This window comes from Adiantum capillus-veneris, chromosome 8 (assembly GCF_014529385.1).
Source record: "Adiantum capillus-veneris isolate H3 chromosome 8, ASM1452938v2, whole genome shotgun sequence".
In the NCBI taxonomy this organism is placed as follows: Eukaryota; Viridiplantae; Streptophyta; class Polypodiopsida; order Polypodiales; family Pteridaceae; genus Adiantum; species Adiantum capillus-veneris.
The window spans coordinates 74,139,346-74,698,637 of record NC_140938.1 but is presented as its reverse complement, the minus strand read 5'-3'; the positions used below and the strand labels follow the sequence as shown (position 1 = coordinate 74,698,637).

The following is a 559,292-nucleotide window of genomic DNA, read 5'->3' as shown; positions in this document are numbered from 1 at the left end:
TCACGATTGGCTTTATCTTCATTGGCTCATGCCCTGATGCTTGCGAGCTACTCGACTTCGGCTCGGCAGACACCCTTTTTTTCCTGCAATCATTAAATTATCCTCCAATTGGATTGCATTCATGGTGACTGCTTCCCAAGTAGTGATACCTCTAATGACTAGGCCATTATAAATACTTTCATGTCGTAGTCCCCTAATGAATCTATCGAGCAATTGGTTGTTGTTGAATCGCTCGTTTGGATTGCATCGAGAATTCAAATTCTTTAGGCGACTAATGAAGTCTCTCACGGATTCACCTTCTTCTCGTTGGGCTTTCTGGAGCTGAGAGGCTACACCCCAAAGTACTCCCTCTCGTATGTATTCTTTTAAGAACAGTCTCCTAAGAGTAGAGTAGATCGTTTTTTCTTCTACTCTTAAGGTTCTATACCAATCTCCAGCCTTTCCGCTTAGGGTCAAACTCAAAGCCTTACACTTATGTAGCTCATTGTGCTCTTCCAACGAATCGCACACATGTTCAAAGAATTCCATATGATTTCTAGCATCTCCGTCTCCATTGAATTTCTGTGTGAGCTTAGCTACTTGAACTGCCTTGCTCCTAGGCTCACTACGCATGTTTTCCGCAATAGAGTGACCGATAGTTTGAGCAAATGCTGCCAAATCTCCTATTTGAGCAGGTATAATGGGTGTATGTGCTCCTGGAACCACATGTGAGATGGGAGTTGGCCTTGGCCTTGGCATACGCGCGGCTCTTGGGTCCCAAATTTCGTATGGTGGTGTACCAGACGGTGGTCCAAAGTTTACAGGCGTGGCCCTAGGCATAGGGGGTGTCTGATATGGCATGTTATTATTAAATGGCATGGCTCCACTTGTATAAGAGCTTGGATAATTCCATTGTGGATTGTAAGCTCTTGGAATAATCGGAGGTGTAGGAGCTACATGAGGCTGAGGTACGACAGGTGCACATGATTGATACATACATGTAGGTATAGTTGGGGGCACTGTGCTACTAGGCATCGGTGCCGTGTTAACAAATGAACTCCATGGTGTACTTCTTGTCATGCTCACCACTGGGATATGCATGGTAGCCGTAGTGTCATTAAGAGAAAGATGAGCTAGATCTGGGAAGGTAAAGCTGCCACTTGTGGGCTCAGATTGTATTGAGGCTCCTGGCGAAACAACATATGGAGGATCAATGGGGCTCACTGAGGGAGTCTCCATTTGTGACAGGGTTGGTTGGTTGGCCTTTCCCGTATCCAAGAATCTCATTAGGCCTGTTGAAGGCATGTTGATCCCTGTGTTCTGTCTTTCTAACTCGACAATCCTATGGAGGACATCACAGACTTTCTGTTGTTGCTCATCTATGCTAGTAGCACCCGATGTGGATTGTAGAACATCTAACCAACCCACATGATAGGTGTGTCCTGTGTACCGATCAGTTAAAGCTTCTGCTTGTAGGTCATACTCCCAATTTTCGTTTAGGAATATCCCATCTAGGCATGGCGTGCTCGAGGTTTCCCTTGAAGTGGAAGCATTATTGCTCCCCATAGCTTGCCCCTCCGTGACTGCTACCTTGGGAGCACTCGGTTGCTCGGCTGGCATGATTGTTGTCATAGGAGCCTTTGCTTTCAGGGCTCGACTTTGTTCTAGCCTTCATAGGTTCTCAATTTCCCTCTCCCTTGTTGCTTGCATATAGCGTTCGATCTCTTGCACTTCGGCAAGACTCCTACCATCGGGTAGTAAAACCTTAGAGGGAGATAGTCCTAAGGGATCAGGAGATGCAGTGGATGGAACATTCACATGCACACTCTCAAGAAGCATAGGGTCCATTTTAGGCATGAATGACGAATTTACTTCCCCACTCCGTTCATTTATTTCATTAACCGCATGTTCGGAGCGAGTAGCTCTACTAAGGGTCTCTTTTAAGCGGCTAAACACGCTGGACCCGGGCCGTGGGCCCATGGCATGCATGTCTTGACTTGAACTATCAGGGTTTGGTGTAGGATACCCTTCCATGACTTCGTAGTCAGAGGAAGAATCACTAGACGCGATATGAGGATCTTGGGTCGCGCTACCTTGAGTCCTGGCCGAAGGTCCAGAACCTAGGGTGGAGGAATAATGGGTGCCCGCGTAAATGGAGGCACTACCAATATGCTCGTGCTCTAATACTCGTCCAGAGAGTAGGTTCATATGACTTGGATCCCCTAGAAGTGTCAGTGAGGGCCCGTGAAGGCTGCTCACCTAGTAATTTTGGGTGTTTTGCAACCCAAGTCTTTTCTTATTTTTTGATTTTTTGGTCCTTTTTTTCTGAACCAGCTATAGAATAGAACGTATGATAGCTCAAAATGAGCGTCTCGGTCAGAGGGACGTGCCATGCTTTACAGCCCTCCGTTTGGTCACTTTATGCCCTCAGAATCCCTAAAACCGTCAATTTCTAGTAGGGAACTAGGCCCCAATTAGAAAGTCTAAGGGTGCAAGTGGGAAGAGAAGGGAGGAGAGTGGAGGACTTGCCCCACATGCTCTCATTCCCTCTTGAGGGAGTAGGGTATATATATAAGAGTGAGTCTAGTATATATCATAAGATTGAGGACTGAGGCCTGGGCTTGGGCCTGGGCTTGGGGAAATGATCCCGATCCCGATCAAAATTTCAGTGTGGCCGCCCAGTCACTCACGCTTAAATATTTTCGGTTTTTTTAGTTTTTTTTAATTTTTAATTATTTTTTTTTGGGGCGATGACCGCGCGCGGTTTAGGTGACCCTTTCTTGGCCACACACACTGTCACCTACCTAACCTCCCAGTCAACAGCTCACAGACAGCTCACTACCTTATCTACTTACTAACAGTGCTGCTAACCACTGACTATTCTACTAACTAATTACTGACAGTGAGCTAACTGTCCACCTACTTCCTCTCTCACTACCTTACTGTGCAAAAACTGTGTGCAGGCAAACCTTGACAGAAACTGTGTGCAGACTGTGTGCAAGCAGAAATTGCTAACTGCCTTCCTACTTATTCATTCATTGCAAACAAGCTAACGACTACTAATTGTGCAAAGACTGTGTGCAAACAGAAAACACAACATTATGCAGAAATCACAGAACTTGCAGACAACACAGAAATTAACAACTTGCAGAAAAACAACTCATTCCTCTTCCTCTTCCTCTTCTTTCCTACTACAAACAACTCATAGGAGAAGCACAAAGTTCCTCTTGGGCTTAGTGCAGGGCGTTTCCCCGGCAATGGCGCCAAAAATGTGCGCTCCTTGCCGCACTGTCGAAGCAAGGGACTTGCCGATACACCGTGTGCGAGCCACAAATGGCTCCAAGCACACAACAAGACTAATCTAGCAAGCTCAAGAGAGCAAAGGGTGTGTCACTCACCGCTTTATGCTCCTGTCATGGAGGATTCCTCGCCACGATGAAGAAGAAGCTGCAGTCGTGCCGCGCTCAACCGCTTCGCCGCCGTCGTGCCTTCGTAATGCTCGATCGCACACACACTCTCCCTCTCTCTCTCTCTCTCTCACATGCACACACACACAAGGAGGTGAAGAAGAAGAAGATGGAGATGGAGATGGAGATGGAGCAAGAGCACTCTTCTATTGCACAAATGAGAGAATGAGTGAATTTTAGGTTTAGTTGGCTTTTATATGAGCTCACCCCATTCACACTTGGGCGCCCATGCTTAGCCAACTAATCCCTTGAATGTCCCAGTTAGAGTGCGCCTCTCATCGGCGATCACTCTTACCCTTTTCCTATTGGTCCGACAAGCCCGGTACCTGACTCTACCAAATACATAATACACGTCCATCGTAGGTGATGGGGTGTCCGTGAGCCGTGAGGGTTAACACTCATGAAGATCGTCCTTGTTGGTTTCTATGTTAGTGGTCGTTTGGGTCTCCATGGTTTCACCTGAATCAGAATCTTCTTCAGCGTTGTTCATATATACGGTGTCATCACCAGTCTCTATGTTGGTCTTTGAACCGGGGTCTGACTTCGCTACTTTTTGCGATCTCTTTCTTTGTGTTTTCTTCTTTTTATGAGATTGGGCAATTGATGCCGTGTCTCTTTCCTCAAGATATAATTTTGTTTTTGGAGCATCGATCGTGTGAGTATGTTTACTGGTACCACGAGTGTACTTGGTGATGGCTCCTCGGTAACTTCAATCAAGTTTAATGGTGTGATCTTCGGTGCATTTGGATTATTTGGACATTGGGCAATCAAATGATCTATGCCACATCGATTACACATGAGTATCGGCACTGTAGACGTGCTGCTTGATTGGTTTGCATTAATGTGGCATTCTTTTGTAGCCTAATAGGACACTCGGCTACACGATGGGGACCTCCACACTCATAGCATTGAAGAGGTGGTCTCTTAGCAGTGTAGTTGATATTTTGGCCTCTTGCCGCAAGAGCAGCTACTTGATATACATGTTTGACTTGTCCCCAATAGTCCTCCATGTAGTATTGTGGACTTTCTTCAAGCACATCCATCCCATAGGCGATATTAGGATCTATATCTTCCTCATAGCCTTCCAAACAAGAAATAGATGACTCACAACCCACTTGATTCACAGAAGTGATTCTCAGATGTGGTGGTTGCGGTCCTAGCACTGGAGGTGGTAAGGGTGTTGTTTGAACAACATTTTGGGCCCTAGGGACCATATGTTGTGATGTTTGTTCAAGAGGTGGGGCCGGCATCAATGCAAGCACTCGAGGTGTGTCTGTCCATGCTAAGGTTGGTCTATTGGCCATCGCACGCTTAAATACATGCAATCCTTAGCTTGATGACCATACCTCCGACATGCATTGCAGTTCCCATTGAATTTTACTCTAAAAGTAGGGCATTCACTGGTACTATGCGGTCCATAGCATACTGAGCACCATTGTTGCTCCCTTCTTGGATACATATGAGTGTTTTGCGGAGCATGATTGTCTCCAAGACTCTCTTGAATAGCCTTGGTGAGATCTGCTAAAGTCATCTAAGATATCTTTGGCTCCTTAGCAATAGGCTTTAGGGTCATTGGCTGATGCCCTGATGCTTGCGAGCTAATAGATTTAGTCTCAACAGACACTCTTTCTCCTTGAATCATTAAATTATCCTCCAATTGGATCGCATTGGTGGTGACTGCTTCCCAAGTGGTGATACCTCTAATGACTAGACCATTGTAGATATCCTCATGTCGTAATCCCCTAATGAACATATCAAGCAATTGGTTATTGTGATGCGCTCATTTGGATTACAACGAGAATTCAAATGCTTCAAGCGACTTATAAAGTCTCTCACCGACTCTCCCTCCTCTCGTTGGGCTTTCTGGAGCTGAGAGGCTACACCCCAAAGCACTCCCTCTCGTATGTATTCTTTTAAGAACAATCTCCTAAGAGTAGGGTAAATCGTTTTTTCTTCCACCCTTAGGGTTCTATACCAATCCCCAGCCTTTCCACTTAAGGTTAGGCTTAAAGCATTGCTCTTATGTAGGTCATTGTGTTCTCCTGGAGAATCGCATATTTGTTCAAACACTTCGATATGCTTTCTCACATCCCCGTCTCTACTAAATTTTTGTGTGAGCTTGGCTATTTGTACAGTCTTACTTCTAGGCTCTCTATCAGGCGTGTTACGCATATTCTCAGCAATAGATTGACCAATAGCTTGAGCAAATGTTGCCAAGTCACCTAAGTGAGCAGGCACCGTGGGTGAAGGCGCTCCAGAGACTACATGTGGAGTAGGTATTGGCATTGGGCTTGGCGCATAGGAAGCCCTTGGGTTCCACGTTGGGTAAGATGTTGTGCCATGTGGTGGTCCATAGTTCATATGAGTGGCCCTAGGCATAGCAGACGTCGGATGTGACATGCTAATGCTAGCCGGTATAGTCCCATGGAAATAAGAACTTGTGTATTGTGGTTGTGGAGCATAGGTAGTTGAAACAATGGTGTGTTTCTTGGCATGCCCATCATTGGGGTAGGCATGGTATCCGTGGTGTCATCCAAGGAAAGATGAGCTAGACTTGGAAAAGTAAAGCTATCACTTGTGGGCTCAGATTGCATTGAGACCCTTGGCGAAACAACATATGGGGGATCGATGGGACTCACTGGGGGAGTCTCCATTTGTGATAGAGTGGGTTGTTTCCCTTTGCCCGTGTCTAAAAACCGCACAGGACCCGTCGAAGGTATGTTCATTCCTCGATTTTGCCTCTCGGACTGGATAATCCTATGGATGACATTGCAGATCATGTGTTGTTGTTCCTCTAGACTAGTGGCACTAGATGTGGATTGTACAACTTCTAACCAACCCACATGGTATGTGTAGCCCATGTATAGGTCGGTCAAAGTCTCCGTGTGTAGGTCATATTCCCAATTTTCACTGAGAAATACCCCATCCAAACTTGGTGTACTAGAGGGTTGCCGTGAGGTGGATGCAATGTTGCTTCCCGTGTTTTGACTTTTAGTCACCGCTACCTTAGAGGCGACTTTGGAAGGTGGTAGCTCGGTAGGGCCCTCATTAAATGAGGTAGGTAGAATGTCCACGTGGACACTCTAAGGGAGTGTGGGGTCTACAAGAGATGTGAAGGTGATTCTACTTCCCCACCCCCTTCGTTTACTTCACTAGCCGTAGGTTCAGAGCGCGTAGCTCTACTAAAAGTTTCCATCAAACGGCTAAAAACACTAGTTCCAGGTTGTTGGGCCCAGCTAGGTACGGTTTCATTTGTTCCCTCGGGGCTTTGTGTAAGATGCTCTTCCATAATATCGTAGTCAGAGGAAGAGTCGCTAGCCGCTATATTTGGGTCTTGGGTTGCACTACCTTGGGTCCCCGCCGAGGGCGTAGACCCTAGCGTGGAAGGATAGTGAGTACCCCCGTAAATCGAAGCACTAGCTAGTTTTTCGGACTCTAGCACACTACCAGAGCGTAGATGCATGTGCTTTGCGCGCCCTACAAGTGTCGGCAAGTACCCTCAAAGGTTACTTGCTTTGTTTTGTGGGTGTTTTGCATCCCGTTTTCTACTTGATTTTTTCTTGTTTTTGATGTTTTTTGAGGTTCAAAAGACGGATTGGGACGTGTGATAGCTCGAAACGAGCGTACCGCTTAGGAGATCTAGGCACACTTTACAGAACACTGTTTGACTATCGAAAGCTCCCAAAGTCCCTAAAACAGTCAATTTCTCCTAGTTTCTACTTGGGCACATTGGCCTAAAATAGAAAGTTGAAGGGTGACTTGTGGAGGGAAAGGTGAAGGCTTTGTCCAACATGCTTTCTCCTTTCACTTGAGCACTAGCCTATATATAGTGAATAGCATTCACCTTATATCACAAGACCAAGCCCAAGCCCAAGCTCAAGCTCATCAAATGATCCCGATCCCGATCTACCTTTTTGGACAAACTTAAAATATTCCCCCCGCCAATAAATCAAAATTTAATTTATTTTTTAGCCATTGCATTTTTTACGTTTTCTGTCATTTTTGTTTTTTATTTGTTTTTCTGTGCAGAAAACGAAATGAGGAAATATTCTCTGTTTTTGTGCAGAAAACGAAATGGACTAGCTGTGCAGAAATCGAAATGGTTTAGCTGTGCAGAAAACGAAATGAACAAATATTCTTTGTTTTTGTGCAGAAACCGAAATGAGTTAACTGTGCAGAAAACGAAATGAGCTAACCCACGACACAACACAACCTTCCTACTTAAGCTTGGTGTTTCCACAGGGCAGCACAGAGTGCTTCTCGGAGCTTGGTGCAGGGCAACTCCCCGACAGCGGTGCCAAAACTGTCCACGTCTGCTGCACGTGTCGGAGCTAGGGACTTGCCGAGCACCGTGTGCGAGCCACGAAGGCTGCAAGCACACAACTAGCAGGCCTAGCAAGCTCACAGAGAGCAGGGGTGTGTCACTCACCTCCCTGCGCTTGCCGCCGTGAAGGATTCCTCGCCGCGAAGAAGAGGGAGCCGCCGTCGTACTGCGCTCAACCGTCTCACCGCCCCAGGTGCTGTCGCAATGCTCGATCACACACACACACTCTCTCCCTCTCTCCCTCAAGCGCACACACACACACACACACACACACACACACACACACACACACACACACACACCTGTGAGCACACAATGGAGATGGGGATGGAGATAGGGCAAGAGCACTTCTTCTATTGCACACTGAGAGAATGGGTCAATTTTAGGTTTAGGTGACTTTTATATGAGCTAGCCCCATTCACATTTGGGCGCCCATGCTTAGCCAACTAACCCTTGCGTGTTCTAGTTAGAGTGCGCCTGTCATCGACGATCACTCTACCCTTTTCCTATTGGACCGACAAGCCCGGTGCCTAACTCTACTAAATAAATAATACGACGTTCGTCGTAGGCGAGAGGGTGTCCGTGAGCCACGAGGGTTAACATAGTATGACAAAGAGGGCAATGATTTGGCTGACTTAGTTCCTTGTATGGATGGGGGATGGGAATTGAGAGGGATTTTTGAGGAAGCTTTTTAGGGATCTTTTTTTTAAAAATTTTATTCGCAGTAGCAAGAATTAAAAAAAGCTCCTTAAAAAAGCTCCCTCGTGGAGAGAGCATTAGGAGGGAGCTTTCTTTCTCTCTCTCTCTCTCTCTCTCTCTCTCTCTCTCTCACACACACACACACACACACACACACACACACACCCCATCTATCTATCTCCCCCTCTCTTATATATATATATATATATATCTATATGTATGTGTGTGTCTCTCTCTCTCTCTCTATATATATATATATACACACACACACACACACATATATATTTCCCTCTCCCCTCACACATACATATATCCCTCCTCCCCCTCTCTCTCTCCACCATGCTCACAAGTGAGCGCTAGATGGTGGAGAGAGAGAGAGAGAGGGAGAGAGAGGGAGTGGGGGAGGAAAATATTATATATAAATATATGTATGTGTATATTGTCACATCCCTCCCCTTATCTATGCATACATACATATGTAATAGATATGTGTTATACATATGTGTGTGTGTGTGTGTGTGTGTACATCCCTCCCCTTATCTATGCATACATACATACATAAATACATATGTGTGTTATATATATAGATGTGTGTGTGTGTGTCTATATATATATATATATATATATATATATATATATATAGAGAGAGAGAGAGAGAGAGAGAGAGAGAGATCCCTCTAAAGCTCTCTCAAGGATCCCCTATCGGCGGTAGCTTTTCGAGGGATCTTTTTGAGGGAGCATTTTTTAAATTTTTGCTATTGCAAGTTTTAAAAAAAAAAATGCTCCCTCAAAAAGCTCTCTCCAATCCTCTACTCGGATGGATGCTCATAAAGATGAGGCCTTATCTAGCTCTATGTGTTTGCCTTATGTGCCTAAGGATGTTCTTACTTGTGATACAAATGACACACATGTTGACATTCAGGGTGATGTTTTAGCTCCTCCATCTTTTGAGTTGACATGGTATCCAAATGACTTGTGGGCATGTGGACCCATTTGGGATGCTGAGATTGGTGTTGGTAAAATTGGCTAGGATTCTTGTTTGCCTACTAGTTATGCTCTTGATTATAATCAAGAGATGGCATGTAGTGAAAGTGATGCTTATGAGACATATGCGGATGATGATGGTAGTCTTGATTGGGGCTTTGATGATCCCCACGTTGAGATGGATGAGGAGATGCAAGTCAATGAGTGGCATGCATTGTCAAGGGTGAAAAAGCTTATTAAAACCTCATATGCATGTGTGGATGTTGAAAAGGATTGTAACTTGGAAACTTACCCTTGACATGCATTGTCAAGGGTGAAAAATCTTATAAAACCTCATATGCATGTGTGGATGTTGAAGAGGATTGTAACTTGGAAAGTTGGGGAAGCCATTGTTGGAATTAGGGTTGCAAGAAAACACACATAGCTTGGAGAAGACAAAGGAAGCTCAAGGCACACAACAGAGAGTATTTTACGTAGTGTGCATTGGAAAGATAAGATAGTCCTAGAGTGATGGAAGTATATACAATGCATGGGGAAAAAACCTCCTAGTGAGGGAAAAAATGTCCCGGTGGTCCTAAGTATGTTCACACACATCACTACCACATGTATATGGTAACAAATCCCCGTAGATTGATGTGGTGAACGAGAGTTGGCACATAGAGTAAAGGGAAGTGCCATGCCCTGAGAACATGGTCAGTCCACAAAGGGGAGTAAGCCCAAAGCTCTGTGGAAAGCTTCGAACTTCTCACGAGACAATGCCTTTGTGAAAAGATCTGCAAGGTTGTCCTGTGTTGGCACATAAGCCAAGTTGATCTCTCCTGCTGAGAGCCTCTCCCTGACATAGTGGTAATGCACCTCAATGTGCTTTGTGCAAGCATGAAAAATTGGGTTCCTCGCAACTGCCAATGCGCTCTGACTATCAATGTAGATAGTGTTGACAGTGTCCTGTCCAACACCCAAATCATCCATAAGGCATCTGAGCCATACACACTCAATTGTAGCTATGAAGATTTCCCTGTACTTAGCCTCACAACTTGAAGTGGCCACAATAGGTTGCTTCTTGCTCAACCATGATATACATGAACTACCAAGCATGAAACAAAAACCACTTGTGGACCCTCGTGTGTCAAAACAACCATCCCAATCTAAGTCCAAAAAAGCATGTAGGTCTGGTGGCGGCAATGATTCCCCCTTGAGATAAAACAAGCCAAGATGTAAAGTGCCACTCAAGTAGTGGAAAATCCTCTTGACAGCCTGCCAATGCTTAGACCCTGGGCTATGCATAAATCTGCTAACCTGTGAGACTGCAAACCGAATATCCGGCCTCGTGTTTCATACATAAATGAGGCATCCAACTTGGTAAAGAGCGACATATGTAGGATCACTAGCATCATGAAGACTCAGTGTTTCCATGGGAGTGGCAGTAGGTTTGCAATCCTCAAGTCCAAACTTACATAGCAATGTCTCTATGTAACTTTTCTAACACAAGGCGATACCACCATCACACTGCTTAAACTGTATACCCAAGTAATGATGCATCATCCCCAAATCTTTCATCTTGAAAGTAGCATTCAAATTAGCCTTAAATTCAACAATATGTCTCTCCTTTGGTCTAGTGATCAACAAATCATCTACATAAAGAACCACAATGAGAAGTACATCACCCTCACGCTTTACATACAATGTGCTTTCTATTGGACTGTTACAAAAGCCTCGTTTGACCAAATGAGTGTCAGTTGTAAAGGAATGGATCAAAGGCGTGTGTGTGCAGCGAAGATGAAGAGAGAAGAGAGGAAGATAGAGAGCACGACATAGGGATGTGGGGTGGATCTCCAATCACTGTATGAGCACAGTGTGAGAATAAGTGAGAGCTCATTATTCTTTGTATGTATAAAGAATAAGGAGATAAATGTGGACACTGGCCGGAGGACATGGGCAAAGCACAGTGAGGCACACTGCCTTTACCTAACATTCTCCCACTAAAGGCTGTGTGGCGATAAGTGCCGAGAAGACTAGCCTCTAGCTAGTATATACAAGAGATGAGAGAAGACGGCTCTCAACCTATGCCCATTGGCTCACTCCAAACACATGAGTGCATCTGTAACCGCTCTAGTGAAAATGCAACATGCCTACCACTAGGGCTAGAGCCATAATGACACTCCTGATGCAGGTATCAAGTGACAACCTGCATTGCTCCACAATGCACAATGCTAGTGTCAGTCATTGCACAACTGACAACTCCCACTGCAAATGCACCAACCGCATAAGCAAGATCAGGTCTCGAGACCAAAAGGTCAGACATGAGAGACCCGAAAGCCGACGATACATGCACTATGTGTGCCAACCTATCCCTGTCAACAACCTTAGTGCCATATGCATCCTCATCAAGAACCACCTGACTATGCATCACCATGTCAGCAACGTCTGACAAAGGCATATCTACTGAGAATGACTGCAAAATAAAAAAATCAGTACCACTGCAATCACACACAGCTGTCTTAAGGACACTGTCACCCTCAAACATATGAGACGCATCATAGAACAATGCATCGATCTCTGGGTCAACTGATGTCACCTCAACTAATGACTGACCAAGATGTGCATCCCCAGAGATACCATTGTCTGGGTGAATGTCACCACAAGACAAATGCACAACCTACTCTCTGTAGGGATCGGGAGGGGAAGGGAGCTCAAGGAGGCTCAAAGGTGAAAGACTCCATTGTTACACAGTTAGCTACACACAAATAATAAAAGGTACACGATCACTAAAGGGACAAATTGATGTACACACAAAAGTAGGATATCATATTGCATAGCATATTTTTATGTACAACACAAGGCTTTATTTATAGGCCTTGATATTACACGGTTGGTAGACTTGGCTCATTCTTGTGTTTACAGCAAATATACTAAGGTGTCAACATCAACTGAAATGAGGTGTAGAGGGATGTCCCATGCCTATCTCAACAATCCTCCCCTTAGGCATGGACTATACTGAATGAAGCTGAATTGAGACCTAAAGACACATAGGCTAATGGTCACACAGACCGAGGTAGTCGCACAAACTATAGTCACACAGACTGAGTGGTCTCATTACATGGTGTCACACAGACTAAGAAGTCCTCCCCTTAAACAGAGAAGTTGGAAGACTATCCATTTTACAATACATCAGTATATTCGCAAAAGTAGTTGGGGGCGGCACACACATGGAGACAATTCTCTTCTTGTTGAGCTGCATCTCCATCCTTTTCTTCTGCAAGATTGACTCTATTTTTGTTGCTTCCTTGGCACTTTGATGGTGGATGACCTTTGATGCCGCAATTGCTACAATGTTTGTTCTTGTAGTAGTCCTTGGAGAAGTGTCCAGGCTTGCCACACTCATAACACTTCTTGTTATTTAATCTAGGTAATGATGATGAAGCCCTAGATGATAATGATGATGATGATGTAAAATAAGCTCCTCCCACTGATTCAGATTTCTTCTTATTTTTCTTTTCTTCTTCATGGATTGCCCCTGTAACATATTGCAGAGAAGGTATGGGTTCCTTTTGCTCTAAGACTATTACTATGTTGTCAAAACTTTCAGGTAGAGCACTTAGCAGCACATCGACTTGATCTTCTTCCGGGACTTGGCACTGAATGTAAGTGAGCTGCATGATTATGCTCATTAGTCTATTAACGAGGCTTGAAACATCCTCCTCTTGAAGCGTAGTAAGTTTGTAAAGATTTTTCTTTAAGCTAATCTTACTTTGCTTTTGTTTAGCACCGAAGTTATGTTCCAAAATATCCCATGCTTGGATTGGAGTGGTACAGCTATCTGTAAAATGCACATAATTATCATGCAGTGATGTGATAATTATGCCGAGTGCCTGTTCATCTTTAGCTTGTGCTTGTGCGATTTGGGCTCTAGTGAGGGTGCCTTCAACATAAGTGGATGGTTCGCTTATTCTCGGTTTTACAACAGACCATAGTTGCTTTTTCATAAGATATCCTCGCAACTTGGTCTGCCAAGTGTGGAAAACGTCTCCATTGAATTTTTCAATCCCTTTCTCTCCCATGATACAAAGTGGTTCCAAATGCAGAGGGTCTCGGTCTTACCGGCAGAGAGACTCTCTCTACGGCAATGTCTTGCCTTTTTTTTTATTATATAAAATGTACACAACACGGATATTTTGACCAATAGGTGAAGTCACTCTTCACTTGTGTGAAGCTCCTCTTCACTGTGTGGTTAAAAGAAAAGAATACCGTCGTGTGTAGACAAAATTAATCTGCCGCCGTGGGCTCTTGAACGGTCTGCAAGTCAACGAAAAATTGCCGTATAAATTTGATGCTTCGAGTGGCGTCGTTTAAGAAATTGAAGTCGAGCCTTGAGTTTGATGAGCTCGAAGTTCGAAGCTGAGTGAAAATTTTGTGTGGCTTGAGAGTGAAGCCGAGCCGGGAAGCTGAAGCCGATTTCTTGTGTGGCTTGAGAGTGAAGTTGAGCCGGGAACCGGAAGCCGAGACTAAAAAATTTGAACAACTTGAGCACTTGTTTTTTGAGGTTTTTAAATGAAGCCAAACTAATCTTTAAAGGCTAATGTGAAACCAGAGAGTAAATGAAAAGAAATCAACTACACAGAAAATGGCGAGGTTGGCACAGAACCGAGCAGAGCCGTCCACTAGATGGGCAAATTGAAATCGTGTTGCAGCTCGATCAAGCACCGCAGATGGAGGGCACTAGCAGAGGTGAAATCATCCATGCTAGCCGATTGATTCAAGGCCGAAGATCAAGGATTTATGTGAGATTGAATCTGGACCGTCGATTGCAAGAGAAGGTTTCGATGCCTTTGAAAAATTCGATTTGAGAGTGTGTGCAGCAACTCAAGCAAGCAGAAACCGTCGATTTGGCAAGAGGTTGAAATCTTCAGCTCATAGAGCTCTCCAAGCATATAGGAAGGTCCTTCTTGACGTGGGAAGATGATATGTAGGTTCCGATTAACTCGATTCCCCTTGAGTGGGCTGATTTCAGCCGATTAAATAAGTTGTTTTTGGCTCTTAATCAGCTTCTAATCGACTATGTGATCAGTAGAGAGTGCACAAATGGGATATCTATGGAACGAGGAGAAGATTGCTAAGCTAATTATGGTGCTCACTGGCTCTGATACCAGTTGTAGGGATCGGGAGGGGAAGGGAGCTCAAGGACGCTCAAAGGTGAAAGACTCCATTGTTACACAATTAGCTACACACAAATAATAAAAGGTACACGATCACTAAAGGGACAAATTGATGTACACACAAAAGTAGGATATTATATTGCATAGCATATTTTTATGTACAACACAAGGCTTTATTTATAGGCCTTGATATTACACGGTTGGTAGACTTGGCTCATTCTTGTGTTTACAGCAAATATACTAAGGTGTCAACATCAACTGAAATGAAGTGTAGAGGGATGTCCCATGCCTATCTCAACACTCTCCATTCAACACATCCACAAAAGAGACACGCCTCGTCTCTCGCTCCAAACATGGCTACAAATACACAAAGACTACACGGTCTCGTGTGTCAAAAATATGCAAAGAGTATACCAGACCACTCCTAGCACCTCTGGCTATCACCAGTGATCCCCGATGCATCTGAAATGACCGCTCTCCAAGTAGTACACAATGTCCACTACTCTGCAACTGACATACTAAAATGAGACTCTGGCTGATTCTGGTACATAACATACATCTCGTAGCATAAGCAATGCACCGCTAGGTAAAGACATGCATACATCTCCAGCACCCTCTATGTCATATGTTGAACTATTAGCAAACTGCACACAACCAAGTCTCCCACTAGAGAAAGAGGAAAACAAATCAGGACGTGGCCTCACGTGAAAAACTAAATGCTCGTCTATAGTAGAAAACGCGTAGACAATGTGTTTATCCCAAGACACAAAGTAGTCTGAAGGCAAGCTAGACTCAAAAGTGACATGTCCGTCACATGCATACTCTCTAGCATCTGTCCTCATAGTAGCACCATGCATTTGACTCTTTCGCTGCATCATACACCTGAAGCAACGATGCCTAATATGCCCATCATGGCCGCAGTGCCAAGATGTCATTCGCGATCATGAGCGAGAACCACCTCTAATGTGAAGTGTCTCCACATCCATGCCAAAACTATGGCAAAAAATTCTCGAGATCACAAGACTCTCCCACTCAAGAGCAAACCACTGTCTCAAGAAAAGAAGATGAGCAAACGGTCAAGCTCACTAGACGATGCAATAGGCATACATATCTGGCAAAATTCTGGCAAAGTCTCCTCTTTAACTGGAGCAAAAAACTCAACAGTAAATCGCAATGGAGACAACAACAAATGTCCAAATGGTCAATCCAAGAATGTGATCGTCTGGAATCACATCATAAAGCTATACAAAGAGCCAAACCGCTCTAGCCGGAGCGTCACTCAACGGCGTCACAAATGACATACATATGTGAGTTAAAAACTGCTGCCAAAATGTGTTACTGAATGAACAATGTGCCAAAAAATCGTAGCATACACAACCTGTGTAAAAGTGGGAGTCAAAACTCACCCACTGTCAAGTGTAGCAAGAACTGTACTTGTAGAGTGACACAAGCTCATGTATGGCTGAAAAATATGGCTACAAATCAGCCCCAAAATATCCCCAAATTCATCTCTCAAATAGTTGAAGAAACAAGTCACAACTGTGCCGCAAATTAGCTTAAATTGAGCCATACATAGGCACTTGCAAAGAGGGAACAATGGCTGAAAAATTCAGCTCACAAATGACCCTCAAACCTGCCTATAAACTTGTCAATGTGAGAGCTAAGCTCGATCACAAACTATGGCGAGTAAACTTCAATCAGTATCCCACAAAAGCATACACAAAGCAAAATCTAAAGACACCTGCTATGTCGAAACCGATATGCAAGCCAAAACACTGCAGAAGGTGTCCTTAATTGCAAATGGCAACACCTGTGGGAGTACTAGACTCAACGTGTACTTGGGAGTAAAAACTGGAAGCTCCAAATGGCCCAACACTCACAGCTCAAGAACAAAAATGCAGAGCAAAACACGTTCGCAATGCACCACCCAAAAGAGAAAACACTGCACGCAAATCCTGAGTGCTACAAGCAATTGCTGTCTCGATCACACCAACGATGCGCATAAAACTGTTGGAAAATGTCGCTAGAGTTTTGTCAACAAAACGGCTACCAAACCAGTAACCAAAGTGACTGCATGCTCAAAACCATGAGCAACCAAAGCGCATTAAACCGCACTCCAAATGCATGCACCAATCTCCACACTTTGCATACATCATTGCAAACACCTGCAAATCTAGAACACAAATACGTGCTCTACCTGACTGAAAAAAAAAAAACATGCTCGAGGCATACATTGACAAGCTCCAACTGCAATCACATAAGTCTCCTTGAGCATCTAACCACACAGATCATACATCATATCCTCCCACCTCTGAGAAAACTTGCAGCCAATACCACTCTCACATCCGAGAGCAAACCATGTGTTGAATCCTTGACACACAATAAACAAATGCTGCTACAAAAATTTTAGAGGTCAAAATCAGTCCAAATGGACCACCATTGTTTCCAGAGCATGCCAAAACCTCAAGTTACACCCTAACCTTGCAGAAATCGCATCCCGTACACAAAAGTTACGCAAAAAAACACTGTTTTGGAGCCCAAAAAATGAAATGCGAAAATGAAAATCTACATTCTTTCTACAAGTATGGCTGCAAAAAAAGCATACACACTTGCAATACACCCTCCTCTCAAGCTTGGGAATGTCCCTCAAGCTTCCATGAGCATAGATCTGGTGGTTGCTCACCTATCTCAAGCTTCCACCGAAACAAGCTCACCTCTCTATAGCACTCCATCTGTTGTGAAGCCAAAGCTCTGATACGAATTGTGAAGGAATGGATCGAAGACGTACAAAAATGCACCAAAGATAGAGAGGGAAGAGAGGGAATCTGATGCATAGATGCATGGCGAGAGTCTGAACAAGTGCGACTAGACAAAGGTGCATCCAATTTACTGTCACACAATGTATGCTTTAGCCACTTTGGCATACCTCTAGCCTGCTCATTTTCAGCCCTTTCCTCATCAAGTACATCATGTACATCTGCATCAGTAATAGGCTGATCTGTAACATTTTCAGAAACCCCCATAGGCTGTACATTTTCCTCATTGGAAAATTTTACATTTGAACTTCCACCACTGAAAAGAGGCAACAAAGTGTCATAAATGTTCCTGTGAGCTGACATAACTATCTCTAGTACATGACCACAAGGGCTGAACAAAATCTTCCACAAACACAACATCTCGTGACACCAAAATACTCTTTATTTGTGGATGATACAACTTGTAACCTTTTCTTTCAGCACTATAACCAACAAAAATACATTTGATAGCCTTATCATCCAATTTTTCTGCGCTGTGTTTGTGGCACCAAAGCATATGCCAAACAACCAAAAACACAGATGTGCTCAATAGAAGGATTTCTATCATACCATGCTTCATATGGAGTAATAGATTGCGAAGCTTTTGTAGGACACCTGTTAAGTACATAAGTGGCACACATGATGGCCTCAAGCTAAAATGAATGCGGCAAATCTTGCCATACATCGTGCCATTTTCATAAGTGACTTGTTTTTCCTCTGAGCAACACCATTTTGCTGAGGCATATAAGGCATTGTACATTGGTGTTTTATCCCACGACTAGCCAAAAATGCATTAAATTCATGAGACATATACTCCCCCCCTCGATAGGAACGGAGGGTGCCCATAGTACATTTCAAGACATTTTCAGCCATAACCAATAAAAATTTGAAGCATATATAAACTTCAGACTTTGCTTTAAGCGGATACACACATGCATGCTTGGAGTAATCATCAATGAAAGTCACAAAGTAAAGGTAATTGCCCAAGGACGGAGTTTGCATGGGTCCACAAACATCACTATGCACAAGGTACGACCTGCATGTGCCCCTAGCTGAACCATCCTTTGGAAACTTTGAACGCTACATCTTATCCAAAATACAGCCTTCAGAAACATGTTTGACAGGTTCTTCAAGAGGTGGAGCAACCATATCAGATTTTTGCAAATGCAGCAAACTGGAAAAATTCAGATGACCAAAACGTGCATGCCAAAGTTTTGCATCTAAAATAGCCTTTCAATCCACAACTGCGTTTGTAAAATTTTTCCCACACTTGTCATACAAAGTGAGCTTAGACAGCCAACGTCATAAAATGCCAGATGCAACAATTTCATCACCGAAACTGAGATCATGTACAATACATTTGTCATCCATAAATTTGACTACAAGACCCAGGCTAGCAAGTGTAGATACAGACAAAAGATTCTTCTTGATCCTAGGCACATAAAGTGCATTAACAAGTGTGAAAGAACTACCATTTGTAGCAGTAAGCACAATCTTTCCAACTCCCTGAACTGGGTAAGAAGCATTGTTGGCACAAGTAACTGAATTCCCATGAGGGATAGACTCAAGAGAGGTGAACAAATCATGATATGAGGTAATGTGCTTTGTAGCACCACTGTCAAAATACCACACATTTGAATCTGCAACAACTGACATACATGCATCATGGACATCAAGATTATAGGAACACTCTGCACTAAAAGCCCATTCTGCATCAACATCAACATCATAGTCTCCTTTAACAGAAGACTCAACAATAGCTGCATTTGAAGTGGAACCAACATTTGTTGTGGAACCACCCTCTTTCTTCTTAGCCTCTTTGGCCTTCAACTTAGGACACTGCTTGATCAAGTGATCATTAGCTTTAAAATAATGGTAATGCATCTTCTTTTTACCCTTATCACCAAAATTTCCAGACGAATTGCTGCCAGTAGAAGCATTAGGAAGAAGTGATTTTCCACTCGCAGAAGAACCATGAGAAGTGGTTGCATTACTATTACCACCCTTTTTTTGAGTAGCAATAAAAGCCTGTTCAACTGCACGCTCTCTAGTCTTGTTTTTTTTGGAAATAAACTCTTGCAACAACAATGTGCACAATGCATCAAACTTGACAACTTCAAGATTTCCTTGGGTCATAAGTCTCCAAGTACTAGCAAAAGTCTGGTACAATTTGGCAAGGCATCAAGAACAGTCTACACAAGGTGCTCATTGATATCCTTGACACTTGCAAGGAAAGTGTTCATATCATCTTCCTTATGCATAATCTTTGATTCCAGCTCTTTATGCAACAATGCAATTTTAGCCTCATTTGCGACTTGCATAAAGACTAGCTAGAATTTCCCAAGCCTGTTTTGTAGATTTTGTTGAATGAATAAGAGGAGGAATGGTGCGCTTCACAGACAATGCAATCAATGCATGAGCTCGTGTATCCTTTACATTCGAAGGAGCTTGCTTAGCTGTAGGCAAAACAACTCTAGCAGCAACAATCCTTGCAGCAAGACCTGTAACATCCTCAACATTGCCTACATCCTCAGAACCAGGACATACATCAATGACCTGCACAATATTCTAGACGCCCTTCGACACAAGAACATGTTGCATCTTATATGCCACATAGGGTAATTGTCTCCATCCAATCTGTCCTCAACAGTAAACATCTTGAACACATCTGTGTTGTTGTCAGCCATGGTAAATGCTGCACCTGATGTGTAAACTGCCCAAAAAGAGGAGAAACGAAGCAAGAACAACACATGCTATAAAGCACAAACCGTAGAAGACTATAAGGGACCTGTTATGCAGAAAACAACAATGACAAAAATTCTGCACAAAAGAACGAAATAGCCTGTGCAATGCTGCCTGTAGTGGAAACATAGGTCTAAATGAGGCTAAATAAAAAATGGACCTGCGAATGCTTGCCAAAGCTCACAAAAATTGGAGAAAGTGAGCAGGCGTGTACTGGAGCTGCTGGCAACTAAGCCCGAGAGGATGCAACCTGGCTTTGATATCAATTGTTGGAAGTAGGGTTGCAGGAAAACACACAGCTTGGAGAAGATGAAGGAAGCTCAAGGCACACAATAAAGAGTATATTACTTAAGTGTGCAATGGAGAGATAAGATAGCCATAGAGTGATGGACGTATATACAATGCACGGGGGAAAAAACCTCCTAGCAAGGGAAAAAATACCCCGGTGGTCCTAAGTGTGTTCATGCACATCACTACCACATGTATATGGTAACAACCATAATGACATGGATACAATGTATATTTTGTCTTGGCGCGATGTTAGTGATACATATCACGGTGGTGAGAATGCTAATCCATGGTCTTTTGATTTGTATGACATGAATGTTGATGGTCGGAGCTCACTAGTGATTGATGATTGTCCTTGTGACTTTGAAGGATGCTATTATGTGTACATGATGGATGCAAGGGATAATACTTTTCCATTTGATCATGGTAAGTATATGGTGCCGATTTCTTTGTACATGGTGTATCTTTGTACATAAGCTTGTGCATAGTCTACAATTGAGTATGAATGCTCTAGCAAACTGGGGGTTTGGCAAACTATGTTGCACGTACTTTTGAACACCCCATTTCTTCTAAATTTGTGTGTATGGACATAACACCCATTGTCAAAAGGGTGTGTGGGATTTCTTTTTGTGGGGTTTTTAGCTTACTTTAGCACACACATGTACATGTAGGGGAAGTCACTAAGGTAGCACCCTGTCGGGTTATTGTAAGTGCCCGTAAGTGAGTTTTTTGAAGTGAGACTTGTATATAACTAAAACTCATGTAAAAACTTAAAAAAGTTCATGAAAAGATGAGAAAATTATAGGTTTTGGGTTGTTTGGGCTTCTCCATGCTTTTTGATGCAGTTTTTTGCCCTCGCCTCTTGCCTTCTGTACATGTAGTCGTATCGGGAGTGCTCTCTGTTCGTGTCAATTTGCACATAGCAGCATGTAGAATCAATTTTGATCATCTTCAGATTTCTTGCCATTCATTTTTCAAGATTTCCTCCAAGCTTTAAAGTTCCCCAATTGGAGTTGTGCTCTTCAAGTTACAACTAGTTCTCTGCAGGGTTATGGCTATGCCAGCCTAGTGGCAAATTGTGTGCAGACAGATTGGGAGGGCATGTATTTATGAATTATGGAGTTGATGTTGAAATTGTGGGTTTGTGGTGCTCAATTGTGAAAGGGGAGGCCCTTGTATTCATATGCATTGGTCGGTGTGTGCTGTAAATCCGTGCTTTGATAGGGTTTTGCTCTTATGTGTTATGGTCCTTTGGGGGGGCGTGTACTTATAAACTCCCAAGGGAGCGGCCTTTTGGTTGGGGTTTACTAAGAGTGGTGTTGGTATACTTTTTGGTGCTGAGGTTGAAGTTTTAACGCTCTTGGGCTATAAAGCTATAAAGGTGTCTCACTTTTTCTTTTGCCCAACAACGTGATGAAACTAAGTGAGGTTCTTGTGCAAAGGAAATAGGTGGACCAAAAATTTTAAAGATGGCCCTCATGTCACAAAGACGATATGACTTGGAGATGATGAAAAAGTATGGTATGCTTGATTGTAATCCAATTGCAATGCCTTAGATCATAATATTATGCATACACGAGATATGGATGTTGAAACTTATGTCAAACTCTACAATGAATACCCCTAAGAACAATAATGGGAGCAAGAGCTTTCTCCAAGTAGTGAATTGATTTGTAGGACCCTTTGAATCACCAACATGTTGGATTGATTTTGAGTACATTATCATAGAGACAAAATATCTTACTAAATGAGTAGAAGCCAAAGCCCCCATGGGATACACTTGATACATAAAATGGGACGCCACCTGCGAGCAGTCAACTTTCACAAAACCCCTGTTTATGACTCATAATTGGGAATATGAACCCCTTTCGATGCTTATATGATTTTCGATGAAGAAAATTGTCATACCCCTAGCTTACATATAAAATTTACGTCTCGCATGATCTGATTTGGTAAAACTAGTCAAAGAGTGAGTATCATAGTGACCGAAAAAAAACTAAGGAACCACTTGTGTTGCTAACTAGATGTATGATTTGATGAATACGATCAACACAAAGATCCCTATCCTACACTGCCTTGCACTTGATGGTCTCTAAGTCCATTTTAGTGAAATTGTTATATCTATCCCCTCTCTCACTGCGTGTGCACATGTGCTCTATTACATCCATATGCCTCTAGCATCCACTCTTCTTAATCATTATAGCCCAAACCCACGTTTGAAAAATCTCTCTACTTGTGTCCTAGAGGACTGACTAGGCCTCATTTGCACTATCACACACTTGTTATAGTCATTGAAGTACATCCAATATCACTCCATCTCTATCCACATGTTGTCACTACGTGTCCATTATATATAAGTCATGATGTCACTGGGTGTCCACTATGTATATGCCATATATATCACATGCATTTGAGGGCACTTTTTAAAGACCCTATGTATCTTAATTTAAGAACTTTTTATAACCCCTATTTAAATTTCTAGCAAACTGATAAATCCTTTCTTTTAAATAAACACATTATCATGCCATCTTGGCAATGGTGGTGACACAATGCCAATAGAGACCCTACTTTCCATTGCATTTTCTTAAGTACACCACATTTAAGCTGGATATACACCACCCATAACTATTTGAACCTTGCTCAACCTTGAGATGCTTTAAAAGACAAAGTGAAAAGTGAAGCTTTGCTTCATGCCATAATTACTTTTATCTTACTTTTACAACATCATGGAGATGTTGGGAAGGTGTTGATGGAACTTGAGATTATACCACTCAATGTGGTCAAAAGCTCTCAAACCCATGAGTAAGAGATGGGAAGTTAACACTAGGTTGGTAACTCAATAGGACATAAAAGTATCCTTTTAGGGTTTTTGAGAAAACTTCCTAAATCATAGTAAATCCACTCAATTTGGAAAATCCTTTCACGAGCTTATAGTTCAAGTGTTACCATATACATGTGGTAGCGATGTGTGTGAACACACTAGGACTTTTGGGGCATTTTTTCCCCCATTTAGGAGGTTTTTTTCCCGTGCATTGTATTTACGTCCATTACTCTAGGGCTATCTATCTTTCCATTACACACTAAGTAATACACTCTCTATTGTGTGCCTTGAGCTTCCTTCGTCTTCTCCAAGTTGGGTGTGCGTTTATCTGCAACCCTAATTCCAACAATTGTTATTAGAGCAGGTTACATCCTCTTGGGCTTAGCTGCCAGCAGCTCTAGCACATGCATGCTCACTTTCTATGATTTCAATGAGCTTTGGAGAGCGTACGCAGGTCAATAAAAATTTTTGGTAGACTCAAAGAGCTCAGTCTGTTCAGATTTTTGATTCGGGCTTATTTCGACCTCTATTTCCACTATCATCCAGGTTTGCACATGCAATTTGTCATTTTGTCTAGAATTTTTGTCAGTGCCAATTACTGCATAACAGGTTTCATACAGTCTACTACGGGTTGTGCTATATAGCACGTAATGGTCTCACTCAATGTCTCCTCATTTCGGGCAGTTTTCACATCAGGAGCAGGCATTTTCCATGGCTGACAACAACACAAATGTGTTAAAGATGTTTGCTGTTGAGGACAGATTGAATGGGGACAATTATCCTATGTGGGCTTACATGATGCAACATGTACTTGTATCAAAGGGATTTTGAAACATTGTGTCGGGCATTAATGTCGTCGTGGTACTGTGGATGCAGGCGATGTTCAGGATGCTCCAGGTTTTGCTTCCAGGGTTGCTGCTATCAGATCTGTTTTGCCTATGGTTGAGGAGGCTCGTTGGGATGTAAGAGATGTGCAAGCTCATGCATTGATTCCATTGTTTGTGAAGCACACTATTACTCCTCACATCCATTTAGTAAAATCTACAAAACAGGCTTGGGATATTCTAGCAGGTCTTTATGCAAGCCACAATGAGGCTAAAATTTCTTTGTTGCGTAAAGAGCTGGAATCAAAGATTATGCACGAGGAAGATGAAATGGACACTTTCCTTGCTGGTGTCAAGGATGTTAATGTTGGGAGAAGAGGGGGAGATCGACCGCTTAAAGTACTCAACATAAGCTTTCAAGCCATCACCATCAAACTGTCCACCTCTTCTTCCAATTTCCAAGCACACACACTCACCTAGACTATGACACACACACACACACAGTAAACAGAGAATTGATATAGACAAGCTTGTAAGGAGGTGTAAGAGATGTGTAAGAGATGGAGACTAGATTAGAGAGTACACAACAAATAACCATAGCATAAGAGAGTAGAGAAGAGAATCTGCAAGAGAAAGGCCTAAATCTAGCCCCAAACTCCACGGAACCTCTCTTGTGGAGTTGGTATTTAATATATTATTTTTGAGTTTGAGGTGCCAAAAATTGAGGCCCCTCTTTTACAACCACTTCACTTTTGTAAATGAGTGAAGCTCATTAGTCCTTGCATGACCCATAAGGGGAGTTCCCACTACAAATATTTACAGAGCCATAGTGGCTTATTGAAATGAGATTCTAAGATACTGTGCAACTATAAAATGGCCAAGAATAATTGCCGTCGCCTCTTCATCAACTCCCCGCATTCCACTCTACAAAATCATCATCAACTCAATTAGTAAAATAAATAGACAGCACATAATTAACCATTACACCCAGCTATCCCAATTGCAGTTAACCACTACAACAGGAGGGTGCCCAGTCTCGTAACAGTTAATGAGCAACTAATTTCTGCAGGAGAAGTCATTTTCACTTGTGCATATTGTTCTTGATGGTTTTGCCAGATTCTTACCAGACTTTTGCTAGTACTTGGAGACTTATGACCCAAAGAAATCCTAAAGTTATTGATGCTTTTGCTAGTACTTGGAGACTTTTGCTAGTACTTGGAGACTTATGACCCAAGGAAACCCTGAAGTTGTCAAGTTTGATGTATTATGCACATTGCTATTGCAAGAGTCACTTTCCAGAAAAAACAGGACTAGGCAGCGTGCAGTTGAACAGGATTACAGCTCATAGAAAAGGTGGGAACAACAATATAACCACTTCTTATGGTTCTGTTGCGAGTGGAAAAACTTATGTTCCTAATGCTTCTGCTGGCAGCACTTCGTCTAGCAATTCTGGCGATAAGGGCATAAAGAAGATGCATTGTCATTATTGTAAAGCTAATATCACTTGATCAAGCAGTGTCCAAAATTGAAGGCAAAAGAGGCTAAGAAGAAAGAGGTTGGATCCACTACAGGGTCCAATACAAGTGCAGCAATTGTAGAGTCTTCTGTCAAAGGAGATTGTGATGTTGATGTTGATGCAGAATGGGCATTTAGTGGAGAGTGCACTTATAATCCTATTGTCCATGATGCATGTACATCATTTGCTACAAATTCACATGTGTGGTATTTTGACAGTGGTGCTACAAAGCACATTACCTCACATTGTGATTTGTTTACCTATATTGAGTTTGTCCCTCATGGGAATATGGTGACTTGTGCCAACTGAAGGGGAGGAGCTGGGAGCACAACAGAAGAAGAATACGCACGCACACACTCACACACACACCACCATAGCCACACACACAGGTTGAAGGGGAGAGACAATGTACTGTGTGCCCCCTTTCATCCTTCTCTTATCTTATGCACTAAGGCACAATACACATTGTACTTAGTGTTAGTGGCTCACATAAGTGTATAGTTGTACACTTAGGGTTAGTGGCAGGTAGTGATGGGCGGTCAGCCACATGGCTATTAAACCTAACATTCTCCCACTTGATGGCCAATGTGGGAGACTATAAGAATGGAAGAGAACCGCTCTTCACCCAATGCCCATCAACTCACGACAGTGCTAAAACTGATGGCTGGAGAGACTCTTAGTGAGTGCATCCGTTGTGTTTTCTTACGTTGGAATCTTCACTAAATCAAGGCTCTTGTTTGCCAGGCATTCACGACTGAAGTGATAACGCACATCAATGTGTTTCGTTCTAGAATGAAACACTGGATTGTTAGCCAAGGCAATAGCACTCTGACTGTCACAATGAAGAACTGGTGTACACTGCTCCAGTCCAAGATCTTTCACTAGGCGAGCAAGCCAAATAGCTTCTTTGCATGCTTCACTCAATGCAACATACTCTGCCTCTGTGGTAGAAATGGATGTATAATCTTGAAGAACAGATCTCCAAGAAATAGCAGAACTAGTAAATGTGTAAATCCAACATGTTGTTGATTTACAATTGTCAATACAACCTGCATAGTCGTTGTCTACAAATCCCTGAATGGATGACTCTCCACGACCATAGCATAACTGTCTATCTGCAGTGCCACTCAAGTATCTGAGAATCACTTGACAACATCCCAATGCTTTTACCATGGCTAGACATAAATCTGCTGACAACTCCCACTGCATGTGCAATGTTAGGTCTTGTAGCCACCATGGCATACATGAGACTACCACAAGCTGAAGCATAAGGAATTTTAGCCATCGCAGCTTTTTCCTCAGCAGATTTGGGACAATCGTTCTTGCTAAGTTTCAAATATGCAGGCAATGGAGTACTCAAGGCCTTCCCCTTTTACATGTTGAAACAATCAAGAACCTTGTGCACATACTCTTTTTGAGAAAGGTACAACAACCTCTTTTTACGATCACGAGTAATGCGCATACCCAAAATGTGATTGGCTTCACCCAAATCTTTCATGTTGAATTGACTTTTCAGCTTGGTTTTCAAGTCAGCAATGTCTTCTTAGAATGACCAGCAATAAGCATGTCATCTACATAAAGGATAAGCATAATAAGCTGTCCATTTGGTTGTCTTTTCACGTAAAGACATGGATCCTCATTACTGCGCTTATAGCCTAGGGAACGCATAAATGCATCAAACTTTTGATACCATTGTTTGGACGATTGCTTCAAGCCATAGAGACTTTTTGGAAGCTTACAGACCAAATGTTCCTTGCCCTTGAGCACAAACCCTTCAGGTTGCTGCATATAAATCTCTTCCTCGAGATCACCATGTAAGAAAGCTGTAATGACATCCATTTGATCAAGCTCCATATCTTCAGTGGCAACCAAAGCAAGCAACATTCTTAGTGTCGTCATCTTGACCACTGGAGAAAAGATTTCCTGGAAATCTACACCATATTCTTGCTTGAAACCTTTGGCCACTAAACGAGCTTTGTAATTCTCAACATTGGATGCAATCTTCTTCTTGTTGTAAACCCATTTACAAGGCAAAGCTTTCCTACCTTTTGGCAATGGAACAAGTTCCCATGTTTTGTTCTTTGCAATACTGGATAGGTCCCTCTTTATAGCATGTTTTCACTGAACCTTATCATTGGCTAGCATAGCCTCTTTGTAACAAGAAGGCTCACCACTATCTATCAGCAACAAAAGTCCACGCTTGGAACAAACCGTTCTGGCGGATGTGAGACTCTTTGAGATCTCCACGGTTGATCAGAGCTTGTTGATCAGAGCTTGTACTAGCTTGTGTAGTAATTGGCTCTGGAGCTATCTGTGCAAGAGGTGATACATCGGAAAATGTCACTTTCCGGAATTCAACCTCTTGCGTTGGCTGCCTATGCATCTTGGTCTCATTGAAGACAACATCACTGCTACGGATTACTGATCGACTTTTCGGATCCTATAAACAATAGCCAAATTGACCATCTACACCATAGCCAATGAAGATGCATTTCCTGGACTTAGGGTCAAGCTTAGCACGCAACTCCTTGGGTACATGTGCATAAGCTTCGCAGCCAAATGTACGGAGTTTTTCATAAGACAACTTATGTCCTGACCATAACTCCAAAGGTACACGAAACTATAATGAAGCATGTGGTGATCTATTGATCAATGCTTCAGCCCAAAACGCTTGCGGTAAATTAGCCTGTGATAGCATAGACATAATCCTCTCTTGGATGGTCCTATTCATTCGTTCGGCAACACCATTTTGTGCAGGGGTATAAGGAGCTGTGAACTCGCGCTTAATTCCCCTACTTGAACAGAAGTCTGCAAACTCTTTGGAGACATATTCTCCACCATTGTCTGAGCGTAAAGCTTTCAACTTATGTTCAGACTGAGTTTCCACACTAGATAAGAAATTTTTGAAACAAGAAAAAGTCTCATCTTTAGACTTCATGGCATAAACCCAAACATGTCGTGTTGCATCGTCAATGAATGTAACATAATAAGACGTACTGCCATGGGATTTAGAAGGCATAGGCCCACATAAATCACTATGCACAAGCTCTAAGGGCTTTCTTTCTTTGTCAAAAGACTGTGTACGATGTGCTCGTGTTTGCTTACCATATTGACAGTGTTCACAAAATCAGAAAATGGGACGGTAAGTAGCCCAAACGAGAAAGAGTTTCCATTCCCTTTTTTGACATATGACCTAACCGGCTATGCCACAAAGCAACAGTTGGCAGCTCGGTTACAAAAAGAACACTGTTCTTGTCAAATACATAAAGAGGATAAAGTGTACCAACTTTAGAACCATGGGCTAAAATAAGATGACCTTTCGCAATACCCCAAGACTCCTGATGAAAAGTGACTTTGTAACCCAAGTCATCAAGACGTCCAACCGAAATCAAATTTCGTGTCAAAGCTGGAACATGACGCACATTATGTATGGTAAACCTCACCCCATTTTCCATAACCATAGCAATATCACCTATGCCCACAATGTCACAAGAGTAGCTGTCACCTAGAGCAACAGTGCCAATGGTTTCCTCATATGTAATAAACCAATGCCTATGAGGTGTGACATGCAACAAAGCGCCCGAATCAAGAATCCATGTATGGGACACTTCACCACTAACAAGTAGCTCTGCTGGCATAGAACTCTGCAAAGATAGAGTTTCTTGTGCATCATAAAATACATCATTATTTTCAGTCAACATATTGATGTCTTGTGCATCAAAATCATCTTGCACTATGTTCAGTTCTTCAATCTTAGCCGAACTCTTTGGTTTCTCCTCTTTATCATCATTGTCTTTGTCTTTGCCTTTACCTTTGTCACGCTTCCAAGCATAACAATCCTTCTTTATGTAAACAAACTTATCACAATAATGGCATTGAACATTGCGACGATCAGGAGACTTTGATCTACCCTTTGAAGCATCTCTATTGCCCACTTTCTTGGATTCATGATTCCAAGAACGACCTTTACGCTGTTTTCCATTTTTTTGCACATAATGAGCTTCGCCATGATGCGAGCTATCCATAGCCTTGCAGAGCATTTCCTCTGATAAAAGAGAACTAGTGACATCAATGTACACTAGCATACCATTAGGAGCAGAGTTACTGATAGCTGTGCAAAAGATATCCCATGAGGATGGCAACGAACAAAGCAAGAAGATTGCTTTCATCTCATCATCAATATTGATCCGTTGTGCACGAATCTGGGCAAATAGAGAATCAAAGTCATTAATATGACTGGCAACACTGGCTGACTCCTTCATGCGAAGGTTAAACAGTTTTCGCATCATGAAAACCTTATTACTTACCGTATCCTTTTCATAGGTGTTGCATAACTTTTGCCATAAAGCATAGGCAGATTCACATTCTAGCACTGAAAAGTACAATGACTCAGCAAGGTGCAATCTAATAGTAGATATGCAAAGCTCATCAAGCTCCTCCACTGAAACTGAGTCAAATTCATCTCTTCAGTTCGTGTTGCATAAATAATAGGCAATTTTTGTTTCTTTTGGACAAGCACATCTTGCATCTGATTCTTCCAAAGCTGAAAATTAGTGCCATCAAACTTCTTTTTGTCATAAGTGTCACGGTCTTTGCTAGTAGACATGGTGACAAAACTACCAAAAGATTCTGGGAAAATTTCGGCAGAGTCTCCTTTGTATTTGGGACTATGTCAACCAAAATACGAGACAAAATGACCAAGTATGTTACTCACAAAGCATAGAAGAGAGAAATGCCTCTCAAAAGCACACTGTATAGAGATCAACTGAGGCACATAAACAATCAAATTGACCATAGACTGCCAACTTGGCATCAAAAGCACCTATACCACTCTATACATGTCCTATGGCGAGGCCTCGTAAGGGATGCTCCAGCTACCTGTATCACCGAAGGTATCTCCACATTTGAGAATACCCCAGCTCAATGAAAACCTCACACTATCAACCCTCAACAACGTAGGTTATGCAGCAAAAACGTATAGCCAAGTCTCAGAAATGGCTATCTTCCGGACCAAGTCTCAAAAATGGTCGGGACTGCCGTACTGGCCAAAAGATGGCTCCACAAAAGCGTACAATGGCAGTATCCACAAAGACGTACAAGTCTGTCAAGACACTCAAACAGGCATCAAAAGCATGTGCCTGCAACTAAACATTCCTTCGGGGAGTCAATCCGCTCTCAAAGGAGCTCAAACACTGTCAAAAGTGTCAACATATGCATGTACGCATAAACAACTGCTACCACTAGAACCATAATATCGCAAGACTGAAACCTATAGCCTATGAGTCGATGCCAATATTGTAAGCCCAAAGCCGAAAGCGAGGTCAAGAAGCACAAAGAAAGCTAACCAAGCTGCTCTATGTACCTGTACCTGTACCTTTACCTGACTATGGAAGCACTGCAACACAAACTACCACAAGAGGGCTGAAAATTTTAGCTCCTGAACCGTAGCTCTTATGGGGTTTCTGATGGCTCGAATGTCTCCGAAAGGGGGGTAAAACCCCAAGACACCTGCCAGGACACTTGGTGGAAACGCTCCCAGGAAGCTGAACTTGCCAATGGCGAAATTGGAATCCTGTTTGCACTCTTGAAGTGTGCGCGGGCACAAAAACAATTTCGGGAATGAAACCACTCTGACACCAGATGAAGGGGAGGAGCTGGGAGCACAATGGAAGAAGAATACGCACGCACACACTCACACACACACCACCATAGCCACACACATAGGTTGAAGGGGGAGAGCCAACGTACTATGTGTCCCCTTTCATTCTTCTCTTATCTTATGCACTAAGGCACAATACACATTGTACTTAGTGTTAGTGGCTCACACAAGTGTATAGCTGTACACGTATGGTTAGTGGCAGTTAGTGATGGGCGGTCGGCCACATGGCCATTAAACCTAACACCAACAATGCCTCTTATCTTGTTCAAGGAGTTGAAAAGATTGTGCTTACTACTGCAAATGGCAGTTCTTTCACACTTGTTGATGCATTGTATGTACCTGGGACAAAAAAGAACCTTTTCTCTGTATTTGCACTTGCTAGACTTGGTAGATAGATGTATAGTTCACAATATCAATTTTTGTGTTGTGGGCTGTATAAGCTCACTTTGTATGACAAGTGTGGACAAAATTTTGCAAATGCAGTTGCAGATTCAAGGGCTGTTTTAGATGCAAAACTGCGGCATGCACGTTTTGGGCATCTGAATATTTCCAGTTTGCTGTGTTTGCAAAAAATTGCTATGGTTACTTCTTTGCTGCCTCTTGAAGCACCTGTTAGACATGTTTGTGAAGGCTGTATTTTGGGTAAAATACAGCGTGCTAAGTTTCCAAAGGATGGGTCAGTTCGTGCTACATGCAGATTGCAACTTGTGCATAGTGATGTTTGTGGGCCTATGCAAACTCCGTCCTTGGGAAATTACTTGTACTTTGTGGCTTTCATTGATGACTACTGCAGGCATGCATGTGTATATCCGTTGAAAGCTATGTCCGAAGTGTTTATGTGCTTCAAGCAATTTCTTGCTATGGCTGAAAATGTCCCGAAATGTACTATGGGCACCCTTCATTTCGATCGAGGGGGAAGTATATGTCTCATGAATTTAATGCATTTCTGGCTAGTTGTGGGAGTAAAACACCAATGTACAATGTCTTATACTCCTCAACAAAATGGTGTTGTTGAGAGAAAAAACAAGCCACTTATGAAAATGGCACAATGTATGGTCAAAAGTCAAGCTTTGCCGCATTCTTTTTGGCTTGATCATGTGTGCCACTTATGTACTAATCAGGTATCCTACAAAAGCTTTGTAATCTATTACTCCATATGAAGCATGGTATGATAGAAAGCCTTCTATTGAGCACATGCATGTTTTTGGTTGTTTGGCATATGGCACAAACACAACGCAGAAAATTGGATGATAAGGTTGTCAAATGTATTTTTGTTGGTTATAGTGCTGAAAGCAAAGGTTACAGGTTGTATCATCCACAAACAAATCGTATTCTAGTTTCATGGTATGTTGTGTTTGTGGAAGATTCTGTTCAGCCCTTGTTGTGATGTACTAGAGACAGTAATGTAAGCTCACCATTGTGGCTATTGCAAGGAAGCTCTAAGCTATTTTCATGTATGCAAAGGGAAGGCCTTTCTCCAACCTATGATTGCACCTCAAAAGCTTATGGCCTTAGGGGCTCTTGGAAAACGATGTTGTGCTTGGCCGTACTTTGATCGATATGTATGCCAGATGGGGTGCCCAACAAACATCATGGAGGATAGGGAGCGCACATGCCTATTTCATTGGAAACTGATTTTATTTAAACATACTAAGTAAGCAATGTGTGAAGAAAGAAAGTCGACAACAACATATTAACTTATGTGAAGGATGGTGATTAGCATCAAATAAAGAGGAAGCATCACTAAAAAGTAAAGAGATCCATGTATAGTGGTGCAAGGAACATGTAGAGTAGGGGAACATATCATTGTTGGATGCATGGATGAGTTGGTGGGAAGAGAGCATTGCACATTGGGGAAGAATTTCTATTAATCAAAATTTTGTTTGAAAATATTATGTTGAATGCTTAAAATTTTTGTGTTTTGTGATAGGAATATCTTTGTGAATAGGTCCTTTTAAGCTAAGAGGAGCTAGCACATACACCTCGTACAAACTTGTCTGAAAGTGTGCATTTGAGTTGGCTTGTTGGGAAAGGATACAAGGAAAAAATTAGCACATACTTTTGATGGGTTTGTGTAAACCATCACCTATAGTTTTTCCTTCATGATTTATAGAAGTCTTGATAGTTGTATGCTATTCATAAAAAAATTCCTCAATAGTGGAGAAGCTCGCAAAAAAGGTTTATTTCTCAAAAAAGCTCGCCAAAGAAAGCTCGCAAGAAAATCAAACCCTAGTCCACGCGTGTGGGCTGTAATCACGTGAATATATTAGCTAGATATGCATGTACATCTTGCATGCTTTTATAATAACTTAATACCCTTGAAAACATATTTTCCCTCTCTCTCCATTTTTAAATTTGAAAAACACTCAAGTTGCCTCCTCCTATGGGCTATTAAGGGGCTATTGGTGGTACCACCAAAAAAAGTACCAAAAGTGGTACCACCTATACATGTCATCACCCTTGTGGTATTCACCAGGTATGTAGATCTGTTAATTTATTCATTTTAGCATGTAGTTTTGAGTATTTTGCAATATGACCCGCTTTTGGTTTGTTGCAATTGGTGATTGTTACATGCTAATGTAATACTAGTTTTGGGGTGTTGAGACCATTCTTTCCCACATTACCCCATTCTTTGCTGCGATCTAGCAACTTTCATCATGCTGAGGTACATGGATCATGAGCCATGTGCCTACAAGTTTTTATAGGTTCAATAGTGTAAAGATATTATAAGAAGCTTTCTAAAAATGTTATTTGAGAAAAAATTAATTATCCCTAGACCCTTCATGCATAGGTTTCTCCTCGTGTATTTTGAGACTGTCATACATGTGATCAATCTCAACTCTATTGCCTAAGCATATAGAATTTGACCATTTACAAGCATCAAGTATTGTATAAGGATCATACCTATCTGATTTCATGGAAAGCAAAACAATTTTGGACTCACAATGTCACAAAATCTCTCTCTCTCTCTCTCTCTCTCTCTCTCTCTCTCTCTCTCTCTCTCTCTCTCTCTCTCTCTCTCTCTCTCTCTCTCTCTCACAGCATGAATGCAAATGAGCTTGACAAAGCCTATTTTTGCAATATATATACCACTTAACCAGAAGTCAACTTGTGCTTTTCACCTTGTTGAGCATGAATGCAAATGAGCTTGACAAAGCCTATTTTTGCAATATATATACCACTTAACCAGAAGTCAACTTGTGCTTTTCACCTTGTTGGCTTCATTTCCTCGTCTATATTACTTGCAGGTCTGATAGTTTGCAATTTTGATGATCGATAATTGCATACCAACATTTAGGCTATCCGTGCCAGATTTGGATGAGCCCAAATCTATAAAGTGAGCACACTTCAAATAGGTACAATAAGTTAAAAAAATTGCAGAATGTTGTAGTCTCATGAAAATGCTCGCCCTAATTCTCTTAATTCTACTATTCTCAAAGTTCATAGGCCATTTCCATTGCATTGGTATCAGAGATATTGGTTTCTCTTTTCTTGCTTAAGAAGAGAGGTCCTTAAGTTGTCCATGAAAGGTTGGACATGTTCATTGCAATAGGGTAAGTGGGACATGGATCTATTATCTTGGTTGAGAAGGCAAGGTACACCGTTGGGAACTATAGTCTTAAATTATGGAGTCTCTTGGGGCTTGCCTTTGGAGAAAATTAACTTGAAATTTATTATTGATGACCCAAAAATAGCTAAAATTATTCTCTCACTTTCCTATTCTTCTATTATGCAAAAGTAAGTCAAAAGACAATAAAAAATCAAAACAAAACACACTTTTTGTGGTTTACACACAACAATTTTATGGTTTATTGGCGTTTCTCTCCCTCTCCTATTTGGAGTCCTCTTGAGCAAGACTGAGTTAAGGGTGAAGTGTGTGCATGGATGATAAGAAAGTCCAGTGCAAGGCCATCTTCTGTGGCCCTATTATGAAAATGAAGTCAATGCATGGGGTAACACAATGTTGTGCAAGAAGCACATCTTGCACATTTGCAAGTTGATAGCCCGTTCCTTGATGGTTAATTGAGTGAGAACTTGAGTGTGGCATCGAGGTTTGTCTTTCCATATTTGTTTGACTTAGCAAGCACTCTATGGTTTGCTTGAGGGTTGTAGCTATTGTTTGAGTAGCCAAATGCATTGTAATTTTTTCGGTTGGCGGGACCCTCAGGGGGGTTCACTATTCAATAATCCCTATATAACATGTATTTGGGAGGTGATTAAGGAACCCCCTTTTTTACATATTTGAATGAATAAAATGACCCCTTATTTTAGGAAAATTTCCCAAAATTGAAATATAAAAAGATTTTATTTTAATGTATCTTTATTAAATTGCCTAAAGTTTTTGCATTCTAAAACCCCTCTTACTGAACTCATGTGGTATATTGACATGATTACATAGTACATCCCCCAAGAGGGGACCATTTGGTGAGCAGTGGTGTTGAGTCATGCGAGGGTGGTGTGGCAATTTAATGCAACATGATTTGGCAGTGGGGGATTGATTGTAGTTTGTGTTTGAGTACCTCAATAGATGTATAGGACTTTTGAATCATCTTTTTAGGGAGACAAATTTTCTTGGCTCCTTGCATACTTGAAGTGTTAGAGAGTGGTTGACAAAGAGATGCCTGAGGTTGTTTATCTAGAAGAACTAGCCATTTATAATTTGTTTGAGTACCTTGATAGGCATAGAGGACTTTTGAACCATCTTTTTTGGGGAGACACATTTTCTTGGCTCCTTACATACTTGAAGTGGTAGGGATTGGTTAACATAGAGATGCATGAGGTTGTTTTTCTTGAAGAACTAGCCGTTTATAATTTGTTTGAGTACCTCAATAGCCGTAGAGGACTTTTGAAGCATCTTCTTGGGGAGACAAATTTTCTCGATTCCTTGCATACTTGAAGTGGTAGGGATTGGTTGACATAGAGATGCATGAGTTTTTCTTGAAGAACTAGCCATTTATAATTTGTTATTTCCAAGGAAACTTTGTGTGTCTAGTCATTGGAAAAAATTTGTAGGGTATCTGTGGACCACATGGGTGTGGGTTTGTAGGTGCACATCCATGGCACTCCAAGAACGATAGCTTCATTGATGTCTTTGTCTTCCATGATGTGGAATTGGTGAGGGCATTGATGACCTTCAATGAGATGTATGAGTTTTTCTTGAAGAGCTAGCCGTTTAGAATTTGTTATTACCAAGCCTAGTCATTGGCAAAAATTTGTAGGGTATCGGTGGACCACATGGGTGTAACTTTGTAGGTGCACATCCATGGCACTCCAAAACTGATAGCTTCATTGATGTCTTTGTCTTCCATGATGTGGAATTGGTGTAGGCATTAATGACCTTCAATACCTATGTTGACATTTGTCATAATAACGAATATCTAATTCTCCTAAATAATTTTATCATGTTAAACCAATCATTTAATATGGGGAAGTACTAGGGGGGAAAATATAGAATATTGGTTAGGATGGCAGACCGATCACAGTAGGGATCCAAAGGAGAGAAAATAGGGATCCAAAGGGGGGGGGCCATCTGCAAAAGAGCAATGTGCATTAATGGGCTTCAAAGACCCTAAGGTCCAGCCCATTAAGACTTCCAAAATGCTAAGGTTCCAAAATTAAATAAAATCTTCAATGGCCAAGCCTTAGGGTAAATTAGATGCTTGTGGGAAGTCTCAAAAGTCTTCCCACATCCCTATCTAGGAGGGGGCGAGCCATATTAGTAGGGGATGAGAGTGAAACACATACACACACTCTTCCAAGCTCCCTTTATGCAAAGGGCATAGTGGACACATGTCAGCTTCCTAGGCCAGTTGCCCCCAAGGTACATTCAAATCCTACTGGATGGCCATAGAGGTGGACCAATGAGAATTAGGGTAGAGTAAATTTAGTTTAATTCAATTAAAAACACTTGATAAAAGAACCAGTAGAAATTAAGCTCTGTAGAAGACTGTTGGACAGTCTCCCAAGGGTCTAATGAGCATTTAGCAACCCAATGGCTTGCCTGATTCCTATTGGCCAGAAGACTAATAGGTCCAATGAGAGTTTAATTGCATTATTTAAATACCTAAAGCTCTCACAAAAGGGGAAAGGGGGACACGTGTCACAAGGCTATCACTTATGCTTCTTAATTGTCATTGGCTAAGCTTTGCAAGGGCCAATAGGATGCCAACATGAACAAATAGCAAGAGGGGTCGACCAAGAGAGAGAGGGGGACTGATTTTTGAAGGAATTATCACACACACACACACACACACACACACACACACACACACACACACACACTCACACTCACACAAGCTCATGTGTGAAGTAAAGAAGACTACCTCCTTCTCAAGCTTTAATGGAAAGCTCATCATCTACTCCAAGCTTGTGAGAAGGGAGGCCTACACCAACAACTCTTGGCTTTGTGATGCAAATCCAACCAAGAGCCAAGCTCCAATGCATGCTCATCTCCTCTACCATGCTAATTAATAAGCTATTAAGAGTTGACTAAGGTTGTCAATCATGGATGGGTGGACCTGATTAGTCAGGTAACTATCCATCCCCACGCACTAAAAACGTTTAGAAAACTTCTCCACTTGGAAGAGGAGTCCACCAGCGGCGGCTGTTCCCTCACATATGTTGGGGGGGGGGGGGGGGGGGGGGGGGGGGGGGGAAGTGTTGGTTGAGGATACCTTAGCCCAAATTGTGGAAGTTATAGGGCCAAAATAGTTTTGTACTTTTAAAAGATTGTCCCGTTTTCGCTGCAAGACAGGACTAGGTCTTCGTCTAGGGCTATAGACCCAAGCCATTGTTAATGGTAAAGGTCTATTCCCTTGATTTTTCTTGTTTAGAGACTCTGATTTTTATTATACCTAGAGACCTATCAAGAATTCCATCCCACTTTGGTGTCGGCGGGTTGGAGATATCACACCAAGTACGTCGTTTTTTTACAACAGCCCCTGGCTAGCAATATCATCATAAATTCTTTGACCGTATCAACATCTAGCATAATGCCATAAGCCTTCAAGATACAAGCATACATCATTTCATTTAAGGAGCTACCCTCTCTTTGCATATGCTTAAAAAAGCCTAAAGCTTCCTAGCCTTGCCTCTGTTGGGTATATCCAGCGATCGTTGCATTCCAAGAGACGACATTTTGGACAGGAAGCTCTTAAAGCACTTTTGGTGCTTTATGAATTACACCACATTTGGCATAAATGTTGACCAAGGAAGCACCAACAATGTTTTTTGTCATCAGCCCTTGACTAACAATATCATCGCAAACTCTTTTGCCTATACTTACATCTTGCATGATGCCAAATGCCTTCTACATGCACGTGTAGGTGATTGAATACGGAGAGATACCCTCTCTTTGCATCCTCTAAAAACAGCCCATAGCTTCCTAGCCTTACCTCAGTTGGGCATTTCCCGCAATCAATGCACTTCAAGAGACAACACTACAAATAGGAAGCTCACCCACTACCAGCTCCTTCATCAATGCCCTACCATAATTGTTTTTTGCCCTGCCGTAGCTAGTGCCCATCTTTCTCACCATCCCATGGTCATTTTCAATAGTATAAGGAGGTGTGTGGGACATAGGTGCAGGAGTCTTGAGGTCGGCATTGTACACCTGAGATCCATATGGGTGAAGAAGGACCCAAAGTTTCCTTGGGATAATTTCCTATGACGTTAAAATCCTCCTCCTCCTCCTCTTCTTCTTCTAGCTTCAATCCCGGTCTGCGGTCAATAAGTTGGTGTGTAGACTGTCGGGTGCAAAGGGGTGCCCTGTGGTGGATCTTAAAAAACTCTACTGACAAGCCATTGGGTATAGGTGGATGCGAGTTCTAAGGTTGCACCATCGTCGCTGTCAGTGGACCAACTTGTTTCAATGATTGATTTTTCGAAAGCCAAGCTTGGCCACATCCCCTCAAAGATGATGACATTCAAAAATTCAAGGTGGGGGAAGGGGTCATCCACGTTAACTCAGAGGACCCGCCTTGTCCATTAATAAGTGTAATTTCATTAAGACTAGCCAAAATCGAGCAAGATTATTCGGACAAGAGGTCATCTGCATAATGCAAAGGAGCCCCCTTGTCCAATAATAAGTGTAATTTCATTAAGCCCATGAGATTATTCGGACAAGAGGTCATCCACGTTAATGCAGAGGACCCCCTTGCCAGTTTAGTCTCTTAAGAGTGAAGAGCACTACTAGAAATAGATGTAATTCATTAAGCCCGGCCAAGATTATTTGGTCAAGGGGTCATCCGCGTTAATGCGGAGGACCCCTGATTGTGATCCATTTATCCCTTTGACCTTTAGAGGTAAAATTCCCCTTTGCGGGCCAACCAATAAAGGAACTTCATTAGCATTACACGATCCTGTTGTTCTATTTAAATCATCAAAATGCATTGCACAAATGCTAGTCTTGTGAGCTAAAACTTATAAAGGACCACCTATGTCTGCTCATTCTTGGCCATGCCCAACACATCCAACACCATTGGCAAGAAATCTCTACTTGTGACCCTTATTTCGGGAAAGTTGGGAGACACCTTTCAGTAATGGATTCTTAAGCCCTGAAGGGATCCTACATCATGTATGAAACACTGCTCTTACTAGTGTCCATCATAATCAGCCTTCACCATAGTTTTGCATTACCCTCAATCAACAAAGAGTGGACGTTCGAGCAATTTCCCCATCACCACTGTACAAATTACAAAGATTTTTTTGCACCTCTTCATGCCTGCTATGATACACCAAGAGTATTGTATGGAAGTTTTCTTTCGGGGCATATCTTGTTAACACTTAATAGCAAGGCTAACATATTGGAGGCATCCTTTCAAGTTCTTTGAGCTCTTGGCACAACAAAGATAGTTTCCCAACTAGCTCTATTAGCCTCTTTCCTTGCCTTTGTACATATCTAACCCTTTACTATCTTAACAAAATGCTTAGTAAGTCTCTCAAACATACCTTAACCTTGCCCTTTGTAGATTTCCTAAAGCTCCATTTCCTTACCTATTGCAAGCCTTATAATTTTTTCTTAACACTGCCTGTTGCAAATTTTTCTCATTTGATAGAGCTCCATTGTGTCGTACCAAATACAAAACTTATAACTTTTTCTTCACCCTGCATGGTGTAGATTTTTTCATTTGTAACTTTACTTATCTCCCTGCTTTAGAATACTCCATGGTACCCTTTGTGGTATCTCCTACATTGCAATTTGAATCTTTATGGTAGGCCCCTTTAACCAATCCAGACAAAGCCCTCTAAGGTCCCCAAATTTAGTTATCAAGTCGTCCTTTTAAGGCTCTTAGAGTAAAATTCATTTTATGAAACCTAAATCTTTTTTCTTCTAGGATTATTTACCTCCTATTACCATACTCTTGGCCCCTCCTACCCATCACCACAAGGCACAAAGCTTTAATACCTAACCCATCACATATCTTTTGATCAACCTTGCTCAAACTATGGACATAACCTTCAAACTTTTGATGACTGAGAGGTGGAACCCTTTCTTATCTGATTAGCTTCTTGCTACCATTGTATCTCTGTGTGTGCTATCAATTTCCTTGGCCTATAAATTAGGGCATCTACCTAACCCCCCCCCCCCCCCCAGGTGTGACCTGCAACGAAGCAACCGAATCAAGAATCCATGTATGGGATACTTCACCACTAACAAGGAGTTCAGCTGGCATAGAACTCTGCAAAGATAGAGTTTCATGTGCATCATAAAAGACATCATTATTTTCAGTCAACATATTAATGTCTTGCGCATCACTGTCATTCTGAACTATGTTCAACTCTTCAATCTTAACAGAAATTTTTGGTTTCTCCTCTTTATCATCATGATCTTTGCCTTTACCTTTGCCCTTCTCTTTGTCACGCTTTCAAGCATAACAATCCTTCTTTATCTGACCAAACTTATCACAATAATGGCATTGAACATTGCAACAACCATGAGACTTTGATCTATCCTTTGCTGCATCTCTATTGCCCTCTTTCTTGGACTCATGTTGCAAAGAACAGCCTTACGTTGCTTATCATCCCTTTGCACATAATGAGCTTCGCCATAATGCGAGCTAGTCATGGTCTTCCGACGCATCTCCTCTTACAAAAGTGCACTAGTAACATCATCGTACTTTAGCATACCATTAGGAGAAGAGTTACTAACAACTGTGCAAAAGATATCCCAAGAGGGTGGCAACGAACAAATCAAATAGATTGCTTTCATCTCATCGATGGTCATGTGTTGTGTACAAATTTGAGCAAAAAGAGAATCAAAATCATTGATATGGCTGGCAATGCTAGTTGACTCCTTCATACAAAGGTTGAATCATGAGCAGTCTCGCATTCTAACACTGAAAAGTACACCGACTCACCAAGGTGCAGTCTAATCGTAGACATGCATAGCTCATCAAGCTCCTCCCACTGAAATTGAGTCATGTGCATATCTTTAGTTCTAGCCGCATAGGCAATAGGCAACTTTTACTTCTTTTGGACAAGCACATCATGCATTTGGTTCTTCCAAAGCTGAAAATTAGTGCCATCAAACTTCTTTATGTCATAAATGTCATGGTCTTTACTAGTAAACATGGTGACAAAACTACCAAAAGTCACTAGGAAAATTTCAACAGAGTCTCCTTTGTATTTGGGACTATGTCAACCAAAATACGAGACGAAATGACCAAGTATGTGAATCACAAAGCATAAAAGAGGGCAATGCCTCTCAAAAGCACACTATATAGAGACCAATTGAGGCGCATAAACTGTTAAACTGACCATAGACTACCAACTCGGCGTCAAAAGCACCTATACCACTCTATACATGTCCTATGGCGAGGCCTCGTAAGGGATGCTCTAGCTACCTGTATCACCGAAGGTATCTCCACATTTGAGAATACCCAAGCTCGATGAAAACCTCACACCATCGATCCTCAACAACGTAGGTTATGCAGCAAAACGTATAGCCAAGTCTCAGAAATGGCTATCTTTCAGACCAAGTCTCAGAAATGGCCGGGACTGCCGTACTAGCCAATAGATGGCTCCACAAAAGCGGTAGTATCCACAAAGACGTACAAGTCTGTCACGACGCTCAAACATGCGCCAAAATCATGTGCATGTAAAGAAATATCCCTGCAGGGAGTCAAACCGCTCTCAAAAGAGCTCAAACACTGTCAAAAGTGTCAACATATGCATGTACGCATAAACAACTGCTCCCACTAGAACCAGAGTATCGCAAGCATTGAAACCTGTAGCCTGTGAGTTGATGCTAATTCCGTAGCCGAAGCCGAGATCGAGGCCAAGAAGCACAGAGAAAGCTAACCAAGCCGCTCTATATACCTGTACCTATACGTGTATCTGTAGTCGAAGAAGACAATGCCGTCAAACTCCCACTCTATGTGTGTGTATGAGGCCACTTCAAAAGAGGCTACACACTCTCGAATGAGCCATGGGCTCTCGTAGATGGAAGACTCTGCAACAATGGAACCTGTACTGGCTATGGAAGCTCTGCAGCACAAACGACCAAAAGAGGGCTGAAAAATTCAGCTCTTGAATCGTAGCTTGAATGAGGTTTCTGATGGCTCAAACGGCTCTGAAAGGGGGGTAAAACCTCAAGAAACCTACTGCAAACGCTTTCAGAAAGCTGAATTTGCCAATGCCGAAATCGAAATCCTGTTTGCACTCTTAAAAGTGAGCGTGCGCACGTGCGGAAACGATTTTGGGAATGAAACTGCTCTGATACTAGATGAAGGGGAGGAGTCGGGAGAACAGTGGAAGATGAATCGCACATACACACTCACACACACACCGCCATAGCCACACACACAAGTTGGAGGGGGAGAGCCAACACGTACTGTGTGCCCCATTTCTTTCTTTTCTATCTTATGCACTAAAGCACAATACACATTGTACTTAGTGTTAGTGGCTCACACAAGTGTACAACTGTACACTTAGGATTAGTAGCAGTTAGTGATGGGCGGTCAGCTACATGGCCATTAAACCTAACAGTTTGAGCATTAGGTATACGAAATACTTGGTCGGTAATGCGATCGTGAAGAGTATTTCATGTATAAGTTTTTGTAATGTCTATAAATATTCTATGTTGATTGTTCTTGTCAAAGTATATCATAGCAAATCATAACAAATTTATAGAAAAACAAAAGAAATTGTTTATTATATAACAATTATCTATTGAATTCTTTGTTAACCATCTTTGGTATATTAACACTAGTTTGGTACCAAAAAGAACATTTTAGTATTGTCTTTTTTTCACAAATTTAAATAAAATGATACGTGCAATCTAGAAGACATATCAAGAAATTCTTGTCGCATTTGCACAATCTCAATAATACCTATACCTATGAAAAGCACCTTCGCAAAACAATAGTCAATACGTCCACATGAAACATTCAATTCATCCAAATTTGCAATGTCTTATGTTGCATATATACAACATTTACAACTCTATTACATAAGGTGATACAACTTGATGGTTATACTAGCCATAATTATTGATCTATACAATATCCCATAAACTACGCATGTTGTAATTTTCATTTATCAAGATTAGCTTTAGTCCACTTCTAATTTTTTTCATTCATCTCACATATTTGTATATAAATACTTTATATGGACACAATTAGGAAATTCATATATACGCTTTCAATAATATTTCATGGCAATGTTTTCTTTCAAGAAAGTTTGCACTATAAATTTTTTTAATGGGTTTAAATAACAAGATGCTTGTGAGTTTGAAACCTTAAATATTTCTTGGCTAATGGGTGTTGGCTATAGATGCATTACAAACCTTAAGTTTTGTCTTGATTTTACATATTGTCCTTTGATGAGAAATTATATTCAATCTATGAAATTTTTGTTAAAGTTTTTATTTTCCTATCTTAAAACTTATCATTATAATACTAATTTTGTGGACTCATGTCTTATAATCCATCACAGTTTCTTGAAGTGTTTAGGATTCTGAAGTTTTATAGTATTACAATGTTTTGAAGTGTTATATGATTTTAACTTGATATTTTGGTATTTATCCAGTGCAAAAATGACGCAATAAAGTAGCACTTCGTGGTTGCACCAACTCATCACCACTAACCGAAGACTTACTACTCTCTGCCTCCTCCGTTGTGTCTCGGCGGTCATCTAGAGTGACATTCAAAAACACTAAGAACCCATCATAATATTTTGCCACACGACACTTTCAATTATGTACAAGACATTTGATGTCATTCCTATGCAATTACACTTGGAGCTTGAGGTTGCTCCTATAGAAAAATTCTCTCTTTGAATGGTTAGAACTTATGTCCTTCATATGGAAATATCGAGAATCCTCAAACTTAAATGTACCGCTAATTGTCTGTTGCTCGTAAATCTAATGAAATTCTACGAGGAAATATCTTGCAGAAGCCAGCCATTTTTATAATGAGAAGGTAGGGTTAAATATTACCTTCATTTCTTACTCCTACTGCTCAAGGCCAATTCGGTAGAGAAAAGGGAAGAGCTTGTCCTTAGGTGCCTCGTTCGAGCAAGGCAGATCCTCCCATTTATAGGAATTCCATGATGTCATTTCAACCGCCTTAATGATTGCAATAATATCTGTGCATTGAAATGACACACAGTCCGAGGCAAGCTTAACCACACCATGACATGTGTCCGGGTTAGGTGAGTACCGTGGTTATAATAAGCACCTTGAGTACACAATCCTAGACTCGCCCACATTTACACATCGCAGGTATGGAGGACAAGAACAGTGGCAAAGCAAAGCTCTCTCAAGAGATGATGGCGGACATGAAGGAGGTTGATAAGACTCAAGCCAAAGAAAAATCACTTCAGAAGGAGCTAACAAAGAAAAACAAAGCAAAAAGAAGGCGAAGGCTTCAGGAGAAAGCAATGCAAATAAGAAACCATCAATGATAAAGGAAGAGAGAGAATAGTAGGAAGGGATAAACAAGATAGTGTATTGCTCACCTTTTGGACTTGTCTAATGGAGGATTCATTGTAGATCTTTCTTTGAGATCACGTAATTGTCACAATATCTTGTTCCTTTACTTGTGCCTTTGCGTTTTATTTTTTGATACTTGGTAATAATGCCAAACTTGGTGTCAACAAGTGTTGCGCCACAACACGAGGAGGAGGTATGTATTCCATGAACGCTTACTTCCTTGCGTTGTGGTGCGACAACTATGTTTTGTGCCACTACGAGTATGTGCACAAGCTCTTTACTTATTTGTGTCCTATGAGAGAGGTATATGTTGTGCTATAAAAAGAACAGTGAGACTACTAGTCGCTCGTCCATATTGCATTGTGGCACGACACGTTAGTAGTGTCATGCCACATGCGATCTTGCAACAATGATCAAATTTCCTCCATATCACGTGCTCGCACAACACTTTAGTGTCACTCCACAAAGCGATATGGAGGGATGTCAATCATAGTCAATTCCCATATGGCATTGTGGCGTGAAACTAAAGTGTTGTGCCAAAACGCGATATGGAGGGACCTCCATCATAGTCACCCCCATATTGCATTGTCATGCGACACTACAGTGTTCCACCACGACGGGATAGGGAGGGGGGGGGGGGGGGGGGGGCTTCCATTGTAGTGACACCCCATACGGCATTATGGAGCGACATAAACCTCCAAATTGGGCCACAACATGATATCGAGGAACGTAGATAGTAGTCACATTTCTATACCACGTTGCGACAAAGGTAAATGTCGTGACACAACGTGAGATGATAGGTGCGCTTTGTGAATCCTCCCTCCCCCCCCATGTCGTTGTGCATGACCCTACCACTCACATGTTGCTCATACAGTGATGCACACCAATGACAATGAACGCGGCAATTAATTGCGGGCATCGCCATAATGAAAATTGAACGACTAGTAATGATGATGATGTCTACTCTAATATATAACGTTCCTATTTACCATTGATCCCACTTTTTTTTTACCTCTCTCCTCACCTCTAAGAGCCAATGTACCCAATTCTGCTACTTGATTGCTCATTCTTCTACTTTTCCTGCAACCTTTTGGTCTCCACGATAAATTCAAGTTTTCATGGCTCGCACGAAGCAAGCAGCTAGGAAGGTGTTTCCACAAGGCAGCCAATCTTCAACTCCACGTGTTGGAGGGAAAACCTTGCCCAATTTACGAGCAAAAATGCGGAGTCAAAGATACGAGAAGAACCAAAGCTTACTGCTTGAGCTTTGAAAGCTACAAAGGCATATATCTCTAGCTATCCCTAAGCTACCTTTTCAGAGGGTTGTGCGCAAAATCTGTGAGAGAGCAAGCCTAAATTTTTGGTGGTCTAGAAGCGCAATGGGTTGCCTTCACAAGGCAACTTAAGACTTTTTGATTGAGCTATTCCAAGATAGCTACGTCCTTACAGTGCATGCCCACAGAGTGATCGGCATGCCCCGAGATATCAACACCCTAATATTGTTACGCTTTAGGCACGACGGGACACTAGCGCTAGTCCCTCTTTCTAATAAGAGAATGGATACCATTTTGATAATCTTGATGATTAGAAAATTGAAGGTGATGGATGTTAGCACCACCCAGTACACATATAGCACACATCTCAATGTGGAACAGATCCAAGAGCACGTGGAGAAAGAGAAAGCGGTCTTGGTCGAGTCAAACGACTTGGCAATGTAAGTGGCTACTGAAAAAGCCAACAACAAAGCCCTTCTTTTCCTAGGTCCTAGATTCAATGTTGCATTGCTCGTATGGGGACGGATGATGTATTTTGCCTTTGGCCCGTAGAAGATAACCATATTGCAAGATGGTAGGTATGAGAGAGTTAACGAGCCAAATTATAAGATTTTGGTCTCTCATATGTGATGTTACAAATTATAAGCAACATGTCATCACCATCTGCTATGTCTGGCAGGTCTGTTCAAAAACTTGTGGCTGCTTAGGAAGCATTGACCCAAGACAATATCTGGGAAGACATGTTGATTCTTAGTTGCAAGGTGCCCAAACAAGATGACGGACATTGTTGTGGATGGAGAGTTCTTGCAAATGTAGAGCTTCTATTAGAGCGCATTTATGCTGAGGAGCGTAGAAGTGTAAGTGCACTCTTTTACTTTTGCAACCCTTTTACGATTTCTACATACATGTACTTATAGCAAGAAGTTTGTTTGTAGGCAAGGAACTTGGCAGATTATTTTGATGTCCACGTCAAGGTATTCAGGACGGCGATAATCCAAACTATGATCAATATTATGTGGAGACATGTTGTGAAGGAGCCCTCGACGCATTTTTTCCGGCACAACCACGTCCTCCACCTCGGAGGTACGATGTGGTGCCTCAATCATCACAGCAAACTTCTAAAGTTGCCTCTCCTCGTCTCTCTGATCATTCCACCTCTAGCCTTTTTTGTATACCCAATTTTAAAGAGGACGAGGAGCCCACTGCACAATCCTCTCCTCAACCCCCAGCCCATCATCCAACACCAGAACCATCTTTCAAGCATGACCCGGTATCCTCAGTCCCTCATGCTACCGAGACTGCTCATTCACCTCCTCACTCACCTTCTATTCCTGCTAAATCTCAATGTATTCCTCCCTAGAGAGAGACTTTATCTAGTCATGATAATCAAGCACGGGAGGATCTCCCCCACTATTATAAATGAGAGTTACAAATCAATTGTATTGAATTGGACACAAATGTAAAGATAAGTTGAGTTGGACTCAAAAAACATTTGTGCTCATACTTTTTTACAAGAAAGTTTGTATTTCATTTGCGTGTGAATAAAGATTACAATCGTGCTCTAGTGCTTTGTTACAGAATTGGGATTCGAAACATCATGATGTTTTGTGTGAGCCACCTTCTTTGATTAGGGATTGCACTGCACCAAAAACAGTCGATCATCATTAACCTTTGGTCAAATTATCTCCTTCTCCTTCCTTTGAGGGACTTGTACGATAGTTAATCCAACATTTAGATTAAGCCAAAAGTTTTTGACAATGACAAACAAGAAAGTAGTATATGCAAAATATATTACCTTTCGCATGTTGCATTGGAAAAGAAATGTTCGAGGAAAGTTGAGATCCACCTCATTCTCCAACTCCTCGTGCATCTGTCGTAATTGTATATTGCCTTGAATGCTAAGAACGGTCAGTAGGTGTCAGGTCCACACCAAACCTCAAGCATCCTCAAAGGATTAGTCATGTCATCATGAAAATCTTGATCAACAGCTACTAGATGATCATTCACTCAATGCCACCTTATGTAGTGGAAGGAATTTATGAAGCTCTAAGAAGCTATCATGCATTTATACACAACAGACTTCTTACCTACCTTGCACAAGATGCCATCACGATCATGAACATCCCAACACTCATCCAAAAAAATGAGGCATTTCTCTAACTTGCAGATAAGCATAGTTACAGTCTTCCTAAGCTCCTCATCATGGAAGGAGTCGAGGAACACATGCATGGGCATAAAGATTGAAACACGTACCACCCTACTTGCAATATTTGATCCTAAGCACTTGTATATTTCTTGATGAAGATTTATTTTGAAACACTGTGAGGTTTCAAAGGTAGGTATTGGCCACTGTGGACTCTCCTTTGGAGAAAGCGAGAGATATTGAAGATTATCGAAGCCAAGCACAGAATGCGGTGCATTGTAAAAGTGGTCGAAGAAAAATGTCCCCCTCTCAGCCAACGCTCTTCTAACACTAGTGTTATATAGTAGTTCTCCCACTGATACATGGAATGTATTCAAAATATCTATAATGCAATCCATCGGCTACCAGTCTTCTTTGTCAGAGGAATAGATATCTACAAACAGACAAGTTTGACCATTGTGGACTCTCCTTTGGAGGAAGCGAGAGATATTGAAGATTGTCGAAGCGAAGCACAGAACGCAATGCATTGTAAAATTGGTCGAAGGAAAATGTTCCCCTCTAAGCCAACACTCTTCTAGCACCAGTGTTATACAATAGTTCGCCCACCGATGCATGGAATGCATTAAAAAATGTCTATAATGCAATCCACCGGCTACCAATCTTCTTTGTCAGAGGGATAGATATTTGCAATAGACAAGTTAAACATAAGTTATAAACGATGAACTGAAAAATCTTTATTGGAGGTTAGTAAATGCATAGTGTGATCGGTGAGCTAGAAACCCTGTTCGATATTGCTCTCAGAGGTAGCTCTAAGTGCATATATGCGTGTTCAATAAGCATCTCTTTGATTGTTTTGCCTATTTGTGACAAGCGAAAGTCTTTCACCCTGCCTTTTCTTTCACCCTACCTTTGTAACTGTTCACAAATTTACTTCCCATGCGCTTTCTCTTTTTTGTTTGCAGAAGAACCCAACTTCCAATGGTAATGTGATGGAAAGCCAACGACCATTGTCCAAATCAAAGCTATTGAATATTTCCATAGACTTAATACTTACGGATGGTCACGGAGGTCTTCTGTTCTTCATTTGTGCTTCTTTGACGGCGTTAAGATGCATGACACAACAGAGAGAGGGAGAGTGTTCAGTAGTGTCACTGAGCACAAAGAGCATGCCATTGAATGTGAGTAGAATAGTAAGTTGAGCGCAAGTAGATGGGAATGAGCGACAATAGCACAAAATCTCTCATATCAAAAAAGTGCGCACAACTGCATTGAGTGAGTTATGTCAGATTTGTTTTGTATTCGGTGCTGACAGCCAAGAGGTTCGAGCAAATCGCAACGTATATAATTATTAAAAAACCAAAAACTAGTTTTTGAAAATGCAAAAATTTAACATAAAATTAAGGAAAAACCGAGCTACCGTTACGGTAGCCCGCCAGCCATTGGTCGCACAACATTCTCTCTCTATCGCTAAAAGGACCAAATTTGAGTCCAAATTTTTCCTAATGCATGTTCACCCTAGTTTCAAGTTATAATTTTCCCTTTGTCTCATTCATCCCCTATCTCAATCATCGCCATTGTATCAACCTTGATGGATCAAGTACCACTCCTTGTCAAAAATATAAGTCATGTTGTTGTTACCAGTTTATGATCTACATGACCATATCCAATGCAAACAAAATTTCGGTTCATTCCACCCACAATGTAAATCTTAACCCCATGGGAGTTCTTGTACAAAAAGTTAAGTCATCAAGAAACCATTTGAGTAATGAGACGTAGATGTCCTCTTTTGGTTTTTTTCAACATTAGTTTTCATATTGCACACCATAATGGATGAAGTATCAAAGTATCTATCCAAACTTCCTCTCCTAACATTATAGTCAATGGATGAAACCTGGTGGTTTACGTTCTTTCAAAGGACACAACTCATTTGGTGTCACTTGACTCTCTTCCATGCATGGAATTAGTTATAATCACACACACAATGTAAAACTAGCTTAAACTCAACCCCGTACTTAAGTGACTAATTGCTTATCCTGGATGAAACACAGAGTGGTTTACGTTCTTTCAAAGGACACAACTCATTTAGTGTCATTTGACTCTATTCCATGCATGGAATAAGTTATAATCATACACAATGTAAAACTAGCTTAACCTCAACCCCTAACTTGAGTGACTAATTGCTTATCCTTCTAGAGCCTTTTTAATAACGCTATTGATACATGACCTTATAGTTTGTGATGTTCTTACGTTTATTAAGGATTTTCTATAGTCTATAAGTCCACTTTACAGAATCCAAATGGCCTCTAACTTGATCTAGCCTATTCTCTCTTGTACTTAATCTATGTACATTAGTGCTAAGTTGGTGCAATCAATAAATTCTATAGCATTCCTTCTCAAGATGAGGTTCATAAGCTAGTGATGAAATGAACTCCAAATTGCACAGAAAGTTTATGGAAAGGTTCCCAAAGCCAAAGGTTATTAGGTGGTATGCATTATGAGATGTTGATATGACAGCCATTATATGCTTAGGTAAAGGATGATCTTGGGGATGATATAAAGGCAAATGTAGCTGCATAAAATGCAAACGCAGAGTCACAAATTTTGAGTGGATCACAAGAGTCGCCTAGCAAATCATGTTAAAGATCCATGGAGTAGCAAGTTGAGTGAGAGGGTGAGTCTTACAAGTTCATCAAATGTATCAAGGAAAGGGAAAGAGGTGATTCAAGCTGCTCAAAGCAAAGCCTTGATAATAAGTTTGTTATACTTTATAGATAGAATTCATCCCAGAATGCTTCACATATTCACAAAAGACCTTACACCCCCTCTCCCAAAAAAAGAACCTAAGGAGAACTGCGCACTCTCCTAATGCCATTTGCTATCCATGATTTGAAAGATAAGGCAAACTAATTCATGCCAATTTTGGATCACTTCCAAACATGTTTTCAAGTCACTAGCCCACTGGTCATCGTCAAAATCCATAATACAATCTTGTGTTGCACAGCAGGAAGTAGTGTTGAAGTTTGATTGTTAGAATTATCACAAGGGAGTCTGTCAAAAAGCAAGCAACGCCACATTGTTTGCATGACGATAAAGGATTTCGCACTGCAGATGTGATTTGCTTTCATCTATCAGAGAGAAACTTTGATGTCCTGACTTATCTATCAAATAATCAACAAAGCACTTCCAGCAAAAATTGCTTTCGGTGGCAAAGCAATGGGGAATCAGTGCAAAGAAGTCTGCGAAGTCCCCACTAGACCCACTTCCTCGGCTTTCCTCCTGCCAACATTGGAACTCAGCTCTAGGTTATCAGGAACTTTTTCACCAAACCCAAAATGACTCCATACTAGAGTTAACATGCTTAACTCGTAAATGGCTATGGTCGTAGAATAAAAAAGGTTGCATCAGCTTCACAAGTCTGGCAGTTAATTCAGAATTTGGTACGTGTTCTAAGGCAAAGGATTAGCTAATTGCGCTTGGCACTTGCCTAGAGGATTGCTCACTAGTAAAGCAGAGCCTAGCAGTCTACAAAAAGACCAGCTTATTACTGCCTACACATCCAGACTGAATAGATCATGAAAAGCCACAGCAAAACAAGATGCCTGCAGCATGCAACAGACAATGGTACTGCCTTTCGAAGAGAGAGAGAGAGAGAGAGAGAGAGAGAGAGAGAGAGAGCCTTGCTACGCCAGCCACATGGCACAGATACAAAAAAGCAACCATGTGAAATGTCCCTAGTACATGGGCTGAAAATTGCATAGCAACCATGTGAAACGTCTTGAGTACATAGGCCGAAAGGGGAGAGCCAACAGATCACTAAGACATAACCATGTACTAAGCTGGCCTTAAAATGTGATATATCAATCAAGAAAAATAACAATAAGTATATGATGAAAAGTAATGCCAACAAAAGATGTCAGTTCCAGCCAAAAACAATATCAACACAAAAAATTATAAAAATAACCCTGGAGAACCCTTTAACAGAAGTACAGCAAGGCTTTTGGCAGGCCAGTAAGAGCAAAATATGCAATCTATGGTAACTTAACAAATTCAACACCTAATGACGCTTGATTATTGGATCAAAAATCCACGTGTACACTCCAAATTTTACCACTTGACAAGTCTGATTATTAACACCTGTGAAAGCACCAAAACTTTCACACTTGCCACATTAGTACTACGTCCTACTGAAAAGATAAAATACACCAAACAGCTCTGACAAAGGCACCACAACAAATTTTGACGTCCGAGTGATTTTATGGAAAAAAGTAGTGCCCATCGGAAGAGCATGCCGTGTCAAGTACCTACCCATCTAATAAGAGAGGGATTTGGCTTCATTTTCAACAGCTAGCAATGTAACTCCTCCGAAAATTGCTTTGGCCTTTTCTTGAGCAAACCATACTCGGTGACCTGACGTCATTGGTAAGTAAAAAGTTCTACGACTTTCCGGTCATCCCCGAAATGACCTGCAAAAACAATATATCAAGCAAATTTGAAAACAAATGCTGAAGCTCACAAAACACTGCATATCACCTCCTGGATCTTTGGCTGCTCAACAGGCTCTCCTTTGTACAGGGCACTTCGAATAGGTGGTACCACTAACGGAAGCAAAAGTCCTGCAGATTTAAGATCCAGATCAAACGTCCCTACTCATAATGACAATGGTCATAGAAGAATGGCACCTCAGTTGAGGTGATGGGATTTATGATGGTATTGCATGTTAGGCTGCTTCTAAACGTGGTGAGTATTATGTGGTAAAAATCATGCGATCCCTTATAGAAGGGTTTGACTATCCAAGCTTGTTCAGTCCTTCCTAGCCCTAGCAGAATTCACTTCAGAACAAATGGGACCTATAGGAAGCCAAAATACAAAGTCTTGATGAGGTGTATACCTCAATGGGAAGCTGCCAAGATAGATACAATCAGGATTCACATATGTTGAACACCAAGAGGTTCAACACAAGCACTACGCACATGTATCAGGTCGCTTAGGGGGCAGCAGATGGAGATCGGGCCAGCCCTGCCAAAACGCTGTGACACTCTTGTAAAACAAAAGTGATGCTTGCAGGCAGTAAATCCACAGCAGACAAACAAACAGAACTAAAAATAGATAACTATGGAACTTGAAAACGATCTCTGGTCGAGACACGACGTGACGGAGTTCCACTTCCAGATGCACTAGCCCCAAAGTCTGGCACCCTGTGCAGCCATGCACCGATCTGCTAGAAGGGATACAGAAGCACAAGCAAAAGGCACAGCAGGATGATACTTCTCATACTAGTGAGAGTCCCAAGGAGGAGGTGATAAGTCATAAGTGAGGGGAACAGGGGTATATTCGAAGGAATTGCCAAAAGAAGTCAGGTTCAGATTGAGAGTTCCGTGAGGCAGCTTCTGTTGCACACTTTGTTCACCTACCTTCATCTCCATCAGGGACTCACAAAAACTTGGAAATGGATAGCACTCTTGTCAGATTTGCCTTCTCAAAAGGAAGAAGTATCCAATCATTCTCCATCAACTGCAACTCGCATCGCTGCTTGTCTACTGCCTTCTTCTGCCGTGTTCGAGACTTCTGCAAAGCCTCCATGACCTTGGCAAAAGGAGCCACCTGATCCTATTGTAGCCTTACTGAAGGGCGGTAAACTTTAGCTTTCACCCGTAACTATGTCGTCTAAATTTCCCTGCACTTTATGACACAAAGGAACTTCAGAAATTCACCACGTCAAAACAATCCTCGACTTGGTAGCTAGAACGCTCTCAAGTAGACAAAGACACCATGTAGGCCCCAAAGACCAACTCCCCTTTCGGTATTTCTTTATTCAATTGCAAATAAACTCCCACCCTGTCCAAACCTGTCAAGGGTTGTAATTGCAAGTTTTCGCCCCAACCTTGGTAGCATAACGACGCCAAAACCCTATAACAACTGGTACTAACAAGCTCACAAGAGACCGTAAACCTATTCCACAACTAGTACTAACAAGTGCACAACAGGGTAAAGGAATGACCAAATCTGTAGCGCACACTACCGTCAATGAAGAGAGTCCACACTCCAACAAAACCTCCTCAAAGTATTGTCATTGTCGACTAAGCATTTGGCAACACATGCTCCATCTCTAAACCTCATCCACTGAAGTTGGATGATCACACTAGAAGTGAATCTAGAGATAGAAGTATCTACCTCTACCTGTCAAAGCCAACTCCGACACATGCATTGGAACATGTACCTGAACAAATGCATACCGGATGAACAATAGTCAACAGAAGCCAAAACTAAACCTTTTATCCTTGGACGGAAAAGAAAAAAGAAATCATTGAATATTCTTTGCTTCTAGAAGGATAGAGATCACCCTCTATCATCCATAATCCACAATCTGGTACAAAAAGTGCAATTGAATCATCAACCTGCTACCCATCGAATATAGCTATGTCAACAATTCAAGAAAAACATGCATTTGCAAAAGGCAAAGCAAATCTGCCAATCCATCATGTCACAAACTAGACGGAAGCGTAAATTGACTTTTAAATCCAATTCAAATACTTAGAGAATTGAGAGAGAGAGAGAGAGAGAGAGAGAGAGAGAGAGAGAGAGAGAGAGAGAGAGAAGCTTGACACATCATTGGGGACTAGAAGATGGGCTGGTACCCCCCCATAAAGAGAATATCTTTATTACTAAGGGAGAATCTTTACAAGCACAGGAACGGGGCATCGCCCGTCCTCTATTCTTCTTTGTTTTGTTCTAACTACTGACTAAAAGAGTGTTTCCACTCTCCTTCTACTAAGAGGACTTCCCCTCTTCTGCAAGTCTTGTCGGAAGCTCTCATCAGGAGAGTCTACCTTCCAAACAGCTTGTCGAAAGCTCTCACAACGGAGAGTCTATCTTCCGTTGTGTGTTGCCCTTCATGTGCAATCATTCATGAATCGAACTAAAGAGAGGAACAAGCAAAATGCACGTACATATGCTTGCTGTAATTTTCTGCACATAACCTAAAATTCTTACCTGTGCGTACTTCTACGCCCGAAACGGAGACCTTCGCGATGCAATCGCACCAAACCTCGCGGAGACATAGGATAAGTAGAGAGGAGTGAAATTCTATGAGTGCTCCACTAAAAACAGCCCTAATCGAGGTGATTAGGGGTTGAAAACAGAGAATTTACAGCCACCGCACTCTACGGAGAGAGTGCCTGGTGCAACTTCTCGCGACGAATCTTCACCAGAAGGTGGCTATGACTATGAGAGCCCTTGTTCTAGACAATGGGAGCACGAGGCTACCACATATGTCGCAAGGGGCTACACTCAAGCTTCAATGGAGGGCTCCATCGCGTAGAGCACGCTCACATTGGGGGGGTAGTGTAACAAACTTGGACACTCCAGTCAAGATTCTACCACGACACAACAGGAATTCACTTCAATACAGTTCACAGTTCACAATTGATTCGACATGGCTCGGTGGGGTTCCGTGCCTAGAGATATTGACCCCAAAGACTGGCGCCCCTTTCGGTACTTCTTTTTGTATTAATCTGTTGCACAAAGTACACCGAGTGGTTGAGTCTCACTCTCAGACTCGGCCCCAAAAGCTGTCCCAAAAGCTTTCAAAAATAAAAACAATTTCCCTAAAGCTCTCTCTCTCTCTTTCTCTTGCACTTTACATAAAATAAAGCAAGTCAACTTTGCGTAGAATTCAGCCAGCACTTGCATAGCCAAAAACAGAATTCCGTACGTTGCTGCCACGTCATCTGTCAGCGGAAATTTCGCCGGAATTCGTGCCGCAATTCATGGCCAGGTCCATACACTGCACTGCCGCGTGTCACTGCAGGTCTGCTACCATGTCAGCAATTCAGCCAGCCCTAGCAGGTGTGTGTGTGTACCATGGGCAGCCACATCAGCAGTTTGTGACATACCCCCCTCTTGAAAGCATTGTAATCGCCCTCGATTACGCCTGCAAAACAGACAGAAGCCATAAACTGTCTTAGCAGACACCGACTCTTAGTACCGACGCACTAGGAACAGACATCTAGCACATGTACCAATCGACAGTCACATCACAGGACATCACAGGACATCACATGACATCACATGACAAATCACATTCAACATTCATTCGGATCTCAAACCATGATTTATCGGCAACGTATTTAGCAATCGCATCTAGATCCACTGAGGACCTCATAGAATGCCCGATTGACTAATCCATATTGCAACCATGTCTATCGAGGTCATTCGGACCAAAATGCTGTAGTCATCTCGTCTATCAGTTCCTGCACTTAACAAGTCAAGAACAAATCAGTATCATATTATCGGAAATTCCATTTCATAAAGTCATACTGCAGAATACTGTCAGCTCACAGTATCCTGGAAACTCAAAGAGACGTCAGTGACTTTAATATCAAAAATCGAGGCAATCTGTTGACAAAGGAGTGGAGCAACTCGCCTCTTGTGCATACCCGCTGCACCAGATTTCGCCCAAGCTGAGTTCGGGGTTCCACCTAGAATAGACTATGCTAATCCAAATGATTCAAGGTAAAGATTCACAATATGAGGAGTATCTGCTAGGTCCTCCTCCATCCACTTCGCATCCAATGCAAGATAGTTTTGGAATTTAACCAAGAACCGCCTTATCACTTTGCCCTTAATCTTTCTGTCTTTATGTGCCAATATCTGTTCGAGAACAAGGATCTCCTCGTTTTCTTCCACTTCGGATTGCTCATCAGGCTCCCCATCTTCGAGCACATCGCCTTTAAAGGCTTCAAGAGACTCACATGAAAAGCATTGTGAATTCTCCAAGTATCGGGCAGCTTCAATCGAAAGGAGACATCATTTATCTTTTCGGAGATCTGGAAAGGTCCGTAGTATTGCATACTAAGCTTTGGAAAAAGCCTCTCCTTTCCCTTTTTCTTTCTCAGACGTGTCTTCTCAAAACATAAGAGCACCCAATCGTTCTCCTTCAATTTCAAATCGTGACGATGGCGATCTGCTACCTTTTTCTGTCTTTCTTGAGATTTCTGCAAAGCCTCGCGGACCTTGGCAAAAGCCGTGTCCAAGTCACACATGTACTCATCGGCTTCAAAAATCTTATCTTTCGTGCTTAGGAAGGGTGGAACCTTCGTAGCACCTTCAATAATCTCAAATGGCGCCTTCCCCGTCGAAGAGTGTATCATGTTATTGTAGACAAATTCCACCAAGGGTAAGTACTTCTCCCATTGAGTCTTCTGATCCGAGATGTAAGACTTCAATAAATCTAGTACCACTAAATTGGCAATCTCTGATTGCCCCTCAGTGTCCAAGTGGAAAGATGATGAGAACTGCAACCGCGTGCCAATGTTCTCCCAAATTTCCTTCCAAAACAAACTCGTGAATCTAGGGTCCCTGTCGGAGACAATCGTCTCGGGCATGCCATGTACTCTGGAAAATTTGGGCCACAAACAGTCTCGCTAAGTGATCCGGCTTGACTGTTTTCTTCACTGGAATGAAATGAGCTTGCTTGCTAAATCTGTCAATAACAGTCCACATACCATTGTAACCACTCTGTGTTCTCGAGAGATCAAAAATGAAATCCATTGCAATACTTTCCTAGGGGCGGGTGGGTATGGGTAAAGGCTGTAACAATCCCTGTGCTTTGTACCTGTCAAACTTGACCTTCTGCCATACCAAGCAACTGCGCACAAAATCGTCATAACCTTTTCCCTCAACGGCTGTGTAACGCACAACATGATTTTCCTCATCAAGTAGCTATCCCGAATGGAATATCCCGCTACTATCTCCCCATTCCGTATCTGAGTGAAAATATCTGCAAAATCTGTATCTGTGGCATACTTATCGAAATATCCTCGAAGCTCCTATGGTGTATCGTGGAAATAGCCAAAACCAACGGCTTCCGGGACAAAGCATCTACCACCAAATTCTTATGTCCCTACATATGGACAATCTGGAGGTGGAACTGTATCAAGATGTTCGCCCATCGCATCTGCTTTTCCGATAACTGCTTCTATGACAAGAAGTAGCGTAAACTCTGATGGTCTGTGAAGACAGTAAAATCCGCTCCGAGTAGGTAATGTCGCCACTGAGTAAGAGCATGGATAACCGCCAAAAGCTCTCTCTCATAAATCTGTGCTGTCAATTTCGGCCTTCAGAACAATCGGCTCTCGCAGGCAATGACATGGCCTTCTTGCATCAAGACCGCACCCAAACTACGACCACAAGCATCACAATATACTTTAAATGCTTTCTGCAAGTCCGGCAAAGTCAAAACTGGTCCTGTAATCAACTTCTCTTTCAATGTCTGAAAGGCAGTCACCTCTGTGTGTCCCCACGAGAAAGGGACTCCTTTCTGCGTCAACAAATGCAAAGGGGAAGCAACCTTTGCAAACTTTCTAATGAACCGCCTGTAGTACGAACACAATCCCAAGAAGCTTCTAACTTCATAGACATTGTTCAAATCGGGCCAATCACGGATAGTCTATATCTTGGCCGGGTCCATCTGCACTCCTACTGCTGAGACAATGTGTCCCAAAAAGTGTATCTTGGGTAGGAAAAAATCACTTTTCTTCGCATTAATCACCAACTTGTGATCTCGTAATGCCTAAAAGACCTATAGCAGATGTTGTCCATGTTCTACCTCATCCTTGGAGAAAACAATGATGTCGTCAAAGAAAGTGCCAATAAATAGTTTGTACTCTCAAAAAATCCTTTTCATCATCCGGTTAAATGTCGTAGGAGCATTGGTTAGGCCAAAAGGCATCACCAAAAACTCAAATAACCCAAAAGTCGTCCGAAAAGCTGTCTTGTAGACATCTCCCGGCACGATTCGAATCTAATGATATCCACTCTTCAAATCGATCCTGCTATGTAATGGCTACGTCCCTGTCGGATGCCGCTAGAACTGCCTCTGCTAGTGGTCCCATCCGTTCGGGTGTGATCTCGAGCCGTGCCACCAATTCAGGTGAAATGAAGTTTGCCTTGGCTCCTCCATCAAAGAAGATCACGGCTTCTTGGTCTTTCACTGTGCCCCAAGCTCGGCAAAGTTGTGTACTCTCGTCAATCGTGCTTAGGTCAGTACCCATGCAATCTGGAACCAGTCCTGCTTTCATCTTGCCTTTTCGTCCACGTTCCTCAACTGCTTTCGAACCCTCGGGCTTGTCTTCATCCTTGTCATTCTGTTCTTTCGGTGCCTTTTTAGGGCACTTCGCGGAGATATGCCCAGTCTACCCGCATCCAAAGCACTTCCCCTCTTTGATGTAGAGAGCTCTCTCTCGAAGAGTGAGCTTGGGTCATGCATCCTTTTCTTTTTTTTCTGGGTTGCTCTTCCTCTTTCTACTTTCATTGTTCAAAGTCTGTTCGATCCTTTGTGTCATGATTTCATCTGTGGGGTAGGTCAAACTGCCTGAATGAATGGCAAAACCCCGTTTCGCATGACTCATCAGTTCCTGAATGGAATCTGACTTTTGCTCTAAGCAGTGATCTCGGATCTCCGTACGAAGTCCCAAGATAAACCGCTCAATCTATTCTTTGAACTAGATCTTCTTAAATGAAGAGGCTGGTAGAGAAGAGCTCCAGAATCTCTCGCAATATGCGTCCAATGTATCCTTCTTGGTCATCTGAAGATGGTTCCAAGCAGTTCGTATGCCGCCACTGTGAATGCACCTCGTCGAAGGACGTCTGAGTCATAAATTTTGCAAATTCCGGATCCTTCGCAAAATTTAGCATCATCTTTGTTGCATCGTCGAACAATCGTCAACGCTCTATCTCTTCAAGCTCCGCTTGAGTAGACTGAGGCGGGCCGTACTCCTCGTGTGAATCTTCTTCGTCATCTCTTCCCGCATCTCTCGATGAAGAGGAAATCGATTTATCTCTATCTGAATCCATAAGTGCCGCGTAAAAAGGATCGGATTTCCCGGTAGAGGAGAAATCGGCCGCGCTCTGATACCACTATAACAGACTTGGGCACTCCAAGTCAAGATTCTACCACGACACAACAGGAATTCACTTCAAAACAGTTCACAGTTCACAATTGATTTGACACGGCCCGGCGGAGTTCCGTGCCTAGAGATATTGGCCCCAAAGACTGGCGCCCCTTTCGATATTTCTTTTGGTATTAATCTGTTGCACAAAGTACACGGAGTGGTTGGGTCTCACTCTCAGACTCTGCGTCCAGATGCTCTCAGAAGTGGGAGCCCAACTACTCTTATAAAGGTTTACAAGGGATGCCAAAAGCAGAGCCCCAAAAGCTGTCCCAAAAGCTTTCAAAAATAAAAGCAATTTCCCTAAAGCTCTCTCTCTCTCTCTTTCTCTTGCAATTTACATAAAATAAAGCAAGTCAACTTTGCGTAGAATTCACCCAGCACTTGCGTAGCCAAAAACAGAATTCCCGTACGCTGATCTGTCAACGAAAATTTCGCCGAAATTCACGCCGCAATTCACGGGGAGGTTCCTATGTTGCACTACCATGTGTCACTGTAGGTCTGCTGCCATGTCAGCAATTCAGCCAACCCTGGCAGGTGTGTGTGTCTACCATGGGCAGCCACGTCACCAGTTTGTGACAGGTAGTGCATTGCCAACCTCAGAAGGGGGGGAGAGGCTGCTCTCATATGGCCAACCAAGGAAGGGACGCTAGAGGATGAGGAAGGGTGAGAGCAAGAGAGAGAGAGTCACTTGCATGGGTAAGTGTGTCAAGTGGCACACTTACTTAATAACTTAAAAACCATTCAACTTTTAATTTTTAAAACTTCCTAGGCTAATAATGAAATGTGCAAATTCACTCACAATTGCACACATGAATGCTACTTATGAAAACGTTAGCTGCTCCCTAGCGCAATGCCGTACCGGTACTACTCATGCACCACCTGTTCACACTTGTCCAGCCATTTGGCCCATACACAAAAGATTATAACTAGTGTAACTGACTTATCCTAAGGCCTTACTAAAAATTATCCAAGCCTTAGGATCGGTGTTCTAAGGACCCATAGATGCACCTCAAGCCATAGAACTCCTAGTTCTATTCTGATGTGCACACAACTAATTAAATAATTATTTTCTCGTAAATAAATTAATTATTTACAAAGATTGACATTGTTACACCCCTCTTGGTTCTAAACAGTTGACTGCAACTGTAGAGCGTCAACATAGCTATGCAATCCAGTCCTTGAGATTTCACTCAGTCATCCACTTTGCATCTAAAGAAGTGTAATTCTTAAACTTGATTAAATACTTTCGATATAGTCTCCCGGACTTTAGTTGTCTCTCGGAGTGGTGTATTATTTGTTCTGGTTGAAGGATCTCCTCAGTCTCTTCGACTTCTGGAGGATCTTCCTGTACTAGAACCACGGGAGGAGAACCAACATATGGTCGGAGGAGACTAATATGAAAAGCATTATGGATGCGCCAATGACAGGCAAATCCAATCTAAAAGTCACTTCATTGACTTTATCTATCATCTTTAAGGGGACGTAAAATCTATGGGAAAGTTTAACAACCTTCCCTTTTCCGACCGGCTTTTTCAATCGAGCTTTCTCAAACTTAAGCAGGACATATTGTCCTTTGTCAAGATAGAGATTCCTTTTGTGCGTGTCTTCTTTTCTCTTCAGCTGCTCTTGAGTATGAAGAATCGCTTGTTTTACTCGTTGATAGGCGGTATCAATGTCGCGTACAAATTCGTCCGCAGCAAAGATGTTTTCTTTGGTAACCAAAATAGGAAGTAAAAGTGGCTTCCCATAGATAATTTCAAAGAGAGTTTTACCAGTTGAGGATTATATGGTATTATTATACGTAAACTAAACTAATGGTAAGTATCATTCCCATTTGGATTGTCTTTCCGAAACATAGCACTTGAGAAGGTTTAGAACAGTGGCATTAGCGATTTCGCTTTGACCATCTGTTTGAGGATGATAAGCTGTTGAAAAATCAAGCTTAGTTTCCAAATTCTCGAATAGTGCTTACCAAATTAAACTAGTCATGCGAGGATCTCTATCACTGACAATAGTTTTTGGTAATCCATGATGTTTAAAAATCTGAGCTAGAAATATTCTAGCCACGTGATCATTCTCGAATAGTGCTTACCAAAATAAACTAGTCATGCGAGGATCTCTATCGCTGACAATAGTTTTTGGCAATCCATGATGTTTAAAAATCTGAGCTAGAAATATTCTAGCCACGTGATCAGCTTTGATCGTTTTCTTAACTGGAACGAAATGCGTTTGCTTACTGAATCTGTCTATAATAGTCCAGATTGCATTATTTCTATTCTTGGATTTAGGAAGGTCTGTAATAAAATCCATGGCACTGCTTTCCCATGGCATGTTAGGCACAAGGAGTGGTTGAAGCTTGCCATAAACTTTATGTCGGTCATACTTCACTTTTTGGCATACTAAACACTCGCAAATATATTTATCAATATTCGCTCTCAGTGTTGGCCAAAAGAAATATCTTTTTAGAGCACTAGTCGTAGCAAAAATTCCCCGATGCCCAGAGAATTATGTGCTTCATCCATCACCTTTTGTCGTAGGGGTTGAGCTATGCATATAGCTTGTTGATGATAGAATAAGGTGACCTTGAATGACCAGCTTGAAGATCTACCCAAATTGTAGCAAAGTTTGGATCTTGAGGATACATCTTACTAAAAGATTCTAGTTTCTCATGATAAAGAGTTGTCAACGCATTGATCTTTGGACGCCTGGAGAGACCATCTGCCACTGCATTCTTTGTTCCAAAAGTGTGTAAAATCTGAAAATAAAACATTGAAAGAAAGTTCGCCCATCTCATTTGCTTTTCTGATAACTTTCTCTATGTGAGAAAGTAGTGAAGACTCTGATGATCTGTCTTGATTATAAAATCAGCTCCTAAAAGATAATGTTTCCAAATGGAAAGAGCATAAATTACTGCCATTAGCTCTTTCTCATAAATGGAAGCATGCAACTCTGCATCTCTAAGGCGCCGACTTTCATAGGCTATGGCGTGACCCTCTTGGTTCAAAACTGCTCCTACACAATCTCCAGATGCATCGCACTACACCTCAAAAGGTTCGCGAAGATCGGGGACGGTGAGGACAGGTCCATAACTGATTAGATACTTAAGTTTTTCAAAAGCTTGGTTTTGTCCAGATCCCCAATGGAAGGGAATCCGCTTTTTTGTCAAATCATGGAGAGGACTTGCTATGGCAGCAAAAGATCGTATGAAACGCCGATAACAGGAACAAAGACCGAGGAAACTTCGTACGTCATGTATTGTAGTTGATGTAGGCCATTCTACGACTGCTTGAATCTTATTCAGCATCCATTCTCACCTAATTGTGAGATAATATATGGCCCAAATAGTGAATTTCTTTTAAAAATAACTCACTCTTCTTAGCATTCACAAATAATTTTTGTTTGCATAATTCTTCAAACACCGTTGCAAGATGTTGCAGTGTTTTTCTTCCGTCTCTAAGAAGATTAAGATGTCATTGAAGAAGACTTCTGTAAATCTTCTATATGAATGGAAGATTTTGTCCGTCATTCTATTGAATGTTGTTTGTGCATTAGTGAGTCCAAAAGGCATCATTAAGAATTCATACAACCTAAAGGTTGTTCTAAATGAAGTCTTACGCACATCCTGAGGAGCAATGCGGATTTGATGATATCCGCTCTTCAAGTCTATATGACTGAAAACGCTTGCTCCTTGTAACTTATCAAAAATGTCATCAATCCGAGAAATTGGAAATCAAATCTTGACTGAGATCTTGTCTAGAGGTCTATAATCTATGCACATGCAGAAAGTGCCGTCCTTTCCTGTACTAACAAGACAGGTAAACAATATGGAGAAGTACTAGGCCTTATTAGACCCTTCTCCAAAAGTTCATTCATTTACCTACTTGAGGATCTCTTCTTGCTGCATTAAACTGACTCAATAAGGGGGCTGATTTGGAGGAGGGTTCCCTGGGATCAAATCGATTGTATGACCTCAAGTCGAGAGGGTGGAAGTTCATCTACAAAATAGTCTTCAAAACTTTCTAACAACTTAATTCTATTTCGCTTTGAAGAGAAAGAAAGTTGTGAAGAAGACACCTCTCTCTCTCTCTCTTGCAAAAATCAAGTACGCTAAAACACACTTTTTCATTATTTTCTTCAGTGGAATGTGGTTGGCGATGGAAATTCGCCACTCATCTACATCTGCAGTTACAAGATATTGCTTTCCTTTGTGGTCAAAGGACACGGTTTTCTGAACATAATCAGGAATGGGATGCATCTTGTAGTGCCAAGGCATTCCAAAGATTACATCACATCCTTCAAGTAAGGCTAGTAAGAAAGATTCTTGATCTTTGTGGTTATCTACCTTTAAATTCGGTTTCCCTATGATAGGAGTAGAACTGGAGTTTTTCCCTTTGAAACCAGATGATGCTTGAATAGAAACTCCAAAGCGGTTGGGTAATAAATTAAGATCTTCAGCAAGCCTCATAGAGATGAAGTTTTCCGTACTGCCTCGATCAAACAGAGTAAGAGCCTGCTCGTTGTTGATGTTGCCCCATGCTTTGGGAAGAACTCTTTCCATCTTCCTGGGAGTTCCCTTCTCGTGTATAGCATCAGCTATGCAAGCTGATTCTAATGTTCGGAAATGACGTGCCAGGTGGGGTGGCCTCTACACCACACATAGCTTGAACTCCCCGAGCATCATCTTAAGACAGGGGTTATCCTATAACTATAAAGCAGCACCACCTAGCATAAGTGCGGCTAGGACGCAAACATAGATGACCTAGGTTGGCAAGAATGAGTTGCCATCTAGGTAATCAATATAAAATGATGATATAGCAACATCCGGATATAAGAAATGCCTAGTCAACAGTCAGGAGTGTGTACGAGAGAGATATGTGAAAAAGGTCAGAATGGAGCATGACTGACTGGTGATGGCTCACTTGATGAAGCACAAGCAGAGCGATATACAAGGGGAGAATCATCCCACGGATATGGGGAGAACAAAGCTACGGAGAAGAGAGAATGGACCCAAAGATCATGATAGAATTGCACACTTTTATCGATGTTGATGATACTTACAAACGGTGGTCTTGGCTGTTACAAACCTTGCTCCTGTCACTGGGGATACATGATGGAATGCGAGCGCCACATGGTGCATGGCGAACTTTGGAGTTAGCGATGTTAGCCCATTCGCGGGAGGTTAGTTGAGGGAAACATCAAGACGATGCAGCCGCCAGTGTCATCGATCACTAGCATCGAGAGTGGCCCAGGGTAGCATGCTATCCGTGCATTCAATCCTAGTGTGGTCATGTTGCCTTGCGGGGTGATAATAAGTGCGTTATGTGCATGGGGTGGCCATGACTAGTAAGTCAACCATGGTGTGGGTGGAGATTGGTGGTGGTGGTGGTGTTGCCAATGCTAGAACGCCCATGCTTGCAACAAGCACGACACCGTGAGCTCCCTAGCTTGTGAGGAGCATTATGTGCTTAGTGGTGTATGTAGAGTGCATGGAGCCTGGGTGGTGCCTCCAGTGTTTTTTTTTTTCTCTTTGTGCTTAGTGGAGGCCTCTTTATATAGGCCTGAGAGGTGGTTCTTCCCTAATGGTCCTTGCAAATACCCACTGGTCACTGTAGAGAGTCTAGATGCTTCTCTAGTGAGAGAGGTAGAGAGGGAGAGAAGGTAGAGATAGAGAGAAGGGTGGGAAGGTTTTTTACAATTCACTAGCTGTCGGCTAGGTTATTAGAGAAGAGTGGAGATCGGGGAATTTACAATGGGTGTTGTTGATTGTTAGGTGCAACGGAATAAATGTTTGCGCTTTGCTCAAGATGAGTGCTCCGAACTGTGCTCAAGGTTCCTTTTGTTCTTATGGAAGGGAGAGCCTTCCGTTCTTAATGAGAGAGTGCTATGATCACACAAAGTGAATGGACACTGTGCGTGCAAGTGTATGAGACTGAGAGATAGAGAGAGAAGAGAGATACGACACCAAAGACATTGTAAAACCCTCCTCCGAAGGCCCCACTCTCGTCGGCGAGAGTGGTCTACTTATGATTGCACAAACTGGTACAACTGAATGCAAGTGCCTGATGCAAGTCTAAGCTATGTCGACGATGACGACGGTGATGACGAAGTCGACCTACAAGCTGAAATCTGCAATCTTTTCTACTGCTGTCCAAAAACTCTATGGGCTGAAATCTGCGACTAGTCCAAAAACCCTGATTTGGGGGCTGTTTTCTGTGGGTCTTTGACGCTGAAAATCTGCAGGTTTAGGGCTGAAAACTGAGGTTCCTAAAGGCTGAAAACTGATGGTCTTTCCGGGCTGAATCTGCTACTCTTCTATTGCTGAAAATCGCTGCATTGCTGAATCTACAAAGGCTGAATCTGGGACCAAAAACGCTAGAGGCTGAAGTTGGACCAAAAACGCTAGGCTGACGTTTTCTGTTGGCGAGGATGCTGATGCAAAAACGCTATCTGTTGTGTTCTTCTGGCGAGGACCTGCTGATGCAAAAACGCCAATGCTGAGGATGGCTGGAGATGGTTCTTGTTGAAAACGCTAGGCAATGGGAGGGATCTGCTGCTTAGAGGGAACCACCAAGGCTTGATCTTGTTGAGAAGTTGCCTGCTGAGCTTGGCTCCTGTTGCCTCTTCTACCATTTAGTGCTAACTTTGATTTGCTTATATATTTTCTTACCCAAATTGCCCTACCTACTTTTGTTGGAAAGTCACTTAAATTAATAAGTGAAAAATGCCAAAAATAGGTAAAATAGGCTAAACGCACCGGAAAATTCCCCTGAAGGAATTTGATGGATTCTGATGGGAATAATGATGATCATGCTGTGTGCAACCAGAGGATATGCATCTACACTAAGTGACTGGGCATGCACAGTCTACAAATAGACTCACAAAAGTGTCAGATCACTTCTAATCTAGACTGACTGGACTGACTGAACCCTGATCATGCTGTAGCTTGTCCACGGACACATAGGGTTGGATGTGTCACGTGACATCCCCTCCTTTTCAAAGTGAGGTACTGGTACCGAACTGTATGGCGTCGAGGGAGATCGCCAATAGCATCCGGAATCCAGGAAGGGACTCTTCGCCGGCCCACTCTGATGTGTGGGTCGTGCAGTACTTGAACTTCATAAAGGTCTGCAACGCTTTCTTCTGAGCCGCGCCGAAAGCGACACAAAGTCTTTTGAGTCTCCTTCAATGCTTCAACTTCGTCTAGAGTCATGCTTCTTTCTTCTTCAAGAATCTCCATGGCTGAAAATTCTTGAAACCATTTCCAACACAAAACCAAGAATATACCTATTCCATGTAAAGTGACTGGAAAAAATCTTATCTTCCTCAAAGACTGCGCATGCAATGTAGATGAACCAATAGACGAAATGCCAAACCGTTCACCACACACACGCAAACAATGAGATCGAATCTTTCTCTTATGATCTAGAGCAATGAGCTGTGGCAATTCACAACGGAAATGCCCATGCTTGGTGCTCATACTTTCATGTGCTCTTTCCAAAACTGTGTCATGCCAAGGAAGAGACATGGAATGTGACGTCCTTACATGCAGACTTTTCAGCTTTTCATGAAAAATCCACATACATCCGTGCTCATTCACGAGGGAAACGTGCTCAACGGACAATATGTCATGCCTAGTAAAAGGGATCACATAAAGACGCTGACTAAAATACAGGAAACGATCACGAACGAAATACTCGAACAATGCGTGCGTATCAATCATGCGAACACATAATACTTCCTGTAAAGGTACTTGGGACCTAGGCTCGAGAGCCAAGATCGCTTCTTCCTGAATGATCGAATCGTCCTGTGGGGGTTCTTTGGACCTCGACTCAAAAGCCAAGATCGGTTCTTCATGATTGATCGAGTCTACAACGAGGTTAGCTTCGCTAGGAAAGCATCCACTAACACATCATCCTTGTGAACAATCACATCATCTTCATGCAACTCATCATGCTTGTGAGAAATCACATCTTGATCATGCAAATCATCATGCTTGTGAGTGTCATTCAAATCATCATGCTCATCATTATCATGCTTATCATTGTCAATCAAATCATCATCATGCTTCTCACAATCATCCAAAACATCATGCAAATCATTGTCATTCAAATCCTGTGTGTCATGCATGGGAGAAGAAGAGATTGAAAGAGTCTCCTTCTCCTGAATCTCTTGCATCTATGCCGGCACTTGAGAAAAGAGTCGCAAGAACTCTTGCATGTGTCGGTCTCTCTGTTCTTGTCTTGCCTTTCTTTCTGCTTCTCTTTCTGCTTTGTTTCTGCGTACCTGCGATCCATTTCTGCTTTTCTTTCTACGTGTCTGCGTTCCATTTCTGCCATTCTTTCTGCATTTCTTGCTTCGCGTTCTAAATTTCTTTCCATAAACATCTGGTCTAAAGCCTCCATAGAAGTTAGTGCAATTCTTGACGTAGATGGGAAAGGGGGAGGGTCGGAAAAACCTCCTAGTGGGACAAATTCTTCTTTGCCTCTCTCATGCTCATCACCTCCAAGCGAAGTATCCATTCCGCTTCGAGTGATGACCATTCTGAAGTCGTGGGTTCTTGTGGGTTCTTGGGGTCTTAAGTTCACGAGGAACTTGGGTCCTTGGAAATCTTGGTTTCTTGGGTTCTTGAGGGTCTTGAGGTTCTTGAGGTTTTCTTTCGCTTGCAAACCGTGTTTGAGAAGGATCTTCTCTTCACCCGAGTTCTACTCCTTTCTGCGCGCGCACGCCTTCGCGGCCTTGCGCTCACACCAAGGTTGCTTCTTCCCACTCACGTCGATTGGCCGGCCACTAAGTGCACAGTCCACTCTCAACGAGTGAAAAGAGACACAAGGGGAGGCTGGACAAGCACTCTTCAAAAACACGATTAGGAATCGACACGCCAAAGCGAACTTGGGTTCGTGCGACCACAAGAAGCAAAAAAAATTCTTGTGATTCTTGTGGTTCTTTCCTTGAGTGATACAGAACACTGCCAAAGCTCTGATACCAATGTAAGGTGTAGCGGAATGAATGTTTGCGCTTTGCTCAAGATGAGTGCTCCGAACTGTGCTCAAGGTTCCTTTTGTTCTTATGGAAGGGAGAGCCTTCCGTTCTTAATGAGAGAGTGCTATGATCACAAACAAAGTGAATGGACATTGTGCGTGCAAGTGTATGAAACTGAGAGATAGAGAGAGAAGAGAGATACGACACCAGAGATGTAAAACCCTCCTCCGAAGGCCCCACTCTCGTCGGCGAGAGTGGTCTACTTATGATTGCACAAACTGGTACAACTGAATGCAAGTGACTGATGCAAGTCTAGGCTATGTCGACGATGACGATGGCGATGACGAAGTCGACCTACGGGCTGAAATCTGCAATCTTTCTACTGCTGTCCAAAAACGCTATGGGCTGAAATCTGCGGCTAGTCCAAAAATGCCGATTTGGGGGCTGTTATCTGTGGGTATTTGACGCTGAAAATCTGCAGGTTTAGGGCTGAAAACTGAGGTTCCTAAAGGCTGAAAACTGATGGTCTTTCCGGGCTGAATCTGCTACTTCTTTATGGGCTGAATCTGCTACTCTTCTATTGCTGAAATCGCTGCATTGTTGAATCTGCAAAGGCCGAGTCTGGGACCAAAAACGCTAGAGGCTGAAGTTGGACCAAAAACGCTAGGCTGACGTTTTCTGCTGGCGAGGATGTTGATGCAAAAACGCTATCTGCTGTGTTCTTCTGGCGAGGACCTGCTGATGCAAAAACGCCAATGCTGAGGATGGCTGGCGATGGTTCTTGTTGAAAACGCTAGGCAATGGGGGGGATCTGCTGCTTGGAGGGAACCACTAAGGCTTGGTCTTGCTGAGAAGTTGCCTGTTGAGCTTGGCTCCTGTTGCCTCTTCTACCATTTAGTGCTAACTTTGGTTTGCTTATATATTTTCTTACCCAAATTGCCCTACCTCCTTTTGTTGGAAAGTCACTTAAATTAATAAGTGAAAAATGCCAAAAATAGGTAAAATAGGGTAAATGCACCGGAAAATTCCCCTGAAGGAATCTGATGGATTCTGACGGGAATACAGATGATCATGCTGTGTGCAACCAAAGGATATGCATCTACACTAAGTCACTGGGCAAGCACGGTCTACGAATAGACTCACAAAAGTGTCAGATCACTTCTAATCTAGACTAATTGGACTGACTGAACCCTGATCATGTTGTAGCTTGTCCACGCACACAGAGGGTTGGATGTGTCACGTGACATTGATCGTTCGGGCGGCTGGTGTGAGGTTAATGCTGCCAAAACTAGTGTTTTGCTGATGTCGAGATGCTACGCGTTCGTCACTTTTTAGGCCCGCCGGCTGGGGTATGCCTTCGGCGTCTTTGCTTGAATTGTGGTCGCTTCTACATGCTTTTGGTCGTCTTCTTCGTCGATGTCGATTTCCTTCGTTTGTTTCTTCTTGTGCGTGCGTATGGCGTGCGTATGTTTGTTTGAATGTGTGCGTGCGAGTGTCAACGTGTGTGTGAGTATGTAAGTGGGTGCGTTTTATGCGTGTACGTGTTGTTGTGTGTGCATAAAGCGTGTGTATGTGTATGAAAAGAGAGCGAGAGATTTTTTACTAGAAGAGAGAGATGGAGAGAGAGCGAGCGAGAGAGAGAGAGAGAGAGAGAGAGAGAGAGAGAGAGAGAGTGTGTACACGCATGTGTGTGTGGGAACGAGAGTGAATAAGATTTTTTTATTAAAAAAATCCTAGCTTGCCGGCTTGCCGACTCCAGAGAACGAGAGAGGGAGAGAGAGAGCGTGCGAGAGGTGGGGGTGAGAGGGGGAGGGGAAGGGTGAAAGGAGGGGTGTAAGTGTGTGTGCGGTGGGTGCTATGAGAGAGAGAGAGAGAGAGAGAGAGAGACGCTTTTTTTTTTTGCGCCCTGCACGGGTCGGTGCCGACATAAGGACAGGAGAGAGGGAGAGCGGGCGTGCGTGAGGGGGAGAGAGAGGAGGTGAGCGGGTGAGGGAGAGGCTGAAGTGGCGGGGAGTGTGTGGGTGTGAATGAATGAGAGAGGGAGAGTTCTCGCATGGCGGGCCTTGCTGGTTGATGAACAAAGGAGAGAGAGATTTTTTTTTTTATGCGTCCTCTTGGGCTGGCTAGACAGAGAACGAGAGAGAGAGAGAGTCAAATAATAGATGAGAGGGAGAGTATAGCTGAGGGAGTGGGTGAGGGAGTGGGGTGGCGATAATGGAGGGGAGAGACGGGGGATAATGGAGGAGAGGGAGGGAGTGATGCCAAGGGGAGGCGTGGGCAGGCGGCCCACTGTGGGCGCGCGGGGTGGTTGGCGGCAGTAACAAAAAGGAAAAACATGTTTTTTTGTTGTTTTATTTTATGCTCTCTGAACGCGGTTGGTTCCCGCGGCCTCGGCTCCGAAGGCCGGCCATGATCAAGAGTTTCTGGGTGAGCTAGAGTGCGGTGTGGCTAACCCCGTGTCATTAGCCCTTCCCCTAAAGGTTAGGGCATTTATGCCTCTAACTCAGTCGTTTGGTCATGGTCCTCAGAGGTGGAGGTTGATGGTGTATCCTTATCAGGAATGTCGATAGGTGGAGTTTGATCGAATCGTAGAAAATAAGGTTTAAGCCGCCATCCATTGACTCTGGTCTTATGAAGCTTACCATCAGCTTCCATGAGCTAGTAACTCCCATTGGCATATTTCTTCCCGATGATAAAAGGGCCTTCCCATCGGAGTAGAAACTTCTTATCTTTGCGTGTGTCGAAGCGATTGTCATAGCAGAGCACCAACATGCCCTTCTTTAAATCTTTGCGTCGAAGATGTTGATTGAAACTAAGCCGTCTGTGTTCTGTCTGCGCCACATAATGATTGATTGCTTCTTCTCTGTCCAGTTGCAGTCGTTCCAAGTCAAGGATGTGATCGCTCAAATAAATGTTGGGTCGTTGAAACTGACTTGCCATCACTCTGAGACTTGCTAGTTGCCTCAATAGGTAAGATTGCCTCCTTACCAAATACCAAATGATATGGGGTGAACCCCAAAGATGTGCGGAATGAGGTTCGGTAGGCCCACAAAGCTGCGAGTAGATACTTATCCCAATCCCCAGGATGATTGTTAACCTGCTTGCTGATAATTTTACAAATCATTCCATTCACTTTTTCAACTAGACCATTACATTGAGGGTAATATGGTGAGGAGTGCCTCCTTGTAATGCGTAATTGCATTAACTCTCCTACCAAGTCTGCTCTGAAACCTGGCCCTCTATCAAAAATGATTTCTAATGGTGTGCCAAACCTGCAACATATGTGCTCATAGACAAATTTAGCTACCTCCATAGCTGTGATCCTAGTTGTGGCTGTAGCTTCCGCCCACCTAGTCATATAGTCGACTCCCATGATGATATAGACCTTCCCTAAGTTGGCCCTAGGCAATGGTCCTATGGCATCTATACCCCATTTTTCAAATGGCCCATATGAAAGCATAGGTGTCTCTCGTTCAAGCATGAGTGTAACTTACATGTCTTACACCACAGGTGTACATCACGATTGAGGCTAGGCCATACAAAACCAACCTGCAAGATTTTTCTACTTGTTATATCTAGGGCAAAGTGACCGCCACAAACACCATCATGACAACTAGCAATTACCCTCGTAATTTCATTAGAGAGAGGGACCTTCTGAGTACTTGGTCCTTACCCTTACAATACAAACCGTCATTGATAAGCGGATACCTTGTGGCCTTCCTGGTAAGCCATTGCTTCTGCCCTTTCGTTAGATCTGGTGGACATTCACATGTTTCCAAGAAATGCATTATGTCGGGTAAGGCGTCACTACCTTGAAATAGAGGAAGCTTTAGCTTTATAGCCTCAACTACCATTTCCTACAGTCTTTTGCTTGCTAAGGCGTCGGCTTCATAATTTTGAGCCCTTGGGATGTGGTGTAGTTGAACTGCTTGAAACTTACTCAACAAAGTTTTTACACAGCTTAAGTGAGTCCTCAAACTAGGATTCTTACATGTCACTTATATCATATATACCTAGATGAATCCAGGATAAGCCCAAATTCACCCTTAAAGGAAAGTGCAGGGTATAGACCCATGGTAGTCACCCGCAAGACAATATAACCATCAGCTCCATCATGCATAGTATTGACTAAATACCATGACATCCCCACTAACGTCGTCAGTGCCCAATAGTGGGTGTAGAACTAGGTACTAACATATGCTCCCAAACACCACACACCGCACGCGTGCGCACACACACACACACACATGAGCATACATCAACACAAAGTTCAGCGTACTGAGTTTCTGTCATGACTCCGGAGATCAAGGGCAGTCTCAGCCATGATGAAGCCTAGCACCAAAAAAAGCATTAAATCGTGACATGTCACTTATATCATTATAAACCAAGCGCGCGAGTACTTCACCAAGAGAAAATACGAAAGGGTTAATACGAAAATACACATGATAAAGGGAAAGAGAGAATTTCACTAAAAACATGGCATTTGCCAACGCGTTTCGACTTACAAAGTCTCATCAGGACATTCCATGGATACAAAAATCTCTCTTGAGGTTTATGCTTTAATAAGCAATTTTGGAGGGAAATGTGTTAGGTGGAGCATTTATGGGTTTGACATGAGCTGTAGAGCTTTATTGGTGGATGTGTACCCAAAGCCTCTTGATTGGAAGTGAATGTGTTTTACCTTGAGAATGGTAGTCTCTTGATTGAGAGTGAAAATGTTATTCCTTGGGAATGGTAAATTCAAGTTGTCTTGATGAACGTTTAATTTTAGGAAGGACGCCTTGATGAACGTTTAATTTTAGGAAGGACCATCACTTGTGCTTGGTTTTATGGTTGAACAAAGGGCTAGAGGTTTTGACGAAGCATACAAATGCTCGTTGACAACCATCTTAATTAGAATCTAGGAGTAATTAGAATCTAGGAGGAGATTATAGTGAACCTTATCATTTATGTTTGCATGAGGCAAATATCTAACACAAGGACAATGCAGTGCATCCATTGGCGTTCATGAAAGCAAATAGGGAAGCCCAAGAAAAGAGAAGTAATGATAGGTGATACGGAGATGAGCTATTTAAAATAGGCTAAGGTGGGCAATTTCTTTGAAATAAAGGTAGAGTGGTGAAGGTATTTAGCTTTGGCTAGGTTTTGAGCATTTATAGGAGAAAAAAGGCATGGTGGGTATACAAGGCTTGCTTGGGTTACGGTTGGGGTGCAAAGAGTGTTGTGTGAATAAAAGGTTAGTTTAGGTTAAGATTGGTGTTTAGCACAAGTCTTTGATTTATGCTGGGGTTATCTTCATGGGTTATAACAAGGCACATGTACAAAAGCAACCAAGGTTAAGAATAAGGTACCTATGCCATCTTTGCCTTACCAAAAGTAGAGCATCCCCAAATACATTAAGGCGCTTTACCCCTTGTGAGATGCACCATTGTAACCCCTTTGTCACTGTTGCATACTCAGCTTCATTGTTAGAATGTGATTCTAACAAATGGCCAAGCGAAATGTAAGGTGCAGCGGAAGTGAATGTTGAACTTTGCTCAAGATGAGTGCTCCGAACTGTGCTCAAGGTTCCTTTTACTTACGGAAGGGAGAGCCTTCCGTTCCTTTAGTGAGAGAGTGCAATGGACACAAACAAAGTGAATAGACACTGTGAATGAAGGTGCTGAGACTGAGAGATAGAGAGAGAAGAATACAACACCAGAATGTTGTCAAACCCTCCTCCGAAGGCCCCACTCTCTATGGCGAGAGCGGCCTACTTATGATTGCACAAATCTCTACAATGCTTTGGACTTTCCGACGATGTCGACGACGATGAGAATGACGACGAGGCGGGCTGAAATCTGAAAACGCTAAGGGCTGAAATCTGCAAATTTTTATCTGCTGAATTCTGACTCTATGTCGGTGACGATGTCGATGATGACGATGCGCTGAAAACGCAGATGCTGAAATCTGCGTTTTCTGGGCTGAAACTGCAAACTACGTTGGATCCGACCGTGCGGCAAGGATCTGCTGCGGGAAGGTGAGATCTACGAGGTTCGAGGGTCCTACTGCGGTTACTGACTGCTGAAAACTGAAAACGCTGAGTCTGGGGCTGATTCCGTCGCGAAGATCTGCAAAAACGCTGAGGGGTCAGGCTGATGCAAAAACGCTAGGGCTGATTGTCTTTATCTGCAAAAACACTACTGATCTGCTGGTGCAAACTGCTAACGCTAGGGCTGATCTGTTTTCTGTTGTCGCAAGGCTGCTGCAAATGCAAAAACGCTGGCTGATCTGGGTGCAAAACGCTAGACCTTCTTGCAGATGCAAAAACGCTAGGCTTGTTGGGGTCATGCTGAGAAGGTGCCTGTTGAACTGAGTTCCTGTTGCCTCTTCTGCCAGAAAGTGCTAACTCTAGTTTGCTTATATATTATCTTAGCAAAATTGCCCTACCTAGTTCCCAACAAAATTCACTTAATAAATAAGTGAAAAAATGTCAAAAATAGAAAAAATAGGTTTAATGCACTGGAAAATTCCCCTAATGGATTCTGATGGACTCTGATGGGAATGCTGATGATCATGCTGTGTGCAACCGGAGGATATGCATCTAATCTAAGTAAGTGGTCATGCACGGTCTGCGAACAGACTCACAAAAGTGCCAGATCACTTCCTATTCTAGACTAACTTGATTGAACTGAACTCTCGTCATGTTGTAGCTTGTCCACGGACACATAGGGTTGGATGTGTCAGTGACACAAAAATACCTTGATATCTTTGTCACCAAAAACCACTATGCCTGCAACTGCTTTGTCAGATGCTCGCTTGTAGGCTCCATCAAAGTATAAAGAGTGTGCTCTTTCTACCACTGGTGGCTCTGGAAGTGGTTGAATTCCCTCCCCTTTAAATTGCGTTACCTTCTTCTCAAAGTTCTGGTAGGTCATGAGTCCCCCCAAGCTTGCCCTTGTCTTGCTTTCCACTTGTAACGTGTAGTCAAATTCTTGCAGGTGAACTAGCCATTTAGTAATCCTAGCAGAAACGTCCATATGTTGTACCACATAGGGAAACATTTCATCCATGGTTAAGATTACAAATTGCCTAGGTAACAAATATGATCGAAACTTTGTAGTTGCAAATCTAAGAGCTAGGACTAGGTGTTCCACATGGGTGAAACCTTTCTCTGCCGTTGTCATCATGCGACTGGAGAAGTAGATTAGCCTCATGAAAGATGTCGTTGCATCCTTCTAGAGTAGCACAGCCCCCAAGGAGTCATCACCCACGCTTGAGGTGACATAGAACTTCTCGTCCCACTTAAGCGGTGAGATAGTTGGTAGGGTGGCTAAGACCTCCTTTACCTTATTGTAGTGATGTTCGCTCTTCTCGTCCCATGTGAAAGTCGATCGTTGTGTAAGCTGTTGCAGTGGTAGAACAAGTTGTGATAGTAGATATCTGAATCTACTCAAGTACCTCACCTTTTGTAGAAAAGAGACTAGTTGACGTGCGGTTGTTGGTGAAGGTAGTGCGATGAGTACGGACACCTTACTTGGATCGGCATTGATACCTTTAGCTGAAATTTCATGGCCTAAGAGAACGACTCTACTTTTACCCAATGTGGCACTTGTCACTGCCCTCCTAGGCTTTGCAGCCTTGCTAAACCCTCAGTTACTTTTTCTAAGTGTGAGATGCAAGGGCTATATATACAAAATCATCAATGAACACTCATTGGATGTTCCAAAGAACGGTTGAAAGACATATGTGACATATCTCTCGAATGTGGTAGGTGCATTTGTGAGACCGTATGGCATAACGCTATAAGCAAAACAACCCCATGGTGTAATGAAAGTGGTTTTTAGTTTATCTTCAAACGCTATGCGTATTTGAAAATAGCCGGAATACCCATCACACTGTGTAGCATTCAAAACCAGCTACTTCATTCAGAATTTCATCCAAGAAAGGGAGAGGGAAATGGTCCCTCTTTGTGGCTGCATTTAGTGGTTTGTAGTCGACGCAGACACTCCACTTGACAAGTGACACCCACTCTGAGTTTTCCACAGGATAAATGAACCTTGCTTCCAGTAGCTTCCTTACCTCGGCAAGGAGTGCCTTTTCCTGTATGACCCCCAGCCGTCGTAGTTTCTACACGATTGGCTTTACCCCTTCCTTCAACTTAATGTGATGCTCCACCGCTGTGATTCTTTCATAGTTGTCAATGAAAAGGTCAAGGAATCTCATCAACATTTGCAAAAATTTATCCTTCTCTTCACTTGTTAATTCCATAGACAGCATACTCTTCAACCTACCCTCTCCTTTTCCTCACCATTGCTTTGCCCTTCTGGTGACGGGTCGCCAGTCGTGCTTGCCATTTGTAGATCCTTCATGATAATGCCCATCACATTGACGGAACTGTCGCTCTCATCGGTGGAAGTAGTCTCCTCATCAAAAGTGGAAGACTCACAGTGGTTTCATCTGTTGATGTCTCTAGGTCCATTTGTTTCTGCTTGCCGTTCCTGATGTCGTAGTAGATTGTTTCCCCCTTCTTACCAGTCATGCGTAGAAGACCAGTGCCCCAGTCCTGCTTTGCCTTCATAGCCATCAACCATGGCCTTCCCAAGATCAATGGATAGCCCTCTCCCTTTGTTCGCATCACAAAGATATCTACTTCTACCTCAGTATTGAAGGCTTTTACCTTCACGGCACTTACTACGCCTCCACATTTTACTTTTGCGTTGTTTGCCATCTTTGCCTTACATGGAGAAGGCCAATCAACCTCGAGCCCTAGCCGAAGCATCATAGCTTCACTCATTACACAGATTTGTGCGCCACCATCAATGTAGGTGTTTCCAACCCTCTTACCCTTTATGTTGACGTCGACGATTGGAAGAATGTCATCCATGTTGCAACCCGAAATTGCTCCGGCTACCTTTGCTTTGGAGCGCCTTGTACTTACCATTTTAGACCATTGCCGCCTTACCTTTGGTGCGAGATAAGCAGCTGTGGCCATGTAATCTTTGGTCCTTGTTCTGCCACATCTAATGTTAGATCATAAGGCCTAGAACTCTCCCCTAACTAAAAGTCGGTGATGCCTATTTTCTGTCGTGGCCTTGACGGCCTTTTGCTAGTCTCTCCTTTCATGCTTCTCTCATCATCAGCTTGTGCAGTTTTCTCCCACCTAGCTCTCTTTACAGTCGTGGTTTCAAATGGTTCTACAAAGGTTACCTTCTCCTTACCCTTGCCTTTCTCCTTCATCCTGGGTGGATCCACTACTACAGCCTTTCCTTTCTCCTCTAAGCTTATGATGTTTACAGTGCGATCAGGTGGTGGAAGAGGTAGAATGGGTGCTTGTGGTGGTGCCTGAGGTGGATGTAGGTTTTGTGTTGGTGGGGCTCGTACTCGGGATGGAGGTGTTCTCTCTCCAGGGAATGACAATTGGTTTCTCCTACCTCCTCTATTATAGTGTTGTGGCGGTTTGGGGCAGTAGTACATACCGTGACCATCTTCTCCACAGTTGTAGCAGTGATACTCCCTATTTTGTCGTCGAGCTCTCCCCGGGTCTTGATCTCTCTCCTGATTCCTTCCTTGCTGTATCAAGTGGATAGACAAATTCTGCAGTTGATCAGTAATGTGGGCTAACATATCTTGTTGGTCATTTCTTACCCCAGAAGCCGGTGGTGGTGGAGGAGTGGTGGTTGTCGTGATTGTTGATCGACGTCATGTCTCAGCTTCTGTTGACTCGGTTTCTTTGGCTTTCATCCGCAGCTTCTTGTCCTTAGGGCGAGCAATCTCCACGGCTAGCTCATACGTAGCCAGAATCTACCCTTCACCTTCTCTTTGAGCAACGGCCACAAACCATGCGCGAACCCGTCCTTTTTTAGGAAATCGGATGCAGCTTCCCCTCTTGCCAATGACTCAACCCACCGTTCCCACAAATCCACAAACTTGGACTCATAGGTGGCATACTCTAAAAGACCCTCTTGCTTCAAGTTTCTCAACTTGTCCCACAGCTTCTCTGAAGTGGTTTCTCCCCTAAAGCACCTCTTAAAAGCAGTTTTTAGGAGCTCCCTGTTATCCTTAGTTGCTTGTGGGAATGCGTTGTACCACGACCTAGCTTCTAGCTTCATGAGATGCTTAAAGATTCTAACCCGGAACTCATCTATATCGTTGTTGCTTACTACACATGCTACTTCAAAGTCATCTAAAAAATCTGCTACCAAATCCTCCCCCTTCTTTCCTTTAAATGTTGAAAATGCTACACTTGCCATGATTACTGAGAGGGAGAGCTAGAAAGATACACTGCTTAGCTTACAACCAAAAGATTTTTATTATTATTATTATTATTTATTTATTTTTACAAGAAGGCACATATGTATACCCTTCCTATACTAGAACATAGATTAAAATCTCAAATGGTACATTGCCTTGTACCAAAGGTAGGACAAATGGGTGATCTAATGCCAGAACCTCAAAGAAGCGCTCCCCTCCCAGCATGCTGTCGATGATGTGCTGTTAGTAAGCCTTGCAGTCCACTATTACCTTGATTTAACGTACTGGTATCGGAATGTGTGATCTGCCTTGAGGTAAGTTGTACTGACTCATGTGAATCTTAGAGGTACTTAGTCGCTGTCCAAACTTGTGGAAGAGGGTGTCGTCCTTTCCTGAAACATGCTTAGTAGATCCCTAGTCTCTCTAGTGAGAGCGTGAACATGTACTTCCGTTATCTGTGCTGCAGCATCAGGTGCAACTTGGAAACTGACTGCGATAATTACCTCGGTGACTTGAGTTACCCGATTCTCGAAGTAGAATAGTTTTGACTCTCTATTGTGCAGAGCTCCCTCCATCTTGTTGTTGCGAGTTGGTCGTAGGTTGCGGACATGGTCTCGACCTCCTCCTCCTCCTTGGCACACGGCCTATATATATCCACTGAGTCTGACGTGCTTGTTGTCTTTCCCACTGCAAATCTATCACCGTTAAGCCTAGCACACGAGCCTCGATGGAGATGCGAAGTTCGTCTAGCTGTGCTTGGAGCTCTTCTTCTTATGTCGTCCAGTTAGCAAACCCTGCTAACCATTCATCCATCCACAAAAGGTTAGGATTTTTAGTTTTGTAAACCGAAGGGTTTCATGAAAGGATCCTCCATGGGGGCGCCAAGAAAATGATGTTCAGAAATGACGTGCCAGGGGTGGGGTGGCCTCTACACCACACATAGCCTGAACTCCCCGAGAATCATCTCAAGGTAGGGGTTATGCTATAACTATAAAGGGGCACCACCTAGCATAAGTGCGGCTAGGACGTAGACATAGATGATCTATGCTGGCAGGAACGAGATGCCATCTAGACAATCAACACAAAATGATGATATAGCAACGTCCGGATATAAGAAATGCCTAGTCAACAGTCAGGAGTGTGTGTACGAGAGAGATATGTGACAAAGGTCAGAATGGAGCATGACTGACTGGTGATGGCGCACTTGATGAAGCACAAGCACAGCGATATACATGGGGAGAATCATCCCACAGATATGGGGAGAACAAAGCTAAGGAGAAGAGAGAATGGACCCAAAGATCATGATAGAATTGCACACTTTTATTGATGTTGATGATACTTACAAACGGTGGTCTTGGCTGTTACAAACCTTGCTCCTGTCACTGGGGATACATGATGGAATGCGAGCGCCACATGGTGCATGGCGAACTTTGGAGTTAGCGATGTTAGCCCATTCGCGGGAGGTTAGTTGAGGGAAACATCAAGACGATGCAGCCGCCAGTGTCATCGATCACTAGCATCGAGAGTGGCCCAGGGTAGCATGCTATCCGTGCATTCAATCCTAGTGTGGTCATGTTGCCTTGCGGGGTGATAATAAGTGCCTTATGTGCATGGGGTGGCCATGACTAGTAAGTCAACCATGGTGTGGGTGGAGATTGGTGGTGGTGGTGGTGTTGCCAATGCTAGAATGCCCATGCTTGCAACAAGCACGACACCGTGAGCTCCCTAGCTTGTGAGGTGCATTGTGTGCTTAGTGGTGTATGTAGAGTGCATGGAGCTTGGGTGGTGCCTCCAGTGTTTTTTTTTCTCTTTGTCCTTAGTGGAGGCCTCTTTATATAGGCCTGAGAGGTGGTTCTTACCTAAGGTCCTTGCAAATACCCACTGGTCACTGTAGAGAGTCTAGATGCCTCTCTAGTGAGAGAGGTAGAGAGGGAGAGAAGATAGAGATAGAGAGGGGTGGGAAGTTTTTTTACAATTCACTAGCCGTTGGCTAGGTTATTAGAGAAGAGTGGAAATCGAGGAATTTACAATGGGTGTTGTTGATGGTTCGGGTGGCTGGTGTGAGGTTAATGCTGCCGGAACTGGTGTTTTGCTGATGTCGAGATGCTACGCGTTCGTCACTTTTCGGGGCCAGCCGAGGTATGCCTTCGGCGTCTTTGTTTGAACTGTGGTCACTTCTACGTGCTTTTGGTCGTCTTCTTCGTCGATGTCGAGTTCCTTCGTTTGTTTCTTCTTGTGCGTGCGTATGGCGTGCATATGTTTGTTTGAATGTGTGCGTGCGAGTGTCAACGTGTGTGTGAGTATGTAAGTGGGTGCGTTTTATGCGTGTACGTGTTGTTGTGTGTGCACAAAGCGTGTGGTTGTGTGTGTATGTGTATGGAAAGAGAGCAAGAGATTTTTTACTGGAAGAGAGAGATGGAGAGCGAGAGTGTGTGTGTGTATACGCGAATGTGTGTGGGAACGAGAGTGAATAGGAATTTTTATTTATTTTTTTCTTGGCTTGGCGGCTTGCCGACTATACAGAGAACGAGAGGGAGAGAGCGTGCGAGAGGCGGGGTTGAGAGGGTGAAAGGGGGGGTGTAAGTGTGTGTGTGGTTGGTGCTATGAGAGTGAGAGAGAGAGAGAGGCTTTTTTTTGCGCCCTGCACGGGTCGCTGCCGACATTAGGACAGGAGAGAGGGAGAGCGGGCGTGCGTGAGGGAGAGAGAGAGGAGGTGAGCGGGTGAGGGAGAGGCTGAGGTGGCGGGGAGTGTGTGGGTGTGAATGAATGAGAGAGGGAGAGTTCTCGCATGACAAGCCTTGCTGGTTGACAAACAAAGGAGAGAGATATTTTTTTTTTTTATGCGCCCTCTTGGGCTGGCTACACAGAGAACGAGAGAGTGTCAAATAATAGATGAGAGGGAGAGAGGGAGAGTGTAGCTGAGGGAGTGGGTGAGGGAGTGGGGTGGCAATAATGGAGGGGAGAGAGGGGGGATAATGGAGAAGAGGGAGGGAGTGGTGCCAAGGGGAGGCGCGGGCAGGCGGCCCACTGTGGGCACGCGGGGTGGTTGGCGGCAGTAACAAAAAGGAAAAACATTTTTTTTGTTGTTTTATTTTATGCTCCCTGAACGGGGTTGGTTCCCGCGTCCTCGGCTCTGAAGGCCGGCCATGATCAGTAGTTTCCAGGTGAGCTAGAGTGCGGTGTGGCTAACCCCGTGTCAATTCCATAAGTATTTGTAGGTTGCCTCGAGGATAAAGCTTCATAGCCTTTTGCAAGGCTCATGCAACTTGGCTTCAAACTTCCGCATCTTCTTCGAATCTTAAAACTTCTTGAATGTATATACCTAGATGAATCCAGGATAAGCCCAGATTCACCCTTGAAGGAAAAGTGCAAGGTATAGACCCATGGTAGTCACCCACAAGACAATATAACCATCAGCTCCATCATGCATAGTATTGACTAAATACCATGACATCCCCACTAACGTCGTCAGTGCCCAATAGTTGGTGTAGAACTAGGTACTAACATATGCTCCCCAACACAACACACACCACATGCACACACACATGAGCATACATCAACACAAAGTTCAGCGTACTGAGTTTCTGTCATGACTCCGAAGATCAAGGGCAGACTCGGTCATAATGAAGCCTAGTACTAAAAGAAGCATTAAATCAAAAAAATTAGCACAAAAATGAGGTAGTTGATAGGGCATACGCACCACAAAAGATAGAAAGAATTAGCACAACATCAACTGGTCGTAACTCGGACGAACACTTCACAAATGTGAAGTCTGCATGTCCTCTATACGACTAAAAAATATACCTAGATGAATCCAGGATAAGCCCAGATTCACCCTTGAAGGAAAGTGCAAGGTATAGACCCATGGTAGTCACCCACAAGACAATATAACCATCAGATCCATCATACATAGTATTGACTAAATACCATGACATCCCCACTAACGTCGTCAGTGCCCAATAGTTGGTGTAAAACTTCTTGAATGGTTTGACTTTCAAGAGAACATCCCAAAACTTGTCCACATTGTGAAACAGTTTCGTTCCCTAACTGAGAAAGTTGATCCCATTCTTTCTTTACTCTTTCCTCATAATTTGGAGGGAGGAATTGAGCATAGAATTCCTTCTTGACGGCAGTCCAATCCCGAGGCTTACCATTTTCAAGGATCAAGGTCAACCACCAACTGCTGGCGGTGCCTTTCGAGTACATATTGATATGGGAAGCTTGGACCTTTCCTTAAAGTTCCCTTCTGCAAATGCAACTTCAAATTGGCGGATGAAAGCCAAAGCTTTGTCGTTATCCGGCCGTCCATTGTAGGTCTCGAATTTTACATCTTTGTCACTTGACTTGAATGACTTCTGCTTGCGGTGCTTCTTCTTATGATGCTCCTTCTGCGTTTTTCACTCATTTGGGGCTGATTTCGACTGTAGTGGGGAGATTTGCAGATTTTCTCTTCTACCTCTAGCCTCGTCGCATGCCTAAGTTCTCCAATACCATGGACAAGAGTGATGACTATAACACAAATTCAGCCCATGATGACAAAGTACATCATGGGGATAAGACCGACCGTGGTGACCCAACCCTCAACGAGGAGTGGGGAGATTGGTACTAGTTCTACTCCGGCGTAGGTGATCAACCAATCAAGATACCTACCCTTCCTACCTTTCCCTCGGATCGGCAATTGAGTGGAGACAACTATGCCATTTGGAAGCTACCACGATGGCGGTCTTCGACTCTTACAAGCTTGGAGGTTTTGTCCCGAGCAACTTTCAAAAGCCAAAGGACCTTGCGAGAGCAAAGCTATGGGAGCGTGTCAATGCTCGAATCCGGTCTTCCATTATCCTCAACAGTACACCATCAGTTATTAGCCACATACGATTGATGAAAGATGCGAAGTTGATTTGGGATCGGCTTTCTTCACTTTATGATCGAGTTTCTCCAATGAAGCCGATAGCCCTCGAGGTGCACTTGAGGATCTTGGATGCGAAGAACTCTTCCATGCGCAATCACATCGACAAGATGCAGGACCTTCAACAAGAGATACTTCATATGGGAAAGCTTATCAGTTTAGAGGACAAGGCTATCAGCTTCTGGACCAATTGCCTCCCAACTTCTATTCTTCATTGATTACAAGTGGATGACTAAATACTATCTCTTGGGACGAGATTGTTCCAATGGTATTGGACCAGGAGGAGCAGTTCAATACGAGGAAGAAGTCAAGCTCCAAAGCCTTGACCAGTTCTTCCAACAACAAGAAGCATCAGGGTAAGAAGAAAAGCAACAACACCAAAGACAAGAAAAGTGATGGTGAGAGGGAAACCTTGAAGGCGGAACAGCATTGCAATAGTTGCAGTGAGAAGGAACATTATTGGAGAAAGTGTCTAAAGCGAGTTGGAGATGCTTAGTCTTCTTCGGCAGCAGTGGTGTAGTCACCAGCCTTTGTTCATTTGGAGATTCTCCCCTCGAAGGACTCTCCAGGGACATTGGAGGTTGGGTTGACTCTTGCGGGTCGAGATGATCGTGATTGGATTCTGGAGAGTGGTGCCTCACGCCACATGACACCTTCGAAGGATCTTTTGTCCAACATGCGACGACACTGTGGTACTATCTTCATTGGTGACAAATCTGAAATTCCTATTCACAGCGAGGGATCTATGGAGCTCATTCCCGACGGCAGAGGGGATATGCATACCTCCAAGGTACTTTATGCTCCAAAGCTGGGATTTCATCTTGTGTCTGTGCACAAGGTGTGCAAGCTTGGCATGGAGGTGATTTTTACAGAGAATGCAATATCTATTTGGGATCTGCAATTTGGCAAAGAGGTTAGAGGGGGCTCTGTGGAGAATGGCCTCTACAGGCTCCATGATCCCAAAGCAAGCCCCTCAAATGTGGGTACCAGAAGATAGACACTTTCTTCCTATCACATTCCTTTCGACCATCTTCAGCAGACCCAGATTTATACATTTACAGTGAGGGAGGATTGGTGACACTTGTTATCCTCTATGTGACGATCTTGTGATCACATGTAGCCATGTTGAGCACATCCACATTACTATGGAGACCTTGGCTAAGGAGTTTGAGATGACAGATCTTGGCTTGCTTAACTACTTTCTTGGATTGGAGATATGGCACACAGAGGGGGGGCATCTTTCTCTCCCAGGAGCGCTATATCCAAGAATTGTTGGAAGCATTTGGTATGACTGAGTGCAAACCTATCTCAATCCCTATGGATCCTAATTAGAAGTGGTCACAATATGATCTCCCACTTGTAGCAGATGCTACACAGTATCGAAAAACTGGTTGGTTCTCTCATTTGGGTACTCAACACCCGGTTTGATGTCAGTTTCCCACTGGGACTTCTCAGTTCCTTCATGCAGAACCCGGCCAAGTCACATTTGAAGCAGGCTCTTCGGAATCTAAGGTATTTAAAGGCAAGCAAGTCATTAGGCATTCACTATGCGGCTGGAGGTACAGACCCCAAGGTCATTCTACGAGGATGGAGTGATTCACATTGGGGTGGAGATCCAGAGGGACGACCGTCGACTACAGGGTACACCTTTTCTTTTCGCGCAGGAGCAGTTTCATGGAGCGGCAAGAAACAGCCTACAGTTGCCTTATCTTCCACAAAGGCAGAGTACCGAGCTATTTGCAGTGCTACATGTGAGTCAATGTGGATACAGAGACTACTTTTGGAGATGGGATTTCCCTAGTAGAAGATCATTATGTACTCTGCTGTTCATGAGAAGACCAAGGATGGCTCTATCTGACTCGAGTACATCCCGACTTTGGATCACCCTGTTGATATCTTCACCAAACCTCTTCCACAGGCGACATTATCCTCTCATGCCAACTCTCTTGGACTTGTTTCCCATCCAGGAGCTGAGAAGGGGTGTTAGAGTTCAGATTCCCGTCCGATGGTAGCTCCAGAATCTCCCAAGAGCAGATTAGGGAGTTGTTCTGTGGCTGTGCCCGGCCGTATTTGAGGTAGACATACCTTTCTCGGCGATGCACTCCACGGTGTTGCTCACCAGGTAGGCTAGCATGAGGCGGGACCGCCGTTCCTAGGCTTTCCCAGGGTCTGAGTCTCGAGTCTTCTTCAATTGTGCGACTAAATATGTGTGTCACGTCACTTTTAGTGAGTTTACATATATATTAGCATTTTAGGCTAGCTTTAGCATCGTGGGTTTTCCAGGCAGATAAGGCAAGTTCCCAAATACCCTACATATGCAGACCCCCCCCCCCCCCCTTAACTTTTGGCTTGTTGTTCAATGCAAAGATCCAGCGTTTTCGGGTACACACTCTCTATAGCGTTATAGTGTGTACAACAACACTCTCTCCTAGTGTTTTCTCTCCACCATCAATTTTCTGATCCGTTTTTCATTTGCGATCTCCCTCTCTTGCAGCGCTCCTCTTCTAGCCGTGTGCACACCCTTTTCGGTGTGGCATTGCCTACAGTGAGTTCCCATGCCCATTCGGTCGGCGGTATGCCCTAGGAGCTTGACGACGAGGAGATCCATCGCGATAGATCTGAGATCTATTGGCTGCCCGGTATGGAGAGGAGGTTTGCTCACGGTCGCAGACAAGTCTATCACCCGATCCACCCTTTTCCGCTACACCTTTGACACCCCCCACAATGTCATAAATGGGGAAAGGCAAGAGATATGCACTAGAAGCCTACTAGGGTTATGGGAAAAAAGTGGCAAGGCTTACAAAAATACTCCCAGCTTGCAGATGCCTAATGACCATGGAACCCAGCCAAAATCGAAGGCTAAGCATGGCTAAACACATCCCGACATGAGAAAAACATCCACACTAGCCGGGCACTGCCACAAAACTGCCCTCGCTCCCTAACATCTGTCCCTGGGAGAAACTGAGACCGATTGGATGAATCCAGAGAGATCCCAAAACTCACTCTCCTACTCTGTCTTCTGCTGCCCTAGGCAACTCTCCAACTGTGCATACAAGCATACGATGTTGATCAAGGAGATCAATGCGACGAGGTTTCTCTCAGAGGTTCCACATCCGGAGGATGCAAAAGTCCATAATTGGAGATCAAGGAAGGAGAATTGGAGTTGTCTTCAAATTGAGCACCTCAGCAGTGTTTCTTTTCAAACTCCTTCTCTGCCAAATCCTTTAGAGTTGATTGCCGAATAACATAGCCAAATAAACACTCGAACATCCCTCCCTTGCAAGAGTAATTCTTGTATTTCGAGATTTCATTGACCTTCCACAATTCAGCTCAATCAATCTTCTCTGTTGCAGAGAGAGGTCTTCTTTTCATATCTCGGTTTTGCTTTCACTATTATTGCCACTTGAGAGGAGGGTTGGCGACCTACAAACTCTCATAAAATTCTAGAATCGATTGTTCTTTTAAAATTTTGCATATTTGGGATCCTTTGAATACTCCATCAAGCACTTAGCACAAGTGCTAACTTACAATTTCCGTCAAAGACCTACAAGTTACGGACCCTTGATTAGAGATTCCTTGAGTTGATCATCCAGCTCTTCGTCGATCGATCTGTCTTGACTCTTTATTCAAATCCCCGCTGTCGTTAGGTTCTTTTTTTGTTGCAAAATTGTAGACAAGACGGCTTCCCATTCTTGATCAAGTTCGTTATCAAAATCCATGGCATGCGCTGCAAAAAGTCAGACAAGATCCTTCATGGAAGAAGAATCGACTGAAGCTCTCATACCACTAAACCAACTTGGCACTGATGAGGCGGTATTCTCCCAACAACACACGAGCAGAACCAAAAACTTAACAATTGAACTTGAAAACAATGAGCACAAAGCAGTCACCACATGAAGTGGCGGGTTCCACTCCCACATGCACTACCCCCAAAATCTAGCTCCCCTTGCACCCAAAAGCATTCTCCTTGCATAAAAACTGCCACACCAACAATGTGTGAATCCATTTCACACCGAATTTAATGGAGTGTGCCATGCCAGCAAATCCATACGGGGTTGCCAGATCATCACTTGCAATCTCTCCTTCTTTGTCCCCTACTTTGTCGGCAGGTCGTCACATCATCCCTATGTGACACCAACTGCACATATAAAATAGGGAAACATGCAAAAAATTGAGACTCCGTGACGGGTTTTAGGGTTAGGATATCTACGTCGAGGTCATAGACGCATCGATCCAATGCGTTGGTATGGCCCGCCCTAGATTCACTCCACTAGGAAGGTGGTCCATGCTACTCTCTTGGTCAAAGCAGAACCCTCTATGTGTTACTTGCATCCTCAGTCATATGCATGATGCTAGGACAACTGTGTGACCTTCAAGGTCTAGGGCTAACTTGTTTTGCAAATTCGGCCGAGGGGCCTAAAACCTAGAAGATGAGAAACAAACTAAAAGGATCCCAACTTATGATTACCACAGAGGGGCCTAACTTATAAGGGAAGAAATTGAAGTCTGTCCAACTTATAAAGTATGCCCACGGGGCCTAAATATTAGAAGGGCCACCTAGGAACTTAAAAATGATGACGCAACTGGCTGTACGAATTCCCGCGTTTTGTGTTGACACGTGCAACTGTATCGGTGCCATCAAATTGCATTGATTGCTGACGTGGTACTACTGTCCGGATTTTTGCTTTTCACACTAGCTGATTTTAGCACTTTTGAGCGCTAGCTTTTTGGAGCAATTGCTTTTAGGATTAAGTGCTTTTAGGATAACTACTTTTGGGACTCTACTTTTAGCATCCCTTGTACTCTTTATAAGTGCCCATAGGGCCATTTTTTGAAGCATCTGGACGCAAAGCTGCAAGATCTAGACCCAACACGAGTTGTACCTTTGCAAGTCAACCTATCTTGGCTCGGAACTCCGTTGCGCCGTGTCGTCTCTCTCTACTAACTTAAGTGTTTGAAGTGTTAAAGTGTGAAGTTTCCACTTATCTCTATATTTCCGTCCGATCACTTGCCGAAAGTGATTACTGTGGTATCAAAGCACAGCTTGCTCGCTTGCCCTTTGCAAACCGGAGCACGATCCTATCGGCATGGATGGAGCATCGGAAGATCACACTACTGAAAGATGAAATCCAACGAGCCCCTCCACCCAGAGGCTCCCTCATGAGACACATGCCGAGTATGTGGTACAACAATTGATACGTTTAGCAAAACAACAAAGACAGAGGCCGACACATGACAGGATTGATTTGGAAGCTTTGCATAGATATTTGAGTACCTTGAACCCCCCTTTAACCTTGCTACGCCACCCCAACTGTCACAAAATGATGACGTGCATGTCCACACGGAAACTAACAGATTTAAAAGATTATAAGTTGGAACTAGGGTACCCGTCCTATGGGGAAAAAAAAGAGATCGCGAAGGGATGCTGACGTGGCAGTTGTACGGCCAAGCCGCAAATCGCACTGACTGCTGACGTGGCAACGTACGGATTTTCTGTGAATTGCGTTGTTTGCTAAGCAGCACTAGCCTTTCGGCTTGGACGCTTTTAGAACTTGAAGCTTTTCAAATACTGCTTTTGGGACTCTGCTTTAGGGCATCCCTTGTATTGTTTATAAGAGCCCTTGGAGCCTCATCTGCAGAGCATCTGGACACAGAGTCTGAGAGCAGAGGTCCCTCGGGAGTTGTACCTTGTTGAGATCAATAAATAAAGAAACACCGAAAGGGGCGCCAGTCTTTGGGGCCAATGCTTTTGGGCGCAAGACTCCACCATGCCGTGTCGACTCTCTCTCTCTCTCTCTCTCTCTCTCTCTCTCTATATATATATATATATATATATATATATGTGTGTGTGTGTGTGTGTGTGTGTGTGTGTGTGTGTGTGTGTGTGTGTTGCTATTGATTTCTCGCTTGGAGTGTCCAAGTCTATTACAGTGGTATAAGAGCTCAGAAAGATTCTTCTTATATTGATCCATTCTACAGCACACAATTTCTCGAGGAGAACATGACTGAACAATCTAGATTTTATATGTATATGAAAGAACCTTAGTGTCCCAACCCCGAACTTATTAGCAACTGCCACTCTTTGTACATCGCGCATCGGGCGCGCTCCTATCTTCATCGCTCTGTCTTAAAGGGCATAAGCCACAAAGAACCCAAGAGTACACATGGGTTTTCATGGAGAATCTGACAGAGATAACACCTCTCGGTGGGCAAGCAAAGAAAAGTTAAAATCCGGCACGGAAATTGAGGAGAATTGGGCAACTTTTCGGCAGGGAAGTTTGCGAGATTGGAGTCCATATATCAACTCAGGGTGAAACATGTGTAAAATGATTGATGAAGTACTCCAAAGACCCGAGATTTGAGAAACACCTAAAAATTACCCAACTGATGAGATTCACTCTCGATGGTGAGATGCCATTGATTCTCCTCTCAGGTCAAGAGGAAAGCTGAAAGGACAGACGAGGGCAGAAAAGCGGAACCTTTACTCACTGAAAAAGAGCTAGACGGAACTCTTGAATAGAAGATGAACCAGAGGACCACTAAAAGATAAGCCAAAGAGTTCCAAAGCAGCAGACAAGCGCCGAAGAAAAGGAAAGATGAAAGCCGGACTCGTACTAGATTTTGTGGGGACCGCTGACCCTGACCAGATGGACGAAAGTACCAAACTTTGCAAAGCATGGGGCAAAGTGTGAGACGAGGAAGCCCTAATCTTCTCTCATGGAGGAGCCAAAGCCGACTTCATTTCAACCGAATTGGCGGCTCGACTTGGCATTACGCCCGAGTAAATGGGGCCACCGGCCAAGGCTGTTCTAGCGGCACACGGACGGGATGTTTCCATTACACCTATCATTGGCAAACTACATTTGCATTGTCAGGGGTATTTAGGACGCGAGGACTTCTACATCATGCCTTTGGAAGGGTATGATATCCTCCTAGGAATCCCTTGGTTCCACAAGAACAACGCCGTGGTCGATTATAAGGCAAGGAAGGCCATCTTGAAGAATGAGAAAGGCAGAGAGATTGTACTTGATGTAAACCTGAAAGGCAAAGATCATTAGAGGATTTCAGAAAAGAAAGAGGAAAATTATGAAAGAGCTTCTAAGAGAAGGGTCTCACTCAACCCAGTACACCATCTTATTGTCGCCAGTGTTGTTGGTTTTGAAGAAAAATGGATCTTGGAGAATGTGCATTGACTATAGAGCTCTCAATAAAATCATCATCAACACCAGATTCCCTATCCCAAGGATTGATGATATACTCGACAAACTTCAAGGGTCTACTTGTTTTAGCATAATCAATCTGAAGAGTGGATATCATCAGATCCGAATTGCTCCACGAGACGTCTACAAGACAGGTTTCAAGACGACTTTTGGGTTTGCATGAATATTTGGTGATGCCATTTGGCCTAACGAATGCTCCGGCTACATTCAACCGCATGATGGATAGGATTTTCAGAAAGTATCGATCATTTGTGGGCACTTTCTTTGACGGCATCATCGTCTTCTCCAAGAGTGAGGCACGGCACAAACACCATATGTTACAAGTTATCCAAACACTGCGGCAACATAAACTGGTTGTCGTGACTTTTGTTGGGAACTGAGTAGGGCAAATTGGGTAAGATAATATATAAGCAAACCAAGGCGGGCACTATTTGGCAAATGAGCAAGGAGAACACAGGCCTTCGGCGACACGTTTCCCCTCTCTCAACAAGACTCCCAACTTGGGCGATTTTCCTCCAACAAGCTCCCTAGCGTTTTTCATCATCATCGCCCTAACCTCCCACTGCTTGGCGTTTTCAGCAAGTCTCCACCGCCGTGCAGTCACAAGCCTTAGCGTTTTCAGCAGATACATCTATCGTCAAGTATCATCAAGGCCAGCGTTTTTCATCCGAGCATAGGTCGCCACCGATTTCAGCCCTTGGGCGATTTCAGATGGTGATTTTCAGCCTCTTTCCACAGCCATTTCAGCCCCACAATAGTAGCAGATTTTCAGCCATAAAGACCAACAAAGGCAGCGTTTTCTCTTGCGTTTTCAGCCGTAATAGAATTCAGCCTATCAACGTTTTTGGACAGCAGATAGAAAGCGACAGATTTCAGCCATTTGCGTCTTTGGACAGCAGTACAAAGGCGTCATTTTTCAGCCCTTAGATCGGTCTACCCTTAGATCGGTCTACCCTTAGATCGGTCTCGCCATCCCCGTCGTCGTCATCGATCTAGCCTAGACTTGCATCAGTCACATGCATCCACTTTGTACCAGTTTGTGCAATCAATCGTAGACCACTCTCGCCAACGAGAGTGGGGCCTTCGGAGGAGGGTTTTACAACGTCTTGGTGTCGTATTTCTCTTCTCTCTCTATCTCTCAGTCTCATACACTTGCACGCACAGTGTCCATTCACTTTGTTATGATCATTGCACTCTCTCATTAAGAACGGAAGGCTCTCCCTTCCATAAGAACAAAAAGGAACCTTGAGCACATTATGGAGCACTCATCTTGAGAAAGAACAACATTCATTCCGTTGCACCTTACATTGGTATCAGAGCTTTGGCAGTGTTCTGTATCACTCAAGGAAAGAACCACAAAAATCACAAGAATTTTTTTTGCTTGTTGCGGTCGCACGAACCCAAGTTCATTTGGGCGTGTCGATTCCTAATCACGTTTTTGAAGAGTGACAGGAATCCCAAGAAAGAAGGGCTTGTCCAGCCTCCCCTTGTGCCTCTTTTCACTCATTGAAAGCGGACCGTGCTCTTAGCGGCCGGCCAATCAACGTGAGGTGGGAAAAACCAACCTTGGTGTGAGCGCAAGCCCGCCAAGGGGTGCACCCGCGAAAAAGAGCAGAACTCGGGTGAAGAGAAGATCCTTCTCAAACACAGATTGCAAGCGAAAGAAAACCCTCAAGAACCCAAGCACCCAAGACCCTCAAGAACCCAAGTTCCTCGTGAACTTAAGAACCAAAGATCATAGTGCATGGTCATCACCCGAAGCGGAATGGATACTTCGCATACAGGTGATGAGCATGAGAGAGGCGACGAAAGAATTTTTCCCACAAGGAGGTTTTTTAGACCCTCCCCCTTCTCCATCTACGCCACGGATTGTACCAAATCCTATGGAGGCGATGGTCAAGTCGATGATGGACATGATGGCCAAACAAGAAGCGACTCGCATTGCCTTGGAACGGGAGCGCGACGAACGAAAAGAAAGAAAAGCACAAAGAAAGGAGGAAGCCGAAGCACGACGAACGGCCTTTGAGGCCGATCGTGAGGTTCAAAGAGACCTCCGCACTCACGAATTGGTTCGACAAGTTCTTGCCTCGAAGTCTGAACCAACCAAAGAGGTTGGTAGTTCCGCAAGTGGCGCAAGCCAGGATGCGGACTCCAACAATCCAGTCACAGAGAAGTTGACTTTCAGTAAGTATGATGGTAAGATGGATGCTACGGTTATTCATTCTTGGTTGCATCAATTTAATGCTTATTTTGCAACAACTAAGAAGACAAGGAATAGCAAGGTTTTGACAGCAGCTATGTACCTTGCCGGTGATGCCATCAATTGGTACCACGCATGGCAAGAGGCACAGTTAGCCGCGCACCTAGAGGAAGCCGACGAATTCACGTCCCTTTCCTTCAATTGGACTGATTTCCAAGACAAGCTCAAGGCGCGGTTTATGCCACCTCAGTACCTCGCACAATTAAAGGACGATTGGAGCGCTCTCAAGAAAAATGGTATGCCGGTTATGTCTTTCTCTAATCGTGTGTTGCAGCTCGGCACTCTATTACGCAAATCGGATGCGGAGCCCAAGGAGGCATTCCTTTATGGATTGGACGAGTATATCAAGTATGATATCAAGGTACTTGATCCAATCGATCTCAACAAGGCGGTAGCGATTGCTCTCGCACATGAGATGAAGCACAACAAAGGAAAGCCTAAGGAAAACAAGACTTCTCAAGAAACCCCTCGTATCGTCGTCGTCGTTATAGTCGACTTCATCGTCGTTGTCGTCGTCATCATCGTTGTTGACACAATACCCCTTGTGCCTTGGCTCGGCATAAGGATCCACAGACTCATCAAAACCTCGTCATCGACATAGACTCCAACAGTACCTCGTCATCGACATCATCGTCGTCGACATAGACTCCAACAATACCTGGCTGTCGACATCATTGTCATCTACATAAAACCCATCAGTAGTACCCAGCATCAGTACCAATACCCAACATCAATACCTATCAGCATCTCAGCATTTAGTCATTGTATCAACAATTGTGCAAGAATAAAGAAAGTACTTGCTCCGGCAACAGAGCAAGGGGACCCTTGAGGGTTTGGGACCTGACACTCGGTGTCGTCTCTTTTCTCTCTCTCTTCTGTCTCTCTCTTTCTTTCATTTCACTTCAGTTCAATTCTTTCAAGTGAAGTAAAGTTGTGTTTGTGTGGAGTACTAAATCCGAGCTGAATCCTTAAACACTCCCGCTGCACCTGACAAACCGGAACTTCCATCTTTAGATGGACAATGGAAAATCAAAGAACATCTTCTGCTTCAAGAAGGGAAGAGATCCCCCTCTATCATAAATCCACAATCTGAAACAAAAGTGCAACTGAATCATCAACTTGCTACTCATCAGATAGATAGCTCCGTCGACAATTCCAAGAAAGATGCGCATTAGCAAAAGGCGCAGCAAATCTGCCAATCCATCTCCTCAAAGAAACACGGCCATAGAAACTTGCTCCAAACGTGTTGAAGAGGATCCTACTACTATCCAAACACTTCTCTCTCAAGAAGAAGCTGGAAGTAAATAGCTCCCCCTCTAGATCCAACAACCGCATGCTTGCTCCCCTTGTGGGAAGGCACGGTAACATGACTCCATCTGAGATAACCCAAGCAATCCAGCATTGCTAATTTGCTACACATCCTGAAGCCGCCATCGGATTCCCCTCGGTAAAGAGAGGTCTAGGTAATCAAGGGTAAAGACGGGGAAGTCGTAGACGAGGATCCAAGGCCTCCACATACCCAAATCTGCCCCAAACTTCGAGAAAATCAAGAAAAAATAGCAAGCTTCTCCTCTCTCAATCATGTCCAAAACCACACCAGAGCAGCCACATCCGAGCATCCAAGTGGTCGTGTCACCATAGGGCTTTGATTCCATATCAAAGGTGGCGGCGGAAGATGCAATGAAGACAAGAACTGGCTCGTGATCCGGTGGGTACCTCAACTCCGATTTGAAACACCTACAATGCCAAACACATGAACAAGACACACCTCTGGAGAAGAGAGATCACTGAGGTAGAAAGAGAAAGGACATCTGAGAATGTGTGTGTGTGTGTGCGTGAGAGAGAGAGAGAGAGAGAGAGAGTTGGGAAAGGCTCTCCATGCTGATAACAATCTGCTCGTACAAGAGACCAAGGGTGGTCCGGCATAGAACTGACATGCCCAATGGATAGACCCGAGGTTCACACAACTGCAACTGCTACTGACTCTGCCAACTGCTGCTCCTGCACATGAGACCCCTCACACGGTCTCCACATGGACATCACCTCCAACATGCTCTAAGAGCATAAATCTGGTGCATCTTCTCCTAGCTACATCTAGATGTGAATCTAGATCTCGGTCGAGGAAACCTGCTACTAGAAAGATGTTGAATGATGTCCTGCACAAAGGGTACGGGACTAATCCTTGATTATCAAAGAAAGTTGTACACCATATATCATGCATGCCATTTCATTATATGGAAATGACTATTTAAAAAGGCTGGCACATCTTTCTTGAGAACCCCGTGTAGACAAGCAGGCCACCATTGCAAACATAAGGGTAACCTTTGAAAAGCTCTGAATTACATCTCCATTTGCTCAAGCCTCATTGGACATTGCACAAAAGAAATGGATAACTGGAGGAGGTTCAGATGCGGCGGTATGTTTCTCCATTCTCATGCTGAGATGCTTTGAGTCAAAATTATTGTGTTGCAGGTTGTGTGCAAGTGGAGCACAGCTAGAGCAGTGGCAAGTCCCCTTTGCCTCTCTTTGTTTCTCTTCTCCTGCTAACTTCACACACACACACGAGCGCGCGCACACACACACACACACACACACACACACACACACACACTTCCTCTCTATAACACTAACAAACGACGGAGACAATAGTCCCAGAGGTGATAATGCTGCGGGTCTGGCTACTTCAACAGCTTGCTTCACAAAACCACTAATAAGATGCCCCATTTCACCAGGCAATCATCGCCAGACATTCACTACACGAAATCCCTGCTAAAAAAAATTTGAAGGAAACAGGAAAGAAGGCCTGTGCGTACCGACTCCAGCAATCAGGCAGGAGAAAGCGATAGCAGGATCCTTGACGATAATGCGCCTCAATGACTCAGAAAAACCCATGGCGTGAAATGCAGCACTTTGTAGCGGGCTTGAGGAAAACTATTTTCTCATGAGGTAGGCTCAAGGTTTTTTACGCTATTTTTCGCTGGGGGCGTTTACGCACTAGCCTCAGCACTAAGTAACACCTATGCAAAGGAATGGGATCGAGGGTCGGGGTTGGGGGCGAGATCTCGAGGCACACTAAACCTAGCCAGCACGAAAAACGAGGCACATCATCGAAAAACGAGGCACATCATCGGAAAAATACGGGGTGCTAAATTTGGTCAGCACGAAAAACGAGGCGCACCGATACGATTTGAACCCGTGACTTGGGGGGTCCACATTTAGGGTCAAACGGGCTAACCATCTCACCTGCGTGCTCATTGTGTATCCCAAACCATTTTGACGTTGTAATATTGTGAGTTCGGGGTGCATTGGCCACATTGTCCAGGTTTAGTTTTTGAGCAGTCCAGGTTTAGTGCGTGTCCAGGTTTAGTTTTTGAACAGACATCTACGGCTACGATCTTTTCGATCTCTGTGCGTGAACTTCCGCGTCGTCGATCCCATTACTTGGCCCCGCATTAAATATAGGTGTTACTTAGTCCTGAGGACACACTAGGGTAAAGGGGCCAAGAGTGGGCCACCTACGGAAATGAGCTGGGATCTTTTGTCTCATAGCTCAATTTCAAAGCTCAATATCTCATTCGAAGAGCCTTCAGCCTTCTCAAGAGCGTTCAGAAATAATTGGTTTTATGGGCATCGAAATGCGTGACTGAAATCTATGGCAGCATTTATGGAATCGTGAGTAAAAAAAATGGGGGGTAATAGTGAGCCAAAGCTTCCAGCAAGGCTTGAACCCACTTCCCATCCAATAAAAACATTGCAATTTGAAATAGCTAGCCGTTTCACCTCGAAGTTCTTTTGTGCTTCTTTAGGTGAAAAGTGTATTATTATTGGATTGTCGTCATTGTTCCTTTTGGGAGTGGCTCACTATTGGCCCATTTACCCTACACATTGCTATAGCTGAAACTAGAGTGCTTTGTTAGCTGTGTTTTAGTATCTAGGAGCAAAGATAGAGTGAACAACCACAAGTTTTGTTTATTAGAATGTGGTTTTCTATATTATTATAGCATTCATATTAGCATACTTAATTATAGCACTAATTGCTCAATGCAAGAGAGGGATTAGGTCTCCCCAATCTCATAAAAATAAAAATTCTTTTAAAACATATTAAGTGCATCAATGAAGGGTGAATTTAGGAAATGAAAAGTTAAATGAAGGTGAAAAGTCAAAAGAAGAATGAAGGTGGAAAGTCAAAAGACAAATGAAGATGGAAAGTCAAAAGATCTTTTGTGTCCATATAAATAGGTGTTTCTCTACTCTTTCATTTTTCCTTTAGCGTTTTATTTTAAGTTCTCTTTAGCATCTCTCTCTCTCTCTCGCAATGTTGTATTCATCTTTCTTTAGGTAATATTGTTGCAAATCTATGTGCTTCGTCATTGCATGTTGATACGTGCTATAGATTAACGCATCGTTTTTCTTGTTTTTGAGTGGAATCTTTGAACTAGGTGCACCTTTTAATTTTTTGAAGCCATTTGGAATACCTTTTGATTTTTCAATGCAAGAGAGGGATTATGTAGACTCAAAGATAACTTGATGAATAATGAACTAATGACAATACTTGATGTGTACAAAAAATGGTCACTTATATAATAGCTGCATATGGCTAAGTGCACCTCTCAAGGGTCACATAATAAGCATCTTTTCCAAGGGTCAAGGGGCAACTCCCGAAGGACAAGGTTGTCACTTGGGAAAGGTAAGGTAACTGAGAATAGCTTTTGGGACTTTTGTGCAACTCACTATGCCATGTGTACGTTGGTTTTTCCCCTTCAACTTTCAACCAATTTATTTTCAAAAAACTTAGCAGTTCATAGTTTTTATTGGTTGTTGCTTTTAATTATGGCTATCATATTTATTCCTTTGAAGCACACAAAGAGGAAAGATAAACAAAAAATGAACAATAGTGCATGTAGAGGGAGGGAAGGAGGGAGGAAGAGTACACACTTTTTCTTGTCCTTTTTCAAATTATGTTATCTTTCTTTTGACGAGCATGTTGCTATGTGCATTTGAAAATCACCTTGTACATAAAAAGAATGCAAAAATGGTTAGAATACATTTGAAAATCACCTCATACATAAAAGAATGCAAAAATGGTTAGAATACATTTATTAAGATGTTTCCTAGCATATTTGATACAATTATTACTGACCCAATGTTGTTTCATTTTTTATGTTTGAAAAAAAAAGATCAATGGCTACTAGGCCAAGCACTATGCACAATGTGATCATCTTGACCAAGGGCCATAGATGCAATGCTCACACATTGGAAAATCGAAATAACTTAACACGGACAAGTAACCAGAATGTGCTAAGGTTTTCATTTACTTTTGGCTCATATGGCCTAACTGGCTATGCCACAACTCAGTAGATGGCAGCTCGATTATGGATATACAATTCTCTTTTACACACGAGACAAACATAGAGTAAAGCATTCCATGCTTCTGACCTCTAAGAATCACGATATTTTCCTTCTTGATTAACCATGAACCATTTCCAAAGGTGGTTGTGTAGCCCAAGTCATCAAGCCGAGTAGTAGAAATCAAACTCTTCTCCAACTTGGGAACGTGCCTAACGTTCATGATTATGAATTCAGTGCCATTATGCATAACTAGCTAGATGTCTCCCACACCATGTGTCTCAATCTCATAGGCATCATCGAGCTTCTCTTTTCCATAAGTAGTTGCATACATAGAGAACCATTCTCTATGAGGTGTCACATAAAAACTGACTCTAGAATCTATGATCCAATTCTCGTCAAAGCTACAATCCTGTTGAATAAGAGCATCTAGACTAAGGTTCATTGTAAATACTAGAACGTCTGAGGAAGTTTGGACCTTAGACACATCTACAATCTTAGGAGACTTTAGCACATTGAGCTCTTCAATCTTAGCTTTGCCGTTGCATTCATTGTTATAATTCTTGTTGTCTTGGGACTTTTTCTTGTCTCTTTGCCATGCACGCCTGTTTTTCTTTAGATGTCCTTCTTGTGGTAATGATAGCACTCAACGTTGTGCAAAGAACCTCTAGGTTTGCTTTGATAATTCCCACGATCCTTACTTTTGGCAAGGTTATGAGTGCATCACCTTTGCAGGTTCCATAGACTTCCTATGTATCTCGTCACTAAGTAGACTAAGACTATAACATCGTAGGCCAATTTTCCCTTAGGTGGGCCTGTCCTATGGGATAGAGAGAGCTCTCCTTAGAGAGAGAGAGAGAGAGAGAGAGAGAGGGTCCCTTTTCTTGGCACCCACTCTCATCACAGGCTCCTCTTTCTTTGTTTGCCTTGGGCTCCACTCCCCCTCCAATCCATCTCCTTATGCCATGTGGTAGGGGCCTCAAAGGTGTATTAATGATACAGTTTAGAAGTTTAGAAGAGACTCATGACATTAACTATAAGTGCTCTATTATAGACTCACATATCTCTTTCTTGAGGGGCTACTATGAAAGGATACATCCTTTCAAACTGTCGCTCCCAAGCATAGTCATGGAAGTTGGGCCTTCATTCTCCCTCTCATGAACTTGGAAATTCTTCTTTTGCATGTATGTGCAACTCTCTCTCAAGGTTTTCTTGAGACTTTCAGCCCCATCTTTTTGCACACACAAACACACACATGCATGCGCTAGATTCAAGTCAATGGCCACTAAGTATTTTGTGATTTTTTGCATGTTATGTTTCACCATGCCTTGCATCCCTTGCTATGTTTAGTAGACACACCCAAAAAAAAAAAGAGAAGTGTCATTTACAATAAGAAATCTCTTTTATCTCTTTGACCATTTAGATTTACCAATGTTGGTTGCAAAGGTACTTGCATGAACATTTTATAATGATTATTTTTAATAGCATTTGTGCTAAGTAAGAGACGAGGGAAATGTATTTTTTGCGGACTTGGGCAAGATGTGCTTTTCAATCAAATTGTCACCTCTCCTTGCTCTCAAATGCACAAAGCATGTGCAATATTGTACAAATGGTTTAATGAGTGTGTGTGTGTGTGTGTGCGCGTGTGCATGCATCAATTACATTGGATCAAACATTGAATTGCATTGAAGTGAAGGTAACTATTTTTTGGCACTAGATGATGAGTGTTTCAAACAAATAAAAGGGTGCACAAGAATATGGCACATTGCAAACATCATGGGCTCCCCGAAGTACCCAAGAAGAGAGAGTTCCTACTACGAGGCCCCTAGTGAGACCTCCAAAAGAGGAATCTCTTTGAGTAATGAACTACAGATGTCAAAAGGGCCTTCAAGGCGAACTGTTTGAGAAGAAGAAGTGTGTCAAGAACTTTCAAGAGAGAGGTTTGAAAGTGCCACCCACATTACCTCTGAGAGTGATGCAACCCCAGGAAGGCGACGAGAACAGTGGTCATCCATGGTAAGTATGGAGCCTGATTTACCCCTTGTAGTTTTTTGTATTGAAAACGCACATTTGTAAGGCCCTTGTTATGAGGAGAAGCCATCGTGCGTGAGGAAAAATCACTCACTGAAAACCAAAATTTTCACGGCCACCGGAATATTCATTTTCTCGGAATATTATGGCCGGACGGCGGTCGGAAAGTGGTCGAAAAATGGCCGAGCGGCTGGCCGGTAGTCAATGGCTGGTGGCTGGTGGTCAAAAGTCAATGGCGGGTGAACGGTGGTTGAATTCAAGGCCGGTGGCCGATTTCAAAAGCGGACTTCTCTTCTCAAGGGCAACCACACATGGGCGGATTGGAGAGTCCAATTTGGACTTGTCAACACAAGAGCAGCTACACACGACTGCCTCTCATGAGAGAGGGCAGCCCTTTTGGCCTATAAAAGGAGGCCTCTTCTACACACAAAAAGGAATTGTGAAGCATTGTGGTGCATTTTGAAGTTGATGTGAGGTGGTGAGAGTGAAGCAAGGTGGGAGCTCCAAAAGGGTATAACCTCTTTGTAACTTACTTCTTGTTTGAAGTACTAAAGCCATTGAGTGGCTGCTTTCCCGTAGACATTGCCCACATTGGGTGAACCACGTATGTCATGTGTGCTCTCTCTATAGTCTATAATCTCTCATGTGTAAAAATTATCTCTTTCCATTAAGTAATATACTCAATTATCTACTTAGCTACGTCATATTTGCTAACAATCCAGCCCTCTCAAGAAGAAGAGGAAGTCATCAGGCACTCCCTCCCATGAAAATACTAAGAAGGGAGAAACAACACAAGAAGGAGGAAGCGAAGAAGTTGGTCACCATCCTCGCCTCTTCCTTTTCCTCTTCGTCATTGCCATATTCCAAGAAGGAGAGCAGTGACTTGCCACCCAAGAGAGCAAAGAGAAGAGGTAAACGGAGGAGCTAAGCAGCATGGAAGAGGTCATGCAAGCTTAAAATGTTCAAGGTAGGAGAAAAGAATATCACTTTCCTTACCTATGATGGAACCTTTGGAGCAACTGATAAAAATGTTGGGTTTTATTCAACAATTTGACATGGCTTTGGGAGATGAAGATTTTTTGGAATCTTCAAAGCTGTGAAATGTCTCCATGCATTTCCAAAAGTCAGTCCATCAATGGTGGGCAAGCCTACATTCCCAAGGAGAAGCTCCAAATACATGGAAGGTCTTGAGGCTTGCTATTATGAAGCAATTTCTTGCAAGTAATGCCAAGAGATAAAGTCCTCATGGAATGGGAAAGCTTGAAGGTGGCACTTTATGAGTCTATCAAAAAAAAAAAAGGATAAGTTTTGGGAGTTACATCTCAAAGCCATTGTTCACAAGAAGATAAGACTTTGTAGAACAAAAGCAACAATTTTGTGTTGGCCTATATGAAGAGGTGAGCGAGTATGTCAACTTATAAAGACCCAAAAATATCTTGGCAGTCATACATCACATGACGATCGCCTCGTAGATTCATTTCCAACAAGGGGGTAAGAAGGGCTCCAAGCCTATGGAAGCTAAGGCACCAATTGAGCCAAAGGGGAAGAACAATGCCATGCAGAATTCTCCCAAGGCCAGCAACAATACAAAGCAAAGGTGAACTTTTGCCTGAAGAAGTAGAACATTATCATAAGATAACAAGTGTTTCAATCGTGGGAAACAAGGACATGTTTCAAGTGTGTGTCCTAAGTGAAGTGAATGAAATGAACCTCCTAGAGCTACCATGGTGGAAGCTCTAAAAGAGGAAGGCCAGTGCGAAGAAGAACCACTCTCTTATGCTTGGGGAAAATTAAGAGAGCATGATGCTTTCATACTTTTAGATCTTGGCTCCACCCACAGCTTTATATTTCTTGAGCTAGCTACTAAGCTAAGAATTCATGACTTTGAGATGGGGGATGTGATGAATGTAGATGGAGCTTTGAAAGGGAAAGAGGCCTTAGTCACTTTGTTGATTGGGAAGCTAAGGCTCCATGTTATGTAGACAAAGAGGATTTCTTCATTTCTATACTCAAACATGAAGATGTTATCTTAGGGGCACCATGGTTTGATCGCATGGCTACCGCTACGAAGTTGCCTGAAAGAAAAGTATTATTTTCCTATAGAGGCAAGGATGTTGCACTTGATGTAGATAGTTCAAGTAACATTATACCACTTGTACAAACTCAAGCTTTGGACAAGGTAATGAAAAGTTATCTTTCTTGTTAGATGGTTTTTATCAAAGAGTCTAAGGAAGATGCATGTGTTCCTGCTGATGAACTCAAAAATGAACTAAAGAGGAGTTAGAATTGTCTAGTTTCCTATATGAATTTCAAGATATGTTTACGGATGACATTGCAAGAGAGCTACCTCCCAAAATAGGACAAGATGATCATTCCATAGAGCTTTTACATGTAGTTCACCTCCTAATAAGCCTCCTTATTGAGTCTCACCAGCTCAACAAGAGGAGATTATGAGGCAAGTGAACAAACTTGTGGAAAAAGGGATGCATTTTGTTCACTAGTTCTACTGGTACAAAAGAAGGATGGTACTTATAGAATGTTTGTGGACTATCGAGCACTTAATCAAAAAACCATGAAGAATAGATTTCCTATTCCCACGATAGAGGATATATTTGATAAGCTACAGGGATCTGCATACTTCAGTAGAATAGACCTGAAAACTGGTTATCATTAGATAAGGATTGTGCTTGAAGATATTCATAAGATGCCCTTTGGTACAAAATTTGGCCTATATAAATTCCTAATACTCCCTTTTGGGCTTACCAATGCACCAACCACATTTAATCGAATGATGGAGATGCTCTTTAGACCTCATCAAAGCTTTAGAAGAGTGTTCTTTGATGACATTATTATCTACTCCAAGTCTATTGAAGAACACAAGCAACATCTTCGGGTAATATTTTACGTTTTGAGAGATAATAAGCTTTATGTTAATCAAAAGAAAAGTGAGTTTTTCTTAAAGGAGAAACCATATCTAGGTCATAGTATCTCCCAAACAGGGATCTGAATGGACCCTGAAAAGTTTGAGGTAATAAAAGGATAGCCTATACCAATGAAGCTACATGATTTGAGAAGCTTTATAGGAGTGTATGCATACTACAGACGCTTCATAGAAGAAAATAGAGAATGAATTTTTTGAAAATCTCAAAACAAAAATAGTGTTTTAACCGGTGTTAATATAATTGGACCTCTCAAAACCTTTTGAAGTCCAATGTGATGCTTATGGACATTGCCTTGGGGCTATGTTCCTTCAAGAGGGGCATGCCATAACATGTGAAAGTAGGAGATTGGATGACGAAGAAAAGAATCTAGGCACATATGAAGAAGAGTTGCTGGCTATTTTACATGCCTTAAATGCATGGAAGCATTATCTCATAGGCACTTTGTTTATTTTGCGCATGGATAACCAAAGTCTTAATTACTTTATGATGCAAACTAAATTGAGTGATAAGCAAATAAGGTGGGAAACACTCTTTCACAATTTAACTTTTGTTAGGAATCAATAGATATGGTGGGTATTGGCGAAGCTTATCTATCCATGAGAGGAGGGCAAGCAGAAATAGAAGAACAAGAGAGAGAGAGAGAGAGAGAGAGAGAGAGAGATGTTTTGCAAGCAGAAGAAAGCCACCACGCTATATATTATTAATGAGTCTTTTACAATATATATAGGTTATAACTAACCAATAACAACCACTAAAGTTTGCATGCCAAAAGAGTGGTGTGTGTGTCTCCTTTGATAGGGTAGTTTCACATGGGCTAGGCCAAATAGCAAGGGCTTGAAACCCAAGAATTCCCCCCTCAAGCCCAAACCATTGACAAAGGGCGTGTTATAGACCATGGAAGAGTCCGCAAATGACCTAAAACATGAGTAGAAGTCCCCTCCCCACCCCGACAACAACATCGAGGTGTGTGTAGTTTCCTCGAACAACAATCAGAGTGGGACAACATAACTCAACCAAACCGACAAATATGAAAGATCTTACCACTCATCTTTGTGGAAGTTTCTATACCCATACAATTGGGACATGACAATAAATGAAAATGGACAAAACCAAATAAAACTATGACATGAAAATAATACTGTAGACTTGATAATAGTATGCCTCGTTATAAAACCAGGGGTACACATAAACTTCACTTTTGATACTTCGAGAGTAGGAATCGACATCTATTCTCTAGAGAGCCTCCATATTCATATGTCCTATCATTCATGCTATCTTTCTTGAATTGATCAAATAGGTAGCCATGGGCACCATGAATTTTGATGCCATCAAAACCTACACCAATAGCATTCCTTATTGTTAAACGAAAATAATCAACAATCCGCGGAATCTTGTCAATCTCTAAGGCTTTTAGTTCAAAATAGTCACCTAACTCTATGCTTGAGGGCATGCATGCTTTCCTAGAAAGCTTCAAACTTGATTTGCTGATGAGGAAAAACCATGAGGTCATCACAAAATACCTTGAATATCCAACCTTGGGAGAAAACTATGATTCCATCTCCCTAGTAAGGCATTCAACATAGTCTTTGTTGCGTGCATTTTGAGATGCTAGGTTAACCATTGCTAGCTCTTGCACCACAACACTGATTGGGTCACCACCAAGACAGTGTTTTGGAATGCTAGTGCAGGAAACATTGTAAGGTCAAGAATCACCACCAACTCGAGGTCTTTTGGATAGCATTTTAGTTTTCTTTGCATAGAATAGATTGCTAACAAGGCCACGAGCTCTTTGACACCATGAACCTTGGTGATCTACTGCTTGAGTAGCATATTAGAATGCTTGCCTTAGCCACACCTTAGCCAAAGATACCACTGTTAGGAATCACACTATGGTGGGTGTTGGCCAAAGCTTAGCCATGAGAGAACACCGAGCGTAAACAAAAGAATGAGAGAGAGGGAGGTTTTGTGAGTGGAAGAAAAACACCATGGTATATATTATCAATTAGTATTTTATAATATATATAGGTAAAAACTAATCGCTAAAGTTTGCATGATAAAAGAGTGGTGTGTATGTGTCCTCTAACATGGTAGTTTCCCATGGGCTGGAGCAAACAATAAGGGCTTGAAACCCAACAACTTTCATATTGCTCACATAACTGGTAAGTAGTAGTTGATGCTCTTTCACAAAGACCAAAGGTGAATGCTATATCAATAGCTACTCACAATGATTTACTTTCTATGATAGATGAGTATGCTATGGATCCAGACTTCAAAGATGTAATGTCAACTACTGCACTCAGGAAGAAAGAGGAACCATATAATGTGCAAGCTAATTATCTTCGCTATGGTAATAAGTTAAACGTTACACATAATTTACATGAAAGTTATGTATGAGTCTCATGCTCCCCCTTATGCGGGACATAGAGGAATTCAAGCTACTCTCAAGGGAGTAGACATGTACTTTTGTTGACCGACAATGAAGGCAGACAAACCAAACTATGTTGCCAAATTGAATGTATGTCAAAAGACAAAGTATGATAGTGGGAAGCAGCTTGGCTTGCTTCAACCATTGTCTATACCTGATTCCCTATGGGAGGGTACATCCATGGATTTCATCTTTGGATTGCCCAGATCCATTCATGGAAATACGGGAATATGGACAATAGTAGACCAATTCAATAAACAAGCACATTATATATCGGTTAAGAATTCCATTAAAGCACATCATGTGGCAACACTCTTCATCTCATAGATCTTCAAATGTTATGGCTTACCAACATCTATAGTACTCAATAGATATCCAAGAATTACGGGCAATTTTTTGGAAAGGCCTCTTTGAGAATCTGGGTACTAAGTTGAATTTCTCCTCATCCTATCACCCACAAATGGATAGCCAAAGTGAAATATCAAATTCAACTATTATTGATCTAATCAAAGCTTATGGTACAGAGGTAGATCAAAGAGATCAAAGGAAAAATTATTTACCCTTAGTAGAGTATGCATACAATAACATTGTCCATACTTTTATAGAAAATACACCCTTTGAGGTAATCGAAGGAAGACCCAAGCTCCCATTGATAGTCAAGACATTGGGGAAGATCTTTGCGGTAGTTGATGAGTATAGTACATATCCTAAAGAATCTTTTAAAAAGATTAATGAAGCTATATCCATTATGCAACAGAAGTAAAAGGAGTTACTGATAAGCATAGAAGAGCCTTGACCTTCAAAGATAATGATTGAGTATTGTTTAAGTTTTCCAAAGCATGCCTTAGCTATACAATAGATAAGGGGGGACAAGGACGCCCAACATGTCATCAAAAATATTATGCTAAGCTAGCAAAAAGATATTATGGCCCATTTGAAACCTTAAGAAAAATAATAAATCAGCTTACAAGTTAAGGTTATCAAGCACTTGGCTCATTCATAATGCCTTTCACGTGATCCTTTTGAAACCTTATAAGGGTGAGCCACCCGAAGAACCAGTAATTGACGAGCCGTTTGTGTTTTTAGATCATGTGAAAGTTAAGCTGTGAGAGTGTTTCCATGTTTCCCACCTCATTTTTTTATCACTCAATTTAGTTTGTGTAAGAAAGTACTTAAGACTTTGGTGATCTATGAGCAATAATAAATGGAGAACCTAGGAGATAATGCTTCCATGCATCTAAGGCATGTAAAATAGCCAACAACTATTTTTTATATATGCCTATATTCTTTTCTTGGTCATTGAATCTCCTACTTTTGTATGCTATAGCATGCTCTTTTTGAAGCAGCACAATCCCAAGGCAATGTCCAAAAGCATCACATTGGACTTCAAAAGGTTTTGAGAGGTTTGATATTATTAACACTACTAGTTTTACTTTGAGATTTTCAAAAGATTCATTCTCTTTTACACTCCACACATATTTAATGTTCTTTTTAGTTAAATCAAACAATGGTCTTGCTATGAATGATAATTTATTTATGAAGCTTTTGTAGTATGCACACATTCCTATAATCCTTCTCAATTCATGTAGACTCATTGGTATAGTCCATCCTTTTATTACCTCAAACTTTTCAGGGTCCATTCAAATCCCTGCTTGGGTAATAATATGACCAAGATATTGAATCTCCTACAAGAGAAAGCTCACTTTTCTTTTGATTAATGTAAAGCTTATTATCTCTCAAAACTTGAAATATTACCTGAAGATGCCTTTGCCTACATATAGCCTTAGCTTCCCAATCAACGGAGTGACTGAGGCCTCTTGTCCTTTGAAAGATCCATCTACTTTCACCACGTCCCCCATCTCAAAGTCACGGATTTCTAGCTTAGTAGCTAGCTCAATAGAAATAAAGTTGTGGGTGGATCTGAGGTAAACGATTATGAAAGAATCATGCTTTCTTTCTTCTCCCCAAGCATAAGAGAGTGGTGCTCCTTTGTAATGGCCTTCCACTTTTGGAGCTTCGACCAGGGGAGCTCTAGGAGAGTCATTACATTTACTCCTCTCCCTTGCTAGAAATTGATCCTAGAGGCAACCATCATATGATGTATGACCATTGATATATTTTTGGGCCTTTGTGAGTTGACATACTCATTCATCTCTTCAAATAGGCCGGCACAAATTTGTTGCTTTTGATCAACAAAGCCTATCTTCTTATAAACAACGGCTTTGAGATGTAACTCCCAAAACGTATCTACATATTTTTAAATAGACTCCTAAGGTGCCATCTTCAAGCTTTGTTATTCCATGAGGACTTTATCTTTGGTATTGCTTGCAAGGAATTGCTTAATAATAGCAATCCTCAAGGCCTTCCATGTCTTTGGAGCTTCTCCTTGGGCACGTAAGCTTGCTCACCATTGACGGGCTGGCTTTTGAAAATGCATGGAAACATTTTAGATCTTTGAAGATTCCAAGAAATTTCATCTCCAAAATTCGCACCAAATTGTTGGATAAAAGCCAACACTTTGTGATCTGCTCCAAAAAGTTCCATCGTAAGTAAGGAAAGTAGTATTCTTTCCTCCCTCTTTAAACTTCTAAGATTGTGTAACCTCTTCCATGCCACTTATCCTCTTTGCTTACCTCTTCCCTTTGCTTTCGTGGGTGGTGAGTCACTACTTTCCTTATTGGAAGATGATGACAATGAAGAGGAAGCACAAGAAGAAGGAATCGATACTTACTTTGGATTTATCCATATGGACTCCGGTGGCTGAAACTACATGCCCTAAATAGTGAATTTCCTCCTTGAGAAAATCACACTTGGATTCCTTGGCATATAACTTGTTTTTTCGTAGCAATTCAAACACGTGTTTTAGATGTTGTAAGTGCTCGTCCTCAGATGCACTATACACTAGTATGTCATCGAGGAAAACAATAAAAAATTTGTCAAGATATGGTTCAAGACACTCTCCATAATGTCATGAAAGTACTGGCTCATTGGTCAACACAAAGGGAAAAACTAAAAACTCATAGCATCCAAACCTTTTTTGCAAAGAAATTTTGGGTATATCAGCAAACCTAACGCATACTTGATAACACCTTGATCGCAAATCCATCCTCATAAAGATACAAGCATGAGCAAGCTTATCAAATAAATCATCCATTTTTGACAACAGATACTTTTTCGTAAGAGTAAAAACCGTGTTTAGCCATGGTAATCTACACACATGCACATACTACCGTTCTTCTTCTTCACCAACAAAATAGGAGAGGTCCATGGTGAAGAAGTGGGTTGTATAAACCCTCTACTGAGGTAGTCAACAAGCCGATGTTTGAACTCAATAGCCTCAAAATGACTCATTCTGTAGGGTGGTTTACTAATGGAATTACTACTTGCAACCACATATATGCCGTGTTGCATAGAACATGTTGGTTGTGACCCTGGTGGAAAATTGTTGGTAAACACATCCTTATATTCCATTAATAATTTACTAGCAACATTTTCTTATTCTGGTGATAGAGAATTAGCCATGGATGGAAGAGAAGAGAGAGAAGAATACAATGATGAGGAACTGTCATTTAAAACATCATCAACATTCGACAAAAAATGACACGGCGAGTAGCCCATATAACCACTCCTAACTAAGCACCACATCTGCTCGATCCATATTCATGACCCTTGAATCTCTAGTGTTACATCCTTTACTTGTGTACCCCACACTTTGTTATCATGGCCGTTCATCATAGCTACCTTGTAGCAGTGGGAACTAGGAGTCTGGGGCAAATTGAGTCGTTTCGCTAACTTTTAGTTAATGAAATTGTGCGAAGCACCGTTTTCTACCAAGATCCTCATCTTGTGACCTTGGATAAACCCATGCTTGGCACTAGCTCATGTGTACCAAAGGTCGGTTGCCACATTGAGGCCGTAATACAACAATTATGCACCACTTTGATGTGTTTTACTTCCACATTTGAAAAGCAAGAAGAAGACTTGAGAGGCAATGAATACACAATGTGCACCACTTTCTCTTTACCTTGGCCAACAGGTTTCCATTTGGGACAATCCTTTTTGCCATGTCCACTCCCTAAACACTTAAAATATAACTTTTCCTTCTTGGGTTTCTCAAACTCTTCACTAGACAAATGTCCCCTAGCCCCTTCTGCTTCTTGGATGCATTAGATGCACCTACTATTAATTTTCTCTAATTATGCAGGTGAGATGTTCACGTATTTTCATGTGTAGTATCAGGCACGTGAGTGTTATGCAATGCTTTTTCATTGGGATTGTCATGTATATGCACCTGCACTATAGCTTCCTCAAGTATCTTGGGGTCTTGGGTTTGAACATATTTCTTAAGCTCTGGTGTTAACCCACATATAAACCCACACACTTTCTCAAACGTGTCTAGACCTTCCAATTTGAGAATCACATCATGATAGTGTAGACATACTCTAACAGTGTCTTATGCTAATGCATAGAGCACTTATTTCATGCACACCAATTTCTATCCGCTTCATTTGTGGGTAGAAATTCCTTTCTAAACACATCCTTGAAGGTTGCCCATGCGCTTGTGGGATGATGCCCCTCTCTTTGAGCGACATCCACCATTTATAGACCTTATCCTCTAGTGTTAAAATTGTTTGTAGTGCCTTGACTACATTTGGAGTGCGTCTAAGATCATGAATACCATCCCATTTTCTTAGGAATATATTTAGAGTATCTTTGTTGCACTCATTTTTCTCTCCTCTAAAAACCAATGGCTTTGTAGCCATCCACCTCTTTTTGCGAGAGAAGGTGTAACCCCTCCAGATTGGAGCCTTGATCCTACAAACTAGGAGTGCTCTTGCTAGGAATGGGGGTCACCTAAACCCTAGTCTGGTCATTAACTTGTCTACTAGTTGACTGCTGCATGAATTGCACAAGCAATTTTTGCATGCCAATCAATTTTTGGATGTCAAGCAATTCGATGCTATCATCCGGCCCAGTTGCCGCGTGGACACCCTCCATGAGAGTGGTTGACCGCAAGGCAGCAACATGCAAAATTGGGGCATGGTTCTCAAAATCAGAAGTAGGATGAATGTCAATATCCAAATCTATGTTGTAATGTGCTCTGCTAGCAATAAAGATGAGTACCTTGTTGCATGAAAAAAGTGCTTGGCAAAACTAAAGAGTAACCGTCGATGAGCAACTGCAAAAAAAATCAACTAGACTTACTAAATCAAAGTTAAACAAAAATAAAGTGCCGATGTCAATTTAGAGTGTCAAAACTCATGTCCTGATAAGAAAAAACTTGCCAAATTTCCTTCTTACTTTAAGTACGACATTTGAAAGCCATCTACTTTCATACCTTGCCCCAGCAGATAAGGAGTAGAAGGTGATGGATGCTCCTCACCGCAATGTGAATTGGATGAAGATGACTAGGAAATATTTAATAACACTTAAAATTTTTGAGAGGAACTTGCCAGAATTCACAGGCCTTGCTAGAGAATTTGCAAAAATTACAGAGATTGTACTCAAGTATCATTGTGATGTCGATACCTTATAGTAAAAGGAGCTTCTGCATTTAAGCCCGTTGCTCAAGGCAAGATGGCCGATGGGTATGCATGTGCCCTTGGACTTTAAAAAGCTAAGGTGCCCAACCTTTGGGGCACCTTAGTGTAAAAGAAAAATCTCCATGCTACGGTGGGTGATGGCAATAGAGCACGGAAAGCCACAAGGTTTTGCAGTGTCCAAACCAGAGGCTGATAAGGGCCACTCAAGAAACAAAGTTTTCTCCTTGCGGCATTGAAATTCCACCAAGCCAGTTTGTAGGTAATTTGGTGACGCTCGCATCAGCCTGCCTTCCCCTACAAGCCCTCGTGCCCAAATTGCTCCTCGGCCAATCCTCTCCCCCATTGTCTTCTCCACATTTCACATGCAAGCCTTTCTAAGAATAGACCACGCCCTAGCTTTTCCAAAAGAGATCTAATACCATTGTGAGACCAGGGTCTCTTGAACCTATCTCTCTTCCCAGCCCTTGTGCAATTCCACCAAGACAGTTTGCAGGTAATTTGGTGACACTCGCATCAACCTGCCTTCCCCTACAAGCCCTCATGCCCACATTGCTCCTTGGCCAATCATCTCCCCCATCGTCTTCTCCACAGTTCACATGCAAGCCTTTCTAAGAATAAACCACGCCCTAGCTTCTCCAAAATAGATCTGATACCAATGTGAGACCAGGGTCTCTTGAACCTATCTCTCTTATTAGCCTCCTAAGCTCGGTTTAGTCTGACCCCTAGCATCTACACCTTGGATTGACAAGAGGGGGCCAGTAGTTCAAGAATGGAAGGGAGGACAAGTTTCAAAGCAAGCCTTTAGGTTCAATTTAAGTTTTCACTTTTCATTGGTCCATGTATTAATTTTCCCTTTGAAAGTTTGGCAAGTGAGCAAACAGATAAAAGAGGAGGGATCAAGGGTTTTTGGACTCTCTTTCTCTCACTCTCAAGTGCTAAATAGTGGCTAAGCAAGTGTTCTCACACTCCCTCTCACATGGGATCTCAAGAGTGAATTTCCTTGCACAGGAACTTGGCTATGGATGCAAATCCAAGCAATTCAGCCTCATATTCTTCTCCTCCTCCTCCTCTATTATTCTCACTATGCTAAGATCTTGCTATAGAGTAAGAATATAAGAGGTAATTACTTCTTTGCTTAAGAAATACTTCTTTTCAACCTCATCTACCTCTTATCCCGTAGTCCTTTATTTTTGTTGGGGCATTTAGGTTTTGGGAAGAAGGGCAACACCATGGAATCATGAAGCTCATCATCTTTTGGTTTGAGGAAAGCTCCACAAGAGCACAATCTTGTATTGTAATCATGGCTCTCCTTGAGAGAATTATAATACAAAGTCCTATAAGAGGGGGACCGGCTCCAAAGTCCTCAACGAGTTGTCACTCTTATTTTGTAATTCTCTTGAAGTGATGTGCATGATTTGATGTTCTAATGTGTAAATGTGCAATGAAATTAGCCCAACACAATCTATGGTTCTCCTTTGCAAAATCCTCTAAAGGGAAAACTATCTCCTTTCATAATTTAATTGCGTTGAATCTATAATTTCTTAAGCAAAGAAGCAATTATCTCTTTGCAAAATCCTCTAAAGGGAAAACTATCTCCTTTTATAATTTAGTTTTGATGAATCTATAATTTCTTAAGCAAAGAAGTAATTATCTCTTATTACTCCATAGGAAGCTCTTAGCATAGCTAGGAGATAGTTAGGAAAATAGAGGAGGAGAAGAAGAAGATGAGCTCACTTGCTTGGAGTGGGTTTCCTTACACAAGAACTTGGCTATGGATGCAAATCCAAGCAAGTGAGCTCATCTTCTTCTTCTTCTTCTTCTTCTTCTCTATTGTGCTAAGTATGCTAAGAGATTTCTATGGAGTAATCATATAAGAGAGTAGTTATTTTCTTGAAAAATACTTCTTTTTTTCATACTCATTACCTCTTACCCTGCAATTCTTTCTCCTCATTAGAGTGTTTAGGGCTTGGGAAGGAGGGTTGCACCATGGAATCATGAAGCTCATTGTCTTCTTGGTTCAAGGAAAGCTCCACAAGAGCACAATATTGTATTGTAATCAAGGCTCTCTTTTATGAGAATTATAATACAAAGTCCTTTTGGATGGGGGATTGGCTCCAAGAAAATCTGGTCCTCAATGAGATGTCAATCTTAATTCTATAATTCTCTTCAAGTTATGTGTATGATTTGATGCTCTAATGTGTAAATGTGCAATGAAATTAGTGCGCACAATCTATGATTCTCCTTGGCAAAATCCTCTTAGGGGAAAAAATCTCTTCTTTCATGATTTAATTCCGTTGAATCTATAAGGAAATACTAGATTCTCTAATAATAACGACCTGCACCTCAACCGTCTTTGAAAGAATTTCAATTTGAGATATACATTTCCCAAGCTATACCTCTTTTTTGTGAATGACGAAGTTGTTTGGTTTAGAAAAGAAAAAGGCTCTCTGTGAGGGCAAGGCACAGACGCCTATACCCCAACAACCTCCCACTTAAAGGCGATTGTGCCTTTAAGCAAGAGAACCTAGTCTAAAGAGTACAAAAGGTGAGAGAAAACCTCTCTCAATCGATGCCCACTGGCTGGCTGTGATCGTGTGCATCCGGCTGTCCTGCTCCCGTGTAAGTCCATACACCACCAGACGTACCGCACACGTACTGCAAGTATGTACGCAATACCTGCATATCTCCCTCATGCACTATGCCATCATCAGTCAACAAACGACTGACAATCCCAACTGCAAATGCTCCCACTGCAGCTGCAATATCCGGTCTCAAGATCAGCATCTCATACATGAGACCACCGAATGCCGATGCAATGCTAGCGGGCCTTGCTAGCTCTACGGATCATGCATCAACATATATATCCCTGGCAATAGGCATCTCTGACTGACAAGGCGTGTCAGCCACATGCATCTCTTGACTGTCCGCAAAAGACGCATCAACCTATCATGCAACCTCAGAGCAAACCAGCTGCTCTAGGTGTCTGCTGGAAGACATATCCTGCACAACTATATCCCCATGCTCACTGTCGAGCATAGAAAGGAATGAGTGCATAATCGCTGACATCTCAACCTCCTCTGCAATCATCCACTGCAAACATGACCACTCAATCTGCTGTGAGTCACTAGAGCTCTCATGCTCTAACTCCGTATGCATAGACTCTTGCACAACGTCCTCCTGTCGTGACTCACTAGAGCAAGACCGCTCTACTTGTCTATCCTGCATAGAAGTATCTCGCACAACTGACTCTCTGCTTTGCTCAGTCACTAGCAAAGCATGCATGTCTGACTCTGTCACCTCTCTGTGTGACTGCTCAAGTTGTGCCCCAACTGTGTGCACACCGAGCTCACTACTCTGTACTCCATGCAAAGCATCCTGCAACCCATGAGCAAAAAAGACTCGCCTGCTCTCTCGCTCTCTACCTGGCCGCGTGATCACAGAGACAACACCGTCTCTCCCATGATCCACATGCAATGGGTAACATGTACCACTCCTGGCACCTCTCGCAATCACTAGCGAACCCAAATGCATCACAAAATCTCGCTCTCGTAGCGAAATCTGACATCCACAATCTCTAAGCTGACCAATCGAGATCAAACTCACTGTCAAATCTGGTACATAGCGCACATGTCGTAACAAGTAAGATGCACCACTCGGTAATGACAGTCTCATATCTCTTGCACCTGTTATCGCATGCACCGATCCATCGGTCAAACGTACACTGCCAAGCATCCCGCTAGAATAGCTACAAAACCATGCACGATGCGGCGTGACATGAAACATAGCATCTACGTCTAGCAACCACTGCGAAGGGAGTGCACTATCCACATGTATAGCATCTCGTGCATAGCTTGAGGTAAAAGTGACATCCCTGTCACTAGTATACTAGTGACATCCCTGTCACTAGTATACTCCGACACTACATGTGCCTCAACTGTCAAAGCAACTGAGTCCATGGCATCACTACATACATCTCTGAGACTGCCATGTCTCCTACGATGTCGCATACGACGAAAACAACGCCGTCTAACGTGTCCAGAATGACCACAATACCAACATGTCACCTGTCGGCGTGCTCGTGAATGTACATGTCTCACACGAGTCCGTGATGACTCATATCTATCATACATTTCATGTAATCTGCACCAAAGTGCTCTCGAAGTAGTCTCATACATAACAAGAGCATATAAAGATTCCGCAAGGTGCAAAGAGAGTGTAGATAGTGCCATCTCCTCTAGCTCCTGCCACTGATCGTCAGACATGTTTGAAGGTCTACCTGCATCACCACTCAATGGTCCATGCAACCCTCGCTGTGTCAATGCGTCAAGCATACAATCTCTCCATGCCGCAAAGTCTGACCCATCAAACACGCGCATCTGTGAGAGGTCACAATCTGATCGATCACCTGTCTCTGCCATGAGCACAATGTAGCAAACTAGAAAGCAAAACCACCTCACCAACAACACCTGGAAACTGTCTACCAATATGGCCAGAAACACAATGTAAAACCTGTGAGACACACTCCAAAATAGAGCTCCCGCAATGTCAACCAAATCAGCCCTAAACTGGCTCGAATCACATCAACAAAAGTCTGCAAATATGGCTGTAAAATCTGATGCAAAGTTGCACCAATAACCGTGCAAAACCTTGCACAAAATCACAAGTCAATATGACTTAATCGCGCATAAATATCTGACAAAATTTTGGCAGAGTCTCCTTTGTAACTGGAGCAAAATCTCAACAGGAAACCTCAAAGAGACAATAATATATGCCACAATGGCCAATCCGGGAATAAACTCGACCGGAATCACCTCACAAAGTCATACATATGAGCATACCCGCTCTTGTCGGAGTACCACTCAAATAATCTCAGCCATAAACAAATACACAAATCCATATATGGCATACATAAACCGCCAAGACCATGGCAACATAGCTCACTCTCGCATGAGTGGCTCTCTGGACAAATGCATATCCAAAAACCTGTGTACACCTATGAATTTGCTGGTTGCTGCAGAAAATACTCCGTGTGTGTGAGATATACCAAAAACAGTGTTTTTGGGACCCGAAAGTGCACAAATAAACCTGCTGCTGTACCTGCTGTAATTCAAAGCAGAATTTCAGCAAATAGACATCACCATCGCGTCCGGAGCGTGCCAAAACCCTGACCTAGACTCCTGGATCATGTAGATCTGACTCTGTATGACGGAGCTACGCAAAAAACTGCGTTTTAGAGCCCGAAAATGGCAAAAACGAGCTGCACACAGTCTTGAACCTGCTCCTGCTCCACTCTGCGTGATGCAATGTCCTCTCAATGCAAGCTCCAACGCAAGAGATCTGCCACAACAGCAGCCAAGCACTCGAATGTCAAGCTCTCCTCCGCCGAGCACTTCTCTAACGAGCTTCACTGAGCTCAAAAGCTCCTCTCACCAAGGAAGCCGCAATCGCCTCCTCGACCAAGCTTGACCACACCAAGCTCCTAAGCTCCAAAGACAATGCTCCTCAAGCTAAAATCGCTCTCCGTGAAACTCCGCGATCGAACTCCACCGTCGAGAGCGAGCGAGCTATCGCGCGAGCTATCGTCTCGAAGCTCTCAAAGCCATCGTGCTCTCCGCGGTCACCATAGCTCTGATACCAATTGAATGGGATCGGGGAGCACCACAGACGGAGAGTGAGAGAGAGAGAAGGAGACACACACTCAATGTGGGTGGGGAGACTCCAAAGAGTGAGCAGCCCCCTATACACTTATGCTATGTATAAGGTATACAAGTCAGTGGGCGCCCAAACTCTGGGCGGTCGGGCAAGGCACAGACGCCTATACCCCAACACCCATCACTCTAGGGCTATATTCTATCTTTCCATTGCACACTAAGTAACACACTCTCTATTGTGTGCCTTGAGCTTCCTTTGTCTTCTCCAAGCTGTGTGCGTTTCCCTGCAACCCTAATTCCAACAATTGGTATCAGAGCATGTTGCGTCCTCCCGGGCTTAGTCGCCAGCAGCTCCAGCACACGCCTGCTCACTTTGTCCGATTTTTGTGAGCTTTGGCGAGCGCTCGTCGCAGATCGACAAAAATTTCGGGCAAACTCGTGGAGCTCAATCTGCTCGGATTTCATTGTTGCGTAAATAGCTGGAATCGAAGATTATGCATGAGGAAGATGATATGGACACCTTCCTTGCTGGTGTCAAGGATATCAATGAGCAACTTATTTCTACAGGTGAAGTCATTTCAGACAGTTTCCTTGTGCAGATTGTTCTTGATGCCTTACCAGATTCTTACCAGACTTTTGCTAGTACTTGGAGACTTATGATCCAAGGAATCCTGAAGTTGTCAAGTTTTTGATGCATTATGCATATTCCTGTTGCAAGAGTCACTTTTCAAAAAAAAATAGGACTAGGCAGCATGCAGTTGAACAGGCTTTTATTGCTTCTCAAAGAAAGGGTGGTAACAACAATGCAACAACTTCTTGTGGTTTTGCTGCGAGTGGCAAAAATTATGTTCCTAATGCTTCTCTTGGTAGCAATTCGTCTGGAAATTTTGGTGATAAGGGCAAAAAGAAGATGCGTTGCCATTATTGTAAAGCTAAATATGATCACTTGATCAAGCAGTGTCCTAAGCTGAAGGCCAAAGAGGCTAAGAAGAAAGAGGGTGGTTCCACTGCAAATGCTGGTTCCACTACAAATGTAGCCATTGTTGAGTCTTATGTGAAAGGAGACTGTGATGCTAATGTTGATGCAAAATGGGCTTTTAGTGCAGAGTGCACTTACAATCCTGCTGTCCATGATGCATGCATGTCAGCTTGGGGGGTTCACTATGTGTAAAACTATCATATCACGTGCCTCCAAGAAATGTTTGTAAAACCCCTTATCTGTGATAGGAATATAATATACTCTTTTCTTTTAAAATTTGTAAGTTTTTTTAAAATTTGAAAAAATAATGCCCTTATGTATATATATTTCTGTAAGTTTCAAGAACTTTAAATACCCTTCTGTTGAACTCACGTGATAGGTTAAATTTTTATTAGGTGACCTCCCTGGGCATGTCAGTTCTGCAGATTTACATGTGCGGTATTTCGATAGTGGTGCTACAAAGCACATTACCTCACATCGTGGATTTTTCACCTCTCTCGAGTCTGTCCCTCATGGGAATTCAGTCACTTGTGCCAACAATGCCTCTTATCCGGTTCAAGGAGTTGGAAAGATTGTGCTTACTGCTGCAAATGGCAGTTCCTTCACTCTTGTTGATGCACTTTATGTACCTGGGATCAAGAAAAATCTTTTGTTTGTATCCGCACTTGCTAGACTTGGAATTGCAGTCAAATTTGTGGATGACAGATGTACAATTCATGATCTTAATTTTGGTGATGAAATTGTTGCATTTGGCCTTTTGTGCCGTGGGATGCATAAGCTCACTTTGTATGACAAGTGTGGACAAAATTTGCAAATGCAGTTGCAAATTTAAGGGTTGTTTCAGATGCAAAACTGTGGCACGTTTTGGGCATCTGAATTTTTCCAGTTTACTGCGTTTGCAGAAATTTGATATGGTTGCTTCTTTGCCGCCTCTTGAAGCACTTGTCAAACATGTTTGTGAAGGCTCTATTTTGGGTAAAATGCAGCGTTTTAAGTTTCCAAAGGATGGTTCAGTTAGGGCCACATGCAGTTTTCAGCTTGTGCATAGTGATGTTTGTGGGCCCATGCAAACTCCGTCCTTGGGCAATTACCTGTACTTCATGACTTTCATTGATGATCACTCTAGGCATGCATGGGTATTTCGCTTAAAGCGAAGTCCGAAGTTTTTATGTGCTTCAAACAATTTTTGGCTATTGCTGAAAATGTATCGTAAAGGATATTCGATGAAAAACAATTATGGATTGTTTGTTGCAAGCCATTGGGGGAGAGTGAAAGGATAGACACCCACATCAAATCCTTGCACAATTTCATGCCAAAGATGAAAAAAATTTGGGCATACTCCTCACATCATTTAATGACATCTTTGTGCACTATTTAAATTATTGCAAAACTTATTACAGACCTTGGAACACTTTAGAGAGACATTTTAAAGCCGTTGCAAAGCACTCTAAAATATCCTTGAAAAGGTAACTTTATGGATTAGTTATGGAGCCAGGGGAGGTTGTCACTTCACTTATAGAAAATCTTGGCTATCACCCTTGGCTATCACCCAGCTTGCCTACATTTAAAGTCCCATAGAGAAAGAAGACCGAGTAGCCATATTGTTGAAAGCCATACTTGATGAAGATTATGGATAGATAGTCAGCGTGCTGAAGGAGAAAGAACCAATACCTAACCTTGAAGATGTGATCAACTCTTTACAACAACACAAGAAGAAACTCAAAGAAACTACAAGTGAAGCCAGTGGAGCTTATGCAATGACATCAAACAACTTAAAAAATAGAAGAAATATCAAGTGCACTCATTGTGGTAGACCCAATCATCTCTTTAAAGATTTCTATGAAATAAACCCTTGTAAAATCTGTGTTCAAAATATCCATGCCACCAAATATTGTAGGCTCAATGATAGATAAGTCAAGTTTTCCATGAACGAAAGCAACTACAGAGAAAACTACAAAGACAAAGGCAAAGCCAAAACAAACCTTGTTGTTGAAGATTCTAGTGATGAAGATATTGACAATCAATTTGGCATAGTTTAAGATGATGTATTGTGAAGCACTATCATTTGTACTTCCCTCATTTGTACTACAAGAGAGGATTTGTTTATTCCACCTTATGTTTGGGGGATTTTGTGTTCCATACCCTAGTTTGTTCCAAGGGAGCTTTGTGTGCTTACACCCTATGTATCAAGGGGAGGCAAAATTATGTACATATCCCCTAGTGTGTTTTGAGGGGAGGATTGTGTGTGATTAGTGCAACAAATCCACACGAGGTTTCTCGCACTATCGCATACCTCCAACTTTTCTTGAGGTGACACAATGCTCTTCAATTAGAGAAATACTTGAGGCACAAAACTTTGGAAATGCTAGCATTGGATGGGTCATCCAATAGTTCCATAAGCTCCTTTGACTTAATGATGCGTTATAGTAGTGCACGTCCTATTGCTTGAGCATCAAAGTTGATTTCCATCATCTTGTGTTTTGAATGTCTGTAAGTTGAAATAAATTTTTTGTAGCATGCAAAAATTATAGAATACATGTTGAAAACATACGTTACTGCCTATACCTAGTTTGTTGGATACGTTTCTTTTGTGCTTCACCACATGAAGATAGCACTGATATCATTTGTCTCTTGCATTTTTCAATGTAAAAGCGAAGGGGAATGTGTGTGAGATGATTGATTTGATGCCGTATATTACATGTAGTGTGCTGGAGGTTGGACTTCTCATTGGCTTTCTCTTGAACTTGTTGAATGTGCCTGACATAGTTCTCTTAGAGAGAAGAGCCTGCAGCAAATATTTTCTTTCTTGCTCTCATTTCATCAAAGAACATAGAATATAATATCCTATAATAGCCATTAAGCCTTCTTTTCCATGACCTACAAAATGCAATAGCTCAATGACATTCCAACATGGTGGTGACACATTGGTTAAAGAATTGTTGGGATAAATATGATCATCAACCCATAAATTGATTGCTTTGAACCACCCACCAATGCTCCATAGTTGATCTGTAGCATTGGGATTAGAGTGGCCCATATGCTAGCTAGTATGGCATGTAAGGTACTAAACACATGTATATGCTAGTTATCATGGCAATGTATGGTATTAATCATGCCATGTATGCCACTAAGCATGGTGTGTATGCTGCTACTAAGAATATAATGTAAACTAGTCAAGATATATGTATGCAAAGGAAGCATGGCCCATACATTACTTAGCATGGTGTGTATGCTACTAGGCATGGCCTATATGTTATTGAGCATATGGTATATGCTAACATTACTAGGGGTTTATGCTAGCATTAATGAACACATGGTAGTTAGCATATATCGTAGGTGATCAATAGCAACAACTATGCTAAATACTTGGGGAGAGCATCTTTAAGAAACTATTTATATAATGAGCATTCAAAGGGTTTACTCACATGCTTGAGGTGATAAAATGACCCCTTTTTCTTAAAAAACTTATTGTTTCTCTCTAAAATCACTAAAAAAACTACTATTAATTTAATCCTATTTTTTTAAATTTACAGTTAGAAAACCCTTTCATTTGAACTCACGTGGTAACTTACATGTCTAAGAGGTGAATCCTTGAACTAAATAGCACTCCTGTAAAGTCTTTAGCATAGCATAAATTGTATACTTGTGGCTCATTGAGCATATGAACATGGTGTTTGATATGGTTTCTCCTCCCAAATCTTTTCATACAAACATCCTTCTTATTGGGAGAAACACAACCCAAATTGCCAAAATGAGTAAACTAGTTCCTTCAATTCCTTAGATATGGTATTGCCAGATTGTTGCTTTCAACATGTTGCTAATGAGAATCAGCCAGAACCGTGATCTGAGGTGGCTTGAGCATTAGACCTTTGCCTGTACAAGGATCACTTCAAAACCTAAAAACCCGTTGCCAACTTAGCTATGGACAAGTCTTTAGATGAGTTCATCATCAGCATTGCCAAAGGCCCTTTCGTAAGAAACAACCTGTCTTTGTTTGAGCATTGCTTAGCAAATGCCAAAGTGTTGTCAACATCGGCTAGTAGAGTTCCTTGCACTTGCTGAGAACCCCCACAAGGTTCGATCACATAATCTGAGCATTGCTAGGTGTTGTAATGGTTCAAGCTACTTCTCCCAATGGAATTAATGGGTTAAATCCTCTCGCACCTAATAAGACCTTCCATCAATTTTGTAAATGCACCTTCGTTGTCCTTAATACAACATGTAGCTTCTCCTCAAGTCTCTACGTTAACACATACACACACACACACACACACACACACACACGCGCGCGCGAGAGAGAGAGAGAGAGAGAGAGAGAGAGAGAGAGAGAGAGAGAGAGAGAGAGAGAGTTGTCCTTAGTAGCAAAGAGAAGTTATCCAAAGGGAGAGAGAGCTTGTGAGGAAGGATCTGAGCTCCTAACCTCTCCACAACGATTGCAAGAATTGGGGAGAGGGAAGGGCGCGAGGGGGGGGGGGGGGGGGGACATGAGAGAGAGAGAGAGAGAGAGAGAGAGAGAGAGAGAGTATTAGGCCCCGTACGTTCAAAGCTAAAGATATGGGAAGAAGTCATGGATAGTACTACTTGTTTTGCTTTTTTCAAATAAAGAGTCCGCATATATTTACGAAAAATCATCTTTTTAAATAAAGGAAAAGGAAAATAACATATGCTATCTAACCATATGTCCATGGACATGATATTTATTAATTTTGACAAAAGTTAATGTGCTCCACCCATACACAAAAACGCATACACCTAAACATATGTATGAGAATAGCCAAATATAAGGAAAAAATAGCAGATAAAAACAAGTTACCCAATATTCTAAAGCTAGCTACCACTACACTTCTTATGTGGGTTAACTATATCATTTGCAACCTTTCTTGCACCTCGATGAAGTGCTATGTGGGATCTAGGAGACATGAGGTATTTCAAGGGATGGACTTAAAGATGTTGACTGGATGGACATACATGCCTTGAAGTTTAGGAGTACGATTGCAAAGAACAAATATTAATAGATAGTCTAGCAAGGCCTTGACACTAAGTGACACCTATATTTAATGCGCAGAGGAGTAATGGGATTGACGGTTGGGATTAGGGTGCGGGTGTGAGATCTCGAGGCGCACTAAACCTAGCCTTGCACCTCGATGAAGTGCTATGTGGGATCTAGGAGACATGAGGTATTTCAAGGGATGGACTTAAAGATGTTGACTGGATGGACATACATGCCTTGAAGTTTAGGAGTACGATTGCAAAGAACAAATATTAATAGATAGTCTAGCAAGGCCTTGACACTAAGTGACACCTATATTTAATGCGCAAAGGAGTAATGGGATTGACGGTTGGGATTAGGGTGCGGGTGTGAGATCTCGAGCGCACTAAACCTAGCCAACGAGAAAAAATGAGGCACGTCGTCAAAAAGACGAGAGCGTATTAAACATGGCCAACGAGAAAAACAAGGCATGATGGGGAGATTTGAACCCGTGACGTCTTTGTTCGAGTTTAAGGTCACATAGGCTAACCACCTCACCTGCATATGCATTGTGTATCCACAGTCGTTTTTATAACATTACATTGTAAGTTAACATGCATTGCTCAGGCTGTCTAAGTTTAGTTATGATTTGATTTTCACGGCTACAATCTAGTCAGGTCTCGCACGTGAGCTTCTCCGCCTTTGATTCCAGTGCCTCCCTCTTAAATATGGTTGTTGCTTGGTGCTGAAGAAAGGCAAATTACAAGACATTCCTCGCATGTTGACTATAATAAGTCTATAGATGGTAGATTTAAGTGAACACTTTAGAAAGAAGATATGCCAGGCTGACTATAATAAGTCTATAGATGGTAGATTTAAGTGAACACTTTAGAAAGAAGATATGCCAGGCTATGCATGAGAGGCTATGTACGGGAGAATTGATAAAGTGACAAGATAGAGGCTTAGAGATCATAAAACAAATCGAAACTTGCATGTGCTTCCAAGGCATTAAAGATGGGAGAGTTATAAAAAGCACTGAACGCTTTCCAAATTTCTCACAAATGAGATGCTCTTCCAACCATACAAGCAACGGAGTATGCTCTTCCAACCGTACAAGCAACGGAGTAGACCCACATAAGCAATACTAAAGACTCATCAAAAGCGGTGGAGTATGTGGCCTTGCCGCTGGGTGTGTTGACCAAGATAGTGTGTGCAAGGCCTCCAATTATGGATGTCCTTAAGGGCATCACCACTCTCTTGAATGCCAATAAAGCTAAACCAATAGAAATCTTGATGTTCATGTGCGTTTTTTGTAGAGAGAGGGGCAAAAGGGGAGAGAGAGAGATATGTTTAGGATAGTTCAACCATAACCCTCATTAAGATTTGTTTCTAAGCACACATACCTTGAAATCACACTAACAATGAGAGAGCACTTATTACATTATAACGTGTCTACATGAGGTGGCGCCGCCAACATTAATTTAGTATGCGATGATGTGGAGAGGCCAGCTCTCCTCAGCTCCGGCAAGAAGCCATGCAGCCGCTGAGGCAATCGTAGGAGCATGCGAACACCTTGGAAGCAGAAAACCCACCGCCGCCACCACCTCCTCCCCCTCCTCCTCCTCCTCCTCCCCCTCCACCACCACCGCCGCCGCCACCGCTTCCTCTGCCATAGCCAGGACCATACCCTCGACCGCGTCTATAGCCACCTCCGAAGAATCTCTGCACGCACACAGAGGGGCAATGCAAGCGAGAGCTGGCGCATTCGCTGCCCACGCTAGCCTTGCAGACTGCGAACTCAGCGAAGGGTTGGCTGGCCTTCTGCGGTTCGCTGGCGCCCTCTACCTGGCTGGCAGCCTGCTGAAACACATCGTAGCTGTCGAAACTGGCTGCAGGCTTCAGACTCTGCGACTGCAGATCAGCCTGCACAGCAAGCGCAGACAGTATAAGCAGCAGAGCGCCCAGCGTCCAGAGGAAGAGATGGGGAGAGTCTGCAGCAGAAGTAGCCATATTTGCGAGGATGAGAGATGAGGGGAAGAGGGGGACGCCCAGGTTATAAAGGCTTTGCAGTGGGCACTCGGACGTTGTAAGGTAACGCTTGGCCAAGGCATGTGGTGCGCATGTGAGTGCTCAGTGTAGTGAAGTATGGCGATCACGACTCGAGGATCACTGAGCAGATAGCCCGGTAGGTGGTAGCAAACACATGAATCCGCACGCGGCCCGACACCGCACTGTAGCGGGCCGCGGCTGATGTAGTCAGTCGTACTAATTTGTACCTGTTCACGCGCTTTTAACACCTAATTTCTTTGTCGCCGATTGTACGGTTCTCCTCCTTGTCGTACTACGTCACGCACTAAAACATGGCATGCCCGTCATCACTCGAGAGTCGACACAGTTACTCAGGTGGGATGTAATTGAGGGCGGCAGGATCGGTTTTGCACCGTCCTATGGTGGATTAATCCTCAAGTGATCACGATGTGATGACAATTAAAGTGAACATCAAGTGACGGTCAACTGAACCCGTGTGAATCCCAATCAAGATGTGATCACCTTGTGACCCCACTTATTTCAAAGTGATCATGGTGTGACCTCGAGCATCCCAAAGTGATCTTAGAGTGAACACCATGTGATCCTCACCCTGTCATTTTTGTTATATGACCGAACGTTCTCACCTCCATTTCAAGTAGCATGGGATAGCTTAATGAAAGAGCCTTGGTTTCCGGTGTGGTAGGTGGTGGATTTAAGTCGTGGGGGCTCAACCGATCGAAATCTTTTCATTATTAAGAATAAACGGACGATCGAGATCATTCGAAGATCGTTGATCGTTGATCCCACCTAAGAAAGGGGGTGTCAAATAGTCTCGAGAGATGTCGTCCTCATGACTATGTAGCACATAGCATTAAAGGGGGAGGGGAAGGGATCCAAGGGCCCTCCACGCGCAAGAAGGCTGGGGAGATCGAAGTCGTGAATGTGAACTTAAAAACTAAACCCGGCCACGAGTTAAACTCGGACAATGCTTATAAACTTATAATAAAAGCTTATAAAAATGGCCAAGGGTACAACATGTGTGCACGGGTGAGATGGTTAGCCCATACGTCACAACGCCGGGTCTGTGAGGTTTAGGGTTCAAAATCGACTGACAGCGGCCTCACGCTTCTCGCATTAAATTTTGCTCCGCTTCTTGTGCAAGCCGGGTTTAATCCACCTCGACCTCCGCGTGTGGACTTCCCCACCCTCGATCCCATTACCCCTTCTCTTTAATGCCTCGTGTTTCTTAGTGTCGTGGCCATGTTGTCACTGTAGACAATTCAAGCCAAGTTTCTAGTGGGACCTCACAAGGTTCAAAATCGATCGACGGGCGGCCCAATTTTCACACTGCGTGCGTTAAATTTTTCTCCGATTCTCGTATTGGCCGAGTTTAATTCGCCTCGACCTTCGCGTGTGAACTTCCTGACCCTTGATCCCATTACCCCCCCTCTTTAATGCCTTTTGTTTCTTAGTGTCGTGGCCATGTTGTCACTTTAGACAATTCAAGCCAAGTTTCGAGTGGGTGGTAAAAAATTTATTGCTCTTCCCAATGGTGGACAAGTGATGCAGCAAGCCTTTCATCAAGGGAGGGTATTTTAGAAACAACTTACAAGCCTCAGCCTTCACATGCTGTGTTTTTTTTTTTGCAATATCACACACAATGACTACTCACTCGCTCTTTAAAAAAATCATTACTTCACGGATTCCCTTACATTCCCTCCCCCTACTCTATTGCTCGCCTATACATATGCCTGCGCTCGAGAGTCGCTCCTTTCCCCCTAACCCTAACTCGCAATATCTTGGTAAATTCTCTTCGCCACAACCCCCCGGCAAATCGGGCAAAGCTGAAGCTAAAGCTAAAGGTGAAGCAGAGATCAGAGAATAAGTCTCCCTCTCTCTTTCTAAGGATTTTAACTACTCCTTATACCCCTCTTGTACACATGAATCTGTAAATTTACAAGAAATTAAAATCCCTTCTGTTGAACTCACGTGCTATATATTTTAATTACTCCTTATACCCCTCTTGTACACAGGAATCTATAAATTTACAAGAAATGAAAATCCCTTCTACTGAACGCATGTGCTATGTTACATATACTTTAGTGAACTCCCCCGAGAGAGAGAGAGAGAGAGAGAGAGAGAGAGAGAGAGAGAGAGAGAGAGAGAGTCTCACTGCATGCATACTTTTAGACTTCAATTTGAAGCTTCCATCTTACTTACTTGTACCTACATCATTAAAATGGAATCTCGCTTGATTCTCCTCTTCCTTTCATTAGAAAAATTTGTAGCACCTACTGAGTGATATATTAAAAGCCAAAAGAATTATGTGCATAAAAGCCTCACTCACTCATGCAGAGGCAAAGCATCTACAACCACACCCCATTCCATAGAACTAGGTATTACCACACATGAGTCCATAGACCTAGGCTTTTTACATAGAAGCCTAAAAACTTGGTACAAGCCATATAGATGAGCATGAACATATTGAATGCCTCCACCACCATCGATACTCCCACACTAAGCCGGAAGTGCCCAAGACAATCAACAGAACATAATATACATAATGAGATAAAAACTGTCACCTATGGAAACCTTTAATCATCATAAGAACGCTGATGTACCCACCGCAATTCCATCCAAGTTTGAGAAGCAAACGAGAACCAAACATGCAAATCGAGGGAGCAACCAAGTTGAGGAGGTTGCCACCCCACCCCTACTTACCCAAGCTGAATGCACAAAAGAGAGTAAAGAATCCACCATGGGTGGTCGAATACCCACGTCCTTGAGCAAGACGAATATCACACTGAAGCAAAACTAGACCAACTTGCTAGCTGATCTATGATGACAAACTTCCCGCTGGAGTGAAGTTGGAGGCTATCGCCTACATACTTTATAGCTTGTAGAAAAAATCTCGTGAAGATCTCTTCCTTTGTGAGCTCTCTACCTTGGGAGCACTACAATAGACTTGCCACCCAATCAAACGAGTTCATCTTATATAGGCTTGGCTTGCCATTTCACACTTGGCCAGACAAGACCCAAGTCTGCGGTGTGCCAAGAAACACATCTCCGTGGCCATTTAAGCCTCCTTGAATTCCGAGTGGACTCCACCCTTGAACTATGCATACATGGTGTGCCCTATGCACCTAGCCATGCATGTCATATGTGCTCCATGTTCTCAATGCTATAGATGATGTGACATTGTCTCCCTCTGAAGCAAAGTTTATGTTCTCATAAACATCCTTGGACCCCTTAGGAGAGAAAACCATACTAGGTAAAACTCTCTATGAATGAGTTCGATCTTTGAACTCCTACATTTTTTTCTTGTGAGTTCTCACCTCGAGAACTTGCTTCTTTTTAGTTCACTTCTCCCTTTGAGATTTCCTCATTGCGTATGTGAGTTTACTATTGTAAACTCGTTTGTTCTTTATAGAGTTCACAGTGTGAACTCCTTCCATATCTTGAATGACAAAGTTTAACCTCTTAAGTTCTTTGTGACACACACTTACCTTTGGCACTATAGTGCCTAAAATACATAGACCAAGTGGCAAGCATTCATACTACTTCATTGGACTATAAATGCTCCATCTTTGGTAATTGTTACCCACCGATCATTAGAGATCTTCAAATCACTGTCAGGTGAGAACTCCAAAGATTGAAAATGTTTGCTTAGGACATTCATTATTATTGACTTGGCATCTATGGCCATCTACCCATTAATTGTTTCCAAGCTAATAATCTTCCTTTTCCCACAATTGTGAACACAATTCCTAGTTAAGAATTGACCATTCACCAAAAGGTGGATAGGTCTTATAAGTCTCTTACATCATAGTTTATCATAGGATAGAGTGACCTCTTTACTTTGAAACTTAGAATGAGCTCTAAAATTGGTTGCCATTCTTAAAGTATGAGTAACTCCACTCATGTTTTCTTGAAGATAACTTATAGTTCTCTTTACTTTATTCCTCTCTTCAAGACTTTGTATTTGTCCTTAGAAATGCCTTCATTGTTAGATGTAACAACCTCTTGGACAACCTTTTACCTCTGTGTTGGAAGCTGAGCATAAAAAGTATATACAAAGTGCTCTCAAATGAAATACCTTAAATATGGTTTCATTCAAGGTCGATTTTTTGACAAAGTCTTTTAAGGATCGTAAACATGGTATCCGAATAGAACCGTAAACATTCTTGGTAACATTTATGTGAGATATTATATTGCTTTTGTTGAGTCATTTGTATTAATATAGGGAATACTTTATTCATAGATGATAATTAGAATGCCTCTATCATTTGAGTGTTAAAAATTGAGGGACTAACTCAAATGACTGACTATCCAATTATCTCCTGCATGTGAGTCTAGTGAGGGACCTAAGTGGCCACGAATATCCAACTTTGACCAAAGTTTTTATACTTTAAGTAGCCAGCTAAAGACCACCTCTCAATTTGTTACTAAAACTACCTTTGATAGTTTCAATAGGCATTCTAGCTCTAACGCCTTGATTGAGGATTTAACTTTATAAACCTAGTCACGATTCCATTTCCAACATAGTCCAAAAATTAACTTAATTTATTTGTATGGTAAGAAACATATATTGCTAATGTACTCCTCACTATGCATTTCAAATGCCTACTTAAGTAGTAATGAAAGATATAGGGTAAGGGTATCTTTCCTCCACCCTTAAAACTTGTGTCAAGTTATTTGGACCATAGTCATTGCCCATTTCAAGAAACTAGCCTTCATTTTCAAGTACCACCTCTATGGTATCTACTTTAAAGGCAGATGTCTCTTTTAACACATGCCATGCCTTAGAGACACATCATGTTTCATTTTTAAGTATTTACCTTAAAGGAAAATATATCTTTCTTTTAAACACATGCATGCCTTTGATGCATATCATGCTATCATGAATTCCATATAAATTTTTCACTTAATGCACTGCGTGCTTTTATACATGCTTGCCAACACTTGGGTTTGATTTTCTTGCAAACTTCCTTCGGTGAGCTTTTTTGAGGAATGATTTTTTTTTGGCGAGCTTGTCCAATATTGTGGTGTGCACGGGATTAGGCTCAAATTGAGTGTGTCTTCCTCTCTTCAGACACCTCCTTATATTAACAACTAGGGGATACATACAAAGATTAGCTACACATCAGGAACTACTAAGTGTGTTGAGATGCATAATGTCACCTTGTAATAGCTAAAACAAAAGATGATGACCAGTTCTGTGTGAAAATCTGGATTTACTTTTTGGCGGGGAGTCACGCTAGGAGAGGGAAGCGACTTTGCTTGTTAATAATCATGTTGGGGCGTGTGACACATCTGGATGCACCACCACTAGTGAGAACACTCTCTACATTGGAAGTCTACACATTTGACATCACTACTTATGCCATCAGATGCCCTCTCCTAACTCTATAAAAGAAGCCTAAGCTACACGCTTTGTATCCCCTCATCTCTCACTCATTACCATCATCCTAGCCTACTTTGTATCCACCATTTGCATATTAATTTGTGATTAATCTACTCAAAGAGCAAAGAGGGAGAGAGAGATTCTACACTCAAAAACTCACGCTATTGTGTGTATTTCTTTTTGTAAACACTTCACCATATAAGGCTTTTAACCATGCAAAGCTCCACTTTTAACTGAGCTTGCTTGCATGCCATTAGTTGAGTTTCCCACGGGCTTGGAAACCCAACAATACCCCCCTCAAGCCTGAACTAAACAAACCACTCTCATGATACCTTGAGTTTTTGGTGTACTCGTCAACCGTGAGTTTTAGGTTCTCTCACAACCAAGGATTGGTGCTATGATAGTAAAACCCCCTTGAACAAATAGGGTGTATGTCAAAAATTATCTACCAATAAATGGAGTTTTTGGTTCACTGCCAAACCTTGGGTTTAAGGTGTACCCAATAATCTCATGAGAAGCAAAACAATATAGGACTTGAACAAAAAATCGATATTTTGGGAGGTTTTACCACTCATGTGTGGCGTGTCTATTACCCATACAATTTATTTTGACTAGGAAAAACATGAAAAGAGTTGATCTAAAAAGCATCATTGTCAACATAAAATATTGGAGATTTGGTGTCTCCCTCAATCACATGAATTTGATTTTTACCCTTTTGAAAGTATCTATTTGAAGGATGATTTGTTTTACCACAGTGAACACAAGGATTCTACTTGAAATAGTCCTTTGTTTGGTAATTGTTGCATCCACAAATGGCACAAGATCTGATACCAATGGATGGTTGAGATGAAGCTGAGGTAGAAGCACAATTAGTGACTGCATAGGCACTGGAAGTATCAAAAGAATTGATGGGACATACTGCATTGGAGACTGTATATGCACTAGGAATAATAGAAGAATTGGTACGGGATACCCTTCTTTCTTCTTCCTGCAATGATTTGATGATACCATCCAAGGAGGGCTGCGAATCTTTCTCCTTTAAAACGGTAATAATATGATGGAATTTATCAAGCAAACGTTTTAACAAAACAGCTACAAGATATTCTTCTGGCATTGGGGCTTCGACATAGACAAGTTGAGTTTTAATACTCTTCAATCGGTTAACTAAAGATGTAATGTTTTCATCAGCATGCATAGCAAGGTAGTACAACTCCATCTTTAGACTCATCATTGAATACCTAGCTTTAGCACCAAAACCCTTCACTAGCTGTGTCCAGGTAGCGTTGGCAGATTGCATGTTATCCAGATAATGAATAAAATCATCTTCAAGAGATATCAGGATAATACCTAATGCTTGCTTCAACCCTTGGCAAGCTACAGTTTTTTGAGATGCTTGCAAGGAAGTCTAGTTGTCAAGCTTTGCAGCAGCATTTTGAAAAGTTGTGCCTTTCATCACCCAAATTCTCCACTTAACGCTACAGGCAGCGTTTTGAAATGCTGAAAAAATTTGCAGTAGATAGGTGAGTTTGAACCACAACACTGATAGGGACTTTCTCCGTCTAGAGAGCATTTTGAGATGTTGTGGCACAGAGAGCTCCGTTTACCTAGGAGCCAACAACGTAGCATTTTGACACGTGCTATTTGCGCATGAGTTTATTGCCGATGACAAGCGTATGAAAATCACCGTCGTCGTCTGAGAGTTTCAACATCTAGCCTGTGACTTATGCTCTGAGGTAGCGTATCAAGATGCCCACCTAGCAACACCAACGTCCTCTTCAACACCCAAGCCGACCTCCTGGGCTCTGATACTAGGTGTTGGGTGTAGTGGAGGCCGCTAGGGAGGATGATGGCGAGGTGCCATGGCAAGAGAGAAAGAAAAAGAACGAGAGCAGAGAGGGAGAGAGAGATTTGACACTCAAAAACTCGCGCTATTGTATGTATTTCTATTTGTAAACACCTTACAATATAAAGCTTTTAACCATGCAAAGCTCCACTTTTAATTGAGCTTGCTTGCATGCCATAAGTTGAGTTTCCCACGGGCTTGGAAACCCAACATTAATTACTTGCTACTTAAGCCTCAACTTATTGCATTGATTGTGTATGGGAGAAGGTGTTGTCAAGAGCTTTTTGGCAACTATCTATTCTCTCTAATCAGGTTCCATACAAGCACCTAATTGCCCAATTAATTTTGCAAGATAAGTGGTTCTTTTTTCTCTTTGGAATTCTTGCCCTGTAGCAGCTCAGACTTGTGTGTGTGTGTGTATGTGTGTGTGTGTGTGCCTAAAGGATTTTAATGCCCATGTATTTTTTTGGGAAGAAATCAAGTTCCAACTCCAAGCCTTTTCAAAAATATGTGAAGTCTCCTCATTTGAAGGGCTCCTTTGACTTGTTTTTGGAAAAGAACGCATGTGCACCTTTTTTTTTGGGAAAAGGGTCACAAGGGGGGCCACACCTCTTTTTTGGCATCCGACTAGTGGTGGAATTTCAATAAGGTGCACGTTTGCTATTTCCAAAATGGATCCTCATGCTTTGTTATAAGTAGGAAAAGCTTGGATCACTACAACACGACATAAAAATCTTGCAAAGGGAAAACCAAATGGAAGAGTTGCAACAGAAGATTTCGGCAATGAATGATGGGCATCTTGCCCCCTGCATGAGGGCCCCATCTGATAATCCCTCTTCTTCATCTATGTGCATGAGGAGCACTCCTTTTTTTGGTTTCAATGCCAAACTGCTAAGGTAGGAGGGCGTTGTGGGTGATGGCAAGGGAAGAAGCCATGCCTGTGTTGTGGCCATGGCCAAGTTTGTGACACATCATTATGTGAGCAGCCTTGTTGGATTTTGGCAAAGCCAGAAAAATCTTGTCTCCATCTTTGTAGACCTTGAAAAGGTTAGCCGCTTTGCAAAGGATGAAAAGGTTGTCATTAAGACCCTTAGTAAAGTGGCAGACTTTGCAACCTCCATTGCAAATCTACTTCATTTGCTTGTCATCAAGAAGAGCACTCTCATTCTCAAAGACCTCATCAAAAAATTTAAGGAGTATAAGCTCAAGGAATTGAAGCGTGCTCACCTAGCACTTCTCGCATTCATGATATTCTTAGGGCACGTTACCGCTCTCCTTGGGATTGGGCCCTTGAAGAACCTCTTTAACCATCTTGACGACCCATGGCACAAAGACATTCCAAAAATTGCAATTCCCCAAGGGCACTTTCACACAAGCATGCATATCATGAATTTCTTATCCACACATTGCGACATGAGCAAGCTGCTATCTTCTCATAGCTTGAACTTGATTTGTATGTTTAGTGTATCAATGAGCCTCTTGTTTAAGGGACCTCTCCATAGTGGGCAGACACCCCAAAAGGCTCCCAGCCCCATATTCTCACCCTCTTCTAAAGAGGTGTTTTCTGTGAGCTTAATCGGAATTTTCACACGGCCTCTATACAAGAGATTCCACTAACCCTCAAGGACAAAGCAATGTATGCAAAACTCAATCCAAGATTTAAGTAGCACCAAGCCATGCACAAAGCAATATTCTCACATTTTGCACAAAGCATTAACCTTTGGCTTCACAAAGATGACAAGATTTCTACAAGGGTCAAACACTGCTCAACAATAGGTAATACCACCCTCACTAACACATTATTTACAAAAAAATCTATTTTGTATGCCATGCTGCCATTAACATTCACAATCATTTTGATGACACATTTGGAGGGGAGGAGAAGCATCGACACAACAAATATCGATGACACTTTGCAGCCAACATCGGCAACTCAATAAAAATACTTTGCCACACTTGTAATAGGACTTCACATTTGATCTTCGACATCAAAGAAAGCACCATTTGTATTTGACTTACCAACTAGTTGCCATAACATTCTTTAGGGGAGGTGTATTTGGCATAACCCTTCTGCCAAACTCTCAAGGGACAAGTATATTTTGATCCTACACCCAATTAACAATTCTCTAGGAAGGATGGTTTGATTTTGCTCCTACATCTTGCTATCAAATTCTCCAGGGGAGGATACCTTTGTACTTTTGGGTGCTTCTATGACACACGGGGAGGTTTGTCGGGGCGTGTGACACATCTGTACCACAACTAGCAAGAACCCTCTCTACATTAAAAGCCTACACAATTGACATCACTGCTTATGCCATCAGATGCCCTATCCCAACTTTATAAAAGTAACCTAAGCTACACACTTTGTATCCTCTCATCTCTTATTCATTACCATCATCCTAGCCTACTTTGTATCCACCATATGCATATTAATATGTGATTAATCTACTGATCATGATTTTCTACTTGTATTTGTGTCAATCTCTCTCTCTCTCTCTCTCTCTCTAATCTATTATATATGATGAGATGTAGAGAGAGAGAGAGAGAGAGAGAGAGAGAGAGAGAGAGAGAGAGAGAGAGAGAGAGAGAGAGAGAGAGAGAGAGAGGTATGATGAGATGGAGAGAGAGAGAGAGAGTCGAGAGAGACGAGACAAGAGACACACCATGTATGCTCCCAAAGACTGATTCATATTGAGGACAAGATACAAATACATAGGCGAGACCAAGTTGCAAAGAGTGAGCCATATATAGCTCGAACACCCAAACTCAAACAAAGGTCTTTAGCTTTGGATTAAAAAACCGTTGGGGAGTTCAAGGGAAAAACCCAAGCCCCTATATAATGTGAAAATATGAACCAACAATGATGGTGTGAAAGTGAATTTTATATCTATGTACAAATATACAAGTGACTCAGAGATCACAGTGTGCAAGTGTGGAGTGTGCATAGTGCGTGGTACCTATAGGATTACAATGTCATATGTACACAGCTATCACAATAGCAGAGAAGCTAATCTAGAAAGAGTGAGGCCGAAGCAACTCCAAGCTCCAAGCGCAAGAGGATGAAACGTGACTCGTTGAGGCCTTTAGTAAGAATGTCTGCAATCATCTAGTCACTTGGACAATGTTCAACCATTATGGTGCCTTTTCGTACTTCATACCTGACATAATGATAATGGACAACAATGTGCTTTGACTTATTATGTTGAACATACTATTTTGAAAGACTAGTAGCACTTTGGTTGTCACACCACAAGGGTGTGCTAGAAAGAGGAGAGTGACCAATATCAACCAACATTTGTCGAAGTCAGATTAGCTCAAGAGCTACAAGTGATGCCGCAACATATTCTATCTTAGTCGTAGAAATTGCAACAAGCGTTGTTTCTTGTTGGTCCAAGAAACAAGACAACCATTTATAAAGAAGCAATTTCCACTAGTAGATCACATAGATAAATATGAGCTTGCCCAATCTGCATTTGTGTAACCCAAAAGAGAAAGAGATTGCATAGAATCCGAGGTTAGTTATCATCTATAGACCAAACCAAAATCTGTAGTGCCTTTTAAGTATTTCAATACACGCTTTGCTGCAGACCAATGCTTAAGAGAAGGTCGTGCAAGATGTTGTCCAAGATAATTAACAACAAACAAAATATCAGGACGAGTATACATGCCAACAAACTGAAGACATCCAATCAAGTTAGCATAAGGTTGATTTGTGACAAGCTGACCGCCACTGTCAGAAGTGTTCTTTGTAGAACTCGCAAGACAAGGTGTGTTGGTCGAATGTGCAGATTTCATACCAAACTTTTGAATAGTATCTGCCATTAACTTTGACCATTGAAGGAATAAAATACCTTTTGTAGTGTTTCATTGAATTTGAATGCCAAGACACGAGTGAATCTCTCCAAGATCCACTATATCAAATGCAGTTGACAATAACTTTTTCACTTGCTGAAGAAATCCCAAATCATTGGAAACAAGGATGGTCTCATCTACATAAAGAGCAAGAATCACAAAACTGCTATCTTGGTGTTTTATGTATAAGTTGGGGTCTGAAGAGCAAGAGATGAATCCTTTAGAGGTGAGGAAAATATCAAATTTTGTATACCATGCCCATGAAGCTTGTTTGAGACCATATAGTTCCTTATGGAGTTGAGCAACAAGGTCTTCTTTACCTCAAATAACAAACCCTTCTAGCTGTTCCCTATAAATTTCCTCTTCCAAATCACCATTCAAAAAATCATATGGTACATCCATTTGATGAGCTTCTAAATCAATTTGAACAACAAATGTCAATAAAACTCGAACACTTGTAATGCGAACAATTGGTGAAAAGATCTCTTGATAATCAACACCATAAACTTGGGAGTAACCTTTTGCAACTAGACGTGCCTTGAACTTGTCAAAAGATCCATATGCTTTTACCTTTGTCTTATACTCCCACTTATACTTAATAGTTGTACGACCAAGAGGTAGCTCAGTTAGTATCCATGTACCTTTAGAGATAAAAGAATCGTACTTTGTTTTCATAGCCTCTTGCCATTGATCCTTTTATGGTGAAGAGATAGCTTCATTATAAGTAACGGGATTTTCAGAAGTAGAGAAAGCATTATCAACAATATCGTCATCATAAACATGACATGAACCATGTTCAAAATCAATAGGCTGATCAACAAAAATATCAATATCATCACTGGCAACATTTGGAATGGATGGTTGTGAAGAAGAAAGCTGCTCTATAGGAAGAGTTTCATCATTTGAAAGAAATGGAAAAGCGTGAAGCAACGATTTAGTATCATCAGAATCATCCATGGACCATGAGCCTCCCATAAGTTGTTCTTTAAATGTAATGGAATTTGCCTATTCAATTTGAGAGTAGCGGAATTTAATAAGAGTACTTTCAAGAAATGATTTTGTGAGCATAGCGGGTTGACATAATTGAAGATAGCAACATAATCATAGCAATTAGTTAACTTGGCATAGACAATACTTTTGCAAGAGAGAGAATTTAGAGAACATGACAATAGTTAAGGACCGGATTTATGTGGAGCCGGTCCCCCCTCCAATAGGCATTTGTATTATGATTTCTCCCATAAAGAGAGACTTGCTACAATACATTCTTTGTGTTCCTTGTGACCTAGGTGAAGCAATGAAGATGGAAAGCTTCATGCATCATCATCATAGCATAACCTAAACTTGAAGAAAGCTTTAACTATACCAAGCCTCAGTCCCAAGACCTCAAACACCTTCGAAGGTGGAGAGAGCTAGCAGGGAATGAGGGTAGGGAAGAGGAAGAAGAAACATTTCATACGAGAAAGAGCTAGTTCCTCACTTATCATAACTCTTGTGCTAGCATACATAATAGCATAGTAATGAAGAAGAAATATATGGCAAGCTCAAGCATTGAAGCATGGCTCTTGGATGGATTTGCACTCCATAGCTAAGAGTGTCGGTGTAGGCTCTCAACCTCTACTTGCTTGGAGAAAGAGAGGGAGCTCTTGCACTTTGCATAGTACACAATGAGAGTGTTTGTGAGTGTGTGTGGGTGAGTATACCCCCTAAGAACCCCCCTAGATTGCTTGGGTCGACCCCCCCTTGTAGCTCATGCTTGAAGCTCATCGGACCCCTCCAGGCCTAGCCAATCACAAGCAGAAGCCATTACAAGCAACATGGATAGCCTTGGGACAAGTGTCCCCCTTTCCCCTTTGAGAGAGAGGACTTGATAAATGCAAAATCAATTAATTAAATATCCTTTATTATCATTGGACCCCTTGGGTGGCCAACCAATAGGTTTCAGGTACACCATGAGGGCAACATGAGGAGGAACTTGACAAGTGTCCTTGCTGCCTCTTCAAGCTGGGGCTTCCCTTGTGTGTGTGTGTGTGTGTGTGTTCTCTCTCATCCCCCCCCTTGTAGGCTCGCCCCCCTCCTTGTAGGGATCTTTTTGACTTTGGATGAGTAAGCCCCTTAGTCATCAAGCATGACTAAGCACTTGAAGTACGGGGTGTTCCCACAAGCATCTCAGGCAAGCTTCTCAAGGCACCTCAAGCACCTTAATCATGCACCAAGTCAATCACCTCAAGCATGGAGCCAGTCAAGCACCTCAAGCATCTTAATCAAGCACCTCAAGCATGACAAGCACCTCAAGCAGGACAAGCACCTCAAGCACGACAAGCACCTCGAGTTTGGGCCGGGTTCCCACCTCAAGCTCAGCCCTAGCTTACCTAAGGTCAAAGGACTTTTACACACATTATTGGAGGTCTTCAATGAAGCTAACCCTAAGGTCTTATGCTCCATTGGTTAGCCTTGCTCTTGATAGACCATCTCCCATTTGGGCCCCTTTACTATTGGCCCCGTGTTGAGATAGATCTATAAGCACATATCTATATCTTAACACTTGTTCCCGTTTATTCTCCCACATTAAGTGATCAATTTAATATGAGAAAATCATTTGGGTTGGTTAGATATTAGATTTTATGACATTACCTCTCTCTTGAAATCATAGTCGTCCTCGACTATGAGGTAGAAGAGATAAAGCCTTAGTCATTAGTCAATCGTACTTAGCGGGTAGAGGATCCCTTTTTTACCCTACGACATCTTTCGAAGATGGATGACTAATCCATTTGGTGCTTGGAAGATATAGCTGCCGCAAGCATGTCTGCTCTTTAGTCCATTTCATTCTTCCAAAGTAGAGTGACAAATTCTACTTGGTGTTTGAGAGACGTCGTCATCACAAACATGATTCTAAGCATGCATACTAGTTAAATTTGTGCACAATTTAAAAGAGGACTAGTCTTATAAGACAAAAACATGAGTCATTTAAAAGAAATTTGTACATTTGCTTACTCTAATGTAGCATTGTAAGCATTGACAAGGTTCATACTATCCTTAAGTTGTACTCCTTGCATCCATCTAGCATCTTCAAAAGGATAATTTTTGAACTTAATAAGATACCGTCGGATTATCTTACCATGTCGTAGTACCTTGTCTTCATGCCGAAGGACAGCTTCGGGTTGTAGCACCTCTTCTTGGTCTTCAACTTCGGGAGGGTCTTCAATAATTGGTTCAGTTGGTGGCTCTCCTTTGTAGGGCTTAAGTAGGCTTACATGAAAGGCATTGTGTATAAGCCAATGGTTGGGCAACTTGAGTTGATAAGCCGTCTCATTGATGGGCTTCAAGATTTGGAAAGGACCATAGTATCTTTTTGCTAGTTTAGCATAATACTTTTGATGGCCCGTAGGATTTTTGCCCGTCGTTTGCCTTAATCGAGCCTTAGGAAACTTGAGTAAGACCCAATCATTTTATTTGAACATTAAGGCTCTTCTGTGCTTATCAGCAACAGCTTTTTGCCTTTGTTGAGAGATGGCTATAGCCTCCCTAATCTTTTGAAAAGATTCTTGTAGGTCATGGCTATACTCATCGGCGGCGAAGATCTTCCCATGTACTTTGAGTAGCAAGGGACTTTTAGGTCTTCCCTCTATGATCTCGAAAGGTGCTTTCCCCGTAGAATTATGGACAGTATTATTGTAGGCATACTCTACTAGAGGTAAATACTTTTCCCATTGTGAGCGTTGATCTACTTCGGTAACATAAGTCTTGAGTAGATCGAGTATCGTAAGATTGGCTATCTCACTTTGGCCATCTGTTTGTGGGTGATAGGCCGAAGAGAAATTCAATCTTGTTCCTAGATTTTCAAAGAGACCTTTCGAGAAATTACTGGTCATTCTAGGATCTCTATCTGACACGATGGATGTGGGTAATCCATGGTGCTTGAAAATCTGAGATATGAAGAGAGTTGCCATTTGATGTGCCTTAATAGTCTTTTTGAGAGGAATAAAATGTGCTTGCTTGCTAAACCTGTTGACTATTGTCCATATTCCTGTATTCCCATGGATAGACTTGGGTAATCCAAAGATGAAATCCATGGATATACTCTCCCATGGTGAATTTGGAATAGGCAATGGCTGGAGTAATCCAGGTTGCTTCTCTCTATCATACTTGGTCTTTTGGCATACTACACATTTTGAAACATACTCTTGTATGTCCACTTTCATGGTAGGCCAATAGAAATATGTCTCTACTCCTCGGAGAGTAGGTTGAATACCTCTATGCCCTGCATATGGAGGAGCATGGGATTCATACATAACCTTCTCACGAAGGGAATGGGTAACACATAGCCTATTGCCGTGGAGAAGATAACCATCCTGCAAGGTGAATGGTTCCTCTTTCTTCCCCAAAGCAAGGGCTGACATTATGTCTCTAAAGTCAAGGTCAGTAGCATACTCATCTATCATAGAGGATAGATCATTGTGAGTAGCTATAGACACCGCATTAACTTTTGGTCGTCGTGAAAGTGCATCGGCAACTTGATTGTGCTTACCAGCTATGTGAGCAATATGGAAATTAAATTGCGAAAGAAAATTTGCCCACCTCATTTGTTTGTCGGAAAGCTTGGTTTGTGTCATGAAATACTTGAGACTTTGGTGGTCGGTTCCTAGGATAAATGGAGTCCCCAATAGGTAGTGCTTCCATGTGTCTAGGGCATGTAGAACAACTAAAAGCTCTTTCTCATAAATGCCCAAGACTCGTTCATCACTATTGAGCCTTCGGCTCTCATATGCTATGGCATGCCCTTCTTGAAGCAAAACCGCTCCAAGGCAATCACCACACGCATCACATTGGACCTCAAATGGCTTTGAGAGATCCGGAAGCACGAGGACTGGTTGGGAAGTAAGCTTCTCTTTGAGTTTTTCAAAAGCATTTTGCTCCTTAGCAGTCCATACAAACTTAATGTTCTTCTTTGTTAAGTCGTGTAGTGGTCCTGCTACTTGAGAGAATTTTGCTATGAAGCGTCTATAGTATGCACACATACCAATAAAGCTTCTTAGCTCATGTAGATTTCTTGGGTTAGGCCATGCTTTTATTACCTTTAACTTTGATGGATCCATTTGGATACCATCTTTAGAGATAATATGACCTAAGTATTGAATCTCTTGAAGGAAGAATTCGCTTTTCTTTTGGTTGAGATAAAGCTTGTTCTCCCTCAATGCTTGAAAAATCACTTGGAGATGCTGCTTATGTTCCTCCAAATACTTGGAGTAGATGATGATATCATCAAAGAACACTCCAGTGAATTTTCGATATGGTCTAAAAATTTTCTCCATCAAACGATTGAACGTAGCTGGTGCATTAGTCAAGCCAAAAGGCATGACTAGATATTCATAAAGACCAAACGTTGTGCGAAACGCGGTCTTTAAGATATCTTCATCCACTATCCTTATTTGATGATAGCCACTCTTAAGGTCAATCCTACTGAAGTAGGTAGAGCCTTGTAGCTTATCAAACAGATCTTCTACCCGAGGTACGGGAAATCTGTTTTTGATAGTGATATGGTTTAGTGCTCGATAGTCCACACACATACGGTATGTACCATCTTTCTTTTGCACTAAAAGGACTGGAGAACAAAAGGGAGAGGAACTAGGCCTCACCATCCCTTTGTCTACCAGCTCTTGTACTTGCCTCATGATCTCCTCTTGTTGAGCTTGTGAGACTCGATAAGGAGGTTTGTTAGGCGGTGAGCTTCCTGGAAGGAGCTCAATATGATGGTCATCATCCCCTCGTTTTGGAGGTAGGTCCATAGGGATATCATCGATGAACACATCTTGGAATCCTTTTAGAAAAGTAGACAAGTCTAACTCTTCTTGATTCCTATCATTTTCATTTGATGAAACATTATTAGCTTTTAGAGACTCTTTGACATAAATCATGTACGTAGAAACTGAGCTCTTCATTGATTTATCAAAAGAAAGAGGATTTACAAGTGGAATAGTGCGACCACGCTCACTAGCATCTATATACATGTTCTTTCCCCTGTAGGTGAAGTAAATTCTCCTTTCAGGGAACTTCATGTTGGCAGCCATGCGATCAAACCATGGTGCCCCTAGGATAACATCCTGATGTTGGAGAGGAGAGATGAAGAAGTCTTCTTTGTCGACATAGCTTTGGACATGAAGCCTCAACTTCCCAATCAAGGGAGTAACGAAGGCTTGTTGTCCCTTGAAAGCTGCATCAGCTGTTACTATATCTCCCATCTCAAAAGCTTGAATGCCCAACTTGGTGGCCAACTCTATTGATATGAAGTTGAGAGTAGAGCCTGGGTCAAACAAGATGAAGGCATCATGCTCTCTTACCTTTCCCCACACATAGGAAAGTGATGATCCTTTGCAATGAGCATCCTCTTTTGGAGCTTCGATGGTGGAAGCCCTGGGAGTCTCATTGCGAGTATTCTTCTCTCTACATCGCCCATGTTGTGCTAACGGCCACAACTTGCTTATCATCACCTTATCCCAGCTCTCTATGAGGGTGCCTTGTAGCTCATAGGCCTCCCCACCTCTATGTAGCACCAAACTTACCCTCCCCCCACTCCCTTAAAGGCTGCTCCCCACCCGCGTTGCAGTCAGCTTGCAAGCTCTTGCACACGACCGGCTCCTACATCTATCGAGCTTCTATACCTCCTCGCCATCAACCACTTGAGCTTCATTCTATACTCTCTGCATCTCTGGCTCTTTGGCTCTCTCCCCCGCTCCAAGTCTCGGTCTGCTTCAACTTTGAAGTGGATGTTACTGTTCTAGGCTTCAACTTTCTCAATTGTAATCAAACAATGAGATTGAAAATGAAGGATCTCAACAATCATTTGCAATGAGGATTGAATAATATGATTATATGGTGTGAGTCATGAAGAGGAAGATGCTCTCATAGGATGGCGAGCAATGGTGTTGGTGTTGGTGACGCGGCGGGCAGCATCCTGAGAGCTAACCTTGCCCATAATAACAGGCTCCTCCTTCTCACGGGCCCTTCCTCACCACAATGAGTTGAAGGTGTAACCACTCCTACTTTCGCATTCTTCAATAATCCTTAACATCCCAATGCCTTTCAAGCCTTTGACATCAACTTCACTTAGTCTAACTTCACCTCCTCCTCTTCCAATTGCACTCGCTTTTCAACTCATTTAGCAAGGTTTGATGCCATGATAGGGAGCAGGTTTGGAAGCTTTTAGCAACTCGCCCACGTGTCTTTTGTTATGGCATTGCCTTCCTCTATGTTGTTTCCCCCATTTCTCTTATGACATGTCATATTGTTGGGCATTGTGTATGTTTGTTTAGTTGTTCATAATGAGTACAATTGACTAGCATATATAATTGTCTTAAGATGGTTGTGTGTGTGTGTGTGTGTGTGTGTGTGAGAGAGAGAGAGAGAGAGAGAGAGAGAGAGAGAGAGAGAGAGAGGCCTCTCTTTTCGTGGCCATGAAATATCTTTTATACACTTTGGCACTTAAAGAGTGGAACATTCCTTGAATCTTGGTCAGCAAGCTACAACATGCAAATCATTACCTGTGTCTCTTACATACATTTCCACTTTGATATAGTCTTTCCAACGTCAAGCAAATGAGCTTTACATCTTTTTTCTTTTTTTCTTTTGTTGCAAAACTCACAATTGTGAGTGATTGTATTAGAATGTGGTAGAGAAAATCACATATCAACCTCAAGCTTCTTCTCTTTTTTTTTTTTGCAAAACTCACAATTGTGAGTGATTGTATATAAAGTCACCAAAAGATTACAAATCAGCCTCAAGCTCATGTTGAGCTTTGAGGCATAGAGGGTTACATCCGAGCTCAGTTACAAATACCTACTATTACGAACAAACCGATCCTTACAATGCAGGGCTCGATCGGATGGTGAGAGTCGCCCTAAGCCAATCATATGATTTATACCTTTTACTTACCACGTATATTGTTGCCTTGCTTTCTTGTACAATCTCTTAGAAACTAGCCACAAAGAGGTCGCTATCAGAGACACGGCAGTTCTTGGCCTTCGAGATATTACTAAAAATATAGTACCTAACAATTTGAGTACAAACTAGAAGTGCAGAGCTTTGAAATTGTTTACCACCAAGTGACAAAACCCTCTTGAAAAACCCAATTTTCCACGTCCTTTGTATCCATTTGCACATCTTTTTTGCAAGTCCTCTAAGGCACCCTGAACATCTATCGGGCCCGATACCACGCGCTTGAAGCTTGACGCCTTTCGGCAAGGCCCCCCAAAGTATCTTCCACAGAAACATCTTCATAAACTGAGGCCATGTTTCCACTCAAAAGTAGATTCATAGTCGGCATCAAAACACGGACTAGACCTTCTACAACCCTGTTGACAAGTATCTTCTCAATGCCATTAAGATGAAACCGGGCAACCACCTAGTGAGAGGATTTCTAACACTTGTTATTTCTATCCCAGAAGTGGCACAGCTGTTGGAGTCCTTTATTGTTCACCCTTCTTGCAATTTCTCTCCAATAAGGGTTCAAGATAACCCCAGTAGGTTTAGACAGCCAGCGGGATCGGTGAGATATGGAGTTCAGAAATTAACCAGAACTCCATTAGGTTTAGATAGCCAGGGGGACTGGTGCGATATGGAGTTCTGGAAGTATTTGGTTAATTCGCCCCTTCTAGTGCCCTTGTAGCTCTATTGCACTTTTTGCACCAGCTCTCCCGTGTTGCCGCTCAATCTTAATGAAGCACACCCGGGGGCTAAAAGTTTTTTGTGCCCCTTGATCCCTTTCCACTGACCACCTTCAAAACAAAGCTTTGCCTTGTCAACCATATCCTTGGTCACCATAGCCCAAGACTGGTCTCGATTTGCAAGGGAGACCACAAACTTGGCACACACGGCCTCAACATGAACAATAGGGTTGAGAATTCCAAGGCCACCTTGGACCAACGATCAAGCGATACCTTCCCACTTTACCCATTACCACGGTGCCGAGGCTTTAGTGTTGTTCCTCCATAAGAATCTTTTAGCTGATTCATTTATCACTATGACCCGACTCTGGAAGGGAAGCAACACATACTCCCACCTTCTCAGTTTCCTTTGAATCTTCTCAAGGACCCACTGGAACCTTTTCTTGTGAGTAACATCGACCCCTAAGGGGGCCCAAGATGCCTAAAAATCCTACCTTTAGACACAATCTCCTTTGACCAGACCGATGGGTCAAATGAGTTGTTTCCTGTCAAGGAGATCACTTTAGACTTCTCAATACTACACTTTGACCCAGAAGCCACAACAAATGTCTGCAAAATTTCATGGGCCTTCCTGAGCACCTAAGAGAAGGCTCTTAGAAAGGAGGGAGTCGTCCACAAACATCTTGGTGGGTTGGTTTCTTCCAGGCAAAGTTAACCCTTGTATTTTTCCACGCTCAGCAGCAGCTTCGAGCATTGTTATTAGAGGATGCGACCCAACAGAAAAGAGAAGAGGGGGCAGGGGGCATCCTTTTATACAAGTTGACAGAGACATGACCCAAAGCCCGGTGATTCATGACATCTTCAATGAAGGACCACACAATCCTATCATAATCCTTGTCCAGATCTACCTGAAGCAGAACGCACTCTTGCAAAAGGCTGCATACTCAATGACAACCATTGTTGTCAATATATTGTCTTATATTGACCTTCCTTTGATAAACCAGTGCTGATGAGGGGAGATGACTCTGTCAAGGAGGGGGACCATTCTAAGAGCAACTGTGTTGGCAATGATTTTGTATGCCACCGACATCATAGTTATGGGATGCCAATGCTTAAGGTGGAGTAGCAAACCTGTTTGGGGATAGGCTTGATAAGCCCTAGTTTCACACTGAGATCCAAGGACCCCTTGACTAGAGCTTGGTTGGCCATACACGTGATCGGGACCTTGAGGTCCTCCTAGAACTCCCTGAAGAATTCAATGGTCAGACCATCCCAATTGCAGACTTCTCCTTGCCAAGAGCTTGCAATGCAAACGAGCATTCATCTTTAGAGAAGGCCATCTCAAGATGATTGGCTTCACTTTGAGAAACTTTCATGATGATACTCTCAAGCAAGGTCGCTCTAGCTTCATACACTTCTTGAGAGCAAGTCTCTGGTTGGTCAATGATTTGACTAAGGTGATCGAGCATCATCCTAGTCATTACATCTTGGTCTTGTGTATCATTCCCATTCTCATCTATGAGCGAGTGGACGAAGCCGCAACACTTCGTGATTTTTAGGTCCCTAAAGAAATGAGCTTGATTAGAGGCCTCTGGCAAGGAAGGTCTCTCTGGATATCAGTCTCGCCCTCTTGATCTCCTTGAGCTACCGCTTAGCCAGTTTGGCTTTCACTTCCAGCCACCTTTTGTGATCTTCTTCGAAAAGCTTTTTTAGAAGTCAAACTAGCAACCTCCTCTTCAAGCTCCTTCCAATGCTCTTCCTGAGCCTTTTTCCTCTGAGGGCTTGAGCTTTTGATTTTTTTTTGGATACTTCGAGCAAAGAGGTCCCAAGCTTTAGGTTTTCCAAGGCTAACATCTTTGTTGAGTTTGCTCAGAGCTTTCTTGGTAAGACTTCTAAATAGAGGGTCCCTGAATAGGTGTGCCCCAGTAACAAGTAGCTTCTTAACCCCCTTGGGGGTCTGTCCCTCCCCATTGGCTTTCCTAAGTTCCAGGTGCAACGGTATACAGTCCGATATCTCTTTGTTGGTATCACCTTCATCTCAAGCTGGTATCACCTTCATCTCAAGCAACGATGGGATCCAATCAGCTTGATGAGAGCAGTAGCACCTGTCAAGGCGGGAAGCCGTGCGGGTGTACTATAGGCTTGTGTACGTGAAATTTGGCGTGTTGTTCGAGGGACCCACCTCCCATAGGTCCATCAAAGCCCATTTCTCATAGAGAACCAACCATTTAGTTTTTTCAGAACTTACCAGCACACTGGCTGAGCAAGTCACCAATTAGTAACCACTCTCGTTCAATAGGGGAATCTCTAAGGTGAATCCACAATTTGGCTCTATCCTTTGCATTGCAAGGGCCATATATGTTGACTACAATGATAGGTTGATCAGCCCACATAATTCTCACTACTTGGGCTCTTCCAGAGGGGTGATCAAGGACCACTTTGGGCTCCAGGTCTTTGTCCACAATCGAGAGGAATCCACTAAACTCGTCCACTCCCTCTCCATAGAACACCAACTTCTTTCCCAATGCCTGTTTTCTTTTGCTGCGAACATGTAGATGATGCTCTTGGATGGCCCAACAATTAACTTCCTTCTCTTTTCTAACTTCCTCCCAGAAGAGGGTATGCTTCTTAGAGGTCTTTAACCCTTTCATATTCCATGACTGAATAGTTAGGGCTTCCGTCATTCGGAGAGTGAAACAAAATCTTCAACATCTAACCCTTGCCCAATCTCCACATTTGTGGCCCTAGGAAAATCTGGGGGTTCCTCCGGGTCAAGGGATTTCTTTTCTTGCAGCACTTCAAAGGGGTTGTGGAGCAGGATGGCACCAGTCGCCCCTTTTAGTTGGACGAGGGGTGCAAAGAAGACTATCCCTTTCTAGGAGCTGTTAGTCTCCGGTGCTATGTATTCTCTTGCCACCACCTTCACCCTTTTGGCCCTCTTTAGTCGTGAGAACTTCACAACCGACGTTGTTGTTACTTTTAGAAGATTAGGTGTAGTTGCACGAAATACAATCACTCACAATTGTGAGTTTTGCAAAAAAGAGAAGAAAAAAGAAGTTGAGATTAGGCAATCTCTTAAGGAGGTTTTCAATGTTCCTCTAAAGCTTTGTATGCTTAAGCTAGGGTATTCTTGAGAGGATATCAAGTGGATGATCTGGAGGGATATGTTTGGGCCATAGGGTGAGAGAGAAGGGGAGGAGCTGCCCAATCGATATAGCTACAAAAATAGTGGCCCGATTAGTAATTTAGTAATGATTATAAATATAAATGATGGTTTTGAAGATTCAAATAGGAAAACATTTATAAAAATGTGCAATATTGTTGCATAGATATAAACTTGAAGCACTCTCCAAAGAAGCAACAACAACACAGTCGACATTCCTAGAATTTTAAACCAAAAGTGCATGTAGTTTTTCTCTTTGTATACACTTGAGTGTCAAGAAAAAGTGTGTTTCAATTTGAGTGGGGATCCAAAGGGCACAAGATGATAAGTGCTCCCAGAGGAGAGTTGTGTGCAAAGTGCATGAGGTGTTGGTGAGGCGGATGTTCGATTCTCCTAGTGCCCCAAACAATGGCAAGAAGCTATGGTTTGTTTTCAGCAGACAAGGTCTCACCATTTGCAATCACATATGGTGTGTGTTTTACATCCATGCAGCATAATGCAACACTTTGGCATGAATTAGCTGCCAACAATGTGCACCACCTAACCATTGTTGAAACACTATACCATCTCGATGATTTGGATTATTAAGTAGTATGGTATAGTACTGAAGTTGCATGGTGTCCTACCTCAAGTTTTTGATGTGCTCTCAAGAAATTGGAATCAACCAAGCCTCGAGTTTTTAATGTGCTCTTCAAGAGCGGTTGGTCCATTTTTATGAGTATTTTGTCATACAGCTTGCTCTATTCTTTTACTCTACGATTTGATTTTTCCATGTGAGCTTTGATTCAAGATGCATTGAAAATAAGCCAAATGCAATTTTCTAGTTGTTAAATGTAAGTACAAGGTATTGTTGATGCTCACCAATCCCTGTGCCTCTAGTGACCATCTAGAAACTAGCCATCAGTGTGATGCACCATCATGTGCTCGTTGGCGTGCTATCCATACAAATGGTGTCATCACTAGACAAACATCTATCATGAAGTTCTCTACGGAGAACATAAACTTGTCTAGTACTATGGTAAGCTCTATGAGTTGAGCTATGGCTAGAATCCCTCTTGTGCCCTGGTAAAGTAGTGCACTGGGGTATCGAGGCAAAACTAGGCTCCAATGGCTCTAAAATATGTGGTGTGGCCTCTGGTGTGGTCTCGTCAATGTGGTCTATAAGAAACTAATGTGACAATGTCTCACAAGTTGTATTTGCCCGCTCTACGATTGAGGAATGTGGTCATGTCTTCGCAAGTACAGATGGCTTTGCAGACATCTGTATGATGTGGCTGCCCTGTAGGCAAATCACTCAATAATGTGTCACTCTGCTGCATGTCAAGATGGTGAGGAACACATGTTGGGTCTATGCCGTCAGTCTTATAATGATCTAAGCTATGAAGCTCGCTTTGTGGTAGGCTAAGATCTGGAGATACATCAGGGGTTGGCATAGTCCTAGGAATCTCTTGTGAAGGATCACACTCACTCGTGGGTCTAGAAGGTGATCTATGACTTGAGTGGGCTAGCGCTCTCGTACATAGTCTAGCTCTATAACATGATTGATCAATCAATGGTCTGGGTGTGTATCTCAAATTCAGAAGTCAAGACATAGATGGAATGATTAGTGTATCTATATACTCACTCTTGAGGATCTCGATCAAACACAAGCATGACACTCACACTCGAAGGTAACTCGCCAGATGTGCTAGACTCTCGTACGTATCTGCGTCCACAGTCGTCAACATATGTCTGTGTATGCTCAAATCTATACAAATCTACCAATGTAAGATGAATATGCGCATCTAGGGACTCGCGGTAAGATAAAGGCTCTATGGTCCGTAAGTCAATCTCAAACATCGACAAGTACATTGCATCATACTCTCTTTAAAGGATCCTAGCATGCCTGGGACATAGACAGGTTTGGGTTCCTAGAGGTCGTGTAGTAGCACACCCCACGAGCTCAAAGTTTTCCTATGCTTCCTAGAGTAGATACATTACAACATAGGTGCCTAGTAGAGTGACCACGACAGAATATGAGACATTCATGATTATGATAGTGGCCATCTACTATGAGATAGTCTCAACCTAGAGTTTGACAAGCTAGACATTCACAAACAAACACATGTGAGGAGAGCTCAACATACATTTGTTTGAGACACTGTGGACATTGAAGATCTCTCTACCAAAGAGCCAACCACCTATCACACCACATGTTGACACTAGCCATAGCTCACCTGAGATTTCTATTGAGACCATGCCATTGACTTAGAGGTAGGTAGGATAGTCCATTGATCACACAGTCACACACTGATGTCATCCCTAGACCCATCAATTGTGCTACAGATTCCACTATCCATATGGAGCTAGGTGCTAGCTAGCCAATGACCATTAGACAAAGAGCTAGGAGATTGCATGTTTTATTGTTTGGAGAGAGTTGTCTTATCCCTCCTAGTTGCACTAGACCCTTGATTTATGCAAATTGACTATGGTGCACTAGACACATGCACATATACTAGAGGCATTTTTTCCCTTTGGGTTTTTTCCCTCTAGGCATCTATGTATGAGACCTTAGTATATGATTTATTTTTATTTGTATTTAGTTAATAAACTCTCACTTTTATGTTGACACATGTTTCCATGTGGTAATGTTTTGTTTATAACTTTGGAGCATAATGGAGTTCAGCTTTCACACAACATGGATAGATCGAGCCCCAAAATTGTATGATTATTTCCACTGCTATCGAGGACATGCATTGCATGCCTCCAGGTGTACTACTTTCCATTATTTATGTTTGTGGACATTTATATTTTTTGATTGTGGCTTTTCATGGTTTGAGTGAGTAAATTTCGTTACGTTTTGTTATCTGCCATTGAAGATGCATAAGTTGTCTTTGCTTTAGTTAATAGACTTAGAGTTTAGTCTTATAGATGAGCCTTTGAGGTTAGGAGGCCGTGACTTTAGGTTAACTTATTTACTTGACTGCTAGTCCTAGTTGGTAAAATTATTTGGATGTTTGAGACCTTATGAGTGTTTTAGGCATTGAAAGGCTTGCTCACTTGAACAAATGAGAATACAAAGGAAATGGAAGCAAAAAAAAAAAAAGGGCCACAAATGTAAATCTTAAGCTAGAAGAAAAATCTCGGCTTGATTTGGTACTTCACTCATATGTATTGCCTATGATACTTCACTCACATGTATTGCCTATGGTACTAGAGCCCTAAAGGATCTCAATGTGGGCACTTTTCTTTGAGAAGCAAAAATCATCGTGCATACAAAATAAGCACACAAGTCAAATGACTTTGAATCAATGTGAAACAAAGAAAAAGGAAAAAAGAAAAGCAAGAAAAATAAAATGAAAAGACTTCCATTGAGCTTCAAGTGAAAAATTCAAGCTTTTGTTTAGAGTTGTGGGAGTTAATTAGCTAATTCATGCCGACAACACAATTAGGAAATCTTGCATTTGGATAATTTTCCTAACTTAGCTAGTACTAAAGTGACTGTTTTAACCCTTAGTCATAGCTAACTAATTGACAGACTCATCCATAAGCCCAAAACTCTTGATTAATTAATTTCAGCAAGTGCAATTTATTTGTCCTTGATGGCAATGTAGCATTTCATAATTCTTTGCATTTACTCATTACCACATGTGCTTTGCCTTCCCCTTATGATTCAATGCCATATAATTCAGCTTGCCACCTCATCATTGTCTTTCTTTTGCACGCACATTCTTCCTCGAGCGCCTACCAGGACTTGACTTTGTTAGAGAGGACGACAAAGCTTAAGAAGGGGGAATGTTAGCAGCACCAACAAGAAGCAGCGGACGACCTTCAGTGATGCTATTTTTAGCATATAATGCTTATTTTTTGACAGACATATCATTTGTATATTTTTGACGTATTTATGGGCTCTACATGAGTTTCAGATTGTATATTTGACGCTACCATGATGCTTATGAGCTATGGAGATGCACACAATTTTATGCATCTCATGGGTGTCCATACATATTTTTTATGTCCTAGGTATAAAAGTGAAAGTTAAGTCATTTTTCACTTATCCTCTTGAGATAAGCTTTTATGGAAATCTTGTAAAGAAGCTAGAGATGGTGATTCTTGTAGTGGAGCTTATTTTCTATGGCATACAATGGAAAGCTAAGTGCTCTACTTTTCCATCTCTTTGTCCTTTGTGTTAATGGTGTGTGGTTAAGTGTTATTAGTCTCTAATTTAATGCTTCATGCTCTCATTTCTCTCCTCCCTAGCTTGATTTGTGAGCTCATTGAGACTTTGATCTATGTGTTTGAGTGAATGATGAGAGTGTGCACTATCGTCCACTTGATTTGTGAGATTAGAGTAGATTAGAGAGTAGGGATTGAGTAGCACTCTCTATTAGCATTGCATTCCCTTCTTCTCTCTCTTGATTAGAATCCTCTTCTTGCACATTCTTTGACTCTATGCCTCCATGTACTAGCCGGGTTTTGATTCATTGGTTTGACATTATATCGGTGGATTGAGCTATGCTACCACACACACACACACACACACACACACACAAAGAGATACATGGGCAACTTCTAATCTCTTTAAAAGAGGTTTTTCATTTTGTTTTTGGTTTTTCCAATTTGCCCATGTGGCTAGTTGTACTCAGTTCTTACAGTTCTAGTTTGTTGCTTCACTGCTGCCAAAATTGTCACCATTTGGGCATTCTTAGAGTTTTTTCCAAGTAATACTAATCAGTCTCTTTTTGTTATGTGTGTATGTGTGTGTGCATGAGAGAGAGAGAGAGAGAGAGAGAGGGAGAGAGAGAGAGAGAGAGAGAGAGAGAGAGAGAGAGAGAGAGAGAGAGAGATAAAAATTCCTCTTATTGCTTAGATGTAGTAGAATGGTGATAAAAAATCCTGTACTCAGCCTCACAACTCGAAGTGGCCACAATAGTTTGCTTCTTTCTCAACCATGATATCCATGAACTGCCAAGCATGAAACAAAAACCACTCGTGGACACTCGCGTGTCAAAACAACCAGCCCAATCTGAGTCTGAAAAAGCGTGTAAGTCTGGCGGCAATCATCCCCTCTTGGGATAAAAAAAGCCAGGATGTAAAGTGCCACTCAACTAGCAAAAAATCCTCTTGACAGCTTGCCAATGCTTACACCCTAGGCTATGCATAAATCTACTAACCTGTGAGACTGCAAACTGAATATCTGGTCTCGTGTTGCATACATAAATGACGTAGCCAACAGTATTTTGGTAAACAGTGACATCTGTAGGATCACCAACATCATGAAGACTCAATTTCAAACCTGTTCTTATGGGAGTGGCAATAGGTTTGCAATCCTCAAGTCCAAAATTACATAGCACTGTTTCTATGTAACTTTTTGACATAAGGCAATACCATCATCATACTGCTTAAATTGTATACCCAAGTAATGATTCAACAACCCCAAATCTTTCATCTTGAAAGTAGCATTCAAATCAGCCTTAAATTCAGCAATATGTCTCTCATTTGGTCCAATGATCAGCAAATTGTCTACATAAAGAACCACAATGAGAAGTACATCACCCTCACGCTTTACACACAATGTGCTTTCTATTGGATTGTTACAAAAGCCTCGTTTGATCAATTGAGTGTCATCCTTCTCATACCAAGCACAAGGAGATTGCTTCAATCCATACAAAAGCTTTGTTACATTGGCACACCTTATCCTCTTCTCCTTTCTTGACAAAACGGCGAGAGGCTGTGTAACATAAACTTCCTCAAATATGTCACCATTCAAGAAAGCAGTAACCATGTTTGACTGATGTACATCCCAACCAAAATGAGCTGCCAATGCACATAGAAAATGCACAGTAGTCATATGACAAGTGGGAGCAAAAGTTTCTTCATAATCTATGCCTTTCTGCTGAGCATAGCCTTCTACAAACAAGTCGATCCTTATGGTGATCAGCCTCACCATCTGGCTTGTGTTTCAACTTGTCAACCCACTTCGTACCAATGGCCTTTTTGCCAGGAGGCAAATCACATAAAGTCCATGTGTCATTTTCTATAGGTGCATCATATTTTGATTGCATGGCAGCCATTCAATTTTCTGAATTTTGTGTTTCATCAAAAGACAGAGGTTCCTCAACATCATGTAAGCTAGACACAGCCAAAACATAACAATCTAATGCATAAGATGCATGGCAAGAGCCTGAAAAATTGCGACTAGAAAAAGGTGCATCCAATTTACTATCACAAAAAGTATGCACCAGCCATCTAGGCATACCTCTAGCCTGCTCATTTTTAGCCTCATTGGAATTTACGTTCGTACTTCCACCACTGAAAAGAGGCAACAAAGTGTCCTAAATGTCCCGTGAGCTTACATTATTGTCTCTAGTACATGACAGCACGGGCTGAACAGAATCTTCCACAAACACAACATCGCGTGAAACCAGAATACGTTTTGTTTGTGGATGATACAACCTGTAACCTTTGCTTTCAACACTATAACCAACAAAAATACATTTGATAGCCTTATCATCCAATTTTCTGCGCCGTGTTTGTGGTTCCAAAGCATATGCCAAACATCCAAAACCACGCACGTGCTCAATTTTAAGGCTTTCTATCATGCCATGCTTCATATGGGGTAAAGCATGACTCTTGACCATACATCTTGCTATTTCCGTAAGAGACTTGTTTTTCCTCTCAGCAACACCATTTTGTTGAGGCGTATACGGCACTGTACATTGGTGTTTTATCCCATGACTAGCCCGAAATGCATTAAATTCATGAGACATATACTCCTCCCCTTGATCAGAACGGAGGGTGCCCATATTACATTTTGAGACATTTTCATCCATAGCTAGAAATTGTTTGAAGCACATAAAAACTTCGGACTTCGTTTTAAGCAAAAATACCCATGCATGCCTGAAGTAATCATCAATGAAAGTCACAAAGTAAAGGTAATTGCCCAAGGACAGAGTTTTCATGGGCCCACAAACATCACTATGCACAAGCTGCAACCTGCATGTGGCCCTAATTGAACCATCCTTTGGAAACTTAGAACGTTGTATCTTACCCAAAGTACAGCCTTGACAAACATGTTTGACAAGTGCTTCAAGATGTGGCAAAGAAGCAATCATATCAGATTTTTGCAAACATAGCAAACTGGCAAAATTCAGATCCCAAAATGTGCATGCCACAGTTTTGTATCTGAAACAGCCCTTGAATCTACAACTGCATTTGCAAATTTTTGTCCACACTTGTCATACAAAGTGAGCTTATACAGCCCATGGCACAAAAGTCTAGATGCAACAATTTCATCACCAAAACTGAGATCATGAACTGTACATTTGTCATCCACAAATTTGACTACAAGTCCAAGTCTAGCAAGTGCAGATACAGACAAAATATTCTCCTTGATCCCAGGTACATAAAGTGCATCAACAAGTGTGAAAGAACTACCATTTGCAGCAGTAAGCACAACCTTTCCAACTCCCTGAACTGAATAAGAGGCATTGTTGGCACAAGTGACTGAATTCCCATGAGGAACAGACTCAAGAGACGTGAACTAATCACAATGTGAGGTAATGTGCTTTATAGCACCACTATCAAAATACCACACATGTGAATCTGCAACAACTGACATGCATGCATCATGGATAGCAGGATTATAAGTACACTCTACACTAAAAGCCCATTCTGCATCAACATCAACATCACAGTCTCCTTTCACAGAAGACTCAACAATATCGGCATTTGTAGTGGAACTAGCATTTGCAATGGAACCACCCTCTTTCTTCTTTGCCTCTTTGGCCTTCAACTTAGGACACTGCTTGATCAAGTGATCATTAGCTTTACAATAATGGGAACACATCTTCTTTTTGCCCTTATCACCAAAATTTCCAGACGATTGCTGCCAGCAGAAGCATTAGGAACAAGTGATTTTCCACTCGCAAAAGAACCATAAGAAGTGGCTGCATTGCTGTTACCTCCCTTTTTTTGAGAAGCAATAAAAGCCTGTTCAACTGCACATTGTCTAGTCCCGTTTTTTTCCTGGAAAGTGACTCTTGCAACAGCAATGTGCACAATGCATCAAACTTGACAACTTCAGGATTTCCTTGGGTCATAAGTCTCCAAGTACTAGCAAAAGTCTGGTAAGAGTCTGGCAAGGCATCAAGAATAGTCTGCACAAGGGAACTATCTAAAATGACTTCACTTGCAAAATTAAGTTGCTCATTGATATCCTTGACACTAGCAAGGAAAGTGTTTATATCATCTTCCTCATGCATAATATTCGACTTCAGCTCTTTACACAGCAATGCAATTTTTGCCTCATTGCGGCTTGCATACAGACCATCGAGAATATCTCAAGCCTCTTTTGCAGATTTTTTTGAAAAAATGTGAGGAGTAATGGTGTGCTTCACAAACAACGTACGCAAACAATGCATGAGCCTGGGCATCCCTTACATCCCACCGAGCTTGTTCTGCCATAGGCAAAACAACTCTAACAACAACAATCCTGACAGCAAGACCTGCAACATCCTCAACATCGCCTACATCCTCAGAACCAGGACGTAACATCAATGCCTTGCACAATATTCTAGACACCCTTTGACACAAGAAGATGTTGCATCATGTAGGCCCACATAGGGTAATTGTCCCCATCCAATCTGTCCTCAGCAACAAACATCTTGAACACATCTGTGTTGTTGTCAGTTATGGTAAATGTTGCACCTGATGTGAAAACTGCCAGAAAAGAGGATAAACAAAGCGGGAACAACATGTGCTATATAGCACAAAACGTAGAAGATTGTAAGGACCTGTTATGCAGAAAATTGCCTTGACAAAAATTTTGCACAAAATGACGAAATAGCCTGTGTAGTATTGCTTGTAGTGCAAACGGAGGCCAAAATGAGCCCAAATCATATCTGCGAATTCTCACCAAAGCTCACTAAAATCCAAGATAGTGAGTAGGCGTGTGCTTGAGCTTCTGGCGACTAAGCTCGGGAGGATGCAACCTGCTCTGATACCAATTGTTGGAATTAGGGTTGCACGAAAACACACACACCTTAGAGAAGACGAAGGAAGCTCAAGACACACAATAGAGAGGGTATTACTTAGTGTGCAATGGAAAGATAGATAGCCCTAGAGTGATGGGCGTATATACAATGCACGGGGGAAAAAACCTCCTAAAGAGGGGAAAAATGCCTCGACGGTCCTAGTGTGTTCACACACATCACTACCACATGTATATGGTAATATTTGACATGAAAATTTGTTAAAACTCAACCTCTCATCTCTGTATCTCTTCTCCTATCTTCCTTCATTGTTCAATGCCTCTCTCATCTCTCTCTCTCTCTCATACACACACATACACAACCTCTCTCTACTCTCTTCTTTTCGTTGATCAGTGCCCCTCTAATCTCTCTCTCTCTCTCTCTCTCTCTCTCTCTCACACACACACACACACACACACACACACACACACACACACACACACACATTAGTACTTATCTTTCTGTTTGTTTCCTAAAAAAACTATACTACCCCTTACTGCTGTTATCTTTGCTATATACTTCCACTTAAACTATGGCTTAAAATTTTGCCTAGCTACACTAGGTTTGTATCCACTGCGGGATGGAACCCCTAATGGGTTATGATGGCTGGGGGTCTTTAGCTGGCAGCTATTAACTTGGCTTAAATTTTACTCTACAACTGTGCAAAAGAATTCTCAAAGAGGGGAATCAAGTATAACAATGTTTCCCAAATCTATGCCTTTAAGCAAAAAGAGAACAAAAAGGTGAAGGAAGCTTGGTGTTGCTTGAAGCTATACATCAAGAGATGTCCTATTAAAGAGCTACCGCAAACCAATAGATTGTTAGTTCTCTTCATAGAGGGCTTGAATAACAAAACTCCCAAAAAGGATCTATATCTAAAGGTGTGCACCACATTTGAGTAGGTCACTATAGAAGCATTGTATCTAGTTGATGATTGCAAGATTTATGGAGAGGTCTTGAAAGATGTGGACACTACTACCCAACAATGCCTCGCCAACCATAAGAAAATCCAAAAAAAAACCTGGAGTGCTCTTGTTTCAAATGCACCAAAATGTTGATCAAATGGTCGAGGAAGTGATTAGAAGAATGAACCAAAGCTATTGACAAAATCCAAACGTGTGACAACAACTACCACAAGCAGTTAATGTATCTTGAAATGGTGTGCGATTGAGCAAACATATACCAATCATGAGACAAATGAGTGTTTTTACAATAGAAATTACATGAGGGAAAGGCCAAATGGACCTCCGGGGGTAGAGCCTTTGATTCCACCATCGCGATACTAAATAGGCCCAAATAATGTAGCACCAAGGGGAGATAAGTGTTACCATATATATATGTGGTAGTGATGTGTGTGAACACACTTAGGACCGCCGGGGCATTTTTTCCCTCACTAGGAGGTTTTTTCCCCGTGCATTGTATATACACCCATCATTCTAAGGCTATCTATCTTTCCATTTCACACGAAGTAATACACACTATGTTGTCTTCCTTGAGCTCCTTCCTCTTCTCTAAGCTGTGTGTGTTTTCTTGTAGCCCCACTTCCAACAATTGGTATCAGAGCAGGTTGCATCCTCCCGGGCTTAGTTGCCCAGCAGATCCAACACACACCTTCTCACTTTCTCCGATTTTTGTAAGCTTTGGCGAGCAATTGCACGTCCACAAATATTCTAATTCAGGCTCATTTCGGCTTCCGTTTTCACTACAGGCAATACTACGCAGGCTATTTTGTCATTTTGTGCAAAAATTATGTCAGTGCCATTTTTTGCATAACAGGCCCCTTATGGTCTTCTACAATGTGTGCTATACAAAACGTGTTGTTCCTGCTTTCCTTCTCCTCTTTTTGAGAAATTTTCACATCACGTGCAACATATACCATGGTTGACAACAACACAGATGTGTTCAAGATGTTTGCTGCTGATATGATGCAACATGTTCTTGTGTCGAAGGGTGTTTGGAAGATTATTCAGGGCATTGATGTACGTCCATTGCTGCATAAAGAGTTGGAGAAGAAGATTATGCATGAGGAAGATGACATGGACACTTTCCTTACTGGTGTCAAGGATATCAATGAGCAACTTATTTATGCAGGTGAAGTCATTTCTGACAGTTTCCTTGTGCAGAATGTTCTTGATGCCTTGCTAGATTCTTACCAGATTTTTGCTAGTACTTGGAGACTTATGATCCAAGGAAATCCCGAAGTTGTCAAGTTTGATGCATTGTGCACATTGCTGTTGCAAGAGTCACTTTCCCAAAAAAACAGGACTAGACAGCGTGCAGTTTGAACATGCCTTTATTTCTGGTCAAAGAAAAGGTGGTAGCAACAATGTAGCCACTTCTCATGGTTCTTCTGTGAGTGGTAAATCACCTATTCCTAATGCTTCTGTAGGCAGCAATTTGTCTAGGAATTCTGGTGATAAGGGTGAAAAGAAGATGCATTGCCATTATCGTAAATCTAATGATCACTTGATCAAGGAGTGCCCTAAGTTGAAGGCCAGAGAGGCTAAGAAGAAAGAGGGTGGTTCCATTGCAAATGTTGGTTCCACTACAAATGTAGCTATTGTTGAGTTTTTTGTGAAAGGAAACTGTGATTCTGATGTTGATGCAGAATGGGCTTTTACTGCAGAGTGTACCTATAATCGTGTTGTCTATGATGCATGCATGTCAGTTGTTGCAGATTTACATGTGTGGTATTTTTATACTGGTGCTACAAAGCACATTACCTCATATCGTGATTTGTTCACCTCTCTTGAGTCTTTCCCTCATGGGAATTCAGTCACCGTGCCAACAATGCCTCTTATCTGGTTTAGGGAGTTTGAAAGATTGTGCTTACTATTGCAAATGGCAGTTATCACACTTGTTGATGCACTATATGTACATGGGATCAAGAAGAATCTTTTGTCTATATCTGTACTTGCTAGACTTGGACTTGTAGTCAAGTTTGTGGGCGACAAATGTACAGTACATGATCTCAGTTTTGGTGATGAAATTGTTGCATCTGACATTTTATGTCGTGGGCTATATAAGCTCACTTTGGATGACAAGTGTGGGTAGATTTTTTCAAATGTGGTTGTGGATTCTAAGGCTATTTCATATGAAAAACTTTGGCATGCACGTTTTGGACATCTAAATTTTGCCAGTTTGCTGTGTTTGCAGAAATGTGATACGGTTGCTTCTTTGTTGCCTCTTGAAGCACATGTCAATCATGTTTGTGAAGGCTGTATTTTGGGTAAGATGCAACGTTCAAAGTTTCCAAAGGATGGTTCAGTTAGGGCCACATGAAGATTGCAGCTTGTGCATAGTGATGTTTCTGGGCCCAAAAAAATTCCATCATTGGGAAATTACCTTTACTTCGTGAATTTCATGATAATTACTCCAAGCATGCATGGGTATATCTGCTTAAAGCAAAGTTCGACGTGTTTATGTGCTTCAAACAAATTTTTGGCTGTGGCTAAAAATGTCTCAAAATGTACTATGGGCACCTCATGAATTTAATGCATTTCTGGCTAGTCGTGGGACAAAACACCAATGTATAGTGCCTTGTATGCCTTAGCAAAATGGTGTTGCTAAGAGGAAAAACAAGTCACTTATGATAATGACATGATGTAAGGTCAAAAGTCAAGATTTGCCACATTCGTTTTGGATTGAGGCCATCATGTGTGCCACTTATGCACTAAACAAGTGTCCTATGAAAGCTTTGCGGTCTATTACTCCATATGAAGCATGACATGATAGAAAGCCTTCTATTGAGAACATGCATGTTTTTGGCTGTTTGGCATATGCTTTGGTGCCACAAACACAGTGCAAGAAATTGGATGATAAGGATGTAAAATGTAATTTTTGTTGGCTGTGTATTTCTAAAAGCAAAGGTTACATGTTGTATCATCCGCAAACAAAGCGTATCTTGGTCTCACAAGATGTTGTGTTTGTGAAAGATTCTGTCCATCCCTTGCTGTCATGTACTAGAGATATTAATGTAAGCTCACATGACACTTATGACACTTCGTTACCTCTTTTGATTGGTGGAAGTTCGAATGTAAATTCCAATGAGTCAAATGTACATCCAATGGGGGTTTCTAAAAATGTTACAGGTCAGCCTATTACTGATGCAGATGTACATGATATACTTGATGAAGAAAGGGCTTAGAATGAGCGGGCTAGAGGTATGCCTAAATGGCTAGTGTATACTTTGTGTGGAAGTAAATTGGATGCACCTTTGTCTAGTCATACTCGTTCAGGTTCTTGCCATGCATCTTATGCATCAGATTGTTATTCTTTGGCTACATCTAGCTTACATGAGGTTGAGGAACCTTTGTCTTTTGATGAAACACGAAGTTCAAAAAATTGGATGGCTACCATGCAATCAAAATATGATGCGCTTATAGAAAATGACACACGGACTTTATGTGATTTGCCTCCTGGAAAAAGGGCCATTGGTACGAAGTGGGTTTACAAGTTGAAACGCAAGTGGGATGGTGAGATTGATCGCTATAAGGCTCGACTTGTTGCAAAAGGTTATGCACAAAAAAAGGCATATATTTCGAAGAGATTTTTCTACCACTTGTCATATGACTAATGTGCATTTTTTATGTGCATTGGCAAGTCATTTTGGTTGGGATGTACATCAATCAGACATTGTTACTTCTTTCTTGAATGGTGACATATTTGAGGAAGTTTATGTAATGCAACCTCGCGGTTTCGTCAAGAAAGGACAAGAGAATAAAGTGTGTAGATGTAAGAAAGCTTTGTATGGGTTGAAAAAATCTCCTTGTGCTTGGTATGAGAAGGCTGACACTCATTTGGTCAAATGAGGCTTTCGTAACAATCCAACAGAAAGCACATTGTATGTAAAGCATGAGGGTGATGTACTTCTCATTGTGGTTCTCTATGTAGATGATTTGTTGATCAGTGGACCAAATGAGAGACATATTGCTAAATTTAAGGCTGATTTGAATGCTACTTTCAAGATGAAAGATTTGGGGCTGTTGCATCATTACTTGGGTATACAGTCAAGCAGTGTGATGGTGGTATTGCCTTGTGTCAGAAAAGTTACATAGAGAAATTTCTATGTAAATTTGGACTTGGGGATTGCAAACCTATTGCTACTCCCATGGAAGCAGGTTTGACATTGAGTCTTCATGGTGTTGGTGATCCTGCCGATCTCACTCTTTACCAAACTGTTGTTGGCTACCTCATTTATGTAGGCAATACGAGGCCGGATATTTACATCTTGCCTTGTTTTATCCCAAGGGGGGATCATTGCCGCCAGACTTACATGCTTTTTTGGACTCGGATTGGGCTGGTTGTTTTGGCACGTGAGTGTCCACAATGGTTTTTGTTTCATGCTTGACAGTTCACGTATATCATGATTGAGCAAGAAGAAACCTACTGTGGCCACTTCTAGTTGTGAGGCTGAGTACAGGGCAGTCTTCACAACTACGATTGACTGTGTATGGCTCAGACGCCTTATGGATGATTTGGGTGTTGGATAGGACACTACCAAGACTATCTACACTAACAGTCAGAGAACATTAGTAGTTACGAGGAACCCAATTTTTCATGCTCGCACAAAGCACATTGAGGTGCATTACCACTATGTCAGGGAGAGGCTCTTAGCAGGTTAAGTGCCAACACAGGAGAACCTTGAAGATCTTTTCACAAAGGCATTGTCTCATGAGAATTTTTAAGATTTCTACAAAGCTTTGGGCTTACTCCCCTTTGTGGGCTGATCATGTCCTCAGAGTATGGCACTTCCCTTTACTCTATGTGCCAGCTCTTCTTCACCGCATCACTCCCAGGGGGGATTTGTTACCATATACAAGTGGTAGTGATGTGTGTGAATATAGTTAGGACCGCCAGGGCATTTTTTCCCTCACTAGGAGGTTTTCCCCCCTGTGCATTTTATATACACCCATCATTCTATGGCTATCTATCTTTCCATTGCACACACTCTGTTGTGTGCCTTGAGCTTCCTTGGTCTTCTCCAAGTTGTGTGTGTTTTCCTGCAACCCTAATTCCAACAGTAAGACACAACCAGTATTGGGCCAAAAAACCTCCTTTACCTCAAGACAACATAACAATTATTCAATATATGCAACCTGTAGACGCACTTCCAAGTCAACAAATATTGCCACCGACTTCGTATTATGAAGAGCCATTGGAAACCTATGGGAGAGAACCTGAAGGAGTTGTGTATACTGACAAGGGTTATCCTTCTTGGGTAAGCTTAGACGAGGCTGCAGAACCTTTGTTCATTGCTCAACCAACTAAGAATCATTATACGATGGACAAGAATACACTCATGTTCATAGTAAATGAGAACTACAAACCTAGAGGATATCCTCCTAGGACATGATTGCCAATGGGGGCACATCAAGTTGCTCAGGCGTAAGGTCCTTGCTATGAATGTGGAGGTAATAATTGGGCAAGATTTTGTCCACACAAGGGTGAGGCAAACAAAGCTTTTTGGGTTTTGTGAGGGTTGTGCTATAGATCATGTACTTCTGCATTTCCTTGAAAATCTTGAAAAAAAAGGAGAAGCAACACTGAATGTCATTGGACTTTTTCCTTATTTGAGTGGATCTAAAATCGAGCCAACAATTCCTATCAATGTGGTAACTAGAGCTTAGGCTCAGGAAGCCGTAAGAAGCATGCCGATCGAGGATGATTCAAAATTGCCAGATCAAACTAAATTTGAGAGTTTAACAGTTAGGGTTGAAATAAATATTGGAAAGCAAAGAGACAAAAAATGAAAACTAGAAGTCTAAAAGAAAAGACTGCCTTGGAGACATAGCTGCAACAAACTAGGGAGACGCTTAAATGCAAAACGGACAACAAGCAAAGGAGGGACGAAGAGGTGTCTTCCAAAATTTCATTAGGAGGTTCAGTTTTAGCGAAAAAAGTGCTAGAACCCTTAGAGGCTCTATTGCAAGCATATAAGGCCAGACTGAAGACCACCCAACCAGACTTTAGAGCAAAGATGGTTGACATACTTGCACCCTAAATTTGAAACAAAGAGATTGGAAATGTGCAAATGGATCATAGATACTGCTTAAGTGTTGTGCGTGTACGGAGTGTGTATGCAAGAGAGGGGAAGAAGAGAAATGGGAAAGGGGGGGATGCACAGGCAGCCACTGTGTGGGTTAGTGGAGAAGAAAAAGAAGAGCCAACTCTACCTCTTTTTCTCCCTATATTGATTAGGTGAGAATCAAGTGTACAAGAGTGGTTTCCCACGGCCACCTGGCCTACACCCCAACAACCTCCCACTTGAAGGTCATGGTGGCCAATAGTGGCATTAGTATAGTTAGTCTATACAAAACTGATGAAGCATTGCCGAGGCTTCATCCTACACCCATAAGTTCTATACAATGTGTAAATCGCTCCGAGGCTAGGCTCTTTGTGAGAGCATCTGCGGGGTTGTCGTTAGTGTGAACCTTCACAAGCTCGATACGCTTGCTAGCCAATGCATCTCGTATGACATGGTCTCTGACCTCTATGTGTTTCGACTTTGAGTGAAACACTGGATTCTTTGCCAAAGCAATGGCACTCTGACTATCACAATGTAGTACTGGAACCTCGTGAATGCCCAAATCTCCCACTATACGAGCCAACCATATGGCTTCCTTGCTGGCGTTGAAGCGGTCCGGGGCGGGCAACAAGAAGAGCAACCTCTAGACACCCTTCAAGGCTCCCGTGCTGCTCAATGGGGCTGGGGCACAACACAACACAAACCAAAACAACAAACCCCCAGCCAAATCCCAACTACACAAGGGGCACCACCTAGTTTAAGAGCGAACTAGGACGCAAAAGAGGAGATTCGTTAGAGCAACCCACAAACAAGCAAGGAATTTACACTAACCCTAACACCAATGGAATACTCTCACACACTAAAACACGAGAGAGAGAGAGAGAGAGAGAGAGAGAGAGAGAGAGAGAGAGAGAGAGAGAGGGAGAGAGATAGTGCTCGGGCTGCTTTGAAACGTATCGGCAATGATCAAACAAACACAACTATATATTTAAGAAAGAGAGAGAAAGGGGGAAGGGGTGCTTGTTGCATTAATACCTTCTTACAAATCTGTCATGACAAATCAAAGTGAGATTAGTATTTTTTCAACATAGCTTGCGTAAATTTCACCACAACACATCACAAGAAAAGCCACCCCAATCACTGTCTTAAAGCCAGGGGAGTCCTCTCCACCCTGTCGCCCTCTTACAGTATGTGGGATTTATGGCTAGATTGATGACAACACTAGAGACAAGCTATCAAGAACTTAACAAAAAACACCAAGACACTTACGCATCATTGTTGTCCATTACTTCACGTTGGAAGGGAGACAAAGTATCCAAGCTTAGTCCAAATCCACCCTCCTTGATTCAGCAAATGTTGGGCTTACATTAGTGGGAGAAATGATAGATTTCCTACTCTCAATTGAATGATCACTCTCTCTCTTACAATGGCATAGAGTTCCCTTGCTAATCCCCTATTACAACACATGCACATGCATAAGACAATGAGCTTCCACTCAAGAGCTCCTTCTAGAGAGGTTGAGCTTGGCTTCTCAAGCTATAGCATAGTGCTCTTGCGTATGGCTTCTCTTTTGTGCTAGCTACACCCTCCTTTTATAGCAATTTTGAAGGCTAGGGTTACTCCTTTAACCATGGTTGGGTTAGATTTTCAGCAATTTATCTAATTTCTTTTGCTTGGAATTATCAAGAAGTTGGTGGGGAAAGAGAGAGGAGAGAAATGGAGGTGATAGGACTTTTCATAGTGGGTTAGTGTTAGTAGAGTTAGTATTAATTTACAAATGGAATTGGATATTTACAATGGGAGTATCCATGTAGGATACAAATAAGGAAGAAAAAATCTTAAGAGGTAAGAAAAGGTGGATTTCTTACAAGGTTGATGCTCCAAGTGTCTTGAGTAGGGCCAATTTTGACGCTTGTTGACGGTCCACTAGCTTTGACGGTACATTTTTTCTCCACTCTTGACCTTCCTTGAGAGACAAGGTAATTGAAGCTGAGTAATCAACCACCATGATGCTGTCTTTTAAGAGAAGAGGCTGAATTTTGTGGTTTTTTTGATAGATATGGGTAAATTGGAGGAGGAAAAATGAGACTAGGTGGTCAATTTTGGAATGGAATTGTGTGTGGGAGGTATGAGTTCACCATGGTTTCTCTGATTCTTCAAGGTTGAGGAGAAGGTGAGTAGGGTGCAGAGAGGAGTGGTGAGAGAGGTGGGGATGATGAGTGGAGAAGTGTGTGTGAAAGAGGAAAATGATAAAGTGGAAGAGAGAGTGTGGCTGCATAGCATGGGAAAACTGGGGTCCACTAATAAAATCATAGCTCACAGCTCGTAGCTCAAAAAAATATGAAAAAATTTGAGGCAAAAGTTCAGCCCACAAGCTACAACTTTTGTTTGTATCACCTTTTCAAATTCGGAGAGCAAGTGAACTTTAAAAATTCAGCAAAACCGACCGTTTTTTTTCACTGCACAAGGTCCTTGTGGGGTCCTTCTTTGGATGATTCTTTTGAATACCTCCAAGAGTGAGCCCTCCATAGTGCATGTATGCATGCCACCAACCCTTGACCTTATTTGGTAGGTCTATAATTGAAGATATTGTTGAGATCATGATATAAGTGAATAGTACAACTAAGAAAATCAAATATTGAGGGGTCTAAAAAATATGTACATGTCAAATATAAATAATATAAGTGGAAAAAATATAAAGGGGTCAAAAGAAATCTCTCTCATTATGAGGCTACTATAAAAAGATAAATATTTTTGGTGTTCTAATTTTTTAGAAAAAAAACAAAATAGATGTAGAAAGGGAAAAATCACAATAGTGAAAAAATATACACATAAATAAAACTAGTTTTTTTGGATTTTTGTTGGGGTGGAGTTACACCAAATATAAGAGAAGCTTACATGAAAATATTTCTATATGGAATAAAGAGTATGAAAAATGGTAAGAAAAATTGTGGTAATGGTGAGGCAATGTACAGAGCATAAATAACACACACCTAGGTAGAAATATTTAAATAAATACCAAAATAATTATGAAAAAATCTTTTATTTAGGCCTTATATACAAAGAAATATTTACATACGCATGGGTCATAATATACTTATATTTTTTATATTTTTTATTTTTTTTGGCTCAACTAGCCCAATGCCTAGCTAATTGAGGGTTTTTTATTTCAGTAAGGAGATATGGGAAAAGTCCCCTAACTCACACGCACCTATATACAGTGAAATGGTAGGGATAGCCATAGCGTTTGGGTGAATTTGGTAGGGTGGAGTAACTTACTATGGTAATTATGGAGAGCCGAAAAACGGCTATCATTAGCCCTCCCCCAGGATGATGGTATATTCATGTACCATCATAGAGCATCTTTTCCAAAGAGAGTGCTTCAGAGTCCTTGACGAGATCTTCATTGTTTGGCCCCTCAGAATTTTGGCTGGAGTTACACTCATGCTTCATGTAACAATACTTACATGAGACAGCGGCCTTTGGACAGATCTTTGGTAGATCCTTTGGTAGAAGGCGACTCAAATAGGGCTTCAAGCGATACCCGTTTACCTTCTTGGAGTGCTCTTTCCCATTCAAGTCCATAAGTTGATAGTAACTTGAATTGAAAGCCTTCTTGACTATGTATGGCCCCTGCCATCTTGTTTCAAATTTGGCATCAAAACGATTACCGAGTCGATTGTCATATCTTAGCACAAGATCTCCTTCATTGATGCCTTTGTCCTTCACTTTCTTGTCAAGCTTCTCCTTTGTCTGTGTGGCTTTCCTCTTATAGCACTCGTATGCTGCTTCTCTTTTCCACTCAAGCTCAACTAAGGTAAGAAGTCGATCCATCCATGCTTCTTGATCATCTTGTGCTGATTTGCCATGAAGTCGCATTGTTGGAATGTTTAGTTCAATTGGCTGTAAAGCCTCTTGACCATAGACCAAGTGAAATGGTGTGAACTCCGTGGCTTCCCTATATGTGGTTCGATACGCCCACAAGGCACCATCCAAGAAGTCATCCCACAACTTTGTCTTGTTTTTCACCATCTTTCTAATGATGCCTGCAATGACACCATTAGCTTTTTCTACCAAACCATTTGATTGGGGATAGTAGGGTGTACTGTGACGATGTAGAATGCGAAGTTCTTCACAGACTTTTGTGAGCAATCCCTTTCTAAACCCTGGACCATTATCAGAAACAATCTCCAAAGGTGTGCCAAATCTACAACAAATGTGAGTGTAGACGAATTTGCTCACTGTCCTCTCATTTACCTTTGCCACACTTTGTGCTTCCACCCACCTAGTCATATAGTCTACAGCCACTAGAATGTAGAGTTTACCATTTTTTGTCCTAGGCAGAGGACCCATAGCATCAATGCCCCACTTTTCAAAGGGTCCATTTGCAAGCACGATTTGCCTTGGACCATAAATCAATCTTCTATTTCCATTTACCTGACAATTGTGACAACTTTTACACCAATGTTGGACATCCACACGTGGACTTGGCCAAACATACCCCGCAAGCAAAATCTTCTTCACAGTTAATTCTTGGGAAAAATGACCACCACATGCCTCTTCATGCAAACCTTTTAGAATGGCTGGAATTTCCTCGATATTTGGTACTCTTTTGCACACTTTATCCTTCCCTCTTTGATAGAGGGAGCCTTCTAGGAAGAAATACATGCTTGCCTTCTTCATGAGTCTCCTCTTATGAGCTTTTGTGAAGTCTGGTGGAAACTCACCCTCCAAAATGTAGCCAATGATGGGAGCCTATGACTCCAATCCCTGGTATCTCGGTTGCTTGACAGCTGCTGCCACCATGATGACCTGCACTTCTCTCTCAACACATGTAACTGCTTGTTGTGCAAGTAAATCGGCATCTTCATTTTGTTTCCTCGGAATATGATATAGTTGCACTTCTTCAAACTGATTAAACATCCTACGAATGGCATGAACTTTTGTCCTTAAGCTTTCATTCTTGCATGCCCAAATGCCTAAAATCTGTTTAACAATGAGAAGTGCATCTCCCTTTACCATGAGACGTTTTATCCCTTGGCCAATGCACATCTTCAAACCATGAATTAGTGTGTCGTATTCTGCTTCATTGTTGCTAGCTGAACTTGGTAGATTGAACTTCTCTTTCATGACCACCTCTCCACTTGGGTTGAGCAACACTAGCCCTCCCCCTGCTTTTCCTGTGGCTCGACGAAAAGCTCCATCAAAGAACAAGGTAAAAGCATTAGGAATACTTTTTGGTGGTGGTAATGGTAGGGTCTTTACTTCAGGCACCTTAATCTCCTTTTCATGCACCCTATAAGTGAGAATCCCTGCCAATTGTGCACGCACACTATCTTCTACTTTGAAAGAGTATTGAAACTCTTGCAACTCCATAATCCACTTTGAGATCCTAGTACTAAGATTCATTTGAGATGACACCCAAGGGAACAAATTCTTTGCAGTGAGAATTACAAAAGGTTTTGGTAGCAGGTAGGATCTAAACTTTCTCACCGCAAACATGAGAGAAATCATCATGAGTTCTGCTTCTGTGTAGTCTCTCTCCAAAGCATTCATGACCCTACTAGCAAAGTAGATGGGTCGCATCCTTGTACTGTAGGGATCTTGTTGTAGCAACACAACACCAATTGTTTCCCTTCCAACACTAGAGCTAACAAAGAATGTGTACTCCCAACAAGGAGGCATGAGTGTTGGTAGCTCTGACAAAATGACTTTAATGTTACAAAAATACTCTTCAAGCTCATCAGACCATGCAAATTCTACTTGTTGTGTCAACTTTTGCAAAGGATGAAGCAACTCCGAGGCTAAGTGGATGAAGCGTGACATATACTTCACCTTTTGAATGAATGAGATGACCTCCTTAAGACTCTTGGGTGATGGTAGCTCAATAAGAGCCTTTGCCTTTGAAGGATCCACTTCAATGCCTTTGTAAGAAACTTTATGACCAAGCAAGATTACTTCATCCTCACCTATATGGCACTTATCGGGGTTGAGTTGACCTCCCTTGTCGTAGAGCTTCTTTAAACCTTCTTCTACCCTTTGTAGATGCAATGATTTTGAGTTATAAATACAGAAATCATCAATGAACACCCTAATTGACTTTCCAAAGAATGCTTGAAACACCATATTCATGAAGCGTTGGAAAGTTGCAGGAGCATTTGTCAAGCCAAATGGCATGACTCTAAAAGCATAACAACCCCAAGGAGTGATAAAGGTTGTTTTCAATTGATCCTCCAATGCAATCCCTATTTGAAAGTAACCTGAGTAACCATCGCACACAGTGTACTTCTCATGACTAGCTACCTCATTTAGTATCTCATCCTGGAATGAGAGGGGAAAGTGATCTCTTTTTGTTGCCTCATTGAGGGGACGGTAATCCACACACACCCTCCACTTGCCATTTTTCTTAGGAGTGACAACAACAGGAGAGACCCACTCTGAATTCTCCACTGGATAAATGAAACCTGCTGCTAGAAGCTTTCTTACCTCCTTGAGTAGAGCCTGCTCCTTTATAACTCCTAGCCTTCGTAGCTTCTGAGCTTTAGGTGTGGCCTCAGGCTTTAACTCAATCTTGTGTTGAACAACATCTACCCCACGCACGTCGGTGTAGTCTTTAGCAAAAAGCCTAGGAAACTTCCTTAGCACACATTTGAACTCCTCTCTTTCATCCTTTGTAAGTGTTGTTGATAGCATACCTTCCAGCATCCCTTCATCTTGAACACCTTCGTTCTCTTGAGGACCTACCTCCTCCAAGCCTTGACAAGAGGTCTCTTGGTTGCTTGGCTTAAACCTTACCCCCATGACTTCGATGGAAGACTCCTCTTCAGTAATGCTGCCGCTACTTTCTTCTTCTGAAGTGCTATCGGTCCAACCTTCTTCCGTCTCACTTTGAGATGATTCTTCATGGAGCTCCTCTTGGCGTTGCTCCTTCATGTCAAAGAAAACCTTCTTATGATTGTCATTCCTGCAAATTAATTTCCCACTCTCCCAATCCTGCAAAGCTCGCATTTTCATTAGCCATGGTCTTCCTAGGATAAATGGATAACCACTTCCCTTGGTCGACATAACATAAAAATCCACCGCTTTCTTAATGCCAAAGGCCTCTACAAAGACATTTTTACAAATGCCTACACACCTAGCCTTGCTATTGTTTGCCATCTTGACTTTGATTTCAGGTGTCTCCTGGATGTGCATGCCTAGTCTTTGCATGAGTCCCTCTGTCATGATGCAAATTTGTGCACCCCCATCCACTAGACCTTTCCTAACCAATCTTCCTTTGATGTAACAATCTAGCACAGGTGTAATATCCTCGTTCATTTCAGCATGTACAGTTTTTACAACAGGAAAACTCTCTTTTACCTTTCTCCTAGTGCTAACTGCCTTTGTTAAATCCCTCCTAACTTGTGGGCATAATGCAAGAAACTGAGGCCATGAGATATCACGACCCTTACCTCGCATGTCTTCCAACAGGTTGTATGGAGCCATACCATGTCCAAGAGGAAAGTCTTCGAGATTGATACGATGTCGAGTCCTCTTAGCTTCCTTGGTCTCCTTTGCCTTCTTGCCTTGTCCATGGTCACTCTGTGATGGGACACCCTCTTTCTCTTTACCTTTTCCTCGGCCACGCTTAATGCCATTGGCTTCCATGTCAACCTCATTTGAATTTGTCACCTCTACCACATGCACATTTGGATCTGGCAAAGGTGGAACTCCTTCTACCCCTCGTGGAGGTGGTCTTGGTCCATTTGGCCTTTGTAGAAGCCTTGGTTGTTGACCAGCTCCTTCTCCTGCATTCATCACTGGGTAATTCATGTTAGGTCTCCCTCGCTCTCCACGGGGCCAAGGACAATTATACATCCCATGTCCAGACTCTCCGCAATTCCAACATTGCAAGACTCTCCTAGGTCGTGGATCTCGCTCTTCAGACTTATTTGCTTGTCCCTTTGGACCTATAGCTTGTGCAAGGTGAATTGACAGGCTGCTTAAAGATTCGTTTAACTTCTCAATTACTTCCGCCGTTACCTCAGGAAGATCTATCGATGTTGATGCTTGTGACTTACCTTTGGGTCTAAGACCTTCTATTGGAACCTCTCCCCTTAAGCACTTGAGTTTCCTATATTTCTCAGCAGCCCTAGTTTCAGCTGCATCAAAGGTAGCAGGTGCACCCGCCTCAACTTTTACCTTAAGGTCAGGAAAGAGTCCGGCTATGAACCTCTCCTTCTTTAGAAATTCTGCACCATCACCAGGGTTAGCAACATTTCGTATCCATAGAGCCCAAAGACGTAGAAACTCTTGCTTGTACAAGTAGTAGTCATCTAAGTCTTTTTGCTTATGAGAAACAATGTCTTGCCATAATTTTTGAGTGTTTTGGGGATCAAAGAAGTATTTCTTGAAACGATTCAAAACTTCTGTGTAATTCCCCTTAACTTCCTCAGGCAAAGAGTCAAACCAAGTGCTAGCATCTTTCCTAAGGACCACCTCAAACATTTCTACACGTTCTTGATCAGTTATTATCCTCTTGATACGGCAAGACATCTTGAAATTCGCTAAAAATAATTATGCATCCTCTCCAGGCTCTCCAAAGAAAAGAGGATACCCAGACATTTGGCGTTGGCTTTCCATTGAATTGATTTCAAAGTGACACCCGTTTTTGTTTTTCTTTCTTAAAAAGATTTACACAATAATGTTTTCTAGCTTGCAATCTATTCTACAACAAAATAAAGATATTCACATCAAACGACCTATGATAATCAATAAGAGGTAGGATGACAGGGTTTGGTGATGCGAGAATTTCTCCAACTCTTTGGGCACCAAACATGAACACCATACGTTGTTGAAAATGGATTTTCCTACTAATTGCAATGTTTATTCTAATGTGTGGAGTGAAATGGAAGGGGAAAACCTCTATTCCTGGGCCATTATCCATGGTCTATGCATGACCTAATGCTTAAAACAAAATAAAAATATAGACGTCCAAACTAAGGTCGTACCTATGAGAGGCAAAATAAAAGGATTTACTGAAGCGTTTATCTCGGCCAACCTAAGAGGACCAAAAATTCTACGAATGACACGTTGAAATTGCAACTTAGTACTAACAATTATGTGTACCTTTTACCTTGCAATGGGAATGAAGGGATCATACAAATTTTCGTGATTCATGCAAACTACTTGACTATGCTAAAGGTTGATTCTACACAAAAATACACAAGCCGTCCTCAGTGGGGGCACCAATTTGAAGCGGTCCGGGGCGAGCAACAAGAAGAGCAACCTCTAGACACCCTTCAAGGCTCCCGTGCTGCTCAATGGGGCTGGGGCACAACACAACACAAACCAAAACAACAAACCCCCAGCCAAATCCCAACTACACAAGGGGCACCACCTAGTTTAAGAGCGAACTAGGACGCAAAAGAGGAGAATCGTTAGAGCAACCCACAAACAAGCAAGGAATTTACACTAACCCTAACACCAATGGAATACTCTCACACACTAAAACACGAGAGAGAGAGAGAGAGAGAGAGAGAGAGAGAGAGAGAGAGAGAGAGAGAGAGAGAGAGGAGAGAGATAGTGCTCGGGCTGCTTTGAAACGTATCGGCAATGATCAAACAAACACAACTATATATTTAAGAAAGAGAGAGAAAGGGGGAGGGGGTGCTTGTTGCATTAATACCTTCTTACAAATCTGTCATGACAAATCAAAGTGAGATTAGTATTTTTTCAACATAGCTTGCGTAAATTTCACCACAACACATCACAAGAAAAGCCACCCCAATCACTGTCTTAAAGCCAGGGGAGTCCTCTCCACCCTGTCGCCCTCTTACAGTATGTGGGATTTATGGCTAGATTGATGACAACACTAGAGACAAGCTATCAAGAACTTAACAAAAAACACCAAGACACTTACGCATCATTGTTGTCCATTACTTCACGTTGGAAGGGAGACAAAGTATCCAAGCTTAGTCCAAATCCACCCTCCTTGATTCAGCAAATGTTGGGCTTACACTAGTGGGAGAAATGATAGATTTCCTACTCTCAATTGAATGATCACTCTCTCTCTTACAATGGCATAGAGTTCCCTTGCTAATCCCCTATTACAACACATGCACATGCATAAGACAATGAGCTTCCACTCAAGAGCTCCTTCTAAAGAGGTTGAGCTTGGCTTCTCAAGCTATAGCATAGTGCTCTTGCGTATGGCTCCTCTTTTGTGCTAGCTACACCCTCCTTTTATAGCAATTTTGAAGGCTAGGGTTACTCCTCTAACCATGGTTGGGTTAGATTTTCAGCAATTTATCTACTTTCTTTTGCTTGGAATTCTCAAGAAGTTGGTGGGGAAAGAGAGAGGAGAGAAATGGAGGTGATAGGACTTTTCATAGTGGGTTAGTGTTAGTAGAGTTAGTATTAATTTACAAATGGAATTGGATATTTACAATGGGAGTATCCATGTAGGATACAAATAAGGAAGAAAAACTCTTAAGAGGTAAGAAAAGGTGGATTTTTTACAAGGTTGATGCTCCAAGTGTCTTGAGTAGGGCCAATTTTGACGCTTGTTGACGGTCCACTAGCTTTGACGGTACATTTTTTCTCCACTCTTGACCTTCCTTGAGAGACAAGGTAATTGAAGCTGAGTAATCAACCACCATGATGCTGTCTTTTAAGAGAAGAGGCTGAATTTTGTGGTTTTTTTGATAGATATGGGTAAATTGGAGGAGGAAAAATGAGACTAGGTGGTCAATTTTGGAATGGAATTGTGTGTGGGAGGTATGAGTTCACCATGGTTTCTCTGATTCTTCAAGGTTGAGGAGAAGGTGAGTAGGGTGCAGAGAGGAGTGGTGAGAGAGGTGGGGATGATGAGTGGAGAAGTGTGTGTGAAAGAGGAAAATGATAAAGTGGAAGAGAGAGTGTGGCTGCATAGCATGGGAAAACTGGGGTCCACTAATAAAATCATAGCTCACAGCTCGTAGCTCAAAAAAATATGAAAAAATTTGAGGCAAAAGTTCAGCCCACGAGCTACAAATTTTGTTTGTATCACCTTTTCAAATTCGGAAAGCAAGTGAACTTTAAAAATTCAGCAAAACCGACCGTTTTTTTTCACTGCACAAGGTCCTTGTGGGGTCTTTCTTTGGATGAATATTTTGAATACCTCCAAGAGTGAGCCCTCCATAGTGCATGTATGCATGCCACCAACCCTTGACCTTATTTGGTAGGTCTATAATTGAAGATATTGTTGAGATCATGATATAAGTGAATAGTACAACTAAGAAAATCAAATATTGAGGGGTCTAAAAAATATGTACATGTCAAATATAAATAATATAAGTGGAAAAAATATAAAGGGGTCAAAAGAAATCTCTCTCATTATGAGGCTACTATAAAAAGATAAATATTTTTGGTGTTCTAATTTTTTAGAAAAAAAACAAAATAGATGTAGGAAGGGAAAAATCACAATAGTGAAAAAATATACACATAAATAAAACTAGTTTTTTTGGATTTTTGTTGGGGTGGAGTTACACCAAATATAAGAGAAGCTTACATGAAAATATTTCTATATGGAATAAAGAGTATGAAAAATGGTAAGAAAAATTGTGGTAATGGTGAGGCAATGTACAGAGCATAAATAACACACACCTAGGTAGAAATATTTAAATAAATACCAAAATAATTATGAAAAAATCTTTTATTTAGGCCCTATATACAAAGAAATATTTACATACGCATGGGCCATAATATACTTATATTTTTTATTTTTTTTGGCTCAACTAGCCCAATGCCTAGCTAATTGAGGGTTTTTTATTTCAGTAAGGAGATATGGGAAAAGTCTCCTAACTCACACGCACCTATATACAGTGAAATGGTAGGGATAGCCATAGCGTTTGGGTGAATTTGGTAGGGTGGAGTAACTTACTATGGTAATTATGGAGAGCCGAAAAACGGCTATCAGCGTCAGACGCAGCAACATATTCTGCCTCAGTGGTAGATGAAGACGCGCAATCTTGGAGACACGATCTCCAAGAGATAGCTGCTCCAGCAAACATGAACACATAGCCAGATGTGGATCTTCTACGATCCACGCAACCCACATAATCCGTATTCGTGTAACCTACAATAGATGCATCACTATTTCTGAAGCGTAAACACTTGCTAGCTGTACCTTTCAAATATCTGAGGATTTTCTTCACTGCTTCCCAATGCTTCTTGCCAGGGTTTGCCATGTATCTACTAACCACTCCCACTGCATGTGCAGTCTTGTGGCTACCATAGCATACATTAAACTGCCAACTGCTGAAGAATATGGTACTTTTGCCGTTTCCTCTTTCTCAGCCACTGTCTTGGGAGAGTCTTCCTTGCTAAGTTTGGAGTATGCTTGCATTGGGGTACTCGATGACTTCCCCCCCTGCATACTAAAACGTTGCAAGACTTTGTGAATTTACTTTTCTTGAGATAATTCAAGAATTCCACGTTGCCTGTCTCTCTTGATGTGCATACCAAGAAAGTGATTGGCATCTCCCAAATCCTTCATGGAAAACTGAGTGCTTAGCATCTTTTTCAACTGATTGATTTCATCAATTGATTTGCCTACGATAAGCATATCATCTACATACAAGATCAAGATGATTAAAGAACCATCGTTCAACCTTTTTGTGTATAAGCAGTGATCCTCTTGACTTCTTATGTAACCCTGAGACTGCATGAATTTGTCGAATTTTTGATACCATTGCCTTGAACCTTGCTTGAGGCCATAGAGTGCCTTTTTAAGTCTACAAACCAATTCTGTCCTCGTTGGTTTTTGGGTTTCATATACGAACCCCTCTGGTTGTTTCATGTAGACATCTTCATCTAGATCCCCGTGAAGAAATGCTGTATTCACATCCATTTGGACAAGTTCCATGTCCTGGATAGCAACCAAGCCAAGCACGGTGCGAAGTGTAGTCATCTTGACTACTGGAGAGAAAATCTCATCAAAATCCACACCTTTTTGCTGCTTGAAACCCTTGGCAACTAGACGAGCCTTGTATCTAGGCTCGGGATCTTCCGCTGTATACTTCTTCTTGTATACCCACTTGCAAGGTAAAGCATTTTTGCCTTTTGGTAATTCAACCAAATCCCGTGTCTCATTAGCCACAATCAAATTGTATTCTGATTGCATAGCCTGCTCCCACTTAACGCTATCCTCCATTTGTATAGCTTTGTAGCAGGTTGTCTCTCCACTGTCAGTGACCAAAATGTGGTGTATACCCGGCTCAAACCGCTCGGGCGCACATGATACTCTCTCAGAGCGTCTCAGTGCCTGACTGCTGGACTCCGCTCTCTCCGGAGCAATAGTAGTATCTTGCACTTGAGGAGTGGGTGCAACACTACTGAACTGAGTTGGTTCGGAGGCTACATCCTCAAAACGAACACGTATGTACTCAACATCTTTGATGGGCTTCTTGTGCATTTTTGATTCATTGAAAATCACATGTGAGCTACGAATGACTTTGTTTGATTCTGGGTGCCAGAGACGATATCCCATCTCTCCGTTTGCACCATAGCCAATAAAGATGCATTTGTGTGATCTGGGATCTAACTTTCGACGAAGTTCTTTGGGCACATGTGCATATGCCTCGCATCCAAATACACGTAGATGCTCATAGCTTGGCCTTTTGCTAGTCCATAATTCCTCAGGAATTTTGAAATTCAAAGGAGAACTAGGAGACCTGTTGATGATGTGCATTGTTGTCAGAACAACTTCCCCCCAAAATTCGGGAGTAAGCTTCGCCATAGACATCATAGAGACAACTCGCTCTTGAATCGTACGATTCATTCTTTCAGCTATCCCATTTTGTGCAGGTGTGTATGGAGCAGTAAACTGCCGCCGAATGCCTCTTTTATTGCAAAAAACCTTGAACTCTGTGGAGACGTATTCTCCACCATTGTCCGTGCGAAAAGCTTTGAGCTTTGTTTCTGATTGGTTCTCAACCATGGCGAGGAATTTTTGGAATGTCGAAAAAACTTCTTCCTTACGCTTAAGGAGATACACCCACACCTTTCTGGTAGAATCATCTATGAACGTGAGAAAGTAGTTCGCCCCCCCTGGAGTTTTATGTGGCATTGGACCACACAAATCACTGTGCACCAAGTCTAGAGGTTCGCCTAGTTTCTTATTCAATGGCGAAGATGTCAATCTAGTCTGTTTGCCATATAGACAATTCTCACACAATGGAAAGCCCGTGTAATCTAACACAGGTAAGTAGCCAAAACGCTGAAGTGTTTTCATTCCCTTTTGGCTAATATGCCCTAGCCGGCTATGCCACAACTCACGAGACGGCTGCTCGGCAACATAGATAGAGTGTTCGTCGACACTCGGAACAAACAAAGAGTACAGGGATCCGTTTTTATTGCCTTTCATCATGATAAGGTTGTTCTTGCGGATCATCCAAGAACGATTACCAAAAACTGTAGTGTAGCCAAGATCATCCAATTGCACATGTCTGACATTCTGTAGCACAAAAGTAGTGCCATTATGCATCTGAAGTTTGACATCACCAATGCCAATAATGTCAAGCTCATAGGAATCACCAAGCTTGACTATTCCATGCATGGATGCATAAGAGGAAAACCACTCTCTATGCGGTGTGACATGAAAACTTGCACCAGAATCAAGGATCCAATTTTGTGCATAACCCTCATCCTGTGCAACTAAAACATCTGGAGTGAGATCTGAAGTGAAAATGAGAACATCTGAGGCATCTGCTGTCATCTCGGCATGAATCTCTGTGGGCATAATGAGCATCACTGGAGGAGGAGCATCCTCTACTGCAATGATAGGTATGGGAGACTCAACAATATTGAGCTCCTCAATCTTTACTGTACTTTTTCCTTTGCCAAAATTATCCTTTTGCATGTTTTTCTGATCTCTTAGGAAACTGCGACAATCCTTTTTGTAATGACCCTTCTTGTGGCAATAGTAACACTCGACATTTCTGGCATTGCGGTCTCTACTTTGGTTCCTGTGTCTGCTAGGACTACGAGGATTTCGCTCTCTACTTTTGCTTTTGTATTTGTTCCTGTCACAGCCTCTTGCCTTTGTTGAACTGCCGTCCATATATGCATCTCCATGACTAGCATTATCGAGAGATTTACGACGAATCTCTTCAGTGAGCAACGCATATGTGACAGCATTGAACTCTAACTTGCCATTCGGAGCTGAATTGCTAATGGTTGTGCAAAAGATATCCCATGAACTGGGTAGAGAGCATAACAGGAAGATAGACTTGAGTTCATCGTCAAACTCCTTAAAGCCCTGAGATGTCAGCTGACTAAACAAGGAATTGAACTCATTTAAGTGACTAGAAATTGTGCTACCTTCTTTCATGTTGAGATTCATAAGCAGTTTCATGAGAAAAACCTTGTTGGATGCACTTTTGCTCTCCCATGCTGAACATAAGCTATCCCAAAGTTCCTTGGTTGTTTTCTTCCCTATGATAGTGAAGAAGATTGATTCGGCTAGATGTACATGTATCGTAGCCATGGCTTTTGCATCCAAAAGCTCCCATTGAGCTTGTGTATAATCATCATCCTCTGCGTGCTCTTTCAACGGTTCTGAGAGGCCTTTGTTTATCAAAACATCTTTCATGCGCTCTTTCCACATGGTGAAGTTGCTGCCATCGAACTTCCGAATGAAATACTCCTCCTTTTCTGAAGAAGAAGCCATTGCTGATAAGAGGGTTTGAGAGGTGCTAAACTATGGCGAGAAGCTGTAGAAATTTGGACAGAGTAACCTTTGTAGCGGGAGTGAAATCTCAACCGAAATAGACTCAAAAGTGCCAACAATGGGAGTCACGACTCGCGGGAAGTAAATCTGGCAGAGTCTCCTTTGTATGAGGAGTCAAAACTCAACTCAAAATGCATATAAATGTGCCAACTGCACTAACTGGGCATCTGCTGCACAAAACAACTGCTATGTGAGTGCCAACTCGGCATCAAAAGCATAAATAACCATCCAGATACATATCCTATGGCGAGGGTATCGTAAAGGGGAACTCCAGCTACCTGTATCACCGAAAGTGTCTCAACATTCGAGCACACCCCAGCTCAAAGAAAACCTCACGCTATCGACCCTCCAAAAGGCTAATGCAGACACAAATGGACTAGCCATAGGCTCAGAAAGGGCTCTTCCGATCCGAGTCTCAGAAACGGCCGGGAAAAACTGCCAAAATAGCAAAAAATGGCTCCACACGTAGTACAGTGGGCAGTGTCCGCAACTCAACGTACATGAGTAAAACCGCGCTCAAACAGGCGCCAAGAACTGCTGCATGCAGTGAAAGTGATCCCTGCGGGGATATCTGCTCTCAAAAGAGCTCAGTAGCACTATGCGTGCTCACAACAAAATGCATCTGTCAACGCATGTGTCCGCAGAGAATCTGTTGTCGAAATGACTGCCAAATCGCCTGTGAAAGCGGTGTGTCTGGTAACCTGGAGAATTTGTGAGTGAATGGGCTGAAAAACCCCCCTGTAACCTGTAACCTGCGTGTCGGTGTCGCTATGTGCCGATTTCTACTGCTGGGCAGAAATATGCTAGTCGAATAGCCGCCAAAGGTGTCGTATCCGTAAACTGTGTCGTACAGGGCAATCGATGCACTCCGTGCCGATGCCGGGTGTCACTCCTCTATGGTAGAGGTACCTCACCCGCGCATGTCGCAAGCACGGTCGTCGATCGCGGAAACACGCTCGTGTGGGGAAGCGCCCGGTGTCTAGGTCGGATGTCGGAGATCCGCCGCAATGAGGAGTGTCGAGCCGGTGCGCATGAGCGGTGTCGATGTCGCCTTCCGCCGCCGAGTAGCCGTAAAAGGCCAATGCTCGAGCGGCCAATACCGAGTCGGATCGGTATCGATCGCAGATTTTGCTCGATCTAAGAAGATTGCTCTCAAATTTGTCGGACTCGGTTGCTTGTGCTCGCTTGCAAGCACGGTGTCAAGCTCTCTCTCTCACTCTCTCTATCTCACAAGCTTTTCGCGCAATGAGAGAATGTGTGTCTATCTCTCTATCCACAAGCTGCAAATTTCTGAGAAGCTTCCTTTTTATGAGCTCGAGGAGAGGAGTCGGGGGTCGGAGCATCAAAATGGGCTTTGTCGAGGGCTCTCTGTGGGAATGAACCCTTGCACACAAAAAGTTTTATGGCTCAAAGAAAAAAAATTCGATTTTTATTACTTATTGCTGAGTCTGTGCTAGCGCTGACAATTGTTGTGCGTGTACGGAGTGTGTGTGTGTAGCGATGCTTGAATCTAGAACGACTATGTGTGTGTGTGTGGGCTCTGCTGCATCTCAGCTTGCTCAATTTCCTGCAGCTCTCGGACTTGCAGGCATTTGCTTATGCGTTCGATTGCAAGCTCTCTACTCGGCTCTGCTCTGCTGCCCGCTGTTCTCAATGGCTTCAATTCCTTCCCAACTCGAGTGTACCCCAAAACCTCCAAGGCTTTGCCTTCTACCCAATTGCGCCCTCTATGTCCGAGGCTTTCCTTGTTGAGCTTGCAATGGCTTTGATTTCCCCTTCTATGCTCGGAAGCTTGCAATTAAGCCCTCCTTGCTCGATTGGTTGTTCGAATTCCCAGCCTATGAGCTCAATTCGATGCTGTTGCTCCCTCAATTTGCACCTCTAGCAATGCTCACACGAGCTTCGACTGTCTTGCCAAGCTCTGTGATGCTCGACCTGCTGGCTCTCTGCACACGGTCTGTGTGTGTTGCCAGCTGCCAAATTCCATGCTTTGCTTGGCTTTCAAAGATTTTGGCTGCCCCTACACACACATAGTGTTGTCACCACACACTAGTCGACTCAAGCCGTGGCGTGACAAGTCCTCCAGGCTCTACGCCTTGCAAGCATCAAAATCCAAGCCAAGCTCCCAATTTCAGATCTGCTGCACACAGAGATCTCAAAAACTTCCAAGATTCCCTCTGCCCGAGAGGGGCTGCGTACGCCGGGTGGCCGGGAATTGTCGAGATCCCCTCCGAGTGCTCCTATCTGTGTCGGATCTGCTGCCACTGCCAAGCTCAAGCTTGAGCTCCGAGCTCCGCCATAGTCGGCGAGCTCTATCTCTTCCGAGTCGATCGTCGGAGAGCGGTCGCGCGTACGGTTCGCTGCCGTAGCTCTGATACCAATTGTTGTGTGTGTATGGAGTGTGTATGCAAAAGAGGGGAATAAGAGAAATGGGAAAGGGGGGGATGCACAGGCAGCCACTGTGTGGGTTAGTGGAGAAGAAAAAGAAGAGTCAACTCTACCTCTTTTTCTCCCTATATTGATTAGGTGAGAATCAAGTGTACAAGAGTGGTTTCCCACGGCCACCTGGCCTACACCCCAACATCAAGCTCTAATGCAACAAAAAAAACCCAACATCCCCAGCCAAGAAGTGATGATACACCAAAAGGACAGGAAAATTGAGCACCCAAACAACGAAGTGATTGATCAAACAAGACCTGAAATAAAAACACCCTTGGACACAAGGGTAGTGGAAAACACCACTTATGATTCCAAGTCACAAGTAATGATGCCCATCCCAAAATTGGAAGAGCCATGGCCACAAGCTTTCTGGGAAACAATCAGGAACCGCAAAGGTGGTGGTGCAACTTTTAAGTCTGCACCTATCACAAAGATCAACATGGAACATGAGTTTATCCTAGGATATACAATCATTATACGATGAAGTATTTTCAAAGAGAAAACTTGAAACGTGTAGAAGGCAGGAAAAACTGCTTAGCATGTAGCTCGATTGATAACTCTACAAACAATTATTGTGACCATTTACAACAGTAATTGGTATAGTGCACAGCCTATCAGAAACCTAGTTGGAAAGCTATACATAGAGCTTACTAATTCATTTTTGGGGACTAATAATTCTTAGGATCCTAGTTCCTTGTATCTTGTATCTTGGAGTTGTTACGCTCTTGTAATCCTAATCATACACATTGAGCATACTTGACTCACTATTATACTTGTCTACTTTTAATATACAATTCTAGTTCCAATTCCCAGTTACGGTATTCATTGTCATTTCCAGTTCCAGTGTTCATTGTCATTTCCACTTCCAATCTTGTATTTCATTTCCAGTGTTATCTAATTTGAAGTCTCATACTGATCTGAACTAGCTCCTAATTACCAACTTGGAATAGCTGTCTGAAAGTGTCCAATTCAATCCATTTTAGCGATCACAATGGCTTGAGCTAAGTTGCTCTTGAGAGACAAACTACCTCCTAGCTGGTGTTAATCAGACATCGATCGTGCCACCCAAAAGAGTTGCACGATGTAGAAGTCCAGCTACCAGATTCATGAATGATTTGGAAGGTGTTAGTCTAATTTAGGAGGAATCAAAGCAAGACTTTGATACTGAGAGGGAACGTGGGAATGAGACGGATGTTCCTCCAAGGCCAAGATCAGCTAATGAATTGCAGGATCTCAGCATTCAACTCATTCTAGGTGGAGACAAGTAGAGTGAGTGGAACAATAGAACTGGTCTCATGGATCTCAACATAGCCAAAAACATACTTTCAAAAGAGAGGGTAGCAAGAAAAGTCATAAATCATGACACAAACCATCAAAGAAGAGGGCAGAGGACACAGTGACTGAGACTGAAAAGGACAATGACTTGGAATCTGACATAGACCATTATAGTAAAAGGAAATCCAAAGACAAGAAGCCAATTCACAAAACCAGAAGCAGTCACACTTAGCATTCCACTAATCTGAAAATTTTCTTTTCGATTTTCAAAGGAGGCGAGAAGGATGACCCTGATGTCCACATTCAAGCATTTGAGCAACATGGAGAACTCAAGGATATCAATGAAGATGAATGGTGGGAATATTTTCCCTAGACACTGAAAGAGGCATCCAGGAAACGGTACTACCATTACCCAGCCTGTCAGCTCAGGTCATACAATAAGCTCATTAAGGTTTTTTGTTATAATATTCAGATGATAGGGGGGTGAGGACATCATGTGCAAGCTAGACAAGATCAAACAAGGAAAGTTGTCAGTTAGGAGCTATGTGGAAAAGATAAAATAACTAACTAGACAACTGCAAGAGCCTCTATCAGAGAAGTAAAAAATTATGGGAATGAGAAATATCAGCACCTACCAAGAAGTTCAATTTGGTGCAAAGGGCACTGAAACTAGAGTAGCAAGCCAAGAAAGAGAAAGGACAGAGAAAAGGCAACCCAGTGATAACGAATCAATGATTGAAGAGTCAGAATCTAGTACCAGTACTAGTACCAGTTCCAGTTCCAGTTCATCTGAGAGTGAGTCAGATGAAAATGGAAAAGGAAAGAAAAAGGGATCATGGACTAGGAAATGTGAGAAAATATCAAGATAGATGGTTGAAATAGCCAAGACAAGACCTTCAGTTATTAAGAAGATGGAGATTTGGTGCTCAAAGTGCAGGTCAAGAGATCATAGGTCTGATGAGTGTTCATAGTGTACCTACTCTAAAGCCTATGGTCATGTTTGGAACAATTGTGTTATTAGAATTCATCACTTCAAGAAGGGAAATGATATGTCAATGATTGCACTAACAAATTCAGAACTAGTTAAAGCAGATGGAGCCAGTGGGTCGAAGGACGATGAGACCATCATAGGTATTGGTACTGGCAGGAGCAAGTACCAGGGAGGTATTGGCTGGGGTAGGGAGAAAGGAGACTTTGCAAAACAAAGCCTGAACTGCTACACGTGCGACAAGTATGGTCACTTTGCGGCCCAATGCCCAAGCAAGAGGCACCTGAATAGAAGGCACAAGAGCCAATGCCAACCACACATTGAAGAGATTCCAGATGAAAATGAGAAAAACCAAACTAGCGAGACCAAGAAGTGGGATCAATGAGAGCAGTATGGAAGGCGAAGGGCAAGGAGAAGGAAGTGGATGAATGGTAGGAATAGCACGAGGTTGAAGAAAAGATCACTAAAAATTTGGCCAAGAAAATGCTAAAACAACCAAAACTTTTTGAGGCTCGCAAGATTTAGAAGCTACCACCCCAGTCTTCAAAGGTGCAGAAGCACTAGAGTGAGAAGGAAGCATCTAGACCAAATGAGTCCATGATCGCTACAATACAGAGTCTGGTAAATAAAGTATCGTAAGTCAAATCAGACTTGGCCGAGGCTAGAGCCACTGAATTGATGAAGGATCATTTAGGGGATCCATCTCAGGTTCAGCCAGCAACGAGACAATGAAAGATAATTGAATAGAACTGTGAAGATAACCAAGAAGAGAAATCTTCATGTTCACACTACAACTCTAGGAATGAATAAGATGAAATCTATATGAAGGTATGTGAACGCATCTAGAAGTTGATGGTGGATCTAGATGACATCAGACACACATTACCAGAGACTGCAAAGTTATCCAGACAAAAGAGAAAAGCAGAAGTTGAAGTAAGAGAAAGAACATGTACATCATTATGACCACCTATTATACCAACAAGTGGGTGGAAGCTAAAGCCTTATGAAATAACACTGCCAAATCAACAATTATTTTCTTGTATGAGAATATCATTTGCAGATATGGTTGTCCCATTAAGATCATCTCAGATCAGAGAACCCATTTTATAAATAAAACAAATCAGATACTGACTAATATCTTTTTAGCGAAGCATAGGAAATCAACGCCATATTATCCAAGGTGCAATGGTCAGGTAGAAAGTAGCAACAAGACCATTCTCATAAAGATTGTTCAGAAAGAACCACACCAGTAGGATGGCAGACTCTAGATATCATTACGGACCTATAGGACTACCTACAAGGTTACCATTGGTACGACACCCTTCAAAATGGTGTATGGAATAGAGGCAGTAGTTCCAATAGAGTTTACAATTCCCAGTGTCAGACTGGCAGTAGAACATGGCATGGATTTCAATCAGAATCTGAAACAGAGGTTGAATGAATTGTAACAGCTCGATGAACGCAGACAATGAGCCATGCTGGAACAGGAGGTTGTTTAGCAAAGAAGGAAACGTTGGCATGGCAATAAAATCAAGGCCATGGAGTTCAAGAAAAGGGATCTGGTACTGTTATATCGGTCAAAACTAGGACCAAAGAAACCTAACTTGAAGATGGCTTGGTCTAGACCCTATGAGGTTGATTGGGTATTATCTAATGGAACAGTAAGATTAAGGGACTTCTCTGGATTACTGTTGCATGAAGTTACAAAGGGGCCAAGATAAAACTATATTATGCCAGATCAAAAGAAATCCCAGTAGCCCCAAAGCCAAAAAACCATTTCGAATCAGAAAGTGAATTACTGAACTTCCACATTAGGCCAGTTCAGGAGATGTGCCAGCAATTAGCTAAACTACTTGAGAGGTACAATGTAGTTTTGAATCAGACACAGCCAGAACCAAAAAAGTTCAACAACCTTAATGGCTACTTGCAATCATCAATCAAGGTCAAAATCTTCCAAGTAATAAGTAGGTGGCCAGACCAACGCATGAAGGACACATGGCAGACGGCGGCCCTAAAACTAAGAGAGCACGATTGTGGAGCATTCATGGCGTGTATAAAGATAACTATGTGAAAGGTGCATGAACATGAACTTCTATCTCAATCTATCGCGTGCCTTACCTCTCATGCAGAACCTTCTACAACTTCATTGTCTACACAACATACAACAAGCTCCATACCTTTACCATCTTCAAGCTCCACTGATACACCTTTTGGCTTCAAACCCGACACACCAAAGCTTTCTTGTTTCTCTTTCTCCACCACTACAACCGCGTGGTTATCTTCACATGTGGAATCAAAAGGTAAAGCTATGGAAAAGACAAAGAAAGTGTCAGAGAGATGCAAGAAAGTGTGGACCATGCCGCACAGTTCATTGAAGAACAGATAGAACATACAATCAGGATTTCTCAGTAGCCTATACTAAGATTTGGAAATATGCATTCCATTTGAATAAACGCACATTATTGAAGTTTTGTGATCTAGAAGTGGTGCTCGAGGCCACCATAATGGACTTTGATGTAGATCTATCAAGCAAGTCGAGAGGCCAGTGGTCGAGAGGTCTAGGCCACATCAGTAGCTCTGGGACATGTTCTCAGAATGCCATACCATATCAAGGCCAAGTCATGCTCAACCAAGGAAGTCAACAAACACTTAAATGAAGATGCTGAAGAAGCCACTAAGAAACGCAAAAGGGGAGCTCAGGGAGTCCCAGTAGAACAGTTCTTGAATATGGGACAGTGTACAAGTCTATTGCTAAGACCATCTGTCAAAAAAACAACCCTTCTCATGTTGATGAAAAATTGTTTAGCACGCTACTACACATATTGAAGAACTCCAAAGCAAAAATCAACCTAGCACATTTCTACACAACAGCCTAATCCAGCAAACAACTAAAGTCAACCAGAACCAGCATGTGTTTAAGGCATGGTATGCTTGGAAATTCTTATACTGGGCAACCTATATCCAGCACACCCGAATGCCCATAAGGTGTGGGATAAGGCAGCAGCTTATCTCTTCGCACAACCTTTGCCACAAAAATCCATCTAAAATACACGGTCCTTGCTATTTCCACCTTGTAAACTGTGTGCACCAAGAGACGCACTTGAATAGTAAGCATGGTGGTGGGGAAGTGTGTTTCAAACATACAAAACTCTTCCTCTATGTTTAGCTTTGCGGTGGGTATCGAAGCCGTGTTGATCTCCTTTGTGAAATCCAATGAACCAACATCGCAAGCTTGTAAATTGTGGTGCGGACACTTATAGACAAAGATCCCTCATTAGCCATAGAAAAAATAAACTCCAAACGAGTTCTCAGTCTCAATGTCATTGTGCACGCAAGCTATGCCAATTTTTGCAACTTTAGACAAGTGAGCTTTTGGTCCTTAACACGATCCTAAGAGAGTGCATTAAAACTATTGAAGTTTTCATGGACTTTATAATATCTTTCACCTTGCGCTATTGAGCAATCAAAACCCAAGGGACCCAAGGTGGCTTTGTTGACTGCCGGCAGTTGTGTGTGGACGATAGCTTAATTGAACCCTAAATGAGGATGAAAGTTTGCAAGCATAAATGAAAAAGGACAATTGCACAATGCCACCTCAAAAGCACTACAAACTCTCTCTCTCTCTCTCTCTCTCTCTCTCTCTCTCTCTCTCTCTCTCTCTGGTGAGAAAAAACTCATTGCCCTAATACCTAGAAAGACATAGAGCTCAATAACCACAGAGGGGGGAGGGGGGGTGGGTGGGGGTGCTCCATGTTGCCTAAGATTTGTTGAAGCATTTGATCTCTCGATTTCTAGTTTCATAATGGTCTCTAATATGCATGGTAGCTTGATTAGATTGTTAGACGTGTATTTATATACAGATTTGTAAGCACTGTTTATGATCTCTACTATGAGGAGAACCCCTTAATTTAATGATACAAAAAAAATTGCCGCTCCCAATGAATTCAGCCATCTGTTAGGTTATTAGAAAATTATAAATGCTATACCCTCAATGCTTTCTTCTTTGTTCACATAGGATGGGCTTGTTTTCAAAGACATAATGTTCATGGTGAGGAGCCTTGACATTGTACTGTCCTTCATGCTTCATGCTTTGGAATCATATGCCTAAATACAACCCCAATGGGACCGTAACATTGACAACTACAACAAAGATTTTCAGTTCCATAAAATACATCTTAAAAATGAAAATTACTATTTCCATAAATTTTAGGCGAATATGGAGTAATGACAATTCAACTTTTAATACAAGAAAGTGCATTACATAAAATGCTATTCATAAAATATGCATTGCAATAAATGTGACTTGTGACTAAATACAAATAAAGGTAATGTTACTTGCTTTGTAGCTATACACTAACTAAAATACCCTATGAATACTTATACGTTGGATGCAAACCAATTATGAAGAAGGTTTTATCACCACACTTCTAATGCTTAAGACTATGGACAATGTGTCAATCATAGTGTGTTTATTAACTAGATACATTGCAAACATGTATCGACAACACCGTCCATTTCATTAGCTCATAAACAATTTAGAAAAACAATAATCAATCAAAGATTTGATGAAGTGATACCCATTCAATTAATAGGATCATGATTTCAATGTTCTATGTGCCAAAGATAACTAGAACCTAGTACAAGAGTTATCACCCTTGGTGCACGACTCCTTGATTTCCTAATTGCAATTGACCATTTACAATCTACATGAGTTAACCAAAGATGATTCCTAATGGCCACAAATGTATACTTTTATGTATACATTAGAGGGGAGTGGGGTTTTTTTAGTAGGCGCACGGTTTCAATGTAACATTAGATTACTCCCAAGGTTGATATTTTGAAAGATAGATACTCCAATCACATGCTCACAAAGGAGCTTTATCACAAAATTTAAGTCCATGCTCTCAGAAGTGCCCTGTAGGTCAAACCCACTTGTAAAGACACACACCCCTAAGAAGGTTACACTTTGCCATCAAAGTTTTTTATTTGCCCATGTGAGACGACAAGGTTACATATTCAATTGATTTGAATTTGAGCAAGTTAACACGAATACTAACATCATCGCTGTTTTTTGTGGGAAGTTATTACTAGCCTGTATTCAAGTGCTAATGAGAATGTGATCATGCAGACACTCCCTTGACATGTAACATGGATTCAAGAGCTTGCAAGACCTTTCCCAGAAGATTTTTGGTTAGCTCTCCATGACCAGTTTCATCATTAGTGGTGTAGACTTTGCATGTTTAGATAGATGGTGGGTGGTATGCATTAGGAAATGTTGCTAGGGAATCTCTTTCTAGTTGAATGTCCTGGACACAAACCTGCATAAATACTACATATGTAATTCTCTAACATTCTTTGGTGGTGTGTCTCCTCAACTACTGAATTGAGGCAAGACATTATATTTGCAATACTTTGACAAACATTTGCACCTCCATTGCAAATGTCTCCACATGATTCCATCACAGAGACATATACCTCATCCAAATCTTCAGAGACGGTATATAGATAGCCATATAGTGGTATGGAACAACTTAGTTGCTCATATTTCTACTTTCATTCCAGGCATCATGCTACCTTCACTTTTGAGCATATAACCGCATTACCCAGCATTATTCTCCACCACCCTGGTTCTTCCTATACGACTCCTACAGACACCTCTGAGCTTGGAGTCCTCGTAAAAAATATTTTGATTTGCTTGAGGGCAGGCAAACCCGGGCGTCCTGAAGGACCCACCATCCTCAATAGTACAGATTGTGAGAGAGAGAGAGAGAGAGAGAGAGAGAGAGAGAGAGAGAGAGAGAGAGAGCTTGGCAACTGTAACATACATAGCTGAAAATCGAACAGCACAACAAAGCAAAATGATAAGACTTTTAGGCGCACCCGAAGCCACCATTATTCAATTACACAATAGTGGATTGTGATTTCTTTAACATCATGGAAGTTTCTACATGTAATTGCCTGTAACTTTGATGTATTCATTATGCATGAGATACAACCTTCTTCTTTAACTTGAGCTTCATTCTTTCTACCGCTTGCTTCAAAGTATCCGTATCTTTACAAAATGCGAAGCGAACAAGATTCTTACCATCGTCAGGATTTGTGTAGAAAACACTCGGAGGAATGGCAGCAACACCGACCTCCTCAATAAGAAACTTGCAAAACTCGACATCGGATGCAAAACCAAAAGGAGTGTGATCTGCCATAACAAAGTAGGTACCCTGTGGCTCAAACACCTCAAACCCTACTTCCTTCAATCCTTTCACCAGTATGTCTTTCTTGGAACTGTAGTCTTCAGTGAGTTCCTTATAAAAGCTCTCTGGTGCCTTCAAAGCAGCGACCGAAGCCCATTGAAAGGGAGTTGCCGTTGCAAATGTTAAGAACGCATGCGCCTGGCGAACACCCCAGGTCAAATTGGGAGGTGCTACAGCCCATCCGATCTTCCACCCTGTCAAGGAAAACGTTTTCCCGAGTGAATTCAGTGTGACTGTACGCTCATACATTCCATCCAAAGAGGCCAAAGATATGTGCTCCGCACCAAATATCAGCCTGTGATAAACCTCATCAGTGAATGCCAGTGCATCATGCTCCTTGCAGAGAGAGGCAATAAGCTCAAGCTCTTTCCTCGAAAACACTTTCCCAGTGGGGTTGTGAGGTGTGTTAACCATGATGGCTCTTGTTTTTCTTGAGAAAGCTTCCCGGAGCTCCTTCTCAGGCACAGCAAAGTCCGGTGGCCTTAAAGTCACTGTTTTCACTGTGGCATCCACCATACAAAGGGTTGCTAAATATGAGTCATAGAATGGAGCAAAAAGAATAACCTCATCCCCAGGGTTGACTAACCCTATCATTGATGCAGCAATGGCTTCCGTACAACCTGACGTAACAGTAACCTCTGTCTCTGGATCCACCGTAAGGCCGGTATCTTTATGAAACCTGTCAGCAATGGCAGCATTAAGAGGGGGAATACCAAAACCTCTTGCGTACTGGTTATTCCCCTGCTTGATAGCTTCTATGGCTGCTTCTTTAATAAAATCGGGGCCATCAAAATTAGGAAAACCCTGGCCGAGGTTTATTGCTTGGTGCTTCACAGCAAGAATGCTAATTTCAGTAAAAATGGTTGTTTTGAACTTCTCTAACCTCCGTGAAATCTGTTTGACAAGCAAAAGATAAGTAACAATTCACCTCTAGAGAAGCATGACATAAAAATTACCATGAAACGTCTTGATAATAAAAAGCTGGCATTGATTCTTGTCACAGAATTCTGTGTATGCACTTGACCTATCTTTTCTTCAAATAATTCAAAAGAGTCCATTGTTTGTGTAAAGTCGTTCACTTTTTTTCTTCATAAAAGCTTTGCTCACAAAGGCCGTATTCACTGTTTATTAATACCACCAGCTCACTAAAAATATGCTGACAAGCAAGTTAAGCATGAGTTGCATACCATGACACAATGTTTGTTAAAGTCGAAATTCCAACTAACATAGGAAAGGTGGGTGAATCCAAGGTTACATCTCACCAACGACTCATTTTCTTACAATCTACTCACCTAGCCTCATCATCTATGAGTACACTACAAGCTAGAACTCTAAGCCCAAGTAGTTTTATACAATCCCATCTTGCAAAAAATATAATGATATTTTAAACTAAACGATAGTTTTAATGTCCAATTAGACCAATAACTTCAATTACTCCAATCTTCTGACTGTCTTTGCATCCTTCCCTCATGACCCTACATACTAAGTGAGCCTCCAAAGCCACATCCAGCCACAAAGAAGCCCTCTCTACTGCGGGAAACCCACCAAATGCTCTCTACCGCGGGAAACCCACCAAATGACCTCCAAAACTCTGTAATACCCCCTCTTAGATCCTGGGTGCACAGCAAGTCTAAAGGATCTCAGAGCCACAAAGAGTATCAAGAATCTGACAAGTCCAATCCCCACACCATCAAGCAAACCACTTTTGAAGAGAAACTCACAAGGCACCAGGATACTCTAACCGGATGGCACCACGTGCCAATGGGAAGAACAAACTTTATAACAACTGGAACAAATCTGCAACACTGTAAATACTTTAACCGAAAGAGAACTTTTAACACTTGAGCTGAGACGCGGAGTTGTGGAGTTCAACTCCCAAATGCACTGGCCCCTCAATTAGGTGCCCCTTGTGGTATTCTTTTATATTGGAATTGAGTGTACAACTGGCGAAAGGAGCCCACTCGTAAAGTGTGAGTGACAAAGTCTCCCAAGGCACAAATTTTTAGGGCCTTGGCACCTTGCTTTTACAAGTGCTCAAAAGCACTAAAATTGATTGCTTTAAAACCTTGTCACAAAGTGATGATGTGGCATGCTAGCACCGGGCCCGTGGATGACTCAGAGAGAAAGCGTGGCTCTAAGAGTTGTAAATTTAGACTTTCGTCCAATGGAATAAAGAAATACGGGGAGGGGCACCTAGTTGAGGGGCCAAAGCTTCTGGGACTGGAACTCCGCCACTCTATGTCTCTAGTACTATGTTCTCTCTCTTTTTAAGTTCAAGAGTTTGTTGTTTCAGTTCAATTTGGGATTGTTGCCACGTTTCTACCGCCTTGCCAAGGTGACTTGCCAGTTACAGTGGTATCAAAGCTCAAGCAATGGTTCTTCACAGACATGGAGCTTTTTGCACGGTGTACATATGCCATATTGTCCAAATACAACATATTATATGATCGTACGATACAATGTACCATACGATATTTCATGGTTCTTACCTTTTTTTTTTTTTAACACCATACAAACCTAAAGCGTACAATATCAATTATAATACTTTGTATTTTTCCGTACATAAACTTCACCATACAACCGTATGATGACAACCTTGTTCACAAAGCAATCCGATCAAGAACTACAAAAATCAACTATGAAAACGACATCTTCTCATACGCCATCAGCTCATCTTCCAAAAGAAGAAAGAAAGAGTAGCTAGCAATTTGAGGACACGGAGCTTTTGGCAATAGAAGATTTATGATGTTGCAAAAGTTGAGCCAATGGCAGATGAAGCAAGGGGAAAGCAGCTCCAAAATCAACAAGGTCTACTTCCAAAGTTAGAGCAGACGAGAAAAGCAGTGGTCTATATGCTTTTGGAGTTCTACGGAGTGTCTCTGACCAAGTGGAAGACAAAAAAGTAGAAGATAACAAGCAAAGAAATCCAAGGCACGAACACATTCTGTGTCTCGAAAGATGTGTGATTAAAAAGATTGGTAGAATCTATTGAAACGTTACATGTAAGAAAAAAAAAATTGTAGAATCTATTGAGAAAAGTTGCATGTTGTAGAGCTTTTCAAAAAGGTTTAGAGAGGGATCTTCTAGACTTCTACTAAGAGGAGCTGTGGAGTTCTTAGAAGTTTAGTTTGGAGAAGGATGATTGGGTAAATAGTCCTCGATGGTTGGAATTATACATGTGAGGACCTTCTCTATGTAGAGCTCAATAGGTATTAAGTAGTTGAGTCTGGTACAATGCCTTTCGCATAAAGCACTCCACTCGCCATGAAAGATCAACACCGCATTGGAACATACTTATTGTTATGTCTTTTAGACTACAATAGATGTTATGGCTGTTGGTATTCTTCCTAGAAACTTCTATGCATGGTTGCAATAAAGGTTGTTTACTCTTCCAAATTTACATATTTGTTTGGGTATGTGAGGAATACAACATTCTCTTTTTAGAGAAGCTAGTGCATCAAGAGTTCCATTTGGATGAGATGGCTTCATGGTGATCCTAATGCATTTAGAATTTTGTTTGGATGAGATAGCTTGATGCTAATCCTAGTGCAGCAAGAGTTTCAAAAGGATGAGATGACTGGACCATGGAAGATTCTGTAAGGGGTAGCCCAGATCCACAAATATGCCCATATCGTACAATACACCACATTGTAAGATATTAACCAATTCTTGATGTTTTTTTTAAAATGCACCATATTAATCTAAACAGTACGATATTTATTGTAATACACTATATTTTCCCGAACAAAACCGTACCGTACATTACCGTACAATGACAACCATGGACCGGATGGTGATCCTAGTGTATCAAGAGTTCTAAATTGGATGAGAAGACTCGATAGATTGTTTGCATCTGAATGATAAATATGAGCTATTGGACATAGACTATTTTCCAAAATCCAGTGCCGATTAGGATATGTGCAGATACATGCTTTGTAATGTACTATCTTGTAGGGATGGTCATTGGCATGTCTACACAAACTTGGTGTTTACTACATAATTGGTTTTATGTTTGTTTTGCACACACAAATGAGGGTGATTCCTCTTCCTTTGTGTGTGTGTGTGTGTTGGGTGGGGGGGGGGGGGTGTTAGAGCAGAGTTGGAGTAGAGCACCAAGCCAAAAGAGGAGTAAAGCAAAGTTAGAGTTGGAGCAGAATGGAGGACCCAAGTCTCAGCCGGTGGCAGTGTGAAACGCAATGGAAGTCCTAGTGGGAACCACAAACTGGCATGGCGGTGCTGTACTATTGACAAGGAATTCATACAACGTGTTGACAAGGTATCTGGACCTATAAATAATATGTATACAAACCTGTCTCGTTTTCCACAAGTCTCGAAACGAATCATTTGAAAACCTCGAAACGACCAAACCACGAAACGTTTCATGTCATCACGCGTCAGCATGGCATTCTGATCTGGCATCTAGACGCGAGGCAACTTTTTGGGTGCCAATTATGGAAAGCGTTGACATTTTCAATGCTTTTGTGCATCAATTTTCTATAGCAATCGACTTTGGTGCTTTTTACAGTCATAAAAAGTAGATATCACTTTAAAATCACTTTTGGAGGTTGCTTTTGGTCCTTGGACCCGTGCCTCTAAAAGAGAGGTCAAGAGTGCGACTAGAGTGGATAACTGGATTGGCCTAGTGGACTGCAACTCTAGGATGATTCAGAGGGAGGGCGTGACTCTACGAGTTGTAAACTTCAAGTTCGGTCTAATGGAATAAAGAAATACCACGAGGAGCACCTAGTTGAGGGGCTAATGCTTCTAGGAGTGGAGGTTTGCCACCACAAGGCATCAAGTTATAAGACCTGCTCGGCAACATCATGTGGTTGCCCTCTAAAAGATGTCCCAAACATAGAAGGCATCCCTCCATCGCGCACACTGCACTCTAGTCATCACTCCTATAGGCTATCCATAAGGACCTCCAAATATGCCTCACATAGCCCCATCCATCCCTCCCATCCGCCTTGGCATCCCTGCTCTATAAGCGCCAAACATCCCTATGTCGTAAGGTCCATAAGCACCTCCACCATCACCATGTGGCCCGTATGCACCAATGTCTACACCAAAAGACCCAAAAGCACCCAAAGTCACGACTCTTGGCCGCCATATCTGAAAAAATCTCCTCCCAAAAAGCTTGAAAATGGTGTTGTCTTATGGCACATGCTTGGCCCATGCCCCATATTCATCAAATATTGCTACACCTATTTCTAAATCTCTCATTAAATCTATCTTTGACAAACTAAAAAGTTGGATTCCTTCTTGTCGCTGGAAGTCTTTGCATTTACCTTCAACTTGGGACTGACCTATACAATCCAATGCCAGAAAACTATATTCACCGTTTGAACCATCATGTGTTTTTCATATTGAGGATCCTAGGATAAGTGAGAAAGTGTTCCGTGAGGAATCGGATTTCCTCCTACCTTGCTCTCACATGAGCCTCTGCAAGATAAGTTGTGCATCGAGCTCCATTGTAGGATCGCCATTATCACCTTCCTCCTCATGAGCCAATTCCTCATCCTCGGCTTCCACTTTCTTGTTCCACTGTTGCGTCCATGGTTGGTTGCTACAAAAATCAGATGGGACTCTTCATAGAAGAAAACCCGATTGGTGTTTTCATACCATTGTAATTGACAAGTCACTGACAAGGTGGTGAAACAAAACACACCACCACTAATTGAACCAAAACACCAACCTCACTAACTAAAACAACAAAAACTCAAACTTGAAAGAAAACTAAACACTTAGACAAAGTGGGACAACATTCACAACTCAAATGCACAGCTCTTAAGGTAGGCACCCCTTGTGATACTTCTTTTTGATTCAATCTTCACAATTAACAACTGTTGAGGAGACCCCACTCGTCAAATCTCGAAGCGCTAATGGCTCTCCTCGCATCACTTTGTAGGCCCTTGGCCTCATCTATCAAAAGTTGGTGCCAAAAGGCTCTAACAATATAACTGACGCCAAAAAGCTCTCACTCGCTGCGTCAGTAGCGTCCATACGTATGGCCACGTCAACCATTGCAAAACACGTCACAATTCTGCCACATTTTATGCGTTGTTCGGCTAAGATCTTGTCTGATCTTCCTATCCACCATCTCCAGCTCGGCTCTTGCTCTCCTCTTCAGGTCCGGTTAGGTCATACCACATCATCACTTTGTCACAGCTCCTACTTCTTTGCAGAGCCTGTAGGATCTATCCGATCTTTGGGGCATCATGTGTGGCAAATGAGTCAAAGGTTGTTCATCTTTGTGAAAAGGGTAGACATTAGTCAAAGATTGTTCATCTTTGTAAAAAGGGTAGACATTAGCTCCATGATGGGCTAAGACCCCTTCACTACGCAGCATATACACATTTTAAAAATGTTTGTAGATCCACTCTTTTGGTGTAACCTCTCACAATCTGGTGAAGCCTTCATAGAATAAAATCCAAGAATGTAGAGACATCAACTCTATAGGGGGGACAAACCTTAAATGTCCAAAACTGCAACCTACCTAAAATTTGTGGAAGCCATTAAATCAAAAGTGGATAACACTTGATAGGGGGGACTATTGGATAAACAATTACACTCCAATATATAAACCATCTTTTAAACCATGCATTATTTTTAGTCATGTAGTTAGTGTCGTTGGATGCTACCAATCTATATATTGAAGATTTGCACTTTGGTATTAATTAAACCTCTTTACTTTTTGCCTATCCACTTGAGTAATATCCTTCCTCTGCTTGTGTGCTTCTTCAAGCTTTGTACTTCACTCCTCTTCTCCATCTCCAGCTCGTGGCTTATTATAACTTGTCACATAGACATGTCTCTGTGCCACGTCGACATGCCACTACTACATCTTTGGAGCCAAGGTTTGTCTACATAGTGACGGATTTAGTTATGGTTATTGTTCCCAAGACAGGCATGTTCCGAACTCCGGACAAGTCCATAATAGTCTTTCCAAGTTTTAAAACCCTCTTGCATAAATGGTTTGTGTAGGTGTTTGACAGTTGTTACACTTAGTTGGGCATCTAGCAACACGAGCATGTAGATAAGGTCGAGGGGAACGCATCGATTCAAGTCCCAGAAAAAAATGCCAGAAAGTCAATGTGTGCACATGTACACTCACAGGTCACTATGTGACTCAAATTTCTAGGCCATTTAAACCCCCTATATTAACAAACCCTTGGGTCCTATCGATCCCAATCTTTACTAGTGCTAAGGACCAACATCTCTCTAGCATTTTTAAGAGGGATCACTCTCTCCTTCTCTGAGTGTTTTCCGGACCAGCCCTCGCCTTCCATTTGAGCTTGGCAAACCTGGCAACCATCAATCCCCTCTCTAATATCAAGTGCTATCTCTCGGCCTTGATGACAAGCATCTTTCATGGTTGGCATTTTGGGCTGTTCCGAAATGGTGAAACATTTCAATTTTCATGCCGTTTTGGTGTTACGAATCACGTTTTGGAGCCTTCAAAAAAAAAATCCCCTAATTCAACCAACATCTACCGAGCATTATTTTCTGTACACTATGCCTTTCGTTTGCATTGTAGGTGCGTTGAAGAGAACATCCTGCAAATTGCATATACCCCTCCCCTCTCTACAAAACACACACACAACAAGGATTCAAGGACTCGGATCAATCGCACCCTGCGACGGCTTGCCATCACCCGAAAGACAATGCATGGAATCATGTGTCCGTGCATCATGGGTAGGGAGATAGTGGTGGCTCCAAACGTTTGGAAATTTCATTTTGAGTCCCACGCATTCCTTAACCACTAGTTATTGTCATGAGTCATTTTGAGCCCATACATTTCATATTTTAGCTTTTATGATGTATTCAACCTTGACTCTTGATATCATTTTGGTATTATGCTTTCATAATTCATGCGACTATGCTTTGAACTTCAATAGTATGTACTTGTGTTGAAATGCAACTCTTAAGTAGTATGTTGTACTCTTTAGCTTTTCATGTGAATAGTGACACTAATAATGGATAATCAATTGTTGTGATTGAAGTATAAATGGTCAAGTCAATGGTCACAAGTAAATATAATAGTTAATGAGAATGTTCAGTGCTCTAAGTTTTACAATACAAGCTATAACTAATATCTCTTTATAATATACTATCTAGACCTTTTATATTTAATTAAAATCACGTTTCACGTTCCCCATTTCCTCCCAAGCTCGAAACTCTATTTCTCCCATTTCCTAGCCGTTTGCGTTTCCCCATTTTTGAAACTCCTTGCAACTATGGCATTTGTTGCCTTTTTTCAAACCCTTCATCGTGTTAGAGTGGAGCCGAAGCAAGAAGAAGGGAGAGACAGGGGAGCTAAGAGAGATATCACAATGGAGAAGGACATAACAACCTGTCACGTGCACATCTAACCCTATGTGCACGTGGACAAGCTACTTCATGACATGGGTTCAGTTCAATTAAATTAGGAAGTGTTCTGGTACTTTTGTGAGTCTGTTCGCAGATTGTGCATGTCCAGGCACTTAGAAGAGTTGCATATCCTCTCGTTGCACACATCATGATCATCAGATTACCATCAAAACCCATCAGGAGCATTTTTACAGTGCACAGACCTATTTTCTCTATTTTAGCCATTTTTCACTTATTATTAATAAGTGACTTTGTTGGGAAACAGGGTAGAGCAAATTGGCTAAGGATATATATAAGAAAACCTAGCACTAGCACTTTCAAGCAGAAGTGGCAGCAAGGACCCAACGTCTGACAGGCATCTTCTCAGCAAGACATCTAGCCTTTTTGCAACAGACACCCATAGCGTTTTCTGCAGAGCACAGCTAGCGTTTTCATCAGAGATCAACCCCAACGTTTTGCAGTTGTGCAGATCAGCCGGCGGTAGCAGATTCCCAGCAAATACCATAGCGTTTTTGCATCAAACCACAGGTCAACCCTAGCGTTTTTGCATCATACAGTCAACCTAGCGTTTTGCAGATTCTTCGTGACAGATTCAGCCTTTGCATCAGCGTTTTACATTTCCAGCAAATAGACACAGCAGAATAGCCCCCAAACCTTGCAGATCTCACCTTCCCGCAGCAGATCCTTGCCCCACGGTCAGATAACCCAACGTTTACAGATTCAACCTCGAACACACAGATTTCAGCATCTGCGTTTTCAGCGCGTCGTCATCGATCGCATCATCGTCATCACCGTCGTCACCGACATAGAGTCAGAATTGAGCAGATACAAGATTTGCACATTTCAACCATTAGCCTTTTCACATTTCAACTCGTCTCGTCGTCGACATCGTCAGCAAGTCCATTGCATTGTAGAGATATGTGCAATCAATAGTAGACCACTCTCACCATAGAGAGTGGGGCCTTCGGAGGAGGGTTTGACAACATTCTTGGTGTCGTATTCTTCTCTCTCTATCTCTCAGTCTTAGCACCTTCATTCACAGTGTTTGCCGCTTTGTTTGTGATCATTTGCACTCTCACTAAAGGAACGGAAGGCTCTCCCTTCCGTAAGTAAAAGCAACCTTGAGCACAGTTCGGAGCACTCATCCTGAGCAAAGTTCAACACTCACTTCCGTTGCACCTTACACAACCATAGCATATCCATGGGGAGGGTGAAACAAACAATAGGAGAAGATTTCCTGACTGCCTAGACCGCCGATGGAACGAAGCGCTGGGCCAACCACCCCAACCATAGCCACCATCCTCAACAGCACCCCCTAGCTTGGACCAGTGTCCAAGAATGTAGGCTATAAGACCAAGAGTCCCATACCACTTGGCCTCACCTCCTTAAGGTGACCATAGTTGCCAAGAAACTCCTTTCTTGAATGACGAAACTTACAAAACATTTCGAACCTTCTCTCGAAACATTACGAGGGTGAATGCTTCTTGCTAGTCTCTATGTCACATGGAATTACACACTTTTTGTCTTCTTAACTCAAGGGGAGCTTTGGACCCGCTCCTAGTCGTTTGTAAGTAATCTCTGTGTTACGGTATTATATAAATAAGCTTTGCACATGCATATTTATGGCTTGTTAATCATAGTTGTTGAAGCAACATTTAGAATGGTGTTTCTTGATCTAGCAAAACCATTTAAAACCTTCATGGCTACTATGGAAGTGACCTCACGCACTCCTAGTCTCACGCGCTAACCGCTAGCACTCTGTCAGTGGAGGTCGTCCCTTACAAATATCGCCTTGGCCTCCTTTTATAAAAGCGATCGACCACACTGGGTTCACATAACATCCGTTCAAAACACAAGACACCCATCCCGATGGTGTCATAAACTATTGATCTCCTCATCAATGAAGTGGAGATACTCAACTTTCAAAGCTCTAACTGATTCCCAAGTAGCAAACCTTTCAGCCATTTTGCGCCCTTGGTAAGTCCAGAGACACAGAGAGAGAGAGAGAGAGAGAGAGAGAGAGAGAGAGAGAGAGAGAGAGAGAGAAGAAGAAGAAGAAGAAGAAGAGAATTTTAGTGTCGTAAGAAACTATCCCAAGAGACCTTAAAGATCTATCCGACGAGGAGAGTTGAACTCAAGACTTGTTATTCAAGAGGGAAATGGCATAACCAATCTACCACACTTGGATGATAGAAAGATTATACGATTTTCCTCTTTTTATTAGCACACATACCCCCCCCCCCCCCCCCCCCCCCGAGAAGAAGAGAATTTTAACGTCATAGGAAACTATCCCAAGAGACCTTAAAGATCTATCCAACGAGGAGAGTTGAACTCAAGACCTGTTATTCAAGAGGGTAATGGCATAACCAATCTACCACACTTGGGTGATAGAAAGGCCACACTATCTCCAAGAGGAAAGCAAACAAACAGGGAGTAAGAGAATACAAGCAAAATAGCAAAATTTAAGAAAGAAAAAGAGAGAGAGAGAGAGAGAGAGAGAGAGAGAGAGAGAGAGAGAGAGAGAGAGAGAGAGGCCAACACTATCTCCAAGAGGAAAGCAAACAAACAGGGAGTAAGAAAAAACTCAAAAATACAAGCAAAATAGCAGAATTTAAGAAAGAAAGCAGACTGTTGCAACAAAGATTAAGGACAAGTAAGACAGCAACAGCCCAAAATCTATCAAACGCAATCACTCGACCTAACGAACTTAGAGACCCCAACTACCATAACGGAAAATTGTAAGCACCGGCAGAACGTCTCAAAAAGAATTGCACAAGACAAGGCTGTCAAGTCCCGAAATGGCTAGTTGATGCTGTTGGCACAAACCCCGCAACTTGTTGAGCTGGCATACAAGGTGTTACTTGATCAAAGCTCGGCATTGCACACATCATGTAATTTTGAACTAATTAGCTCACTAAAGATGGGCCTTTCTGCTTTTGTTTGTAACCAACTCCCTCTATTGTGTGTCAAGCTAATACCCAACTAACACTGAGAAACCCTTTTACACACTCCCCCCCCCCCGCCTTCCTTGCTATGCTTGCACTAGTACTTGGTCCTTTTCCCTTCCAACAAAAGATTTGAGCCTCTATTTTCTTGAAGCGTGACCACGAAACAAGCAGGTAAAGAGAGAGCACCTGAGGAAGAAGAGAAGGTGTGTTCGCAATGCCGTTGGTAGACATAGTGACTTTGGCGATGGCTCTGTGTGCAGAAGCAGGCGAGAAGGACGACAGTGGCCAGGTTCCAGTAAATGCCTGCTGCCTACACGCCAGGTCGCTTGTCTTCGCCAGCTTTGCGCGGAGAGTGGTCGTGCTAGAGAGCGATCCAAGGATCATTTTTATACCCCTATGGAGCATTGTTTTGGGACAGGCGGAGGGTCTCCCCTAAAAGCTCGCTCACTCGCCTTCTCTCTCTTTCTCTCTTGGGATCTTCTTCTTCTTTTCTCTCTCTCTCTCTCTCCACGCGCATGCGAAGCATTCGTCCACATTTTCAATAAAAAAGGTAAACCTTTGATTGGCACCTAGCAAAATGTTCTTCGTTCCCATCGATCGAGTTCGTTCGCCCTCCCAAACTTCGTTCAATCAGAATGCATCAGATTGAATTGGCGAGAGAGGACCTCACAGGCTGCAGAACCTCTGTAAGCAACCTGTAATGGGCTCTGCAAAACCCGACAAGATCAATGCCTTCATATATATATATATATGCACTTTTTATGTCTTTCTCTTTCTCTTGTTTGTGTGTGTATGTATGTATGCATGCATATGCACAAGAGAGGGAGGGAGGGAGGGAGGGAGGGAGGACCATCTACTCGTCCATCATTAGATGATGATATCACCTCCCTCTCCGCAGGGAGAACTTAGAAGAGGAACTTTTAGTTTATCATGTGTACAATCAAATTCTAAACTTGTTTGCTCAATAGATTGAAGTTGTATAATAGTATATAGATATATTGTAGATGTATGGCTATGTATACAAGTTTGCGTGTCCGCATGCACATGCGAACACGCACACTTGTAGATATATGGCTATGTATACAAGTGTGTGTGTGTCCGCATGCACATGCCCAATGAAACAACACATATATATACATTATAGTATGAGCTTATATTACAACACAACTATCAAAGTACTTATTGACATTTTTTGGTTCGATTGATGGAATCATTTACTTGAAAGAATTAGTTAAGACATACCTGAAATAAAAGTGTCCAAATAATAGTGGCAATATTCGTTCAAATGTTCATTTTAAACTTGACAGGAAAATTGTTTTAAGTAATTATTCGAAGACCAACAAATTAAACATCCAGATAAGGATTTTGAACGATTTGTGAAAAGATTATGGCAATGAAAATATATAAGAACAAAATTTTTTAGGCTACATGGTCCAATAATGTGTCTCAACTAAAGGATAACTCAATAACAAATGAAGTAGCAAAGGTACACCAAACGGTTGTCATATGCTTGCCATATGTCACCCATATGGTTTTGTTACACTAACAATCACACGTTGAGACCATGGGCTTCACATAATGGCCAAATGCTCTCAATGATAAAATAATAGCAAGTTCTTAAACTAGCCTTTTGACTCTATACAAACAAGGTGAGAGGCATTCTACACAAGAGAAAGTCAACTAGCACATTCAATGTTAAGAGAGTCCTTTGCACCCTACAAACATATATAACGAAGAAATCTTATACAAAGGTACGTCCACTAAGTATAAACGATTTGAAAATTTCATGAGGCTTTCCTAGTTTTTGTTTGTGATTAAAATAAAAGCTTTACATTCATATAGTGAAAGTGAGGTATGAGAAAAAATTATTGAGACCTTAATATCGGTTCTCTCTCTCTCTCTCTCTCTCTCTCTCTCTCACACACACACACACACACACACACACATACTAGTACAATCGGCCGCTTCTAGTAGCCTCTCTCTCTCTCTCTCTCTCTCTCTCTCTCTCTCTCTCTCATCTTGAGCAACAACAATCTCTCTTTCTTTGTGTGTCTCACGTAGTTGTCGGGGCTACATGGCACACTTGTGGATTGCATGAGCTTGTGCCACATGGTCAAAGGAGGGGCCAAAATCCCTCCATCTTTTATAATAATATAGATATAGATGTTATGCGAAGCAAACTCACGCGGCATACTTAGAAAAGTACAACATGGCCAAGGATATTTTTTCTCCAAGAACGCTTAATAATATCATTCTACACTTATTGGCTCCTATCTTATTTTAATTAGTTCATTTCGAGATTCCTTTCCGATTCCATTTCTCATCTCTTAGGGGATTGCTGTCTTATCCTTGTAAAAGGAAGAATGTAGGTTCAAACCTACAGCGATTGGAAAATCAACCTTTTGGAGGCCTCCTGTAACCATTCGATCAGCCACTTTGAGATGCTCCCAAGTGTCAACCAATGCAATAATTAATTGATTGCAAGTTTGCCTCTATGCCCTCAGCCTCTGCGTGTCTTCTCCCCATCCGCCCATCGCCCTCACCTCAGTGCGTCACCCATCGCCCGTAGCCTGAGTGCGTTGCCCACACGCACTCTTGGCCTCTGATTGACACGCCGCTTAACATAGTCTCCTTCAATTTCCACATGTGTCCCTCGTATCTCAATTGATTCCTATAATTGCCAATTTGATTTGATTGGGGCCCTCCTACTTGCCCCACATCAATATTTTGCACAATGTTATCATCTGGGCATTAGTGTAGTGGGAAAGGTGGTTACATGGTATCCCCGAGGTTGAGGATTCAACCACCGCTTTGACTATCTCGATGATGCCAAAGCCGAGAGATGGTGGGGTGTGCATCACATAGCCTCTCGGATTGATTTTTTTTAATTTAAAAAAACCTGTTAAAAACAACGATTTTGCACAATGCCTCCAAATCAATCTCATCTTTTACTTGTCGAACCTCAATTACGCACCAAATGTACGGGGAAGAGTGTGTCAACTTATACTCGTGCCAAGCAGATAACAAGAAAGCCAATTAAGAGTGAGAGCAAAAAGTCCTAGACAAAACTGCAGTAGATTGTGTAAATACTTTGAAACTTTTGCTTGAGAGGGAAGAGATATACGTGGACAATTTTTTTTTCTCGGGACTCACACAGTGAGCCAATTGATAGCATTTCAAGAGACTCCCTAGCCTCCTAGTTTAGCTCAAAGTTTCATAGTCCTAACCATGTCTTTGTTGCACATTTCCTGCAACAATGTGATGACACGATGTGTTAAAAATTCCAAGTGTCATGAAATAATGCTATTTGTGATACTCATTAGATGCGGCTCCTATTCCAACCCATAATGACTTCTGAAACTGGCGGTGTTTACTTATCACACTGATATGCATCGATTTCAGACGTCGAAGAGTTTGCCTTCATGAGACTTTAAATATATTGTTGCTGGCCTCCACACCCAACGTCCGCTTGTACATTTCTGGATTATAGTAGTGGGAAAGAAGCATGCCCAATTCTAGCTACCTGCAAGCAGCCGTTCGACTCTAGTTCCAAGTTGTTGTTGCTGCTTATGCAAGGACATAGGTAGAAGGAGTGTTTGACTTTAGAAGAAGTCATGGCTAACATTGCAAATTGCCTCTGGTTGCAAGTTGGGTGCCGCATTGCGTTTGTGTGTGTGTGTGTGTGTGTGTGTGTGTGTGAGAGAGAGAGAGAGAGAGAGAGAGAGAGAGAGAGATCTTGGAGCAATAAAGGATCAAGATACACATTGCTTATGCCTCTTTGGCTTCCCAAAGGCAAAGTAGAAGAAGACAAAGAAGTAAGGTGCAGGAAGGGAACCCTTCACATATTGTGCAGGGGCAGGCCATGCGTTCTACACAAGAGATTGGATACATTTAGTCCTCTTAGCAAGAGGGGCAAGGAGCAAAAACTCCTACATAAGATTTCATTCCTCTCCAACCCCATCACCACCCTCTCATGTGGCGTGACCAGATTGAGCCATGACACTGGGTGTGAAGAAGAGGGATCAAGACGGTAGTGAGGGAGGATTGGTGGTCCAAGAACAGGCTCAATAGAAGCGGGCTTGCGAGCAATTGGGCTATGGCCTAGTGAAAAGGATCAATTAGTCCTTTTAGAATCTTCTTCTCACAAGTTAAGAAATCCTTACTCGCAGGTCAAGGTAGCTAGGTAAAATACTACATTTGAAGGCCCGTTCTGCACATATTTGAGCCACGGGTTAGGTGAGGATGGGGATGGGGAGGTGGCGTGATGTAGGGATTGCCATGTGGCACACCCTCCTTGTGCTTGCTCCTCGATATGCACTGATGTATGCAAGGGCCAGCCCTTGAATAGCAAGTAGCACCACGGGCTAGTCCATGTCTGCAATGCATTAGAGCAGAGGCTAGTTCACGTCTTCTAGCCCCGGACACATCCACTCAAAATTCTTGAGCTAGCTAGAGCTTTTTACATTGCCAGGAGAGGGTTGAATGGCAAGGGTGGCACACCATCCATCATGGGTGCATGGAGAAGGAGCCACTGGGTGGGCATCCAACCATTTATAAAAGAGAGAGAGAGAGAGAGAGAGAGAGAGAGAGAACTATCACATCTTTTGTGATAAATCAATGAAGACTTGATGCAATAATCAATGTTAATGGGACTTTAAAAATTAGTACTTTTATTGAATTTAAAAAGTATAGTACTTTAAAAATTAGTATTTTATTAGCTATAAAATATTTATTGTGTTGAAGCCCTTACTAAGCATTCTTACATATAATTGTGGATAAACCTATTATACTCTTGCTTATTACATATAAGGATGTCAATTTTCCAAGACTTTCAAATAATATAAAAGGATGCTCAATGCAAACTTTAAGTGATGACTATGAAATGAGAATTGTAACTCAGAAACACCAAGTACGCAACAAGTTTGAAAAATTCGCATAACAATTACTATCAATCATGCATATACACATGTATTGAAATGAAAAGAGAGAAAATTTGACTCCAATTGAGGGCAAGATTTATGGACCTTATGCCCCCGTTGAAAAGAATAATATCAATAAATTCTCTCTATGGGAAAACTTAGAAATCAATAGAAGAAGAACAAGTATGTAGCAGATAGTACATAGTAATATGGAGTCTTGTGTGTGGAGAGAGTAGGTGAAGAGAGCCATGAGAGGAGCCTACTTGCATGCAAAACAAACCACATATCAGCCCTACATGTGCCAAATCAAGCCTCACCTCTGAGCATGCTATTCTTGGTAAGAAAGTCTTGTTGCCGTGCTTTCTAGTGTAAAGCTATGGTTGACACAAGAAGGAGGTTGAGTCATCCATTTTAGGATCCCCCTATATGATCCTTTGTTGCCTCCTAGCCAGCCATTGCTACTGAAGCCACCAAGATAATCCTTACTGCCTACTGCCCCCTATTGGCTTACCTTCTAGCACCCTTTGAGAGGCATCGAGAATTGCTTCTGATACCGTATCAGTCCCATAGAATCATGGCAAAATCTAGAGTGAATTCCTTGGGCATTTTTGAAGGTAGCACTATTAAACCATGAATGCACATTACCACATACTTCCCCCTTTTGGCGAGTCCCTTCAACACGGTCTTGAAGGCATCAAAGACTCATTTCATGTTGTATTGGTCACATAAAATTGTGTCAAAATCCAAAAATAAGGTATGATCATTCTTGAGACCCTAATAGGCAGCACACTTCATGGGGAGGCACAAGTAGCATCCAATGAGCATGTTCACCACATACAAAGCAATCCAACGAGAGTTTCAAGGGAAATAATGCTCATAGCAAGTGCATAAGCAATGAAGAAACTTAAGAAACATGCAAAGTGCAAGAATGACAATAGAGAGAAAAACAACTACGAAAATTTAAAACTATCTCAGGAAATCTTCATCTCCCTTTAAAAAAAGGAAAAGAAAAATGTTAACCCATGATACCGTCATTACCATTCTTATTATTTTCTAGTCATGGGCCAAGTTTGTCGGCCCCGTAGTTACATTATCATGGATTGGGCCTGGGGGACTCACTCTATATACAAAACGGGACGCCACCTACGAGCGGACAGCTTTGATAAAACTCCTATATACGACTCATATTAGGGAATACGACCCCCCTTTTTACGCTTATACGACAATCAATGAAGAAAACTATCATACCCCTATCTTACATATAAAATTTAGGTCTCACGTGATCTAACTAAGTAAAACTTGTCAAACAATATGTAGCATAGTGACTGGTAACGTACTAAGGAACCGCTTCTGTTGATAAGTAGATCTACCCTCAATGTGATTTAATTTGACTTTCAAACTATGTGCCTGATCAGCCTGCACTCTGGCTACTCGTCCAATTCTGACCCATCTAAATTACTCAAAAAACATGGTTATAAAGTTGTGGTAGGTTCTTCGTGTTAATTTGCATCTATACAAACTCTTTATAGCTTTCATCCCTCAACAAACGAACTATAATCACAAAACAAGCGATTGATACAAAGAAGTGTTAGTTCTTGCATGTATCTTTGTAGCTATTGACTCACAAGTTCAAGGGTATACTCTTTTGGGAAGCCATGATCTTGAAACACAAAAACTTCCTCTCATTTTTCCCTTTTCTCACTTCCCTCCCCCCCCCCCCAAATAAATATGATACCCCCCTCCCTTATTTTTAGATAAATTATTGGGGGCCTGGCCCTAACTTATACGCTTATGTAACTTGTAAAAAAATCCCCCTCCCCTGCACTTACGTGGTGTGGTAAGTTTTCCATGGTGAATCCCCTGGGGGATTAGGTGATTTCCAATGAGAGTTGTACAACAAATTTAGCAGATAAGGATTAGTTGGATGTAGGGCTTGACCGGTCAAGTGTGGGCGCTCATGTGTGAATGGTGTGACCCATATAAAATTCATGTGCACATAGAGGTGAGTGACACACTGATTGCATCTGTTGAGCTTGCTTGCATCCAGGTTGTGTGTTTGCATCCCCAATGGCTCGCACATGACAAGCAACAAGACCCCTGTGATATGACATTTTTGGAGTCGTCACCGAGGAGCACTGTGCGTCAAGCTTTAGGTGCAGTTGTGTTGTTGTTTTTTGAGGTTTTTTGCATTTTTTGTGAAAAGACTGCAAGCAATGTATGTTTTGGTGTCTGTATGTATAGATACATGGTCGGCAATCCAAATCTATTAGTTTTGGATTGGTTAGATGTTGTACAATCCACGTTGGGTGCCACAAGAGCAGCAACAGAGAGTTTGTGATATCATCCATAGGGTTATTGAGTTGAAAAGGCAAAACAAAGGGATTAACATGCCTTCAACTGGTCTTGCGGGATTTTTGGATATGGGCAAGACCAAACAACCAACTCTATAAAAAATGGAGACTCCTTTGGTGAGTCCCATGGATCCTTCATATATTGTTTCTCTTGGAGTGTCAATGAAATTTGAGCACACAAGTAGTACCATTAGTTTTGAAGATTTAACTCAACTTTCTCTTAGAGACCAGTCTACTCCGATGACGAGCATGACGGAAAGTGCACCCTCGACCTTGCTGGTTAGTATTGAACCATTACATAATAATGTAGTGCCTACCCCAGTACCAACAAGTGTGCATCAATTGTATGTACCAATTTCCACTCATGCTCCTGTAGCTCCTGCACCCCTAGTTGTTCGACAGCTTATGCTCCACAACCACACTATCCAAGCCCTTATTCGAGTGGAGTTAACATTAACATGTCAGATCTCAAATATGCTATGCCTAGGGGCACACTTATGAACTTTGGGCCACTGCATGGCACAATGTCGTACCAAGCATTAGACCCAAGTCCCGTATGTATGCCAAGATCAATGCCACTCTCCTTTCCCCATGTAGTCTTGGGAGCGCCTTTGCCCGCTATACCTACTCACTTGGGTGACTTGACATTATTTGCTCAAGCTATCGGTCGATCTATTGCAAAAAATATCCGTAGTACACGTGATAGAGAGCCTAGAAGCAAGGCACTACAAGTGGCCAAGCTCACATAGAAACTCAATGGAGGCAAAGATGTTAGAAAGCATATTGAGGTATTTGAACACATTTGTGATTCCCTGGAAGAGCACAATGAACTACATAAGTGCAAAGCTTTGAGCTTGAATCTGAGTGGGAAGGCTTGGGATTGGTATATGACCTTAAGAATTGAAGAGCGCATGCACTACCCTACTCTTATGAGATTGTTCTTCAAAGAGTACATACGAGAGGGAGTGCTTAGGGACGTAGCATCTCAACTCCAATAATCCCAATAGGAGAAATGTGAGTCTGTGAGAGAATTTATTAGTCGCTTAAAGAATCTAAATTCTCATTGTACTTCAATTAAGCATTTCAACAATAATCAACTACTCAGTAGATTCATTAGGGAACTGCGACATGATGATATCTATAATGTCATAATCATTAGAGATATCACTACTTGGAAAGCATTCACCACCAATGCAATCAAATTAGAAGACAATTTAATGATTGCAGGAGAAATAGTGTCTGTTGAGCCAAAGTTTGCCAGCTCGCAAGCATTTGGGTAGTGAGGTGATGAGTCATGACCATAAAGCCTACTGTTAAAAACAAAAATATATCTGAGATGACTTTGGAAGACCTCACCAAGGCTATTCAAGAAAGTATTTGAGATAATTGTGCTCCACAAAACAATCATATGTATCCAAGAAGGGATTTGGTCCACATAGCATCAGTGAATACCCTACGTTTAGAGAAAAATCTAATGGAAATTGCAATGGTGCTCAATTTTCTTTGCTCCACATATCACCTTTGAATGTCCTATATTTAGAGAAAAAAATAATAATGGGAATTGCAATGCATGTGGTAGGTGTGTTCATCAGGCCAAGGATTGCATAGTGTTTAAATGTGTGATGGAAAATAGACCACCTTTGGCTTAGTCAGACTCACCTCGAGTTCTTGCATTGATGTCTGTCCCACTTGTTGAGCAACCATCACAACACATTCCTTAGAACCCAAAATGTTGTTTAAACGACACCATTACCACCCTCCAGTGTTAGGACCGCAATCCCCACATTCAAGAGTCATCTATGTGAACCAAATGGGTTGTGAGAAATCTATTGCTTGTTTGGGGACTACAAGGATGATAGAGAACTTAGTATTGACTATAGAGTCGTACACTTGAGCAGTGTCCTCAATACTACATGGAGAACTATTGGGGACAATTCAAGCCTATTTATCAAGTAGCTGCTCTTGCAGCAAGAGGCCAAAACATCAACCTCACTACCAAAAGACCACCTCTTCAATGTAACGGGTGTGGTGGACCACATCGTGTAGCTAAGTGTCCTATTAGACTACAAATGAATGCCACACCAGTGCAGACAAGACAATGAATCGCATCTACAATGCCAATACTCACATGTAATCAATGTGGCATAGATCATTTGATTGCCCAATGTCCTAACAATCCAAATGCACCAAAGATCATACCATTGAACTTAATTGAGATTATTGATGGGACATCATAAACTACACATGAGGTACATGTAAATGTACTCACACGGTCGATGCTCCAAATCAAAATTATATCCTCGAAGAGAGAGGTATCAATTGCCCAAGCGAAGAAGAAGAAAACGTGACGAAAGAGATCGTAAAAAGTGTCAAAACCCTAGTTCAAAGACTAACATAGGGACTGATGATGACCGTGTGTGTATATGAAAAAATTTGAAGAAGATTTAGATTTAGTTGAGACCATGGAGACTAAAACAAACACTACGAGAGAAAAAACCAATGAGGATCATCATGATCCATGAGGGTTAAAACCCAAGGAACCCACGAAGAAGATCGAGACTTACCTGTACCCTATAGAGGAGATCGAGCGAGTCAAACACTTAAGGAGTTTGGTAGAAGATTCCCAAAGGGAGATAAACCCGACCTAAGCAGATCCAGACTATGGATATAGTGTTTCTTATGCAAACTTAACCTCACAAGGACCACATACTACTAGCTATACCTAGTATCATCTAGGAAGAAAGCGACTTTAAGACCTCAAAAAGTGGGCGTACTCCTTTCTTGCTGGAGAGAATGTTCAATGAGGGATTGCTTGACCCTATTGAAGAAAGGAGATTCCATCTTTCCCATGTCAAGGAAATGAAGCCCAAAAAGTGTTGTTAAATAGTGTCAAATTAATGGATTTCATGGCTTCTGCAGTTAGAACCACCATCATGTCTATATTGTATGAAGACCCCGAGCTATTCCTAGCTCTTAGGGCATTCCTCAATGGAGAACTAAAATTCGGGTTACCACAATTTTTGTAGATCGATAGGGATAACAAAGTGCATTGTTATTGAAATATCAGTTAAAAAGTTGGGACAATACTTTGAAGGTGATGGATACAATGCAACCCTAGCAATCACTACTAAAGGATTAATTGTGAAGGGAATTCTTGATGGTGGTGCTGGAGTCAACATTGTAACCAAACTTTTTTGGGAATCTATGGGAAAGCCTCACTTTGGGGTTACAAGCATAGTGGTAAAGGTGCCCAATGGGACTATTGCTAAACTTATTGCAATGCTAAAAGATCTCAAGATCAAGGTCCCCGGACACTAGGTAAGGCATCCCTTGCACTTCGTTCCCCTCAGGTGTTACCCAAGTTGTCCCTCTATTTCCCAAGTGTCTATGGTTGCTACTAGGTGGACCCAATCCACTTTGTTAGACTCGGCCATTTCAGGTTGAACATCCATATAAGGGGAATCTTTCCCAATATCAATGTCCCTTTTACATGTGTAACAATACTGCAATGGGGTTGAATGAGTTGTGGTGTCAGATTGATGGTCAATTATAATTTTTTTCCATAGAGGATGGGCTTGACTGTTTATAAGATCAACTTGTATGACAGAGTCTTGGAATTGTAAGTAGACATGGTTTTTAGACCGGTCATGCATCATTTTTGCTTCCCTCATGAAAGGACGTCCTAAGATCATTTCATATGACACAGGATTCTTAGAGAAATCCACAACTTGTATCTATAAATATGATAGGAGAAAAAACATATAACTTCTGATGACATACAAGATGAAGGCTTGACTGACATGAAAACTAGTAGTGTCTCAAAAGAATGTAGCCTGTGTGATTAGGAGTCTGAATCATCAATTGAGACTCCGAGCTTGATGGAGGATTTGAATTGTATATTGACACAAATATGAAAAAAACCATTCAAAGTCCAGTAGTACCCTATATAAAAATCTATCCTAGAGGGAAGAGGACACAAGTAACGATCCATCGAATGACTCTACACTAGAGACAACTCGTAATAAAAATTTAGACAAGAGAAGTAAAAAATTTAAGAGTGGGTGCTATCGAGCAAATATGCGTGCTCGGATGAATGAAAAGAAATCCATTGTGAAGTGACTCAATTATGTGGGGGCATGTGATGCTCATCAAAAGCAGGTAGACAATTGGGATGATTACCTTCAGAGTGTCACGTGGTGCAGTCCGCAACCCCATGACATAGCCCAAATAGAGATAGCAGAGAAGTGAAAATTGAGTCGTACTGCAAGGAGATGCCAAGATTGAGAGTTACCACATGTTACCCAGCGGCATCCACTTTTAGTAGTCATGGGCCGGGCTTGTCGGTCCAATAAGAAAAGGGTAAGAGTGATCGCCAATGAGGGGCGCACTCTAACTGGAATAGTCAAGGGTTAGTTGGCTAAGCATGGATGCCCAAGTGTGAATGGGCGAGCTCATATAAAAGTCACCTAAACCTAAAAATCACTCATTCTCTCATTTGTGCAATTGGACAGTGCTCTTGCTCCATCTCCATCTTCTTTTTCTTCATCTCCTTGTGTGTGTGTGTGTATGCATGAGAGAGAGAGAGAGAGAGAGAGAGAGAGAGAGAGAGAGAGAGAGAGAGTGCGTTCGAGCATTGCGACGACGGCACGGTGGATGCGAGGCGGGTGAGCGTGGTACGACGGTAGCTCCTTCTTCTTTGCGGTGATGAATCCTCCACGAAGGCGAGCGTAGTGCGGTGAGTGACACACCGTTGCTCTCTTGAGCTTGCCAGATTAGTCTGGTTGTGTGCTTGCAGCCATTTGTGGCTTGCACACAGTGTACGGCAAGTCCCTTGCATTGACACGTGCGATAGACGCACACATTTTTGGCACCGTTGCCGGGGGAAATGCCCTGCATTAAGCTCGAGTAGCACTCTATGCTGCTTTGTGGTACATTATGAAATGTAGGAAAGGTAGAGAAAGAAGATGTGTGGCTTGTTGAGAAGGATTTGTGACCTTTGTTTTGTTGCAGTGTATTGTTTTTGTTAATAAGGTGTTGAAAGGTACTGTGTTTTCTCTGTTGATAAGGTGTTAGAATTAAGGTAGTAGATCTATAATGTTAGTTCTGTGTAAAGTACAATAAGTAGATCTGTTAGCTAATGAGTTGCTGTAGTACTATGTTAGTGTGTAATAGTAGCTCTATTAGTTGTAAGTAGGTAGGTTAGGTGTGTGTGTGCTCTCGCGGCCGCGGCGACCTTATGCCAAAAATATAAATATATTAAAAAAAGATTTAAATAAACTTTAAAGGTAAGACCAAGATCGGAAATATTCTCCAAGCCCAAGCCCAAGCCCAAGCCCAAGCCCAAGCCCAAGCTCATGCTCAGGCTCACGCCCCAGTCACCCTTTAGAATTACTTATTTTAGCCTCACGCCTAAGTAAAAATCGACTTTTTTGAGGACCATCAGAGCTTCAGGTAACCGAACGTTGTGCTATAACACACCACGACCCCCTGAGCAATACACCTTTTTCAAGCTATCACATGCTTTAATCCAAAAACCGATCATTAAAAAACATCAAAAAACGAGTGAAAACGTGGTGCAAAACGCCTAAAAAATTAAGCGGTTAACCTTCGAGGTTATTTGCTGACGCTTGTAGGGTGCCAAAGGCACATGCATCTGTGCTTTGGTCATGTGCTAGAGACCGAGCAACTAGCGAGCACTTCGACTTACGCGAGTTCTTAATACCCACCTACCTTAGGTTCCGGGCCCTCGGTAGGGACCCAAGGTAGTACCATTCAGGACCCGCATATTGCGTCCAATGACTCTTCCTCTGACTACGACGTCTAAAGGGTTACCCATGCCTAATCCTGAAAGCTCAAGCCAAGACATGCATGCTATGGACCCACGGTTCGGGCCGATCGTGCTTAGCCGCTTGAAGGAAACCTTTAGTAGAGCCACTTGCTCCGAACATGGAGTTAACGATGTAAATGAGGAGGGTGGGGAAGTAAATTCTCCATTCATGACCAACGTAGACCCTATTCCCTTAGAGAGTGTGCACGTGAATACTCCATTCACTGCACCCCTGAAGCTTCAGAGCTATTCCCCTCCGAGGTTATATTACCTGATGGTAGAAGCCTTGCTGAAGTACAAGAAGTTGAGAGCTTACGCAAGGCGGAGCAATGAAGAGAGTTAAAAGCGAAAGCTCCTATGTCAATATCCTTTCTAGGAGAGCAATCGAGTGCTCTTGAATTAGCGACCACTAAGGGTCAACCCATAGAGAGCCACATTGAATCTAGTTCAAAAGACACCCCTAGCACCTCAATCCTAGATGGAGCATTCTTAAATGAGAACTGGGAGTACAAACTACAAACGGAAACTCGAACCGACCTATACACAGGTCACACCTATCATGTGGGTTGGTTATATGTCCTACAATCCACAACGGGTGCTACTAGTGGTGGAGGATCAACAAAAAAGAGTTTGTGAGGTCATCCATAGGGTTATTGAGCTAGAGAGACAGAACAAGGGGATCCACATGCCTTCGACGAGTCTCACGAGATTCTTGGATACAGGGAAGGCTAAACAACTAACCTTATCGCAAATGGAGACTCCCCTCCGTAAGTCCGATGGATCCTCCATATGTTGTTTTGCAAGGGGTCTCAGTGCAATCTGAGCCCACAAGTGATAGCTTTACCTTTCCAATTCTAGCTCATCTTTCCCTTGATGACACCACGGCTACCATGCCTACCCCAATGATGGGCATGCCAAGAAACATGCCATGGACCTCATTTGTTATTAAAGCACCGCTACATGGTAGCTCAATGCCTGCAACAGTACCTACAAGTGTGTACCAATCGTATACACCTATGGATCCTTGTACTCATGTAGTTCCTACCCCTCCCAATGTTTCAACAACCTATGCTCCACAATTGCAACATCTAGCATTAGCATGTCACATCCGACGTCTGCTATGCCTAGGGCCACACATATGAATTCTGGGCCACCACATGGTACAACACCGTACCAAACGTGGCACCCCAGGGCTTCCTATGTGCCAAGCCCAATGCCAATACCTACTCCACATGTAGTCTCTGGAGCGCCTTCACCCACGGTGCCTGATCACTTAGGTGACTTGACAACATTTTCTCAAGCTATCGGTCGATCTATTGCTGAGAATATGTGTAACATGCCTGATAGAGAACCTAGAAGTAAGGCAGTACAAATAGCCAAGCTCACACAAAAATTTAGTGGAGACGGGGATGTGAGAAACCATATCGAAGTGTTTGAACAAATATGCGATTCTGTACGAGAACAAAATGACCTGCATAAGAGTAATGCTTTAAGCCTAACCTTAAGTGGGAAGGTAGGGGATTGGTATAGAACCCCAAGGGTGGAAGAAAAAATGATTTACCCTACTCTTAGGAGACTGTCCTTAAAAGAATACATACAAGGGGAGTGCTTTGGGGTGTAGCCTCTCAGCTCCAGAAAGCCCAACGAGAAGAAGGAGAGTCGGTGAGAGACTTTCTTGGTTGCTTGAAGCATTTGAATTCTCATTGTAATCCAAATGAGCGCTTCAATAATAATCAATTTCTTGATAGATTCATTAGGGGATTACGACATGAGGATATCTACAATGGCCTAGTCATTAGCGGTATCACCACTTGGGAAGCGGTCACCACCAATGCAATCCAATTGGAGGATAATTGAATGATTCAAGGAGAAAGAGTGTCTATTGAGCCTAAATCTACTAGCTCGCAAGCATCGGGGCATCAACCAATGACCCTAAAGCCTATTGCTAAGGAGCCAAAGATATTTGAGATGACTTTAACAGATCTCACCAAGGCCATTCAAGAGAGTCTTAGAGACAATCGTGCTCTGCAAAACAATCATATGTATCCAAGAAGGGAGTAACAATGGTGCTCATTATGCTATGGACCGCATAGTACCAATGAATGCCCTACTTTTAGAGTAAAATTCAATGGGAATTGCAATGCCTATGGGAGGTATGATCATCAAGCTAAGGAATGTATAGTATTTAAGCGTGCGATGGCCAATAGATCAACCTTAGCATGGACAGACACACCTCGAGTGCCTGCATTAATGCCGGCCCCACCTCTTGAACAAACGTCACAACACATGGTCCCTAGGGCCCAAAATGTTGTTCAAACAACACCCTTACCATCTCCAGTGCTAGGAATGCAACCACCACATGCGAGAATCACTTCTATGAATCAAGTGGGTTGTAAGTCATCTATTGCTTGTTTGGAAGGCTGTGAGGAAGATATAGACCCTAATATTGCCTATGGGATGGATGCGGTTGAAGAAAGTCCACAATACTATATGGAGGAATATTGGGGACAAGTCAAACCTATCTATCAAGTAGCTGCTCTTGCTACAAGAGGCCAAAATATCAATTAAACTGCCAAGAGACCATCTCTTCAATGCTGCGAGTGTGGAGGTCCACATCGTGTGGCCGAGTGTCCTATTAGGCTACAAAAGAACGCCACACTAATGCAAACCAATCAAGAGAGCATGTCTACAATGGTGATACTCATGTGTAATCAATGTGGCATAGATCATTTGATTGCCCAATGTCCGAATAATCCAAATGCACCGAAGATCATGCCATTAAACTTGATTGAGGTTACGAAGGAGCCATCACAAAGTAAACCTGTGGTACCAGTAAACGTACTCACACGATCGATGCTCCAAAAACAAAATCATATTCTTGAAGAAAGAGACACGACATCAATTGCCCAATCTCAAAAAAGAAGAAAACATGAAGGAAGAGATCGCAAAAAGCAACAAAGTCATCAGACCCCAGTTCAAAGACCAACAGAGGGACTGGTGACGACCCCATATATATGAACGATGCTGAAGAGGATTCTGATTCAGGTGAAACCATGGAGACCAACACGACCACTAATATAGAAATCAACAAGGAATATCTTCATGAGCCACAATGGCCAGGATCCAAGAAGAAGATAGGAACTTATCCAAACCCTACAGAGGAGATCGAGCGAGCCAAGCAATTAAGAAATTTGGTAGAAGATACCCAAAGGGATCTAGAACCAGCACCTAGGCAAATCCAGATTACAGACACAGTGTTTCCTACGCAACAACAACCTCACCAAGTCCATAGACCCTTAGCCATACCTAGTGTCATCCAAGAAGAAAGTGACTTAAAGTCATGGGAAAGTGGGCATACTCACTTCTTGATGGAAAGAATGTTTACAGAGGGACTACTTGATCCTATCGAAGAAATGGAGATCCCATCTTCCCCACGCCAAGGGACTGAAGCCCAAAAGATGCCGTTAAATATTGCCAAATTGATGGATTTCATGTCCTTAGAAGTTAGAACCACCATCGTGTCCAAACTATATAAAGACCCTGAGCTAGTCTCAACTCTTCAAACTTTCCTCAATGGAGAACTGAAGGTTGGGCTACCACAATTTGCACAGATGGATGGAGATGGGGAGATGCCAATAGAGGAGGAACACTTAGATCCATAATCCAACCTAGATGAGAACCTTGTTGTAGAAATACATGTTAACAAGTTGGGACAATACTTTGAGGGCGATGAATCCAATGCAACCATACCAAACACTACCAAGGGATTAACTGTGAAGGGAATCCTTGATGGTGGCGCTGGGGTTAGTATTGTGACTAAAAATTGCTGGTAAACTATGGGAAGACCTCACCTTGGGACCACAACCATAGTAGTAAAGATGGCCAATGGGTCTATTGTTAAACCTATTGGGATGCTAGAAGATCTCAAGATCAAGGTCTTTGGACATAAAATACGAATTACCTTCATTGTTATGGATTTCTCCAAGCACACTATGACATCTGAGATGATCTTAGGATGTCCTTCAATGAGGGAAGAAAAAATGGTGCATGACTGGTATAAAAACCATGTCTAGTTGCAGATCCAAGATTCTGTCAGTTGAGTGGATCTTGTAGCTAGTCGAGCACATCCTTTAGGAAACATGTTTATAATTGATCACAGATCTGACACCACAATTCACCTGGCCCCATTGCAGTATTGTTACACGTGTAAAGCGAACACTGATGTTGGGGAAGATTCTCCTTATATGGATGTACTACCTGGGATGACTGAGTCGGACAATGTGGATTGGGTCCACCTAGTAGCAACCATAGACACTTGGGGAAACAGCGGGACAACCTGGGTAACACCTGAGGGGGATGAATGCCACCACTCATACCCTTAAATATGCTGGAAGCAATGCATATAGCTTCTGATGACCTACAAGATGAAGGTTTGTCGACATTGGAACCAGTAGCATCTCACAAGACTATAGCCCACACGATTTGGGGTCAAAATCATCAATTGAAATTGACTATGAGGACGAAGAATCGTTACCATATACATGTGGTAGTGATGTGTGTGAACACACTAGGACCGCCGGGGCATTTTTTCCCTCTTTAGGAGGTTTTTTCCCGCGAGCATTGTATATACGCCCATCACTCTAGGGCTATCTATCTTTCCATTGCACACTAAGTAACACACTCTCAATTGTGTGCCTTGAGCTTTCTTCGTCTTCTCCAAGCTGTGTCGTTTCTCTGCAACCCTAATTCCAACAATTGGTATCAGAGCAAGTTGCATCCTCCCGGGCTTAGTCGCCAGCTGCTCATTTCGGCCTTTGTTTCTACTATAGGCAGGTCTGCACAGGAAATTTCGTCATTTTGTGCAGAATTTTTGTCAGTGCCGTTTTTTGCATAACAGGTGCCTTACAGTCTTACGGTTTGTGCTATATAGCACGTGTTGTTCCCTCTCCGTTTCTCCTATTTTCGGGCAATTTTCACATCAGGTGCAACATTTACCATGGCTGACAACAACAACACAGACGTGTTCAAGATGTTTGCTGCTCAGGACAGGTTGGATGGGAACAATTACCCTATGTGGGCTTATATGATGCAACACGTTCTTGTGTCAAAGGGCGTCTGGAATATTGTGCAAGGCATTGATGTACGTCCTAGTTCTGAGGATGTAGGCGATGTTGAGGATGTTGCAGGTCTTGTTGCAAGGATTGCTGCTATTAGAGTTATTTTGCCTATGGCAGAACAAGCTCGTTGGGATGTAAAGGATGCGCAAGCTCATGCATTGATTGTGTTGTCTGTGAAGCGCACCATTGTTCCTCACATCCGTTCAACAAAATCTGCAAAACAGGCTTGGGATATATTGGCTGGTCTTTATGCAAGTCGCAATGAGGCTAAAATTGCTTTGCTGCGTAAAGAGTTGGAGTCGAAGATTATGCATGAGGAAGATGATATGGACACTTTTCTTGCTAGTGTCAAGGATATCAATGAGCAATTTATTTCTGTAGGTGAAGTCATTTCAGACAGTTCCCTTGTGTAGACTGTTCTTGATGCCTTACCAGATTCCTACCAGACTTTTGCTAGTACTTGGAGACTTATGACCCAAGGAAATCCAGAAGTTGTCAAGTTTGATGCATTATGCACATTGTTGTTGCAAGAGTCACTTTCCAGAAAAAACAGGAGTAGACAGTGTGCAGTTGAACATGCTTTTATTCCTTCTCCAAGAAAGGGTGGTAACAGCAATGCAGCCACTTCTTATGGTTCTGCTGCGAGTGGCAAAAATTCTGTTCCTAATGCTTTTGCTGGCAGCACTTCGTCTGGAAATTCTAGTGATAAGGGCAAAAAGAAGATGCATTGCCATTATTGTAAAGCTAATAATCACTTGATCAAGTCGTGTCCTAAGTTGAAGGCCAAAGAGGCTAAGAAGAAAGAGGGTGGTTCCACTGCAAATGTTGGTTCCACTACAAATGCAGCCATTATTGAGTCTTCTGTGAAAGGAGACTATGATGTTGATGTTGATGCAGAATGGGCTTTTAGCGCAGAGTGCACTTACAATCCTGCTGTCCATGATGCATGCTTGTTAGTTACTGCAGATTCACATGTGTGGTATTTCGTTAGTGGTGCTACAAAGCACATTACCTCACAACATGAATTGTTCACGTCTCTCGAGTCTGTCCCTCATGGGAATTCAATCACTTGTGCCAACAATGCCTCTTATCCGGTTCAGGGAGTTGGAAAGATTGTGCTTACTGCTGCAAATGGCAGTTCCTTCACACTTGTTGATGCACTTTATGTACCTGGGATCAAGAAGAATCTCTTGTCTGTATCCGCACTTGCTAGACTTGGACTTGTAGTCAAATTTGTGGATGACAGATGTACAGTTCATGATCTCAGTTTTGGTGATGATATTGTTGCATCTGGCCTTTTGTGTCGTGGGCTGTATAAGCTCACTTTGTATGACAAGTGTGGACAAAATTTTGCAAATGCCGTTGCAGATTCAAGGGCTATTTCAAATGCAAAACTTTGGCATGCATGTTTTGGTCATCTGAATTTTGCCAGTTTGTTGCGTTTGCAGAAATCTGGTATGGTTGCTTCTTTGCCGCCTCTTGAAGCACCTGTCAAACATGTTTGTGAAGGCTGTATTTTGGGTAAGATGCAGCGTTCTAAGCTTCCAAAGGATGGTTCAGTTCGGGCCACATGCAGGTTGTAGCTTGTGCATAGTGATGTCTGTGGGCCCATGCAAACGCCATCCTTGGGCAATTACCTTTACTTCGTGACTTTCATTGATGATTACTCCAGGCATGCATGGGTATTTCCGCTTAAAGTGAAGTCCGAAGTTTTTATGTGCTTCAAAGAATTTCTGGCTATGACTGAAAATGTCTCGAAATGTACTATGGGCACCCTCCGTTTCGATCGAGGGGGGGAGTAGATGTCTCATGAATTTAATGCATTTTTGGCTACTCGTGGGATAAAACACCAATGTACAATGCCTTATACACCTCAGAAAAATGGTGTTGATGAGAGGAAAAATAGGTCAATGATGGAAATGGCACGATGTATGGTCAAAAGTCAAGCTTTGCCACATTCTTTTTGGCTTGAGGCCATCATGTGTGCCACTTATGTGCTTAACAGGTGTCCTTCGAAAGCTTTGCAGTCTATTACTCCATATGAAGCATGGCATGATAGAAAGCCTTCTATTGAGCACATGCGTGTTTTTGGCTGTTTGGCATATGCTTTGGTGCCACAAACACAGCGCAGAAAATTGGATGATAAGGCTGTCAAATGTATTTTTGTTGGTTATAGTGCTGAAAGAAAAGGTTACAGGTTATATCATCCGCAAACAAAGAGTATTTTGGTTTCACGGGATGTAGTGTTTGTGGAAGATTCTGTTCAGCCCTTACTGTCATGTACTAGAGACAGTAATGTAAGCTCACAGGACATTTATGACACTTTGTTGCCTCTTTTCAGTGGTGGAAATACGAATGTAATTTCCAATGAGGCAAATGTATAGCCTATGGGGGCTTCTGAAAATGTTATAGATCAGTCTATTACTGATGCAGCTGTACATGATGTACTTGATGAGGAAAGGGATGAAAATGAGCAGGCTACAAGTATGCCAAAATGGCTGGTGCACACTTTGCGTGATAGTAAATTGGATGCACCTTTGTCTGGTCGTACTCGTTAAGGCTCTTGCCATGCATCTTATGCATCAGATTGTTATGCTTTGACTGTGTCTAGTTTACATGATGTTGAGGAGCCTCTGTCTTTTGATGTAGCATAGAATTCAAAAAATTGGATGGCTGCCATGCAATCAGAAAATGATGCACTTATAGAAAATGACACATGGACTTTATGTGATTTGCCTCTTGGCAAAAAGGCCATTGGTACGAAGTGGGTTTACAAGTTGAAACGCAAGACGGATGGTGAGATCGATCACCATAAGGCTCTACTTGTTGCAAGGGGTTATGCACAACAAAAAGGCATAGATTATGAAGAGACTTTTGCTCCCACTTGTCGTATGACTACTGTGCGTTTTCTATGTGCATGAGCAGCTCATTTTGGTTGGGATGTACATCAATCAGACATTGTTACTACTTTCTTGAATGGTGACATATTTGAGGAAGTTTATGTAACGCATCCTCGGGGTTTTGTCATAAAAGGACAAGAGGACAAAGTGTGCAGATGTAAGAAGGCTTTGTATGGGTTGAAGCAATCTCCTCATGCGAAAGTTGACACTCATTTGGTCAAACAAGGCTTTTCTAACAGTCCAACAGAAAGCACATTGCATGTAAAGCGTGAGGGTGATGTACTTCTCATTGTGGTTCTTTATGTCGATGATTTGCTGATCACTGGACCAAATGAGAGACGTATTGCTGAATTTAAGGCTGACTTGAATGCTACTGTCAAGATGAAAGATTTGGGGCTGTTGCATCATTACTTGGGCATATAGTTTAAGGAGTGTGATGGTGGTATTTCCTTGTGTCAGAAAAGTTACATAGAGACCTTGCTATGTAAGTTTGGACTTGAGGATTGAAAACCTATTGCCACTCCCATGGAAACAAGTTTGAAGTTGAGTCTACATGATGATGGCGATCCTGCTGATGTCACTCTTTACCAAACTGATATTGGCTGCCTCATTTATGTATGCAACACGAGGCCGGATTTTCAGTTTGTAGTCTCACAGGTCAGCAGATTTATACATAGCCCAGGGTCTAAGCATTGGTAGGCTGTCAAGAGGATTTTCCGTTACCTTAGTGGAACTTTACGTCTTGGCTTTTTTTATCCCAAGGGGGGATCATTGTCGCCAGACTTACATGCTTTTTCGGACTCAGATTGGGCTGGTTGTTTTGACACGCGAGTGTCCACAAGTGGTTTTTGTTTCATGCTTGGCAGTTCATGTATATCATGGTTGAGCAAGAAGCAATCTACTGTGGCCACTTCGAGTTGTGAGGCTGAGTACAGGGCAGTCTTCATAGCTACGGTTGAGTGTGTATGGCTCAGACGCCTTATGGCTGATTTGGGTGTTGGACAAGACACTGCCAACACTATCTACACTGACAGTCAGAGCGCATTGGCAGTTGCGAGGAACCCAGTTTTTCATGCTCGCACAAAGCACATTGAGGTGCATTACAATTATGTCAGGGAGAGGCTGTCAACAGGAGAGACCAGCTTGGCTTATGTGCCAATACGGGACAACCTTACAGATCTTTTCACAAAGGCATTGTCTTGTGAGAAGCTTGAAGCTTTCCGCAAAGCTTTGGGCTTAGTCCCCTTTGTGGACTGATCATGTCCTTAGGGCGTGGCACTTCCCTTTACTCAAGTGCCAGCTCTCGTTCACCGCATCATTCAGGGGGGATTTGTTACCATATACATGTGGTAGTGATGTGTGTGAACATACTAGGACCTCCGGGGCATTTTTTCCCTCTTTAGGAGGTTTTCCCCCCCGAGCATTGTATATACGTCCATCACTCTAGGGCTATCTATCTTTCCATTGCACTCTAACTAACGCACTCTCAATTGTGTGCCTTGAGCTTCCTTCGTCTTCTCAAGCTGTGTGCGTTTCTCTGCAACCCTAATTCCAACAAGAATTTGAGTTAAATCTTAGTGCAAATGTGGGGACAAACCATTCAGGGCCTAGTGGTACCCTAGATGAAAATCTATCCAAGGGAGCAGAAGACACAAGTAGTGATTCATCTAGTGACTCTTCACTAGAGATCGGCTGGAATAAAAAATTAGACAAGAAGAGTAAGAGATATAAGAGGCGACGATATCAAGCAAATGTGCATGGTAGAATAAATGAAAAGAAATCTACCGCAGAATGGCTTGATTATATATGGGCATGTGATGCTCGTCGGAAGTTGATAGATAACTGGGGTGAATACCTTCAAAGCGTTATGTGGTGTAGTCCACAAGCCATTGACATCGCACATCTAGAGGCTACAGAGAAGCCAACAAAGTTGAGCTGTACCATAAGGAGACGACAAAATTGTGAGTTAGCTCAACAACAAAAGGAATTAAAAGTGAAATCACAGTCCACAGAACAACAGGACCCCACAGACTTACACCCTGCACTTGAACATTTCAAATCCTACACGACAGAGGAACGTAAGGTTGTGTATACAAAGGCTCAAAGAAAACCTATTGATGGAAGTAATTGAGTCTATGATGGTTCAACGATAGTTAAGGAACTAGAGTTAGCAGACCCAGGAGAAGAGTCCAAACCTGTTTTCATTGCCCAAGATCTGACGGAGACTGAAGAGTGTGTACTTAGAGAACCTCTCAAGGAATCTAGGGATACATTTTCTTGGACATATCATGATATGCAAGGTGTTCCACCTTTTGTGGTGCAACACACAATCCCCATGAATAGCATGGCTAAACCAGTTCAACAATGACCCTACCCAATGAGTCGTAAATATGCAAAGATCGTTCAAGAAGAGATTGAAAAGCTTGTGAAATACGGATTCATATACCCTATTGAGCACTCAGAATGGGTGTCTCCAATAGTGATTGTGCCAAAAAAGAATGGGAAACTCAAAGTGTGTGTGGATCTCAAAGGTCAATGCCGCCACTAGGAGGGACCATTACCCCTTGCCATATGCAGAACATGTGCTTGAAAGAGTTGCAGGGAAGGAAGCTTATAGCTTTTTAGATGGGTACTCTGGCTACAATCAAATCATAATTGTGCTAGAGGACCAAGCTAAAACAATCTTTATAACCGAATTTGGAGTGTTCGCATTTTGTGTTATGGCTTTTGGCTTAACCAATGCCCGTGCTACCTTTCAAAGATTAATAAAAGAGAATACTTTGAGGGAGTTTTGCGAAGCTTTCTTAGATAACCTTTGTGTTTATTCCTCTTGGAAAGAACATCTATCATGCTTACAAAAAGTGTTTGAGAAGTGCAGGTTGTATCGCATCTCCTTAAACCCTTTTAAATGCCAATTTGGTTAAACATGGAGTCATTTTAGGACATATATTGTCCAAATATGGGATTTCCACAGATGAAAGCAAAATTAAAGCCATCGCTGAATTGCCACCACCTACAAACTATAAAGGAGTTCAAAGGTTCATGGGCCATGTTGGTTATTACCAACCGTTTATTTTAAACTTTGTCGAGATAGCTCGTCCTTTGTACAAGCTTCTTATTGAGTTCCACTGGACCGTGGAGTGTGACCATGCTTATGAGTCATTGAAAAAGCTTGACTAGCGCTCCTATTCTACCAGTGCCTGATTGGAATGTAATTTTACTTGGACTACCCCATTAGCTTTGCAAGTCGTCAATTGAATGATGCCGAGAGAAACTACACCACTACAGAGCGAGAAGGTTTAGGTATGATTTATGTAGTGAAGAAATTTCGCTACTATCTTTTGGCCAACAAGTTTGTTTTTTATGTTGATCATCAAGCCTTGTTGTATCTAGTAAATAAACCTTGTTCCACAGGAAGAATTACACGATGGTTGTTAATTCTCCTTGAGTTTGATTTAACCATTGTGGTGAGGCCTGGTAAGAGACATGTCATGGCGGATCATTTGTCTCGCATACCCAATGGTGAAGCCCCTACTGGAGTCGATGATGAATTGCCCAATACTTCTCTATTCCTAGTCGAAACCATACCTGAATGGAGTGAGAAGATTGTGAACTTTCTAGTTAATGATTTTCCACCCAAAGAGCTTCGTAAGGACATAGCTCGAAAACTGTTAAAAGAATGTGAACCTTACTCTCTCATTGCAGGAACTCTCTACATGTTAGGGAAGGATGATATTCTTAGACATTGTGCCCGTGAGGATGAGTATTTATACATACTGCAAGAGGCCCACATGGGTATAGTCGGAAGATATTTCTTAGGGGAACTAACAGCTAGAAAGGTGTTGCAATCAGGCTATTGGTGGCCTACCTTATTCAAGGATGCATCACTTTTTGCAAAAGGATGTGATGAATGCCAACGTTACAAGATCACAAAACGAACGGATAGGATGCCCTTACATCTTGTTAAAGTGACTCAACCATTTGAAAAATGGGGTTTGGACTTTGTAGGCCCAATTAGTCCGGCAACTTGTAGCACTCAATCTTGATATATTATCGTTGCCACTGACTATGTAACAAAGTGGACGAAAACCAGGGCGACATGCAAGGTTGATGCAAGGTCAACTCCCAATTTTCTCTTTGAGAACATTATTACAAGATTTGGTTGTCCCTTTGAGATTGTGAGTGACAATGGCACTCATTTTATAAACGGAGTGATAAAAGAACTCACTACCAACTTCATGATAGCTCACCATAAGTCTACACCTTATTATCCACAAGCAAATGGCCAAGCTGAGAGTACCAAAAAATCTCTCATCTCCATTTTGACAAAGACAGTTGAGGCTCATCATACAGATTGGGATTTAAAGCTTACATAAGCTCTATGGGCTTGTCGTACTGGGTACAAAGCTACCATTAACTGTACACCGTTTAAGATGGTGTATGACCAAGAAGCGGTTATGCCATAGGAGTTTGTCATTCCTAGTCTTCGAGTAGCTTCTCAAGAAGGTTGGGATGGTAATCCGTTAGTTGAGCGATTATATATCCTTGAAAGGCTAGGTGAAGAGAGGCAATTAGCTATGCAAAATGCACTTGTGGAGAAAGATAGGAGGAAGAAATGGTTTGACCGTCATCTAAAGAACAAAGATATCAATGTTGGCGATAAAGTCCTTATGTATGGAGTGCGTAACGAAAAGAAAAAGTTGAAATATGCGAGAAAAGGACCATATAGAGTATGTGAAATCACCCCACAAGGGATCATTCGTGTGGAGACTCTTGATGGAGTTGAAACCATTGGATTTCTCAATGGGAGAAAATTTAAAAGATACTATGATCCTTTAAGCCAAGAGGAACTACGTGCCATCCATAAAAAAAGGCAGCCAAGGCACAAACAGAATTGAAAAAGATACAAGCTCAAGCTGAGGCTAAGGAGCGACAACAACACATAAGATGCCAACGAGAGGCTAACCTTGGAGTTACACATGCATTCCATGTTGAAACCGATGAGGATTGGTTGGACTCTGACACATCTCTATGATACCCTATTGAGCTAAACAACACCTATGGAAATGCTATATAACGCTTTATTGGACACGAGTGCCAAGTATAATCTGTTGTCATATGGAGTGTGGTGTCAGTTAGGGAAGCCACCTCTGTCTGAGAGTACTATCCAAGTCAAGGGTGTCAACAAGAAGAAAACTGTGGTTTTTGGAATCTGGCACACTTCTGTCAGTTATGACAATGGGCTTGTAGCTTATGACTTTTTGTTCATGCGTGCTGGAACTATGGAGGGTAATATAAACCTAGGACGCACGTGGATGATAGCCACCAAATGCATTATTGATTGGGGGAATGGGGGTGTCACAACGCAGAAACCAACTCTTAGCCCTGCCACTCAAGCCATAGTCCCTAGAATATTGCCTCTTAAGGAAATAAAACCCAAAACATTGCATGTCCAAGAGGTTGAACCATATGTCCCCATAGCCCAACTCTCTAAAGATTCAACTGCTGTAGTTGAAATAAAGCTTGAGACACACAAGACCCATCCCAATATAGCAAAGAAAACGTATAAGTGGGTCCCTAAAGCTTCTTTAGCGACCATAGCTAGTGCTAAAAGACGGGAGCCTGGTAAGAGACGTCCCACTTGCCCCAAGAAATGTAAAGAAACGTTGCGTTGGATTCCTAAAAAACTATTGGAATCCCAAGGCTACTATGAAGGAAATTATCAAATTTGCATGCCAAAATGTAAATTGTGTTCTTACTTGTCACCTGGCCCATGTGAGCCCAATCTTGTGGCTCCAAAACAAATTGAAGATCGTTGAAAGGAAAAAATCACGAAATGCTACACACCCGCTCCAGAGCTAGTTTGGGTACCGAAGAAAGAACGATTTGTTCCACCTAGCTCAGGAACATGGAAGCTAAATGAAGCTTCTTGCTCTCCATGTAGTTCCTATATGGAAATAGAAGCTTCAACACAACCTCCACCTACCATTGTACATATCCATACAAATAAGGAAGAGTTTTCACCTCCCGTTGTAAGTTCACCACCTACAACAACGTTGCAAATAAAATCATGGGAGAGTACCTTACCACCCTTGCAACTAGATGAAGTGCATAGGGAGGTCGAAAACTATTGGTTAAAGCCTTCACCCATAACAACTTGGAACAATTGGTTTCAAAAGGTGACGACATCATTCCAAAATATATGATCTACCCGAGGAAGGGGGAAGTGTTTGCTGACATCCATCATTCACTTATTTCCCTCTTACCCTTCTTTCCTTGACGCTTAAGCTTTCCGATTTTAGGGATTGTATATATATAGTAACTAATCACCCTAGTTTAAACAAAAAAATAAAAAATAGTAAAGAGCAAGAGCAATTAGCAAACGAGTGTGCACAATACTAGTCAAAATCATTGACCCAGACCTACACATGTCACATCTGGTACACTGAAATAGAAACCTATGTTATCAAACACCTTGATCCTCATCACGCGAGTGATGGAGGGTAGGTAGGATTAGTACAATAAGAGTGTTTCTGTTTTAGAGTTTACTGATGAGAAATGTTCTTTTTTCCCACTGATGTAACTCTGGAAGGTGGATGTTTGGTGGTGATTATTATGCAGTTTGTGACTACATAAGGATGCCTTCCAAGGACAACGACAATGGATGTTTACATGTTATAACGGATGTTCTCCATTATATCAGGTATACTACTTTCTTTTATCTATGCTTTCCACAGTCACATGTTTGCATCTTGTCATTTGAGTTTCTAACAATGCATAAAATTTATAAAGTTGTGACATTGCCAATTTAGATGCTATAATTGTTTCAAGCTTCTAGTACCTTGTTCTTCTCTTTGATTTTGGTCTATTAGTTGGCTTTTAGTAGGTATCAGGACCTTAGGCTAAACTAAGCCACTTAATTGTCGACTTTAATTCCTAAATAGTCTATTATTGTAGTAACTTTAGTAATGTTTTTGGCTATGAGAATATAGTTCTCTCTAGCTTATTCCACATAAGTGTGACTTGTGTTGTGGAAATTAATGTGTTAAGCTGGCATTTTGAGACCTCGAGTCTCCCGGCTAGTTTATGCTCAAGCTGGTATTTGAGACCTTGAGTCTCCCAGCTGCTGGTATTTTAGACCTTGAGTCCCCCAGTTACTTGTAGCAACTATGACAAGAAAAAAAAAGAGAAAAAAAAGACAAAAAGAAAAGAGAAAGCAAATAGCACAAACTTCCTTGTATTTTATGTCGATCACACTTAAGTGTTATAAGTGACAAGATCACTAGTCCTTAGACTCCGACGAGCATTCCTAGGGTTAACTACTCTTTAGTCGACATTTTTTAATTAATGTTAGTCAATATAGTACTTACTTTAGCCTTAGCTCTTGTGTACTTCTCTTAGAGTCAACCTAACAGACCTTAACTCAATTGCATTTCATTCAGGTACTATGCTTGTTCTAGTTGGCAATGTTACAATTCATGGTTTTTTGTGCATTTCTCAGAATATCATGTATGCATCTCACTTATTGCACGCATGCACATGCTGCCTTTGAGCTTTCACAATGTTGCTTTGCTTCTGACACATGTACTCCTATCGTGGATCCCGATGCTGTGTTGTTATATTCCGAGGGTGGAATCTACATCAGGAAGGGGGGCATGTTACCCACCGGTGTCCACTTCTAGTAGTCATGGGCCGGGCTTGTCGGTCCAATAGAAAAAGGGTAAGAGTGATCGCCAATGAGAGGCGCACTCTAACTCGAACATTCAAGGGTTAGTTGGCTAAGCATGGGTGCCCAAGTGTGAATGGGCGAGCTCATATAAAAGTCACCTAAACCTAAAAATCACTCATTCTCTCATTTGTGCAATTGGAGAGAGCTCTTGCTCCATCTTCTTCTTCTTCATCTCCTTGTGTGTGTGTGTATGCTTGAGAGAGAGAGAGAGAGAGAGAGAGAGAGAGAGAGAGAGAGAGAGAGAGAGAGAGTGCAATCGAGCATTGCGATGGCGGCGGCGAGGCGGTTGAGCGCGGCATGGTAGTAGCTCCTTCTTCTTTGCGGCGAGGAATCCTCCAGGAAGGCGAGCGTAGGGCGGTGAGTGACACACCCTTGCTCTCTTGAGCTTGCTAGATTAGTCTGGTTGTGTGCCTGTAGCCATTTGTGGCTCGCACACAGTGTACGGCAAGTCCCTTGCATCGACACGTGCGACAAACGTGCACACCACAACAACGAAAGGAAGCAAAAGGAAAAGCACAATCCATAGCACAACAACCCCACAAACTTACACCATGTGCTTGAGTATTTCAAATCTTATACCACGTGGGAGTGTAAGGTTGTGTACAAAAAATCCCAAAGAATGCCTATCGATGGAAGGAATGGAGTCTATGATGGTTCAATGGTTATTAAGGAAATAGAGTTAGCAGACCCAGGTGACCAGTCCAAACCTATTTTCATTGCTCAAGACCTCACGAAGACCAAGGAAGCTTTACTTAAGGAACTTTTCAAGGAATTTAAAGATATATTTTCCTAGACATACCACAATATGAAGGGTGTTCCACCTTCGGTTGTCCAACATACGATTCCTATAATTAGCACTGCAAGGTCCATACAACAAAGGCACTACCTGATGAATGCTAAGTACACAAATATTATTCAAGAAGACCTTGAAAAGCTTATCAACCTATTGAGCACTTTGAATGGCTATCTTCAATAGTCATCGTACCAAAAAATAATGGGAAACTCAGAGTGTGCACGAACCTCAAAAAGGTTAATGCAGCCACTAGGGGAGACCATTATCAATTACCATATTTGGAACATGTGCTTGGAAGAGTATCAGGCAAGGAGGCTTATAGCTCTCTTGATGGGTACTCGAGTTACAATCAAATCACGATGGCACTAGAGGACCAAGCTAAAAATGTCTTCATAGCGTAATTCAAGTGTTCGCACTTTGCGTGATGGCTTTTGGCTTAACCAATGGCCCTACTAAATTCCAACGATTAGTAAACACTGCTCTCAGAGAATATTTAAGGGAGTTTTATGAAGCTTTCCTAGATGTGTTTATTCTTTATAAAAAAAATAAATTATATCATGTCTACGAAAGGTGTTTGAAAAGTATAGGGTTTATTGCATCTCATTGAACCCTTTAAAATGCCAAATTTTGGGTCAAGCATGGAGTTATTCTAGGATATAATTGCTGCCACCCACCAACTATAAGGGAGCTCAAAGATTAATGGGTCATGTCGGTTATTATCAACGGTTTATTCTATTTTTCACTAAGATAGCTCGTCTCTTGTACAAGCTTCTCATTGAATTTAAATGGACCGAAGAGTGTGACAAGGCCTATGAACTATTGAAGTAGGCCCTAGCGCGTGCCTCGATTTTAAAAGAAGCTAACTAGATTGTTATCTTTCATGTGTATATTGGTGCATCAAACTTTGCTATTGGGTGTGTTCTAACTCAACTAGGAGAGCATAAATTGAACTACCTCATTAGGTTTACTAGTCGCCAATTGAACGATGTTGAAATGAACTACACCACTACAAAGCAAGAAGGTTTAGCTATGATTTATGCAAGAAAGAAATTTTGCTATTATCTTCTTTCTAGCAAGTTTGTTTTTTATGTAGATTATCAAGCATTGTTGTATTTGGTAAACAAACCATGCTCCACGGGAATAATTACACAATGGTTATTAATTCTTCTTGACTTTGATTTTACAGTTGTGGTGAGACCCGACAAAAGACATGTCATGGCTGACTAACAACACCACACCCAAAACTTAGCCTGAAACGATAGAAGGAACATATTGATGGGTCGCAAAGGCTTCATTAGTCACCCCTCTTACCCCTCCATTTCATTCAAAAAAGAAGCCTCATAGGAGATCACCCACCAAACTTAAGAAGTGCAAGGTTATATTGTGTTGGGTACAAAAATGATTGCTAGAAGCCTAGGGCTACTATGATGGAAATGATGAAATTTGGCTACCTAAAATCAAGTCGTGTTCTTTCTGCCTGCCTACAGAACATGTAACCCTAGGGTTGATCGAGGACCTTTGAAAAGGAAAGATCATGGAGTACTTCATACCTATTTCAAAGCTAGTGTGGATTCCAAAGCAAGATCAATTTATTCCACCTAGCTCTAGAAGGAAGAAGACACATGCATCTTCTAGATCCTCATGCAATTCATCCATCAATGTAGAAGATTTTGCACAACCTCCACCTATCATTGTTGATCCCCACAAAACTACAAAGGAACCTACGCCTCCCATTGTGAAGATATTGTCTCATGAAACACTTCAAGTTCGCTCATGGGACAGTACGTTACCACCCTTGCAACTTGATGAAACACCAAAGGTGTTAGAAAACTATTGGCGAAAGACCTCAAATGTTACCGATTGGAATAATTGGTTCCAAAGGGTTATTTCTAAAAGGTATGATCTACCCAAGGAAGGGAAGAGTGCAACTTAGTGTGTATATTCCAAATATGAAGAAGAACCAATAGATGACACTGAGGAAGCCTATGGTCTGACCAAGGATGACTATCTTGACGATGAGAATAGAGGCCTAGCCTTAGGACTGCCAACCAATCTATACAATATCCTCTTCCCTTGATCTTATAGTTTGGTGCACATAGATAGGTTAGGATTCTCTACTTTGGTTTGATTTTGTTCAATAAAGGGTTGGTGCCTCTTCCCATCAATGTGCCTCCTAGAGGTATTTCCTATTGTCTGCTAATTTGTAAAAGAACACATTCCAGTAGCTCGGCTTTTGAACATCATGTAATCTTTGTCATGTCCACTCATCAAATCAAGCACGGGTGTCACCAGCACAAAACAAGTGTTACTTGACCACTATTATTGGTTGTTGTCTTTTCTAGCATCCACGCTCCTTTGATTTAAGAGTGATTGGTAACCAAGTATTTAGTATGTTTGCTTAGTATTATACCTTAGATACAATATAATTATACATCATAATCCCTTGTCTAGGTTTATTTGTCAAGAATTTTGGTTGAGCTAGTTTAACCAAGGTAGAGAGTTAGAGATCTTCTTTTAACACAATAGAAATCTTTTCCTACTTCTTAATAGTTACTTTAGGTTCTTAATATGATATTATGAAGTATTGCGTGCAGTGGGAGTTTTCCATTGTGATGAGCCAGGGGAGGGTAATAGTGTCAAGAGGACCCCCAAAGGTACAAGCAGCAAGCCCACTCAAAAAAAAGGAGAAGGGATCCAAAAATCAATTAAGTCTCTACGTGGCAAAAAGTCTAAACAAAGATTCTTTGGAGGGTTAGCCAAAGGGAATATATTCAAGCAATGATTTCATGTGTAACTTCCTTTATCGTATTTAATCTTGAAAATCTTCTTTAAACAAAAGCCTCTAGTCAGCCTTGGGATATGAAACAATTTTCTCTCATGATTAAACAACTCTAACTTGACTATAAAGAAGTATGAAGATTATTCAAGGGATTAACAATTGGCCTTTAGCACCTGTTGACATTAAAACTAATGAAGCTAGACTTTTTGATTTGTTGAAGTCTGCAAATGCTCATGAGTTTAGTTGTATTGTATTTTAATGTTTACAACTCAAACAAGTTTGTTTAATATGTTGTTACCAATCACTCTTTGTGCTTATTCAATGTATATGATTTTTTATTAGCCATATTACTATGTGAATGTACTTACTATGTGATTTTCTTGTTGCTTTTGTAGTAATCAGTGAAGCTAAGGAGTCACAATTTTGCAGAGTACGTGAGCCGTGCCATTCAACATAAACATGTTGATTGAGAGAACATCCATGGGTCACTATTCTCATTAAGATGTTAACAACCTCTACCTACTCCAGTTTACACATTCAATGATTATGAGGACAAAATCTACATAAGGAAGGGGGGCATGTTAACCCATGATGCCGTTATTAACATTGTTACTATTTTTTTAGTCTTGGGCTAAGCTTGTCGGTCACGTATTTACATTATCATGAATGTGATGATCGCCGATGAGAGGCGCAACCACAGATTTAGCAAATAAGGATTCGTTGGATATAGGGCTTGAACGGCCAAGTGTGGGTGCTCAGGCATGAATGGTGTGATCCATATAAAAGTCATGTAACCCTTGTTTTTATGTATTCTGAAAGTATAGAAGCAAAGTGCTCTTGCTCTCTTCCTTCTCTTGCCTCATTGTCTTATCCTCTTGCTATGTGTGTGTGTGTGTGTGTGTGTGTGTGTGCGTGAGAGAGAGAGAGAGAGAGAGAGAGAGAGAGAGAGAGAGAGAGAGAGAGAGAGAGAGAGAGAGAGAGTGCACACGCACGATCAAACACGAGTGGCGGTACAATAGTGGTGAGGCGATTGAGTATTGGTTGAAAGATTCTTCCTCTTTGTGCGCATGGGATTCCCTCATTGAAATGTACACAAAGGTAAGTGAAACAATGATTGCATCTGTTGAGATTGTCTTCATGCAAGTTGTGTGTTTGCAGCTCCAGTGGATCACACACGACCTTGCAATCTGATAAAAGAGAATAAGCTTGTCTAAATCTAAAACGACCAAAGGAGACACACATATGAATGATATCAGTACGTGATATGTAAACAACCATACAAGGACTACACGATGCCTTTTTGTTGACCTTCAATTCCTCTACTTGTAAGATCCCATAGCTTCCATGTAGCCGCTATTTCTCCCTTCAATGTGTTGGTTGTCTCATGTCCGTGTCTATAGTAAACTTTATTAGAAGCATGTTGCATAGAGGACCATATGGTAAGAAAGAGGTGTTATCGCACCATACAATAAGTTCTAACCACAAATGAAGTGGAAAAACTCATCTCAATCATCCACTTGCGTGCCTCTTACATTCACCAAGTGTAGAGTTTTTTTTCTTAGTGGCGGGTGCAATTTGATGCTAAAGCCGATTGACAAGACCCCGAGGTAAACTCATCTCACCAATAAAAACTACAAAGGTAACCAACATTATGAGTACTTACTAGAATTAGTTAGATTTGTTGAAACAATGTTACATGAACTAATAAGGTTTTCACGATATATAGGGACACTAAAAAGTAAAGCTCTTTCATCGCCAAGTCTACTTTTCTTAAGTCATCAATTAGTAGCATATGATGCAATCGGTTAATGCAAGCTTTTGACGTTGCAGAGCTTGTAGGTAGAAGTTTCAAAGAAAAGCCAATACAGGGAACTAGATGCAAAGCTACCAAAGCCTTGAACGAATCCTTTTAAATTTGCATGGCAAGATGATGTTAATTAAAAATTTCAATCTCAATTTCTTCTCTTTCTCATCTACAAACAAGAAGGTGGAGTGGAAGCCATAATTTTTCTAGTCCAATCTGTCAATGAGGCTTTAAAAGGATTCAAATTTTGGCAAAAGTCTACAGAATTCTCCGATCTTAAGTCATTTGGTGCATTTTCAAACCCTAGTGAATCTTTGGGTGGTGAGCACTTACGGGCTATTCACTCCAAGCCAAGACCATGTGTTTTGGTGAAAACTTGCTTGTGTCACAAAATGACCTAAGTCCATGTCTGTTGCTAGAAAAAATATGAGAAACATCAAGGCCACTTGACACCGGTAAAAGGGGGTTTTTAACTTGTACCTTGCTTGTTGAATTACCTTGATCTTGTTATCATCCATCTTGACACCATTTATGGAGACATATGGCTAATAGCTGGCCTTTCCATACCGACCAATTTGTTTTTTTCAATATTTTCTTTGGCATTAGAAGACAATATGACCTAATTACTGGCTTTCCATACCATAAAGATAGATGTTAGTAGATTCAAAGAGATTCAATTTTTTCTATAGTGCCATAAGATAATCTCCAAGAATAGTAGGTGCAAATGTTTGGGTGAGTACAATGTTAATTTTATCAAGAATTTCTTTCACAAAAAGAAATCATCATCACAAACACAAAATGCAAATGCTCTACTATATACCATGACATACAAACTTGAATATGGTATTTAAGTTCTCACAAATCTTCTTTGATATGCTTGCAAAAACTACATGCTATTCATGAAGATTTATGTTAGAAGATGTGTACTATGAATCATTGTTCCTCATAACCATATACTATGAATTCCATCAATTAGCTGGAGAAGACACTTGATTTAAAAATTCGTGGAAATATGGAAAACATGGTTGATTATATGCAACTCCTTATACTTCTTGTGCCTAGTTGTGGAGATCTGGAAAACATGGTCGATCATATGCAAAACTCCTAACACTTATTCTGCCTAGTTCATAGGTGTTATTCACGATCAAAAACACTATGAGATTCACACAATTACATTTGACATAAATGTAAAACTTATGATTAATTGACGAGGATAATTCCACCTAACCAACCCACATACTAGCTTAACTAATTGAAAAGGATAATGCTACAAGCACACCCAACATAGTAGCACAATCGTCATGCTTTCTCTTTGTCCTCAATATGCTATAATTTGTCTGAAATTATGCCCAGATAGAACCCTATTCATGCATTAGAAAAAACTTTTGATGTCTTCCTTCATTCATAGCTAAATAGTACAATAATGAATATTAATCATCTTTTTTATTTCTATAGTTCAAGCCTACTTTTGTGTTACATTAATCAAAATTCAAATACATTAAAAAATCCTTGAAAATACATGCTATACTTCACCTCAAATTAATTTGAATGAATATTTTTGTGAGAAGAGTAATAACACTTAAATGATGGGTCCTTGATTTTTTTATAAAATAAAAACATACAAATATTATAAAATATAGTCGATATGGGTACATGCAACAATAATGCTTGCAATACAAGCACAACCTCTATCAACACACCACCAAAATCTATGAAGGCATGTTGTACATTTTGCAATGAGAGTGACATGCATGCTACAATTGAAAGGGAGATAGCTTGGTTGCATCTCTCTCTCTCTCTCTCTCTCTCTCTCACATGTCAAGGCTATGTATTCTCTACTTGCATGAGCCAACACCAATAGCTTACAACCATCCTCAATAGCTATACCACATTAAGCACCCTCATTTAGTCACTGGTTCAAGTTTGGGTCGATGGAATTGAGCCCATGCATGTAGTCTCATGGAGGTGGCAAGCTAGGGAGGTTGAGTTGAGAGTACCATTGTTAATCTCACGATGAGCAAAGCTAGAGAAACTAACGTACCTTCCTAGGGTTTCCATTACTTTTACAATCTTTAAATGAATTCAATGAGAAGTTTTCACCCCTCGTCCCATCGAAATAGCCTACCTAAACTATCCTAGACTCAATATTAGCCTATAAAAATAATAGAAATTATAGTAGTAGTGGCATGTATAATGCTATGGGAGACTATGTGGGAGAATTGAAGTAATAGATGCAAAGTTGGTCTATAACAATAATAGAAATTGGAGTACTAGTAGCATGTAAAATGCAATGGGAGACTATACGTGCAATGGCATTGAAAGATGCAAAAGTTTATCATGCTTTTAAAATAAATTATGTTGTATCTAGAAAACACACACACACACACACACACACACACACACACACACACACACATATATATATATATATATATATATATATATATATAGAGAGAGAGAGAGAGAGAGAGAGAGAGAGAGAGGATATTTGGATGCAACTTGATACAACTTGGTTGCCTTAGTGATGAAGAGTTCACCTCCTAATATTGTCTTCTTGGAATCATGCTCGATATGCTATAGATGTTTGTTAATCAAAATAAATAACCAAGATGACATGTTTGTATGTATAATGACGACTAGAAATTCGAATGCTTTTGGCACTTAGATTGGATGTCAATGTATGCATGCATGCTAGTTAGTGTCACCTTCATTATTTAAACTCATGCCTTTTGCAACGTATGCAACTATATATACTCTCTATGGCTACCTATACCCACATTAAAAAGAATTAGTCTTGTAAAATTCAAGACGTGGATGGCAACAAGATGGCCTTCCTTAAAACTATAGTTAGACAAACCGATTGCCCATTGCAACTCTCCTAATGACATAATGACACTTGATTCAATTTATTAACACTTTATTTCTTGGGAACATCTCAAGGGAAATATTTTTCATACTCCATGAACTACCCACCGCCTACTTCCACCAACTTCCAAAAGAAGAGTGCTCGAGATTCTATCCAAAAGATAGCTTGTGCGATCCAGCCTAATTATTGGGACAAAAGATAGCTTGTGCGATCCAGCCTAATTATTGGCAATGATTGGGGCAAATTCCATGCACTGGCTTGGTAAGCAGCCGGCAAGTTTCTATGAGCTAAGTGGGCACAATATGATTGAATGCAAGGCAATGTCGTTCTTTGCACTGCCCTGGCATCAATTGTGCGGTTGCATGCACAGATTCTGCAAGATAAAGGCAAGGGGATGGTGGACGCAGATCTACTGCCCCCCGACCTTGAAGTGATAAGAAAAATAATAACCAACGAGGATAAATTATGTGCAATCATAGACAAGCATGAAGTGGGTATACCTTACATTGCTACTCATGCTTATGTTTGTTTATCTACTCTTTTATACATGTCGAAAAGAGCCATGACAATACACAAGAAGTTTTGGACAAATTCTCACAATAATTCCCGCATTATGACTTACCTCAACATCATGAGCTTTTGTGAGGGAGGCACCGCATGCCTAGCTAGGTACGATTGGGGGCAGGGGATTGCCAGTAGCTAGGAATGCGGTGCCTTTCGAGTAGAAGCTCATGATGTTATTCATTGTATGAAAAACACTGGAAAAGACTCCGTTTTCCTACATGAGAAAATTTCTAAATCTTCTTGTGATATACCCAAGGCGATATGTGTAACAAATAAAATTTCTTTACAATACATCAGGCTCAACCGCCTTAAAACTAACATGAAAGTATTTGCTTCCATAATCAAGTCCCACTACTCAAGCTTTAGCCATTCTCAAAATGGCATCACTTCATAATTTGAATCCTAACCTGTTCAAGTATATACATGTACACTGTGAGAGTGCATAAGCAACACTCGTTTGAACGAACCCTATCATATTGGTCTACAAGCTCAATGTCCTTTGTCTCCCTTTCCAAAATTTTTAACATAATTAACATCTCTCTCTCTCTCTCTCTCTCTCTCTCTCTCTCTCTCTCTCTTTTCTAAAACGTAGAAGAAGCTCTTCATTTTCCTCTTTATTTTCCACACTCGACAAAGTTGAAGCCCTCAAATTGATTGATTTAAAAACAAATACATGGAGAGCAAGCTCTAAGAGAGAGGTTCTTACAGGCAAACTTCCTCCTTATCAGTTTGGAAAGTTTATCAAGATTAAACAAGTTATCATTACATCAATGGGCTTTTGGCTGGGATGGCAACAAACTATAGCTCAAATCAGTATTTACAAATTCCTGCAAAATTTACCAACCCACCTTTTGGCCCAAACTTAACAATGCCAAAGAAAAAGGTTTGTCACCAAGTGTAAGCTCTAACAATGCCTTTACAAATGAGTTTACATTGTTTACAATTCTGAGTGTCAATATGCAAGAGAAGTAAAGAGCCCGACTCCACGATTGATCCAATGGGCTTGAGGTTTGTCGGTTGGCAACTCTATGTACATCACAAAGTTTGTTGAGTGACCCGTAGTAGACAAAGTTCCTGCAAGCAAGAAATGGAAACACCTTAAATGGTCGGCAAAAAGAGGGACTCCACAATCCACATAACATCTCTTTAAAAGGAAAGGGATTTGAACCTACATTGTGCAAAATTAATCTTCATACGCTAACCAAATAGCCACATCTATTGATATTTCAACCAAAAAATTAGCAAGAGCTATTCTATGGAACAAGATCTACTTAGAGTTGGATTCATACCCCATATGGTTTGTTTATGACGTGTGTGGAAAAGTATATTCCGTATCCGTATGAAAAAGTAAACCGTACTTAACTTTCTGGAGGGTTTTTTTTTTAAAGTTCTATAAGGCGCTTGTTATTTAGCAATTTTCACTCCAGCCTCTACATAGGCTTGCAATTGTAGCTACCTTTGGTCACTGATGATTTATTCTACTCCAATGCATGTAGTCTTGACTCCTTGGTTTCACCTTCCTTTCTTTCATGCTACTTTAGGTTTGTTATGCCATGCACTTCTAGCTCTCATTAGTTTCCTATTAGCTATGGTCTATGGAGTTTCTATTTACTCACGAGTCATACTTGATAGTGAGATATGCACATTCTTAAAGCTTTTGAGTTTCGATTTTGAGTTCTCAAGTCTAAAGTCCCTTTCAAGAAAGTATTTTCAATGTCTAGTAGTGTACTAGTTTGTGCATATTTGTCTATAAAATTAGGGTCACGTATGGTTTGGCAGGCAAGGATGAACGATACTCCGGTCGTAGTTCCGTACCTTTGTGGTGTTGCAATGTGGTTCAGATATTAAAAAAACTATGGATCACATTCTATACCAAACGTTTAAAAATTACTCTACTAGTAAAGGTGTTTATAAGGACAATTCCAAGAAACCGAAGATGGAGAGAGCAAGAGACAAAGACTCATATAAAGCATATATGACCCAGGTCATTTATAAAGGTGCACAGAAGCTTTGGAGGCACTAAAAGAGCCTCTCACGTGGAACTGTATCAAATGCTTTGTAGAAGTCGACAAAGCAACAATGTATCTCTTCTTCAACGCTTTTGCCCCATGAATGAGGGGCACATAACGAAGATGTGTGTGTGTGTGTGTGTGTGTGTGAGAGAGAGAGAGAGAGAGAGAGAGAGAGAGAGAGAGAGAGAGAGAGAGAGAGAGAGCGCTGAAATGAAAGGAAATGTTATATTAACGTCTTCTAAAGGCCATATTGACCTATGAGACTAGAGAGTTACATCATGGTGAATTTGATGCAATGTGTGGATAAAAAGAATGAAAGAAACTAACTCAAGAGAAACACTACTACAGCTGTATTAAGAGCCTGAGAGATACTTATACAAAAAAGTGGGTGTGTATCTTAGAGAGTAGATACAAAATGATGGATATGTGTATCAGAATCCTGAGATGGCTCGGATTGGCAAGTGCATGATCGTGTAGATGTCCTCCATGGTCTACAGAGTGCGTCTCCTATGTCTCACCAATATAGATCTCATCCTCTGTTGCAACTTCCTCTGTTGATGGGAGCATCCCCTCATCTTGGGCCTCTATCTAGAGTTATGAGATACCAGGAGCAAAGATGTCTTGGCATCTTATCCATTGGGGATTCAGCGATATCGAGCAAGGTTACTGAGAGAGAGGCTCACACACTAGGAGAGACACCCAAAGACACATAACAATGTTCTTCCATACTGAGATTGAGCAGACACGAGACTAGACAAAGAGGAGGGATATAGGGCACATCACTAGCAGAGGTATACTGAGTGATCCAGTAGCAGAGCTGGGGAGATTCCGGGGGGGGGGGGGGGAGAAAGAGAAATGAAATGTTAGATTAAACGTCTTCAAAAGGACAAAATGACCAATGAGACCAAACTGATACAATCCTTGTGGATTTAATCCAATGTCTGGGTACAAAAAAAAATGAAGTAAAGTGAAAGACTAAGACTAAAAGACTAAAAGTTGTCAGACTGAAATTCATCATCATCATCATCCATGCCTGAGGATGCCCGGCATCGGGCGTTGTCCAAGAAAGTATCGCATCGGTTGCTGAAGAGCTTCGTCAATGTCCGCCTCTGTAAATAGTCGTATTGGGCGTCTCCCATGTCATGCTAGAATAGTCCTGATTCTTTGTTGGAGCCCCCGTCAATGTCGTGGTCGTCCTCCTAGACCCCCCGTCAATGTCGTGGTCCTCCTCCTGGACGTGGACGTCTGGCTCTCTTGAGCTTAGTATCTTTGTCCACTAATATACCTCTGGTAGAAGTGGGCTTTGAAGTTTGCTGTGAAGCATGCTAATCCCGTCAATGTCGTGGTCGTCCTCGTAGACGTGGACGTCTAGCTCTCTTGAGCTCAGTATCTCTGTCCACTAATATACCTCTGGTAGAAGTGGGCTTTGAAGTTTGCTGTGAAGCATGCTCATCCGGCTGCTGAGTCCCTACTCTAAAGAAGTCAGTTATCTCCCTCTGTGAATGTCTCCCACTACCATGTCTCCTCAAGAGAATGTCCCTGTGTCTGCGCAGCTCTAGCAAAAACAACCCGAGGCATCTCTGATCCTGATATCTCATGACTCTAGTCAACGGTCCAAAGCCCTCTCTGAATAGACAGTGAAAGCGACCTCGTATCTCATAGTATACCGGACAATGACAAATGTGATATAACTCTGTCTCTGGCTCTGTATGACACAATTGGCATATCCTGGCTTCTACTGGTACTCTTCTAAATCTTCGAGTCTCAATCTCTAGCTGATGCGATGATGACCAATAGCACACTGTATCCCATAGGATAAATGAGTGTCCATATAGGCCCATCTGATCACATATCCATCCTTTGTTAGTTGGAGGAGATTCTCTCTATAGAAATCCATCTTCGTGCCCAACTCTTGTACCGGGCTGTATCCATGTGCTTCTGGTATCTAGTTGAATCAAATCCTGACGTATAAGTCTAGTGGTCTCTATCCGTGTGAGAGAAAGAGAGGGTGCATCAAGGGAGTACTGGAATGGAGGCAGTCTATCCATGCTGAATCCATGTGACTGGAGCCATGATGTCATCTGCCCATACCAACATCTTGTGTCCTCTTGTAGCGCTAGATGTGGGGATGACTCATAGCCGAGCATATCTGTCTCTGGGAAGGTCCGATAAATTATGCATGAAGGAAACTGATCTAGTAAGGGCCTCAACTACGAGAGGGGGGCTCGAATAATCTCATGTGGCACTGATACCTTAACCTGAATCATCCGAGAGATCATAAAGACTAGAGGCCTCTCCATACATCTCCATCCATCAGTGCTACCAGATCTGCCCTGGTGGTCCACTGAGGGTCCCCAAATCTGAACCCCATAGAGCATAGCTGAAGCCAATAGAGTGTCAAAAAGCCACAGCTTTGTTTCAGGTTCCTGAAACTGAACCTGCGAACACATCTTCTCCAAACCTCCCAAGGCTGCATAAGCTCTCGTCAATTTAGTCTTTGCTACTCTCCTCGATGAAAACGCCGGTCCACTGAAGACTACCCCAAGATAGGTGTATGCATCTGTGTACTCCACTGTCTCCTGGCCATATGTAAACATCGGTGCTGACCTCCTGACCCACTGTGGTGTGGTGTTAAACACCATAACCTTGGTTTCCCCCAGGTTAACAGACAATCCACTAGCATGGGCAAATGTGTACAAAGCATCTAAATGACGCTGCATCGGAAATCAACACAATATCTCAGCATCAATATAACAATAGTGGGATCCATGTCCCTGCCAACAGTGCTCCTCTATCACCATCCCTCTCAATGTAGTCAACAACCTCATCTACATACATGCCAAATAATGTAGGAGATAGTGGGCAGCCCTGTTTCACCCCAATAGTAGAGTGAACCAAATGAGAAATCCACCCCGGATTGCGTACATGCCCCACCACTGACGTTACATGGAACGGCGGGTCGGGGACGCGGACAGGACGGCAAAAGTTAGGGAACGGGGACGGGGGTCGGAATGGCAAAAAAAAAAAGATTATTTTTGGGCATTTTTTGACCTACACACATGCCACACACAATCACTTTGACCACAAATTTACACTAAATAGACCAAAGAGCACGAGTCATATAGACAAAATGTGCTAATAAAACGTTGATGGATACAAAATGAAAAGTGCATGCCACAAGGGCTCAAAAAGGACAAGCCTCAAGGATAACAAAAAGTACAAAGGGCTAGGTAGAGGAGTAGACTCTAGACTCTAGAGTGATCAATGATCATCAAACTCCGGAAGTGCTCGCCTGCTGAATCTTCACATCATCGTTGTAGTCGAGGTCGTCAGCGACATATGAGGCCTCACGAGGCTTGCATTTCTCCTCTAGCTCCTCCAAAGGTGTCTCGGCCATAGATGGATTCTCTTGTACCATCTCCCACTCTCAGTGAAGGGATCTGCCTTGTGTGTGACGATCTTGGAAAGCATGCGCGCAAGTTAGTGCTCACATACACCAAATCATTGGCCCTCTGTACCCAAGGCGATTCCTCTTCTTAAAGGCAATTTGGCTGTACACACTCCATAGTTGCTCCAAGCAACTAGTGGTACATGCTTGGCTAAGGACACGAATAGCCAAGCGCTGCAAATGTGGGCCATCTCCTCCATAGTCCTTCCACCACAAAACCGAGCCAATCTTGCTGCGATCAACCTGTGAATCTACACATCCATAGGAGCCCTTCTTTTGCCTATAGTCGAGTAGCTCATCTCTAATCTCGCGCCTAATGTCATTGCTAGGCTCAAGGCGCTCCAATGCAAGCCGTTATCCTTTGCTCACCTCCTTGTCGGCCTCTTGACGCCTTCCCTGAAACTCGGGCTCAAGCACATAAGTTGCCGCATGAAGTGGAGAGTAGTATCCATTCCACCGGGACTCACACAAGCCACGAATCTTCGCATACTGAATAGGGTCAAGCTCAAGCTTCTCAAGTGTCTCTATTATCCGATCCATGGCTTTGTAGACTTTGCCGATGCATGGCTGCAAGCAAACCACAACTCGAAGTAGGTGTAGAATAGGCTTGACCATGGCGTCAAGAGTCTTCACCTCCTCCCACCAAGCGGCGTCGTTGGCCCATTCTCGGCATTTCAACCCTGTTGCTGATAGACTCTGGCATGGCATGGAACTCATCACCGAGAAAGAGGCCCCTTAAGGCTCCGCCACATGTAGACAAGTGGCCTAGCATAAGCCAAGTGAATGCAAATCTTGTCTCTGAATATTTGAGCAAGGACAAGTGGCTACTATTTGAGAACTGGTGGCGCACTTTTTGATGGTTGAGCACAAAGGACACAATTTGATTGGTGTCACTAATGGTGGGTGAAACCCATGACAAGCTCCCTATGTCCTTGAGGAGGTTGTTGAGGCAATGCGTCCTGTAAAATCTCACATGGATAGTGGGATACATGCCCTCAATGATAGCCCCGGCTGCCCTAGTTGACGCCTCTCCATCTGCAACCATACAAAGGACATTCTCCAGGCTGATGATCTCTATGGTGCTTGTCCACTCCGCAACAAGTATCTCCGTGACCTTGCCATTGTCGGATGCATCATGTGACTCCCCTTTGTTGCTTGGGCACATAAGAGGGGCCATATGCCCCTATTTTCGTAACCATGGTTCGAAAGTATGGAGACCTATTCACACAAAAAAGAGCATGTTGTGTTAGTATGGGGAGTCGAGACCCCATAATGAAATACAAAATGGGAGATTGCAATGCGCATATGCCGTAAGTCACAATGGAAACTCACCACAAAGCATGGAAGGCAATGTGGTCGTGGAAGAAAAATCGGGCAACCGACCTATCCAGCTCTTCCTTCAATTTAGGATTCCAATTTTTGTTGAGGGTGCTTTGGCGATGCGCAATGGAAGCCCCCGATGTGGATGCATTTGTCTTGAACGCTTGAGAGGTGGAGCCAAGGTTGTCTTGCCTTTGCTCTCACGGTGTCGGCGTGGCGGAGGGATCAACGGAAACATAACATCCTTTCTTGGCCGCTTCCACGACCTCATACACCGCGAGCTTCTCAAGAAGCTCCAACCTCTTCTCGGGAGTAATGCGCGGGCAAAACATCACCTCATGGCCGGGTTCATGAAGAAGAGGGGCTCGCACTTTGTTTGCACACCCGTTCTCTTGTACGGGCATAGCTTGCATGTCCATGGTCTTGCACCGCCACCTTGACCACACGCAGTAGAGTCGACTTCATCCCACCAGGACCATGTTTGCACGGCAGGCCTCCTTCAAGAAGAGCCGGCTTGAGAAGCGGAGTTAGCTTGAGATGACATGATGGTGGAGAGTCACGAGTGTAGGTGGAGAGAAAGTAGAGGAGAGCTTGAAAGTTGAGAAGGTAGAGAAGGGAGAGAGTGTGTAGAGAGGAGACTCAAGGGTAGAGGTCCGAGCCTTGAGGAGAGGGTAGACCGTAGAGGCGAAGCACCTAAGGTAGAGAGGAGAGGATTGAGCAATGAGAACTTGAGACATAGTGACCCAAAGGGTGGCTTTTATAGCCACTGGGTTGCTTCAAACTTTCAAAGATCCAAAATATGGCTGTTGGGTTTGCAACTGGCTGTTTGAAACGGCCATATTTTCAAAATTAAAAAAAATTAACCGTTGACCGGCTGCCCGCGTCCCCGTCCGTCCCTAGGACGTTCCCATGCGTTCCCACTTTGGCTCTCCAACTCCGGCCGTTCCCATCCGTCCCAGCCATGACCCCCCAAATCAACTCTTTGGGAACCCCATCTCTTGTAGCCTCCGCATCAATCTAGCTCTAGGAACTGTATCGAAGGCTTTGTGCAAGTCCACAAAGCAACAATAGAGACGTTTCCCACGTGTCCTTAATAATGGCTCTGAGTGTCAGAATATGATCAAGAGTAGAGAAACCTCTCCTGAAATCCGCCTGTCCTGCTGCCCGTACACCCTCTCTCTTTGCCCATCTACCCAACTGCTGTTGAAGGATGGATGCGTATAACTGTGCCAATGTGTGTCCAATCATAATAGTGCAGTAGTTCCCAGGCTCCATAGGTTCCCTTGACTTGAAAATAGGTACAATCGTGGACAAACTCCAAGTATCAGGTAGGCCCTCGCACATGGCACGGTTGAACATCACTGCCAAAAGCTCTACAAGCAAATCTCTGGCATGTATAAAATGCTCTGCTACCAGGCCATCGTGATCACATGCTCTCCTAGTCTTCATCTTGTCAATGTCTTTCTTTACCATCTTGGTGGTAAAGAAAGCACATGTGTGGGCATGGCTCTGGCGGATCTGGAAGAGGTGGCTGCCCCAAGACTGTGTAGAGAGATGATGCATACTGACCCCATACCTCCGTAGAAGTGATGACCAGTAGGGGGGAGTGCTCATAGAAGAGTCGCCATGCCTCGCCAGAATCTTGGCTCAAAAACAACATTGCCTGAATCTTGGCTCAAAAAAAACTAATATAATCATGCTCTAGCCGAGCTAGAAACGCCCTCTTCTTTTGTCGTACCAAATGCCGAGAAGCAATCCATGACTTCCTGTGAGTAATGACTCCTAGAAGTACCTCCCTTTGAAGTCGCCATGCCTCGCCTGATTCTTGGCTCAAAAACAACATTGCCTAAATCCTGCCTCAAAAACAACTACTATAAATCATGCTCTAGCCGAGCTAGAAATGCCCTCTTCTTTCGTCATACCAAATGCCTAGAAGCAATCCGTGACTTCCTGTGAGTAATGACTCCTAGAAGTACCTCCCTCTGAAGTCGGGCTCTGGTCTCTCTGCACTCATCATGCCAGCTATTCTGGGGCGTGCTCCCAGATTGTCGTCGTTGCCCAAGCTCAGTGTGGGGATATGCCTCTGCTGTTGCATCCTGTAATGTCTCTGTCAATATATAAGTGAGCTTCCCTAAAGGTCTCCCCGGATCCTTTGTGCATAAGCGTCTGGAGATACCATCTATGTACACAGAATCAGTCTTTGAAGTAAAAGCGTATTGGGTATGCGTAGGTGAATGTGCCAGTCGGCGGGCTGTGATGAACTGGAATGAGACGGTAAATGTGAGGAGAGCATGATCTACTGCTACCCCAATATGCCTGGGTCCGACTGTAAAGTCCTGAATAGAGGGTATGAAACTGGGCTGAGCCAAAACATAATGCACTGTGCTGGCCCCATGTCTATGAGGAAAGCAAGTGAACCCACTCGACGCTGGAAATCTGTGGAGGCCATTCAAGATGGCAAGTCCATGTGCAGTCCCCAAATCTGTAATGATATCCTCCATATCTAGTGTGCTGCTCATCCTGCGAACACTTGGCCAATCCCATATAACTGACATCCAATTCTCTCAGCATTTCCTTAGAGATATCGTAGAAAGCTGTCTGAGACCGGCTCCTCCTGGCACTGAAGTCTCTTAAAAGAATGACATCTCCATCCCTAGAGAACTCCCATATGTCCTCATCCAATATCTCCCCCTTGGGCGATGCATAATGAATGTGCTTGGGGAAAAATAGCATATTGAAATGTAGAGTGGCCTCCCTGGCTCTGCTCTCACTCTGACCCACATATATCTGTCTTGCTCATCCCTCCAAACAATACGAATGAGGGGTTGCAACTCCTTCTTGAATAGGACTGCCACACCTACTGACCCTCTTCCTCTATGCGTTGATCTCACTTCTTGCCTACGAGAGAGAGAAATGAAATGTTATATTAACGTCTTCAAAAGGCCAAAATGACCTATGAGACCAATCAGTTACAAAATAGTGAATCTAATACCATGTCACAGAGAGAGAGAGAGAGAGAGAGAGAGAGAGAGAGAGAGAGAGAGAGAGAGAGAGAGAGAGAGAGATGAAATGAAATGTTATATTAACGTCTACCAATCACACCCTCATCGAGGCATCCTCCTTGATCAAGCCAGCCAGCTTGGCTGCTTGCAATGCCCGAGGATGCGAGATCTTTACACCGTAGATGAGGTCTACATCGGAGGTTACGTAGCATCATTGAGCAACATCCCCCCCCGAGAGCTGACCATGGAGGACATTGAGGCCATATTGTAGACCCATGAGAGATTTCATGGGATGATCACCATTGTCTACTTTCTCCATTGTGCACCTCATTAGCCCTCGTGTGATTGTACCCCTCCCCATATGTTTAGAGTGATGTATTATGTGATAAGAATGTTGATGATGATGAGGATGTAGGTTAGGCTTACTTACCTACCCACTTTAGGTACCCTCACTTATTTTTAACTTTATGTTCCCCAGACATTGTACTAGAGTTACACACACATGGATGTAACCTTTTGGTCTCATAGGTCATTCTGGCTTCCAGGAACCCCGCACCAAGGGGTGGCTCTTTGATACCTTGGTCACACCTGCTATGATGTATACCAAGGAGTACTTAGGCAGGCAGCCATATATCCAAGACATGGATCACACCCAGAGAGCCTCTCACCATGAAGAGACAGTACTACAGAGAGCACTTTCTGACCATTCTAGAAGATGGCTTTTTCCATAGACCGAGGTACATGGATGTCTACATGCCACATAGATCACGAGCAGCCATCTGACAACTCTAAGTATCTTCACACCAGCTAGAGATTGAGGCAGGGAGAGCTGCACATGTCTTCAGGGCAGAGAGGATTTTTCGTCATTGTCAACGGAGATTGAGAGTGAGGAGCACTATGTATGCAGATGTAGAGCATATGAGGAGATTAAAAGGCAGATATCAGACCTTGTTTGCAGGGCAATCCACTCTACACCAGATTCTCAAGTCGAGAGACCAACGACAGCTAGGCCGTTTTCTTTTAGAGGGACAGCAACATCGGGACTCTCTCCTTCATACACTATCTACTACGAGAGATGAGCGACGGACAACTCACATATTTTTTTCAGCGGACCACTACAGCATCACCCTTGACCACACAGAGAGGTCACTCATAGCAGGCTGAGGAGATCCGAGCTTGCAAATGCCGACATGCCCATGGACGCATCACCCTTGACCACACAAAGAGGGGTCACTCATAGCAGGCTGAGGAGATCCGAGCTTGCAAATGCCGACATGCCCATGGACGCAAGGCACCACAACTATACCAGAGAGAGATCTAGGAGATCCAGGAGCGCTACTACCGATCTCTAGAAAAGAGGCACGTCCGAGCCTTCGCAGATCCGACTGCCATCTTGCACCGATTGTTCACACCTTACCTTGCATCATGTCTTACACCTTGACTACAGTACTAGATGGCGTTAGAGCTATGATGACAATTTTTTTTTCACGATTGTACTTACCCTCAGCATATAGGATTGCATCTTCTCCTAGATCTAGAGCTCTATCCCCCCACTCCATGTATCACTCCCCTCATCCCCTAGCCATCACATAAGATACTATCTTTACTTTTGTATCTTTTATCCTTCATGGATACACAGAGGACACCTACCTCATGTACTTTGATTTGTCTCATACGCCAATTTCGGCCTCTAGTAGAGGATAAAAATCTTTCTTTCACGTATGAAAGAGGGAAGTCACTTCAATCGAACACTCCCGTGAAATCAAGCAAGAAGGCAGCAAAGGACGATAGGATGACGAGGGATGAGGTGGAGGCGGCCCTCAAGCAAGCCATTTTGTCCCAAAAGAACGAGATGGATAGTGCTCTCGACATCGTCAATAGGGCCCAATCAGAGATGATCACGACCGTAGAGGCAGAGTGTGCCTCTTTTAAGAGCAAATTGGTGGCACGAGATGAAGCACTCGAGAAACTAAAAAAAGAGTTGGAGGGCATGCACTCATAGACAAGGCTCGAAGAAGGAGAAATTCAGCCATCCATGGCAGAAGAGATGAATACCATTAGGGCGCAAGTGCTCACCATTCAAGTGGAGGAGGAGACGAACGCACGGGAGGCATCTTCGTGTATAGAGGTGCTCACCTACACCAAGAAGCAAGTAGAGGAAGCGGGCCAATGGATCCAAGTGGCCAATAGGGTAAACATGAAACGTTGACTCCCACCTCTATCATCAACATGACAATTGAGGAAGAGAAAAGGAGGAAAGCAGGCCCTCTATACGTACGAGTCACGGATGTCAAGGACACCAACAATGTGGAGGAAGTGAAAAGCCTCCATGTACGAATGGGAACCACGGAGCCAAAATACATCGGACTATGGAGATTGGTGGGTAAGAAAGGAGGAGGTGATTGGGGAATCTCCAAGAAAGGTGCTCTAATCATTTTGTTTCGCTATCATAGAAGAGAGGAAGGACTTCCTCAAAAAGAGGCCTACACTAGAGCAAACAGGGATTTTCTTGGGAGATGATCTTACATTGTCTCAACTAGCACACATAAAAGAATGCATGCCCGAGATCTTGGCTGCTAGAGAGAATGGAAAACTCGCCTTCTATAGAGGAGGCAATGTGATAGTAATTGACAAATGCACCACATGACGGTGCATGACCTATGGGACCAACCTAAAGATTGCGGTATGGAATTACAACGGCTCATTAGGATTGGATGTCAGACCCTTCGAGGATTCCTTCAAAGGAAGAGACATCATTTTCTATTCAGAGACGCATCAGAGCCCAAAGAGCACACTCCCAAGAGTTTTTCTCTCCTAAGGGTGACTAGATACAGATGGGAGAGCACATGTAGACAGGTGGCTCGTAATGAGCACGGTAGCAGAGGATTAGGAGGAGTAGCGTTGTTATTTAGGGAGGAGTTACACCCAATCATCCAGATGGTTCGTAGAGATGAGAATGCCCACTATATGTGGGTCACGGATATAGTGGAGGAGGGCATAGCTCTCTAAATTGCCATATGTTACCCTTTGCCATATGTTACCCTCCTAGCACATCTCATTATGCTTCGCCTAAGGGGTAGTCACTATATATGATACTAGATGAGGATATTTGGGAGTTCTTGAGGGATGGAGATGTCATTGCTAGGACAACATGTCATTCGGCATCCTTCTTTGAAACTACAACAAAGTCTTGCTCCTACTCTTCAACAAGGGTTGGCACCTGCATCCAACATGGTTTCCCCCTATGGACATCCAAACTACATGCCACCTTTGCTGACTACACCTCCTATGCAAGGTATGTAGAGAAACTTTCCATCTCAGAGCTTTTATCATGCTAATGCTACCTCAGCCCCTCAAAGCTTCTACACCTCAGCCTCCACCTCCATGCAACAGGAGCAAAGACCACCTCATCCTCCGACTCGCCCATCCAATCGGTCCATTTTTTGCTATAGATACAAGGATTATGGGCATTACCAAAGAAAATGTCCTTTGCTAGAAGGGTGTCCTCCTTGCCGACATTGCCTTGAGGCTTAGGATCACTACAACAAGGACTGACCAAAACAACACGAATCTGCATCTTCAAGCCCAAGTCAGAGCCAACCTGAATTCATCTTTGCCAAAAGCAACCTGATAGTAGTTAGCATCATCCCTCAACTGTCACCTTCTACTAATGTAACCGTCACCCTCTACTAATGTGGTGGCCCCTCATGAAAAGTTCAAACTAGTAGAGAAGCCCACTGGTGTCCTCACTTGGGCCCAGAGGGAAGCCCTCGGTCTCAGCCTTCCAACAAGTTCCACTCTTCCACCCACTATCTCACCAGCGAATACCGTGCTTCTAGCAGTCAACAAGCCATCCCCTAGTGCCAATAGAGGATCTTCATCTCTGCTCTCCGATATTGATGGGGCTTTCTTGGAAGTAGTAGCTGACCTACATGTAGCGCGGATAGTGTGTTGTGCTCTCTACGATGGGTGCTCCTCAGTGCAATGTGCGTGACACCTCACTCAAAATAGAATGAAAACAAAGGAAACAATAGATCAACTGATCAACACAGAGACACAACAACAACAACAGACCAGAACATATGAACTCGACTATCTCAAAGAACCAATACAGACTTTGGCGTGGCAACACACTCAGCTCCAGCCCAGAACTCACAGGTACAATGGGGGTGTCGAGGCTCAGATGTGCAGGGATAGTGCAGACGTGCTGTGTGTATAGACTCGCTACTCTAGACGACGACGCTGGACCATATATGAAGAAGATGATCCACCAACGGCTCATAAATGTCAGAAACTAAGCCCATCTCCAAACTGAGTGGTGGTGGTGACCTGACCACGATGTCCACTAGACCACCGTCCGTATCCCTACCACGTGTCACTGCCCAGCCCAGAGAGTCCGTCCAGTGTGGACCAGACCAGACCAGACCAACTGTACTAACTGTGTGTCCTGTGAAAGTGACACTGTAGCCTGCTACAGGTTGCCCGCCACAAGACCGCTCACCGTGTCGGTGAGAGAAATACTGAAAAACTTTGAAAGAAAACCATTAGGTACCGCATCTGTACATCTTGCTTGAAGCAGGTTCTAGACCCAACCATGACCTCACATGCCTCAAAAGTGGAGTTAAAAACATTGTATGCTTGCCAACGCCGTAAACCTTTGAATAGGCAAGAACCAGTATGATTGCATAGTCCAAGAATCCCAATTGGCAAAACAGAATGAGGCTCCACAGCAAAGAGATATGTTCGGTTTGGATCCTTCGCATCTTTATCCTCCATAACCATAGTGAGAGGAAAATGGTTCTCACCCCGATGTAAAGAAATATGCAACGTTGATGCAACTAGCTCCATCGAATTGAAAAAGAGGATCCCAGCATTAGAGGATGAGAAAAGGTCCTGATTGCCAAATCAGGTGAAGATGAAGTGAAGATTATCGAACTTAAGTCTGAGGTCTCTAACTTGCTTTGTGAAGGCAGAAGCTTTGGAACTGAAATAGACATTAGCGGCTAAAAACTTGAAGCTAAATCATGCTTTGATTACTTGCAAGGAAGAGAAAAGTCAACTCGTTGAAGCTCGAGACCACGGATTGCAAGAAATGATTGCAGCTGGTGAGAGAATTCGACACTTGGAGGAGGAGGTTTCTCTGCACGAACACAGATGAGCTGCTTGCCAAATGCAGTCAAAACAGAAAAGTTACTGAGAGGGTAAGTAGGGAGGTTGGGTAGGCGCGAGGGAGAGAGAGGGGGGACGAGGGGTGGGTGGGGGGGGCGAGGGGTGGGTGGGGGGGGCGGGAGAGAGAGGGGGGACGAGGGGTAGATAGGGGCGAGGATAGGTGAGGGGGGGCGAGGGCTGGTGAGGGGGGGGACGAATTGGGTAGGGGGCGAGTGAGGGGGAGGGGGTAGGGCGAGGGCTGGAAGAAGATGCATATGAAGGGGTGGGTATGAAAAGAGGCATATGGACGAGTATGCTGCAGAAGCGATGAAGCTGCGAGGCGGCTGCAAGAAGTACTATGGAGGATGACTAGATACTGCAGCTAATGATGGGTCCGATGGACATGCTATTGGGAGGGTAGGGGCGAGGGGTGGGTGGGGGGGCGAGGGGGTGTGAATGGGAGGGGGGGGGGGGGCGAGGGAGAGAGAGGGGGACGAGGGCTGGTGAGTAGGGGGAAAGGGGCGAGGGCTGGTGAGGGGGGGGCGAGAGTGAGAGAGCAGGGGACGAGGGGGTGTGAGGTGGGGGGGGGGAGGGGGAGGGACTAGGGGCAAGGAGGTGTGAGGGGGAGGGTAGGGGCGAGGGTTGGTGAGGGGGGGGGCGAGGGTGAGAGGGGGCGGATGAGAGGTAAGTAGGGGGGGGAGGGGGGGTAAGGGGGAACTAGGGGCGAGGGGTGTGAGGGGGGGTACGAATTGGGTAGGGTTGAGGGGTGGGTAGGGGGTGAGGGGGAGGGTAGGGGCGAGGATAGGGGGGGGGGGGGCTAGGTAGGGAGGCGAGGGAGAGAAAGGGGGGTAGGAAGTTGTAAGGTTGAGCAGGGGGTAGGGTCTACGGGGTTTGGTGACGGGGTGGGTGCACATGCATAAATAGCCTTCCCATTCAAAGCTGGATTTTGTGGTGGTCTGATTCCTGACAGAAAGTCCACAGAGCAGTATACTATCTGGTCTTCCCACTGGTTTTTTAACCATCTTTGTTTAAAATCTGTATTGCATGATGCCTCTGTAACCTTGGATGAGGCTAACCTTATCTTGTGAGAACATAGCAATTTGCTCTGCATCTTGGTTAACAGCATGGGGTAACCTTATCTTGTGAGAACATAACAATTTGCTCTGCATCTTGGTTAACAGCACGGGGTGGGTACAAGAGTCGTAGAAGTAGAAGTGTGTTCTTTTTACCGGGTCTGAAGATGGTACTGCTAAAGAATGCCCTGTAGGTGAAGAGGTTGCTGCGTCAAGGGTCAGAGAGAACATCATGAGCAGGGAACTCATCAAGCTGAAGCTCTGTGAAGGGGAGTTCGCTAGACACAGAGGAGAGCTTATTCTTGGTCGAAGCAGACACCATTGGGGCTGATGTTTGAGGGGGGGTGAACTCCTATAGAGGAGATTTCTTCCCGCTTCTATGATTCTTCATAGGCTCACCAAATTCATTGGCTTCCCCCAAGGGCGCATCCAAAGTAGCTTCTATGACCTTCAACCTTTGAGCTGGCTCAGGTGGTTCATTAGGTTTAGTTACTGTGGAATCATTGGAAGAGAGAGTGTACCTTCAAGCAAAGAGTGAATAGAGACTCCATAACAGGGCTTAGATTTGGTAGCATCCAACCACTCTAACAGATCCTCGTCTGACCCGTCAGGTGGAGTAGGCTGTTCCAATTCAAGGCTGGTTGCTAGGGACAAAGAACTATGTTGCACGACGGGATCCATGCCTCCTCCTAGGCGAATGGGTTGCATTGGGGAGCCAGGAGTATGTATCCACATGGCATCGTTTCCCCAATCATGAAGTGCTTTAGCGTGTCGCAGCCATGGTCTACCGATCAGCAAGGGAAATCCGCCCTCCACCAGTGGAAGATGAACCACAACAAAATCCAAACTAAAAGTGAAATCTTGTACATGCAGAGGCACCTTTTCCACTATGCCAACAGGGTATACTATGCTCTGGTCGGTCAATGTTACTGTGAAGGGGGCAGGTTGAGTAGGTTGCATGCCTAAAGCCATCATAGTGAACTCAGGCATCATATTGATGCCAGATCCACCATCCACAATTACTCCTGAAAATTGCCGACCCAAGATGGACACTGTCAGGTGAGGGCTTCTATAATCAATGAAGGGGGCAGCGGGATTGGATATCATATAGGACTCGGATGGTTTCACTGGGAGAGGCCCACCACTAGGACCTGCTCCAGGGTAAAGTGATTGAATAACTGTAAGGGTGTCGCTTCGAAAACTCGCATCTAGCTGCACCATGTCATAGAGCAACACTTATTGAAAAGTGTTCTTCAATATTGTCTCTGCTGTAGGCTTTTATTTTTCTTCCAGTGGCTTTTCTGGTACCTTGATCTGCTGTAGATCAGTCACTGCTTCCAAGAAGGCTTCATCAATATCTGAGAGCAAAGATTTGGATTCTTGCTTGTCACTGAGTGAGGGCTTGCACCAGTTGATCCACTGTTGGGAGAATGTGTGGGAAAGTTGAACGTGTGGAATACTAAGACCGAGAGCGGCTCTCTGGGCCCAGGTGAGGACGCTCGCTGGCTCCTCTACCAACTGCAACTTCTCTTGAGTGGTAACCACATGGGCGGAAGGGGGTGGTTGAGGAGTGGTGCTAACTGCTATCAAATTGAGCTTGGGAAAGGTAAACTCATTTTGGCTTTGACTTGAGTTCGCAGCCGTGGATGCACGAAGTTTAGGGCAATCTTTACTATAGTGATCCTTCATTTCAAGGCAATGACGGTAGGGAGGGGACCCTTCAGACAGAGGGCATTTGCTTTGGTAATGACTATATTCCCCGCATCTGTAGCACAAAATGGGCTGATTCAATGAACGAGTCGAAGGACGAGGTGGTCCTTGCTCCTGGTGCATGGAGTTGGAGGTGGAGGCATAGAAGCTGTGAGGTGGAGAGGGAGCATGGGTGTGATAAAACCTCTGAGAGGGAAAAGTGCTCTGCATACCTTGCATAGGAGGGGTTGACAATAAAGGTGGCATGTGGTGTGGATGGCCACAGGGAGAAACCATGTTGGATGCAGGTGCTGGCCCTTGTTGAAGAGGACCAAGACTTTGCTGTATTTGTCGCAATCCCTTGATATAGTAGCAATCCTTGTCTTCATGCCCAGACTTTTCGCAGAAGTGGCAATAAGCCTGAAGGGGACAATCCTGTGGAGGGTGTCCTGGAGAGTGACATGAGCTGCACCATACCATAGCCTTAGTCTCCTGCTGCGACCGAAGCTCTTCTAGCTCTCTCTTGATTTGATCCAAAGCCTCGAGATGTGGGGGTTTCTCCTGTCTAAGAGAGATTGATTTCTCCTCTTGAAGAGCGTGTTGTAGTTTTAGGGCTTCAAGTTCCCTACGGAAAGAAGTCAATGGATCAGAAGGACTTTCTGAAAACACAGAGGGGGTCTCTATCTGAGGGGAGTTGGTGAACAGCTTCCTAGCTCCCTCTATCCTAGTAGTAGCCGCCACAAACTACTCCAGAGTGGCGTCGGGTCGGAGACTCTCTCGGAGTTTTTGCTTAGAAGTTTTGGGAAGAGCCTTCTCCACCCACTTCTTAACCATAAATTCACCGGGTCCTTGGCAACCAGAGACTTGGTTTTAGTCATGAGTTCTGCAAAAGTCTCCTCTGGCTGGAGCACCATGTTGGCCAACTCATCCAACACCTTTTCCTGGTAGTCACCTGGCCTGAATGTTGCACAGAAATGTTGTCTTAAAGCTGCCCAAGTTGCAAAATGGTTCTCTGCAAATTGATTGTACCATTTGTCTGCTAAGCCATCCAAGGTAGCTGGAAAGAGTACCAAATAAGCATCTTCTCTATTAAGACCACGACCTCTACAGAGAGTACAAACCTCCTTGCATGGTCATCTGCATCTTCTGAGGAGAGTCCCTTGAAGGTAAGAAACTTGATGTTTACCTTGGCCAAAACACCGGTCAACGCTTCCATGGCCTCTTGCTCAGGAGCCCGTTGCTCAATAGCCTACTGTAACAAAATAGGAGAGAGCTTTACTGGGGAAGGTGACCTGGAAGATGTGGAACCGGATGGAGGAATAGGTAATGAGGTTGATGGACTTCTACTAGGTACCAAGGGTAGTCTTCTATTGTAGTACTTCGGAGGACTCAGTAGTGCACTTTGATGCTCTAATGACTGCCTTGTATGTGTCATGCAGCGACCACAAACCCAACCAAGCTTTGGGCAAGAAGACCTTTAACTGGCTGAACACAGGTCTAGACTATGCTAGACCAGGACAAGTGACTAGACCACCAGGCTGGACCAGGGACAAGGAGGGACTAGACCAGGGACGAGGAAGGCCTAGACCAGGTCGAGAGCTGGTTGGACCAAGGCGAGAGAGGACTGAGTGGCGAGTGCTGCATATCCTCGTGTAAGTCGATATCTGGCTGCTTGGACCATGGAGAATCTGCCAGTAGTGCCAGTAAAAGTCAACCCCAAGTATACATATGAATCCACCACATCTACCTGTCTTGTTATTGCAGTAAGCACTTCTTTGGTCCTGATCGTCCTCAAAGTATAGAAGATCATAACCTTGGTCTTGCCAAGGTTTACTGTGAGCCCCCTGTGTGCAAAAATCATCCAAAGCTCGTAGGCGGCTCTGTAAACCCTCCTGTGTCTTAGAAACCAAATTAATGTCATCAACGTAAAGCATAACATGGATTGATGTACCTACCAAGTCTTATCCCTCTCTCCTTGCCTATAAAATGCAATTTGGTATCTCATCGATTTCGAGGCCAAAAAGAGTTGGGGATAGGGGACAACCTTGCTTTACACCAATGGTGCTAGCAATGGGATCTGATAGTCCACCTGGACATCGTACTCTACCATTGACCTGTGCATATAGAGAATGAATGTCCCATATCATCTCCGATGGTATTTGTAGCTCCTGAAGTCGCTGAAAGAGTCTCTCTCTAGGGATAATATGAAAGGCCTTGCAGACATCCACAAAAGCAGCAATAGAGCCTCCTCTTCCGTGCCTTTGTTCCATCAATCTGACACCGAAGCACGAAGATGTCGTCGAGAGTCTAGAAAGTGCATCTAAACCCCGCCTGTCCTACTCCTCGTAGACCCCATGCCTCTGCATATGTGCTAAGCTTTGCCTCAAGAACTGCCCCATATAGTTTGGCCGATGTGTGACCAATCATGATAGTCTTGTAGTTCTTTGGGTCGAGGGTATCTCCAACTTTGTGGATAGGTACGATGGTGTGCATAGTCCACTCCTTTGGTAATCCCTTAACCAAGGCTCGGTTGAAGAGACGTGCTATCAGGGGGGGAGAGGGTGTCTATGGCATAGATCAAGTGCTCACTCTGTAGGCCGGTGTGCTCTGCTGAACGGCCATGCTGTAGGCGTTGAATAGTTCTCTCCACCATACTAAATGTGAAGAAGTTTGAGGTAGTGGGGCGAGGCCCGAGGGTCTGATGGCTCCGGAATCAGCTCCGAAATCAATGGTTGTCTAGGGATTTGTAATAGGCGCTCTGTATAGTCATGCCATATGCGAGGGTCCTCCAAGAGGTGGTGGGGCGTGGCTCTCTGATAATCCTCCATGCTGTGGTGCAGTCTTTACTCATGAGGAGGTGGTATAGCTCAAGCTCCTGTGCCTCCTCGAAGGCTTGCTGTTTATGGCGTGTGATGGTCTTCATCTGTCGTCTAATCTCGCTCTCCGAGATCTCCCCCAATGCTCGCTGAGCTTGTGGATGTTAGTATAGGTCTCTGCACTCCCCATCATATCATCGGTTCTGGGGCATCGTCCTAGGAGGTGGAGGTCAGCCACTGTGGTGTGGGAAGCATCTGTGGCTGAAGTATGTAGGACAGTGGAGAGCTGGCTAGTGAGTGTGGCTAGTGGTGTGTCTGGATCAAGAGCGTATATCCCCTCATATATGTGGGATGAGGAAATTCTAGCTGGTTCATGTGTGAATGTATGGTGGTTGTGGTGTATATGTAGGTGGTGTGTGGGAGATAGGTGAACTACTGAAGGAGAGAGCGAGATATGCACGGTCAGTCTCAATAGGTAGTGGTGGTATGGTGAAGGATGTGAGCAAGTGGGCTGCCTCATGAAAGCCGATGATGTAATCCAATGTACTACCGCCTCCTGGTAGTGATGGTGGTATACATGTCAAGCCCTCAAATGATGGCCATTGCACCATCCCGTTATAAATAATGAGACGATACTATGATCCTAGTGTTGTGCCGTGTGCACTTTCTATGTAGAGACTCCCATTGATAGTCTTGTACTCTAGGTAGACCTCTCTCTGGACTCTCATGTGTCTCTGTGAGTAGAATGAGGTCTCGGTCATGCATCACCTCCTCTAGTCTCCCTCGATGTGTCCACAAGGAACCATTACAATTCCATACCACCATGTGTATCTTTGAGTGAGGTGTTTCATAGGCTGCGAGTTTGTAGCTAGTGGCCTTACCATCAATGGTGAACCGACCATCTCTATAGATGGCCCTCTTGCCCTCTTTGTGGGCCTGTCGATGCTCAATTTGCATGCGTGTGAGATCATCGTCAGATATATGGGTGGCCCCTATAGTACACGCAATGCCACCCTCTTCCTCATGAAGGTAGTCCTCTCCACCTCTTGGAAAAGTCAGGGATGAGAGCTCTCTTTTTGGTGGTGTCCTTCCTCGCTCTCCATGTTTGGCGAACGGCAGGGAATCGTTTTTTGTATCCGAGCTTGAGGCAAAGCTCTTTGGCGTCTCCCTCGGGGGTAGAGGTCGGTGCCTCCATAATGCCCGTCACTCACACATTGAGAAGTCGTGCTTGCCTTATCTTCTCCTCCTCTATTGTGGTTTGTATAAGGAGGTGCTCACCTTTTTAGGTTTCCGCTTTGACTTCTTGGACCTATGAGACCAATCCGTTACAAATTGGTGAATTTGATACCATGTTTGGGTACAAAAAAGAGATACTAAAATGAATCTACTAGCTGGAACTGTGTGGGGTATGTGTGTGTGTGTGTGTGTGTGTGTGTGTGTGTGAGAGAGAGAGAGAGAGAGAGAGAGAGAGAGAGAGAGAGAGAGAGAGATGAAATGAAATGAAGTGTTATATTAACATCTTCAAAAGGCCATAGTGACCTATGAGACCAGAAAGTTACAAGGTGGTGGATTTGATACAAAGTCAGAGTAACAAAATAATATAACAACAGTACAAAACAAAGATATATACTACGGGAGCCTAGATTGGTCGATGTGAACTAAGCAAAAAAGTAAGCAAAAATGGGCGGCTTGTTGGGATAGCTGAATCACAAGAGATCTAGCATCGGTTGTTGGCGAATCTCATCAATTTCCTCCATGGTTAGTGGTCTGACCGGGCGTTGTGCATGCCTGGCCAGCGTGCTCCGAATCTTCTGACGTAGCCTCCGTCGATGCTGTGTAGTCCTCCACAGTCGTGGGCGCCTGGATTTCCCCAGTTCAATCGCTCGGTCGATCAGTGTGCCTCTGGTGTGAGAGGAGGGGGAGCTCTGCTGTGGGAGTGGCTCTTGCGGCTGTCCCGTGTCTGCTCTGAAGAAGTCTGTGATCCGTCTTTGAGATTGGCTAGCCTCGCCATTCACCAGGCTATCTCTGTGTCTGCGCAGCTCGAGCAAGAACAAACCTAGGCATCTCTGATCTTCGTATCCCATGACTCTTGCGAGTGGTCCAAAACCCTCTCTGAACAAGCAATGGAAGCGGCCTTGTATCTCGTAGTAGACGGGGCAGCGGCATGTATAATGCAGCTCTGTCTCAGGTTCCATGTCACACAAGGGGCATGTCCTAGCCTCTGCTGATACTCTGCTGTATCTCCCAGTCTCAATCCGCAGCTCAATCCGCAGCTGGTGAGAAGATGTGCGTAACTGGCCAATAGAACATCGTATCCCATGAGACAAGTGGGTATCCATGTATCTGGGTCTCGTCACAAAACCATCTTCCGTAAGCTGGAGAAGGTGGTCTCTGTAGAAAGCAATCTTCGTGCCCAATTCCTGTGCTGGTTGTATCCATGAGCTTGGTGATCTCTGACTGTGTAAGAGTGAGAGATGGTGCATCCAATGATACTGGAATGGTGGCAGCCTATCTATGCTGAACCCATGCGCTTGAAACCATGATGTCATCTCCCCATACCAACATGTTGTATCTCCTTGTATGGATAACTGTCGAGAGGACTCAAGTGCTATGCGAGCATATCTGTCTCTAGGAAGTTCCCATGTGCGGTTCATGAAGGAGACTGATCTGGTGAGCGCCTCCACCACTAGTGGGGGGGCTGCTAGCTCTGCTCGGATAATGGCCCGTGGTACTGATGCCTTGGCTCTAATGAGCCGCGAGATCATAGAGACGAGAGGTTTCTCCATGTTCCCCCATCCGTCTGTGCGACCCGGCCTCCCGCGGTGATCCAATGAAGGTCCCCATATCTCAGCTCCATAGAGCAATGCTGAAGCCACCAAAGTGTCAAAGAGCCAGAGCTTCGTCCGGGGCTCCTGAAACTGAACCTGCGAACACATCTTCTCCAATCTACCCAATGCTGCGTGGGCTCTAGTCAGTCTGGTATCTGCTGCTCTTCTGAGTGAGAATGCAGGTCCGCTAAAAACCACTCCAAGGTAAGTGTAAGCATCTGTGTACTCCACAGTCTCTTGGCCGTATGTGAATGTAGGTGCTGACCTCCTGATCCACTGTGGGGTGGTATTAAACACCATAACCTTGATTTTACCAAGGTTGACAGACAAACCACTTTCATGGCCAAACGTATGCAAAGCATCCAATTGACGTTGCATTCCCTCTGGGGATTCGGAGATCAACACTATATCATCAGCATATAACAAAAGTGGAATCCATGTCCCTGCCAACTCTGCACCTCTATCCCCATCGCTCTCAATGTAGTCAGAAACCTCATCCACATACATACCGAAAAGAGTAGGAGAGAGCGGGCAGCCCTGCTTCACCCCAATAGTGGAGTGAACCGGTGTAGAAAGTCCCTCCGGGGTGCGTACATGCCCTACTACTGATCTGTACAATGCCATGATCCCCCAAATGAGCTTGGTGGGTACTCCCATTTCCTGTAATCTACGCATCAATCTAGCTATGGGTACTGTGTCAAAAGCTTTGCGGAAGTCCACAAAGCTACAATAGATCTGTCTCCCATGAGATCTGCCTTCCTCGATGATGGCCCTGAGTGTCAAGATATGGTCAAGAGTAGAGAAGCCTCTCCTGAACCCTGCTTGCCCAGTTGCACGCATTCCTTCCCTCTCTGCCCATCTACTCAGTTGTTACTCAAGAATGGATGCATACAACCATGCCAGTGTGTGCCCAATCATAATAGTACGATAATTCCCAGGCTCCATGGGGTCTCCCTACTTGAAGATAGGTACGATCGTAGATAGGATCCAAGTGTTCGGTAGGCCCTCACACATGGCACGGTTAAACATAACTGCTAGAAGCTCTGCTAGTAGGTCTTTGGCATGCATGAAATGCTCAGCGACTAAGCCATCATGATCATATGCTCTCCCAGTCCTCATCCTGTCAATAGCTTTCTTCACCATCTCAGCAGCGGTGAAAAAAACACGTGTGTGGGCATGGATGGGGGGGGGGGGGGGGGGGGGCTGTCCAGGTACTGTGTACAAAGATGATGCGTACTGACCCAGGTCTCTGTGGAGGAAATAGCGGGGGGGGGGGGGGGGGGGGGGGGGGGGGGGGGGGGGGGGGGGACTGCTCATGAAAGAGCCGCCACGCCTCACGCGAGTCCTGACTCAAGAATAGCTGATATAGATCCTGCTCGAGTCGAGCCAAAAAAGCCCTCTTCTTCCGCCGCACCAGGCATCGGAAGTCAATATGTGACTGTCTGTGAGTGACGTCCCCCAAAAGCACCTCCCTCTGAAGTCTAGCTCTAGTCTGTCGGCACTCCTCATCGTACCAGCTGTTTTGAGGCATGCTCCCTGATCGACGGCTCTGCTCAGGCTGGGTGTGTGGGTATGCTTCTGCTGCTGCATCATGTAATGTCTGTGTCAGTATAGTAGTTAGCTCCTCTAGAGGGCGCCCCGGGTCCTCAGTGCATAGGCGTCTGTAGATCCCGTCCATGTATACAGAGTCCGTCTCCCTTGTGAATGTGTAGCGAGTAGGGGCTGCTACTCGTGGTCTGTGTGCTACAGTGAATTGGAAAGAGATGGTCATTGACACCAGAGCATGATCCACTGCCACCCCGACCGGTCTGGGCCCAATTGTGAGATCCTGGATACTAGAGATGAGATTCGGTTGTGCCATGACATAGTCCACCGTGCTGGCTCCATGTCTGTGTGGGAAGCATGTAAAACCTCCCGCAGCAGGAAATCTCTGTAGGCCGTTCAAGATGGCCAATCCATGTGCGGTGCCCATGTCTATCAGGTGTCGCCCATACTCAGTATATTCCACATTGTATGATAGTCTGGACAGGCCTGTCTCTACAACATCTAGCTCTCTTAGCATCTCCTCTGAAGTATCATAAAACAGTGCCTGGTGATGGGTAGTCCTAGCATTGAAGTCCCCTAGGATGATAATGTCACCATCCCTAGAGAACTCCCATATGTCATCATCCAAAATAGAGAAAGGGGGCTATCCTCTGGGTGATGCATAAACTGATGTACTTGGGGGAAAGTAGCAAATAGCTAGGTAGAGATATCTGCCTGTCTCTGCTTTCAATCTCACCCACATGTACCTAGCCTGCTCATCCCTGCGGGCTATATGTATCAGTGGCTACAGATCCTCTCTAAATAACACTACCACTCCCCCCGAGCCCCGCCCTTGTGTTCTGAGCGTGTCTCCTGTCTGTAAGCTATCTCCCACCTGTATCCACTAATGTGAGGCATGGATTGCCCAGGGGCCTGGTGTGTGTCAAAGAGTAAAAGATGATGTCTCTTCCAGTAAAGCTATCCTCAAAAGCACCCACATCAAGACGCATAGATCCATTACAGTTCCAGGCAGACACTTTGAGTGTGGTCCCATAAGTCTCACACCGTCATGTAGTGCGTCGCTCTGGTATTACCACTTTTCCATCTCGATAAAAGGCAATCTTGCCTTTTCCCCTTGCCGCTCTAATCTCTGGCATTACTTCCTGCATATGAGTGATCTGCGAGAGGGTGAGATCATCCCCGAGAAAGATGCCAGTCTCTTTAAGAGTTGGTCTTTTCTTCGCTTCCATGGAGGGAAAACGGAGGATGAGTGCTCTTTCTTTTGAGGTTTCTCCACTGCTTCCATTTTTCTTTATGTTGCCCACTCTCCATGCCCTTGTGTGCATCGGCTCATGAACCCCCATCAAGGCTGTGAGTTCTTTTACTTCTTCGTCCACATTGCCTTTGTCTTTAAGACCGCAAATTCTCACATATAAAGCGCGCACCCGTCTTCTTTGCTCCTCCACTAGTGTTTGATTAATTATAGTGGGTGTGGACGTGGGCGTTATCTCCTTGTCTTTTCCTTTCTTGGCCACCTTGATCCATTTCTCGGCTTCATCCGCCTTCTGTTGAGTTTTGGTAAGAACATCCACCCAAGAAGTCGCCATTTCTTTGTGTTGCTCTTCTCCCTCTTTGATGGCCCATACTTGCTCCTTGATCGTGTTGATTTCTTCGATTACTGAGGGTTGCAATTCGCCCTCTTCCAGTGTGTTTCTTGATCGTGCTTTGGCGAGATCTTTCTTGAGTGACGCAATCTCTTCCTCTTGAGTCGTCACTCGGTCTTCCAGCGTACTTATCTTGCTCTCTTGGATCAGCACCGTCCTTGTTATTGTGCCCAAGAGATTGCGGTTCATCTTGGTAATGATCTCTGTCATTTCCTCTTTGCACTTTTGAATGGCATCCTCTAGGGGGTCGGCTTTATTGTTCAGCTTCCTCATGCTTGATCGCAGTCCGCAAAGGAGTCACTAAACGTACGTGTGCACCCACACTAGTAGCGGGCGCGGTAGCTGGGCGAGTGGGGGAGTGTGAGGAGGTATGGCAAGGGAGGGGCAGCGATAGAGTACAGACGAGAGAGAGAGAGAGAGAGAGAGAGAGAGAGAGAGAGAGAGAGGGGGGGGGGCGGAGAATATGGCAAAGAGAATGGTCTTAAGGCTTCTTTAAAAAAAAAAAAAAAAAAAAAAAAAAAAAGACTGTTGCTGGACTTGCTGGACTTGCTACGCGTAGAAGAGCTGGACATGCTATGCGTAGAAGAGCAGAGGGGTCAGGGCATCGCAGCAGAGGAGTACGCGCAGCGCGAGAGCAGAGAGAGTGGGGGTGGCGCGAGGGGAGGTGGGACTGCAGGGGTAGTGCGGCGGGGGGCGGGGGCAGCGCGTGAGCAGGGGCGGGGCTGCAGGCGGAGCGCGAGGGGGGGCGGGGCAGCGCGGCGGGTTGCATAGAGAGAGAGAGAGAGAGAGAGAGAGAGAGAGAGGAGAGAGAGAGAGAGAGAGAGAGAGAGAGAGAGAGAGAGAGAGAGAGAGAGAGAGAGAAATGAAAATGAAATGAAATGAAATGTTATATTAACGTCTTCAAAAGGCCAAAATGACCTATGAGACCAATCAGTTACAAAATAGTGAATCTAATACCATGTCTGGGTACAAAAGAACTAGAAAAGAACTAGAAGTGGAACAAAATACTACTACTACTACTACAATCTAAAACTACGTGGGTGTAGCAGCTGATACAATAGGTACCCGGTAAACTGGATGTAACAGTGTGTGAAACAAAGATGGAAGAAATGGTGAGGATCCATCCTCATCTGCACTCTGGATGTCGAGAGAGTATGGCTCGAATCTTCTGTTGTAGTCTCCGTCGATGCTGTGTAGCTCCTCTCCTCAGTCGCGGTCGTCTGTATCTCTGTAGCTCCAATGCTCGGTCGATGAGAGTGCCAGTAGTGGTCGAATGAGTGTGGGACGAGCTCTGCAGTGGTGGCTGCTCCTCTGGCTGTCCCATATCTAGTGAAAAGAAATCTGTAATGTGTCTCTGGGACTGCCTCTCTCTAGCTCTCCCCAGTAAAGTGTCTCTATACCTGTGTAACTCAAGTAGATATAGTCCAAGACATCTCTGATCCTCATAACTCATGACCCTAGATAGAGGACCAAAACCCTCTCTGAATAAGCAGTGGAAACGCCCCCGTATCTCATAGAACACTGTGCAATGACATATGTAGTGCAACTCTGTCTCTGGCTCTCTCTGGCATAATCGGCATATCCTGCTGTCTGCTGGTATCCCTCTGAATCTACCAGAGAGAGAGAGAGAGAGAGAGAGAGAGAGAGAGAGAGAGAGAGAGAGAGAGAGAGAGAGAGAGAGAGAGAGAGAGAAATGAAATGAAATGAAATGTTATATTAACGTCTTCAAAAGGCCAAAGTGACCTATGAGACCAGAAAGTTACAATGCGGTGTATCTGATACAAAGTTAGATTAACAAAATAAATTTGATACAAAGTTAGATTAACAAAATAAATTAAACTAGGATAACAAAATATAAATATTGCGGGATCCTAAACTAAGCAGTACAATGTGAAGACAATATGGGAGGGGAGTAGAGATCCATCTTCATCTGCACTCTGGATGACGACAGAGTATGGCTTGAATCCTTTGCCGTAGCCTCCTTCGAAACTGTGTAGCTCCTCTTCTCCCTCGGGGTCGTCTAGATCTCCCTAGCTCCAATGCTCGGTCTATGAGAATGCCAGTAGTGCGGGTAGACCTCTCCACCGCCGTTGGCTGCTCCTCTGTCTGTTCTTTTGGGTGTACAATATCTAGTGTAAAGAAATCTGTGATTTATCTTTGGGGATGTCTCTCTTCAGCTCTCCTCAGTAAAGTTTCTCTATGCCTGTGTAACTCAAGTAGATATAGCCCAAGACATCTTTGATCCTCATAACTCATGACCTTAGATAGAGGCCCAAAACATTCTCTGAATAGACAGTGAAAACGGCCTCGTATCTCATAGTACACTGTGCAATGACATATGTAATGTACTTCTGTCTCTGGCTCTAGATGGCATAAGCGGCATATTCTGCTATCTGCTGGTGTCCCTCTGAATCTGCCAGTCTCAATCTCGAGCTGATGTGAGGACGTGCGTATCTGGCCAATGGCACAACGCAAACCATGCGAAAGATGCGTGTCCATATAGCTAGGTCGAATCACAAACCCATCCTCCGTGAGGTGGAGAAGATGCTCTCTATAGAAAGCCATCTTTGTGCCCAACTCTTGTAACGGCTCTATCCATTTTCTCCTCGTGTCCAGCTGGATGAGATCCTGACGGATGAGTCTATTAATCTCTACCCGTGTTAGAGACCTCAAGGGTGCCTGTAGAGAGTATTGAAAAGGAGGCAACCTGTCCATGGTGAAACCATGTGTCTGAAACCATGATGCCATCTGTGCATACCAGCATGATGTATCCCCATTAAGAGCTAATTGTCTGGAGGACTCTAGAGCCACCCTGGCATATCTGTCTCTGGTAGTATCCCACAGACTGTGTACAAAGGAGACTGATCTGGTGAGCGCCTCAATCTCCATAGGGGGGGCAGCTAATTCCGCGCGAATGATATCATGCGGGACGGAAACCTTGGCTCTAATCAGGCTCTAATCAACCGAGAGATCATAGATACCAGGGGCTTCTCCATACGCCTCGAACCATCCTGGCCTATAGAAGGTCCCCAAACCTGCACCCCATATAACATAGTAGAGGCAACCAAAGTATCAAAGAGCCATAACTTTGTCCTAGGTTCCTGGAACTGAACCTGCGAACACATCCTCTCCATTCCTCCCAGAGCCGCACCGGCTCTAGTTAGTCTAGTCTCTACTGCTCTTCTCAAAGAAAATCTCAAAGACTACCCCCAGGTAAGTGTATGCATCTGTATACTCCACAATCTCTTGACCATATTTGAAAGTAGGTATTGATCTCTTGACCCATTGTGGTGTGGTGTTAAACACCATAACCTTTGTTTTACCTAGGTTTACACACAGTCCACTATGCTCTGCAAAACTGCGTAGTGCATCCAAATGTCGTTGCATATCTTCTGGTGAGTCAGATATCAACACAATATCATCAGCATATAGCAACAATGGGATCCATGTCCCTGCCAGCTGGGCACCCCTGTCACCCTTTCTGTCAATGTAATCAGACACCTCATCAACATACATACCAAATAGAGTAGGAGACAATGGGCAGCCCTGTTTCACTCCAATAGTAGAGTGAACTAAATCAGATACCCCTTCCGGAGTGCGTACATGTCCCACCACTGATCTGTACAAAGCCATAATCCCCCAAATTACCTCTATGGGCACCCCCATCTCCTGCAGTCTGCGCATCAATCGAGCTCTTGATACCATGTCAAATGCTTTGCGAAAATCCACAAAGCTACAATAGATCCGTCTCCCATGTGCTCTGCCCTCCTCAATGATGGCCCTGAGTGTCAGAATATGATCAAGAGTGGAGAAACCCCTCCTGAAGCCGGCCTGACCCTTTGTTCGTACACCCTCGCCCTCTGCCCAACTACTCAAGTGTTGCTCCAGAATAGATGCATACAACCGTGCCAATGTGTGTCCAACCATAATAGTGCGGTAATTCCCAGGCTCTATAGGGTCACCAGCCTTGAAGATGGGCACAATATTAGACAACCTCCAAGTCTCAGGTAATCCCTCACACATGGCACGATTGAACAACATTGCGAGAACCTCCATCAGCATATCCCTGGCATGTATAAAGTGCTCCGCTACTAGACCGTCATGATCATATGCCTTCCCGGTCCTCATCCTGTCGATGGCCCTTTGTACCATCTCAGGTGTAAAGAAAGTGCTCGTAGCTGGGCAAGGCTTGGTAGGGTCTGGAAGGGGTTCTTGTCCAGGAACCGTATATAATGATGTCGCATATTGGCCCACACATTAGGTGAAGTAATCACCGGGGGAGGGGAGTGCTCATGGAAGAGTCGCCATGCCTCTCCTGAGTCCCTACTCAAGAACATTTGATATAAGTCTCGCTCCATCTGAGCTAGGTAAGCTCGCTTCTTCCGTCGCACAAGGCGTCGGAAAGCAATCCGAGACTGTTTGTAAGTGATGACTCCTAACAGAAGATCCCTCTGAAGCTGGGCTCTCATCTCTCTGCATTCCTCATCATACCAACTATTCTGGGACATGCTCCCAGAATGTCGTCTCTTACCCGGCTGAGTGTGTGGGTATGCCACTGATGCAGCCCCATGCAGTGTCTCAGTCAGTAGAGTGGTGCACTCCTCCACTGAGAGGCCTGTACCATTTGTGCCAGCTGTGCCTTCCAATAGATGGTCCCAGATCTCCTCTGTATAAACGAAATCAGTCTCTGGTGTAAATGTATAGCGGGTGTGTGACCTGCCTCATGGTGTCTGGGTTGTACTATACTGAAATTTAACGGATAGTGTCAAGAGAGCATGATCTACTGCTATGCCCACTGGCTTGGCTCCCACTGTGAAATCCAGACTGTAAATGTATAGCGGGTGTGCGACCTGCCTCCTAGTGTCTCGGTTGTACTATACTGAAATTTAACGGACAGTGTCAAGAGAGCATGATCTACTGCTATGCCCACTGGCCTGGCTCCCACTGTGAAATCCTGACTGCAGGGGACAAAGCTTGGTTGTGTCATAACATAATCCACTGTACTGGCCCCATGTCTGTGTGGAAAGCATGTGAAACCGGCTGCTTCGGGAAATCGCAGAGAGAGAGAGAGAGAGAGAGAGAGAGAGAGAGAGAGAGAGAGAGAGAGAGAGAGATGAAATGTTATATTAACGTTCAAAAGGCCAAAGTGACCTATGAGACCAAAAAGTTACAATGTGGTGGATCTGATACAAAGTCAAAGTAACAAAATGACAAAATAAAATACTATGGAATCCTAAACTGCTAGGTGTGAACTAAGCAGCTAGCTGGGATAGCTAGATCACAAGAGATCCAACATTGGTCGTTAGCGGATCTCATCAATCTCCTCCATGGTCAGTAGTCTGACCGGGCGTCGTGCTTGCCGTGCCAAAGTGATCCGAATCCTCTGATGCAGCCTCCTTGATGCTGTGTAGTCCTCTGTAGTCGTGGGCGTTTGGATCTCCCTAGCTCGGTCGCTCGGTTGATCAGTGTGCCTCTGGTGTGAGGCGACGAGCTCTGCTATGGTAGTAGCTCCTCCGGGTGTCCAGTGGCAGCTCTAAAGAAGTCTGTGATCTGTCTCTGAGACTGGCTAGCCTATCCTCCCATCAAGCTCTCTCTGTGTCTGCGCAGCTCGAGAACAAAAAAAACCCAGGCATCTCTGATCCTCGTACCGCATGACTCTGGAGAATGGTCCAAAGCCCTCTCTGAACAAGCAATGGAAGCGGCCTATTATCTCGTAGTAGACGGGGCAGTGGCATGTGTAGTGCAACTCTGTCTCAGGCTTGATGTCACACAGGGGGCATGTCCTGGTCTCTGCTAGTACTCCGCTGTATCTCCCAGTCTCGATCCGCAGCTGGTGTGAAGATGTGCGTATCTGGCCAATAGCACATCGTATCCCATGAGACAAGTGGGTGTCCATGTATCTGGGCCTTGTCACAAAACCATCAACCGTAAGCTGGAGAAGATGCTCTCTGTAGAAAGCCATCTTAGTGCCCAGCTCTTGTGCTGGCTGTATCCATGTCCTCCTGGTGTCTAGTTGAGTCAGGTCTTGGCGGATGAGCCTGGTGATCTCGGACTGTGTAAGAGTCAGAGAGGGTGCATCCAGGAGTACTGGAAGGGAGGTAATCTGTTTATGCTGAACCCATGCGCCTAAAACCATGATGTCATCTCCCCATACCAGCATGCTGTATCTCTCTGCATGGCTAACTGTCGAGAGGACTCAAGTGCAAGGCGGGCATATCTGTCTCTGGGAAGTTCCCACATGCGGTGTATGAAGGAGACAGATCTAGTGAGAGCCTCAACCACTAGTGGAGGGGCAGCTTGCTCTGCTCGGACAATAGCACATGGTACTGAAGCCTTAACTCTAATGAGCCGCGAGATCATAGAGACTAGAGTCTTCTCCATGTCCCCCCATCCATCAGTGCGGCTTGTCCTCCCGTGATGATCCAATGAAGGCCCCCAAATCTCAGCTCCATAAAACAATGCAAAAGCCACCAAAGTGTCAAAGAGCCAGAGCTTCGTCCGAGGCTCTTGAAACTGAACCTGTGAACACATCCTTTCCAATTTACCCAATGCTGCATGGGCTCTGGTCAATCTAGTCTCTGCTGCCCTCCTCAATGAAAACGCTGGCCCACTAAAAACCACTCCAAGGTAAGTGTAAGCATCTGTATACTCCACTGCCTCCTGGCCGTATGTGAATGGGGGCGCTGACCTCCTGATCCACTGTGGGGTGGTATTAAATACCAGGACCTTGGTTTTACCAAGGTTGATGGATAAACCACTTTCCTGGGCAAACCTATGCAAAGCATTCAAGTGACGTTGCATCCCCTCCGGAGAGTCGGAGATCAACACAATATCATCAGCATATAACAATAGTGGAATCCATGTCCCTGCCAGCTGTGCACCTCTATCACCATCTCTCTCAATGTAGTCAGAAACCTCATCCACATACATACAAAATAGAGTAGAAGAGAGCGGGCAACCCTGCTTCACCCCAATAGTTGAGTGAAACGGTGTGGATAGACCCTCTGAGGTGCGTACATGCCCCACTACTGACCTCTATAATGCCGTGACCCCCCAAATGATCTCTGTGGGTACTCCCATCTGCTGTAATCCGCGCATCAAGCTAGCTTTGGGTACTGTGTCAAATACTTTGCGGAAACCCACAAAGCTACAATAGATCCGTCTCCCATTTGATCTGCCCTCCTCAATGATGGCTCTGAGTGTCAAGATATGGTCAAGAGTAGAAAAACCCCTCCTGAACCCTGCTTGCCCGGCTGCGCGTATCCCCTTCCTCACTGCCCATCTACTCAGAGAATAGATGGGTACAACCATGCCAATGTGTGTCCAATCATGATAGTGCGATAATTCCCAGGCTCCATAGGGTCTGCCGACTTGAAGATAGGTACAATAGTAGATAGGCTCCAAGTATAAGGCAAGCCCTCACACATGGCACGGTTAAACATAATTGCTAGAAGCTCTGCTAGTAGATCTTTGGCATGCGTGAAATGCTCAGCCACTAAGCCATCATGATCATATGCTCTCCCAGTCCTCATCCTGTCAATGGCCTTCCTCACCATCTCAGTGGTGAAAAAAGCACATGTGTGTGGGCATGGATCGAGGGGGTCGGGAAGGGGGGGCTGCTCAGGAACTGTGTACAGAGATGATGCGTACTGGCCCCAGGCATCTATAGAAGTGATGGTGGGGGGTGGGGTGGGGGGGAGTGATCATGAAAGAGCCGCCATGCCTCACGTGAGTCCTGGACTCAAGAATAGCTGGTATAGATCCTGCTCTAGGCGAGCCAAAAATGCCCTCTTCTTCCGCCGCACTAGGCGTCGGAAGTCAATCTGTGACTGTCTGGAAGTGATTTCGCCCAAAAGCACCTCCCTCTGAAGTCTAGCTCTAGTGTCCCGACATTCCTCATCATACTCGTCTATGCTCAGGCTCGGTATGTGGGTATGCCTCTACTGCTGCATCATGTAGTGTCTGTGTCAGTATAGTAGTAAGCTCCCTCAGAGGTCGCCCTAGCTCCTTTGTGCACAGGCGTCTGTAGATCCCATCTATGTATACAGAGTCCGTCTCCCACGTGAAGGTGTAGCAAGTAGGGGCTGCTGCCCGTGGCCTGTGTGCTACACTAAACTAAAAAGAGATGGTCGACGACACAAGAGCATGATCCACTCCCACACCAATAGGTCTGGGTCCAACCGTGAGATCCTGGATACTAGAGATGAGGCTCGGTTGTGCCATGACATAATCCACTATGCTGGCTCCATGTCTGTGTGAAAAGCATGTAAAACCACCGCAGCGGGAAATCTCTGTAGGCCATTCAAGATGGCCAATCCATGTGCAGTCCCCATGTCTATCAAGTGTCGTCCATACTCAATGTGTTCGCCATCCTGTGATAGTCTGGATAGGCCCGTCTCTGCAACATCCAGCTCTCTCAGCATCTCTTGTGAAGTATCATAAAATACTGTTTGAAGATGAGAGAGAGAGAGAGAGAGAGAGAGAGAGAGAGAGAGAGAGAGAGAGAGAGAGAGAGAGAGAGAAAGAGAGAGATGTAATATTAACGTCTTCAAAAGGCCAAAATGACCTATGAGACCAAAAGGTTACATGTGGTGTATCTAATACCAGGTCTCGGTACAAAAAGTATAAAGAACTGAAAAGAAAATAGTGGGTAGGGGTGGGGTGAAAGCTTATACAAAGGGTGAGCTGATACAATGGAGCTCTCTGACAGTTGAGGCATCATATACATATACATCAGTATCTGGGACGGCTCCTATGTCGGGCCACTATGGTATGGATCCTTTGTCGCAATCTGCGTCGATATCGAAAGGGCCCTCTCATCCGTGGGCTACGGGACCGCCCCAACTCTATCGGCCGATCAAGCAATATGCCTCTGGTGTCTCTGGTGTTGTTATGCTTTGGGGGCTGCTCGAACTCCTCTGTCTGTGACTAAAAGAAATCTGTAATCTTCCGTTGTCGCTGGATCTCTCTCATTGTGCCCCTCTTCAAGAGGTCCTCTCTGTGTTTGCGAATCTCCAATAAGTATAATCCGAGGCATCTCTGATCCTGGTATCTCATGTGTGTGTGTGTGTGTGTGTGAGAGAGAGAGAGAGAGAGAGAGAGAGAGAGAGAGAGAGAGAGAGAGAGAGAGAGAGAGAGAGAGATGAAATGAAATGTTATATTAACGTCTTCAAAAGGCCAAAATGACCTATGAGACCAATCTCGTACAAAATGGTGAATCTAATACCATGTATGGGACAAAAGAACTAGAGCAAAGATAATACTACTAGAATCCATCCTCATCTGCACTCTGGATGTCGAGAGAGTATGGCTCGAATCCTCTGCTATAGTCTCCGTCGGTGCTGTGTCGACCCTCTCCTCATCGTGGCCGTCAGGATCTCCCGTAGCTCCAATGCTCGGTCGATGAGAGTGCCGGTAGTGGTCGAATGAGTGTGGACCGAGCTCTGTAGTGATGGCTGCTCCTTTGGCTGTCCCATATGTAGTGAAAAGAAATCTGTAATCTGTCTTTGGGACCGTCTCTCTCTATCTCTCCCCAATAAAGTGTCTCTATATCTGTGTTACTCAAGTAGATATAGCCCAAGACATCTCTGATCCTCATAACTCATGACCCTAAAGGAAGGACCAAAACCCTCTCTAAATAAGCAGTGGATACGGCCCCGTATCTCATAGTACATTGTGCAATGACATGTAATGTAGCTTTGTCTCTGGCTCTAGCTGGCATAAGCGGCATATCCTGCTGTCTGCTGGTATCCCTCTAAATCTACAAGTCTCAATCTCCAGCTGATGTGAGGATGTGCGTATCTGACCAATGGCACACCGCAAACCATGAGACATATGTGTGTCCATGTAGCTGGGTCGAATCACAAACCCATCGCTTGTGAGGTGGAGAAGATGCTCTCTATAGAGAGCCATCTTCGTGCCCAACTCCTGTGGCGGCTCTATCCAGGTCCTTCTGATATCCAGCTGGATCAGGTCCTGACGAATGAGTCTAGTAATCTCCACCCGTGTAAGAGACATCGAGGGTGCCTGAAGAGAATACTAGAGAGAGAGAGAGAGAGAGAGAGAGAGAGAGAGAGAGAGAGAGAGAGAGAGAGAGAGAGAGAGAGAGAGAGATGAAATGAAATGAAATGTTATATTAACGTCTTCAAAAGGCCAAAGTGACCTATGAGACCAGAAAGTTACAATGTCGTGGATCTGATACAAAGTCTGAGTCAGAGTAACAAGATGACAAAAATGAAATGACAAACGTCACAATAAAATACTATGGAATCCTAAAACTACTAGGTGTGAACTAAGCAGCTAGCTGGATGCTAGCTGGGATAGCTAGATCACAAGAGATCTAGCATCGGTCGCTGGCGGATCTCATCAATCTCCTCCATGGTCAGTAGTCTGACCGGGCGTCGTGCATGTCGAGCCAAAGTGATCCCAATCCTTTGATGAAGCCTCCGCCAATGCTGTGTAGTCCTCCGCAGTCGTGGGCGTCTGGATCTCCCCAGCTCAGTCGCTCGGTCGATCAGTGTGCCTCTGGTGTGAGACGATGAGCTGTGCTGTGGTAGTAACTTCTCCGAGTGTCCAGTGGTGGCAGCTCTAAAGAAATCTGTGATCTGTCTCTGAGACTAGCTAGCCTCTCCTCTTATCAGGCTCTCTTTGTGTCTGCGTAGCTCGAGCAAAAACAAACCCAAACATCTCTGATCCTCGTACTGCATAACTCTGGAGAATGGTCCAAAGCCCTCTCTGAACAAGCAATGGAAGCGGCCTCGTATCTCGTAGAGAGAGAGAGAGAGAGAGAGAGAGAGAGAGAGAGAGAGAGAGAGAGAGAGAGAGAGTGAGAGAGAGAGAGAGAGAGAGAGAGAGAGAGAGAGAGAGAGAGAGAGAGATGAAATGAAATAAAATGGTACATTAACGTCTTCAAGAGGCCAAAATGACCTATGAGACCAAAAAGTTACAATTGGTGAATCTGATACCATGTTTGAGTATGGAAATTACAAAGTTACAAAGAACTAACACTAAGACACTAAAACCCTTCTTGGGGGGGGGGGGGGGGGGGGGGGGGGGGGGGGGGGTTTGGTTTCAGATGAAATCTCTCATCGGTCGCTGGCGGATCTCATTGACCTCCTCCATGGTCAGTACTCTGTTTGGGCGTCTTGCATGTCGAGCTAGAGTGATCTGTATCTTCCATTGCAACCTTCCTCGGTAGTGGGTGACCCCCCTAGGTCATGGACGTTTGGATTTGCCAAGCTCAGTAGCTCGGTCAAGCAGTGTACCTCTAGTATGAGTAGGTTCTGAGATCTGCTGTAATGACTGCTCCGTTGGCTCTCCTCTGGCTAGTGTAAAGAAATCTGTGATTTGTCTCTGAGGCTATCTTTCCCCTGATGGCCTCAGCAAGCTCTCCCTAAGTCTACGCAGCTCTGGCAGGAACAATCCGAGACACCTCTGATCCTTGTATCTCATGACTCTAGAAAAAGATTCGAACCCTTCTATAAGGCAGTGGAAGCGGCCGCGTATTTCATAGTATGTCGGACATTGACATGTGTAGTGCAGCTCTATCTCTGGCTCTAAGTTACATAGGTGACATATCCTGGCTTCTGCCGGCACCCTTTGAAATCGGCCGGTCTTGATCTGGAGCTGATGTCAGGATGTGCGTATCTGTCCAATAGCGCATCTTATCCCATGAGATAAGTGTGTATCCATGTATGCAGGCCTAGTTACAAAGCCGTCCTCCGTGAGTTGAAGGAGATGTTCTCTGTAGAAGGCCATCTTCGTGCCCAACTCCTATGTCGGCTGTATCCATGTGCTCCTAGTATTTAGCTGAATCAGATCCTGACATATGAGTCTGGTGATCTCTGTCTGTGTCAGAGACAGGGAGGGTGCATCCAGGGAGTATTTAAGCGGAGGTAATCTATCCATGTTGAGACCATGCGACTGAAACCATGCTGTCATCTGTCCATACCAACATGCTGTATCGCCTTGTAGAGCTAGTTGAGATAACTCCAGGGCAAGCCGAGCGTATTTGTCCCTGGGGAGATCCCATAGACCGTGCATAAAGGATACTGATCTCGTCAATGCCTCCACCACGAGGGGGGGCGGCTAGCTCGGCTCGGATAATCTCATGTGGTACTGAGGCCTTAGCCCGAATCATCCGAGCGATCATAGAGACCAGAGGTCTCTCCATACATCTCCATCCATTTGTGTTGCCAAATCTCCCATGGTGGTCTACTGAGGGTCCCCATACCTGAACTCCATAGAGCATAGCTGGAGTCACCAGAGTGTCAAAAAGCCAAAGCTTTGTTCGCGGTTCCTGAAACTGAACCTACGAACACATCCTCTCCAGTTCGCCCAAAGCTGCATATGCTCTTGTCAGTCTAGTCTCTGATGCTCTCCTTAGTGAAAACACCGGTCCACCGAAGACTACCCCAAGATAAGTATATGCATCTGTGTACTCCATAGTCTCCTGGCCATACATAAATGTGGGTGCCGACCTCCTGACCCACTGTGGTGTGGTGTTAAACACCATAACCTTGGTTTTCCCCAGATTGAAAGACAATCCACTGTCACGAGCAAATGTATGTAGAGCATCTAAATGATGCTGCATCCCCTCTGGAGAGTCAGAAATCAGCACAATATCTCAGCGTATAGTAACAACAGAATCCATGTCCCTGCTAGCTGAGCCCCCCTGTCCCCCTGACGCTCTACATAGTTCGAAAACTCATCCACATACATCCCAAAAAGAGTCGGGGATAGGGGGTATCCCTGCTTTACTCCAATAGTGGAGTGGACCATGTCAGACATTCCCTCAGTGATGCGCACCTGCCCCATCACTGTCCTGTATAGAGCCAGAATACCCCATATCAGCTCTATAGGCACCCCCATGTCCTGTAGTCCGCGTATAAGTCTGGCTCTCGACACTGTGTCAAAAGCTTTGCGGAAATCCACAAAGCTACAATAGATCCTCTTACCATGGTGTCTACCCTCCTCAATGATAGCTCTGAGTGTCAGAATCTGGTCAAGAGTGGAGAAACCTCTCCTGAAACCTGCTTGCCATGGTGCTCTTATGCCCTCTCGCTCTGCCCATCTACTCAGCTTCTGCTCGAGAACGGATGCTTACAACCTAGCTAATGTGTGACCAACCACGATGGTGCGATAATTCGTGGGAATCATGGGATATTCCGACTTGAAAATAGGCACAATCGTAGACAAACTCCAAGTCTCCGGGAAGCCTTCATACACGGCTCGATTAAACATCATAGCCAGGAGATCTGCAAGCATATCTCTAGCATGGATGAAGTGCTGTGCTACCAGACCATCATGATCATGTGCTCTCCTTGTCTTCATCCTGTCAATGGCTTTCCTTATCCTCTCGGCAGTAAAGAAAGAACATGTCTTCGGGCATGTCTCTAGTGGGTCCGGCAGAGGTGGTTGCCCTGATGCTGTGTAGAGAGATGTGGCATATTCCCCCATGTCTCAGTGGAGGTGACCGCTGGTGGTGTGAATGCACGTGGAATAGCCTCAATGCTTCTCCCGAGTCCTGACTTATAAATAGCTGATATAGATCCCGCTCTAGCTGAGATAGATGGGCCCTTTTCTTTCATCGCACTAGGTGGCGAAAGATAATCCGTGACTGTCTATGTGTGGTAATACCCATGAGCACTTCCCTCTATAATTTGATCCTCGTCTCTCTGCACTCCTCATCATACCAACTGTTCTGGGGCATGCTCCCAGATCCTCTCCGTGTGGGCTGGTTGTGGGGGTATGCCTCTGATGCTGCATCATGGAGTGTCTCTGTCAGTATCTGAGTGAGTTCATCTGGTGGCCGCCCCGGCTCCTGGGTGCATAGCTGCCTGTATATCTCATCCATATACGTAGAATCCGTCTCCCTCATGAAGGTGTATTGAGTGTGTGTGGGGACCTCTCCTAATGGAATTGTGCTGAACTGAAAGGTCAGGGTGAAAGACACGATAGCATGATCAACTGCTACTTCAACTGGTCTAGTGCCCACCATGAAATCCTGAATGAATGGAATGAGACCTGGCTGGGCCATAACATAATCCACTGTGCTGGCACCATGTCGGTGTGGAAAGCAAGTAAAACCTCTAGCTGTCAGAAATTTTTGTAGGCCATTCACAATGGCCAATATGTGTGCGGTTCCCATATCTATTAAGTATCTCCCATATTCAGTGTATTCCTCATCTTGTGATAGTCTCGATAGACCAATCTCTATGACGTCCAGTTCCCTAAGCATCTCTTCAAAAGTATCATAAAATATTGTCTGGTGGTGGGCAGTCCTTGCATTAAAATCCCCTAGTATGATAATGTCACCATCCTCGGAGAACTCCCATATGTCATATCCAAAATAGAAAAGGGGGATTGTCCTCTAGGTGATGCATATACTGACGTACTAGGAGGAAAGTAACAAATAGCAATGTAGAGGTATCTGCTTGTCTCTGCCCTGAGCCTCACCCACATGTACCTAGCCTGTTCACCTTGCGTGCTATATATCAGTGGCTGCAGTTCCTCCTTGAACAGGACTTCCACCCCCCCTCTGCCCCTTTCTCGATGCTCCGATCTGGTCTCTTGTCCACAGGCTGTCTCCCATCTATATCCGCTCACGTGTGGCATGGATTGTCCAGGAGCTTGATGTGTCTCAGAGTAGAAAATGATGTCTCTGCCCGTGAAGCTATCCTCAAAGGCCCCTACATCAAGACGGAGTGACCCATTACAATTCCAGGTTGCCATCTTTAGTGTGGTCCCATACGTCTCACACCGTCATGTGGGGCGTCGCTCCAATATCACCACCTTTCCATCCCTGTAAAAAGCAATCTTCCCCTTTTCCCTTGCTGCTCTTACTTTCGGCATTACTTCTTGCATATGAGCAATCTGCGAGAGTGTGAGGTCATCTCCAAGAAAGATGCCAGTCTTCTTTAGAGTCGATCTCTTCTTCAAGAAGTCTTTCTTCACTTCCATGGAGGGGAAGCGGAGAATGAGTGCCCTTTCCTTCGAGGTTTCTCCGTTGCTCCCACTTTTCTTAGTGCCCACTCTCCAAGCCCTCGTATGCGTCTGCTCGCCGACTCCCACCAGAGTCATGAGTTCTTTCACCTCTTTATCCACATTATCTTGGTCTCTGAGGACACATATCCTTACGTGTAAGGCCCGTACACGCCTCCTTTGCTCCTCTTCTAGTGTCAAGTTGATGATGGTTGGCATGGGAGTGGGGGTATTTCTTTGCCTTTCCCTTTCTTGACAATCTCGATCCATTTTTCGGCCTTTTCTGCTTTTTGTTGGGTCTTTGTGATGACATCTACCCACGAGGTCGTCATTTCTTTTTGTTGCTCCCCACCTTCTTTGATGGCTTGCACTTGTTCCTTAATCATGTTAAGCTCTTCAATGACAGAGGGTTGAAGCTCTCCTTCTTCGAGGACATTTTGTGATCGCACCTCTGCAAGCGCTTTCTTGAGTATTGCGATTTCCTCATCTGGAGCCTTCACGCGATCCTCGAGAGTCTTTATTGTGCTTTCTTGTACTGTCACTCTTGTGTCGAGTTCGTTAATAGTACCTAAGAGGTGGCAGTTGATCTGGCTGATGGACGAGAGAGAGAGAGAGAGAGAGAGAGAGAGAGAGAGAGAGAGAGAGAGAGAGAGAGAGATGAAACGGAATGAAATGTTATATTAACGTCTTCGAAAGGCCAAAATGACCTATGAGACCAAAAAAGTTACAATTGGTGAATCTGATATCATATCTGAGTACGGAAATTACAAAGTTACAAAGAACTAACACTAAAACACTAAGGAGAAAGGAAATAAATCTGAAGTTGATTCAGGATTGAGACGAGATAAGGGGGGGGGGGGGGGTTTGGTGGGTTCAGATGAAATCTCTCATCGGTCAGTGTTGGATCTCATCAACCTCCTCCATGGTCAGTACTCTGCTTGGGCGTCTTGCATGTCGAGCTAGAGTGATATGTATCTTCTGTTGCAGCCTTCGTCGGTGGTGGGAGATCCCCCGAGGTCGTGGGCGTCTGGATCTGCCTAGCTCAGTGGCTCGGTCAAGCAGCGTACCTCTAGTATGGGTGGGCTCTGAGATCCGCTATAATGACTGCTCCTCTGGCTCTCCCTTGGCTGGTGTACAGAAATCTGTAATTCGTCTCTGAGACTGTCTTTCCCCTAATGTCCTTAGCAAGCTCTCCCTAAGTCTGCGCAGCTCTAGCAGGAACAATCCGAGACATCTCTGATCCTTGTATTTCATGACTCTAGAAAAAGGTCCAAAACCTTCTCTGAACAGGCAGTGGAGGCGGCCGCGTATCTCATAGTACGCCGGGCAATGACATATGTAGTGTAGCTCTGTCTCTTGCCCTAAGTTACATAGGTGACATATCCTAGCCCCTGCTAGCACCCCTCGAAATCGGCCAGTCTGGATCTGGAGTTGCTGTGAGGATTTGCGTGTCCAATAGCGCATCTTATCCCATGAGATAAATGTGTATCCATGTATGCAGGCCTAGTCACAAAGCCGTCTTCCGTGAGTTGGAGAAGATGCTCTCTGTAGAAGGCCATCTTCGTGCCCAAGTCCTGTGTCGGCTGTATCCATGTGCTCTTGGTATCTAGCGAATCAGATCCTGGCGTATGAGTCTGGTGATCTTTGTCCGTGTCAGAGACAGGGAGGGTGCATCCAGGGAGTATTGAAACGGAGACAATCTATCCATGTTGAAACCATGCGATTGAAACCATGCTGTCATCTGTCCATACCAACATGTTGTATCGCCTTGTAGACCGAGATGACTCCAGGACAAGCCGAGCGTATCTGTCCCTGGGGAGATCCCATAGACCGTGCATAAAGGATACTGATCTAGTCAATGCCTCCACCACGGGGGGGGGGGGGGGACGCTAGCTCGGCTCTGATAATCTGATGTGGCACTGAGGCCTTAGCCCGAATCAAGCGATCATATAGACCAGAGGCCTCTCCATACATCTCCCGTGGTGGTCTACTGAGGGTCCCCATACCTGAACTCCATAGAGCAGAGTGTCAAAAATCCAGACCTTTGTTCGTGGTTCCTGAAATTGAACCTGGGAACACATCCTCTCCAGTCCTCCCAAAGTTGCATATGCTCTCGTCAGTCTAGTCTCGGATGCTCTCCTTACTGAAAACACTGGTCCACCGAAGACTACCCCAAGATAAGTATATGCATCTGTGTACTCCACAGTCTTCTGGCTAAATCTGGGTGCCGACCTCCTGACCCACTGAGGTGTGGTGTTGAACACCATAACCTTGGTTTTCCCTAGGTTGACAGACAATCCACTGTTACGAGCAAATGTATGCAGAGCATCCAAATGACACTGCATCCCCTCTGGAGAGTCAGAAATCAGCACAATATCATCACCATATAGTAACAACGGAATCCATTTCCCTGCAAGCTGAGCCCCCCTATCGCCCTGACGCTCTACATAATCCGAAAACTCATCCACATACATCCCAAAAAGAGTCGGGGATAGGGGGCATCCCTGCTTTACTCCAATCGTGGAGTAGACCATGTCAGACATTCCCTCAGTGGTGCGTACCCGCCCCATCACTGTCATGTATAGAGCCAGAATACCCCTTATCAGCTCTGTAGGCACACCCATGTCCTGTAGTTTGCGTATAAGTCTGGCTCTCGGCACTGTGTCAAAGAGAGAGAGAGAGAGAGAGAGAGAGAGAGAGAGAGAGAGAGAGAGAATGAAATGAAATGTTATATTAACGTTTTCAAAAGCCCAAAGTGACCTATGAGACCAGAAAGTTACAATGTGGTGGATTTGATACAAAGTCAGAGTAACAAGATGACAAAATGACAGAATGACAAAATGACAAATAAAATACTATGGAATCCTAAACTGCTAGGTGTGGACTAAGCAGCTAAACAACTAGCTGGGATAGCTAGATCACAGGAGATCCAGCATCGGTCGCTGGCGGATCTCATCATAGTCAGTAGTCTGACCGGGCGTCATGCATGTCGAGCCAAAGTGACCCGAATCCTCTGATGCAGCCTCCGTCAATGCTGTGTAGTCCTCTGCAGTCATGGGCATCTCGATCTCCCTAGCTCAGTCGCTCGGTCGATCAGTATGCCTCTGGTGTAAAGCGACGGGCTCTGCTGTGGTAGTAACTCCTTTGGGTGTCCAGTGGGCAGCTCTAAAGAAGTCTCTGATCTGTCTCTGAGACTGGCTAACCTCTCCTCTCATCAGGCTCTCTCTGTGTCTGCGCAGCTCGAGCAAAAACAAACCCAGGCATCTTTGATCCTCGTACCGCATGACTCTAGAGAATGGTCCAAAGCCCTCTCTGAACAAGCAATGGAAGCGGCCTCGTATCTCGTAGTAGACGGGGCAGTGGCATGTGTAGTGCAACTCTGTCTCAGGCTCGATGTCACACAGGGGGCCTGTCCTGGCCTCTGCTGGTATTCCATTGTATCTCCCGGTCTCGATCCGCAGCTGGTGTGAAGATGTGCGTATCTGGCCAATAGCACATCGTATTCCATGAGACAAGTGGGTGTCCATGTATCTGGGCCTCATCACAAAACCATCCTCCGTAAGCTGGAGGAGATGCTCTCTGTAGAAAGCCATCTTCGTGCCTAGCTCCTCTACTAGCTGTATCCATGTCCTCTTGGTGTCTAGCTGAGTCAAGTCCTGGCGAATGAGCCTGGTTATCTCGGACTGTGTAAGAGTCAGAGAGGGCGCATCCAGTGAGTACTGGAAGGGGGACAATCTGTCTATGCAGAACCCATGCGCCTGAAACCATGATGTCATCTCCCCGTACCAGCATGCTGTATCTCCCTGCATGGCTAACTGTCGAGAGGACTCAAGTGCAAGGCGTGCATATCTGTCTCTAGGAAGTTCCCATATGTGGTGTATGAAGGAGACAGATCTGGTGAGCGCCTCAACCACGAGTGGGGGGGCAGCTAGCTCTGCTCGTACAATAGCACGTGGTACTGAAGCCTTGGCTCTAATGAGCCGCGAGATCATAGAGACCAGAGGCTTCTGCATGTCCCCCTATCCATCACTGCGGCCTGTCCTCCCATGATGATTCAGTGAAGGTCTCCAAATCTCAGCTCCATAGAGCAATGCAGAAGCCACCAAAGTGTCAAAGAGCCAGAGCTTCGTCCGAGGCTCCTGAAACTGAACCTGTGAACATATCCTTTCCAATCTACCCAATGCTGCATGGACTCTAGTCAATCTAGTCTCTACTGCCCTCCTTAATGAAAATGCTGGCCCACTAAAAACCACTCCAAGGAAAGTGTAAGCATCTGTATACTCCACCTTCTCCTGGCCGCATGTGAAGGCAGGTGCTGACCTCCTAATCCACTGTGGGGTGGTATTCAATACCATGACCTTGGTTTTACCAAGGTTGACGGACAAACCACTTTCTTGGGCAAACCTATGCAAAGCATCCAAGTGACGTTGCATCCCCTCCGGAGAGTTGGAGATCAACACAATATCATCACCATATAACAATAGTTGAATCCATGTCCCTGCCAGCTGTGCACCTCTATCACCATCTCTCTCAATGTAGTCAGAAACCTCCTCTAGAGAGAGAGAGAGAGAGAGAGAGATGAAATGAAATGTTATATTAACGGGGCAATCTTGGTGGGGGGAGAGAGAGAGAGAAAATGAAAATGAAATGTTATATTAACGTCTTCAAAAGGCCAAAGTGACCTATGAGACCAAACTGATACAAAAGTGGTGAATCTGGTAAAATGTCTGAAAAGTGTGAGAGTGTGAAAATAAATGTGAAAAACTAAATACAAAGTATTAGATAAACTTCTTAGGAGCATTCTGGGTGTCTGGCTAGAATGCTTCTAATCCTTTGTTGTAGTCTCCTCCGGTGAAGTGTGCTTCTGCATCTCGGTCGTGGTCGTCTCGATTTCCTAAGCTCAGCCGCCCTGTCAATGAGGGTGCCTTTGGTATGAATGTGGGTACTCCTTTGTGCTCGCTGTTGGCCTCTTGCTTCTCCTTCCATTCCTGCTTCTCTCGATCCGAACAAATCTGTGATCTGCTTCTGAGGTTGTAGTGCTCTTTGTCTTCTCATTAGATTATCCCTGTGCCGATGTAGTTCCAGTAGGTATAGGCCTAAGCACCTTTGATCTTGGTATTGCATGACTCTATCTAGAGGTCCAAGCCTTCTTTAAATAGGCAATGGAAACGCCCACGCATCTCATAGTATATGGTGCAATGGCATATGTAGTGTAATTCTGTCTTTGGCTCCATTCCGCATAACTTGCAAATTTTGCTCTCAGGTGGGATTCCACTAAATCTGCCAAATTCAATTTCTAGTTGGTGTGAGGATGTACGAATCTGACCAATAGCACATCTCAAACCATGAGACAGGTGGGTATTCATGTAGTTCGGGCGAATCACAAAACCATCTTCAGATAGCTGTACGAAGTTTCCTTTGTAGTCGGCCATCTTCGTGCCCAATTCTTGTGTAGGGTCTACCCATGTCCTCTTAGTGTCCAATTGTATAAGATCCTGGCGGATGATTTTATTAATCTCCGTTCGTGTGATTGCCAGTGATGGAGCCTCAAGACAGTATTGGTAGGGGGGTAATCTTTCCATACTGAACCCGTGTCTCTGAAACCACGAAGACAGTTGCGCATACCAGCATGATGTATCTCCTTTCATTGCTAACTGTCGAGAGGATTCGAGGGCCAATCTAGTATATCGGCAATTATTTGTATCCCACAAACCATGTATAAAGGACACTGATCTGGTAAGAGCTTCAATTTCTATCGGAGGGGCAGCTAGTTCCGCTCGGATAATCGCGTGTGGTACAGAGGCCTTGGCTCTAATCATTCGGGAAATCATAGATACCAACGGTCTCTCCATTGGCTTCCAATTATCCTGATCCACAGATGGTCCCCAAATGTGGACCCCATAAAGCATAGCCGAAGCCACCACAATATCAAAGAGCCAAAGTTTTGTTCGTGGTTCCTGAAACTGCACTTGTGAACACATCCTCTCTAACCCTCCCAAGGCCGTAGAGGCTCTGGACAATCTAGCCTACGCTGCTTTCTTAAGAGTAAACTTCGGTCCTGTAAATACCACACCAAGGTATGTGTATGCATCTGTGTACTCTACTGTATCCTGGCCATATGCAAATGTAGGTGCCGATCTCCTAACCCACTGCGGTGTGGTGTTAAACACCATAAATTTGGTTTTACCCAAGTTCACCGACAGCCCGCTGTCCTCCGCGAATTTATGTAATGCATCTAACTGCCTCTGCATTCCATCTGGTGATTCTGCTATCAATACAATATCATCTGCATACAACAACAAAGAAATCCATGACCCTGCAAGTTGAGAACCTCTGTCACCCTCTCTATCAATGTAATCTGATACCTCATCTATATACATACCAAATAAAGTAGGGGACAGTGGGCATCCCTGCTTTACTCCAACGGTGGAATGAACAATGTCGGAATCCCCTTCTGGAGTACGTACATAACCAGTTACTGACCCATATAAGGCCATGATCCCCCAGATAATCTCTTTGGGGACCCCTAACTCTTGCATTCTGCGCATCAATCTGGCCCTTGGTACTGTATCAAAAGCTTTCCGAAAATCCACAAAGCAACAATACATCCTTCTCCCGCTTGCTCTTCCTTCCTCAATAATGGCTCTGAGCGTAAGAATATGATCTAGAGTGGAATAACCCCTCATGAATCCAGCTTGTCCTGTTGCCCTTATGCCCTCATTCTCTGCCCATCTACTAAATTTTTGTTCCAGAATGGATGCGTACAGTCGGGTCAATGTGTGACCCACCATAATGGTACGGTAGTTCCCGGGTATCATAGGATCCCCTGATATGAAAATAGGTACGATAGTAGATAATTTCCAAGATTCAGGTAACCCTTCACACATGACCCGATTAAACAGACGAGCAAGGACTTTTGAAAGTAGATCCCTTGCATGGATCAGATGTTTTGCTACTAGACCCTCATGATCATATGCTCTTCTTGTCTTCATCTTATCAATGGCTTTTTCCACCACTTTCGTAGTAAAGAAAGTACTAGTAGCAGGGCATGGCTCTAGCGGATCTGGTAATGGAGGCTGTCCAGATACCATATATAATGATGTTACATATTGACCCCAAATCTCAGGAGAAGTAATGGTCAGAGGCGATGAGTGCTCGTGAAATAAACGCCAGGCCTCATGTGAGTCCTGACTCAAGAAGAGCTGATATAAATCCTTCTCCAGTTTGGCTAAAAATGCCCTTTTCTTGCGACGTACTATACGCCGAAGAGCAATCCGAGACTGCTTATATGTGATGATCCCAAGTGTAAGCTCTTTCTGGACCTGGGTTCTCGTTTCTCTGCATTCCTCATCGTACCAACTGTTTTGAGGCATGTTCCCAGATCCTCTCTTCTAATCAGGCTGAGTATGTGGGTATGCCTCTTGTGCTGCTCCATGTAGTATCTCTGTTAGCTGAGAAGTAATCTCCTCTACAGTATATACTGGCTCGGATGCCCACATCCTATTATAGATCTGTTCCACATAGACTGAATCAGTCTCTGGTGTGAAAGTATATCTTGTGTGCATCTTCTTCCTTTGTACTTGAGAGGCATTGTATTGGAAGGAGATTGATAAGGTCAAGAGAGCATGATCCACTGCAATCCCAACCGGTCTTGGTCCCACCTTAAAGTCCTCGATACTAGAAATAAAGCTTGGTGAAGTCATGACATAATCCACTGTGCTGGCCCCATGCCTGTGCGGGAAGCATGTGAATCCCCCAGATAAAGGGAAATTCTCGAGACCATTAAGTATGGCCAAACCATGTGTAGTTGCCATCTCCATGAGATGTCTCCCATATTCAGTGTGTTCTTTATCCTGAGAGTTTCTAGTAAGCCCCTCCTGTGATAAATCCACTTCTCTGAGCATTTCCTTAGAAGTATCATAGAATACTGCTTGAGAGTTGGCCGTTCTGGCATTAAAGTCTCCTAAGAGAACGATGTCTCCATCTCTAGAGAACTCCCATATGTCATTATTCAATATGGAGAAAGGGGACTGTCCTTTAGGTGAGGAGTAGACTGATGTACTTGGAGGGAAGTAGCATATAGCGATATATAGAAATCTACCTGTCTCGGCTCTCATTCTCACCCACATATACCTTGCTTGTTCATCTTTCCTGATAATCTGTAGTAGTGGTTTCAGCTCCTCTTTAAATAAGACTGCTGCTACTCTTGAACCCCGGCTACCTCGTAGAGATCTCTTGTCTGGTCGACCAACTGTTTCCCATAAATACCCCTTCACATGTGGCATAAGCTGTCCCGGTATTTGGTGTGTCTCTGAGTAGAAAACCATGTCTCTGTCCCTAAAGCTATCTTCAAAGGCACCTACATCTAGCCTATATGATCCATTACAATTCCATGCCCCTATCCGGAGCGTTGCCCCATAGGTCTCGCACCGTCATGATGAGCACTTTTCCAGAACCACTAGTTTCCCTCCTCTATAAAAGGCGATTTTCCCCTTTTCTCTTGCTGCCCTGATCTCTGGCATCAACTCTTGCATGTGTGCCACTTGTGCCAATGTAAGGTCATCTCCCAGGAAAATACCGGTTTTCTTAAGAGTTGGCCTCTTCTCTAGAAATTCTTTCCTTATTTCTATATTTGGGAAGCGGACAATAAGTGCCCTATCCTTTACGTTTCCCTTCTCATCGACTCCTTTCTTGCCCACTCTCCATGCACTTGTGTGAGTAGGCTCTGTGATGCCCATGCGTTGTAGCAGTTCCCTCACCTCTTCATCCACATTCTCTTTGTCCTTGACTCCTGTGACCCGCACATGCAGAGCCCGAGTCTTCCTTTTCTGCTCTTTCTCAATGGTCATATTAATAATGGTGGAAGTAGGTGTGGTCTCATGCATCTGGGCCTTCCCTTTCTTCGCATCCTCAATCCATTTCTCTGCTTCATCAACCTTTTCTTGTGTCTTAACAAGACGTTCCGCCCATGAAGATGCCGTTTTTGATTTCTGTTCATCTCCTTCCCGTGGAGCTTTCATCTGATCCTTCATGTCCTCGAGCTCCTTCAACACCGAAGGTTGGTCGTCTCCCTTCTCCTTCGTTGTAGATTTGCAAGCCGCAAGTTCTCCTTTTAGCTCCTCGATTATTGCATCTTTTTCCTCCATGTGCATTTCCATATTTGTTCTCCATGCTTCAAAACTTGCTACTGCCTCATCGAGTTTCTTTTGCATAACGTATTCTGTTACATTTACTTCGGCCTTGATTAGGTTTCGTAATTCCGTTTTCACGATCTGAATTTCCTCATTTTGTATCCCCCGGATCTCTCTCCTTAGTTCTCTCATCATGTCTCCATACATGGAGTTCCTGCAGCTCTCGGCATTCGCGTGCATTTCCTTCCTGATGTCATCCCTCATATAGTTTAGCTCTGATTTGAGCATCACCTAGACCTTCTCCATCAGTAGCTCATCATGTATCCTAGAGGTTTTCCCAATACATAAGGATCCTGGTGATAGTACAATATCTCTATTTCTCCGTTTGAAAGTAGCCGTTGTTTTTTTTGGGGTGGTGTAGCTATCTACACTCGGCCCTTCCCCTTCGGTAGGCGGGTCCATCGAACCCGAGCCCCAAATCTGGGATAGGGTACTAGGGTACTAGGGTGAGGGACTGAGAGTATGGCAAACTTAACCAGTTTCCCTTAAGGCCTTAAATCGCTTTAAACTTGGACGCAAAGAGAGGGCTTAAAATCTCTTTAGGCTTAAAATTTACCTTAGAGAGAGAGAAATGAAATGAAATGTTATATTAACGTCTTCAAAAGGCCATAATGACCTATGAGACCCGAAAGTTACAAAGTGGTGGATCTGATACAAAGTCAAAGAGAGAGAGAGAGAGAGAGAGAGAGAGAGAGAGAGAGAGAGAGAGAGAGAGAGAGACCTGCACGCAACAATGTCTTGTACACGGGGCATTCATAGATACCACCTTCAGGAGCTTTCCTGAATTGCACAGGCTTAAGCCAAACAATAGGAAGCTCACTATAGAGTTCCTTTGGCCTTGACTCTGTCAGCATGTGTCTTTGATAATCCCACCGACATCCTTCAAGGTATAAACCCCGAATATAGCATCCATCATCTGGTGGCTTTGTGAGTGTCTGGGCAGTTGACCCATCTTTGATGACAAAATTGAAGCCGACAGTGTCTATTGGATACTTGTATTTTCGTGCGAAGTTTTGAAGAGTTCCTGTCAAAAATGCCTGCAAGACAAAATCCCTCATCAAGGATAGCACTTCGCAAGATCAGAAAGATTTGAACTTAAGAAATACAAGAAGGGCCAGTAAGAAACTCAAAAAAACAAATATAAGAATGTGAAAATAGGTAATGACAACTATGATGATAACTTCAAAGCAGGCATTATAATGATTGATGATCATGACAATGAAAAGAATCATCAATTAAAAGGATCGAGAGATAGACAACAACGACAATCAAATAATTTATTGACAATGAGGATGATGATCACAATATAACTAAAACCAGCAGACACATGTAGACTCGTTAGAGTATAATGGTTTGATATGATTAAACTTTGATCCACTTTACTGATCAATTATTAGTGTTGATGGATGCACTCACTTGAGGAAAGAAGAACCCTGATATCCAGAAAACTGGGGGGGCCCCTTCATCAATCCATTCTTGTATGAAATCTGTCCTTTGCAAGAGATCCACAACCCAAGAAGACAGGGGTTTTAAGGAAGGATATGCCTTGCTAGCCCATAATTCCGGAACCTGAGAAGGAGAGAAACTTCAACCTTAGTTGTCCGCTCAAATCTGAAGATGAGCAGTACATCACTGCTTGTTTGTCAAACAAACACAAAAGACAATAGGGAAGATAAAGAATCTTAGAATATGCAGGATGGAATAGCTTTGCTGTTTATTGGCGATTCTCTCATTCATCCACAATTACATGCATGCTTTTGGTGAGAATTCTTCCTTCACATGAACTTCATTACTATCAAATGAGCTTTGCTCTCTGGATGGCACATTAGCTTCAGCTCTAAACCTAGTATGCTGTGGAATTGTCCTCTTTAATTGGTCTTGCTATTTTCATTAAGGGCCATAAAGGAAGTGTGTGACAATTTGACTCTTGAGCCCGAATCAAAACATGTGCAGGCTCCTTCCCCCTAGTTGGGATTGGTCGTGAGATTTATCTTTTGACCCAGTTTTCATTCATGACAATTGGGTTTGAGTGTGAGTCTCTTACCTTATGATTGAAGTAGCACTGACTGTGTGGATCTGGGTCTAAAAACTGCAAGGGTTTGTAATAGTATCGAACTAACTTTAAAGACATGTGCTGACTAGACAATAAAACTGTAAGAGTTCATGAATATTTTCATTCTAATTCTTCGTATGATCAGGTCATATATCCCTTATCTGTATGGCGTCATATATCCCTTATCTATATATGGTGGCATATCGAGATATCTAGCAGTGGATAAACTAAGAAATGTGAAGATTCGGTTAGATTACACGTTGATCCTTTAATCTAGTGGAATTGCTGCTTTGCTCATGACAATAATACAAGAAGAAAGAGAGTATTTACCTGGTTGTTAAAGATGCTGTTGCAGAGCATCTCTAAGTCAGGTGACATCATTACCAATCCTTTTAGTGCTTTCAGTGCTTCTTTCAAAGAGATCTTCATGGCATTTAGCAAACCATTGTATCTGATGCACTCCTGGGTAAGGACCGTATTCATACTCTCAGTATACATGGTTGGATATCTTAGCAGCACAGCCTCAATATCATAAGTAGAAGGCAACTTGGCAAGAATTTCATGGCAGAACTTTTCAATAATCTCTTCCCGAGACAGCCCTCCTTTCCCTGATACTCTTTCTCTCGGTTGAAAGCTTAATAATGTGTTGAAAACATCATAAGATTCATTTTGATCACACGTGATATCAGCATTTTCATGAAGCCCAAAAATTTCTGGCTTTGGCACCAGTGGAAGATCCTTGATGTAAGTAACAAAAGAACTAACATTTGTTGCCTCAGGAACACAGTACACCCCAGACTCACTGAAGTAGTGTTTTGGTTCTACAATTGCCTGACCATGACAAAAAAATCACAGCATTATTACTTGATGGGCCTTTATGCTGGGCTGAGCTAATCTCATTACAATTTTTTGTATAAAGTTGACAATCTTATAACAGGTCAGTTAATATACCTTCATATGGTTAGAAAAATACTCACAAAACATTAATAAAATAAAATAAACTAAACTAAAAAGATACCAATAATAATTTGATGGTCAAAAAACAAGAAATTAGGTTGTATACTACATAAAATCGAGATAAACCCAACAAAACTTAAAGTTGAATAAGATAAAGGACAAAATCCATGAAAATATCTTCCTTCATAATTCTTAACGAAATAAAAAGATACCAATAATAATTTAATGGTCAACAAACAAGAAATTAGGTTGTATACTACATAAAATCGAGATAAACCCAACAAAACTTAAAGTTGAAATAAGATAAAGGATAAAATCCATGAAAAGATCTTCCTTCATTATTCTTAACGAAATTCACAAATACCAAGGCCTTGAGAAAAATGATATGTCAAGATTCCTAAACTTCACAAGACAAAATTTCATTTTCTCGACTGTCAAAAGCAGGTCAAGTGACTTTAGTGCATTAGGCCAACCTCCGGAATGATAAACTTGAGCAGAAGATTATTGATCAGTCTTCTGTCTTTGTCATCTGTGACACGCCCACCATAATTGATCTCTCCACATAAAAACCGAATGACCTGGGACTCAAAAAGTGCCACATCAGTGAAAGAGGAACAAATAATGGAAGCATAAATTACTAAATAACTAGGTAAAATGGATCCAGTAATCTAAAAGGTTAACAGATGACAAAAAAGCAAACTTACTTTGTAAGGAATGTCACTGTAGTCATTCAAGAACATTCGTATCTGAGTTTGGCAAACTGAGAGGTCTCCATCTGTGAATTCATATCTTATATTCCAGCCAAGAGCCCCAAATTTTCTTCTTTCTTGAATGACAGCATGAAATAAGCAAGTGGCAAACAAGAACTTTTTCCACTCTTCTGGCTTGGCACAATCATTCAATATCTTCTCTGTATATCGGAGGTATGACCTTAAAAGGTTAGACTTTAATCCTTTTGGAGGTTCCAAAGTCATTTTGACACCATTCTGAAGAATCGAAACTGGAAACTCAGGGCTGGGCATACTCGTGAGCCAAAGACGGAAGTCCTTGTGTACCTGAAGAAGGAAAACAAATGTTGTGACTAAACTCTTGAAGTCTTCACTCAGTCATTAAAAAGTTCTTCTTGCACACAAAAATCATGCCAGTTTCATTGCACAAAAATGCTGCATATTGAGTGCCACGAAAGAGATGGAAAAATTCTAAAGCCAATTCAACAAGAGAAGTGAACAAGATGCCTCTCTATGTGCCAATCTATTTGCATATGGAAAGACAAGCGGCTATGAATGTCAGGACACTTGGCATTATAGAAGCAGGATCTATGGGTGCAACTATGACCTTCACAAAAAGTTCAAACGGCTACTATAAGAGCCAATATCAGCCTACTCTACCTGACACAACCAATTTTGGTTCTGATGACCACGCTATGCCAGCCTTGGCTCTTATTTCACATTGTAGACTCTTCAGATGGCACTAGTGTCCTCACACTTAACTATCGTACTGAAGCACATGAGGGTTTTATACAATTGGGTATGCTTGAAAACAACCCCATTAGGGTTCTGTTTAGATACAATCAGATATGGTTCTTATTTTGCTAAGAAAAGCAGGACCACACCATTTGCAAACTCAAAATCTGTAGCCCTATGGTGTCCAAATTCTAGAGCACAAAATACATGTGAAGTTTCCATGCTGTTTGAGCTTTGTAATGTGGTGGCATACATTAGCAATCCACACATGATACTTTTAAAAAAGGAAGAAATCACAAGGAGACATGAGAAATGAGGCATTATGGAAAATCCCTGTCCATATCCACTCATAAAATAGGTAAGTCCCTGTTTAAAGGTAAGCAATATGCACCTTCTCAGGGTCAATATTATCAACAATTCGTTCAAGTGCTGGCATCCATGATTGCGATAAATGACAATTTTGTAGGCAAACCCACATTCCACGTTCCATCCCTAACTCAAGCAACCTCTCTGCTTTAGGTCCCTGACCTTGTCCCAAGGAAACCTGTAAATGAGAGGAAAAGGCTCAAGTTAACAGCTTTCTCACTCTCATTATAATAAATAACTGCTTTCTCTCAGAAGTCATTTATTGCTACGTTATAAATGTGCATAAGTGTTCCTAAAAGAGTGCTAACACACTTGTGCCTTTATGAAGCAACAATTCATTCTCGATCTTAGTTGTCTTTGCAGCTGTGGTCACTTTACAAACAGCTCTTACACTTGTACATAAGTGTATATAAAGCTTCACGACATTACTTGAAAAAAAGTATATAAAGCTTCATGGTAGGTTGTGAGCCTTGTAAATTATTTACAGCGTTGAGATGATATAGAAGGCTTCTAGGTTTTGAAGGACAGATAGCAACAAATTCATACATTCACACAAAATTACATTGTTCTACTCAAACACATGCATACTTTCTCAAATTTCTTTGTAAAACGGAGGTCTTCAGCAAGTTTTAGCAGGTCTGCCATTGGATCTGCCCCAGATGAGAGGACAAAAATGAGTGGAGATGACGGAGACCCATCTTTATAACAGACTCCAAGATCAAAGGCAGGTGGTTCAATAAATCTTTGGCCTAAGTTGCTTGACACAAAGTCCTGAAACAATATAACGGAGCACCAAGTTTAGGTGAAGGCTGCAATCAAAAAACTTATAAAAGTGAAAACATGAAATAAGCTCCTAAGATGTTATACATACTTGTATTCCTAACAGTGCCTTGTCCACACGAAGGCATCGTAGAATCAACAATTTTTGCAGTTTGTTTAATTTTTCATCCCATTCTTCTGGAAGGTGTTCTTGATGAGCATCTGAGCTGTCGAATATTTTCTTGTAATGCGAGATGTTCTCAGTAAAATGCTGCTCAAAACCATGGAAATTCTCCAGTAGGCTTAAGTGCAATATCTCTATCCATGACTGCAGAGTTCAGAAGTACACAATCAATTCTTGTGAACTGGCCGAAAAATTGATTCATAGTTTCAGCGGAAGTATTACCTTATCTGTCAGCCAATCAGGAGCAGGATTTGGCTGTCGCATGGTGGATGAGGTTGCTCCCGCTAGCAAGAATCGCCACTCACTAGAGTCCACTGCCTTCATTTCCTGAAAATTTTGGGAATACGGGACAATTTTGCAAAAATTAAGAGTCTAATGCTAAAGCAATCAAACGAAGACACTTTGGAAATTGGAACTCCTCAAGAGTCACGTAAATAAAAAAAGGAAAAAATCCAAAGAAAGGAAAGATAGGTGTAGCTTTAGTCCAGAAAATGTAGCAAAAGAACAAAAAACGTAGAAAAGAATTCTCAAGATGATAGAATCCGGAAAGAGTATGCTCCGATCCAGGTTTACTAACTCTCATATGGAAAAAGAGGTGATGCAGTAAGTTTATGTTTCTGTTTGAAGATTATAGCACTTCAAAAACTTAGATATAGAAGCATAAATTTACCTGCAAGATCTTTATACACAGCATAAGTGAAAACATCAACTTATGCTTCTCAAATAAAGACCGGCAAACATTCACATAGAGTGAATACGTGAAATATTCATTTAGGTTCAAAATCCGCTTTTCAATTATGGATGCTTGTGTTGCACCTTCCATTGCTTTATTGAACAATGATATGAACCAAGGCAAACTATATTGGTACATGGGATCTACAGTGGCCAAGTCAGAAATGCAAAAGAAAAGCTGTGAAGCTCTCGTTGCCACCTTGCGATAAACCTAAAACACAAGCATTTTTAACATATATTAAAAACAATGTTATTGATTGCAAGTCATGACAAGGATATCTTCCTATTCTTAATTAGAACCAGAAAGATTTTATATACCTCCCGTGTCTCATCAATTGCAATTTCTGTTTTCTCTGCTTCGGCAACCTTTGTAGTGATCTCATCTGATGTTATTTTTGATTGAGAAAGGGTATTGATGAGAACTTCATCGTCGAGTATGTTTCCCTAAAAGAAAAATATCTTTATAAAAAGGAAATTGTCTATAGTCTTCATAAACAATGAAAAGGTCTCAGATAAAGCGAAATCAAACACTCAAGTCAGATGAAGCAAGTTCTCTCACTCACTTGGGCTTTGGATAAGAGATTAAGAATTTTGGACTCAATCTCTTTAAGTTCCCGTTTCATATTTGCATTTGAAATAGTTAGATGGTTCTTCATTTCTGCAAGGTCCGGTCTTTCTTTTGTTACAACCTGCCCTAAAAGCTGCTCCTCCAGCCCTTCTGGGGTAACAAAGAAGTTGAGAAGAGTAACCTTGACGCTGACCTGAGAAAAGTCCAAACAATAATTTTTGAGTTAAAGTAGCATGGCATGTGCATTTTGGTGCAAATGAGCACATACTTGAGGAAACATATTAGAATCAAAACAGACAATGGGCAGAAGCAACCTTGACCCAGTCAAAGCATGCACAAACAAGTCTGATCTGACTCGGGGTACAGATGTCACATCTTTTGAGACATCGATGGAGGAAATAATACACCGGATGCAACTAGGTAGGTTTATCCTAGTTGGTGGCTTCAATGATTGTAGCCTGGCTATAGTGCTAATAGTGTTATCTATACCTGGCAGATGGATTACTCTCTAGTCAAGTGGTCTAGAGGACTTCTGGACTGGGCCACCTCATTGGCTGGTGGCCCTGGTGCTGAACTAGACTACTCGACATGTGCGACGGACTAGTGGTAGCCAAGCCATTAGCGTGGCCTTGTGAACATCTGGCGTACCACCCACCAATCTACATGGTTCACCTCATCCTTTGGGAGATATTTTGGTTCGTGTATGTATTGTCTATCACTTGTCGGTGATCTTCCAATTGTATGCCTCTCATCCATCCGGGGTTTACAATACGTGCACATCTACACTCAGCACACACTTTTTTTGTAAATCGATTTGATTAATTTACGAGTGGGAAACCTCAAAGCGAGGAAAACTCACTGAAAGGATCATGTATAAGAGGAAGAACACATAACTACCTAGCTGTAGAGAGTAGATAGAAACATTCATAGGAAAGCTAGTGCATCTCTATGGTGATGTCACCAACTTCCAAACTGTAAGGATTGCCTAAGAGAAAGCTTGAAGATTGGCTGCATGAGTACGATGCAACATGTAAGCATTACGCTGGCTCCACAATGTCCAAAAAGCCCAGTATCTGACCCACATAAAGAAAACCGCAAACCGCTGTAATGTCGGTGAGAAAATGCCAAATACCCAGAACCTTTTGTGAAAGACCACCCCAGGAAAACGGAGAAGAAAGTCTCTAGTAACGCAGCAATCTCAAAACAAGTGGCAAATATCCTCTTCTGCAGTCGAGCAACGAATGTAGGAAGAAGGGCGAATACGACGCGCCCGAAGAAAAGTGCCGACGGGAAGCACTCCAAGCAAACAACACCAAAGAAACAGGCGCTCTTTCAAGGGCAAATGGCTTTTCCACAAGGCAGAGAGGAGCCTCCTCCACCAGAGGTCAGATTTGTGCATTCGCCAAAGGGCATTACAATGACCATCAAGCCATGGTTGTGGTAGAAGAAGAGCATAAATTCGACCTGCAGAAATATCTCGAGAAGGCGTTTCCTGAAGGGCCCTATCAGACATGCAGTTACCATCAGACAACGGTGAAAAGGGCAAAAGGCCGAGCAGCATGTTTTGAAGCTCTCTTCAAAACTGACGGTAATGCATGCCCAATCCAAAACGACGAGTGGCAAAGGAAAAGTCAAAAGTATATCTAGCCTCATCGACCACATCCTCAACCACACGAATGCCACGACCAGAGAGAAAGTAAGCTTGACGAGGGGAACAGTCAACCAAAGTAAGAGAGAAGGCCCGGCTCCAATGGAGACTTTCCAAACGAATAGAATCACCTTCCTGCCGAGGATTCCACGATAAATGAATCGTAACCTCTTTCCAGGCAGATACCAAAGTAGAAGCAAGAGGACATCCAAGAATGTACCCTTCCATTTTGCCAAAAACCAACTCCTAGATAGATGGTTGCCAATGGCCAAAAGTAGAAGTAACAACATGTTGACCGAGGTATGCAAACATCAGAGTCCAAGGCTGAACTTGTTGCACAAGAGTAGGCAACAACATAGCTTTTCTCGCAAAAACATGCCTGTGCAAATCCAAAATATTAAGTCCACCAAGACGTTTAGGAGTACAAAGCTTCTCCAGCGACATCAAGCGTAAACCTTTTTTCAGAGCATGAGTCTGCCACACATGGGACATAATGTCCGACATAAGAGAATCAAGACATCGTCGAGGCCAATGCATCAGTGGCAAGAAGAACTGAACATATGCCAACAAGATACTCTGAACAATTCTCAGACGAACATGCAAGGGCCAAGTGGATAGCTTCCAGTAATGCAATTTGGCATTCAAACGTTGCATAACCCAATTTACTTTCTGAGAGTGAGTGACATTCCAGCCAATTGGATAACCCAAATGCCTAGTGATTACATTCGAAGACACAATCTCACCTAGCCACAACAGAATATGCCAATCACAAGAACGAAGAGGCAGAAGCTTCGATTTACAAAAACTGACTCTGAGTCCAGCTGCAATGCCAAAAAGTTCCAAGGCTTCCATAATCACTTTGACATCCGCCCGCTGATTACGAGGCATAAACAACGAATCATCAGCGTAAGCTTGACCAACGAATGTACGGCCCGAAGGTAATCACAGACCATGAAGACGCCCAATAGAGGTCAAGTGATCGAGATAAGTCAACACCGGGTGAGTGGCATCCAACAGAGCACTAAAGGGGCAACCCTGCCTGACCGAACAACCAAGAGGCCAAGATTCAGTCAATTCACATTCCAAGATCCCTGAAGACGTGCTACATGCATACAAAAAATAAACCATGTTGGCTAATTTAGGACCAAACCCTAGGCACCTCATTGTGGCGGCAATGAAGTCCCACTGCACTGTGTCAAAGGCCTTTTCAATGTCAACTTGCATAACCAGTACATCCTGTTGAGTGTACTTAGCATACTCCATGCCAATCATAACATTAGCCAGATTATCCATAATCTGACGACGTGGAATGAAACGGTATTGAGCCTGATGGAGTCCTGCAAAAAGATGGTCCTTTATGAGGTGCACCAACATCTTAGCCAATATCTTATAAACCACCGGCATCAAGGTGATCGGACGCCAATGAGAGAATCGCTCACAAAGCGCTTGCTTAGGCAGCAATTTAAGTAAACCTTCTTTCCAAGATAGAGGCAAGTCCTGCTTTTCCCACGCCGCATTTGTCATAAAAAGCAGCGGTTGTTCAAGAGCTTCCCAGAAGGAGAGGAAAAATTCCACAGTAAGCCCATCCCAGCCGGGAGACCGCCAACGGCCCAAAGCAAGCAACGCACTATGCAATTCGGAAGCAGTAAAGGGGTCCTCAAGGACGCATGCATCATGCGGGGATATGATCGGAGTAACAAAAGAAAGCATCAATTGACACACATGGCAAGCAACCGAAGATGCCTGAGAAGGAGCAGCAAACACCTGTCGATAATGCAAAACCATGGCATCTGCAAGTTCTTGTTTTGAAGAAGTCCAAACACCCGAGGAAAGCATAACCCGCTTGATTGGCTGTGAGAGTCTTGTATGATGAAAAATGCTTAAAGAACTGCTTCGAAGCACATCCTTTATCCATGAAAGCCTGTTGACAGGCACGCATCTTCCATTTAGCAAGCTTTCGCTTGTCATTACGTTGAATACACGCAGAAGCTTCACATAACTCCGACATCTCAGAGTTAGACAGAGGCTGTAAATCAGCCAACGCTTGCAGCTGTTGACAAGCTTGCTTCGCATCTTTGACATCCCCTCGAGTGCACTGCATGTAATGCGTGCCATACTCACAAATAACACTTTGCACCCTCATAACAAAGCGATACCAGGCTGCGTCAAGATCAAGATGCATATGAGCAAGCAGAGGGGGAAAAACCTCAGAAATCATGTCACGAAAAACCTCATGAGTGAGATAAGCATTGTTAATAAGTAGCAGACGTTTTCTCGGAAGAGCCCGGTCACAAATAGTCTGCCCAAAACTCACATTCAACAAAACAGGGTAATGATCCGATAACTGTAAGGTGTAATCAATGTTGACCTCACAGACAAATTCCTCATATTGTTGCACATGAAGCATATACCATCTATCCAACTGCGCTCTATACGAAGAGTGAGCAACATGCTGAAAAGTAAAACCAAAGACATTTGGATGCAAATGCCGCCATATATAAATCATCTGAGTAGAAGCAAAGAGATTATCCCATTCTTGCCTTTCCGCAGACAAAATATGTGAGTTACCAGTGGTACTATCAGCTATCTCAGGGGTATTATTAAAATCACCGCAAAGGAATGCATTTGAAGTCCATGAACGAGAAGAGATGTCTCGCCAAAGAGCAACCCTTTGTCCAGATGATGTATACGCATAAATGCCGCCAAATTCATACACCTTACCATTCAACAAGCATTGAATCACCATCCAACCGCCGTGCAGATCATTATACAAGAGAGCCGGCTCAAGCTCATGCCGAACCAGCATCAATAAACCTGAGTAATCTTGCAAACCAACATATGCAATCCAATAACCTGCAAAATAAGAACACTGACCAGAAAAGTCATGCTGATTGTGTTCTTGCAAAACAACGATCTCCACCTTACATGTATGTACATAGTGCTAGGTCAGTCGCTATTTATCAAGGTTACATAACCCACGCACATTGTATGAAATGCATTTAATACAACTATGCAACGGAAACCATATTTACAACCACAAAAAAACATGGGATCAAGTCGGGATGCCCATACGGACATCTCCATCCACGACATCCATGGCAGATCCTGACCGTTGAGTCAAAGCAAGAATCTTGTCCATAGAAATCGCCTGAGAGGTGGAAAGCTCACCCAAAAGTACATCCTTATAAGAGTGCATCTCTTTTTCCCAAGCGTCAATCAATGTGCGATTATCATTGCAGGGAAGCTGCTTAAATGATACACTCTTATTGGCGTTAACCAGAGGAGCATAATTACGGGAAGAAGGTCTTTTTAGGTACCATCCACGAACCAACATCAGTTGGCCCAACATTTTTGCCTTCCCCTGCATTTACATTTCCAACATCGGCAGATGGTAGATTTTTGTTTTTCCCTTTATCTGCATTAGAAGTCACCTTCATAACAGGGGCACCATTCAATTTAGCATCACCAACACATTTGCCTATAGGGGCAGGGGAAGAGGAAGGAACAACCGAAAGAGGGGGCTGCAAAACTGGTTCAGGACATTCAGATTGCATGTGACCAAATCTGCCGCATCGAAAACAAGAGTTAGCAAATTTTCCCCATTTGAGTTTGAAAGGGCGCTTGCCCACCCAAGGATCCCCCGAGTCCACCATAATTCCATCCGGGGTATGCTTATCCGTATCCCATAGAATGCAAAACCTGTTGGTGTTCGCATCCAATTTCGGAGGGCAAATCACCTTGCCAAGCTGAGCAGCCAATAACGGAAGAAAATGCCTCCACGTGCACGGAAAGTCAACAATTTCCACCCACATAGGACATTTGTGACGAATAAGACTTTGATAGTCCTTTGTAAGTGCCCAAGGCAAAACATGAGTCATTTGCGTGCCAAAAAAGAGAGGGGACATCTCCAATAGAAGGTTTCTAGCCTCAATATATGCCATAAGTACCTCATAGAAACCCCGAGCACCGAAATAAACTCCTCTAACAGCTTGGCGTTTTAGAAGGAAATCAACCCACTGTCCGACATCTTGCGCAACGAGCATTTTTCCAAGGAAAAACAAAATGACCGCATTCATGGCATATTGCGCTATTAGATCCATCAGATCCTGTACGGGAATACGCACCTCAAGGGCAGATGTCAGACCGTTCCAAGCTTTATGAGACTCTTCGAAGTCTTCATACAAACAACTTTTGATTTCAGAAACATTCTCCAAAACGCTGTCCATGGCTTTATGACGCTTGAAGGCACATGGGAACTCTGACATGCATTAACCAGTCCACGACCAAAAGCTAAAGCAAAAGACTTTTTTTTTGTATTTTATGTGAATTTAACTATTTACAGAGACCTCAAAGTTCTGTACATCTCCCACAGAGCTCATACATCTGCAAAACATATGCCTAGATTACTATAAGCTGGCATCAGTTGTCAATTGCGTGATGCTGTTGAGACAGCAAGTCAGACAGATGACGGACAGCAACGACCTGACAGTCTCATCAACAGCCGAGCAACTGACACGACGAGCAGAGCTGATGTTACGCGCCGCAAGGAGGGTGCCAACCGGAAGAACTCCCAACAAATAGCGCCAAAGAAAGAGATGCTCCTTAAGAGGCAAGTCGGACTTCCAAATTGCAGTAAGAGCCTTTGTAGCACAGATAGTGTGTCGTGCTCTCTACAATGGGTGCTCCTCTGTGCAATGTGCGTGACAATCTCACTCAAAACAGACTGAAATAGGAATCAATAGACAACAAGACAACAACTAAGCTCACAGTGACACCTCAGCAGCAGACCACAACAAATGACTCGACTATCTCAAAGAACTGATACAGACTCAGGCGGCAACACACTCAGCTCCAGCCTAAGACTCTCAGGTACAATGGGGTGTCGAGGCTCAAATGTGCAGGGATGGTGAAGATGTGCTGTGTGTACAGACTCTATATTCTCGACCACAACGCTAGACCATATATCCAGAAGATGATCCACCAACGCCCCATAAATGTCAGCCACCTAAGCCAATCTCCAAAGTGAGTGGTGGTGGTGACTTGGCCACGATGTCCACTAGACCACCGTTCGTATCCTGCCACGTGTCACTGTCCAGCCCAGAGAGTCCGTCCAGTGTGAACCAGACTAGACCAACTGTACTAACTGAGTGTCCTGTGAAAGTGACACTGTAGCCTGCTACAGGTTGCCCGCCACAAGACCGCTCACCGTCTCGGTGAGAGGAAATAGTCTCGGTGAGAGGAAATACTGAAAAACTAGGAAATAAAACCACTAGGTACCGCATAATACATCTTTCTTGAAGCAGGTGCTAGGCCCAACCATGCAAGAATTGATTGCAGTTGGCAAGAGAATTCAACACTTGGAGGAGGAGGTTTCTCTGCTTGAACACAGGATGGTGGATTCTTATGCAAAGATGATGACAGTTCAGGGCTGAATTGGGATGGAAAGAGGGGGACAAATTGAATTGGGAAGGGACTAATTGGGCAGAGGGCCAATTGGGGTTGGGAGGGGCGAATTTGGGAGATGGCTGAATTGGGAAGGGACTAATTGGGCAGAGGGCCAATTGGGGTTGGGAGGGGCGAATTTGGGAGAGGGCTGAATTGGGAAGAGACTAATTGGGCAGAGGGCCAATTGGGGTTGGGAGGGTTGAATTGGGAAGGGACTAATTGGGCAGAGGGCCAATTGGGGTTGGGAGGGGCGAATTTGGGAGAGGGCTGAATTGGGAGGGAAAGAGGGGGACGAATTGGGAGGGGGCTGAATTGGGAAGGGACTAATTGGGCAGAGGGCCAATTGGGGTTGTGAGGGGCGAATTTGGGAGAGGGCTGGATTGGAAGGGAAAGAGGGGGACGAATTGGGAGGGGGCTGAATTGGGAAGGGACTAATTGGGCAGAGGGCCAATTGGGGTTGTGAGGGGCGAATTTGGGAGAGGGCTGGATTGGGAGGGAAAGAGGAGGACAAATTGGGAGGGTGGGTCGAATTTGGGAGGGGCTGAATTGGGAAGGGACTAATTGGGGTTGGGATGGGCGAATTTGGGAGAGGGCTGGATTGGGAGGAAAAGAGGGAGACGAATTGGGAGGGGGTTGAATTGGGAAGGGACTAATTGGGCAGAGGGCCAATTGGGGTTGGGAGGGGCAATTTTGGGAGAGGGCTGGATTGGGAGGGAAAGAGGGGGACGAATTGGGAGGGTGGGTCGAATTTGGGAGGGGTTGAATTGGGAAGGGACTAATTGGGGTTGGGATGGGCGAATTTGGGAGAGGGCTGGATTGGGAGGGAAAGAGGGAGACGAATTGGGAAGGGACTGAATTGGGCAGAGGGCCAATTTGGGTTGGGAGGGGTGAATTGGGAGAGGGCTGAATTGGTGAAAAGGCCGAATAGGAAGAGGGAGTAGGTGGACAAATTGGGAGGGGGGGCGAGTTCGGGAGGGGGAAAGGGGGACGAATTGGGGAGGGGGAGGGACTAGTTTGGGAGGGGAAGGGGCGAGTTTCGGAGGGTTGGGCGAGTTGGGGAAGGGAAGGGGGACGAGTTGGGGAGGGGGAGGGTAGGGTAGGGTTGAGGGGATAGAGGTAGATAGGGGCGAGGAGGGAGCAAACAACTATAATGAGAAGGGAATTTATCAAGCAGGACAGGCTCTGTGAAGGGCTTTCGCTAAACACAGATGATAGCTTTGTTCTGGTTGAAGAAGCAGACACCAATGGGGCTGATGTTTGAGGGGTGGTGAACTCCTGTAGAGGAGATTCCTTCCCCTTTCTATGATTCTTCATAGGCTCATCAAATTCAAAGACTTTCACCAAGGGCGTATCAGGAGTAGCATCTATGACCTTCAATCTTTGAGTTGTCTCACGCTCATTAGGTTTAGTTACTGTGGAAACATTGGAAGAGAGTGCACCTCTAGGCAAGGAGTGAATAGAGACTCCATAATAAGGCATAGATTTGGTAGCTTCCAACCACTCTAGCAGATCTTCGTCTGAACCTTCAGGTGTAGTAGGCTGTTCTTGTTCAGGGTTGGTTTCCATTCACAAAGGAACTTGCCGCACCACGGGATCCATACCTCCTTCTAAGAGAATGGGTTGCATTGGGGAGCCAGAAGTATGTATCAACATGGCATCATTTCCCAAATCATGAAGTGCTTTAGTGTGTCGAAGCCATGGTCTTCCAATGAGCAAGGGAAATCCGCCCTCAACCTAGGGAAGAAGAACCACAACAAAATCCAAGTTAAAAGTAAAGTCTTGTACCTGCAGAGGCACATTGTCCACTATGCCCACTGGGTAGACTGTCCTCTGGTCGGCCAATGTAATTGTGAAGGGAGCAAGGCGAGTAGGCTGTAGACCTAGAGCTAACATAGTGAACTCGGGCATCAGGTTGATGCCAGATCCACCATCCACTATCACTCCTGAGAATTGCCGACCCAAAACGGACACTGTCAGGCGAGGGCTTCTATAATCAGTGAGTGGAGCAGCGGGATTGGATATCATATAGGATTCTGATGGTCGCATTGGGAGGTTCCCGCCACTAGGACCTGCTCCAGGGTAAAGTGACTGAATAACAGCAAGGGTGTCACTTCTAAAACTCGCATCTAGTCGCAGCATGTCATAGAGGGACACTTGTTGGAAGGTGTTCTTCAAGATTGTCTTTGCTGTAAGCTTCTCTTTTTCTACCTGTTGTTCCTCTGGTACCTTGATCTTCTGTACATCGGAAACTGCTTCCAAGAAAGCTTCATCAAGATCGGAGAGCAAAGATTTGGATTCTTGCTTGCCACTGGGTGATGGCTTGTCAACGGCTGAAGGCAGGGTATCCACTGTTGAAAGAATGTGTGGGGAGTTGAACGTGTTGGGATACTAAGAGTGAGGACACCCAATGGCTCCTCTACCAACTGCACCTTAGTTTGAGGGGTAACCACGTGGGTAGAAGGGGGCGGCTGAGAAATGGTGCTAACTGCTATCAAATTGAGCTTGGGAAAGGCAAACTCATTCTCGCTTTGGCTTGGGTTCGAAGCCGTGGATGCACGAGTTTTAGGGCAATCCTTACTGTAGTGATCCTTTGTTTCGGGGCAATGACGGCAGGGAGGGGACCCTTCGGGCAGAGGGCATTTGCTTTGGTAATGACCATATTCCCCACATCTGTAGCACAAAATGGGCCGATTCAAAGGGCGAGTGGAAGGGCGAGGTGATCCTTGCTCCTGGTGCATGGAGTTGGAGGTGGAGGCATAGAAGTTTTGAAGTGATGAGGGAGCATGGGTATGATAAAAGCTCTGAGACGGAAAAGTACTTGTCATACCTTGCATAGGAGGGGCTGTCAGCAAAGGTGGCATATGGTGTGGATAGCCACAGGGAGAAACCATGTTGGATGCAGGTGCTGGCCCTTTTTGAAGAGTAGGACCAAGACTTTGCTGTATTTGTCGCAATCTCTTGAGGTAGTAACAGTCCTTGTCCTCATGTCCAGATTTTTCTCAGAAGTGGCAGTAAACCCGAAGGGGGCATCCTGTGGAGGGTGCCCTTGAGAGCGGCATGAGTTACACCAAACCATAGCCTTAGTCTCTTGCTGACACTTGAGCTCTTCTAGCTCGTGCTTGATCTGTTCCAATGCCTCGTGATGTGGAGGCTTCTCCTGTTTAAGAGAGAAGGACCTCTCCTCTTGAAGAGCTCGTTGTAGATTTAGGGCTTCTAGTTCCCTGCGTAAAGAAGTTAATGGATCAGAAGGACTTTCCGAAAACACTGAGGGGATCTCTATGTGAGGGGAGTTGTTGAACAGCTTCCTAGCTCCCTTTATCCTAGTAGTAGCTGCGATGAACTCCTCCAGAGTGGCGTCGGGTCGGAGACTCTCTCGGAGTTTTTGCTGAGAAGTTTTGGGAAGCGGCTTCTCTACCCACTTCTTAACCATAAATTCACCGGGTTTCTGGGGAAGCTTGGCAACCAGAGACTTGGTTTTAGTCACATAAGTTCTGCAAAAGTCTCCCCTGGCTGGAGCACCATGTTGGCCAACTCATCCAACACCTTCTCCTGGCAGTCACCTGGCCTGAAAGCTGCACAAAACTGTTGTCTTAAGGTTGCCCAAGTTGCAAAATGGTTCTCTGCAAACTGGCTGTACCATTTGTCTGCTAAGCCATCCAAGGTGGATGGAAAGAGTACCAAATAAGCATCTTCCCTGTTAAGACCACGACCCCTACAGAGAGATACAAACCTCCTTGCATGGTCGTCAACATCTTCTGAAGAGAGTCCTTTGAATGTAGGGAACTTGATGTTTACCTTGGCCAAAACGCTAGCCAACGGCTCCATGGCCCCTTGCTGAGCCTGTTGCTCAGTACCCTGCTGTAGCAGAATAGGAGAGAGCTTTACTGGAGAAGGTGATCTGGAAGATGTGGAACCGGATGGAGGAATGGGTGATGTCGTATGCGGAGGTATGGGCGATGAGGTTGATGGACTTCTACTAGGTACCAAGGGTCGTCTTCTGTTGTAGTACTTCAGAGGGCTCCGTAGTGCGCTTTGACGCTCGACTGACCGCCTTGTATGTGTCATGCAATGACCACCAATTCAACCAAGCTTTGGGCAAGAAAACCTGTAACTGGTTGAAGACAGGTCTAGACTCTACTAGACCCAGGCTGGACCAGGGATGAGGAGGGACTAGACCAGGGACGAGGACTGATTGGACCAGGCTAGAGAGACCAGACCAAATGGACCTGGGTGAGAGAGGACAAGACCAATTGGACCAGAGCGAGAGAGGACCAGACCAAATGGACCTGGGTGAGAGAGGACCAGACCAACAGGCTACACAGTGCCAGGCAAAGTAGGCGAAGCTAGATAAACCCAACTAGCTTCAAGATTTGTACCTCACAAAGAGTGAGACTTCAGTTGAGGTCCTAGCGTGATCGCCAAAATGAGAGCACCTGTAGCGCAGATAGTGTCGTTATCTCTACAGTCGGTGCTCCTCTGTGCAATGTGCGTGACAATCTCACTCAAAACAGACTGAAACAGGAAACAATAGACAACAAGGCAACAACTGAGCTCACAGTGACACCACAACAGCAGACCACAACAAATGACTCGACTGTCTCGAAGAACTGATACAGACTCAGGCGTGGTAGCACACTCAGCTCCAGCCCAGGACTCTCAGGTACAATGGGGTGTTGAGGCTCAAATGTGCAGGGATGGTAAAGACGTGCTGTGTGTACAGACTCTATATTCTCGACCACAACGCTGGACCATATATCCAAAAGATGATCCACCAACAGCCCATAAATGTCAGGCACCTAAGCCAATCTCCAAAGTGAGGGGTGGTGGTGACCTGGCCACGATGTCCACTAGACCACCGTCTGTATCCTGCCACGTGTCACTGCCCAGCCCAGAGAGTCTGTCAAGTGTGAACCAGACTAGACCAACTGTACTAACTGAGTGTCCTGTGAAAGTGACACTGTAGCCTGCTACAGCCTTTCTCCACCATTGATCAGATTTGTGTAAAGACCAAAGTGCATTACAATGATCAGCCAACCAAGAGTCCTGCATAAGGGAAGTATAGATAATGCAGGCGGAAATCGCATCAAAAGGAACATCCCATAAATTCCAGGACGTTGCGGAATGGGGAGGAAAAGGGCCAGCATATGCTCCAGCACACTCCAAATCTGACGATGATGCAGGCCCAACCCAAAGCGTGTTGCTGCCTGTGAGAGAGTGAGAAAATTCCCAGTTGAATCCACCACATCATCCACCGTATGTATACCTCGGCCAGAGAGGAAGTAAGCTTGGCGAGGCGACCGATCAACTAGATTAAGAGAGAACATCTTACTCCAGTGAATGCTTTCCAAACGCAATGAATTTCCATCTGTTTGCTGCCTGCCATGCCAAAAGAGATGATCCGTAACAACTTTCCAAGCAGAAAGCAAACTAGAGGTGATCGAGCAACAAGGAATATGACCGAGCACCTTGCCAAACACAATCTCCCAGAGGGAAGTCTGCCAATGACCAAAGGCGGCGGGAGTGAGAACACGCTGACATATATTTGCAACCATAACTGTCCATGGTTGAGACTCCTCTGTCAAAGTAGGCAATAACATAGCCTTCCTTGCCAATGCGTGGCGGTGGAGGTCCAAAATATATAACCCCCCAAAACTCTTGGGAGTGCAGAGTTTCTCCATTGCTAATAGACGGAGGCCTTTCTTATGCGAACTAGTGCGCCACAAGTGAGATACAATATCTGACATAAGCAACGAAAGGCGAGAGCGAGTCCAGTGCAACAACGGCAAGTAAAACTGAACGTATGCCATCATGATACTTTGGACAATATTAAGTCGAACATGTAACGGCCATGTAGACAGTTTCCAGTAGTGCAATTTTACATCACCCCACACACACACACATTACCTGCAACACTCTCAGCAGCACACCCGCTTGCACATTGCATAAGTCCTCTCAATCCCGCACCCATTTTTTCACCAGCATCTTCACCCACCATGGTATACACATGGCGTACTTCCCGCAAAGTCTCTGGGCCATCTCAGCCTCAATTCCACCTGCATCGCATTCATGGCTCCGCCACACCTCCTCAACCATCCTCTCCATCAGAATCCACTCCCCGCAACATTCACCGCCCTCTCTACTTATTGGAGTCTTTTTCCAACCATGGCACGCCCTTACACTATCCAATTCCATCGTGCGTCCATGAGGTTGAGTCTTAGCCATCTGAATCCCACACTTCTCCACTTGAAGTTGCAGCCGACTTCAATGTGTCCTCTACTACTGAGATATCGACATCAGTCTCGACGCATGCCCTCTATTTGGGATATCTACAATGCCACTTGTTTCGCCAGTAGAAGAAAAGCTTCATATCCCACTTCGTGAAGCATTGGCCTCTTCTGAAGCCCCTTTCTATGAAAAGTCCATCCAAGAGGAGTTGAGGGCACTGGAGGCAGCAGAAACCTGGAACATTATGCCCCCGCCACAACACCACAACATTGTCAGCTGCAAGTGGCTTCTATGAAATAAATACGACCCAAATGGATCAATAGAGTGCTACAAAGCTCGCTTGGTCGCTCGAGATTCACTCAGCGCTCCGGCATTGACTACTTCGATACATACTCACCTGGTATGGCATCCTTTTGATTCCTTTCGCATCCTTGTTGCTATTGCCACAAAATTTAATCTCCCATTGCACCACATAGATATAAAAACATCTTTTTGCATGTTTTTCTGTATAAAGTCATATATATGCACCAGCCCCCCTCCTACCCACAGCCAGATTATCCACACCACTATGTTTGTGAGCTAATGCGGCCTATCTACGGTCTAAAGCAATCCGCTCGCCAATGGTATACTCGCATGCATGAATATCTACATGGAAATGGCTGGGAGCGTTTAGCCGTAGATTATAACATCTATATATAGCTGACTACCCACGGTCTTGCCATTTTAGGGCTGTTTGTTGACGACATCCCCCTTCTAGCCACCAATGAGCACATGATTTTTCTTACCACTCAAATGCTTGGCCAAGAATTTCCTATCTCTGACAAAGGTAGTATGACCTACTTTCTTGGCATTGAAGTCATTAGAGATCCACATGGGTCCTCTAAGGCTTTGCCAACTAAAGCACATTTCTGAGATTCTTGTTGAGCATAGTGTAGTAGGGCTACAATGTCACTGGTGCAGCACAAACAGTTAGTTCAGTTGGTCACAGTCGGTCAAGAGTTCACACTGGACGGACTCTCGCCTAGGCAATGACACGTGGCAAGTGATACGGATGGTGGTCTAGTGGACACCGAGGCCAGATCACCACCACCTCAATTTGGAGATAGGCTTAGCCGGATTGGGATATCTGCTAGCCGTTGGTGGCTCCTTACATATGAGTGGTTGGGTCCAAAGTTGGATACGCGATCTATATCATCTTCTTTTTGTGTGGTCAGTCGTCTAGAGTCCATCATCTTGAGTTGTACATAGCACGTCTGCACCATCCCTGCAGAGTTGAGCCCACTGTACCTATGAGATCTGGGTTGGAGCTGAGTGTGCTGCCATGCCAGAGTCTGTATAGGTTTCTTTGAGTTTGTCGATGTTCATGCTATTCATGTTCAGGTTTTGATGAGTCATACTGTTGTTGCTCTGCTGTTCATTGTCTTCTGTGTTTGCATTCTGTGGAGTGAGATCTCACGCACATTGCACTGAGGAGCACCCACTATAGAGGGCATGACACATTATCTGCGCTACAGGTGCTCTCATTTTTGGCACGCCCGATGGGACCTCAACTGAAGTGTCACTCCATCCAAAGTCGAGTGGAGGAGCTACCTAGTTTCAACTCCTTGTATCACTCGGTTTGTTTGCACAGGTCTCGGTCTACCTTAGCTTGGTCCCGTCTAGTTTTCCCTGGAATTGCTTAGTTTTCACCCTGCTCGTCTAGACTTGCTTGTCTAGTCTCTCGTCCTGGTCTAGTAGTTGCTAGGCTGGGTCTAGTCCTCTCTCGTCCAGGTTTAACGAGGAGTAGGCTGGGTCTAGTCCTCTCTCGTCTAGGTCTAGCCAAGAGGTCAAGTCACTCGCCCCGGTCTAGTGGAGTCTGGACCAATGTGCAGTAAGTAAAGGTCTTCGTGCTCAAAGCTTGGGTGGGTTTTTGATTACTGCATGACACATAGAAGGCAGTCAAATGCGTGAAAAAACCGACTACTAAGTCCATTGAAGTACTACCACAGGAAGCGTCAACCCTTCGTGCCAAGCAGAAGTCCACCAGCCCCATTACCCCTACCTTCCCCCTCAACCAGTTCTACACCTCCCCAGTCACCCCCATCAATAAACTTCTCATCCACTGTGTTGCAGCAAGCTCCAGTGCAACAAGCTCCTACACAGACAGCTATGGAGGAGCTCACAAGCGTTCTAGCTAAGGTGAATATTAAGTTTCCGACTTTCAAGGGTCTCTCCACAGAGGATGCTGACAACCATGCCCGGAGGTTTGTTTCTCTCTGCAGAGGTCGTGGCCTCAACCAAGAAGATGCCTACTTAGTACTCTTCCCATCTACCTTGGATGGATTAGTAGACAAGTGGTACCGTCAGTTTGCAGAGAACCACTTTACTACTTTGGCTACATTAAGACAACAATTTTGTGAAGCTTTCAAACCAGACGACTTCCAAGAGAAGGTTCTGGATGAGTTGGCCAACCTACTGCTTCAGCCCAAAGAGACTTTTGCGGAGCTCATGACCAGAACAAAGTCTCTCGTGGTCAAGCTTCCTTAGCAACTGGGTGATTTTATGGTTAAGAAGTGGGTGGAGAAGGCTCTTCCCAAAACTTCCCAGCAAAAACTCCGAGAGAGTTTCCCCGACCTGACGCCACTCTAGAGGAGTTTGTCACGGCTGCTACTAGGATAGAAGGAGCTAGGAAGTTGTTCACCGACTCCCCTCAAGTAGAGACCTCCTCAGTGTTTTTGGAAAGTCCTTCTGATCCTTTAACTTCTTTACGGAGGGAACTGGAAGCCCTAAAGTTATAGCGAGCTCTTCAAGAGGAGAGGTCCTTCTCTCTTAGACAGGAGAAGCCTGCAGCGCGGATAATGTGTCGTGCTCTCTACAGTGTGGGTGCCCCTCAGTGCAATGTGCGTGACAATCTCACTCAAACAAATGGAAACTCTCTCAAACAGAATGAAACACAGAAACAATGAATAACCACAGAGTGCTGCCACGCCAGAGTCTGTACATGGTTCTTTGAGCTAGTCGAGTCCACATGTTCTGGTCCACCGTTGTAGAGAAACAAACCTCCGAGCATGGTCATCAACATCCTCTGTGGAGAGACCCTTGAGGGTAGGGAACTTGATGTTCACCTTGGCCAGAACACTAGTGACCTCCTCCATGGCCTCTTGCTCCTGAGCCTGTTGCTCACTAGCTTGCTATAACAAAATGGGGGAGAGCCTTACCGGAGAAGGTGACCTGGAGGAGGATGTAGAACCGGTTGAAGGAATGGAGGGAGCTGTATGTGTAGGTATGGGTGATGGTGTTAATATACTTCTACTGGGTACAAAAGGTTGGCGTCGTCTGTGGTAGTACTTCTGGGGGCTCAGTAGTGCGCTTTGACGCTCTAATGATCGCCTTGTATGTGTCATGCAGTAACCACCACCCCAACCAAGCTTTGGGCAAGAAGAACTTCACCTAGTTGAACAGTGGACTAGACTCTACTAGACCAGGCGAGTGACTAGACCAACTGGCCTGGACCAGGACGAGAAGGACTAGACTAGGGACAAGGAGGACTAGACCAAGGACGAGGAGGACTAGACCAGGATGAGGACTGGGTGGACCAGGGCGAGAGAGGATTGGACCAGCAAGGTGAGAGACTAGACCAGCTAGATTAAGCTGTCTAGGGTGAAACTAGACCAGACCAGCACAGGCGAGACGAAGAAAAACCAGCTAGCTGCTTTACTTGTACTCAACAGAGAGTGAGACTTCAATTGATGTCCCACCGTGATCGCCAAAATGAGAGCACCTGTAGCGCGGATAATGTGTCGTGCTCTCTACAGTGTGGGTGCCACTTAGTGCAATGTGCGTGACAATCTCACTCAAACAAATGGAAACTCTCTCAAACAGAATGAAACACAGAAACAATGGATAACAACAGAGACACAACAGTGGACCAAAACATGTGGAATCGACTAGCTCAAAGAACCATGTACAGACTCTGGCGTGGCAGCACACTCAGCTCCAACCCAAGACTCACAGGTACAAATGGGGGTGTCGAGGCTCAGATGTGCAGGGATGGTGAAGCAGTGCTCTGTGCAAGACTCGCTGCTCTCAACGACGATGATGGAACAAAGGTGAAGCCCATGATGATAATGACCCAACGGCTCATAAATGTCAGCCACCTAAGCCAATCTCCAAAGTGAGTGGTGGTGGTGACTTGGCCACGATGTCCACTAGACCACCGTCCGTATCCTGCCACGTGTCACTGTCCAGCCCAGCCCACAGAGTCCGTCCAGAGTCCGACTAGTGTGAACCAGGCCAGACCAACCGTACTAACTGAGTGTCCTGTGAAAGTGACACTATAGCCTGCTACAAAGCCTCCACATCACGAGGCTTTGGAAAAGATCAAGCGTGAAGCTAGAAGAGCTCAAGTCTCAGCAGGAGACTAAAGCTATGGTTTGGTGTAGCTCATGCCACTCTCCAAGGTACCCTCCACATGAATGCCCCCTTCGGGTTTACTACCACTTCTGTGAAAAATCTAGAGATGAGGACAAGGATTGCTACTACCTCAAGGGGTTGCGAAAAATATAGCAAAGTCTTGGTCCTACTCTTCAACAAGGGCCTCCACCTGCATCCAACATGGTTTCCCCCTATGGTCATCCAAACCACATGCCACCCTTGCTGATAGCCCCTCCCATGCAAGGTATGTAGAGCACTTTTCCCTCTCAGAGCTTTTATCATACCCATGCTCCCTCATCTCCTCAAAGCTTCTACGCCTCCACCTCCAACTCCATGCACCAAGAGCAAGGAACACCTCGCCCATTGAATTGGCCTATTTTATGCTACAGATGCGGAGACTATGGACATTACCAAAGAAAATGCCCTCTGCCAGAAGGGTCCCCCCCTTGCTGTCATTGCCCTCAAGCGAAGGATCACTACAGTAAGGATTGTCCCAAACTTCGTGCATCCACGGATTTGAGCCCAAGTCAAAGCCAAAATGAGTTTACCTTTCCCAAGCTTAATTTGATAGCAGCTAGCACCATTCCTCAGCCGCCCCCTTCTCCCCATGTGGTTACCCCTCAAAATAAGCTGTAGTTGGTAGAGGAGCCAACGGGCATCCTCACTTGGGCCCAGAGAGCTGCTCTCGGTCTTAGCATTCCAGCAAGTTCAACTCCCTCACACATTCTCACACCAGTGGATACCCTGCCTTCAGCTGTTGACAAGCCATTCCCCAGTGCCAAGCAAGATTCAAAATCTTTGCTCTCCGATACAGATGATTCTTTTTTGGAAGCAGTTGTTGATCTACAGTAGATCAAGGTACCAGAGAAACCACTGGTAGAAAAAGAAAAGCTTACAACAGAGACAATCTTGAAGAACACTTTCCAACAAGTGTCGCTCTATGACATGCTACGGCTAGATGCGAGTTTTAGAAGTGACACCCTTGCTGTTATTCACTCACTTTACCCCGGAACAAGTCCCAGTGGTGGGCACCTCCCAGTGCGACCATGTAGCAGGGCTACAGTGTCACTTCACAGGACATACAGTTGGACAGTGGGTTACACTGGGACTGGTTCACACTGGACGGACCCTTTGGACGGACGTCTGGTCTGGGAGTGACACGTGGCAGGGTACCTACCGACGACCGACGGTGGCCTAGTGGACCTCGTGGCCAGGTCACCACATGGCTGACATTTATGAGCCGTTGGTGGCTCTTTACGGTGGTACATATGAGTAGTAGCAGTTGGTTATCATATCATTTTGCTTCACCTTTGGTCCAGTATCGTCGAGAGGGCAGTGAGTCTATGCACAGAGCACATCTTCACCATCCCTGTACATCTGAGCCTCGACACCCCATTGTACCTATGAGTCCTAGGCTGGAGCTGAGTGTGCTGCCACGCCAGAGTCTGTACATGGTTCTTTGAGCTAGTCGAGTCCACATGTTTTGGTTCACTGTTGTGTCTCTGTTGTTATCCCTTGTTTCTGTGTTTCATTCTGTTTGAGAGAGTTTCCATTGGTTTGAGTGAGATTGTCACGCACATTGCACTGAGGGGCACCCACTGTAGAGAGCACGACACATTATCTGCGCTACAGGTGCTCTCATTTTGGCGATCACGGTGGGACCTCAACTGAAATCTCATTCTGTGAGGTGCAAATCTTGAAGCTAGTTAGGTTTATCTAGCTTCGCCTACCTTCGCCAACCTTGCCTTGCACTGTTCTCCTCTCGCCTAGTCCAACTGGTCTAGTCCCCTCTCGCTTGGTCCAACTGGTCTAGTCCTCTCTCGCCCTGGTCCAACCTGTCCTCGTCCCTGGTCTAGACCTCCTCGACCCTGGTCTAGTCCTCCTCGTCTCTGGTCTCGTCCCTGGCCCAGCCGAGTCTAGTCACTTACCTGGTCTGGTCTGGTCTGGTGGAGTCTAGACCTGTCACAAGTTTTCTTGCCCCAAGCTTGGTTGGACTGGTGGTCACTGCATGACACATACAAGGAGGTCAGTCGAGCGTCAAAGCGCACTACTGAGCCCTCTGAAGTACTATCACAGAAGAGGACCTTTGACACCTTGTAGAAATCCTTCAACCTCATCACCTATACCTCCACATACCACATCACCCATTCGTTCATCAGGTTCCCCATCTTCCCGATCACCTTCTCCAGTAAAGCTCTCTCCTATTCTGATACAGCAAGCTATAGAGCAACAGGCTCAGCAAGGAATCATGGAGCCACTAGCTAGTGTTTTGGCCAAGGTAAACATCAAGTTCCCTACCTTCAAAGGGCTTTCTTCAGAAGATGCTGACGACCATGCAAGAAGATTTGTATCTCTTTGTAGGGGACGTGGTATGAATAGAGAAGATGCTTATTTGGTACTATTTCCATCCACCTTGGATGGCCTAGCAGATAAATGGTACAGCCAATTTGTAGAGAACCATTTTGCAACTTGGGCAGCCTTAAGACAGCAGTTCTGTGCAACGTTCAGGCCGGGTGACTACCAGGAGAAGGTGTTGGATGAGTTGGCCAACATGGTGCTCAAGCCAGAGGAGACTTTTGCAGAGCTTATGACTAAAACTAAGTCACTGGAGGCCAAGCTTCCCCAACAACCCGGTGAATTCATGGTTAAAAAGTGGGTGGAGAAGGCGCTTCCCAAAACTTCTCAGCAAAAACTCCGAGAGAGTCTCCGACCCGACGCCACTCTCGAGGAGTTCATCACAGCTGCTACTAGGATAGAGGGGGCTAGGAAGCTGTTCAACAACTCTCCTCACATAGATACTCCCTCTGTGTTCTCGGAAGGTAGTTCTGTTGATCCTTTAACTTCTTTATGCAGGGAACTGGAAGCCCTAAAGTTACCAGCGAGCTCTTCAAGAGGAGAGGTCCTTCTCTCTTAGACAAGAGAAGCCTCCAAATCATGAGGCATTGGAACAGATTAAGCGCGAGCTAGAAGATCTCAAGTGTCAGCAAGAGACTAAGGCTACGGTTTGGTGTAGCACATGCCGCTCTCCAAGGCACCCTCCACAGGAATGCCCCCTTTGGGTTTACTGCCACTTCTGTGAAAAATCTGGACATGAGGACAAGGACTGTTACTACCTCAAGGGATTGCGACAAATACAACAAAGTCTTGGTCCTACTCTTCAACAAGGGCCAGCACCTGCATCTAACATGGTTTCTCCTTGTGGCCATCCACACCATATGCCGCCTTTGCTGACAGCCCCTCTTATCCAAGGTATGCCAAGTACTTTTCCATCTCAGAGCTTTTATCATACCCCTACTCCCTCATCACCTCCTCAAAGCTTCTATGCCTCCACCTCAAACTCAATGCACCAGGAGCAAGGACCACTTCGCCCTTCGACTCGCCCTTTGAATCGGCCCATTTTGTGCTACAGATGCGGGGAATATGGGCATTACCAAAGCAAATGCCCCCTGCCAGAAGGGTCCCCTCCTTGCCGTCATTGCCCTGAAACGAAGGATCACTACAATAAGCATTGCCCTAAACTTCGTGCATCCACGGCTTCGAACTCAAGTCAAAGCCAGAATGAATTCGCCTTTCCCAAGCTCAACTTGATAGCAGTGAGCACTGTTTCTCAGCCGCCCCCTTCTACCCACGTGGTTATCCCTCAAAATAAGCCGCCGCAGTTGGCAGAGGAGCCATCAGGCGTCCTCACCCGGGCCCAGAGAGCCGCTCTCGGTCTTAGCATTCCATCAAGTTCAACTCCCCCACACATTGTCACACCTGTGGATACCCTGCCTGCAGCTGTAAACAAGCCATCCCCCAGTGCCATGAAGGAATCCAAATCCTTGCTCTCAGATATTGATGAAGCTTTCTTGGAAGCAGTTTCCGATCTACAGAAGATCAAGGTACCGGAGGAACAACGGGTAGAACAGGAAAAGCTTACAGCAGAGACAGTCTTGAAGAACACCTTCCAACAAGTGTCCCTCTATGACATGCTGCGACTAGATGCGAGTTTTAGAAGTGACACCCTTGCTGTTATTCAGTCACTTTATCCTGGAGCAGGTCCTAGTGGCGGGCACCTCCCAGTGCGACCATCAGAGACCTATATGATATCGAATCCCGCTGCTCCACTCACTGATTATAGAAGCCCTCGCCTGACAGTGTCCGTTTTGGGTCGGAAATTCTCAGGAGTGATAGTGGATGGTGGATCTGGCATCAACTTGATGCCCGAGTTCACTATGTTAGCTCTAGGTCTACAGCCTACTCGCCCTGCTCCCTTCACAGTTACATTGGCCGACCAACGGACAGTCTACCCAGTGGGCATAGTGGACAATGTGCCTCTGCAGGTACAAGACTTTACTTTTAACTTGGATTTTGTGGTGGTTCATCTTCCCCAGGTTGAGGGCGGATTTCCCTTGCTTATTGGAAGACCCTGGCTGCGACACACTAAAGCACTCCACGATTGGGGAAATGATGCAATGTGGATACATAATTCTGGCTCCTCGATGCAACCCATTCTCTTAGAAGGTGGTATGGATCCCGTGGTGCAGCAAGTTTCTTTGTCAATGGAAACCAAACCTAAACAAGAACAGCCTATTACACTTGAAGGGTCAGATGAAGATCTGCTCGAGTGGTTGGAGGCCACAAAATCTATGCCTTGTTATGGAGTCTCTATTCACTCTTCGCCTGAAAGAACACCCTCTTCAAATGATTCCACAGTAACTAAATCTAATGTGCCACCTAAGCCTATGAAGAAGCATAGCAGCAATAAGAAACCTCCTCTACAGGAGTTCACCCCCCCTAAAACATCAACCCTTTTGGTGTCTGCTTCTTCGACCAGAAGAAAGCTCTCCTCTGTGTCTAGCAAACTCCCTTCTCAGAGCCCGTCCTGCAAGATGAATTCCAAGATCTTGATAGCTGTATTGTTCTTGATAGCTGGGTGCTCTTTGTTTGCCACTATCTACCCTCTGTCCCTCACCCTCCCTCCCCCTCTCACCCTCGTCCTCACCCTACTCTCCCCCTCGCCTAGTCCCCATCACTACCCTCGCCCTCGCCCTAAGTCCCTCCTCCTTGCCCACTCGCCCCTACCCAACCTTCATTCACGCTACCCTTCCTCTCTCGTCCCTTCCCAATCCACTTCCAATTGGCCCCTACCCAATCCCCCTCGCCCCTACCCTCTCCAATTGGTCCATACCCAATCCCAATCCCCTCGTCCCTACCCTCTCCAATCGGCCCCTACACAATCCAATCGGTCCCTACCCACTCCAATCAGTCCATACCCAATCCAATCGGTCCCTACCCCCTCAAGTTGGTCCCTATCGCCCCTACCCTCTCCACCTCTCCAATTGGTCCATACCCAATCGCAATCCCCTCGCCCCTACCCTCTCGAATTGGTCCCTACCCTCTCTAATTGGTCCCTACCCTCTCGAGTTGGTCCCTACCCTCTCCCATTGGCACCTACCCAATCCAAAATGCTCCCACCCCCTTAAGCCCTCGCCCCTACCCTCCCCTCACCCCTCGCTCCTACCCACCCCCTTAAGTCCTCGCCCCTACCTACCCCCTCTCGCCCCTACCCTCCCCTCCCTTGCCCTCGCCCCTACCCACCCCTTCACCCTCCCCCCTCGCCCCTACCCTCCCCCTCACCTCCCCTCGCCCCTACCCACCCCCTCTCTTGCCTCGGCCCTAACCAGCCCCCCTCGCCCCTGGTCAGATTGGCATCCAGGTCAAAATGCTTGCTGGGAGCTCTATCCAGATGGACAGATGCCCAGTAACAAGACTGTTGGTGGCGGTGATGATGCCTTTAACACCTTCTTCAGTGAGACGAGATGGGAGCGGGAAAGCATGTTCCTCGAGCTGTGTTTGTTGATTTAGAGCCCACTGTGATTGATGAACCAACCTGGTTACTTACCCCAGAATTCACTTCATGCTTTCATCATATGCCCCAGTGATTTCGGCAGCTAAGGCCTATCATGAGCAGTTGTCTGTTGCAGAGATAACCAACGCATTTGAGCCATCGTCAATGATGGCAAAATGTGATCCTCGTCATGGTAAATACATGGCATGTTGCACAAAGGGGCAGAGAAATTTTGTGTAATCCTATCACAGCAGCAAGTTTATGAACCTTTTTGGCTGTTTCCTTGGGGCTTTCAAGCATTCACCTGGTTGCCATCACAATGCCGTTAATGCTTTTCGTTTTGCCATTAAGATGGAGCTTAACCGCATCGCGTTATTACTCGAGCTTCTGATCATCCCTCTTTTCGACAATTTCATCTGCAAGTGCGGACCAGGTCATTTTCTTCTCACTATAATTATGGAGGATAAAGATGCGTTGGATCCAAACCGAGCATATCTCTTTGCTGAGGAGCCTCAGTCTGTTTTGCCGATTGGGATTCTTGGACTATGCAATCATATTGGGTTCTTGCCTATTCAAAGGCTTAAGGCGTTGCAAACAGGACAGTGTTTTACTCCACTTTTGAGGCATGTAAGGTCATGGTTGGGCCTAGCACCTGCTTCAAGAAATGTACGGATGCAACACCTAGTGGTTTTCTTTCACAGGTTTTTCAGTATTCCTCTCACCGAGACGGTGAGCGGTCTTGTGGCGGGCAACCTGTAGCAGGGCTACAGTGTCACTTCACAGGACATACAGTTCGACAGTGGGTTACACTGGGACTGGTTCACACTGGACGGACCCTTTGGACGGACGTCTGGTCTGGGAGTGACACGTGGCAGGGTACCTACCGACGACCGACGGTGGCCTAGTGGACCTCGTGGCCAGGTCACCACATGGCTGACATTTATGAGCCGTTGGTGGCTCTTTACGGTGGTACATATGAGTAGTAGCAGTCAGTTATCATATCATTTTGCTTCAACTTTGGTCTAGCATCGTCGAGAGGGCAGTGAGTCTATGCACAGAGCACATCTTCACCATCCATGCACATCTGAGCCTCGACACCCCATTGTACCTATGAGTCCTGGGCTGGAGCTGAGTGTGCTACCACGCCAGAGTCTGTACATGGTTCTTTGAGCTAGTTGAGTCTACATGTTCTCGTCCACTGTTGTGTCTCTGTTGTTATCCCTTGTTTCTGTGTTTCATTCTGTTTGAGAGAGTTTCCATTGGTTTGAGCGAGATTGTCACGCACATTGCACTGAGGGGCACCCACTGTAGAGAGCACGACACATTATAGAGAGCACGACACATTATCCGCGCTAAAGACCATCAGAGTCCTATATGATATCCCATCCCGCGGCTCTCCTCACTGATTATAGAAGCCCTCGTCTCACCGTATTCGTCTTGGGGTGGAAATTCTCAGGAGTGACAGAGGATGGTGGATATGGTATCAACTTGATGCCCGAGTTCACTATGTTAGCTCTAGGTCTACAACCCACTCGCCTTGCTCCCTTCACAGTTACATTGGCCGAACAGCGGATAGTCTACCCAGTGGGCATAGTGGACAAAGTGCCTCTGCAGGTACAAGACTTTAGCTTTAACTTGGATTTTGTTGTGGTTCGTCTTCCCCAGGTTGAGGGCGGATTTCCCTTGCTCATCGGTAGACCATGGCTGCGACACACTAAAGCACTTCATGATTGGGGAAACGATCCCATGTGGATACATACTCCTGGCTCTCCAATGCAACCCATTCGCCTAGAAGGAGGCATGGATCTCGTCGTACAACATAGTTCTTTGTCCCTAGAGACAAGCCTTGAATTGCAACAGCCTACTCCACCTGACGGGTTAAACAAAGATCTGCTGGAGTGGTTGGACGCTACCAAATCTATGCCTTGTTATGAAGTCTTTATTCAATCTTTGCCTGAGGGTACACCCTCTTCCAATGTTTCCACAATAACTAAACCCAATGAGCCACCTGAATCAGCTCAAAGGGTGGAGGTCATAGAACCTACTCACCATGCGCCCTTGGTGGAAGCCTTTGGATTGGGTGAGCCTACGAAGATTCATAATAGCAGAAACAGATCTCCTCTACAAGAGTTCACCCCCCCCCCCCCCCGCCCCCCTCATAATCAGCCATGATGGTGTCTGCTTCTTCGGCCAAGAATAAGCTCTTCTCTGTGTCTAGCGAACTCCCCTTCACCGAGCTTCCTCAAGGCGGGATACAACAAGAAAATATTGATTTCAAGCTTGATGAGTTCCCTGCTCATGATGTCTCTCTACTCTTTGACGCAACCTCTTCACCTACAGGGAATTCTTTAGCAGTGCCATCTCCAGACCCAGTAAAAGGAAGACACTTCTGCAACTCTTGTACCCACTCCATGCTGCTAGAGAAGATGCAGAGCAGATTGCTACGGTCTGTGTCACAGAAGATAAGGTTAGCCTCATTCAAGGTTACAGAAGCATCCAACAATACTGATTTTGGAAGAGAACTATTGGGAAGACCAGTGAGTATACTGCTATGTGGACCTTCTGTCAAGAATCAGGCTACCACAACATTGAAACAAGTCAGCTTCAGCTTTGATGGAAGGCCATCTATGCATGTGCATCCAAAAAGACCTTCACCCTCACCAAAATCCCCTACCCACCCCTTCACTAAACCTCCCCCCCAGACCCTATCCCCTCCTCGCCCCTCACTATCACTCTCTCGCCCCTACCCACCCCCCCTAGACCCTATCCCCTCCTCGCCCCTACCCACTCCCCTCGCCCCTCACTAACCTCTACTCGCCCCTACCCACCCCCTCCCTTCCTCCTCGCCCCTACCCTCACCCCCTGACCCCCAGCCACCCCCCCTCACCCCTCTTGCTCTCGCCCCTACCTAGTGGCCTCGCCCCTACCCAAACCCCCCTCTTCCTCTCGCACCCTCACTCTCCCTCGCCCCTTGCTACCACTACTCGCCCCTACCCACCCCCCCTTGCCCCTCTCCACCCCTCTTGCTCTCGCCCCTACCCAAACCCCCCTCTTGCCCTCGCCCCCTCACTCTCCCTCGCCCCTCTCTACCATCTACTAGCCCCTACCCTCACACCCCCCTCCCCTACCCACCCCCTCCCTCCCTCCTCGCCCCTACCCACCCTGCTCGCCCCTCTCCACCCCTCATCCCCTCGCCCCTACCTAAACCTCCGCACGCACTCGCCCCTACCCACCCCCTCTCCTCCCCTCGTCCATACCTACTCCCTCTCGCCCCTACCCTCCCCCTACCACCCCTTCTCTCTTCCCTCGCCCTATTCACTCCCTAGACCACTATCCACCCCCTCAACCCTTCCCGCAACCCTCCAGTGTTAGAAGCAACTGCTACAGGCGCATTCAAGTCGGAGTTTGAGCATTGCCTTGAAGAAAACCGGGAAATTTTACAAAGTTTCATTGCGGCCGTGTCGATCTAAAAACGGGAGTATTTCAAGTTTGCCCTTAGTCTTCTGTTCGAACAAATACCATTCGTGGTAGCCAAATCCTCGCTCTTTTGGCTCCGTTTACACTAGCGTCGGGACTTGCTGGGATTTGTTCATTTTGGTCAATCTTTAGTTTCTACCTTCTGGACAGCTTACCACATTGAGGCAGGGTTATTGCTTCTTCAACATATCTTGCAAATATCTACATTGCTTCATTGACACCTTCCTCCTAGGAACTAAAAATCTTTTTCAGTCAGAGTGTACTGCGTTTTTCCTACTTGTTTCATTGTTCTCTCTAGTTTCAGTGTTCTCTCTCACCGGAACAGTGAGTGGTCTTGTGGCCGACAACCTGTATAGCAGGGCTACAGTGTCACTAGTACAGGACAAACAGTTAGTTCAGTTGGTCACAGTTCACACTGGACGACTCTCGCCTAGGCAGTGACACGTGGCTAGTGATACGGATGGTGGTCTAGTGGACACTGAGGCCAGATCACCGCCACCTCAGTTTGGAGATAGGCTTAGCCGGATTGGGATATGTGATATCCTTTTGGTGGCTCCTTACATATGAGTGGTTGGGTTTAGGGTCGGATACGCGATCGATATCATCTTCTTTTGTGTGGTCAGTCGTCTAGAGTCCATCATCTTGAGTTGTACATAGCACGTCTGCACCATCCTTACAAAGTTGAGCCTCGACACCCCCACTGTACCTATGAGATATGGGCTAGAGCTGAGTGTGCTGCCATGCCAGAGTCTGTATTGGTTTCTTTGAGTTTGTCAATGTTCATGCTATTCATGTTCAGGTTTTGATGAGTCGTACTATTGTTGCTCTGCTATTCATTTTCTTCTGTGTTTGCATTCTGTGGAGTGAGATCTCACGCACATTGCACTGAGCACCCACTATAGAGGGCACGACACATTATCTCCGCTACAACATAGTTCTATTGCTAATATTTATTAAGCAGAAACCACTCCCTCATCGAGTCAACGTTTTTCTCCAGCTCTTGTATATCATGCTTACACTGCTAAAGATGAAATATATTCGCCACACTTCTCATATGCACGTTTTTGAGGTCAAATCCGCTATCTTATCTCTTGCACTTGCTTTGATTTATGTTATGTTGGTCATATCTTATTTTGTGCACTCACCATGCCCTGTCGTGCTCACAAGAAAGCTGATTTTCGTACTCTTCGCTATTTGCATGGCGCACAACACTATTGCTGTAGCGCGGGTATACTGTCCTCTGGTCGGCCAATGTTACTGTGAAGGGGGCAGGTTGAGTAGGCTGCAGGCCTAAAGCCATCATAGTGAACTCAGGAATCATATTGATGCCATATCCACCATCCACAATTACTCCTGAAAATTGCTGCCCCAAGATGGACACTGTCAGGCGAGGGCTTCTATAATCAGTGAGGGGAGCAGCAGGATTGAGTATCATATAGGACTCTGATGGTCGCACTGGGAAGTGCCCGCCACTAGGACTTGCTCCGGGGTAAAGTGACTGAATAACAAAAAGGGTGTCACTTCTAAAACTCGCATCTAGTCGCAGCATGTCATAGAGGGACACTTGTTGGAAGGTGTTCTTCAAAACTGTCTCTGTGGTAAGCTTTTCTTGTTCTACCAGTGGTTTCTCTGGTACCTTGATCTTCTGTAGATCGGAAACTGCTTCCAAGAAAGATTCCTCAATATCGGAGAGCAAAGATTTGGATTCTTTCATGGCACTGGAGGATGGCTTGTTAACAGCTCAAGGCAGGGTCTGGTGTGAGAATGTGTGGGTGAGTTGAACTTGCTGGAATGCTAAGACCGAGAGCGGCTCTCTGGGCCTGGTTGAGGACGCCCGCTTGCTCCTCTATCATGCAACTTCTCTTGAGTGGTAACCACATGGGCGGAAGGGGGTGGTTGAGGAGTGGGGCACACTGCTATCAAATTGAGCTTGGGAAAGGTAAACGCATTTTTGCTTTGACTTGGGTTGGCAGCAGTGGATGCACGAAGTTTAGGGTAATCTTTACTACGATGATCCTTCGTTTTAGGGCAATGATGGCAGGGAGGGGACCCTTCTGGCAAGGGGCATTTGCTTTGGTAATGCCCATATTCCCCGCATCTGCAACACAAAATGGGCCGATTCAAAGGGCGAGTCGAAGGGCGAGATGGTCCTTGCTCCTGGTGCATGGAGTTGGAGTTGGAGGCATAGAAGGTTTGAGGTGATGAGGGAGCATGGGTATGATAAAAGCTATGAGGTAGAACAGTACTTTGCATACCTTGCATAGGAGGGGCTGTCAGCAAAGGTGGCATATGGTATGGATGGCCATAGGGAGAAACCATGTTGGATGCAGATACTGGCCCTCGTTGAAGAGTAGGACCAAGACTTTGCTGTATTTGTCGCAATCCCTTTAGGCAGTAGCAGTCCTTGTCCTCATGTCCAAACTTTTCACACAAGTGGCAGTAAACCCGAAGGAGACATTCCTGTGGAGGGTGCCCTGGAGAGCGGCATGAGCTACACCAAACCATAACCTTAGTCTCCTACTGAGACTTGAGCTCTTCTAGCTCGCGCTTGATCTGTTCCAATGCCTCGTGATGTGGAGGCTTCTCCTGTCGAAGAGAGAAGGACCTCTCCTCTTGAAGAGCTCGCTGTAACTTTAGGGCTTCCAGTTCCTTGCGTAAAGAGGTTAACGGATCAGAAGGAATTTCTGAAAACACTGAGGGGGTCTCTACCTGAGAGGAGTTGGTGAACAGCTTCCTAGCTCCCTCTATGCTAGTAGCAGCTGCGACAAACTCCTCTAGAGTGGCATCAATCGGAGACTCTCTTGGAGTTTTTGATGGGAAGTTTTGGGAAGAGCCTTCTCCACCCACTTCTTAACCATAAATTCCCCTGGTTGTTGAGGAAGCTTGGCAACCAAAGACTTGGTTTTAGTCATGAGTCCTGCAAAAGTCTCCTCTGGCTGGAGCACCATGTTGGCCAACTAATCCAAAACCTTTTCCTGGTAGTCACCTGGCGTGAATGTTGCACACAATTGTTGTCGTAAAGCTACCCAAGTTGCAAAATAGTTCTCTGCAAACCGACTGCACCATTTATCTGCTAAGCCATCCAAGGTAGATGGAAAGAGTACCAAATAAGCATCTTCTCTATTAAGACCAAGAACTCTACAGAGAGATATAAACCTCCTTGCATGGTCGTCTGCATCTTCTGAAGAGAGTCCCTTGAAGGTAGGAAACTTGATGTTTACCTTGGCCAAAACACTGGTCAACGCCTCCATGGTCTCTTGCTCAGGAGCCCATTCTCAATAGCTTTCTGTAATGAAATGGGAGATAGATTTACTAGGGAAGGTGACCTGGAAGATGTAGAACCAGATGGAGCCGTATGTGGAGGTATGGGTGATGAGGTTGGTGGACGTCTACTAGGTACCAAGGGTTGACGTCTTTTGTAGTGCTTCAGAGGACTCAGTAGTGCGCTTTGAAGCTCTAATGAACCCCTTGTATGTGTCATGCAGTGACCACAAACCCAACCAAACTTTGGGCAAGAAGACCTTACATTGGTTGAACACAGGTGTAGACTCTACTAGACCAGGGCACCACCAGGCTGGACTAGGGACGAGGAAGGACTAAACCAAGGACGAGTAAGGCCTAGACCAGGACGAGAGCTGGTTGGACCAGGGCGAGAGAGGACCAGACCAACAACTGCACAATGCAAGGCAAAGTAGGCGAAGCTAGGTGAAAACGAGCTAGCTTCCTCGATTTGTACCTCAGCAGAGAGTGAGAGTTCTGTTGAGGTCCCACCGGGCGTGCCAAAAATGAGAGCACTTGTAGCGTGGATAATGTGTCGTGCTCTCTACAGTGGGTGCTCCTCAGTGCAATGTGCGCGACAAACTCACTCAAAACAGACTAAAAACATAGGAACAATAGATAACAACTGATCACACATAGACACAACAGCGGACCAGAACATATGACTCGACTATCTCAAAGAACCGATACAGACTCTGGAGTGGCAACACAATCTGCTCCAGCCCAGGACTCACAGGTACAATGGGGTGTCGAGGCTCAATGTGCAGGGATGGTGCAGACGTGTTGTGTGTATAGACTCGCTACTCTAGACGACGATGCTGGACCATATATGAAGAGGATGATACCTGACCCAACAACTACTACTCACATGTCCCACCATAAAGAGCCACCAACGGCTCATAAATGTCAGCCATCTAAGTCTATCTCCAAACTCAGTGGTGGTGGTGACGTGGCCATGATGTCCATAAGACCACCGTCCGTATCCTTGCCACGTGTCACTGCCCAGCCTAGAGAGTCTGTCTAGTTTGAACCAGACCAGACCAACTGTACTAACTGTGTGTCCTGTGAAAGTGACACTGTAGCTTGCTACAATTGCCTGACATATCACTATGATCCATATACACCACTTCAAATCTCTAGGTATACTCATGCTACTTGGGCAAGAGACGACCCCTACAGCTTGTCTACTGCTGGATATATGTTTTGCTATCGGGCGGGTCAGTCTTTTGGCAAACAAAGAGACAAAAATCTATGGCTCTCCTCTACCGAAGCTGAATATGTTGCAGCTGCATTGGCTTGACGAGAAGCTTTTTGGCTCTCTGAGCTTCTCTACGAGTTCCAACTTTCACACCCATTCGCCTCTATTGCGACAAAGATTTCGCCATCACTCTCTCTAAAAGCTCGAGCTTCTCCCCAAAGAGCAAGCATGTTTGGATGAGCTACCATTTTTTGAAGGAACTTGTAGCTCATGGCTTCATATCCTTGGAGTATGTACCTATAAGAAGTAACTGGGCTGACTTTCTAACCAAATCTGTGCTAGGACCTAAGCAACGTGCCTCTTGCATCAGCTTGTCTCTACATCCCTAGTAGCAGCTGCCAACTTAGCTTGTTGAAGGGGGGATACATGGAAGAAGTCAACAATCTAATCCACCCTTAAGGGGGGATGTCGAGTTGTAATGGTGGATTAGATTCACCTACTTTATCTTTACTTTCTAGATATAGATTTACCTACTCTCGCCCTTGATTGTAGTCACTTTACAAGTAATCCCAATCACACCTACCACACCTAACACCTCTTGTAGGATTTTATATAAACACATTGTATTTTGTCATTTTTATCATCAATAGTGAAATCAGTCTTGGTGTGTTATCTCTTCTATTTGTCTCATTCAGGCTTGTCTCTATTCAGTTATCTCTTTCAGTTAGTGTTAAGGTTAAGTTGATTAGTTTTCACAAATGGAGGCATAACCTGTATTTATGGAAGGCCTGAGGAAAAGTCAACACATATGCAAACAAGCAGCTTCATGGCCTTGCTCTCCCTTCTAGTACACAAATTGTTGCCAAGGCTTACATGGTTACCTGCAAACTTGCTTGCATGATCATGCAAATGTTTGCACATGAATGGCATTTTCCTGCATGTGCAAACCTCTCTAGGTGATTTCTTGTATGTGGTTTATGTTGCCATAATGTGAGTACAATTCTGGCAATTTGAGGATACTATTTTTTGTTTTAGTCTTTGATTTTGTGTGTGTAACATTATTGTGCAACTTTCAAATCGAGGTTCACAATTTCAAAATTCAGGTCTCAAATTTTAGGTTGCTATTCACGAATGCAAACTCCACTACTCTTGATGCATTCTTTTGCAAACTTCGCAATCTCAAATACAAAAACACATTTGAAACAGATGCTATTTTTTTGCAGATGATACTATGTTTCTGCCTAGCAATGCACAGACTGCAAACACAGTGATGGAGGCTTTACAAACTTATGCTTTAACTACCATACTTCATGCCAAATTTGCAAGATCCAAGCTCATTTCCATGCATCCTAAAGATTGCAAATGAGACTATGTTTAATGCACAGATTGCGGTTAGGTTACTTATGGGGTCTCTAGAAACTTTTGCTTTAGCAAGCTCATTTCCATGCACCATAAAGAATGGTATCCTTTGATTTGTGAAAATTGGCCATGATATGATTACTCGCCATTTAGGATATCCGAGTGATTGGTTGGTCCCTCATTTGGCTGTGGTTACTCGGGTAATGTATAAGCTTTCATGAGAATTACATTACTAGAAGCTTTCTCATTGGCTGTTGCATGTACGTGTCAAAATTGTCGAGTCAATAATAATGGCATGCCTCATATGTGAAAATCTTCTTGCCTTTATCACATTGGTCTGAAAAATTTTGAGTGCTTTCATATCAAAAGTCATGGAATTTTTTGGAAGAGCTTCTCGCAGGATAAGGGGTTAAGACTATTGGCTACGAAAAACCCTTCTGATGCATGCATCTGATATGGTAGAGACTCTTTCAATTCTTTCCAACTAGAAAGCATATAAGGAATGCTGCTTTTGCTGAAGTAATAACTCTCAAAGAACCCAGACAAGCCTATTTCCTCTTGCAGCGTAGCGTCCAATTTATTGATGATGCTGGTCAGATGCTGTCATTTTCAGCAGAACGACATTTATTCGATATTGATATACATTATTGTTCATTACAATGCGTGTACATGGGTGCACGTGTGGACTGCGCACACCCACCCACACACACACACACACACACAAAAGAAAGTAAATTTGCAAGGTCACTGAGAGGCGCACAAAGAAGGCCTAATACAACGCTTTATTATTTGTAAAAAATCTTTTTCCAGCATCTTTTTTTGTTTTCATTTACCTCGGGAGCGTAATGAGGATTGGACAGCTTTGTGGTTATGTACAGCCGGAAGTCACGATGGTAAGGAATAATGTTATCTCCAATCTTTATCACTTCTTGGCCGCCCTGCTTATACTTCTGTTGCAGAAGTAGCGGTTCCAAAGCTGGATCAAGGCTTTCCAAGACATTCTCTAGCAAAACCACTCGCCCAAATCTGACTGCATTTTCCAGCGTGCGCAAATAGTCTTTTTCAGACAACTTTATTACATCGATACCCACTTCCTTGTACATATTCTTGACCCATTTATTTGCTTGACCCTGTTGATTTCCAAATGAGGGTGTTCAAATATTATCATTAGCAAGGAGAATCACAATAAGACAAACCTTCAGATACGAAGTGGCTGTTTGATGTGTTAAATTTAAATGGGTTGCTGTAGGTGTACAAAACAGTGTGTGTGATAATTATGGGCCTGGAAAAGCTTTTGAAATGAGACTTTTATGTGTGAAATTTATTTCCATATAATTGTTTGGGACATTTAAAATCGATTGACCAGGAGTTGGGGTGTTCAATTAAGTGGAAACTGGGACACATGACAGTAGGAGACTTGCTTGCCATGTCATGCTCACCCTTCTTGGGGAGCACTAACATTGGCATCAGTGTTATGTTACTAGTCATCAGAATGGCTGCTTGAGTTATGTCTAGCGATGTAAAAATAGTGGTGGACAACTGGGTACTTTTGGTAACGATGTGGTACACCTCTTGCTCGATCCTCTCGAACTCCTGTGTAGGCCAGGTTCAGAGGCTTATTAGGAATTTTCTTTGGTCTTCAGGATGGACAGATCGCACGTGCCAATGTTGCCTGGTCTGTCATTACTCTGCCCACCTCTCGTGGTGGATTTGGGTGCACTCTCCTCAAAGGAGTCTGGCCCTTTTGGAGAAGCAACACATTGTTTGAGGTTTCCTTCCACGTCGTGACCCTTAGCAGGAGCTTCTGTCCAGGATACATGCAAGAGTTCCCCAAACCAGCGGCCTTGGTTGCCAAGACATGCTGTATTCATAGTTTTTCCCATAAACGCATAGTATTCTCCAAACTTTCCAAATTGTAGGAAAAACAGGAGTATGATATGGCATACCATACTCCACCTGCAATTTTTCAGAAAACATGTAGCATGGCTACAGTGTCACTTGCACTGGACAAGCATTCTCACCTGGGCACTGACATGTGGTAGACAGAGGGAGTGGTGGTCTAGACTCTAGAGGACACCGTTCACCGCCACAACAGTTTGGAGATGGGCGTAGCTGGACTTTTAGAGATATTTATGTTAGCCGTTGGCTGCCCTTTATGATTTTACATATGCTCAGTTGGTTTTGGGATATGCAGGCATCATATGAGTCATTGAGTTGAGAGTTGAGTTGAAGTCTAGCACTTGCACACTTGCACTCTCCCTACACACTTGGAGCCTCGACAACCCCATTATACCTGTGTGAGTCCTGGGCTTGGAGCTGAGTGTGCTGTTAGCCAGAGTCTGTATTGCTTCTATGAGTTTAGTCGAGCTTCCATTGGGTTTGAAGTCTGCTATTGTGTCATTTGAGCATAGTCTTGCTCTGTTCTATATTGCTCTACATTGTTTGTTTCTATGTTTTGAGTGAGCTGAGGAGCACCCACATTAGAGAGCACGCGATAAATTTCCTGCTACAAAACAGCTTTTGATACCCAATTTGTAGCAAGAAAAGTGTGTCATGCTCTCTACTGTGGGTGCTCCTTGGTGCTTTATGCATGAAACCTCACTCCAATAGAAGGAAACACAACACAGCAATGGAACCAGCAACTCAAAAGACAACAATAGACTCAAAACACCACGGAACTCGACTAATTCATGGAACCGGTAGGAGGCACAGACTCCGGCTGCTATGGGGTATGGATGGACTAGTCTAGTACGGCAGGTATAGACTTCGGTACAAACTCCTATGGGTTATGCAAAGCTAGGTACTTCTACACAATTCGTGGGAGGTGCTCAGTCTCAACATTTCGACTACTATCCCCAAGGGTTTAAGCAGCTTGCTCATATGACACAGATGCAGCCGACACAAAGAGTTCCTTGCGAGGTATTTGCTGGTGCACATCACCATGGGTGCATTAGTCAAAGACCTTTGTACCATCCAGGACAGGTGTTGCTTCCCTCTAGAGCTTAGCAGGTGGCCCGCCACTCTCATAGAGGGCCACTTTGTTGAGAGCAGGGTGCAGCCTCCTACGATCAATCTTCTCGCTCCACCTCCAGAGACAAACTCTTTGGGTGCTGCGGTGGTGACAGTAGCGACGACACTCTCTCTGGGTTGACACAATTGGGAGAGCGTAGCTCAGTATCCATTGACAATTCTTTTTTCAGCTTAGTACATGCAGTTTCCTTTCACGGTTTTCAGTGTTTTCTCTCACCGAGACGGTGAGTGGTCTTGTGGCGGGCAACCTGTATAACAGGGCTACAGTGTCACTTGCATAGGACAGGCAGTTGGTCTAGAGTTCACACTGGACGGACTCTTGCGTGGGCAGTGACATCTGGCAATGATATTGGTGGTGGTCCAGTGGACACCGTGGCCAGACCACCACCATCATAGTTTAGGGATAGAGGTAACTGGACTGGGATATTTTGCTAGCCATTGGTGGCTCTTTATGATTGTATATATGTGTAGTTGGTTCTAGTTGTCGGAGGTTTCATCTACTTTCTATGGTCATAACTGGATGCTCTGTGTCTCCTCGGGCAAACCTGAGAACTAAAGCTAGTTGCCGAGACTGCGGGCTGGGCCCTATGCCATGGGACCCCAAGAAACATGAGGCCTACTACCAATCCGGTGGCCTCTCTCGGAGCTAACCAAGGGGTTCCAAACCAGGGGCCATCTGCCCTAATAGGGAGCTGGAGACTACGCAAGCCAACTTGCTAATAAGTCAAGAATCTGCTCATCGCCTCAACATAGAACAGAAAAAGGAAGGGGGCTAGAGGGCAACCCTGTTTGACCTAATGCATGAGCATGAAGTGTTCCCATCTTCCCCCTGCCAAGAGCACCTGACTATGGGCACGCCTATAGAGAGCAAACACACATTTGATCCAAGCATCTGAGAAACCCATCCTGCGTAGAGTGCCCTCCAGGAAGTCCCAATCAACTCTGTTGTAGGCCTTCTCATAATTGAGAAGAAGTATCACCAGATTCTCTCCTCAGAGATGCGCGAGGACAGACGCCTCAAAAGTGAAGATGTTGTCAAGGATACTACGCTCCTTGACAAAACTTGTCTGGGTCCCATGTATAATGCTCTCGAGTACTGGCTGAATCCTCAAGATAAGAGCCTTTGCCAAAATTTTGTAGGATGAGTTGAGGATAGTGATGGGTTGCCACTGTCGAATCTCATCCAAGGATCCTAACTCCTTGGGAATAAGGTAGATCATGCCCTCACTCATGCTGTCAGGCATCTCGCCATTGTGCAAAATGTACTGAATGCGCTGCAAAGATCTGAACCAAGCAAGTCTCAGTACTCTAAGAAGAAGCTAGGAGTCAAACCATCCTCCCCTGGACAACTACCATGGGGGAGTGCTCTGAGGGCCTCATGGAGCTCCTCTAGCTGGAGAGGGGGCTCAAGTCTCCGTCGCATCTCCTCAGTAATAACAAGGCAAGGCATTTGTGCCTCGACCTGCTCTCTACATGCATCCTGACGCTCTGACTGAAGCTCAACTGACAACACAGCACGGTAAAAGTCAGTAGCAACTGCACACATATCCTTAGGCTCTGAAGCAACTGACCCGTCGGGTCTCTGTGTAGGTCTAATCGATATGCATGCCGGTTTAATAGGGCTTGTCGCTTAAAGGTAGCCTCTTAGGTATTTAGTCGCTTAGCCGCTCAGGTCGGACTACTCTGTATTTATGTCGTTGAAGGCTACAGGCTTAGGGCTAGCCACTTAGAGTTGGCCGCCTCCGGCTAGCCATTTAGGACTTGTTGCTTAGGTATTCAGTCGCTTAGCCGCGTCACTTAGTCCTACCTGCTTAGGACTAGTCGCATAGGTCTAATTGATACTCACACCGCTTAATTAGGGTTGTTCGCTTAGGGTCAACCACTTAGCCGCACCGCTAAGGCACACCCGCTTCATTATTTAGTAGTTTAGCCACTTAATTAAGGCTAGTCGCTTAAGGAAAATCGATATTTAGATCGCTTAAGGCTTATCGATTAGGGCTTGGCGCTTAGGACTAGCTGCTTAGGTTAACAACCTCTTTGGTCAACTGGCTGACAATGGTATGCGCATGGCATGGTCCCACCGTCTCAAAAAAATCCCTAGTAACTCTATCACCCACATGGGTCCACTGAGATGTCTGCCAATGGTAGGCAAACTCATGCCGCCGCTTCTCAATGCTAGCCACCTCCTGTCTAGCTTGCTACATCTGCTCCTCCAACCAAGGACTGCAGCTAAGTGAGCTGCAAACTCCCGGAGGAAGAAGAGACTGAGCTCAGCCAGGTCAGAAGCCACTCTGTCAGCATGGGTGTCCTGCATGTCCAAGCTCTCTGACCAAAGTGCCTCCACTCGCTCTCTAAGTTCTGGATCTAGCAAGATCCTCTCAGGGATGCATAGAATTGCACCCCCCCTCCTCTGTCTTTCTGTCATGGTGAGAATCATTGGCGCATGGTCAGAAAAAGTAGTCCCTGGTAGGATGCAAACAGATACCGCCATGTCACAAATGTGGGCACTGGCGTAGATGCGATCTATCCAAACTAGATTCACTCCTCCTACTCTGCGGTCAGAGCGAGAGAAAGGCAATCTATCTGGGGGCCTCACAAAGCCCGAGTGCTGTCAAACATCAGGAACCCTCAAAGTCATACATAGGCGCTCCCAAGCTTCCAACCCAGCCCTGTGCACAATAGAAAGACCACCTCCAATCCTGTCAGAGGGATCCTCCAATAGGTTGAAGTCTCCCCCAACACACCACTGCTATGCATCGGCAAAGACACTACAATATGAAACCAAAACTCTGCTCATGCACTTGCCACATTGGGCACATATATGTTTAGGAATCCCATGAGGGAACCCTGAACCTGCATAGTAATCCACTGAGCTGTGCTTGGCACAATAATACCTCTGCCCACAATGGCCTGCTGCGATGAGTCCGCAATTACATATCCCTCCCTGGATACCTCCAGGTCCAAATGCAGCTGGTCAAAATTTCTCATACCGACCACGCAAGATCTGACCACATCGTCTAATGCGGCTCTCACAAAGATGATGCTCCTGTAGCATAAGAATATCGATCTCACCACCCACAAGGCATCCCTAAAGCTCCTGACGCAACCTACTCCTCTAACATTGAAACTGGGGCCCTCCTAATCCTTGCATATTCCACGATGAGATGATACTCATAGAGTCAGTGAGAAAAAACATATTCTGCAACAGCAGCCAACCTCGCCATTTTAGAGGCCGGCTTAGATGCGGAGTAATCCATATCCGAGCTAACTCTGGACAAACGTTGCTGAAGTGACTGTCGCACCCAAGCCCAAGCTGAGCGTGCAGTCCGTAAGGCTACATCCTCTCTCCAAGAATCCTCCTGTACAAATACATAGCAAGGGGGGCTCTGAGTGTCAGCAAACAAGTGTACCACAATGTGCTTGCAACCTACTGCATCCAGCAGCGTCACACTAAACTTGGCTAAAGGCCAAAGTGTCTGTACCAGACCTTCACTGCCAGGTCCCCTGTGTGGTGTGAGGACTCAATAGCCTAGACCTGGAGCCAATCAAGAACTGTGTGCAAGGTCCACTCTGTATGGTCCCTGCCGCACAACGAAAAGGAGAAACCTACCGCTGTATCCGGAGCCTCAGTGCCTCGGGCTGCTAAGAAGAGGACGTGAACTTAAAAGCAAGCTTCCTCCAGGTTAGAAGAAGGGTCACAAAGGAAGCGTGTGAAGCTGTAGTGGAAGAAGTCCCATCGTCTGCGAATATCGAAGCTGGTCAAACCACGACGGATTGCTGCAAAAGGAGAGGTCTGGACCAAGAGAGGCGTCCTCAGGTGGGGATGTCCCTGGAGCCATGTGACTCGTAGCAAAAGCATTACCAAGAGAACGGTTCACTGTAGATGTGTGTCCAATCCCCTGCGTCTAAGGAGGAGTGTGGGATGGGTTGGAAGATGAGACTGTGGGCCCTTCCGGGGAGAGAGGAGGAGTGGGAGGAGGGGGTGGGGGTGGGGGACGAGGAGGCAGTGGAGCGGAGGAGTCTAAAGGTGGAGGGGGGGGGAGGCTGTGGAGGTGGAACAGCTGCGGTGGAGGGGGCCTCCTCAGGGGGCTTTTGTTGGAGGGGTCAAAACGGCTCCCTATCGGAACCCAATGCTGCTGAGCTGCAGGAGGACGGTCACCAGGGGAGGCAATGTGCCAAACCCGTCCCTCTCGACAGCGGTCGGGCACCTGCTGCCAACCAACAGCTGGCTCATCGCTTGTCTCTATCAAGGTGCCAACCTGTGTGTCTTGGATACCTGCCTGCTGGGCATGCTCAACCTTGGGAGGCTGCACATGTGCTGTGGGTCGAGATCTCGTGCGAGGACAGGCCTTCGCTAAGTGGCCCATCTCTCTGCAAATGAAGCACTGGTTCGAGAGTCCCGAATACTCCACCCTCTGGCGTAACCATCCCCCACTCACCCTAGGTAGAAGGACCACCTTCGAGAGAGTGTCACGAACCAGGACGCAAATGGAAGGTACACCGGCAGTTGGCTGCAACTAAAGCTACCGTGCGCGGGGTCTACAAGACTGTTCCAATCTCGGAACCAATCCTAGAAAGAAGCAGTAAGTATTCCCTATGCAGGCCAGGGAAGCAAACCGAAATAGGCAAGTCTGCCTCCTGGACAAGAACATATGATGCTGGATCGAACCCATGGAGCCACTGTCGGAAATGAGCTTTGACCGTTGGAATGGCCAACCGGCTCATCGAGATGACCATGGCAGTCATCTCGAGAGTCTCAAACTCTATCTGATAGCATCCTCATCTGAGAAGCTGGATGTCAATGATCTTCCCCACTTCTACTAAAAGGCGGGCCTGCAAAAGGTCGCGTACTTCTCCTCGACAGGGACAACTGCCAATAATCTTGCACATGACAGAGGTGGCCTGGAGGCCAAAGCTAGCAAATCACGCTTTTTCCATGATTTCATATCTGTGTGCATATGGGTATGGAAAATGTATAGAAAAAAGTACGTGCTGTATTGCTAAGGAGATGCACATAGTTTGGCTGAGCTGACTTAGGAGAACAGATCCGCATTTAGTTTTTTAGGACTTGGGAGCAGCTCTGTCCTAGCCTTACGCTAGCCGCCGATACTGAACCCCTTCTTGTGTACGGAGCATAGTCGTATTCTTGGCATCCCATGCCAATGGTCTTGCTCAGAGTTCTAAAGATTTAATACAGTTTTGTCATATGACAAAGGGGGTATAAGCGCACAGATTGAGATTTATGAGGGGTAAGCTAATCGTGCCCCATGCTAGAATTTTCAATAGAGACATGGACCACCTTTTTTCACAAAGCAAGACTTCTTCAGGCGTCATGATGACACAAAGCAAATCGAGATGTGGTCAAAACGCTTTCTCCAAGACGACAGAAGAAAAGGCCCTAGAGTCTCACCTCCTTTCTGCATTTAGGACAGCAGTACTGTCACCTTAACAAGATGAGATGCAAGGGTCTCTTCCATGGAAGAATGCATTGCGCACTCTACTTATACTTGTTAGACTTAGGTGTATCTTTTTCAACACTTTCACATAGCCACTGTAAAAAAAACAAATTTAACTGACCTGGGGGTCAATCATAAGCGACCATCTTTTAGCTTTAAACACAATGATGCCATTGTCCTCGCTAAGTGAGTCACTTGGAAGGCCAGCAATGTTCCATGCACGCATTTTCACAGGGTCTTTGAGCACAATTTGAAGGTCAACTTCAGGGGTGTGAGGCACCTGGTCACCAGATAGGCTCTTTAATAGCAAAAAAGTGTGAGCATGCAAATTCTTATTATGTGCATTAAAAAGGCTTCACCTTGAACTCAATTAGCTTTTTTAGCCATTCAGAGTTTAGTTTCTTCCTGTATGGAGGCGTAAATGGTCCAGTATAAGCTATCGCACCCGCTGCAACAGCTACGTCTCCCACGACATGTTCAATGTTTACCGTTAGGGTAGATATAGTCTCACCCCATCTGGCACGTTCACCTCCAAGGCCACCAATCAACTTTCCTGCTCTATCAAGCCGTTTCTGACAATCTGAGGCCTTCTTCTCAAGCTCATCTTTCTTCCTAACAGCTGCATCAAGTTCAGCTTCAAGCCTCTGAATCTTTTGCTCAACCTGGATATGACAATTCAAACAATCGTTTTATCATGAATACAGTAGGGTTGCTTTCTCTGTATTTATTTCACATATTTCCTGGAAAAAAGTCTGTCTTTATCTCTACATTCACAAACTTTTAGTTAGAAGCCTTGAATGCAACTACATTGTAACTTATAGCCAAGGGGAGACACAAAATCAAAGGAAGGAAACTCAGCCAAAGATTTGGGGCAAAGTCATAAATTTTACACCAATTGAAGCAAGCCGATGAGCACATTTGACTACCTACATCCAATGTTTTTCAAGAGAAAAAAATCTCAATAAATCAAGGACAAAGGGAAAAAGTAGCTCACAAAGTAAGAACCAGGCTTGTAATGTTTACAGGTATTCAATCATTACAATAAGAAAAAATTGATGAAAAATTGAAATGACTGCTATAGGTGGGACATTTATGGAGGTGATAAAAAAGTATATCACACCTCCTTCAGCTTGGCCTGTGCACCATTAAGCATCTGCATGGTTGCATCCAATTGAGCCTGTGCTATAGCCAGCTGAGCTCTTTTCGGAGCCACAACTAAGCAAACAAGGTAATAGGCATGCATTGCCCTCGCCCACATACAAATTGAAGTACACGCTTTGGAGACCCTTGCAACCTGTAAAAAACATACCTCTTATGTATCAGTTGTGTGTAGAAATTGAAAATGCTCGATTTTCACCATCAGTAGGATATGCTTCTTACTTGCTCTGGTGTAAAGGATTCTGATTGAATGTATGGTTCAATTTTTTCAATGGTAGATGCAGATATGTTGTCCTTGTCAAATTGTAACAATGAGTCTAGAAATTTTTGAGGATCAGTTAACATCTTTGTACTAGCTTCCCAATAATCTGGTATCTTCTTGCCCAACTGCTCACAGTGTTGCGATAAAAGACTCATTAGTGAAAACTTGTGATAATAGCTTATAAAGAAACCCGAGGGATCTATCCAAAGATCTTTCTTGAATACACCTCCATATTTGTGCAGTTTGAAAAATAACAACTTGATTAAGCACTAAGAAGTAATTAAAACTCACTCTTTTTGGAAGTGTTGTCACATGAAACGCATCTCATTACAATCAATAACAGATCTGAACGCAGATGAATACAACCAAAAGAGAACGGTGAGTAAAACTTTGCGAAGATACATACCTTATTTGGATCGGGCACCATTTTAGGGGCAACTTGAAACATTATACATGTGGCTTCCATAACCATTTTGACTCCTTCTGGAGGATTTTTCAGGGATTTCACTTCAACAATGTCAGCTTTTGTCAAGTTCTTTAGTGATGAAAGAGCATTTTCCAAAGCAGGCATAGCCTGGTCAACATCTCGTTGAGCACTATCTGCAATGGCCTTTGCTTGAGCTGCCTGAACATTGGCTTCTGCTTCTTGCTTGGCTACCTGGTTCCAAACAAAGGAATTAGCATCAATGCGCTGTTCTAGCCTGTTTTCTTTTAAGGAGAAATTTGTAACTTTTGAGGAGGAAGAAAAATCAACAATCAAAGCATCATTTCAAGATCTTGACTGCCTTAATCTGCAGTTTAGAGTGAGATAATAAGGAAATACAAAAACCCTTGGAAGCCTATTTCGACGAGTTGATGACGATGTAGACGATTTTTAGGTAGGATACCACAAGTAAGGTGCATATTCCCATCTAGGCTAACCATTCCTCACCTCATCTCAAATAATGTAGACTGTAACTCCACATTTCTGTAAAATAGAGCTTCATTATTTTTGCTAGCATCTGAATGTATGCTTGATGAGGTGGAATTAATACCCATGTCCTGGACATAGGTATAGTGTGCGCTAATATCTATCTACTTTCTTCTTTTAAGAACTCTACATTCTATGCTCAGTATTGCGCTCATCTGCTGATGCTAATGCTTCACTTCCTTTCTATGCGATATCACACTGTAGGTTTCATTTACTTGTTGCTCCTTTTTTCTTTTGCTAGTGGTGGTAACTACCGTTGCAAACTGTGGTTGCTGGTGTACCACCATACCATACACTCACCCAAGACTTGGGTGAGCATTTGATATTGGCTTCAAACATAAGTCTTGCCTTGTTGGCATATTCCAGGGTAGATATGTTGTCTAACAATCTACTTTTCTGTCCTGTGTTGACTAGTAGAAAGCAACAAGCAATTATGACTCTTTGATAGTTTGATTTGATTTTCAACTATGCAAGAATACCTCCTGCTTTGTAACATCAGCCTTTTTTTTGTCCTCCGAGATTGTCAACATCATCTCATTGGCTTCTTGCACAGTTTTTTCAAGCACAGGCTGAAGATGAATCAATTCCTTCTGCATCACTTCAACATCTTTTGCAGTTGTTTCCAGCTTGTCCAAACCAGCTTCAAGCCTACCCTTAAGCTGACCTAACTCTTCTCTTTTTTCATCCAAGAGTTTGATGTAGGTATGAAGAAGTTCAAGGTAGCTTGTGGGAGTAACATACACATGACGCCTTTGTTCCTCATAGAACTCTTTGGATGTGCGCTCAACTGATTGATGAATATAAACACAAACCTCAACCACTGCTGAGACCTGCAAAACAATGGTAAAATCAGACAATGAATCAACAGCCTCATACAGCCAAAGTAGATAAAAGGAAAAATTAAGCAATATTTTCGTGGCCAAACAAAATAATTAACAGCGTATTTCCATTACCAGCTGGTTTTCCAAAAGCTGTGTTCCAGCAATAAAATTTGTTGCTACTGATCGAAGAGCCTCCTCAGGCCATTCGTGGAACCAGTCAATAGTACAACAGTTGACAAGTGAGGGAAACATCCGTAATCTTGTCCGTATTGCATCACCAATAGGGCTCATACAAATGACAACATGAAGATTTTGACGTACGCGTCTCAAAAATGTAGTTTGAAGAGCAATTTTTGTTGTAGGGATTCCCTTTTGTTGTAGTAAAGGTCTCATTGCATTTGCTATAAGGTCAAGGTCTTCATTTTTCCAGATATTTGGAACCTGAAGGCGTACAATCTATCTTTAAAACAGCACTCACAATTCTCCAAATTTTCTGTATACTTGTTGCTAGCAATGTTAAAACTGTGTCATTTTGTGAAGTTATGATTTGTGTTCAGACATTTGAGCACGAGAAAAAGGCTCTTCAAGAGAAGGTAGACAAGGCCAAAAATTGTGTTCAACAGTAAGCAATCTAACTGTAGACGATGCATAAGTGCATCTTTTTAAGGGCAAGATTGCCCCTCCCTCAGAACGCCCCTTTAAAACAAGTGAGAGTTTCAATGCCAAATTCGTCAAAGCATAGGGTGCCTTGCTGACCTACATTGAGAGAGATAAAACTTGCACATTTATCAAAAACCATGAAGCAGTACACAATGGAAATGGGGCTGGGCCTTATTCTGCCTAATGAGCCTTTGGTAGTAGAATGTCATAAACTGCATAGATGATATGCACACGTAATAAAAGGTGATGAATATTAGGATGGGTAGGTGGAAGTATGAGTGAATGATGAGAGGCAATGCATAAGAGATGAAGTGCCAAGGGATGAAAGAAGTTCTTTTTTTTTTGACTTGGTTTCGGGAGGGGAGGGGGATGGGAAGTCTCTCTCTATCTCTAGATAAAAAATGTTCATATGAACACTTTCTTATACCCAAATATAAAGGAGCTGATGAAGGCAGAATCTTGCCTCTCCTGAGTTTAAGATATTGTTAATGTCTTCAAGAAAAGACTCCATGACAATCTGAGTGTCTGAAAATAAGAAAGTCATCTCCTTATCATCTACACCAGCCTTAAGTAGCATTCGCTTCAAATCATCACGCCACTCATTATTTCCATACCCTTTTGTGATTTCAATCTGCAGTTCCAATCCAAAATTTCATAATTCTGTTGAGAAGTGTTGCCTGTCTCACTTGTTGTTGAATACCGGACTGGGTAAAATGCTACCTGAAATAACTCAAAGTCCTCCATAAATGTTGCAAGCTTCGTCAAACTCTGCCTACCACTACCACCAACTCCAAGAAGAAGCGCATTCCCTAGAGGGAGCCGTATAACCCTACAAATTCGTGCAGCATGCTCTATAGCATCAAGAAACATCACCAGTTTCATGGGAGTGCTGGTGACACTGTTATAATCTTCCAGATACTGTTCAACAACTTGAGAAAGTTTTACAAAGTCCATGACCTGAGGCAGCAACCATAAAAAACTCGAAATCCCACAATGAGTATGCACTCTACTATCGAATGTTTGGTTTTACATATAGACACACAATGTCAGTGTGGAAATTAAGGCATCTCAAAGGAGGCAAAACACCTGCTCATATATTCGCGGTTCTGCACCAGGAGTCAAAAAGTCACAATACAAAAGACGATCCGTGGTGACCACCTCATTCCATTGCAATTTAAATTGCTTCTCTAGCTGGTCTGCCAAGCAATTAGAGAACCAAAGTCTATCTTCCTCATTGATAAGGCGGTCCTGCTCACACACACAGCTGAATACAGTCAATTTTTCTTAAGAAAGGTACACAACGAAAAAGAAATTTGTTTTTGAACATTAACAAGGCCAATGTAGAAGGAAAAGTGTGGATGTGCTATGTGCTCTCTAGTGTGGGTGCTTCTTACTGCAGTAGGAATGAAATCTCACTCGCAGACTAGCAGATAGCAAGAGACTAAGACCATACAAATAGCAGACATTAAAAGTAAACTAAGACACAAGATAGTAGTGAACAATAGTAGACATTAAAGCTAACCATGATGAGCTCAATTCTATTCTGAACCCATAATTTACGATGTAGCATTAATAGTGTCTGGCTGGCCGTACCCTCAGCTTCAGACCAAGTACCAGCATGCGATACAAGTGGGTGTTGGGGAGATGTCGAGGCTCAACAATGCATGGAGGAAAAAAAATAGGAACGAGCAAACTGAATCCTAGAATCAAGACTGTAGAAGACAACACTCTAGACCTCTGTCCGGCAAAGATGAGGAGCTCCTTGCTCTGCAGAATACTTGCAACAAATCTGTCCTCCCATCATCGTTTCAATCCACTCTGTGTACCTAAAAGAAAATCCGTTGTGTCTCTGGTCGCCATGGGCCCCCGCCTAGGGGATCTTGAGTTAAATTCTAGCCAGAAGAAGCTCCTCCCAGGCTCACCGCCCGGGAGTCCATGAACAATGGGCTTCCCTAGCAATGCCTGGCTGTGACATGTAGGGTCGATGAGACCCAATCCACCCTGCAAAGGTGGGTAACGTGATGAGTCATGACCTCCATGGCATCCTTGGCGCATGCAGGTTTCCCAGACCATAAATGTTCATGATTAGCCTCTGAATCTGGCCTATACAAAACTTTGAGAATATCCAGCACGACGTTATGTACCACATTGTCATTAAGCACACTTGTTGGCCACCTCAATCCTCCCTGCCAAATAAAGGCATTCCAAACTCCAATGAAGCAACTTCCTCCTAATTCTTAAAAGGGGGGGGACAATGTACTGCTCTAGTCTCAAGTCAAGACTGACCTTGCAACAAAATTATCGCACTGATGTCCATCGGGAAATCCAAGAAATCCCTCTCCAAAGGCCATCACGGGGTGGGTGACAAACCAACCCAAAAAGCAACCATCTTGCACCAATTGATCAGCCCATCCACAGCGTCACAAAATGGCTCAAGAGCTTCCTGGCCCATCTAAAGATAGGCCTCCTGGCCATCCAAAAACAGTGCAATTTCATCAGCAAACTCCCCATCCAAAAGATCCTTATGGATAGGCATGTGTAGCCCTTTGAGCTCAATCTCCTAAGCCACGATATAACTGCTCCAGGCCTCTGCAATGAACAAAAACAAGAATGGCGCAAGAGGGCAGCACTCTCTGACAGACCTTGTCAATGTAAACCTCTACCCTCTCCCTCCTGCAATCAACACCCGGGTGTGAGCAGTGGAGTAAAGTGCTGAAAAACGCCTGAGCCTCTGAGAAGCCGACACCCTCAAGAAAGCTCAAATCCACCAGGTTATAAGCCTTCTCAAAGTCTAGAAGCAATATCAAAGTTGCCAAGCAGAACCCACTGCTGCTTCTGCTACATGTAGTAGGGTTAGGTAGTGTTAGGCTTTGCGACGCGCAGGTGAGGCTGTAGAGGAATTGCCATGTAGGGACAACACGGAAATTGGAAAAAAATGGAGATGAAGTGTCCTTGGGAGGTGGAAACAGGCTGAATGGCAAAGGTCTTGGTGTTCTGCAAGGATTGACATTCAGCAAAGGATTCAAGCCATACTCTCTCGACATCCAGAGTGCAGATGAGGATGGATTCTAGTAGTAGTAGTAATTTTGTTCTAGTCTTTTTGTACCCAGACATGGTATCAGATTCACAATTTTGTATTAGTTTGGTCTCATGGGTCATTTTGGCCTTTTGAAGACATTAATATAACATTTCATTTCATTTCTCTCTCTTCATGCTTACAAACAAGCGGATAACACAAATGGAAAAGGAGATGAAGGAATGGAAAGCAGAGACGGAAGGATGGTGGAAGGAGAAGGCCAACCTTCTTCAAACGTTCCTCAACGAAGGCGCGCAATGGAAGAAGGAGAAAGAGGACTTGCACACAAAGATACAAGCACTTAAGGTGGATTCACATGCACTCAAAGTAGAGGTCTCAACCCTCAAGCAAGAGCTTGTTGATAGAGCAAACAGTGGACTAGAGGAAGGTGAATTCCAACCCTCGGTGATAGAGGAAATCAAGGTCATCAAGGAGCAGGTATGGATGATCAAAGAGGAAGAGAAGCATAATGTGGCAAAGACGTCTTCGTGGATGGATGTGATCACGAAGACACAGAAGAAGGCGGATGAGGCCGAGAAATGGATAGAAGTCGCTAAGAAAGGGAAAGAAACCACATCTATCCCCACTCCTACAATCATCAACATGACTTTAGAAGAAGAGCAGCGAAGGAGGACTAGAGCTTTGCATGTACGAGTAACCGGTCGAAAAAAGACCGTGATGATGTGGAAGGGGAAGTCAAAGAACTGCTCCGCATGATGGGTAGTGAGGCTACTCATACAAAGGCATGGAGGGCAGGGAAGAAGAGACAAGGAAATGGGGAGACTTCAAACGAGAGAGCTTTAATCATGCGTTTCCCATCCATGGAGGCAAAGGACTTCTTGAAGAGGCGTCCTACACTAAAGAAAACGGGTATATTCCTTGGAGATGACCTCACTCTCTCACAGCTTGCGCATACGAGAGAGGTAATGCCAGAGATTCAAGCAGCAAGAGAGAAGGGAAAGATGGCCTTTTACATAGATGGTCGGGTGGTGATTGGAGAGCAGCGCTCTACATGACGGTGTGAGACCTATGGGACCACAATGAAGATGGCTTCTTGGAATTGTAATGGCTCTATGAGGTTGGATGTTGGTGCCTTTGAGGACAGTTTCAGAGACATGGACATTGTATTCTTCTCAGAGACTCACCAGGCCCTTGGACAGTTGATGCCAGATGTGGTGGGATATAGATGGGAGACAGCCCACAGGACAGTCACGAGAGCTACATCCGATACTACATATTGTACGGAGAGATGATAATACTAGATACATGTGGGTGAGGTTGAGAGCCGACACAGGTCGATTTCTATACATTGCCATATGTTACTTCCCCCCCGCCCAATACGTCAGTATATGCTGTATCCAGAGGGCAATTGCCTTTCTCTATACTAGATGATGATATATGGGAGTTTTTAGGGATGGTGATATCATCCTCCCATGGGACTTCAATGCCTGAAGGGGCAAATTTTAGACGATCTTCTACGACACTTCAGATGAGATGCTTAGAGAACTGGATGTAGGTGAGTTGAGGCTTGACAGATGCTCACATGACAGAGAGCAAATGGAGTATGGGAGATACCTCACGAAGATGATGACTAAACATGGGTTAGCCATACTTAATAGCTTACAACGATTTTCTGGAGCAGCCGGTTTTACATGCTTTCCACAGACATGGGGCCAATACAATGGACTATGTTATGACACAGTCAAGCTTTATTCCTTGCATTCAGGATTTCACAGTGGGAGCCAGACCAGTGGGCGTTGCAGTGGATCATGCTCTCTTGACAATGTCCATCTCATTTCAGTATAGTACAGCCCAAACATCAGGAGGCAGGTCACATACCCGCTATACATTTACACCAGACTGACTTAGTAAATACAGAGGAGATCTGGGATCGTCTATGCACAACTGGTCCAGGCCTCTCAGTGGAGGACTGCACCACTTTACTGACCATGACACTACATGGTGCTGCATCAGAGGCATACCCATACACTAAGCCGGATCGGAGGTGGCAGTTTAAGAGCATGCCCCAGAATAGTTGGTATGATGAGGAATGCAAAGAGATGAGAGCCCAACTTCAAAGGGATCTCCTTTTAAGAGTCATCACTTACAGACAATCTCGGATCATTTCCCGACGCCTTGTGCGATGGAAGAAGCGAGCTTACCTGGCCTAGATGGAGTGAGTGTCACAAACTGCTGACGTGTCAAAGCCTAAAGAATGGAACCAACTTACAGATGCCGGCCGAGGGGCCTAAACCCTAAGAAATCAAGTAACAGAAGAAGAAGTCCTACCAACTTACGGGAACCCGTTCGATGGAGCCCCAAGTGACATAAAGAATTAAAATAAAGCAGGATTCACACACACACGAAAATTGCGTAGCTGCTGATGACGTGGCAGATTTCCAAAAATTGCACTGGCATGATGACGTGGCTGGCTATACGGATTTCTGTAAATTACGCTGGCAGCTTTTTGGCATTGCTTTTGGACCAGAAGCTTTTGAGTTTGAAGGCTTTTCATGTCAAACTGCTTTTGGGACCTAGGGCCTTTAAATATGAGGCTAGGGCTCATTCTCTAGCATGCTTCTTGGAGAAGGTGCAGAGTCTAGAGTATCGGCTTGTACTGTGTTGATGAAAAATAAAGAAATACCGAACGACACAGAGTTACGCGCTCGCTTACCCCCCCCCCCCCCCCCCGCCCCCCCTGCTGCGCCATCGCTAAACCCCCCTCCCCCCCCCCCCCCCCCCCCCCCCCCCCCCGCTGCCCTAGCACGGCCCCCCGCCCCCACTAGCCCCTGCGCGCGGCAGCCCAGCCTGCCCGTCCCCTTGCTGCGCATACCCGCCTGCTGCCCCCTTTTTGCGCTGCCCCCAGCCCGCCCGCTGCCTCCCTTTCGCGCCGCCATCCCCCCCACTTCGGTGCCTCTTGAGAACCCGCACATTGCCCGCCAAATCCGCCCCCCCCCCCCCCCCCCCCCCCCCCCCCCCCCCGCCTTCTTTTGTCTCCGAAGTCTCCTGCAATTGGCTCTTGCAGCACTATCTCTTTGGGCAGTGCTCGGCGCGCTCGGTTGCAGATTCTCTCCACCACCTGTTTCTTCGCCATAGCAGTAGACACAGATGGAGGCTCCAGCTCCGCCACAGAGGGACTTGTTCGAAGCCCCCTTGCCCGACCCCGCTGAGTCCACCATTCGACTTGCTCTTTCGCCGACAGAGCGAGCGAGCCTAGCCGCAGAGGTAGAGCGATTGCATGCGACTTCTGTCATCTGCAAGATTCTCGGCACCCGACCTAGCAGAGGAGAGCTGCGTGACCTTCTCCAGGCCCGCCTTCTCGCAGAGGTGGGCAAGATCTTGGACGTACAGATACTCGGACGACGTTACTATCAAATTGAGTTTGAGACCTTCGAGATGGCGTCCAAGGTCATTGCCATGAGTCCATTGACCATCCGAGCAGCACGAGCCCACCTTCGACAGTGGAGACATGGTTTTGACCCTGCTTCGGACGTTCTAGTAGAGGAGGCAGACATCCCCATCTCTGTCTGCTTTCCGGGTTTGAGGAGGGAGTACCTACCACTATTGTCCAGGATCGGCTCAGCCATTGGGACTGTCCTGGAGACACCGCGCATGGCAGCCTCAGTAGCTGCCAAGGCGGCTCGCATTCCCTCAGTTCGCGTTTTGGTCAGAGACACTCACACGCTCCCGAAGATTATTCTTCTGCCTTGGGTGAGTGGGAGTTGGTTTAGACAGAGTGTGGAGTATTCGGGCCTCCCGAACATGTGCTTCATTTGTTGACAGATGGGCCATCTAGCGAAGGTCTGTCCACGGAGGAGGCCTCGACCTACACCACAGCCTCAGCCCCAGCCTGCAAGGGCTGGCCAGCAGACACACACAGAGACACAAGCGCACACATGCAGAGCCACCCTCTGAGTCTGGGGCTCCAACGGAGGAGGGATGGCAGCGACGACTACGTACAAGATAATGATAATGACTCAACGGCTACTACTCATATATACAATCATAAAGAGCCACCAACGGCTCATAAATGTCAGCCAACTAAGTGTGACCTGGCCACATGTCCACTAGGCCACCATCCGTATCCCTGCCACGTGTCACTGCCCAGAGTGTCCGTTTAATGTGAACAGACCAAACCAACTGTACTAACTGTAACTGTGTCCTGTAGCAGTGACACTGTAGCCTGCTACAGTAGTCGGCCTCATGTTTCCTTGGGTCCCATGGCAGCGGGTCCAGTGCGCTCTTTAGGTGACTGGTTAGAGTTCACAGGTTTGTCAAAGGAGGTGCAGGGTTTCCAGCTCTACAGGGCATGAGAGGGGTGCAGAGCATGTGCCAGGACATCTCAAAGTCAGTTCCAGCTGAGTGGCTCACGCCTCTCGAGCCAGTAGCACCTAGGTGGATGGGAGCCTTCACACGACTGGAGGTTCTCATCTCAGTCAGCAGGGCCTGCTCAGAGATTGTTCCACCCCTTTTCTTTGAGCTTCAGAGAGGGGGACGCCTTCAGAAAGGTGCAGTAGAGGCCCCACATGTGGCAGAGTGCTGTTTTCAGAGGATCCGAGTAGTGGGCATCTGTGGGAGGACTTGTGTCATAGATCCTGACCCCGCAGCTCTTGAGACTGGACATTGGAGGCTGTGGGCTTGGGAGTGTTGTCCACTGGCACGAGTACAGTGGGATCCTAGTGAGTGGCTATCGAGGGATCCCTTCTCTTCTGCAGACCATCCAAGGGTCCCGTTCTTTTAGTACACTGTTCGACTGGGTCGTCATATACTAGCACAAAGAGAGAGGCCCGCCCCGCTGCAGCACCTCATTGGCAGGAGGAGGGTCTCACAGCTGAGTTCTTGGCAGCATTTTGGGAGAGGTTGTGGGACTCTAGACAGCCGAGGCGAGTCACCTTGTTTCAGTGGCTGGTTGCACATAGAGCTACAGCAGTTGGGAGCTGGCTAGTGCATAGTGGTCTTTCGGCCGCATGTGCAGCTTGTGACCGTCTTGTGGAGAGTCAGCGTCACTGTCTTTGGGACTGTCCCTCGGCCCAGCAGGTGTGGCTACGAGTTCTTCAGCTGATGCCTGCTCTCTCCACGGCTCGACAGTACACTTGGGGAGCAGCGGCTTGGTCCACCCTCACGGGCCCGGCACTTGAGTTTGAGCTATCTTCCAACAGCAAGATGATAGTGATGCAGGAGGGGCGACCTACACTCCAGCCTGCTATACAGAGCTTACTCCACAGGAGTGGTGCAGTGAGAGAGAGGAGTGTTGGGAGCTCATCAGTGGCCTGACACTTTGGTTCATCTGGCGGGCCCGTTGCTTCCGCATCTTTGAGGCTCGTCCTTTGCCACCAGCAGAGACTATTCGCGATTTTTGGCTAGAGCTGATCCAGACTCTCAGAGGACAGCTCGAGGGACTACAAGGCAGCTCCGGCCGCATGCGGGAGCGCAGAGAGGCTTTCCTTCGACTCTAGCGCCTAGGCCTTTCTACACCATGGTCCAGGGTGTACTCCGATGGCACTACCGACCACCTGTGTGGCTTTTCCCTCCCCCCATTTCTTGATTTAGCCCCATTGTACATATGCTGGTTTTTTCATTGGGAGAGTCTCCCACCATGGTTGTTGTAGCCCTCTCTTGAAGAGGTGGTTGTAGCCCTATGGGCAGTTTCAGTAACTAATAGAAGGATCTTTTTCTCGGAAAAAAGAAATACCGAACGGGTGCCAAGGTTTGGGGCCAATACTCTCTGGGGTGGAATCTCGCCACTCCGTGTCGCGTGTTGTCTCTCTCTCTCTCAGTTCAGTTGTTAATGAAGTGCTAAATAACTGTTCAATCTGTTCTTTTCTATTGGCACGTGGTGCTCGCCTTGTGACAGTGGTATCAAAGCATCAAGCGTGTGCTTTTCTGAAAGCATACCGGTCCTACCAAAGAGCAGACACAGCAAGATCGCAATTCCAAAGTTCATCGGGCGCGCTCCGGTCTTCACCGCTCATGTCTTACAGGGCATAAGCCATTAAGATCACTTGCAAGAGAAGGATCCAAGATTTGTTTCGAGCTGCTGTTTTTGTCAGAGACAGTACCATGCAAATGTCAATAGCTACCAAGCCGCACACTTCCAACAACTTGGCAAGCTTTCAAGAAAAAATTTTGCCCGAAGTTATATGGTTTCTGACATCTTCCTTCAGAGTGCAACTTCTGGCATAGTGGGGTATTCTAAAATGCTTGCCATGGGAACCCTAGCAGATTATAACTTGAAGTTTCTCGACATCTCCCAGTAGATATCTCTTCACGATCAAATGACCTTGGAGGTCCAGTGCAATTACTATCTTGAGACTACCATCACCGCCAAAGAAACACTGTTTGTCCAAGAGCTGATGGACCATGTTGTGCTCGGCTACGACCCTATGGAATGAACCTAACCCTAGTTTTTTGGTGCACGTTTCAGGATGGAAAGTGAGTCGACTTTTCGAGCTCGATTGATGTCGAGATTGCTTTTTAAGTTTGAAATATGTTTGAAACTTGTTTGGTGATCCTGTTTGGAATTTGTTTGAAATGAATGGTATCTGTTTTGAACCTGTCTTGGTGCTGATTTGAATTGTTTGACTTTGGTTTTAATACTGGTTTCAATGGTTGGTGATTTTACTCCCGGGTGGAGAAGTGAGAAATACTGTTTTGGTATTGTTTGAACCTCAGAACGACGCAGGCGGATGCCTGGGGAGCGTTCTGTTGTATGCTAGAAAACCTCCGAACGACGCAGGCCGATGCATGGGGAGCGTTTGGTTGTATGCTTGAACCTCCAGACGACGCAGATTGCGGTCTGGGGAGTGTTTGGTTGTACAGTCCTCTGAGCTCATGGCCCGGACCTTTTTAGGTTATTTGCGGGGGAGTGACGAGGTAGTCGTTGAGTAGCTTCATACCGCAGACTGTTTGTCTCGGGAGAGTGCTCAGCGGCACTGTTTTTTTTGTCTTGTAACATGCATATGTAAGCATTTGTGTTGCAGTGTGATGTGTCAATTACTGAATATTCCTAATTGGATGAGATTGCATGGGTATGTAATTTTGGTGCATCAAGACACCACTGGATCAGTACGGTCTGGGTGTGATGGCTAATTTTACTATGCCGGAATATCAAGAGTTCCGATCTGGACGAGAGGAGAGCTAACTCCTTGATCAAAAGAGTCGAAAGGAGAAGCTAACTCCTTGATCAAAACAGCCGAAAGGAGAAGCTAACTCCTTAACAAAAAGAGCAAACTGATTGTCCCTCGGAATGACCCTCGGAAATTTTTGAGCTAACTTGTTGTTTTGCAGATATGCTGTAATCGCGGACGAGAGTTACTCTCTTTCAAGAAGGGGAGATGTCACAAACTGCTGACGTGTCAAAGCCTAAAGAATGGAACCAACTTACAGATGCCGATCGAGGGGCCTAAACCCTAAGAAGAACAAGTAACAGAAGAAGTCCTACCAACTTATGGGGACCCCGTCCGATGGGGCCCCAAGTGACATAAAGAATTAAAATAAAGAAGGACTCACATGCACACACGAAAATTGCGTAGCTGCTGACGACGTGGCAGATTTCCGAAAATTGCGTTGGCATGATGACGTGGCAAGCTATACGGATTTCTGTAAATTACGCTGGCAACTTTTTGCCATTGCTTTTGGACCAAAAGCTTTTGAGTTTGAAGGCTTTTCATGTAGAACTGCTTTTGGGGCCTAGGGCCTTTAAATATGAGGCTAGGGCTCATTCTCTGGCATGCTTCCTAGAGAAGGTGCAAAGTCTCAAGTACCGGCTTGTACTGTGTTGATGCAATATAAAGAAATACCGAAGGGGCGCCATGGTTTGGGGCCAATACTCTCTGCGGTGGAATCCCGCCACTCCGTGTCGTGTGTTGTCTCTCTCTCTCTCTCTCTCTCTCTCTCTCTCTCTCTCTCAGTTCAGTTGTTAATGAAGTGCTAAAAGTCTGTTCAATTTGTTCTTTTCTATTGGCATGTGGTGCCCATCTTGTGACAGCGAGACTTGTAACATTGTTCTTAAGTAGAGACTCAAGAGAGGCATGGCGACCCTTTCATGAGCACTCCCCTCCCCTAGTGATTACTTCCCTGATGTGTGGGGCCAGTATGAGACATCGTTATACACGGTTCCTGGACAGGACCCCCTTTCAGATCCTACAGAGCCAGGCCCAACTACGAGCACCTTCTTTACCACTGAGATGGTAAAGAGATCCATTGATAGGATGACGACCAAGAGGGCATGTGATCATGATGGTCTAGTAGCGGAGCATTTTATACATGCTAGGGATATGTTGGTAGAGGTTCTTGCAGTGTTATTTAATCGTGCCATGTGTGAGGGGTTTACTTGAGACTTGGAGGTTGTCTACTACTGTGCATATCTTCAAGGCAAGCGATCCTATAGAGCCTGGGAACTACCGTACTATTATGGTTGGACACACATTGCCACGGTTGTATTCATCCATTCTTGAGCAACTGTTGAGTAATTGGGCAGAGAGTGGGGGGGTACGAGCAAAGGGTCAGGCCGGTTTCAGGAGGGGTTTCTCCATTCTTGATCATATTCTGACACTCAGAGCCATCATTGAGGAGGGCAGGTCACATGGGAGACGGATTTATTGCAGCTTTGTGGATTTCCGCAAAGCATTTGACATGGTACCGAGAGCTCGACTCATGCGCAGACTGCAAGAGATGGGGGTGCCCATAGTGTTGATTTGGGGGATTATGGCTCTATACAGATCAATGATGGGACATGTACGCACTCAAGAAGGGGTATCTGATTTAGTTTACTCCACTATTGGGGTGAAATAGGGTTGCCCATTGTCTCCTACTCTATTTGATATGTACGTTGATGAGGTGTCTGATTACATTGACAAAGGGGATGATAGAAGTGCCCAGCAGGCAAGAAAGTGGATCCCATTGTTGAGGGAGAGGGTGATAGAGGTGCACAACTGGCAAGGACATGGATTCCACTATTGTAATATGCTGATAAAGTAGTGTTGATCTCCGACTCTCTGGAAGGGATGCAACGTCACTTGGATGCTTTGCATAGGTTTGCCCACGATAGTGGTTTGTCCGTCAACCTTGGTAAAACCAAGGTTATGGTGTTTAACACCACCACACAGTGGACCAGGAGATCAGTACCCGCATTCACATATTGCTATGAGAGTATAAATATGCTTACACCTACCTTGGGGTGGTCTTTAGTGGACCAACATTTTCATTGAGGAGAGCAACAGAGACTAGACTGACCAGAGCATATGCAACATTGGGTGGATTGGAGAGGATGTGTTCACAGATTCAATTTCAGGAGCCTCAGATGAAGCTCTTGCCTTTTGACACTCTGATGGCTTCCGCATTGCTCTATGGAGTTCAGATATGGGGACCTTCATTGGACCATCACGGGAGGTTGGGCCGCACTGATGGATGGGGAGACATGGAGAAGCCTCTCGTTTTTATAATCACACAGATTATTAGAGCCAAGGCTTCAATACCACATGACATTATTTGAGCAGAGCTAACTGCCCCCCCCACTAGTGCCTAGCATTGGAGTCCTCTCGACAGTTAGCTATGCATGGAGATACAACATGCTGGTATGGGGAGATGACATCATGGTTTCAGATACATGGGTTCAACATGGACAGATTGCCCCCCTTCCAGTGCTTATTGGATGCACCCTCTCCGTCTCTTACACAGTCCGCAAGGACTTGATTCAGCTACATACCAGAAGGACTTGGATATAACTGGCACGGGAGCTGGGCACGAAGATGGATTTCTATAGAGAGCATCATCTCCAGCTTACTGAGGATGGTTTTGTGATGAGGCCCAGATACATGGACACCCACTTATCTCATGGGATAGGATGTGCTATTGGCCAGATACGCACATCTTCACACCAGCTCCGGATCCAGTTGCGGATCGAGACTAGTAGATACGATGGAGTACCAACAGAGGCCTGGACATGACCCCTATGTCACATGGGGCCTGAGACAGAGTTGCACTTCACATGCCACTACCCACTTTACTGTGAGATATGAGGCCACTTTCGTTGCCTGTTCAGAGAGGGCTTTGGACCACTCTCTAGAGTCATAAGGTATGAGGACCAAAGATGTTTGGGACTGTTTTTGCTCGAGTTATGTAGACACAGAGAGATCCTGATGAGAGGAGAGGCTAGCCAGGCTTAGAGACGGATCGCAGACTTCTTTAAAGCGGACATTGGGCAGTTGGAGGAGCATCTACCACAACAGAGCTCACTTTCTCCTCACACGAGAGGCACGCTGATCAATAGAGCGACCGAGCTAGGGAGATCTAGATGCCACAACTGTGGAGGAATACACAGCATCGACGGAGGCTGCACGAGAGGGTTCGGATCACTTTGGTCCGACATGCACGACACCCGATCAGACTACTGACCATGGAGGAGATTGATGAGATCCGCCAGCCACCGATGATGGATCTCCTGTGATTTAGCTCTTTTGAGGATTGTACACCCTGCTCATCTTGTACAGCCTTTGTATCAGCTCTTACCCATTATATCCCCCCACACCCACCCACCCACATTGTGTTATGTTAGCCCTCAGTCACTACTTTCACCAATCCCCCCCCTCCTCCATATCTACACAATTCCAGCTAGCTGCTTAGTTCACATCTAGCAGTTTAGGATTCTTTAGTACCCCTTTTTTCAGTACCTTTTATTTTTGGTACTCAGACATTGTATCAGACTCACCACGTTGTAACTTTTCGGTCTCATAGATCATTTTGGCCTTTCGAAGATGTTAATGTAACATTCATTTCATTTCTCTCTCACATAGGCCTTTGAAGACGTTAACATAACATTTCATTTGTCTCTCTAAATACACAATCTGTACATGACCAAGTGCGCACAAAAATGGGTGAAGCCATGTCAAAAGCTAGAAACAATCATAGAAAACCTCAATGTCTCCCAAATGGAAACAATCACGAAGAGATTGAAGGAGCTGAGTACGAAAGTATGGGTAGAGTAAAGCTAAATAATTGCTACCCCGCCCCCCCTCTATTAGACATTAAGTTTGTAGATGTCTACACAACATTTTCAAAAGTTCGCATGCCACACGCATACACAGCATGCCTACATAAATGCTTGGTCTTCTAATGTTGCTTATCCACAAAACCACACCATTTGATAAATGCTATGTCATTTATACGAATTTCACGAAAGGATAAAGGTTTGGCAACATAAATGTTGCAGAATCTTATATGAGTAGAGTAAAGATACAAACCTGAAATACACGCATTGCTTCATGGAGCCACAAGGAAACTATAGACGTTTCTGACTCCGTATGTTTAGGATCAGCTCGAAGGACACCTTGAATCACCTTACTCAGATCTCGTAAATTAAATGTATAATGTGATTTTGAAGGTGTCGGCAACAACTCTTTCCTGATAGAGTTATATATCTCAATTGTTCCAGTAACAATGTTCTTACCAACTTCTTGCACCGCATGAGAAAACTTGGCCAATAGAGTTGCATCCAGGATGGTATTGAATATAAGAAATAAGCTCTCATCAGACATTTCATTGAAAGACAAGACGTTAAAATGGCGCAAAAATCGATTTGTGACTACATTACGGCCTCCTCCTGGAGGGCCCATACAACCCACAAACTGGATGTCAACCAAGGTGCGAAAAGCACAAGGTGGCTTTCTCTCATACCATCCCTTGTGATCCATCCATTGCCGAAGAATTTCAATGGGTGGTTGAGCAAAATACTTCTCTCTCTGTGGCATGTTCAAATCGTCTACAAAAATAACAAACCGCTTCGTTGGTGGTGGCCCATATACCCCTTTTCTTCGCTTTTCTGTTTTTGAATCTATAAGGTCCTGTGTCTGATTTGCACTTGTTCGAGCAGAAAAATTAATAAAAATAGGCACAAATGACTGGTTCAAGTCATTTAGAAGTTTATCTTGTACAACGAGAGTTTTTCCAGTCCCTGTTTCTCCTACACATAATACATGTTTGCCAATCTCTATCAACGATTGCAGCACATACTTTGACCTCACTGAATCAGCTGTGGGTACAATAAGCTCAGAGAATGGTTTGTCAGGGTTGCAGATATATTTAGGGATTGTTTGCATCCAATCAACCCAATCCATAGTATTCTGATCAAAACAGTAGCCAAAAACATCCAGCTCATCCGGTGGTGGCTTTTCCAAATGTAAATCAGCAAGGCTGTCCCGAAGATAAGAATCAAACTTTGTACGGCTGTCATTATCACAAGTTGCTCCCGCTGACCATATCAAAGCGAACAGAAAGAGAGGCTCCACCACCTGCGTCAGATTCAACATCCAACCCAGAAGTTATCCATATCAAACATTTGGACCATCCACTGTTAATTCTCTCTAGATATTGATGCAAATGTAGATAGCAAGCTGCAGCTTTTTCAGCCAAAAAACACTAATCAAATTAATGAAGCAGCTCAATTAAAGTTGCCAAACCTCTCTACACATGGGTAGCAATATATCTCATATATGTGCATGAATCTGTAAACAAATCAGCTCTAATGACCTCCGTCCAACATACATAAAAAGTATACATACATACCCTAAGAACATCCAAAAGTCTGACCTGACAAAAGACGAAAAAGGCTAAAACACTAGCATGAAATACACAATCAAGAGGCAAACATGTAAGAACTGACGCTGTGGGCTTGGGAGAGTTGTCCACTGGCACGAGTGCAGTGGGATCTTAGAGTGGTTTTGGAGGGACCCTTTCTTCTCAGCCGACCATCCAGGCTTCCCTTTCTTTCAGTACACTGTTCGACTGGGACGTTACATACTAGCAGCACACAGAGAGGCTCGTCCTGCTGCAACACCACATTGACAGGAGGAGGGTCTCACAGCTGAGTTATTGACAGCTTTTTGGGTGAGGTTGTGGGACACCACATAGCTGCGGCGAGTCACGTTGTTCGAGTGGCTGGTTGCACATAGAGCTACAACAATGGGAAGCTGGCTTGTACATAGTGGCCTCTCGGCAGCATGTGTAGCTTGTGACCATCCTTTGGAGAGTCAATGTCACTATCTTTGGGACTGCCCTATGGCACAACAAGTTTGGCTTCGGGTCCTTCGACTGATGCCAACTCTTTCCACAGCACGGCAGTACACTTGGGGGAAGCTGCTTGGTCCACTCTCACGGGCCTTGCAGTACAATTTGAGCTATCCTCCACAACAGGATGATCGTGATACAGGGGGGTCGACTTACACTTTAGCCTGCTACAGCGCTTACTCCACAGATGTGGTGTAGTGAGAGAGACGTGTGTTGGGAGCTCATCTGTGGCGTGGCACTTTGGTTCATCTCGCGGGCCTGCTACTTCTGCATCTTTGAGGCTTGCCTTATGCCACCAGGGGAGACTGTTCAAGATTTTTGGCTAGAGATGATCCATACTCTCAAGGGACAGTTCGCGAGATTCCAGGGCAGCTCTGACCGCATGTGGGAGCGTAGAGAGGCATTCCTTCGACTTTGGCACCCTGGGCCTTTCTTCACCACGGTCCACGGTTTGCTCAGATGGCACTACCGTCCCCCTATGTGGCTATCCCTCCTCCCATCTCCTGATTTAGCCTCATTGTACATATGCTGTTGAGTCTCCCCTTATGATTGTTGTAGCCCTCTCTAGTAGAGGTGGTTATAGCCCTATGGGCAGTTTCATTAGCTAATAGAAGGATCTCTCTCTCGGAAAAAAAAAAAGAAGTTGTTTGATAGGCCCACAACACCCCATGGATAGCCTAAGGAAACCTATGAGGATGTAGATAGCATGTCTTCTTGAGAAAAGGCAATAGCACTTTATTTATGCCCTCTATCTGACCATTTACATGAGGGTAATAGGAGTAAGATTTCGTGTACATCACTTGATAATTCTAAAAGATAGTGTCCAACAACTCGTTCACAAAGTGAGAACCTCTATCACTTATAACCTCTAAAAGACCGCCATATCTACAGAAAATGTATTCATACATAAACTTTGCCACAATCGTTGCAGTGCATTGTTTTGCTTCAACCTCCGTCCACTTAGTGGCATAGTCAATAGCCACCAATAAATTCTTGGCTTGATCTAGATGTGGAGTAGGGTGGATAGTGCCAAAAAAATCTATGCCCCATTGATCGCCATCAAACGGTTCGCTTGACGGGTCGGTTTCAGAGCACATCTCTAGCAGGTGTCACAATTCTTAGCATAAAGCACCACATCTTTGAACATGAAGGGCCACCATAACCCACTTTGTAGTATACGTTCAATAGTGATATGGCCAAGGTAATGCTTACCTAAGAGTCCATTATTTATATTATCTAGAATAGCCTAGACTTCGTGGGGACTGATACAACTTCGCAAAATTCAATCTCGGTCATCCCTGTATAGGCGACCCCCAATGAGAGTGAATGGCTTGCTTTTGAGGAGGAGGCACCTCTTTTCTAAGGGCTAAGCTCTCCAGGTAAAAAGGACCTATAGAGAGCAACTGGAGAACATGAGTGTATCACTCAGGGGTAACATCTACCTTAGAGAGAAAACCATCTAGTAGGTCATCATCAATTCCAGAGGTTGGCTCTGTAGAGTCTACTCTAGACAAATGGTCAACCATCACATGTGTTTTGCATACTCGGAGGAGAATATCAAAGTCAAATTTATGAAACAGCAGCAACCACCTCCAAACCCTTCTTGCCATTTGAGGCTTATTTAATAGGTACTTCATAGGATAATGATTATGAAGTGAGCTTCTAACAACTAGTGCCAAAATTTTTGAAGAGCATACACTATAGATGAACCTTCCCTCTGTAGTGTTGTAGTTCCGCTCTGCTTTAGTGAGAAGTCGCCTTGCATAATAGATTGGCCTCTCCATATTATACTCCTTACTCAATTGTGTCACACTATACCCACAACACTGAGACTTGCATCCGTATGTACATGGTTTATGTGCTGGACCAATTGGGAGCCACCAAAATAGGAGTGTCACTAAGGCGCTTCTTAAGATAGGTGAAAACTTGATCTTCAGATTGCGTCCATCGGAAAGGTGCTATTTTACTAGTAAGCCTAGTAAGAGAGCAATCTGTATGTGAATACATCCTAGTAAATCGCAAGTTATACCCAATATGACCAACAAAATTCTGAACTCCCTTAGAGCTAATAGGAGCAGGCAAGCACATAATAGCTATATAACCTTATCAGAATCAAGGGCTAACCCTTAAGCAGAAACCACATGGCCTAAAAGAGTGCCTTGAGTCGCTAGAAAACGACACTTGTTGTACGGTTTCATCAATTCCGAGAGATCTGTGTTTACATTTCCTAAAACGGGACACTTCAAACATCATGTAAGAGAGTGGAGACACTTAGCCACATTTTCATAAAGAGCTAGATAGCAGAGAAGGAAACACTTTCTGAAGCACGCAAGATGCATGCACAGATGTGGAGCACACACCAAGAGAACAGAGATAGGTTGGCCATAACATGCAATTTGTAGTAGCCCCTTATTCTTTGTATTGAGAGAAAAATTAGTATGTGTATCAGTTCATTAGGGTAGCTTGGTGGTCGGACACATGGCCCTTGACCCAAAAATCTCCAGCTTAGAGACCAATGTGCCTTTAAGCAAAGGAGTAGCATTGGACATTATACTCAAGAAGATTTTACTTGCATTCCTTAGTAGTACATGCACTCTTCGAGAACTACAAAGAGGACCATAGAGATGATTTGGAAAAACTACCCCATAGACCAGCTTGGTTGTTCCAGACGTCCTTGGCCTTGGAGATCTATGCATAGACGGTGTGCACACATGAGGATACAGGGTCTTGTCCCTCGAGACCAGGTGAGACCTCCCCGGCTTTTCACCATGGAGGAGATTGATGCTATGCTGCAGCGGGGTATGCGAGAGTTCATAGGATGACTTATCGTTTTTGCCCCTCCTTTTAGTGTGTCCTCCTCATTACCATACCCTCATTCTACAATTGTAACATGAGATTGTATCCTACTTGCGTACCAGCTTTATTACCTTTCCTACTGGGATTGTTTTAGGATCTAGGATGTTTCCTTTTGTGCTTTATCTTAGATGATTGTAACACATATGATATGGTTGTAACTTTTGTTCTCATAGACTATTTTGGCCTTTCAAAGATATTAATATTTCATTTCTGCGGGCTGAATTTGCCTATGAGAAAATGGTGTACATGTGGGTATCCAAGCAAAAAAGACGGAAGTGCTGAAAATAAACCTGCTACAAAACAAAATAGACTGACATGGGGATGTGTGTATATGTGCATGAGGGGTGAGGGGAATGGAGCTCCAACTCTAATGGTGTGGAATAACATGCATAGGGGAGTACACCATGATATGCAGAGGGCCAGATAATGAGAAAGCATGAGAGGGCCAGCTATACATTGAGGAGACATGGATGCCCATGAAGATGCTTCAATAAAAAGAAGCATCCCTTGGGACCAAGATTTATGCATACTTGAACATAATACATTGGGGATGATTGGTCAACTTTCCTTCCAACTCGCATCACCAACTTGACTTCGTTTGTTAGAAGACATATTTGTCCCCATAAGACATTATAGTCAGAACAATTCTATGACACAACTTCACCTACAGTGATGATCATGCTCCTGAACTGGTGATGAAGGACGTACACCTTGATTGGCATGCTAGCTGTTACAAATGAACAAGGAACCATGCATACAGAGGAATGAGTGCGATGCACATGAACCGTAGTTACAGGTCAGGTCTCCGTTCCCCGTTCTTATTCCAACTTTCTGTTCCAAATCCCCGTTCCGTGTTTCAAACATGAGTATCTATAACAAGAAATGGCACTTCATGGTGGTTGCTGTTCCCCATTCCCTATTCCGATTTTCTGTTGCAGGTAACTATGACATGAACCTTTCTTTTTGTATAACTAATATACAAGCCACAGATCTTAATAACAAGAAAGAGGTTCACATACTTGCGAGAGCTTTTGGAGCTCCTCCTCCTTCAGTTGAGAATTGTCCTTGTTGTAAGGAGCCAATAGACTGTCCATGATACTGAATAAGCTCAGAACTAGGTTGTCTTCTGTTGTAGCAACAGTCTGCTTGAGTGACTTTTTCACTAGCCTCACGGTTCCGACAACTAGTTCTTTGAATAAGAAGTGCAGTTTGTCTTTATGAGATGCTACAGCAGGTACGACCCTTTGTATCCAAGAGGTAAAAAGTACATCCACCCCTCTTGAGCTAGGCTCCATGTAGACCATGCCGCATCTACTCACTGTTGCTGGTGAGGCCACTGCAAGGTCTTCAACCTCAAACATCATTGTCATCACAGGTGACATTTGAATGATTTCACCGCTTACTAGACACAGTTTCTTATTGTCATCAAGCACAGTATTCTGCACAAAACAAACGCCCAATTATCACTTTGCTCCATAACCTGCATTTTACATTGTGGTGGTTTCAAAGCAGAATGGCACCATGTTTTCTATCCAAATAGCATCCACAGGGCCATCGAACATTAACCACTTTTTATCAGGTGATGGCTCCTCAGCCAGTTCACGCATGTAGCATGCAAGAACTCCATCGGTCCACTCATGTGTATTCTCATCAAAATCTCCGTAAAGCTGTCCCATTGTGATAGACTTGGGATTCAAGCAAACAGTCTTAACCTGCAGCTCAACAAACAACTTCATCAAGTAGATATTGTAGCCTAGAAAATTCAATCCCCTTCTACAAATTAGCATCAAACCAAACAAACAGATGTTTTGGCAATATGAACATTTTTTCTTTTGCATTGATATTATCTATGGACTATAAACGTTTTACAGGTAAAACAGCTTCAAAGGATCAAATAAGAGCCATTAATTAGAGCAGGAAACAAAGATTGTGATACATCTTCTTCCTCCTTTCCAACTTTCATTACCTGCTCCTACACATTACTATGTCTATTCAAAAAGTAGTCCTTAGAAAATCCAGTATGTATCAACACAACACTGCATCTCTATGTGACACAAAAGTGAAAAGTAGGTATAGGGTAATGCACACAATTTAACTTGAACCGCAATCTGTTTTCCCAGCACCATGATATCCAGTCAGTCAGACTAGGCTGATAATACTACAAGAAGTACTGCTGTGGAGTCAGGAAAGTTCTTGTGCACTTAAGGATGTTGGGAAGTATACCTTGGGATGCATGGTAGAATAAGACCCCAGACATGTAATTGGCTGTTAGCCTAATGAATCATGTTGCTAGATGGAGAAACTGGTGGGCTAGGAGTCCCACAGCGATTGGTGTCATATCAGAGGACAACCATTGAGACTTAAAGTGCAGAAGGATTCTGCAGTCACTCTTTCTTTGGGACCAGGAGAGCAGAGGAGAGATTGTTTCACTAACACCTTGACACACAATCCATCTCTGTTGAGATAAGGAATGGTTAGTCTAGGTGGAAATATTCTGTACTATCCTACGGTCTTCCAGTGATGCTTTCAGATTCGCTTTTTTTCTGTGAAAATTCTTTCACAAAATGGCAGAAACGAGGCTTTCCCTTAGCTGAATTTTATTTAGAAAATTTGTAACATGAATGAACCTTAAATCATAGAACGTACCTTCTGATAAGTTGTTGATCCCTCAGTATTTAGTAAAGTCATTGCCATTGCGAGTGATCGATAGCACATGGTTTTCCCACCTCCTGTTGGCCCAACTAGCATAAGACCATGCCTCACTAGAGTTGTCTCGTACAATTGAATAACTTTTGTTGTGAATGCTTCAACCGGCTGAATATTAAGTTCAGAGCAAACTGAGGACAAAGCTTTCAGAAGGTCATCATAGCTTATTTGGGGAGGCTGTACTCCTGGGAAAAGATCTGTTATGATGCCAGCAAAAAGAGGCAGATCTTGACTTAAAAATTTTGGCACGTTCACATCGCGAAGCCCTCTCAGCAATAGAACATCTTCATTCTCATCAGGATAAGCACGCTTTAGATTGCCTGCTGCCACAATCACACTCTTGACTGCCCTCATACCATAATCATAATGGTCCTATGACACATGCACCAGTAAAACTCAGCTTAAAATGTAGTGAGCATCCTATTTATGGAAAACAGGGGGATGCTAAAAAGAAAAGGAAATTGAAAAAACGACGACTTTGAGGGAATTTGTCATAAACAGTAAGAACGTGAAAGAGAAACGGAAACAGAAACAGCAAATAAAACCTATGGGGGAAAGGCCAAAAGTGGAATTTGACGAAGTTTTTATATGTATACTGAATGCAATGCATACATCAGATTCCCATCAGTGTCTTGACACATGAAAAACTAATAAAATTGGAGTTATAAGGTGTTACTGACAACTGTAGGGATGCAAAAATGAATTAAATAAAAACAGAAAAAAAACTTCCGTGGAAATGGTGAAACGGCCAAAATAGGAGCATTCAAAATTCCAGCCTAATTATGAGACTTATGTAATACAGCTGTAGAAAAACAGTAATCTGCCCTCATACCTGTGATGAGAGCTGCTCAGAACAAAGCTTGAATGTGGTAACCATCTTCCGTGCAAGTGGCTTAGCTTGACGGAACCCAAACGAGAAAAGACTGATTTCTCCAATTAGTGCGTAATCAGGCACCATCATTGCACAAGGCCTGAATAAAGCCTTAAGGTTGTCTGGGAGCTCTGAACGGCCAGCATAACTGAAAAATGTGTATGCCATCTTATTTCCTATATCTTTTTACGCTAAAAATGTAAACAAACTATGTTGCTTACCCAGGATTCATGGTGATAAAAACCGAACAAGAGGGATCCAGAGATATCTCAGTATCCTCAAAGATAAAACGTTTCAGCTTTTGCTGGATGGCTAGCTGAATGGTGAGAATTTGCTGTGCAATCACAGAAAGCACCTCCAGATCGATTCGATTGAACTCATCGAAACAAGCCCAGGCACCACTACTTGCCAGTCCTTTAAAAAATTTCCCCATTGCAAGATAATCTAGTCCATCAGAGCAGTTGAACACTACGCATTGCTTGGCCAGGGCCTGGAAAAACACACAACAAAGGATAAGCCCTCTGAATCCTGATTCTCTCTTTCATGGCAGCACTAGATCTGAGATCCAGTGTATATGGTGGAAAAGCCATTTAATGTTAAATAGTAGTCTTAGTATTTCAAGTGTGCCTTATTGGCTTGCATGTAAGGTTTGAAGCGAAAAGAACTCCATGCATGTCCTTATTCCATTTCACAACTTTGCTTTTCCAAAACTTTTCGAGGCACAATATCAAATCAAGTTGAAGCTCCTTAGAAGTATATAATGCAACCAATTATTTAAATTCATTACAATGTAACCTTTAGTAGACCTGACACACATTTAAATCAACAGTGAAGTTCTCATGTTACAGAATAAATATGTTTCCACCTCCATTGCATGTAACGTTTTTTTGGTAGTTGGGGCTTATATATACTCTTATCCATAACTGCAAGAAAAAATCTGAAATAAAATGCTCGAAGCTCAGAATACTTCAGAGTTCTCTTAGGCAAACTCAAGAATACCAAGAGCCTCCTCAGAGCCTCCTCAGAAAATGGTAGTAAGGCAATGGTGCGAATGAGGAGACTACATCATTGTCTGTGGATTTCCGCAAAGCTTTTGACTGTCCCAGGAGAGAGACTCCTCCAGCACCTTCACATCCTTGGCGAGCCATCACAGATAATATGGGGCATCTACACCTTTATGAGCGGGTGACTAGCTGTTAATGACTACCTGGCAGCTAATCATAGCTAACGGCTAGCTCCATAGGTGTGAAGGAAGGGTGCCCGCTCACATCCCACGTGAGGATCATGTAGAGGCTCCTGCTGGTGCAGAATTTCCTCTTCCACTGCCATCCATGCTGAGATTTGTGAGGAGTCCACTGCTGGTGCACAATCTCCTGCTGCAACATCTCCACACCAATGCCCTCTTGGGTATTCTCCCCTCCTATGTTTCTCAAGGCCCCAACCTTCGTGCTATAGATACTACCACGTCAAGACAGGGCTTGAGAGAGAGACCGAAACAACATCAGCATAAAGCATAATATAGACTAAAGTACATGAGAGTTCCCACATACAACACACTAGTATCTCATCAATGTAAGGCCAAAGCGTATCGAGGAGAGTCCAGGAGAGTAGGTGTCAGTGGTTTGGAAGTGGGGACTGTGCACCATGGACATTATTTACACAATTCTCTGCTTGGAATGCACTCCCACTCTTCGACTACTCACCCCTCTCGTGAAGATTCCTCCTTGATTCATCTTTCTCCATACGATACAAGCAAGTGAAACTCTTCAAAGAGTTTTCTTTAATGGGCTTTCAAAATACCGTTTTGTTTGTGGTAGAGCAGGACATATGGGAGTTAGATGTACATGGAGAGTGGATTGTCTAGAGAATAGACAGCAAACAGATGTTCAAGGGAGGCACGCTCGTGTCTACAAGTACTGGAAGGTCAAAGGCTGAGAGAGCTAGGAGAAGGAAAGCAAAGAAGAGGAGGAGAAGGTGACAGAGGCAGATAGAGGGATCTTTTTATTATACAGCATAGCAAAAAAATCTGGGGTCTACTCTACTCCATCACTACCCCTCAAGATGTGTGGTATGAATGAATGACGAGTGCATTCATGAAGGGCACTCAATAAAGCTGTCATGTGTCAGCATGAGAAACTGCTCTGTGTAGTCATCGATCTATGTCGGTGAAACCTCTCCAAAGGTATGGTCCGCTTCAATGACGAGATGAATGCATGAGGATGGCTACACCATGGACATATCATCACCTACCCAACATGATTCGAGTGGCTCACTCCCTCTCCTGTATTGAGAGGAACAAGATAGTGAGAGAGGATCTCTGGCAGAAACACACAGAGCAGGGCGCAGCCGTTCAACAATAGGTACTATGTGACGAGATGAATACATGAGGATGGCTACACCATGGACATATCACTACCTACCCATCATGATTCGAGTGGCTCACTCCCTCTCCCGTAGTGAGAGGAACAAGATAGTGAGAGAGGATCTCCGGCACAAACACAAAGAGCAGGGCGCAGCCGTTCAACAATAGGTATTGTGTCCATGTACTTGACCCTTGTCAATGATAGCTTGAACTGCAAGTATATGATAAGAGCATAGAGAATCTTCTCCTGAAATTAGCCAAATTCCATGCTCGGACACCTTTTCTCTCTCTACCCGACGAAATGATTGATTTGTACTTGACTTATTTGAGTGCAAGAACTGAAAGACGAAATGACTGCAACATTTGGGTCTCATAAATCTCTATAGACATGATTGCAATAAGGATTAGTTAATTGGGCATCTATGAGGTCCAAAATGAATCTAGATGCGATTACTAAATACGTTGCCGATTGATCATGGTCTGAGATTTGGAATGAATTTGTATATGATTTGTCAAGTGATGTCTTGTGATGTGACTGTCCTCTTGTACAAGTGCTAGATGTGTCGTGTCTAGTGCGTCGGTACTAACAGTCAATGTCTACTAAGACAGTTTATGGCCTTTGTCTGTTTTGCAAGAGAGGGCTATAACCACCTCTACAAGAGAGGGCTACAACAATCATGAGGGGGAGAATCTCCCAATTAAAAAACAGCATATGTACAATGAGGCTAAATCAAGAGATGGGAGGAGGGAAGAGCCACACAGGTGGATGGTGGTGTCATCTGAGCACGCCCTTGACCATGGTGAAAAAAGGCCTAGGGCGCCAGAGTCGAAGGAAAGCCTCTCTGCGCTCCCGCATGTGGTCGAAGCTGCCCTGGAGTCTCTCAAACTGTCCTCTGAGAGTATGGATCAGCTCGAGCCAAAGATCCTGAACAGTTTGTGCTGGTGGTACAGGGCGAGCCTCGAAGATGCGGAAACAGCGGGCCCGCCAGATGAACCAGAGTGTTAGGCCGCAGATGGGCGCCCAACACTCTTCTGTCTCACTGCACCACTCCTGTGGAGTAAGCTCTATAGCAGGCTGGAGTGTAGGTCGACCCCCCTGCATCACTATCATCCTACTGGTGGAGGATAGCTCAAACTGAAGTGCTGGTCCCGTGAGAGTGGACCAAGCAGCTGCCAGCTCTTTCCTCAGCTCGGCAGTACACTTGGGAGGCATCAGCCGAAGAACACGAATCCAAACCTATTGTGCCAAAGGAAAATCCCAAAGACAGTGACACTGACTCTCCACAAGATGGTCACAAGCTGCGCATGCTGCCGAGAGACCACTATGTATGAGCCAGCTCCCAACTGCTGTAGCTTGATGTGCAACCAACTACTGAAACAAAGTGACTCGCCTTGGCTGTCTGGAGTCCCATAACCTCTCCCAAAAAGCTGACAAGAACTAAGCTGTGAGACCCTCCTCCTGCCATTGAGGTGCTGCAGCAGGACGAGCCTCTCTCCGTGCTGCCAGTATGTGACGTCCAGTCGAACAGTGTACTGAAAGAAAGAGACACCACACCTGGATGATCTGCTGAGGAGAAAGGGTCCCTCCAAAACCACTCTCCAGGATCCAACTACACTCGTGCCAGAGGAAAGCTCTCCCAAACCCACAGTCTCTAGTAGCTAGTCTCGAGAGCTGATGCGTCAGGATCTATGACACAAGTCCTCCTATATATGCCCACCACTCGGATCCTCTGAAAACAACACTCTGCCACTCGTGGGGCCTTTATTGAAACTTAGTGTAAGGGTCCCTCACCCTGTGGCTCGAAAAACAGGGAGAGTACAGTCTCTGAGCAAGCCCGATCTGAGATGAGAACCTCTAGTCGCGTGAAGGCTCCCATCCATGTGGACGCTGCTGACTCGAGAGGTGTGAGCCACTCAACTGGTACTGCCTCTGAGATTTCCTGACACATGCTCTACACCCCTCTCATGCCCTGTAGCTGGATGCCCTGAAGCTCCTCTGACAAGCTTGAGAACTGTAGACAATCACCTAAAGTGCATGCTCGACCCTCTGCCATGGGACCCCAAGAAACATGAGGCCTACTACCAACCAAGTGGCCTCTCTGAGTGCTAACCATGGGGTTCCACACAAGGGGATGTCTCAGGTGCTCCTCCGTGCAAGTAGGCTGATGCTGCTTCAGGCCTCTCCGCAACTTCTCGCGAGATCGGAGCAAACTCAGAGCGAAGCGGTTCTCTAGTCTCCTGCTCAAGCCAACTCTGCGCATCTCTGTAAAAATCCATCTGGTCGAAGGTCGCCAGGGGCCTCCAGCCCGAGGCACTCTAGCACTAAGCCACTGAAGCAAGAAATCCTTCTAGGATAAACTTCCTTAGAATGGCTCTGCTTTGATGTGCTGGGTCCATGATCCCCAACCCTCCCTGAGAACAAGGAAGAATGATGACCTGCCATGCCACTTTGGCCCGGGCTATCTCATTGTCACACCCTGACCAAAGGAAGTTCCTGATCAGTCTCTCTACCTGACTGATGCAAGAACACGAAAAGATCCAACAAGAAGTGACGTACCACATAGTAGCCAACAACACCTGGTTGGCCACTACAACTCTGTCTGCCAAAGAAAGTCGTACGGAGCTCCAATGTAACAACTTCCTCCTGATAGACAGGAGGAGGGGAGCAATCTGCTGCTCGAGAGACAAGTCCAAACCAACGTGACAGCCCAAGTACCAAACTGCAGTCCCTGGGAGAATCCACCTAAAACCCTCACTTGGCATCCAATTTGGCGTAGGAGCACTACCAATCGAGAAAGCCACATTCTTTCTTCAGTTGATCAGTGCGCCAGATGCACAACAGAAAGTCTCAAGAGCCTGCTCACACCTCTGTAGGTTGGCCTCCTCGCCATCCAAGTACAAGGCTGAGTTGTCTGCAAACTCAGTGTCTAGTAGCTCATCTCCTCGAATAGGGAGCGCTAAGCAACGTAAACCAACCTGCTGTGAAACCAAAAACGTGCTCATCGCCTTAGCATAGAACAGAAAGAGGAAGGGGGCAAGAGGGCGGCCCTCTCTGACCGACTGTGTGAGCATGAAACGATCACCTCTACCTCCTGATAAAAGCACCTCACTGTGTGGCCGTCTGTACAAAGCTGACACCCCTCTGATCCAACCATCTGAAAAGCCCATCCTGCGTAGAGTGCCCTTCAAAAAATCCTAGTCAACTCTGTCGTAGGCCTTCTCAAAATCGAGAAGAAGAATCACCAAATCCTCACCACGGAGCCATGCGAGGGCACAAGCCTCCCAAAAAGTAAAGATGTTGTCAAGGATACTACGCTCCTTGACGAGTCCCATGTATAAGGCTCTCTAAAAGTCACTGAATCCTCAAACTCAAAGCCTTGGCAAGAATTTTGTAGGCTGAGTTGAGGATGGTGATGGGGCGCCACTGTCGAATTTCATCCAAGGAGCCACCCTCCTTGGGAATGAGGTAAATGAGGCCCTCACTCATGCTGTCACACATCTCACCTGTGTGCAAAATGTACTGAAAAGCGCTACAAAGATCCGAGCCAAGCAAGTCCCAGTACTCCAAGAAAAATCTTGGGGTAAAGCCATCCTCACCTGGACAGCTACCACGGGGAAGTGCACTAAGAGCCGTGTGCAGCTCCTCTAGCTGAAGAGGCAGCTCAAGCCTCTGAAGCATCTCCTCAGTCACAAGACAAGACATCTCTACCCACACCTGCTCTTTGCATGCATCTTGATGCTCTGACTGGGGCTCTGCAGACAGTAAATCAAGGTAAAAGTCAGTAGCAACTGCACGCATGTCCTCTGGCTCTGAGGCAACTGACCCGTCGGGCCTCCTCAACTGACTGACCTTGGCATGCGTATGCTGAGGTCCACTACCTCAAAGAAAGTGCCTGTCACTCTGTCACCCACCCAGGGCCATTGAGATGCATGACGATGGAAAGCAAACTCATGGCGCTCTCCTTTGTGCTGACGAGCTCTTGGAGAGCCTGCTGTAATTGCTCCTCCAACCAAGGACTGTCTAGATGCTGCTCTTGCATCCTCTGCAACGAAGCAACACCCCGTCGAAGGCACTACTCCTCCTCTCTCATTGCAGCCAGGCGACCCGAAGACTCCTGAAGAAAGAGCCGACTAAGCTGAGCAAGTCCTAAGGACATTCTAGTTCTCTGTAAGCTGATTTTGACCATTTATCTGCTAGGCCATCCAAGGTAGATGGAAAGAGTACCAAATAATCATCTTCTCTATTAAGACCACGACCTTTACAGAGAGATACAAACCTCCTTGCATGGCCATTTGCATCTTCTGAGGAGATTCCCTTGAAGGTAGGAAACTTGATGTTTACCTTGGCCAAAACACTGGTCAACGCCTCCATGGCCTCTTGCTCAGGAGCCCGTTGCTCAATAGCCTGCTGTAACAAAATAGGAGAGAGATTTACTGGGGAAGGTGATCTGGAAGATGTGGAACCGGATGGAGGAATGAGTGATGCCGTATGTGGAGGTATGGGTGATGAGGTTGGTGGACTTCTACTAGGTACCAAGGGTCCTCTTCTATTGTAGTACTTCAGAGGACTCAGTAGTGCGCTTTGACGCTCTAATGACCGCCTTGTATGTGTCATGTAGCGACCACAAACCCAACCAAACTTTGGGCAAGAAGACCTTACACTGGCTGAACATAGGTCTAGACTCTACTAGACCAGGGCAAGTGACTAGACCACCAGGCTGGACCAGGGACGAGGAAGGACTAGACCAAGGATGAGGAAGGCCTAGACCAGGACGAGAGCTGGTTGGACCAGGGCGAGAGAGGACCCTACCAACAAGTTGCACAGTGCAAGGAAAAGTAGGCGAAGTTAGGTAAAAACCAGCTAGCTCCTCGATTTATACCTCAACAGAGAGTGAGATTTCAGTTGAGGTCCCACCGGGTGTGCCAAAAATGAGAGCACCTGTAGCGCGGATAGTGTATCGTGGTCTCTACAGTGGGTGCTCCTCAGTGCAATGTGCATGACATCTCACTCAAAACAAAATGAAAACACAAGAAACAATAGATATCAGCTAATCAACACAGAGACACAGTAGCAGACCAGAACATATGGACTCGACTATCTCAAAGAACCGATACAGACTCTGGTGTAGCAGCACACTCAGCTCTAGCCCAGAACTCACGGGTACAATGGGGGTGTCGAGGCTCAGATGTGCAGGGATGGTGCAGACGTGCTGTGTGTATAGACTCGCTACCCTAGACGACGACGTTGGACCATATATGAAGAAGAAGATGATCATGACCCAACAGCTCCTACTCATGTGTCCCACCATACAGAGCCACCAATGGCTCATAAATGTCATCCATCTAAGTCTATCTCCAAACTGAGGGTGGTGACCTGGCCACGATGTCCACTAGACCACCGTCCGTATCCCTGCCACGTGTCACTGCCAGCCCAGAGAGTCCGTCCAGTGTGAACCAGACCAGACCAACTGTACTAACTGTGTGTCCTATGAAAGTGACATTGTAGTCTGCTTCAGAGAGCCTGCTCACACCTGTGGAGGTTGGCCTCCTGGCCATCCAAGTACAAGGCTGAGTCGTCTGCAAACTCAGCATCCAGTAGCTCATCTCCCCAAATAGAAAGCGCTAAGTCACGTAAACCAACCTGCTATGAAACCAAAAACCTGCTCGTTGCCTCAGCATAGAATAGGAAGAGGAAGGGGCAAGAAAGCAGCCCTGTCTGACCGAACATGTGAGCATGAAACGATCACCTCTACCTCTTGACAAAAGTACCTGACTGTGTGCCCGTCTGTGCAGAACTGACACACCTCTGATCCAAGCATCTGAGAAGCCCATCCTACATACAATGCCCTCCAAAGAGTCCCAGTCAACTCTATCGTAGGCCTTCTTAAAATCGAGAAGAAGTATCACCAGATCCTCACCATAGAGCCGCGCGAGGGCAGAAGCCTCCCAAAAAGTAAAGATGTTGTCAAGAATACTACGCTCCTTGACAAAACCTGTATGTCTCCCATGTATAATGCTCTCTAGAAGTGGCTGAATCCTCAAACTCAGAGCCTTGGCAAGAATTTTGTAGGATGAGTTGAGGATGGTGATGGGTAGCCACTATCGAATCTCATCCAATATCGAATCTCATCCAAGGAGCCATCCTCCTTGGAAATGAGGTAAATCAGGCCCTCACTCATGCTGTCAGACATCTCTCCTGTGTGCAGGATGTACTGAAAAGCGCTGCAGAGATATGAGCCAAGCAAGTCCCAGTACTCCAAGAAAAAGCTCGGAGTCAAATAATCCTCACCTGGACAGCTACCACGGGGAAGTGCTCTAAGAGCCGCGTGTAGCTCCTCTATGTGAAGAGGCAGCTCAAGCCTCTGGCGCATCTCCTCAGTCAAAAGACAAGACATCTATGCCCACACCTACTCTCTGCATGCATTCTGACGCTCTGATTGAGGATCTGCAGACAGTAGATCTCGGTAAAAGTCAGTAGCAATTGCACGCATGTCCTCTGGCTCTGAAGCAACTGACCCGTCGGGCCTCCTCAACAGACTAACCTTGGCATACATATGGCGGGGTCCCACTGCCTCAGAGAAAGCGCTTGTCACTCTGTCACCCCCCTGGGTCCACTGAGATGCCTGTCGATGGAAAGAAAACTCATGGCGCCTCTCCTCTGTGCTGACAACCTCTTGGTGAGCCTGCTGCAGCTACTCCTCCAACCAAGGACTGTCTGGATGCTGCTTCTGCATCCTCTGCAAGGAAGCCACGCCCCGTCGGAGACGCTGCTCCTCCTCTCGCTGCAGCCAGGCAATCCGCAGACTCCTGAAGAAAGAGTGGACTAAGCCGACCAAGTCCCGAGGCCACTCTGTCAGAGCAGGAGAATCTTGCATGTCTAAGCTCTCTGTCCAAAGAGCCACAACTCGCTCTTTGAGCGCAGAGTCCAGCAAGACCCTCTCAGGGATGCGTAGCATCGTGCTCCCCCTCCTCTGCCTATCTGTCACTGTGAGGATCACTGGTGCATGGTCCAAAAAGGAAGTCCCAGCCAGAATGCCAACTATCCCACCCAAGTCACAGAAGTGGTCACTAGTGTAGAAGCGATCTATCCGAGATAGATTCACTCCTCCCACTCTGCAGTCTGAACGAGAGAAGGGCCAGGCTATCTGGGGGCCTCACAAAGCTAGAATGCTGCCACACATCTGAAACCCGCAGTCATAGAAAACCTCTCCCAAGCTACCAACTCATCTCCATGCACAGAAGTATGGCTACCTCCAATCCTGTCAGAGGGGTCCTCCAACATGTTGATGTTACCCCCAATGCACCATTGCTCTGTCCGTGGTAGAGACTGAACAATCTGACACCAAAACTCCACACGTGCGCTCGCCACATTGGGCGCATAGATGTTCAGAAAGCCCACGAGGCAACCCTGAACATGCATAGTGATCCATTGAGCCCTGCCTGGCACAATAATCCCTTTGCCCACAATGGCCTGCTGCAAAGAATCCGCAATAGTCATACATACCCCGCCCTGGATGCCTCCAGGTCCAAACGCAGCTCACCAAAAAGTCTCATATTGCCAACGCAAAAGCTGACCACAGCGTCTAATGAGGCTCTCACACAGATGATGCTCTTGTAGCATAAGAAGGTCAATCTCTCATCCCACAAGGCATTGCTCAAGCTCCTGACACAGTCGGCCCCTCTAACGCTGAAACTGGGGTCCAACTAATCCCTGCACATTCCATGAGACGATCCTCATGGAGAGCAAGAGAGAACTGATGCTACAGCAACAGCTAACCGTGCTATCTTCGAGACAGGCTTGGATGAGGGTAATCCGCATCCGAGTGTCCCTGACATAGGCGTGACTGCAAAGAGTGTCTAGCCCAAGCCCAAGTAGAACGAGACGTGCGCAAAGCAACCTCCTCTGTCCAGGAGTCCGCATGTATGTGTACATAACATGGCGGGCTCTGTGTGTCAGCAAAGAAATGAACCACAATGTGTCTACATCTTGCTGCGTCTGGAGGTGTCACAGAGAACTTGGCCAACGGCCACAAAGTCTGAAGAAAGTCTGTAATCCCTAGGTCTCCCATGTGATGAGAGAACTCTAGGGCCTGTGTCTGCAGCCACTCCAACACTGAGTCTAGAGACCACTCAGCCTGGTCCCTGCCACATAGGGGAAAAGAGAAGCCAACCACTAAGTCCAAGGCCTCTATCCCCCTAGCTGCAAGGAACAGTACATGAACTCTGAAGTAGGCCGCCTCAAGGTTTGGTGAGGGGTCGCCGAGAAACTGTGTAAAGTCGTAGGCAAAAGAAATCCCAACGACAACGAATGTTGAAGCTTGTCAAACCACGAGGAACTGCTGCAAAGGGGGACGTCTGCACCAGAAGAGGGGGTCGCAAAAAAGGCTATCCCTCTCTCGCCAAGCGACTCATGGCTAAAGCACTGCCAAGAGATATCCTAGTAGTCGAGGAAGGCCCTGCCCCCTGGGATGACTGCGGGGATGGAGCGGGAGGAGATGAGGGAGCAAGGGGGTGCGAGGGAAAAGGTGGAGAGGGGGGGACGACAGAGGTCGGGGGGCGAGATGGAGAGGTAGAGGCAGAAGGTGGAGACGGGGGAGGGGTTTTCGAGGGTGAGGCTGAGGTGGGGGCTGGAGCAGGGACCTCGTCCTGCTAAAGAGGGTCGAATCGGTTCAAGAGCATGGGCACCACTCTGAGTGCCAGGCTAGCGCGACGGCCCCTGCCGACGTCGACCACGAACCTGCTACCATCCCTTCTCTGCTTGAGTCCCAAGCTCGGAGCGTGGCTCTGCATGCGTACTTTGTGACTCTGTCTGCTGTTGCTGGCTAGCCCTTGAGGGCTAACACTGGGCCTGTCGTGTAGGTCGGGGTCTCTGCCGTGGACAGGCCTTCGCAAGATGGCCCATCTGTCGACAAATGAAACAATGGTTCAGGAGGCCCGAATACTTCACGCTCTGTTGAAACCAACCCCCACTCACTCAAGGAACTAGGATGACCTTCAAGAGAGTGTGGGTGTCCCTAACCAGAGCACGTACTGAGGGGATGCCGACCGCCTTGGCAGCTACCGGGGCTGCGGCGCGAGGTGTGTCCAGGACAGTCCCAACCTCTAGGCCTATCCTGGACAAAAGTGGCAGGTACTCTCTCCTCAAACGAGGAAAGCAAACGGAGATGGGAAGGTCTACCTCCTCTACCAGAATATATGTAGCTGGATCGAAACCATGCGTCCACTGTCGAAAGTGGGCACGAACTACTCGGATGGCCAAGGGGCTCATCGCGATGACCTTGGACGCCATCACAAAAGTATCGAACTCTATCTGATAGTAGCCGCATCCGAGGAACTGAACATCCAAGATCTTGCCTACCTCTGCGAGAAGGCGGGTCTGGAGAAGATCACGTAGCTCTCCTCTGCTGGGTCTGGTGCCGAGAATCTGGCAGATGACGGAAGTCGCCTAAAGGCATTCCATCTCTGCGCAGCTAGTAGGCTCGCTTGCTCTGTCGGTGAGAGAGCAAGTCGAATGGTGGGCTCAACGGAGTCGGGCAAGGGGACTTCATTGGAGTCCCTCTATGGTAGAGCTTGAGCCTCCATCTGTGTCTGCTGCTGTGAAGAAAGGGCGAAGAGGCGTCGGCGAACGGAAAACCTCCTGCTGGACCGAGCACGTCAAAAGTGCTGACGAACCAGTCACGCAGGACTCAAGACGGCGAGGAAATGGACTAGGGGTAGTATGCAGGCGGGCGGGCCAGCAAGGAGCAGGTGGGTAGGGCAACGGGCAACAGTAGGGCAGGTGGGCGAGCAGCGGCAGGGCGGGTGGACGGTGGGGCAAGGCAGCAGGCAGGGCAGGGCAGCGGTGAGAAGGTAGGGAGGGAGGGCGAAGGCGAGCAAGGGGGCGCGATGGCAAGTAGGGGGCGGGGGCGAGGAGAGAACAGCCGCAGCGAGCTCTTCAATAGACCAGTTGCTTTGCTTTTGGAAACTATTGCTTTTGATTTTAGAAGCTTTTGGGGCTCTGCTTTTGGGGCTCTGCTTTTGGGCATCCCTTGTAAGAATAAATAAGTGCAAGGGCCTCATTACTCAGATCATCTGGATGCAGAGTCTGAGTGAGAGTTCCAGAGGACTCTCTTATACTTTGCACACAGATTAATATTAAAAGAAATACCGAAAGGGGCGCCAATCTTTGGGGCCAATACCTCTTGGCACAGAACTACGCTGGGCCGTGTCATCTTTTGTGAACTGTTTTATAGTGAATCTTTGTTGTGTCGTGGTAGAATCTTGACTTGGGCTGTCCAACTTTGTTACAGCATGACTTGCAGCAACTCCAATAGGTCTTGTTGAAACACATAGGCTCACACATAGTGGAATAAGAGCAAGCGGAGTGAATACATAATCCACTTTGTTGACACCATGCCGGTGTGGGTAACACGTAAATCGTCTTGACGATGGCCATTTAGCTATGCCATTGAGTATGGCTAACCATACTTTGTGAGTCTAAATAAATCATGGGAAAATCTTTCAATGCCAAGATATGCATGGTCATACTCACAAAAATCCTGCACTGATGTGTGAAAAGAGGCAACCTGCCAGGAAGCTATCTTTGCATTTAAGTCCCCAACTAACATGATCTCTCCTACTTGGGTACTTCCACAATACCATCATCCATGCTAACATAAGACGATTGCCCATTTAGGCTAGCAGATACAGAGGAAGAAGGCGGAAAGTAGATGATACTAAGAAAAGAAGGTGAAGGCCTACTCTTTTTCTTTTTCACCACCTCTATCCATTTTGTGTTTCCTCATATTGTTTGACCACATCGCTTTATGCCTTCAATCGGTTCTTTGCATGTGACTTCATCTCTAATATTTCTTGTTGTGAATGCAAACACGTTGTACCATTGCCTTACTTGCATCAAGCTTACTCTTATATCCGGCAAGTTTGCCCTTGACATCTTCAGCAAAGCATCCTCTTCCCTTCCACACTTTTCCATCATTTTTTATTTTCACGATTCAAAAATAGCAAGTGCATCATCCAAATTCTCTTGCACCACAGATTCCATTAACTCTCATAATGGCCAGCATTTCCCCTTTTAATCCTATGTACATCTCAGGTCCAGACTCACCTGGCCTCTCTTTTTGCAAGGCATTCCTCATATGCGAAAGAATGCTAAACTAGTTGAAAACACCCATCCTATGATATCTCAGGTTTCAGTGTTGGCATGGAGGTATCTTGGTGGCATGGAGGTGGCTATTCTCGATGCTGCCACTCATTGTCTAGTTCTGATCGTATCACTCTATCTTCATATTTAAAAAACAAGGTCTCGGTCCTTGTAGGCATAGATGTCTTTCAAGGATCAAGCCCTCCCACTCTAAAAGAATGAGCAGCATCATGATCGGCTTCTCTGACAAGTCCAGAGATCTCCGTTGTAAAGTTCCACCAGTTTAAAGTATTTAGATACCCCTGTTGGATCCACTCCCATTGTGACTGCCGTAAGGCATACCCGCTTGGTATCAGTGATCACACATACCCCACACCGTTCGAGCTAGTAGCACTTCTAGATTCATTTTAGTATTTCTTTTTTGTATTCAGACATGGTACCAGATTCACAAGTTGGTAACAAATTGGTCTCGTAGGTCATTTTGGCCTTCTGATGACGTTAATATATCAGTGATCACACATACCCCACACAGTTCGAGCTAGTAGCACTTCTAGATTCATTTTAGTATTTCTTTTCTGTACTCAGACACGGTACCAGATTCACAAGTTTGTAACGGATTGATCTCATAGGTCATTTTGGCCTTCTGATGAAGTTATATCATTTCATTTCATTTCTGTCTTTATGAAAAGACCTTGACAGCTTCTTTCATAGAGAAGCTGCCGAGGCAAGACTGTGACAAAGATGTAGCACACTGGATATGAATTTATCTAGAAGATTTCTGCAAGTTTCAGAAGATTTTGAGTGCATGGGTCTTGAAATGTTTCAGGCTTACCTCGCATCTAGGGTAACACCTTAGTAATATTAAAGGTTTTTGCACTTGAACATTTATGCACTCCACAATAAGAGAAATGACTCTCGCCATCTAAAACCTACAAAATTTAAGTGAAGAAAACCTTTTCTGGAGTTTCGACGAGGGCCCCGCCGAAAACAAAAGCTAGGAAAAAACCGTGTTTTCAAACACGGAACTGTTAATGGAGAATTGTTCAGCATGGTATGGAAGAATGATCCTTGCACTTAAAGTGTTTGAGTATATATGAGGAGGCAAACTTCTTTTCAGTAAAACATTGGCATGCAGAAGAAGCCGTTATAGACTAAATGGACAAAATATGATGGTGCAACGCCTACAAGGATTAGAACAGACTACAATAAGATTAAAGTTTTTTCTACATGGTTTCTTTGACTAAATCAAGTCCGAATATGGTTGACACCACATTTTGGTGACATGAGAACAGATCAGGAATCTGTATGACAGAAATCCCTCCTAACAAATGCACCAATCCTCACAATTTTCTGTGTGCTTGTGCTTGTATTAAATACAAACGTTGAAGATAGTAATTTCTTTTCAACAGGAACACTGTCAGAAAAATTCAGTCGTTCTTAAGTCTTTGAAGTAGCTGTTGAAGATATCCAAGATTGTCTATAATGACAGTAAAAGTCCTACACTGGTTAAAATAAAGTACTGTCAAGAAGACTCCAAAGTAAAAATTTATGTCACTAAACTTTCACTGACCATTGAAAGGACGAAGGTCAGACTGGTCAGACCCTAAAAAACCTTATCAAATGAGGAACAATACGCATACAGATGGGAAAAATAGCTCGTGTAAGTACAACACACTTGGCATGAAGTCGTTGGTATATGCACGTAGGTGCAAAGCTTAAAGTGTACCTTTGTGTGTTAATGGCTATCTTAAAACACCTTTTATCTCTTTCATTTCTTCATTTCAGATTTGCTTCGCTTGTCATCACAATAATATGCACAGCTATATGCACTCTCAGCGTTTACACAATTCGACAAGCTTCATTCTTTAAATTAGTGTACCTTGGCCAGATCTTTGGTTGTTTCTGTCTTGCCTGTGCCTGCTGGACCTGCAGGTGCACCACCTAGGTTTAGGTGAAGAGCACCCATAAGAGTCATGTAACAACGATCTGTCAAAGGAGTTATTACTAGCCGGGGTGTATTTCCCAAGTACTCGTAGCCATATGATAAGGATGCCTGAACCATTCTTACAAAAATATTTTCATTCTCCCAATAATATCGCAGCTGGCTAACCCATTCAAAATCGGTGACTGCTTTCACCTGTTCAAAATCAGAATTCATTCAATGCCATATGCTCAAAACACAGACTTGGCTAAAAATAACCAAAAGCAGTCATCTCAGGATCAAAATGTTGCTGTGACATACTAGTGTTTTGTTTTACACTGGTCTGTGAACTACAAATGTTGGCAAAACAAAACATCAACATGTTAAACCCAGAACTGAGAAAAAAGTTCAGAGCATCACGTTTTTAATGTGAGTTCTCATGTGGACAAACACTGTGAAGCGAGACACCCTGTTAAAAAGTCTCAAGATGCCCATCAAGTTACTCTTTTTTTGATGAGGAAGTGATTGATCAAAATTACTTAAGTGCAGAGTTTTCAAGGTAGACTGTAGAATACAAAAAAAAGAGAGACATAATCGAGGTTTGTAAGCAGAGAGACGAAGGGAAAAGAAAATGGCCTCCTTGCTTTTAAAACCTTGTAAAGTACGAGCCTAAATCTTGGCTTTGTTTTTGCATCTTCTAAGCTCCTTGAAACACAGCATATATCGTGAAAGGAGCAGCTTATCATCCATACACCTTTAGAACTCTTCAATCCTTTTATTGTTGATTAGTTCAATGCATGTTGGAACTCTCTGCCTCTCATTACAGCAGTGAGGATAAGCTAATAATACAGTGTTTGCTCTCCATACTGGTCCATGATGCATTCCCAAATTCCACTTTCAAACAGCTGCGGGAAAAGAACGAACCCATACCCTCCACATAGACTGCATCATCAATGGGTGTATATCAATCATAGAGATATTATATCCTTCTCTTGGATAGGCTAAAGCTAATGGCTGTAAAAAGACTCTCCTCTAATGCAAACTCTAGCACAACGAATTGCCCATGTGTCGTTGTCGCCCAGACCATGGAAATAGCACAATATTTACTGCCAAGCCAAGATAAAAAAAAGTGGCATAAGGAATACCAGGTATGTGACCACAAACATGCCCATACATGAGTGTAGCAGGGCTACAGTGTCACTTGCATAGGACAGGCAGTTACAGTTATAGTTGGTCTGGAGTTCATACTGGATGGACTCTCGCATGGGCAGTGATACGGGTGGTGGTCTAGTGGACACTGGCCAGATCACCACCACCACAATTTGGAGATAGACTTTGCCGAATTGGGATATTTTGCTAACCGTTGGTGGCTCTTTATGATTGTATATATGTGTAGTTGGTTTGAGTTGTTGGTAACATCATCCACTTTCTATGGTCTAGTGTCTTGAGTCCTGTGTCCTGTTTCCAACACCGCACACCTGCACACTCCCAGCACATTGGAGCCTCAACACCCCCATCGTACCTATGAGTCCTAGGCTTGGAGTCAAGTGCGCTGCCAGCCAGAGTCTGTATGGTTCTATGAGTTTGTCAAGCTCCATTGAGTTTTGAGTCTGTTATTTGCTTTGAGTTGTTAATCCATTTCTATGTCGTGTTTTACTTTCTATTGGAGTGAGATTTCACGCACATTACACTGAGAAGCACCCACTATAGAGAGCAGGAGGCACTATTCTTGCTACACATGCTCTTATTTTTGGCACGTCCGGTGTGACCTCAGCTGAAGTCTCGCTCCGTTGAGCGTATAGGTCGAGGAGCTTGCTGGTTTAAGTCCTTGCCTGTGCCATTATACTGGTCTAGACTGGTCTAGTCCAGCTTCGCCCCGACCAGCTTGGTCTAGCTGGTCTAGTCCAGCTTAGCCCTTGACCAGCTGGTCTAGTCTCTTGTCCTGGTCTAGGTGAGTGGTCTAGTCACTCGTCCTGATCTAGCTGAGTGGTATAGTCAGCTGTCCCAATCTAGTAGGGGTGGTATGGGGTGGTCTAGCCGCGTCTTGCCTGGTCTAGTCGGGCCTGGTCCAATGGGTCTACACCATCCAGCAAGTTCAAGGGTCTCAATGCCCAGAGATTGGCTGGGTTTTTTTGCTACTGCATGACGCATACAAGGCAGTCTAAGGATCGACAAAGCCCACTACTAAGCCCTCTGCCTAAGGTGAACATAAAGTTTCCAACTTTCAAAGGACTCTCCACAGAGGATGCAGACAACAATGGTAGGAGATTTTTCTCTCTCTCTGCAAGGGTCGTGGCCTCAATAGAAAAGACGCCTACCTCATGCTCTTCCCATCAACCTTGCACGGATTAGCAAATAACTGGTATAGTCAGTTTGCTGAGAACCACTTTACTAGTTGGCAACACTAAGGAAATAGTTTTGTGAAGCTTTTAGACCAAGTGACTTCCAAGAGAAGGTTCTGGGGCAGAGGTATTATTGTGCCTGGTAGGGCTCAGTGGATTACTATGCAGGTTCAAGGCTGCCTCTTGGGCTTCCTGAACATCTATGCACCCAATGTGGCAAGTGCACGTGCAGAGTTTTGGTCTCACATTGTAGAGTCTCTGCCGCATGCAAAGCAATCGTGCATTGGGGGTGACTTCAACATGCTGGAAGATCCTTTTGACAGGATTGGAGGTAGCCATGCTATAGTGCACGGAGCTCAAATCTGAGTTGGCAACCTGGGAGAGGCTATGTATGACTTTGAGGGTTTCAGATGTTTGGCAACATTCTAGCATTGTGAGGCCCCCAGACAGCTTGACCTTCTCTCACTCGAACCGCAGAGTGGGAGGAGTGAATCTATCTCGGATAGATCGCTTCTACGCTAGTGACCACATCTGTGACTTGGGTGGGTTAGTTTGCACCTTGGTTGGGACATCTTTCTCGGACCATGCACCAGTGATCCTCACGATGACAGATAGACAAAGGAGGGGGAGCGCGATGCTACGCATCCCTAAGAGGATCTTGTTGGACTTCGAGCTCAGAGAGCGAGTGGCGGCTCTTTGGACAGAGGGCTTGAACACGCAGGACTCTCCTGCTGACAGAGTGGCCTCTAGACTTGCTCAGCTTAGCTGTTTCTTTCTCCAAGAGTCTACGGCTCGCTTCGCTCCAGTGAGGGAGGAGGTGCAGCGTCTCTAACAGGGCGTTGCTTCCTTGCAGAGGATGCAGGAGAAGCATCCACATAGTCCTTGGTTGGAGGAGCAATTGTTGCAGTTAGCTCGCCAAGAGCTTGCCTGCATAGAGGAGAGACGTCATGAGTTTGCTTTCCATCGACAGGCATCTCAGTGGACTCAGGTGGGTGACAGGGTGACTAGGTCCTTCTTTGAGGTAGTGGGACCTCGTCATGCGCACACCAGTGTGAGCCAGTTGAGGAGACTTGACGGTCAGTTGAATCAGAGCCAGAGCATATACGTGCAGTTGCTACTGACTTTTAATGTGACCTGCTGTCAGCGGAGCCTCAGTTAGAGCGTCGCGATACATGCAAAGAGCACATTTGGGCAGAGATGCCTTGTCTTGTGACTAAGGAGATGCACCAGAGGCTTGAGGACACCCCTCTGCAGCAGTTCCTCGTGGTCTGACGAGCTTCAACATTCGTCATTGTTGGGATTTCTTTGCCTACGACTTTACACGGTTTCTCGACGACCCCTCACCAGACCCTGAGGCAGCCTGCTTCAGAGTTCATGTACTGTTCCTTGCAGCTAGGGGGATGAAGGCCTTGGACTCGGTGGTTGGCTTCTCTTTTCTCCTATGAAGCAGGGACTAGGCTGAGTGGTCTCTAGACTCAGTGTTGGACTGGCTACAGACACAGGCCCTAGAGTCTCTCATCACATGATAGACCTAGGGGTTACAGACTTTCTTCAGACTCTGTGGCCGTTGGCCAAGTTCTCTGTGACACCTCCAGACGAAGCAAGATGTAGACAAATTGTGGTTCATTTCTTTGCTAACATGCAGAGCCCGCCATGCTATGTACCCATACATGAGGACTCCTGGACAGAGGAGGTTACTTTACGCACGGCTCGGTCTACTTGCGCTTGGGCTAGACACTATGCAATCACGCCTATCTCGAGGACGCTCGGATGCGGATTACTCGCCATCCAAGCTTGCCTCGAAGATAGCACGGTTAGCTACTGCGGCAGCACTAGTTCTCTCTCGCTCCCCATGAGGAAAGTCTCATGGAATGTACATGGATTAGGTGGGCCCCAATTTCAACGTCAGAGGGGCTGGCTTCCTCAGGAGCTACAGTGATGTCTTGTGGGAGGAGAGATTGACTTATGCTACAGGAGCATCATTTGTGTGAGAGCCGCATTAGACGTTGTGGTCAGCTTTAGCGTGGACGATATGAGACTTTTTGGTCAGCTGCATTTGGACCTGGAGGCATTTAGGGCGGGACACGTAAGACTATTGCGGATTCTTTGCAGCAGGCCATTGAGGGCAGAGGGATGCCAGGCAGGGCTAAGTGGATCACTATGCAGGTTCAGGTTTGTCTCGTGGGCTTCCTGAACATCTATGCGCCCAATGTGGTGAGTGCACGTGCAAAGTTTTGGTCTCACATTGTTGAGTCTCTGCCGTAGGCAGAGCAATGGTCCATAGGGGGTGACTTCAACATGTTGGAGGAACCCTCCGACAGGATTGGTGGCAGCCATAATTCTCTGCATGGAGTTGAGTTGGCAGCTTGGGAGATTTGTATGACTCTTCGGGTTTCTGATGTGTGGCAGCATTCTAGCTTTGTGAGGCCCCTAGACAACCTGGCCTTCTCTCGTTCGGACCGTAGAGTGGGAGGTGTGAATCTATCTCTGATAGATTGCTTCTACACTAGTGACCACTTCTGTGACTTGGGTGGGACAGTTGGCATTCTGGTAGGGACTTCCTTTTCGAACCATGCACTAGTGATCCTTACAATGATTGACAGGAAGAGGATGGGGAGAACGATGCTACGCATCCCTGAGAGGGTCTTTATGGACTCAGTGCATAGAGAGCAAATGGAGGCTCTTTGGACAGAGAGCTTAGACATGCAAGATTCTCCAGCTAACAGAGTGGCCTCGGGACTTTCTCAGCTTACTCAATTCTTTCTCTAGGAGTCTTCGGCTCGCCTGGCTGCAACGAGAGAGGAGGAGCAGCGTCTCCGATGGGGCGTTGCTTTCTTGTAGAGGATGCAGGACCAACATCCAAAGAGTCCTTGGTTGGAGGAGCAGTTATACTAGGCTCGCCAGGAGCTCGTTAGCACAGAGGAGAGGTGCCATGAGTTTTCTTTCCATCGTCATGTATCTCAGTGAGACCACGTGGGTGACAGAGTTACAGGCGCTTTCTTTGAGGCAGTGGAACCCCGACATACGCTTGCCAAAGTCAGCCAGTTGAAAAGGCCCGATGGGTCAATTGCTTTAGAGCCAGAGAACATGCGTGCAGCTACTGACAGAGTGGTCTCAGGACTTGCTCAGCTTAGTCTTCTTTAGGAGTCTTTGACTCGCATGGCTGCAGCGAGAGAGGCGGAGCAGCGTCTCCGACGGGGCGTTGCTTCCTTGCAGAGGATGCAATACCAACATCTAGACAGTCCTTGGTTGGAGGAGCAGTTACAGCGGGCTCACCAAGAGCTCGTTAGCACATGAGTTTGCTTTCCATCGTTAGGCATCTCAGTGGACCCACGTGGGTGACAGAGTAATAGGCGCTTTCTTTGAGGCAGTGGAGCCCCGGCATACGCATGCCAAGGTTAGCCAGTTGAGGAGGCCGGACGGGTCAGTTGCTTTAGAGCCAGAGGACATGCGTGCAGTTGCTACTGAATTCTATCATGATCTACTGTCTGCAAAGCCTCAGTCAGAACATCAGGATGCATGCAGAGAGCAGGTGTGGGCACAGATGCCTTGTCTTGTGACTGAGGACATGCGCAAGAGGCTTGAGCTGCCTCTTCAGTTAGAGGAACTTCACACGGCTCTTAGAGCACTCTCCCGTGGTAGCTATCTACGTGAGGATGGCTTGACTCCCAGCTTTTTCTTGGGAGTACTCGGACTTGCTTGGCACAAATCTCTACAGTGCTTTTCCGTTCATCGTGCACACAAGACAGATGCCTGACAACATGAGTGAGGGCCTGATCTACCTCATTCCCAAGGAGGGTGGCTCCTTGGATGAGATTCGACAGTGGCAACCCATCATCATCCTCAACTCAGCCTACAAAATTCTTGCCAAGGCTCTGAGTTTGAGGATTCAGCTACTTCTAGAGAGCATCATACATGGGATAGCGCGGGCCAAAGTGGCATGGCATGTCATTATTATTTCTTGTTCTCAGGGAGGATTGGGGATCATAGACCCAGCACAGCAGAGCAGATCCCTTCTTGGGAAGTTTATACTCAGAGGACTTCTTCCAGGAGAGGAGCCCTGGAAGGAGTTCTTGCTTCAGCGGCTTAGTACTAGGGTGCCTCAGGCTGGAGGCCCCGAGCGACCCTCGACTAGATGGATTTTCACAGAGATGTGTAGAGTTGGCTTGAGCAGGAGACTGGAGGACCGCTTCGTTGTGAGTTTGCTTCGATCTTGGGAGCAACTGCGGAGAGGCCTAGAGCAGCGTCAGCCTACTTGCACGGAGGAGCGCCTGAGACAGCCCCTTGTTTGGAACTCCATGGTTAGCACTTAGAGAGGCCACTTGGTTGGTAGTCGGTCTCATGTTTCCTGGGGTCCCATGGCAGAGGGTCCAGCACGCACTTTAGGTGATTGGCTACAGTTTTCAGGCTTGTCAGAGGAGCTTCAGGGCATTCAGTTTTACAGGGCATGAGAGGGGTGCAGAGCATGTGTCAGGACATCTCAGAGGCAGTACCAGCTGAGTGGCTCACACCTCTTGAGTCAGCAACGCCCAGATGGATGGGGGCCTTCACGCGACTGGAGGTTCTCATCTCAGTTCGGGCTTACTCGGAGACTATACCCTCCCTGTTCTTCGAGCTATAGGGTGAGGGATGCTCACACTGACTTGCAGTAGAGGCCCCACAGGTGGCAGAGTGCTGTTTTCAGAAGATCCGTGTGGTGAGCATCTATGGAAGGACTTGTGTCATAGATCCCGACCTAGCAACGCTTGAGACTGGCCGCTGAAGACCGTGGGCTTGGGAGACCTGTCCACTGGCATGAGTACAGTGGGATCCTGGAGAGTGGCTTTGGAGGGACCCTCTCTCCTCAGCAGACCATCCAGGTGTCCCTTTCTTTCAGTACACTGTTTGACAGGGATGTCACATACTGGCAGCGCAGAGAGAGGCTCCTCCTGCTGCAGCACCTCATTGGCAGGAGGAGAGTCTCACAGCTGACTTCTTGGCAGCTTTTTGGGAGTGTCAGGATGATACTGATGTAGGGGGGTTCGTCCTACACTCCAGTGTTGGGAGCTCATCAGCGGCCTGACACTCTGGTTCATCTGGCGGGCCCGCTGCTTTCGCATCTTCGAGGCTCACCCTGTACCACCAGCAGAGACTGTTCGGGATCTTTGGCTAGAGCTGATCCACACTCTCAGAGGACAGTTCGAGAGACTCGAGGGCAGCTTTGACCGCATGCGGGAGCGCAGAGAGGCTTTCCTTTGACTCTGGCGTCCTAGGCCTTTTTTCACCATGGTCCATGGTGTGCTCAGATGGCACTACCGACCACCTGTGTGGCTTTTCCCTTCCCCATCTCTTGATTTAGCCTCATTGTACATATGCGGTTTTTTCATTGGGAGAGTCTCCCCATCATGATTGTTGTAGCCCTCTCTTGTAGAGGTGGTTGTAGCCCTATGGGCAGTTTCATTAACTAATAGAAGGATCTTTTTCTCGGAAAACAAAAAAAAAAAACAAACAAACCCCTCCAGAGTGGCTTAAGGTCAGAGGCTCTTTTGGAGTTTTTGTTGAGAAGTCTTGGGGAGAGCCTTCTCCACCCACTTCTTGACCATGAATTCTCCTAGTTGCTAGGGAAGCTTGGCGACCAGAGACTTTGTTCTTGTCATGAGTTCGGCATAAGTCTCATTTGGCTGGAGCACTAGGCTCGCCAACTCATCCACAACCTGGTGTGAGAGCTTCACAGAACTGTTGCCTTAGTGTTGCCCAAGTAGTACAGTGGTTCTCAACAAACTGATTGTACCATTTATCTGCTAAGCTATCCAAGGTTGACGGGAAGAGCATGAGGTAGGCCTCTTCTCTGTTGATGCCACGACCCTTGCACAACGAAACAAATCTCCTATCATGGTCGTTTGCATCCTCTGTGGAGAGTCCTTTGAAAGTTGGAAACTTTAGATTCACCTTAGCCAGAAGGCTTCTCAACTACTCCATGGATGCTTGCTCAGGAGCCTGTTGCTCGAGAGCTTGGTGTAACACAGTTGGTAAAGGGTACCGGGAAAGATGAGAAAGGAGGGGAAGAGCTGGTTGAGGGAGTGGAGGTGGATGCATAGGAGGGTAGGGGTAGCGGGGCTGGTGGACTTCTACTCGGCAAGAAACATTGGCACTTTCGATGGTAGTAAGAGGGCTTAGTAGTGGGCTTAGAAGTGGGCTTTGTCAATCTTTAGATTGCCTTGTATGTGTCATGCAGTAAAAACAACCCCACCCAATCTCTGGGCACGGAGACCCTTGAGCTTTCTGGGTGGTCTAGACCCACTGGACCAGACCCAACTAGACCATGCTAGACTCGGCTAGACCAGCCCTACAAGATTGGGGCGAGTGACTAGGCCACTCAGCTGGACCAGGACGAGAGACTAGAACAGTTGGTCAAGGGCTAAGCTGGACTAGACCAACTGGACCAGACCAGTCTGGACCAGCAGACTGGCATAGGAGAGGGACTTAAACCAGCTAGCTTCTCCACTTGTATGCTCGACAGAGTGAGACTTTAGTTGAGGTTCCACCGGGCGTGCCAAAAATGAGAGCCCTTGTAGCAACGAATGTGTGTCATGCTCTCTACAGTGGGCGCCCCACATTGCAGTGTGCATGAAACTTCACTCCAACAGTAAGAAAACATCACATAGGAATGGAAAAACAACTCAAAGAACAACAACAGACTCAGAACTCACTGGAACGTGACAAACTCATAGAACCATATAGACTCTGGCTGGCAGCACACTCAACTCCACGCCCAAGACTCACAGGTACGATGGGGGTGTCGAGGCTCCAATGTGCAAGGAGGGTGCAGATGTCAGGTGCTAGACTCAAGATGCTAGACCAACTACACATATACAATCATAAAGAGCCACCAACAGCTAGCAAAATATCTCAGTCCAGGTAAGTCTATCTCCAAATTGTGGTGGTGGTGATTTGGCCAAAGCGTCCACTAGACCACCACCCATATCACTGCCACGTGTCACTGCCCAGGCGAGTGTCTCTCCAGTGTGAACTCCAGACCCACTATAACTGTAACTGCCTGTCGTGTGCAAGTGAACCTGTAGCCTTGCTACAATGAGATCCATATAATCAAGTGTTCAATGACTATAAGCACGAACATTCATCTGTCACAAAGCTGCTAACATCTGAGCCCACAATGCTTGTTGACAAAGAAATGTAGGCAGCAAAAAGGCCTTTTGAGCAACCAAGAGCTACATGGGCTTATTTGTAGCCAACCGACACAATGGGCCAATGGGAGAATCACTCAAACATACTTTTAAAAAACTCGAGAATAGATGAGAATACTTTACATAAATTCTGAGATAATACGAAGAGGCGGACTTCCCCTTCAAAGAGTGCTGGCCCCTCACTTAGCTCCTTTGGCAGACTTCTTGGTTACAGCTGTTTTGTGTGAGCTGACGCACAAGATCCGAGTGTTAATGGAACCCTGACCTCTTATTTATAGGCACTTGGCCCTGGGGAATCCCGTTGAGATTTGCGAGGCATTTTGCGGACCATACACTCTCAAGTCCTGCTCTGGGCTATCTGCTCCACTCGGATACGGTCATGCCATGCCATTGGTTTGTGAAACTATGCAGATTGTGGTACAAGATCCAAAGGCTAGTTTCACGTGGGTGACACTCCAGCTATTTGAGGAGTTCTCATATACATTGCCCTATGGCACTTTCCATCAGAATCAAAAGTTCGTGAAAGTAGGAAGAGGTCCTCAAGTGACTGGCTTTAGAAATGGGGAGGTGCACACTCATCAAATTTATTTCGGCTGTGCCTAGAAATTCGTGACAGTGGAAGGAGACGCAGAAGAGGAGGTCTCTGGAAACAGGGAGGGGGAGCAAGAGGGAGACACACACACCATATTCATTTTGGATGTGCCTAGAGGGTTGGTCAGCTTTGATATTTTCTCCATTGGGAGGTGTGCTTTGATTTTGCTTTCACGAGACATCTTAGTGATACAGATGCAAATGCTCCAACCACTCGCTACAACATTCACGATCTCCTATTACCAGCCCGAGGAGAAGAGGCTATCAATTCCGCTGTGGGTTTCTTCATTCCATTATGTATTGGACCACCTACAGTGGACTGCTTGGTGGGTGGCGAAGTGCCTATGGACCCACCCTTTGGAGTTCTCATATCATTTGGGGGGGGGGGGGGGTCAGCTATATGTGGGCCAGCACTTGGTTATGAGACAGGTCCGGGCCAGAGTATTCGGCTTCAGGCAGGGAAGTCTCAGCACAGAATTTTCGAGGGAAACATGGAATTGGGAGAGGAGTTTCAATAGAAGCTGATCAGAAATATTAAAATCTAGTTTATATGGAGGGCTCATTGCTTCCCAAGTCTTCGAGGAGCGTTCCGAGCCAACAGCAGTGAGTCTTCTGGCTTTCTGGCCCAAATTAATTCTTACAGTCAGAGGGTAGTGTGATAGCTTCCACAGCAGCTCAGTTAGAGCAGAGAGGTGTCAAAAGGCTTTTTTTAATTTCTGTAGCAGACAGGACCTTTCATCATGGTGGAATACAGTCCTTGCTGCCAATATAGGCCACTCGTTTGGCTTTTCCTTCCTCCCATCTTGTGATATAGCCATTGTCTGGTGTGTTTTTCTTATCTGCAGAGAGTCTCCCCTCGTATATGGATTCCCTCATGATAGGGTTTGATGTAGACCACTGGTGAGTTTTAACTGATAGAAGGATCTCTTTTGCAAAAATATTAACTTTTTAAAATGTAAAACAAAAACCTCAATACAAGACACGTAATTTGCATGCCATTGTTTTTTAACTAGATGATTGAACAATTAACTTGTGCAACATATATACAAGCATTTTACCTTTTCATCAAGAAGCTTTTGAACTACATCACGGGCATGCACATCTATGACAATAAGTGCACCAAGTGTTAACCTTGCTAGCCTTGTAAGAGGCTTTCGAACTAGATCTGTCAAGGCCAATAGTTGTGCAACCTGTTAACCAAGACAAAATTCATTGTCAAGCATTGTACAGTGCAGCATCCAGATGTGTAGATTCCTAGCTGCTTAAAAACTTCTATTTTTATATTCAAGGTATTGCTATCCTCCAGTACTACAAATTCTTTCTTTATTTTCAAGAAGCGTGCAGTAACATGTCATTGTTTTGGTCATTACTTTTGGATCCACTTGGAACCAAATCACTATCAGGAATTTGAACACAGGATCAGAAGAGTAAGAAACCTTGTGTCACTCATCTAAAGAGCACGAGAAATAAAGACAGCATTTTACAGAGAGTTGGCTGAAATGTTGCATGTTCGGTGGGATGAAAATGGTCTTGTTAAAAGGGATTATGCACCTTCTTGATGAAACCTTCCTAGCAATTGGCACTCTTGTATCGATTTCTTATATTTCCATGCCTTTTTTGAAAATTTTACCACTTTTGCACACACTCTTTGCATCCAAATAGAGAAAAATTCTTTAAAGAGAAAAAAACCACCGAAGTTGTGACAGTTATGACTAGGGTGGGTGTAATGAGAATTCTGTGAGAATATTCTCTGTCATCTCTGTTACTGCAGATGTTGGACATCATGGTAGAAACTCCAGATTCCTTTATACCTGTGGATCACTTAGTATGAGGCAACTTTTGTCCAGATAATCTGAGCCTAAGAAACCCTCAGCCTAGACCATGTTGCGTCCATTGGGCTTTGCATTTAAAATGGATTTTTCCGTACTTTACTAGATTAAAACGTTCTTCTTTTCCTTCTATAGCTACCAACCTGGACATTGTCAAAGTATTCTTGTAAACAATTTGAATTAATTGCTCCTTCAACCTGCTCTGTCCAACATACTGAGCTTCCACATAGCACAACTTGACCAGGCCACACTTGCACCCAGTCTGTTCTTTCTGTGGATTTATAGGCCGCCAAGGCTAATTTAATCTGCAAAAATAACAAGGAAAGCAGGATCTCGTCAAGCTGTATAAACTACTACTGTTAAATGTATCAGTGTCTGACTGGTTAAATTTAAAGCGACCTGCTGAAGAATGCTTTGTTTCATCTTCTTCTCAACTTCACTTAACCAAGTCTCCACATTTCCAAGTGGTTGCATTGTGGTAGCAAAGGGAACCTGCAATCTTGAGTAAGGATTTAAATTTGTTTATGTTCACAAATCAGAAAGCCAATTCAAGCTTTAATCTTCCTTAGATTATAGACTTGCCTTTTCACCTTCAGCAGAATTCATAGCAATGATTTCAAGATCGGATTTGAAATCCAGCTCTGATATAGCTTCAAAACACTTACGTAAATGTGGCTGAACTGCCAATGGATTCTTTGCTTGTGAGAGAATCTGCAACAGCTCATCATTTGACAGAAAAAAAAAACGGCTGAAGGCCAATCTTTTTGTTTCCAAGTAGTCCGATAATCCTTTTTGCACCATATCAATCATCTGGGCAACATATGAAAGAAATTTAGGTTACTAAAATTTTACACTACTCAGCAATTTGTATTTAAGTTTTAACCATGCATACACAAATAAAAGTATCCATTTAGCATATGTACCTTCATGAGGTCAGAAAAGTTTGAACTTAAACATTAAAAGAGAGCCTAAAACACTCGTAAAAACACAAAAGCAAGGCATGCAGGAAAATGGATAAAGAAGAAAAACTTAATCACTTTGTTTCTTTCTGAAAAATGAGAAGATAAAAACAAACCATTATTTACTGGAACATGCTTAGAGAAAAGTCCTAGTATAAGTTAGTTAGAGAAGCTCACTTGATTGACACTTTGAAACAAGTACTAAACTCTACACAATCACAACGAGGATAAGACAACACAAAGGCTTAATACTAGAATTCAGACTCCACACGCCAACACAAACAAGCAATTTCTTAAATCCTATGTAAGCTAAATAATAAAATGAGAAACTACTATGTACCGACCTAGGAGAGGTAAAACATAACCAAACTCATGAAATGTTGAAAACTTGACAGCATGCGACCTTAACTTTATTGCTTGTCCAAACAGGAAGAAGAAGATCATCACCTTTATCATGCATAGCTTGGACAGCAGCTATGACATCCCTACTCACGACATCGGTGCCCAAGAGAGGTGTAGGTTTACATGTAGAGGGTTCATTCATGATTAGAACATACTCTATGAAACCAATGAACAAGTTTCTATCACACTCCATAGGTGATGGGCAAGTAAGAGGAAAATTACTAAAAGGGCTAAAGAGAGATAAATAACAGATTAGTGTGTCACTAAGCTAAACAATAAGTGGGCTTTTAAGCTCCCCACTTTTAGTGAACTTACTACTACTTGTCTTGACTCCAAAAAAAGAAACATTGATAATAAACTTACGTCACTTTTTTCAAGCCGAATGTGCATGATCATTTGACACCAATAGAGAAATAGAAAGCCTACAAAGGAGAAATGTTTGATACTTTTTTTTGTGAGAAGAAATCACTATCTTTTATCCGGCAGTTTGACACCGCTCTCTCTGGGGGCAACTTCATGGTAAGCGAGCTCTTTGGCAATGGTTGTTGACCTTATTGTCTCATGGACATGCATCACTTTTTTTTTGTAAATCTGCTTTGATTAATTTACAAGTGGGAAACCTCAAAACGAGCAAAACCCACGAAAGAAAGAGATACAAAACGGGGAGCACTATGAGGCTCCAAAGGCTAGAAACAGTCAAAGTAAATCCTGTAGGTATCAAGAGCCATGTCTCCAGCGTCATGCAAAATGCAGCGCTTGACCAAGAGATAATTTGAAACAGGGAAAGGGTCCAACAAAAGTGCCTTGGAACATTAAGGAGTTCCTATGGTGCCAGATGGCCCACATAGTCCAAAATCTGACCCAGGTGAAGAACACCGCAAACTGAGATTGCGGTGACCGAAGCACCCCAAAAAGCCAAAATTGTCTGTGAAAAGAGTCGGAAGGAAAATGCAGCCGAAGAGCAGTCGACACTTGCGGAATGAAGGCTCTGGAGTGACGACAACACCACAGTAAGTGTGGCACGGTCTTCGCAAGTTCAAGCCATCTGGGGCAGCAGGAAGGCGCAATATGCCGAGCATGCAACACACTGCCAACAGGTAGAGCTCCCACCAAGCACTGCCACAAGAAAACACGTTCCTTCAAAGGCAGACGACTCTGCCAACATGCATCACACACTTGGGTGGGATTCAAACAGTTGTTTACTTTCCTTTGGCTGAGACCCGCTTATGAAGAACAAATTCTTGCAACTTGGAATCACCTACACACGAAGAAGTTCAACACACAACTGTCTTACAACCAACGGTTTTGGTTTCTTCCAATGGCTTCTTTCAGAATGGTGCCCTTGAGGAGTGTAGCAAGGCTATTACTTGCACAAGATAGGTATACCTAGATGAATCCAGGATATACCCAGATTCACCCTTGAAGGAAAGTGCAAGGCATAGACTCATGGTAGTCACCCACGAGACAATATAACCATCAGCTCCATCATGCATAGTATTGACTAAATACCACGACATCCCCACTAATGTCGTCAGTGCCCAATAGTGGGTGTAGAACTAGGTACAAACATATGCTCCCAAACACAACACGCACCACACGCACACACACATGAGCATACATCAACACAAAGTTCAGCGTGCTGAGTTTCTGTCATGACTCCGGAGATCAAGGGCAGACTCAGCCATAATGAAGCCTAGCACTAAGAGAAGCAAGGCTATTACTTCCACAAGATAGGTAGTTGCACTTGCAGTGAGCCTTGGATTCACACTCGATGGACTCTCGCCTAGGCAGAGACAAGGTGGCACGGGTGGTGGTCTAGTGGACACTGTGGCCAATTCACCACCACCACAGTTCCGAGATAGACGTAGCTGGACTGTCAGGGATATTTTGCTAGCTATTGGTTTCTCTTTATGATTGTATATATGCGTAGTTGGTTCTAGTGGTTGGAGGTATATATTTTCTATGAGTCTAGAGTCTTGTGTCTAGCACCACACATCTGCACTCTCCTTGCAGAGTGGAGCCTCGACGACCGTGAGTCCTGGGCTTGGAGTTGATTGTGCTGCCAGCCAGAAGTGGTGGAGAAGGCTCTCCCCAAAACATCTCAAGAGAAGCTACGGGAGACTCTCCAGCCAAAAGCAACTCTGGAGGACTTTGTCACGGCTGCTATCAACTTTGAGGGGGCAAGGCGGTTATTCAAGGACTCCCCCTAGGTAGAGTCCGCATCAGTCTTCATGGAAAGTGCCTCTAACCCCTTGATTTCTTTATGTAGGGAACTCAAAGCATTGAAATTAGAACAAGCTCTTCACGAGGAGAGGTCCTCTCTTGAACAGGAGAAGTCCCCACATCAAGAAGCTTTGAACCAACTCAAGAGAGAGCTAGAAGAGCTTCAGGCTCACCAGGAGTCTAAGGCTATGGTTTGGTGTAGCTCATGTCACTCACCAAGGCATCTTCCACACGAATGCCCCCTTCGGGCTTATTGCCACCTCTGTGAAAAATCTGGACATGAAGACAAGGATTGCTACTACATAAAGGGATTATTGCAGCTATAGCAGAGCCTTGCTCCTACACTCTTCGACAAGGATTGTCACCTGCATCCAACATGGTTTCCCCCTATGGACATCCAAACTACATGCCACCTTTGCTGACTACACCTCCTATGCAAGGTATGCAGAGCACTTTCCCATCTCAGAGCTTTTATCATGCTAATGCTCCCTCAGCCCCTTAGAACTTCTACACCTCTGCCTCCCTCTCCATGCAGCAAGAGAAAAAACCGCCTCGTCCCCCAACTTGCCCATCCAATCGGCCCATTTTGCCCTCCAGATGGGGGGAATATGGGCATTATCGAAGCAGATGCCCCCTGCCAAAGGGTCTCCTCCTTGCCATCATTGCCCTCAGGCTAATGATCACTACCGTAAGAATTGTCCCAAACAATGCGCATCCACATCTTCGAGCCCAAGTCAAAGACAACCTGAATTCACATTTTCCAAAATCAATCTGATAGCAGTTAGCACCATCCCTCAATCGTCACCTTCTACTCATGTGGCATCCCCTCGGGACAAGTTCCAACATGCAGAGGAGCCCAATGGTGTCCTCATTTGGGCCTAGAGGGCTTGGTGAGCCTATCAAGGACCATAGTAGAGGCAAGAAATCTCCTTCACAAGAGTTACCCCAACCCTCAACCTGCTCTATGTTTGACTCTCCCATCAAGCCAAAGCTCCTCTAAGTCTAACAAACTCCCCTTGGACGATCTTCCACAAGGATGGTTACAAGAAGAATATGTTGATTTCAATATGGACCAGACACCAACGCATGATGTCTCGAATCTCTAAGAAGTGCACGACCCTGACAACCCTCAGCCCATTCTTTTAGGCGCTTGGTTGTGGGATCACCCTGCGCTGCTTGACCAGGTAATTTTTTTTATGAACTCTTTCAAGGACGTTTTTGCTTGGTCTTGCTAAGATTTGGAAGGGATCCCACCAAAGCTAGGAGTCCACACTATCCCTTTGGTCGAGGGGGCTAGGCCAGTCAAAGGCCGGGCCTACAAGCTCAACCCCAAGTATGCAGAAGCAGTCGACGAGCTAGAGCTAGAGACAATGCAAGAAGCAGGTATCATCGTGCCCATGGAGCACTCCGAGTGGTTGTCACCCATTGTCATAGCTCCCAAGAAGCGGTCCAATAAAATCCGCCCTTGTGTTGATTATTGCACTCTCAACAAGGTGACAATTCCTGATGGTTTTCCGACTCCCTTCACCGAACAAGTCCTAGAAGACGTCGCTAGGCACATATTCAACAGTTTCATGGATGCGTTCAGTGGCCTGCAGTCAGTTGGGCATCCATCCTGACAACCAACTCAAGACCACCTTTATAACTCCATGGGGTATTTTTATTTACAAGAGAATGTCCTATGGGCTGAAAAACGCCCCACCCTCCTTCCATCGTATAGTCTACCTCATCTTTTGCCCACTGCTCACTGATACTCTCAAAATCTTCATGGACGACTTCTTAACATTCTCCAATGCTCAATGTTTCAACCCAGTGGAGAAGTTAGAGGAGCACCTAGCTTACATTCGCATAATACCTCCCCTCCTCAACTCAAACCATTGCAGGTTCATTCGCATGTATGTAGAGTGACCAATGCTGTTATACCCTTTCAATGGTCCAAGGCTGAGTGCCAAGCTTTTGCCTACCTAAAGAAGCGTCTGACTAAAGCCCGTAATTAGTTGTCCCAAATTGCGGTCTCAGTTTTCATGTGCATACCGATGCTAGTCAAACTGCTAAAGGTGTTGTTGTGACTCAGCCTAGCAAAGAATTTAACCTAGATCACCCTAACCACTATGCCAACCGCTTGCTCACCAAAGCTGAGAGCAATTACAGCATAGCAAAAAGAGAAGGTTTAGGGATTCTGACATTATTTATTAGGGATTCCTTTCACCATTATTATTGATCATCATGCTCTGCAGTATCTATTGAATAAGCCACAAGTTGCAGGCTGGGTTTGGCGATGGTTATTTCTATTCCAAGAGTTTATTTTCGAGGTGGTCCTTTGTCCAGGCAAGCATTGCATCATGACCGACCACCTCCCTCCTATACAACTCCAGCTAGTGTGACTAAAATCTCATTCTCTTGCTTAGCTTTACACACCACAGTTTAGTCAACCCTCCCCTTGAGATAGCCATAGCCTATTTCATTTTCAGCAGAGTCAACATTAGCTTTTGCAAAAGATTGGCTTGTAAAACTTTTGGCAAACCAGTGCTTAAAGGGCTTGCAAATCCTCCTATCTCAAATCTGGATGAGGAGTTTCTCGCAAGGGCAGAGCCTGTCTCTTTCGAATCTTGAATTGGTCAGCTTAGGCTTCATCCATCAAACGCTATCAGTGAATTTTTTAAAAGATCACTACAAAGCTTTGGAGTACCTTGTGAGCACAGAAGAGCTACAAGATGGCCAGGATCTATTGTTCTTATGCTTGAACAGATTTTCTCTCTCTAGAAAACGAGACAGTACTTGCCATCTCTAGATTTATTATACCCACCCCCTCGCCCCTACTCTCCCTCCTCCCTACCCACCTCTCTCTCTCTCTCTCTCTCTCTCTCTCTCTCTCTCTCTCTCTCTCTCTCGCCCCTACCGACCCCTCCTTGCCCCTATACACTACTCCCCCTTGCCCTTATACACCCCCCCTTGCCCCTACTCATACCATCCCCTCATCCCTATCCGGGTGTCCTACATCTCTCCAGACTTGGAAACCTTACTGGTTGTCACCGAATTTCGGAGGATGTTCTGAACAGGATTTTGGAATGCTAGCAAGACCACAATTTGTAAAGCTCTCCATGTATGCTAATGTGGGGTTTGACAGCATCTGAGAGTCTTGTATGTTAGCTTCTGTGGTCTTGTACACACCTCCGTATTACTACAGCGCAATCTATTGTATATCAATCTACCAATGAGTTTAGAGTGTGTCAGTGTACTACAGTCCGCAGTGGGTCCGTGTCCATATGGCAGGAAGCAGCAGGCAGTCGTGCAGGGAAGCCTTGAGGAAGAGGCCTGTTCTGCTGAAAGGAGTTCTGGATATGAGGAAGAATCCGACAACAGTAGCCATGCCATTAAAATCATGCCCTCGAGTGACCCTCGTGACAAAAGTTACAGGGACTCTGCAAAATATTCGGATTCAGATTTGGATTTGGGCTCAAGAACAACGAGCGCCAAAGCACAAGAAAAGATCCCAAATGTAAAGAGGAGAGCAATACTCAGTTAGTGATCCATGAGATCAACCGGCCTGCAAATACTGAAAAAGCCAAGCAAAGTTCTCCCTAAAGTTTTACTAGCATCCACCTAGTCCATCTCTTCGTGACATCCTCTCCTGCAATCAGCTATAGAAACAAGGTTTAACAATGTTGACTGATGCTGACCTACCAAACGATGTACCTGTAGCTATGGTACATGAGCTTCTCAATGTCTTTACAAAGGAATGAGGCCACACTCTTACTCCGACACGAATTGGTCATGCGATGGGGATGACAAGCTTCTGCTCTTTGAAGCCGGCTACACGTACATACTCGTAGCTCTCCAAAGATGCTACAATACAGGCATGCCAGGACTTGTTTATGCCGGATCACCCGAACTATCGAAGGAACAAAGCCTTTTTGGCAGTTTTCAAATATTATTTTCTAGTCAGAGATGTCAAAGAGCCAAAAGGAAGATGTGATGTACCCACTATCTTGCCACACTATGATGGTCTCTATTGCTTAATAAACACTTTGCCGTATAGGTTTCACTAGATACTATAAACATCACTACAGTCGAGGGCAAAGAAATTTAGGGCACAAGTGCAGTTCAATCAATCAAGCTTCCAATGCTTTGCAGACCCCCATGTTGGCATGGGTCATCAATATCCATGTCAGCCCTGTAGACGTGGATCAAGGATCCCAAGGCCAACTTCAAAAACAAAACGGAAGTTTCTTGGAAGTGCGGAAGATAATCCAAAGAGAAAGCAAAGGGTCAAGGTAGTCAAGGACACGGCGGACTCTCTCCTACCCTTGCCATACTCGATGTAAGAGGAATAGTGTGTCATGCTCTCTACTGTGGGTGGTGCTCCTCAATGCAATGCATGTGAAACCTCACTCTAACAAAATGAAAACACCGTACACAATGGAACAAGAGAGCAAACTCAAATGGCTCAACGGTAGACTCGGAACATGGGACTTGACTAACTCATGTGAACCAGTACAGACTCCATGGGACTCGACTAACTCATGTGAACCGATACAGCCTCTGGCTGGCATCACACTCAGCTCCAAGCCCAAGACTCACGGGTACAATGGGGGTGTCAAGCCTCCAATGTGAAAAGAGAGTGCAGATGTGTGGTGCTAGACTGAACACAGAAGGTTGGACTCATGACTCATAAGACCATTTAGAATGGCATATCCATACTAAATCAAATAAGAGCATATATACAAAAAGGGCAGCCAATGGATAACTCAAATATCCCTGACAATCCAACTGCACCCATCTCCAGACTGCGGCGGGGAAGAATTGGCCACGGTGTTTCTAGACCACCACTCTTGCCACGTGTCACTTTCTAGGCGAAAGTCCACCAACTATGAACCCACGACCAACTGTAATTGTCTTTCCGTACAAAGTGACATTGTAGCCCAGCTACAAATTGCCCGCCACAAGACCACTCACCGTCCTAGAGTGTTGGTACTGTAAAAATTTGCAATTGTGGGTATGTACACTGGAAGGGGTGAAGACGCCCATATGCGGCTACCTACTGGTGCTCTGACGATGGTGGTGGGGGTGGATAGAATGGCGGGTACGGGGATGGAGGCCAGGAGTATGGTAGAGGGTAGTGGCCATATTGTGGAGCAGGGTACAACGGGTATGGCGCACCGGCACTGGCACCGGCTGCATGAACAACAAGTGGAGTAGTGTGAGAGAGTGGAGCAACGGATGGCAGGTAACTGGGAAAGCCACCATAAAGCGAAGCATAATGTGACGAGGGTGGCTGGGAGAGTGAGGCTACCGATGGTCCTCTAAATTGAGATGAAGTTGATGCTAGATGCGGAGACAGTGCAATCGCAGGCTTTTTCATGCCCTATGAGCCCACATAATTACTTATCGGTGCATGCTATTGGATTGCCACTACAACAACACTAATAGTACTAGGAGGGATTGTAGTCGGGGATGGAACTGACATCAAAACTGCTATGGAATGTATGTGGGCGCAGGAGGGACACACTTGAGCAACTATAAGCTCCTCAACAACTACCATATGATTTGCCTCTTTTACTTGTATATGTAAAGTTCTGACTACTTTTTGGAGATCTTGCACCTGTCTATTGAGAATTCTCATGCAATCTTCGGTATCTGCAATTACCACATCCCTGTCCATCGATCTCGAATGTGGCTTTAAACTTCTCTTTGTACATTGTCATACACCTTGAGCGCTGCATCTTTAATGATCTGAAGTGCTTTCTATCTACATCGAGAAGTCTATTGCGGGGCCTGTGCCAAAAAGTTGACATGGGTCACCTTGCCCTAAGTTAGATTCCTTTGCAGTTGCAGGAGGGAAGCTATTAGTAGGAGGCACTATTGAGGCAACTCCGGTGTGCGTCTGGGCGCCTGCAACAATGTGGGGTAAATGTAGAGGTGGCAAAGGATGTGGCCCCTGTAGCAATTTTTGGAGCAGCGGAGGCAACCTGGACCTCAAAAACTTTAGCTTAAGATTCCGAGAAAGGTAAGGTCAACAATTTTTCCATTGAAACTTTAAGTATTTTTGCCCTTTTGCGTGGATTTCCTTTCCCTTTCCCTTTTGGCTTCTTGGATAGATTTGGCTTCGCAGTATCATCATCTCTCTAAGTAGAAGCAGTCGCATCTGTTGTCTTTTGCATATTTTAAACCACCCAATACATAATGGGAGCCGCATAGCAATTGAACTTCTCTTCCTTCCCTTTGCTCTGTGTCCGAAATCACTTCGCCCTGTCCTACAGCGCCTTAAAGAGGTAGTGAAAGGGGTAGGGCAAACAGTGGCAAAGACAAAAAAATGCATCGTAGACTACAGTAGATGATGGAACGACTGCCTTGTTGGGTGTAGTATACTGTAAGATCAGTGGAGTTGCTGGTTTCTAGCATACTCCGCATGTTAGTGCGTCAACAACTCCTCGCAGGCACTAGCAGTGTCCTCAAAGAAGAGATTGGAGAACGTTTTGCAGTAGACAAACGTACAAGCACATTCATTTTCCCCATAGCACGCCTGACATCCTCCACTATAAGAGTCACCCCCGTTGAGCTTCAGGAAAAGTGATCAGCAGAGCGCACAGTTTAGCAGTTGAAATATTGCCAGTTAGATCAGCCTATGCCAGATTGTGGACTCTGGAGACCAAGGTGTATCAACTGTTTCTGGGAGAAAATATCCTTTAGTAATGAGTTTGGTACCGGTGATATACCATAAGCGGTGGCGCGATAGAGAGAACACCAGATGGGCAAGACACCTGTAGAGTTGTCACCTTTCTGAGTGTAACCCTTGGAGATTGGGGCGAATCCGTCATCAGAGTAGTCTGCATCAGACAATTGCTCTGAACTAAGCTTCTAGTCGGACTTGTTCTCACTACTGCCCCCACAAAGGATTCTTGCTGCGACAAGAGGTGTTGCTCTTTATTTCGAGTGAGAACCATCTTGTAATTGATGACCAAAAAACAAAAAATCCCGAGAAAAAGATCCTTTTACTAGTTAATAAATCTAGCCATAGGGCTACAAACCGCCTTTATGAAGATGCCTATATCACAAACATGGGGAGACTTTCCCAGTGAGTAAACAAAGTATGTACAATGAGGGCTAAATCATAAGATGGAGGAGGAAAAAGTCACACTGGTGGCCAGTAGTGCCATCTAGGCACACCCTGAACCATGGTGAAGAAGGGCCCTAGGCACCAGAGTCGCAGAAAAACCTCTCTACGCTCCCTCATGCGCTTGGAGCTTCCCTATAGTCTCTCAGAGTGGCCCATGAGAGTGCGAATCAACTTCGGCCAAAATTCACGAACAGTCTCTCCCGGTGGGACAAGGCGTGCCGCGAAGACATAAAGCAGCGGGCCCACCAGATGAACTAGTGTCACGCCACAAGGGAGCTCCCAACACACCTCTCTCACTGCACCATTCTTCGGGGGTGAGCTCTGTCGCAAGATGGAGTGTAGGTCGACCTCCTTGGATCACTATCATCCTGCTCGTGGAAGCGAACTCAAAGTGGAGCGCAGGGCCCCTGAGAGTGGACCAGATTGCAGCACCCCAAGTGTAGTGTCGAGGTGTGGAAAGAGTTGGCATCAGCCGTAGAACCCGAAGCCAAACCTGTTGTGACATGGGGCAGTCCCACAATTAGTGACGTTGACTCTCCATAGGATGTCCACAAGGGGCATAGGCTGTCGAGAAGCCACTGTGTACTAGCCAGCTCCCAACTGCTGTAGCTCCGTGTGCAACTAGCCACTGGAACATAGTAACCCTCTGCTCCCAAAAACCCGACAAGAACTCATTGTGATACCCTCCTCCTGCCAACAATGAAGTGTTGCAGCAAGACGAACCTTTGGCCATGCTGCCAGCAGTGACACCGGAGGCGAGCTGTGTACTGGAAAAAGGGGTCCCAGGGTGATCGGCTGAAGAGCATGGGTCCCACTAATTTCTTGGATTTGGTTGAGAACTAAATTCTGTTATTTGAAAATGCCTACCTGGCCGTTACATGTAAGGCTCAGAATAGTGCAGTCCATCTTGGTGGCGTAGATGCATGCAATTGTTTCTACCATTATTGCATTGGCCACCTCATCGTCTTCGAGCTTTCATGTCTAGGATTTTGGAGCATTTTTGGTGACCTGCAATTGCTTGCTATGGATAAGCTACTCCAAAGCATTGTGGTGGTCTGAATATTCTACATTTGTGTTCTCATGTTATTGCAAGGAAGGCCACCTTGTTATTGGTATTGGTAGAGCAAAAACATCCCTACACGCTGATGGTTGCGTTTCTCTGTTCTCATGCGGTTTCTACACCAGCTTTTGGGCATTGGCAACCTTCATATTCGGATGTGGTTTTTGGCAAATTTGAAGCCACCATAACTGGCTGCTCCCTTGCTTCCAGTCTTGTAGCTGATTCGAAAATAGTCACAAAGGAGTTGTCGTTGCATGGTCAAGATGACGTGAGTGGCAATTTGCTCAGAGCAGACAGTTTGCATTGAAGTCTGGTTTTTTATCAGACTCTTGTTTAGCAGTCTCCAAGACTGGCATATTCTCTCGAAAAGGCATTAAAAGGATATCAGATGTGATCGACATTGATGGACAGGTGCTCTCATTTAGACAGGGTGCTCTAACTTTTGGCCTTGGAATGCATTATAGAGAAATGTGGCACACCAATAAGGATCTGGTTGATCCCATATCTCCCATTCCGTCACTTGTTGGGGATCGAATTTGTGATTGGCGTTACGTTGGTTCTTCGATCCTCTCTATATCTGCAAAGGTGTATTGTCATTTGCAGTCATCTTCTTGGATACAGGAACACTATTAAAGGTATGGAATTTGCACAAAGGTGATCATGCATGGTGGCAACATAAAGTTATGAAAGTGTGACATGCTAAGCTTCCTATAAAGGAGCGATTGTTTATGTGGAGAAGCATCATTAGGGTTCTTCCAACTGGCAGATTTTTGCGCTCCAAAAGATGTGTTTGTTGTGGTGCCAGCATTGAGAATATTCAACATTTATTGTGGTTTTGTTCTACGAATGAGTTTATGGACTACATCTCTTTGCATGTGTTTCCCTGGGATACCTTTTGGTCGATATTCCTAGATTTTTGGAGTGCTTTTGCCATTGCTTAAGCAATATGCATACTTTTTTGACTGGGTTAGATTCTGGGTGCTATGGACAGTGTGGAGAGCACGTAATTTCCTCATGTTTTAGCAAATTCAAGTGGAGTATGTACCCTTCTTCAAAACATCTCTTCAAGAATCTCTTAGAGTTGCCTATGACTTGGATGAGCTCCCCTCTCTTCATTACGAGCTCTACTTTGACTGTTTCTGATTTACCGCTTGTGATATTTCCATGGGTTTTCCTCGATTTGAGGTTTCCCATAGGTAATTCAATCTGAGATTACTAAAAAAGTGGTTTGTGTGTGTGTGTGTGTGTGTGTGTGAGAGAGAGAGAGAGAGAGAGAGAGAGAGAGAGATGAAATGTGATATTAATGTCTTCAAAAGGCCAAAATGACCTATGAGACCAAAAGGTTATATGTGGTGAATCTAATACCACGTTTGGGTACAAAAAGTACAAAGAACTCAAAAGAAAATAGTGGGTAGGGGTGGGGTAAAAGCTGATACAAAGGGAAGACAAAGGATGAGCTGATACAATGGAGCTCTCTAACAGTCGAGGCATCATATACATATACATCAGTATCCGGGACGGCTCCTATGTCGCGCCAGTATGGTATGGATCCTCTGTCGCAGTCTGCGTCGATATCGAGAAGGCCCTCTCATCCGTGGGCGACGGGACCACCCAACTCTATCGCCCCGTCAAGCAGTATGCCTCTGGTACCTCTAGTGTTGTTTTGCTGTGGGGGCTGCTCGAACTCCTCTGTCTGTGATTGAAAGAAATCTGTGATCTTCCGTTGTCGTTGGATCTCTCTTATTGTGCCCCTCTTCAAGAGGTCCTCTCTGTGTTTGCGAATCTCCACTAAGTATAATCCGAGGCATCTTTGATCCTGGTATCTCATGACTATAGAAAGTGGCCCAAAACCCTCTCTAAATAGACAGTGAAAGTGGCCTTGTATCTCATAGTATACTGGGCAGTGACATATGTAATGTAGCTCTATCTCTGGCTCTATTTGGCACACCTAACAAATCCTGGACTCAGCGGGTACTCCTCTAAATCTGCCTGTCTTGATCTCTAGCTGATGTGAGGATGTGCGTATCTGACCAATAGCACATCGTATCCCGTGGGATAGATGAGTATCCATGTATCGTGATCTCATCACAAAACCATCCTCTGTGAGTTGGAGAAGATGCTCTCTATAGAAATTCATCTTCGTACCTAGCTCATGTGTAGGTTGTATCCAATTGAATCAAGTCCTGTCTGATGAGCCTAGTAATCTCTGCCCTTGTGAGGGGGATGGATGGTGCATCCAGAGAGTACTGAAATGGGGGTAGCCGGTCCATACGAAAGCCATGTAACTGAAACCAAGATGCCATCTCTGCATACCAACATGATCTATCTCCCAGCAATGCCAGTTGTCGCAAAGACTCTAGTGCTAATCAAGCATATCTGTCTCTAGGGAGAGCCCAAGTGCTATGCATAAATGAAACCGATCGAGTGAGTGCCTCCACTAACAATGGAGGAGCAGCGAGCTCCGCCCTAACAATGTCATGTGGTACTGAGGACTTGGCCCTAATCATCCGAGAAATCATAGATACCAATGGCTTCTCCATACATCTCCATCCATCAGTACTGCCAACGCTGCTATGATGATCAACTAAAGGGCCCCATATCTCCATTCCGTACAGCATGGCCGAAGTGACCAAAGTGTCAAAGAGCCAAAGCTTTGTCCGAGGTTCCTGGAATTGAACGTGCGAACATATCCTCTCAAGTCTCCCCAATGCTGCATAAGCTCTGGTCAATCGCGTATCTGTTGCACGCCTCAGGGAAAATACTGGACCACTAAAAACCGCCCCAAGGTAAGTGTATGTATTTGCATACTCCACAGTCTCTCGATCATATGTAAAAGTGGGGGCGGACCTCCTTACCCACTGCGCCCTGGTGTTAAACACCATTACCTTGGTCTTATCAAGGTTCACAGACAATACACTGTCCCGTGCAAATACATGCACTGCATCCAAATGACGTTGCATCCCTTCTGGAGAATCGGAGATAAGCACAATATCATCAACATATAATAGCAATGAAATCCATGTCCCTGCAAGCTGAGCACCTCTATCACCCTCTATATGTACATAATCTGAAAACTCATCTACATATATCCCAAAGAGAGTCGGAGATAGGGGACAACTTTACTTCACCCCAATGGTGGAGTGAACCATGTCGGACATGCCTTGTGTAGTGTGTACTTGTCCTACCACTGTCCTGTATAAAGCTAAGATCCCCCAAATCAGCTCTGTGGACACCCCCATGTCTTGCAATCTGCATATGAGTCTGGCTCGTGGCACTGTATCAAAGGTTTTGCAGAAATCTACAAAGCTACAATATATCCTCCTGCCATGGTGTCTACCCTCCTCAATAATGGCTTTGAGTGTCAAAATCTGGTCAAGAGTGGAGAAACCTCTCCTGAACCCTGCCTGTCCTAATGCCCTTATGCCCTCTCTCTCTACCCATCCACTTAACTCATGCTCAAGAATTGATGCATATAGCCTAGCCAGAGTGTGACCAACCATGATGGTTCGGTAATTCCCGGGAAGCATAGGATCTCCCGACTTGAAGATAGGCACAATAGTGGACATACTCCAAGTCTCAAGGAAACCCTCATATATGGCTCTATTAAACATCAAAGCAAGAGGCTCTGCAAGCATATCTCTGGCATGGATAAAATGCTCTCCTACCAAACCATCATGATCCTGTGCTCTTCCTGTCTTCATCTTGTCAATGACTTTCCTTGCCCTCTCAGCAATAAAGAAAGTACATGTTTCTGGCCATGCCTCTGGAGGGTCAGGCAAAGGTGGCTGCCCCGATGCTGTATAGAGAGGTGTAGCATATTCCCCCCATGTCTCTGTGGAAGTGATGGCTGGTGGTGGAGAGTGCTCATTGAAAAGCCTCCATGCCTCACAAGAGTCCTGACTCATAAACATCTGATACAGATCACGCTCTAATTGAGATAGGTAAGCCCTCTTCTTTCGTCGCACTAGGCAGCGGACGATAATACGTGACTGTCTATGTGTAGTAGTACCCACGAGCACCTCTCTCTGTAATCTCATCCTCGTCTCTCTACACTCCTCATCATACCAACAGTTCTAAGACATACTCCCAGATCATCTGTGTGTAGGCTGGCTGTGGGGATATGCCTCTCATGCTTCATCATGCAGCGTCTCTATCAGAATCTGGGTGAGCTCATCTAGTGGTCGTTCGGGCTCCTGAGTGCATAGCTGCCTGTATATCTCATCAATGTACACATGATCCGTCTCCCTCATGAAGGTATACCGAGTATGTGTGGAGACCTCTCCCAATGGAGCTATGTTGAACTGGAACGATAGAGTGAAAGACAAGAGAGCATGATCGACTGCTACCCCAACCGGTCTAGTTCCCACCACAAAGTCCTGAAAGGAAGAAATGAGTCCTGGCGGAGCGGAGCCATAACATAATCCACTGTACTAGCGCCATGCCGATGTGGAAAGCATGTAAAACCACCAGCTGCAGGGAATCTCTGTAGGCCATTCAAAATGGCCAATCCATGTGTAGTCCCCATATCAATCAAGTATCTGCCATACTCAGTGTGCTCCTCATCCTGTGATAATCTAGACAGGCCCATTTCTAAAATATCAAGCTCCCGCATCAACTCCTCTGAGGTATCATAGAATATTGTCTGGTGGTGGGCAGTCCTAGCATTGAAATCCCCCAAGATAATAATGTCACCGTCTCTGGAAAACTCCCATATGTCATCATCTAAAATAGAGAAGGGGTACTATCCTTTAGGTGATGCATATACTGACGTACTAGGAGGAAAATAGCAATTAGCGATGTAGAGATATCTGTCTGTCTCTGCCTTTAGTCTCACCCACATTTACCTCGCATGCTCATCCCTCCAAGCTATATGTATCAGAGACTGTAGCTCCTCTCTGAATAAGACTACCACTACTCCTGAACCTCGTCCTCTTCGCTCTGATCAACTCTACTATCTGCAAGTTGTCTCCCATCTGTTTCCACTCACATGGGGCATGGACTGCCCCGGGGCTTGATGCGTCTCAGAGTGAAAAATCAAGTCTCTCCTTGTGAAACTTGTAAAGTGTGAGCTTTGTCCTAAAGTGTGAGTCAAGGAGAAGAGAGTGGATTTATCCCACATGCTGTGGAGCAAGGCTGTAGAGCTACTTAAAGCTCATTTCATGAATGAATAAACACAACTCTATTTTGCACTACATGCTTGTCTATGGTGAGCTTGTGCTAAGCTAAGTCAATACTCAAGATTGTGTTTATGAGTCCAAGCTAATTCACTTGGAACCTAATTCACTTGAGTGATAACCTTGCTTACACACGCACTCACACATTGACGCTATGTTTCTCTTTCATCCACCATAGCTAGCACGATCCAATTCCTAACATTTGGTATCAGAGCTATGGTGTGCTAGCTAGGATTGTTGTTATGCATTTGTGTGTTAGTACAATTAGCATTACTTTATCATCATTAGATAGATTCATTAGATTTGGTCTTCTATTGCATACCACACGCCTGATTAGCGTTCCATTGGCTAGCATGAGCATGTTCTTGAGCTAAAGACTCTTGGGCCACTACTCACTAGCTAATTGGAAGATTAATTAGCATAAGATTTCATTAGTTTACCATTAGAAAATTACATTTTTCATTCAAGATTTGCTCCCTATTTTAGCAAAATTAGCAATTACAACTGATGTGTGTGCATAGCCTATCTCAAGAGCTCTCTACCGACTATTTCCATGCTCAAATCGCCCTTCATATGCACATTCTAGAGCTTGATTGATTTCCTGTTGAACACTCTCACCCTCTGGATTTTCTGAAGAACAACTCTCAACAGCTTTGTTTAAGTGTGTGGTGCATTTAATGCCAAAGAGGAATTTTCTTTTCTCTTCTTTGTCTTGAGAAGGCAAATTTGTCTACAAGCTGTGTGGGAACCTCCTATTTTTAGGAAGTTGACCACCTTTTTGAAGACAGCCCGTCCCCACTACCTTGGGCGCCCACGGCGGATTTGAGCCAGCTCTCAACTGTTTTTTTGTAAAATTTCGGGTCCGAATGGACCCCGGCCGGCTACCCGCACCCGTTCCTACTCCGTCCGTTCCTGCCTGCGCCCGCGCCCGCGCCTGCCCAATCGGCCGCAACCGCCTACCCGATCCGTTCGGTCACGGACCCCAACCCGCGCGCTCAAGTCCTTTTCAAAGGATTTCCTGTCTGCCCTTCTCGGGCCCCCCTTCCTGCGCTGCTCCCAACCTCAAGGCAAGTGCCTTCAAAGCCTCTGGGAGCTTTTTTTTAAAGAGCCTATTCCCGCGAGCAAACCATTCAAAACCTCGAAGACAACCTCCGAGCCCCTCAAAAGGGTATTCACAAGCAAACCTAAGTATTAAAAGGCCTCAAGCTCAAAGTGCTTACTCCCGCCTAATGCAATACCTTAAGCCATAAGGGAATACGACTTCTCTCAAACTTCAAAGGAATCAACAAACAAAAGGTTTAGAAGGCTTTCCGAAGGCCTTCAAAGACGGCCATTGAAAAAGCGGCCATCAAACAAGCATCAAAGCAAAGCGCAAGAAACTACTTCTTTGTGAAGAGGGCTTCACCCCAGTGAAGAGGAGCTTCACAAAGAAATCTCTCTCTCTCTCTCTCTCTCTCTCTCTCTCTCTCTCTCTCAACGACGAACACGGAATGGGAAACTCTATCAAAAGACTACACAAATCTCAAGAGGCGGAAAAGAAGAAACTATGAGTTACGCACGGAGACACAAGCCATAGCCAACTTCAAGAAAAATCCCAAAAAGGAATGGTTGAAAATAAAAGGACGGAGACATGACATTATGGGGGACATAAGCTCAGATGACATGTACATGTATGTGGAACAACTATATGTGCATAATAATGCGGAAGAAATGCCACACATGCAAACCGATCTCCATGCCCAAGACCACTTTGATTCCGAAACGGTTAAAAAAGGCATACAGAAACTTGCAAATGGGAAAGCTCCAGACATACTACACTTGAAATCAGAAATGCTTAAATGGTCAGGTATGAGAGCCAGAGAGTGGATACATAGAATGCTAAACCAAGCCATTGTTCAAGGGCTACCCGAGGATTTGCAAAAGAACTGGATCAAAGCACTTTACAAAAAAGGGGATGTAAATCAGCCTACCAACTACCGTACCATTATGGTAGGATCTTGCATGGCAAAGCTTTTGGGAAGCATCTTAGAACAAAGCATAAGCACATGGGCAGAGACAAATGGAAAACGAGCAAAAGAACAAGCAGGTTTTCGACCAAAACATAGCACCATTGATCACCTTGTTTCACTCAGGGTATTAATGGAAGAGAGTCGGCTAAAGGGAAAAACATTATACTGTTGCTTTGTAGATTTCACCAAAGCCTTTGACACGGTCCCGAGAATGGGTATATGGAAAAGGATGGAATGCATACAAGTACCGATGCATCTCAGGAGTGCGGTAGCACGTCTCTATGACAGAGTCATATGTCAACTAAAAACGCACGAAGGGCTATCCAAATCTTTCTCGAGCAACATGGGGGTCAAACAAGGATGCCCTCTCTCCCCTACTCTTTTTGGATTATGCATTGATCAAATAGAAAGCTTCCTCCCTCAACTAGAAGGGGATGAACCAGCCATCGGGATGCTTACACTTCTCATGCTCATCTATGCAGACGATGTGGCTCTTTTCGCCCATGACATTACAGCTCTACAGAAATTGGTCGATACGTTACATGCTTTTTGTGAAAATGTGGGTCTATCAATCAATGTAGACAAAAAAAAGTTCATGATTGTAAAGACTCGTAAGATGGATATCCACGCCCCCCTCATGTATCAAGGGAAACAAATTGAGAAAGTCGACAGTTTCAAGTACTAGGGGATTGACATCCCGTGCAACTATGCTTAAGGACAATGTTGAATGCGCACATAATAGAATTGACATCGGCCATGCCAAGTACTATCAATTTGAAAACATGTGCACACAAAGGAGCATAAAAAGATGGGAGATAAAAGTGACCATTTTTGAGACATGCGTAGTGCAAGCCATCCTCTACGGAGTGGAAATCTGGGGAGCAAGCATTTCAGCCCACACATGGAATGAAATTGAAAAAATTCAGAAAAAGTTTCTATGTCGACACATGGGGATCAAAAAGACGACACCATACTCCGTGCTACTCTTGGAGACAGGCAAGAGACCACTAGAAATGAAAGCATTGCAAAAAATGTACACGTATATCATGAAGGTCAAAGCGATGTCTACTACTCGAATCCCCCGCATTGCATGGGAAACGGGATGTGCACCGCAAAAGACAAAAAAAAAGTAAATTTCTGTCATCGACCCTCATACAGGACATTAAGAAATGGTTCGCTAAATGGAATGTAGAAGCATATGTGGACATGCTTATTGAGGAGGGCAAGGAGGGAGAACATATGCTGAATTTTGAAATTGCATTACTAAATAGCCTCCACACCAAGTGGAAGACAACGCAACACCGCTCGAAATTTGAATACTATTGCAAGCATGTCAACACAAAGTATTGGGAAGGCTATGACACAAACCCAATGAAAGCCGAGGCCCACATACGAACACCCATGCCCCACATGGCACGAAGAGCCATCTCTTTGATGCGCACAAGGTCACATATGCTCAAAATAGAAACAAAGGGCTGGCTGAAAATTGATGCTTCTAAACGGATATGCACATCATGTACAATGCAAGATCCCGAAGATGAAGCACTTGTGACATTGGAATGCCCAGAATACGCTCACATCCGGGCTAATTTTCAACCACTTCTAAGCGGTTGCTCTACCTTTGCGGACCTATTATCCAAGACAGACCCCTCCCCTACAGCTCTCGGAACATACCTCACCCGCATACTTGAGCATCAAAAGACACTCATAGGAACACAAAAAGAGAATAACACACACCACACCATACACCCTTGTGAGGGGAGACTATGTATCACTTTGAGGTCCCATGGGTCATTTCTGGCCCCCCGCGGACGTTAATGCCAAATCAAATCAAATCTCTCTCTCTCTCTCTCTCTCTCTCTCTCTCTCTCTCTCTCTCTCTCTCTCTCTCTCACATTCTTTGTCTCTCTCTTCCCCTAAAATTATTGCAACCAAGCACAAAATTTTGCAAATCAATTTTCTATCATCAATTGTGCTCGTGTAAAGAGGTAGACACTGGCTAGGAGAGTCTCCTAAGCTGAGACCCCTCTATTAGCACAAATGGGGGACAAGGGATTAGAAAAATTCAATGGGAAGGATTTCAAACTTGGCAAACGAAGTTAAGAGGCTACCTTGTGAAAAAATGTTTGTGGCCTGTCATCAACACTGACTTAGAGCAACAAGCCGAACCCGATGGAGTGCACGCTACTGCATCTACACTCATAGCAAGTGCACAGAATTTGGCCAAAGACGAACAAGCATTGGGAATCATCATCACCTCCTTGCATGACCACTACGTGCATTTCATAGATGAATGTAAGCATGCACATGATGCCTGGCATGTCCTAGAAAGTAATTTTGGAGCTAGGGCCAAAAGAAGCAAAGTTAGTCTTAAAAGACAGCTTTACAAAGTTACTATGATTGAAGGGGAGGACATTGCTAGCCTAATGAATAGGCTTAAGAGCATTGTCACGCAGCTAACTTACATCCAGGTTGAAGTACCAGAAGATGACAAAGTGGCCATACTATTAAGTTCACTTCCACCTTCTTATGACCACTTAGTCACAATTCTTGAAGAAAAAGAACCAGCGCCACCATTTCAAGATGTTATCAACTCAGTCCAAGCAAAAGAAAGAAAGCACAATTTTATTTTTTTTGAACAATTGGGATGAATATAATCAGTGGTTGACAATTTTGAGTACGAGGACTGGCTCGCTGCTGCTCGCACCTCTCCCCCCTTGCGCCATCGCCCTCCCTCACTCCCTCGCGCTGCTCTCCCGCTTGTCCACCTCACGCTGCCCCCTTCCCCTCGCGCTACCCCTACTGCTGTCCGCTGCACTGGCAGCCCGCTGCCCAGCTCAGCCAGCTCTCCCTGCCGCTCCCCCCCCCCCCCCCCCCCCCTCGCGCTGCCCCCCGTTGCTGCCTGCTGCCCAGCCAGCCCGAAGCAGCTCCCGCAGTCAACCTCGCCAGCCCGCCCCCTCCCACTGTCCGCCCCCCTCGCTTGCTTTTTACCGTTAGCCTTCTCCCTCTCCATTCTTGCTTGACGGGCGTCGCCAGCACCATTGACGTGCTCGGTCCAACAGGTCTTCCCCCCCTTTCTTTCGTCGACGATCCTCCGCCTTTTCTTTACCAGTAGCAGACACAGATGGCGGCTCATGCTCCACCGCAGAGGGACTCCAATGAAGCCCCCTCGCCCGACCCCGTTGAGCCCACCATTCGACTTGCTCTTACGCCGGCAGAGCAAGCGAGCCTTGCCACAGAGGTAGAACGCTTGCAGGCGACTTCTGTCATCTGCAAGGTTCTCGGCACTCGTCCCAGCAGAGGAGAGCTGCGAGACCTTCTCCAGGCCCGCCTCCTCGCAGAGGTGGGGAGGATCTTGGATGTCCAGATTCTCGGACGGGGGTACTACCAGATTGAGTTCGAGACTTCCGAGATGGCCTCCAAGGTCATAGCTATGAGTCCATTGGCCATCCGAGCATCACGTGCCCACTTTCGACAGTGGCGACATGGTTTTGACCCGTCTTCGGATGTGCTAGTAGAGGAGGCGGACATCCCCATCTCAGTCTTCTTTCCGGGTTTACGGAGGGAGTACCTTCCACTTCTCTCCAGGATTGGCTCCGCCATCGGAACTGTCCTGGAGACACCTCGTACGGCAGCATCAGTAGCTGCCAAGGCGGCTGGCATCCCTTCAGTTCGAGTTTTGGTCAGAGATACCCACACGCTCCCGAAGGTCATCCTTCTGCCTCGGGTGAGTGGGGGTTGGTTTAGACAGAGTGTGGAGTACTCTGGTCTCCCGAACCAGTGCTTCATTTGCAGACAGATGGGCCACCTAGCGAAGGCATGTCCACGGAGGAGACCACGACCCGCACCCCAGCCTCAGCCCCAGCCTGCCAAGGCTGGGCCGCAGCCACAACCAGCGACACAGAGCACAGATTCAGCGCCACCCTCCGAGCCTGGGGCTCCAACGGAGGAGGGGTGGCAGCAGGCCCGTGGCCGTCGACGCCAGGGGCCACAGCGACAGCCTGGCACTCAGAGTGGCCCCCAGGTGCCTACTCAGCAGCAGTGGGTTCCCACGGGGAACCGCTTTGGTCCTCTTGAGCAGGAGGAGCCCCCTACGCCAGCCACCACCTCCGCTTCACCCTCGCCAGCCACTCCGCCTTCCGATCTCCCCTCCTCCTCCTCATGCCCTCCCCCGCCCTCTGCTACTGCTCACTCCCCACCTCGCCCCCCCCATATCTCTGCCGCCCCACCCCGCTTCTCCTCTCCCCGGCCCCCCCCAGCCCCTTCTCCCCCTCCTCCTGCTTCAGTACCACAGTCGACTCAGGAGACTGGACCCTTGCCGGCGGCCAGGAGATCTCTTGGCAGCGCCTTCGCCACGAGTCGCCTAGCGAGAGAGGGTCAGCCCTTCATGCGGCCCCCACTGCAGATTCAGACTTCTCCTCTTGCAGCTATCCCTCGTGGTTTGACGAGCTTTGACCTCCGACGCCGCTGGGATTTCTTCGATTACGGGTTTACTTGTTTTCTTGGCGATTCCGCAGTAGACCACGAGGCAGCCTGCTTCAGAGTCCACGCTTTGTTCCTCGCCGCTAGGGGGACAGAGGCCTTGGACTCAGCAGTTGGTTTCTCCTTCCCCCTATGTGGCAGGACTGAGACAGAGTGGTCCCTCGACTCAGTGGTGGGATGGTTGCATACACAGGTTCTCGAGTTCTCTCACCACATGGGAGAACTTGGCATTAATGATTTGCTGCAGACTTTGTGGCCACTGGCCAAGTTTGCGGTGACACCCCCAGATTCTGCAGGATGTAGACACATTGTGGTGTACTTTTTTGCTGATACGCAGTGTTTGCCTTGCTATGTATTCATTCATGAGGACTCCTGGACAGAGGAGGTTGCTTTACGCACGGCTCGCTCTACTTGGGCTTGGACCAGGCACTCACTGCAGTCTCACCTATCTAGAGGACGCCCGGATGCGGATTACTCCCCATCCAAGCCTGCTTCGAAGATAGCTCGTCTTGCTGCTGCGGCAGCATCTGTTCTCTCTCGCTCCCCATGAGGATCGTCGCGTGGAACGTGCAGGGACTAGGTGGGCCCCAGTTTCAGCGACAGCGGGGCCGATTGCGTCAGGAGCTTCAACGTTGCCTTGTGGGAGGAGAGATTGATCTCCTTATGCTTCAGGAGCACCATTTGTCTGAGAGCCGCATTCGGCGATGTGGTCAGATCTTGCGTGGACGCTATGATACCTTTTGGTCAGCTGCTTTTGGACCTGGAGGCATCCACGGTGGGGTATATATGACTATTGCGGACTCATTACAGCAGGCCATTGTGGGCAGAGGGATTATTGTACCAGGCAGGGCTCAGTGGATTATTATGCAGGTTCAGGGTAGCCTTGTGGGTTTCCTGAACATCTATGCGCCCAATGTGGCGAGTGCTCGTGCAGAGTTTTGGTCACAGATTGTTGAGTCTTTGCCACAGGTTGACCAGTGGTGTGTAGGAGGGGACTTCAACATGTTGGAGGACCCTTCTGACAGGATCGGAGGCAGCCATGCTACTTTGCATGGAGTCGAGTTAGCAGCTTGGGAGAGGTTTTGTATGACGTTGAGGGTCTCGGATACATGGCAGCATTCTGGCTTTGTGAGGCCTCCAGAGAGTCTTGCCTTCTCTAGATCGGACCGCAGAGTGGGAGGAGTGAATCTATCGCGCATAGATCGCTTCTACACTAGTGACCACTTCAGTGACTTGGGGGGATCAGTGGGCATCCTGGCAGGGACATCCTTCTCGGACCATGCACCAGTGATCCTCACAGTGGCAGACAGGCAGAGGAGTGGGAGCACGATGCTTCGCATCCCACAGCGGGTCTTGTTGGACTCAGCACTCAGAGAGAGGGTCGAGGCTCTATGGACAGAGGGCATGGACAGCCAGGCTCCACCTGCAGACAGAGTGGCCTCAGGCCTAGCTCAGCTTAGCCACTTCTTTCTCCAGGAGTCTTTGGCTCGACGGGCTGCAGCGAGAGAGGAGGAGCAGCGTCTCAGACGAGGCATTGCTTCACTACAGAGGATGCAGGAGCAGCATCCAGACAGTCCATGGTTGGAGGAGCAGCTACAGCAGGCTCGACAGGAGCTTGCTTGCACAGAGGAGAGGCGCCATGAGTTTGCCTTCCACCGACAGGCATCTCAGTGGACTCAGGTGGGTGACAGAGTGACAGGTGTTTTTTTTGAGACAGTGGGACCTCGACACTCGCATGCCAAGGTCAATCAGTTGAGGAGACCCGATGGGTCAGTTGTCTGTGAGCCAGAGGATATGTGTGCAGGTTCTACTGACTTTTACCGTGAGCTACTGTCGGCTGAGCCCGAGTCAGAGAGACAGGATGCATGCAGGGAGCAGGTCTGGGCACAGATGCCTTGTCTTGTGACTGAGGAGATGCGGCAGAGGCTTGAGTTACCTCTTCAGCTTGAGGAGCTGCACACGGCCCTCAGGGCCCTCCCTCGTGGTAGCTGTCCAGGTGAGGATGGGTTGACTTTCACCTTCTTCTTGGAGTACTGGGACCTGCTTGGCCCAGATCTTTGTAGTGCCTTTCAGTACATTCTACACACAGGAGTGATGTCGGATAGCATGAGTGAGGGCCTGATCTACCTCATTCCAAAGGAGGGTGGCTCCTTGGATGAGATTCGACAGTGGCGTCCCATCACCATTCTCAACTCAGCCTACAAAATTCTTGCCAAGGCTCTGAGTTTGAGGATTCAGCCACTTTTGGAGAGCCTTATACATGGGACTCAGACAGGTTTTGTCAAGGAACGCAGTATCCTTGACAACATCTTCACTTTTTGGGAGGCTTCTGCCCTTGCACGGCTCCGTGGGGAGGACCTTGTGATTCTTCTTCTCGATTTTGAGAAGGCATACGACAGAGTTGACTGGGACTTTCTAGAGGGCACGCTACGTAGGATGGGCTTCTCAGAGGCTTGGATCAGAGGGGTGTCAGCTTTGTACAGGTAGGCCCACAGTCAGGTGCTTTTGGCAGGAGGTAGAGGTGAGCGCTTCATGCTCACACGATCGGTCAGACAGGGTTGTCCTCTTGCCCCCTTTCTCTTTCTGTTCTATGCGGAGGCGATGAGCAGATTTTTGGTGTCACAACAGGTTGGTTTGAGGGGCTTAGCACTCCCTATACGGGGAGATGAGCTTCTGGACGCTGAGTTTGCTGACGACTCAGCCTTGTACTTAGAGGGCCAGGAGGCCAATTTACACAGATGTGGGCAGGCCTTGGAGACCTTCTGCTGTGCATCGGGCGCACTGATCAACTGGAGAAAGACAGTGGCTTTCTCAGTTGGTAGTGCTCCTGTGCCAGATTGGATGCCAGGAGAGGGTTTCAGGTGGATTCCTCCAAGGACTGCAGTTCGGTACTTGGGTTGTCAGGTTGGTTTGGATTTGTCCCCCGAGCAGCAGATTGCTCCTCTTCTCCTGTCCATCAGGAGAAAGCTGTTACATTGGAGCTCAGCACGACTTTCGCTGGCTGGTAGAGTAGTAGTTGCCAACCAGGTGTTGTTGGCGACTATGTGGTACATCACTTCTTGCTGGATCTTCTTGAGTTCTTGCATCAGCCATGTAGAGAGGTTGATCAGGAACTTCCTTTGGTCTGGTCGCGACACTCAGATTGCCCGAGCCAAGGTGACTTGGTCGGTCATCACACTTCCTTGTTCTCAGGGAGGGCTTGGGATCATTGATCCAGCACAGCAAAGCAGAGCCCTTCTTGGGAAGTTCGTCGTCAGAGGACTTCTTCCAGGCGAGGAGCCCTGGAAGGAGTTCTTGTTGCAGAGGCTTCGTGCCAGGGTGCCTCAGTCAGGAGGCCCTTGGCAACCTTCGACCAGATGGATCTTTACAGAGTTGCGCCGAGTTGGTTTGAGCAGGAGACTGGAGGACCGATTCGCTGTGAGTTTGCTTCGTTCTTGGGAGCTATTGCGGCGTGGCCTAGAGCAGCGGCAGCCGACGTGCACGGAGGAGCGCCTACGGCAGCCCCTCGTCTGGAACCCCATGGTTAGCACTCAGAGAGGCCACTTGGTCGGGAGTAGGCCTCATGTTTCTTGAGGTCCCATGGCAGCAGGTCCAGCGCGCTCTCTAGGTGACTGGCTAGAGTTCACAGGTTTGTCAGAGGAGGTGCAGGTTGTCCAGCTACAGGGCATGAGAGGGGTTCAGAGCATGTGTCAGGACATCTCAGAGTCAGTTCCAGCTGATTGGCTAACGCCTCTCGAGCCAGTAGAACCCCGGTGGATGGGAGCCTTCACACGACTGGAGGTTCTCATTTCAGTCAGGGCTTGCTCAGAGGCTGTCCCAGCCCTGTTCTTCGAGCTTCAGGGTGGGGGACGATTACAGAGAGTTGCAGTAGAGGCCCCGCAGGTAGCAGAGTGTTGTTTCCAGAGGATCCGAGTTGTGGGCATCTGTGGGAGGACTTGCGTCATAGACCCTGACCCAGCAGCTCTTGAGACAGGACACTGGAGGCTATGGGCTTGGGAGTGCTGTCCACTGGCACGAGTATAGTGGGATCCTGGTGAGTGGCTATGGAGGGACCCATTCTCTTCTGCAGACCGCCCAGGAGTCCCTTTCTTTCAGTACACTGTTCGGCTTGGACGTCATATACTTGCAGCACAGAGAGAGGCCCGCCCCGCTGCAGCACGTCATTAGCAGGAGGAGGGTCTCACAGTTGAGTTCTTGGCAGCTTTTTGGCAGAGGCTGTGGGACTCCAGACAGCCGAGGCGCGTCACCTTGTTCCAGTGGTTGGTTGCACACAGAGCCACAGCAGTAGGGAGCTGGCTTGTACATAGTGGTCTCTCGGCCGCATGTACAGCCTGTGACCAGTTGGTGGAGAGTCAGCGACACTGTCTTTGGGACTGCCCCTCGGCCCAGCAGGTGTGGCTACGAGTTCTTCAGCTGATGCCTGCCCTCTCCACGGCTCGACAGTACACTTGGGGGGCGGCGGCTTGGTCCACCCTCACGGGCCCGGCACTTCAGTTTGAGCTATCTTCCACCAGCAGGATGATAGTGATACAAGGGGGTCGACCTACACTCCAGCCTGCTACAGACCTTACTCCACAGGAGTGGAGCAGTGAGAGAGCGGAGTGTTGGGAGCTCATCAGCGGCCTAGCTCTCTGGTTCATCTGGCGGGCCCGTTCTTTCCGCATCTTTGAGGCTCGCCCTGTACCACCAGCGGAGACTCTTCGTGACTTTTGGCTAGAGCTGATCCACACTCTCAGAGGACAGCTTGAGGGACTACAGGGCAGCTCCGACCACATGCGGGAGCGCCGCGAGGCTTTCCTTCGTCTCTGGCGCCCTGGGCCGTTTTACTCCTTGGTCCAGGGGGTGCTCAGATGGCACTATTGTCCACCTGTATGGCTTTTCCCTCCTCCCATCTCTTGATTTAACCCCATTGTATATATGCTGTTTTTTCATTGGGAGAGTCTCCCCATCAGGTTTGTTGTAGCCCTCTCTTGCAGAGGTGGATGTAGCCCTATGGGCAGCTTTCATTAACTAATAGAAGGATCTTTTTCTCGGAAAAAAAAAAAAAAAAAAAAAAAAAGGAAAGAAAGCAAAGAGGTTCACTCACCTCATCAAGAAGAGTTTTTGTCGCAACATCTTCAAGGGGAAGATATTCGCCATCGACATCGACAAACCGAAGAAAATGTTATGAATGTGGAAGAATGGGACACGTAGCGAAGGACTGCTACACAAAAAAACCTTGCAACAAATGTGGTAGGAAGGGACACCCTCCTTCTCGGTGCTACTCAAACGGAGGCAGTAGCAGTGGAGAAAGCAGTAGCAGTAGAAGCAACAGCAGAAGCAACGAAGGCAAGAGACCTGAAAGAGGATCAACTCACATAGTAGAAGACAAAAAGGATGAAGACGAGAGCAACGTTGTCTTTTATGAAGACCCATTTTGAAGATGCAAACTCTCTACTTGTAGGGGAGGACTTTTTCCTGTGTGGATTTCATCATCCTGTGTGGATATCACCATCCTTTGTGGATTTTTCTTGTGTGGATTTTATCGTGCTGTGTGGATATCACCATCCTTTGTGGACTTTATTTTCCTGTGTGGATATCACCATCCTATGTGGATTTTGTTAGCCTGTGTGGATCATGCATCTTCAATATCTTGTCACAGTCCAAACCTCAAGGGGAGGATTGTAAAGTGTGAGCTTTGTCCTAAAGTGTGAGTCAAGGAGAAGAGAGTGGATTTATCCCACATGCTGTGGAGCAAGGCTGTAGAGCTACTTAAAGCTCATTTCATGAATGAATAAACACAACTCTATTTTGCACTACATGCTTGTCTCATACACCTCAAGCACCTTCGTGAGAACCAAAGCAGCTAAATGAGTACTCGTCAATGCATTTTTCATAGCGATCATGAATAACTTTAGTCTTCATAAGGAATGATTGCATGGAATTTCCTCGTGGAAACTGGATGGCAAATAACTGTCCAAGAAGGGTGTTGGCTCGCATTGTAGAATCTTGATCAAAGATTCCAACGAGCTTGAACCACATATCTTGGCAGTCTTCAAAGTCTGAATGGTTGGAGAAAGGTCCTTTATAAGAGATTCCACAATGGCTGACATAGCCTTCGCATTAGCCGCATCCCAATAGACACATGATTTGGGATATTCATCATCTTCAAGGCGGGTGTACTTGTTATTGGGATCCCTCGTGGGACAGGGCTCCGAGCCGTCGACAATATCCCATAAGCCTTTCCGTGAGAACCAAAGTCGCATGATCAAGTTCCAATGAGCGTTGTTATTTCCCTTGAATTTGTCGTTGACGCTCGAGCAAGGGGAGGCCATGTTGAAGTTGCAAGATCTAGAAATCTGGTAACCCTCCCCGCATTCCAAGGGTGGCCACACTAATCCCAAGCCGCAAAAATAAACCTCCAAGCCCCTTTTGTTGTCCCTCACTCGAGCTCTAGCATCCGCCTCTTCGTCTCCCAAGTCGCAGGTCAAAGCTCTTTAATGATGGCGTGAGGGTTGGCACAAAGCTGCTCCCAAAAAAAATGCCCTCCGCAAGATTCCGCTCCAAGACAATCCACAACCGTGCTCAAAAACCCACCTTGCTGCCCAAGCATGCCCACATCGTTTTTGAACGTTGGCTCAAAAAGAGGGGGTGGGGAAAGGGGAGGGGGGGGGGGGGGGGGGGGGGGGGGGGGGGGGGGGTCACCCACAAACTACAGTCCGCAGCGTTCCAAAACACTGGGCGTTAGCGGGGGGGAAGGACGCTGGCAACGGGAAAGGTCTAGGGCGGCGTCAAAAACGCTCAGAACGTTGTCACTAGGTCAAGGACCAATAGTAGGCAGCAGAAAGAGCTCCAAAGGATAGAGTTTTAAAACGCTAGAGGCACAAGGGGGGAAGTTGCTTCTGGCTACAAGGGAGGAGGGGGCTTCTTCTCAATGCAACGTTTTGCAACACCGAGAGGAGAGGTTGCCAACAACAATGGGGGTGTTCTTCTTCACGGTTCTTCTTGGCGGCGCTCCTCTACCAAAGCTCTTCACCAACACGCCTCTAATACTATGTCAAAGTCGACGATGCGGAAACGCAGAGACCAAGGAGAGTAAGCACGCGCTAGAGAGAGAGAGAGAGAGAGAGAGAGAGAGAGAGAGAGAGAGAGAGAGAGAGAGAGAGAGAGAGAGAGAAAGAAGAATGAGTATTTTAACATCGTGGGAAACTATCCCAAGAGACCTTAAAGATCTATCCGACGAGGAGAGTTGAACCAAGACCTGTTATGTGTGAGAGAGAGAGAGAGAGAGAGAGAGAGAGAGAGAGAGAGAAATGAAATGAAATGTTATATTAACGTCTTCAAAAGGCCAAAATGACCTATGAGACCAATCTGTTGGAAATGGTGAATCTAATACCATGTCTGGGTACAAAAGAAGTAGAACAAAGATACTACTACTAGAATCCATCCTCATCTACACTCTGGATATCGAGAGAGTATGGCTTGAATCCTCTGTGTGGTCTCCGTCGATGATGTGTACCCTCTCCTCAATCGTGGCCATTTGGATCTCCGTAGCTCCAGTGCTCGGTTGATGAGAGTGCCGGTAGTGGTCGAATGAGTGTTGGCCGAGCTCTATAGTGATGGCTGCTTCTCTGGCTATCCCATATCTAGTGAAAAGAAAACTGTAATCTGTCTCTGGGACTCTCTCTCTCTCTATCTCTCCCCACTAAAGTGTCACTATATTTGTGTAACTCAAGTAGGTATAGCCCAAGACATCTCTGATCCTCATAACTCTTGACCCTAGAGAAAGGATCGAAACCCTCTCTGAATAAGTAGTGGAAACGGCCTTGTATCTCATAGTACATTGTGCAATGACATATGTAATATAGCTGTGTCTCTGGCTCTAACTGGCATAAGCGGCATATCCTACTGTCTACTCGTATAATGAAATGAAATGTTATATTAAACGTCTTCAAAAGGCCAAAATGACCACGAACTACAGTCCGCAGCGTTCCAAAACAATGGGCGTTAGCGGGGGGAAGGACGCTAGCGACGGGAAAGGTCTAGGGCGGCGTCGAAAACGCTCAGAACTCTGTTACTAGGTCAAGGACTAACGGTAGGCAGCAGAAAGAGCTCCGAAGGATAGAGTTTTAAAACACTAGAGGCACAAGGGGGGAAGTTGCTTTTGGTTACAAGGGGGGGGGGGGGCTTCTTGTCGATGCAACGTTTTGCAACACCGAGAGGAGAGGTTGCCAACGACAAGGGGGATGTTCTTCTTCACGGTTCTTCTCGGTGGCACTCTTCTACCAAAGATCTTCACCAACACGCCTCTGATAGTATGTCAAAGTCGACGATGTGGAAGCCTAAAGACCAAGGAGAGTGAGCACGGGCTATATATATATATATATATTTATTTATTTATATATATATATATATATATATATATATATATATATATAGAGAGAGAGAGAGAGAGAGAGGAGTATTTTAACGTCGTGGGAAACTATCCCAGGAGACCTTAAAGATCTATCCAACGAGGAGAGTTAAACTCAAGACTTGTTATGAGAGAGAGAGAGAGAGAGAGAGAGAGAGAGAGAGAAATGAAATGAAATGTTATATTAACGTCTTCAAAAGGCCAAAATGACCTATGAGACCAATCTGTTACAAAATGGTGAATCTAATACCATGTTTGGGTACAAAAGAAGTAGAACAAAGATACTACTACTAGAATCCATCCTCATCCTCATCTGCACTCTGGATGTCGAGAGAGTATGGCTTGAATCCTCTATAACCGGCCTATACAACGTAGAGGGCGGTACTATTTCAATTACCTGTTAACTTTACACAGAGCACTGAGAAGGGAAGAGAACACAGTTGCGTCCAGCGACTAGAATGTCACTGCGCACACGAGACCGACACCCTATAGGCCCCATAGACTGGCGCCCCTTTCGGTATTTCTTTATTCAAATTAAGGTAGACGATCCGACCACTTAGCACAAGCTTTCACAAAGCTGTCCAAACCTGGCGAGGGCTGAAAACGCAGGTTTTCGACCGGATTTCGACAGCATAACGACGCAAAAACCCCTGTAGGTCAAAAACACCTGTCTAGGACGGATTCCCTCGATATCTGGAAGCTTTCTGGTGAGCTGTCACAGAAATTCAGCGGGCTGTAATTCTCTGTTTTTCATTGCCGGGAGCCCAAAAGCCTGTACACGCATCCCAAAGGCTCTCACGAGGCTCCCCCGATGTTCCCTTGCAGTTTAGGTGCGAAACCCTAAACCTGCAGAAAAACACAGCAGGCTGTAATTCCCTGTTTCGGATCGTTTTTAGCGGAGCGAACACGCCTAAGCGTGTCCCAAGGGCTCCCGCAAGCAATGGGACAGTTCCCCTGTGAATTGGACGAGTTTTCATGCGAGAAACCTCTCCAAACTCGCAATCTTTCGTGATGGAACTGTGCGTACCTGTGGGGGATTAGCAATTAGCTAATCCGGTTCCTGTTCAGAAGGCTCTTGCCTTGGCAAACGCGCATAAACACCCAGAACTGTACATAGGTCAAATGAGAAGCCCACTAGTGGGGCATAACATACTGTACGTAGGGGAGACAGAGAGCAGTATGTAGCGTGCGGGGCATCACTCCCGTCACCATACTGTGCATAGAGGGCAAGGTAAGCATTCCATAGCTTCTGTACCTGCTATAATCCACCTAAGGCTGAAAATGGCGCCCCCTTTGTTGATATGCAGCTCGTTTTTGCCTCCCAGAGTGGCAGAATCACTCACAGGCTGACACGTCGCCCAGTTTCCGAGTTTGGGCTTTCCCTGCTAAAAATATCTCAACTGGTGCGTCAGTTGACTTGGCAGCAGAGCAATAAAATGTTCCCCTTGTCATTCCAGAGCTACTGACGCGAACACATTTTCTAGTCAAAAATAGCAATTCCCTAAATTTTAGGAGATGCTTCCATGGTGTCCCTATCGGTCTCCTGACCATCATTGAAGACTACCATTTGACCAACATCTACAATGTGGGTTAATTTACTGGCCCCTTTCAACTTATAAAGTTGCAGTGACTTGACGAGTGGCCCAGATTCCAGTTTGGCGCACACAAGCTTCCATACTCATCAGAATTCAGTGCTAACTTGCCCGGGCAGTCCCTGTCTGACCGACCTAGATCCTCGATGTGAGAAACCCATTTGGCTGCAGCCATTTCACACTGGCCATGCAATGTCCACTTGCACCTTTTCAAGGGTTCCGGGACAAAAAAGTAAAAATAAAATAAATACATCTAATACTTATTTATGGAAGGCAACAGGAAAAATACACCTCCTGGTGACATCCTCTGTTGTAGTCTCCGTCGATGATGTGTACCCTCTCCTCAAGCGTGGCCATTTGGATCTCCGTAGCGCCAGTGCTCGGTCGATGAGAGTGCCGGTAGTGGTTGAATGAGTGTGGGCCGAGCTCTGCAGTGATGGTTGCTCCTCTGGCTGTCCCATATGTAGTGAAAAGAAATCTGTAATCTGTCTCTGGAACTCTCTCTCTCTCTATCAATCCCCAGTAAAGTGTCTCTATATTTGTGTAACTCAAGTAGATAAGGCCCAAGACATCTTTGATCTTGACCTTAGAGAAAGGACCGAGACCCTCTTTGAATAAGTAGTGGAAAAGGCCCTGTATCTCATAGTACATTATGCAATGACATATGTAATATAGCTATGTCTCTGGCTCTAGCTGGCATAAGCGGCATACGTATAATGAAATGAAATGTTATATTAAACATCTTCGAAAGGCCAAAATGATGTATGAGACCAAACTAATACAATCCTTGTGGATCTAGTCCAATGTCTGGGTACAAAAATAAAATGAAGTAGAGTGAAAGACTAAACTAAAAGACTAAAGTCGTCGGATTGGAATCATCATCATCATCATCAATGCCCAAGGATGGCTGCATTGGGCATTGTCCCGAGAAAGCATTGCATCGGTCGTTGAAGAGCTTGGTCAATGTCTGCCTTTGTAAATAGTCGTACTGGGCGTCTCCCATATCGTGCTAGAATAGTCATGATCCTCTGATGGATCCTCCGTCGATGTCGTGGTCGCCGTCGTAGACATGGGCGTCTAGCTCTTCCGAGCTCAGTGGCCCTGTCCACTAATATACCTCTAGTATAAGTGGGTTCTAGAGTCTACTGTAAAGCATGCTCATCTGGCTGCTGAGTCCCTACTCTAAAGAAGTCAGTGATCTCTTTTTGTGAATGTCTCCCATTGCTTGGTCTCCTCAAGAGACTCTCCCTGTGTCTGCGCACCTCTAGCAAAAACAACCCAAGGCATCTCTGATACTAATATCTCATGACTCTAGCCAACGGTCCAAAGCCCTCTCTGATAGACAGTGAAATCAGCCTCGTATCTGTGAGAGAGAAATGAAATGAAATGATATATTAACGTCTACAAGAGGCCAAAATGACCTATGAGACCAACAGATTACAATGATGAGTCTAGTACCAAGTCTGGGTACAAACAAGAAAACTACAAACAAAGAAATGATAGGAGTGCTACCGACTCCTATGGGTGGCTGGTAGGCTGAGCAATGGTATCACCATAAAGGTACAAAGTGGGGATAAGTGTCACCATGATACAATATAGCAGTAGCATGAAGCCTATCCCGATCGACATTCTGGGTGTCGTGCTAGAATCCTGTGGATCCTCTGCCGCAATCTCCGCCGGTGCTGCGTGGCTCCCCTCCTCAGTCGCGGTCGTCTCGATCTCCCTAACTCTGTAGCTCGATCAATGAGAGTACCGCTGATGTGTGTATGGGTGGGAACCGAGCTCTCTGGTGGTGGTGTCCCCTCTGACTCTGTGGTACTCAGACTGAAGAAATCTGAGATGCGTCTCTGGGAGAGAGAGACAAAGAGAGAGAGAGAGAGAGAGAGAGAGAGAGAGAGAGAGAGAGAGAGAGAGAGAAAGAAAGAAAGAAAGCTTTATTAACGTCTTCGAAAGGCCAAACTCGTCCTATCAGACAATATCATATACATGTGTTGATGCTCTAGGCATCAGAAAATAAAAAAAGGTACAAATTGAAATGAGCCTATACTATGCAAAAGGGTGTGGTAGGGTGGTGCATGTGGTGTACAATGTATAGTGTGGGTCCTCGTGTCGAGGTGTGCTCACGCATCATCGGGCTCAACTAGGGGCTGCAAGGTGATACCACCATGAGATGATAGGGAGGGTATCTAAAAACAAGCAACATATGTAGGGTAGAGAATGTGGTACATCGGTGGTGGCTTGCTCAGGTATCTCTCGAATGCTGGATCCCCTGGTGCTGGTACATGACTCTGCTCTAGATACTGATGGTGTAGAGCTAGTATCCTCGAGATCTCCCTCTAGGGACACCCATGTGTCCTGTATCCTGGGAGCCTCGGTCTTCGACGTGCCCTCTGAGACTCTGCCTGCAGAAGGGTAAGTCCTCTACTCTGTGTAGGAGAGAGAGAGAGAGAGAGACAGAGAGAGAGAGAGAGAGAGAGAGAGAGAGAGAGATGAAATGAAATGTTATATTAACGTCTTCAAAAGGCCAAAGTGACCTATGAGACCAGAAAGTTACAATGTGGTGGATCTGATACAAAGTCAGAGTAACAAGATGACAATGACAGAATGACAAAATAAAATACTATGGATCACAAGAGATTATGGCTCGAATCCTCTATTGTAGTGTTAATAGAGAGAGAGAGACAGAGAGAGAGAGAGAGAGAGAGAGAGAGAGAGAGAGAGAGAGAGAGAGATGAAATGAAATGAAATGTTATATTAGCATCTTCGAAAGGCCAAAATGACCTATGAGACCAGAGCATTACAATGTGGTGGATCTGATACAAAGTCAGAGTAACAAAATGATAAAATAAAAATACTATGGAATCCTAAACTGGTAGTTGTGAACTAAGCAACTAGTTGGGATAGCTAAATCACAAGTCACGAGAGATCTAGCATCGGTCGCTGGCGAATCTCATCAAGCTCCTCCATGGTCAGCAGTCTGATCGGGCGTTGTGCATGTTGGGCCAAAGTGATCCGAATCCTCTAATGTAGCCTCCGTCGATGTTGTGTAGAGGTAGTAGCTCTACCAGGTGTCCAGTGTCTGCTCTAAAGAAGTCTGTGATGTGTCGCTGGGACTGGCTATCCTCTCCTCTCATCGGGCTCTCTCTGTGTCTGCGCAGCTCGAGCAGAAACAAACCCAGGCATCTCTGATCCTCGTACCTCATGACTTTGGAGAGTGGTCCAAAGCCCTCTCTAAACAAGCACTAGAAGCGGCCTCGTATCTCGTAGTAGATGGGGCAGTGGCATGTGTAGTGCAGTTCTGTCTTAGGCTCCATGTCACACAAGGGGCATGTCTTAGCCTCTGCCATTACTCCATTGTATCTCCCTGTCTCGATCCGCAGCAAATGTGAAGATGTGCGTATGTGGCCAATAGCACACTGTATCCCATGAGACAAGTGGGTGTCCATGTATCTGGGTCTCATCACAAAACCTTCCTCCGTAAGCTGGAGAAGACGCTCTTTGAAGAAATACATCTTTGTGCCCAGCTCCTATGCTGGCTGTATCCATGTCCTCCTGGTGTCTAGCTGCGTCAGGTCTTGGCGGATGAGCCTGGTGATCTTGGATTGTGTAGAGTTAGAGAGGGTGCATCCAGTGAGTACTAGAAGGGGTGCAATCTGTCTATGCTGAACCCATGCGCCTAAAACCATGATGCCATCTCCCCCATACCAACATGTTGTATCTCCCTGCATGGCTAACTTTCGAGAGGACTCGAGTGCAAGGCGGGCGTATCTGTCTCTGGGAAGTTCCCACGGAGACAAATCTAGTGAGCACCTCAACCACTAGTGGGGGGACAGCTAGCTCTGCTCGGATAATGTCACGTGGTACTTAAGCCTTAGCTCTAATGAGCCACGAGATCATAGAGACCAGAGGCTTCTCCATGTCCCCCCATCCATCAGTGCGACTTGTCCTCCCGTGATGATCCAATGAAGGCCCCCATATCTCAGCTCCATAGAGCAATGCAAAAGCCACCAAAGTGTCAAAGAGCCAGAGCTTCGTCCGAGGCTCGTGAAACTGAACCTATGAACACATCCTCTCCAATCTACCCAATGCCGAATGGGCTCTGGTCAATCTAGTCTCTGCTGCTCTCCTCAATGAAAATGCTGGTCCACTAAAAACCACTCCAAGGTAAGTGTAAGCATCTGTATACTCCACTGTCTAGTGGCCCTAAGTGAATGCGCGCGCTGACCTCGTGTTCCACTGTGGGGTGGTATTAATTACCATGAGCTTGGTTTTACCAAGGTTGATAGACAAACCACTTTCATGGGCAAACCTATGCAAAGCATCCAAGTGACGTTGCATCCCTTCCGGAGAGTTGGAGATCAACACAATATCATCAGCATATAGCAATAGCGAAATCCATGTCCCTGCCAACGGTGCACCTCTATCACCATCTCTCTCAATGTAGTCAGAAACCTCATCCACATACATACCAAATAGAGTAGGAGAGAGCAGGCAGCCCTGCTTCACACCAATAGTGGAGTGAACCGGTGTAGATAGACCCTCTGAGGTGCATACATTCCCTACTACTGATCTGTACAATTCCATGATCCCCCAAATGAGCTTTGTAAGTACTCTCATCTCCTGTAATCTGCGCATCAATCTAGCTCTGGGTACTGTGTGACGTGTCAAATGCTTTGCAGAAGTCCACAAAGTTACAATGGATCCATCTCCCATGGGATCTGCCCCTCCCTCTCTGCCCATCTACTCAGCTACTGCTCAAGAATGGATGCATGCAACCGTGCCAATGTGTGTTCAATCATGATAGTGCGATAATCTCAGGCTCCATAGGGTCTCCTGACTTGAAGATAGGTACAATCGTAGATAGGCTCCAAGTATCAGGTAGGCCCTCACACATGGCACGGTGTAACATAACTTCTAGAAGATCTGCTAGTAGATCTCTCGCATGCATGAAATGCTCAGCCACTAAGCCATCATGATCATATGCTCTCCAAGTCCTCATCCTGTCAATGGCCTTCTTCACCATCTCAGCGGTGAAAAAAGCACGTGTGGGCATGGATCGGGCGGGTCGGGAAGGGGCGGCTGTCTAGAAACTTTGTACAAAGATGATGCATACTAACCCCAAGTCTCTGTAGAGGTAATGGCAAGGGGGGAGGACTGCTCATGAAAGAGTCGCCATGCCTCACGCGAGTCCTGATTCAAGAATAGCTGGTATAGATCCTGCTCTAGTCGAGCCAAAAATGCCCTCTTCTTGAGCCGCACTAGGCGTCGGAAGTCAATCTGTGAGTGATGTCCCCCAAAAGCACCTCCCTGTGAAGTCTAGCTCTAGTTTGGCGGCATTCCTCATCATACCAGTTGTTTTGAGGCATGCTCCCAGGAAGACGTCTCTGCTCAAGCTGGGTGTGTGGGTATGCCTCTGCTGCTGCATCATGTTTGTTTGTGTCAGTATAGTAGTAAGCTCCTCCAGAGGTCGCCCTGGCTCCTCAGTGCATAGGCGTCTGTATATCCCGTCTATGTATACAAAATCCGTCTCTTGCGTGAAGGTGTAGCAAGTAGGGGCTGCTACCCATGGACTGTGTGGTACACTCAACTGGAAAGAGATGGTCAAAGACACAAGAGCATGATCCATTGCCACCCCAACAGATATGGGCCCAACTATGAGATACTGGATACTAGAGATGAGGCTCGGCTGTGCCATGACATAATTCACTCTGCTGGCTCCATGTCTGTGTAGAAAGCATGTGAAACCTCCCGCAGCAGGAAATCTCTATAGGCCATTCAAGATGGCCAATCCATGTGAAGCCCCATGTCTATCAAGTGCCGTCCATACTCAGTATGTTCCCCATCCTATGATAGTCTGGATAGGCCCGTATACAACATCCAGCTCTCTCAGCATCTCCTCTGAAGTATCATAAAATACTATTTGATGATCAGCAGTCCTAGCATTGAAGCCCCCTAGAATAATAATGTCACCATCTCTAGAGAATTCCCATATGTCATCATCAAAATAGAGAAGGGGGGCTGTCCTCTTGGTGGTGCATATACTCACGTACTCGGGGGAAAGTAGCAAATAGCAATGTAAAGATATCTACCAGTCTCTGCTATCAAGCTCACCCACATGTACCTAGATTGCTCATAACACTGCCACTCCTCCTGAGCCCCACCCTCTATGCTCTGATCGTGTCTCCTGTCTACAGGTTGTCTCCCATCTGTATCCACTAGACTGCCCAAGGGCCTGATGTGTCTCAGAGTAGAATACTATATTGAAATTTGACGGACAGTGTCAAGAGAGCATGATCTACTGCTATGCCCACTGGCCTGGCTCCCACTATGAATTCCTGAATGTAGGGGATAAAGCTCGGTTGTGTCATAACATAATCCACTGTACTGGCCCCATGTCTGTGTGGAAAGCATGTGAAACCGGCTGCTCCAGGAAATCGTTGTAAACCATTAAGTATAGCTCATCCATGTGTAGTCGTCATTTCCATGAGATATCTCCCATACTCCGTCTGCTCTCTATCATTTGAGCATCTGTCAAGTCCCAACTCACCCCCATCCAGCTCTCTAAGCACCTCATCTGAAGTGTCGTAGAAGACTGTCTGCGAGTTGCCCGTTCGGGCATTGAAGTCCCCTAGGAGAATGATATCACCATCCCTAGAAAACTCCCAAATGTCATCATCTAGGATAGAGAAAGGCGCCTGTCCTCTGGATGCGGCATACATGATGTACTGGGAGGAAAGTAACATATGGCAACATATAGGAATCGACTTGTGTCAGGTCTCAGTCTCACCCACATATATCTAGCATGATCATCTCTTCATACAATATGCAGTAATGGTTGTAGTTCCTCTTTGAATAGCACTGCTACTCCTCCTGAACCTCTACTCCCGTGCTCAGAGAGAGAGAGAGAGAAATGAAATGTTATATTAACATCTTCAAAAGGCCAAAGTGACCTATGAGACCAGAAAGTTACAATGCGGTGTATCTCATACAAAGTCAAATTAACAAAATAAATTAAACTAGGATAACAAAATATAAATACTGCGGGATCCTAAACTAAGCAGTACAATGTGAAGACAATATAGGAGGGGAGTAGAGATCCATCTTCATCTGCACTCTGGACGACGAAAGAGTATGGCTTTAATCTTTTGCCATAGCCTCCTTCGAAACTGTGTAGCTCCTCTCCTCCCTCGGGGTCGTCTAGAGAGAGAGAGAGAGAGAGAGAGAGAGAGAGAGAGAGAGAATGAAATGCTATGTTAAACGTCTTCAAAAGGCCAAAATGACCTATGAGACCAAACTGATACAATCTTGGTGGATGTAATACAATGTCTGGGTACAAAAATAAATGAAGTGAAAAACTAAAATCTTAATTGCTAGATGTGAACTAAGCAGCTAGCTGGAATTGTGTAGGATATGAGTAGGGGGGTTAAAGTAGTGACTAGGGGCTAATACAACACAATATGGGTGTGCGTGTGGGAATATAATGGGTGAGAGCTGATACAAAGGCTGATACAAGATGAGCACGGTGTACAATCCTCAGAAGAGCTAAATCATAGGAGATCCATCATCGGTCGAGTCTCCTCAACCAATCAACCTTAGCAATCAATAATTGAATGTGTATACAATGGAGGCAAGAGGTTGCTTATATAGCAACCTCAGTAAATTGCCCTACCCAGACTTTGAGAAATAAGTAAAATAAATACCTAGAGGCCAAAATAAATAATGGGATCACACTAGTGGGCAATTCACTTGAGATGCCAAAACTCTAACAAATAGGTCCACCGAATACAACACCAAGATATAGTATAAGAGTTTACATACTCCACTACCTCCTGTCCATATGTAGAAATATGAAATGTTACGTTCACATCTTAAAAAAGGCCAAAATGACCTATGAGACCAAAAGGTGACATCCATGTGTCACTCTAGTACAATGTCTGGGGAACAAAAAAATAAAAACAAATGATGGTACCTAGAGTGGGTAGCTATGTAAGCCTACCCTACATCCTCATCATCAGCATCACATAATACATCATTTCAGAACATAAGGGAAGGGGTACAATCACAAGAGGACTAATGAGGTGTACAATTGAGAAACAATACAATGGCGCGTACGCGCGCACACACACACACACATAGATACCTTGTTGCTTTCTCGAAGTTGTTCAAGTAGCTTTTTGCTTGAGCACATGGTCAAAATATTTGGGGTGGCATGAGCCTGGTTCACAATCTTCCTCCACACAACATTGATTGTATTGAATCTCTTGCTTTCTATAGGCAGTTGTGTTTGAATATCGGAGCTGCTAAATATAGGCTCTAAATACATCCATTGCCGTTGAAGAGCAAACCACTCATCAATAATCTCTGACACAAGGACTAATTGGGCCTCCCACTTGGATATTTTCTCTTCAAAGGGCTTTTTGAAGGGTGAAAAACTTATCGACTGAGTTGTTGCAATGTGATCATCTAATTGCTGCAAAATTGCCTCGTCAATTTTAATAATGTAGCTCCCTGTTTCCTTGTAATCCATAACCTGATGGCAAAAAGCTGGAGAATTAGAAATCTTGATCCTACAGCAGTTGATAGTTATGCTAAGAGTGGTTGTCCTCAGTACTACATAAGAGTTCAAACAGACAACAGTCTGCTACATAAACGATAGCATACTCACAGATCAAGCGCAATGCATGCAAAACCAGCTAGTTTTGCTTAAATAAAAACTGTAAGATAAGCAGAAAGGAGACGTATTTTATCAATTGAGAAGATACAATGTCATCTTTTCATGTACTTCGTCACCATGTCTTAAATCCAATTTAAAGCACCTGCATTTCAAGAGTCTTCCAATCGGCTTCCATTTTTTCCAATGTTGTTTCAATTCCATATTCTTTACTGGCGATGTCAGCAACATTTGTTATGATGTCCATATAGTTCATCAAACCCATCTCGAGGCCTTTTGTTAGGGTGAACTCCTCTGTAAAATGCATGTTCATGTGCAGTTCTGCTGTGAGCTGATCCCAATGCCGAGCTCGCATACCTGGCTGGCGTAAAGCAGCTATAAGCGGAACATAAGGCTTGAATTCTCCAACCTAAACATTCAAAATATCAGATCAAAAACCTGTGAGTATTAATAGCCTGAAGAACCTTTAAAATTAGGGGAAAACCACTGTTAATTTTCAACGCAGAGTACCTGCTTGCGGATCTCCTCACAGTCTGCTGATAGAGCTGTAGCTTCTTTTTGAGTAAATACTCGACTAACTTTAAAAAGCCCTTTATACCAGCTTGTCACGTTCTTCTCTACCTCATCTGGATTAAGGTTGAGAAAAGAACCATTCATCCACACTTGGTAGCTCTTCTTCCAATCATCAGCAGTTATCCATAGGTATGAATATGGCTCAAAATTCTCGACTGTTTTACGTAAACGAGCATACTCTGTGGGGGGGACACCAAACAAAGTCTCTCGTGAGTTGAATAAACTTGCTTTTGCTTCAGCAAGTCGGAGCTGCTCATCAATTTTGCGGGCCTCTGAAGAAACGAATTCGGACTGCACGTACTCGTAAACAAGTAACACATAGCACCATATCAGCTTACAATATCAGCGACACATTAATAACAACAGCACTGAGTCCAATTCTTCTTATTTGGAGATGACCTGATTCAGATCTGTGTAACGAGAAAATGATGATACAGTGGTTTCCAAATTCTCGACAGTAACTAAGAAGGTTAGCTGTTCCTCTTCCATTTCTCTCTGGTATCTTTCAGTGTCCGCGGCCAGAATTTTTTCCGTCTTCTCAACAAGCTTTTCAACTTTCAAAGGCCACGATTGTAAAGCCCACTTTTGGTTGAAATCATTATCATTCAGAACATAATTCAATTCATCCAAAGCATCATAGTAAACCTGCACAATAATTTCAACAAAACTTTACATAATGTAAAAGGTTGGTAATGCATCTGTTCTTTGCAACCTCCCCTCCTAGACCTATCTTGCAATGTGGGAAAGCTTAAAATTTTAACGCCACAAAGCTGCAAAGGGAGACACAATTGAACAAGAGAGATCAACAATACAAAAACAAACAGGGGAAATTGGAAAGTAGAGAAGCAAGCTTATCCGATACACAAGTTCTAGCTACCCAATGCACCACTTAAAAAGCAAAGAGTCAGCTTCTATGTCTCTGGGTGAACATTGATATGTTGTGCTGATCTCTCACTAACTCACACTAAAAGCCTTCCAGATGCATTGGCCTACCTCAGTCGAGTCAATTTCCGCCCTAAGTTCATTGATAGCCATGGGCAACTTTGTGATATATTCTCTTTGAGCAACAACGTCTTCAATACAGTGTGTTTTAACCTTTAGCTGGCGCTCCTTCTCTTCAAATTTATGAGAAATTTCTTCACCCATAGCCCTTGGAATTTGAGCAATTAATGCAAGCACTACAATCAAACTAATACAAGGCTTTTAGATAAGAAAATAAATCTCACTTATATAAAGGCAATGATTTGGTTTATGATTCAAGTTGTATATCCAATAGAAACAGGAACCATTAGCACACAGGGAATGACGAGCATTCAGATGCACTTTAAAGTGGAGAAGACATTCAAATAGTGAGAAGCCCTGTACCTATGTCACCTAACTGGGCCTTTCTTTGAACCAGGAGAGCCCGGACTTTCTTACAAGTGACTATAAAGGGACCAAAGGTGATTGTCGTTGGTACTCTAAGACATTTCAAGACACACAAAGCACAATAAATCATCCAGTTCATGAGTTTCTCAGTTATAAAATGAATATAGCAGAGTGTCCTCTGATATGAAGGAAATTTATTTTTTTCTTTCAAACTTTGTAAAAGAAAAGGATTTGTGGAAAGATAATGAAGTTACAAGCAGCAAAATGTTTGAAATTCTTATCTATAAGATTGAAACTCTGAATAATTAGCATCCTGCAAGCCCCTTTGTATCAGCACAATGTAGTTGGGATACAGGGTCACTTGCACGGGAAAGACTGTTACAGTTGGTCCTGAGTTCACACTGGGTGGACTCGTTTAGACAGTGACACATGGCAGGAGTGGTGGTCTAGAGGACACTGTGGCTAGTTATCTCCACCATAGTTTGGAGATAGGTGCAGTTGGACTTTCTACGATATTCGAGTTATCCGTTGGCTGCCCTTTAGGGTTGTACATATGCTCAGTTTGTTTTAGTCATTGTATATTTTTAGACGTCCTATGAGTCTGAAGTCTGAGTCATGATTTCAGTCTAGCACCACAAATCTGCACTCTCCGTGCACATTGGAGCATCGACACCCCCATTGTACCTGCGAGTCTTGGGTTGGAGCTGAGTGTGCTGGCAGCCAGAGTCTATACCGGTTCCATGAGTAGTCGAGTTCCATGGTGTTCTGAGTCTATTGTTGCGTCTTTGAGCTACTCATTTCATTGTTGTGTTGAGTTTTCTTTCAGTTGGAGTGAGGTTTCACGCATACGGCACTAAGGAGAACCCACAGTAGAGAGCACGACATACTTTTCCTGCTATAGGTGCTCTCATTTTTGGCAGGCCCGATGGGACCTCCACTAAAATCTCACTTCGATGTGGTACATGGTTGAAGGTCTAATTGGTTAGTCTCTTTCATGGTCTCGTACACCCTCGCCTGCGTCCAGCTTAGTCTAGCTGGTCTTCATCCTTCGTCTGGCTAGCTGGTCTAACTGGTTTGTCCTAGTCTCTCGCCTTAGCTTGTCGAGTAGAAGTCCACCAACCCTGCTACCCCTACCCTCCCAAGCATCTACCTCCACTCCCTCAACCAATTCTTCACCTTCTAGGTCACCTTCTCCAATACACTTCCCCCCAACTTTGATACAACAAGCTCCTGAGCAAGCCATGAAGGAGCTGACAAGCGTTCTGCCTAAGCTGAACATAAAGTTACCGACTTTCAAAGGACTCTCCACAGAGGATGCAGACGACCATGCTGGAAGATTTGTATCCCTCTATAGGGGTCATGGCCTCAATAGAAAAGATACCTACCCAGTGCTCTTTCCATCAACCTTGGATGGCTTAGCAAGTAAATGGTAGAGTCAGTTTACTGAGAACCAATTTACTCTGTGAAGCCTTCAGACCAGGCGACTTTCAAGAGAAGGTTCTCGATGAGGTTGGAAACCTCATCGAGACTTTTGCAAAACTCATAACAAAAACAAAGTTTCTGGTCGTCAAGCTTCCCAAGCAACGAGGAGAATTCGTGGTCAAGAAGTGGGTGGAGAAGGCTCTCCCCAAGACTTCTCAGCAGAAACTCCAAGAGTCTCCGACCTGAAGCCACTCTAAAGAATTTTGTCACTGCTACTAGGATAGTAGGTGCAAGGAAGCTATTCAACAACCCTCCTTGGGTAGAGACTGCCTCAATACTCTTGGACAATCCATCTAACCCCTTGATTTCTTTACACAGGGAACTAGAAGCACTAATGTTACAACCAGCTCTTCAAGAGGAGACATCCTTCTCTCTTCGAGAGGAGAAGCCTCCACATTAAGAGGCTTTGGACTAGATCAAGTGGGAGCTAGAAGAGCTCAGGGCGGCTAAGCAGGAGTCCAAGGCTGTGGTCTGGTGTAGCTTCTGTCGCTCTCCAGGGCATCCTCCACATGAATGCCCCCTTCGGGCTTGTTGCCATCTCTATGAAAAATCTGGACATGAAGACAAGGATTGCTACTACCTAAAAAGATTCCGGCAACTCCAGCAGATCCTTGCTCCTACTCTTCAACAAGGGTTGGCAGGTGCATCCAACATGGTTTCCCCTATGGCCATCCAAACTACTTGCCACCTTTGCTGACTAAACCTCCTATGCAAGGTAGGCAGAGCAGTTTTCCATCTAAGGGCTTCTATCATGCTAACGCTCCCTTAGCCCCTAAGAGCTTCTACACCTCAGCCTCTACCTCCATGCAGCAGGAGCAAAGACCACCTCCTCCCACGACTCGCCCATCCAACCGGCCTATTTTGTGCTACACATGCGAGTACACTCTGGCCAGTTCAACCCGCCATAGTTTGGAGATAGCTGCACTTGGACTGTCAGGGATATTTGAGGCCGTTGGCTGCCCTTTACAGTTGTACATATGCTCAATTTGTTTTAGTCATTGTCTGTTTTTAGACGTCCTATGAGTCTGAAGTCTGAGTCGTGAGTTCAGTCTAGCACCACACATCTCCACACTCGTTGCACATTGGAGCCTCGACCCACCCATTATACCACCGAGTCCAAGGTTGGAGCTAAGTGTGCTGCCAACCTGAGTCTGTACTGGCTCCATGAGTAGTCGAGTTCCATGGTATTCTGAGTCTATTGTTGGGTTTTTGAGTTGCTTGTTTCATTGTTGTGTTGTGCCATCTTTCAGTTGGAGTGAGGTTTCCCGCATATTGCATCATAGAGCATCCAGAATAGAGAGCACGACACACTTTTCTTGCTATACATAGTATGTGGTGGATAGAGTAACAAGAGAATTCCTCACTACTCCACCCAAGATAGAGACATTTTTGTGTAATATCATGACATTTACTTGTGAGGATTGTAAGACTACTGTAAAATGTGGCTCATTCTTTACGAAAGCCCATCACAACGCGAGGGACGCTCCACGACTATGGAACCACAGTGCAGGCGTATTGAGCAACAAATTCACCATCTTTCTATGTGGCTTTTACAAAATCTAAAAGTGGCATCCACTAACATAGATAATCCTCACTTATCCTAAAGGCCAACTCTATTTAAGTTCATCCCCTTTGTAGACTAAGCTAATGTCCATATATCTTGTAGCAGTGTGGTCATGTGTGGGTGGCTGCTATGTGGATTTGCTTGACATAAGTTTCCACATATAGGGTAGTGTGTGATATATTGCTAGTTTTCGAGACTACTTTTGGCTAGAGATGTATCTGTTCAAATCGGTGTGTCCGTGTGACTATCTTCTTCTTCTTTTCTCTCTCTAGAGACAGATATGCTCGATTAGCACTACAGTCTTCGCGACAGCTGGCATTGCAGGGAGACAGATCATGTTGGTATGCAGAGATGGCATCTTGGTTTCAGTTACATGGCTTTAGTATGAACCGGCTACCCCTATTTCAGTACTCTCTGGATGCACCCTCCACCCCCCTCGCTAGGGCAGAGATTACCAGGCTCATTAGACGGGACTTGATTCAGTTGGATACGAAGAGGACATGGATACAACCTACACATGAGCTAGGTACGAAGATGACTCTCTACATCTTCTCCAACTCACGGAGGGTGGTTTTGTGATCAGACCAGGATACATGGATACTCATCTATCCCACGGGATACGATGTGCTATTGGTCAGATACACACATCCTCACATCAGCTAGAGATCGAGACAGGTAGATTTAGAGGAGTACCCGCTGAGTCTAGGATTTGTCAGGTGTGCCAAATAGAGACAGAGACAGAGCTACATTACATATGTCACTGCCCAGTATACTATGAGATACGAGGCCGCTTTCACTGTCTATTCAGAGAGGGTTTTGGGCCACTTTCTAGAGTCATAAGATACGAGGATCAGAGATGCCTCGGATTATACTTACGAGAGATTCGCAAACACAAAGAGGACCTCTTGAAGAGGTGCACAATGAGAGAGATCCAGCGATAGTGGAAATTACAGATTTCTTTCGGTCACAGACAGAGGAGTTCGAGCAGCCCCCACAGCATAACAACAACAGAGGCACCAGAGGCATACTGCTTGATCGGGCGATAGAGTTGGGGCCGTCCCGTCGCCCCACGGACGAGAGGGCCTCTTGATATCGACGCAGATTGCGACAGAGAATCCATACCATACTGGCGCGACATAGGAGCCGTCCTAGATACTGATGTATATGTATATGATGCCTCGACTGTCAAAGAGCTCCATTGTATCAGCTCACCCTTTGTATTCCCTTTGTATCAGCCTTCACCCCACCCCTACCCACTATATTCTTTTCATTTCTTTGTACTTTTTGTACCCAAACCTGGTATTAGATTCACCACATGTAACCTTTTGGTCTCATAGGTCATTTTGGCCTTTTGAAGACGTTAATATTACACTTCATCTCTCTCTCTCTCTCTCTCTCTCTCTCTCTCTCTCTCTCTCTCTCTCTCTCTCTCCAGCCACCACTACCAGATCCACCACAGCCATGTCTAGCTACGAGCACCTTCTTTACCACTGAGATGGTAAAGGAGGCCATTGACAGGATGAAGACCAGACGGGCACAGGATCATGAGGGTTTGGTAGCAGAGCACATTATACATGCTGGGGATTTGTTGGCAGAGATGCTTGCACGGTTGTTCAACCGTGTCATGTGAGAGGGCTTTCCTGAGTCTTGGAGAATGTCTACTATTGTACCTATCTTCAAGACAGGAGACCCCACAGTGCCGGGGAATTACCGTACTATCCTGGTAGGACACACATTGGCACGGTTGTATGCATTCATCCTTGAGAATAGGCTGAGCAGTTGGGTAGAGACTATGGGCATACAGGCACCTGGATAGGCTGGTTTTGGAAGGGTTTGTCCACACTGGATCATGTCTTTACACTCAAAGCTATCATTGAGGAGGGTCGAGCACATGGTAGATGGATATATTGCAGCTTTGTGGACTTCCGCAAAGCTTTTGACACAGTACCGAGGGCCAGATTGATGCGCCGACTTATGGAATTGGGGGTACCCACAGAGCTGATATGGGGGATTATGGCATTGTACAGTTCAGTGATAGGTCATGTACGCACCGCAGAGGGGATATTTGACATAGTTCACTCCACTATCGGAGGGAAACAGGGATGCCCATTGTCCTCTACTTTATTTGGTATGTATGTTGATGAGGTCTCTGATTATATTGACAGAGGAGGAGATAGAGGTGCTCAGCTTGCAGGGACATGGATCCCTCTTTTATTGTATCCTGACGATATCGTGTTGATATCGGACTCACTAGAGGGTATGCAGAGACATTTGGATGCATTGCATAGTTTTGCAGGGGATAGTGGATTGTCTATCAACCTTGGTAAACCAAGGTCATGGTATTTAATACCACGCCACAGTGGGTCAGGAGATCAGCACCTACATTCACATATGGTCAGGACAGTATAATGAAGTACACTGATGCATACACATATCTTGGGGTGGTCTTTAGTGGACCGAGGTTCACACTAAGAGTGGCAGCGGACACTAGATTAACTGGTTCGTATGCAAACCTAGGCAGTTTAGAGAGGATTTGTTCGCAGGATTAGTTCCAGGAACCTCGAACAAAGCTCTGGCTCTTCAACACTTTGGTCACTTCAGTTATGCACTACGGGGTTTAGGTTTGGGGACCATCTGTTGACAGTGCTGGATGGAGTAATATGGAGAGGCCCTTGGTATCTATGATTTCTAGGCTGATTAGAGCCAAGGCCTCAGTTCCACATGACATCATACGAGCGAAGCTGGCTGCCCCACCTATGGAGATTGAAGCACTTACCAGATTAGTATCATTTGTACACAGCTTATGGGACACCACCAGGGACAGATATGCTAGGCTTTCTCTTGAGTCGTCCAGACAACTGGCATTACAGGGAGATACATCATGTTGGTATGCACAGATGAGCTCATGGTTTCAGAGGCATGGTTTCAGCATGGACAGGTTGCCCCCTTTCCAGTATTCTCTTGATGCACCGTCTTTGGCTCTTACACGGATGGAGATTACTAGACTCATTCGGCAGGATCTTAACCAGCTTGATACCAGGAGGACATGGATAGAGACATCACGGGAGTTGAGTACGAAGAGGGCTTTCTATAGAGAGCATCTTCTCCAACTCACGACAGACAGATTTGTCACACGGCCCAGCTACATAGACACACATCTATCTCATGGATTACGATATGCCATAGGCCAGATACGCACATTTTGACACCAGCTTGGGATTAAGACAGGTAGTTTAGAGGCATACCAGCAGATAGTAGGATATGCCAGTTATGCCATGCAGAGCCAGAGACAGAGCTTCACTACAAATGTCACTACACAGTCTACTATGAGATATGGGGACGCTTTCACTGCTTATTCAGAGATGGTTTTGACTCGTTAGATAGAGTCATGAAATATCAGGATCAGAGATGTCTCGGATTATTTCTACTTGAGATACAAAGACATAGAGACTCTCTATTGAGAGGGCATAGACAAAGATAGTCCGAGAGACGCATCTCAGATTTCTTCAGTCCGAGTACCACAGAGGCAGAGAGGCCACCACCACCACATACACCAGTGGTACTCTCATTGACCGAGCTATAGAGGTTGGGAGATCGAGACGACCACAACTGAGGAGGGGAGCCACGCAGCACCGACGGAGATTGCAGCAGAGAATCCACAAGATTCTAGCACGACACCCAGGGTGTCGATCAGGATAGACTTCATGCTACTGCTATATTGTATCATGGTGACACTTATCCCCATTTTGTACCTTTGTGGCATTATACCATTGCTCAGCTTACCAGCCACCCATTGGAGTCGGTAGCACTCCTATCTCAGTTTCTAGTTTGTAGTTTTCTTTGTTTGTACCCAGACTTGGCACTAGACTCACCATTGTAATCAGTTTGGTCTCATAGGTCATTTTGGCCTTTTGTAGACGTTAAGTTATCATTTCATTTCTCTCTCTCTCTATCTGTAGTACCATAAGTTAATCCTAGAGCTCAGCTCGCTGCTCGCTACTTGTTCGCCATCGCTGCCCCCCTCCTCACCTGCGCGTTGCCCAGCTTGCTGCCGCAGCCCTCGCAAGCTCTCCTTCCATCCTCGCCTTTTGCCAAACCCCCCCCCCCCCCCCCCCCCCCACCGCCCCGCTTTTGGCTGCCCGCTGGCCCCAAAAGCAGGTTATCCTAGTCGGGTTGTGCTCATATGCTTTTTGGCGCGCTCGCTCCAGCAGGGCTTGGTCTCACCTTCATTCAGCTCTCGCACTCCTATGTAGCAAGAGACACAGATGGAGGATTCTGCCCCGCCACAGAGGGACTCGACGGAAACCCCCTTGCCCGACCCTACGGAACCCACTATCCGAGTTGCTCTTTCGCCGACAGAGCAAGCGAGGTTAGAGGCAGAGGTGGTGCCCCTTCAGACCACCTTTGTTATCTGCAAGATTCTCGACACCAGACCCAACAGAGGACAGGTGTATGATCTCCTCCAGGCCCGCCTTCTCGAAGAAGTGGGCAAGATCCTCGATGTTCAGCTCCTCGGACGTGCCTACTATCAGATAGTATTTGAGACCTCCGAGATGGCGCCCAAGGTCATCGCGATGAGTCCCTTGGCCAGCCGACCAGTTCGAGCTCATTTTCGACAGTGGCGCCATGCTTTCGCCCCAGCTACCGATGTTCTAGTCGAGGCGGCAGACCTTCCCATCTTAGTTTGCTTCCCCGGCCTGAGGAGAGAGTACCTCCCGCTCCTATCCAGGATTGGCTCAGAGATTGGGACTTTCTTGGAGACACCTCGCACGGTAGCCTCTGTAGCTGCCCGGCAGCTGGCATACCCACAGTACTAATTCTAGTTCAGGACACCCACACCCTCCTGAAGGTCATTCTACTACCTCGAATGAGTGGTGGTTGACTCCGCCACAGTATGGAGTATTCGGACCTCCCGAATCAATGCTTCATTTGTCGACAGATGGGCCATCTCACAAAGGCTTGTCCACGGAGGAGGCCCGGACCTTCACCTCATACTCAGTCCCAGTCTCCTAAGGTTGGCCAACATTAGCAGACAGAGACACAAGGTGCTCAAATTGGTTCATCCTCAGAGCTTGGAGCCCAGGCAAAAGAGGGATGGCAGCAGTTCCGTGGTCAGTGTCGACAAGGGCCACCACGTCAACCTGGCCCTCTAGGCGGTCGCCATGCTCCAAGCCAGCAACAGTGGATTCCCACAAGGAACCGTTTCGACCCTTCTCAGCAGGACAAGGCCCCAGCTCCAACCTCCACCTCAGCCTCACCACCGACAGCCCCTCCTCCCTTCGAGTCTTCCTCCACCCCTCCCCCGCCCGCCTCCATCCTCTTTCCCACCACCCCCCTACCCCCGCCCCCTCCTCCATCCCCACCCACTAGCCCCCTTGCTTCCCCATCCCCTCCCGCTCCTACCCCACATCCGGCCCATGGGGCAAGACCTTCCTCGGCTGCTAGCAGATCTCTTGCCAGTGCATTTCCCACGAGTCGCCTGGCCAGAGAGGGACAGCCTTTCTTGCGGACCCCCCTTCTGGTGTAGACGTCTCTCTTTGCACCAGTTCCTCATGGACTGACAAGCTTTGACATCCGTCATAGGTGGTACTTCTTTGTCTACGACTTTACACGATTTCTCGGTGACCCTTCACCAGACTTTGAGGCGGCTTGTTTCAGAGTTCATGTATTGTTCCTTGCAGTTAGAGGGATAAAGGCCTTGGACATAGCGGTTGGCTTCTCTTTTCCCTTATGTGGCAGGGACCAGTCTGAGTGGTACTTCTTTGCCTACGACTTTACACGATTTCTCGGTGACCCTTCACCAGACTTTGAGGCGGCTTGTTTCAGAGTTCATGTACTGTTCCTTGCAGTTAGAGGGATAAAGGCCTTGGACATAGCGGTTGGCTTCACTTTTCCCTTATGTGGCAGGGACCAGTCTGAGTGGACTCTGGACTCAGTGATAGATTGGCTGCAGGCCCAGGCCCTAGAGTTCTCTCACCACACGAGACTTGCTGTTTACAGATTTGGTACAGACTTTGTGGCCGTTGGCCAAGTTCTCAGTGACACCTCCAGACACGACAGGATATAGACACATTGTGGTACACTTCTTTGCTGACACGCAGAGCCCACCATGCTATGTATACATACATGAGGACTCCTGAATAGATAAGATTGTCCTGCGCACAGCAGGCTCTGCTTGGCCCTAGGTTGGACAGTCTTTGGAATAACGCCTATCTCGGGGTCGCTCGGATGCAGATTACTCCTCATCCAAGCCACCCTCGAAGATCGCACGGTTAGCTGTTGTTGCAGCATCGGTTCTTTCTCGTACCCCATGAGGATTGTCTCATGGAACGTGCAGGGATTAGGTGGACCCCACTTTCAGCGCTAGAGGGGTCGATTGCATCGGGAGCTTCAACGATGCCTTGTCCACGTAGAGATTAACCTTTTTATGCTGCAGGCGCATCATCTTTGTGAGAGCCGCATTAGACGATGTGGTCAGCTTTTGCGTGGTCAATATGAGACATTTTGGTCAGTTGTATTTGGACCTGGTGTTACCCAGGGAGGGGTATGACTATTGCGGACTCATGGCAGCAGGCCATTCTGGGCAAAGGTATTATTGTGCCAGGCAGGGCTCAGTGGATTACTATGCAGGTTCAGGGTTGCCTCATGGGCTTCCTAAACATCTATGCGCCCAATGTGGCAAGTGCACATGCAGACTTTTGGTCTCACATTGTAGAGTCTCTGCCGCATGCAGAGCAATGGTGCATTGGGGTTGACTTCAACATGCCGGAGGACCCCTCTGGCAGGATTGGAGATAGTCATGCTACTGTGCCCGGGGCTGAGTTGGCAGCTTGGGAGAGTCTATGTATGACCTTGAGAGTTTTGGATGTTTGGCAGCATTTAGGCTTTGTGAGGCCCCCCGACAACTTGACCTTCTCTCACTCGGAGCGTAGAGTAGGAGGAGTGAATCTATCTCGGATAGATCACTTCTACGTGACATGGGTGGATCTCTTTGCATTTTGTTTAGGACATCTTTCTCGGACTATGCACCAGTGATCCTTACTATGACAGACAGACAAAGGAGGGGGGACACGATGCTACGCATCCTTGAAAGGATCTTGTTGGACTCAAAGGTTAGAGAGCGAGTGGTGGCTCTTTGGACAGAGAGCTTGGACATGCAGGACTCCCCTACTGACAGAGTGGGCTCTGGACTTGTTGAGCTTAGTTGCTTCTTCCTGTAGAGTCTATGGCTCGCCTGGTTGCAGCGAGGGAGGAGGAGAAGCGTCTCCCACGGGGCGTTGTTTCCTTGCGAAGGATGCAGGAGCAGCACCCAGACAGTCCTTGGTTGAAGGAGCAATTGCAGCACGCTCGCCAGGAGCTGGCCAACATAGAGGAGCAGCCCAATGAGCTTTCTTTCCATCGACAGGCGTCTCAATGGACCTAGGTGGGCGACAGAGTGACTAGGGCCTTCTTTGAGACAGTGGGACCCTGCCATGCGCACACCAGTGTCACCTATTTGAGGAGACCCAACGGGTTGGTTGCTTGAGAGCCAGAAGATATGCGTGCAGCTGCTACTTCACGTCTTGCTGGATCTTTTGGAGCTCCTACATCACCCAGTTGGAGAGGCTGATCAGTAACTTTCTTTGGTAAGGGCGCAACACTCAGTTCGCCCGGGCCAAGGTAGCCTTGCATGTCATCACCTTACAATGTTCTCAGGGAGGGTTGGGGATCATTGACCAAGCACAGCAAAGCAGAGCCCTTCTTGGGAAGTTTGTGGTTAGAGGAATGCTTCCAAGTGGGGAGCCCTGGAAGGAGTTGTTGCTATATTGACTTCGCGCTCGGGTGCCTCATGCAGGAGGCCCTTGGAGCCCTTCCATCACGTGGATTTTCACAGAGATGCGCAAAATATGAGGAATCTCGTGGTGAGCTATATATCAATAGAAAGAGCTTGAAGAGTAGATTCTAACTGCCAAATCTCCGCCAAGTTTAGTGTTGATTTGCAAAAATTTTACCCCATGCCCATTTTGGACATGAGAGAGGAAGTCAAACTCCTAATAAGGCCCCTTTGTGAGTCCAAATTTTCCCTAATGAGCCCCCCTGGTTGACAGTAGGCCTCATGTTTCTTGGGGTCCCATGGCAAAGAGTCCTCCCCGCACTCTTGGTGACTGGATACATTTATCACGTTTACCCAAGGAGACTCAGAGCGTCCAGCTACGAGGTATGCGAGGGGTGCAGAGCATGTGCCAGGATATTAGAGAGGGTATACCAGCGGAGTGGCTCACCCCTCTAGAGTCAGCAGCTCCGAGATGGATGGGGCCTTAATGCGATTAGAAGTTCTCATCGTAGTTCGGGCCTGCTCGGAGGCCGTACCACACTTGTTCTTTGAGGTTCAGGGAGAGGGCCGCCTTCACAGAGTCCTTCAGAGGCTCCCCAAGTTGAAGAGTGTTGCTTTTAGAGGATACGAGTTATGGGCATTAGGGGGAGGACCCGATTCTTAGATCCTGACCTTGCAGATCTTGCCATTGGCGGCTTTGGGCTTGGGAGAGTTGTCCTCTGGCACGCGTGCAGTGAGACCCTAGAGAGTGGTTCTAGAGAGACTCTTTCTCTTCAGTTGAATACCCTTGGACCCCATTCTTTTAGTACACAGTTCAACTGGGGCGCCACATACTGGCAGCACGGAGGGAGGCTCGTCCTACTTCTGCAGCACTTCATCGGCAGGAGGAGGGTCTCACACTTGAGTTCTTGTTAGGCTTTTGGGAGTGGCTGTGGGACTCCAGAAAGCATAGGAGAGCCACTTTGTTCCAATGGCTTGTTGCACACAGAGCCACAGCAGTTGGGACGTGGTTGGTGCGCAGTGGCTTTTCAGTAGCCTGTGTAGCTTGTGGCCATCCTTTGGAGAGTCACTGTCACTGTCTGTGGGACTGCCCCATGGCACAACAGGTTTGGCTTCGGATTCTTCAGCTGATGCCAGCTCTTTCCATAGTGCGACAGTACACTTGGGGTGCAGCTGCTTGGTCCATCCTCACGCAACCTACGCTTCAATTCGAGCTATCTAACACCAACAGGATAATAGTGATCGAGGGGGGTCGCTCTACACTCCAGCCTGCTATAGAGCTTACCCCCCAGGAGTGGTGCAGTGAAAGGGAGGTGTGTTGGGAGTTGGCTTGACACTCTGGTTCATTTGGCGGGCCCGTTGCTTCCACATCTTCGAGGCTCGCCCTGTCCCACCAACGGAGACTGTTCGTGACTTTTGCTGGAGTTGATCCATACTCTCAGGGGTCAGCTCGAGAGACTTCAGGGCAGCTGAGACCACATGCGAGAGCCCAAAGAGGCGTTCTTGCGACTCTGGTGTCTTGGGCCTTTCTTCACCATGGTCCAAGCTGAGCCCAGATGGCACTACCGTCCACCTGTGTGGCTTTTCCCTCCTCCCATCTCTTGATTTAGCCCTCATTGTACATATCCTGTTTTTCATTGGGAGAGTCTCCCCCTATGGTTGATGTAGCCCTCTCTCGTAGAGGTGGTTGTAGGCCTATGGGCAGTTTTATTAACTAATGAAAGGATCTTTTTCTCGGAAAAAAAAAATCGGTGTGTCCGTGGAGGGCACCCAGATTTGGGCCAGGTGACTCTTCCTAGGACCTATACCACCTTTTCACCTACATTCTATATTCTTGTAGCTGCAGCAATAAATTCTTCCAAGGTAGAGTCTGGTTTTAGACTCCCTGAACCACTATTAGGATGCCTGCGGGAGACCTAGGCAGCTTGGCTACCAAAGCCTTAGTACTAACTTGGAAGAGTCTCACCAGCTTGTTGCAACAGGTTCTCAGGCTTTTCAAGAGCCTTTTCTTGACACTCGTCAGGTCGAAAGGCATTGCAGAAGGCTTCCCTCATTGCGTTTGAGTACTCAAAATGGTTCTTTGTCGCTGTACCACTTGTCTGCAAAGATGACCAATGTGGATGAGAACAGCACTAGGTAAGCATCCTCAAGGTTGATACCATGACCCCCGCATAAAGATACAAACCGTCTCACATGATCATATTCATCTTTGGTAGAGAGCCCCTTGAAAACTGGAAACTTGATGTTGACTCTTGCCCAATTGCTGGTGAGGTCCTTGTCCAATCTTGATACGCTTTGAAGGGAGGATGGGCAGGAAACTGAGGTGGAGTTTTTGGTTTCGGGGCCCAGGGGAAACCGGCACAGTAGAGGAAACCTACTCTGTCTAAAGGGGGTAGAGTTATCATAACCGGTGCAGCAAAGGAAACCTACTCTGTCTAAAGGGGGTAGAGGTAGCCCAAACATCCTCCCATGTATGTTCCATGTTATCATAACCGGCGCAGTAGAGGAAACCTTCTCTAAGGTATTGTCGCTGGCTTTCCAATGTCTAGACGGGCATTAGCGTAAGCACAACTAATGTAGAAGTCACTTAGTGTGAGGACGACTGCCAGTAAGAAAGAGTGCTAGTGGAGGGCTCCAAGCAGATATAGCTAGATGGTATAAGACGTACAGTTTTTCAAGTGTTTTCTTACGTCCTCAAAATGTCCGCCTTTTTGGGGGCTGCTAACAAATGGTGAAAGATCCTCCGGTGTGCAAATAATATTCTCCCTTGAAGTAGGAAATGTTTGTAGCCCCTAGTTCTTCTATTTTTTCTCTAGGGGGAATCTAGAGGGGTATTTATTAAAAATAATCCCAAGCATTCTCCAAAAATACTTTCTAGCAACCTTCTAAGTTACAAAATCCTTTGATAATCTGAAAACCGGTAATTTAACACTACCGAAGGTACCCAACCCAAAGGAAAAGAACTTTGACACTTTAACTTCTCCATGTTCAAAGCTTCAAAAAAAAATTATTATTGCCATCATCTTAGAAGGTGTCATCAATACCACCAAAGAGGTACATAACAATACCAAATTGCACACATTGACCTCATCTAATCCATCCGCAGCACTAACTAATGCTGCTCCTATGTGCTCTCTTGGACGCAGTTGAAAGAGCTCCCGATTCATTATGTCACTCTTGCAAGTCTGGAATGCTGCTAAATAGGAAAGCTTTACTCTACACTCTGATAGTATCGTCAAGAGTGGTGACAAAACTTCTCACACTTCACATGAAGTAGGCATCGAATAATGGCCCCAAGCTCTAAACTGTAGTTATGGCCCCAAGCTCTAAACAATAAAATGCCAGCACCATTCTTTTGATTTATTAAACCAATAATTGCTCTGAGAATGATGCAAGCGTGAAGAGGAAGCTCAATGCCCAAATGACTTTTTAATGCCAATAATTGAAGGTGAACTTAGATTTCAAGCATAGAATTTAAAAAACTTCCTAGTATCCACTTCATAGACCACCACAGGTTATTAGTTGCTAGAACCTTTTTTCTTCAAACCATTTGAATAACCTTCTCTAGAAAGGACTTGAACTTACACCCTAGATAGCATTGAATACAGCGGATAAGGAACTTTTTATAGTAGACAATTAAAGATTTGCACTGACTTGCCTCTTCTCTATGTTGTCTTGATCCGTCTTGTGAGTATGAACTTCAGTAAGTAGATCTTTAAGTGGAAGTCTTTTGTTTTCCAGCTCGCTCTTATATGTATTGACCTCAACTTGCAACATAGGCTCGCAGAATTTAAACTTCTCCAGGTAAGTATTTGCTATTGAAGTAGCCTTCTTTACTGCAATCTGGTAGCAGCAACACAAGTTACCATCAGTCCTTTTTGCCAGGATGTTTTATGATTTAATGATGTTAAGTCTGTAGTCGCCATAACACAATGATAACAAAAAATAATTCAACAGTAAATAATTCTTTAACATCGAGACTTAAATTTCCTCACCTGTATACGACTCTTCAGAACCAGAATCTCTTCTTCAAGAAGATTGACTGAACCGATAGCTGCGACTTTGCTCCACATCAACTTCTCCATAATGGCTGGTTCTATTTGTAAAATAGATTGTGTGCAGCATATAGCGTTATCAAATGCTTTACAGACTCCATCCTCAAAGTTTTTCAGTGGTGTATTGTAATCGAAAACATTCTCTTCCATGTTTACAATTTCCAAAGCAAAAAGTGGAGGCTTTTTAACAATCTGACCAAATACCGAACAATAAGACCTCTCTCTCTCTCTCTCTCTCTCTCTCTCTCTCTCTCTCTCCACTAACCCCCCTTGCTTTAAGATCCACCTACAACTTGCTCTCTCTCTCTCTCTCTCTGCTGTGTTGCTCGCTCTGTGCTGTGCTGTGCTGCTCGCGCGCGCTGCTCGTTGCCGCGCTGTGCTGCTGCCTGGCTCGCGCGCGCTGCTCGCCTGGCTCTGTGCTGCGTGCTGCTACCTGGCTTGCCCCCCCCCCCCCCCCCCCCCCCCCCCCCCCCCCCCCCCCCCCCCCCCCCCCGCGCCCCTCGCCACCTGCGCTGCGCCCGTCGCCCTGCCCCCCCGCCGCCATGCCCTGCTCGCGCGCTGCACCACGCTCCCACTACACGCTGCCCTAGCCCCCCAACCTCTACGCGTAGTATGTCTCCCCCCCCTTTCCTACGCGTAGTATGTCTTGCCCCCCCCCTCTTTTTTTCTTTCACACGTAGGACTTCCGTCCTCTACCCATAGGGAGATTTTTTATTTTATTTTATTTTAATTTTTTTTTTCTTTGCCTTCTTCCCTCTCGCCCCCCTTCCCCCCACTCTATCTACCATACTTATTCCCACCCCCCCCCCCCCCCCCCCCCCTCTCTCTCTCTCTTAACTACCATTTTCACCCTCGGGCCGTACCGCCTCGCGCTCCACCACTAGCCGAGACCGCTGCTAGTGTGGGTGCACACGTGCATCTAACCCCTAACCCCCTTGCGGACGGCGATCAAGCATGAGGAAGACAAACGATAAAGCCGACACCCTAGAGGATGCCATTCAAAAATGCAAAGAGGAAATGACGAAGACCATCACCAAGTTGAACCGCAATCTCTGGGGCACAATAAACATTCTCGAAGGACGTGTGGTGATCCAAGAGAGCAAGATAAGCATGCTGGAAGACCGAGTGACGACCCAAGAGGAAGAGATCGCGTCACTAAAGAAAGAACTCGCCGAAGCCCGATCAAGAAACACACTGGCAGAGGGGGAACTGCAACCCTCAGTAATTGAAGAAATCAACACGATCAAGGAACAAGTACGGGCCATCAAAGAGGGAGAAGAACAACACAAAGAAATGACGACTTCTTGGGTGGATGGTCTTACCAAAACCCAACAGAAGGCGAACGAAGCCGAGAAATGGATCAAGGTGACCAAGAAAGGAAAAGACAAGGAGATAACGCCCACGTCCACACCCAACAACATCATTAACCAGACACTAGAGGAGGAGCAGAGGAGAAGGGTGCGCGGTTTACATGTGAGAATTTGCGGTCTTAAAGACAAAGGCAATGTGGACGAAGAAGTAAAAGAACTCACAGCCTTGATGGGGATTCATGAGCCGACACACACAAGGGCATGGAGAGTGGGCAACATAAAGAAAAATGGAGGCAGTGGAGAAACCTCAAAAGAAAGAGCACTCATCCTCCGTTTTCCCTCCATGGAAGCAAAGAAGTCATTCTTGAAGAAAAGACCAACTCTTAAAGAGACTGGCATCTTTCTCGGGGACGATCTCACCCTCTCGCAGATCACTCATATGCAGGAAGTAATGCCGGAGATTAGAGCGGCAAGGGAAAAAGGCAAGATCGCTTTTTACCGAGACGGAAAAGTAGTAATATTGGAGCGACGCTCCACATGACGGTGCGAGACTTATGGGACCACACTCAAAGTAGCTGCCTGGAACTGCAATGGATCTATGTGTCTTGATGTGGGTGCTTTTGAGGATAGCTTTACTGGAAGAGAAATCATCTTCTACTATGAGACACACCAGGCCCCGGGGCAATCCATGCCTCACATCAGTGGATATAGGTGGGAGACAGCCTACAGACAGGAGACACACTCAGAGCACAGAGGGCGGGGCTCGGGAGGAGTGGCAGTGTTATTTAGAGAGGATCTGCAGCCACTGATACACATAGCCCGCAGGGACGAGCAGGCCAGGTACATGTGGGTGAGGCTGAAAGCAGAGACAGGCAGATACCTCTATCTAGCTATTTGTTACTTTCCCCCGAGTACATCAGTTTATGCACCACCCAGGGGACAATCCCCTTTCTCTATTTTAGATGATGACATATGGGAGTTCTCTAGGGACAGTGACATTGTCATCCTCGGGGACTTCAATGCTAGGACTGCCCATCACCAGGCAGAGTTTTATGATACTTCAGAGGAGATGCTAAGAGAGATAGATGTGGCAGATACGGACCTTTCCAGACTATCACACGATATGGAATATACCGAGTATGGGCGACACCTGATAGACATGGGCACTGCACATGGATTGGCCATCTTGAACGGCCTACAGAGATTTCCTGCTGCGGGAGGTTTTACATGCTTCCCACACAGACATGGAGCCAGCACGGTGGACTATGTCATGGCACAACCGAATCTCATCTCTAGTATCCAGGATCTCACAACTGGGCCCAGACCGGTCGGGGTGGCAGTGGATCATGCTCTGGTGTCAATGACCATCTCTTTCCAATTCACTGTAGCACACAGACCACGAGTAGCAGCCCCTACTCGCTACACATTCACAAGGGAGACGGACTCTGTATACATGGACGGAATCTACAGACGCCTATGCACTGAGGACCCGGGGCGACCTCTGTAGGAGCTAACTACTATACTGACACAGACATTACATGAGGCAGCAGAGCAGAAGTATACCCACACACCCAGCCTGAGCAGAGCCGCCGATCTGGGAGCATGCCTCAAAACAGCTGGTACGATGAGGAGTGCCGCTAGACTAGAGCCAGACTTCAAAGGGAGGTGCTTTTGGGGGACGTCACCCACAGACAGTCACAGATAGACTTTCGACGCCTGGTGCGGCGGAAGAAGAGGGGTTTTCTGGCTCGACTCGAGCAGGATCTATATCAGCTATTCTTGAGTCAAGACTCACGTGAGGCATGGTGGCTCTTTCATGAGCAGTCCCCCCCCCTGCTATTTCCTCCACAGAGACCTGGGGTCAGTACGCATCATCTTTGTACACAGTACGTGAACAGCCGCCCCTCCCCAACCCCCCCGACCCATGCCCGCTGAGATGGTGAAGAAAGCTATTGATAGGATAAAGACTGGGAAAGCATATGATCATGAGGGCCTAGTTGCTGAGCATTTCATGCATGCCAAAGACCTACTAGCAAAGCTTCTAGCAGTTATGTTTAACCGTGCCATGTGTGAGGGCCTACCGGACACTTGGAGCCTATCTACGATCGTACCTATCTTCAAATCAGGAGACCCTATGGAGCCTGGGAATTATCGCACTATTATGGTTGGGCACACACTGGCACGGTTGTATGCATCCATTCTTGAGCAACAGCTGAGTAGATGGGCAGAGAGGGAAGGAATACGTGCAACTGGGCAAGCAGGATTCAGGAGAGGCTTCTCTACTCTTGACCATATCCTAACACTCGGGGCCATCATCGAGGAAGGCAGATCTCATAGGAGACGGATCTATTGTAGGTTTGTGGATTTCCGCAAAGCTTCCGACACGGTACCCAGAGCTAGACTGATGCGCAGATTACCGGAAATGGGAGTACCCACAGAACTCATTTGGGGGATCATGGCATTGTACAGATCAGTAGTAGGGCATGTACGCACCCCTGAGGGACTTTCTACACCGGTTCACTCCACTATTGGGGTGAAGCAGGGCTGCCCGCTCTCTCCCACTCTTTTCGGTATGTATGTGGATGAGATTTCTGACTACATTGACAGCGATGGGGATAAAGGTGCTCAGTTGGCAGGGACATGGATTCCACTTTTGTTATATGCTGATGACATAGTGTTGATCTCCGAATCCCCTGAGGGAATGCAACGTCAATTGGATGCTCTGCATGCGTTTGCCCACGAAAGTGGTTTGTCTGTCAACCTGAGTAAAACCAAGGTTATGGTGTTTAATACCACCCCTCAGTGGATCAGGAGGTCAGCACCTACATTCACATACGGCCAGGAGACTGTGGAGTACAGAGACGATTACACTTACCTTGGAGTGGCTTTTAGTGGACCTACATTCTGACTCAGAAGAGCAACAGAAACCAGACTTACTAGAGCCCATGCAGCATTGGGTAGATTGGAGAGGATGTGTTCGCAGGTTCAGTTTCAGGAGCCCCGGACGAAGCTCTGGCTCTTTGACACCTTGGTGGCTTCAGCATTGCTCTATGGAACCGAGATATGGGGACCTTCACTGGATCACCACGGGAGGCCGGGTCGCTCAGACGGATGGGGGAACATGCAGAAACCTCTCGTCTCTATGATCTCGCGGTTCATTAGAGCCAAGGCATCAGTACCACGGGCCATTATCCGAGCAGAGCTAGCGGCCCCCCCACTTGTGGTGGAGGCGCTCACCAGATCAATCTCCTTCATAAACCGCACATGGGAACTTCCTAGAGACAGATATGCTCGCATAGCACTTGAATCCTCTCGACAGTTAGCCATACAAGGAGATACAACATGCTGGTATGGGGAGATGACATCATGGTTTCAGGCACATGGGTTCAGCATAGACCGGATGCCACCATTCCATTACTCATTGGATGCACCATCTCTCACTCTTACACAGTCAGAGATCACCAAGCTCATACGCCAAGACCCGACCCAGCTAGACACCAGAAAGACATAGATACAACCAGCACAGGAATTGGGCACGAAGATGGCTTTCTACAGAGACCACCTTCTCCAGCTTACGGAAGATGGTTTTGTGGCGACACCCAGATACATGGATACCCACTTGTCTCATGGGATACGATGTGCTATTGGCCAGTTACGCACATCTTCTCACTAGTTGCGGATTGAGACTGGGAGATATAGCGGAGTACCAGCAGAGGACAGGACATGCCCCTTGTGTAACATGGAACCTGAGACAGAGCTACACTATACATGTCGCTGCCCCGTCTACTACGAGATACGAGGCCGCTTCCATTGCTTGTTCAGAGAAGGTTTTGGACCACTCTCAAGAGTCATGGGATACGAAGATCAGAGATGTCTTGGTTTGTTCTTGCTCGAGCTGCGCAGACACAGAGATAGCCTGATGAATGGCGAGGCTAGCTAGTCTCAAAGACGGATAACAGACTTCTTCAGAGCAGACACGAGACAGCCGCAAGAGCCACTACCACAGTAGAGCTCCCCCTCGTCTCACAACAGAGGCACACTGATTGACCGAGCGATTGAACTGGGGAAATCTAGGCGCCCGCGACTGTGAGGAACTACACAGCATCGACGGAGGCTACTACAGAAAATTCGGAGCACGCTGGCCAGGCATGCACGGCGCCCGGTCAGACTACTAACCATGGAGGAAATTGATGAGATTCGCCAACGACCGATGCTAGATCTCTTGTGATTCAGCTATCCCAACGAGCCACCCATTATTTTGCTTAGTTTTTTGCTTGGTTCACACCGATCACCGATCAACTTAGGACCCCATAGTATATATCTTTGTTTTGTACTGTTGTTAGGTTATTTTGTTACTCTGACTCTGTATCAGATCCACCACTTTGTAACTTTCGGGTCTCATAGGTCATTATGGCCTTTTGAAGACGTTAATATAACATTTCATTTCATTTCATTTCTCCATAGTTTTTTTTTTTTTTGTCATTTTGTCATCTTGTTAGTCTGACATTGTATAAGATCCACCACATTGTAACTTTCTGGTCTCATAGGTCACTTTGGCCTTTTGAAGACGTTAATATAACATTTCAATTCAATTCATTTCATTTCATTTCTCTCTCTCTCTCTCTCTCTCTCTCTCTCTCTCTCTCTCTCTCTCTCTCTCTCTCTCTCTCTCTCTCTCTCTCTCTCTCTCTCTCTCTCTCTGTGCTGCCCTGCACCCTCACGCTCCCTGCTTCCCCTGCCCTGCCCGCCCCTGCCCCTGCTGCTCCCGCACCCTCGCGCTCCCTGCTGCCCTGCACCCTCGCGCGCTTTGCCGCCCTGCTGTCCCTTGCGCTCCCTGCCCGCCCCTGTCCCTTGCGCTCCCCTGCTGCTCCCGCACCCTCGCGCTCTCTCGCTCGCCCCTGTCCCTCACGCTCCCTGCTGCCCTGCCCCTCGCGCTCCCCTGCTGCCCCCCCCCCCCCCCCCCCCCCCAACTCGTGCTGTGCTGCCCCTGCCCCCGCTCCCTCGCGCTCTCCCCGCAACTGCCCAGCCTAGCGTAGAGAGAGAAAGAAGGGGGGAAACTTCCGTAGAGAGAGAAACAGAAAAGCGTAGAGAGAGAAAGAGAGGATTTTTTTCAAGCGTAGAGAGAGAGAGGTGAGAAGCGTAGAGAGAGAAAGAGAGACTTAGGCGCGTAGAAAGAGAAAAAAGAAAGAGAGACTTAGCCCCGTAGAGAGAGAGAGAGAGAGAGAGAGAGAGAGAGAGAAAAAAAAAACCTTAGCCGCAGGGAGACTTTCTACCTCTCCTGGGGCAGCCTTCCGACCATGAGGAAGCAGAGTGGCAAAGATGACCCGGTGGAGGATGCCATCCAAAAATGCAAAGAAGAACTGAGCGAGTCCATTAGCAGGATTAACCGCCACCTCCTTGGTACTATTAACATACTCGACGCGCGCGTGGCACCACAGGAAAACACGATAAATACACTCGAGGATCGCGTGAAGGCTCAAGATGAGGAAATCGCACTACTCAAGAAAGAGCTTGCAGAGGTGCGATCATAGAATGTCCTCAAAGAGGGAGAGCTTCAACCCTCAGTAATTGAAGAGCTTAACACGATTAAAGAACAAGTGCGGGCCATCAAAGAAGGTGGGGAGCAACAAAAAGAAATGACGACCTCGTGGGTAGATGTCATCACAAAGACCCAACAAAAAGCAGAAAAGGCCGAAAAATGGATCGAGATTGTCAAGAAAGGGAAAGGCAAGGAAATAACCCCCACCCCCACACCAACCATCATCAACTTGACACTAGAAGAGGAGGCAAGGAGACGTGTGCAGGCCTTACAAGTAAGGATATGTGGCCTCAGAGACCAAGATAATGTGGAGGAAGAGGTGAAAGAACTCATGATCTGATGGGGGTCAACGAACAGACGCATACGAGGGCCTGGAGAGTGGGCACAAAGAAAAGCGGAAGCAACGGAGAAACCTAGAAGGAAAGGGCACTCATTCTCCGCTTCCCATCCATGGAAGCGAAGAAGGATTTCCTGAAGAAGAGACCGACTCTAAAGAAGACTGGCATCTTTCTTGGAGATGACCTCACCCTCTCGCAGATTGCTCATATGCAAGAAGTAGTGCCAGAAATTAGAGCAGCAAGGGAAAAGGGGAAGATTGCTTTTTACAGAGATCGAAAGGTGGTGATATTGGAGCGACGTCCCGCATGACGGTGCGAGACCCATGGGACCACACTAAAGATGGCAACCTGGAATTGTAACGGTTCACTTCGTCTTGATGTAGGGGCCTTTGAGGATAGCTTCACAGGGAGAGACATCATCTTCTACTCGGAGACGCATCAAGCCCCTGGGCAATCCATGCCACAGGTGAGCGGATATAGATGGGAGAAAACCTGTAGACAAGAGACAAGATCGGAGCATCGAGGACGAGGCTCAGGGGGAGTGGCAGTTTTATTTCGGGAGTAGTTGCAGCCATTGATATATATAGCGCGCAGGGATGGGCATGCTAGGTACATGTGGGTGAGGCTCAGGGCAGAGACGGGCAGATACCTCTACATTGCTATCTATTACTTTCCTCCTAGTACGTCAGTATATGCATCACCTAGGGGACAATCTCCCTTTGCTATTTTGGATAATGACATATGGGAGTTTTCTAAGGATGGTGACATTATCATACTAGGGGATTTCAATGCTAGGACTGCCCACCACCAGACAATATTTTATGATACTTTCGAGGAAATGCTTAGGGAGCTGGACGATACAGAGATGGGTCTATCCAGATTATCACAAGATGAGGAATACACAGAATATAGCAAATACTTGATAGATATGGGAACCGCACATAGATTGGCCATTTTGAATGGCCTACAAAGATTTTCGACAGCTGGAGGTTTTACTTGCTTTCCACACCGATATGGTGCCAGCACAGTGGATTATGTTATGGCCCAGCCAGGTCTCATTCCATTCTTTCAAGATTTCATGGTGGGCACTAGGCCAGTTGGAGTAGCAGTTGATCATGCTATCTTGTCCTTCACCCTGACGTTTCAGTTCAGCACAGCTCCATTAGGAGAGGTCCCTACACACATCCGGTATACCTTCATGAGGGAGACGGACTCTGTGTATATGGATGAGATATATAGGAAGCTATGCACCCAGGAGCCAGGACGGCCACTAGATGAACTCACTCAGATACTGACAGAGACGCTCCATGATGCAGCATCCGAAGCATACCACACAACCAGCCTACACGGAGACGATCTGGAAAAATACCCCAGAACAGTTGGTATGATGAGGAGTGTAGAGAGATGAGGATCAAGTTACAGAGGGAAGTGCTCATGGGTATTACCACACATAGACAGTCACGGATTATCTTTCGCCGCCTAGTGCGACGAAAGAAAAGGGCTTATTTATCTCAGCTAGAGCAAGATCTGTATCAGTTATTTATAAGTCGGGACTCGGGCGAAGCATGGAGGCTATTCCACGAACATTCACCACCACAAGCGGTCACCTCCACCGAGATATGGGGGGAATATGCCACATCTCTCTACACAACACCAGGACAACCACCTCTACCGGACCCACTAGAGACATGCCCGGAGACATGTTCTTTCTGTACTGCCGAGAGGGTAAGGAAAGCTATTGACAGGATGAAGACAAGGAGAACACATGATCATGATGGTCTGGTAGCAAAGCACTTCATCCATGCCAAGGACATGCTCGCAGAGCTCCTGACTATGATGTTTAATCGAGCCATGTATGAAGGCTTCCCTGAGACTTGGAGTATGTCCATGATTGTGCCTATTTTTAAGTCAGGACATCCCATGATTCCCGGGAATTATCGCCCCATCATGGTTGGGCACACATTAGCTAGGCTATATGCATCCATTCTTGAACAAGAGTTGAGTAGATGGGCAAAGCGAGAGGGCATAAGAACACCAGGGCAAGCAGGTTTCACGAGAGGTTTCTCCACTCTTGACCAGATTCTGACACTCAGAGCTATTATTGAGGAGGGTAGACACCATGGCAAGAGGATCTATTGTTGGTTTGTGGATTTCCACAAAGCTTTCGACACAGTGCCGAGAGCCAGACTCATACGCAGATTATAGGACATGGGTGTGCCTACAGAGCTGATTTGGGGAATTTTGGCTCTATACAGGACAGTGATGGGGCAGGTATGCACCACTGAGGGAATGTCGGACATGGTCCTCTCCAATATTGGAGTAAAGCAGGGATGCCCCCTATCCCCGACTCTTTTTGGTATGTATGTGAATGAGTTTTTGGACTACGTAGAGCGTCAGGAGGACAGGGGGGCTCAACTAGCAGGGACATGGATTCCGCTGTTACTATATGCTGATGATATTGTCCTGATCTTTGACTCACAAGAGGGGATGCAGCGTCACTTGGATGCTCTGCATACATTTGCTCGTGACAGTGGATTGTCTGTCAATCTGGGGAAAACCAAGGTTATGGTGTTCAACACCACACCACAGTGGGTCAGGAGGTCGGCACCCACATTTATGTATGGCCAGGAGACTGTGGAGTACACAGATGCATATACTTATCTTGGGGTAGTCTCCGGTGGACCGGTGTTTTCACTAAGGAGAGCATCAGAGACTAGACTGACGAGAGCATATGCAGCTTTGGGAGGATGTGTTTGCAGGTTCGGTTTCAAGAACCGCGAAGCTTTTTGACACTCTAGTGACTCCAGCTATGCTCTATGGAGTTCAGGTATGGGGACCCTCAGTAGACCACCATGGGAGATCTGGCAACACAAATGGATGGATATGTATGGAGAGGCCTCTGGTCTATATGATCGCTCGGATGATTCGGGCTAAGGCCTCAGTACCACATGAGATTATCCGAGCCGAGCTAGCCGCCCCCCCCTCGTGGTGGAGGCGTTGACGAGATCAGTTTCTTTTCTGCATGGTCTATGGGATCTCCCCAGGGACAGATACGCTCGGCTTGCCTTGGAGTCATCTCGACAACTAGCTCTATAAGGCGATACAGCATGTTGGTATGGACAAATGACAGCATGGTCTCAAGATGGATAGATTACCTCCGCTTCAATACTCTCTGGATGCACCCTCCCTGTCTCTCACACGGACAGAGATCACCAAACTCATACGTCAGGATCTGGTTCAGCTAAATACCAAGAGCACATGGATACAACCGACACAGGAGTTGGGCACGAAGATGGCCTTCTACAGAGAGCATCTTCTCCAACTCACGGAGGACAGCTTTGTGACTAGGCCTGTATACATGGACACACACTTATCTCATGGGATAAGATGCGCTATCGGACAGATACGCACATCCACACATCAGCTCCAAATCGAGACTGGCCGATTTCGAGGGGTGCCAACAGGAGCTAGGATATGTCACCTATGCAGCTTAGAGCCAGAGACAGAGCTGCACTACACATGTCACTGCCCGCCATACTATGAGATACGTGGACGCTTCCACTGCATGTTCAGAGAAGGGTTTGGACTTTTTTCTAGAGTCATGAGATACAAGGATCAGAGGTGTCTCGGATTGTTCCTGCTAGAGCTGCGCAAACTGAGGGAGAACATCAGAGGAAAGACGGTCTCAGAGACGAATCACAGATTTCTTTACACCAGCCACAGGAGAGCCAACGGAGCAGTCATTACAACAAATCTCAGAGCCTACTCATACTAGAGGTACACTACTTGATCGAGCCACGGAACTTGGCAGATCCAGACGTCCACGACCTCGGGGGATCTCCCACTACAGAGGAAGGCTGCAACAAAAGATACAGATCACTCTAGCTCGACATGCAAGACGCCCTACCAGAGTACTGACCATAAGGGAGGTTGATGAGATCCGACAGCAACCAATGAGAAATTTCATCTGAACCCACAAACACCCCGCCCCCTCCCCATTTCCTTTCTCATTAGCGTCTTAGTGTTATTTCTTTGTACCTTTGTAATTTCCGTACTCAGACATGGTATCAAATTCACCAATTGTAACTTTTTTGGTCTCATAGGCCATTTTGGCCTTTTGCAGACGTTAATATAACATTTCATTTCATCTCTCTCTCTCTCTCTCTCTCTCTCTCTCTCTCTCTCTCTCTCTCTCTCTCTCTCTCTCTCTCTCTCTCTCTCTCTCTCTCTCTCTCTCTCTCTCTCTCTCTCTCTCTCTCTCTCTCTCGGGCTATTCCTGCGTGAGCTGTTCCCTCTCTCTCGCGCGCCACCTGCTGTTGCTAAGGTGCTCTCTCTCTCTCTCTCTCTCTCTCTCTCTCTCTCTCTCTCTCTCTCTCTCTCTCTCTGCAGCAGCGCGTGCAGGGTGAGCAGTAACGCACAGGATCCAGAGTCATTGGACACAGCAGTTCTATTATCCAAGGTTACAAAGGCAGCATAGAAGGGAATTGACAACAGCGAGCAGCAGCGCAGACCTGCAGGGATTTATTTGCAAGGAATTTGGAAACTGCAGTGCTCACAGAAATTGCAAATTGACACATACAGAAAGCAAACACATGCCATGTAGGCTGAGTGGGGAAACATATGTATGCATAATGCGGTGCGTATAGGTTGCTCTCTCCTCTCTCTCAGAAAGTGAAACAAATAAGGCAAGACAAATGGCGGCGCACTACATGGTCACAAGCAAGAGGATGACAGCCATTGAAAAGGAGTTGAAAGAATGCAAAGCCCACATGGATGAGTGGAAGAAAGAGAAGAATTTAATTCTCGAGTGGAAAAAGAGGGAGGAACAGGCGAGGGAACTAGAACGCAAGGAGTTCCGGGATGAAGTTCAAGCTTTAAAAAGTAGCATCTCAGCCCTTCGGGAGGAACTCGACGAAACCAAAGAGGGAAGACGCCTTGAAGATGGGGAAATTCAGCCATCAATAATTGACGAGCTGAATAGTATACGAGCACAAGTCAAAGAAATAAAGGAGGAAGGAGAAATGAAGACCTCATGGGTGGAGGTTCTCTCCAAAACGCAAAAGAAAATGGACGAGGCTGAAAAATGGATTGAAGTTGTCAAGAAGGGAAAGGGCAAAGAAATTCCGACTACACCCGACATCATCAACAAAACACTAGAAGAGGAACAACGAAGAAGGGTACGCGCTCTACACGTGAGAGTGACCGGCCTAAAAGATTCAGATAAGGTGGACCAAGAGGTGAAGAGCCTCATGTCCATGATGGGGGTGGAGAAGCCCTCGCACACACAAGCTTGGAGAGTGGGCAAGAAGAGTGAAGGTAATGGGGAGAGTTCAAAAGGACGGGCTCTCATTTTGCGCTTTCCCTCCATGGAAGAAAAGAAAGACTTTTTAAAGAAGAGACCAACCCTCAAGAAAACAGGTATCTTTTTAGGAGATGATCTTACGCTCTCACAGCTTGCGCATATGAGAGAGGTCATGCCAGAGATTATAGCAGCAAGGGAGAAGGGGAAGTTAGCTTTCTACAGAAATGGACGAGTAGTGATTACAGAGCACCGCTCTACATGACGGTGCGAGACCTATGGGACCGCTCTCAGGATGGCAGTTTGGAACTGTAATGGTTCGTATAGACTTGATGTGGGGGCCTTTGAGGATAGCTTCAGAGACAGAGACATTGTTTTCTACTCAGAGACTCATCAGGCTCCAGGACAGTTGATGCCGCACATATCAGGATACAGATGGGAGACAGCTTGTAGGACATACACCAGAACTGAGCATGGGACTAGAGGATCAGGAGGTGTAGCAGTTCTTTTCAGAGAGGAGCTCCAACCACTATTGCACATAGTTCGGAGAGATGATCAGGCCAGATACTTGTGGGTGAAGCTGAGGGCAGAGACTGGACGTTTCTTGTACATCGCCATATGCTATTTTCCTCCCAGCACTTCAGTATATGCTTCACCCAGAGGACAGTCTCCTTACTCTGTACTTGATGATGATATCTGGGAGTTCTCCAGAGATGGAGACATCATACTCCTGGGGGATTTCAATGCCCGTACAGGCAGCTCATAGACAGGCTTCTATGACACATCAGAGGAGATGCTTAGAGAGCTAGAGCCAGAGGAGTTGGGACTTGAGAGATGCTCACACGACAGAGAGCATACAGAGTATGGGAGATACCTGAGAGAGATGACGACTACTCACAATTTAGCCATACTGAATGGCTTAACGACTTTCCCATTGTCTACAGGTTTTACTTGTTTTCCACATAGACATGGGTCCAGCACTGTAGACTATGTTTTGACACATCCGAGCTTTATCTCTCACATTCAGGATTTCACAGTGGGGCCCAGGCCAGTTGGGATAGCAGTAGATCATGCACTTTTAACATTATCAGTCTCCTTTGAGTACAATACATCTCAGGCCTCACGGGGTGGTGGACATACACGCTATACTTTTACACCAGAGACTGACTCAGTCTATGTAGAGGAGATACGTAGGCTTTTATGCACATCAGAGCCAGTATACACAGTGGAGGAGATCACATCTATGCTGACAGTGACATTACATGGGGCAGCGACAGAGGCATATCCACACACTCAGCCTGGGCAGAGACGTCGCTCTGGGCACATGCCTCAGAACAACTGGTATGATGAGGAATGTCGACAGAGGAGAGCTCAGATACAGCGGGACCTTACATTAGGAGTGATCACCTATAGACAGTCTCGCATTGCTACACGACGACTAGTGCGGCGGAAGAAGCGAGCTTTCTTGGTCCAGATGGAGCAAGATTTATATCAGCTCTTCCTTAGTAGAGATTCAGGAGAGGCTTCGCGTCTATTCCATGAGAAGTCTCCCCCACCAGTGATTACTTCTACAGAGCTATGGGGGCAGTATGCAACATCTTTATACACTGTACCTGGACAACCACCATTACCAGACCCACCACAGCCATGTCCGGATACGAGCACCTTCTTTACCACTGAGATGGTACAGGAGGCCATTGACAGGATGAAGACCAGACGGGCACAGGATCATGAGGGTTTGGTAGCAGAGCACATTATACATGCTGGGGATTTGTTGGCAGAGATGCTTGCACGGCTATTCAACCGTGTCATGTGTGAGGGTCTCCCTGAGTCTTGGAGATTATCTACTATTGTACCTATCTTCAAGACAGGTGACCCCACAGTGCCGGGGAATTACCGTACTATCATGGTAGGACACACATTGGCACGGTTATATGCATCCATCCTCGAGCATAGGCTGAGCAGTTGGGCAGAGACTATGGGCATACGAGCACCTAGGCAGGCTGGTTTCAGAAGGGGTTTCTCCACACTAGATCATGTCTTTACACTCAGAGCTATCATTGAGGAGGGTCGAGCACATGGTAGACGGATATACTGCAGCTTTGTGGATTTTCGCAAAGCCTTTGACACAGTACCGAGGGCCAGACTGATGCACCGGCTTATGGAATTGGGGGTACCCACAGAGCTGATGTGGGGGATCATGGCATTGTACAGTTCAGTGATGGGTCATGTACGCACATCAGAGGGGATATCCGACATAGTTCACTCCACCATCGGAGTGAAACAGGGATGCCCACTGTCCTCTACTTTATTTGGTATGTATGTTGATGGGGTCTCTGATTATATTGACAGAGGAGGAGATAGAGGTGCTCAGCTTGCAGGGACATGGATCCCTCTTTTATTGTATGCTGACGATATCGTGTTGATATCAGAATCGCCAGAGGGTTTGCAGAGACATTTGGACGCATTGCATAGTTTTGCAGAGGATAGTGGATTGTCTGTCAACCTTGGTAAAACCAAGGTCATGGTATTTAATACCACGCCACAGTCGGTTAGGAGATCAGCACCTACTTTCACATATGGACAGGACAGTATGGAGTACACTGATGCATACACATATCTTGGGGTGGTCTTTAGTGGACCAAGGTTCACACTGAAAGTGGCAGCAGACACTAGATTGACTCGTGCCTATGCAGCCCTAGGTGGTTTAGAGAGGATTTGTTCGCAAGTTCAGTTCCAGGAACCTCGAACAAAGCTCTGGCTTTTCGATACTTTGGTCGCTTCAGTTATGCACTACGCGGTTCAGGTTTGGGGACCGTCTATTGACAGTGCTGGATGGACTAATATGGAGAGACCCCAGATATCTATGATTTCTAGGCTGATTAGAGCCAAGGCCTCAGTCCCACCTGACATCATACGAGCGGAGCTGGATGCCCCACCTATGGAGGTTGAGGCACTCACCAGATCAGTATCATTTGTACACAGCTTATGGGACACCACCAGGGACAGGTATGCCAGGCTTGCTCTCGAGTCATCCAGACAGCTGGCATTACAGGGAGATACATCATGTTGGTATGCACAGATGAGCTCATGGTTTCAGAGGCATGGTTTCAGCATGGACAGGCTGCCCCCTTTCCAGTATTCTCTTGATGCACCATCCTTGGCTCTTACACGGATGGAGACTACTAGACTCATTCGGCAGGATCTTATCCAGCTTGATAGCAAGAGGACATGGATAGAACCATCACGGGAGTTGGGTACGAAGAGGGCTTTCTATAGAGAACATCTTCTTCAACTCACAACAGACAGATTTGTCACACGGCCCAGTTACATGGACACACATCTATCTCATAGGTTACGATGTGCTATTGGCCAGATTCGCACATCTTCACACCAGCTTGGGATTGAGACAGGTAGATTCAGAGGCATACCAGCAGACAGTGGGATATGTCAGTTATGCCATGCAGAGCCAGAGACAGAGTTTCACTACATATGTCGCTGCACAGTCTACTATGAGATACGTGGACGCTTTCATTTTCTATTCAGAGATGGTTTTGACTCGTTAGACAGAGTCATGAGATATCAGGATCAAAGATGTCTCGGATTATTCCTACTTGAGATTCAGAGACATAGAGACGCTCTATTGAATGGGCAAAGACAGAGACAGTCCCAGAGACGCATCTCAGATTTCTTCAGTCTGAGTACCACAGAGTCAGAGGGGACACCACCACCAGAGAGCTCGGGTCCCATCCATACACACATCAGCGGTACTCTCATTGATCGAGCTACAGAGTTAGGGAGATCGAGACGACCGCGACTGAGGAGGGGAGCCACGCAGCACCGGCGGAGATTGCGGCAGAGGATCCACAGGATTCTAGCACGACACCCAGAATGTCAATCGGGATAGGCTTCATTCTACTGCTATATTGTATCATGGTGACACTTATCCCCATTTTGTACCTTTATGGTGATACCATTGCTCAGCCTACCAGCCACCCATAGGAGTCGGTAGCACTCCTATCAGTTCTTTGTTTGTAGTTTTCTTGTTTGTACCCAGACTTGGTACTAGACTCATCATTGTAATCAGTTGGTCTCATAGGTCATTTTGGCCTCTTGTAGACGTTAATATATCATTTCATTTCATTTCATTTCTCTCTCTCTCTCTCTCTCGCGGGCTGTTCCTACGTGAGTTGTTCCCTCTCTCTCGCGCGCCACCTGCTGTTGCTGAGGTGCTCTCTCTCTCTCTCTCTCTCTCTCTCTCTCTCTCTCTCTCTCTCTCTCTCTCTCTCTCTCTCTCTCTCTCTCTCTCTCTCTCTCGCGGGCTGTTCCTACGTGAGTTGATCCCTCTCTCTCGCGTGCCACCTGCTGCTACTGAGGTGCGCGCAACCTACCTGCTGCTGACCCGCGCGCCAACTGCTTGCTGCGCGCCACCTGGGCTGCACCCTAATGCTCAGCTGGACTGCGCCCTCCCCCCCCCCCCCTTGTTGTGACAGTGCGCCGCCCCCCCCCCCCCCCCCCCCCCCCCCCCCCCCCCTCCCCAAAACCCGTAGGTGCATTACAGTGCGGACCTGCAAAATTTACATTTTCAGATTTCCTGCAAGGAAAGTTCAGAATTTCAGGATTTAAATAATTTTCAGCATTGACAGAAAATTGCAGAAAATCAAAAATGTATGATTGATATGGGGAACACACATGTATGCATCATGCAGGACAGGGATGTATGTGTGATGTGGACATAGTGGGTTAACTTGGCAAAAGTGCAGATTGTATTTTTTATTTTTGATGGACGTAATGACTACTTCGCCGGTATGTAAGCCCCATCCGAAGGCAACTATTGTGCTTACAAACAAGCGGATTACACAAATGGAGAGGGAGATGAAAGACTGGAAAGCAGATATGGAGGGATGGTGGAAAGAGAAGGCCAACCTTCTTCAAATGTTTCTCAACGAAGGCGCGCAGTGGAAGAAACAGAAAGAGGACCAGCACGCAGAGCTACAAGCACTTAAGGCGGACTCCAAAGCACTTATAGAAGAGGTCTCAGCTCTCAAGCGAGAACTTGCCGATAGAGCGAGCAGTGGAATAGAGGAGGGGGAATTCCAGCCTTCGGTAGTAGAGGAAATCAAGGTCATCAAAGAGCAGGTACGGATGATCAAAGAGGAGGAGAAACAAAAGATGGTAAAGATGTCTTCGTGGATGGATGTGATCACGAAGACGCAAAAGAAGGCCGATGAGGCCGAGAAGTGGATAGAAGTCGCTAAGAAAGGCAAAGGGAAAGAAACCACATCTGTCCCCACTCCTATAATCATCAACATGACTCTAGAAGAAGAAGAACGAAGGAAAACTAGAGCTTTTTCATATAAGAGTAACCGGTCTAAAAGACCGAGATGATGTGGAAGGGGAAGTTGAAGAACTTCTCCGCATGATGGGTAGTGAGGCTACTCATACAAAGGCATGGAGGGTGGGGAAGAAGACACAAGGCAATGGGGAGACTTCAAAAGGGAGAGCTCTAATCATCCGTTTCCCATCCATGGAGGCAAAGAAGGACTTCTTGAAGAAGCGTCCTACACTAAAGAAAACGGGCATATTCCTTGGAGATGACCTCACTCTCACACAGCTTGCGCATATGAGAGAGGTAATGCCAGAGATTCAAGCAGCAAGGGAGAAGGGAAAGACGGCCTTCTACAAAGATGGCCGGTTTGTGATTGTAGAGCGACGCTCCACATGACGGTGCGAGACCCGTGGGACCACCCTCAAAGTTGCCACGTGGAATTGTAATGGATCTATGCAACTTGATGTGGGCGCCTTTGAGGATAGTTTCACGGGAAGAGACATCGTCTTCTACTCTGAGACACATCAGGCCCATGGGCAGTCTATGCCTCACATCAGTGGATATAGATGGGAGACTACCTATAGACAAGAGACACGATCAGAGCGCAGAGGGCGGATCAGGAGGAGTGGCAGTGTTATTCAAGGAGGAGTTGCAGCCATTGATACATATAGCCCGCAGAGTGAGCAAGCTAGGTACATGTGGGTGAGACTAAGAACAGAGACAGACAGATATCTTTACATTGCCATTTGCTACTTTTCCCCGAGCACGTCGGTGTATGCACCACCCACAGGACAGTCCCCTTTCTCTATTTTGGATGATGACATGTGGGAGTTCTCTAGAGATGGTGACATCATCATTCTAGGGGACTTCAATGCTAGGACTGCCCATCATCAAACAATATTTTATGATACTTCAGAGGAGATGCTGAGAGAGCTAGATGCTGCAGAGACAGGCCTATCTAGACTATCACAAGATGGAGAACACACTGAGTATGGACGACACTTGATAGACATGGGGACTGCACATGGATTGGCCATCTTGAATGGCCTACAGAGATTTCCCGCCTTGGGGGGTTTTGCATGCTTTCCACACAGACATGGAGCCAGCACAGTGGACTATGTCATGGCACAGCCGAGCCTCATCTCTAGTATCCAGGATCTCACGATTGGACCCACACCTGTTGGTGTGGCAGTGGATCATGCTCTTGTGTCAATGACCATCTCTTTTCAGTTTAGTGTAGTACACAGGCTACGGACAGCAGCCCCTACTCGCTACACCTTCACGCGGGAGACAGACTCTGTGTACATAGATGGGATCTACAGACGCCTATGCACAGAGGAGCCAGGGCGACCTCTGGAGGAGCTTACTACTATATTGACACAGACACTACATGATGCATCAGCAGAGGCATACCCACATACCCAGCCTGAGCAGAGACGCCGTTCGAGGAGCATGCCCCAGAACAGTTGGTATGATGAGGAATGCCGGGACACTAGAGCTAGACTTCAGAGGGAGGTGCTTTTGGGGGACATCACTCACAGACAGTCATAGATTGACTTCCGACGCCTAGTGCGGCGGAAGAAGAGGGCATTTTTGGCTCGGCTAGAGCAGGATCTATATCAGTTCTTCTTGAGTCAGGACTCACGTGAGGCATGGCGGCTCTTTCAGGAGCACTCTCCCCCCCCCACCATCACTTCTACAGAGGCCAGTACGCATCATCTCTGTACACAGTTCCTGAGCAGCCCCCCCTTCCCGACCCTCCCGATCCATGCCCACACACATGTGCTTTTTTCACCGCGGAGATGGTGAGGAAGGCCATTGACAGGATGAGGACTGGGAGAGCTTACGATCATGATGGTTTAGTGGCTGAGCATTTCACACATGCCAGAGATCTACTAGCAGAGCTTCTAGCAGTGATGTTTAACCGTGCCATGTGTGAGGGCTTGCCTGATACTTGGAGCCTATCTACTATTGTACCTATCTTCAAGTCGGGAGACCCTATGGAGCCTGGGAATTATCGCACTATCATGATTGGACACACATTGGCACGGTTGTACGCATCTATTCTTGAGCAGCAGCAGCTGAGTAGATGGGCAGAGAGGGAGGGGATACGCGCAGCCGGGCAGGTAGGGTTCAGGAGGGGTTTTTCTACTCTTGACCATATCTTGACACTTAGAGCCATCATTGAGGAGGGTAGATTGCGCGGGAGACGGATCTATTGTAGCTTTGTGGATTTCCGCAAAGCATTTGACACAGTGCCTAGAGCTAGATTGATCCGCAGATTACAGCAGATGGGAGTACCCACAGAGCTCATTTGGGGGGTCATGGCATTATACAGGTCAATAGTGGGGCAGGTACGCACCTCAAAGGGTCTATCCACACCGATTCACTCCACTATTGGGGTGAAGCAGGGCTGCCCGCTCTCTCCTACTCTATTTGGTATGTATGTGGATGAGGTTTCTGACTACATTGAGAGATGGTGATAAAGGTGCACAGCTCGCAAGGACATGGATTCCATTATTGTTATATGCTGATGATATTGTGTTGATCTCCGACTCTCCGGAGGGGATGCAACGTCACTTGGATGCTTTGAATAGGTTTGCTCAGGAAAGTGGTTTGTCCGTCAACCTTGGTAAAACCAAGGTCATGGTATTTAATACCACCCCACAGTGAATCAGGAGGTCAGCACCAGCATTCACATACAGCCAGGAGACTGTGGCGTATACAGATGCGTACACTTACCTCGGAGTGGTTTTTAGTGGGCCAGCATTTTCATTGAGGAGGGCAGCAGAGACTAGACTGACCAGAGCCCATGCAGCATTGGGTAGATTGGAAAGGATGTGTTCACAGGTTCAGTTTCAGGAGCCTAGGACGAAGCTCTGGCTCTTTGACACTCTGGTGGCTTCTGCATTACTTTATGGAGCTGAGATCTCGGGACCTTCATTAGATCATCACGGGAGGATAGGCCGCAGTGATGGATGGGGGGACATGGAGAAGCCTCTGGTCTCTATGATCTCGCGGCTCATTAGAGCCAAGGCCTCAGTACCACGTGCTATTGTTCGAGCAGAGCTAGCTGCCCCCCCACTAGTAGTTGAGGCGCTCACCAGATCGGTCTCCTTCATACACCGCATGTGGGAACTTCCCAGAGACAGATATGCCCGCCTTGCACTTGAGTCCTCTCGAAAGTTAGCCATGCAGGGAGATACAGCATGCTGGTATGGGGAGATGACATCATGTTTTCAGGCGCATGGGTTTAGCATAGACAGATTGCCTCCCTTCCAGTACTCACTAGATGCACCCTCTCTGACTCTTACACAGTCCGAGATCACCAGGCTCATCCGACAGGACTTGACTCAGCTAGACACCAGGAGGACATGGATACAGCCAGCACACGAGCTGGACACGAAGATGGCTTTCTACAGAGAGCATCTCCTCTAGCTTACGGTTGATGGCTTTGTGACGAGGCCGAGATACATGGACACCCACTTGTCTCATGGGATACGATGTGCTATCAGCCAGATACGTACATCTTCACACCAGCTGCGGATTGAGACTGGGAGATACAGCGGAGTACCAGCAGAGGCCAGGACATGCCCCTTGTGTGACATCGAGCCTAAGACACAGTTGCACTACACATGCCACTGCCCCGTCTACTACGAGGTACGAGGCCGCTTCCATTGCTTGTTCAAAGAGGGCTTTGGACCATTCTCTAGAGTCATGCAGTATGAGGATCAGAGATGCTTGGGTTTGTTTTTGCTCGAGCTACGCAGACACAAAGAGAGCCTGATGAGAGGAGAGGCTAGCCAGTCCCAGAGACAGATCTGAGATTTCTTTAGAGCTGCCACTGGACACCCGGAGGAGTTACTACCACAGCAGAGCTCGTCGTCTCACACCAGAGGCACACTGATCGACCGAGCGACTGAGCTTGGAACATCTAGACGCCCACGACTGCGAAGGACTACACAGCATCGACGGAGGCTGCATCAGAGGATTCGGATCACTTTGGCTCGACATGCACGACGCCCGGTCAGACTACTGACCATGGAGGAGATTGATGAGATCCGCCAGCGACCGATGCTGGATCTCTTGTGATCTAGCTATCCAAGCTAGCTGCTATTCACACCTAGTAGTTTAGGATTCCATAGTATTTTATTGTGACATTTGTCATTTCATTTTTGTCATTGTTGTCATCTTGTTACTCTGACTCTGACTTTGTATCAGATCCACCACATTGTAACTTTCTGGTCTCATAGGTCACTTTGGCCTTTTGAAGACGTTAATATAACATTTCATTTCATTTCATTTCTCTCTCTCTCTCTCTCTCTCTCTCTCTCTCTCTCTCTCTCACACAGTTCGAGATCACCAGGCTCATCCGCCAGGACTTGACTCAGCTAGACACCAGGAGGACATGGATACAGCCAGCACAGGAGCTGGGCACGAAGATGGCTTTCTACAGAGAGCATCTCCTCAAGCTTACGGTTGATGGTTTTGTGACGAGGCCCAGATACATGGACACCCACTTGTCTCATGGGATACGATGTGCTATCGGCCAGATACGTACATCTTCACACTGACTGCGGATCGAGACTGGGAGATACAGCGGAGTACCAGCAGAGGCCAGGACATGCCCCCTGTGTGACATCGAGCCTGAGACAGAGTTGCACTACACATGCCACTGCCCCGTCTACTACGAGGTACGAGCCGCTTCCATTGCTTGTTCATAGAGGGCTTTGGACCATTCTGCAGAGTCATGTAGTACGAGGATTAGAGATGCTTGGGTTTGTTTTTGCTCAAGCTACGCAGACACAGAGAGAGCTTGATGAGAGGCACACTGATCAACCGAGCGACTGAGCTTGGAAGATCTAGACGCCCACGACTGCGGAGGACTACACAGCATCGGCGGAGGCTGCATCAGAGGATTCGGATCACTTTGGCTCGACATGCACGACACCTGGTCAAACTACTAACCATGGAGGAGATTGATGAGATCTGCCAGCGAGACCGATGCTGGATCTCTTGTGAGCTAGCTATCCCAACTAGCTGCTTAGTTCACACCTAGTATTTTAGGATTCCATGGTATTTTATTGTGACATTTGTCATTTCATTTTTGTCATTGTTGTCATCTTGTTACTCTGACTCTGACTTTGTATAAGATCCACCACATTGTAACTTTCTGCCATCTGGTCTCATAGGTCACTTTGGCCTTTTGAAGACGTTATTATAACATTTCATTTTCATCTCTCTCTCTCTCTCTCTCTCTCTCTCTCTCTCTCTCTCTCTCTCTCTCTCTCTCTCTCTCTCTCTCTCTCTCTCTCTTCCAAAATGGGCAGAGAATGAAGGCATAAGGGCAACAGGACAAGCTCGATTCAGGAGGGGCTATTCCACTTTAGATCATATTCTTACACTCAGAGCCATTATTGAGGAAGGAAGAGCAAGCGGGAAAAGGATGTATAGTTTCTTTGTGGATTTTCGGAAAGCTTTTGATACAGTACCAAGGGCCAGATTGATGCGCAGAATGCAAGAGTTAGGGGTCCCCAAAGAGATTATCTCGGGGATCATGGCCTTATACGGGTATGTAACTGGTTATGTACGTACTCCAGAAGGGGATTCCGACATTGTTCATTCCACCATTGGAGTAAAGCAGGGATGCCCACTGTCCCCTACTTTATTTGGTATGTATATAGATGAGGTATCAGATTACATTGATAGAGAGGGTGACAGAGGTGCTCAACTTGTAGGGTCATGGATCCCTTTGTTGTTGTATGCAGACGATATTGTATTGACAGCAGAATCACCAGATGGAATGCAGAGGCAGTTAGATGCATTACATAAATTTGCGGAGGACAGCGGACTGTCGGTAAATTTGGGTAAAACCAAAGTTATGGTGTTAACACCACACCGCAGTGGGTTAGGAGATCGGCACCTACATTTGCATATGGCCAGGAAACAGTAGAGTACACAGATGCATACACATACCTTGGTGTGGTATTTACAGGACCGAAGTTTACTCTTAAGAGAGCAGCGGATGCTAGATTGTCCAGAGCCTTTGCGGCCTTGGGAGGGTTGGAGAGGATGTGTTCACAAGTGCAGTTTCAGGAACCACGAACAAAACTTTTGGCTCTTTGATACTGTGGTGGCTTCGGCTATGCTTTATGCGGTCCAGATCTGGGGACCATCTGTGGATCAGGATAATTGGAAGTCAATGGAGAGACCTTTGGTATCTATGATTTCCCGAATGATTAGAGCCAAGGCCTCCGTACCACACACGATTACCCGAGCGGAACTAGCTGCCCCTCCGATAGAAATTGAAGCTCTTACAAGATCAGTGTCCTTTATACATGGTTTGTAGGATACAAATAATTGCCGATATACTAGACTAGCCCTCGAATCCTCTCGACAATTAGCAAAGAAAGGAGATACATCATGCTGGTATGAGCAACTGTCCTCGTGGTTTCAGAGACACAGGTTCAGTATGGAAAGATTACCCCCCTTCCAATACTCTCTTGAGGCTCCATCACTTGCAATCACACGAACGGAGATTAATAAAATCATCCGCCAGGATCTTATACAGTTGAACACTAAGAGGACATGGGTAGACCCTACACAAGAATTAGACGCGAAGATGGCCGACTACAAAGAAAACTTCCTACAGCTATCTGAAGATGGTTTTGTGGTTCGCCCGAGCTACATGGATACCCACCTGTCTCATGGTTTGAGATGTGCTATTGGTCAGATTCGTACATCCTCACACCAGCTCGAAATTGAATTTGGCAGATTTAGGGGAATCCCACCTGAGAGCAGAATTTGCAAGTTATGCGGAATGGAGCCGGAGACAGAATTACACTACATATGCCATTGCACCGTATACTATGAGATACGTGGGCGTTTCCATTGCTTATTTAAAGAAGGCTTTGGACCTCTAGATAGAGTCATGCAATACCAGGATCAAAGATGCTTAGGCCTGTACCTACTGGAACTACATCGGCACAGGGATAATCTAATGAGAAGACAAAGAGCACTACAGCCTCAGAGGCAGATCACAGATTTCTTCGGATCGAGAGAAGCGGGAATGGAAGGAGAAGCAAGAGGCCAGCAGCGAGCACAAAGGAGTACCCACATTCATACCAAAGGCACCCTCATTGACAGGGCGATTGAGCTTAGGAAATCGAGACGACCACGACCGAGATGCAGAAGCACACTTCACCGGAGGAGACTACAACAAAGGATTAGAAGCATTCTAGCCAGACACCCAGAATGCTCCTAAGAAGTTTATTTAATACTTTTTATTTAGTTTTCACATTTATTTTCACACTTTCATACTTTTCACACTTAGTACTTTAGTACTAAGGTACCCAGACATTGTAACAGATTCACCACTTTTGTATCAGTTTGGTCTCATAGGTCATCCTGGCCTTTTGAAGACGTTAATATAACATTTCATTTCATTTCTCACAGTGAGCAGGTTAGGGTTCGAAGAATGCTCAGACGACGACAGCATTAGGGTTCGCACTGGCTGCTTCAGAAATTTAAGTTCGCACAGGCTGTAGCAGCGAATTAAGGTTTGCGCAATCTGTTCGCTGCAGAAGGTAGCGAGGTGCATGACTGCAAGCAATTGAGCTTCGAGGAGGGCTGGGCGTTGCAGCAAAGAAATCCCTCTCTCTCTCTCTCTCTCTCTCTCTCTCTCTCTCTCTCTCTCTCTCTCTCTCTCTCTTCAGACCTTGCACATTCTGTCCCTCTACTATGCTCTATGGCGCACGCAATACAACCAAAGGTTTGTAAACGCATCGACGCGCGCCGTGGGACAAAATCTCTATCTCCAGTGCAGTGCTAAGATGGACACACCTACAAATGAGGAGGGCGATGTCTATCGGACTCCACCCAAGGCGACGGCCACCTTCCAGCGGAAGATGCGTGATAGTGTGTTGTCACCAAACTCTATGAGAGAAGGCAAGCTCAGCAAGATCAAGGATGAAACCATGTATGAAAAGGTTCAGATGATGATTCGGGTTGAACTCAATCTCATGAGAACAGACATAGAAAAAGAACTTGTCAAAGACAAGGAGGCATGCAAAGTCTAGTTGTATAACGAACTGACAGCGAAAATGCAGAACAGGATGAGGGCAGAAATAGAGGTAGCACGGGTCCTTTGGAGAAAGGAATTGGATGCAGCAATCACCACCTTTGCAGTGTGGAAATGAGAGATGGAGAAGCGTATGAATGAAAAGGATACCCTGATTGAAGGACTCAAGAGAGAGTTTCAAAATGCAAAAGTAAATGAGAAAAAGATAAAGTTGACCAGCCCACAGTGATCGAGGAATTGAACAATATCAAAGAGCAGGTAAAAACTCTTGAGGAGGAGCAACAAAAAACATGGGAAGCTTCCTCGTGGGAAGATAGGCTCTTCCAAACGCAGAAGAAGGTGGACGAAGTGGAGAAGTGGATTGAGACTGCAAAGAAAGGAAAAGGTGGAATGTCTACTACCACACCCCCATCCACCATCATTAACTTGACCCTAGAGGAGGAGCGAAAAAGGAAGACAAGAGCTATCCATGTACGTGTCACTGATCTCAAGGACACTAACAATGTGGAAGAAGAAGTTAAGGAACTTCTGAAACGAATGAACATCCCGGAGCCTACCCACACAGGGGCTTGGAGAGTGGGGAAGAAAGGGAAGGATGGGACAAGTAGCTATAAAGAAAGAGCGCTCATTATACGCTTTCCTACTTGGGAGGCTAAGAAGGCATTTTTGAAGAAAAGACCAGCACTCAAGAAGACCAGGATTTTTTGGGGGATGATCGTACTCTAGCACAGATAGAGCACATGCAAGAGAAGATTCTGTAGATCAAGGCAGCCAGAGAGAAAGGAAAAATTGCTCTTTACAGAGGAGGGAGAGTGGTGATTCTAGAAAAAAGCACCTCATGACAGTGAGAGACCTATGGGACAAGCCTAAAAAATGCAGCCTGGAATTGCAATGGGTCACTGAAGCTAGATGTGGGTGTCTTTGAAGATAGCTTCAGAGGAAGAGAGATTATTTTCTACTCTGAGCGCACCAGACTCGCGGTGGCACATTACCTAGAGTGTCAGGTATCGTTGGGAGACGTATATGTGGTATATGTGGGTCAAGGTGAGAGCGGAGAGTGGGAGGCCACTCTACATTGCAATATGCTATTTTCCACCAAGCACACCTCACTATGCATCCCCCAAGGGACAGTCACCTTATATGATTTTGGATGAGGACATATGGCAATTCTCTAGATGTTATCCTTCTGGGGGACTTTAATGTCAGGACAGGCCACTCTCAGAAAATCTTCTACGATACCTCAGAGTTGATGTTGAGACAATTGGATGTTAGTGATATGGGTTTGGCCAGCTGTTTGCAGGATAAGGACCATACTGGTTATGGGGGATATTTTATAGACATGGGGACTGCACATGGACTCGCCATTTTGAATGGTCTACAAAGATTTCCAACATCGAGTGGTTCACTTGTTTCCCTCACAGACATGGGGCTAGCTCAATGGATTATGTTTTGGCTCGGCCCAGTTTTATACCCTCTATTTAGGATTTTACATTCAGGCCCAGGCCTATCAGGGTAGCAGTAGATCATGCCTTTCTCACGTTTACCGTCTCTTTTCAGTTCAGCACAGCTCGATTGGTGCAAACATCTACACATACTCGATCCAGTTTCACATCAGAGACTGATTTTGTCTACATAGATGGCATATACAGACGCTTAGCTACTGAGGAGCTGGGACTTCCATTAGAGGAGCTTACCCAGATATTGACAGAGACATTACATGATGCAGCAGCAGAGGCATATCCACACAGCCAGCCTAAGCATAGACGCCATTCTGGGAGCATGCCCCAAAACAGTTGGTATGATGAAGAGTGTAGAGAGACGAGAGCCACCACTTGAGAGAGAGGTGTTTTTCGGAGTCATTATTCATAGACAATCACAGATTTCCTTTCGACGGCTTGTGCGACAGAAGAAGAGGGCCTATCTCGCTCAGCTAGAGAAGGAGTTGTATAAGCTATTTTTGAGCCAGGACTCAGGTGAGGCATGGAGATTCTTTCATGAGCACTCCCCTCCACCAGCTATCACATCCACTGAGACCTGGGGTGAGTATGCAGCATCTCTTTACACAGCTCCAAGACAGCCATCTCTACGAGACCCCCCGATACCATGTCCAGAGATATGCTTGCAGAAACATTTTGCATGATGTTCAATCGAGCCATGTGTGATGGTTTTCCTGATACTTGGAGTGTGTTGATTTCTTCACCGCTGAGATGGTGAAGAAAGCTAATGACAGGATGAGGACTAGAAGAGCATATGATCATGATGGTTTCGTGGTGGAGCACTTTATACATGCCCGAGATATGCTTGCAGAAACATCTTGCATGATGTTCAATCGAGCCATGTGTGACGGTTTTCTTGATACTTGGAGTGTGTTGATTGTTGTGCCCATTTTCAGGGCAGGAGGTCCAATGATGCGCGAGAACTATCACACCATTATGATTGGGCACATATTGGTCAGGTTATATGCATCTATTCTTGAGCAGCAATTGAGTAGATGGGCAGAGAGAGCAGGCATACGAGCATCAGCACAGGCAGGTTTCAAGAGAGGTTTTTCTACTCTTGATCACATATTGACATTCAGAGCTATTATTGAGGGCAGATCAAATGGTAGGAGGATTTACTGTACTTTTGTGGATTTCTACAAAGCATTTGACACAATCCCTAGAGCTCGACTAATGTACAGGTTACAGGAGATGGGTATACCCACAGGGCTGATTTGGGAGATCATGGCCCTGTATAGGACAGTTGTAGGTCATATCCGCACTCCCAAGGGGGTGTCTGAGCTTTTCCACTCCACTATTGGGGTGAGACAGGGTTGTCCACTCTCCCCTACTTTTTGTGGATGAGGTTTCAAATTACAATAAGAGGGAGGCGACAAAGGAGCACAGTTAGAAGGAACTTGGTTCTCATTGCTACTATACGCAGATGATATTGTGTTCATCTCAGATTCACCAGAGGGAATGCTGCGACATTTGGATACATTCCACACATTTGCTAGTGATAGCGACTTATCGGTGAACCTTGGCAAGACCAAGGTTATGGTGTTCAACACCACACCACACTGGGTCAAGCGATCTATACCTACCTTTTCATATGGTCAGGCGATGGTGGAGTATACAGATGCATACACTTACCTTAGTGTGGTCTTTAGTGGCCAAGTGTTTTCTTTGACGAGAGGAGCAGAGACTAGGCTAACGAGAGCATATGCGGCTTTAGGGAAGATGGAGAGGATGTGTTCGCAGGTTGAGTTTCAGGAACCTCGAACGAAACTATGGCTTTTCGACTGGCAGTGCTGATGGATTGAAGTGCATGGAGAGGCCTCTGGTCTCTATGATTTCTCGGATGATTAGAGCCAATGCCTTTATACCGCATGAGATTATTCGTGCAGAGCTCACTCACTAGTCATCGAGGCACTTACCAGATCCGTTTCTTTCATACACAGTATTTGGGATCTCCCTAGAGACAAATATGCCCATCTAGCTTTGGAGTCTTCTCGACAGCTTGCCTCACAGGGAGACACCTCTTGTTGGTATGCACAGATGACAACTTTATTCAAGCTGCATGGTTTTGACATGGATAGATTACCCCCTTTCCAGTATTTGTTGGGCGCACCCTCCTTGTCTCTCACACGGACCAAGATCACTCAGCTCATCATACAGGAGTTAATTCAGTTAGACACTAGGAGTACATGGATACAGCCTATCCGTGTGCTTGGCACGAAGACGGCTTTCTACAAAGAACATCTCCTTGAGCTTACAGAGGATGGTTTTGTGACTAGATCCGCCTACATGAACACTCATCTATCCCATGGATTAAGATGTGTTATTGGACAGATGCGCATATCATCACATCAATTAGAGATTGAGGCTGGCAGATTTAGAGGAGTACTAGCAGAGGCTAGGATTTGTCAGTTATGCCATATAGAACCACAGACAGAGTTACATCACATATGTCACAGCCCAGTATACTATGAGATACGAGGCCGTTTCCATTGCCTATTCAAAGAGGATTTTGGACCACTGGCCAAAGTTATGAGATATCAGGATCAGAGATGCCTTGGGCTATTTTTATTGGAGCTACGTAGACATAGGGAGAGCCTCTTGAGGAGACAAGACAGAAGGAGCTGGTTGAGGGAGTTGAGGTAGATGCTTGAGAAGGTAGCGGTAGGGGGGCTAGGGGATTTCAACTCGGCACGAAAGGCTGGGGCTTTCTGTGGTAGTACTTCACAGGGCTCCATAGTGGGCTTTGTCCATCTTCAGACTGCCTTGCAGTAGCAACAAACCCACCCAAGCTCTTGGCGTGAAGACCCTTGACCTTGTTGGATATTGTCATGCTTTGAACAATGGGTGCTCCTCCTCAATGCAATATACGTGAAACATCAATCCAACAGAAGAAAACATAACACAGCAATGAAACAAGCAACTCAAGGACAGAACAATAGACTCAATAGACTCAGAACACCATGGAACTCGACTAACTCATGGAACCAATACACACTCTCGCTAGCAGCACACTCAGCTCCAAGCCGAAGACTCGCAGGTACAATGGGGATGTCAAGGTTTAATGTGCAGGGAGAGTTCCAGATGTGCGGTGTTGGTCGCAAGACCCAAGACTCAAGACGCTAGACCACAAAAAGTTAATAATGTCCGTACGAGTCGAACCAACTACACATATATCCAATCATAAACAGTCACCAACGGCTAGCAAAATATCCCAGTCCAGCGACTATCTCCAAACTGTGGTGGTGGTGGTGGTGGTGGTCTGGCCACGGTGTCCCATATCACTGCCACATGTCATCACTCAGGCGAGAGTCCACCCACTGTGAACCCAAGACAAACTGTAACTCTAACTGCCTGTCCTATGCAAGTGACATTGTAGCCCTGCTATAGTACTATGAAAATGTACAGCTTCAGGTGAGTGTCACCGAGGTGTTGAAGCAAAGACACCCATCACCACAAGAATCATACACCCCCAAATTGAAACGTGAGTCTGGGGTGTTAGATCTCCCTCTCCCACTTTGGATGAAAGTATGTGCTCTCTCCTTGCGCTCTCCATGTTTAGTTTTGTTAGGCCAGGCTTCTGTTTGCACACTTTGCTCATGTTTAGCACTCTTATGAGTTGTCTTTCAAGGGTTTTTTCAAGATTTCGAGTGCCTCAATTGAAGTTGTGGTCTTCAAGATACAACTAGTCCTCTGCAGTATTACCTTTATGGCAGCCTAGTGAAGGTTGCATATAGGCAAACTTGGTTATGCTGATGTATGAATTGAGGGAGGCACGTTGAAACTGTGGCTTTTTCTTTTTAGTTGTGGAAAGAGAAACCACTTGTGACATCGGACGGCGTGTGTTGTAAATCTGTGCCTGAATGAGTTTTTTCTTCATCCAACTATGGTCCTTTGGGTGGGTGTGGGCTTGTGAATTTGAAAGGGAGAGCATTCGGTTGGTGTTGTGGTTTCTTAAGGAGATTGGAGGAGTGTCATCTGGTACCTAAGTTCAAGGTTTGACGCTCTTGGGCCATGAGCATACATCGATATAAAGTTCAGCATACTGAGTTTTTTTTAAAACTCTGGAAGTGTAGTGCAGACTTCGCTGAATGAAACCTAGCACTACATAAAAGCCCTTGAGTCATGTTTAAACAAAGAAAGGAAGGAAATTATATTAACATCTTTGGGAGGCCAATGTGGCCTATGAGACCAAAATAGTACACACAATGTATCTTTCATTTAAGAGAAAAAGAAAAGAAAAGTGAAGCTAAAGGCTAACAAAGCGTCTATCTAATAGTACATCCATAATCTTAAATAAGCAAAGTAAAACTAACATCCGCTTTCCCAATAGGGTATCTCTCGCATCAGAAAATATGTTTCCGTGTAACCAAGATTCCTTGGCGGCTAAGTATGATGTGGGTGTTCTTCCCAGATAGCCATGGGCTATCCCAAAGAAACACTTATTGAAGACGAATGCTCTTGATGCTGTATCTTCGCTGATGTTGGTGAAGCTAGCGGGTGTCCACAACAGTACTCATCCTCAGCTATGTGACAGAAAAAGTCAATAATTCTACTATTACTGGATGGGTCTCGTTTTCGATGTCTCCTTTCACACAGGATGGCTGTCCAGTATCTCTACAACATGCTAGTATGGGAAGATGGCATCATGGTTCTAGGCGCATGGGTTCAGCATAGACAGGTTGCCACCCTTCCAATACTCATTGGATGCACCATCTCTCACTCTTACACAGTCCGAGATCACCAGGCTCATCCGCCAAGACCTGACCCAGCTAGACACCAGGAGGACTTGGATACAACCATCACAAGAACTGGGCACGAAGATGGCTTTCTACAAAGACCATCTTCTCCAGCTTACGGAGGATGGTTTTGTGACAAGACCCAGATACATGGACACCCACTTGTCTCATGGGATACGATGTGCTATTGGCCAGTTACGCACATCTTCTCACCAGCTATGGATTGAGACTGGGAGATACAGCGGAGTACCAGCAGAGGCCAGGACATGCCCCTTGTATGACATGGAGCCTGAGACAGAGTTGCACTACACATTCCGCTGCCCCGTCTACTACGAGATACGAGGCAGCTTCCATTGCTTGTTCAGAGAGGGTTTTGGACCACTCTCAAGAGTCATGGGATACGAGGATCAGAGATGCCTGGGTTTGTTCTTGCTCGAGCTATGCAGACACAGAGATAGCCTGATGAGTGGCGAGGCTAGTCAGACAGATCACAGACTTCTTCAGAGCAAACACGGGACAGCCGCAGGAGCCACTCCCACAGCAGAGCTCCCTCTCGTCTCACACTAGAGGCACACTGATCAACCGAGCGATTGTTGAGCTGGGGAAATCCAGGCGCCCACGACTACTGAGGACTACACAGCATTGACGGAGGCTACGTCAGAAGATTCGGAGCACTCTGGTCAGGCATGCACGACGCCCGATCAGACTACTAAACCATGGAGGAGATTGATGAGATCCGCCAACGACCAATGCTAGATCTCCTATGATTTAGCTATCCCAGCAAGCCGCCCATTTTGCTTAGTTCACATCGACCAGTCTAGAATCCCATAGTATATATCTTTGTTCTGTTATGTTGTTATTTTGTTACTTTGACTTTGCATCAGATCCACCACATTGTAACTTTCTGGTCTCATAGGTCACTTTGGCCTTTTGAAGACGTTAATATAACATTTCATTTCTACAGTTCCAGTGGGAAGAACCACAAACACCTCCAGTCCCCAAACTGCGTGACCCGTCATAGAGGCCCAAAACCCTCCCAAGCAGGCAGTGGAATCTCCCTCGAGTATCATAGCATACTGCACATCTGCAAATGTAATATGCCTCCATCTCCAACTCCTCAAATAGCTGACCAATGAGATATACCCTCTCACCTGCCCGCTCTACTCAATTGATGTGATAAGATACATATCTATTGAATAGCTATGCCCGTGATCCAGATGATAGCTGTGCATATATATAACTCTGCCGGCTGGTGAAGCCCCAAAACTCAAAAGAATTTCAATCTGAAAATTGATAGAAACTGCTGTGAAGAAGTCCAACAGAAAATATCATAATATCAGAAAATAAACGTCCTGGGATTCGAAAAGTATTGCTCTGAAAAATCACAAGTTAAGCAACAAGATAACTAGATTTATTTCTTGATTTGAATATTACCTTGTGATCAGATTGGGGCCAAACTGTATTGACACAATCTATATCCATCACATCCACCACAGGATTGCCGCAGTGTCTCTCCACAAAGTTGCAGTACCTTCCCAATGTTTCTTCCACCAAATAACGCACACAATCCTCCATCATATATCGAACCATCTTAAGAAATCTTTTTAATTTGCTGGCATCGTAAGCATCTAAGCTACTCTCTTGTAGATTGAACCATCCCTTCCCAACATCTTTGAAAGAGCTTCTGATTATATTTTTCAGAACTGAGGTCCAACTGCCATGTGAATGTGGTTAGACAATGCCATTACTGCAGATAAACTAAACAAAAACCCAAGCTTCCATGTTCTTAACAGCATTTAGAATCCAATTTTACAGTCACGTGTATTTCGTATACTCCTTCAGGCCAGCAGGAAAAGTATGTCATGATCTCTACTGTGGGTGCTCCTCAGTGCAACGTGCAAGAAACCTCACTCCAGTAGAATGATAACACTACAGAACAATGGAATTAGGCAAACTCAAACAACACAACAGTGGCAAACTCAATGGAACTCGACTACTTCATGGAACCAGTACACACTCTTGTTGGCAGCACACTCAGCTCCAAGCCCAGGACTCACAAGTAAAATGAGGGTGTCGAGGCTCCAGCTCTGCAAGGAGAGTGCAGATGTGCAAGTGCTAGACTGAACACAAGACTCTAGACTCAAGGACCACCAAGACATCTACGAAGCATACCACAACTAAAACCAACAGAGCATATATACATATACCTAGATGAATCCAGGATAAGCCCAAATTCACCCTTAAAGGAAAGTGCAAGGTATAGACCCATGGTAGTCACCCACAACACAATATAACCATCAGCTCCATCATGCATAGTATTGACTAAATACCACGGTATAGCCCCATGGTAGTCACCCAGAAGACAATATAACAATCACCTCCACCATGCATAGTATTGACTAAATACCACGACATCCCCACTAACGTCGCCAATGCCCAAAGTAGGTGTAGAACTAGGTACTAACATCACAACACACACCACATGCACATGCACACACATGAGCATACATCAACACAAAGTTCAGCATCTGAGTTTCTGTCATGACTTTGGAGATCAAGGGCAGACTCGGCCATAATGAAGCCTGGCACTAAAGAAGCATTAAATCGACAAAATTAGCACAAAAAAAAGCATATATACAACCATAAAGGGTAGTTAACGCCTAGCACAAATATCTTTGCCAGTCCAGTTGCACCTATCTCTAGTTGCACCTATCTCTGAACTATGGTGGCAGTGAATTGGCCACGGTGTCCTCTAGACCACCACTGTAACAGACTTGGACACTCCAAACGAGAAACCAATAGCAACACACAAACAGAAAACTTCAAAATCACTAAACTTTAATAGACAGAGAAATGAAATGAAATGAAATGTTATATTAACGTCTTCAAAAGGCCAAAATGACCTATGAGACCAATCAGTTACAAAATAGTGAATCTAATACCATGTCTGGGTACAAAAGAACTAGAAAAGAACTAGAAGTGGAACAAAATACTACTACTACTACTACAATCTAAAACTACGTGGGTGTAGCAGCTGATACAATAGGTACCCGGTAAACTGGATGTAACAGTGTGAAACAAAGATGGAAGAAATGGTGAGGATCCATCCTCATCTGCACTCTGAATGTCGAGAGAGTATGGCTCGAATCTTCTGTTGTAGTCTCCGTCGATGCTGTGTAGCTCCTCTCCTCAGTCGCGGTCGTCTGTATCTCTGTAGCTCCAATGCTCGGTCGATGAGAGTGCCAGTAGTGGTCGAATGAGTGTGGGACGAGCTCTGCAGTGGTGGCTGCTCCTCTGGCTGTCCCATATCTAGTGAAAAGAAATCTGTAATGTGTCTCTGGGACTGCCTCTCTCTAGCTCTCCCCAGTAAAGTGTCTCTATACCTGTGTAACTCAAGTAGATATAGTCCAAGACATCTCTGATCCTCATAACTCATGACCCTAGATAGAGGACCAAAACCCTCTCTGAATAAGCAGTGGAAACGCCCCCGTATCTCATAGAACACTGTGCAATGACATATGTAGTGCAACTCTGTCTCTGGCTCTCTCTGGCATAATCGGCATATCCTGTTGTCTGTTGGTATCCCTCTGAATCTACCAGTCTCAATCTCGAGCTGATGTGAGGATGTGCGTATCTGACCAATGGCACAACGCAAACCATGAGACATATGTGTGTCCATGTAGCTGGGTCGAATCACAAACCCATCTCCTGTGAGATGGAGAAGATGCTCTCTATAGAAAGCCATCTTCGTGCTCAACTCCTGAGGCGGCTCTATCCATGTCCTCCTGGTGTCGAGCTGGATCAGGTCCTGACGAATGAGTCTAGTGATCTCCACCCGTGTAAGAGACAGCGAGGGTGCCTGAAGAGAATACTGGAAAGGGGGCAACCTGTCCATGGTGAAGCCATGCGTCTGAAACCATGGTCATCTGTGCATACCAGCATGAAGTGTCCCCCTGTAGAGCTAACTGTCTGGAAGACTCAAGGGCCAGTCTAGCATATCTGTCTCTAGTAGTATCCCATAGGCTGTGCACAAAGGACACTGATCTGGTAAGCGCCTCAATCTCCATGGGGGGGGCAGCTAGCTCTGCTCGAATGATCGCGTGAGGTACGGAGGCCTTGGCTCTAATCAATCGGGAGATCATAGATACCAAGGGCCTCTCCATACGTCTCCAACCATCCTGGCCTACAGGAGGTCCCCATACCTGTACCCCATACATCATAGCTGAGGCTACTAAAGTATCAAAGAGCCATAACTTTGTCCGAGGTTCCTGGAACTGAACCTGCGAACACATCCTCTCCAAGCCTCCCAAGGCCGCATAAGCTCTGGTCAGTCTAGTCTCTGCTGCTCTCCCCAAAGAAAACCTCAGCCCAGTGAAGACTATCCCAAGGTAAGTGTATGCATCTGTATACTCCACAATCTCTTGACCATACGTGAAGGTCGGTGCCGATCTCCTGATCCACTGCGGTGTGGTGTTAAACACCATGACCTTGGTTTTACCAAGGTTTACAGACAATCCACTATCCTCTGCAAAACTGTGTAATGCATCCAACTGTCGCTGCATACCCTCTGGTGAGTCAGAGATCAAGACAATATCATCAGCATATAACAACAATGGGATCCAGGTCCCGGTCCCTGCCAGCTGGGCACCTCTATCACCCTCTCTGTCAATGTAATCAGACACCTCATCAACATACATACCAAATAGAGTAGGAGACAATGGGCAACCCTGTTTCACCCCGATAGTGGAGTGAACTAAGTCAGATATCCCCTCTGGGGTGCGTACATGTCCCATCACTGATCTGTATAAAGCCATAATCCCCCAAATCAACACTGTGGGCACCCCCATCTCCTGCAGTCTGCGCATCAGTCGAGCTCTCGGTACCATGTCAAATGCTTTGCGGAAATCCACAAAGCTACAATAAATCCGTCTCCCATGTGACCTGCCCTCCTCAATGATAGCTCTGAGTGTCAGAATATGGTCAAGAGTGGAGAAACCCCTCCTGAAACCTGCCTGTCCCTTTGCCCGTACACCCTCACCCTCTGCCCAGTTACTCAACTGCTGCTCAATAATGGATGCATACAATCGTGCCAGTGTGTGTCCAACCATAATAGTGCGGTAATTTCCAGGCTCTGTAGGATCACCTGCCTTGAATATAGGCACAATAGTAGACAACCTCCAAGTCTCAGGTAATCCCTCACACATGGCACGATTGAACAACACTGCAAGAACCTCCATCAGCATATCCCTAGCATGTATAAAGTGCTCCGCTACTAGACCGTCATGATCGTAAGCCCTCCTGGTCCTCATCCTGTCAATGGCTCTCTTTACCATCTCAGTGGTAAAGAAGGTGCTCGTAGGTGGACATGGCTCTGTAGGATCTGGAAGGGGATCCTGCCCAGGAACCGTATATAACGATGTCGCATACTGGCCCCACACATCAGGAGAAGTAATCACTGGGGGAGGGGAGTGCTCATGGAAGAGTCGCCATGCCTCGCCTGAGTCTCTACTCAAGAACAACTGATACAAGTCTCGCTCCATCTGGGCCAGGTAAGCTCGTTTCTTCTTTCGCACAAGGCGCCGGAAAGCAATCCGCGACTGTCTGTAGGTGATGACTCCTAAATGAAGATCCCTCTGAAGCTGGGCTCTCATCTCTCTGCACTCCTCATCATACCAACTATTCTGGGGCATGCTCCCAGAATGTCGCCTCCGATCCGGTTGAGTGTGTGGGTATGCCTCTGATGCTGCATCATGTAGTGTCTCAGTCAATAAAGAGAGAGAGAGAGCCGACACAACAGGGCGGAGTTCCGCGCCCAGAAGCATTGGCCCCAAAGACTGGCGCCCCTTTCGGTATTTCTTTATTTATTGATCACAACAAGGTAAAACTCTCGAGGGTCCTCTGCTCTCAGACTCTGCATCCAGATGCTCTGCAGAGTAAGGCCCCAAGGGCACTTATAAACAGTACAAGGGATGCCCAAAAGCATAGCCCCAAAAGCAATCAGTTCAAAAGCACTTCCCCTCGAAAGCACCTGCTCTCAAAAGCTAGCGCTGGAGCAGCCAACGTGATTTGCTGAAATCCGTACAGACTACCACACCAACACAACAACGCAAAATAGGGAAAATCCGGACAGTTCTGCCACATCACCATCTGTACAGGCTGCCACATCAGCATGTCAACGCGATTTACAGAAATCTCTTCTAGATGTCAAGCTTTTGGTATTTAGGGTTTTAGGCTTCATGGCCAGTGCTCTGAAGTCATTTAGGTTCGATTTTCCTTGTCCACTCGGTCATTCTCTTCCAGTTGGTCATGCCACATCATCACTTTGTGACAACCACTCCCTGTGTTGCCATGTATCACTGCCCAGGCAAGAATCCACCCAGTGTGCACCCCAGTTGTAACTGCGTGTCTAGTGCAAGTGACATAAGTGACATTGTAGCCCTACTCTAGGTTGCTCGCCACAAGACCACTCACCATCCCGGAGAGTGGTGATAGAGTTCTCTACTAACTCTGCACAACCATGGGGAGATGTACACTTGAGAATGGTAAAGTAGCGTTGAACAAGTCAAACTCTTGATGCTCTAATGATGGCGGGGGCGGGGGCGGGGACGGGGGACAGATAGAAGGGCGGGTACAAGGATGGGGGCTACCCATATAGTGGAGGATAGTGCCCATACCCTGGATGAGGAGGATACATCGGATATGGCCGTCGGCCCCAGGAGCAACAAATGGAGGAGAGGTAATGAGAGGGGCAGATGGAGCGGGTGGTGGATAGCCTCGAAAACCACCATAAGGCAAAGCATGATGGAATGAGGGTGGCTACGAGAACAAGACCACCGATGGTCCCAAACTCAGATAAAGCCGAAACAAGATGTGGAGACTCATTGGTTGCAGGCTTCTCTGTACCATGGGAAAACGAAGTGGGTATCTGTCAATGTCTGTTCTGGGATGGCCGCAGCAGCAATACTAGTAGTACTCATGGTGACAGTGACAAGATTGGACAATGCACCTGATTGCGAAACCACAATTGAATGTGCATGGGCGCCTGAGGGACACACTTGAGTGACTACCTAGGGAAGGTCTTGAGCAGATGCAAGATCATTGGCCTCTCTAAGTTGTAGGTGTAAAGTTTTGACCACACTTTTGAGGTCTTGCACCTGTCTGTTCAGAATATGCATGGGATCCTAGGTCTGTGCAATCAATACATCTCTATCCATGAATGTGGCTACGAACTTCCCTTTGCATGCTGTCATACACTTCACGATGCAAGAAATGAGTACCCTATAATGTGAGCGCTGCATTTGCAATACTCTAGTCACTTTTCGCTCTACCTCCACAAGCTTGTCAGCCAAGGCCAAAGTGAGACATGGGTCGCCCAGCCCTGAAGTAGTTGCCTTTGCAGTAGTAGTCATGCTAGTAGTGGGAGGTGCACGTGGGGCAACTAGAATCTAGGGGTGGGTGACAGATTATGGTGATAATGGACGGGGTGAGAGTAGAGGTGGCCATAGAATTGGACCCTGTAGAAATTGGGAGGGCGGCAGGGACTTGGACCTTAGAAACTCTCACCCAAGACTTAGAGAATGGCAAGGCCAGTAGATTTTTACTCAACACTCTTAAGTACCTCAAAAACTCAGATCAATTGAGGCTTAGGACCCGTTGCTCATTGCCTCCTCCCCATCTCGCACGTTGCTTCCCCACGTCCCCCTGCTCTCGTGTTGCACCCGGCCACTACCGTCCCTCTGGGGCACTAGGGAGATGCGTGATAGTACGAGCCAGGGTTTGATCTACCTCATTCCCAAGGAGGAGGGATCTCCAGATGAGATTCGGAAGTGGCGGCCCATCACCATTCTCAACTTAGCCTACAAAATCCTTGCAAAGGCTCTAAGTTTGGAAATTCAGTCACTTCTAAAGAGCATCATACATGAGACTCAGACGAGCTTTCTCAAGGAGCGCAGTATCCTTGACAGCATCTTCACCTTTTGGGAGGCGGCTGCCCTTGCTCACATACAAGGAGAGGATCTTGTGGTGCTCCTTCTCGACTTTGAGAATGCATATTGTACCAGATAAGGATCATTTATATGCTAGTGATCACTTATCTGGTACGAGGAGAGGATCTTGTGGTGATCACTTTTAGAGTGAGATGCTCTCAGCTGAGCCGCACCCAATCAGAGTGCCGGGATGCATGCAAAGAGCAGGTGTGGGAACAGATGCCTTGCCTCGTCACTGAGGAGATGCAACAGATGCTTGAGAGCGCTCTCCTGCCAGAGGAGATTCTCGAGGCTCTCGGGGCACTCCCTCCCGGTAGTTTCCCAAGCAAGGATGGTTCTACTCCCAGCTTTTTCTTGGAGTATTGGGAGGTGCTTGAACAGGACCTATGTAGTGCATACCAGCACATTTTGTGCACTGGGAGATGCCTAATAGCATGAGGGAGGGTTTGATCTACCTCATCCCCAAGGAGGGGGGCTCTCCAAATGAGATTCGGAAGTGGTGACCCAGCACCATTCTCAACTCAGCTTAGAAAATTCTTGCAAAGGTCCTAAGTTTTCAGCCACTACTTGAGAGCATCATAAATGAGACTCAGACTCGCTTTGTCAAGGAGCGGAGTATCCTATAGAACATCTTCACCTTTTGGGAGGTGATTTCCTTCGCCAACCTGTGAGGCCTACAACAGAGTTGACTCGGACTTCTTGGAGGATAACATGTGTAGGATGGTTTTTTCAAATGCATGGATCAGAGGGGTGTCTACTCTCTACAGGTGTACTCACAGTCGGGTGTTGCTCGCAAGAGGTCAAGGGGAACGCTTCATGCTTACACACTCAATACGGCAGGGCTGCCCTCTTGCCCCCTTCTTGTTTTTTTCTACGCAGAGGCGATGAGCAGATTTCTGGCCTCACAAGAGGTTGATTTGTGTGGCCCACTGTTACCCATTCGAGGGGAAAAGCTTTTGGATGCTGAGTTTTCTGACCACTCACGCATGTTTTTGGAGGGTTGTGAGGCCAATTTGCATAGGTATGAGCAGGCCCTGAGGGTCTTCTGCTGTGCGTCAGGAGCATTGATCAATTGGCAAAAGATAGTGGCTTTTTAAGTTGGTGATGCCTCCATGCCTAACTCGATGGCTGGAGAGGGCTTTCGTTGGATCCCTCTAGGGATGCCCGTTCCCTACTTGGGCTGCTAGTTGGCTTGGACTTGTCACCAAAGCAGCAAACATCTCCCCTCCTCCTAGCCATCAGGAGGAAGCTATTACATTGGAGCTCGACGCGGCTATCTCTTGCTGGCAAGGCTGTTGTGGCCAACCAGGTTCTCTTGGCCACTATGTGGTACATCACATCTTGCTGGATTTTCTCGAGTTCTTGCATCAGCCAGCTTGAGAGGTTGATCACGAACTTTTTGTGGACAGGGAGAGACACACAATCGGCTTGGGCCAAAGTCTCTTGGCAGGTCATCACCCTACCTTGCTCTCAGGGGGTGCTGGGTATCATCAACCCAAACCAACAGAGTAGACCCCTCCTTGGGAAGCTCATTGACAGAGGTCTTCTTCCAGGGGTCCAAAGATGGGTGGCCCATCCACTTGTTGTATAGAGAGGCGCAAAGTGGGCCTAGGCAAGAGATGGGAGGATCATTTCACGTTGAGCTTACTTCGGTTTTGGGAGCAGCTGAGGGGGGGACTTTAGCAGCATCAACCCACATGCACTGAAGAGCGCCCGAGGAAGCCTCCTACATGGAACCCGTTGGTCAGTACACAGCAAGGTCACATGGTTGGCAGTAGACCCCATGGAAAAGGGTCTAGCCTGCAGCCTGGGAGACTGGTTGAAGTTTACAACACTTCTTGCGGAGAGTCAGAGCACCCAGCTACGATGCATGAGGGGGGTACGGAGCATGTTTCAGGACATCGTCGGGGCTCTATAAGAAGAGTGGCACACGCCTCTCAAACCGGCGACCTCAGTTGGATGGGGGCCTTCACTTGTCTTGAGGTTCTCAAGGCCTGCTCAGTCTCAGGCCTTTGTGTGTTCTTTGAGGTTCAGCAAAGGGTTGCCTCCACAATGTTACTATCGAGGCACCATAGGTTGCAGAGTGTTGTTTCCGGCGGATTAGGAGATGTGGGCATCAGAGGGATGATCTATGCGCTTGATCCTCACTCGGCAGATCTTGAGACTGGACATTGGAGGCTTTGGGCTTGGGAGAGTCGCTCTCTGGCACGAGTGCATTGGAACCTTGGGGAGTGGTTTTGGCGGGACCCTTTTGCTTCAGCTGATCACCCAGGACCCTTTCCTCTAGTACACAACACGACTGGGGCATCACATACTGGCTGCTCGGAGAGAGACCCACCCTGCTACAGCAGGTCAGTGGCAGGAGGAGGGTCTCATAGCTGAGTTCCTCACAAACTTTTGGGAGCGCTTGTGGAACAGCGGAAAGTTGAGGAGAGTCACCATGTTCCAATGGCTAGACGCCCATCGAGCTATCGTAGTTGTGAGTTGGTTGGTCTACAGTGGCCACTGGGCAGGCTATGCAGCTTGTGACCACCCACTTGAGTCACGGAGGCATTATCTATGGGACTGCCCCATGGGCAAGCTGTGCAGCTTGTGACCCACTTGAGTCAGTCACAGAGACGTTGTCTATGGGACTACCCCATGGCGCAACAGGTTTGGCTTCGGCTCCTTCAACTGATGCCAGGCTAGGCAGTACACATGTGGTGCTGCTGCTTCGGATTCTACGACTGATGCCAGCGTTGTCGTCAACTAGGCAGTACACTTGGGGTGCTGCTACTTGGGAGGACTGGCCTACACTCTAGCCTGCCACAAGCTTACACCTCAGAAGGGTGCTAGTGATAGAGAGCTTTGTTGGGAGCTTATCTGCAGCCCTGACTCTCTGGTTCATATGGAGAGTCCGTTGCTTCCGCATCTTCGAGACCCGCCTCATCCCACCAGTGGAGGCTATACGAGATATATGGTTGGTACTGTTCTATACATTTCGAGGTCGGTTTGAGAGGTTGCAGGGCAACTGCGACCGTATGCAAGAGCGGCGCAAGCCATTCCTACGGCTTTGACGTCGAGGGCCTTTTTACACCATGGTACATGGGGCTCCTACATGGCACGCACCAGTGTGGTTGTTTCCTCCTCCCATATCCTGATTCAGCCGTCATTGAACACATCTCACTTTTTCATTGGGGGAGAGTCTCCCCTCATGCTCATGTAGCCCCCTCTTGACGGGGCTGTTTGTAGCCCATTGGGCAATTAATTATATTGACTAATAGAAGGATCTTTTTCTTGGGAAAAAAAAGTCTCTAAGTACCTTCGAGGTCCTTCCGGTATTTCCTCCTCATTACCCAAAGAGATTCCTTTTTTGGAGTCTCACTAGGAGGCATCATAGGAGCTCTCTCTTTTTTGGTACTTGGAGAAAATTGAAGAGCTTGTATTTGGCTTTGGACCTCCGGTTGCAAAGTAGGGTTTTCCATATCTTCTAGCCCGCCAACAAGATAGTTGACCAACTCTTCGACCATCATCAGTGGTTACACCATGTGCTAAATATAAGTTGTCAATATTAATCATGTTCACTTGATTATATTGTGCCATGATTAGAGTTTCTTTTATGTGTAAGCTAACTCTTTCCTTGGTACTTCCAAAACCTTGGCTACTACTTCTCTTAACCCCTAAAAACAAGCACTCAAGTAACCGTACATGTGGTTCCAGCATTTTGCAGTGTGCAGTCATCTTCTCTCTCTAGCGTTTTCTCTCACCACATCAATCTCTCTCCATGGGGTTTTCCCTCAACAATCTTCCTCTCTCTAGCTAGCGCTCCCTCTCCTCCACTGTCTGCACACCCTCTCGGTGCGACATCGCCTACGGAGCCTAGGCCCATTCAATGGGCGGTAGGTGTTAGGAGCTTCACGATGAGTAGATCCATCACGATAGATCCGAGATCTATTGGCTGCCCAATACGGAGAGGAGGTTTGCTCGCAGTTGCAGACAGGTTCATGATTCATCACCCGATTCACCCTTTTTTGCTACACCTTTGACATGATATCAGAGCCACGGCATGCTCTTGAATCGAATCAGTGATTTATGCTAGTTTTTGGTGCTGATTTTTCGTGACGAAAAGAGACGGTTTGCTGTTTTTTCTTCGTCTTTCACTCTTATGGGGCTGATATCGGCTGCAATGGGCTTCTACCTCGACCTAGCCTTAACACATGCCTAGATTCTCCAACACCATGGAGAAGAGTGATGATTCTAAAAAAAGTTCAGCCCGTGATGACGAAGTACATCATGGGGAGACCAGCGGCGGTGAACCCACCATCAACAAGGAGTGGGGAGATTGGTCCCAGTTCTACTCCGGCGTAGGTGATCAACCAATCAAGATACCTACCCTCCCTACCTTTCCCTCGGATCGGCAATTTAATGGACACAACTATGTTGTTCGGAAAGCTACCATGATGGGGGTCTTAGAATCTTACCAGCTTGGAGGTTTTATCTCGAGCAACTTTCAAAAGCCAAAGGGCCTTGCGGGAGCAAAGTTATGGGAGCGTGTCAATGCTCGAATCCGGTCTTTCATTCTCCTCTGTACATCATCAGTAATAAACCACGTACGATTGATGAAAGATGCGAAGTTGGTTTGGGATCAGCTTTCTTCACTTTATGATCGAGTTTCTCTAATGAAACGGATAGCCCTCGAGGTGCAGTTGAGGATCTTGGATGCGGAACACTCTTCCATGGAGAATGACATCAAAAAGATGCAGGAGCTTCAAAAAGAAATACTTCATATGGGAAAGCTTATCAGTTTAGAGGACACGGCCATCCAGCTTTGGGCCCAATTACCTCATCAATACACCACTTTTTTTTCCAAGAAAAAATTCTTCTATTAGTTAATGAAACTGCCCATAGGGCTACAACCACCTCTTCTAGAGACGGCTACAACAATGACTATCCCAATGAAAAAACACCATATGTACAATGAGGCTAAATCAATAGATGGGAGGAGGAAAAAGCCACATGTGGACGGTAATGCCATCTCATCACCCCCTGGACCATGGTGAAGAAAGGCCAAGGGCGCCAAAATCCAAGGAAAGCCTCTCTACGCTCCCGCATGTGGACGGAGCGGCCCTGGAGTCTCTCAAACTGTCCTCTGAGAGTATGGACCAGCTCTAGCCAAAGATCTCGAACAGTCTTTGCTCGTGGTACAAGGTGAGCCTCAAAGATGCGAAAGCACCTGGGCCCGCCAAATGAACCAATGTCAGGCCACAGATGAGCTCCCAACACTCCTCTCTCTCACTGTACCACTCCTGTGGAGTAAGCTCTGTAAGCAGGCTGGGGTGTAGGCTGACCCCCCTGCATCACTATCATCTTGCTGGTGGAGGACAGCTCAAATTGAAGCGCCGGGTCCATGAGAGTAGACCACGCAGCTGCCCCCCAAGTGTACTGCCGTGCCGTGGAAAGAGCTGGCAGCAGCCGAAGGACACGAAGCCAAAAACTTGCTATGCCAAAGGACAATCCCATAGACAATGGCGCTGACTCTCCACAGGATGGTCACAAGCTGCACATGCTGCCAAGAGACCACTATGTACAAGCCAACTCCCAGCTGATGTAGCCCGATGTGCAAGTAGCCACTGGAACAAAGTGACTCGCCGCGGCTGTATGGAGTCCCACAACCTTGCCCAAAAAGCTAACAAGAACTCAGCTGTGAGACCCTCCTCCTGCCAATGAGGTGCTGCAGTAGGACGAGCCTCTCTCCATGCTGCCAGTATGTGACGTCCCAGACGAATAGTGTACTGAAAGAAAGGGACACCGGGGTGATTGGCTGAGGAGAAAGGGTCCCTCCAAAACCACTCCCCAGGACCCCATTGCACTCGTGCCAATGGACAACACTCCCAAGCCCACAGCCTCCAGTGGCCAGTCGCAAGAGCTGCTGGGTCAAGATCTATGACACAAGTCCCCCCACAGATGCCCACAACACAAATCCTCTGAAAACAACACTTTGTCACCTGTGGGGCCTCTACAGAAACATGGTGTAAACAACCCATACCCTATAGCTCAAAAAACAGGGAAGGGACAGTCTCTGAGCAAGCCCGAACTGCGATGAGAACCTCCAGTCGTGTGAAGGCTCCCATCCATCTAGGCGTTGCTAACTCGAGAGGCATGAGTCACTCAGCTGGTACTGCCTCTGTGATGTCCTGACACATGCTCTGCACCCCCTCTCATGCCCTGAAGTTGGATGCTCTGGAGCTCCTCTGACAAGCCTAAAAACTTTAGCCAGTCACCTAAAGTCCGTGTTGGACCCTCTGCCATGGGACCCCAAGAAACATGAGACCTACTACCAACCAAATGGCCTCTCTGAGTGCTAAGCATGGGGTTCCAAACCAGGGGCTGTCTCAGGCGCTCCTCCGTGCAAGTAGGTTGATGTTGGTCTAGGCCTCTCCGCAGCTGCTCCCAAGAACGAAGCAGACTCACAGCAAAACGGTCCTCGAGTCTCCTGCTCAGGCCAACTCTACGCATCTCTGTGAAAATCCATCTCGTCGAAGGTCGCCAAGGGCCTCCAGCCTGAGGAATTCTAGCATTAAGCCGCTGAACCAGAAACTCCTTCCAGGGTTCCTCCCCTGGAAGTAATCCTCTAACAACAAACTTCCCAAGAAGGGTTGTACTCTGTTGTGCTGGGTCTATGACCCCCAGCCGTCCCTGAGAACAAGGAAGAGTGATGACCTGCGAGGCCACTTTGGCCCGGGCTATCTGGGTGTCACGTCCTGACCAAAGGAAGTTCCTCATCAGCCTCTCTACCTGGCTAATGGAGGAACTCGAAAAGATCCAACAAGAAGTGATGTACCACATAGTAGCCAACAACACCTGGTTGGCCACTACAACTCTGCCTACCAAAGAAAGTCGTGTGGAGCTCCAATGTAACAACTTGCTCCTGATGGAAAGGAGGAGGGAAGCAATCTGCTGCTCCGGAGACAAGTCCAAACCAACCTGACAACCCAAGTACCGAGCTGCAGTCCCTGGGGGAATCCATATGAGACCCTCACCTAGCAGCCAATGAGGCGTAGGAGCACTACCAACCGAGAAAGCCACTGTCTTTCTCCAGTTGATCAATGCGCCTGATGCACAACAAAAGGTCTCGAGTGCCTGCTCACACTTGTGAAGGTGGCCTTTTGGCCCTCCAAGTACAAGGCTGAGTCATCAGCAAACTCAGTATCCAGTATCTCATCTCCCCGAATAGGGAGCGCCCAACCTGCTGTGAAACCAAAAACCTACTCATCGCCTCAGAATAGAATAAAAAGAGAAAGGGGGTAAGAGGGAAGCTTTGTCTGACCGATCGTGAGAGCATGAAACGATCACCTCTACCACCAGACAAAAGTACTTGACTGTGTGCCCGTCTGTAGAGAGATGACACACCTTTGATCCAAGCATCTGATAAGCCCATCCTGCGTAGAGTGCCCTCCAAAAAGTTCCAGTCAACTCTATCGTAAGCCTTCTCAAAATCGAGAAGAAGTATCACCAGATCCTCACCACGGAGGCATGCGAGGGCAAACGCCTCCCAGAAAGTAAAGATGCTGTCAAGGATACTACGCTCCTTGACAAAACCTGTCTGTGTCCCATGCATGATGCTCTCTAGAAGTGACTGAATCCTCAAACTCAGAGCCTTGGCAAGAATTTCGTAGGCTGAGTTGAGGATGGTGATGGGTCGCCACTGTCGAATCTCATCCAAGGAGCCACCCTCCTTGGGAATCAGGTAGATCAGGCCCTCACTCATACTGTTAGGCATCTCTCCTGTGTGTAGGATGTACTGAAAAGCGTTGCAGAGATCTGAGCCAAGCATGTCCCAGTACTCTAAGAAAAGTTGGGAGTCAGACCATTCTCACTTAGACAGCTACCACGGGGAAGTGCTCTGAGGGCCGCCTGGAGCTCTTCTAACTGTAAAGGCTGCTCAAGACTCTGGCACATCTCCTCAGTCACAAGACAAGGAATCTTTGCCCACACCTGCTCTCTACATGCATCTTGACGCTCTAACTGAGGCTCTGCTGACAGTAGGTCACGGTAAAAGTCTGTGGCAATAGCACGCATGTCCTTTGCCTCTGAAGCAACTGACCGGTCAGGCCTCCTCAACTAGCTGACCCTGGCATGTGCCTGCCGGGGCCTCACTGTCTCAAAGAAAGCCCCTGTCACTCTATCACCCACCTGGGTCCATTGAGATGCCTGACGATGAAAAGAAAACTCTTGCGCCTCTCCTTTGTGCTGGCAAGCTCTGCTGTAACTTCTCCTCCAACCAAGGACTGTCTGGATGCTGCTCCTGCATCCTCTGTAGGGAAGCAACACCTCGTCGGAGACACTGCTCCTCCTCTCTCGCTGCTGCCAAGCGGGCCGTAGACTCCTGGAGAAATAGCCGACTAAGCTGAGCAAGTCCAGAGGCCACTCTATCCACAGGAGAGTCCTGCAAGTCTAAGCCCTCTGTCCAAAGAGTCACCACTCGCTCTCTGAGCGCAGAGTCCAGCAAGACCCTCTCTGGGATGCGAAGCATCATGCTCCCCCTCCTCTGTCTATCTGTCACTATGAGGATCACTGGTGCATGGTCCGAAAAAGAAGTCCCAGGCAGGATGCAAACTGACCCACCCAAGTCACAGAAGTGGTCACTAGTGTAGAAGTGATCTATCTGAGATAGATTCACTCCCCACTCTACGGTCCGAACGAGAGAAGGCCAACAGGCTGTCAGGTGGCCTCACAGAGCTAGAATGCTGCCACACATCTCAAACCCGTAGTCATACATAACCTTGCCCAAGCTGCCAACTCAACTCCATGCACAGTAGTATGGCTACCTCCAATCCTGTTAGAGGGATTGTCACAAGACGGGCACCACGTGCCAATAGAAAAGAACAGACTAAACAAACTTTTAGCACTTCAATAACAACTGAATTGAAAGAGAGAGAGAGACTACACGCGACACGGAGAGGCGGAATTCCACTCCAGAGAGTATTGGCCCCAACCTTGGCACCCCTTTCGGTATTTCTTTATATTACTGCCGATTCACAAAGTACAACAGCCGAGGAGCACCTGCTGCACATTTGCGCGCTAAAAAGTGCCAGAGAGGGCCCCCAAGGCTCATATTTAAAGGCCCAAAGCCTAAAAGCATCAAATATGAAAAGCTGACCCCAAAAAATCACTTTCCTAAAATTTCGAGATTTTTCTAAAAATCCGCCGCGAATTCCGGGACGTCCGTACAGGTGCCACATCATCATATTTTGATGTGCAAAGTCTTTTGAGTGTGTTCTGCTTTATTTCTAATGCCTTTATGTCACTTGGGGCCCCATCGGACGGGGTCCCCATAAGTTGGTAGGACTTCTTCTTCTGTTGCTTGTTCTTCTTAGGATTTCTAGAATTAGGGTTTGCAGGTTTTAGGGTTAAGGTTTCCAAAATTAGGGTTTTCAGGTTTTAGGGTTAGGGTTTTCAGAATTAGGGTTTCAACAGTTAGGGTTTCTGGCAGAAACTAGGGTTAGGGTTTTTGCTCTCAGGCAGCCACATCATCTGTAAGTTGGCTCCATTCTTTAGGCTTTGACACGTCAGCAGTTTGTTACATCTCCCCTTCTTGAAAGAGAGTAATCGTCCGCGATTACAGCATATCTGCAAAACAACTCAAGTTAGCTCAAAAATTTCCGAGGGTCATTCCGAGGGACATTCTGAGGGACAATCAGTTTGCTCTTTTTATTAAGGAGTTAGCTTCTCCTTTCTGCTCTTTTGATCAAGGAGTTAGCTGCTCCTATCGGCTGTTTTGATCAAGGAGTTAGCTTCTCCTTTCGTCTAGATCGGAACTCCTGATATTCCGGCGTAGTAAAATTAGCCATCACACCCAAACCGTACTGATCTTCCTCGGGTGTCTTGATGCACTAAAATTATATACCCAGGCAATCTCATCCAATTAGGAATATTCAGTGTTTGGCACATCACAATGCAACACAAATGCTCACATATGCATGTTACAAGACATAGAAACATAAAGCAGCCGATGAACACTCCTCCTGCATAACCTAACAAGGTCCGGGCCGGGAGATATTCAACGACCCCCTCATCACTACTCCCGCATAACCTAAAAAGGTCCAGGCCGGGAGATATAGAGGCCTTTTACAACCAAACGCCCCCTAGACCACAGCCTACGTCGTTTGGAGGTGCTGAGAGTAACCACTGCTCAGACTTCTTAATACTCCTCCCACATAACCATCCAGGTCCGGGCCAATTATTTTACAAGCATACAACCAAACGCTCCCCAGGCATCAGCCTGTGTCATTCGGAGGTTTTCAAACATACAACGAAACACTCCCCAGACATCGGCCTGCGTCGTTCCGAGGTTCAAGCAATACCAAAACAGTATTTCTCACTTCTCCACCCGGGAGTAAAATCACCAATCATTGAAACCAGTATCAAACCAGAGTCAAACAATTCAAATCGGCACCAAAACAGGTTCAAAACAGATACCATCCATTTCAAACAAATTCCAAACAGGATCACCAAACAAGATCAAACAGAACTCAAACTTAAAAAGCAATCTCGACATTAGTCGAGCTCGAAAAGTCGACTGACTTTCCATCTTGAAACCTGCACCAAAAATTAGGGTTAGGTTCCTTCCATGAGGTCATAGCCGAGAGAGAGCAATCACATTAAACCTCCAAGGTCATCTACTCGTGAAGAGACATCTATTGGGAGATATCGAGAAACTTCAAGTTATAATCTGCTAGGGTTTCTATGGCAAGCATTTCAAGATACCCCACTCTGCCAGAAGTTGCACTCCGTAGGAAGATGTCAAAAACCATATAACTTCGGGCAAAAATTTTCTTGAAAGCTTGCCGAGTACTTGGAGTATGCTGCTTGGTAGCTGTAGACATCAACATCTGCATGGCACTGCTTCTGAGAAAAACATTGACTTGAAACAAATCTGCATCCTTCTCTTGCAAGGGATCTTAATTGGCTTATGCCCTGTAAGACATGAGCAGTGAAGATGGGAGCGCGCCCGATGCGCGATGAAGTAAGGGTGGGAGTGGCTAAGACCTCAAATATGATTCAATTCCAATAGCTATGTCTGCTATTTTGTAGGACCAGTATGCTTTCAGAAAAGCACATGCCTGATGCTCTGATACCACTGTCACAAGACGGACACCATGTGCCAATAGAAAAGAACAGACTGAACAAACTTTTAGCACTTCAATAACAACTAAATTGAAAGAGAGAGAGAGAGACGACACGCGACACGGAGAGGCGGAATTCCACCCCAGAGAGTATTGGCCCCAAACCTTGGTGCCCCTTTCAGCATTTCTTTATATTACTACCGATTCACAAAGTACAACAGCCGAGGAGCACTTGCTCTACAATCTGCGTGCTAAAAAGTGCCAGAGAGGGCCCCCAAGGCTCATATTTAAAGGCCCAAAGCCTAAAAGCATCAAATATGAAAAGCTGACCCCAAAAAATCACTTTCCTAAAATTTCGGGATTTCCCTAAAAATCCGCCGTGAATTCCGGGACGTCCGTACAGGTGCCACATCATCATATTTTGATGTGCAAAGCCTTTTGAGTGTGTTCTGCTTTATTTTTAATGCCTTTATGTCACTTGGGACCCCATCGGACGGGGTCCCCATAAGTTGGTAGGACTTCTTCTTATGTTGCTTGTTCTTCTTAGGGTTTGTAGAATTAGGGTTTGCAGGTTTTAGGGTTAAGGTTTCCAGAATTAGGGTTTGCAGGTTTTAGGGTTAGGGTTTCCAAAATTAGGGTTTCAACAGTTAGGGTTTTTGGCAAAAATTAGGGTTAGGGTTTTTGCTCTCGGGCAGCCACATCATTTGCAAGTTGGCTCCATTCTTTAGGCTTTGACACGTCAGCAGTTTGTTACAGGGATCCTCCAACATGTTGAAGTCACCCCCAATGCACCATTGCTCTATCTGCGGCAGAGACTCTACAATGTGAGCCCAAAACTTTGCATGTGCGCTCGCCACATTGGATGCGTAGATGTTCAGGAAGCCCATGAGGCAACCCTGAACCTACATAGTAATCCACTGAGCTATGCTCGGCACAATAATCTTTTTGCCCACAATGGCCTGCTAGAAAGAGTCCACGATAGTCATACATACCCCACCTTGGATGCCTCCAGGTCCAAATGCAGCTGATCAAAACGTCTCATAGTGACCATCCAAAATCTGACCACACCGTCGAATGGAGCTCTCACAAAGATGATGCTCCTGAAGCATAAGAATGTCAATCTCACCACCCACAAGGCATCTCTAAAGCTCCTGACGCAGCCGACCCCTCTGACGCTGAAACTGGGGCCCTCCTAATCCCTGCACATTTCATGAGATTATCCTCATGGAGTCAATGAGAGAAAACAGATGCTGCCGCAGCAGCCACCCTCACTATCTTTGAGGCCGGTTTGGATGGGGAGTAATCCGCATCCGAACGACCTCTAGACAAGCGCGAAAGAAGTGACTATCCCGCCCAGGCCCAAGTCGAGCGTGCAGCCCGAAGGGCTACATCCTCTGTCCAAGAATCCTCATGCACAAATACATAACGAGGGCACTGAGTGTCAGCAAAGTGCACCACAATGTGCCTGCAACCCGTTGCATCCGGGTGTCACGCAGAACTTTGCCTGAGGCCAAAGTGTCTGCACCAGATCTGTCACCCCTAAGTCCCCTGTGTGGTGTAAGAACTCAATAGGCTGAGTCTGGAGCAAGTCAAGGACTGTGTGCTGGGTCCACTCTTTGAGATCCCTACCACACAGCGGAAAGGAGAAACCCCCGCTGTGTCCAGAGCCTCAATGCCTCTAGCTTCAAGAAAGAGGACGTGGACTCGAAAGCTAGCCTCTTCCAGGTCAGAAGAGTCACCCAGAAACCGAGTGAAGCTGTAGTCGAAAAGTCCTAGCATCTGCAAATGTCCAAGCTAGTCAAACCTCGAGGAACTGCTGCAAAGGGAGAAGTCTGCGCCAAAAAAGGCAGCCTCAAGTGGGGTTGTCCCTCTCGAGCCACGCGGCTCATAGCGAAAGCACAGCCAAGAGAACGTCTCGCGGCGGAAGCATGGCCAATACCCTGCGTCTGAGGAGGAGTGGAGGGGTCGGGAGATGAGGCTGTGGGTCCCATCAAGGAGAGAGAAGGAACGGGAGGCGAAGGTGGAGGAGGGGGAGAGGGAGGACGCGGGGGAGGCGGAGCAGCAGCGTCTGAGGAAGGAGGAGGTGGTGGTGGAGGAACTGACGTGGACAGGGCCTCCTCAGTCGGGTCCTGCTGAAGGGGATCAAAACGGTTCCCAGGCGGAACTTAGTGCTGCTGAGCTGCAGAAGGTCGGCCACCAGGGGGAGCAGAGGGACGAGCCCACCCTTGTCGACGGTGGCCAGGCACTTGCTGCCAACCGTCAGCTGTCTGATCACTGGTCTCTATCGAGGTACCAGCCTGTGCGTCTTGTGTATCTGGCTCCTTGGCATGCTCAGCCTTGGGAGGCTGTGCATGCGCTGTGGGTCGTGGTCTCCTGCGAGGAGAGGCCTTTGCCAAATGGCCAATCTGTCTGTAATTGAAACACTGTTTCGGGTGACCCGAATACTCCACACTCTGTCTGATCCATCCCCCACTCACCCGAGGCAACAGTACCACCTTGGGGAGGGAGTGTGAGTCTCCAACAAGAACCCGCACAGTAGATAAACCTGTGGCCTTGGCCACAATTGAAGCTGCAGTGCGTGGAGACTCCAGAGATGTCCCGAACATGGACCCAACCCTGGGGAGAAGAGGGAGGTACTCTCGCCTTAGGCCTGGAAAACAGACCGAAATTGGCAAGTCTACCTCCTCCTCATGCACATCTGTAGTAGGGTCAAAACCATGATGCCATCGACGGAAGTAAGCTCCAGCTGCTCGGATGCCGAGTGGGCTCATCGAAATCACCTTGGCCGTCATATCTACAGACTCGAACTCTACCTAGTAGTACCCTCTCCCGAGGATCTGGACATCGGTGTTCTTGCCCACATCGGAGAGAAGGTGGGCCTGTAGTAAATCCCAAACCTCGCCCCAACTGGGCCGAGTGCCAATGATCTTACAGATAACCTAAGAAGTGGCTTGCAAGCGCTCCACTTCGGCCATCAAGCTCGCTTGCTCTTCTGGCAAAAGAGCAAGTCGAAGGGTCGGCTCCGCGGTGTCGGGCGAGGGGGCTTCTGTGGAGTCCCTCTGAGGTGGAGCAGAAGCTGCCATTCTGTGTCTGCTGCTGAAACGAGGAGGGCGTTGGCGACGAGGCACTCACCAGGAAGCTGAAGATAACAACCTACCTGCGAGCCGAGGGCGTGACTCGGAGGGAAGGGGGGGGGGGGGGGGGGGGGCGATGGCGGGCAAGGAGCGATCCAAGGGCAACGACCTTCGCTACCTTCGGTACACTACTTTTACTCTTCATTGATTACAAGTGGACGGCTGAATACTATCTCTTGGGACGAGATTGTTCCAATGGTATTGGACCGGTAGGAGCGGTTCAATACGAGGAAGAAGTCGGGCTCCGACGCCTTGACCGGCTTTTCCAACAACAAGAAGCAGAAGGGTAAGAAGAAAAGCAACACCACCAAAGAAAAGAAGAGTGATGCCGAACAGGATGCCTTGAAGGCGGAACGGCATTGCAAGAGTTGCGGTGAGAAGAGACATTACAAGAGGAAGTGTCCAAAGCGAGTTGGAGATGCTTTGACTTCTTCGGCGGTAGTGGTACAGTCACTAGCTTTTGTTCATTTGGAGATTCTCCCTTCACAGGACTCTCCAGGGACATCGGAGGTTGCGTTGACTCTTGCAGGTCGAGATGATCGTGATTGGATTTTGGATAGGGGTGCCTCATGGCACATGACACCTTCGAAGGATCTTTTGTCCAACATGCGACGACACTGTGGTACTATCTTCATTGGCGACAAATCTGAAATTTCTATTTACAGCGTGAAATCTAGGGAGCTCGTTCTCGACGGCAAAGGGGGTATGCATACCTCCAAGGTACTTTATGCTCCAAAGCTGGGATTTCATCTTATGTCTGAGCACGAGGTGTGCAATCTTGGCATGGAGGTGATCTTTATAGGGGATGCGGTCTCTATTCAGAATCGACATTCCGACAAAGAGGTCAGAGGGGGCTCGGACTCTACAGGCTCCATGCTCTTTCTTCAACAAGACAGATACCTACAAGTGATCTTTGGCATTACCGATCTGGTTTGCTGCATCATTTTCTTGGATTGGAGATGTGGAAAATAGAGGGGGGCATCTTTCTCTCCCAAGAACGTTGTATCCAAGAATTGTTGGAAGCATTTGGTATAATCGAGTGCAAATCTACCTCAACCCCTATGAATCCCAATCAGAAAATGTCACAGTTTGATCTCCCCATTGTAGCATATGCTACACAATATCGGAAACTGGTTGGTTTTGTCATTTGGGTACTCAACAACCGGTTTGATGTCGGTTTCTCTGTGGGACTTCTCAGTTCTTTCATGCAGAAATGGTAAGCCCTCAGAGAAACAGTCAACCTGAGCTTGCAAAAAATCTTGTCGTTCTTTTCTCGAGGTCTGACATATTCGACCTTTGATCATCATTCAGTTCTTTCAAGAAAATCAAATAAACAAAAAAATTGGATTTCATCAAGTGGGACAGACGAGCCTTTCAGTTTTACATCAAGTATACTCTCTTGGCCCTTCATTCTTCAAGATGTCCTTCCTTGCCCTATAATCGACCACGGGATTGTTCTTAAGGAACCAAGGGATTCCTCAGAGGACGTCACACCCTTCCAAAGGCCTCGTGCCCTAAATATCCCTGACAATGCAAACGTAGTTAGCCAATGACAGGTGTAATGGCAACATCGCGTCCGCGTGCCTCTAGAATAGCCTCGCCGGTGGCCCCATTTCCTGGGGTGTAATTCCAAGTCAAGCCGATAATTCGGTTGAAATGAAGTTGGCCTTGGCTTCTCAATCAAAGAAGATAAGGGCTTCTTGGTCTGGCACTTTGCCCCATGCTTTGCAAAGTTCAGTACTTTCTTTCAGATGGTGAGGGTTGGCGGTCCCCACAAAATCTAGTACCAGTCCTACTTTCATCTTTCCTTTTCTTCCGCGCTCAGCTACTGCTCTGTAACTCTCTGGCTTATCTTCAAGTGGTCCTCTCGTTCGTCTTCTTTTCAAGATTCTGTCCAGCTCTTTCGGTGTGTACAGGTTCCGCATTTTTTTTATTTATTTTTTTGGCACTCGTCTGTCCTTTCAGTTGGCCATCTCAAGTAAATCTCATCAATCATGTAATTCTTCAAGTATTTCGTAAATCTCTAGTCTCTAGAGTACTTGATCAATCTTTTCACATATGTATCAACCTGCAATTGACGTTTGTACTTTGCTCTGACAAACTTTTCCGCCAAGAATTTGTCCAAATCTTCATTCTTTTCTTCGGTTCCCGCGTCGGATTTCAACTTTTCTTTGCCTACCCACCTGAGAGGTGTTATCTCTGTCACATTCTCTGTGAAAACCGATGTTAGGTTCTTTATGGCTTATGCCCTGTAAGACAGAGCGATGAAGACGGGAGCACGCCCGATGCACGATGAAGTAAGGGTGGGAGTGGCTAATAAGTCCGGGGTCCGGGCAGGAAGTTTCTCTCACAAAAACCTGCGTGTGCTGCAAAAAAAAGAGATTGGATCCTCCATAGAAGAAGAATCTTTCTGAGCTCTGATACCACTGTAACAAGCTTGGACACTCCAAGCAAGAAATCAATAGCAACACACGAACCGAAACTTCAAAATCACTGAACTTTAATAGAGAGAGAGAGAGAGAGAGAAAGTCGACACAACCCAGCTCCGTGCCCAGAGGTATTGGCCCCAAAGTGTGGCGTCCCTTTCGGTATTTCTTTATTATTAATCATTGCAAAGTACAACTCCCGAGGGACCTTTGCTCTCAGGGTCTGCGTCCAAATGCTCTGAAGAGTGAGGCCCCAAGGGCTCTTATAAACAGTACATGGGATGCCCAAAAGCAATCAATTCAAAAGCATTTTCACCCAAAAGCTCTGGTCCCCAAAAGCTAGCGCTAAAGATTCTGAAAAGCAGCCAACGTAATTTGCGAAAATCCGTACAGCCTTCCACGTGGCACCTGCAGCGCAACTCGCGAAAATTCCGCACAGCCCTGCCACGTCAGCATCTGCACAATCTGCCACGTCAGCATGTCAGCTCATTTTACAGAAATCCCTTTCAGAGTTCAAGCTTTTGTCTTTCAGAGTTCCAAGCCCCACGGCCGGTGCTTCATAAGTTCTTCAAGTTAGTCCGTTCAGTTTCTCTTGTCCACTTGGCCATTTCTCTGCCATATGGTCATGCCACATCATCACTTTATGACATTCTCTACAAACTAAATGTACCATTTTTCTGCTAAGGCATCTAAGGTGGACGGAAAGAGCACTGAGTAGGCATCTTCTCTGTTGTTAAAGCCCCGACCTCTACAGAGGGATACAAACCTCCTAGCGTGATCGTCTGCATCCTCTGTGGAGAGCATCCAAGGGGGACAGAAAGAGCACTAAGTAGGCATCTTCTCTGTTTAGGCTTAGACCTCCACAGAGGGATACAAACCTCCTAGCGTGGTCGTCTGCATCATCTATGGAGAGTCCCTTGAAAGTCGGAAACTTGATGTTCACCTTAGCATGCTTGTCAACTCCTCCATGGCTGCCTGTTCAGAATCCTGTTTCTCAAGAGCTTGCTGTAATACGGATGGTGGAGAATGTACTAGGGAAGGTGACCTGGAAGGTGAAGAACTGGTTGAGGGAGTGGAGGTAGTTGCTTGGGAGGGTAGGGGTAGCGGCGTTGGTGGACTTGGCACAAAAGGTTGGCGCTTTCTGTGGTAGTACTTGAGAGGGCTCAGATGTGGGCTTTGTCGATCTTTAGGCTGCCTTGTATGTGTCCTGCAGTAGCAACAAACCCATCCAACCTCTTAGGTAGGAAGACCATTGAACTATAAACCCATTGGGGACCTGACTAGCTAAACTCGACACAGATAAGAATAGGCGAAGACTAAGGGGACGAAGGCCAACCGTACTCGACCGGGTTAACCAAACCAGTTAGACTTGCTGACTAGACCAGGGTGAGAGACTAGCCAAACCAGTTAGACCAGCTTAGACCAGCCCAACTAGTTCGACCAGCGTACCAAACCAAGACCAAGGCAAGAGACTACGCCAAACCCGTTAGACCAAGGGTGAAGACTAGCTAGACCAAATTGGACGAAGGCAAGGTTGTACGAGACCGGGAAAGGGACTAACCAGTTAGACCTTCAACCATGTAACACATCGAAGTGAGATTTAGTTGAGTTCCCACCGGGCGTGCCAAAAATGAGAGCACTTGGAGGAGGAATAGTGTGTCGTGCTCTCTAAAGTGGGTGCTCCTCAATGCAATGTGCATGAAACCTCACTCCAGCAGAATGGAAACACCGTAAACAATGGAACAACAAAGCAAACTCAAATGACTCATCAGTAGACTCCGAACAGCATGGGACTCGACTATCTCATATAAACCAGTACAGTCTCTGGCTAGCAACACAATCAGCTCCAAGCCCAGGACTCACGGGCGCAATGGGGGTGTCGAGGCTCCAATGTACAGGGAGAGTGCAGATGTGTGGTGCTAGAGTAAACACACGACGCTGAACTCAAGACTCATAAACCATCTAGAACAGCATACTAAGGATAAAGCAAATATAAGCATATATACAAAAAGGGCAGCCAACGGATAAATCAAATATCCCTAGCAATCTAGCTGCACCCATCTCCAAACTGTGGCAAAGAAGAACTGGCCACGGTGTCCTCTAGACCACCACTCCTGCCACGTGTCACTATCTAGGCAAAAGTCCACCCAGTGTGAACCCACGACCAACTCTAATTGTCTTTCCGTGCAAAGTGACATTGTAGCCCAACTACAACATGCTAGAAGACTCAGACCGAGGGTTGCCCTTTTTGCCCGAGTGAAACTAGTAGGCTCCTATACCTGTTGCAACTTGTTTTGAGAAGCAACCACATGTGCAGAAGGTGGCGGCTGAGGGATAGTGCTAACTTCTATCAGATTGATTCTAGGAAAAGTGAATTCAGGTTGGCTCGGGCGTGGACTTATTAAAGATGTGGATGCGTGTTTGTTCTGGAAAATCCTTATTGCAGTGCTCCTTAGCCTTAGGGCAATGTCGGTAAGGAGGAGACCCTTCTGATAGAGGACATTTTCTTTGGTAACGCCCATATTCCCCGCATATGCAGCACAAAATGGACCCATTGGATGGGTGAGACAGGGGGCGAGGTGGTCGTTGCTCCTCCTGCATGGAAGTGGATTCTGACATGTAGAAGCTCTGAGGGGCTAGTGGAGTGTTAGCATGATAAAACCTAGGTGGAAAAGTACCTTGCATAGGAGTCGTCGTCGATAAAGGGGGCATGTGATCTAAATGGCCATACAAGGGAAACCATGTTGGAGGCAGGCACGAACCCTTGTTGAAGAGGTGTCAATCCTTGTTGAAGAGTAGGGGCGAGGCTCGGTTGTAGTTTCCACAATCCCTTCAAATAGTAACAATCTATGTCTTCATGTCCAGACTTCTCACAGAAGTTGCAATCCCAAAGCACGCATTCTTGTGGGGGATGCCCTGGAGAGAAACATGAGCTACACCAGACTACATGCTGAGCACTAAGCTCTTCTAACTCTCTCTTGATCTGGTCTAAAGCTTCCTGACGCGGGGACTTCTCCTGTCGAAGAGAAAAGGACTTCTCCTCTTGAAGAGCTCGTTGTAATTTTAGTGCTTCCAGTTCCTTGCGTAAAGAAATCAAGGGGTGAGAAGCACTTTCCATGAGAACTAAGGCAATCTCTACCTAAGGGGGGTATTTGAATAGCCTCCTTGCTCCCTCTATCCTGGTAGCAACAACAACAAACTCCTCCAGAGTTGCTTCAGGTCGAAGAGTCTCCCGTAGCTTCTGTTGAGACGTCTTGGGGAGAGCATTCTCCACCCACTTCTTGACCATGAATGCTCTTGGTTGTTGGGGGAGCTTGCGACGAAAGACTTCGTTCTTGTCATGAGTTCTGCAAAAGTCTCGTATAGTTGGAGCACTTAGTTTGTTAACTCATCCAAAACCATCTCTTGAAAGTCACCTGGTCTAAAAGCTTCACAGAACTGTCGCCTTAGTGTTGCCCAAGTTGTAAAGTGGTTCTCTCCAAACCAACTATACAGTTTGTCTACTTACGGAAAGAGCACTAAGTAAGCATCTTCTCTACCGAGGCCACGACCTCTACAAAGAGATATAAACCTCCTTGTGTGGTCGTGTGCATCATCTGTGGAGAGTCCCTTGAAAGTCGGAAACTTTATGTTTACCTTGGCAAGATTGCTTGTCAACTCCTCCATTGCGGACTGCTCAGGAGCTTGTTGTAACACCGTTGACTGGGGAGGTGATAAGGGTGATGAGGAGCTGGTTGAAGTAGATGCCAAAGAGGGTAGTGGAAGTTGGGGTGGAGGACTTCCACTCAGTAAGAAAGGCTGACGCTTCAGTGGTAATGCTGCAGAAGACTCCGTAGGGGGCTCGATTGATCTTTAAGCTGCTTTGTATGTGTCATGCAGTAGCAACATACCCACCTTGCCTCAGGACAAGAAAGCCCTTGATCTTGTTGGACAGTCTAGACCCGCAGAACTAAACACGACTCAACCAGGCTAGACTCGACTCCCCTTGACCAGGCAGCTGGACGAGCATGAGGGTGGACTCGACCCACTAGACAGTTGGACGAAGGCCAGCTATACTCGACCAAGCTAGACCAAACTAGTTAGACCAACAGACTAGAACAGAGCGAGAGACTAGGTCAGCTAGACCAAACCAGTTAGACCAGCAGACTAGACCAGGGCGAGAGACTAGGCCAGCTTGGTCCTCAACACAGGCGAAGACCAGCTAGACCAAGCTGGACGAAGGTGAAGGTGTACTAGACCAGGCTAGACCAGAACAATCTAGACCAAACTAGACCAATCAAGAGACTAACCAGTTAGCTCCTCGACCATCTACGCTCAGCGGAGTGATGGAGGTCCCACCGGGCATGCCAAAAATGAGAGCACTGTAGCAGGAAAAGTCTCTATTGTGGGTGCTCCTCAATGCAATGTGCAAGAAACCTCACTCCAACAAAATGATAACACTGCAGAACAATGGAATAAAGCAAACTCAAACGACACAACAGTAGACTCCAAACTCAATGGAACTTGACTAACTCATCGAACTAGTACAGACTCTTGCTGGCAGCACACTCAGCTTCAAGCCCAGGACTCATAGGTACAATGGGGGTGTCAAGGCTCCAACTGTGCAGGGAGAGTGCAGATGTGCAAGTGCGAGATTGAACACAAGACTCTAGACTCGAGGACAACCAAGACGTCTGGGAAGCATATCACAACTAAAACCAACTAAGAATATATACAACCATAAAAGGCAGCCAACTGCTAGCACAAATACCTCTAACTGTCCAGCTGCGCCTATCTTCGAACTGTGGTGGCGGTGAACTCGCCACAGTGTCCTCTATACCATCACTCCTTATGTGCTGCCACATGTCACCGCCCATGCAAGAGTCCACCGAGTGTGAACCCAAGACCAACTATAACTACCTGTCTAGTGCAAGTGACACTGTAGCCTGCTACAATCCTACAAAGCATCCCTTCTCAAACCAAAAATTGGAGTAATAAGCAAGATAACACAAAAGTGTGTGTAATTCTTTGCATAAAAAACTATGCTAAAGTAGAAACCTTTTGACGATTCACACACATAGGTTTTTGCCACTTTTGTAAAATCAACAAAAAAATTAGAGAGTAATTCAACACAAGACAGGAAGCATTGGCTGCGACAAAATACCTTGCATGAAACTGCTAAAGTGTGAAAAGAACTTTAGTTTGGCAATTGGTGCCACGGGTCTGAGTGGAAGTTGAACTGCGACCAATAGCAAGATATGAAAGCACTAAGTTCGCTGCCTGCAGAGGCATACTCCAGCCACCTAATTGATTGTCTACTTTGGGAGCTGAATAGACGAATATCTCATGCTAAAACATGAATGGAAGTTGTTCCCCATATCAAGGAGCATCTACCTACCATAGGGATCCATAAGATTCAACTATCACACTTAGCTCCCTCTATATAAGAAGAGCTGCAGCAGAAGTCCATAGAGAATTGAAGAGCAGTAAAGGGAAAGTGACACACGCGAAGCAGTGGGATTAATTGAGTGATGGTGGATTGAGAAAACCACTCAAGATGTCACTCTATCGTCAGCCATTAACATTGGGTTTTATTTATTGAAGTTAGCAGGAGACAACAGTTTTCTACCAAATTGTCCAATTCAAACTTCAATCTAGTTAATTGCATCCTTCTGCTAAGACTAAAACCTTCAGCATGGAATTCCATTCTTGTTGATTCACACATGTCAATATCAGATTAACGCTGTGATCCTGCTCAAGCTTTTAGCTTTCAGCTAAACAAAACAATGATGTGTTGAAAACATGAACACAGGTTTTAATGTTTCCTGAATGAATTTGTCTAATGGTAAGACTCATGGTCAGTATCAGTAGATTGGGGTTTTAAGTCCCTTGGACCCAAGCACACCTAATGTGTGCATATTGCTAGGTCTCTTTACCTTAAAACATTGAGATCGTACCAAGGCCTTTGCACCGTTCCCGCATGCAATGTATTGAAGGTAGTCGAGGGTGATACATGGCTCGCCCCCATTCTTATTACGCATGGTTGATATCTGAAAGGCCACCCCCACTTTGCAGGCCCCTTGTGAACAATGGGACAACAGAACATACTTATAGTCAGCTAATGTTCACCAATACAAAGTCGTCTTCACCATCCTATGTTGAAGAGTCTCCTATAGAAGTGTGAACAGTCAGCTACATTTAAAGCCTTGCACAATGGAGTCTTGGTTGAAACCCATAGATATGTCATGACACCAAACTCCTGTGCTCTAGAGAGAAGTATAGAAATTCATATTTCTGCCTCCCCAAAATCACCAACTTGAAAAATTCTCTGAAAAAGAAGTGCCTGGGATTGTATTCATGAAGCCGCCCTGCCAAAAAGCCCTCATCATAAACATAACCTATCTATACTCCGCCACTTAATGCATTTGTGATTGGCTTTCTGAAAAGAATCAGATATTCTTTCCTAAAAAAGAAAAAGGGAGACCTACATTTTACCTCTCACTAATAAAACTTGCCCCTACTATCACTCAAGACTCCTTAAACAATTGATAGAGCAGCACCAAAACAAGAAGGCAGCCTAGCAGGTTTTTTTTCTGCCTGGAGAAACTGAAAGTTGGGACAAATTCGACATCATTCAGGCCTTCATATCTTACATAAGACAACAACTACCTAAGGGTTCAGAGGCCTTTTTAGGGGTATGAAATACTCTAAGGAGACAACCTCTACTCTGGCAGTTGGATGAGATAATAGCAAACTGAATTCGGGCTGATTTATTTAGTGAGAATGGCTGAAAGTGTATTATAAAGTTACACGAGATGGTAAATGTATCTCTGTTGCTTGAAACTCACCTTACTTGCACTCCTGCTTGCAAATAAACAATGTTAGAGCCTATTACCTGCTGGATGGAGTTGTGGGTGTCTCGCAGGGGCAGGTCATCGGGAGTGAAGGCTGTTTTATGGATGTGCCCGGTTAAACAATTGTATAAACCAACCTCTTCCAATCTCCTCAGACATTGAAAGTTACAGCCTTGCAAATAATAACATGTTCATTATTGAGTCAATATTGTACCTATCTCTCAAATGTAAGGAAGTCTGCTCAATACTTTGAGCTTGCATTTGCTCAAAATCTTCTAGGCGGAGACTCTTGTTGTAATGTGTATTGAGAAGATTCAGTTTCAAAACTTTATTGCATTCTGCCTTCAATCTCACTGTCGATGATATCACTTCATTACGTGTGATGCAAGACCAAAAGTGGAACTCGCTGCATTTCTCTTCGTAATTATACTTTGGAATTGCTATACATCCGTACCTGTTCAACATTATTCCCTGAATTGTCTTGCTATGTTTTACTTGTCAATTTCTTACAAATAGAACTTGGTACTCGTACAGCCACCTAAAGTCTCCTAATGCTATTGCATCACCAAATCGATACTTTGAGCCAATGCAAATACAAAAAAGCAATAAAGCAGTGACCTTATCTTTTCGAGCAACTTTACAGAGCTAGATTGAAAAATCGTCTCCAAATATCAAACTAATGCACTGAATATAGAACATATGTAGGTAAGGACCTGAAGATAACAACTGTATGGTTTCAATAATTTGAGCTTAAACCTTGTCCCTAATTAAATCTAACCCATGCTCTTTTGAAAGGCAAGGCAAAGACTTGATTTTCAGCAGAATCATGAAAAATTGGCAAAAGGCTCGGCTCCAAAACACTGTGCATTACTATCTCAAGTGAGGTAATGCCTACATGAACACCTCCTGCCAGCTTGATCTTTGACAATATTAACGATCTACACAATCGAAATTGCTTGGCCATAAAATACTTGACTTACAAAACGCTTAGGCCAAGCCTACATGAACAGCATTTGTCAGTTTGATCTTCAACAAAAATAACAATCTACACAATCAAAATAGTTGGGCTACAAAATGCTTTTGAAAACCTCAAAGGATTTTTCTTGCAATTGTAATCATTTCTAGTGAGGGATCGGACGGAAACACAAAGATAACTACAATGTGCAACACTTTATCACTTCAAAAGAACTTGAATGAGAGAGAGAAATGAAATGATATATTAACGTCTACAAAAGGCAAAAATGACCTATGAGACCAACGAGTTACAAACTGGTGAAATCTCATACAAAGTCTGTGTGCAAAAAGAAAGACTAACATCCTAAACAAAATGTTGTAGTGAAAGTGAAAGTGGGGGCAGACTAGAGACTCTCTAATCAATACAAAGGTACAAAATAATGAGGGCTGCAAGAAATTTAAGCTACTGGGAAGGCGATGATCTCCATCCATCAGTGCTACCAGACTAGAGGCCTCTCCATACATCTCCATCCATCAGTGCTACCAGATCTGCCGTGGTGATCCACCGAGGGTCCCCGTATCTGAACTCCATAAAGCATAGCTAAAGCCACTAGAGTGTCAAAAAGCGAGAGCTTTGTTCGAGGTTCATGAAAACTGAACCTACGAACACATCCTTTCCAATCTCCCTAATGCTGCGTAAGCTCTGGTGAGTCTCATCTCTGCTACTCTCCTCAAGGAGAATACCGAGCCAGTGAAGACCACCCCAAGATAGGTATATGCATCTGTATACCCCATAGTCTCTCGACCATACATAAAGGTGGGAGTTGAGCTCCTAACCCACTGTGGTGTGGTGTTAAACACCATTACCTTGGTCTTACCAAGGTTCACTGACATTCCACTATCCTGGGCAAACACCTGTAATGCATCCAAATGACGTTGCATCCCTTCTGGAGGATCTGAAATCAGCACAATATCATCAGCATATAACAGCCGAATCCATGTCCCTGTTAATTGAGCACCTCTGTCTCCCTCTCGCTCTGCATAGTGTGAAAACTCATCCACATACATCCCAAAAAGAGTCAAAGATAGGGGGCATCCTTGCTTCACCCCAATAGTGAAGTGGACCATGTCAGACATGCCCTCGGTAGTGCGTACTCAGCCCATCATTGTCCCACCACTGTCCTATAATGCATCCAAATGACGTTGCATCCCTTCTGGAGAATCTGAAATCAGCACAATGTCATCAGCATATAACAACAACTGAATCCATGTCCCTGTTAGCTGAGCACCTTTGACTCCCTCTCGCTCTGCATAGTCTGAAAACTCATCCACATACATCCCAAAAAGAGTCAGAGATAGGGGGCATCCTTGCTTCACCCCAATAGTGAAGTGGACCATGTCAGACATGCCCTCAGTAATGCGTACTCGGTCCACCACTGTCCTATATAAATTCAAGATCCCCCAAATCAGCTCTGTGGGCACACCAAAGAGAATCCAAGCAAGAGAGACACAGAGTGGCAAATTTCCACTCCTAGACAGCATTCGCCCCAAAGATTGGCGCCCCTTTCGGTATTTCTTTATTATTGCTTCAACAAGGTACAACTCTAGGACTCTGCTCAGCTTCTCCACGTGGTCGAATGCTAGAGAGAGTGTCCACATAAGATATTTAGAGGCCCTCGGCCTACCAAAAGCATCTCACATAAAAAGCATTGAGCTTAAAAGCTACTGGCCCAAAAGCAAGCACCCAGAGCGCTACTCCGTGTTTTACACTGCCACATCAATATGCTATTTGTTGTGTGTGTGTGTCATGCATTATTTTAGGGTTTTTAAGCCCCTCGGCTGATGTTCTGTAAGTTGGTTGGGTTAGGATTTTTAATCCTAACCCACTTTGTCTTTTAGGCCACTTGGCCAGTCTTCGATAAGTTGGTACGTCTTCTACTGCTTCTCTATGGTTTAGGCCCCTAGGTCGGGATCTATTCCATTGGTTGAAACTTCGTGGTGCCACATCATTGACTTGTCACATGCAACAATCTAAACCAGCTACTACACCTCCAAAGTTCAACTCTAAGCAAAGGAAATGCTAATCTCCATGCACAACACCCATGAACCCAGTCTCGTCCTAGGCTCCACTAGCCTAGAATCCAGCATGTTGGCTACTTAAGCTTAGGATGACTTTAAGGGGCATGAAATCATTTCCAGCTTCGGGTCTAAATGCCCACCCTTCAAACTAGAGACATCTGACCCTATCCCTGTTCCTGTTCCTGTGTGTTTAAAAAAGGCCTCAAGAGGCTTGAAAAGAGTCAAAAACAGTCTAAAACTGTCACAAAAATCACACAGTCAGCCGCTACAACCCATACTGCACAGCATGAACAACATATGTGGCCTTGTACACCGGATAGACATAACTATGCTTGTGAGGCCACCTTCATACTCTCTGAAGGGAGTTTGAGAGACATAAATCGCACTAAGAGGGAGACATATATCGCCCAAAGAGGGAGTTCCTTCGTAGTTCACCAATTACCCTCCCTTCCGCTTTGTGACCCTTTCACTCTATAGCATACCATATCTCTCGACATAAACCATATAACTATATTGCATATATGCTTTGTACAATTGAAACTCATCATTGCTATCTATCCATTCTCATAGGTCCTTTTCATCTTTTGAAGCTGTTTAACATGACCTTTTAATTTTCCTGCCTTTCTTGAAGCGTTGCTATAACATAGAAGATAAAGAAGCAACAACTATGTTGGCAAGTGGAGACGAAAACTACAGGGTGCAGCACATGAGATGGCTTGGTTCCAGCTACTACTCTGACAATTGGTATGTTGATCTACAATAGCCTTAAAAAGTGTTGCAAGAGAACAAAAGGGTTAGCTTCTTCTCCCACGAAAGAAGCTCGCCAAGCACGTCACATGTTTCTATCGCATGTTGCTCCCATTCTTTCGATGCGGTAGGCTCAAGACTTGGAAGCTGTTTTCACTGAGTCAGAATTATATGCTGGCTTGCTTGATTAGGGTCGATGGAGAGCTCTTGGTTGGGATGGTCTCTCTGTGGAATTTTTCTTGTCTATCTGGGATTATTTGAAGTTTCCTCTGTTGTTCATGATGAATACAGCTTGGGCACAGCAGGAATTGCCTTCCTCTTGGAAAGAAGGGTTGCTCAAGCTGATACCTAAGCATGCATTGTGTGAAGAATTCTCTCATTGGTGCCCTATTACACTCATGTCTGTGGTATATAAATTAATGGCAAAAATGCTTGCTAACCGACTCAAGTGCTTTCTGCATGAAGGCTTGCATCAATCTCAATACAGCTTCATTCCACGACGTCAAATTACTGATAACGTCGCGAATGTCATCATTGGAATGGAATATGCAAAATATACTCGACAAGATGTCTTGGTCATGCAGGTCGACATTGAAAAGGCATTTGATATTGTTCCTTGGGATTATATTGGGGATACCATGCAACACTTGGGCTTTGGGCCTAGGCTTTCCCGTGTCATGCTTTTCTTGTATGCACACAGCACTTCTGCAGGCTTGCTGGATGGATCTCTCACAGAATCTTGGCCTTCGGGACGGTTGGTAAGGCAGGGCTGCCCTCTGAGTGCTTTGCTTTATGCGATTGCTACTCATCCCTTGTTTATGTATTTGGATTCCTCGACTTCCACTGGTAGGCTACATGGCCCGACTTTACCTTCTAGACGACAGTTTGCTGGTCAGGCTTATGCGGATGACTCTTTGTTCATACCTCGCAATAACTATGATGATGTACAACAGATTATGAATACTCTTCACTTGTTTGGATTGGCAGCAGGTCTCAAAGTTAACTTTTGCAAATCCAAGCTATTGCCTCTGAAAGAATGTGACTGGCATAAGATATTGTGGCCTAGGGAGATTGTTCCTCCACATGTTCTAGTTCGCCATTTGGGTTATCCGCTTGGTTGGAATGTATCGGCTATGCAGAAGCTGGATTGGGTCCTCCAACGTCTGCATTCCAAATTGAATTATTGGAAACAGTCCACGTGGCCACTTCATGTGCGTCTCCAGATTGTCCAATGCATCCTTGTGGTTTATGTGCAGTTTTACTTAGCCTTTGTTATCCTGCCTCAGTTGCGTTTGCAATCCCTCATGTCCAATATTTTAGAGCATTTTTAGCTAGCCTCCTCTAGCAAGAAGGGTCTTCGGCTTCTATCTATGGACAAGCTGTGTTCTCCCAAGCAGCTTGGAGGGTTAAATATTTTGGACTTGCGACGCCATCTTCTGGCTCGGAAAGCTATGTTGTTGCCAGTTTTGGTAGAGTAGTAACAACCCTGGGCTCTTACACATTTGTGTACGCACATTGTCACCCCATCTTTTGGGCATTGGAAACCGACTTATTGGGACGTAGTTTTTGGGAAGCTTGAAGGACACATTCCTGGATGTCCCTTTACTTCTTCTCTAATTGTTGACTTGAAGGTTGTCACTTCGCATTTGGCTTGGAATGGTCGACAATCCTCTATGGGTAACTCTCTTCGCTTAGAGAGTCTCCATTCCTAAGCGAGTTTGCATTGGAGCACGGCTTTCGCTTCGACTTTGGTTCAACGGTCTCCTTGCCAAGCGTATTTTCTTTCCCAAAAAGGAATCTGTTGGGTGTATCAGGTGGTTGATGACTCGGGTTATGTTCTTTCTTTCGCTGATGCAGTGTCCCGCTTTTGGTTGAGTCTTCACTATTCTCCTCTCTAGAGGGAGATTCAAAGGATGCTTGCTGCTCATTCACCTATTCTTCCTTCGGATGTGGACTCGCTTCTCTGATTCGAATCTGGCTACTACTAGATTGGACTGCATCTCAGCTAGCAGTGTCTATGCCATCCTTCAGTCTGATGTATGGATTGTGCATCAGGGTAATCAGTGTCCCGCTTTTGGTTGAGTCTTCACTATTCTCCTCTCTGGAGGGAGATTCAAAGGATGCTTGCTGCTCATTCACCTATCCTCCTTTGGATGTGGACTCTCGCTTCTCTGATCGAATCTGGCTACTACTAGATTGGACTGCATCTCAGCTAGCAGTGTCTATGCCATCCTTCAGTCTGATGTTTCGTCGATGCAGTGTCCCGCTTTTGGTTGAGTCTCCACTATTCTCCTCTGTGGAGGGAGATTCAAAGGATGCTTGCTGCTCATTCACCTATTCTTCCTTTGGATGTGGAGTCTCGCTTCTCTGACTCGAATCTGGCTACTACTAGATTGGACTGCATCTCAGCTAGCAGTGTCTATGCCATCCTTCAGTCTGATGTATGGATTGTGCATCAGGGTAATCAGCTGTGGTCGCTTTCTGAGTCATCCTTGTGGTGGCAACACACATTGTCTCGCATTTGGCAGAGTCATCTGCCTTTGAAGGAACGTGTTTTCTTGTGGCGCTGCTTGGTGGGAGCTCTACCTGTTGGCAGTGTGTTACATGCTCAGCATATTGCGTCTTCCCACTGTCCCAAATGCCTTGAAGTTGAGGAGACAATGCCACACTTACTATGGCGTTGTCGTCACTCCAGAGCCTTCATTCGGCAAGTGTCGACTGCTCTTCGGCTTCGTTTTCCTTCCGGCTCTTTTCACAGACGCTTTTGGCTTTTTGGAGTGCTCCAGTCAATTGCGGTGTTCTTCAGCTGGGTCAGATTTTGGATTATGTGGGCCATCTGGCACCTTAATGTTCCACGGCACTTCTGTTGATCCCTTTCCCTAGTTCAGATTATCTCTTGGTCAAGCGCTGCATTTTGCCTATGACGCTGGAGACATCACTCTTGATACCTATAGGATTTACTTTGACTGTTTTTAGCCTTCGGAGCCTCATAGTGCTCCGCTTTTTGTATCCCTTTCTGTTCGTGGGTTTCCCTCGCTTTGAGGTTTCCCGCTTGTAATTAATCCAAGCAGATTTACAAAAAAAAGCTAGCTTCAACATCTCTCTATAATGACTTCTTAAGAGAAGGTACTCTTAATTGGATAAACCAAACTCTGAATGATTCAGACTACAGCAAACTACTGTTATATATTGAGCCATAACCTGCTTTCATCCATAAGCTCGCTGAATGCCCTCGTAAAAACAAGCATGACCAGCACAAGTTAATGTTTAACCTTCAAAATTTTAAAAGCCAGGATGTTATCTTACATAGGCGCTGGATTCGAGAGCTTCACAATGGATTCCAGGTCTATGTGCACTGTAAACTCTCTGACAGAATTGTTCTGATTTTGAACACTGTCATCTAGCACAATCTGGTTCATTACTCGCGCAAATTCAGTATTTACTTCCTTTATGTGCATGCTCAAATCAAGCCCTTTCTCTGTATATTCTTTAACATTGAAGGTAAGACGCCTTATCCGCTCCTCCTGTTCAGGCCCCAATGCAGGCATATCCTCTTTTGGCATACTATCGACATAAAGATTGAATCTCTGCAAGGAGACAAATGAAATGAGACACAACTGACATCGAGCTATAACCTTCACAGCCACATAGTACTTGCCATTAGAGACTCTGTCTGATCACGAAGCTTGTATGCTTGAGTGAAACGCTTGACATAGACAATTGGGTTCTCAGCCTTGAAGTGCAAAAGAATTCTGCACATGAATAAATATATTCTGGTTTAGCTCACTATTATCTTTCAAGTGAGGATTGGTCGTGACCTAGCTGGAGACAAACAAATGCCCCAAAATGGTACAAAATCTTCACCTTGGAATCCACAACGTCTGTCCAGTGTCGATCCATTGGACCAAGTACATATCACCACCCATTGTATAATCCAAAACTTCACAATCCTTCCATACACAGTTACCTTGGCAATCTACTGAAGCAGCCTCTGCAGGTATCTTTCTAACTTTGTCCACCCTAAGATACAGATTAAGGTGTGTATAAGCTTGTCGTTTATGTTGCATTTCAAAAACCTAGATCTGTTGGGATTTGCACCATTGTGAAGGCCGTCTTGTTTCATAGTCAGTGTTGTCAAAGGCATGTAATGGCAAATTTGCTTTGCACAATTTAATGTTCTTTATTGGTAGACCCTCATGATCCAAAAGTTCCAACATGTTCTGCGTCTCATAAAGCCTCTTTCTCCTGCTTCACCAGAGATTTTATGGCTGTCATTTTCATAAAATGCATGCAAAGCTCTTAACCGAGTAGATAAAGCACAATTACAGAGAAAATGAGAGAGTGGTTGACCTCTCAATTGCAACTTTGCGTGGAAGTTCTCCAACTTTTGTTACATAGGGAACCATCACGATGGGGTTTAAAATGTCAACTTCATATAGTAGTGCCTGCATTACGTTAATTTGTACTTAACACCGATGGGAACTACAATGTGGTCTTCATGCTGTAGTTCCTCAACAAAGAGTAGATATGCTGCTGATTTGGTGATGGCAAGTTATGCTTAAATGCATCACTTAGCCTGCTTTGTTGAATGATTGAAAAATTATGGCATTGTTGCAGGCTATGGTATATCACATCCTTGGATTAACCGATCTTGAAAGAGTGATTGCACTATGAGCTATCTGGTACACAAAGTACAGCTTTGGTAATACTAAGATGGTTCTGGAATCAGCTCAAATGGCTCTATCCATTAAAAGGCCTCAACAGTCTTAAACAGAACCTAGCGTTTCTCGCTAGGTACAATATGGGTACAACACATACTCCACGACTGCATGTGTGGTTAATATGAAAGCGCTTGCCGGAGTCAAAACTGCAGAAAGTTTGGTATTACCTCTGAAGCCGGCCTTTTTCTGCTAACAGAAACGCCATCGGCAATTTCCTCAAACTCCACATCCTCCACGCTTTGCATGGCAGTGTCCTCCATTTTTGCTTAGTGCCTTACCTCCGTATGGCCTATATACTCATGAACAGCCAAACAATTTCCATCCTGACGACCCAAAAGACTACAATCAACATGATGATAAAAGAAGGTCTCTGCGGGGCGGAAAATTAAACCTCTCCCTCTCCCACCCACCCCTCTCTCTCTCTCTCTCTCTCTCTCTCTCTCACACACACACACACACACACAAAGCTCCATGCAAATCGACCTGCATCATTGGGATGCCCAGGGAAAAACCATCACACGTTTACTGCAAATGGCGACGGGGGATGGTGAGCACCCTTAGTGATCCCAGCAAATGGTTGTTGACATTAGATGGCGGTTGGCGAAAGAGAGTTTTAAAGGTTTGATGTGTGCTAAAAGTGCTCGATACTTCACACTCGAAGGAGAAATATGCCACGTGGCACAATTTTGATTAGACGTCGGAATTTGCAGAAGTGAATTTCAAGTGTTGGATTATAGAGCTTAATTAGTTTTGATTTTGAATAGTAGCATTGGATCCCATGCAATGACAAACAGCTATGGGTTCGCTTCAAGAGGATATGTGAAGGATGTTGAACATGACATGTTCTACAACATGATGTTCGTGTGTCACGGGGAGGAAGAGAAAGAGGAAGAGGTGCCTACTTTGCGTTTGTTGGTGACCGCCCGCTCCTCGACCATGCAAAGCATGCTCCTCACATCCAACATGGCCAAAACCAAGCTTTCTCCCATGACCCTTCCTGGCATGGATGCATCAACTTTGTGGATCTGTATAGAGTTCTTCTACACTAGAGCTGAAGCTTTCTCGCTTAACCCTTCCTGGCATGGACGCATCAGGTCGTTGCTGCAAAAAGATTTGCATGCGATTGTGGATTTTACTTTGCAAATACCATGCATTGCATTTGACTAGGATAGATCAATAGTCCCTGTCTGCTTGTATCTTCGTTCTCTTCACCAAGCATGTGACACTGGCTCTTTGACTCCCTGACCGTGACCTCCGACCACATAGAACATTCCATCAAACCATAATTCTAGACACTCAAACCTCCAAAAGCACTTAAAACTATGTGTTATTCTTGACAGTGATTGAAGTCTGACTCAATTGACGAGGTTGATTCAAGAATGCCGATTATAGGTTATTACACTCTTTTTCTAAACTACTACTTGCATAAAATGGTTGATCCAACACTGGAGGATGAGCATATGTCCAGCTCTAACACCAGAGATGCATAAAGTGGCACATGAGGGGACATGCTCATGACAAGATTATATTAAACATGGAGCAAGTTGTGCCAACTCCACACCCTACGTTGTATGGCTTTTTCTTTTTTTGATGGGCACAGCATATCGGGCATGATTTGCATGCGAATGCATAACCATATTGCTACATAAATTTCCTCTTCAAATCTTTCAAATACTAATATTAAGTCTTTTCTTTTTCTTTTTTGCTTATGATGTCATGAGGATTTTACATTGCATAGAGGACTCATCCTCAACAATCATCGTGAAGTTTACAAGTAAGATATAGTTTTCATTCTTATTTGAATTTTTTAGATATTGTATCATTTGGTTCAAAATCTATAGTTATTTCTCCAAATCTTGTATTGAAGTGTAGCAATCAAGCACCCAGAGCTTGTTGTTGATTTTTGGTGTGAGAATGTATTTTCAAGAGATTTGATTTTATTATAGAAGGAGCAAGCATTTCTTCGATCTGGCTCCAAGGTACAAGAGATGGCCATGGTTTTTTTCTCTCATCATTTAGAACTTTGAAATTATTTGTTGTTGGCTTTTTTATAATATAGACATTGGCTTTTTGATCACTAGTGGTTATGGAATCCGGATAAGAGCTGCAATGTTCTAAAGCTTTAAGTGTTTAATGACGATTAAAGTACATTTTGTTCTCCTTTTTGTTTAAGTGTTTTTCTGGTGTTGCATTTAAAGGGCATTTTTTTTGTTTTTCGTCATAGGGAAGCTTTTATTCAAGCCTTCCTTAGCAAATCCCATGTTGGGGTAAAGGAGATGTGCCCTTTGCAATAAATGTCGGTCGCCCATTGCATACACTTTCCTTATATTTGTACATATACAATGAATATGGAGCTCCTCATTCTTGAGTGTTGCTCCACCCACACAACATTGTTATCCTTCTCCCCTTTCCCACACTCCCCTTTTGTGCACCGCACACTTTCAATTGGTATTAAAGCCACTTTGGTCGGTAGTGCTCCCTCAACGACAACGGAGCTCAGCCATGGAAGCTTGAGCTTGGCGGCTTCGGATTGGAGTGGATCCAACGGAGGTAGAGCTCCCCACATGTGCACCCCTCCCAAGCAAGATATGGAATCTTGAGGGAGATTTGGCATCTGCAAAAATTGGGGAGTGCAACATGATCCGGCAAAGTGAGCATCTTCGAGGCAGCACTAGACAAAGGACAGCTCAAAATTGAGCGATCTGCAACAAGCGCTGTAGGAGAATCAAGATATGGCAAAGTGAGAATCTTGAAACTTAAAATCTTAAGCATTGGAAGCTTTTGGAACTCACGGGCAGCAGCAGGCAGTAGATCTTGCTTGGACTCTTGAGCTAAGCAAGGCTTGGGATCTGGAGAGTAGCTGTAAAAGAATCGACACCAAACAAGCAGTGCTAGTAAAAAGCAAGGCTTGTGAGCAAAAAAATCGAGAAATTCTTTGGAACTTTGGAAGGAAATCAAGTAGCCAAGCAAGTGAAGAGGAATCGAAGGCAGTTGAAGCGGGGCAGCAGGTGAAGACAATCGGGAAAATCAAAGGCATCGAGCTAAATTGGGATAGCAAGTAAAATCAGATCTGCAAATTGTGTGTGCTTGTGTGTACACCTACACGCACAGACACACACACTCTTGCCAGAGAGGGAGAGTGAAATCGACAGAAGAGCAACAAGAAAACCCAGAGAATCAAAATTGAGCATTTTTTTACGGGTGTGTTCACACACACACACATACACAATTCTTGAAACCAAGAGAGAGAGTGAGACAGAGAGAAAAAGAGAGGCATGGCAACTCTCTTGGTTGCGAAGAAAAGAGATAGGGTGAGTGCGCTCTTGGCGCATGCACACACACTCATATGAATATCAGCAAGTAAGCCCGAGCATCCCCCAACATCGGATCAACATCCCCGGCATCCGCGGTCACACCTTGACATGCCGGAGGCACAATTTTTTTAAGAAACCTTCTTCTTGGCTTTGAGCATTGGTGGCTACGGCATCAATGTGCTTCTGTCCGAGTGTCGTTCTCGGCCTCGACATAGCAAGAGTGACAGAGAGAGCAATTTGGCTCTCCTCTAGCATAGTCTCGACATCTACTACCATCCCATGCTCATCAGAAGCGGTTTTGCTCCGACGGTCTCATCTCTGGTATCCCGGTCTTGACACAGCAGGAGATAGATCTAGAGAGAGAGAGAGAGAGAGAGAGAGAGAGAGAGAGAACTCATTAGCTCTCCTCTAGCCCACATCCAAAGCGTCTTGGCTTTGACGTTGTCTCCTTGATGATTTTTGCTTCAACCCATTTCTTATTCTGCGATACACATCCGACACATACAGCTCAGACGAATTATTCCTAAGCGGATTTCCCACGAGCGAGTTTGACTCTTGGACAACATTTATGACCACACGTGGCTGGTTGTTCTATGTATCTGATTTTTTATCGATGCATTTTCCAACCAACGAGGTAGCGATTTTGTGCAGATTTATGCTATGTATGCATATGCGGATACAACGTCAGCTAGTTACAACTCATAAATGATAGATTCATAGGTTTATAGAATTTTTGGATAGGTGCAGTTTTCCACAGAGCCAATCGTTCAAAAGTCAATTAGCTTGCCAGGATTTTGGTAGTTCATGTATGCCATATGTGGATTTTTCTACTGAGGCATTTAGTGTTTGCTCATGGTTTACACGGTTTTGGTGAGATTTTTGAGATTTTGACCAAGATTCAAGGGAAAATCTACCAAATTTCCCTAGATTCTTGCCATGCTTTGTACGTATCTGCAGTTTACTTGTTGATGGCTTAGTGGTCAAGCATGACTCCCACTTTGATACATTTTGTTAGTTTAGACACGGACTACTATTCTTGTATCCACTCTCGCAGGAGTGACAGTAGTTGCATATGCTCGTGTACAGGTTCTATTGGTGTTTTGGACCATTGTTAGATCTTTGCAAGCAATTTCCTTCGGGGATGTGTTTTGAGCATTGTGTTTGCTCACTACTTGTGTATATAATTATGTGGTTTACGCCCAGTTGAGCTACTTGTTCTAGATTGGGCTCACTTGGTTTTGTGACGTTGTTTATGCTTGTAGATTGTGGAGTCATTTTATGGATATGCAAGCATCAGTTTCTATGTAGTTGATCATGGTTATGATTGTCGAGTGATCTCCCACTTTGTTGCAATTTTGGCCCTCTTTATGGTTGAGTTTTTTGCTCCCTTTACAGGGGAGACTCTGTCAATTTTCTTTCGGGATTTCTAGCCCATACTTTTGGTTTCTTGACATCCATATAGCACACATGTGTGATAGTCTAGAGTCGATAGTGATGACTCCTAAAAGACAACGATCTTGTAGTTGTTGGTATATGCGATGTTGGCATTGTGGTCACATAGGGCACATTAGGTGTTGATGACGTATGAGGCACCAACGAAGATGCATGCGTGATACATATGAGGTTTTGACACATGTTAGAGTGGTGGCTTCATATGCGAGTGATGGTCATGTCACATTTACCTTTACCGTTCCTCCTGCTTACATGTCTTTGAGAGGTGGTATTCTCCTCGTTGGTTGCTAGATGAGGATACAGTTTTCCACGTCACACCACATTGTGAGTTATTTAGCACTTATGTTTGCTTGTCATTGCCCAGTGATGCATTTTATACACTATGGTATGTGCACTATGCTCCTCAATTGAGACAGATTTTGATCTCAGTGAGATAGTTAGCAAATTATGGATGTCAGATATTGCTTAGAGAGTAGTCTTTCTAGTTACATTGCAGATCTTTAGTGATTTCCAAGGGAGCTTGAAGTTGCTTGGCATATCCTATGTATGTATTAGAGGAACGAGATGACATAGTCTTGATTTTGTTGTTGGCATGCGTTGAGCAAGAAATGAGTATGCTCGAGAGACTGAGCATGTAGCCATGTAGGACATGCCAGTAGAGTCTATAGAGACAGAGGTGGAGCAAGATTGCTCTAGTAGAACATAATAGGTCTTGTTAGATTCTGTGAAGACAAAGATAGAGTGGGTCTGCTCCCTAGAGACATAGAGAGAGATGACGGATATGCAGTTCTTTGATATGCTAGAGGCTAATGACTTGATGGTAGGACATATAGTTTCGCCTATGGATGAGAGGGACATATCCATCCCAATGTAGGTGATGACACATCTTATGTGATGAGTAGTATTTACGATGCAGTTCATGCAGATAATGCTGAGAAGGGTAGTACAGCTAGATTTAAGATTCACACGATTTCGTCAGCGTTCCAGCGTCTCATGTACGACCTACTATTGTTGAGGCCTAACCTAGCAGCTACTATGGGAGAATTTGCAGCAAGGATTGTCAGTAGTACGATGACTGACACTAGTGTGATGCATTGTAGAGCTATGTAGACCATACAAAGTTTTCTACGAGATTTACATGTAGGCACTAGCATGGATACGTACGCTCCCCTATCACTACATCATATACGGTTGCATGTAGACGAGAGAGCGAGCTAGTTGGTGTAGGTTGAGAGAGTCTCTCACCTATTCTCTTGTACATACTAGTAGTTTAGCTAGTAGGACCCACTTATTGGCACATTTGCCTTTAAGTGGGAAGTTGTTGGGGTAAAGGCAACGTGCCCTTTGCCTAGGGCCAGACATCCAGTCTCCGACCACCCACTGCATACACTTTCCTTATCTTTGTACATATACGAAGAATAAGGAGATCCTCATTCTTGAGTGTTGCTCCACCCACACATCATTGTTCTCCTTCTCCCTTTCCTCCCACGCACGCACACACGCATCTCCACACCATGCACTTTCATCCCATACCTCTTCCAAGGTGAATTATGATCAATCGTCTTCTTTTGCAGACCCCGAACATCTTCACTCATATACATGACTGTGTTCAGGATTTTGCACGTGCTTTGGTGATCAAGAAGTCTTATGCTACCTTAAATAACACACAAAGGTCTCTCTCTCTCTCTCTCTCTCTCTCTCTCTCTCTCTCTCTCTCTCTCTCTCTCTCTCTCTCCCTCTCCCTTCTTGGAGTAAATTTAAATGTTAAAACTTATTCTTGCAAAATTGAAAAGTAGTCTTTCATAAGTAAATTCTTTTGCGAGCTTCAATAGCAAGTAATGGTAGTTGTAGTCTTCAAGCTCAAGAAATTGTTGATTTGTTATGTATTTTTAGTATCACTTGTGGCACTTTATCTTAATCCTTTTTCATAAATATCATATGTTCATGAGTAAACTTAGTATAAATACATGTGAATATACATATGGTCATGCACACACCTTGTATAAACACATGTACATATACATATGGCCATGCAAACACTTAGTATAAAAAAATACATGTACATAGACATATACACACACATTCATCCTCTTCCAAAAATGCCAAATCAAGGTGCCCGATGGACCAATTAAAGTGTAAATTCCAAAATTAAAGATCAAATTTTAGTAAAATGAGGGGCTTTTTTGGTGCCATTTGAAGCCTGCAAAGTGGAGTTCTCTGACAAGCTAACCCATTTGTAACTTTTTCTTAAAAATGGCCATAATGATGGCAGTGCAAGCGAGTGTACATGCCTTTTGAAATGCACTCAAGCCACTGTTGCCCCATCTTGCTGTTGTTTCCCCTTCCCCCTTCTCTTTCTCCTACTTTCATGTTTCCCCTCGGTGCCGGCTGTGTGGAAGTGTGTGCCACCCCGAACCGACGGTGTTTTGTGTGAGAGAGTGAGATTGAGCGGCTGTGAGTGTGTGTAAAGGTGGAGACAGACCGTGGCAGCAGGTGTGCGTTGTGTGATGGATTTGTGGAGTGTGTGAGCATTGGAAATTGGGCAGGCGGTGGTCGGCTAGTGTAAGGTGTGTTTGTGAAGATGTTTTCCGAGAGGATAGGGGTGCTATGGATACCCTGAGCTATAGAGAGGCCCTTGTGTTTGTGTCGGGCATGTTCCCCCATTCCCCCTCTCCAACACTACTAGTTCCAATGTCAATCAACCCTTCATCTGGTAGGTCATCAGAAGCTATTGCTTCGATCATATTTAAAGGTACGAGTTATGGCATTTTATCCCCCTCAAGTGTTACCCAGGTCATCCCCCTATATCCCCAAGTGGCTATGGTTGTTTCTAGGTGGACCCAATCCACATTGTTAGACTCAGTCATCCCAGGTAGAACATCCATATAAGGGGAATGTTCCCCAACATCAGTGTTATTTTTACACGTGTAACAATACTGCAATGGGGCCGAGTGAATAGTGATGTCAAATCTATGATCAATTATAAATCTATATCCTAGAGGAAATGCTCAGCCAGCTACAAGATCAACTCGAATGACAAAGTCTTGGAACTACAAGTAGACATGGTTTTTAGACCAATCATGCACCATTTTTGCTTCCCTCATGAAAGGACATTCTAAGATCATCTCAAATGACATAGTGTGCTTCGAAAAATCCATAACAATAAAATTGTGCCTTATTTTGTGTCCATCGACCTTGATCTTGAGATCCTCTACCATCCCAATAGGTTTAACAATTGTCCCATTGGCCATCTTTACCACTATGTTTGTAGTCCCAAGGTGAGGTCTTCCCATAGATTCCTAGCAATTCTTAGTTACAATGCTAACCCCAGTGCCCCCATCAAGGATTCCCTTCACTGTTAATCCCTTGGTAGTGATTGGTATGGTCACATTGGATTCATCACGTTCAAAGTATTGTCCCAACTTGTTAACAGGTATTTCAACAACAGAGTTCTTATCTAGGTTGGGTTGTGGATCTAAGTGCTCCTCCTCTATTGGCACCTCCCTAGCTCCATCCATCTGTGCAAATTGTGGTAGCCCGAATTTCAGTTCTCCATTGAGGAAAGCTCAAAGAGCTAAGAATAGCTCGGGGTATCCATATAGTTTAGACATGATGGTGGTTCTAAATTCTGAAGCCATGAAACCCATCAATTTGGCAGTATGTAACAACACTTTTTGGGCTTCAATCCCTTGACATGGGGAAGACGGGATCTCCATTTATTTGATAGGGTTAGGTACTCCCTCTGTAAACATTCTCTCCAACAAGAAGGGAGTACGCCCACTTCCCAATGACTTGAAGTCACTTTCTTCTTGGATGACACTAGGCATGGCTAGTGGTATATGGTCTTTGTGAGGTTGATTTTGCGTAGGGAACACTATGTCAATATTCTGGATCTGCCTAGGTGCTAGCTCTAGATCCCTTTGGGTTTCTTCCACCAAACTCATTAATTGCTTGACTTGCTCAATCTCCTCTATAGGGTTTGGGTAAGTTCCTATCTTCTTCTTGGGTTCCTTGGGTCCTAGCCATTATGGCTCATGATGATCTTCCTTGTTTTTTTCTTTTCTAATGGTCATTTTAGTCTCCATGGTCTCACCTGAATCGGAATCCTCTTCAGTGTTGTTCATACTTACGGGATCGTCACTAGTCTCTATGTTGGTCTTTGAACTGGGGTTTGACTTCTTTGCTTTTTGCGATCTCTTACTTTCTTGAATGGCCTTGGTGAGATCTACTAAAGACATCTCAGATATCTTTGGCTCTTTAGCACTAGGCTTTATGGTCATTGGTTCATTGCCCCGATGCTTGCAAGCTAGTAGATTTCGGCTCAACAGACACTATTTCTCCTTGAATCATTAAATTGTCCTCCAATTGGATCGCATTTGTGGTGACTGCTTCCCAAGTGGTGATTATTTTAACGACTAGGCCATTATAGATATCCTCATGTCGTAGTCCCCTGATGAATCTATTGAGAAATTGGTTATTATTGAAGCACTCATTTGGATTACAACAAAAATTCAAATGATTCAAGCGACTAATAAAGTCTCTTAGGGACTCTCCTTCCTCTCATTGGGCTTTTTGGAGCTGAGATGCTACACCCGAAAGTACTACCTCTCGTATGTACTCTTTCAAGAATAGTCTCCTATGAGTAGGTTAAATCACTTTCTCTTCCACCCTTTGGGTTCTATACCAATCCCCAGCCTTCCCACTCAAGGTCAGGCTTAAAGCATTACTCTTATGCAGGTCATTGTGTTCTCCTAGGGAATCATATATTTGTTCAAATACTTTGATATGCTTTCTCACATCCCCATCTCCACTAAATTTTTGTGTGAGCTTCGCTATTTGTACTGCCTTACTTCTAGGCTCTCTATCAGGCGTGTTACACATATTTTTAGCAATAGATCGATCGATAGCTTGAGAAAATGTTTCCAAGTCACCCAAGTGAGCAGGTATAGTGGGGACATGTGCTCTCAGGACTGCATGAGGAATGGGGTTTGGCATTAGGTTTGGCATATAGGAAGCCCTTGGGTTCCAAGTTGGGTATTATGTTTCTCCACGTGGTGGCCCAAACCTCATATGTGTGGCCCTGGGCATAGCAAACATGGAATGTGACATGTTAATGCTCGCTGGTATAGTCTCATTGAAATAAGGGATTGGATGTTGTGGTCGTGGATTATAAGTTGTTGAAACAATAGGAGGGGTAGGAGCTATATGAGGACGAGGTCCTATAGATGCATATGATTGATACACACTCGTAGGTACTGTTGTAGGCATTGGGCCACCATGTAGCGGTACTTTACTAATAAATGAGATCCATGGCATGTTTTTTGTCATGCCCATCACTGGGGTAGGCATGGTAGTCATGGTGTCATCAAGAGAAAGATGAGCTAAACTTGGAAATGTAAAGCTATCACTTGTGGGCTCAGATTGTACTGAGACCCCTGGCGAAGCAACATATGAAGGATCGATCGGGCTTATTAAGGGAGTCTCCATTTGTGATAAGTTGGTTGCTTAGCCTTCCTTGTATCCAAGAATCTCATGAGACCCATTGAGGACATGTGGATCCCTTTTTTTTCTCTCCAACTCAATAACACTATGAGTGACATCACAAACTCTTTGTTGTTGCTCCTCTATGCTAGTAGCACCCGATGTGGATTGTAGGACATCTAACCAACCGCATGATATGTGTGACCTATGTATAGGTCGGTTAGATTCTCTGTTTGTAGTTCATACTCCCAGTTTTCATTTAGAAATTCTCCATCTAGGATTGAGGTGCTAGGGGTGTCCTTTGAACTAGATGCAATGTGGCTCTCTATGTGTTGACCATTAGTGGTTGCTAATTCAGGAGCACTTGATTGCTCGACTAGCATGGATGTTGACATAGGGGCCCTCATCTTTAGCTCTCTCAATTGCTCTACCTTGCGTAAGCTCTTGATTTTCTTTTCCCTAACTGCAATGGTATATCCCTCAACCTCTTGCACTTTGGCAAGGATTTTACCATCAGGTAATATAACCTCGGAGGGGAATAGCTCTGAAGAGTCAGGGGGTGCAGTGAATAGAGTATTCACATGCACACTCTCTAGGAGAATGGGATCTACATTGGTCATGAATGGTGAATTCACTTTCCCACCCCCTTCATTTACATCGTTAGTTCCATGTTTGGAGCAAGTGGCTCTACTTAAAGTCTCTTTCAAGCGGCTAAATACGCTCAGCCCGGACCGTGGGCCCATGGCATGCATGTCTTGGCTTGAACTATCAGAATTGGACATGCGGTTACCTTTCATGATGACGTAGTCAGAGGAAGAGCTACTAGATGCAGTATGTGGGTCCTGAGTGGTACTACCTTGGGTTCCCATCGAGGGCCTAGAGTCTTATGTGGAGGAATAATGGGTGCCCGCGTAAACAGAGACACTCTCTATATGATCATCCTCTATCACACAACCAAAGCATAGGTGCATGTGACCTCAACACTCTAGAAGTGTTGGTGAGTGCCCGTGAAGGCTGCTCACCTAGTTTTTTGGGTGTTTGCAACCCAAATTTACTCTCTTTTTTTTTTGGTTTTATGGTTCTTTTTTCTAACCAAGCCAGGGAATATGGTGTGTGGTAGCTCAAAACGAGCTTCATGGTTAGAGGGATGTGCCGTGCTTTACAGCCCCCGATTTGGTTACTTAAAGCCCTCAGAATCCTAAAAACAACCTTTTTCTAGTCATCGGGAAGAAGGCTAAAATTAGTAAGTTCAAGGGGTAAGTGTGAAGGGAAGGGTGGAGGACCTGTCCCACATGCCCTCCCCTCACTTGAGGTGCTAGTCTTTATATATATAGTAGTGTCTATACTATATCATAGGACTGAGGCCTGGGATCGGGCTCGGGCTCGGGCTCAGGCTCAGGATCATCCTTCCTTTTAAAATAATTTTTTTCACAAAAAAAACGTTTTCTTTTCTATGGATAATGTTCACCTGCGTGGGTGTCGAGCTCATGCACAAAGCCTGCCTCATGCCGCACACATCTGCACCTGGCAACTTTGTCTAAGCTACCTACATCTAACAGAACTAATTAACACTAATTAGCACTACACACACACTACCTAACATAGCAAATTGCACACTGACACAATACTCAACCTGCTCATTATCTACTGCTCACTATCTACTGCACATTATAGAACTACACTAACTAATAGACCTACTAAAACCTACACCTTACATAGCTTAGCAGATCTAACAAAACGTGCACATTGCAGCACTTAACAGAGCTAACAAAACCTGCTAAAACTTGCACATTGTAGCCACTAACAGATCTAACACAACTCAGAAGAAACCAGAAATGACATAAGTGAATGGATTCATGAGGTAGCACTGAGTGCTCCTCAAGATTAGTGTAAGGCAATCCCCAACATCGGTGCCAAAAATGTGTGCTTTTACTACACGTGTCGGAGGTTTGGAACTTGCCAAACACTGTGTGCAAGCCACGAATGGCTGCAAGCACACAACTAGACTATCTTAGCAAGCTCAAAGAGGCCATGGTGTGTCATTCACCACTCAATGCTTTTCATCGTGAAGGATCCTGTGCCGCGAAGAAGAGGGAGCCGCCGTCGCCGTGCTCAACCGCCTCGCCCCCCTCGATGCCGCCACAATGCTCGATCACACACACACACACACACACACACACACACACACACACACACACATGTGAGCACAGGATGGAGAAGAAGATAGAGGTAGAGCAAGAGCACTTCTTTAGCATGCACCTCAAAGAATGAGGATTTTAGGTCATCATGGACCTTTTATAAGAATCTAACCCATTCACACATGGGCGCCCACAGTGACCGGTGATTGCAAAAATACGGTAAAAATAAAATAAGAGGTGCACCTCTCTTGGGGATCACCTACGCACCTATAGGACCAACAAGCCCGATACATGACTCAATTAAGTGATAAGGCATCCATCAAGGGTGATAGGGTGTCCGTAAGTGGTTAACAAATACATAGCTCTTGTCTTTCCCTTTTACAATTTAGTCTAACTCTATGAATTTCTCTCATTCTCTCTCTATGTATATGTATCACCTCTACTTTATAACTCTATGGAGTGAGTTCCAATAAGAAGAGGAAATTGGAATAACCTCTCTATCACCCAATTGTGGTAGATTGGTTATCCAAGTTGCCCCTTGTGTAGCAGGTCTTGAGTTCAAGCACTATTGAGTAGATCTTTGAGCTCTCTTGGGTTTATCCTTACGTCACTAAAAACCTCTTCTCTTCAATTAGTAAAGTATGTATGGGTGGGTTTCTTAGATCTTTAAGGGTATCATGCCTTGAGTTCAAGCTTATCAAATACCTCTTTTAGGTGGAAGCAAAGATACATGTACAAGAAACTATAGTCCTCGACATAACTTTTCGCTGGCTTGGAAGCTTGGATAAGAAAGCGTATTTCAAATAACATAGTAAATTTAGGAAATAGTTGTGATGGCCCTTTTACAAAAGCTGGATTTTTCCCACCAAGTATCTTTTTGGTAACCTCCAAAGAGAGTCCCAGACCCGTCACCCCATGCGGTCATGAACTATCAATTCTCCTAATGACTTCAATTTTTGAGCAATTTTTCCTTTTGCTAACTATTCCATGGCACGAGAGATCCATACAAGAGCCTTTTATATCACAAAGATACATAGGAGGCTATCACTACAAGATGTTGGATGTTCAGAGCTCGGAGTTCTAAAGTTGTGTGTTTAGCAAGTCTCTCTCTCTCTCTCTCTCTCTCTCTCTCTCTCCATATATATATATATATATATATATATATATATATATATATATATTTGTGTGTGTGTGTGTGTGTGTGCGTGTGCTGTTGGAATTAGGGTTGCAGAGAAACGCACACAGCTTGGAGAAGACGAAGGAAGCTCAAGGCACACAATAGAGAGCGTGTTTCTTAGTATGCAATGGAAAGATTAATAGCCCTAGAGTGATGAGCGTATATATAATGCACGGAGGAAAAACCCTCCTAAAGAGGGAAAAAATGCCCCGGCGGTCCTAGTGTGTTCACACACATCACTACCACATGTATATGGTAACAAATCTCCCCTAGAGTGATGCCGTGAACGAGAGCTTGCACATGGGTAAAGGGAAGTGCCATGCCCTGAGGACATGTTATTCTGTCATAAGCCTTGTCCAGGTCCAACTGCAGCAGAATGCACTCCTGCTTTGTGACAGTTGTGTATTCGATGCTGCCCATTGCTGCCAAGATGTTATCGTGAATGGACCTTCCTTTGATGAACCCATGTTGATGGGGTGAGATGATCTTGGTTAGTAAGGGGGCTAGTATGAGGGCTACTGCTTTAGCTATAATTTTGTAGGCCACCGACATCATCGTTATAGGGCGCCAATTCTTCAATTGAGAACAATAGATCCTCTTGACAGCCTACCAATTCTTAGACCCTGGGCTATGCATAAATCTGCTGACCTGTGAGACTATAAATTGAATATCCGGCCTCGTGTTGCATACATAAATGAGGCAGCCAACAGCAGTTTGGTAAAGAGTGACATCAGCAGGATCGCTAGCATCATGTAGACTCAACTTCAAACCTGTTTCCATGGGAGTGGCAATAGGTTTGCAATCCTCAAAACCAAACTTACATAGCAATGTCTCTATGTAACTTTTCTGACACAAGGCAATACCACCATCACACTGCTTAAACTGTATGCCCAAATAATGATGCAACAGCCCCAAATCTTTCATCTTGAAAGTAGCATTTAAATCAGCCTTAAATTGAGCAATATGTCTCTCATTTGGTGCAGTGATCAGCAAATCATCAACATAAAGAACCACGATGAGAAATACATCACCCTCACACTTTACATACAATGTGCTTTCTGTTGGACTGTTACGAAAGCCTTGTTTGACCAAATGAGTGTCAGCTTTCTCATACCAAGCACGAGGAGATTGCTTCAACCCATACAAGGCCTTGTTACATTTGCACACTTTGTCCTCTTGTCCTTTTATGACAAAACCGCGAGACTGCGTTACATAAACTTCCTTAAATATGTCACCATTCAAGAAAGCAGTAACAATGTCTGATTGATGTACATCCCAACCAAAATGAGCTGCCAATGCACATAGAAAACACACAGTAGTCATACGACAAGTGGGAGAAAAAGTCTCTTCACAATCTATGCCTTTTTGCTGTGCATAACCCTTTGCAACAAGTCGAGCCTTATGGCCATCAATCTCACCATCCGGCTTGCGTTTCAACTTGTAAACCCACTTCGTACCAATGGCCTTTTTGCTAGGAGGCAAATCACATAAAGTCCATGTGTCATTTTCTATAAGTGCATCATATTCTGATTCCATGGCAGCCATCCAATTTTCTGAATTCTGTGCTTCATCAAAAGTCAGAGGCTCCTCAACATCATGTAAGCTAGACACAGCCAAAGCATAACAATCTGATGCATAAGATGCATGGCGAGAGCCTGAACGAGTACGACTAGACAAAGGTGCATCCAATTTACTGTCACGCAAAGTGTGCACCAGCCATTTTGGCATACCTCTAGCCATCTCATTTTCAGCCCTTTCCTCATCAAGTACATCATGTACATCTGCATCAGTAATAGGCTGATCTAAAACATTTTCAGAAACCCCCATAGGCTGTACATTTGCCTCATTGGAACTTACATTCGTATTTCCACCACTGAAAAGAGGCAACAAAGTGTCATAAATGTCCTGTGAGCGTACATTACTGTCTCTAGTACATGACAACAAGGAATGCCATGCTTCATATGGAGTAATAGACTGCAAAGCTTTCGTAGGACACTTGTTTAGTACATAAGTGGCACACATGATGGCCTCAAGCCAAAAAGAATGTGGTAAAGCTTGACTTTTGACCATACATCGTGCCATTTCCGTCAGTGACCCGTTTTTCCTCTCAGCAACACCATTTTGCTGAGGTGTATAAGGCACTGTACATTGGTGTTTTATCCCACGACTAGCCAAAAATGCATTAAATTCATGAGACATATACTCCCCCCCTCGATCTGAACGGAGGGTGCCCATAGTACATTTCGAGACATTTTCAGCCATAGCCAGAAATTGTTTGAAGCACATAAAGACTTCGGACTTCGCTTTAAGCGGAAATACCCATGCATGCCTGGAGTAATCATCAATGAAAGTCACGAAGTACAGGTAATTGCCCAAGGACGGACTTTGCATGGTCCCACAAACATCACTATGCACAAGCTGCAACCCGCATGTGGCCCGGACTGAACCATCCTTTGGAAATTTAGAACACTGCATCTTACCCAAAATACAGCCTTCACAAAACATGTTTGACAGGTGCTTCAAGAGGCGGCAAAGAAGCAACCATATCAGATTTCTGCAAAGGCAGTAAACTTGCAAAATTCAGATGACCAAAACGTGCATGCCAAAGTTTTTCATCTGAAATAGCCCTTGAATCTGCAACAACATTTGCAAAATTTTGTCCACACTTGTTATACAAAGTGAGCTTATACAGCCCACGGCACAAAATCCCAGATGCAACAATTTCATCACCAAAACTGAGATCATGAACTGTACATCTGTCATCCACAAATTTGACTACAAGTCCAAGTCTAGCAAGTGCGGATACAGATAAGAGATTCTTCTTGATCCCACGTACATAAAGTGCATCAACAAGTGTGAAAGAACTGCCATTATCAGTAGTAAGCACAATCTCCCAACTCCCTGAACTGGATAAGAGGCGTTGTTGGCACAAGTGACTGAATTCCCATGAGGGACAGACTCGAGAGAGGTAAACAATTCACGATGTGAGGTAATGTGCTTTGTAGCACCACTGTCGAAATACTACACATGTGAATCTGCAGAAACTTTCTTTGAGAAGCAAAAAAAGCCTGTTCAATTGCACGCTGTCTAGTCCTGTTTTTTCTGGAAAGTGACTCTTGCAACAGCAATGTGCATAATGCATCAAACTTGACAACTTCTGGATTTCCTTGGGTCATAAGTCTCCAAGTACTAGCAAAAGTCTGGTAAGAATCTGGTAAGGCATCAAGAACAGTCTGCACAAGGGAACTGTCTGAAATAACTTAACCTACAGAAATAAGTTGCTCATTGATATCCTTGACACTAGCAAGGAAAGTGTCCATGTCATCTTCCTCATGCATAATCTTTGACTCCAGATCTTTATGCAGCAAAGAAATTTTAGCCTCATTGCGGCTTGCATAAAGACCTGCTAGAATATCCCAAGCCTGTTTTGCAGGTTTTGCTGAACGGATGTGAGGAACAATGGTGAGCTTCACAGACAACGCAATCAATGCATCTTGTGCATCCTTAACATCCCAACGAGCTTGTTATTCCGTAGGCAAAAAAACTCTAACAGCTGCAATCCTTGCAGCAAGACCTGCAACATCCTCAACATCGCCTACATCCTCAGAACCAGGACGTACATCAATGCCTTGCACAATGTTCCAGACACCCTTTGACACAAGAATATGCATCATATAAGCCCACATAGGGTAGTTGTCCCCATCCAACCTGTCCTCAGCAGCAAACATCTTGAACACATCTGTGTTGTTGTTGTCAGCCATGGTAAATGCTGCACCTGATGTGAAAACTGCACGAAAATTGGAGAAACGGAGCAGGAGCAACCTGTGCTATATAGCACAAACTGTAGAAGACTGTAAGGCACCTGCTATGAAGAAAACGGCACTGACAGAAATTCTGCACAAAATGAGAAAATAGCATGTGCAGTACTGCCTGTAGTGGAAACGGAGGCCGAAATGAGCCCAAATCAAAATTCTAAGCAGACCAAGCTCTTCGAGTTCTCCCAAAATATTTATCGACCTACAAACGCTCGCCAAAGCTCACTGAAATCGGAGAAAGTGAGCAGGCGTGTACTGGAGAAGCTGGCGACTAAGCCCGGGAGGACGTGACCTGCTCTGATACCAATTGTTGGAATTAGGGTTGCAGAGAAACGCACACAGCTTGGAGAAGACGAAGGAAGCTCAAGGCACACAATAGAGAGTGTGTTTCTTAGTATGCAATGGAAAGATTGATAGCCCTAGAGTGATGGGCGTATATATAATGCACGGGGGAAAAAACCTCCTAAAGAGGGAAAAAATGCCCCCGCGGTCCTAGTGTGTTCACACACATCACTACCACATGTATATGGTAACATGTGCGTGCGTGTGTGTGTGTGTGTGTAAAACGAAGAATCCTCATCTCAATGAACAAGCAATATACTCTCTCTCTCTCTCTCTCTCTCTCTCTCTCTCTCTCTCTCTCTCTCTCTCTCTCTCTCTCTCTCTCTCTCTCTCTCTCTCTCTCTCTTATGGCTACCTATATTCATGTCTTCTTTCTTTGAAATTCAATAGACACATGTATCGTACATTAAATTGTAATGTTGGTAGTTATTATTAGTCAAGAGAAGTCAGTTGCTTGGTGTTTAATTCTTAAAGTTGGAAGGTTTCAAATGCAAGTTTTGGAACTCAAATGGATTCACCAATAGCAACTACCGATTATGGTTTGATAGCTTTGTCAAAACCTACCTGGCTAAGAGTTCCAATTGGACCCTCCAAATTGCCAACATGGAATGCAAAGAAAACATACATTTGTCCAAGAAAAGAGAGCAACATGTAAGAGAAGAAACGTAAATATTGCAAGACCATTACGAGAGTGTTGAAGCAGATGGTACCAAAGTACTAAAAATATGAAAGAGTGTTGTCGCTTGCTTTTAGAGACAGACATGTGACTTAGACATAGCCACTCAAAGGAAAGTTCTCCAACAACTCATGCTTCAGACTTGAATTGCTAGGCTATAGGATCTATCAAGTAAAGATAGATTACTTACATGCTTTAACACATATTGAGCAACCTCACTTAAAAAATAAGATGTTTGTTAAGAGTTTCACAATTTTGATGTTGATGAGCTTAAGGGATGGAGACCCGGAGGATATAAATTTATCTTAAGTAGCAAAATACCTTAGCGGGAATCATCGATGAACTTTTTCACAAGATAAGCTACCATTATTCAGCAAGAATGATGACATGTTTCCTCTCTAGTTTTGTCGGAGAGGTTGGACTAAACGTTTTTTAACATGAATTATGAAGGATTTGGTTGTCTCCTTCTAGATTAGAGAGACATAGGTTTCTCCCAACAAGAAGGACATATGCAACATGCAGATTTGAATAGGAACATATGTGCAATATCCATTTTATTTGTTCAATGAGTCTCATGTATCTTTCATTGCATCCAAATTGTTAATACATAGGTTAGTGCTTAATTATGAAGCAATGGTTACTCCATATCTTTGATTAAAAGCTATGTGATTTACTTATTAGCTGAGTGCTTTAAATATGTTATGAAATAATAAGCAATGGACATTGCTAATAGATTTAGAATCCCCATCTACTTGTTTTCTTCATTGCGCATTATAGCACTGGAATCCTAAATGTATGCTTTGAAGCAGTTCCCTTAGAATTGATATATAATTTGATGGCTTTAAAGTTGTGATGCAGCTAGAAAGTAGTAGAGAAAGCTAATGTTCTTAAAGCTAGAATCTACTACTCTTAAGCATTGTGCTTTAAAGCAATGGAGAATCCACAACCTTGCCTCAAAACTGCTTTGATAAATTAGTTTATTGCTTTAAAGCAGTTGTAAGTTCACAACATTGCTTTGACAAGTTAGCATAACAATTTAAAGTGGTGGAGTACCTATAAAGAAATCGAGCTTAGCAATATGCTAGAAATAAGCATAAAATCCTCCAAACTAGTGTGTTGTAAAGTAAAGCTGCCTCCACACTTAGCTTTAAAGCTCTGTGGAAGCAATTACTTTTAGTATAGTAGGTTAGCATGCCTAGTGCTTTAAACTAGTGCAAGTTGAGGAAAGCTATTCCATAGATATAAAGCTATTATTTAAGAAGCATCCTTGGACTTAATATATTATCTGAATGCTTTAAAGTTGTGATGCGGCTGGCAACCAGTCAAGGAAGCTAATGTATTTAGAGAAAAGCATTAAAATAGTGTGGTTTAAAGCACTTAAAAATCCAAAGCTTTGCTTGAAAGCTATTTATTCTAATAAATTATTTCAGTGCTTTAAAGCTATTATGAAGTTATCTAGTAATGAAGATTGCAAAGGGATTGTGACCAACAAGATTTTTACTTTAAAGAAGTTTCAAGTTGGCAACATGTCCTTAAAGAAATCTGCTTTAAAGTGGTGTGCCTTAAATCATTTGTAAGTTGGCACCTGCGCTTTGCCACATGGTGGGAATAACCATATATTTTTTTCAATTGGACGTGCTTTAAAGCAAAGCTTCCTCCACACCTTTACTTTAAAGCTATGGGGTAGGCATCTTTATTATAGTAGGTTAGCAGGTCTAATGGTTTAAAGTAGTGCAAGTTGAAAAAATATATTCCATAGGTTTAAAGCTTTGGGTTCCACAATACCCTTTTCATTTCTTCCATTTTTGATGTTGGTTATTTTCTTCTACCAAGAGTTTTGTTGAGACATGTGATCCCAATTCCATGTCCATGTCTACAACTGCTTTCAAAAAGTACACTAAAAGATAAAGTTGTTGCTAAAAACCTTTGAGCGTGTTTAAAGCCCTTGTTCATCCACTAGTTGAACGATTGGTATACATGCTATTGTGTAACACATGTCTAGATGATGTTTGTGAAGGATGCACTAAACCATGTATAACATCCACAATTTGGGCTTCACAATGCTTCATGAGGGTGATTGCTCCATATGTCATGGTGCACCACATCCACGCGTGTGTAGGAGTATCTAAGACACATACATAGGTGTCACTGCTATATTGGAGTCTATACTTTGTCCCCAAAACCAGGGAGCAGAGTATCACTTATATGCTTGTCTTATGGGTGAATGCAAGAATTGTGGTGTGCATAAATTGTATGTGTGCCCAAGAGAAATGACAGAAGACAATGTTTTGTAGGTTACTGTAAAGTTGTTTTAGGAGGTGAAGTCAGGGTTGGATGAAAATAGCAAGAGAAAGACCATAACATATGTGGTGTATGAGAAGGTGTATTGCATATAACTCATGTGTTGGTTCAAGAACCACCTAAAGCAAGTCATCAAACGCAATCTCTTTTACAAATGTAAAGCAGAACAATTCAAGAAGAACATTTCTAGATGATGTTGTTATATTAGTAATTGACTTTATAAAGAATTATTCCTTCAAGGAGCAACATGAAATACAATCTGTGCACTAGTACTCGAGCCAAGTTACTATATAATTGGTGCATATTATCTATTGTCACTCATAAGAAGGGGAGGTCTTGAAGACAACCCATTTCTACATCTTAAATGACAAGGTTCATGAAAACTTGTTTGTGTAGCGCTTTCGACTCTTGAATGATGCATGGCTAAATGAAAATGGCTAGAGCACAAAGCGGCATTGGGTGTGGTCAGAAAGTTGCACTACTCAATTCAAGGTGAAGCATCCCTTCTACTTTGTTACCAACTTGTTCCAACTAACATGCAAAGAGATGAGCTAGAGTTTCTTTGGTTTTGGCCATAGAGTGGGAAACAAAATTTTGTAGGTGGTGTGATAAAAAGGGTACTAACTCATGAGTGGTTGAAGGTGAATGGGACTTCTCTAAACTCTGCACCTGATGTGGTGTATTTCTTGAGGGAAATTTAACCACTCAAGAAATTCAAAGGTTTTCTAGGACATTAAACTTGGTGAAGCTGATAGGACATGCCAATGGAATTGCAAACCAATTCAAAATTTGTGATCCATGCACAATAAATGGGTGATCATATGTTGATACAAAAGCATTGTGGTACATGTTGCTATCATGCTTTTGTCCTTTTTGTATGCAAAGCCAATGGAGGCACTGTGCCAATAAGAAATATGTGGGGCAATGGACCTATGAGAGCATTGTGCCTTCAGAGGATCGTGACAATGGAAAGGATGCAAATGTCGATGATAACATCAAAGGCCAATAGTTTTGAACAATTTATGCAAGCCACCATGATGATCTATCAACATCACTTTGTGAAGGAGATAAATTTTTCATAAATACCAAAATTGATAATGCTGAAGGGCCACCTTCTATATTGTAAGATGTACCACCCCAAAACATTACAATGCAAGAACGAGAATTGATGCTTGGGGAAAGACTCTTGACAGTGCCAAACATTGGTACACTAAAGCATTGGTAGATGAGTATAAGTTATTGGATGACTAACCCTCTACCACTTTGTATTCTCATCTAGTTAGGGCAGTCAAGTTCCATTTCTCCCCCATGGAGCAGAATGACAAGAGGTTCAAGATATCCCCGGATGTTCATGAAGCTATATACAATAACATGCCCTTGGAAATATAGCTCCATCAGCAATGAAAACTTTCTTTTCCTTTTCTATTTTAGTATTTGTTTAAGTAGGATTAAAGTAGTGAATGATGCTTGAAAGCATGTCAATGTGTTTTAAAGCATGTGAATCGTATAGAAAGCATGTGCAACATGCTTTCTATAGGTTACATGTAGGTTTAAGTGAGTGTAATATGCCTTAGTTTGTAGTTATAAGATCTAAAGGTCATCTTAGTATTTGTTTAAGCTATAGGAAAGACATTTTCAAAAAACTACCTCATAGTTTTTCATTGCCAAGAAAATGTGTCACTTGTCACACAAAAAAGCAAGTATAAAGACCAAGTGGGTCATGGATGATTTCCATGTCACATCAAAAATATATTTATTTATGATGGATTTTTCTAGACAATAAACTATTATGGCATAGTAGTCAGAGCAGGTTTAGACTTTATGAACCATCATAATAGCTGGGGCAATTGGGTTGCTATAAGGCAGAGACTAGTTCATGGCTTTGCTTTGGGGGATTGCCACACAAAACAATTGTACAAGACCCTCATCAAAGCCATCAAAAAAGTTATAAAAATTTCACATCCGAAATTTACGTAGAGTATATAGGAATGTAGAAGTGTATGTCTGGTTACAAAAAAAATAGGGGGCTAAGCGCTTCAATGAAAGTTGGGCCCAAAAAACATACGCCTCGCTACTTCTTTTACTTCAGCACTTGATTTTCCTGCTGCTTATTCACCCATACCTCCTATTTTTTAATAAGCATTTCCCATCTCAATTCTTCAAGACTAAGAGCTTTGCCTCTTAGTCAAAGGTTGATGTCCACATAGTTGCTTTCAAATGTGAGAGTATACTTCCCTGGAAAAACATCAAAGTAGGCCATCCACTATTGATAGGGGGATATACACCACTCATAAACAAATCTATTCACCCTCAAATTGAGAAATGAGAGTAAGAGTTCTAGCCTTATAATTCTGAAGTGTAGCAAGATTGTACAGGCCCCAAGTGGGCTGAGAAAGCACTTGTAGGCACTACCATCCAACAAAAGTAGGGTGGTAGGATCTCCATGTCCACTGTGGCACAATCACTGGCCCACTTGGGATTGTAGCATTAAGTTTTCTTCCAGCTTCATAGAAAAAAGTACGCCTATACACATATAGAATAGAGTACACCTATTGAAGAACAATATTTTGCACTTTGCCTTAACTTTTGATGGCTCTATATGCATCCCTTGAATGTAAGGAAACAAATACATTACTTTCACTTTAGCTACATGGCCTAAAGCAAAATGTTTTTTTCCAAAAAACATAAAGAAAAGAAAACTTGAGTGCACATCAGTTGCAAAAAACTATTAAATCCATGGACTTCATATCACAAAAGTTTTATTACAAAGCAGGGGGTGTCGTGGCAAGTTTTACAAAGCTCTATTTGACCAATGCAAAATTGGGCTTAAGGGGGAAGGCACTAAAAGAAGGGGGCCAAACATGGAAAAATCTAGAGCATCCCAAAATCTCAGCTAAGTGTGAGTTGCCCATCAGAAATGCAGGCATGATAATTGGGCTGATATAACATCCTAGGTTGACACTTCTTACATGTACAAGGATTGATACATGATGTAGGGTACAGGATTATGAGATGGCACAATGTTGAGTGGGAGTAACTGCCAGCAACAACCTTTGGTTTCCCTCCATTTCCTTGACCCTGCTCCTTGCATGCTAACCCAAAAATAGAAATATAAGAAATATAGTAAAAGGTGACATAGTTGCACACCATGGGGCTCTGAAGACAATACATACCCTTCTTCTTTGCCATTTCTCTCATCTATGATACAATCACATTGTAAGGGGAAGGAAACTCATGAACCTTTCTCTTCAAAGATGGTTTGCTACTCTATGTTGCATCTGTCCTTAGCGCACATGATCAAAAGTGCTAGGCACACTCAAATAGCAGTATGTACAAGAGGTATAGAGAGAAATCTCATCTCAACCTATACCCACTGGCTCTCTTGAAGTCAATGCATGCCCTCTATAGGCCCTAGTGGTGTTCCAAAATGCATATCCCTACTAGAATCAACATGCATTTCTTGCATGTATTTTGTAATGACCTGCACTACTCCATGATGGATCATGCTAGTGTCAATCATCACTCGGTTGACAACCTAAGCTATAAATGCTTCCACTATAGCTGCTATGTCAGGCCTCAACACTAAGAGGTCGTACATGAGAGTCCAAAAGGATGATGAAAAATGTGTAATCTTTGCTAGATTTCCATGCCAATTGCATTATTACCATGTGCAGTGACCTCTGCCGATCTATCTATGGTAGGTATATCAATGCTCTCTGCATCACCACTAAAGATAGTCACTCATGGATGGAACAATCTTGACTCCAAGGTAGTTGTCACTCCCTCATCATCCATAGAGACTATATCTACATGTCTTGGCATCACCATATCAGCCTCCAGCATGAGCATGTCAAAGAACTCCATATCACTCATCTCCATGGTAGAAGGCATCTTTGTCCTAAGAGGATCAATTTGTTGTGTCTCTCTAGAGCATGACCATCTAGCTGTGTATCTATAGGCATGTCATGCACAACACTCTATAGCTTATTTACAAAAGATATGTGTCCAGTCTCTCACTAACATGACTATAATGTAATCAAGACTATACTGTCTTGCACCTCAAATGCATGCATAAGGTCGACCAAGCCAATCCTAGATCCTATTGCAACAATGACTAGCAAACCGCAAATCATCTGGAAGAATTTCTCTCTAAGCAATACTTCACATCCACTGTCTCTCAACTATCTCGCTGAGGTTAAACTTTGTGCAATCTCACAAACATAGTGCACATGTTGTATCATATAAGACACACCAGTCGGTAATGACAAGCATACATCTCATGCACCCTCTATGTCATATGTTGATCCATCATCTATATGCACACGACCAAGGCTTCCACTAGCAAAAGAGCTAAACCACTCACGACATGATGTGATGTGAATAATTGTATGCGGATCTAACAGCCATCGAGAGAAATTGGCATCTCCATCAGTCATAAAAGCAAGTGAAACACTAGAGGAAAATATGACAACACCATCACCAACATATGAATCCATCTCTCTAATCCGTGTCAAAACCATTGTTAACCCTCACGGCTCACGGACACCCCATCACCTACGACGGATGTGTATTATGTATTTGGTTGAGTCAGGTACCTGGCTTGTCGGACCAATAGGAAAAGGGTAAGAGTGATCGCCGATGAGAGGCGCACTCTAACTGGGACATTCAAGGGATTAGTTGGCTAAGCATGGGCGCCCAAGTGTGAATGGGGTGAACTCATATAAAAGCCAACTAAACCTAAAATTCACTGATTCTCTCATTTGTGCAATAGAAGAGTGCTCTTGCTCCATCTCCATCTTCTTCTTCTTCACCTCCTCGTGTATGTGTGTATGTGAGAGAGAGAGAGAGAGAGAGAGAGAGGGAGAGTGTGTGTGCGATCGAGCATTACGAAGGCACGACGGCGGCGAAGCGGTTGAGCACGGCACAACTGCAGCTTCTTCTTCATCGCGGCGAGGAATCCTCCACGGCAGGAGTATAGAGCGGTGAGTGACACACCATTGCCCTCTTTTGAGCTTGCTAGATTAGTCTTGTTGTGTGCTTGGAGCCATTTGTGGCTCGCACACGGTGCATCGGCAAGTCCCTTGCTTCGACAGTGCGGCAAGGAGCGCACATTTTTGGCGCCGCTGCCGGGGAATCGCCCTGCACCAAGCCCAAGAGGCACTTTGTGCTTCCCCTATGAGTTGTTTGTAGTAGGAAAGAAGAGGAAGAGGAAGAGGAATGAGTTGTTTTTCTGCAAGTTGTTAATTTCTGTATTGTCTGCAAGTTCTGTGATTTTTGCATAATGTTGTGTTTTCTGTTTGCACACAGTCTTTGCACAATTAGTAGTCGTTAGCTTGTTTGCAGTGAATGAATAAGTAGGAAGGCAGTTAGCAATTTCTGTTTGCACACAGTCTGTACACAGATTTCTGTCAAGGTTTGGCTGCACACAGTCTTTGCACAGTAAGGTAGTGAGAGAGGAAGTAGGTGGACAGTTAGCTCCAGATTAGTTAGTAGAGTAGTTAGTGGTTAGCAGCACTGTTAGTAAGTAGATAAGGTAGTGAGCTGTCTGTGAGCTGTGAGCTGTTGACTGGGAGGTTAGGTAGGCGACAGTGTGTGTGGCCAAGAAAGGGTCACCAAAACCACGCGCGGTCGTCGCCCAAAAAAAAAAAAAAAAACCAAAAAAATATTTAAGCGTGAGTGACTGGGGGGCCACACTAAAATTTTGATCGGGATCGGGATCATTTCCCCAAGCCCAAGCCCAGGCCCACGCCTCAGTCCTATGATATATACTAGACTCACTCTTATATATATACCCTACCCCCTCAAGAGGGAATGAGAGCATGTGGGGCAAGTCCTCCACTCTCCTCCCTTCTCTTCCCACTTGCACCCTTAGACTTTCTAATTCGGGCCTAGTTCCCTACTAGAAATTGACGGTTTTAGGGATTCCGAGGGCATAAAGTGACCAAACGGAGGGCTGTAAAGCACGGCACGTCCCTCTGACCGAGACGCTCGTTTTGAGCTATCATACGTTCTATTCTATAGCTGGGTCAGAAAAAAAAAGGACCAAAAAATCAAAAAATAAGAAAAGACTTGGGTTGCAAAACACCCAAAATTACTAGGTGAGTAGCCTTCACGGGCCCTCACTGACACTTCTAGGGGATCCAAGTCATATGAACCTACGCTCTGGACGAGTGTTAGAGCATGAGCATATTGGTAGTGCCTCCATTTACGCGGGCACCCATTATTCCTCCACCCTAGGTTCTAGACCTTCGGCCGGGACTCAAGGTAGCGCGACCCAAGATCCTCATATCGCGTCTAGTGATTCTTCCTCTGACTACGAAGTCATGGAGGGGTATCCTACACCAAACCCTGATAGTTCAAGTCAAGACATGCATGCCATGGGCCCACGGCCCGGGTCCAGCGTGTTTAGCCGCTTAAAAGAGACCCTTAGTAGAGCTACTCGCTCCGAACATGCGGTTAATGAAATAAATGAAGGGAGTGGGGAAGTAAATTCGTCATTCATGCCTAAAATGGACCCTATGCTTCTTGAGAGTGTGCATGTGAATGTTCCATCCACTGCACCTCCTGATACTTTAGGACTATCTCCCTCTGAGGTTTTACTACCCGATGGTAGGAGTCTTGCCGAAGTACAAGAGATCGAACGCTATATGCAAGCAACAAGGGAGAGGGAAATTGAGAACCTACGAAGGCTAGAACAAAGTCGAGCCCTGAAAGCAAAGGCTCCTATGACAACAATCATGCCAGCCGAGCAACCGAGTGCTCCCAAGGTAGCAGTCATGGAGGGGCAAGCTATGGGGAGCAATAATGCTTCCACTTCAAGGGAAACCTCCAGCACGCCAGGCCTAGATGGGATATTCCTAAAAAAAAATTGGGAGTATGACCTACAAGCAGAAGCTTTAACTGATCGGTACACAGGACACACCTATCATGTGGGTTGGTTAGATGTTCTACAATCCACATCGGGTGCTACTAGCATAGATGAGCAACAACAGAAAGTCTGTGATGTCCTGCATAGGATTGTCGAGTTAGAAAGACAGAACACAGGGATCAACATGCCTTCAATAGGCCTAATGAGATTCTTGAATACGGGAAAGGCCAACCAACCAACCCTGTCACAAATGGAGACTCCCGCAGTGAGCCCCATTGATCCTCCATATGTTGTTTCGCCAGGAGCCTCAGTACAATCTGAGCCCACAAGTGGCAGCTTTACCTTCCCAGATCTAGCTCATCTTTCTCTTAATGACACTACGGCTACCATGCATATCCCAGTGGTGAGCATGACAAGAAGTACACCATGGAGTTCATTTGTTAACACTGCGTCGATGCCTAGTAGCACAGTGCCCCCAACTATACCTACATGTATGTATCAATCATGTGCACCTGTCTTACCTCAGCCTCATGTAGCTCCTACACCTCCGATTATTCCAAGAGCTTACAATCCACAATAGAATTATCCAAGCTCTTATACAAGTGGATCCATGCCATTTAATAATAACATGCCATATCAGGCACCCCCTATGCCTAGGGCCACGCCTGTAAACTTTGGACCACCGTCTGGTACACCACCATACGAAATTTGGGACCCAAGAGCCGCGCGTATGCCAAGGCCAAGGCCAACTCCCATCTCACATGTGGTTCCAGGAGCACATACACCTATTATACTTGCTCAAATAGGAGATTTGGCAGCATTTGCTCAAACTATCGGTCGCTCTATTGCGGAAAACATGCGTAGTGCACCTGATAGAGAGCCTAGGAGCAAGGCAGTTCAAGTAGCTAAGCTCACACAGAAATTCAATGGAGACGGAGATGCTAGAAAGCATATGGAAGTCTTTGAACATGTGTGCGATTCCTTGGAAGAGCACAATGAGCTACATAAGTGTAAGGCTTTGAGTTTGACCCTAAGCGGAAAGGCTGGAGATTGATATAGAACCTTAAGAGTAGAAGAGAAAACGATCTACTCTACTCTTAGGAGACTGTTCTTAAAAGAATACATACGAGAGGGAGTACTTTGGGGTGTAGCCTCTCAGCTCCAGAAAGCCCAACGAGAAGAAGTTGAATCCTTGAGAGACTTCATTAGTCGCCTAAAGAATTTGAATTCTCGATGCAATCCAAACGAGCGATTCAACAACGACCAATTGCTCGATAGATTCATTAGGGGACTACGACATGAAAGTATTTATAATGGCCTAATCATTAGAGGTATCACTACTTGAGAAGCAGTCACCATGAATGCAATCCAATTGGAGGATAATTTAATGATTGCAGGAGAAAGAGTGTCTGCCGAGCCGAAGTCAAGTAGCTCGCAAGCATTAGGGCATGAGCCAATGAAGATAAAGCCAATCGTGAAAGAGCAAACTATATCTGAGATGACTTTGGCAGATCTCACAAAGGCCATCCAAGAAAGTCTTAGGGGTAATCGTGCTCCACAAAACACTCATATGTATCCAAGAAGGGAGCAACAATGGTGCTCAATTTGCTTGGGCCCACATACTACGAGTGAATGCCCCACTTTCAGAGTAAAGTTTAACGGGACTTGTAACGCGCGTGGTAGGTATGGCCATCAAGCGAAGGATTGCCTAATGCTTAAACGCATCATGGAAAATAGACCGCCTATAGCTTGGGCAGACTCACCTCGAGTTCCTGCATTGATGCCTACCCCACCCATGGAGCAACAGTTGCCATTACAGCACATGGTCCCTAGAACCCAAAATGTGGTCCAAACCACACCGTTGCCACCTCCAGTGCTAGGACCGCAACCCCCTCATCCAAGAGTTACACCTATGAACCAAATAGGTTGCGAGTCATCTAATACTTATGTAGATTGCGAAGAGGACATAGACTCTATTATCACCTATGGAGTCGACATGCTTGAGGAGTGTCCCATGTACTATATGGAAGACCATTGGGGACAAATCAAACCGGTATATCAAGCTACTGCGCTAGCAGCAAGAGGCCAAAACATTAATAGTTTTGCCAGGAGACCACCTCTTCAGTGCTACGAATGTGGTGGACCACATCGAGTAGCTGAGTGCCCCATTAGAATGCAAAAGAATGCTGCACTAATGCAAACAAGTCAAGGGAGTGCATTGGCAATGCCAATACTCACTTGTAATCATTGTGGCATAGATCATTTGATCGCGCACTGTCCTAACAATCCAAACGCACCGAAAATCACACCATTGAACATAATAGAGATTGTTGATGGGACACCACCAACTATAAACATAGCACCAATGAATGCACTCACACGGTCGATGCTCCAAAAGCAAAATTACATCCTCGAAGAGAGAGATGCTGCATTCATTGGCCAAGCGAGAAAGAAGAAAACACGAAGAAAGAAATCCCTTAATGCTTCTAGCTCAAAACCTAGTTCAAAGACTAACATAGGGACATGAGAGGATCCCGTGTATATGAATGACCCTGAGGATGACTCAGATTCGATAGAGACCACGGAGACCAAAACTATTACTACAAAGGAAAAAGCAAGTGAGGAGGATCACGAGAGGTAATTACGACGAGCACCAAAAGAGTATTCAAAGTTAAACCACCAAGTTGCGAACCCCCAAGATAAGCCACGAGAGACGAAAAATGAGGATTGCAAGAGAAAGATTGGAACCTATCCAAACCCAACAGTGGAAATTGAGCGAGTCCAACAACTGAGGGGTTTGGTGGAAGAAACTCAACGAACATTAGAACCTGAACCCAAACATATCTAGATGTCGGACACAGTGTTTCCCACACACGTTCAACCTCACAAGAACTACAGGCCGTTAGCTATACCCAGTATCATTCGGGAAGAGAGTGAGGGTAGGACATCTGAAAGTGGAGACACACCTTTCCTACTAGAGAGAATGTTTGGTGAGGGAATGCCCGACCCCCTTGAGGAAGTGGAGATTCCATCTTCACCATTCTCTTGTCAGGGTCCTACGTCCCACAAGATGCCATTAGATGTTGCCAAATTGATGGATTTCATGTCTTCAGAAGTTAGAACCACCATCATGTCCAAACTATATAAAGACTTCGAGCTAGTCTCAGCTCTTCGAGCCTTCCTCAATGGAGAATTACAGGCCGGATTACCACAGTTTGCACATATGAACAAACCTGACTCAGTAATGAATGATGAGGAACATTTAGCACCACCATCTGACCTAGCGGGACATGAATCTGTAACTGAAGTACCCCTTAACAAGTTGGGGAAATACTTTGAAGGTGATGAATCTAATGCTACTCTGCCAATCACTACTAAAGGATTAACTGTAAAGGGAGTCCTTGACGGTGGTGCGGGAGTCAGCATGGTGACAAAGAGTTGTTGGGAGTCTATGGGGCGACCTCACCTTGAAGCCACAAGCGTAGTGGTAAAAATGGCTAATGGATCTATTGTTACGCCTATTGGAATGCTAAAGGATCTCAGAATCAAGGTCTTGGGACACAAGGTAAGGCAAACTTTCATTGTTATGGATTTTTCCAAGCATCCTATGTCATTTGAGATGATCTTAGGGCGTCCATTCATGAGGGAAGCAAAAATGGTGCATGACTAGTCCAAAAACCACGTCTACTTACAGTTCCAAGACTCTGTCATTCGAGTTGATCTTTTAAGTGGTCGAACGCATCCTCTAGGAAATAAATTCATCATTGATAATCGATCACACAAAACAATTCACTCATCTCCATTACAGTATTGTTACACGTGTAACAAAGACACGGATATTGGGGAGAACTCTCCTTATATGGATATCCTACCTGGGATGCCTGAGTCGGACAATGTGGATTGGGTCCACCTAGCAGCAACCATAGACACTTGGGGAAATAGGGGGACGACCTGGGTAACACCTGAGGGGGATGACATGCCTGTACCCTTAAATATGCTACAAGCAATGCATATAGCTTCTGACAAGACTCATCCTAATGTAACGAAGAAAACATACAAGTGGGTCCCTAAAGCTTCTTTAGTGACCATAGCTAGTGCTAAAAAAACAGAAGCCTTGTAAGAAACGTACCACTCGCTCCAAGAAAAGTAAGAAAATGTTGCGATGGATCCCTAAACGACTATTGGAAGCCCAAGGCTACTATCAAGGAAATGATCAAATCTAGGTGCCAAAACGTAGATTGTGCTCTTACCTATCACCTGACCCATGTGAGCCCAATCCTGTAGCTCCAAAATGAATCAATGATCGTGGAAAGAAAAAAATCACAGAATGCTACACACCCACTCCCGAGCTAATTTGGGTACCAAAGAAAGAACGATTTGTTCCACCTAGCTTAGGAAGGGGGGAGTCCCATGAAGCTTCTAGCTCCTCATGTAATGCATCCGTAGAGGTAAAAGCTTCTCCACAGCCTCCACCTACAATAGTGGACCTCCATAAAGCTACAAAGGAATCCACACCTCCCAGTGTTCAAGAATCACCTGATGAACTACTTCAAGTTCGATCTTGGGAGAGTACCTTACCACCCTTGCAACTCGACGAGGCGCCTAAGGTAATAGAAAACTACTGGCAAAAATCTCCACCTATTACCAACTGGAACAATTGGTTTCAAAGGGTGACAAGCTCATTTTAAACGGTATGATCTACCCAAGGAAGGGGGGAGTGTTTGCTGACAGTCATCATTCATTTGTTTCCCTCTCAACCTTTTTCCCTGACCTCTCAATCACCAATCTTAGGGAATGTACATATAAAGCTTTATACTCACAAAAAACAAAAAAATAAAGAGCAAGAGCAATTAGCAAACGAGTATGCACAATAAAAGTCAAAACATTGACCCAGACCTACACATTTACATCCGGTACACTGAAACAGAAACCTATGTCATGAAACACCTTTGATCCTCATCACTTGAGTGATGGAGGGTAGCTAAGATTAGTACGATAGGAGTGTTTCTGTTTTAGAGTTGAGTGATTAGCAAAGTTCTCTTTTTCCACTAATGTGCCTCCTGGAGGTATTCCTTTTGTTTCCTAGTGTGTACAGGAGCGTGTTGCTATTGGTAGGATTTGGACCTTCATGGAATCTTTATCTCGACTCACTCTTCAAATCAAGCGCGACCATTGACACAAACAGGTGTTTCTTGTCCATTAGCATTGCCCCTTATCTTTTTTTCCATCTATGATTGTAAGCTTTAATTGTGATTGGTAGCCTAATATTCACCGCATTTGCTTAGTATCAAACATTTAATTCAATGTAATTTTTTGTCATAATCACTTGTCTAGGTTTAAAAATCAAGCAGTTCGACAAACTAGTTTAACCAAGTTAGGTGTTAGATATCTTCTCTTAATACCATGGGGAATGCCTTCCTAATAATTAATGGTTACTTAGGTTCTTAATCCGATTTAGGCAGCATTGTGTGAAATGTACTAGGGCTTTTTAGTGAGCTTGACCCTATTGACCTTTAGCTTAAGTATTATAAAGGGAGTTTACTGGTGTGATGAGCCTGGGGAGGTGTATCAGTGTTATATGACCCCCCAAAGTTACAAAATTAAAATGTTGAAAATGACATACAAAAAATCAAAGTGCCACACTGTAAAATCTTAAGCTGGAAGAGAAATCTCAGCTTGATTTGGTACTTCACTCACATGTATTGCCTATGGTACTAGAGCCCTAGAGGTTCCCAGTATGGGCGCTTTTACTTGAAAAGCAAAAAAACCAAGGCATACAAAATAAGCACACACATCAAAATTGAATCACTGTGAAAAGACTTTGGGGGGTCAAAGAAAAAGTAATCGGTCAGGCGATGATTTCATGAGAAATTCCTTTTATGGTAGCTTAACTACAAGGTCTTCTAGATATAGCCTCTAGTCAGCCCTCGAACATGAATACTTGGCTCTCGCGATTAAACAACTTAATTGACCACAGATAATTAAGAAGCTTACCCATGGTATTAATATTCGATCTCTAGTGCCTTTCGACCGTCAAATTAGCGACCCCAGACTTATTTAATTTTTTATCTTTACATCTGTTTATGCATTTGATTACATTGCAATTTAATGTTCATTGCTGACAAATTGTTTAAAATTCTTTTACCAATCAATTTGTCTACCTAAAACTGCATAAGCTTTTTAATCACTTATGAGAATGCAATTACTGTGCCAATGTTGTTTGATTTTGCAGTGACTGAAGAAGGCTAAGGACATTCATCTCAAATGCTCTTCCACCTCGAAGAACGAGCTTCAACTCAATAGCTTCTGAGGACGAAATCTACATCAGGAAGGGGGGCATGTTAACCCTCACGGCTCACGGACACCCCATCACCTACGACGGACGTGTATTATGTATTTGGTTGAGTCAGGTACCGGGCTTGTCGGACCAATAGGAAAAGGGTAAGAGTGATCGCCGATGAGAGGTGCACTCTAACTGGGACATTCAAGGGATTAGTTGGCTAAGCATGGGTGCCCAAGTGTGAATGGGGTGAACTCATATAAAAGCCAACTAAACCTAAAATTCACTGATTCTCTCATTTGTGCAATAGAAGAGTGCTCTTGCTCCATCTCCATCTCCATCTTCTTCTTCTTCACCTCCTCGTGTGTGTGTGTATGTGAGAGAGAGAGAGAGAGAGGGGGAGAGTGTGTGTGCGATCGAGCATTACGAAGGCACGACGGCGGCGAAGCGGTTGAGCGCGGCACGACTGCAGCTTCTTCCTTATCGCGGCGAGGAATCCTCCACGGCAGGAGCATAGAGCGGTGAGTGACACACCATTGCCCTCTTTTGAGCTTGCTAGATTAGTCTTGTTGTGTGCTTGGAGCCATTTGTGGCTCGCACATGGTGCATCGGCAAGTCCCTTGCTTCGACAGTGCGGCAAGGAGCGCACAACCATCTTTGCATCATGCCTACATCTGCATCCTTGCCTCGTGCACCTAAAACAAAATGCTGAATGTGCATGGTGTGACCACAATTCCAACACCTTAAGTGTCGGTG

General features: G+C 44.7%; 4 protein-coding genes across 4 annotated transcripts; 1 reads left to right on the top strand and 3 right to left on the bottom strand.

Moving 5' to 3' along the window:
- Positions 1–52,647: 52,647 nt before the first annotated feature.
- Positions 52,648–97,120, bottom strand: LOC147452383 (fiber). Its single transcript, XM_086518097.1, has 3 exons — positions 96,964–97,120; positions 53,132–53,214; positions 52,648–53,064 (listed from the first exon to the last, which is right to left on the bottom strand). The coding sequence occupies exons 1-3, from the start codon at positions 97,040–97,042 to the stop codon at positions 53,035–53,037; spliced, it is 192 nt and encodes a 63-aa protein (XP_086374223.1). The 5' UTR covers positions 97,043–97,120; the 3' UTR covers positions 52,648–53,034.
- Positions 97,121–125,077: 27,957 nt separating this feature from the next.
- Positions 125,078–126,183, top strand: LOC147452382 (uncharacterized). The gene has a single exon (XM_086518096.1). The coding sequence runs from the start codon at positions 125,528–125,530 to the stop codon at positions 126,065–126,067; it is 540 nt and encodes a 179-aa protein (XP_086374222.1). The 5' UTR covers positions 125,078–125,527; the 3' UTR covers positions 126,068–126,183.
- Positions 126,184–191,322: 65,139 nt separating this feature from the next.
- Positions 191,323–203,498, bottom strand: LOC147452381 (Pyridoxal phosphate (PLP)-dependent transferases superfamily protein). The gene is made up of 2 exons (XM_086518095.1): positions 203,230–203,498; positions 191,323–192,619 (listed from the first exon to the last, which is right to left on the bottom strand). Exons 1-2 carry the CDS (start codon positions 203,446–203,448, stop codon positions 191,453–191,455), a joined length of 1,386 nt encoding a protein of 461 aa, XP_086374221.1. The 5' UTR covers positions 203,449–203,498; the 3' UTR covers positions 191,323–191,452.
- A 37,844-nt stretch (positions 203,499–241,342) lies between these two features.
- Positions 241,343–525,300, bottom strand: LOC147452380 (uncharacterized). Its single transcript, XM_086518094.1, has 52 exons — positions 525,176–525,300; positions 524,860–525,015; positions 524,322–524,416; positions 524,070–524,216; positions 523,836–523,991; positions 523,630–523,723; positions 523,278–523,558; positions 516,406–516,645; positions 486,143–486,422; positions 452,519–452,770; positions 452,182–452,366; positions 437,662–437,756; positions 437,290–437,474; positions 436,696–436,941; positions 436,234–436,587; positions 435,869–436,132; positions 435,193–435,582; positions 394,225–394,452; positions 394,042–394,134; positions 393,786–393,947; positions 392,872–393,003; positions 381,655–381,912; positions 366,495–366,763; positions 366,235–366,421; positions 365,343–365,774; positions 364,217–364,408; positions 363,716–364,135; positions 358,019–359,065; positions 344,789–344,950; positions 344,423–344,659; positions 344,166–344,333; positions 343,175–343,483; positions 342,701–343,051; positions 341,658–341,909; positions 341,212–341,376; positions 340,952–341,125; positions 340,191–340,493; positions 339,953–340,111; positions 332,179–332,475; positions 298,467–298,664; positions 298,222–298,347; positions 297,842–298,114; positions 297,394–297,498; positions 297,100–297,315; positions 296,817–296,999; positions 296,254–296,406; positions 295,104–295,454; positions 294,873–294,977; positions 293,773–294,273; positions 292,806–292,958; positions 292,111–292,426; positions 241,343–241,766 (listed from the first exon to the last, which is right to left on the bottom strand). The coding sequence occupies exons 2-52, from the start codon at positions 524,950–524,952 to the stop codon at positions 241,645–241,647; spliced, it is 12,156 nt and encodes a 4,051-aa protein (XP_086374220.1). The 5' UTR covers positions 524,953–525,015; positions 525,176–525,300; the 3' UTR covers positions 241,343–241,644.
- Between the last annotated feature and the right edge of the window lie 33,992 nt (positions 525,301–559,292).

Bases quoted from the DNA above. Each gene is read 5' to 3' on its own strand.
- LOC147452383 (XM_086518097.1), bottom strand. From the start codon at position 97,042: ATGGGTTTTTCTGAGTCATTGAGGCGCATTATCGTCAAGGATCCTGCT. The intron at 53,215-96,963 runs GTACGCACAGGC...TTAAATCTGCAG, and splicing joins CTGCCTGATTGCTGGAGTCG to GACTTTTGCTTCCGTTAGTG. The intron at 53,065-53,131 runs GTGATATGCAGT...TTGTTTTTGCAG, and splicing joins AGCAGCCAAAGATCCAGGAG to GTCATTTCGGGGATGACCGG.
- LOC147452382 (XM_086518096.1), top strand. From the start codon at position 125,528: ATGATGTGGAGAGGCCAGCTCTCCTCAGCTCCGGCAAGAAGCCATGCA.
- LOC147452381 (XM_086518095.1), bottom strand. From the start codon at position 203,448: ATGCTCCATAGGGGTATAAAAATGATCCTTGGATCGCTCTCTAGCACG. The intron at 192,620-203,229 runs GTGCTCTCTCTT...CTTGTCAAACAG, and splicing joins CACCTTCTCTTCTTCCTCAG to ATTTCACGGAGGTTAGAGAA.
- LOC147452380 (XM_086518094.1), bottom strand. From the start codon at position 524,952: ATGGAGGACACTGCCATGCAAAGCGTGGAGGATGTGGAGTTTGAGGAA. The intron at 524,417-524,859 runs GTAATACCAAAC...AACGTAATGCAG, and splicing joins GAAAAAGGCCGGCTTCAGAG to GCACTACTATATGAAGTTGA. The intron at 436,588-436,695 runs GTCATCTCCAAA...GAGTACGTGCAG, and splicing joins GTTACACAGATCTGAATCAG to TCCGAATTCGTTTCTTCAGA.